This window comes from Pinus tabuliformis, chromosome 1_1 (genome assembly GCF_031772625.1).
Source record: "Pinus tabuliformis cultivar Carrire ecotype Pingquan chromosome 1_1, CPIR1, whole genome shotgun sequence".
Lineage (NCBI taxonomy): Eukaryota > Viridiplantae > Streptophyta > Pinopsida > Pinales > Pinaceae > Pinus > Pinus tabuliformis.
The window spans coordinates 568,455,796-569,032,511 of record NC_142297.1 but is presented as its reverse complement, the minus strand read 5'-3'; the positions used below and the strand labels follow the sequence as shown (position 1 = coordinate 569,032,511).

The following is a 576,716-nucleotide window of genomic DNA, read 5'->3' as shown; positions in this document are numbered from 1 at the left end:
TAGCAGAAAACAGAAAAATTGAGCTTACCATAGATGCCCTCATAGAGAGCTAGTGGAGGATATCAAAGAAGAATGGGGTGATTCAGATATTAAGCCCGAATCTGGAAACCATACATGGGCAAACAAAAGAGTAGGGCCAGGCTTCACTGTAAAAAGCTTATACAGAATCCTTATTCAAGACTCCTTTCTAGAAAAAGATCTGATATCTCCTCTGCCATTATCCCCTATGCTTCCTTGGTCATGCCTCACCCTAAATGATAAATCTCGGCCACTGGCCCTTTTTGTTTCAGCCCAATCTAGCTGGAAGATGTCTCTTTCTCTGAGATGGTTATAGAAAGCCAGAATGGGCAATAGATGTTTATGGATCTCAGTCATCCAAATGGGAGAAAGAACTAGCAGCTGTCCAGGAGAATACTCAATTAATAGGACACGCTAACATACTGGTCCAAGAGGAAAGGGAGGCTAATCTTAATTTCCATACAGTGAGTCAGAAAGAAGAAGTTATGAGGCATATATCCAAGACCTGATATATTCCACCCTGCCCTTAAAAGATTCAGGCATGTTTCCCTCTGCAACGTGTCTGCAAGGTATGTTCAAAGGTCATAGACTCGAGAATCAAAATACCATTGTCCAACATAATTTTGGATAAGCAGGGGTTTCTGTATACATGAAAATATTAAAATAGTCCAATAAGCACTTTCTCCAGCAAAAATTCCTCAAGGCAGGACATGGTGATTAAGCTTGACATGGCCAGCACCTTTGAGAATGTAAACCACTCCTTGCTGCAAGTGATCCAAGTTTGGATTTCATCAATGTTCCACCAAGGTTCCGGGACGAGGGGGCGAGGGAGCGAGGGGGCGCGGGAGCGGCCTATGCAAAAGCTCCCCACCCTTTTTTAGGGAACGTGGGGGAGCGTCAGGGTCTTAAAAACTTATAAATATAAAATATAATTTATTAATTGAATCCACTATGACAATTTGGTTCGAATTGAAAGAGTCAAAACATAATGATAAAAAAAGAAATGCAAAAAGATCCTTTGCTCCTAAAGTTAAAACTGTTTCTATAATCTATTCACTCAACTAATAGTCTAGACTCTAATACCTTCTGCGTTTAGGAAAGAAAAGGGTATAATTTAAAATTTTAAACCTATGCTCAATTGTTCTGTAGTCTGCACATAAATGATAAATCTCTCAGCTTTGTCAACATGCCCTGAATTAGTTACAAACTTTGCTTCAGATCTCCGAAGATGCCATTTTTTTGCTCTAAAAGGGGGACCGAGAATCATGATAAGGTCTATTGATAGCAAGTGAATGCAGATGTATAGAAGACCTCGACCATTAGAAACTTCCTCTTGCGCAATTTGTATTGAAGATCAGATCCTAAAGATGTAAGTGATATGCCCAAAATAATAAAATATCCAGACCTTCAACCTCCTTTAAGGCTTTAAAATTAAAACTAGTAACATAATGACTGGCTGGTAAGTTACATCCCATTGAAATCTTGGTTTATAGAGCTGTGTTTTTAATACGATTGCATTTCATCAATGAAATTGAACAACTTCCGACAAAAGGCCGTCATATGAAAAGTTTTAACTTAAATATATGCCCTTGGTACTAGTTTAGATAGGTTCTAAATAACAATATCACGTAAGGATCTACAGGAGTCCGGAGATTATACAAACAAGCCAGCAAGTATACACAGGTCCCCATCTTTTGTATTGTTAAAACTTTAAGTTACTATAGCGAAGTTCTAGAACGAGAGAATTTATTTTTCATGGATTCCACAATAGTACTTGCAAAGGGTCATTACAATATATACACATTGAGAAGCTGCATTCAACTCACACTCTTCAGCACAGTCAAGTTTGGTTGACACTGCTCTGAGACAGACGCTGTGATGATTGCCCAAACTTCATTCACATGCCCAATGATTCGGAAAGGGCTGTTGTACTGTGCAATGATAAAACCTGCAGAATATATTTAAAATCGAGACAAGACTGTCTTATGAAAACCAGTGTGGCCGTAGACAAGGCCGTCATATGAAAACCTGCAGAATATATTTAAAATTTTAAATTTATAAGTGAAACATGGAAACCTGGTTTCTTTCGAGAAAGTTGCATTCATACTGAAATTAAAATATTTTGACACAAGGTTAGTTGGTGTGACTTCTATGTTTCGGATCTCATTGCAAGAGTAAAATCAAAATGTCAAAGCAGAGGTGCTCCACAGAACCATGGTGACTCCACGGAAGAACTGATGGCTGGAAGAAAATATCAAAACATGGAACCTCCATCTGTAGATTAGTTACGATAGCATTGTCGCTTAAAAAAAACAGCCGTCAAGACACACCAAAGGGAAACGCCCCCTCAAGAAAGGGAAACGTCCCCCTGAGTTTCCTCATTTTTGGGAGCGTGGGGAAACGTCCCCTACTCGTCCCCAAGTCCCCGGAGCGCGGGGGAGCGAGGAAACTAGACCCCAGGGGGGGGGGGGGGGGCGAGTCCCCGTGGAACACTGGATTTCATTGAAGATCTTCAAATTGGATCAAACCCTGTATTTCTTTGCCCTGGATTGCCCCTCTTGTTGATAGAAGATCAGCTAACTTATTCAAAGCCACTTGTGGCATTAGGCAAGGATGCCCCCTATCCAGTTTTCTTTGCATCCTAAAGGCAGAATCTTTAGATAGCACCATGGAGACATTAGAACCATCAAGGTCATTAAGTCAATCTGTGTCACCTCAGATTAAAAACTGCAGATGACATCCCATTTTCAGGTGATGGCCTTAGGTTTCCAGGATCATGGATCTTAAGTTTCCAGGATTAAGGATCTCAGATGATTCCTCTACGAGTATATACACTATTCCATATAAGTCTAAATGGGCTCTCTAATGTACTTGGGACTCGAGAGCACCTATAGCCTCAAGGAATTTTGGGGGTCACCCACACATCACCACTGCATTTCTCTGATGTTCTCGAAAGGGAGGATTGAGGAATGTTTCTGGCATAACCTATTTAGGATTCAGGAAAGCACACTGCAAGGACTCAATAAGTCAGAATGGAGTCTATCGGCAAGCCTTGACACCAATTTTGCTGCTACCAGGAAACCCAATTTTACAACAACAAAATAACAGCTCGGGGTTTTGTACTGTTGAGATTCTACACTGAAACTTTTACCCTATATCTTAATGTGCTAATATAGTGAGATAATGTGTTTTACTGCCATGCCTTTCCATCACTTTTGCTGAGCCCAAAATACCTTTCTGCAACAATAAAAATTAGGGTCTAGGATTTTACAGCGAGGAGTGTTATCACCATTCATCTACTTTTATGCTTTGAAATTAAACCCTTAGGGTTTACAAGTGTACAGGACTTTGACTAAGGTTTTGAACAAAAACCTTAAAAGCTGGATATAGTCCATAAGCAATTGTGTACAAAACCTTGCAATCAATTTCGCTGCCATGACTTATGTAGCTACATTAAAATCTTGCATTATCGAACCTTTATCATTATTCTCGAAGTTTACCAATACTACCAGCTTTATTGAAACTCTTATGTAGCTACATTAGAATCTCGCATTATAGAACCTTTATCATCATTCTCAAAGTTTTACCAATACTACCAGCTTTACCGAAACTCTTTGATATATAATGATTAGGACTTTCTCAATGTACAGAGTGAATGTCAAACCATAGTTATTATATATGTTTTGCAATATATAACTATAATCATTATTTTCAGAACTTGCTAATACTAACAGTTTTACTGAAACCCTTTTCGAAATATAACTAGGATTTTGAGAATGTAAAGACGGCATGCCAGAATCTTGCACAAAACCATAAGCTCTGATGCATTCCATATCGATCATGTTTTGCATTAGACAGACATCATCATCGTTTTCAGAGCTCACTGGTACTGCCAGTTTTACTGGAACATTTTTGATAGATAGTAATTAGGATTTTGACAACCCACAGAATGGACGCCGGAAACTTGCACTAAACCATAAACCCTAAAGCATTCCATGACGGTTGATTTTTTGCAATATATGACATTAACATTATTTTCGAAGCCCACAAATATCACCAGTATTACTACAACTTTTTTCACATGTCGGATTTTGACAACCCGGAGAATGGATACCAGGAACTTGCACTAAACCATAAACCCTAATGCATTCCATGACTGTTTTATAGAACAGTAACATTACTTTCGAAGCCCACAAATATCACCAGTATAACCGAAACTTTTTTGACATGTAAAGAATTTTTAGAATGTACAGGGGAATTCCAGACTCTTCACTAAACACTAAACCGTAATGCATTACATAACAGTGTCCATTACAGAACCTGATCAGAATTTTCAGAATGTATCCCAGAAAGTACACTAAAATGTAAACCCTGGCACAGTACATCAAAGATTCCCATTACAGAACCTAATTAGAGTTTTAAGAATGTACAGACTGAATGCCAGAAGTTCACACCAAACCTAAGCCTTCGTAAATTACATAACGCTTTTCACAAAACATAACTTCAACAGGAGACTACCATTTTCTAATGAATTCACATCCAAGATAATCCTGAAACTATAGTTTTAAATTGAAACCTGAGATCTTACATAATGAAACAAGGGTTATAAAATACAAAGAACCCGCTTGTGATCAATTTTGCTGTTGCGACTGTCCACCTGCAGAGTTATCCGGCGGCTTTGCCGCCATGGATGCAATGGTCTTCTGCTTTATTTCGTGGCGGCTCTTGTAAAAGTTGGCCTTCATAGCTAATTCCACCATGGGCCGCTGAGACTCGGGATAACACGCCAATTGTTTTGCGTAAGTTGGGTATAAGATCAAGCTCTCGTATATTGATAATTGAACCCTCACCGCTTCCAGCGTTGCCCTTAACTCTGCGTTCTCGGCTTCTAGTGCTTCAATTCTTGCCTCGGCCTGCTCAAGCCCGTCCATTTCCATGGTCAACAGATACTATCTTGGAAATGCAGGAAATGCGTGGATGAATATTCAGTGAGTATATACTTCACAAGTTTATGCTTTTCGATCTTCGATTTGGAGGGAATTGCTTGTCGATTTGATTACTGATCTATGCCATGGGTGGAAACCAAGGAGGCAGGGTCGGTGTTTTCTTGCAATGGCGTCCGGTCTTGACTAAGAGTCCGTTATATATTTTACCAAATCGACCTAGCGAGTAGGATGGATGGTGGTGTTAAATTGTCTTGGCCTCTTATCTGTACTATAAATGTGTGGGTTTATTTCTGAATTCGTGTAATTCAAAAATTAATTAAACCCATTGATTGCGTTTGTGTGTTATTTATATTGTTAATATTCCTAGTGTATATTGGTTTTAGTCAATTTTTGTCATTTTTTAATTTAGTGTTGGTTTGAGTGAATTTTCGTCATTTTTAATGGAATGTAGTGTTTGAAATGTTATAACTTGATTTTGTTTTAATGATGGGTATCTCAATAAAATAATAATATGATTTTTCCTGATTGGGTGCGAGATAGTTTATTGTTTATTTTGGCACTCTCGTTATGTGTGAAATGATCGTTGAAATGGTTACAGGACGGCTCGATCCTCACCCTCGCCTTCGCAAGTTTGATCAGGTAAGTGGGGTGGTTGCGTGCATGGGTTGTGTTAATGGTGATGAGACGAGCCGCAGGGTTCTTAATCTCCAAGTGGGTAGGGCTCAGCGTCCCATGCATGCATTTGTCTTGTGTTGGGGCTCGGCTCTTGGAAGTAAGTGTAGGTCCTTGGCAATCGCTCTCTTGTTTGCAAGGAAGGCCCGGTGGCTCTGCTCTTGGGACGTGACTGGTCCTCTCCGGTTCATGGATTTTTCAATCAGGTATGTTCTCCTTTTCTCCCCTCTTCAACCGTGGCCTACACACTCTTCTAATGTCTCTCGAAATCTTAATGATAATCTCTGCAATACGATTCTCGTGAGAAATGGAACTCGTTGTTTGGAAAATGGGAAAGTTTTTGTGGTTTTTTCATATGTAATGTCTGTTGTTTCTATGTTGGTATCCATTTTCTTTGGCATTCTACTGTCTCGAATGGGAATGTATGGTATATTTCTGGTTTGGAGTCTTCTGTTGGAGGAATGTTTGTTTGTTGGTGTTGGTTATATCTTTGAATTGTTGGCCCTGAGCATGGGAATGAGCTTAAATTCTTTCCATCTAATTTATTACATCTATGGTGTGGACCTCACTGTTATTGGGCTCGAGGAGTCGATCTGTGGAGCCTTCTTCCTGAAGCGACAAACTAACCTTGGATTTTCTCTGTCTATTGACTCAATTAAGCACGGGGTGTTGGAACACAGTGTTTAGCGTCAAAGATGGTCATCCAATTCGACCCTTAGTTTCTATGAAAGGCCTAAGCCTGACAAAGTTTTCCTCTTTCTTTTATTTCATGTTATTGTATCAGGTTCTCAAAACTTATGTAATCACCCTAACCGCGAGCAGATGATTGGGTTTTGGACTGTGGCTCATCATGTTCGGTCGACAGTTTGTGGCTTTGTTGTTTGGTTGATAATTCAAATGGCTCGTCCATCCCTTGGTTCTAGCTCGTCCAGAAATAGGGGCCGAGGTCGTAGTCGATAAGCAGGGAACCGAGGCAGGAGGGGTTCATTCTCAGCCCGACAACCAAGAAGAAGCAGTCGCAAGACTGATGCTCAAATCATCAGTGAGGCGGCCCATGCTTAAAACACGGGCACCCCAGCCCAGGTCAAACAAATGATCTCAACATGGGAAGCAGAATTAAATAAGTGGGCAGAAGTTGAAGTTCAAATAGAAGACCAACGCAACTAAGTTCCCGAACCGGGACATACTCAAGGCCCCACTACTCAATATAAACAAATTGTCCATCTCTACTGGTTGATGAAAAGTATTGTGTCCAGAGCTATCATGACCTCTCCTGTAAGCTCTGTCAAATCTGATCCAAGTTTTCAAGAAATCCAGAAAGAATTTCAACTTATCCAATTCAAAATCCAATAGCAGAATGTTCGTCTTGGCCGCATTAAGCAGCAGACTATGTGTCTTCCTTAGTTTAAATTACCAGGTTCCAGTGCTAAGGACCCAGCTCCTATGGAGTCTTCTTATGAGTAGTAGTTAGTTTAGATATGGCAGCGCCTAATTTTGTTTAATTTTCTTGATGTATATGTCGGTTAGTAATCTATATTATAGTTATTCAGGTCATAGATGGTTTCTAGTCATTCAGTCATATAAGGCATTGTTTGACAGACTTAAACTATTGAGATTTTGGATAGCATATAATGTGGTTCGATGGCCAACAAATCTAGTTTCCCAATGGGCAGGTTGAGGCCACTGAATGTCTTTTATGGATGTAACCCTTTTAATGAAAATGAATGAATGAAAAGGTCCTGCCAAGCTTACCAAAAAAAAATAACAATATGAAACAAAAAGTTGTATTTTATCGAAATTAGATTTTGGGGAGGAAAAAGAGAAAAAATTGTATACTCTTCTTATTAAAGAGTTTTTGAAACTGTAGTTGCTTTAAAAGAGTAAGAAGGGAGGAGAATAACTTTCACAATAGAAATAAACAAAACCCTTCTCGAACTATGGGTCTATTTGAATCTATTTCAAATAAATAAAACAAAATTTTATAATCTACTTTATTGATTTAATGAGATCAAAGCATGTAAAGTGATATTAAACCAACACAGCTAGATGGAGGGGAAATAAAAAGGTTTTATTAGTAAAAAAAGAAAATTGCGTCTACAAAGATCCATAACTTTGTTATGAATAGAAGGCTTCGAGTTCTTTCTCCTTTCAATTTGTTTCGCTTAAGGCTTATTTTTGTGCGAGAGGCATTCTACAACCCAGTATAGGTGTGATGTGTAGATGTAAGGTAAGAAATTTTGTAAACATTTTTACGTGTCAGCTTAATATGTTGAATTTATATTACTAGCAATTGCCCTAAAAGGTAAAAAGATACACCAAAGGAATAGAAGATTTGGGTTGGGAAAATACTATGTGTTGGGCATGGGTCATTAGAACAAAAAATAAAGGGTTTTCAATTGAGATGACCCGATGAGATTCCTCTAATGGAAATTCTTTAATATTTAATATTATATAAAGAAATATAATATAGTAATTACACTGAAAGTGTTCCTCTATGGAGTTGGTTGGGCAAACACTATTCACCCAAGCCAATATCTGGGCTCCTTTTTCGTCCTTTTCCATCCCCTCAAAATTTGACACGTGGTATCTCGTGCATTTGATTGATTTATCCTAGCCCACCTACCACTCATTGTGCCTTATTCGCCCTCAAAACCAGTGGATCCACATTAACTCCATCCATTGTTGCCAAGCTACCCAGTGCCACTATTAATTATCTTATGGCATTATAAAATGCGAGCAGGAAAGCTAAGTAAATGGTTATGATATCCGCGTTTCAAGTCAAATGCAACAGCCTAGGCACCTTCCTTGCCCGTTGGGCATCCTGTGAGTTCCCGATGGGCAGAATACTATTAAATCCCCTGGTGGCCCAATTGGGCACTGACCAAATCAATAGCAATAGCCATGAATCCTCAAATTGATTTCACCGAATGCCTTTTAGCATGATGGGTAGTGGTAATTTGATGGATTCTCTCCTGATCATGGATCCATGTTTGAAAAAGCAGAAGAAAATTCATTTTGTTCCATCTCCAACAAATTTCAGAAGTGTTCAAGATTCCACAGAGCTCGTTGTAACGCCCTCCTCCCACATCTACCCAAGTAACCGACCAACCAGGGTAAACATGTGGCGAGAGGCTACTATGATATGATTCAACCTCCTAGGTGACCTTAAGGAAGTGGAATCAATGGAAACACATCAAACATACCTTCCATATCAGCGATAGTACTCCCAAGAGCCATCCCAACCATTCAAGTATCATGCCCTTGGGTCCCACTGAGTTTTTAAGCTACTAAACCTTTGAATGCTCCCATGTTATGGGCATGCCAATGTCTAGAGAGCTTTGGATGCTCCCACAAGCCTGCATGCTTGCGTCCAGGGACTATTTCCAGTAGACTTGTATCATAGTCCGCGGGATTTAAGGCACTTTTCAAGCTCAGAATTCTGGCCACTGCCCAAAACTTGCTGTAACTTTTGGAATGCATTAAACACATGATGACAAGACTAATAAACCAAAAACTAACTCCAGGACTAGGCCTGACCATCCCCAACTGAGACTAACATTATGTCAAACACTTGGCATCAATGCAATCTACAGGTCTAGGATACAAGACAGAGCATGAATGACTGAAAACACTTATGAGACATGACAAGAAGGGTTGCCACCTTCTCCCTTGAACTGTTATGACATCAATTAGGTATTTCATCCATCATTTTAACAATTACAAGTAAATACATGAAATAATCATGACATGAACCAGTCAATTAACCATGCTTATAACCAACATAAAACCATGAAAATAATAGTGAGATAACAGCCATTAAATCCACATATAAATAAGTCAAAATCAAGAGACTTAGCTTTTATTAGACATAGGCAAATCCGACTAGGTTTGGGACTTCCACGTACCGCCCGACCGTAGACATGGTTGAACCAAATATTTCTTTTAGCCAGTCACCCTTGTGCCATATTCCAAGTATGAATGTGGGATCCCATAAACACATCAACCGAAACTATCTAGGGCTTCTAAAGTCCAACCACCTCGACCCATCAAGAAATGATTCCACCTCACGGTCGGACATCACAAAACCATCATCAAATTGATCTCTACCCAAGCCTTCCAAGGCTCCAGAGCGTTTGTTCCAACCAAGGTTTCTAGGACTAGTAACTCAACCCACAACTTATTTCGGGCTTCTAGAGCGTTTGTCCAACTAGGTCTTCTAGACTAGTAACTCAACCCACCAAGCGCTCCCATAACGTTTGTCCAACCAAGGCTTCCAGGACTTGTAACTCGACCCAAGTTGTTACAAGGCTTCTAGGAACTATTAACTCAACCCAAGCTAAAGGAAACATGAGAACCAACCAGAAAAACAAGAAATGAACCCACAACACCATGGTTATCCAGGAAATGCCAAGGCTAGGTAAATCCACGGTCAATCCAGGCAATCCTCCATGCCAATTACATATCATAACCAAGAAACCACATGCATGTGCCATGCATGACAAAACTAGTGAGGAAAGCATACATGCAACTCAGTACCTGCAAGAAAAACCTGTTGTAGTTGTTGATCGTGATGTCCTCTTGCGCTTTCCTGCTCTTTCTTTTCCTTCTTGCTAGAAAACTCCAAGAGTGCTTCGAGAAACCTATAAGTGTCCAATAATGTGTGTGAGAGAGAGAGAATTGAAGAGAGCTCCACCAAAACTGAATTGACCAAGCTTTCCAACTAATCCTTAGAAGCCTTTTTATTAATGAGGCCTCTATTTTCTTCAATTTCCATTATTTTCCTTCATTTTCCTCCTCACATGCAACCTGTGACCCTTCACCTTCCTTTTCTCCTAATTTCCTTTATTTCATAAATAAAATGTCAATTAATGTCTATTTGCCTTTCTAAAGCCTTTGCCATTACCTTTTCTAATTTCTTTAGCCATAATAACCACAATGAACACCCGCTAGGATGTTTTGCCCACCATTAATCTTGGAATACATGTCCCATCACTGTGGTCTTATATATTTTTACATGGATTTTTAACTAGGGTTGTTACAGAACCCTCCCCCTTGGGGGAACACCATCCTCGATGTTCAATGATGCCAATAACCAATAAGACTACTGAAAATAAAACATATTGCCCATGGAGCTTTATAACATAGCTCGTTGCAATATTTACAATGATCACTGTTAAAACATGATAAACATATTGTTTATTGGAGCTTTATAACACGTCTCATTATGGTATTTACAATAACAACAACATATACTCATGCACATTTGCTTCACCCAACAAATAATCATATAGTCTATGGAGATTTATAAATCTAGTTCGATAGAGTATTTACAATAATACACACATATACACATTTGCTCAACCAACAAATAAAAGGATATGATGCATGTATCAATCAACAAGGGAATCCACAAGCTCACACCTCCACCCTCAAAAGGTAGTACCAGGATTCACCTCCTTCTGAGGAAGTCCAGAATCCATTGTCAAGGTCAAAGCTACATCCATTGTCCAACACTACAATCTTGTGCCACTTTTACTCTCAGTGAACAATTACCAACTCATTGTTCTAGGGCACACTCCCAATGTGCATTTGATTCCATTTGTCAATGTTAATGACCAAAACAAATATATCCCCGACCTTCCCTTCTTTGATACACAGTCCCTCAGGCAATCCGATCACCCCCTTCCGTGCAATCACACACCTTCCAGGTTCCAGTAGCACCCCCATCTTGGGCAGTCCATCCCTCTGCAATGTTTCCTCGCATCAGAAGGTCCAAAAACCAAGGCTTATCCCTGCCTCAAACCATCATAATGGTCATAGCATGTTCATGGAAATCAATGGACATTATTGGGTACCAGTGTCCCACAATGGCCCTGCTCCTAAAGTGCTTTACCAACATGCTGCTGCATGTTCCAATTCCTCTCACTGACGCTGCTAATTCTTGTACTCAATTCTAACCACCCAACCGGGCATTTCTGTGCTACCTGTACCAAGCACATAAATTCCATTAAATTTTAAATAAAATGAAATAAATTCACATCACACCTCATTGGTATCTTGTCAATAGGGTATACTTACAATTATGTTCGCTTCATGTCACAACAAGTCAAACTAACATCTTTGACCAAATCATCATGTATAAACATATCACATTAGGTTAGCTCAAAACACAACCATCATAGATCAAAATTATAAATCACATGTAACCATCATAAACCATAATCATAAATAACATGCATAATAAAACTGAAATAAAATATTGATACTTATCCTTTAATCAATCCTTAGCTTCTACCTTTGTCCTTATTCTGTACACACACCAGATCGGCTGCCACACGAGACAAACACCCAATGCCTTCTCCTCAACCATGTGCACATATACATAGTGTGCATTACAACACATAATACATATACCCACATACAACATACAACACCATGCAATACATGAACCTACACCTGACATACCACACATACACCTACACCTATTGTACAACACAACACAATACATACTCCTACATTCGGTGCACACCACAACACAATACATACTCCTACATCTGGTGCACACCACAGCACAATCAATACATATGTCACGATACCACGACTACAGAATGCACGTATATAGTACCGCATGCCCACAACAGAACATGTACGACATGCACACAATAACACATGTACACCAGTACCATATGTACGACATGTACACGGTACCACCTGTACACAACACCACCTACACAACATGTGCACAACATCACATGTATACGGCACCACCTACACGATGCGTACACAGCGTCACATGTACATCACACCACTTGTACGACGTGCACACAATACCACATGTACACAGTACCACATGCACGACATGTACACAGCACCACATGCACGACATGTACACAACATCACTTGCACACATCGCCACTTGTACAACATGTACACAACACTACATGCACACAACACCACTTGTACAATCATGCATACCACACCATATGTAAATAGTACCACATGTACAACATGCACGCAACAACGCATGTCCATAATACTGCATATCCAACATGTACCTAGCATCATCTATACACCACATTGTATATCCAACATGCGCACAACACTATATGCACACAACGCCGCATATCCATCATGCGCATAGTACAATATGTACACAACATTGCATACCTAATCATGTACATAACACCACATATACCCAACATGGCATAAACAATACGTACACACACTATATATACACAACACCGCATGCGCACAACATCGCAGATGCAATATGTACAACATACATAACATATGCACAATAGTAGTACTACACATCCAAACCACACTGTCTCTACCAAGCAACCTTGCTTCTAGTGTCTCTCTTCCATCCATGCTTATCCTAACATGCCACAAGGCACATTTTTTTCATTTCGCTGATGTATCCTTCAGCGTTACCTGTCATAACATAAACATAGGCATGATACAAGCATATAATATCAATTCATATCCACATGATATTGACCTCATATATTTTTCATGACTATTATTCCCACTTGATTCCTCATGAACTAGGAATCTCTTCATGCCATCCACCTGCATATGCAATCATTCCTCGACAAGAATGATCCCTGACAACCTTGTCAGAACAGTGACATAGATACATAGATACATACATAAACATTAGCATAAAACAATCATGATCATGTCAGACAACGACATACATACATACATACATGTATACATATATAAACATCAACATAATCATGATCACAACACAATTACCAAATAGCATAAGGTAAAGGTTAAGAGAACTCCCTTTATCTATACACCATAACATTGAGAACAATCTTTCCTAACATAGCCAAGGCATCTGATGCCTCATATCCATTTACTTCACCTTTCTTGTTACCTTTCTCATGACTGTACTGCCACTATCCATTACAGCAATGGACCAAACCAATCCAACCAATTGTCATACTCTTGCCTTAAACTTCCCTTACACATGCACCAAGCTTCATCCAGGTCTTACCTTACATGTTGGGTACCACATAGCTCTCCCCGAGATCCATTAACTTCCTCCTTCCCAAACATCACCAAACATCACCCAAAACATGTACCAAAAACATATACCAAAACATATAACAAAACATCCTCTCAACCAACAAACAAGGAAGGATATATAGCCCGTATCTGATCTTCCATCTCCCATGTAGCTTCATTGGGCCCAAAGTGCTTCAATTGCACCTTAACCTACTCGACTACTCGATTCCGGAGCATAAGTAGCTTTCTCTGCAAAATTCGCTACAGTTCCTGCTAAAATTCTCCTTTTGGATCCACCTGCAATACAGACCAGTCAATCACATGATTAACATATTTAACATACTCTTTAAGAAATGACACATGGAAAAAATCATGGACTTTCATTATCCAAGGCAGTGCAAGTCGATAGGCTATTGGCCCAATCCTCTGAATAATACTGAAGGGTCCACAAAACCAAGGTGCCATCTTGGCACGTGATCCAATCCACAAGGAGATCTTCTTCAGTTTGATGTGCAAGTACACATGTTCCCAACCTAGAACTCCTTAAACAATCTATTCTGAGCTACAAAACTCTTCGGCCTATCTTGTGATGCCTTCAAATTCTTCTTGATCACCTGCATTTATCACTCCATTTCTAGTATGGTCCAATCAACGCCCTGTTAACTGGATCACTCCAACTGATGGGAGTATTACAACTCTGCCCATACATAAACAGACTCATCCTTAGTGACTCCTGGTACCCATTGTTATAAGAGAACTCTACCAGTGGAAGATACTCTTCCCACTTTCGTTGTTGATGCATCACATACATCCTCAATATGTCCTCTGATATCCTGTTGACCCTCTCTGTCTGTCCAGCATTATGCAGATGATAAGTTGTACTAAAGGCCAACTCTGTGCCCAAACCTACAAATAACTTCTTCTAAAACTTGGAAGTGAACTTCACATCCTTGTATGACACAATCCTCCTCATAACTCCCTGCAATCTGACCACTTCCTTGGTGAAGACCTGTGCCACATCACTTGCTGAGAATGTAGACTTCACTGGAATGAAGTGTGCAACCTTCGTCAACCTATCCACAACAACCATGATGGAATCATGTTGTCTCACTGTCCTCAGACAACATGTGATAAAGTCCATGGAAATGACCTCCCATTTCAACTCTGGAATCATAATTAGCTATAGCAGTCCACCTGGATGCTTACACTCTGCCTTCACCTACTGACAATCCAAGCACCTAACCACAAATTATGCTACGTCTTTCTTCAAATTTGGCCAATAATAGAATTTCTTCATTGTTGTCAGTGTCTTCTGATATCCTAGGTGACTTGAATATGGTTTCACATGAAACTCTCTCAAGATCACCTTCTTGATCTCACTACTGTTCGACACATAAGTTCCACCTCTAAATATAATCAATCTGTATGTTGTGAGACGATAATTCACATCCTATGCACCTGCATCTGTACTTGTACATGTACTACCACTACTTGCACCTGTACCTATACCTGAACCCGTACCACTGCCTGTACATGTACCTATACCACAACCTGTACTACCACCTGTACCTATACATGTGTTACCACCTGTACCTGTACCTATAATTTTTCTACAACCTGAACTATGTTGCAGCCTGTGCACAATCTCCATACACCTATCATCCTACTGACCTGCCTGCAAGATCCTATCTTGTAATTCTGTCCCTTAGGAGCTCATAGATGCTAATTGATTTACATGTATCCACCTGCTAAGAGCATCTTCCACCTTGTTCTCTTTACCTTTGATATATCTGATCTCAAAACCGAGCTCGGTGATCGTGGCCAACCACCGAGCCTGCCTACCGCTCAGGTTCAGTTGGTCAAATAGATACCACAAACTACTGTGATCATTCATCCAAAAAAAGCTCCTGCCTAGAAGATAGTGCCTCTACATCTTCAATGCATGTATGATCACTGCCAACTCAAGATCATGTGTGGGGTATTTTTGCTTGTGCTCATTCAATTTTCGTGACTCATAGCATACCACTTGTCCATCCTGAATAAGGACTCCACCAAGTCCTCTCTTCCAAGCATGTGTACATACTACAAATTATTTGTCCAGATTTGCAATCTTTAACATTGGTGCATGTGTCAACAACTGCTTAAGCTACTCAAAACTAGCCTCACACTCCTCTGTCCATTCAAACTTCTTACCTTTTCTATGGAATGATGTGATAGGATAAGCAATCTGCAAGTTCTTGATGAACCTCCTGTAATATCCTGCCAACCCCATGAAGGATCTCACCTCATCTACATTTCTAGGAGCCGCCCACTCCATTATAGCTCTTATCTTCTATGGGTCCACTACTATGCTATCCTTAGAAACCACATGTCCCAAGTAGTGTACTTCAGTCTGAAAGAAACTACACTTGCTGAGCTTAGCATACAACTCATGCTCTCTCAACTATCTCAATACTGCTGCTAAATGCTCAACACGCTCTTCCTTATTTTTAGAATATACCAATATGTCATCAATGAACACAATAAAAAACTTATCCAAATACGGACGCAACACACTATTCATCAAGAACATAAAAGTAGCTAGAGCATTAGTCAAACCAAATGGAACTACAACAAACTTATAATGCTCATACCTGGTCCAGAAAGTTGTCCTGTAGATGTCCTCTTCTTTATGCGTACCTGATGATATCTGAATCTCAGATCAATCTTCGAGAACACTGTTGCTCCCTCCAACTGATCAAATAAGTCATGAATCCTTGGTAAAAAATATCTATTCTTGATTGTCACTTTGTTTAATTGCCTGTAGTCAATGCACAATTTGAGAGTACCATCCTTCTTCTTTAAAAACAATATCGGTGCACCTCATGGTGATACACTTGACCTAATGTATCCCTTGTCCAACATTGCCTTCAACTGCGCTTCAACTCTACCAACTCAGGTGCACTCATCTTGTAAGGTGCCTTTGATGCTGGAGCTACCCCTAGCACCAACTCAATAGAAAAGTCTACCTCCCTATGACGTGGCAACTCTGAAATGTCCTCAGGAAATACATCCTGAAATTGTTGTAGAACTGGGTACCTACTCAAAACATTTGCATCATCAACCTACTTACCTTTGTCACTAGAGATGTGCACTGCAAATATCACACACCCTTTTCTGCGACTACGTTTTTCCTGCATAGCTTTCACTATCCTAACTGATGTCACTTTCTTCTTACCTCACAAAACTCTTTGTTCCCCATTGTCATCCAAGCGCTCAATGGCTTTGTCATAAAAATCCACCTTGGTTTTATGAAGGTACAACCAGTCCATGCCCAAAAACATATTGTACGATCACAACAGTAATACATTCAAATGTGTTGAGGTAGGCATACCATTCAAATCAAATGTACAAGCTCTTACCCAATGGTGAACTTGCTTCTTTGCACCTGTAGCCAGTTGCACTAACCAAGAATCTACATGCACTTCTTTATTCAAACCACACTTATCCACCGGGTCAGGACTAACATAACTATAATTAGATCCAAGTTCAATCAAAATAGAAACAACTTGATCACAAATCTCACCGTTTGTCTCAATGATAAATGCCTGATGATATGCATGTTTGTTATCCAACACTACATAGATACTAGGAATGCTTTGACCAACATCCCCAATGGTCTGTGCCTCTTTTTCACTATATATCTGAGGCTTACCACCTTGATTATGTGGACAATCTCTCATGCGGTGATCTTTGCCACAAGTCCAACACTCTATAGGCTTCCAACCTCATCATTATTCTTCTCCTTGAATCGAAACCTTTGTCCTTTGTTAGATGCATTGAACTTCTTAGACAATGTCACATTTTCTTTATTACCTATACCCTCATGTCTTGCTCGCTTCTTGTCTCATTTTCCTTTGTTCTTTGCATTACCTTTCCAGTCCAACTTAGTCTTATATTTGTGCTTCGATTGTTCATAACAATGCTTTAGCTTTTGGATGGATTCCTCCAATGATCTAGGCTCATCGAACTCAATCTTGTCTTTAAATTCAATCGGTAGCCCAATGATGAACCTCTGAATCTTGGCCTTCTCCTCCTTGAGGTAAGGCACATACCTCAGTAGCTCCAAAAACCTGCTAGTATACTCCTCATCTGTCAATGATCCCATCTTTAGCTCATAGAACTCTTTTGCCCTGTCATCACAATATCTCTCTGATAGGTATTTCTTCTTGAAAAACCTCTCAAAATCACTCCAAGTCAAATCCTCCTCATGAATACATTTAACATTCTTCATGTATTTCCTCCAAATGCATGCTTTACCTTTGAGACTGAATGTAGCTATTCTAGCTTTCATGTTCTCTGAACTTCCTCATACCAAGCAACCATGCCTCTGCATCTTGTTATTTATTCATCTCTCCATCAAAGGTAGGTGGATTTTCTTTCTTAAAATCATCTGGAAAATATCCCCTATCACTCGTCTTGTAAGGGTGATAACAATGACAATCATAGTTCCTATCTGAACCAAAACTAGAATAGTGCATGTGTCCATCCCTCTCATATTTGGAGTGTCCAACAACCTACCATATCTCACCATGTCATCTCTATCTTACTTGTGACCACCATGAGACCTACTACTATATGCCCCATTAGTTCCGTTCTCCTACTCATGGTTGACCCGAAGTGGTCCATGTCACTACAAATCTGACAAACTTTGAAGTATCACTGCATTTACCTATGCTTGTTTCTCTTGTGCTTGTATGATTTTGTCATTGTATGCCTTACAACTCCTTATTTATGCCTTTAAGCTTCTCAACGTGTCTTCCAAATCAGAAGAGTGCCCAACACCACGTTGCTCATCTGATCCATAGGGAGAGTCTCAAGAGTTGTAGTCTACCATCTTGCTAGTCATGTTTGTTGTTTCTCTTCCTACAAGGTATATCATGTTAGCTAAACCAACTCACAATAAACCAACGTACCTTAGCATAATTTGGGGAGGATGCCTCGTCTGCAAGATCAACAAATCAACGCGATACATGTATAACATAATCATGAAAACATATAGAAATATAACACAAGCACATAACCATACAACCATCATTCTAGCTAGAGTCTAATCATCAATGCATGACCATGTCAACTACACATACCATAACCTCATGCATGAAAAAAACCACTACATCATTGTATACTTGACCACATGTGAACATTAACATGCATAAGCAATGCATAATCAACCACACACTCATGACGACACTCTCAACCACAACACCATCAACTTTGCATGGAAACATCACTACAACCATGACCCATACCATACAAATGAAACAAGCACATGGTCCTACAACACAAGAGACACACATGCAACTAACATGAATGCATGACCAACACACAACCCATCTAGTCTGAGGGATGAACCATGCTTTGATACCACTCTGTACCACCCTCCTCCCACATCTACCCAAGTAACTGACCAATCGGAGTAAATGTAGGTTTTAACCCCGTACAAAAATTACCTGCATACGAATTTTAAGAACATAAAATAAACAATGAGAGAGCATAACACATAAAACACATATACACAAAGATTTTCCCCTAGATCCCAAAACTGGGACTACCAGCTTGATTTTTTCATTATGTTCCTTTCAATGTTACAATACATATATATACATGCCGAAGCATCCAATACCATGGACCGAAAAGCCATCGCACCCAAAACCATGCACAAACCCATAGGTAGGTTCCCCACCTAATATAGGGTCCCAAAAAAATTTCCTTGGGGCGATGCCCCGGACCCCGTAGAGGGGGGCTACCCGCCCCCCTCAACCCCCTGTGACCCCCCTGCTGTGCAATCAGAACAATGAAAGGGGGGCTTAGCCCCCCCCCGGTTAACTAGGGAGGCTAGTCATGGAAAGAATATAACACAACCCAACAGTAAAAATGTGACAAGAAGTTACTATGATATGATTCGACCTCCTAATTCACGTTAATGAAGTGGAACCGATGGAAACACACCATACAGACCTTCAACATCAACAACATGACTCCTAAGAACCATCCCAACCTTTCTGGTAACTAGGCCGTTGGGTCTAACTCAGATTTTATACCACTTAACCCCTCGGACGCTCCATGATATGGGCATGACAGCGTCTAGGAGGCTCTGAACGCTCTCATGACAAAGCATGCCAACTTCCAAGGACTATTTTTCTCAGTGTTGTGCCAACGTCCTCGAGATTTGAGCCACTTTTCTAGCCCAGAGCCCATGTCACTGCTGAGAATTCAATGACACCTTCAAAACAAAAAGTTAAGAAGGAAATGATGATACAAGTGCAATTACTTGAACAAGCCCTTGACTGGACCCATACTAGCCATCACATGCATTTCTTCAAACATATCAAAAATATGTAATATACTGTGTAAATAATAGATCTAAGCATAGGGCTCTCATACTCATCTAGGAATCGCTAAGAAACATTGATGCCTCAACACATTAGCTGGAGTTTCATCCATCAGGTCATAGATACATTGTTCATTCATTTACGAGTAAAAACATGATGAGAGCCATACATAGCTACTGTCATAAAACATATACATAACTAGCATAATAGAAACACAAATTCTAAGGAAATCACAACCATATGATCCACATATAAACCAATATAATATTCATAAAAATAAAAGGAGAAATAACCTCATATTGATGATGCGAAATCCAAACCTGGGATGGGACTACCACGTTCCACCCGACCATAGAAAGGTTGAGCCAAATCTCTCTTCATCCATTCACCCTTGTGCCATATTCCAAACATGAATGTGGGATCTCATAAAACATATCAATCCAAAACCATCGAGGGCTTCTAGAGTCCAACCACCTCAACCCATCAAACAATGATTCCACCTCACGGTCAAACATCAAAAAACCATCATCATATTGGTCTCTACCCAAGCCTTCCAGGGCTCCAGAGCGTTTGTTCCAAGCAAGGCTTCCAAGACTAGTAACTCAACCCAAAGCTGCCACCGGGCTTCTAGGACTAGTAACTCAACCCACCAAGGGCTACCAGAGCATTTGTCCAACCAAGGCTTCCAAGACTAGTAACTCAACCCAAGTTGTTACAGGGCTTCCAGAGCGTTTGTCCAACTAGGGCTTCCAAGAACTAGTAACTCAACCCAAGCTAAGGAAACATGAGAACCAACTAGAAAACAAAGAAACAAATCCATAACACCATGGCTATCTAGGAAATGGAAAGGGTAGGAAAATCCACTATCAATCAAGGCAATCCTCCATGCTTATGACAGATCATGACCAATAATCCACATGCATATGCCATGCATGCCAAAACTAGTGAGGAAAACATACATGCAACTCAGTACCTGCAAGCCAAATCCGTTGTAGTTGTTGATCCCGATGTCCTCTTGCGCTTTCCTGCTCTTCCTTTGCCTTCTTGCTCCAAAACTCCAAGTATGCCACTCTCCAAGAGTGCTCCAAGAAACTCTAAGTGTCCAAAAATGGGAGAGAGGGAGAGAGAGAATAGAGAGAGAGAGCTCCAAAACCGAACTGAAAAAGTTTGTGAACTGATCCTCAGAAGCCTTTTTATTAGTGAGGCCTCTAGTTTCTTCATTTTCCATTATTTTCCTTCATTTTCCTCATCACATGCAACTTGTGACATTTCACCTCCCTTTATTCCTAATTTCCATTATTTTCGTAAATAAATGTGCCAAAAATGCCATTTTGCCTTTCCAAAGCCTTAGCCATTGCCTTTGCCAATTTATTTAGCTATATTAACCAAAATGAACACCCACACTAGGATGTCTTGCCCAACATTCATCTTGGAATAAGTGTCCCATCAACTGTGGTTATTATTTTGCATTAATTACTTTTATTACATGGAATTTTCACTAGGGTTGTTACACACAGGCTGCTTTAAGAACAATAGCGTAGAGAATTCAGTATATGAAATTTTAAAGTTAAATTTTAAAATAATGATTCACCCCCTGTCCCTACTCTCAGTATTTTTCCCAATAATTGGTATCAAAGCAAGTCCCTCAGGAGAAGCTTGATCGCTTAAAGGGAGATCCATTAAGATGAATAGTCAAGAAGGAACATTTTCTATTAAGCCACCTTTGTTTAATAGAACTAACTTTGTATTTTGGAAAGTCATAATGAGAGTATATTTGCAAGCACTTCGCGTTGATGTATGGAAATTGTAGAAGGTGGGTATCAATACCCAACCTCCATTCCCACAGATGATGCAGGGAAGAAACAATATGAGACAAATATAAAGGTAGTCAATGCTATTTTAGGAAGCATGGATGAATTAGAATTTGTGAAGGTCATGTAGTTGAATACCGCAAAGGCTATATGGGACAATATTGTTCAAAGCTATGAAGGTGACACTAAGGTAAAAAGCGCTAAAATTCAAACATTTAGAATTCAATATGAAAGTATGCAAGATTTTGTCTTAGTGTAGATGAGATCGTTATCTGAATGAAAAATATTGGTGACGAAATAAAGGATTCTACTATTGTTGAGAAAATTTTAAGATCTCTAACCTCAAAATTCGAGTCCGAAGTCTCCGCCATTGAAGAAATGCAAGATTTGAATAATCTCAATATTGAATAGCTCCATGGGATTTTAACAACCTTCGAAATGAGAAAAGGGGGTCCATCAGATATCAAAGAAGTTTCATTCAAAGCTACATACAAAGGAAAGGAAAAGGAAGAGCCTAAGTAAACAGGTTATCTTTCAAACAAAGAAGAAACAAACTTTGTGAAGAAACTTCAGGTAGTAACTTGCAAGTTTAGAGGTAAGCCTCCTTTTAAATGTTCTTCATTGGAAAGAGTAGGTCACTATGCTGCTAAATGTCCTTATAAACAAAATCATGAGAAAGGGAAGAATTTTCTCAAAGGAAATGTTATAAAAAGTTTTAGTAGCAAGAAAAGATTTTATACTAGTGAAGATGGTGAATATTCTTCCAACAATGAGGATGTTGAATCTGATCAAGATTATCAGTTTCTTATGGTATTTGAAGAAAAATGTGTGGATGAATTTGATGATGTTTTTATGGGGCCTATAGAAGAAAAGGAATTATGTATGTATAAGGAAAATACTCTTGTTGAAGAAATAACTTAGCTAAAAATCTATTTAGAAGAATCTAAATTAGCTGAAAAAGTTTTGAAGAAACGAGTTCTAGAAAAGGAAAGGCACTGTGAAAATTTAGAACTTGAAATAATGGGTTTAAGAAAGGAACTTGAGAAAACAAAGGCTCTAAATTTTAGATTTGATAAAGGATCTGAGACTTTAGAAGAAATCATCAAATTACAATGCTCTCCTTTAATCAAGACAGGTCTTGGATACAATTCAAATGGTGAAACATCAAAATTCTATGAAATCTTCTGAAGCATGTACATGAAGCTACGTTAATGCAGTAAAAGGAAGCAATCATCAAAATTGTAGCCCTTAACAAAAGAATGAAGGATCAAATCCTTCTCATGCAAAACAACCTTACCATAATCAAAGGGAAAGCTACTCAAGAAGGTATTATACTCCCAAGTATTCCTACTTCAATGGTCAATTCTTCACTTGTCACAATTTTGGTCACAAAGTTATTAATTGTGTTGCTTCTAAAACTATTATGACTAGAGAAGCAAGAAAACAAAAGAATGAGATCGGGGCAAAGAAATCTTCTTGTAATGTTTTCTAACGTCTTCATAATGAAATTGAATGTTCCATTTGTAATAACTTTGGTCATGAATAAACTGAATGCAGAAGCAGAATAAATCCATCTTATCAGCATGAACAAAAGACAATACCACCCAAGGTATGGAAAAAGGAAATTACTGCTTATAAAAATTGTGGTCTAAATTTGTATGCAGGAGACCAAGAGAATATTTGGTACATTGACAATGGATGTTCAAAGCATATGACATGTGATAGAGATAATTTTATTTCTTTTAATGAAATAAAGAAAGAAAAGAATGTAACTTTTGGTAATAACTCACCGACTGCTATAAGAGGGAAAATAATTATGCTTTTAAAGAAAAAGGTCAAGGTTGGAAATGTGTTATTTGTTGATGGATTAAGACATAACTTGTTAAGTGTTAGTCAAATGTGTGGACAAGGGCATGAAGTTATTTTCAGATCAAAGAATTGCGTGCTAAGAAATCTGGATATAGGTAAGGTCATAATAAAAGGAACAAGAAGTCCAGGCAATGTCTATGTCTTAGAAGGCAGCCAATAACATTGTTATTTAAGTAAATCTGAAGAAAGTTGGCTTTGTCACAAAAGGTTGGGGCACCTTAGCTTTTCTAAATTATACAAATCAAGCAGAATGTGAGTAGGTTGTGACTTCCCCAACATCTCTCCACCTGAAAATAACATCTACAAATCGTGTCAATTTTGTAAGAAAACCAGAGTTCAATTTAAAGCTAAAGAAGGTAATTCAAGTAAGCCACTTGAACTTATTCATACTGATTTATGTGGTCCTATGAGAAATAAGTCTCCTCATGGTGAACAATACTTGATATTATTCATTGATGATTTTACTAGAATGATGTTATGAAAATCAAATTTCTTAGATCTGATAAAGGAGGAGAGTTTATATTAGATGAGTTCTTCAATTTTTGTGAAAAACATGGTATCAAAAGACAATTTTCTGTAGCTAAAACTCCTTAACAAATTGGAGTGGCAGAAAGAATGAACAAGATAGTCCAAAAAATGGCACGAGCCATGCTTGATGAGTCAGGTACACCTCACACCTTTTGGGGAGAAGCAACACATACAATTGTAGATATACTTAACAAAGCTCATGTTCGAGTGAGCAATGATAAAACTCCACATGAACTTTGTCTTGGTAAGCTTGCAGCTGTTAAACACTTTCGAATTTTTGGAATCAAATGTTAGATAAAGAAAAATGATGATAATATTGGAAAGTTTGAATCTAGAAATGATGAAGGAATCCTCCTTGGATATTCTTCTAGAAGCAAGGGATATAAATGTTATAATAAAAGGCTTCAAAAGATTGTTGAATGCATTGATGTTGTGATTAACAAAGCATCCACAGGTACCAAAAGGGAAGCACCAACAGATGATGATCCTCTACCTACTACAAGGCAAAAGGTTGTCAGAGAAGGAAATATAGAAGCAACAAAAGAAGGAAATGAAAATACAAATACATCAGAAAAGACACCATCAAGGTATGTTCAGAAAAATCATCTTGAATCTCAAATTATAGGTGAAAAGGAAGCAGTAATACAAACTAGAAAAAACTCTTGTTGGAGCTTCTAGTCACTTGGCCTTACTGTCTACAATTGAACCTCAAAATGTGAATCAAGCAAGAAAATATGAATGTTGGGTTAAGGAAATGAATGAAGAACTTGATCAAATAGAAAAGAACCATACATGGGAACTAGTACCAAGGCCTCATGATAAAAATGTAATTGGGAAAAAATGGGTATTCAAGAACAAACTGAATGAAAATGGAGAAGTAATCTGAAACAAAGCAAGACTTGTATGCAAAGGCTATGCTCAATAGGAAGGGGTAGACTTTGAAGAAACATTTGCACCAGTAGCTAGACTTGAAGCCATAAGAATGTTTCTTGCATTTTCAAGATTTCATAACTTTAAAGTATATCAAATGGATGTTAAATCTGCATTTTTAAATGGAGATCTAGAAGAAGAAGTTTATATTGATCAACCTGAAGGGTTCATTCTTGGAAATTATAAAAATCTCGTTTGCAAACTTGAAAAGGTATTGTATCAGTTGAAACAAGCTCCTCGTGCATGGTATTATCGTCTTGACATGTATCTTCAACAACAAGGTTTCAAAAGGTTTCTGCAGATAGCAACCTATATATCAAATTTGATACAAACAAAATTTTGATAGTTGTTGTTTTTGTAAATAACATCATATTTGGAAGCAATGAAGAATCTCTGAGTCAAGGATTTGCTTTAGTTATGAAACAATAATTTGAAATGTATCTACTTGGTAAACTAACATACTTTCTTGGCCTTCATGTTCAACAAACTAAGAATGATATCTTTCTCTCTCAAAACAAGTACCACAAATGGATTTTGAAGAAATATGGAATGGAAGACTGCAGCTTGTATGCACACCAATGGTAACAAGATGCAATCTTGTTACCAAAATGATGATTCTTCTTCAGTCATTCAACCACAATACAGATCTATGATTGGCGGCTTGCTCTATATTACAGGTACAAGACCAAACATTATGCATGCAGTTTCCATTATTGGATGATTTCAAGCAAATCCTAAGGACACTTATCTCCTAACAGTTAAGAGAATATTCAAGTATCTGCAAAGAACTCAATATTTTGGTCTATGGTATCCCAAAAGTGCATACTTTTCACTTCATTCTTACACAAATTCGGATTGGGCAGGTAATGTTGATGATTGAAAAAGTACTAGTGGAGGAGCATTTTATTTGGGACCTTGCTTAATCTCATGGTTCAACAAGAAACAAAGCTTTATCACTTTATCTAATGATGAGGAAGAATATGTTTCTACTACATCTTGTCGTACTCAACTTGTATGGATGATCCAAACATTGTAAGATATTCAAGTCACTTGTCCTCAACCTGTACCTATTCTCTACAACAATACTAGTGCCATAAGTATCTCTAAGAACCCTATCATGCACTCAAAAACATAGCACATTCTAATCAAATATCATTTTCTGAGAGAGCAGGTGCTTGAACAAAAGGTCAAACTGGAGTAAGTTCTGTCAAAGGAATAAGTTGCCGCTATATTTACAAAGCCACTTCCATGTGATTCCTTTGAATATCTCAGACATAGATTAGGAATGGTTCCTGCTTCATCTCTCTGTTAATTGTTCTAACAGGTATATCATGTTCATGGGGAGCTGCAACTGTAAATTACTACAGTTTACCTTCCGTACGCGGACGATGTGAAGGACAATCACATATTTACATGGTTTTTGAGTTAGATAGTCACGCATACCTCTCTGTGATTGAAAATGAGTGGCATAGACTCAAGGGGGGCTTCCTATATGCTTTCATAATTTCATTTTTGATATTTTAGGTCTGACATTGGTCTGTTGTAGTCTGTTGGTTCAGGGGAAGCACCTACTATGCTTCTTTGTTGACATTATGGATTTTGAGTATTTCTTGTTTCATGATGATTCATATCATTGCTAATGTATGGTTGTTACTATTGTTGAAGATACATATGTTGTTGTATATATATTATTGGTTACCTGTGATGCTTGGAAGTATTGCATATCTGGTCATATGTTGGCGATATTGGAGAATGATGCTAGATTGTCTTATCTTACAAACTTCTTAATGATGATGATGTTCATGTTGTTGTCTGTGTTCCTGCCATCATATGTTTATCTTGCAGATTCCTATATGGAGAATGATGGTTTTTTATGACTATCATGATCTTGCTACCTCATGGTTGAGGTCTCTGGTTTTGGTTATAAATGTCTCTTGATGTAAAGGTCATGTAAAGTTGAGTCAAATATTTAACCCCATTGTGTTGGGTGATTGATGTAATCATAAGTCATTGGTGATAGGAAAGGTCATAATTGGTAGAGTCATAAAATCTCGTGCTTTTATTGTATATCTTTAGCAGCTCCATCATATGCTCAGGGGGAGCATAGTCAGTATGCAGTTTTCATATTCAAAAGATCAGACCTATAGTGATCTTCTCTACAAAGGGGGAAGAGAAGCCTTCATTCAACATTGGTCAGCCCTTTGCCCTTGACGTTAAATGGGGAGAGAAGTTGGGTGTTTGGAGAAGAATGATTGGTGAGAAGAATTGGGATTTGCAGGTGATTACAGGTGGTGACCAAACACAAAAGTGGTTTCCATCAAGTCCAAAGGGAGATGTTGTTAGCATTATGGTTAATTTGTTGTCCTTGTTGACAACCTACTTGATAAATATGTCAACATTATGATAACACAATGTTTATGCAGAGTGACACAGATGCTACAAGAGATATGAACAAGGGAATGACAGTTCAGATATAGATGGATGGTAACGGTAAAGTTTGAGAAAGTATATGTGGGTCCTGAGAAGCAAGGTCACATACATACATTGGTATTAAGAAGAAAAGTCGCGTACAGAATCCGCACCATGGTAATCTGGATACCAGGGGTCTCTACCATGGTATTGGCCCATAGTAATGGGTGCGATAACGGTTATTTGATCTCGTCAAGGAATACCAACGACATTTATAAGGGATTGGCCTAAGGTATTGACTAAGGCTAAAGCTATATAAGGATATGGAGATGAAGTTGTTATGTGTGCAAGTTGTGAATTGTTTATGAGTGATCTGATATGAAACAGGTGTGCACCAGGGAGCAAGGAGAAGGCTCAAATCTGAAATATCTGAAGTATGTTGACATATATGCTTGATTGATTTACTTATTACAAATGTCAAAGTAGCTAATAATGATGAATCAGTAATTATAATGATGTTGTGATCTAAATTAATTATTCAGAAGTTTGTAGTATTGATAGTAAAGGTTGTGGAAAGTTAAATTGTGTTTGTAGTGAAAATTTTCATATATATATATACGCAGGTATGTTTGGGAATAGCTATGTCATACACAAATCTGTATTTGTAGGGTCGCATATATATTATGTGAAATATTTTTCAGTAAGCGAAGATCTGTACACATTTGTTATGTATGGTAAGCACGTACATACACAGATATTCCTTGTGGAGTTAGTGTATACAAACTAAGGTTTGAACTGATGCTTGATGATGCCTAGTTTATTGTTGTTGATTATCAATGAAGTCTTGATCATGTTGATCTCAGTTTGACAGTGTTGATTGGGTTGGTTGTTCATGATTGGAATATTGGTTAGTAATGATGCTACAGGTTAGTGATATATGATTGGTTTAATGATCTATGAATAGTTTAGAACTTGATTAAGTAATTGGTGAAATATTACAATACTTCATAATTCAACCTTTTATGGTTTAAGATTTGCACGCAGGTGTGATATAGGGAAAGCACGTATATACACGAGTTCTATTCAGGACAATGATGTATATTTTCTAATATTTATTTGGTATAGTTGGGTTCTATATTCAATGGTTAAATGCTTCAGTAACTCAGTTGATCATTGACTCAGATCCAATATTTCAGTGTGTCAAGTCAGTTTGGGTTTATTGTTGATATGGGTCCAATTTGAAAATATGATGAAAGGTGGCCTACAGGTTGTGTGATGATTGTTTGACAGGTGGATCTAATTTGAAACATTATGAAAAGAGGTCCACAAGGAGATGAGGGTTGTAGCCTTTAGAAAGGGGGTAAAAGCTTCCTTATATTAGTTGTTGGTAAACAAGTTAAGGGGGTTATAACTCCCTAGAGAACGAGTGGAGGTTGTAGCCTCCTGCAGGTGGGTGTCCGCGTACTGATAAGAGCCTGCATCAGTATAAAATTGTAATGAATATTTTTCTTTATAAATAAGAAAGAAGACAAAGACAATAACAGTGGTGGTTTTCTCCCACATTGGGTTTCCACCTAAAATCTTGGTGTTCTATGTGTGATGCTCATTTGTTGTGATTTATTTATATTCTTTACTGCATACTGAAAATAATTTAAGTATTGGTTAAAGGTAATCATCTGATAGAACACATGAAAAATCAATAAACTAGATATATGTTGTTTTCTTTCTTTGAAGTCGCGTACATATGCAGGTTGCTTTAAGAATAGTAACGTACAAAACTTAGTATATGAAATTTGAAAGTTAAAGTTTAAAATATTGATTCACCCCCCAAAACCAATATTTTTCCTAACAAAAGTTTGATCTATAGTTGGGAATGAAGAAGACAAGAAGAGATAAGGTCTAGGAGAAGAATAATAATTGTTTTTGGGTTATTTCTCTCTCACATATGTGAAAGTTAAGGGTTTATGGAGCTACAAAGGAGGTCGAAATTACAGATTTGAGTTGCAGTGGGACGAAGTGTTTTCTCTTGTTGTTGGAAGGATGAATACTTTATCTTGACTTCACTGGCCTTGGGAACAATTGTGTTACTCAAGGAAGGTCTCTAGAGGAAGATGAGTTAGGGTTTTTATAGCAACTACAGGACCGAAGTTGTAGGTCGAAATAACATTATTGAATCTGTGAGGTCGAAGTTGTAGTTTGAAGTTGATTGGTACTAGATCAAGGAGGGACTTGTTGGAAGGATTGAATTGGTACTTGGAAGAGGACTTGGTCTAGGGTTTGGGTCTTTTTTGTCTCATTTGAAGCAGATTCTATAATAAGAGAGGAGTTTTTCCTTAGCTGAGAGCCTAATTTATGTATCTTCTGTTGTTACTATTTTTGTTCTTGATATTTGTTTGATGAAAAGATCTAAATAAAGAACATAATAAGACTAACAAAGTTCATAAGAAAATATTAAGGGTAAGGAAAATTGAAATGAATAACTGCCACTTTGCATTTTCCAACTATAAAATTAGTATGTAGAACTTAAAATCCCTTTAAACTAGTATGTCAATTATATTCAAAATCTGTCGAAGTAAAATAAGAAGGGTTTACTTCAAACCCTAATCTACCATTGAATCAATAATATAAATCACAAATAAGAATTGTGTAAACAACATTAAACTATGATATGTCCATAAAAACCGATAAGGTTCTGGATTGTAGAAGGCTTTTCCTTTTTCTACAAATTTTATCTAATAAATGTACAATTACACTGAAGATTCAAAAGGAGAAAGACTATGGCCCAAGGCGACAATTTGTTATTATAATTTATGCAACTATAACTTTTAAACTATTATGACCGTGAGGTCATAACATTAAAACTCTTTTATAACAAAAGAGAGTCGAAAGGTTATAACTTTAAAATAACTTTTATAAAAAATAGGTCGAAAGGCTATAATAATAAAATCTATCCATAATTCAACTTTAAAATGCGTAAGACAACAATTTTTAAAACCCTGTGTTGAAAGTTGGAAACCAAACTCGCGGCAACCTGGAGGGAACAAGAATTTGGAATTATAAGTATAATACAAAGAAAAGGGAACCTTTCTCCAACATATTCATACACCATAAGATGATTAATGAGGAAACACATGTGACCCATGTTAATTACATGCTCATGTTAAGAGGATGTCGACCATGATATTTATCGCATCAACCTTAATGCAATTAGATAAAACTTACAAATGAAAGGTCAACTATATAAGTAGTACCTATTGCAATGAAGTGATATTTTACAAAAGGTTAATATATTTCACAAGAAGTTAAATCAAAGTTATTAGAGAATTTCTTACATATCGTGCATTAATAATTACCAAAGTGAAATTATATATATTGGGATATATATTACACACTCTTCCACATATATTTCAAGATGCATGCCTTACAATACAAGCACAATACACTTGGTAAGTAAAACTTGATCGAAACATTTAAAATGTTGAAACTCTTGTTAGTCCATGCCGTCTACGGCGAGACCATATATATATATATATTTTACGTAAGTCTCTGCATAAATAAAACTTGTTAACCAAAAGTTTAATTTGGTATTTCAAAAAATATTTTGCATTATTATATGCTATGGAAGATATTGAAGATGATAACACAAATATTTATTATGATATTGGCCATTCCATGCCATCCTTTCTCCATGCCCTATAATTGAAACTAATTTCAATATAACTATATTCACATGAGATAATGTTGGTAGAATAAAGGTATTGTCTTCTAAACTTCATGACTAATTGAAGCTTTAATTCTGTTGTTTGGTGTTATGTCCATGTTTACTGCATAATCCATTTTAGATGAAATTCAAACGACAAAACATGTGTTTTTCATTTCAATAATAAAATATCAAGAAAAAGGAAAACATTTAACAAAATGTTTGGATAATCCCAAAGAAGAAGAAGAGTTGTTTGTTGACAGGATGAAAAATAGTCACAAAGTGTTATGTAAGTAAAACTTCTGCATTCAACAATTCTTTTGCAACTTTTATTGTACCCCCACTGTTTGGCAACAATTATGTATTTTGATTTCTTATGCATATAAAGATATATATAATCAAAGGTGGGAATTCAATCCTGATTCATCTAATTATTAAAATTAAGGCTCACAACTATATCAGTGATCTGTACCAAGGCCAACGTAGATAGGGTCCGTGGTAAACAACAAAGGTTCGTTTCAATTAGAGAAATTAAAACAACCACTAGATCAAAAAGGCAAAGGAGTGAAGCCCTCACGTCCATGCCTTTACCCTTCTCCATGGTGTTCTAGTAAACTCGACTTACAATCAATTAGAATTAATGCAACATGTACACTCTCACATGCAATCAATTATAATCAATGCAACATGTACACTCTTACCGAACGAACTAGGGTAGTCACCAGATACAAGTTGAGAATTCAAATAGACTCGCAGTGAACCAAATCTCTTCTTCTGTCCCTGCAAGTATTTGGATTCTTTTTCCAGTCTAGCTAAGATGATCATGAGAAGAAAGGCTAGTTAGGTGATTGTCCTTAAAATGATTAAAAAATATCATGGGTAAAATAAAAATAAAAATAAAAACTAAAAATTAAAGTCGACTCCATGGAACATGTGGGCCCTCGCATGAGGGCCACGTGCCTTACCACTTCGTCTCCATAACATGGCATAGAATGAAGCGCGAACCATGCCCTTAACATTACATCATGTCTATATGGGGCATATATGGTTGTGTCACGCATACTATGTCAAATTAGACTGGTGGAAGCCACAACCTAGCGAGTTAGTTAATCCTATACTGTTGTGGCTAGAACCTTCCAGACATCTCGAACCCATGACCTGAAATGCATGTATTGTGCCAAAAATTGCAGGGATTTTGAATAATGTAGATGGTTCCTATAACCAAGGCCCATGCTATCGTGGCTAGAACCTTCCAGACATCTCGAACCCATGACCTGCAATGCATGTATTGTGCCAAAAATTGCAGGGATTTTGAATAATGTAGATGGTTCCTACAACCAAGGCCCATACCTACGATGTAAATACTACAATAGCATACCCAGTTCTAGGCCTAGGTAGGAGTCCAATAGAGGGGCTTTTAGGAAAATTTTAATTGCTACACACATGGTTTAGAGGCCTATTCCTTCTGCCTATATGGACTAGGCTCTAGAGGAGAACTCTCCCACCTTAAGGAGTGGGCTTGAGAGCGCCATCTAGAATTTCGGTAATAAGGGGTTTTCTCTTGATGTAAAGGCTCCAGACTCAGTGTATAAGGTGCCTTCTTGGATGCCTTACTGTGATTCCTTTGTTTAAAAAAATTCGTGTAATAAATTATTTACAATTTTTCTCAAAAAAGGAATTAATCTATTTTAAGTATTTATTATTTTTTTCATTTTGAAATTTCTTTTGAGCTCTGCATATATTTATTGGTGGATCCAACAATCTAATGTCTGCTTTAGTTAGTAGTAGACATTGACTTTTATTTGATAGAAATTTTTGTATGGTTAATATGTCATTTTCTTGGAAATACGTAGAATGTAATCCCAAATCAGTAAGTCTTGTCTTGGTTTACCTTTGAACTTATTGATTTTTAAGAATATATTTATATCAACAAAAGCACTGAGATTATTTTAATGGCAAATAAAGCTCTTCTTTTAGATTGCACGTTGACTACCTTTTAGCTAAACTAGAGATAAGTTTGATCTTTACAATCTCATGTAACATGCTCGTTTTTAAAAAGAAACAGGTAAAATAGGGATCTAAGGATATATTAGATGAGGTTTCAAAGACCATGATGATATCCAGTAAGCACTAGTCAGCTAGAATTGTTTTATTATGTTTCTCACATTAGAGCACTGTCTTATTTTCTCATTCTCCGTTATTTGCTACTTATTATACCATATTGTGTAGTTTTGGTGTAGTGTTTGGTAAAGTGCTAGATTAAATTTGTACTAGAAAATATCTGCAAACTTTTAGTTCATTCCTTCATATTATCAATTTGTTCCATGTCACTTTTTCGCTAATTTAGTGCTTGCCATATATTAACTTTGTACTACAAAATATTTGCACCATATAGTGCACTCAGAATGAACTACACTATCATTTGGATACATCGATGTCAGGTTTAACATATATGTATTATAGAAGGAATAAGCTACCATCTTCCCACCAAGTACACAGCAAAAATATGTTACATTGTTTAAAGTTGTTAAAAGGCTTGAGATTAGTTTGGACTTAAATTCCACAACAGTGCACTATGATCCCTTGTAAAATAATCCCTATATGACATTATGACATACTTGAGAACTAAAAGTTTACTTTTAATGTAAAAATAAAGTTGTCTTTCCCAAAAAGCCCGATTCAACAGTTCATGAGGCAAGTCATAGCTTGAGTTGTTCACTTGTTGTTTTCACTCGAAGAGAAATTTGGGATTATCACATAGAATGAATTTAGGACCATTAGGCAACATTATTCAACTCATCCTTAGTCCTCCCTTATGTAATAATTCAAGAAACAAATTTCCTGTGCATTTTGTTGCAATTATATAATGACGAGAATTTGGGTGTCCATTTTATACAACTAGGGATGGGAAGTGCTCTAGAAACACTTTGTGGACAAGATTTTGGAGCAAGACAACTCCATATTCTTGGGATCTACATGCAATGGTCAATAATCATACTCATAAGAGATGCACTTTTATTGTCCATTCCACACCTTTTTGCATAACCTATATTCAAACTGTTTGGCTAAACAACTGCCATTGCTCTTAAATCGGGACTTCTCTTAAAAATAGTGGTTTTTAATACAATTCCCTTCACACAACAATTATTAATGTTTCTTTTAATTAGTACGTTCCATACTATTGTATAATAGGGATATCATGCCGCTACCTTGTATGAAATATCACTAGGGTTTAATTGAAACTTCTTCAACAATGTCTTCGAATACTAGATTTGGGTTCATATTTCCTTCCAATGGTATTGGAAACCGTTACAAATGAGATTTTTATTGGTATCTCTATTTTCAACAACAAGCTATATATAACTTCAATAGAACTAGCTATATGAAACTTCAATATAACTTTTTCAGGCAGACAAATTACAATCTAGAGGGAAAAAACAAATATCCAAGTCTATACTCATTAAGGGTTTGACAAAATGACACATTGACAATAAGGCCGACATGGAGATTTGACCATTACCATTAATAAAAGGGTTGCCTTTACATTTCTGAAAATGCATGTTTGTTTTTTAAAACACTCCTGTTGCATCAAAATTAAATAATACCTATGTATCATTTTTTATAATACTGACATTTAAACAATTAAACTAGTTTAACAATTTTTAATTTGCCACCATTCTTAAGCAATTGAAGCCTAGCAATTCAACTATATACCTCATATTTATAAGCATATGAATGTGCATGTATTCAAAAGAGAAGCATCAACAATGTCGTGATGAGTTGGGTTTGTTTTTAAGTAGGAAAAGTACATAGTTGACCATTCATTAGATTGATGAGATTCTCAAAATGTCTGGTAAAGTGAGTAAAAGACAAAGTTTCTTGGACCATTCTTTTTTGCCATGCTTCTTGTTTCATGGTCAAGTTACATCAAGATTAAGAGTTTTATAAACAATCTTGAGAAAATATTTTGGAGATTAGATTACATTTTCCAAAGACCAAAACTAAAACCAAAACCTTACACTAATGATCATTTTTTCTTTATAACACAACCTAAGGAGTTATTGTTCCTTTATTGACTGTATTTGTCCCTTCATAAGTCTATATCTTGACCCTTTCTCTTGCTGCTCCTAATTTCACATCCTAATCTTGAAGATTAATGCTAAGGCACTTCCCTTGGGGGTTTAGCTTCTTCATCATCCTCAACCATGTATGTTCTGAATTATTTAACTATAACAGTAAAGGTCAATGCAAGAGAAGATCTGAAGTGATTACGTATAATATTATACCTATGCCCCTGAGCACTGGATCATTGAAAAGTTGGTCGATAATCTCATTAGCATCCATTTAGAATAGTGCAACTGGATCAATTGGTTCAACTGGTGACCTCTTGCTTGAAGATGATAGTATTTCTCACACTTTTCCTTTGATGCTATGGTTCTACCCCTAGAGGGATTTGATAGATATGAAAGTCTAAGTCTATGGTTCTTGATCCAGTGAATGGATCCAAAAACTGGTGATGGGTAAATGAGGTAAACAACTGCTCCTATTACACAATCTAAGGAGCTATTGCACTTTTATTGACTGTATCTATCCCTTCATCAATCTATATCTTGACCCTTTCTCTTGTTGCTCCTAATTTCACATCCTAATCCCGAAGGTTAAGGCTAAGGCACTTCCCTTAGGGGTTTGACTTATTCATCATCTTCAACCATGTATGTTTTGACTTATTTAAGTACAACAATAAAGGAAAAGGTAGGAGCATATCCGAAGTGAGCAGTTTCTGTTGGGGGATTCATGTTTAGTACCTTCAAATTTGGAGGATGGGTCCTTTGGCTTTGATATCCCTTTACCTAGTCTAGTATCTTTGCCTTTGCTTGATACGTCTAAGGAAGGCACCTCTTGTAAGGAACTTCAATAGCTGATTGCTTTATATTTGTTGCATGACATACCCCATTCCCAGTTTTCTCAAAACAAATTATATATGGTCCATGGGGAAAGGAAATATTGAATTAAATATTGAATTACTGATGCATGGAGAATAAAATAGCTTTGAATGAAGCTACAGAATGAAAAAGAAAGAAATAAGGAGAGACAACATGACATTAGAAGATCGATGATCCCAGGTAGATCCCAAGTGTTTTTGTCATTTGAACATACAAAGATGCTAGGGTAGAGCTTTTCATTCCCCCCCCAGTGACTCACTCATCAATTTGGAATTGTTTTTCCCTTCTAAATCACTAGAGCTATCCATCGTCCAAAAACTCCATTTGTTTGGATAATTGGGGTGTGGGGGATAAGTAACAACTCTCTGATAAGACGAAAGGTAATATTCATTGATTAGGAAATGACATAGCTCACACTATGAACGCTAGTGAGATTAAAAACCTAGGAGATGCGAACTTTAAAAGCATAGAGTGGATGTTTGAAGACAACATTAAAAGTTTTTTAAGGAGGGGCTTGTTGCAAAATCTGCCTTAGCATCGTAAACATAATGGAAGATTTTACTTTCAGTAGTTTTTTCTAAGTGATCATGATGTCTTTACTCCTAATAAACTAGTGGAACACTTAGTCTTAGACTTAGTCTTTAGTCACTTTCACTTCAAAGTAATTTGTACTAATTGTGATCATTTCTGAAAACAAGTTAATTTCTAAAACCAAATCATGAGAAGTTCCTTGTAATCTTTACAACAGGAATATTTGCATTGGATAATTTATATTCTCGGAAACAAAACAATGTAGAGATGAATTTTGACTATGTTCCTCTAGATGAAAGAATACAAAATTGAAATCTAATAATCTTTTGTTCTTGTAGTTTTGTAAAATTAACCACAAATTGATTGACTATTTGGGATCAATATGCCTAATAAGTTTGAATTGCATGACTAAGAAGTAAATTAAGTCAATAAATTTCCAAATTATTCTTTCGAATAGGTGCAATTCAACCACTCTTCTGATCATTCTAATATTAAAATTTAAAACCTGTGTGTCATCCTACATCCTACAAAGCAACACTGAGACGGTAAATAATCCATACCATAAGGTTAGATTTTGAGAATTTGAAAACCACTTGTTTGTCAAATTTCACATTTTGAAGAAGATTCTTATTAAAAAAAATATTTGATTGTTTCTGGAAAATTCTTAACATATCTACGAAATAAATTTACATGTCAAACTCTACCACTTATAACAAACCATAACAAACAATTTACCCCTCGAATTTTGTTTCTCATTCCTACCATCGATTCCAATATTCGAAGTATGTTATTTCACTACATATTCATGAGTTCTAATCCTTAAACTTTAATGGTTTATAATTAATCTTGAAATTACACATTTTTTGATTTTAGTCCCATTTGACTAATTTTGGTGAGCACAAAAACCGTGCAATATGTCTGTGTTCATGTATTCCAATAGATTTCTATTAATTTTAGATAACAATGGTATGTTCTATACTTTAACACAATTTACTGCAATGTTCCTTTTCATCCCAATGACAATTTCTAATTATTTCCAGTAGTAATCACATTGTTAGTAAATTCCGATAGAACATAAAAACAAGTGCAAAAGACAAGCCAAGATAAGAGGACACAAGCTTTGGCAGATGATAGGGAAAAACTCCAATGTGGGGAAAACCCTTTGATCAAATCTTCTTAATAGTATTCAATAGCTCAACAAAGAGAGAGAGTACATAGATCAAATTCAATTGCCCAATACATAAACAAAACAATCCTGACAAAATCAGCAGTCAACAATAGTCAACTGCAGCCCTAATAAAAAAGTCAACATTGGTCAAATCAACAGAAAAACATCCTCAAAGCAGCATGGTCAACAAAAATCCAATTCAACCTTCAAGGAGAGCCAAAGTCAACCCAAAACATTTCAGTCAAACTCGGTCAAAGGAGAGAGAAATATTGTTGTAATTTATGCGGTCAAATATGAAGTCAATGTTGAGGTAAACCCTGGTCAAACTACCCAAAACACCTCGGTTTATGTTCCCAACAACTTGGCCTAGGAAAATCAAAATTCTTCCCTGAAAACCGAAGTTAAACTTGGTCAAATCAGCCTTGGTCAATGCAGGTTTGATTCTCTGAAATTTCGGCTTGTTCTGTCCCTGAAATTTTTGGCCTACTGCCACATGTGTGAGATAGAGAGAAAGGCTTCCCAAGTTGTACAAACCAATCAAGAGAAGAGAGAGAGATGAATGATGTGTGTGATGGATGTCCAAATGAGGAGAGAGGTCACTCCTATTGGGATTCTTGAGCCTAAATTTGATTGAGGCTGACCTTGAGAGAGAATAAATTCAAAATTCCACTTCTGCTTGTTAGAATGAGATGATATTTAATCAAAATTGGACCTCTCCAAAAGAGGAATCCAATTGAATAATCATCTCCATCATATGAGTTGGCCTAAGGTGGAATTTGGACCTAGTTTCAAATTTTAACACTCCCTCTCAACTAGGGATAATTCCACCTGCCAATCCATTTGTCATCATCATGCCATCCTGTCATCATGTACCATCTCTTTCATCACTGCTTTGCTCTGCTGAAACATGAAGTAATAATGAAGAAGAAGTGATCAAGAGTGAGTCACAAGACCTTACCACTCTCCACTGATAAGAGTTAGTGCTTGATCCCAGATCAAGTTGTTGAACATGATGCATCCTAGTCATAGGGAGTACGACAATACACGATGCATCCATCGGTAGTGCTATGGTACCTAACCACTTTTCCCAACTCATTGGACAGATGAGAGGTGCTTCTCATGAGTCCCGGACTGCATGGGTAGGATGTGTGCTAGGGCCTTGCCAAGATAAGGTGAAGCACTTATCCTTCTCATATGCCATAGGAGAAGGTGAACCACTCATCATATGCATATGTTACTCGCGGGGGAAGGTGAACCACTCACCCTACACACATGTCAACCATCATGGGGTATCACAAGGGAAGGTGAACCACTCACCCTGTATCTAACGCACCACTAGGGGAAGGTGAGCCACTCACCCTATGGTCGCTCATAACTCCAATAAGTACCCCAAATCCCCAGGAGCTCTTAGAGCTCAGTGTCCAACTCATATGGGACCCTCATAGGAGGGTCTTTCCATGACTCCAAGTCTCTCTCGGAAGGTTAAGAATTTTACCTTCCCCAAAGGCTTTGCGAGAATTTCTGCAACCTGCTCATCCATTCTGATGTGTTGGAGCCTTATTACTCCCTGTTGTACCATATCCTGGATAAAGTTGTCTCTGATGTCAATGTGCTTAGAGCGGTCGTGGAACATGAGATTCTTTGATAGGCGAATCCTACTCTGGTTGTCGCAAAATATCATGGTGGTATCTAGTACGTGGTCAAATAGCTCACGGAAGAGCTTCCTCAACCAAACAACTTGACAATATGCCATACTCGTAGCAATGTATTCAACCTCGATGGTGCTTAAAGAAACCGATTTCTACTTCCCGATCATCCAAGATATTGAAGTAGACCCCAAAGAGAAGCAACACCCAGACGTGCTCTTACGATCCACCACACTCCCAGCCAAGTCAACATTTGAATATCCTTGTAGCCTCAAGTTCCTGGCAGTGTATCTCAGTCCATAGTGGATTATGCCCTCGATATATCTCAAGAGATTCTTAGCAGCAGTCTAATGAAAGTGATGAGGCTTGACCATAAATTGACTAAACATGTTCACAACAAAGCATATGTTAGGATGAGAGTTAACCAAGAAAATAAGGTCCCCCACAAGTTGACGATACTCAGAAGGGTTCACTAATTTGGGCCCAACAACACTTCCACACAACTTCTTGAAGTTGAGTTCCATAGGAGTAGACACAGACTTGCAATCCACCATCCCACATCTATAAAGCAGCTTCACAATGTATTTTCCTTGAGAAAGGAAAATCTCACCTGGCTTTTTCCAGACCTCCAGTCTTAGGAAGTAGTGCATTAGTCCTAGGTCCTTCATCTCTAATTTGGAAGCTAAATCCCTCTTGCATTTATGAATGAGAGGATCATCACATGTTAGAAAGAGATCATCCACATAAAGGACCAGAATGAGAGGTTTGTCCTTTTCAACTTTGAAGTATAGGTCTGGGTCAACATCACTCCTTGTAAATCCCAGCTTCATGAGATAGCTATCAATCCTCTCATACCAAGCCTGGGGGCTTGCTTCAATCAATGAGGGCTTTCTTCAACCTGCATACATGAGTCTTACGATCTTGAACTTCGAATCCCTCAGGTTGTTATACATAGACTTACTCCTTAAGCGAGTCATGTAAGAAGGCAATTTTGACATCCATTTGGTGTAGGCTCCATCCTTGCGAGGCAGCAAGGGATATGATCAAATGGATGGTGGTATATGGCGAAACTGGTGCAAATATATCGTTTTAGTCTACTCCTTCCTTTTGAGAGAAGCCTCGAGCAACGAATCTGGCCTTGAAATTTTCGGTGACTCCCATCAACTCCATGTTTGACCTTGTAGAGACATTTTGAAGTGACCACTGACTTGTCCTTGGGTCTAAAAACCACATCCCAGACATCATTCTTCATGATCGACACATATTCCTTGTTCATCGCATCCTTCCAAACTTGGTGTTTCATGACTTCTTCGAATGTACATGGCTTAGATTGTACAATTGTACTCATGGCAGTGAAGTACCCTTGGTACTTGTTTGACTTCTTGCTTTCACTAAATGTCCCCCTCAGTGAAATATGTTTCTCAGCATCTTCAAGAGTATCTTTGAGCCAGAATGGTATTTTTCTTAAAGTAGAGGGCTCATTAGGAGGTGGATCAATGGGATCCATTGGACCTTCAACATCGAGCATGAGATCATCTGTCGGAGATTCATCCTGCTTTCCTGCATACTCACCATCATTATCCTTCCTAGGGATAGGAAGATCTCAGACTTTCCTAAGGGAAACATCTTCATCGAAAGTGACATCATGAATTATTTCCACTTCTCTTTGAGCAGGCACATAGATTCTATATTCCTTCGAAGTTTCACTGTAGCCCACAAACGTTCCTTTCTTCCCAGATGCATCTAGCTTGTTTCTTTTCTCTTTCGGCATATGAAAATATATGGGACAACCAAAAATTCTAAAATGAGAAACATCAGGTTTCTTACTGGTGAATACTTCTTCAGGTCTCTTAAAGTCCAATGCTTGATGTGGGCATCTATTTTGAACATACACAACGGCGTTGGCAACTTCTCCCCATAAGAACTTTGGTAGACCTTGGTCATGAAGCATGGCACGGGTGGATTCTATGATAGTTCAATTCTTCCTTTAGACAACTCCATTTTGCTCAGGAGTATATTTAGTAGTGGTCTCCCTCTTAATCCCAACTTATCTGCAATATTCACTGAATTCATTTGACTCATATTAGGTCCCATTATCGGTCCTCAATATTTTGATCTTCTTCCATGTTTGATTCTCGACCAAGGCTTTGAAAGAGTGAAACCATTTGAACACTTCGTCCTTCTTCTTTAAGAAATAGATCCATGTTTTGCGGGAGAAGTCATCCACAAAATTTGCATTGTACAAATATCCGCCCAAATATGTCAAGGGAAACATACCTGATAGATCAAAATGGACCAATTGAAGAATATCAGTAGTTTGAATTTGACTTGAGGTGAATGGTCCCCTTGCATGTTTTCTAGTTGCACAAGCCTGACACACTCCTTCATGATCTAAGTTGAATTCAGGCATACTTGTGACTATCTTCCTTACATCAGGTAAGGATTTTTAATGAAGGTGAGCAAATCTTTGATGCCATAATTCAGATTGAAGAGAAGTATCGCAAGTCATTTCTCCCAATGGACTTCCTCCAACTTGATAGTGACCTTTAGCCCTGAATCCAAGAGTGAATGCATCTCTTGGGTTCCTTTTCCAAACACGAACCTTCCCATCAATGAATGTCACCTTGAAACATTTATCTTCCATCACAGAAATATAGACCAAGTTCTTTTTCAGATCAGATACATACAACACTTCTTGTAAATGAAGGGTTTGACCTTGATTTGAGTGAAGAGTAACAATCCCAATTCCTTTCATGGGATAAGTGGCATTATCCCCAAGTATTTGCTCCATATTTGTCTTCTTTTTAATCAAGTTTGAGAGAGCCTCTTTGTACCCAGTGAAGTGCCTTGAGGTACCACTACAATCAACCAATGATCCAATGTATCCAAAGGTGAGGCGGCGGTGAGAGCAGAAATAAGATAAAATTATTTTTACTTTTCTACAACATTAACTTCTTCATACTTGTAGATTCTCAACTTCTTGGGAGGATGATCATTTCCATTTCGAGCAACGGGAGAATTCATCTTTCATTTGTTGATGAACCTGTTGTTCCTTTGATTGCCATCGCCTTTGTAGCTGTTGTTATGGTTGTCATAATATCTTGGAGTATCCTTCTTTTGAGGACACTCTTTAGCAAAATGTCCAAAACTATTGCAATTGAAGCATATTCCTTTTCTTCCTTCTTTGAATCCCGGATTGAACCCTATACCTTGTCTTCTTGGACCAACATTGTTCTTTCTCTTAGCATGAGAAAAGAAGGTGGTAGGATTGTTTCCATTGAGGGCTTGTCTCTTTCCATCATCCTTATTTCTTATTGAGTGCATCTATCTAATAATTCATCAAATTCCAAAATCCTGTCATTGTTGAGGATGGTAGTGTTAAACACATCCCATTCTCTTGTAAGGCCTCCAAGTGCAATAAGGGTGGGCTCCCTGTCACCAATGACTTCTCCAATAGATAGAAGATCATTCTCGATTTCGGTAATCCTCATGAAGTAGGATTGAATGGATTCTCCTCTATCCATCTTGATGTCTTTCAACTTGTTCTCGAGAAAGAGAACTTGGTTTGAATTATTTACTTTGAACATCCCAACCAGCTTGTCATAAATCTCCTTAGAAGTTTCCAAATCAGAAATGTAGGCAACCAAAGGTTTGTGAATAGAATCTAAAATAATTTTCTTAGCTTTAACCTCATCTTTCTCGTATTTTGTTTGTGCAGTTACGGATGCATCTGAAGGAGGCTCCACTACTCTTCCTTTGACATAGTCCATGGCATCATTTTCTTCCAAAGTCAAATATAAAGACATCTTCCATGCATGATAGTGAGATTTGTCCTTAAGCTTGTCCTCAGATTTCAAGTAAGATGTAGTTGTCATTGGGACTAGTTCCAAGATTTAGTTCAACAAATTCCTTTAGTGATTGCTTTTCCTCACTCTTGCTTGGGCTTTGTCTTCACCTGAGCTCTGATACCATGTTAATTTTAGATAACAATGGTATGTTCTATGATTTAGCACAATTTACTTCAATGTTGCTTATCATCCCAATGCCAATTTCCAATTATTTCCAGTAGAAATCACATTGATAGTAAATGTAGATAGAACATAAAAACAAGTGCATAAGACAAGCCAAGACAAGAGGACACAAGATTTTGCAGATGCCAGGGAAAAACCCCAATGTGGGGAAAACCCTTTGATCAAATATTCTTATTATTATTCAATAGTTCAACACAGAGAGAGAGTACATAGATCAAATCCACTTTCCCAATACATAGAAAAAACAACCTTGACAAAATCAGTAGTCAACTGTAGCCCTAACCAGAAAGTCAACGCTGGTCAAATCAACACCAAAACATCCTCCAAGCAACTCGATCAACAACATTCCAATTCAGCCTTCAAGTAGAGTCAAAGTCAACCCAAAACAGTTCAGTCAAACTTAGTCAAAAGAGATAGAAATACTGTTGTAATTTTTGCGGTCAAATCTGAAGTCAATGTTGGTCAAACTTCCCAAAACACCTCGATTTCAGTGCCCAACAACTCCGCCTAGGAAAATCGAAATTCTGCCCTGAAAACAGAAGTCAAACTTGGTCAAATTAGCCTTAGTCAATGCAGGTTTGATTCTTTGAAATTTCGGTGTGTTTTGTCCCTGAAATTTTCGGCCTCCTGCCACACGTGTGAGATAGAGAGAGAGGTTGCCCAAGTTGTATGAACCAATTAAGAGAAGATAAAGAGATGAATGATGTGTGTGATGGATGTCCAAATGAGGAGAGAGGTCACTCCTATTTATACAATTCGTTGAGGGTGAGGAGACACATCCATTGGGCTTCTTGAGCTTGCATTTGACTGAGGCCGACCTTGACCATTTGTGCATGAGAGAGAATAAATTCAAAATTCCATTTTTTCTTGTTAGAATGAGATGATATTTATATCAAAATTGGACCTCTTAAAAAGAGGAATCCAATGCAACAATCATCTCCATCATATGATCTGTCCTAAGGTGGAATTTGGCCTTAATTGCCAATTTTAACAATTTTCCATTTCCATTTTATTAAATACAACTTCTTCTTTCTTTTTTTTTATGATTGTGCAGCCAGCCCTAAGGGACCTATGTCTCTTCCTTGTTTTAACACTAGCTTATGCAAGCAAGAATTGGTCTATGTCTTACAAGATGGATGCACTGAACCTTGTTTGAATCAACGAGCAGTTCTGGAATATTATTGCCCAAATTTGTAGAATTCTCAACGAAGTTGCATAAGTAACTGACCACTATCTTGTTTCTATCCTCTGCTTCTAGATTGCAACGTTTATTGTAGTTTATGCAGACTTTATCTTTGCAAACATCAAACCTATTGTTTGGGGTTGGGAAAGAGTTATTTGGATGTATAATCTGGTGTTCTATTTTCCTTTGAATGTATTGAAGTTTGTTGTTCGCTATGACCTGAGTGGCAAGGCTTTGGACAATCTTTTGGAATGCAAGGTATGTATTCCCTTACATGTTAGTTGCTTTTATATTTAAATGCTCCATGGAATTATTTGAACCTACTGGGTGTTAAATATGCAATGTGTTCACTATCTTTTATCTTTTGCTTGCAAAGTGCCTTCACATCTAAGAAAAACTATGGTAAAGAGGAGTGTAAAGCACAATGGGCTCATTCTCAGTGTATATTCCACAATATTCATCCACCTGAAATGCATGTGTTCAATGAAAAGAGTAGCTATTGAGAGTTGTTGAACTTGTTCTTGACTTGTCATTGCATTATGTTTGTTAAAGCTGCTCCAAGCTGCAAAATGAGCTTCAATATGTCAGTTATCATTTCATTGGAGTCTGACAGGGTCTTTATTGGTCTCAACTCTCATACCATACAAATAGCGAAATAGGTCAAGTAGCCATAATCACACAATTAAAGACGAAGGATCCTTCTAACCTAGTCAAGAAATCCCATTGTGGCACTCACTCATTTGATTTAGGTTTGGATGTGTAAGTCGAATATGGTAAAACCTCAGTCGAATATGGTAAACCCTAGCAAACCCTTTCTTTTTCTTTCAACCCTGTTTTGTGTGATAGTGTGCTCTCTTTCATTGATAAAATATTATCCTTTGTGCAACCCACATGTTCTTAGTGATTATTAGGCCCTTTTTACGCCCATTGACTCTAGTGTACCTTTATTTTGTGTGTGTTTGTGTTGCAGCGAACCAGGGAACTAGACAGACCTAAATTGAAATGTAGACTACTTAAAGAGATTTTGAGCGTGCCGCAGAGGCTTACATGCATGCTCACATTCAAGACATTTTAAAGCAACTTACCTTGTTGACATGTTTGCTATGAGAGATGGCAATGAGAAGGTGATTTGTAAAGGTTGTTTGTAAATCTCATTATTCGGTTTCTAAGCGTGATGCTTTTGAACCAAATCTGGGCAGTCTATCACTGCACATTTAGAGAGGACCTTGCTACAATCTTTGTTTCACGTCTGAGAGACTATGTGTATCTACAGTCATTATTGTCCTTAGTCAATCCTAACACCAAGACCAAGAAAATTAGAAAATTATTGTCCTCAGTCAATCTTAACATCAAGACCAAGAAAATTACTTGATTCCATGTGTGAGCACCTTCAAGATGAAGAATTGGTGGTCAAATATAAGAGTAAAAAAATTAACCAAGTGACAAATACATTTTCTATGATTGTTTCTAGTTCAAAATTGTTTTCTACATGTTAATCCTTTTCTTCAAATTCAAACTCCCGCTCAAGGCAAGGACTTGCTGCCGTGCATCTTTCTTTATTTACATATATTACAAAAACGTGCCTGCCTTATACTACAACCACAATATGCTTGATAATTAAAATTCATCGAATCATTTAAATATTACAAAAAAAAAAAAAAAAGTTACAATACAAGCACAATAAGCTTGATAAGTAAAATTTGATCAAAACATTTAAAATGTTGAAGCTCTTATTTACATATATTTCAACGTGCCCGCCTTAGAGTGCAACCACAATATGCTTGGTAAGTAAAATTCATCGGATCATTCAAGTATTACAAAAAAAAAATTAATTAAATATTAATATTTTTTTAAACAAAGTCATTTGAAAATTACAAATTAACCTATGTATAGTGAACTTAATCTCTTTTGATTTTTAAAATATCAAATTTAATTGAGGGATGAGATGATTTATGGTAATTATTTCTTTTAAATTAACCTATCTTTTTTATAATTAACAATTTTGTTAAATTAAATAAATAATATAAATTATTTTTTACATATGATATATTATTCTAATGATTGTCATTTTTAATTTTATAATATAAAAGTGTTTGAAATAAAATAGTGATTTTACATTTAATTTTTTAAAACGGAAGATTTCCCATTACTAAAATTTTTGTTAAGATGTTCAAATAAGTTATTATTAATGGTGGAAAGTGAGTTTTTTATTATTATTGGGCAAGCTTCAATTCCCATGAGAGTTTTTCCTCAAGTCATGGAGTCACTTTGAGGTGGATTTTTTAATTGGATAATTGAATGGCAAAAATAAATTTCAAATAGGAGGGTTGCAAATTCCTTCTTCCTCACTCTTATTCCAAAAAAGGAGAAGTCCTCCCCTTTCTCAAGGTTCAGAACTTTTTCATTATGTAAAACTCTTTTGATTGAGTGTGACACTCCTTTCTCTTCAATGTTCTTCATATGTTTGGTTTCTATGTTGATTTTATTTGTTGGGTTTTTTCTTGTATCAATAACCCTTTGATCTTTCCACTAGTCGATCAACTTCCCTCTGGTTACTTCAAAGTAAGCAAGGGCCTAAGGCAAGGTTTCCATCTATTTCTCTTTGCTATACATTATTATGGTAGAACCACTCAATATATCAGTAGAATCCAAACACAACAATGGAAATATTTTAGGTATACAAATCATAAGAGGAGTTAAAGCATTAATGATTCTTAGTTTATTGATGACACCCTTCTTTTAGGAGAAGCTTATGTCAATATTGCAATAATGTTCAAGAATATCCTAGAGTTGGTTACTCAAGCATTTGGAGGCTTGATAAATCACAAAATAAACCGGACTTATGCTTGGAATATAAGCCAAAATATACTTATGGTTCTCTCTAGCATATTTCAATTTCCTTATAAGGATGTTTGGTATTCTTTCAAATATCTAGCGATGCCTATTTGTCTACATTTCTCCTCCTCTAGCTTGTGGTAGCACGTTATAAAAAAATGAGGACTAAATTTATCAAATGGGGAGCGTAGTGGTTGAACCTTGTAGTGCACCTAGTTCTCATAAAATATGTACTAGAGGTCTACCCATTTTTATTATTTAGTGCTATTATCCCTTGTAGGTATAAAACAACAGATAGCTTGAGAGATACAAAAACTCTTATGGCAAGGAGGAAAAATTACAAGGGGTTTTGTCTAGTCAGTTAGCGAATTGTCAAAGCACCCAAGGCACACAATGGACCTTGAATAATGATCCAATTCTAATTATTCTCACAATGGGAGCCAAGTTTTTGTGGTGATTGGTGTAATATTCCCTTTTTTGGATATGGTCAAAGTGGACAAAATCTGCCCATGGTATTTACCGTGGTATTTTCCCATGGCATTGGCCCATGGTATTTGCCTTCATTTTTCAAGGGAAAAAAATAAAATAAAGTCTCTAGAGAGTCCATCAAGCCTATAAAAGAGGATAGAAGCCTAATAGTGGGATCATCCCAAGTTATCTATTTATTTTGTCTTTGTGGAGAACTTGGTGAGGCCAGTTCTAGTTTGATCCCAGGGATGAAAACCCCGTGGGTGAATTTGTCTGGTGGATCCATCCAGGGTCCACAAGTGTGCTTCAGAGTTCAGTTGGTTGAGTCTATTAATGAGCAGCCTTGCATGCCATTGGCAAGGGTTTCTATGATTATCATTCTGGCATGTATTATTTGCAGTTATTAATTAAATAAGCGACTGCGTTTTCAGAACCTTTGTGTTCTTCTCCTTTCTGAAGGTTTAATTTCTTTTACTTTAGTTGGAACACTAAAGTGTGCAAGATTTGTTATAATTTTTAACCTTTGGGATATCTCTTTTTATAGGCTTGATGGACTCTCTAGAGACTTTATTTTATTGTTTTCCCTCAAAAAACGAAGGCAAGTACCATGGGCAGATTCCATCCACTTTGACCATATATAAAAAGGGAATATTACAATTGGTTACAAGGAAATATGAGTTGTAGAAAAATGTTTTAATAAAAAAATATTTCATAGGTATAAGGAAAAGATGCTTGGATTCATCCTTATCATCTAGAGATGACTCTCTTGTTTGGAACTTGCATGTTAAAGCTATTATCCCAATAATTCAATCTCAATTGTCTTGGGTCCCTATTGTTCTGTACAACAACCCCCCATTTCTAAAAAACTTTTACACAAAATTTTAAATAAGAAATGGGTCCATTTTTAAATAAAGTTGGTGAGATTTGTGATTTGATAAATAAGCCTGGTATTGACCTCATTATAAGAAAAAACCTTTATCAAAAGGCCTAATGTAATTGATTCATTCTGTAAAGCCTTTTGAATAAAGTATAAAGTGTTCCTTTGAAAAACATCATAAATAATTCTACATTGCGATAAAGCGATCGGAGATCGCGTATCGCAATGATAAAGGGATACACATAAAAAGGTCCTCATCAAATCCTCCGATCCGATAAAGGTAATCGCAATCGGCAATCGGAGGTATCATATGACAAAGAACTAAAGCACAAGCCGAACCCCTGATTGCGATTAATAAATAAGGTGCGCATCTCAAGAATAAATCATTCACAAAAATGGTTTGCATGCATAAGTCTTTTAAAATTAATAAATCAAACCAATTTAATGAAAACATACCCCACCTTATTATAGTTTCACTTTATCGCAATCAGAGATATTTGTCTCAAGTGATGAAGCCTTACCCTTTTGAAACTCCCAATTGCGATTTGTGATTTATCGCCGATCGCCGATCGGGGAAATCCAAAGACACACTTGAGATAATCATTCAATATATGATCGATGCGACGGGTATTTATGGTATTTATTCATTATGATTGGCGGCTTGAACGGTTATTAATTTCACAGTTAAGAGTGAATCCTTCAAGGATTTCACTTGTGGTGGTTCTTAATTGCATCCGACTTATCATATGTCAATTGCCTTAATTCCGTTCATTTTCGTATTGGCTTTCAGCGGCAATATCCCTGTGTTATGGTTTTTAATTGTCTGTGCAGAGTTTCTTTGAACTCATGAATCCAGAAAAGATGGGGAAGAAATCTAAGAAGGCCAAGGCACCTCCCGTAGTTAAAGAACCAAAGCTGAGCAAGAAGGGACTAATATCAGATACAACATGCCTCGGTCTAGGAAATGCGAGCTGGGAAAGTATCTACAATTTGATAGAAGCAGAAGAGCCCGAAGAATTGGAAGAGGAAGCAACAACCGATTCCACCAGCAAATCAGAAGGAACTCTCAAAGAATTGGCCTATTCATACCTTCATAGGATAGCAGCGCGGGCCAAAATTTTGCCATACACTAATGTGGTTAGATGGGTCGTCGAGAAAATCCCAATTGCAGACCGAACATTTTCCATGGTTGATGGAAGAATATTCGGGTCATTTAAACCTGAAGATCTCAGGCAAATGTACCATCTACCTCCGCCCGAGAAGCGCTATAACAAGGCATTTCTGGAAGCATTTGCAAAAGAAAATGACTTGGAATCGAACCCGATCAGACACTGGAGGCATTTCTCGAATAAACATAAGCACGAGTCATCGGGTAAGTATTCTGTTGACTCATTAGCCTCTCCTTATTGCTATGCTGGCGCTATGATGTGTAGACTATGGGGACAACATGATTCTGCAAAATTTACTATAGATATGGTCCCGTTAATGGAAGTTGTGATTCAGGGTTATGTTATGGATTGGGCAAATATTCTATCTGATAGAATAGCCACTGAGATACTAGAATTCAAAAGGAAAACGTATGCAACTTCTCGGAACATTCCTCCTTTTTACTACAGTGCATATATTCTTGACATCATTTGTTTTAATTCTGAATACCCCGTACTCAGATGGAAGTGGACTTCCCAAGATCCTAATCCTATTCATATCTATCACAAATAGTTGTGGAAGGCCCACCATAAGAATCACTTGTACAAAATTTGTAATGTTTTTGTCCTACCTGTATACTATTCTATCTTCAATAAGCCTGCCCCTAGGATATCTTAGGAAGCAACAATTGACCTAACAGCAGTGGGTAGCTGGTTCAGAGAGGAGAAATTCACTTATGTAAGGCTTTTTGGCAGTCTTACCAAACCTCATGTTCTTCCTCTATATGTTCTTGATAAATTGTTAGCCCGAGAGTTAGCATATCAGATAACAGTTGAAGGAACGTCAAAAACCCTGAGGGATTCCAAGAAACACATGTGGCTTGCATTCCCTCTTCGGTGTGGCATTTTTACCTTACATGATTATAAACATGCAGAGAAAATTCAGATGCTAAATCTTGCAACCATTCCAAATAGGCAATATGACCCAAGGAAGGTTGCCTATAATGTTACTTCTCAAGCTAAACTCACCAGATTTGATCATGAAGAAGATGACTTTGATGATTTTTTATTTATATTTATATATATATATATTTTTTTAATTATTATTATTATTATTATTTTATTTTTTTATTTTTTATTTAATTTTAATTTAATTTTTATTTATTTATTTATTTATTTTTATTTTTATTTTTTATTTTTTATTCTTTATTTTTTTATTTATTTATTTATTTTTTATTTTATTTTTTATATATATATATATATATATATTTTTTTTTTTTTTCAGTTGAACTATTTTCCCAGGTTAAAGGATTGGCTAGTACCAAATATGGAGAAGAGGGACTAGAAAAATTCAATAGGCTTAGAGCCCAGAGATTGCAAACTTTGCCTTTGGATTTATTAGCTACAACCCCAACAGTTCAGCCACAGAGTCAAAGTAAACAGAAAGCTGCCGATAATACTCCTGTAGTGGAGAAGGTTCCCAAAAAGGAAAAGTTTCTAGAGCAGGAGCAGAGACAAGAAACAAGTAGCGGACCCCTTGATTCAAACATTTATGTTGATCCTAAACTAATCAAGGAATGGCAGCAATTTGATTCCATCATTAGTAATACTGAGAGCATTCAAGGATTCAGTACACCTGAGGTGACCACTGCTCAGAAATCGGTAATAACCACAACTCTGACTGAATGAACAAGTGGCCCACCCATGATCCATAAGGAATTAGAAATAATCCTTGAAAATCCCTCCGATGAGATTGTTTTACACATAGAAGAGATACCACCATTAGATGTCTTCTATAGCCCTAAGCATAGGGCTGTAATCAAAAGACAAAGGAAAAAGAGGAAAATTGATCACTCTCCTCTTTTGACTTCACAAATGGAGATGATGAATGTGGTATGGAGAGAGGAAGTTAATCCTTCTGAAGATCTCACCAAACTTTCTCAGTATGCTGGAGCATACACAGCGGCCACAATGGATAAAGCATCGGAGGTCAGTAATTTACTAAAAGAAAAAGACCAAGCAATCAGTTTGCTAGAAGCATAGGCACAGGAGAAACAACAGAAGATAGAACAGCTGGAACAACAATTAGCAGTTCAGAAGCAGCTAAATGACCAGTTGAATGAGCAATTTCTCAAAGAAAAGCAAAGGATTGATGAGCAAGAAATTCATAAGCAACAGGAGTTATCCCAAGCATTGAGTAAGTTGCAGTTATTAAATGAACAACTGAGTAAATCAAAGGAAGAACAAATCGCTCAATTGATAGTTCAGATAGAATGATTCAAAGAATATCCCCAAGTGGGAGAATTCAGATCTGAGGCTCTAGAAATTACTAGGGCATTGTCTAGGCAGTTGAGCCTACTATGTCATAATATCTCACTAATTCTTCCTTTGTGTGAAATTTCATCATCCATGGTTGAAAAATCAGTAGATGCGAGACTGGACTATGGAAGAGCAGATGAAATATTAACAAATTTTCTCTCTTGGCAAGAATCTAAAGAGGGAAAAGCTACTAATCTACCACAAATCCAGGAATCGCATAAAGAAATTCTATTTACTGAATGGCAATCTCAGCTAATGAAGGCTGAAAGAGCAACATCAAGATGCAGATCGGCAACAAGCAACCTGGTTGAATTAATTAATAACAGTCTTTATTTATCAAATTTAATAACAGAGTGTTCTCCAGGAAAACTTCCACCAGTAAAAGCATTAGAACAAATGTGGAAACAGGAGCTGGAGCAGAGGGAAAAATTGATCACAGGTATTCAAAGTTTAACATGGGAAACCTTTTGGTTTTTCCTTGTCAAACCATATAGTCAGCGGACAACAATGAAATGCCTCACCAATGCGATTGGCCACATGATTCCCGAACTTAATGATGCCACATACATCGCTTAGTTACACTCACGCATGATTCATCCACTAGAACTTCAACCGATGCTTGCCATTTGTCAGCTTCGATCACAAAATGATTAGCCAATACAGTGAACCATTTTTGACCGACCGCAACATGCCTATTTCAAGATGATTTTCACATTTTTGTGATTTGGTTATACCAGCGCATAGCATATTTCTTTTATAGTTTGTTATTTTAAGTAGTATTTATAGACCCTTTCATGTTTTTAGAAAGGGTCCTCAAATTTTTGTATTAAGACTTGAATGGAGGTTGCACTACTATGCTTCCGATATATTTATTTTTATAAAAACTGGACCTAAATTCTAAGTTTTGATAAAGAATGCTTTTATGTGATATGCACTATTGCTTCTTGTGAAAGTATTCCCAAGTTAAAAGGCAGGATTTGAATGCGATTCATATCGGAGGAGACTCAAATGCATACGGTACTACTATCTGTGTTTTTGCTTCATGCTTTTATGTGAATCAACATTTATTTATTTTGCTATTATTGATATATGTATACGTTCTTACAACAATTCTTTGACTTATCACTATTGAATGTTTAAGAGTTGTTATCTTTCATATATATGTGTGTCAGTAATATATAACGATTAGTGTGATAACGTTTTAATTATTACTTTGTTCAACTACTTGAACAAAGTAATTATCATATGAATGAATATTTTTATTTATGAGTAAGTCATCTATATGTTTACTTGTCAATAAGAACCATCAAAAATTGCACTAGGAAAAATACTTCCCAAGATAGATTAGTTACTTTTATATTGTTGCATTTTAGAATAGATCATTTATCATTCCCATTAGATACTATAAATCGATCACTTATCCATCCCACTTATATATCATTGGGAAACTGGTCCCATTATATCCAGTTGGAGCCACCACACCAAACGGAAAAGGAGCTACTTTAAGGTCCGGACCGAGTGGTTTTCCCCGACGTTGATGCAACGATTTTTGAGGCATAAACAATCCCCTAGAATGGGAAGAATATTGAGCTTTGGAGTGACAATTTTCTTTTAAACTTCATCCTTTAAAAGATTGGTCATATTGTCGAAGAAAAAAGTATGTTGATGAAATTTCATCATGTTCTTCTAATGGCTAGTGGAATGGATGGAATTTTGGTTCTATTCCACTTGAACATTCCCCTTTAGTTTAGCAATTAGAAATGCATCTTAAAGAGTGTGCTCCAAGAAGGAACTCCTCTATTGTTTAGCATGGGGGGAGGGGATATCAAAATTTTCAATAAAGAAGGGTTACGGGACACAATTGGTAAGATTTTCCCTTCCTCGTAGATCTCCCTTATGCAAATCAGATTTGGCATCCAAATGGTATCCTTAAAATTAATATGTTTTACTAGGACCTTGGTACATGGGAAAAATACAAGTGTAGAGAATTTTTCAAAGAGAGGGGTACATGGTCCTTCCAAATATGGTTTATGTTTGGACAATCTAGAAACTAACTCCCATTTATTCTTGGAATGCCACTTCACATCTTAAGTATGGGAACATGGATTGAAAGGGATATTAAGCATAGATTTTGTAGCCTAGATTCTTGGAGGTGTTTATTTAGAAAATGATGATTCATGTATTAGGGAACCTTAACAACAAATCATTTTTGAAGCACTTGTGGACTAGTATCTTAAAATATCTCTACTGGAAAGTCTAGTTTGCAAGAAATTGAGCAATCTTCAAATGGGAGTCTTCCAAGCTTAAATTGGTGGCAAATAGAACTATTGAACTATTAGCACAATGCATCAACTCTAAAGGCTTTTGTCTCTCGTCTCCAAAACTATTGGAACCTAATAAAAAGACTTGGTTGGTGTAATTTAATCTTAGCACACATGCCCCCATATTTAATAGGAGATTAGTGTCCCTAAGATCAAGTTGATACCTTCTCATGAATCAAGGATAATTTCCAACATGGAATGATGAACATACTACTTATATTCTCTTCTTTCATGGAGCTTGAAAACAAAATCCAGGAATCGCAAGTGCAGGGGGTGGGGTGTGTTATTACCCTAGAGGAAATTCTATAGCGACATATTCTTGGAGTCTATGTTTTTTGAGAACAATTGGGACCTTAGTCATTAACCACGAGTTCACATTTGAAATCATCCCCCAATATCAAATCATGACACTTCGAAAACTAATTGAAAAATGTGTCCTAGAGCAAGCTTAGCAAGCTACAGTTAAGACTGTAGTCAAGCATCCTATCATCAATAAAGGCTAAAAAATAGAGGGAAATCACTGAAGACAATGCTCTTCTTTTTAGTAAATTTCATTTTGACTATGTGCTTCAAAGTAATTAAGATACTTGGCTTATTTTGTAGACATTATACTCATCATCATAAATTGAACTTAGCATATTTCAAGAATTTCTAGATTTTGAATGTATTGTTTTAAAACCTCTTGTTATTTAGCTCTATTTTATATATATCTTTTGCTGTAAAATTTATGTAGTATTTTTATAATACAAATCCAGTAATTTTTATTAAAGAAAATAAAACAAAATTTGTTAAAAAAAGAGAGCATGATTATATATATAATATATATATATATATATATATATATATATATATATATATATATATATATATATATATATATATAATATATATATATATATATATATATATAGATATATATATATATATATATAATATATATGGTGGAGATTGTTGGTTCAATTTACTAGGTAAATTAAAACATGTATTTTCTTATCAATCTGGGTTGGTAGACTTAGAAGCAAACCAAAGTTTATGGAAGCTTAGATTAACTAGTGTAGGAAGTAGTTGTTCAAATAAGAATAATGGAAATGCATATTACAAATATAAATTACTTGAAAAGAAACTATGAAAATTTAATCTAGAAGCAAGAGTGCAATGAGTCTTTGTAGAGCATAGGAAATGAGGGAGAGGCTCTAACTTAGAGGTCTTGTTTTTCCTCCATCATCATTCTTATCCCAACAAGATCAGTTCACCATAAATCATATCAAAAACCAAAGCAATAAAAGATCAAATGCATAAACACAATTTACAATTCAGTTCTTAATCTAGAAGGAAGATGATCTAACTTAGATGCTTTCATTGTCCTTCCTTTCTAAAAATAATTACTGAAATAAAATCATTCAAAAACATAAATGAACATGGCATGTAATGAATCTATTCTGAAAATATTCACAAGAAATACAAAGAAAACAACTATCTAAAATATTCACAATTATGCATAAAATTACACTAGAGTGTACTTAGCACAGACTGGGGGCCCTCCATCCTTGCTTGGTACACTTGAAACTTTTAGCTATTATAGATCAGCAATCACATTCCATAACAAGTACAACAAGAAAATGGAAAACAATCTCCTCAAATTATCGTCAGAAGTAAAGTAGTCTCAATAATCATAATACATGTTCATAACTGTTGAATAATTGTGCTTAAATAAGCCAAAAATATAACAAACTTAGCTAAAATAGTTGTAACAACCTAATAGAGTCCTAATCTATCTGATTAGGTTGAAATTATCTGTTTGTTACACAAAATAAGGATGAATACCATGAAATCATAAAACTGCACCTAATTCATGGGATTTTTCTGAGTGATTGGTGAGGTTTGACCAGTGTTTTTTTTTTTTTTTTTTTTTTTTTTTTCTAAGTAATACTAAACTATTATATTACAGCAAGAGCAGAGTTACATTGTGAAAATTACAACGGGGCCGCGGCCCTGTAAAATTTGTCCGTGGACAGACAGTAGACACTTGAGAATTCTTGCCAGAATTGCATAGGACACATGGACAGAGGACACATGGATAAAGACTTAGAGCCACATTCATGCAGCTGACACATGGACATAAACACTTGCAGAACATCGACACAGAACAGAGATAACATAAAACCGACACCATTACATAGAGACAGAGTGACAGACTCATATATAACCGCATAGGAAGCTGACTGAGAAAAATTCTTGCTGAAGAACCTGGAGTGCGAGCTGGGCATGTCAATCTTCGTCAGTGGTCTGCGGCTCATCTTCTGCCTTGCAGCGTGGAGGCTGAAGGATAGCTTTGCCAAGGTTGCGCGCTCCACGGTCGCTTGGGCCAGCGCCTGAGTCACCAACAGGCTCTCTCAGGCTCGCTCCCGGGTCATGTAAGGGCCGCATCATCTCAACAGCAGGGAATTCCATATCCACCATGGGAACAATCCCAGGAACACGCGGAGGGTTGGCCCGAGGGATGTCATCCTCATCTTCCCATGGATTACTACAATGTTCAACAGAGACAGTCACAAAGAAAGTGGAATTAGCTAAGGTGCAGGGGAGGCGGTAACGCACCATTGGGTGTTCCGTGTGCCCACAATCCATGCGCGCAGGCTGTTCCCCCATTCTGCCTCTGCCCGGGGGCCTTCCCCTCGGCCTTCTGCATTCAGAGGATTCCTCAATTGAGGAGGAAGTCGAGGGGGCTCTGCCACTATACCCACCCCTGCCGCCGCTGCCTCTTCCCCTAGTACGATGCATGCTGGTCTTATGAGCAGAGCGCTTAATACCACAGTGAAACAGCGTTGTCGGCCTAGAAATGCCGCCAGACCAGGTTTGAGTTTCCCAATTGCCGAGAGCAGTGGCAGCAGAGCCTTGACCCTCTTTCTTAATGTTTGATTGAGGGCTGAGACTCTGAGCCTCCACACCTTCTAACGAAGCCAGAACAGGACTTAACAATGGACGCGGATACGAGCTGAAGCTCCGAGTGCCCTTACCTTCTAACGAAGCCAGAGCAGGAGCTAACGAAAGGCGCATACAGAGAGGCGTTACCAAATTCTCAGAGGCGCAATTGGCTTGCTTGTGAGCTTTCCAATTGCCCCACTCCTCCGCAGCATCACACTCACATTCACAATCAAAGTTCAGAACCTCCGTCACCTCCAGCGAGAACGAAACAGTTGCAGCGAGAAATGGCGTAAGAATGTCTGGGAGAAGGCTGTTATGAAGCGCCATGATGCGCTTCTCAAGAATCGCCTTGATGGTCGACAGGACTCCTCTGTCAACCTTCTTAATTCCCCTCCTTAAATGCTGAAGGGTGGTGGAATGAATGCGTGTCCTTCTGTCATGCTTGGCTCGTCCTGGCGGACACATGCCCTTTGGACGAGCCTTGTGTGTCACATGGCTAGCGATCACCCGCATCTGGGGGAGAGAGATCTTGTTGCACCAGGGTGATGCATTCTTTTTTGAGTTGATCATCTTCAACCGAGTCCAGGGGACCTGAGAAGTGAGTTGAAGTCTGGGAAACGCCTTGGTTAGCCAGTCTATCGGCTACCTTGTTTGCTGTTCTTCGCACATGCTGAAAGGTGAGGCTATGTGGATTTGTAAGCTTTGTTTCCAGGGCTTCCAGCCTACTCAAGAGTCTCTAGCTGGTTGCTACCTTGTCTGCTGCTTTTCCTGCTTGGATTTTCTTGGCTGCATTGATGAGGATGAGGGAATCGCCTTCAACCTCCAGAGGGAGGAAGTGAAGTTGTTCTGCGAAGCAGATCCCATGCCAAAGTCCTTCCATTTCTGCAACATTATTGGTGTCTTTGCCTAAAGAGCCATAGTATATGTGCACGGGTTTACCTGTGTGACTTCTGATGATTCCTCCATAGCCTGCCGGACCAGGATTGCCCTTGGCTGCCCCATCAAAGTTGAGCTTGAAGGAGTTGAGAGCCGGAGGGGACCAAGAGGAAGGGGAGGTGGGGCCACGGTGGGGACGCGTGGTGACCTTTGCTAAGGCTGAGAGGTCCAGGTTCCATGCTTTTAAGATGTCCTTTTCTTGTTGCGTCGCTGGCATATCCGTGTCATACCAGGTTCGAATGGCAAGGGTTTCCTGGACATTTCTTTTGTATATGAGCCACAGGGCATCTATTGATCTGGAGGAGCTGTTGAAGATGCGTGAGTTGCGCTCTTTCCAGAGCAGCCAGTACATGAAACCCGGAGTGAGATCCCATAAGGAGTTGAGGATTTGGCATTGAAACGGATTCTTGGCCCAGTTCCTTATATTGTCCGTCACATCTTCGCTTCGTGGAGCTGCTCTTTTGTTGCATTGTTCCACCCGCTTCCAAAGTTGCTTTGCTAGTGGGCAGGACTCCATTAAATGGCCGATTGTTTCAGTGTGGAGGTTACAGTTCGGGCATCTAGAGGGCCCGACGAATCCTCTCTTTAGCAAGTTGTCCCAAGTGAGAATACGCCTCTTACTGAGCAGCCAAAGGAAAGTTGAGATTTTGGGCCAGAGCCCAGGATGCCAGACCCGTGCCCAAATTTGGTCTTGAACCTCTTGGCTATTAGAGTAGCGCAGCTGATGCGCCTCTTGCGTGGTGAAAGTGCCCTTGTGCCTGTGACCCCATCTGAGCTTGTCCTGCTGGTCAGAGTGGCGAATTTTTCGCTGCATCAGTTCCTGGTCCAAGTCTGAGAATGTTTCCCCTGCCCAATCTCTTTGCCAGCTGTTAGCAGATCTCCAGGTTCGATATTCTTGATGGGGTATTTGCTGCCAGAAGTGATGCACGTGAATGAGGTTTTCGTGATGCATGTACAATTGCCAAAGTGGCATCTGGAATAGAGTAGTCAGCTTGGGGAGTTGCTGCCATGAATCCTCCCAGAACCTGGCTGACGTTCCTGAGTGTATTTCCCAAAAGCTATGATCCTGTATGAAGCTGCTGTGTATCTTCGCCGCATTCCAGATTGGAGAGCCTTTGGCACTGGGATTGATTCGGATTAGTTCTTGCCACTGACTGCCCAATGCATATTTTGCTTGCCATAAGCGTGCCCAGGGTGTGTGAGGCTTGGAGAGCCAATTCCACCACATGCGGGCTCCCATAGTATTGTTGCTTTGAAGAGGATCTCGAAGCCCAAGGCCTCCCTCTGTTTTGGGTTTACATACATCTTTCCAGTTCACGAGGGCCCATTTGCGGTTTTTGCCAGAGGAGCCCCAGAGGAAGTTGCGTTGAAGGTTGCGAATGGCTTTTAGGACCCATTTTGGAGCTGCTAGAGTGGAAAAGAGATACAGCGGCATAGCTTGCAGGACAGACTTGATGAGGACCAATCTGCCAGCCATATTGAGAGCACGAAAGGTCCATGAAGAGAGTTTTGAATCCAGCTTATCAAGGAGGGATTGCCAAGAGGTATTTTTAATAGCAGAGGACGAAAGAGGCGCACCAAGATACTTGGAAGGCAGGTGTGAGATGGTGAATCCCAGTATTCGGGCTATATTCCTTTGAGTGGAGGGGGGGGTATTGAAAAAGAAGAGCTGCGATTTGGATGCGTTAATGGAGGTGCCAGATGCTTCAGAGTAGAGGGAGAGGAGCGATTTAAACATGGAGGCTTCTTTTGAGGATGGGTGGCCAAATAACATGGTGTCATCCACGAATTGTTGATGGGTCTGCGGATTGAGGCCATGAATGGATATGCCCTTAAGCTTGCGAGAGGCTGTGGCAGCTTTGAGTAGTCTACTGAGCCCCTCCGCCATTAAAACAAATAGAAAAGGGGAGAGAGGATCCCCTTGTCTTATGCCCCGAGATGGTCGAAAAGGAGGAGAGGGGGATCCATTCAGAGGGACTGAGAAGCAAGGGGAAGTGATGAGGTTCATTATCCACCTGGTCCAAGTGGCATTGAATCCAAAGGCAAGAAGCATTTTTTGGATGAAATTCCAACTGAGCTTATCAAATGCTTTGGAGAGGTCGAGTTTTAAAATCATACCTGGCTTTTTGAGGATCTTTAGAGAATGTATGATCTCGTTGGAAAGAATGATTCCATCCATAATTTGCCGTCCTTCCACATAGCCTGTCTGCTCCTGAGATATGAGAAGAGGGAGGAGAGGCTTAAGCCTATTTGCAATGACCTTTGAGATGAGCTTATATATCACATTGCAGAGAGCTATGGGTCTGAAATTCTCCGGCCTGTTGGGTTCTTCACCTTTGGGGACCAGAGCTAGAAAAGTTGTATTGAGAGACGGAAGAATCCAATGCATGCTTCTGGATTCCTCAACCAAATTCCAGACTTCCTGCTTGATGAGGTCCCAGAATTCATGGAAGAAGTTAGCCGTGAAACCGTCAGGACCTGGCGCTTTTCCATCTTTGAGTTGAGCCATGGCTTCTTCGACTTCTTGCATGGTGGTGGGCTGTAGTAATCTGTTGTTATGATCCTCTGTAATTATGCTTGGAATGTGCTGTGTGATAGCACTGATGGCTGCTTCTCTGTTTTCAATGGGCTCTGTTAATATTTCCTTGAAATACCCGGTGAATTCCTTTTCCATATCCTCATGCTTTTCAACTCTTTCACCTTGTTGGTTGTTGATGAATGCTATGTTATTGTGCATTCGCCGTTGAATGGTGGTCTTATGGAAGAATTTTGTGTTCTTCTCCCCTTCTTTGAGCCAGTTGATTCTGGATTTTTGGCGCCAGAGTATTTCTTCTTGCTTTCTGCGTTCTTCAATTTGGTTCCATAATTCCTGTTCTTGTTGTGCTTGTTCTTCTGTTCTGCCTTGGAGGATGAGGGTTTGTTGGAGTTTGTTCATTTGTTGTTCTAGTTGTAAGCGCTTCTCCTGTATGTTGCCAAAACTTGTGCGATTCCATATTTTAAGGACATGTTTCAGGTTCTTTAACTTTTGCTGAAATTGATACATCTTGGCACCCTCTGGTGGAATATAGGCTGCCCATGCATCTTGGACCATCTTTTTGAAAGTGGCGTTTGTGAACCAAAATGCCTCGAATCTGAAGGGTCTGTTACTTTGATTGCCTGGTCTGGTCCATTGTAGCAGAATTGGCCAGTGATCCGACCCTCCTTGAGGAAGAATGGAAGCATGAAAATCCCCTCCCAGATGGATTGCATTGTCAGAGAGGAAGAATCTGTCAAGGCGTGAGGCTATGTGTTGTATGCCTCGTCTCTTGTTTGTCCAGGTGAAAATTCCATTAGAGGTGGGGATGTCCATGAGATGGTTGGTTTGAATGAAATCTTTGAGGCTTTCGCTGTCACTGTCGAGCCCGGTTCGGCCTCCCTGTTTCTCCGTCAATGAAGTGATTATGTTGAAGTCGCCACCCCCTATCCATAGTGGGAATTGTCTGCTTTCATTGAGGTGAGCAATTGTTTCCAGGAGTTCTATCTTTTGCTGAACTGATTGTGGGAAATAGACGTTTGTGAGGTGGCCATGTATGCCAGTGCCAATGAGATGGAATGATGCTTGAATGAAATGAAGTGTAGCATGAAAGTCGTATAATGTGACTATCTGGGGGTTCCAAAAGATGGCTAAGCCGCCTGAGGCTCCAGAAGCATCAACAGAGATGGCTCTGCTTCCTGCCCAGACTTTGCCTCGGATTCGTTCAATAGCATCCGTGGTGCTTTTGGTTTCTTGCAAAAAAACTATGGTAGGTTTTTCTTGCTGAATCAGGTGTTTGATCATTCTGTGTTTTGAGGGACTATTGAATCCTCTTACATTCCATGATATTAACTTCATGGAGACTATTGTTTGGGTTTGTAAAATTTGGTCAACTTAGGGAATTGCCCCGATTCCATAAGTATTTCCCCCAAGGCTATTGTGCGCTGGAGTTCTGTCTTCCGTCCTCTTTTCTTGAGGTCTTTGAGAAGCTTTTTTCCATCCCATGGGCTACCTCCCTGGATACCCAGGCTTTTGCTATGCTGCGCCTTGGCTAGAACTCCTTCCAGCTTGTCGATCTGCCAGGGTTGAATAGAGTTATATTCCTTTTGTTTGCATGCCGTTTCAAGTGTGAAGATGTCTAATCCATCAATATTGACTTCCACTTGATCTTCTACCATATCAATGTTGTCATCTAGAGCTTCCTCATCCTCTTCTTGCTGGAGCCTGAGAGCAAGAGAGATATCGGTTTCCATGTCGGTGTCCTGCTGCTGGCTAGCTTCAGGGGAATGTTCTTTGGAGAATGAGGAGGGACTGAAGTTGGAAATGGATTTGCCTTTCTCCATGGCAGGACTGGGTGTGGGTTTCAGTGGATCAGGGTCGGATTCTTGCATAGGATCTGGGCGCGAGGGAGGTGGAGAGGGCGGGGAGGAAGAGTGAGGGGGATCAGAACTGGGTTGGCCTATAATTTCTTGCGTTGCAAGAACGGAGAATTTGTTCTGGTTGTCCACTTTGGGGGTGCTTTCAATGACTGGCTGGCTCTTTTTTGCATGCCTGCGGCGGTTAGGTATTTTAATGAAGCCTTCTGAGTCCATTTCAGAACCAGCTGCGGCTGCTTTGGATTGTGCATTTAAGGGGCAGTCACGAAAGAGGTGACCGTGCTCATGACACTTGCGGCAACGAAAGGGAATGTGTTCATAATCTAAAGATTGAGTCCATTCATAATCATCATGGTAGAGCTTTACCGTATCTGCGAGAGCATTGGTGAGGTGCATCAGAACGCAGATCCTGGCGTAAGAGGTGTACTTGCGAGTCTTTGTCTCAGCTGCCACTCTGATGAAGGTGCCAAGTTTGTTGCCTATGTCTGCAAGGGTTTCTTCTTTCCAGTATTCTGCAGGGAGAGAGTACATCCTGATCCAGACAGGCGCCCAGCTGAAGTCCTCCGTATCAGGATTGAATCTGGGTTTCCATTCAGTGAGATAGAGGCCTGAAGAGTTAAAGAAGTACGGCCCTCCTTCGAATATTCTCACTCTGTCCTCCACACAGTGGAATATAGCAATGAAGAAGCCCTTTGGTCCTAGTTGCAGAGTTATTTGACCTTTGGGTTTCCACTTGGAGGCTATCCAGCCTTGTAAAGCCCTTTCCGTTGGCCAGAAGCCTAAAAATTTTCCGATGAGTGCATGGTCTTGCATGTACTGGATTTCACCATTGATGCGATGGCTGGGCAGCTCCACTTTGATAGGTTCAGCTGCTTTTGGTATGCAGGTGGCTGATGTAACCTTATGCTGATTCTTTTTGGCTTTAGCAGGCTTCTCTTTGTCATCTTCTGCTTCATCTGTAGGGGCCGTATGGGTCCTTTCTTCCTCTCTCTGATTTACACCTTTTCCTGATTCTGGATCGGCGTCAGAAGGGGGCGTATGCTGAATGTTCCTGGCAGCGTCAGAGTGCTCAGAATGTTTTGGAGGGGGAGCAGAGCTCTCCCCTCCTCCCGCCATATCCATTGCTAACGACCAGCAAGGATTCGACGGCGGTAGCAGGGCGCAAAAACTAGGGCGGCGGCTGGTTAGGGTTTGGATGCAGTAGCAGAGCAGAGCTTCTCATCCGTCTTTCAAGGTGCATCCCTCGTAATATGCTAATTTATTGACTTGAGGTTTGACCAGTGTTGACCGACTATCTTCTAGCTGATTTGAGGCAATCCAACATGTGTTCATCCATCCTTGGTTCCTATTTTTTCCAGGTATGAATTTGATTCGAACCCAGGTGTCCTACAACCATGACTTTAATCGAGCCATTACAAGCTTTTCAAGTTCTGTCCAAATTTAATTTTAATGCTCAATTTTGATTCAAACACTAAAATAATTAAAAGACATAGTTTGACTACCTTGATGTGCATGAAAGAGGAAAAATGAGGTGAATATGATAATAAAGTAGTGAGAAAAAGTGGTAGATGATGAAATGTATAAGGTAAAAATAAGCCAAAATCGAAGGCCAACACTCCCCTTGTTGTGCATCAAGCATGTCCTCATGCTTGATTGATCCTCTTGGATCTCTTTCTTTTCTTGGATGCTGATGTTGATGCCTCTACCTAAGCTTCCTGTAGAAGAACTTCTATTCCTTCTACTTTTGTTTCCTCCCTCTTATAGATTTTGGTCTTTACCTTTTGTGTCTCATACTTATATTGCTAGTGCTTCTTTTCCTTTAACCATATGTAGGCTTTCTTTGAAATAAGAACATTCTGTGTCTCAAGCTTCTTTGCCTTCTTCTTAAGTTGTTTGTTTTCTTCCACAAATTTGTTGTTTTGACTTTTGTACATATTATTTTCATTCTTTAAATGTATTTCCATTATCTTTGTCACTTGAAGCTTTGCTTTCAGTTCTTCCAATTGTTTTGTCTCATCCTCTTTATCTGGCTTTGAAGTTTCTCCATAAGTCTCTTTTGCTATCTTTTTTATTTTCTTGCTTAATTTCTCATATGGAGAATAAGAGGATGAATCCTCTTTTTCATTTTCCTCATAACATCTGTCTTTTTCTATTTATTTAAGCTTTTCATTTGCCTGCTTTTCCAATTCCTCAAGAAGGTCATGATGCTCTTTCTATGCTTCATCAATGGTAAGCTCCTCAAAATCTTCTTGTTAAGCTATGTCTTGAATCTCAAAATGAGGTTCCTCCAACATTTTAACCTTTTCCAATATTTTCTTCCTAGATTTTCTAGGAAAGGAGACAAATGGTTTGTCTTTTTTCACAACTTTCTAATTCAATTTTTTTCTTTGATCTTGTTATGGGATAAGAAGATGTGTGCGTTACTTCTCTTGAGAAGTTTGGTTGTGTATTAGCTTTGGAAGCTACATCTGATTGCTCTTCTTTATGACTTTCAATGAAATTGTTCCTCTCAAGGAAACTTGTCCACGTTTTTGTTGTTGTGTTCTTCAAGTGATGTTCAACAAGCATCTTTATCAGTCCTTGATGATAGTAACTAGTTTCCTTCCTGTCACTTTTTTCATTAACACCTTCAATCATCTTCAATAGGTTTGTGGTAAAGAAATATGGAAGGTTGACTTTGTTATCTCCCTTGATATGTTGGAGGATTTTGATGTGGTACATATGTACCACACTATACCTTCCATCACATGTGAGGTATTTTTGAATGATGAGGATGAGTTCTCTCCATGGTTCTTGAAACCATTCTCTTATGACTCCACTCTTCCAATTGAAGGTTCCTTTTCTGGACTTTTGCAAAAAGAAATTCCAATATTTTCCTTTGAAATGTTTTCCGCTGTGATATCTTTCTCCCGTTTGTGGAAACCCTGTAGCAAGGGCTATATAATCCTCTGTTATAGGAATAGTTATATCTCCTATAACTGTCTTCTCATTCTGATAATTTACTAAAAATTCCTCTATGACATTGCTATTATACCCATTGAATTTTTGGAGAAATTCAAGTAAATCTTCTTTATGAAGTTTCTCTCTACTTTCCTGTGTCCATTTCTCTTGTTGGAACCCCACTGGTTCAATTATTCATTCCATTTTGAAAGACTTTTCGGATTGCTTGGTGTTGAGATCAATTTGGTGTTGTTCTCAATCCACAAAACCCCTCTGTATGTCTTTAATTGCCCCTGTGGTTTGAACACGAAAGAAGAAAAATGGATTGATAAAGGGTTTATGTAAAAACTTAAGATCCTCGTGATTTACACCCTACTTCTCAGCCCTATGAGTTTTCACGAGTCCTTTTTCGATTACTCCTTTCTCGATGCCAGATGTTTGTTTCTCATACAATTGCCAAACTAAAATTTGGAGTTCTTACCTGTAGCTACCCGCCAAGTGGTTTCCAAATCCATAAGATAGATTTTTTGTTGACACGTCACACACAGAAATTTTGGCATCAATTTCGTATTTTCGGGCTTCATTTGGATTTTCTGCGAGGATTTACTACGAGATTTTCGGGATATCTTACCTAGAAAGGGAACGTATAACTAGTTTTCTGAACTGTAATTGTTGTCTTACCCCTGAATCTCATATTCTACAGTCAGTTCGTTTAACGAGTCTTGACTCTTTGAGGAATTTTAAAAAATAATATAAATCACTAGTTTCGTCCCTTACCTCTTTTGATAAGTTCGTTTTCCAATGCTTGAAGCTTCTTCTTTCAAATTTTGATTGTGTTTTAGTTCTTGAGTAATGTGGTTCGAACGTGATGATTTAGGTTCGAGTTCCTGGGCAGATTTCTTGTTATGCCAACACTGTTCTTACTATTATGTTTAGCTTTTAACAACCCATATAGCTTTTCCCAGTAAAGACCGGCTTCTTAGAGGTTCACGAGACCATTCTCGTAGAGGTTCTATCTGCCTGGGTTAATTTTGAAATATCTGAGGTAATGCTTGCAATCTTGCTTGTAGTTGCCTCATCTTTCTCTTAATGCTGTAGTATGCTTATGACTCCCAAAATCATTCATTTCCCTTCGTATTGTAGGCAGGCTTTTTCATTTCATTATGGTATTCCCTCTTCTCATAGCATAAAAATGCTACATATAATTTGACGATTCCTTTTTCTTTGTACTCCACAATATAAGCTACTCATTTCATTATTGATCTGTTTCTCCGCTAATCATTCTTTTGAAATGTTGTACTCCATACTTTTAAGTTTAATCTTGTATAGAAATATTCAATGAGTACTTGGTTGTTCAACATACCAATTTCATGTCAATTTTGACTTTTTGTAACAATATTCCAGGCTTTTAGAACAAGGCTATCTTATGACTTTTCTCGAGGCTGTCTTCATGAGAAAACAAGGATGATTTTATTCTTTTGCATGAAAAATAAAATAAGGTTTTCTTTATGTGCCAATTAGGATAATTATTTTGTCTCTTTGGTATGATAACTCAATACTGTCCCCCCAAAAAAATTATGAAGGCAAGGCTTTGTTTGTCATTATGCAATAATGGAATCAATTCATGATATTTCCCTTGACTCTCTTCTACAACCTATACAATATTTTGGATCTTATTTCCCAAATGTGCTTCTGAAAGATTGTTTCTTTAAATGACCACTTTAGGGTCATTTAAAAACAAAATTGCTAAGATCCTAAGGAAGAAAAACATAATCACGCAATTCTCAGCACCTAAAAGTATTAGGCAAGGTATGAAGTCTGTAAAAGATGATATTGATAAACATCAACTTAAAGGAGTCTATAAAATAGATTGTTCATGTGGAAAAAGCTACATTGGTGAAACAGGTCGCTCCCTGCAGACAAGACTCAAGGAGCATGGAGTTGATATCAAGAATGAAAGATCTCGTACTTCGGCCTTGGTGGAGCACTCTTCAAAAACTAAACACCATATCTGCTTGGAAAGCGCCTCAATTGTCGCAAGGGAAGAACAACATCATAGGCAAAAGATTAGAGAAGCACTTGAAATTATCAAACATCCTCATAATCTGAACAGAGACAATGGTATGGAGATTAGTGGGAGCTGGCTTCCCCTGATCAGAGAAATCAAGATCACCAACACTTCCCAGGTATAGCAATCAGTAGGTAGGTATCCCTCTCTTATTCTAATATTTAGTAGTTAGTAACCCTGTTTTAATAATAATAATAATAATAATTAACATTTAATTACAACATTTACAATAATTACAATTAATATTAATTATTGTTAATTAATTATTAAGTGATTATTAATTAATTATTCTTAATACCTATTAACATCATTAATATTTATTATTTTAATATATTAACTAATTTTAATATAGCAATTAATTAATATATTAATTATTATTATAATAAATATATTATCAAATAACAATTTTAAATAATTTTAAATATTAATACAATATACTAATTATTCTTTTTTTTTTTTAACAAGATCGGTTGCTATGTATTAATCTGAAAAAAGAGAAGGGCATATTGCCGTACATGAGGTGCTTCTTGAGCGTTACAGATCCAAGGAGATACAAAATAGTTCCATTCCTTGATCCTGATCCTATTGCTTCTAGCTATTAGACATCTATTGCTACTATAAATTCGCACAAACTGGAGACACCAAAACTTACACCTGCAGCACATAGCTAATCAATTTCGATATGGCTAATCTTTCTTGCTGTAGAGTCCTCCGGGTTCTGATCAGCTTCGATTGGTTTTGCACTGGAGGAGGATGAAACATCCTTGTGTTTTTTCTCCATAATATCCCTTAAAATTGAGAGTGATTCCTCTGCATGAGCGCAGCGATTACTAAGACCACTAAACTGCTCGTGAAGAGAATGAACTCGATGAAGAAACAAGTTCATCTCTGCCCGGTATTTGTTGTGGAGGATTCTGCACTGCTCATCAAATTTTGCCTCCAGATTCCGGATTTGTTCAGCATGCCTGGCCTCCATGCTATGGACTTGGTCTTCCAGAATCCTTTGTTGCTCACGAACCTCTTCAAACTCTTCCTGCAGGTCGCGGCAATGGAAACATTGCTCAGGGCGCTCCATGGATTTCACTTTTCGAATGTAAATTCTCTGATGGGCTAACTCTCTGTTCTTTACTGCTGACGCCTCTCTGTTACAGAAACTTTGGAGCTTGTCTCTGGTGGTGCCCTCTGAGACCCCTGGAGGGAGAATATCGACACCGATTGCAGAAGGGGGAACTATTCGAAGAGGAGAGACGCTGAGGGGAAGAGCGATAGCACAAAGAGCTTCGCTAGAATGGTGAAGACTGTGTCTCGGGCCAGGTATTAATAGCTCTTCAGCACAGATAAGGCGGGAATCATCCTGTGCGTTTCCATGGTTGATCCACTCAACCCAATGCGTATCTGCAATGGTACAGTTATTCTGTCTGGCAGGAAGATTATATCTTGCAACTCGACGGGTTCCCATGCTTTGAATGGATTTCACAATCCAATTTCTGAGTGGATTTCCATCGTCGATGCCTGCTCTGCTCTGTGCGAGTTGACTGTTTTCGTGTGAGATATGAGATCCGTTGAAAAAGGTGGGTTGAACTGATTGTCTTAGCTGTCTTCTGACGCAGATCCTTGCTTCCATACCCAAAATATCTTCTGCTCTGCTGATATTCCTGCAAATGCGGATTCTGTTGATTAGAGTGCCCCGTGCTTGAACTGAGTGCGTGATCATGGTAATAAGTGGGTTGAAACAATGTCATTGCAGCTGAGTTGGCCTTTGGGTCGATCGCATGCCTTGTTGGCATGGCTGTCAGCCTTTTTGTTGAGGCCACGCAGAATATGATAGTAACATGCCTCCTCCATCAAGTCATGAAGTATATGGTTTCTATTGTTAATTTGCTGTAATAAGGTGTTAGGCGAGGTCTGCCTGAGCACCATGAGCCGAATTATGATTGCAGAATCGCCGAAGATGGTTGCCTTTTTGATTCCTAGCCTGATCAGTTGCGTGAGTCCTTGAAACAGGGCCAGACCTTCAGCCCTGTTGTTTGATAATTCACCCAGCCCCCATTCAAAATGGAGAATCAACTCACCATTGCCGTTACATATAAGTCCTCCTGCCCCTGCTTTACCAGGGTTAGACTTTGAGGCTCCATCAAAAAACATGTGAAACCTGTTGCAGTTGCTCAGCCATTGAGCAAATTCTTCCTCTTTAAGTCTCAGTTTCCAGCCATTTCTTTTTTCATTCTGCTGTAAATTCTCTTTTCTTGTTGCCTGGCCACTGATAATGTTGTCATGCCCATAGCTAAGCAAATTTCTTTCTTCTATGCTGAGATAGTGAGCCTCAATCTTGCCCTGTGTGCGGGTGATGATTGTTTCCACTGCTAAGCTCTTAGCTTTGTGGCAGATTACCCTTAAATTGTGATCTTTGTCTTGAAAAACTTTTTTATTTCTGGCCAGCCATATGCTCCAAACCAATGTTAAAGGAATTGTGTTCCATATCCTCTGAGTTAGATTGCTCTTCTTACCTTTCCAAGGGCAATTTTTCTTCCAACTAAGAGCTGTTTCAGCTATAGTTACCTTTGGTTCCCATGCAACCTCCCCTATTGAGGCCATGTTTTCCCAGCACTTTTTAGCTATTTGACAGTCAAGGAACAAATGTTGCATTGTTTCTTCAGCTTGACAACAGATTGGACACCAGGAGGGTCCCAGTATACCCCTCTTTTTTAAGTTCTCTGCGGTTAGGATCTTACCTTTCAGAAGGAGCCAGAAGAAGAATTTTACTTTGGGAGGGGCTTCCGCTTTCCAAGCCAGTTTCCAATGAGCCCAAGTGGCCTGTGGAGAAACGCTTTCACATAGTCGTTGATACCCTGCTTTGACTGTATAGAGAGTTCCTGTAGGATCCCAGCGATAGCCATCTTTAATTCCTCTTTGGACCGGAGCTTTGCTGTGCAATAAATTCTTCAGGGCTAGAAAGCTTGTTTCGAGTTCCCTTGGGTAATCCGGAAAGGACCAGCCTGTCCAAGCTTGAGTTTGATTTCCCCACTGCGTTATTTGAGCTAGATTCCATATTCCTCTGTTATTGAGCCAACTGATAGCTGGGATTGCCTCAATATTGGATCCTATAGAGCTCTGGCCTAATATTCTGTCAGTAGAGATGCTGATGCTGCTGCCTTCCCCGGGAATTTTTGAGATATGTTGGGCCATGAGGGGGATGATTTTCTTGCACAATTTCCAAATGTTAGTGCTGTCCCTGTTGGGAACATTAGTGTCTAACAGTTGATGCCTAGTACTATTTAGATATTTGGCTTCAAGGACTGTTTTCCACCAAGCTGAGTCCCCTGTAATTAACCTCCAAACCATTTTTGCCCCAAGGGCTAAGTTTAGCAGATGAGGGGATCTTATTCCAAGTCCACCTTTCTCAAGGGGCTGGATGACATTCTTCCAATTGACTAAGTTGAACTTCTTTTTCTCCGTCTTTCCTCCTTGCCAAAGGAAGTGTCTGAGAGCCTTTTCCATTTTGTGATGTAAAGCCATTGGAGCTTGAATCAAAGAGAAGCGGTAGATGGGCAGAGAAATCAGACCTGATTTTAGAAGTACTAAGCGGCCTGCTGGATTCAGCCACATGGATCCCCATTGTTGAATTTTCCTTTTAATTTTGTCAAGAATTCCACTCCAAATGTCGATCTTCAAAGGTCCAATACCGACTGGCATCCCAAGATAAGTGAAATGACTCCATTCCAGCTTGTGTGAGACTCCAAGAATGTTTGCAATGTTGTGTATGGTATGATGCGTTGCATTCCAACCATAGACACAGCTTTTAACTTGATTAACCTTTCCTCCCGAATATTCCATAAATTGGTCGAGAATCTTTTTGAATCGCCTTGCAATGGTGATTGATGCACCACCCATCAAGAGGGTGTCATCTGCAAATTGTGAATGGTTGATGTTTTTTGTACCCTGCTCAAATTGGATGCCCGTGATGAGGCCAACTCTTCGGTTGTAATCCAAGGCTTTGCTAAAGGATTCAGCCATAAGAATAAATAAATACGGGGACAGAGGGCAGCCTTGTCTAAGGCCTCGGGAAGATTGAAAGGCATCACAAGGTCTCCCGTTGACCAAGGGGGAAATCCAAGGTTTGGAGATGCAAGCTTTAATCATGCTTATAAATGAGGCGTTGAATCCCATTTTGTGTAAAACTGCAAAAAGAAAGGAATGTCTGACCCTGTCAAATGCATTGGCAAGGTCAAGTTTTAGTACAAAGCCTTTTTCCCCTCGACTTTTGCTAGAGTGTATAGCTTCTTGTACAAGAAGAATGGAGTCTGATATATGTCGATTGGGCAGAAATCCACCTTGGTTTTCTGAGATTAATGTGGATAGGTGAGGCTTGAGTCTAGTAGATAGGATTTTAGTAATAATTTTGTAAGCAGAATTGCATAGAGATATGGGCCGAAATCTAGAGAAGGTGGAAGGCCTGTTTTCTTTTGGGATAAGAGCAAGGTAGGTTGAGTTGGTGAAGCCCCCCAATTTGCCTTTTCGGAGGGACCAGCGAATCATCTTTAGAAGGTCTTTTTTTATCAGATGCCAATATTCTCTATAAAAGCTTATTGGAAACCCATCGGGACCTGGAGCTTTGTCCGGATGGAGGCTCCAGATTGCTGTTTGTACCTCATCTTCTTCTATTTCTTGCGTGAGCTTACTATTCATACCTTGTGTAACATCGCTCGTCATGTGCTGGAGTAGGCTTGAATAATCCTCCTCGCTCTTGTCCTCAGATAGTAAATTTTTAAAATGGGTGGTTGCAGCTGCTTTTATGGATTCTTGAGTTTCATGACTTTTTCCTTCACTGTCTTTGATTTTACTCACAGCGTTTCTTGTCTTCCTGACTGTAGCTTGCTTGTGGAAATATGAGGTATTCTTATCTCCATCACGCAACCACAACTGTCTAGATTTTATCCTCCATTTAATCTCCTCATCTCTGACTGTTTGTCTAAGCTGGGCATACAAACGAATCTCGTCTTCTTTTGCTTGCTGCGTTAGACCCGACGCCTCTATGTTTTGCTGGACTGTCTCGAGACTTTTTTTTAAGTCTTTTTTGATGATCTCAGGTTCCTGATAGTTACTCTTTGCCCAAGATTTGAGGGCCTGCCGAGTTTGCTTCAGCTTGGATTCCCAAATATAAGCTGGGGAACCCTCCACGTGCTGGGTCCACGCATGCATCACTGCATCTCTGGCTGCAGGGATTCGATTCCAGAGGGGAGAATATCTAAAAGGGAGGGGTCCCATCTGGCCATGATTGAGCAGAGTGAGAGTGATTGGGTAATGGTCTGAAGCGGAAATGTTGAGGATATCAGACTGACCGGAAGAGAAGGAGGAAAGAAAAGCAATGTTAATGAGGAAGCGGTCAAGCCTTTCCATTATGTTTCCTGCTCCAAGACGCCTGTTGCTCCATGTATATCTTCTGTTCTTAGGCTTTATATCCACTAATTCTTTCTCTTGCATAATATGCTCAAGCTTGCTTCTGAAAGGATCTGAGTTAAAATTTCCTCCTCTTTTCTCATTACTGTGCATGACCAGGTTTAGATCCCCGGCAAGAATGATATTGCTGTCCTGATCTTCTTCTATAGTTGTGTTCAAAGTATTCCAGCAAACTTCCTTTTCCCTGTGATGGTTTGGTGAATACACATTATAAATTTTAACCTCAGCTCCATTGTCCTTACTTTCCAGTTTAACACTGATCCAGTTCTGATGGATTTTGATGAGGCCGCAGTTCCATCTGCTGTTGTCCCACATTGTTAAAATGCCTCCCGATGCTCCTCTGGCTTCACTGGCACATCCACTATATTGTTTTTGTTGGGAAATGAGTCTGTTGATTTCTGACTGTTCTAGCTTTGTCTCTTGAATGAGAATAATTTCAGGCTTTTCACTTTGTATCAGCTCCCTAAGGGCTGCTTTCTTGGAGGGGTGCCCTAATCCCCTGCTATTCCAAGATAGCAGCTTCATCATGATTTACCTGGGATATGGAGAGGTGCCCGCCTCTCTTTGCCTTTATTGTTGTTTTCCTTATCCGAGTGTCCGAGGATGTAGGATTCAATAGGGGTCTGGGATCCCATTGCTATATCTTTCTGAGCATTTTCTTCTCTGTGCTGCTTTGCTGATTTCCTGCCAGGTCCATGCTTTTTTGGGATGTCGCTGGGCGCTCCATGATCCTTTGATGAACTTCTAGTGATTCTTATGGGGTTTGAATCAGGAGAGGGCTGAGAAGATTGAGGGGGAGAGGAGTGAGGCTGCGGATCAGATGAAGTGGGGTCCTGTTCGGGGTCTTCCTCAGAAAGAGAAGCAAAGGGATTGTTTGATGGGGGAATGGAGGGGTCCGAGCGTCGAGGGGGCGAGGAGGGGATGTGAGGATGGGGCTGCTGAGGGGATGAGGGTGGGTGCTGAGGCGGTGAATGAGGATGTGAAGGATGTGGCTGGGAAGGCCCAGGAATTTCAGTTTCTGCTTGCTTCAGGGGGGGGTTCGATTTTTTTCTCTTTACCGTTTCCCACTGTCCTTCTTGCTCTGTTGAATCTACATTTATAAGTTTTGGGCATCTATTAGCAAAATGTCCATATTCGTGACATACCTTGCACTTGAAGGGGATCTGCTCGTAGTCCAGCTGTTGGATATGGCACCAGTCGTCCACTTTCAGTTTGATTGCCTCCGGTAGTCCGCGACCCAGATCAACTTCCACGCATATTCGCGCACAGGCCTGCATGTTATCCTTGGGTTCACTTCGGTCTATGTATTTTCCGACCGCGTTCCCAATAGCTTTGACCGAATCATCTCCCCAGCAGTGAAGAGGAAGATGAGGGAGTCTGACCCAAACAGGAACAACACTTGGGATGTCCAGCTCGGGATCAAAGTCCGGGGTCCATTTGTTGAGGTAGAGACCTCTGGAATCCATGAAGTAAGGTCCGTTTCGAAAGATTAGATCCTTGTCCTCCTTGGTTTCAAAATGAAAGGTGAAGTATCCTCTGCCACAAAATCTTATAGCTATTTTCCCTTGGGTCTTGTCTGCCCAGTTACGCTCCACCCATCTTTGCACAGTTTTGGGTGAGGGCCATAACCCTGTGAATTGGCCGATTAATCCTTTCTCTGCAAGCGAGATGGCTGCCATGCGAGGAATAGTCGGAGGCAAGTGTACTTCCTGTAACACATCTAGTTTCTTTACGAACTTGGTTGCTGTAGGTCTTTGTCTTTGCTGAGGCAACGATTTCACCAGATTGGAAAAGGCCTGTTGCAAGTCCGGATCCCCTCCAGGAGGATCCATGGGACAGATCTAATGGCAGAGGCGCAGTCGCAGAAAGGAGCCAGGGGCCGAGAGCAGGCTCAGGCGCGCGCGCGCAGAGCTGCAGCTAGGTCAAAAAGTAATACAATATACTAATTATTCTATTCATTAAATACTAATATATATTAAAAACAAATAAACATTTCACATACAAAAGTAAAATTAATAATATTATATTAACATATATTAAATATTAAATGCTTAAATGAGTTATTATTATTAGCATTAAGGTTAAGGATTTTAATAATAATAATTTAAATTAATATATTAAACTCAACAATAAAAATTAACATAATTTATTCAAAAATCTTCAATTAAATATTACAAAATCAAGCCGACATTCAGCTGATCCTTAAATCTATTCTCCTCATAACTATTTATTTCCTTCAAATAAGCTCTTCTTATATTAGCATTCATAAAGTCCTGATGATGGATCCCGATTGGGATTTGAAACGTTGACGAAAAATGGTTCGTACTGTGGATTCTTCGGTAACTAAGTCAAAAGTTTTCCTCAATTCTGATGTACAACTTACTTTGATATTAACCCCTTCTCATTTCATTTGCAGAGAACACTCCCTTCTTTCTCTTTTCAATCATATTGCGGTGTTTTTGTTGGAAAGGAAAGGAGTTTTTCTCTCTGATTTTGGCTTAAATTTGAAGGAAGATGGAAGCATAGAAAGGGTTTATGGAAGGGTTTATAGAGTGAAGGATAGTTTTATGCAGAAATAGAAAGGATGCATCAAGGTTGACTAGTCTTTAATTACAAGTGTCAATTCAAAATCAAAAGAATTCAAAAATAAAATGTAACTTACAAAACTTTCCATTGGTTCCTTGATTGTAGAAGTATCTTTGTAGAAATAGGCTCCTTCTTTGTTGCTCTTGAGATGAAGTAGTCTTCTGAAGTAGTCCTCTTATGTAAATAGCTTTTCTTTGAGATGAAGTAGTATTTTTGAAGTAGCTCCTTTGGTTGTCACTTAAAATGTAACTTTTTTTCTTTTCAGAGGTCCCTTCTGACAAATTTTTGTTGTTGAATGTTCAGGTCCCTCTGAAATTGAATAGCTTGAATTTGAAGTAGCTTGAAGTAATTGATTTTTGATGATGATAAGCATACAAGATTTGAGGTGGACAGAATAACAAAAGTATAAATGCTTTTGTTTCTCTCTCCCCCTTGCTTATTTGGAGACTTGTCCTCAAGTCTGGAAATGGAGGAATAGAATGTGAAATTGATACATAAATTGAAAAGAAAGGAATTCATATTCACCAATTAACTTGGTTTTCAAATATGAATTCAGATTTGTTCTGTGCCAGAAATCTGGATTTTCACAGCCAAATCTTTATATTTATCTATATATATATATATATATATATATATATATATATATCTATATATATTGCAAATAAGGAAGGCATATGACTATGCTTTTCAAAAAATTTCATGTCTTCTTCTGTTGAAAGTTTCTTTAGAAAATCATCCTTATTTACTGGTTTATTGTACACTTTTAATCTATGTCCATTGACTAAGAATGATGTTGCAGTTTCGTCTATTGTTTTAATTCTCACTGATCCATTGTCAAAGGTTTCTTCTATTTCATATGGGCCTAGCCAATGAGTAGTAAATTTGGCTTTGAAATCTTTATATTTTGAATAAAAAAGAAGTACCGAGTCCCCTATATGAAAAATACTCTTCTTTAAATATGTCATGCCATTTATTTCTTTGTTGTTGCACTAATGATGTACGTTCTACAACCTGTTTTCTCATCTCATCTAATTCATTGAGTTGCATTATTCTTTGTTGTTGTGCTTTTGACAGGTCTAGTCCCAATTTTGCTGCAAGTTTGTATGTATGGATCTGTAATTCAATTCGTAACATAACTTCTTTTCCATATATAAGCTAATAGGTGCTAAATCCAGTCGTATTCTTCCATGTTATTCTATAAACCCGTAGTTCTTCATTCAGTTTATCTGACCAATCCTTCATGTGCATCTTCATTGTCTTTGTCATGATGTTCTCGAGGATTTTTTTTGTTGACTCCACTTGTCCATTCACCTAAGGTTGATATGCAATTGATTTCATGTGCTCAATTTTGTATTTCTCTGTAAGATCTCTAACAAGTTTGGAAGTAAACTGTGCTCCTTGATCTGTGACAATCTGTCTTGGAACTCCAAATCTTACAAATATCTCTTCAAAAAGAAAAGATAGCACTGCATTTTTTGTTGCCTTGGTCATTGATTTGGCCTCCACCCATTTTGTTACATAGTCAATACATATTAGGATGTACTTCTTACCATTAGAGGGTGGGTTGATAGGACCCACAAAGTCAAGAGCCCATTACTCAAATGGCTTTATAAGCACTTGTGGTTTCAATGGAATTTCAGCAAAAACTATAGGCTTGCCTATCCTTTGGCACTTGTCACACTTTTTAACATAAGTCTTTGAGTCTCTGAATATTGATGGCCAATAATAGCCTAGATTCAACACCTTGTATGTTGTTCTTTTCCCTGCAAAATGACCACCACATGGTTCATCATGACATGCTTTTAAAATATCAAAAATTTCATCTTCTCTTATGCATTTTCTAATTAAAAGATCAGGTCCAGTATAGAAAAGGTCTCCATTAACCCAACTATATCTAGGACTATCTCCAATTATATATATATATTTTAAATGAGAAGATAATTTTCCATATGATAGATAATTAGCTATGTCAACAAACCATGGGGGTTTGACTGTTATAGAAAATAAGTGCTCATCAGGAAAATTATCAGAAACAGGAACAATCTCACCAAGAAGATGAAGCCTTGACAGGAAATTTGCCACTTGATTGTCTTTTCCTAGTCGATCCAAAATAGTAACGTTAAACTCTTGCATTAATAACAACCATCTAGTGATTCTTCCATTAGTGATAGGTTTATTCATTAGATATTTTATGGATGAATGATCATTATGAATGAACACTTGATATCTTGTTATGTAATGTCTGAATTTATTTACTGCATACACAACAACTAACATTTCTTTTTCAGTTACTGTATAATTTAACTCAGTTGGAGTTAGATTTTTGCTGATGAAATAGATAACATAGTTAAATTGATTTTCCTTTTGACATAGTGATTCTCTTATTGCAGTATCTAATGCATCAATGGATATATGAAATGGTAATGACCAATTTGGTCCTTTGAGAATTGGTGCTATGGACAATTTCTGTTTGAGTTTTTCGAATGCATGTTGACAATCATTATTCCATTGAAATTTTGTGTCTTTTGTAAGCAGTTTAAATAATGGCAAAGCTATTTTACTGAAATTTTCAATAAATCTCCGATAATAACCTGCATAACCTAGAAAACTTGTTACTTCTTTTTGAGTTGTTGGTGGTGACAAGTTCACAATGATTTGTATTTTTGCTAGATCCACCTTTATTCCAGAAGATGAAATATGGTGTCCCAACACTATCCCTTCAGTTAGCATCATAAAACATTTCTCATTGCTGAGAGATAGATTTGTGTGTATACATCTTTGTAAATCTTTTTCCAAATTGTTTAAACAATAATAAAATGTGTTCCCATAAACAATAAAATCATTCATGTAAACCTCTACACATTCATTTATAAGATCATCATAGATGGCTAGGATTGCTCTTTGGAAAGTAGCAAGTGCATTACATAATCCAAAAGGTAACACATTGTAAGCATATGTACCCCATGGACAATTAAATGTAGTTTTTTCTTAATCCTCTAATGCTATCTTGATTTGATTATAACCGCTAAATCCATCAAGAAAAGAAAAAAACTTTTTCCCTGGTAATGAATTTAGTACTTGACCGATGAATGGTAGTGGGAAATGATCTTTAAGTGTTGCTTCATTCAATTCCCTATATTCTACACATATTCTCCATTTTCCATTTTTCTTAGGAACCACAACTAAGGGAGAAACCCATTGAGTATCAGAGATGGGGTAGATAAATCCTACCTATAATAGTTTCTACAATTCTTCTTTTACTATCTCCTTCATCTTTGGATTCATTCTTCTTTGTGGTTGTCTTACAGGTTTGATACTTTCTAGTGGATACATGTTTTTGGATGAATTCCCTATATATCTGTATAACCCCAAACAAAAGATTTTGAGTATTTCTTTAATAGCACAATTACTTATTCTTCTTGTGATGATTGTAAATTGTTACCAATGTTAAGATTCTTTCCGGGGCTGATTTGAATCACTTTACTTTGAGAATTTGTAATTGAGTTAACAGGAAAATTGCTTCAAATGATGTTTGCAATGAATTAATAGTCCAAGCTCCCTGAAAAAATTGATCTAACAATTGAGTTGCAACTTTTATATTGGATGGTTCTTAGCTGCTTTGAAATATCAGGTTCTGAAATGAAGAGATCTATTAGGTCCTTATTATCCTCTTTTATAAAATCGAAAGCTTGATTAATGCTTAGAATAGGTTGAATTTCTTCTTTTTGTTCATCAGGCCAAGATAATAAAGAAGGAGATTGAGCAAGAGGATAGAGTGTTATGTGCTTTCTTTCATTTCCATGTGATATGATCATACATCCTGATCTCCAACTAGTAAAGGCATCAATTGTGGCTAACTAAGGTCTTCCAAGAATTAAGGGATGACCTCCTAAGTTTGATTTTGGTTGTAGGACTAGGAAGTCTATAGGATATTCCCAAGAATCCAAAGAAACAATGATATATTCAAGTACTCCTTCTGGCACTACTTTGGATCTATCAGCTAGTTCCAAAATTGTAGTGGTCGGTCGGATATTTGGTAAGTTCAAACATTTCATGGTTTCTGTTGTCATGATATTGATAGCAGCTCCTAAGTCAATTAGAGTTTTAGAAATTGAAAATTTGTTGATTGAAATAACCTCATATTGATGATGCGAAATCCAAACCCGGGATAGGACTACCACATTCCACCCGACCATAGAAAGGTTGAGCCAAATCTCTCTACATCCATTCACCCTAGTGCCATATTCCAAACGTGAATGTGGGATCTCATAAAACACATCAATCCAAAACTATCGAGGGCTTCTAGAGTCCAACCACCTCAACCCATCAAACAATGATTCCACCTCATGGTCAGACATCACAAAATCATCATCATATTGGTCTCTACCCAAGCCTTCCAGGGCTCCATAGCGTTTGTTCCAAGCAAGGCTTCCAGGACTAGTAACTCAACCCACAGTGGTCGCCGGGCTTCCAGGACTAGTAATTCAACCCACCAAGGGCTACCAGAGCATTTTTCCAACCAAGGCTTCCAAGACTAGTAACTCAATCCAAGTTGTTACAGGGCTTCCAGAGCGTTTGTCCAACTAGGGCTTCCAAGAACTAGTAACTCAACCCAAGCTAAGGAAACATGAGAACCAACTAGAAAACAAAGAAACAAATCCATGACACCATGGCTATCCAGGAAATGGAAAGCATAGGCAAATCCACTATCAATCAAGGTAATCCTCCATGCTTATGATAGGTCATGACCAATAATCCACATGCATATGCCATGCATGCCAAAACTAGTGAGGAAAGCATACATGCAACTCGGTACCTGCAAGCCAAATCCATTGTACTTGATGATCCCGATGTCTTCTTGCGCTTTCTTGCTCTTCCTTTGCCTTCTTGCTCCAAAACTCCAAGTATGCCACACTATCCAAGAGTGCTCCAAGAAACTCTAAGTGTCCAAGAATGGGAGGGAGAGAGAGAATAGAGAGAGAGAGCTCCAAAACCAAACTGAAAAAAGTTTGTGAATTGATCCTCAGAAGCCTTTTTATTAATGAGGCCTCTATTTTCTTCATTTTCCATTATTTTCCTTCATTTTCCTCCTCACATGAAACTTGTGATCTTTCACCTCCCTTTTCTCCTAATTTCCATTATTTTCATAAATAAATGTGCCAAAAATGCCATTTTGCCTTTCCAAAGCCTTAGCCATTGCTTTTGCCAATTTATTTAGCTATATTAACCAAAATGAACACCCACACTAGGATGTCTTGCCCAACATTCATCTTGGAATAAGTGTCCCATCAACCATGGCTATTATTTTGCATTTATTGCTTTTATTACATGGAATTTTCACTAGGGTTGTTACACACAGGCTGCTTTAAGAACAATAGCATAGAGAATTCAGTATATGAAATTTTAAAGTTAAATTTTAAAATAATGATTCACCCCCTGTCCCCGCTCTCAGTTTTTTTTCCCAAGAATTGGTATCAGAGCAAGTCCCTTAGGAGAAGCTTGATCGCTTAAAGGGAGATCCATTAAGATGAATAGTCAAGAAGGAACATTTTCTATTAAGCCACCTTTATTTAATAGAACTAACTTTTTATTTTGGAAAGTCATAATGAGAGTATATTTGCAAGCACTTCGCGTTGATGTATGGAAATTGTAGAAGGTGGGTATCAATACCCAACCTCCATTCCCACAGATGATGCAAGGAAGAAACAATATGAGACAAATGTAAAGGTAGTCAATGCTATTTTAGGAAGCTTGGATGAATTAGAATTTGTGAAGGTCATGTAGCTGAATACCACAAAGGCTATATGGGACAATATTGTTCAAAGCTATGAAGGTGACACTAAGGTAAAAAGCGCTAAAATTCAAACATTTAGAATTCAATATGAAACTCCGAGAAGGCATTATGATGAAAGTATTGCAAGATTTTTCCTTAGTGTAGATGAGATCGTTATCTGGATGAAAAATATTGGTGATGAAATAAAGGATTCTACTATTGTTGAGAAAATTTTAAGATCTCTAACCTCAAAATTCGAGTCCAAAATCTCTTCCATTGAAGAGATGCAGGATTTGAATAATCTCAATATTGAATAGCTCCATGGGATTTTAACAACCTTTGAAATGAGAAAAGGGGGTCCATCAGATATCAAAGAAGTTTCATTCAAATCTACATACAAAGGAAAGGAAAAGGAAGAGCCTAAGTAAACAGGTTATCTTTCAAACAAAGAAGAAACAAACTTTGTGAAGAAACTTCAGGTAGGAACTGGCAAGTTTAGAGGTAAGCTTCCTTTTAAATATTCTTCCTCGGAAAGAGTAGGTCACTATGCTGTTAAATGTCCTTATAAACAAAATCATGAGAAAGGGAAGAATTTTCTGAAAGGAAATGTTAAAAAAGGTTTTGGTAGCAAGAAAAGATTTTATACTCATGAAGATGATGAATATTCTTCCAACAATGAGGATGTTGAATCTGATCAAGATTATCAGTTTCTTATGGCATTTGAAGAAAAATGTGTGGATGAATTTGATGATGTTTTTATGGGGCCTATAGAAGAAAAGGAAATCTGTATGTATAAGGAAAATACTCTCGTTGAAGAAATAACTCAGCTAAAAATCTATTTAGAAGAATCTAAATTAGCTGAAGAAGTTTTGAAGAAACGAGTTCTAGAAAAGGAAAGGCACTGTGAAAATTAGAACTTGAAATAATGGGTTTAAGAAAGGAACTTGAGAAAATAAAGGCTCTAAATTTTAGATTCGATAAAGGATCTGAGACTTTAGAAGAAATCATCAAATTACATCTCTCTCCTTTAATCAAGACAGGTCTTGGATACAATTCAAATGGTGAAACATCAAAATCCTATGAAATCTTCTGAAACATGTACATGAAGCTACGTTAATGTAGTAAAAGGAAGCAATCATCAAAATTGTAGCCCTCGGCAAAAGAATGAAGGATCAAATCCTTCTCATGCAAAACAACCTTACCATAATCAAAGGGAAAGCTACTAAAGAAGGTATTATACTCCCAACTATTCCTACTTCAATGGTCAATTCTTCACTTGTCACAATTTTGGTCACAAAGGTATTAATTGTGTTGCTTATAAAACTATTATGACTAGAGAAGCAAGAAAACAAAGAATGAGATCGGGTTAAAGAAATATTCTTATAATGTTTTCTCACCTCTTCAGAATGAAATTTAATGTTCCATTTGTAATAAATTTGGTCATGAATAAAATGAATGCAGAAGCAAAATAAATCCATCTTATCAGCATGAACAAAAGACAATACCACCCAAGGTATGGAAAAAGGAAATTATTGCCTATAAAAATTGTGGTCTAACTTTGTATGCATGAGACCAAGAGAATATTTGGTACATTGACAACAAATGTTCAAAGCATATGACAGGTGATGGATATAATTTTATTTCTTTTAATGAAATAAAGAAAGAAAAGAATGTAACTTTTGGTAATAACTCACCGATTGCTATAAGAGGGAAAGGAATTGTGCTTTTAAAGAAAAAGGTCAAGGTTGGAAATGTGTTATTTGTTGATGGATTAAGACATAACTTGTTAAGTGTTAGTCAAATGTGTGGACAAGGGCATGAAGTTATTTTCAGATCAAAGAATTGCGTGCTAAGAAATCTAGATACAGTTAAGGTCATAATAAAAGGAACAAGAACTCCAGGCAATGTCCATGTCTTAGAAGGCAGCCAATAACATTGTTATTTAATTAAATGTGAAGAAAGTTGGCTTTGTCACAAAAGGTTGGGGCACCTTAGCTTTTCTAAATTATACAAATCAAGCAGAATGTGAGTAGGCTGTGACTTCTCCAACATCTCTCCACATGAAAATAACATCTACAATTTGTGTCAATTTTGTAAGCAAACCAGAGTTCAATTTAAAGCTAAAGAAGGTAATTCAAGTAAGCCACTTGAACTTATTCATACTGATTTATGTGGTCCTATGAGAAAGAAGTCTCCTCATGGTGAACAATACTTGATATTATTCATTGATGATTTTACTAGAATGTGTTAGATTGGCTTACTAAAATATAAAAATGAGGTATTTGATCAATTTAAAGAATTCAAGGCTTCAATAGAAAATGAGTTAGATATGAAAATCAAATTTCTTAGATCTAATAGAGAAGGAGAGTTTATATTAGATGATTTCTTCAATTTTTGTGAACAACATGGTATCAAAAGACAATTTTCCATAGCTAAAACTCCTTAACAAATTGGAGTGGTAGAAAGAATGAACAAGATAGTCCAACAAATGGCACAGGCCACGCTTGATGAGTCAGGAACACCTCACACCTTTTGGGGAGAAGAAACACATACAACTGTAGATATACTTAACAAAGCTCATGTTCGAGTGAGCAATGATAAAACTCCACATGAACTTTGTCTTGGTAAGCTTGCAACTATTAAACACTTTCGAATTTTTGGAATCAAATGTTAGATAAAGAAAAATGATGATAATATTGGAAAGTTTGAATCTAGAGATGATGAAGGAATCCTCCTTGGATATTCTTCTAGAAGCAAGGGATATAAATGTTATAACAAAAGGCTTCAAAAGATTGTTGAATGCATTGATGTTGTGATTAACGAAGCATCCACAAGTACCAAAAGGGAAGCACCAACAGATGATGATCCTCTACCTACTACAAGGCAAAAGGTTGTAGGAGAAGGAAATATAGAAGCAACAGAAGAAGGAAATGAAAATACAAATACATAATAAAACTCACCTGTTATCGCCTAGATTGACCTCAGGTTGAAGGGAGGCAATTCTAGGGTATCCACAAACCAAGCTTAACCTGGTAGCTAGCCCTACTAGGTCGGGAGAGGGCTCTCTCCTTATGAATCTCAATCGAGATGACTGGATCAAGAACAAGATTTTATGCTAGGTATAGTAGCTCAAAGGATTTTGATTGAATTTGTTGGATTTGTTGGATCAGATGGAGCTGGGCAGTTTAGGTCTGGGAAATTAGGTCAGAATGCAGGGTGTTCTATGGGGAAAGGTAGGTATAGGCTTTAGCACTTGAAATTAAGTGAGGTGAGGTGTCTAAGACCAGTGAGGAGCTGAGGAGGGCATGTGGAAATCATGGATCCTTCTCAAACAACAAAAAACATAGAATATTGAATGATTTCCCAAGGTAGAGCACTGCAAACAATGGATTCTACCTATCTATCTTGATATCATTCAATTAGAAGTAGTGAAATAGATGATGGCATACATAAAATATGTAAACAACTGATAAAAAAAGAAGAAACTATGCTAAAACACCATACCACAGGGATCCCATAAAAATAGTTGCAATTCCTATTAATTTCCTTGCCAAACTACTTACAATGGTATATAATTAAGCTCAGAGCATCCAAATGAGTCAAACTCTTGCAAATGAGAAAGAAAATACATAATATATACAAAAAAACCACTCATCCTGACCATCGGGGGTCGAATCCATGAGAAGAGGGGTGGTTTCAACCATTTCCAAACAAGAACCAGGAATATAGGCAGTCAAACAACTTGCCTCTATAAGTAGGGAAATTTATTCATTTGCTCCAAAACCACCTCTAACAAATGAATCTACCCTCTAACATTATTTTACTATCACAATTATATACCATGTCATCAATTACATCAGTAAAAACAACCATGAGGAGAGAGGAATCAGATTCCAGTCAAAACAGGGGAAATTTTGATTTTCTGGGCAAAATGGTCAAAAGTGCAGCACCACTAGCCAAAAGCGCAACGCCACTTTCAGCTCACTTCCCCTTAGCCAAATTGAGCCCATGATAGCTCATTGGAAGGTCTTCTAGTCTAGTTTCTGGAACAATTGGAATTTTGAATTTGGAGGTTATTTGCCCCCTCAAAACTTGAATCTCCCAAGACTACTTCTCTGTGTCCAAAAAGAGGCAGAGAGGTCATTTTTTAGTAGTTTTTGGACCTTTTGGTGGACCAGATCTGCTCCAAAACTTTTGAAACTTTCCAGGGTGTATGTTCTCATCCTCCTGAATCCAAATATGCAAAACTTTTCTCCATCTGATGCTCCAGGAAAAAGCGCAGTGCCACCGAGCAAAATTTCTGTGTTTAAAATTACAAAATTGCAAGAATGCAAAAACTTTCCAAAATTTGCCCAATTTTGGCATGGGACACCACCATCAGCTGCTTTGATGAGATAGGGAGGCTTCAGCCAATATTTCCAACCTATATTTCTCTTTCTTACCCTCTAAGGCTCTCCTCAACCTAGCTTTTAGCTTCCTAATCCTCGTATCGCAGATTTTGTTGCGGGTCATGTAATGGTAGGCCATGTGTCAGAGCATTTTCTTATCCCGGTTGGATTTCTCAATTAGTCTTTCAAGATGTATGTTGACCCTTTCAAGCCATGTTTCCCTATCATTTTAAATCTCTTGCTCAATAGGAGTAAACTTGACATGAGCCTCTTTAGCCATTTGCCTGTTTGCTTTGATCGTTTGCAGCTCCATGAGGACTTGCTTATCACTCAATTGTTTGTTTTCCTGTTCTAGATATTTGATGATGAACTTGGCTCTCTCCAAATTGTCCGCCAGAGCTTGTATTTGATCTTCCCTCTCTTGAAAGATAATGTCCTTGACAGTTTCTTCATCCTGAGCTTCCAAGTCAATGATGTCAACTCCATGATGAGTAAAGTGTTGTTGTGGCTCCTCATGCTCAATAAGGTCAAAATCTCTTTCCTCCTCATCACCAAGATCTTCCTCTTGCACCTTTTCCTTGCCTTTGCTCAACCGCTCAACTTGTACTTGTTTTTTTGATGACGAAGGCAAAGCCCCTTCCACACCTTGTGGAGCAAACATTTGCCTGTGGACTTATGACGAAGGCAAGGCCCCTTCCACACCTTGCGGAGCAAACACTTGCCTGGCAGCTGCAAAAAGTCTCCTTGTGCCTCTTTGATATGTTAAATACACTGGCACCTCAACAGTTTTGGTTTCCTTGGCTTTTTCCCTTATTTCTCCATGGCTAGAAGGTCCACCTTCTTCATGATGCACTTGTGAGAAGATTTGTGGGCCTTTGAACATCTCATGAGCAATGAAAGTCTCCCATGGAATGTTAAGAAGGCTAAGCTGGTGTAGAACAATGATTTTAATCAAAGAGTAATGATAAATGCTGTTCAACTGCTGGGGGTATGATTTCGTTTGTACAATATGTGCCATTTTCTTGAAGTTTCTAAACATGAAGTAAGGGAGATTCAACATCTTTACTCTAGTGAAATGCATGAGGAGTCTAATATGATAGGCATACAACCGAGAGAATCTACCTTCACAAGTGAAGTACTTGATAATAATCCTCATCAAAGGAACATACCTGTTTTCCAAAAACTTAAAGGGGAATAACCTCTTCACTTGATTTCTGTATTTAGCCTTCATATAGGGCTCGTAGTAATCCTCATCAAGATCACGACCGTTGTACCATTTTTCACCCACATTAGGAATTCTAGAGGCCTCTGAAATGATAGCTGGTGATATTGTAAAGGTTACTTCGGCAAGTTTCACCTCGTCGTTATGTAGATGAGTCGCAAAAAGTCTGGCCAACTCATGGTGAAACTGATCTCTTTCCACCATTTCACAAAATTCAAAACATGCTTGATGCCTTAAACAAGAAACTGCAAGTGGGCAGGCCTATAATTCCCTCGAGCTAGTGGGCTCCTCTCTAATGATTTTTCCTCCTTTATGGGGCTTCCTCTGTTGTCTATGTCTCTCCATGGAGCTGTCACTAAGTGTCTCTTCCTCATACTCATAATCATTGTCTCTTTCCATTGTTTTCCTTTGGCTTTGAACAATATGGTTAGATATGAATAGTTGTGGATAATTGATGTGGAGGAATGGAATGGGCAGAGTGTATGGATGAGGGGGTTTGGAAAATGTGTGTGTGAATAGGGTTTAGGGAGAATGTATGAGTGGAGTTTAGGGAAAAATAAAAAGTGGATAGAGTAAGAAAACAATAGTAGAGTGAGGATTTCAATTCATGAGACAATTTGTAGGAAAACTAGGGTTTTGATTTTGGGGGTGAAAAATCACAAAAACTTGATGTAAAAACCCTAAACCACAAGATATTTTGATGTACTTACTTGTAAAAGAGGTAAACTTGGCAATTTGAGGTGAAATTGGCGTTTTGAGGTGATTTGGGGCTCTGCTGGGCAAAGCGCAGCGCCACCTACAGGAGCGCAGTGTCGGCCTGAAAGCGCAACGCCCTTGTATTTTTACACTGCGAAAACTTGCTAGAAGCACAACACCTGGTTGAAAGCGCAGCGCCACCTCTCAAAAGTGCAGCGCCGCTCCAAAACTCCAAAAACGCAACGCTTTGCTCTGTTTGCTCAATAACACTTGAAAATCGACCTTTGCTCTCTTCTTGGCTCTTTAATCTTCAATAATGACACAATGGGATGAAAAATAGGAGGATGGTTTTATACAATTTCACCTTTCAATTTTTTGTTTGTGAAAACCCACTTTTATAATGTCTATTTCTCTTTTACAATGCTCTATTTTTCATGCTTGTTTTCTTTTGCTTGGCAAGTGAACTGATGCTCAAAATCACTTGATTTTTGCAGTGGCAGGTACTTGGTAGCATCACAAGCTTTAGGAGCAAATGGGGAACAGATATTACATATAGAAACAATAAAACTACATCATGGAGAAAGATAAAAAACATAATACTATGTTTTCACCTCAAAACAAGTTTTGAGGTGAGAACTACATTAAGCTTTTAAAATAACAAATTATGACTTTACCCATCATTATTGGCCTCCTCATGTGCTTGCTAACCATTATTAACATATAATCACTTAATTTGACCATGGAGGAAACCCTAAGACCTAATGAGACCAAACCCTAGGATTTGATGAAATGGACTGCAAAATGAACATGAATCATGACTGAAAGTATGAAAGAAGATCAACAAGTACATATCATGAGGGAAAAACTGAAGTAAACCCTACCATCAGTGGATCCATTACCTAATGGAATGCAACCTCATCAGAATGAGACTCCTACTATGAAATGCAAAAGAGCAGATTTTTGATCACTAATGGCAGTGTGAAACACTGAAAATAACATCACCATTAAGGTATGTTCAGAAAAATCATCTTGAATCTCAAATTATAGGTGAAAAGGAAGCAGTAATACAAACTAGAAGAACTCTTGTTGGAGCTTCTAGTCACTTGGCCTTACTGTCTACAATTGAACCTCAAAATGTGAATCAAGCAAGAAAATATGAATGTGGGGTTAAGGAAATGAATGAAGAAGTTGATCAAATAGAAAAGAACCATACATTGGAACTAGTACCAAGGCCTCATGATAAAAATGTAATTGGGAAAAAATGGGTATTCAAGAACAAACTAAATGAAAATGGAGAACTAATCTGAAACAAAGCAAGACTTGTATGCAAAGGCTATGCTCAGTAGGAAGGGGTAGACTTTGAAGAAACATTTCCACCAGTATCTACACTTGAAGCCATAAGAATGTTTCTTGCATTTCCAAGATTTCATTGTTAGAAATAATACTGAGAGGGGGGTTAATTAGTATTATCAGATCAATAATTTTATTTCTCAAACATATTTATATACGCTACTTCAGTGAAGTGAACTAGCGTGTATACACAACTGTGATTAGAGAAACCAACATATATCCAGAGAACTTGTGATTTAGACAATTTATCATGTGTTGATCTTAAACCAGTACATCAGTAAATTATTAGACAGTGTAGTAAAAGCAACATAAAGCATCACACATAAGCAACACACATGAACACCAAGATTTAAGGTGGAAACCCAATGTGGGTGAAAACCACCTGTTGCTATCGTCTCTGTCTTCTTTTAATAATAAGAAAATATGTTTACAATCTTGTACTAGTGCAGACTCATACCAGTACACAGGGTTCTACCTGCAGAAGGTTACAACTTTCTCTCATTCTCCAGCTTCTACTGGAAGGGAGCTACAACCCCCTAGCTCTTGTACTAGCCAATATGTTTACTAGTATGTAGGTGCCAGCCTACAGAAAACTCCACTCTTCCACTAGGGACCACGTTTCATGAATTTTCAGACTAGATGCTTCTGACACATATCAAGACGTATGAATACCTTGACTCATCAATAACCCATCAGAAATTTAGAAACTCAAACTTCATCAACCAACATGTAGTTAATATGAAAAAATCAAATCATTGTCACCAGAACGCTGTGATGAAACTAGTTGTAACCTCAGAAACCATGCATCAGATTGTATACACTACTTGGCTGAACCCAAACTACGTGTATACACTACTTCCATTAATCAAACCCGCGTAGACCTCCAAAGCTACTACAAACATAAACTTTTGAATCAAGTCTGTACCAACCAACAATATACTGAACATCTACTGTCAACTTACGGAGCTTTACACAAGCAACATCAGAGATCACTTATTCTCACTTATACAATCAATCTATCAAATATCAAACTTCTTATTCATTCAGTTTTACATTCAGATCTAAGAAGACTTCATTGACAGACAACAGTAAAATAGTAGCACTGATCTAATAGATCAGTCATCCTTGAACATCAAGATTTTCTTTTGCATACGCTACTTGGAAGAGTCGAACCAACGTGTATACGCACCTTCACCAAAGTGAACCAGCATATAGATCTGCAAATACTTACTTCATAACTTCGTTGCACCTTCGGACTTCAGACATACCCAAATCAGAACATTTACAGTGTAAATCATGCGTTAGCATTCAGATCTAGACTATCTATGATCAAACCATATAATAATAATTAATTTTAGGTCTCATGATCCTAATCCATCATTAGATCTTATCCCCATCAACGCTAAGGTTCATCCTTAGTTCAGATCAAGCAAAGCACCATAAACCCATAACATGCCTATTTTATTTTAATCTCACTCTTCATAAGATATTCATTGCTTGCACACTTGGCCTAATGATCTTCTCCTCCTTATATAGTTTTAGGCCTTTCTCAATACCTTGGGCCAAATACCTGGGACCAAATACATCGAACCAATACTTTGGACCAAATACCTTGGGCCATATACCTCTGACCAATACCTTGGACCAAAACCTTGATTTTCCATCCCATACACGCTTTTCCTTCTATGAAAGTGTGTGTATACGTATACGTGCTTTTTGTTCTATGGACCAGCATGTATACGTTGTTTTGACGAAGTGGACCTGCATATACTTCTTAAACTGCTTTACATCAACCTTTTCCCTTACGTTCTTTATTCTGATCAGTAGACCTTAGTTCCATCTTCCTGTTCTTCTGTACCAATGCCCTGTTACCTCTGAATAGACCTGTTACACTGTAAGTTTTCATATTACTTCTGAAATGATTCCTTTGAACTGCCCTGCATTTTGTCACATCTATAAATACAACTGCCATGCATTCTGTTACATCTGATATCTCTCCTGTAGATTCATCTCGTTACCATATACAAGTGAGTTGTTTTGCTACAATTGGGTTGCCATCAAGTACAACACATACATCATAATGCCAACAATATCCCCCTTTGGACTTGATGGTAACCATGTTGGTGTTGATTACTGCATGCTGTAGAAACTGTTAGAGATAATAACCAACACCAAAATACTCTCCCCCTTTGAAATCAAGGGCAAAGGGTAGACCAAGATATTCTACCCCTTTGATATCAAGGGAAAAGTTGTGACCAAAGTGAAGGCTTTTCATATCTGAACAACTGAATATAAACTTTGATCATGCTCCCCCTAGGCACACGCTGAATTCGCTGATGCTGTGATGCACTAAACCGTCCATGTTCCCCTTGAGCACATGCAGAGTCTGCAAATATATTTTTCAAAAGAATAGCATGACTCTATAACTCACTTATGTGAGTTTGACCTTCCTATCACCAATGACTCATACATACATCAATCTCCCAACCAAGTGGGGATATACCAAATTTGACTCATCCACCCAACCAAGTGGGGATATACCAATTGTTTATACATGATAGAAATACAATAAATATTACATCATCCATCCCATGCAAAGTGGGGATACAAATTACATCATTTGTCCAATAGGACTCATTCAAATGTATGAGAAGTCATATCACACCCTAGACTTTTACATGAATTAAGCAACAAATGGTATAAATATCTGAAGCCATAGCTGGACTCAACAACCATAATGCCAACAATGCAGAATGCGTGTGAAGGCTAATGCTCCCCCTGAACCTGTGCTACCTGTGCATTGTTAACAAGTCATTAATCAAGGCATCTTTGTCAGTCTGATAAAAATTAATGAACAAAACATATCGTTAGACTGTAATCATCAACATTAGACAGAGCACCCATATCAAAGTCTGACCCACTATTTTTCCTGTCAGAAAAAACATATACGCTTCTTCAGCCACAGAAACCCGCGTGTATACGCGACTATACTTCATGAAACCCGCGTATAATAACCTTCCTCTGAAAAACTAGATTTAACAACAGGATGATGCAACAACTACTCCCAGCTTTTGTCTGAGATATTCAAATGTTTCTCTGGGCAGTGGTTTAGTGAATATATCAGCAACCTGTTCTTTGGAGGGGACATACTCCAATTTGACCTTTTGTTCAAGCACTTGTTCTCGTAGAAAATGGTACTTGATGGGTATGTGCTTGGTCTTGGAGTGTAGGACTGGATTCTTTGAAATACTGATGGCACTTGTATTATCACATATAATGGAGATGGGTGGAGTACATGTGATTTGAATGTCTTGCAAAGTTTGCATCATCCAAAGTAGTTGGGTGTAGGAAGATGCAACAGCCACATATTTTTCTTAAGCTGTAGATAAAGCAATTGAAATTTGTTTCTTGCTGAACCAAGACACTAACCTAGAACCCATATAGAATGTACCACAACTAGTGCTTTTTCTATAATCAACACTTCCTGCCCAATCTGCATTAGTATATGCATGAAGAGTGAGATCTGCATCTCTAGGATACCATAGTCTAAAGTCCTGAGTTCCTTGAAGATATTTGAAAATTATTTTGGCTGCTTGAAGGTGTGATTGATTCCTTTGGATTTGCTTGGAATATTCCAACTATTCCTACTGCATGCATGATGTCAGGTTGGGTACCTGTTAGATAAAGCAGACTGCCAATCATGGATCTGTAAGTTGGTTGATGTACTGCTGCTGAGTCATCATTTGAGCTGAGACTGCATCCTGTTACCATCGGAGTACATACAGGTTTAGAATCTTCCATTCCGTACTTTTTCAAGGTTGGTTGATGTATCGTTGCTAATTCATCATTTGAGCTGAGACTGCATCCTGTTACCATTGGAGTACATATAGGTTTAGAATGTTCCATTCCATACTTTTTCAAGGTCTGCTTGAGATATTTGGTTTGTGAAAGAAAAATACCATTTTTAGTTTACTAAACTTGTAGACCAAGAAAATAGGTAAGTTCACCAACCAAGGACATTTCAAATTCTTGTTGCATTACTGAAGCAAAATTCTGACTCATGGATTCTTCATTGCTAACAAAAATGATATCATCAACGTAAACAATAATAATTAGCAATTTATCATTTTCAATCTTTGTATATAAATTTCTATCTGCAAAACCTTTTGTAAAACCTTATTGGTGTAGATATTTGTCAAGGTGGTAATACCAAGCCCTTGGAGCCTGTTTCAGACCATAGAGAGCCTTTTTGAGTCTGCATACAAGTTTTGCATCATTTCCAGGAATGAATCCTTCAGGTTGTTCAATATAAACTTCTTCTTCTAAATATCCATTAAGGAAGGCTAATTTTACATCCATTTTGTATACTTTGAATTTCCGAAAACTAGAAAGAGCAAGAAACATTCTTATGGCTTCAAGTCTGGCAACAGGTGCAAAAGTTTCTTCAAAATCTATACCTTCTTGTTGAGAATACCATTTACAAACAAGTCTGGCCTTGTTTCTAATGACTTCTCCATCTTCATTCAACTTGTTCTTGAATATCCATTTGGTTCCTATAATATTTTTATCATGAGGTCTAGGAACTAATTCCCAAGTGTCATTTTTTTCAATTTGCTCAAGTTCTTCATCCATTGCCTTGACCCAACATTCATCTTTGCATGCTTCATTTACATTTTTAGGTTTGGTGGAGGATAGTAATGCTAGATAGCTTGAGGTCCCTGTAATAGTTCTTCTTGTCTGTACACCGGCCTCCTTTTCTCCTAAAATTTGAGTTTCTAGATGATTTTTCTGAACATACCTGGACGGAGTCTTTTCTTCTACCATTATATATTCTTCTGGTGCTTCATTGGTTTCTTCTTCGATATAATTTTGATTTGATGTGGGAAATTAATCCCCATCTTCCTCATTGTCATAATCTTTTGTTGATTTTATCTGTTTTGGATTTCTGCATGCTTCATCAACTACAATATCAATGCTTTCAACACTTTTCCCAAGTCTTTTATTATAACATTTATATCCTTTACTTCTGGAAGAATAACCAAGAAGAATCCCTTCATCTGCTCGGGGTTCAAACATACCAAGTTTTTCATCAGTCCTTTTGATAAAACATTTGCTTCCAAAAACTTTAAAATATTTTACAGTAGGAGTCTTACCATACCAAAGTTCATGTGAAGTCTGAGTGCTATTTACCCGAACATTTGCTTTGTTGAGAATAGTCACAGCAGCAAATGCAACTTCACCCCAGAAGGTTGCCGGAGTTCTAGCTTCATCTAGCATAGCTCAAGCCATTTGTTGAATTTTTCTGTTCATCCTTTCTACCACACCATTTTGTTGAGGAGTTCTTGCGATGGAGAATTGCCTTTTTATTCCATGTTGCTCACAAAAGTCAAAGAATTCATCTGATATAAATTCCCCTCCTCGATCAGATCAGAGGCATTTGATTTTTCGATCTGATTCATTTTCAACCAAAGCTTTAAAGGCTTGGAACTTTTCAAATGCTTCATCTTTATGCTTTAGAAGACCTATCCAACACATTATGGAAAAATCATCAATGAACAAAATAAAGTATTCTTCTCCATGAGGTGAATTTTTCCTTGGTCCACATAAATCAGTATGGATAAGTTCAAGAGGCTCACTAGCTAACCCTTCATTTTACATGAAGTGAACTCTGGTTTGCTTACCGATTTGACATGGTTTGCATATTGTATTTTCTGGGATGCTGATATTTGGAAGATCACGAACAACCTTGAGTCTGCATGCTTTTCTTATTTAAGAAAAGCTTAGATGTCCCAATCTTCTATGCTACAACCATTTTTCATCATTTTTTCCTAGATATCACTATTGTTGTCCTCCTTTGAGTATGTATATGTTGTTTGGAGTTCTTGTACCTTTGATCACGGTCTCTCTTGTATCAAGCTCACGAACAACACAACCGTTTGATCGAAACACCACTTCAATTCCTTGATCACACATTTGAATGACACTCAAGAGGTTATGTTTTAAACCATCTACATACATAACATTTCCAGCTTTAACCTTTTCTTTCAAGAAAACAAAACCTTTACCTTTTATGACAGCTAGAGCGTCATTTCCAAATGAGACATTCTTTTCTTTTTCTAAGGCATTATATGAGTGAAGTTTCTCTTTGTCACCTGTCATATGTTTGGAGCATCCAGTGTCAATGTACCACTGATTTTCTTGTCCTTCTGCATACAAGGCTATACCACATCTTTCCGTTTGAGATTCTTTCCTTCTCCATATCTTGGGATTTAATGGCGTTTTCTCCTTTTGAGGTGTTTGCCGAAATTTGTTCCTACATTCAAATTCTTCGTGACCAAAGTTGTTACAAATTGAACATTCTATTTCATTTTCAAGAGGAGAAAAGTTATTATAGGAACTTCTCTTGATCCCTGTTACATTCCTTTGATTTCGTGCTTCTCTAGTCATGATGGTTTTGTAAGTAACGCATTCAGCAGCTTTGTGCCCAAAATTATGACATGAAAAACATTGCCCATTGAAGAAGTTTCTGCGACTATCGAATCTATTTACCTGTTGATTGTAGTTTCTATTGATATTCATCTTTGGAGCAAATTGAGTATGATTTGCCTGAGGTTGGTTGTGGCTTCTATTGATATTCATCTTTGGAGCAAATTGAGTATGATTTACCTAGTGATCAGCTTTATGCTTTTGCTGATGATTTTCATATTGTTTACTGGTCTTTGCTACATCAAGATAGCTTTTGGTGGAGGTTGATGGATTCTATGATTGAGATGCTTCTTCAGTATATCCAAGACCTGTCTTTATTAGAGGAGAACACTAAACTTTGATAATTTCATTTAAATTTTCTGATCCTTTAGCATATCTAAGATTGAGAAATTTTGTTTTCTCAAGATCTTTTCTTAGACCCACAATTTCACATTCTAGTTTTTCATTGTGTTTTTATTTTTCAACAAGTTGGTATGTCAAGGTATCCATGATCATATTCTTTTCTTCTAAACAGATTTTGAGTTTTGAGATTTCTTCATGAAAGTTTTCCTCTTCTAAAGCATCCCAAAAATCATCATTGTCATAAGACATGAGAAGTCTATAATCATCACTATTAGATAAACCATCACTATCCTCTTCTAAACTATCCCAAAAATCATCGCTATCATAAGTCATGAGAAGTCTGTAATCTTTACCAGTTTCATCTTCATCACTATTAGATAAACCATCGCTATCTTCATGAGTATAGTAACTCCTTCTATTCACAACTTGTTTCCTATTCCCTTTTTCATATTCCTTTCCTTTTTCATATTTATCTTTATGAGGACATTTGGCAACATAATGACCGACTCTACCACAAGCAAAGCATTTGAAAGGTAGCTTACCTCTGAACCTTCTAGAACCCCGTTGAAACTTCTTAACAAAATTTACCTCATCTTCTTCATCTGAAATGTGTCCTGATTCATTGTGTTCTTCCTTTTCTTTTCCTTTTGCTGAAGCTTTAAATGCAGATTCTCTCATATCTAATGGACCTCCTTTTCTCATCTCAAAAGTAGTTAGGATTCCGTGAAGCTGTGTCATAGTGATATTCTGCAGATCCTGTTTTTCTTCTATGGCAGACACTTTTGATTCAAATTTAGTAAACAAGGATCTCAAAATTTTCTCAACTAAGGTAAATTCCTTTATTTCTTCACCCAGATTCTTCATACAATTAACAACCTCATCTATATGTAAGAAGTAACTAGCTATACTCTCATCACTATGCATCTTAAGAGTTTCATACTGAATTCTGAGAGTTTGAAGCTTAACACGTTTTACCTGAGAGTCTCCTTCGTAGCTCTTAACGATTTTGTCCCATATATCTTTGGATGATTTGAGCTGCATGACTTTGACAAACTCTGATTGTGACAAACTTCCTAATAAAGTATTGAAAGCTTTGGCATTGGTTTCATATTGCTTTTTACTTGCCGTGTCTGTAGGAATTACTGTTGGAAAATTATATCCTCCTTCCACAATTTCCCAGAAATCTGTTCCAAGAGATTGTAGATAGGCTATGGTTCTTATTTTCCAATAAACAAAGTTGCTCCCATCGAAGATTGACGGTCTAATGGATCCCATGCTTTCGTGATTATTCATCTTGATGGATCTTCCTTCAAGCGATCAAGCTTCTTCTGAAGAACCTGCTCTGATACCAATTGTTGGAAATAATACTGAGAGGGGGGTGAATCAGTATTATTAGATCAATAATTTTATTTCTCAAATAGATTTATATACGCTACTTCAGTGAAGTGAACCAGCGTGTACACGCAACTATAATTAGAGAAACCAGCGTATATCCAGAGAACTTGTGATTTAGACAATTTATCATGTGTTGATCTTAAACCAATACATCAGTAACTTATTAGACAGTGCAGTAAAAGCAGAATAAAGCATCACACATAAGCAACACACATGAACACCAAGATTTAAGGTGGAAACGCAATGTGGGTGAAAACTACCTGCTGATGTCGTCTCTGTCTTCTTTTAATAATAAGAAAATCTGTTTACAATCTTGTACTGGTGCAGACTCATACCAGTACACAAGCTTCTACCTGCAGAAGGTTACAACCTTCTCTCGTTCTCCAGCTTCTACTGGAAGGGAGCTACAACCCCCTAGCTCTTGTACTAGCCAATATGTTTACTAGTACGTAGGTGCCAGCCTACAGAAAACTCCACTCTTCCACCAGGGACCACGTTTCATGAATTTTTAGAATAGATGCTTCTGGCACATATCAAGACGTATGAAGACCTTGACTCATCAATAACCCATCAGAAATTTAGAAACTCAAACTTCATCAACCAACATGTAGTTAATATGAAAAAATCAAATCACTGTCACTAGAACACTGTGCTGAAACTAGTTGTAACCTCAGAAACCATGCATCAGACTGTATACACTACTTGGCTAAACCCAAACTGCGTGTATACACTACTTCCGTTAATCAAACCCGCGTAGACCTCCAAAGCTACTACAAACATAAACTTTTGAATCAAGTCTGTACCAACCAACAATATACTGAACATCTACTGTCAACTTACGGAGCTTTACACATGCAACATCAGAGATCACTTCTTCTCACTTATACAATCAATCTATCAAATATCAAACTTCTTATTCATTCAGTTTTACATTCAAATCTAAGAAGACTTCATTGACAGACAATATAGCAGCACTGATCTGATAGATCAGTCATCCTTGAACATCAAGCTTTTCTTTTGCATACGCTACTTGGAAGAGCCGAACCAGCATGTATACGCACCTTCACCAAAGTGAACCATCATACAGATCTACAAATACTTACTTCATAACTTTGCTGCACCTATAGACTTCAGACATACCCAGATCAAAACATTTACAGTGTAAATCATGCGTTAGCATTCATATCTAGACTATCCATGATCAAACCATATAATAATAATTCATTTTAGGTCTCATGATCCCGATCCATCATTAGATCTTATCCCCATCAACCACTAAGGTTCATCCTTAGTTCAAATCAAGAAAAGCACCATAAACCCATAACATGCATATTTGCTTTTGATCTCACTCTTCATAAGATATTCATTGTTTGCACACTTGGCCTAATGATCTTCTCCTCCTTATATAGTTTTAGGCCTTTCTCAATACCTTGGACCAAAACCACTTAGGACCAATACCTTGGACCAAATACCTCGGACCAATACCTCAGAACAAATACCTTGGGCCATATACCTCAGACCAAAACCTTCATTTTCCATCCCATACACGCTTTTCCTTCTGTGAAAGTGCGTGTATACATATACGCGCTTTTTGTTTTGTGGACCAACGTGTATACGCTATTTTGACTAAGTGGACTTGCATATACTTCTTAAACTACTTTACATCAACCTTTTCCTTTACCTTATTTATTCTAACCAGTAGACCTTAGTTCCATCTTCCTGTTCTTCTGTACCAGTGCCTTGTTACCTTTGAATAGACCCGTTACACTGTAATTTTCCATATTACTTCTGAAATGATTCCTTTGAATTGCCCTGCATTTTGTCACATCTGTAAACACAACTACCATGCATTCTGTTACATCCGATATCTCTCTTATAGATTCATCTAGTTACATAGATTCATCTCGTTACCATATACAAGTGAGTTGTTTTGCTACAAGTGGGTTTCCATCAAGTACAACACATACATCATAATGCCAACATTCATAAGTTTAAAGTATATCAAATGGATGTTAAATATGCATTTTTAAATGGAGATCTAGAATAAAAAATTTATATTGATCAACCTGAAGGGTTCATTCTTGGAAATGATAAAAATCTTGTTTGCAAAATTAGTAAGGTATTGTATGGGTTAAAACAAGCTCCTCGTGCATGGTATTATCATCTTGACATGTATCTTCAACAACAAGGTTTCAAAAAGGGGTCTGCAGATAGCAACCTATATATCAAATTTGATACATACAAAATTTTGATAGTTGTTGTTTATGCAAATGATATCATATTTGGAAGCAATGCATAATCTATAAGTCAAGGATTTGCTTTAGTTATGAAACAATAATTTGAAATGTATCTACTTGGTAAACTAACATACTTTCTTGGCCTTCAAGTTCAACAAACTAAGAATGGTATCTTTCTCTCTCAAAACAAGTACCTCAAATTGATTTTGAAGAAATATGGAACGAAAGACTGCAGCATGTATGCACACCAATGGTAACAAGATGCGATCTTAGTCAAAATGATGATTCTTCTTCAGTCAATCAAACACAATACAGATCTATGATTGGCGGCTTGCTCTATATTACAGGTACAAGACCAAACTTTATGCATGCAGTTGGCACTATTGGATGATTTCAAGCAAATCTTAAGGAAACTCATCTGCTAACAATTAAGAGAATATTCAAGTATCTGCAAAGAACTCAAGATTTTGGTCTATGGTATCCCAAAAGCACATACTTTTCACTTCATTCTTACACAAATGCGGATTGGGCAGGTAATGTTGATGATTGAAAAAGTACTAGTGGAGGAGCATTTTATTTGGGACCTCACTTAATCTCATGGTTCAACAAGAAACAAATTTGTATCACTTTATCTAATGATGAGGAAGAATATGTTTCTGCTACATCCTGTCATACTCAACTTGTATGGATGATCCAAATATTGTAAGATATTCAAGTCACTTGTCCTCAACCTGTACCTATTCTCTACGACAATACTAGTGCCATAAGTATCTCTACGAACCCTATCATGCACTCAAAAACATAGCACATTCCAATCAAATATCATTTTCTGAGAGAGTAGGTGCTTGAACAAAAGGTCAAACTAGAGTAAGTTCCGTTAAAGGAATATGTTGCAGATATATTTACAAAGCCACTTCCACGTGATTCCTTTGAATATTTCAGACATAAATTAGGAATGGTTCCTGCTTCATCTCTCTGTTAATTGTTCTAACAGGTATATCATGTTCATGGGGAGCTGTAGTTGTAAATTACTACAATTTACCTTCCGTATGAGGATGGTGTGAAGGACAATCACATATATACATGGTTTTTGAGTTGGATAGTCACATATACCTCTCTGTGATTGAAAAGGAGTGGCATAGACTAAGGGGGGACTTCCTATATGCTTTCATAATTTCATTTTTGATCTTTTAGGTCTGACATTGGTCTGTTGTAGTCTGTTGGTTCGTGGGAAGCACCTACTGTGCTTCTTTGTTGACATTATGGATTTGAGTATTTCTGGTTGCTTGATGATTCATATCATTGTTAATGTATGGTTGTTACTACTGTTGAAGATATATACGTTGTTGTATCTCTATTATTGGGCACCAGTGATGCTTGGAAGTATTGCATATCTAGTCATAGTTGGTGATATTGGAGAATGATGCTAGATTGTCTTATCCTACAAAACTTCTTAATGATGATGATGTTCATGTTGTTGTCTATGTTCCTGCCATCATATGTTTATGTTGCAGATTCCTATATGGAGAATGGTGGTTTTTTATGACTATCATGATCTTGCTACCTCATAGTTGAGGTCTCTGGTTTTGGTTATAAATGTCTCTTGATGTAAAGGTCATGTAAAGACCAATGTTGTAAATCATTGTAAAATCCAGTCATATATGGGCTATTGGGGTCAAGTCATTTATGAATGTAATCCCATTATTTTGGGCAATTGATGTAATGTTGAGTCAAATATGTAACCCCATTGTGTTGGGTGATTGATGTAATCATAAGTCATTGGTGATAGGAAAGGTCATAATTGGTAGAGTCATAAAATCTCGTGCTTTTATTGTATATCTTTAGCGACTCCATCATATGCTCAGGGGGAGCATGGTTAGTATGCAATTTTCATATTCAAAAGATCAGACCTATAGTGATCTTCTCTATAAAGGTGGAAGAGAAGCCTTCATTCAACATTGGTTAGCCCTTTGCCCTTGATGTCAAAGGGGGAGAGAAGCTTGGTGTTTGGAGAAGAATGATTGGTGAGAAGACTTGGGATTTGTAGGTGATTACAGGTGGTGACCAAACAAAAAAGTGGTTTCCATCAAGTCCAAAGGGAGATATTGTTGGCATTATGGTTAATTTGTTGTCCTTGATGATAACCTACTTGATAAATATGTCAACATTATGATAACATGATGTTTATGCAGAGTGACACAGATGCTACAAGAGATATGAACAAAGGAATGACAATTCAGATATAGATAGATGGTAAAGGTAAAGTTTGAGAAAGTATATGTGGGTCCTTAGACGCAAGGTCACGTACATACATTGGTATAGTCGCATACAAAATCTGAACCATGGTAATTTGGATACCAGGGGTCTCTACCATGGTATTGGACCATAGTAATGGGTGCGACAACGATTATTTGATCTTTTCAAGGAATACCAACGACATTTCTAAGGGATTGGCCTAAGGTATTGACTAAGGCTAAAGCTATATAAGGAGATGGAGATGAAGGTTTTATGTATAGACATGCATCATAAAAACACATGAGATCATAACATACTAGGAACAAGACAAAGCTTCTTTATTGATATCAGCGAATAGTAGTGGAAGAATACAACCTGATCCGACCACAACACTAACGAAACCTTCCTCTAGATCCATTCAGCCTAAGTCTCAAATATCGCCTCTCAAGCATGTGTAAAAGGATGTCATATAATGGAAGATGAACATATTTGCAAGGAAACAAGGGTTTCCTATGACTGGGAGTGCAGGAGGTACAAGGAAAAATCAGACTTGATTTGGGGACAAAAAGGACAATAATGTCGATATCCCATCTCCTTCTATGATTTAGGCTTTCCCATGAGATGTATAAATACCACCAAAAATCAGTTGATTCAGTTAGGCCATGGGCTCCTGTAGGTGGGCTTTTGGTGAAACTTGTAAAACCCACCCGAGAAATAGGAAATATTTTTATTTTTTCATATTTTAAATTATGTACTTGGGTTCGGTATTATGGTACCTGCGTGTGTACACGCTTTTTAAAGGGTAGAGTTGCGTATGGATTTGAAAATATTTTTTTTAATAAATGATCAAGTCTGAATTGGAACGGGATGCCTAAGACCATATCAGAGCATCAAAACTATAGGAGTGTTGAATGATGTTATAACAAATAGACAAACAATTCGTCATCTCCTTGCCATATTTCCAAACCGAGGAAATAATGAATGAACCCCATGTCCTTCATCTCGAATTCTCTTGCAAGATCCTCTTTGCAAGATTTGATCAACTTCTCATCATCAATTAAAATTAAATCATAGACATATAATACTATAATCAATAATTTACCTGAACAATAATATGGTAAAGCTTTGCATCTCCTTCACTTTTGGTGAAGCCCAACCTGGTGAAATAGTTGTCAATCCTGGTCTACCAAGCACAGGGTGCTTGCTTCAATCCATACAACGCTTGCTTAAGTATGCACACATGCTATTATCTATCGAAGGTCTCAAATCCTTCTGGTTGTTCAATGTACACCTCCTCCTCAATCACTTCATTGTGGAATGTTGTCTTCACATCCATCTGATGTTTCTTCCATCCCATTTACGCTGCAAGTGCTAGAATTGATCTGAATGAAGAGTGCCTTTCTACTGGAGCAAATGTCTCCTCATAGTCAATTCCCTCCACTTGAGAGAAACCCTTGGCCACAAATATGGCCTTGTGTTTCTCGATGCTTCCATCTACTACTTGCTTCACCTTGTAGATCAACCTAGAACCTACCACCGACTTGTTCTCTAGTCTTGGGACAACTTCCCAAACATTATTTCTGATAATGGAGTCATATTCCTCTACCATGAAATCAACCCATACTGGTTTTTGCACCGCTTCCTCCAATGAGGATGCCTCAATCTCTACAAGATTTCTCGTCAGAGCCATGTGGCCAGTGTACCGATCTAGTGACCTCCTCTGCCTGCGTTGTGATGTGGATGATCCCAATTTCTTTCTAGCATCATGCAATAATTTGTTAGCTTCTTTGGTGCGCTTCCTTCCACCTATGGATGTCTCTGCTTGAGTGGGTGTCTCCACTCTCTGTTCCTATGCTTGTGGTCACTCCACAACTTCCTGAGGTTCTTCCTTTGTAGCCAAAATCTCCTTATCTAAATGAAACTGAAACTCACTCTCAAAAGAACACCTCGTTTCCTTCTCCTCATCAAACTTCACATATATCCTAACAACTGTCATCCTGGGAGATGACATGTACATCCGATAGTTGTGAGGTGTTTTTGTGTACCCCACAAATATACCCAACTCAGCTGTAGGCTCTAGCTTTTTCCTTGTATCCTTGGAAACTTGACAATAAACTGATGATCCAAATATCCTAAAGTGTGACACATCTAGTTTCTTCCCTGAAAAAGCTTCCTCTAGTGTACTCATCCTAAGAATCCGATGAGGACTCTTGTTTTGCAAATAAACAATTGTGTTGCATGCTTCAACCCACAAGTGCAGTGGTAGGCCTTGGTCATGCAACATCGTCCGTGCAACTCCCACAATACTTATTTTCTTCCTCTCATCCACCCCATTCTACTATGGATTGTGGGGTGCTATCAACTCTCGTCAAATGCCTTCCTTTGTACAAAAGTTCTTAAACTCATTCAACACATATTCTCCACCGTTATTGCTCCTGAGAGCCTTTGATTTCCTGCCAGTTCCTTTCTCAACAATTGCTTTAAATTCAACAAATTTGGAGAATATCTGGTCTTTCTTCTGCATGAAAAAATCCAACACTTTTGTGAGAAGTCATCTACAAATATAACATAATACCTATGCTTGGTAGTGGAGGCTATCGAGAAAGGTCCACACACATATGAGTGAATCCTTTCAAGGACTGCTAGCGCTTTATTGTGCCGATCATTGAAGGTAGATTTCATGTACTTCCCCAGTGTACACCCTTTGCATATTTCTCGTTGCTCTAGTGTACCTTTAGGAAGTCCTGTAGAAATATGTTGCATGATCTTCAAAGCGCCATGGTGCATATGGCCAAGCCTTCTATGCCATAATTCACCAATGTCTCAACTCTGCACCTTCTATGATTTTGTGCTCAATGTTGCACAATCTTCTACATCTAATTTGTAGAGGTTCTTCACTCGAACCCCAATCTTCTTCACTTTTCCTATGGCGATATGTCTCAGGAAAGAATTCCCTTTGTTGAATATCACATCGTAGCAACGGTCTTCCAACACCGCTATAGAAACTAGATTCTTCTTCAGACCCGATACAAATATTACATCCTTGAGCCTGAGAAGGGAGCTAGACTCCCTCTGAAAAGTAACTGTAATAATATTGGTCACACTATACCTTCCATCATCTCCCATATCGATGTGCATCTAGAGATCCTTCTCCTCTAAGTCACTGAAAAATTATTTGTTTCCCATGATGTGGAATGAGGCACCACTATCCACATACCACACACTGCCCATCAATGTGCTTGACATGCAAGCAATGAGGGTGAAGTCCAAGTCTAATTGGGACGCCAAAGCTTCACATGTCGCTCCTCCTGAGGGTTTCTTACCTGCCTTCTTGTGTGGACACTTCGTGGCATAGTGTCCCAGTTTGTGACAGTGAAAGCACTCGATTTTCAACAAGTATTTCTTCTTGCCTGCCTTACCAGATTCTACTTTAGATTGGGATTTCTTCCCTTTCCATTTCTTTGCCTTTCCATCCAAGACATAGTTCTACTCATCATCACACTTGGATGAGGTTTCGTCTCTGGTACTTTTGCCCTATTTCTTCTTGCACCAACTTGGACCATAATCACTCCCAATTTGGTAGCTATCCCTCCCATTTACTGAATCTTGGTAGTTGTGCCAACTCTTGGGAAGGGCTAGAAGTGCTATGCTTACCAAATCATCTTCTACAACTGTGTTTATGCCTCGAAATTCATTGCACTAACATGGGGGAAAACCACCTGGTTCAAACCTTAAAGCAACTCCTTTTTCGTTTGGGGTAGTGGTTTCCACTGGTTAAATTAGGTCTAGTTACCTTTTCCCAATTACTATCAGCTTTAAATATGTCTTTAATTGCTAATAGTTAGGGACATCAGATCAATTCTTCTAGCTGATCAAGCAAGAAGAATGACCCTTAAGTTGTTTTTTTGGAACAACCAAACCAATCTAAAGTTTTTCCTCGAAGAGAGGAATTCTAAGATAACACATGCATGATTTAACTAGTATGCAATTAACCTACCCTATCTTGATTAAAGGAAAGAAGAATCCTTCACCCAATCAATAACTCATTTATTAAAAGAAAACATTAAGGAATTGAAGTAAAAATGAAGGAATTAGATCAAGGAGATAGCTCTCGAGATCTAATTCTTTATTGATCTAAATACTAACAATCAGACACTTAGTAAGTAGTTACATAAGTGTTTGATTGAAGTATATCCAATTCCTAAGGTATATGCATATAAAATCTATTTATTTCCCAGGTTTACTTGTTATTTGAATGCGATCTAAAATGGTTGTCTTTAGTACATGGTAATAAAAATTAATCATATTCTAAAAGAAATGAAAACATTAAAGATTAATTATTTTAATTAAATAGTTAATTAAAAGAATTGTTACAGCTCATATCGCAATCAAAATAAATTAACAATTTGCTGATACAAAAAATTACAGGGAATATTCAGAAATGATATGATGTTCAACTGTATTAAAAATACACATATAACAAACAAATTGAAATATGGAATGACTACAAATTATACAAAACAGAACATTAAAACATTGATAAAAGTACCTGATGTATCATGTTCCTTTTGTCAAATTCACAGTGTCAATCCGTTTTCTTCATCCCAAAGCTCTCCAAAAGTACATAAATGCAACTAGCTGAAGCCTCTTTAAGTAAAAGAAAAACAATTCAGATCTTATCATTCTATTAAAAAGACTAAGAGGTACAATAATGCAAGCCTTAAAGGCTTTCTTTTTTGAATTCTGGACCCGGCCCAGTCTATTAGGATAGACTTGGAGATACAAAAATGCAAGCCCCCAAGGGTTTCTTTCTTAGATTCCAGACCAATTATTCGATCCATTCAGTGGGTTTAAATAACAATACAATTTTTTAATAACAGGTATGCACATAACATTGAGGAAATTAACAGAATCCCTCAAATCTTGAAAAAATAAAAATAGTTTTCAAAGATAATCTTTTGAAAATGCCATTTTGGCTTATTGGCCTCATATTTCGATCAAAGGATCCTCACATTTGCAGACTTTGTGGAACTAATCTGCTTCTTTCTCTGCGTAGCTTTTTCCTCTTCGTTTTCTTTACTGTCAAATTCTTTGTTTATACATGGAAAACGATAAACCATGGATAAGCAAACATAAATCAAAACCGTGCTTTTAAGAAAAGATAAGATTGAATGAAAATATATGGGCCGTTTAACTAAATCGCAATCGCATTGGAATCAGGAACAGAGTCCAACATAATCGCAATACATTGGAACATGGAATGAACCACATCGAAATCAGATCTCAAATAGGGACTATATTAAAATAATTGTATTAAAACAGGGAGCATTCCTTATCAAAATTAAATCATAATCATAATGGAAAAGATCGAATCACAATCGCAATTAATCAGGGAGTAGAACCTATCCTTATCACAATCACATTTTAAATGGAGGCAAAAATAACGTGAGGCCTGTGTATTTTGTGATTGCGATATCGCAATCATGGAAGACTAGGGATACACTGATCGCAATCACATAAACAGAGCAGAACAACACTAACAGTCCCGAAAGATTTGCGATTTGCGATCTGTGGGATGACATCATGGTGACATCACTATGACGTGGAAGATGACATCACGGTTGACATGGCATTTGACATGGATCTGACTTCACTGATGACGTCATATCACAATCACATTCGGCATTCGGCATGACCCTTTGGTATTTGTGATAGCTGCGGACGCGGGGGACGTATTAACTGGAGTGTAAAATCTCGTCGGGTTCAGAATGATCGCAAATCACATTGGAATGGGAAGAGTGCTTTGGCATTTGGAATTTGTGATAGCCAAAGACGCGGGGGATTTATGAATTGACATGTATAATCCTGTTGGGTCTGGCTTATATCGCATATCGCAATCGGTGGTGCAGAGCGGGGTATGGACTTAAGCCTTTGGATCTTGCGATGTCTCGGATGTGATATTTTTATTTGACGGATTTAAATCTGTGATTAGGTACGATTTGAATATCGCATATCACAATTAGTTAAGGTTGAGACTTAAGTTATACGGTTATTGCGATCTGCGGACGTGGGGAATTTATAGAATTGCATTGACTTCGCTGTTGGGTCCGTTATTAAAATCGAAATCGTAATGGAGTTATTGCGAAGGGGTCTTTCCTTATATTTATTTACGATGCGGGGAAGCGGGATTTTGGATGAGTTAGATTTTAGTTCCGATTATTATTATTTTTTAAATAACCCATGTTTAATACTTAAGGCTTTTAAAGCCTAAGTGTGATCTTGGTCTCGAGGGCTATTTAAAATTTGGTTTTTGATAATCAAGGTTTAATACTTGGGTTTTAATTAAAAATCCTAAGTATTAAACTTTGGTTATGGGATTTTATTAACAATTTTTCTTTGTTGATTTTAGCTTTTTTAATTTTTTGTTTTTTAAGAAATAAAATCAAAGGCTTTTAAAACTAAAGGGTCCATATTTTTAATATAATAAATTTCATAGGAAATTAATATATTAAAATAGGGTTTGTTGAAGAGTACAACAAACTGTAACACCAACACTCCCAAGTTCATCACGACAATGTGTGAACCTGCTCAAGTACTGTGGTATTGCGTTGCTCTTTTGCATCTTGATATTCCAAAGCTTGTCGTTCAGTGTCGGCTTCCTGTGGTCACTACTATTTTGAAACAAATCTGTCAAGGCTTGCCACATTGCATATAGAGTCTCTTTCCCGTGGAGATTCGAGACAATATGGTCTCGAACTCCATCCAATATGATCCTCCTTGACTTTGCTACACACTTCTTCCATTCTGCTAGATCTTGAGCATCAGATGCTGGAGGTTTAGGAATATCATTATCTATGAATTCCTTTAACCCATTATCTTCCAGCGCTGCCTCCATCCTGTCCTTCCAAGCACATAGTTTGAGCTACCCTTTAGGGTATAATCGAGTCTTAGTCCATAGAATGCCATCCTACTAGCTCTAAAGAATTGATCCTGCAAATTCGATTCACTTGCAAAGACAACTTTGAATTCTATTCTCAATTGTGATTCCAGGTTCGATACCATGTAGAAATGCTTTGTATATTCAAAACTGCTCATGTAATTTACTAAAACAAAAGACTTGAATCTACTCTACTCATCAACCAAAAACAATTAACGATCAAAATCACAACTCATAAACATGCGACATGATTAAACACAAATTGCACATAGATTTATCTAGGGGAAGGAAACTGCTTAAAACCCCTTCTTATTTGTATTGCATTAATCAGAAAATAGAGAAGAAATACAATGCTTGCTCAAGCCTAAGCAACCTCTACACTAGTATAGTCTATTTCATTGCCTAACAAGCTAACTCTGGTCAATACTTAACCAAATTCCTTCCTTCCCAAGCTCCTATTTCCTTGCATTGTTCAATGAGGAATTAACCCCTATTATTTAGGGAAATTATCCATGGAGAATTGCACAATTCCTGTAGGCCCTTCTCTGACTGCATGCACCACCTATACATCTTGGAAAGTTCTACAACTGATAATACACTTCCCTTGAACTCCAATCTCAACTGGGTAACTCGAATTTCCTCCATGCATCAATTATTTTGGGCTGATTGATGAGTTAACTGGTTGATCACAGGTGAACACACCCCACTACTGGACCTTCCACTAGTTCTTAATCAATTAGAACTAGTTAAACTCACAATAACTCAAATTAAATGAAATAGATTGCTAGAAATTAACAATCAATCATACCAAACTGAACTCAAGTGTCTCCTACTCGAATTAACTGAGTGATAAAGTGCCATATCACCTCAGTTAACTACCTCCAAGTATTTTACTGAAATTGAAATTCAAATTTTAATCTAGTTTGACCAAGGCAAAGTCAAAACTAGATTTTCTTGTTTCATCTTCAACATCCCTTGCCTCAGTTATTATGCTTGAGCTAGCAGAAGTCTCTGAAATTAATGGCTTCACTGAACTCCGCCCTGTGGGACTACCATCTCGAAAGTAATCCCCCATAGGCATCTCCTTTGCATTAGCATGTTCCCAATTTCTAGGGGCTGAAAACATAGGCACGATAGATCTAGTTGCTCCAAGGTGGTTAAGTGTGTTGTTCTCGGGGATGTCATGCTCCATGTGGTGAGATGCTCTTTAACTCTCACCTCCCATAAACTCCATGTGGTTTTTCCTAAATGCGTTGCTGCCTCAACTCATCCATCTCCTCCCTTCGTCCTCTCACCACATCATTCTTCCCTCTCAAAAAATCATTCAAGGCACTCAATATGCTCTTAAATGTCATGGCCATCTCCTCCTCCCTACTATTGTCTCCCATTTTCTGCAGTGTTGATTGCTTGCCCAGGAGCCTCTGAATCTAGAGTAATTTTCAACTCTTGCTCTCTACTCCTGTACCTGTGCCTTCTGTAAGTAATGTTTTGCTTATCCTCGGGGGTCATATAAAGAAATTCTCCCACAATTGGCCAGATCAAGCCTATAATACCACTGTATTATTCCTAATGGAAATATTAAGTGATAACAGGCACGAAATTCTAAACATGCAACCAAAAATCAAAACATAATCAAAATAATAAGCACACCAACAATTTACACCAAATAAGCTTAGCCATATTATTAATCTTTATGGAATGGGTACAATGAGTTGGAACAAGTGCACCTGGGCTTGCTAAAGAAATATAGACAAGTCTCAGGTGAGAAAGAGTGCTTCCAAGGTACTAAATAATGCTTGTCCTCTAACCCCTGCACTGGCCCAATAATTCTCCTGCTTCTAGTTGGAATAGAACTAGTGTTTGACTCCTCTAGAGTGCTAAGAAAATTATGCAAAATTGGCTGTAGGCTCCCCTCAATAAACCCAAAAAACCTAGAAATATTTTAGCCCAACTCCATTGCACTGAAATTCCCACAAAATAGGGTGTAATTGACACTCCTCCAGCTAATACACACCACCAAAATGTGCTTTAGATTCAGCCCCAAAATTCTCCCCAAAGGCTCCCCCAACTTCCTACAAATTCTTCCTATAATATCCCCTTATTTCTCCAACCCCCTCCATCACCCACTTCTCCTTGTCTGCACCCACTACATAGGTCAACCAATGACCCTATGCACATGCCCAGAAATGACCCAATTTGCTCACAACAATTCCCCCAAATACTAACCTGCAAAACAATACCAACCTCTAGCAAAATCCCAAGGGAAAAGGCCCTCAAAAACCCATAATATATTGTACATTGAAGCTAGTTCTCCTAAAGGGTGAGAGTTCCACTTCTACACCCAACCTGCCCACAAAAATGTGCCAGAATCACCTAAAATTATCTCTAGATCAACTCCAAAATTATGTGTTAGGCTCTCCTAGTGATGGCACTCAGAGACCACCAAAAGAAGAGGTGAGATTCCTGCTTGGAAACCTAGTGTGCTAAACAACATTGTGTAGACTTGGCTCAATAGCTCGAGCATACAAGAGTTCAATCATCAAATTAGTGAAAATTCCCAAAATGAGGTCCTCTCTTCTTATTTATCTTTGGGCCCCTCCTCACTCGATGTGGGCCCCATAATTCGACCCCCATTGCTTTTCTCTTCCTCCACAAGTTCAAATTTATATAAGGGGCACATATTTCCCTTTAGAGTGGCACCCACGTTCCACCTACTTTTGATTTGCCTCCCTTTTTTCCTAAGTCAAATCCCCCTTTTTCCACAAAAATCAAGTGGGGTCCTCTCAACACACTTTTTCTAGGTCAAATACGCCAAAACATCAAAAGTTTGCAAAATGTATTACTTAGCAGAATTTTTCTAAGTAGGAATATCACAAAATGTGGGTAAGAGTTTTTAAATTTTCAAGTAGTTTTGTTTATTATGAAACTTGAATAATGTTGATTGTCTTAATATTTTAAATTTTCTATGCATCATACGAAATTATGAATTGATCACAAAAGATATGCTAACATTTGAATTGGAAAAGCTAAAAGAGTCAATGGAAAAACAATTTGATGGTATAATTGATTTTAGGTTAGAAGAAATTAGCAAATGGCTAGTTGGATTTGTTAGTATTAATGACAAGAAGTTTGTCTTAGCTACTCAATTATAGCAAGTTGCCATCCGATTTTGAATTCCCATGTATTACTACATCATCACTCCCAGTAAAATTTCTAGCAATAATTTGCATATACCTTTGCATTTGTTACTTTTCTATTAGATAAAGGTTCATGATTTTCAAGAAATGGAAGGCAATAGTGGAAACTCCTTTCGAATTAGTACTATTATGTTTCCTTGTACAAAGCTTTTACTGTGAGGAGGATGGGGATTGTGCAAGACAACAATAGTGCAGAGGGAAAACTAATCTTAAACTATTTTCCATTTGAAACTTTTACATGTTTACCTATGTGTGATATGTGCAAGAAAATGAAAGTTCAAAAGGAACTTCATAAATTTAATTCGTAATCTAATGATATTTAACATTTTCCTATTACATAAAAGTACAATGTTCATTATGAGAGCACAACCTTTAATCAATTAATTAGCAAAGCATTTAGCGCAGTGTGTGGAGGACCGCATAATAAAAGCTTCCTCTGCACAATAAACTTCTTCCATAGTTTGGAACATGTGCCTAATTTCACAAAGATAACCATAAACACAGTGCCTAATTTCACAAAGATAACCATAAACACAACTTATAATGCTTATGCACAAAGTTTTGTGCTCCATAAACTTCAACCTGTGCCACTCTTGCTAATAATGCCATTAATGACGACTACCAAACTATCAAGAAGATCAAAGATGATACTTGTAATTTTGAATTACTACTATTATGTTTCCTTGTACGAAGCTTTCTTTGAGTAAAGATTTTATAGTGCGAAAGACAAGGATTGGGGTGCACAGGGAAAATTAATCTTAAACTATTTTCCATTTAAAACTTTTATAGATTTAGCTACGTGCGATATCTATGAGAAAATGTAAGGTGCAGAAGGAACTTTATAACTTCAATTCATAATATAATGATATTTCACATTTTCCTATTACATAAAAATACTTCTTTCATTATGAGAGCACAACCTTTAATCAATTAATTAGCAAAGCCTTTAGTGCGGAGTGTGGAAACCCGCACAATGAAAGATTGAAGGTTCCTTCGCACAATGGACTTCCTCCAGAGTCTCGCACATATGCCTAATTTTACAAAAATAACCATAAACAAAGTTTACAATGCTTATGCAGAGAGTTTTGTGCAAAAATATTTCATTGTACATAATTTTGTTCACACATTGCACAACCTTTAGTCAATTGACTATTGATATTTGGAATACAAAGATATGCATTATTTATACTTAAAATATTACCAATAACATTGTAAGGGTCCACCACTTCCCTTAGTTTTATTGTGAACAACATATATGAATTATTTAATACTAAAATATTAGCAATAAAAGCCTTTAGTGCAGAGTGCAACAATCTACATAATGAAAGCTTGAAAGCTTCCTTCACACAATGGACATCCTTTGCAGTTCCGCAAATGTGCATAATTTCACAAAGATAAACATAAACAAAGCTTTTGCTCAATGATGTGAGAATTGATATGGTTGCAAGTTCTTTGCGGTGGGGGAGCTGAACAAATCTCCAATTAATATTATTATGTTTCCTTCTGCAGCTATGTGCGGGAGAACGATCCGGGACTTTCAGAACAATTCGGATTTGAGAGACAAGAAACCATACTGGCCAACTGACATTTTGCCTATGTTTCTCTAATTGGAAAAATAGAATCATGTTCTCGTATTATAATTACTTTAGTATAAAAGCAGACGAGACATGTATCAAAAATTCTATGAGCATGTAAATGCTTGCCCTTGGGACTTCTACCGTGCTTCGTCAAAGTGAGAAGGTTTATGTTCCTTGCTCCACTCAGCGTCCTTCTGCACATATTTGAAAATGTTGCAACCCACCTCAAACCCAATTGTAACAACGATTGTTTAATAATGTTAAATCTAATCACTGTTATATATAGCATGGTTTTTATTAAAATAATAAATATAGAATATTTTTTTTTTAATTATTATTTAGGAACATATTTCGCAATGGTTTTTATTAAAATAATAAGTATACAAATATTTTTTAATTATTATTTAGGAACGTATTTAGCAAGGAATGCTTCCTCCCCATGACATTTGGGACCCACATCAATTAATAACATCTTTGAATGTCAATGACTGACCGAAAGGCATTATTCAATATTGAGGTAGCTACGTAGAGGGAGCATGTGCAGAGGAAGTTGTCCAAAAGTGGTTGTTCGGAGGAGGTGTGTGCGAAGAACAAATGCATATGTGGAGCTCTACAAAAGTTTCTCTTTAAAAGAAGCATGTGTAGAGAACAAATGCATGCACAAAATAAGAGTCGATTAATTAATAATAGAAACAAAAACTATATCACATCACATCTATTAATCTAATCCATAATGCAATTAAAAAACACCATATAAAAATATGAATATGACTTGCCATGACTACTCAATACTAATTTATTTTACATAAAATTAAATAATTAAAACAACATCATTAATTATTATAATACAAATATAAATGGTCATGCTTATTCATTTTATATAAAATTAAATAATTAAACAACTCTATTAACTTTATTAACTATGGTAAACAAAATACTATTTGTTTTGCTCTTCATTAATAGAATAAAATAAATATTAAAAAATGTTATAATAAAAATTATTAAACTATTTTATTAAATATTATAAACAACTTTATTACCTATCATAAACAAAACATATTGTGCTTTCTACTATCCATTAAAAGCTAAAATAAATCTTACAATAAAATTTTATATTTTGCAGTTTTTAAGGAGATGTAAGTTTAAATTTCTGGAAATTTAAAATATTTAGATAGTTTATTTTAAATTAATTTATAATATGATTGACGTAAGTTGATGATTTTATTAGTTATAAGAAGAATTTCCGCGTAAATCACATGTAGAAAACCTTTGTCGACGCGTTTGGAACCAACTAGTGTGGTTCATCGCCAGGACAAGTTGAGCACTCAGATCATGGCTGCATATTAAATAGGGAGATCAGATCCTCCAAACGGCTAGGTTGACTAGGTTGACCATCAACAAAAACCGCTAGATAATATTATAAAGTTAAAAAATTAAAAATAATATTATAATTATAGTAATTAAAATATTATATATTCGAATATAATACCATTTTATTTTAGTCAAAAGTAATAAAAACTTATATTATAATTATAGTAATTAAATTTTCTCCCTGATAAATAATTAAAAATATTATAATATATTATATATTGGAAGGTAATTCCATTTTATTTTATTCATATATTATTCTTTGGTTATTAATAAATTTAATTCCTTATATACTAGGGATAAGTAAAGGGGTTTTTAGAAAGTTTTTCTTTGGTTATTAAATTAATTTATTAATTCCCTAGGGACAAGAATGTTATTCTATTTTATTATATATTATTCTATGGTTGTTAAATTAACTTATTTAATTAATTATTTAAATCACTAGGGATAGGTAAAGGGGGTTTTTTAGGATTGATTAAGTGGAAATAATAAACTATTAATGAATATTGGTTAAATTTTTATTTATTTATTTATTTATTTATTTATTATGGTTGTTAAATTAACTTATTTAATTAATTATTTAAATCACTAGGGATAAGTAAAGGGGTTTTTTAATAAAATTGATTTAATGGAAAAAATAAACTATTAATGAATATTGGTTAAATTTTTATTTATTTATATCTTTCAGGAAAAAATAAATAGAATGAGCGACACATTTAAAAAAGAAAAAAACAAGAAGGTTAAGAACAAGACCAATAGTAAACCACGGAGCCAAAGGAGAAACCCTAGGAGGAAGGAAAAGACATGGCTGAAAGGAGAATGATCGGGAAATTAAGGGGAAACATCGAAAGCTCAAAAAGGTTAAAAGGGGGCGGGGGAGTGGGGGAGGAAAAGCAAGACTAAGAAGAAAGGGCAGGGATCCAACAGCTAATGATCTTCGAGCCGTCATCTCTATTGAGATAGTTAGGCCTTCTTTCAATTTCAATAGCTTCCCTGAATTTACGGTGATGGAACTACGCAACCCTGGCAATAACCTTGGCCTCCTCTATACAGACCTGATGCTTGGTCTTTTACGCATGCTCTGCTAATGCTGAAGACTTGGTTCTCCCATGTCTTAGGTTAGCTACATGTTCGTTGATCCTCTGATGGATGGAGCGCCCTGTTTCCCCGATATAGGGGGTCCCACAAGAACAAGGGATCAAGTAGACACCCTTCATGTCTTTAGGGTCAATGGGATCTTTCACCGATCGAAGGGATTTACGAATGGTGTTGAGGGGCCTAAAGGTTGAGGGAATATCATACTTCTTAAGGATCTGAGCAATCTTGTCCGTGGTTCCCTGGACATAGGGAAGATGGACACCTAGCAAGTGTTCTCTAGGTTCTTTCTTAATTAACAAATTTTTAGAGGCTTTAAGGAAAGCCTTCTGACCTAGGCGCCTACTATAGCCATTCTCCACAAAGACATTAAGGAGATGGGATTTCTCCTTATCAAAGCTCTTATTATCAGAAATCCTAAGGGCACGAGTAGCGAGGGTGTTAAGAACACCCAACTTTTGAGCAGCGAAATGATGGGAATCGACATGAAGATACTGCTCAATATGCGTTTTTTTTCGGAACACTGAGTGGGAGAGTGAACCGTCCTTATTCTTAGATATAAGAATATCCAGGAAAGGGAGGCAACCATTGACCTCTTTTTCCATGTCGAACTTAATGGCAGAGGACTGACAGTTGAGGTGATTGAAGAAGAGATCCAACTCCTCTTGGCCATGGGACTAGATGACATTAGTGTCATCTACATACCTTTTGCATAGCTTGGGTAGGAGACGAGCCAAGGCTAAAGCTTTGGCTTCGAAATCTTCCATAAAAAGATTTGCAACAATAGGGGATAGGGGTGAGCCCATGGAAACACCACAGGTCTGTTCAAAGAATTCACCCTCGAAACAGAAGAAAGTGGAAGTGAGACAGATCTCAACCAGATGCGCGGTATCAGGATCTGTTAGGCGATAGATCACTTCCAAGGCCTCCTTTATAGGGATACAAGTATAAAGGGAGACCACATCAAAGCTAACGAGAATGTCCTCAGGGTTAAGTTTTATGTCCTTAAGCTCTTTAATGAAGGATGCAGAGTCTTTCACGAAGGACTCTGTGCGGCCAACCAGGGGCTTAAGCTTAAGGGCAAGGAACTTAGCTAGAAGGTAGGTCGGACCACCAATGGTGTTGACGATAGGCCTCAGAGGGGCCCCTTCTTTGTGAATCTTTGGCAACCCATAGATCCTAGGAGTAATGGGACTGCTCTCAATGAGTTTATGGCATAGGGAACTCACAGAGCTACTGGACTTGATGGCGAGAGCCACCGCCCTAGAAATTTTCTTTAGAGGGTTCTTGGGTAGTTTTTTATAACTGCCACTATTGTAAAGATGATCTAACATCTTCTTGCGGTAATCATCCCTGTTAAGGATGACTGCAGCCCCTCCTTTGTCAGCCTTCAGAACGACGATATCTTTGTTCTGGTTTAAGGATTTAAGGGCAATGAATTCCTCATTGCTGAGGTTCTTCCGAGGGGGCTTAGCCTTTCTAAGGACGACAACACAATCCTGCCTAATAGTGTCCTTGATATTATCCGGAAGATCTCTAATCCCGTATTCCACGTCGCAAATAATGTCATCCACCGGGATTTTTCTAGGGGCAAGGGCAAAGTTTAAACCTTTGCCTAAAAGTCTAAAAACAGAAGGGGAAAAAGAAAAACTAGATAAGTTAACAACTCTATTATTCCGGGAGGGAGGGGGAAGAATATTCTGGTCCAAATTCATAACCTCATTGTTTTGGTTATAATTTTTTCCGAAGAAAAAAGCCGAGCTTTTCTATTAGTTAAAATAAAAGAGCTACAAAACGAATGAGTGAACATTCAACAAAGATTGCTTGTGCCATAGAGATATTTAAATCTCCTCTGTGGTGTCTTGTGATCATGTCTTACAACAAGAGACTAAGATAGATCTCCTGACCGCGGCCTGTACAGCCATATCAAAAAATAATAGTCAAACTGTCTCAAAGTATCTGGGCCTCCTTTTTATCAGGAAAACAACCCAATGCATAATATCAAAATAACAACAAAAAACAAACTGTCTCTCCTGCTTCAGGAGCATTTCCAAGCATGTTCAGAAAAACAGAAAGGAAGATGTAAATTATGAGTATGGTGGAAGATCCGACACACGGATCTGATCCCGAACCTGCTCCGTTATCCTCCACGAACCCAGAATCTGCTGTAAACCTGCTTTAGAATACCTGTCTGCTTCTTCATTTTTATCCCTGTAAATATGATCAATGGAGAAAACATTAAAATGAAGCTTTAAGTTTTGGATTTCTTCTAACAGAGGCATCAACATATAATTACTGCATCTAAATTTCCCATTGACCCAGTTTACAACATTTGCAGAGTCTCCAAAAATCTGAACTGTGAGGACGCTTCTATGAATGAGCCAGCAAAGGAGAAGTTTTAGGGCTGATAATTCAGCGAAATTGTTTGTGCCCATCCCAAGACCCACTGAGGCTTTTAATGAATGTGAAGGACTTAGATGGATTATAATGCGGCTCCAGTGGTGTTGTTTTGAGCTGCCCCGTCAAAGAAGGCCCAGGGGATGCCTTCTCTGATGACAAATTCCTTTCGCTGATTTGAAGTTGAAGGATTCTCCGGCTCAGGAATGCTAGCTAGTATAGCTGAGGCTTGAATTGCAATGACATCCGCTGGGGTGACTTTTTCTTTAAAAATGCATCTATTCCGGGCAATCCAAATACCCCAACAGAGAATAGGAGGAAGGTTCCTCAGGTTTTTCTCAGGATAGTGGGACCACCAGAATTCCCACGCTGCAGATAGATCTTCCCCTTCCCATCTCGCGGTAATGTTCAAAAGTTTTTTTGTTTCCTCCCAAACTTGTCTAGTGAAAGAACAGCTCAAAAAAAGGTGAGGAATGGATTCAGATTCAACCAGGCATAGTGGGCATCTACTCGGCCCCTGCTTGAAGCGAGCTTGTAGAATTTCCCAAGTAGGGATCTTGTTTTTTAAGGCGCACCAGAGAAAGATTCTGGCCTTTTTGGGGCATTTCAGCTTAAACAGAGGTTTCGCCCACCAAACCGGGGGGTCCCATCCCTTTCTTTTCATCAGGAAGTTATAGCCGGCCTTAGGGGAGTAACGACCAGTCTCTGCATGTGCCCAAACCAGTGAATCTGGAGTGTCCTTTATCCTGACATTTGAACGATTTAGTTCCTGGATGAATCCCCGCCACTCAGCTCTCCAAATGGGATCGATGTCCAAGTCCTCTTCTGATCTCCAAGCCTGTCCCCAGATGGATGATAACTCCATGTTTGCTATCTGATTTAAATATTTGATTCCTTTTGCGTCAAGATGTGCAATCAGACCAGGAGATAATGCAAACAGGTCATTGCACCCTACCCAAGGGTCCTTGCCAATCCGCAGATTTTCTCCGTTCCCCACTTGCCATGCTAAGCCTTGTTCTATAATTTTAAACGCCTCAGTGGTTGCCTTCCAAATGACCGAGCAATTTCTTCCTTTTTTGTTTGGGTTTCTGATCCAGTCTTCAAGCGGTACTGGATCAATGTATTTCCTTTTGACTACTCTAGTCCAAAGGTTCTCCGCCTTAACAATTCGCCAGCCTGATTTTGCCGCCAAAGATTGGCAAAAATCCACGAGCTGCTTTACTCCCCACCCTCCCCACTCCTTTGGTCTAGCTATCTTATCCCAAGCTACCCAGGGAAGCACAGAGTCTTCCTTAGAACCAGACCACAGAAATCTGCTACAAATCTGCTTGATTTTATGGATAATCCCTTTGGGGATCCAAGTCAGCGCTGCCCAGAAGACCGGAATGGCTTGGAGAACTGAATTTACCAGCGTCAATCTACCGGCTCTTGATAACCACTTGAAACTCCAGTGCGATATCCTTTGTTCAATTTTTGCCACTAACCAATGCCAATCCTGTTTTCGGTATGAAGACGGCTTTAACCAAAACCCAAGGTACTTGAAAGGCCGGTCCATCTGGCAGGTTTCAAAAGGCAAGTGGGATGTAATTGCAGTTTCCTCTTGCCTGTTGAAGCCTTCCATGATAAAATGAGACTTTCTGGGATTGATTTGAAGTCCTGTAGCTTTCAGAAACAGATCAATGATGTCTTTAAGAACTTTTATTTCATTTAAATTCCCATTTATGAATAACAATATATCATCAACAAATAGTAGATGAGTTATGAATAGATTAACAACAACCTCCAAACCTGTGAGCAAACCTGATTGCTTGGCTTTTAATATCAGTCTACTGAGGCCTTCAGCAGCCAGGAGGAAGAGCAAGGGAGACAGGGGGCATCCTTGTCTCAAACCTCTCTGGCTTTTGAAAAAATGGGAGGCAGCCCCATTTATCAAAACAACGAAACTTACATTTGTAATGCACCCCATTATCCAATTTATAAACTCCACCTTGAATCCCAGATGTGTCAGTAATAACCTGAGGTACAACCAGCTAATCCTGTCATAAGCTTTGGACAGATCAATTTTTAACACTGCCCCTTTTTTCTTTGCTTGTCTGATGCTGTGGATGGTTTCCTGGGCCACCCCTATTGCTTCATGAATTTGCCGACCATCCAGGAAACCAAACTGCTCATTTGAAATACAGCCAGATAAAATAGGTTTCAGACGAACCGCAATGATTTTTGCAATTATCTTGTAAATGGTATTGCAAAGGGAGATGGGTCTGAAGTCTTCAAAAGAATCCGGATTCTCTTTTTTTGGAATGAGGGCAATGAAAGTAGAGTTAAAAGGGCCATAGATTTCTCCTTTCTTTCTAGATTCCTCCACCACCTCAGTAAGCTCATCACCAATGAGATCAAAAAAGTGAGAAAAAAGCTCTATAGTCCAGCCATCCGGGCCCGAGCTTTTATCTTTTGGCATTGCTTTTATAATACGCTCTACTTCCTCCTTTTCCACTTCCCTATAGAGATTATCAGCTTCCTCCCCTTCCACGAACCTAGGAAAAGCTTGGGCTGTTCTGATAATTTCAGCTAAAGAGATCCCCCCAGGATCAGAAAAGAGAGATTGAAAGTGGCTCTTCCCCAAGGAGGAAACAGCTTCAAAAGAAGACACCTCCCTTCCTTCAGGATCTTTCATCTTCCATATAGTATTTGCATTTTTCCGGCCCTTTGCATAGTTATGGAAGAATTTTGTATTTTCATCCCCAGCTTTCAACCAAATGGCCCTATTGTTAATAGATTCTTTGTCATTGTTATTATTATTATTAATATCACTAATACTATCATGGTTATTAATATTATCACATAAATTATTATTATTATTAATATTACATAGATTATTATTATTATCATTAATATAATAATAATAATAATAATAATAATTATTATTATTATTAGAAAAATTATTATTATTAATAAAATTATATAAATTATTATTATTAATATAATAATAATAATAATTATTATTAATATAATAATAATAATAATAATTATTATTATTATTATTAATATATAAAGAATCATTATTATTATCACGTGAACACTTATTATCAAGTTTCGGCATACTGCGTGAGGAGTTTTGCAAAAAACCACAACCACGTAAAGGAGAGACAACACCTTCCCTCAGTCAGCAGCACCAACGTTGCGGGCAATGCAACGATTCGAGCATCTGCGTATGGTCAATCTAGTCAACCTAGCCGTTTGGAGGATCTGCTCTCCCTATTTAATATGGAGCCATCATCTCCCTATTTATATGGAGCCATCATCTGACTCCTCAACTTGTCATGACGATGAACCACACTAGTTGGTTCGAAACGCGTTGACAAAGGTTTTCTACATGTGATTTATGCCGAAATTCTTCTTATAACTGTTATGGATCACATAACAGAAGCCTCAATTCAATGATTTTATTAGTTTTTATTAAGAGAAATTTGATAATTGATTTGTTTGTTGATTATTATTAATTTACTATTAATTAATATAATCTATAATATTTAATTTTGAAACATATTTTTTTGATATTATCAAAAATGTTATTTATTAATTATTTGATTGGACCACAACTTGAAGGTGTTATTTCAATTTTTTTTTTAGAAAAATCAATAATTTTCATTAAAATGACTTCTTCTCTTTTTTTTTTTTTTACTTTACGTAAGTTGTGAAAAAACATGATAGTAGGGCACATAGAGGCCCCAAAGAATCTTGTTAGGGATCGTCAAATATAGCCCAATGAATAAACAACCAATAATTACAATGCTAGTCAACAGAGCTAACATAAATCTGAAAGGAATTAGAGCGCAAGACCTGTAAACAAAATAAAAACTAGAAGATGCTCTGACCAGCTTGGACGTGCCTAGAGATGCTATGACAGGCCTTATGATCAACACCGAAAGGTACTCTGACCGACTAGAAAAAAGCGCTTGAAGATACCATGACTAGCCAGAAAAATTAACGTCAGAATATACTATGACCAACTAGAATCATTGGAAGATGCTCTGATCGACAAGTAACAATTGGGGATGCTCCGACATGCCTCTAAACTAGGCACAAACTGTCTAGGAAGTCCAAAACAACAAGCCCAGATACAAGGCAGCAGATACAGGGCTAAGAGCCAGGAGGAAATGTGGCAAATGCAATGTGATTCTTAAAAACTCTACACCAAAAACCATCCATGGCAGCGGTGAATGGTGAAAGCCCAAAACCAACCCCTCCATAAGAAATTTAGGGCAAAGAAGCTCCACGAAGTCCATGGAAAAACCCTAGTCGGACACGGTTCCCACACTAGCAAAGGGAGTCCACCGGGAAACAAATAAACAGGCTCATGAAGCCTCAAACATCACATGTCTTCCCAAATGTTAATCAGTGTAGACACAACATGGGACCGAAAAACAATGACACAAAGGAATTTGCGGTTATGTAGACCCTGACAACAAGCCTCAGAGTAGATAACCTGTGACCCAAAAGAACTCTGGCAAAGACCATCAAGCACTGAACTCCACAGTAGGACACCTATGAATAGTTGCAACACCCGAAAAGGGAAAAACATAGAGGAAATGCGCGAAGCGAGGCATGAACTAGAGGCTAGGGTGACTTGGGTTTCGCTACCTCGCCATGGTGATTCATTGAATATAAATAAACGTTTATCATTTAACAATGTCTTTCAGCCTTTGCACAATATAATACCATGTGGATAATTGTCTCACATAATTTATATAATAATTTATGGAAATCATTGCAATTTATAGATATGGTTATAGTATTCATGCATGATATTTAGATGATTGTGTAGTGATTTTTTTTCTTAAGATTTATAGGATAACCATCCAAAAATAAATTCCTTAAAAATAGCCCAAACTTAAGTAAATAACACATTTACTATTAGTTACTTCCCACCATAATTTAAGCAAGTCTTTGCATAAAAAATGGATAAGAATAAGATGCAAATAAATACACTTACTAGGAGTTACTCCCACCATTATTTATGTTTCAATGCTTCGCACTTAGGTAAGAGTAAAATTGACATAGTAGTGATTATAGCCCACCAAAATTTATGCAAGTTCTTATGTTTAACAAGCAAATAATGTATATACTTCACGTCTCAAATTATTAGTTTTTGCTAAAAAAATAGAATAAGATTCAATTTTCCCATTAATCACTATTAATTTAGCATTGACTAGTATAAATTATAATTTTTATACAATTTTTCCTAAAATACAATTTTTTAATTTAAATAACACAAAATAAATTACTTTATAACACTTATTCACTTATATCCCTTACACTACCCACAATATAATTAATAAGCAAAATTTGATAACCACCACAATATAATTAATAAGCAAAATTTGACAACCACAATATAATTGATAAGTAAAATTTTATAAGATATTTAAACATACAAAGTTATATATGAACACACTTTTTTTTTTTTATAATAAAATCAATTGAACATTACACATTAATAGGACGCATATGGAACTTGTCTTTGTATTCTTTTTCAGTTTAAATTTGATTAAAGGTTTATTGTATAGTGTCATTGTTTCCTTAAGTTAATATTTTTTTATTAATAGAAAAAATATAGGTTTATTATTTATTTATTATTTATTAGTTTTATTATTTTTTAATTTTATATAAAATATTTGAAATAAAAATAAAAAATTATTTTTAGTTTTAAAAAATATTTTTTGAAAATTTTATTAAGGTGTTTAAAGGAGATGGTTTTAATAGGAAAAGTTATGAGTTTTTTACTATTGGATAAGGTTGAAAACTTTATGGGAGTTTTTGTTAAGGCTATAAGGTTATCTTCATGTAGTGATTGAAATATTCAAGTAGTGATTGAATGTGTGGTTTCACCTAGAGAGCTCATGATCCATGAATGCATAAGTGGATCAAAACTCACCTCCATGTCCTTAAAATAAATCTGAATGCTTACGAATTTTTGAAACCTTATGGATATGGCTTTGGGCATGTGGGTGAGGGTGTTGGTGGGGGGGCTTATGTCCTTGCCCTCCTCTCTTGAAGATTGATATGTTTCAGTAACCTGTATCCTCCCTAAGTAAACCAATAAAGAGTCCCCCCCCCCCCCCCCGCTCATTTATTAAAATATTGGAAGCAATCTTGGAGGCCTTGATCCCTCTGTTAAATGCTCAGTGTATGTCTTTAAAACCCATGGAGCGTGTTCTTTCTCATTGTTTTTGTGACAAGGGGTTTTATGTTTTCTCCTTCGAAACTAAAGAAGGTAGAGATTTAATGACATTTTTATGGCACTAAAGGGGTTTACCTAAACATATGTACATTTGATTTCAACCATGAAAATGACATTCACTCTATTGTCCCAATATGGATAAGATTGTTGCATACTCCTCTTCATTACTAGAATGATGAGGTATTGAGGATTTCAAGTACTCTAGGAACATATATTGACAAGGTTGAGCTAATAGATTGAATAATGGCCTATGTGCATATTTATGTTGAAGTGAATCTAGAAAATGGACTACCATAAGCAATACAACTAACATTGGATGAATACAAGCATATCCAACCTATTGAATAGGAGAAACTCCTTTAAAGTGTAAGTATTGCCATGAATATGAAAATTTCACTAAAAATTGTGCAAAGAATGCAGTAACAAAGAAAGGGAACCAAGAAGGGAAGAACAATGGCTACAATGGCTACAAGTCAAAAAGAGGAGAGTTAACAATAAGAAAACAAGTAATGTTTCGTAATCTAAGCAAGCTTTGCAATCTACAATAGCTGCTCAACCCCTTGACACAAGAAGAGTGTCTGGGAAATTATTTAAAGTGGGATGATACAAAGATTATGTGGATAGCACTAAAATGGGATGATATAAAGATTATGTGGATAGCACTAAAGGAACCTCCTCAATGGGTTGAAAGGAACAACATGTAGTCTTAATAAAAATACGTATGAACTAGTTTCCCATGGTGAAAATATCCCCTTGGAAATATTTGAAGTCCCTTTGGTTAATTCTAGCTCTGCCACATTCAACAAATTATGGGAGGAAACTTTGACGATATTCAATTGTCGATTCTATAGAGAAATATTTTTTTTTATCGTGAGGAACAATGGTTTCCTTCTCAAAATAAAGACCATATTACAATAGACACTTCCCTAGTGACTAGGGCTCCCATCATGAAGAAGAGGAATTGTTTGATGATGATAGGGAAGAGAAAGCAATAGAAGGAAAAATATTGTAAGAGGGTTGGTAGAAAACCACATAAGGAAAAAGGGAAGAAAGGGTGAAAAAAGAGATAAAGTTTCCCACCAACAACATACTATTATGAATCTAATAGGAAAAAGAGGTATAAGGAATCAAGGTGGGTTTAATCCACTTGTTGATGGAAAAAAAAAAAAACCATAAGTAAATGATGATTGTAGTCTCGTATAATTGTAGGGGATTAGGTAGCATGAAAAAAAATGAATCAATAATTGACTTGGTCCAACAGGAAAAACAAACATTTCTCCTACTCCATGAGATTAAATTAGAGGCTAGTGAATCCTTAAATAAGTGCAAAAAACTTTGAAAAAATGGTGACGTTTAGGTCGTAAACACCAAAAGGGCCTCTAGACTATTATAAATAGTGTGGAATAGTTTTTTTGGGTAATTAATTTACAATTAACACTGTTTGTATTGGTTACACACTAGTTTCAACCATTTCTCACAAGTGAAGTTTTTAAGTTAGTAAATGTTTACATGCCAATTCTATACTCTAAAAAGGTGGATTTCCAAGACACGTTGTCAGCCTTGAGAGGGTTAGATTCATGGGTTTATAGAATTGTGGCTAGTGATTTCAACACCACCCTTAATCGCAAAGATAAAAGTGGGTAAAGCATCGTTAGAGACCCTCTTAGGGATCAAATGGAAGATTTGATATATTTATGGGATCTAGTGTACATATAAATTGAAATAGGGGAAGATACACTTGTTCCAATAAGTAACAAGAACCTAGACATACATAAGCAAGATTTGAGTAGACTCATGGTTCAACTACTTTCTAGAGAGTGATTATTCAACAACTTCCAAAATTCTCCCTTATGCAACCTTTGATCACGTGCCTATTCTACTTCATCTCAACGAAATCCTTGATTATGTCCCTATTCCTTTTCAATTTTAACCTTTATGGCTTCAAAACAAGATTCCTTTTGATATCATACTAGCTACATGGAGCACTTGGATTTTTGATTTGCCTTTCTATATTTGGGAGAAAAAATAAAATCCACCGAGAAGTCGCTTAATAAATGGGCCAAAATTTATTTCTCCCCTCTAAAGATAGAAGTGCAAGAAAACTAATAGAAATTAGAATGAATTCAAATAAAATGAGAACAAGAGAAGGTTACTCAAGAGCTATTATTAGAAGAGAAGGAGACCTTTCAACTATATGAAAAATCCTTTCAAGCTAAAAAAATGAAATGGAGAGCAAACCAAGAAGATAATGACTTGAGCCAACGAATAAGAACACACCTTATTTTCATAAACAAGTTAGGTCTAGACTGAGAAAATTAATGTTAAAGAGATTCTTCCCATAGCGAGAAACTTCTTAGTTCCTTTAAAAAAATAAAAAAGGTTTCCTTCAACCACTTTGGTGATATTTATGTAGAAAATGATGGTCCTAAGCCTAAAGTTACAATAACTAAGCTAGAACACATTCCTTCTATTATCTCTCTTGAGGAAACTAATATTCTTTTGCAGAAGGTGTCTGAAGTGGAAATTTCAGAGGATATTTGGGATATTTCCCCTAACAAGGCTCCTGGTCCATATGTATTCAACATTCATTTGTATAGGGAATGTTGGAACACATTCAAGTTTGATATTATTTGGGTGATTCAATATGTGAACAAATATATTTGAATAGGAGGGGCATCAAATTCTTCCTTCCTTGCTCTTATTTTAAAAAAAGACGACCCCTCCTCTTTCTCAAGATTCATACCTAACTCATTGTGTAGTGTCTCATACAAAATTATGTCCAAAATTATAGCAAATATACTTAATCATATACTTTTGTAAATCATCTCCTAGAACCAAGGGGGTTTACACAAAACAAATAAAATGTTAATGATACTATTTTGGTCTAGGAAGTGATCCACTTGAGCATGACTAAAGGAAACAAATATATGATTAGTAAAAATTTGATATGGAAAACTCTTTTGATTGGGTGCAACACTCCTTCCTCTTTGATGTTCCTTCTTATATCAATACCCCTTTGATACCTCCACTTATCAATATGTGTCCCTCGGGTTTCTTCAAAGCAAGCATGGGGCTAAGGCAAGGTTTCACTCTATCCCCTTTGTTTTAAGTTATTATGGTAAAACCACTTAATCGATTATTAGAAGCGAAACACAACAAATGAAATATTCTAGGTATACAACTAATCAGAGTAATTAAGAACATTAACCATCCCGAGTTTGTTGATGAAACCCTTCTTTCAGGAGGAGCTTCTACTACTATCATAAGAAGGTTCAATAATATCTTGGATTTGTTCACTCAAAACATTTGGAGGTTTGATAAATCACAAAAAAATCTAGATTTACATTTCTAATGTGAGCCAAAATATATTAGTTGTTTTCTCCATTTTTTTTTTAATTTCCTTATAAATATGTTTGGTCTTCTTTAATATATATAGTATGCCTATTTGTTTCCATTTTTACTCTTGTAACTTGTAGGAACATGTTATAAAGTGGTTGAACCCTGCATGGCATCTAGTTCTCATAAAATTGTGTTATTAGCTCAACCAATTTTTCAATATTCAACACTCTTGCCCTTGTAGGTTTAAAACAATAAATAACATAAGAGATACCAAATTTATAATGACAAGGAGGAAAAAAATTAACAAGAAGCGGTTTCATCTAGTCAATTGGTCTATTGTCAGAGCACCCAAGGCACATGGTGGATTATGAATCAAGGATCTAGTTTTGTTGAATCTTGCAATGGGAGCCAAGCCTCTGTGGCAATTGGTTATAGGAAAATATGATTGGTCGAAAAAAGTGTCAGTTAAAAAAATATTTCACAGGTGAAGGAAAAGATGCTTGGATTCATCCTTAACTTCTATATATGCTTCTCATATTTGGGAATAGGTCAAAGCTACTATCCCAATAATTCAATCTCAATAGCCTTGGGTCCTCAAGAATGGGAAGAATATTGATCTTTGGAATAACAATTTTATGGGAAACCAACCACTGATCCAAGCTCTTGAGCTCCATCCTCTGAAAGACTGGTTATATTTTCATAGAGAAAAAGTCCTTTTTATGACAATTCATCATGGTCTTTTGATGGTTGGTAGAATGGCCAGAATTTTATCTTTATTCCACCTAAAATCCCCCCTAGTTAAGCTGTTAGTAACACATTAAAGGGTGTATTTCAAGAAGGCACTCCCCTCTATTGATCAGTGTGGCGAGAACATTGAAATTTTCAATAAATAAGGGCTATTATACATAGTTGGTAAAAGTTGATTTTTCTCCTAGTCCCTCCTCATGGAGTAAGATTTGGCATCAAATGGTATCCCTAAAATTAACATTTTTCACAAAGAGAGGGGTACATGGTGCTTCGAGATGTGCTCTATGTTTAGACAATGTAAAAATGATCTCCCATTGATTCTTTGGTGGTTACTTCACATCTCAAGTATGGTAGCATGCATTAAAAAGTGATTATGCACCAATTTTGTAGTTCATATTCTTTGAGGTGTTTATTTAGCAAATGAGGATTCAAGTAGCAAGGGATCCTTAACAACAAACCATTGTTGAAGTAGTTGTGGACTACTCTCCTAAAACATATCTATAAAAAAGTATAGTGTAAAAGAAATTGGGTAATCCTCCAACAAGAGTAGACTTCCAAGCCTAAATTCATAGCAAATAGAATTATTACACTATTAGCTGGATACACTAGCTCTAAAGGCTCCCATCTCTCCTCTCCATAATAGCTAGAACTTGATAAAGAGACTTGGTTGGCATAATTTAATCTTCACACTCATTATCCTAGATTCAAGGGGAGATCAATCTCATTGAGATGAAGTCGTTAGCTTCGCATGAATCAAGAACAATTCCCATCTTGGAGAGCTAACTAGACTACTTATCTTCTCTTCTTTGACGAAGAACAATGTAAACTTTGAAACGGGAACTGATACTGTTACCCGTTTCGTAGAGATAGCAAAAAAATGACCCGATTTTCAAAAGTGGTGATGCAGAATACACATGTTTTTTTTAGAACATGGTTTTTGGAACTTTAATTTTTTTTCATGTTCAAGGATGAAATCAAGTTTTAGAATGGTAGTGATTTTCATGCTGATTTTAAAAAGTGAGTATTCTGCATCACACCCTTTTTTTAAAAGACCTATTTTTTGACTTTTAATTTTCTAGTGTGTGAAATGTAAAAAATTATTTTCTAAATTTGATAGTTTTTGAAGTCGTCATTTTATTCATATTTTCTTGTTCTCTATCTTAATTTTTTTTTTTTTTAGGGGGGTTTTTATTGTTTTGCGTTTTTAAATTAGAAAGTCGATAGTTTGAATTTTAGATAATCTACATATTTATACATCCTTAATTAATTTTTCAATCCACATGAAATAATTGTTTCTAAAAAACAACATTTTTTAACAATGGACATAAAAATAACCATTTTTAACATAAATATAACAAAAAAACTAAACGTTTTGATAATTTTTTGCTAGAATTAACATGTCAAAATCACAATTTTTATACAAAAATATTAACTAAAAATGGTCAAATAATAGTTTTTTTTATGAATTTCATGTCAAAAAAATAATAATAACATTTTTTTTTTTTAAATAATAATTAACTTAAAAATCAATGCGAAAATCACAGTTGTGCTCTCTCCTTCTTTCACATACCAGACTCTTGATGGAAATTTCACCTCTTTTGAACTTTTCCAATCTGAGATTAGCTTCTTATCACTTAAAGCACTTGAAATATTTGTAGGCATGAGCTCAGGTGGAGTTCGTTCACCAATGTTTTTTGAAGATACACCTTTAAGACTCTTTGGTCCATAAAGATTCACAGAAATTTTCCTTGATGCCATTTTCCTAAAAAAAAACACATAAATTAGTAAATAAAAAAACATATTAACTTAAATTAACAACAAAAATATACCATAATTTTTTATTTGTATAATCAGAATTGCCCAGCCACCTCTAATGGGCAGGCGGGTCGATGGGCGAGCGGGAGGTCAGGTGAGGGATAATGAGGCTAAGTGCACAATTAGGCAAGTATGGGCGAGCCCCTACCCATGCGCCCCCCACAACCCCCTAACGACTACATTAAAGCCCCGACCCCATTAACTTATTCCTCTCACGAGAGATCTCTTGTCTGGATTCACTACACATTAATAATTAAAGTAACATGCCTGATCCAATCTCCGAAAATGATGATGATGACAAATCCCTCGATATGATTACCAAGTTATTGTACTCCCTGCATCCATCAAATCCGTGTTTTCTCTTTGTTTCGCTCGCCAACTCTGTATTTCTTCGTGGTCCATCCTTTGCATGCCACGCTAGATGTTTGTTTTCAGCTGAATTTTCTATTTGAACAAAGCTTCCTAAGCTGCCCACCCTCCCCGGCCCCCCTCCCCTTCCCTCACCCTACCCCCTACCGTCCCCCCACACCCCCTCGCCCCATCCCCCCTCGCCCCCCCCCCCCATCCCCCCAAACCCCCTGCACCCCTCCCCGCGGCCGCCCCTCGCCACTGCGCCCACACCCCCACCCCCCGCCCAATTGTACCCTTCTCCAGCCCCCACCCACCCCTGCCCCCGTGCCTTATCCCTACCCCCTCCACCCCCCGCCCTTACACCCTACCTTCCCCCCCTGCTGACCCCCTACCCCCCACCTTACCCCCCCCCCCCCCCCAAACCCCTTACCCGCCACCTTACACCCCCCCCCCCCCCCCCCCCACAACCCCCTACCCTTAACCCCCCCCTCACCCCCGCCCATCCCCTACCCCCCCTCCCCACCTTAACCCCTACCCGTGCACCCCCCCTTACCCCCTACCCCCTACCCGCTACACCCCCCCATCCCCCCCACCAACCCCCTACCCACCACCCCCCCCCCCCAAACCCCCTACCCCACACCCCCCCCCCCCAACCCCCTACCCTTAACCCCCCCCCTCACCCCCGCCCATCCCCTACCCCCCCTCCCCGCCTTACCCCCTACCCGCGCACCCCCCCTTACCCCCTACGCCCTACCCGCTACATCCCCCCATCCCCCCCCCCAAACCCCCTACCCCCCCCTCACATAATGTTTAAATAAAAATTGTTTTGGTGTTAGTTTAAGGAAATTAAATAAAATCACATAATTCTATTTTATAGTTAGTGAATTGGACATACTTTTTAAAAGATATGTAGTTAAAACTATATTTTATTATTATAATTATTATTACTATTGCAATTATGCCAAAGTGGATATGTTACCAGGAGATATAGGGATTAACCGTTCATCTTTATTACTAAAGAAATTCAACATTCACAAACTACTCATACTCCCATAATTGAGGGTATGTTTCCATTAAGATTTTTGCAAAACAAAACAAATACGGTGTTTATATGCATTATATTAAGTATTCGCACTTCCTTTTTTGGGAAAGTCTAAGTGCTCCAAAGTGGATATGTTACTGAGAGATGTAGGAATTAACCCTTCCATTTGATTACTAGACAAATTCAACAATCACAAGCTACCTATACATCATATACTTATAGTGTCTCTCCATTAATATGTTTTCTAGACAAGTCAAAATTGGTGTTATGCATGCATCATATATGAAGAATACCCACTTCCTTTTGTATCATACTTTATTCCTGATGAAATAGCTTAATATTTGAACCATACCTAAACACATTGATTGTATATCCAAGAATTTTATCAAGATTAAAGGTCATGTTTCCATTGCAATTATTGTTGGACAAATCTAACATATACAACTCAGTGAGATTTGTAACAAATTGAGGATTAACGCCATGAAGAAAATTATAAGCAACACCTAAAACTCTTAAGTCATGAAAATGCAAGATATCAAAGAATCTCACAAATCAATATATTTTTTTAATCCAAAATTATAATGGACCAAAGATGTACAAGTCCAAGAGATGTTATTAGATTGGAAAAGTGATCATTCAAAGAAGTGCAACTACCAAAACATTTAGGAATTGGTCTCTTTATGTTTTTGTGTGATAGATCTAAAACTTGAAGTGAAAAAAATAAGTGCATCTACCAATACCCTTAGGAATCAATCCCTTTAGGTTATTTTGTGATAGATCCAAAAACTCAGGTGAAATAAAATCATTGATTCTATTAGGGATGCTCATAGTTAATTTGTTCATATAAAAAAATAATGCCTCCAACAAATGGTGATTTCCTATCAATGTTCCCAATTAAATTATCTGAAGACAAAGTTAATCTCTCTAATAAATGGAGTTTTACAGTCAATGCTACATTACTCCTAGTTAAAGTGTTTGAAGATAAAGATAATACTCCCAAAGAATGAAGTTTTCCAATGCCTTTCCAAATAGTTCCTTTAAACCCATTGAGATAGTAGAAAATGTTGGAGAGAATGCATATAGACTCAGTGTACTCCCATACATGCACATTTACTTAGTACTGAATGTAGAGAATATGAAACACGAGGGTTTTTGGCCCCTTTGTCAAGAAGGGGGATGTGGCCTGGACTGAGGATATTTAGATAGCCCAAGTCTTTTGGAATAGTCACTCTTGACGGGTTTAAAGGGTTTGTTGGCATTTGGATGTCTTCCTCTTGTAAAGAAAGGAACCATGGAATCCTAAAGTTTCCTATTGTTATATGTACATGAATCCTAAGTTATGTTCTATGTTAAGTATGCCTAGACTACCAGTTAAATAATTAGTAAAATATGATACAAAGAAGAGACACATGTAAATGGTGCTAATAATAAAGGATGAATGATGTTCTCTTCATAAAATGTTGAATGTTCAAGATGCAAACTAAATACTATGGCTAAATTATAAATGCAATTATAATCTAGAATATGAATTATTCTTAATGAGATATATTAAAAACTACAATAATGAAAGCCTTCGATCTTTTAAACAAACACAGAATAATCTAGAGTTGTTTTTAGATTTCACATCAAGAATTACTATCTAGTTGTTATTTCTTGGTGAGGTAAATTAAAAAGACCGCAGTAATAATTTCTATAGTTGAATTATCTTTCAATTATTCATTTATGAAACAATTCAATAAACATATAACCAAATGAAATAATAAATTAAAAACTCCTACAACAATAACGAAATGAAATAATAAATTAAAAACTCCAACACAAGTATTAATTCAATTTGTGTAAAAATAACTTTCTCAATAATCTGAATCAGTGGAAACAATTTACAGGAACCTAAATCAAACCAAATCAGAACACTTACACAAAATTATTTTAGATCAAAATTATTAGTTTCTTTTATTATGTAAAAATACTTTATCACCATATTTTAACAAAAATAAAAAGTTCTGTTCATCAGACTCCTCTGTTTGAAATCTCTTGCAATTATACAAATAACCGATACATTTAATATTCAACCGGAAATCATTTGTTTGAGTTTGACTTCACGTTTTCTCTTCGAGAATAAAGAATCAGGTACTTTAACATCGTTTTAGAAAAGATTCGAAATTCGTTTGAAAAAATATGACATTTCAAAATCTTATAAACTTGCAGCCTTCCAAGATTACATGCTTATTTATTGAAAAAAAAAACCATCACAAAATATACAGCCATTCACTTTTATATTCAACTTATACAGATACCCGCGAATGAAAACACAAGGAATTTCACAATTAATATCCTATTATTACAATGTGAAACTAACGACAATATGTGAGCATTTATAAGAGTAATCCGAGCATACCTATTGAAACCAGAGATTACAAATCTCCTCCCCATATTCAGAATTTTGCAGATTATCATTGTTGAAAGTAGGCCGAAACATCCATGTTACAAAATTTTGAAAATATATGTCTTAATGAAAGCCTTGGATGCAAAAGGTGCCTTTTAAACTACCTTTGTTTCGCTTATAACTATTCGCCAACAAACATCCAATAAACCGAAAAATAGAATTATGATAAGAGCATACGTGCTCGTGTAAGATAAAGAGAAAAAACAAATCATTTAGGCGTGAGTTGGGAATTTCATATTGGTTAAGAGTCATGGCTATTCGTTTTTGCATGTACAGTTAGCTGGAATAAGCTCGGTCAAACATTCCCAGAGTAATTTAAAAACACGAAGAATAAAATTATAAAATTATACAGTTCAGTATGGATGAGATATTCTGGAAGGAAAAAACATACTATTTATTATTAACTTAATTGTAGTTGAATGTTTAATCAAACCTGCGGGTGGATTCCCGGAATCGACCCGCCGCCGGTCGGGCGGGGCGGGGCGGCCCGGGGGTGGCGCTGCAGGTTTAAACAATTGATTAAACAATTTGTGGTTAAGGTAACGGTTCCCATGGGGCCGGTGTTAAGGAAGGGGGGGAGGAGTTGAGATTGGAGGGGAATGAGAGTTAGGGAGTGGGCTTATGGGGAGGAGAGTTGTGGGGTAGGGAAGGAAGAGTTGGGGAAATGGTGCATGGGTGGGTGAGTTGGGGGTAGCAAGGGCTGACGCATGGGTAGGGCAGAAGGGGGAAGAGGGCATGGGTGAATGGGAAAGATCAGTAATGGGTTGGGGGAAGGGGGCACAACGACGGCCTACCCACGGTTATTGGGTGATTGAGTTTGAATAATTGTTTAAGACAGTTTATATAACTGATGTATGCATCGTATCTTCAAATAAAATTAATGTTTTCCATATTTTGTTAAATGAGAAGTTATGAAGCATTTTTATGTTGTTGGATTATGTCTTAAGTATAATAAATTTTATTGTTTAAATATCTACAATGCAATATCAAATTAGAGATATAATGTTTGTTTTATTCAGTATACAAATAAAAACTTTTGAATTCATTCAGTGATATAATTTGTTCATAATTTCATGTTTTTTTAGTTTTATAGTTGAAAAAATTTCAATTTCTTTTATATCTAGCATGTTGTGGTTGAAAACATGTTAAATTTATACTTAGGAAAGAAAAATGATATTCTATCAGAAACATTAATGTGTTTTTTCCTTAAAATTTAACTTTGTTTGAGACATAAAAAATTGGTTTTATTAGCATTTTTTAAAAAGTTTGAAAATTGACCCTTAAAAAAAAAATCATTATTCCAGTATCAACACTTTCGTTTTGAAGCTATATTTTGCACGAAAATTTCGTAGTAAATTTCGTAGTCACTGCCATTTTTAAAACACGTTCAAAATTGACACCTAAAAAAAAAAAAACATCGTTCCAGTATACACACTTTTCGTTTTTAGCACTGTTTTTGATGTTTTTTTGGGGTTTTTTGGCCAGAGTTCCCGTTTTGAGTTTATAGTTCTCGTTTCAAAGTTTACATTTTTGAAGCTTCAAGACATAATCCAAGGGAATTAAGTGTATGGGATGTGAAGTGGGGGGATTATTTATAACGTAGAAGAAACTCTATATCCACATATTATTGGAGTCTAGGGTTTTCATTCAACAACTTGGTAGAAATATATGGACTATATTAGGGTTTGAAAATCATTGAAGCTCATGACATACAAACTTTGTAGTGAAAGAGGGATTCATTAATAATCATTAGGCATTTGATTAAAGGAACCAATTAATTTCAGGTGAGGTTTGCATTAGCATTAACAGACTAGACACCTTTCTTCCTCTTTTTCTCAACTAAGTTCTTTTCATGTTTTGAGAAGCAACAATGTTGAGGCAAATAGAATGGCATCCAAAGCCACATCAAGAACAATTGGGACCTTAGTCATTAAGCATGAGGCCACATTAGAAATCATCCCCTAGAATTAAGCCATGACACTTGGAAAATCAATTGAAATGAGTGAAGAGGGATTCATTAATAATCATTAGGCATTTGATCAAAGGAACCAATTAATTTTAGGCGAGGTTTGCTTTAGCATTAACGGACTAGACACCTTTCTTCCTTTTTCCTCAACTAAGTTCTTTTCACATTTTGAGAAGCAACAATGTTGAAGCAAATAGAATGGCATCCCAAGCCACATCAAGAACAATTGGGACCTTTGTCATTAAGCATGAGGCCACATTAGAAATCATCCCCTAGAATTAAGCCATGACACTTGGCAAATCAGTTGAAATGCATGCCCCAAAGCAAGCTCGACAAGTTATAGTGAACAATCTAGTCAAACATCTTATTGTGAAAAAAAATCTATTATGAACAAAAGCTTGGAAACAAAAGCAACGAGGATAAAGCTCTTCTTCTTATTGAATTTCATTTTTGATTATGTACTTCAAAATATTTAAGATACTAGGCTTATTTTGTAAACATTATACTTATCATCATAAATTAGACTTGACATATTTAACAAGCTTCCATAGTTTAATTGTACTATTGTAAAGTCTCTTATTTTTATCATGTAATTTGTATATACTTTTATTGTGATTTTTTTATAATAAAAATACATGAATTAATATTAATAAATTTACATTATTTTAATGTTGAAAATAATGTACATATAAAACTTATATATAAATAATATAAAGTTTAATACAATAAAGTATGCTAAAACAAAGTTTTCTGTGTTATCTAATTACAGGTAGGAAAATTACAAGAAAAGTAATGTTGAAAATAATGTACATATAAAACTTATATATAAATAATATAAAGTTTAATACACTAAAGTAGGCCAAAACAAAGTTTTGCATGTTATCTAAAGGTAGGAAAATTACAAGGAAATTTAGGGCATGTAAAATATGATGACTATATCTCAACCCTGATCTATTGATTTAATATCTTTGAATTTTCTTTGTTATTATTGAATTGTTAACTACATGTTTTTATTAATATAAATTTATATAATTAGTGTAAGAAGAAATTTGTTTCTGAGTATGTTTCTGCTTGGCTCGTCTTTCTTGGACGTAAGGAAAGAGGTTAATGACAGAAGGCCAGAGGCATATGGCAGGAGGGAAAGCGGGAAAGCGGGAAAGCCTGCCCCCTTATTAACAGTTAGCAACTAGAGATGGTGGTCCTCACTGTTGATTTGACAGCGTGCCCCCTACTGTGATGAGTTACCCCTTATTAACAATTAGCAACTAGAGATGGTGGCCCTCACTGCTGATTTGACAGCGTGCCCCCTACGGTGATGAGTTACCCTGCATTAGCTGTTAGCAACTAGAGATGATCGTCGTTTCACAACTAAGTTATGATAGGTTTTCCCACCTATCAAAAAAAACACTTTCTTAACAAATTTAAAAATAAATATATGGCACATTAGCTATAAAAATTGGTAAAATGTAAAATGTGTATAATTATATATACAATGCTATTTTTTAATTAATAATAATATAAAATTTAAAAAATAAAAAATATAATTACTAAGATATGAATGACATACATTCCAGGGCCAGCATTTGAAAGTCCATTTGCATGATCCACAATTCATTAACACAATTTTGGAATCTTACAAAAGTTGGCCCTGATATTGTTTGAACCATAAAAAAGATAATCAGAGTTTGTATACTGCCAATTTGTTGTATGCTGCCAATTTGTTTCGAAAAACCTTCGCATCAAGAAAAGCAATGACGTTGGATTTTGGCGAAAAAAGATAAAAAGCAGATAAAGATGAATGTGACAAGTATTTGGAATTTGGAGCCGGCTTGTGACCGTTTGAAGTGGAGGTTATATATACAATTTTGGGCAACGAACATCGTATCAGTTTCATCTCAGCTTTTTCTGTAATCGCTTGGATTGGCATCTCGTTCTTCTCTGTTTGGTCCATTGCATCAGTTTCATCTCAGTTTTTTCTGTATTGGCATTGCCTTGGCTTCTTGTTGTTCTTTGCTATGTCCATTGCATGGCCATGCATGCTGTTTTTTTCAGTCGATTTTATTTATTGAGTTTATCTTTCTCTGTTTTCAGTTTTCCGTTTTTGTATGTGTGTGTCTGCACCGTTTGTTCGGCCCATTTTATTTTTCTGAAAAAGGTGAACAGCCAATTTTATTTTGCTGCCGGATTTAGGGCTGAAGGTGGACAGTTGGAGATGGATCCATGATTTCGGATTCTTATGCGGTTGTAATCACTGGAATGGAGTAGCAGGTACGCTATCCTTATTTACTAATATCTACAAAATAGGATATTATCTATAGAAAGGGAACGTGAGTATGCATACGGTCCGAGGCTGTTTCTGGGAGAGGTTTAACAGTTTTTATCATTTCTACTTCAGGGAATTGCAGGGTTTGCGAAAGCCCATTGGGGTAGTGTTTCTTTAACAATTAATCAAGGTATAGATCGCCATCAAGGTAAAGATCTCTTTGTACTGATCCGTGATGTTAATTTTATTTGGCGAAGATCTTTCTGTACTGGTCCGTGCGGTTTTGGCCAGCGGATTTTTGACCCCGTTATTTTATTTTTTGAAACATTGAAATGAACCTTAACTAGGTATCTGAGTTTGTGTTTCTCTAAAATCGTTTTCAGCTTAATTGTGTGGTTCAGTTATAGGCTTTGTTGTGTTGTATGCCGTTTATGCTCATTATAGTACTAAAGCCCTCTTACTATACCAGGGTTCGGTTTATTTGGGTTTTAGCGTTGTTTACACTACACCACTGTGGTTTGCAGGGTAGGTGATGAATCTTTTCTCAATTATTTGACGTGGTAATTGTGGGTCGTAGTCGGCCGTACTGCGTCACGATCAGCCTACGCCTGGATGCAAGGTAGGCGTAGCTAGACCTTGTTATACTCTTTCTTCTCATTTTCTCTTTTAAAATGTTTTGCCACAAAATAGAATGATGTCCGGTTCTTTATGCATCTCACTGGAAATTGTGAGAATAGAATAGAATGATGTTCTATTTTTTAAATGTGTTTTTTTTGGCCAAAATTAGAATGATGTCTCGATATTTATCCGTATAACTCGATCTTTATCAGTATAACTCGAATGAGAATATTGGCAGAGCTAGCTGCGTAGGTAATCGATACCCAGACACATTGATGAGTAGTTAATGGAGGTGGTGTGAGTGAGAATCGGCAGGTAATCCATCCTTGTACGCATTAATGAGTAGGGAATAGAGGTGTGAGCCGTATCATTGTCAGACCATTGATGTTATGGCTTTATTTGCTTCAGTTTCTTGTTTCTCAATCACTTAGGTCGCCGTGGCTGTTTTAGTGGTCAAGGTTTGAGTCGTTTTGGGAGGTGGGGGAATTGATGCTCAAAAGTGGCTGGCTGGTAAAAGTGGTTGGAATTCTCCCTTAAAAAAAATTCAAAAAATCTTGTAAACAAAATTCAAAAAATCTTGTAAACTCAATATTTGAATTATGTAGCTATTTTGTTTTATATATAATAAGTTTTAATATATAATAAAATTAAATATTTGTTCTTTAAAAACAAAAAGGGAGAGAACGATAATACGACATCCAACACGTTGTATACGTATTAGATTTGTGGGGGAATGAATATATACGAGTCTGAACCATGGCAGGCTCTTAGGTTTCACCCCCTTCTGGATAGCTTGTTAAACACCGGTAACAGGGCAAAGGTCCGGAGGTTTATATTTATTTATATATATAATTTTGATGTATAATAAAATTAAATATTATCTAGATAATTTAATTAGATTTGGTTTTAAAATTAATTTGAATTTAAAATATAGATATTTATTTAACTGAAAGTAAGTGTTATACAAGCATAAATTCAATAATATTGGAGACGATAGACTTCTAAGCTAGCTTTAAATTCTAGCCAAAACTACCTAAAGCTCAAAGGAGGCTAGTATAAAGACACCAGGGATAGCTTGTTAAACCATTGGGAGATCGATTAGAATGTTGCATTGCAAAACATTAATAATATTAAAAATATTGTTACTTCTAAGTTCAAAGAAAAAATGTGGTGCGAGAAAGATTTAGCAACTAAAAGAAAATTAAGATATTATAAAGAGGTCATCAACTCCACCCTAGAAGATCAAAAGCATCTCTCTCTTTTATCTAGATCGAAGAAGAAAATTAATATAAGAAGAAGAAGAAAATTAATATAAGAAGATTAGAACGAACTCTCATGAGGAGCTCCATAGTGAAACGGGTGGAAAAGTTCTGCAATCTCTGTGAGAATACAAACATTGATGATGAAAATCACTTCCTCTTAGAGTGCCCCGCCTACAACCACATTAGATCTCAGTTTCAAAATCTTTGTTGCAACACTGACCTTCCTAGCCTTTTAGATTGTCAAAATCTGTGAGCTCGGGAGGTTTCTCTCCAAGCTTTTTGAGCATAGGAATAAAATCTTAAATCAAACTCAAATTTATAATTTTACAAAAATTTAGAATTAAATATTATTTAGTATTAATTATAAATATTTTTTATATAATTTAATTATATTTGGTTTTAAAATTAATTTGAATTTAAAACATAGATATCTACTCAACCCAGAGTAAGTGTTATATATATAAAATTTTAATTAATATATTAAATATAAATAAAAAATGAAATTTTATAATTTTACAAAAATTTAAAATATAAAATTAATTAATTTTTTTGATAATAATATATATTTTTATATAATTTAATTAAAATTTATTTTAAAATTAATTTGATTTTAAATGTAATTTAAAGATAATTTATAAATATTTGATCATATTTTAAGATTTTTAGTATATAGATATCTTATACTTTTTCAAATATCATTTTTAATTTAAATATTAAACATAAATAAAATTTCTAATTTTTTTATAATTGTTTTTTAATTTATTTAAAATGAAATTATTAAATTATATTTTAAAAAATATATAAAATTTTCAAATTTATAAAATAATTAACATTAACTAATTAAAGAAAGAATATATTAAAGCGTTATATAACTTTTTAAATTATAAGATGAAGTTAGACTTGTAAAATTAAATTTATTATGAAACAGATGATATGTTGAAGATTACTATATGTTAATTTCAAGATGCTATTAATACATATATATATATATGGTATAGTTAATATTAAAGTTGTATAGGCAATCCATATTCATAGATATTAATGGAGTTGTGAGTTGTATCATTGTCATATTATTTATACTATTTATATGATGTAATCTTATTGTAATGGTTTAATTTTTGATTTAGTTTTAAGTTATGAAGTTTACACAAATTTAAATGTTCTAAAATTTCTCAAAGTCCTAGATTTATCTATGTATTTAAAAATATAATTAAATAATGAAGCATTATAATTTTATCACCAAATTTTAAGACCTTATTAAATTGTTAGGATTTTATATATTTAGCTTTCTGGTTTTTCAAACAATTGAATAGTCATTGTTGTTATGATGATGAAATAGCAAAATACTATGACTATTAACAAAATTGTATTGTTCATTCATTTTCCTTCTTATTTATAAGTTCTTAAATCTGGATAAAATTACATAAATTAATTAAATTCATCTTATTCTTTAATTAATTATAATCTATTCTCCCTTATCTCATAAATCTATTTTCTTTTTTTTGGAAGCTTGGTAAGGCTCTCCAGGGACGGGGGAGGGTAGCACAAGATTTCAACCCTTCATTGCTTAGCTTTCTGGTTTTTCAAACAATTGAATAGTCATTGTTGTTATGATGATGAAATAGCAAAATACTATGACTATTAACAAAATTGTATTGTTCATTCATTTTCCTTCTTAAATCTGGATAAAATTACATAAATTAATTAAATTATAATCTATTCTCCCTTATCTCATAAATCTATTTTCTTTTTTTTGGAAGCTTGGTATTTCAACCCTTCATTGCGAGTGCCACTTGAGACAGACTTGCTTATTTTATTTTTATTGAAGTATTCATTTATTTTATTTTATTTTTTATTGAACTACTTATCATTTATTTTATTTTATTTTTTATTGAACTACTTCTCTTTTTATTTATTTTTTCTTGGACTGGTTATCATTTTTTTTTTTTTTTTTTTTTATTGAACTATTTCTCTTCTTATTTTATTTTTTATTGAAGTACTTATGATTTATTTCCTTTTTGTTCTCATGTTTTTATTATTTAATTATTTATATTTTAAATTATCTATATGTATTCTTAATTTTGACCACCACCACCTCTTAACGATTAATTTATTACTTTAATATTATTTTTTAGCTTTTAATGGACAAGCTTTTCCCTATGGACATTCACTTGTGATCATTCATTTATTTTAATGGACAAGCTTTTCCCTATGGACATTCACTTGTGATCCATCATTTATTTGGTCCTTGATGATGTGTGGAGTGTCTACCCCAAAAGCTTTTTATAAGACAACATTAAAATAGTCCATATAGTTTTATCCAAAAAATTCTCTCGATATAGTTTTTTTTTTTTGTAGAAATCTACACTCTTTCATTATTATAAAATATACATAATATCACTTATTTTTTAATAACAATTCAAATTTCAACATATAATGAAATAAATATTTAATCATTATCAATTTATATTGTTTTTAACCCTTAATGGACAAGTTTTTCCCTATAGACATTCACTTGTGATCCTTCATTTATTTTGATCCTTGAGGAGGGGTAGAATGTCTACCCAAAAATCTTTTTGTAAAACAACATAAAAATATCCAAAATTTTTTCTCACCATATATATATTTTAAAAGAAATCTACACATTTTCATTATTATAAAATATACATTATATCACTTATTTTTTAAATAACAATTCAAATTTCAAAATATAATTATCAAATATATTTAAATTTCAAAATTTAATGTCTCCCGTTATTTAGTTGTAACTTATTTTAAAGAAACTCAGAGTTAGATAAATCTACGGGGGTAAAATTTTATTTAAATTTGTAATTAATTCGATTTTAAAATATTGCGCAAAGATAGTTCGTAAGTTCGTAATTTTTCCCACGTGAATATAAGACCCAGTCTATACATGTGTAAACCTCTGAGAGAGGAAAAAAATTCAGGTGCCCAGGAATCCTTTTAGGTGGAGTTGCGCAGGTGACTTAGCAGCTCTCTCCGAAACTAGTCCGTAGATAATCACTCAGTCTTGTATATGATATATTATAACAGCTGGCTTTCTTGGATAGTTTTATTGGACATGAGGAGGAGACCGACCTAACCCATAGGTCATGTTCTTGACTTACTATAAAAAAGGCTATCTGCCTCTATTCACTTTGTGGTGGTTCTGAGAGATCGTTTGTCCAAAACGAAACTCTAGTTATGCATGACTTAAAGGACAAGCGCTTGATCGGGTTCAACCCTTTAATTGATAGGGTAAATCTAGAAGGCACTCCATGTAGTTAGCACAACCGTGACAATCAACCCAATAACTCTCTACCTTGAGAAACTCGTCTTTTGAAAGGTCCTGTATACGGTCCTTTCAAGGTGAATTCTTTGACAGTCAGTCATCATTCCTGAAAGATCAATATTTTGGAATCAGGTCTTTGCTCTAACGGGGAGTAGGGGGTTCGCTCCCTCGAGATGAAGGATAGGGGAGTTGGTATAAAATTGCTCTTTGTTTAAATAGATCACAAGAAATTTTGATATGATTTTGAGAAAATCTCATAGAAATACTTGAAAGTGTAAATTATAGTTGTGAAGTTTTAAGATTTCTAATGCCTAAAAATTATATTGATTGTGTGAATTTATTTCTACTATTAAAAAACATAAACAGGGCAATGTTCAAATTTTTAGATTATTTATATTTTTCACTTGTAAAGTCAACTTAGTATCAGTTGGCAGCCTGATGAGGCCCAAGATACTTTGGGCACTAGATCAATGAGACCACAAAACTCATCTTAGATCTTTGATTAGCAAACCTTGGTGATACACCCACCCAAGTAGAAATTCTGATATGATTTTAAGAAACTCTAGTAGAAATATATATTTGAAAGTATAAATTATAGCTGTAAAATTCCAAAATTTTGAATGTCTAAAAATTATATTGATGATGTGAATTTTATTCTTTGTTTGCAAAATCAACCAAGTATCAGCTGGCAGATCAATGAAACCACAAAACTCATCTTAGATCATTGGCTAGCAGACCCTGGTAATACACCCACCCATGTAAGCAAGTGAATGATGTTGCGCTCCCTGTCTGTCTGACTTGCCTGCCTATCCCTCTCGTTCCACATATTAAAATCCCTTAAATGAACACACTAAAGCCCTCCTTCACAGAAATGACTGTCTAACTGAATGAAGGGTATAACCTTGTGTTATCGAGGGCACTGTATAAATGAATGTATAAATGATTGGCTTCCCAAGATTAGTGTTCATCTTCAGTTTCTGGTATTTCTTTCTTTCCGATTGTGTCTCCCTACCCACCATCTCGGTCGGTTGGTTGTGCCCGGCCTCGGTTTTCTCCAAACGAGCGTTGGCGGGTCCTGGAGTGTCACATATAGATTATAGTTGGATTTATATTGGTATGGATTTTTTTAGCTAAATATCAAAGTGGATTTTTATTGTTATTTTTTTATAAAGTTTGAAATATAAATAAGATACTTAATATTAAAATCTAATTAAAATTTTTAATATTATTTTTTTTATAAAGTTTGAAATATAAATAAGACACTTAATATTAAAATAGAATTTGCAAATTATTTATAGTTTTTTAAAATTGTTTTTTTAATCAATTCGCTAACTTTAAAATTTTAAAAATATATCTATAATTTTTTTATTCTTATGTGCTAGAATAATTAGCGTTAGAATTTGTAAATAATTAAAGGATAATACATTGTATTCCATCATTTTTTAAATTCTGATTGAATTGGAGTTTAAATTTAGACTTATGAAATTAGATTCATTATGAGGTGTACATATATAAATTTAGATTCATTAAAGTTTATATAAGATATAATTAATAATTTTTACGATCACTAAACTTAATTTAAACTTAAAAAATCAAAACCTCAATTGATGCATTGATAAAATTTAATAATGATATCTTTGTTGATAGGTTTATCTTCATAAATAGTATAGCCATACTGAAATGTTGGTCTAACATTATAGTTACTCAAATGCTATCAACTTATGCTATTGGTTTTATTTTAGTGATTCTAGTCAATTTTTAAAACAACATAACTACACATCACCATCTATACTACATAGTAAGATTATATTAAAGTAAACATCATGATTAGAAATGAACATTCACTAGTGTAAAAAGTTGTGGTTGTATATAGGTAAAAGAAAAAACGGCCTTTTTATCGAAACATCCACAAAAAAGAGGAAAGTAATCTCGATAAAAGCACCAAATAGGTTTGGGAAAGAATGATAGCTATGGAATTAACAATTTGCTATAATTTATGCCTAAGTATTTCATTCTAAAAGCTATTTTTATATGTATTTAAATGTTAATATCGTTGCATAAAAAAATAACCTTTTGTGGTAATCTTTGCTAAGATGGTTTTTAGAGGCACTTTAACCTTTTGTAGTTGTTCCCTCTGTGAAAAATCGAAAACCTGATTCCTATTGCAGCAACTGGAAACAATTCTCCTAATTGTTAAATTAATTCTTAACAATTTATTCACTGTGTGCTACAACAAGTACTGAATCAATCACACTGCAACCTACACAAATAAACTATGGAAGGAATAAACACTGGACGCAATACTAGCACACACACGTAAATTTACACAGTTATTTTTGGACTAATGTCCCCGGAAAGACCCAACTCGGGAAAAGAAACGAAACAACTGAGAGTTTTATTATTATGTAACAGTGAAATAATCTGAGTACAAATGGATGTCGAGACTGGCAATCCTACAGAGAAATACTGGCAAGAAAATCTAGTGAGGAGAAATTCCTCACTCCAAAAGGCAAATCTCGGCACTGACCTCAGCTCAAATTGAGCCCTCCAAACTGTGTCTGCGCAGACATTGCATCACCTTAGCGTAGTTGCTGCTTCTTTCAGCTTGGAACAACTTCTCAAGTCGTCTGACCAATTGCTGTATGGGAAAACATCTCTCTTAGCCTCTGAAACCTCTACCCAGCTTTTGGCACTGAAATTCTGCTTCTCCCCAGCAATTCGACTTTGTCTCTAGAGGCTACTGCGCTGCTCTGCTTCAGCCTCATTGTAGTTTCTCTGCCTCTTTGCAAATGCACTCTCCGGAACTAGAATCCTTCCTCCGGCTTCACTGTCCCTGCCCATCTCTCACTGCTTCGATTTCTCTGGCTCTCTCTTCGGCAACTGATTGCTATTACTCAGGAAATTGATTTGCTCATGAAATCGAACTCTGCAAGTGATTTCTCCAAGCCCCATCGACTTCTTCTTATAATCCTCTGTTGAGACTTCAACGAACAACATTAGATCTTAATCGATAGCTAGGATCAACTTGAAGTCGATCTGTGTGAGTTTCTAGAACATTCACACCATAACTTAAATAATTTTGATGAATTAGTCATATTCCCTAAGTTTAGACTTAGGAAATATTTAAAAACTGACTAATAAACTAGTTAAGTCATTTCTAGGTGGAATTTCTATAAACAATTTCTGGTTTTTGGAGATCTCATGCATTCTAGCCTCTCCACAAAATTTCAAGGCTAGAACACATTCGATGCTACAAAAACCAACACTCCCTCTTAGCGAGGAATGTGTTCTAACGTCGCTGCTCCCTGTAGCAATACCCTGTCTCTGCATCATCTCCTGTCATGTTGCTGATGTCTCACTGCTATTGCCCACCAACTACTGCGCAACTCTGATACGTGAAACATCTGTGTTGTTGTTGACCTTGCTGAACTACTGCCAACACTACATCTGGACTGCAACTCCCTCTCATTTGTTGTTGTGGCAACTGCAACATCTGTAACTAAAAAACATCCAAAATATTGAATCAACTGTGATCAATATGATGCATCTGTCTCTCAAGTCTTTGACTACTGCTAGTAGTTGCGTTGTCACTGAGGCATCTGTACTATTGTTGGCTCTGAACTGTGCTCCCCAGTATCTGACATGCAACTAGACTATGCATTTGTCACTCTAGCATATGACTGCATCTACTGCCACTGATCCATCCTGCTACTGAAATATTGTGGCCCCCCTGTAGCTAGGTACTGATTCAATAGGGGGATCCCTCAAGGACATTGACCATCTGGCACACTAGAGTTTCATACTCCTCCTCCTCCTGGATCTGTTGCTCCATCATCTACTTTTGAGCCTTGTCCCTTACTAGACAACTTGCGCTTCCTCTGGTACCTGTCTCCGGCAACTGGAAGTCGATTTGCTGGCTAGATCTGATTTTGGCTAACTCGCACAACCACCTCTGGCAATCTCGTATGGCCATCTCTACAAAGCTGCAAAACTCAAAACTGGAGAAAATAAACTCGAAAATCTCTCTTTCGCATTGCTTGGCTGCTGGATCTGCTACTCGCAATCCCTTCTGGAGTGAGAAGCTCTGCTCACAACTACTGCCAATTTGCAAGGAAAATCGAACATATTGAAACTAGAAGTTCCCTGAGAGAAATTTTCCCTCTGTGTGTGCTCTTCTCTCTTCCACCCTGACGTTGGCTCTGCTCTAGCGAATTGTTGAAAATCTTCTATGTCCAGCTGGAGATCTGCTTTGCAAAAAATATTGGCTGCTCCCTTTGCCTCCGGAAACTCTCGATCTGGAGAGATCGGTTTTTTTCCTGCCCCTCTCATAAAAACTCAATTCTCCTCAAGAATTCGACTTCTTGTCCAAGGTGACTACGCTGCCTCTAGGGTTTTGATCTGCTGCCCCTCAATGAATAACGAAACTCCCTCTTCCTTCAATACTGAGTTCTCCGACTGATCATTTGTGCCCTGATACCATGTGAAAAATCGTAAACCCGATTCCTATTGCAGCAACTGGAAATAATTCTCCTAATTGTTAAATTAATTCTTAACAATTTATTTACTGTGTGCTAGAACAAATATTGAATCAATCACACTGAAATATACACAAATAAACTGCAGAAGAAATAAACATTGAAAGAAATACTAGCACACATAAATTTACACAATTATTTTGGACTAATGTCTCCGGAAAAACCCAACTCGGGAAAACTGGTGCAATAGTTGAGGGTTTTATTATTATGCAATAGTGAAATAATCTGAGTACAACTGGATGTCGAGACTAGCAATCCTACAGATAAATACTAGCAAGAAATTATAGTGAGGAGAAATTCCTCACTCTACAGGCAAATCCCGACACTGACCTCAACTCAAATTGAGCTGTCCAAACTGCCTCTGCGCAGTCACTGCATCACCCTAACGCAGTTGTTGCTGTTCTCAGTTTGGAACAACTTCTCCTCAAGCTGTCTGACCAGCTGTTGTTTGAGAAAACGTCTCTCCTGGCCTCTAGAACCTCTGCCCAACTTCTGGCCCTGAAATTCTGCTTCTTCCTAGCAATTCGACTTTGCCTCTAGAGGCTACCGCGCTGCTCTGCGACAACCTCACTATGGCTTCTCTGCCTCTCTGCAAATGCACTCTCCCTCTCCCTCTCTAATTGATTCGATTTCTCTGGCTCTCTCTCTGGCAACTGAACGTTGCTACTCAGGAAATCGATCTGCTCATGAAATTGAACTTTCCAAATGATTTCTCCAAACCCATCGACTTTTTCTTATAATCCTCTGTTGAGACTTCAACGACCAAGATTACATCTTAATGGATGGCTAGGATTAATTTGAAGTCGATCCGTGTGAGTTTCTAGAACATTCACACCATAACTTAATTAATTTTGATTAATTAGTCATATTCCCTAAGTTTAGACTTAGGAAATATTTAAACACTGACTAATAATCTAATTAAATCATTTATAGGTGGAATTTCCATATTTGGAGATCTTATGAATTCTAGCCTCTTCACAAAATTTCAAGGCTAGAACACATCCAATGCTACAAAAAATAACACCTTCTTCCTTTATTGTCTCTTTTACTAGTTTTTGTAGTTCAATTTAATTACTTGGGATCATCCCTATGAAATAAGCCTTCGCTAAACTTGCCTTCTCACATTATCTCAATGTGCATGCTAGTATCATTAGATCACTTCGTAATTGGGAAACGCACCAAATACAACCACGTGAGAGCTTTGAGTTTGATTATTCACTTTAATGTGTGAGTCACACTCATTTAATTAAATTAGTCTAGTGGAAGATCTCTTGCTTTGTTTTTCTCGTGGGGTATCATAGGCCATGGGCATGAAGTGGGACCAACAACCAGGCAAATAGATTGGTGAGGTCAATTATGCTTTGGAATTTTGAGTAAAGATATGGGTGAATATTATATGTAGCTAAAAACAAAGTTAGTTAGTCACAATGGTCTTTTATATGGAAACATCCATAAAAACAAGGAAAGTAATGATCAATCTTGAAGACAAAAGCACAAAATAGGTTTGGGAAAGGATGATAGTTATGGAATTAATAATTTGCTATATTTATGCCTAAGTATTTCATTCTAAAATCTATTTTAATATGTATTTAAATGTTATAATCGTTGCATAAAAAAACAAAATTTTGTGGTAATCTTTGCTAAGATGGTTTTTAGAGGCGCTTTAACCTTGTGTCATTGTTCCTTCATCCTTTATTGGCTCTTTTACTAGCTTTTGTAGTTCAATTTAATTACTTGGGGTCATCCCTATGAAATAAGCCTTCACCAAACTTGCCTTCTCACATTATCCCAAAGTGCATGTGATTATCATTAGATCACTTGGTAATTGGCAAACCCACCAAATACAACCATGTGAGAGATTTGAGTTTGATTATTCGGTTTAATGTGTGAGTCACACTCATATAATCAAATTAGTCTAGTGGAAGATCTCTTGCTTTGTTTTTCTCGTGGTATATGTTTATAAGCCCACTCCTTTTTGTGGTCCATGCCTTCTTTTGTTTCAATGATCAAACTCCCATCCTTTTCCCTCTACCCTCACATTTTTCCATTGAGGACATTCTTTTCCCTTAATTCCTTTGACTTTTATGAATTTGTGGAACTCTCCACACAATTTTGATAATTCACGATTTTATTTTTTGTTGTTTAGTAAGAGTTTACTAGTTTCAGACAGAACAAAGGGTTGTTTTTTCTTATGTCTTGTGGAACATGGAGTGGCCTTTACTAAACTTGTTGAGTTTCCCATTGGTATGTACTAATTTCCATTGTTCTCTAAATTGGGTGGAATTATCTAAGTATGGGGTTCCTTTCCTTGCTTGGAGCCTTGCTCCCCCTGGGAGAATCTTTTCTCTAGTTTGGTTTCTCTTAGATTACGATCTTTGTTCATGAAATTTTTGCTCCTTCCCTTTGCTTCCTTGGATTTTAAATTTTCCTTGAAAATCCATGGCTTCCATCACATGATTTGGCATATATAGTTAAGGGTATTTCGCACATGAATCCACATTCTCCACTACTCTCTTAGGGACATCCCATGGTTTGTTGCCATAATATTGGTAGGACTAAATTCATGTAGGTTTAGTTAGGATTTTCACCTTTATCTTCTTATTCATGGTTTGAAATCTAGTATTCTTATACTATGCTAATGGTTTCTCTCTCCCCCATTATTTTGGATATAGTTTCCTCTTGTTTGCACCTCCTCTTCCCTTACCCTTTTCCCATTTCCACATTCTCCTTGGCTTGGACCTTGGAGAAACATGGAAGGAGAAGACTAAAGTTGCACTAGAGATGGGAGGACTGTTGCCTTATAGATTGGAGGTTTCATACCCTTTGATTTTGAGGGAAATTTAGAGATTCCCATTTTTTATTTGGTTTCCTCTTAGATTTAGGATTTTATTTTGTTATGCTTTTTATGCTACTACACAGAATTTCATTTTCTTTGTACTCTTTTATGAAGTTTAGGGAGATTTACCTTTGTTTTGTAATGCTCCATCACAAATAAAGATTGACAATAAGTCCCATGTGCTTATGTTTAGAGTATGAGAATCTAGCTAGTAGCAAGCCATCTTTCCTCTACTTTTTCACAACTTAATTATTTACATTTTGGAAAGGGAGACCAATCTTATAAGAATAATATAGCCATTAATATTATGAGATACAATGGGTTAGGGAATCGAGTTTTTTTTAAGATTCTTTAGTGAATGTGAAAGAACCTCTCTCTTCAGGGAGGTCAATATTATAAGAAATGATATAGCGATTAATATCTTGAGAGACAATTGGCTAGGAAATTGAGTTTGTTTTGAGATTTTTTTTAGTGAATGCAAAAGAACCTCTCTCTTAAGGGAGATAAATCTTATAAGAAATGATATAGCCATTACTCTCATGAGAGATAACAAGTGAGGGAATCAAGATTGTTTTGAGGTGTTTTAGTGAATACAACATAACCTTTCTTTGCTCTCACCCTTTAACTTTTATTACCTATCATATTGATCTCAATTTGTAGTAGCAAACTGTAGTTCTATTTCCATTGTTTCTATCCATGTAGTTCTATAAAGTTTGATTCTTGTATACCTTGACACTCCAATATGTTTAGTTATGGTTATGCCTATGGGATAATCATATTCATGCTTGGAAGCTACTAATCTGGCATCATACACATGCAGAATGAGCTAGTTGATGGAGACAAGTTTTTATTTTTCTTTGAAAGATATGGATGATATATTTATATCTTCTAGCATTGGTGGCGATGAAGAATGGGATATAATTATCTTCACAACCTCTTATCCAAACTTCTCATTGAGAAATACATCAAACGGCTTGGAGAGAGGCACATTTGCGAAAGTTTTCCTAAAACATGGCTTTGATCTAGAAATGAGGATATGGATAATTGGAATGATCAGCTACAAGATGAATTAACTTCTTCCACAAAATATGTGCTAAGAAAAGAATTGGATAAATGGACCATTTCCTTTTATTTTGAACTTAAGTATGAGCATAATCCCAAACAACCAAGATTATCAAACTCTTTGTTTTTGGCCTATATTTGCATTTTTCCAAGCTTAGCCTTGGACTTTATGTGGCTCAAGCTAGTTTTCAAAGTCATCCATCTCCTTTGAGATGTGAGAATTAGTTTGCTTATTGAATTATCTGTTACGTTTTTTGTTACTCTATTATGGCCCTTTATAGATCCCTAAGCTAATTCATAGTTTTGTGGTTTCTTGTGGGTTAAATGTACTATCTATGGATTGGATATACTTTTCCTTAAGGATGACCCCACTTTTCTTTATTTTTGTGGGATATATCTTGCCCACCTTTCTATCCCTTTTTTCCTTTCCTAGTTCCTTCACCCTTTCCTTGTAGTGTTTTTATTTTTGCAAGTAACCCCCATGCCACAACCTTTCGCTCCCTCCTTTTTACATTTTAAATATTAGGGTTTTTTGGAAAATGGAGCACTTTCACAACCTCCTTTCAATTGTAGTGGTGTACCCTTCAATAATAAAGATTTAAGTGGTGGGACTACATCCTCCCGTCACTATCAAGATCCTATGACATTATACAACTTTATTCATAGATCCTCTATCAGGTTTACTTCACCATGCATCATCCAAGATCCACCATAAGCATTCATGAGAAGAGATCATATCACATCACAATTCCAGCCAAGAAAAGTAACTCAACTTATCCATCCATAGCCAAATTATAAGAGAGAAATCACAGAAATTTCAGACTTCCCAAGGGATTTTCCCCCCAAAATATCCACCATGCCAAAATGAGAGAAAGTGCACCTCTATTTATAAAAGAGCTACTCAACTTTCCTTACAATAAAACATTAATTTTCCAAGCTAAAATCCCCTAAAGGAGTAAAAAGCCCCCTTCAACAATTAAATAATCCAAAACAATACAATGAAAGAGCATGAGTGTTCACAAAGCAAGGGCTGCAAAATACCCTACGATGTGAACACATCAGACCCAAAATAGTATCATGGGACCTCATGGATAGGACATCGTCTAGTAGCATGGGACCTCATGGATAGGACATCGTCTTTGTGAATTTGATGAACCAATTATTGAAGCTCAGGCACTTGAAGGGTCAGCTCCAATTCAGATTTGTATGTAGTTCAGGTCAACCTATTTTGAAACTTTGATGCTCTTGCGCGCACACACATATACTTTAATGCATTCAAGGCTGTGTGCATTAGTTTCCAAATTCCTGAAGCAGTTGAGTGGTGACCTGCATCCTCTGTGATCCCTGCACTTTTGAAATTTTGAAGTAAAGTAAGAGAATTTGCAACTAATTTACTGCACTAGACTACAATAATCCACCTGTCATTGAACTTCTTGCATGCTGATGTCTTCAAATCCATAGGACCAAGAAGAGTATATCAGAGTGTTTGGATGAGCCGAATAGAGGGAAGCCATATTCCTTTCCTCATCATAGACTTCTTTAGCTGCAATGTAAGATGCTGAACCAGGCTTTGGTTGATAAAACTCCTAAGGATCTTGATTTTAGACTGGCCAAGAATGTCCCTGTGAATTTTGTCTCTTTGGAATCTTTTTTGACGCTTACTGATTGTTCATACCTTGTCTCTCATGTTGCCCAGCTCTAGCAGATGACTCTGAAGCTCTTTTTATGGTAGTACCCTGCTGTTTACAGATCTGGACAACAGTGGTTTGAGGATGTTTATGACTGTCTTCTCTCCTTGTATTGCTTACACTGAAATTGGTTCCAGTTTGTTGTCTTTTCTGGCGAACGTTGATGTCAAAAACACCTAAGAAATAGCTTCCATTACCTGTGACAACAATGGCCTTCACATCATTTCTCCTCATTGCCTCGTCATATTTTCTTTTAGGCTTGCAAGAATTGTTACTGCTAGAGCATTGACTGAGCTCACCAACTCAACTATATGGTCATGCCTTGAGATCATTGAAACCTGAGCTAAAAATTCAGAATTTGCCTCTCACTGGCTTTTGACTTCCATTTTCTTAATTGTTGTAGGTGGACCATCACTTAATATATTACATACTAAAGTCTTCCATAGGATCCTTCCTAAATAATGAAACGTATTATAGGTCTGCTTGAGCCTTTTCATAAAAAATGATCAGACGTTCCAACTCTGCTCCCTTTACCTCGTGCAATTTTTTTTAATTATGAGATCAACTACATGTCTTCCATTGTCTTAGGTTAGATGTTGCACATGACCATACCCTGAAGGGTGTCCTCAAATATCCTCAACCAAAAATGTGTAACATCTGGCTCCTACTTGGGGACAAGTGCTCCCTTGAGCACTTGAGAGTCCTAGAATCTCACCAAGTAAAAACGGTAAGCCAATGAAGCCACTTCATCATCGATATGCAATGGCCCTTTCCCCTCAGTGTTTGATTGCCATAAAAAATAAAGGCACATCGAAGCACAAATGTTTGTAACTCAAAACATCCTTCTGGCTCCTTAGCAGTTCAAATACCACCACTTCATTGCCATCCATCAGGCTTGTCTCAATCCAAATGCATAAGTCAATCAGAGGATTCATAGATCCTTCCTTGCCAGACTGTTGGTGCAATTCTTTGTATTTTAGGCCTAAAATATCAACATTGTTGATGAGTGTTTTATGGCAATTAATACTTAAAAAATTATAGCCAACTTCTGGGCACCTGGCTGAGTGAGGGAGCATGTGTCATTTCTTGTACATACCACTGGGAAACTTAGAAAAATGATTCTTCTTTGTCTAGGCTCCTACATCCAACCTTTTCCCTCCATGCTGCTGCAATTTTTGGATTGTGGATTATTTAGAATTGTACGCATACTTTCCAAACGGATTAGAAAAAAATGACATGAAGTTGATATCCGAAATTGATCCATGGAACCAAAAATCCATAAATAGTCAATGAAATCTTCACCAAACTGATCCGTGGAACCCAAAATGTATGTGTCATCGCACATCTGTTCAGCAGTAGTGACTTTTGCAGAATTGTCCGAGTTTTCACTTGATTAAGTAGATGTTGGAGATAGTATCAAAATTCCAAATACTTCATCAGTTAGTTCCATCCTCACACTGCTCGTAGGAACAGAGAACAGGTCCATTCAGACATCATATGTTGAAGGGCCATCAAGAGTTCTATCATATGCATTTTCTGCTTTTACTTTACCACAGAAATCTTTCCTTAGCATAAAATTGTCACTGCCTTCATCCTGGTTGTCATCATTAGATCGATCACGTACCAGCCAGGTTTTATCACTGTTTTTATCAGTCTATCCATGTAAATAAGGTCTCTCAGCAGTACTAATAATTTTATCTTTATGGCTGCAATCAGATTGATCATCAATTCAAAGAAATTAATTAAAAATCCCCCCCTTAACATGTGTCTCCCAAGCTCTGTTTTCATTTTGTAACCATCTTTGTCCATATTGTAATAAGGGTCAACATTCATCTCAGCTCTAGATTCCAAGGTTTGAGTGCCAAAATCACATACATCATAGACAAGGGTTTCATCATTGTCCTGTCCCAGACACACAGGAAAAATTGGTCTGGTCTGTACCTCATCATATTTCCCATCGAGCTGTTAGGGTTCAGGAGTATCAGATTTTGGAGCGTCATCTTTAGAGCCCTGAAGGTTCTCCTTCAGATCTGGTACATGAGTGCTGTCATCTTCATTTAACTGAGCAGGTTCATGGTTAGGTCACTGAGTTGCAGTATTTGTCTCAACAATACCACTGTCATCTTTCAAAAAATCCAAGACACCTTCATCCCATAGGGCTGCCAATAACATCTGATATGTGTCTTCACAATTCTGCAATCTTGGGTCATAATGCCTGAGAAAGCTTTTAGTGAGAACTGCCATAGAGGACCACAAGAGTGCCTAAGCCAAATTCTATGCTTGTACTCCAAAGAATGAAATAATTTTATCATGGCATCTTCACGTCTTTCTTTATAAATGCCAAAAAAGGGATGCTTGCTTGTGTATCCCACGATATTTTCAACATCTAATGAAAAAAACAATTCATGTAAATCCCAATGAGCCATCTTTCACCCATACAATTTTCCACCATGGAATCTTAAATTTGATGTTAAATGCAATTTCATTCTTTTTTCACAATTAGTCAACAAGGTGAGATGTCAATGCCTTCACAATGATGCTTATCTCACCTATAATGTTCCCACTAGGGACTGATCCAAAATGCCATTGAGTTTTTCGGAATGCGTGCGAGTTTTCCAGTGAGTGTTTTCTTCAAACAATTTGTGAATGAACTGCTGGAGGTGTTTATCTTAAATTTTGTTTGATTGAACTGTTGATTTGGGGTAGCATCGGATGTGCGGATGTGCTCTAGGCCTCAAATTTTGCAAGGAGGCTTGGTCACATACATTCCAAAGAACCTAGAAACTATTTTGGGAAATTCCACCCAGAGACAATTATATTAAAATAATTAATATTTTTAATGAGGTTCCTAAGTCTAAACTTAGGAAAATTAAAATATTAATGGGTATTAATCTAATTGTGGATGAATCTTATGGATGAAGACGGAGATCAAGTCAAAATGATCTGAGTCTTTGATTATGAGTAAATCTAGGCCGTTGGTTGTCCAATAGGAAGATATAAGAAAGGGCTTGAGAGTCATTTGGAAAATACATTGAGAGATCAAGAGATCGAATTTCTGAAGTGAGAAGTTCTCAGGAGGAAGTTATGATCAAAAAGATGTTTTGGAGTAGAGGGGCAGGGATAGTGATCCGGAGGAAGATTTCCAGATCCGAAGAGGCAATAGCAAGAGGCTGAGTTATTTCCAGTGCAGGAACGCGCGAGTGTAGGAACGTAAGTGCAAGAACGAGAGTACAGGAATGCGAGTGCAGTAACACGCGAGTGGAGGAACGCGCAAGTACAAGAACGTGTGAGTGCAGGAATGCGAGTGCAGGCAACACGAGTGCAGGAAGCACAAGTGCCGAGGTTGCTTAGGGAATATCTCTGCCAGATTTTCTCACTGTTTGGATTGCCAATTGGGCATCCATAGATGTACTAAGATTTCACTGCTGCATAAAAAAATAAAACCCTCACTGCGGCACCGGTTTTCCCAAGTTGGGGTTTTCCGGGGACATTTTTCCAAAAATAATGGTGTCCTATGTGTTTGTATTTTCTTGTTCATTTCTATGTTTCAGAATCATATTTAATTTGGTGTAGACTGCTTCAATAATTTACTTCAATGTTTCTAGAAGAAATTTGAAATAAGTTTGTAATGTAATTTACGATCTAGGTGAAGTAGATTCTGTGGGTTGCAGTGGGATTCCTGAGATTGTTAGATCTAGGAATTTTCACATGGTATCAGAGTTGTTGATGTGAAACAGGGAGAGAAAATCTAGCATTGAAGCAAGGGCCAACTTGCTGCAACAAGCAGCAGTTTGAATCCCCCGAGGGATTGCGTAGTTCTAGCCAGGAGGGCTATATTTTCGAGGTTGTCTCTCTCTGAGTGAGCTGACAGAGATTTAAGACTGCCTGATTGAGAATTTGCCAAGGCAGAGGGAACCACGTAGAGCATCAACACAAAGCTAGAGAGATGCAGTTTTCTGCAAGCCGAGAGCTGGGCAGAAAAGCCGTCGGAAGAAGGAAGCAGATCACATAGTGAGGGAATACTTCCTCAGTGATTTCTTGTCGAGGAAATCAGTATTTCTCATTTGCTGAGCAACAAAGGAGCAGCAGACTTACCAACTCCATCAGGGAGTGCGTAAGCCAGCCTAGAAGCTACGTAGTAAGGAGAAAGAGGGAGTTGTTCGACAATTTTCGGAGGATATGGAAACTAGTGGCTTGAGGGATCATGACAGGTTGGATGGAGCTTCCAAATATGTCATATGGAAGGCTAGAATGTTCTTCCTTCTAGACGAGCATGCCCTCAAGACGTATGTTAATAGTGTGGTGGCTGTCCCTGCGGATGCAGATCTGCTGAAGAAGTACAAAGGTGAAATGGCAAAGGCCAAGAGGATGATCCTGGATGGAGTCAAGGATCACGTGGTGTGCCATGTTGCTAGTAGAGCAATTGCTAAGGAGATGTGGGATGCTTTGGCCACATTGTATCAGGGATCTTCTGAGCAACAGAAGATGTACTTGGAACAAAAGTTGAGATCTGCGCAGATGCATAAGGGAGAATGTGTGGATCCCTTCCTCACGAAGCTGAAGGAGACCCATGATGAGTTGTCGGTTGTGGGGCATAAACCTCAGGATTCAAAATTAGTGAGACTGGCCCTAAAATTTTGTCTCGGATGAGTTGCAAGTCTTTGTCCAGAGTATCCTGGGCAGAGCAGCATTGCTTAATTGGGATGAGATGTGGGCAGCTCTAAAACAAGAAGAGCTAAGGAGAGACCTGGTCAAGGTCAAACTTGACGAAAGAAACCGCAGTAGTGGGTCGAAGCCCAAGGAGGAGGAGGAGAATGCAGCCCTTGCATCGAAGGGACATCAGGGGCAACAGAGACGAAAGAAGGATGTCTTCGAGGTGAAGTGTTTCAGATGTGGCGAGATGGGCCACTATGCATCCCAGTGTCCCTTGAAGAAAAAGGACAAGGATGAGAAGCATGATCCTAAGGTCGTAGCTGCAAAGATCGAACAGGAGGAGGAGTTCGCCATGACAGCCCATATACCTCCAGGAGGGAGGTGGGCTGATATAGAACTATAGTTCGATAGAGCTACAGATGGGAAGGATCCTTGAGGCGCCCACTCTTGGATCATCACCTTGCTACAGGAGCCCATGATTAGTAGTAGTGGGATGGAGGAGTTTTCAGTTGGTGCCATAGAGTGTTGGAGCGGCAAATGCAGTAGTTAGCAGTGCCAAAACTTGAGCAATGCAGAGCAGAGAGGCAACAATGCATGGAGGCACAATGTAGAGCTTCAGCAGCGTAGTGGCTTCAAAAGACAGCGTGGGACTAACAACAGTCAGGCTTTCAGCACCGAGGTGTATCCACAGGATACTTATCCAGTTTTGGGTGTTTTCAGTTGCTTCTCTCAGTTGCAGTACGGATGCAGTGTTAGCAGTGGTAGTGCTAGTAGCATAACAGATGCAATATTTGAGAGGGAGCTGTAGTACAGATGTAGCATTAGCAGTGGCAGTGTCAAAGGCAGCAGTACAGTTACAACAACAACGTAGTAATTGGTGGACAACCAGTCAGACATCAGCAGTGCAGAGGATGATGCTTCAAAGTCAGAGCAGTATGCAACAACAGTATATTGCTAGAGCACATTCCTTTCTAAGAGGGAGTGTTGATTTGGGGTAGCATCGGATGTGCTCTAACCCTCAAATTTTGCAGGGAGGCTTGGGTGCATGCATTCCAAAGAACCCATAAACCGTTTTGGGAAATTCCACCTAGAGATAATTATATTAAAATAATTAATATTTTTAATGAGGTTCCTAAGTTTAAACTTAGGAAAACTAAAAAATTAATGGGTATTAATCTAATTGTGGGTGAATCTTCTAGATAAAGATAGAGATCAAGTCAATCTAGGCCATTGGTTGTCCAACAGGAAGATATAAGAAGGGGCTTGAGGGTCATTTGGAAAATACATCGAGAGATCAAGAGATCAAATTTCTGAAGTGAGAAGTTCTCAGGAGGAAATTATGATTGAAGAGATCTTTTGCAGTAGAGGGGCAGGGACAATGATCCGGAGGAAGATTTCTAGATCCAGAGAGGCCATAGCAAGAGGCTGATTTATTCCCAGTGCAGGAATTCGCGAGTGCAGGAACGCGCAAGTGCATGAACACGCAAATGCAGGAACGTGAGTGCAAGAACGCGCGAGTGCAGGAACATGCAAATGTAGGAACGTGAGTACATGAACCTGAGTGTAGGAACGCGAGTGCAGGAATGTGAGTGCAGGAACATGAGTGCAGGAACGCGCAAGTACAGGAACGTGTGAGTGCAGGAATGCGAGTGAAGGCAACATAAGTGCAGGGAGCGTGAGTGTCGGGTTTACTTAGGGAATATCTCTGCCAGATTTTCTTGTTGTTTGGATTGCCAGTTAGCCATCCATAGATGTACCCTCACCGCTGCACTGGTTTTCCCAAGTTGGGTTTTTTCGGGGACATTTGTCCAAAAATAACAGTGGCCTATGTGTTTTTATTTCCTTGCTCAGTTTCTATGTTTCAGAATCATATTTAATTTGGTGTAGGCTGCTTCAATAAATTACTTCAATGTTTCAAGAAGAACTCTGAAATAAGTTTATAATGTAATTTACGATCTAGGTGAAGTAGATTCAATTGGTTGCAGTAGTATTCTTGAGATTGTTAGATCTAGGAGTTTTCACATGAACAACATCCCATCACTTAATGGCCATGGAAGTGCATTCAATCCAGCATATGTTCTTTTATTAAAACTCATAATTTATACAAGTCACATCAGAAATAATAACACAAACATACCCTGAATCTGGAAATCGGCATACGTATATAAATAAAATGATAACAACAAAATAAGAGGAACTTGGTTTATATTTGAAGGCTCCTTCATAGGTACAAGTGTCAAATGAGTTCACGCTTTTACTAAGTGTTAAGTTCAACCACCATATGACAAGAGTACTATCCCCCCTTCGAAGAGAACTATCCCCTTTTCCATCCACTACAATCACCATGTAGTAGCTCGTGCTCCTTGCTGATGGAAATACAACCCTAAATATCTTATGACTCAACCACCTTTTTGTGCATTTTCCAGTGACTAACCTCGGTTGATTTAACCCAGAAAATTGACCCAAAATAATGGTAAACTTGGAAATGAGGAGCAGACAAACACTGGCAATGGACCACAGTGAAATTGACCCTCTAGCACAGGTATACGTAACCCCTATCTAGAAAATATCTTCAACAAAGATAGTGATAACAACCCTTTCACTCTTCAACCCATAAAATCATTGCATAACCATGACACCCCAACAATGGACACTCAACTCTCTTCACACTTGATTACTCATCAGTGATATATGGCAGATTTTGACCCACTTTAGGAAATTGCATTCAACCCACGTTGGTGTAAAAACTCAGTCTTTGAAGCACATTGAACACTTCCAGTTTTAGCAAGAGAAATAAAGCTCAGAGTTGTGAGGGAACTTGGCACAATAGAGATGTAAGGACAATGGTTTCTTCAACACATAATGACTCAATTTTAGTGCAGGTTTACCCAACCCTTGGCACACTATAGAGAACTCGTCTTGAATGTACAATCAAACTCGTCTTGAATGTATTGGCACAAGTGTACCCAACCCAACAATGAGTCAATAGAGAGAACTCGTCTTGAATGTATAGTCAAACTCGTCTTGAATGTACAGTCAAGCTCGTCCTTATATCAGCCTGAGATTTGACCCAACAAGGAGAGGAACTTCAATTATTAACAATGGGTAACTCGGTCTCCAAGGAAAATCTCAGTCCTCTTGAAAGATAAATTGTTCCTCCTGCAAGTTGACAAAATACTCTTGGGATGTTGAAGCTTCCTTGCCACAAACATTGTTAGATCTTCAAAAATAATACCTGTAACAATGATCCTATTGAATTTCCACGACGCTTAAGAGTTTGGTTTGGGTCTTAAAATCTCAGACACAAACACAGTCAAATGCCCTAACACTTCTAGTTTGCATATTTGAATAACAAACATCAGTGAATCAACTAGTGCACATGACAATTTGCAACTTTTTAAACCCACTAGTTATATTACAATCTAGAATACAACAGCCTTAGGGCTCCCGTACTAGCGATCATGCCCCTTACATATAGCCCTGATACAAGGACACAACTAGGGCTTCGTGTCAGTCACTTTGACCACCAATCTACCCTACACAAGGTACACTTGACCTACATGCTGATGATGGCCACACACAACCCTTTTAATTCCACGTACCTTGAACACATTTAGCAGGTCCTTTCCTTCCCGTTTGCAGATCACTACAACTACATCTTCAGTTGCTCAACCTGCCACTATCGATGATCACAACTACTTTTGTGTCATTGAAATTTGGCTCATCGATTTGCCCACTCCATTAGGATGACTGCTCATTGGGTCTTCTGGAACTGGCTAGTTTTCATTGAATTCTGCTCATTTGCAACTCTTGAACTAGGGCTCCAACAATCTGCCTCCTAATAGTTCGTGGCTCCTTTCTTGCACATTGTAATTGAGGTCTTCAAGCTGTTGCATACTGTATACAAAAATCATTGTTCACAACTTCGTTTGTGAACAATGCTCAGCCTTCAAGATCTACCCACTTGACAACTTTCTTTCCTCTTTAGAGGGATGATCTTAGGGCCTCCAAATCTTTCCTAACTTTGTGAGAAATCAATTGCTTTTGTCACTCTTCTTAGGGCGTCCAAGTCTTCCCACACACAGTCACTCCTTGACTGATCTAGGGCTCCAAATACACTGCCCTCTATTATGTAATTTGTTCCTCAAATTTCACCTATCTAGGGAACCATGTACAACCAATAACAATCTTTAAATCCTCAAGGATCTCTATACTTTGACTGCTTCAAATATCTGTCCAAAACCCTATGAATAGTCTTCAAAATCCTGCTCCTCTTCATAACAATTCCAACCTCACGTGGCGCCCTAATTTTGTTCATCTTTCTGCTCAGGAAGCGGCCTCCTTTTGGAACTGCTATCCCCACATTTACCCACACAAATTAGATATGGATTTGTGTTCTTAATTATAGAGACAACCCACCATCTAAAGGTCGTGGCCTTATCTTTTCTACCTAGTCTTGGAGCGATACAATCTGCCTCATCCAGGGCACACAAACTTTGTCATAAACCTTTAGGATCAACTCCTTCACCTCCTTGCATTCAATCAACGTGAGGAACCATATTAGCACACCTTATTTCTAGCATCTTGTTGCACGTTTTATGGCCACCGTTCTTGTGCATATACCTTGAGTTTTTCAGCCTCTTTTAGGGTAGTTGTTCCATCTACAGGTGTGCCCTAAACTTGGTCTCCAATACTCCATGTACCTATGAAAAACCCATCTCACAAACCCTCTATGTCGGGACTTTAACTTGTGCGGCTCTAATCCTGCAATAGGTCATGGATCTCGGCCTCTCCTATGTGAAAATTTCACTACTGAGATTCTATTGCAGCAACTGGAATTAATTGTTCTTACTGTTAATTAATTTAGTGGTTTATTGCTACGACAACAATGAATTAATCATACTGCAAGCTTCACAAAATTAAATACTGCGGAAGACAAACTAGAAACTAAGAAAATATTGGCACATTCATACAAAATTATGACACAGTTATTTTGGACTAAAGCCCCCGGAAAAACCTAACTTGGGCAAATTGGTGTAGCAGCTGAGGGTTTTTATTATTAAGCAGTGGTGAGAAATTATGAGTACAATAAATAACGCCAAACTGGTGAATCTATCCAAGAGAAATACTAGCAAAAATTTTCTGAGGGATTTTACCCTCTCTCCTCGAAATCCCAACACTGTTTGACCTCTGAAAGGCTACCCGTCCAAGTGATTTGTGTAGGCCTTGCGTCACCCTAGCGTTTCCTGCCAAACACACTGCTTGAATTGACTGCCAATCTAGTCATCCTGCCTGGTTTTGACTGGGAAACTGCTTCTCCGACCTTCTTGAAAACTTTCTCGGCCTTGGGAATTGAAAACATCTTCCTCTTCAGCTGGATCGAATTGCTCTTCTGAGGTTCTGCGCTGCCTTTGTGCAACCTCTTGGAGAAAATTTTCGGCCTTCTCTTTTTGACTCTCTGGGATTGGAAAACTTCCCCCAGGCTCACTGTCTCTGCTTACCTTCTTTGGCTCGAACTCTTCTAGCAATTGCTGTTTCTCTCTGGAGAAATCGAACTGCCCAAGGAAATCGATCTCAAGTATGTTCCTCCATCTACCCATTGACTTCTTATAATCTCCAGTTGGGGCTCCAACGACCAAGACTAAATCTTAATAAATGGCTGAGATTATTTCTTAGTCGATCCGTGTGAGTTTCTAGAGAAATCTCACCTTCCTCAATTAATTCCTGTTAATTAATAATTTTTCCTAGGTTAGACTTACAAAAAATTTAATTACTGATTAATTAACTTAATTAAGGCATCTCTAGATGGATTTCCCTGAAACCTCTTCTGGGTTATGGAGTCCTAGTGTTTCTTAGCCTCTCTAACAACTGTCGAGACTAGAACACCATCTGATGCAACAAAAACTAACACTCCCTCTTAGCGAGGAAGGTGTTCTAGTGCCGAACTGCTCCAACACCCTGTCTCTACATCATCCTCCTATACATGTTGCTAATGTTTGGCCATTGTGACTATCTGACACTGCCCACCAACCATTGCGCAAATTTGATGCTGCATGATGCATTTGTGCCGCTGTTGGCACCATTGTACTGCAACCAACTCTGCATTTGCATCGCAACGCCCTCTCATCTGTTGTTGCTGCTACTACAACTATTGCAAATGAGAAGCATCTGAAATATTGAATCAACTTTCTCTATGTTGCATCAGTCTCCTAAGCATCTGATTGCTACTAGCCACTGCACTGTCCAGTGAAGAATTTGCATTGCTGCTGACTCTACCTCTGAGCATCTGACTGCTACTAGTTTGCAACTATCACTCTGGAATCTAACTACATCACTGGCATTGATCCATCCTGCTAATGAATATTGTGGGCCCCCTTAGCAAGGTAATGACCCATGAGGAAGACACCTCAATGGACCCTACCCAATCCTCTGCGCCACTGTGGGACTATAACTCCATATCGCCCCACCTCATTCCTGGAGGTATAGCTGCAAACATGATGGAGACTTCCTCCAACCTGGAGGACAACTTGTCTATCTCTGTGGATGCTGTCGCCTGGTCCTGCTTCTCCTACATGTCCTTCTTCCTGAGAGGACATTGAGTACTGTAGTGGTCAAACTCACCACACTTGAAGTACTTGACCTTAGATCAATATTTTAAAAACCAGAAACGGTGACAGGACCAGTCCACCTAATGAACCGGGTTTTGAACCGGAATTGGTTAGGTCTAAACGAACCGGTTTTAGAAAAATACATTAAATAGTTAATTTTTAATGAAACAAAACTATTTTTAAGATTTAAAACCTTGATTCCAAGCCAATAGAGACGAAATATGCAAAGTTTGCTCATTTATATACCATGTAAAGGTGAATATATCAAAATGACACAGAGTGCAATACATATCATCGATAAAATAGTAAAATCAGTGTTTTTAAAACCGATCGGTCTAAACCGGTAACTGGTCAAACGGTTAGTTAGCAAGGCCACTGGGTCAAACCAGCTTAAAAAACCGTTCAACCTCCCCACCTCGCTGTTTTTTGGCCCTAACTGGCTGGTTTGTGGTCAAACCAGCTGGTTCCATCCTAAATCGGTCGGTTCGCTGCCACGACGGCGGAGGACCCACGCAGCGATTTCTCCAAGGTGCTTAGGGTATTTTGGAGGGAAACACCCTCTCCAAGCCTTTAAGAGGCCCTTCTCCCTCTCATTTGTCTCACACATCTCATTTGGAGTATTTGTGAGTTTGCTTGGGAGCTTGGAGAGTGTTGAGTTTTTGCTGGAGTAGTCATCTTGGAGGCTTGAAGTTGGAGCTATTTTGGAGATAGTTTGTAGCTGTCAGTGGAGTTGACATCTTCAAGAGGAGGCTAAGGAAGCTAGTTTGCATTTCCAGGTAAGGATTTTCACTTGAAAATTCCTCATTTAACTACGGTCCATGTATTAAATTTTTTGTGTTATAAACTTCTAACCTCTAGTTCTATGCTATCAAATTTTGTAGGCTACATGTGCATTTTTATTTTTAAATGGAAGATTTCTTTGCAAATTGTAATTATTTCAAGCAAACATGGCTCCAAAAGGAAAGGACAGTGCACGGGATCATTGTGATGTAATTGATGGAAAAATGATATGCAAATTATGCCATAAATCTATTGGAGGTGGGGGTATTCTTAGATTGAAACAACACTTGGCTGGGGTAAGAGGCCAAGTAAAGCCATGAGATGCATCAAATGCAGTGTTAGGTCCTATTAGGGTAGAATACCTTTCCAAGCTTGAAAAGTTTTATGAGGATAAGGCTAGGGAGAAGGCCATCCAAGATGACATTTCAAGGAAGAGGGAATTATTAGAAGCCATGAAAGAGAGTGGGTATGATGATTTAGAGATTCAAGACTCCTCTTCTATCCCTTCCACTAATGACCCCTTTCACTATGTTCATCCTTCTTTTGGCCCACTATCAAAAGGAACAAAGAGAACAAACATCCAAAGTTATTTCTAATCTTTTGCCAACATTGCCTCTTCTAATCCCACTTCCTCCCAGCCAAGTCGTCAACCCACTTTGGATCAACATTGGAAAAAATAATACAAATAAACTTCTCATCAATACATTGCTAGATGGTGGTATGATTCAGATATCCCATTTAATGTTGCTCGCTCACCTTATTACCAAGCTATGTGGGACTCTGTTATAGCTGCAGGAAAGGGCTTCAAAGGCCCTAGTATGCATGACTTGAGGGGAGCTCTTTTGCAAAAAGAGATATCTTCCATTGATGAGTATTTGGTTGAGTATAAAGATTCATGGCTCAAAACAGGTTGTTCCATCATGTCAGATGGATGGACCGATGGAAAGAACCGCACTATCATTAATTTCCTTATTTCTTGCCCTCAAGGAACCATGTTTTTGAGATCAGTGGATGCATCTGATAAGGTGAAGGATGCAACCCTTATATTTGAGCTTTTGGATGACATTATTCAGGAAGTTGGGGAGTAGAATGTTGTGCAGGTCATCACCGATAATGCCTCAAACTATGTTCTTGATGGAAAGATGCTTGAGTCCAAATATAGGACCATATTTTGGACTCCCTGTGTTGCACACTGCATAAACCTCATGCTTGAGGACATAAGCAAAGTGAAATGGGTAAAAAACACTGTAGAGCATGCCAAGTGCATTACAAAATACATTTACAACCACTAATGGGTATTGAACCTAATGAGGAAAAACACTGGGGGGGAAAGAGCTTGTTAGGCCTGCAATTATGAGATTTGCAACTCACTTCTTCACGTTGCAATGTCTCAATGGTCAACATAAAAACTTGCAGAAAATGTTTTCTTCTGATGAACGGAATGAATCTTGGTGGGCTCATAGACAAGATGGAAAAGACACCAAAAAGAAAGTGTTTGACAATTATTTTTGGAAAAGGTCTGTAGAGCTTGTGAAAATTACCGAGTCCCTTGTTAAGGTGCTAAGATGGTTGATGGGGAAAAATTGGCCATGGGCTACATTTATGAGGCTATGGATCAGGCAAAGGAGCAGATACGGGCAACTTAAAAGGACATGTTAGCTAAATATGGCCTTATATGGGAGATCATTGATAACAGATGGAACAATCAACTCCATCGTCCTATGCATGCAGCTGGGTATTTTTTGAACCTAAAGTATCACTATAAAGATCGGCTAGGAGATCTGCAGGAGACCAGTTGAAAATACATAGAGAACTTACTGTTTTCAATATGGCAGGTGGTACCTTTGGCAAAAACTTGGCAAAGATGGCAAGAGATTTGGTTATCTCAAGTATGTTCCTCCATCTACCCATCGACTTCTTATCATCTCCAGTTGGGGCTCCATCGACAAAGATTAAATCTTAATAAATGGTTGAGATTATTTCCTAGTCGATCCGTGTGAGTTTCTAGAGAAATCTCACCTTCTTCAATTAATTCCTATTAATTAATAATCTTTCCTCGGTTAGACTTACGAAAAATTTAATTACTGATTAATTAACTTAATTAAGGCATCTCTAGGTGGATTGATCCACATCCCTTGCCATCTTTGCCAAGTTTTTGCCAAAGGTACCACCTGCCATATTGAAAACAGTAAGTTGTCTATGTTTTTCCAACTGGTTTGCATGGGTAGGGACCATGCGCTCCAAGCAATCAATCAATCTAGCTCTCCCCATCTTGTAGATCTCCTAGCCGATCTTTATAATGATACTTTGGGTTCAAACAATACCCAGCTGCATGTATAGGACGATGGAGTTGATTGTTCCATTGGTTATCAATGATCTCCCATATACATCCATATTTAGCTAACATGTCCTTGTAAGTTGCCCGTATCTGCTCCTTTGCCTAATCCATAGCCTCATAAATGTAGCCCATGGCCAATTTTTCCCCATCCACCATCCTTGGCACCTTAACAAGGGGCTCGGCAATAATTTTCACAAGCTCTACAGACCTTTTCCAAAAATAATTATCAAACACTTTCTTTTTGGTGTCTTTTCCATCTTGTCTACGAGGCCACCGAGATTCAATCCATTCATCAGAAGAAAACATTTTCTGTAAGTTTTTATGTTGACCATTGAGATATTGCAACGTGAGAAAGTGAGTTGCAAATCTCGTAATTGCAGGCCTAACAAGCTCTTTGCCACTAGTGTTTTTCCTCATTAGGTTCAATACCCATGAGTGGTTGTAAATGCATTTTGTAATGCACTTGACATGCTCTACAATGTTTTTTACCCACTCCACTTTGCCTATGTCCTCAAGCGTGAGGTCTATGCAATGTGCAACACATGGAGTCCAAAATATGGTCCTATATTTGGAATCAAGCATCTTTCCAGCAAGAACATAGTTTGAGGCATTATCGGTGATGACCTGCACAACATTCTGTTCCCCAACTTCCTGAATAATGTTATCCAAAAGCTCAAATAGAAGGGTTGCATCCTTCACCTTATCAGATGCATCAAATGATCTCAAAAACATGGTTCCTTGAGGGCAAGAAATAAGGAAATTAATGATAATTCGGTTCTTTCCATTGGTCCATCCATCTGACATGATGGAACAACTTGTTTTGAGCCATGAATCTTTATACTCAACCAAATACTCATCAATCGAAGATATCTCTTTCTGCAAAAGAGCTCCCCTCAAATCATGCATACTAGGGCCTTTGAAGCCCTTTCCTGCAGCTATAACAGAGTCCCACATAGCTTGGTAATAAGGTGAGCGAGCAACATTAAATGGGATATTTGAATCATACCACCATATAGCAATGTATTGATGAGAAGTTTCTTTGCATTGTTTTTTCCAATGTTGATCAAAAGTGAGTTGACGACTTGGCTTAGAGGTAGTGGGATTAGAAGAGGCAATGTTGGCAGAAGATGAGAAATAACTTTGGATGTTTGTTCTATTTGTTCCTTTTGATAGTTGGCCAAAAGAAGGATGAACATAGTGAAAGGGGTCATTGGTGGAAGGGATAGAAGAGGAGTCTTGAATCTCATAATCATCATACCCACTCTCTTTCATGGCTTCTAATGGTTCCCTCTTCCTTGCAATGTCATCTTGGATGGCCTTCTCCCTAGCCTTCTCTCATAAAACTTTTCAAGCTTGGAAAGGTATTCTGCCCTAATAGGACCAAACACTGCATTTGGTGCATCTCATGGCTTTACTTGGCCTCTTACCCCAACGAAGTGTTGTTTCAATCTAAGAATACCCCACCTCCAATAGATTTATGGCATAATTTGTATATCATTTTTCCATCAATTATATCACAATGAGCCCATGCACTGTCCTTTCCTTTTGGAGCCATGTTTGCTTGAAAAAAATTGCAGCTAAGAAACATGGAAAACCAAAGCTAAATTTAAGAAAACAAATGCACATGTAGCCTACAAAATTTGATAGCATAGAACTAGAGATTTGATAGCATAGATGATAGAAATTAGAAGTTTATAACACAATTTTTTTTTTAATACATGTACATCAGTCAAATGAGGAATTTTCAAGTGAAAATCCTTACCTGGAAATGCAAACTAGCTTCCTTAGCCTCCTCTTGAAGATGCCAACTCCACTGACAGCTACAAACTATCTCCAAAGTAGCTCCAACTTCAACTCCAAGCCTCCAAGATGACTACTCTAGCAAAAAAATCAACACTCTCCAAGCTCCCAAGCAAACTCACAATACTCCAAATGAGATGTGTGAGACAAATGAGAGGGAGAAGGGCCTCTTAAAGGCCCGGAGAGGGTGTTTTTGGAGGGAAAGGATCCTTACTTTCCCTCCAAAACACCCTAAGCACCTTGGAGAAATTGTTGCGTGGGTTCTCTATGGCCGTGGCAGCTAATCGGCAGGTTTAGGACGGAATCCGCTGGTTTGAACCGGTAACCGGTCAAACCGGCCGGTTAGCAAGGCCACCGGGTCAAACCGGCTTAAAAACCTGGTCAACCTCCCCACTTCGCCGTTTTTTGGCCCTAACCAGTCCTAACAGGTTGGTTTAGTACGAAACTGACCTGTTAGGACCAGTTAGGGACAAAAAAGGGCGAAGTGGGGAGGTTGATGGGGTTTTTAAGCCGGTTTGACCCGGTGGCCTTGCTAAACGGTTGGTTTGACCGGTTACTCGTTCAGATCGGTCGATTTTAAAAACAAAACCTTAGATAGGTCCTTCTTCTTCTTCTTCTCCCCCTGTCCCTGATTAGGACCCTTTGATGCAAGGGCCACATTCTCCTCTTCCTTCTCACCCTTCAAACCCTTACTACTACTTCCGTTGATGGAGATCTTTACTAGAGCTCTCCTCATCTCCTTCTGCTACAGGGCTGACCATTCCTGTCCCACCTTGGTAATGTGTCTTGTCCCAAGATGCTTGGGACAAAGGCTTTCCATTCCTTTGAGACACTATTTAGGGCCAAATGCATAAGCTTTGTCAGTTTAGGTGCTTCCCCAACGACTGCAAGCTGATCCCCTATTCCTTGAATTTTGGTGACGAAGGGATCTATGTCTTCACCCTTTTGCAACCAGATGTTTCTCAACTTCTCTTGCAGGAACATCTTCTGTTGCTTCGAAGGATTTTGACATAGCTGAGCAAGAGCATCCCACATCTCCTTGGTCGTATTCTTGGCCGATATATGCTAGACTATATGGTCTCAGACTCCATTCGAGATCATCCGCTTCACCTTTGCCATCTCTTTCTTGTATTCCTTCTGTTGATCTACATCATTTGGTACTACCACAACATTATTGCATAGGTCTTCAGGGCAAATTCATTTAGCAGGAAGGACATTCTAGCCTTCCGAATGACATAGTTGGAGGCTCTCTCCAACCTATCTTGATCTCTAAGCGTAACTGTGGCCATCTCTGAAACTGAATATGGAAAAGTCCCTCTTTCACTTGCTCGGCTGTTGAATCTGCTATTCACACTCCCTTTTGGAGTGAAAATATATTTGTAATTACTGTCGAGTGCACCTGAAAAATCGGATTTCTAGGATAGAAACCCTCTAAGAGAAATTTCCCTCTTCTTGGGGCCTCCAAATCTTCCCACACACAATCACTCCTTGACTGACCTAGGGCTCCAAATACACTCCCCTCTATTCTGCAATTTGTTCCTCAAATTGCACATATCTAGGGAACCATGTACAACCACTGACAATCCTTAAATCCTTAAGAATCTCTATACTTTGACTGCTTCCAAAACCCTATGGATAGTCTTCAGAATCCCGCTCCTCTTCATGACAATTCCAACCTCACGAGGCACCCTACTTTTGTTCATTTTTCTGCTCAAGAGGCAACCTCCTTTTGGATCTGCTATCCCCACATTTACCCATGCAAATCAGATGTGGATCTATGTTCTCAATTGCAGAGACAACCCACCATCTAAAGGTCTCGACCTTATCTCTTCTACCTAGTCTTGGAGCGACATAGTCTACAGACATTAGGGCGCATTTCATGAACTAATCATGCATGGACACTGCCCTCATTTAGGGCACACAAACTCTATCCTAAACCTTGAGGATCAATTCTTTCACCTCCTTGCATTCAATCAACGTGAGGAACCAGATTAGGCACACCTTATTTCTAATGTCTTGTACGTTTTGTGGCCATTGTTCTTGTGCATAAACCTTGAGTTTTTCAACCTCTTTTAGGGTACATGTTCCCATCTATAGGTTTTCCCTAAACTCAACCTCCAATACTCTGTGTACTTGTGCAAAACCCATCTCACCAACCCTTTATGTTGGGCCTTTAACTTGCGTAGCTCTAGTCCTACAATAGATTAGGGATCTCGACCTTCTAAGACAAAGCTTAGTCCTATCCTAATCATGGGTTGCAGGGTCTCGGCCCTATTCTAAGGATCTCCATACCTGCGGCCAGATCTTGTGATGATTTCACACCATCTTATGAACAAAACTTCACTTGCAAGCTTGACCTACAGTTCCTCCTCCTCGGCCAAACCAGATCTAGGGAGACAAAACCATTCTTGTGCTTGTTCCACGCTTGGCTTGGCACCTTAGGTCTGTGGCACCTGAGACTTGCCCTCCTCCTCTTGATGAATGCACTTGAGATAGATAAGCTCAAACTTACTTGCAGCCCATGCTTGACCTTCAAGCTTGACCTCTCCTTAAGCTACATCTCTAACCTCCACGATCAATATGATCCTCACATTAATACCCAGGCTTGATCCTTAGGCCTTCTTAAATAACCATTCCTTTAGTCCTTTAGCAACCCACCAGATATTAGGGTTCTAGTCCTCTTTGACCTAAGGAATAATAATATTTTCTTTTTAGATTTTAAACCCCTTCTTGGGTCTAAAATTCCATTGCTTGGGTATTTCACCCACAAAACCTTTGTGGTCCATTTTCTCCCAAACCCAGTTCCCTAGGGTTGTGGGAGAACCTCCCAAGCTACACAAATTAATAGATCCCACTAGGGTGACAATGAAGTCCACTGAAGGAGGAAGGGACTAGCTAGGGTGGCAAAGGATACACCAAAACTAGCATGAGGATTTCGCTTGAAACCCTCAAAATCAAAACTCACTTGAGCTTCACAACAATGACAACAAGATATGATGGAATAGAATACTTAGCAAATGAGTCCACCTTCCCTTTATAATTTCCATTGAGTCCTTCCAAGATTTTGGATTCCCCTTTTTAGTATTATTTTATTGGTAGGGGTCATTCTCCACTAAGTGACTTTTGCTGCCATTTTTAATAAAATATGACAACAAGATATGATGGAATAGAATACTTAGCAAATGAGTCCACCTTCGTTTTATAATTTCCATTGAGTCCCTCCAAGATTCTGGGTTCCCCTTTTTAGTATTATTTTATTGGTAGGGGTCATTCTCCACTAAGTGACTTTTGCTGCCATTTTTAATAAAATAACATTTTTCGCCCTTTAATAAAAAAAATATTTTGCCTTAATTTCTAATTAAAATATTTTTTTCCCTCTTTTATCAACATTGGGCAAATTCCTTAGTAACTTCTGCACTAAAAAACCTGGGATATTACATCACCTCACAAGCATAAAATATTCAAATATTTAAAGAACAAGGACTTTGTTCTTCAAATGTAGTTGCATAGATGGAATGATCTACAAGACTGAATTCCATCTGATGTCATCTTTTGGGAAATGGGCTTTGTCTCCAACAACGGTGCCAAGATGTTACCACAATATCTCTCACATCTCAAGATAAAATCTAGAAAGCTCAAGTGTGAAACTTTGTGTAACTTATGAGGGGAGCCACTATCACCTCACCAACAAGTAAAGAGTCCCCTAAGGATTCTCCTTTTATTACTACCAATCAAAGGATTGAATAAATAGGGTTTAAAGTGGATCTTGAAGATAGGATTGCTATTGTTTTTAGTCTCATTTCCTTTTTGAGTCCAAAGAGAAGGTTCCCAAACACACACAATCATGGAATTATAGAAATTAGAAGGTGATTTCGAAGAGTAAATCCTAGCAAAATAGTTCAAAGGATTTAAAGAAGACGAAGGGTGATGGAGGATCATTTCCTTAGCTTACGAATATATTTTATTGGGCCATATGGTGTCAAGGATTGTTAAAATTGGCAACTAGGGCCAAACTCCATGTGGGTCAGCTTATTTATGGCAGCTGATATTTTTATTGGATCCCTCTCATCAAGAGGTGTAGGATTGATCTAAATATCATCTGATTCCAATAAGTATTCATGGAGTTGTGAATTTATTTTGATTATGGAATTATTATCAAGTCGACCAGCAACTTGAGTAGGCTCAAAAGCCCAATAGACATGCCTATTCATCATCTACGTTTTAGTATAAATATAGAGGACTTCAAGTCATTTCAACACACACTTGGGATCTCTTCCTCTCTCTACTTGTCTTTGGGTTTTAGTAGGAGGAGAGATCCTAAGGGATAACGCTGCCCTGATCTAGAAAGCTGGAAAAGCCGGAAAAGCCTGAACTATCGAAAAAGCGGAACTGTCGAAAAAGCCGGAAAAGCCGGAACTGTTAGAAAAGCCGGAAAAACTAGAATTGCCGAAAAAACCGGAACTTCCGGAAAAATCGGAACTGTCGGAAAAGCCGAAAAAGCCGGAACTGTTGGAAAAGTCGAAAAAGTCGGAACTGCTTGAAAAGCCGGAAAAGCTGGAACTGTCGGAAAAGCCGGAACTGCCGGAAAAGCTGGAAAATTCAGAAAATCTGTAACTGCTGGAAAAGTCGAAAAAGCCGGAACTGCCAAAAAATTCAGAATTGCTGGAAAAGCCGGAACTGTCGGAAAAGTCAGAACTGTCGGAAAAGTAGGAACTGTCAGAAAAGCTGGAAAAGTCGGAACTACTGGAACTGTCGAAACTGCAGGAACTGCCGAGAACAACTGGAATTGTCAGAACTACAGGGAACAACCAGAACTGCTGTGAAGGCAACATGGTGCAGCAATGGCACATAATGTAGTATAGTGATGATTGGTGTAGCATGGTGTAGCGCGGTGAGGTGCAGCATGATGACGAAATGCAGCACAACGATAGGTGAAGGAGTCACCTTGGAGAATCAGTTGAAGCAACATGTCTTCAACTAATCTCATGTATCATCTTCTTAGATATGATCTATGCTCTTATCTAGATAAATCAAAGTGTTGACTTCTATTGTAAATGTACTATCTCTCTCTCTCTTTCTCTGTTGAACTTTGAAGAACATAAAAGAAGAATTGATCAAGGGTTTCCCCACATTGTGGGGTTTGTCTCTAGCTAGCGCCACATCTTGTGTCCTCTTGTCTTGGCTTGTCTTTTGCGATTTATATTTATGTTCTATCTGTAGTTTAGTTTAATGCTGATGTGATTGCTAATCTGGAAAAGATAATGAGCTAACTGTGAAAATTGAAATAAATTGCTCTAGCATAGAACATACCTAAAATTAACATGGTATTGGAACTGAGGTGAAGACAATGCCCAAGCAAGAGTGAAAGAGCAATCACCGAAGACAGTTGGTAAAGGACAAAAGGATCAGTGGATTCCTCATCCCTCTTCAAATTCATCGAGGGTGAAGTCAAAGCAGAGAATATTATCAGAATGGTGCAACAAAAGTTTCTGATGGCCTACCTAAAGATCACTTCATTGGGAAGTTCAGATCTAAGGGTGGATGGAAACGCGGATGCCTTGGTTGCAATAAGTTCGGCCATTATGCGAAGGAGTGTTTGAATGGCAGAGACACATCTCTTGATGAAGATAACAATCATTCCAGGGACATCTTCAACGATCAAAGGAATGACAGATAATGTAGGTCATCAAGGAAACGTCGACTCTTCAAAGAAAGCAAGGAACCCTAGGTATGAAGAATCAATGTTGTTTCTGATAAGATAAAGAAGCGTTATCTTGTATTGGCCCTCTCCTTCAGATTCTTTGGGAATCTGGCTTATTGATTGTAGTGCTTCAAGGCACTTCATCGGATAGATGGGTGCACTCTCTTATTTGGTAGAGATAGAAACAATCGTGGGATTATACTTGGAGCTGATGCCACCTATCTCGGAAAGGGTGTAGGGAATGTTATCCCTCAATTGAATGAGGGTAACTCAATTCATTTACAAAATCTCTTTTATGTACTTGATCGCAAGAAGAACTTGGTGTCCATTTCAACAATGAAAGTCAAAGGTTTCAGGGTGGCACTCATCGATGGAAAGGCATGTGTTTGAAAATAGAATTTTCAAAGATGTTTTTTAGTTCAGGGTTGTATCAAGTTGCAGGAAGTCCACTGGGGACCATGTCCATTGACACATAACATCGAAGGTCTGTGAGTCAGATGGTGACAAGGATGCCTGAATTAAAAAGAGCATGAAAGTACATGTCTGAGATGTACTGAAGGAAAATCTTACAAGGGGACCGTTCCCCTCATGTAGTAGGTCCACAGGTTTGGAACAACCAGAGGGGTTTGAGATTGATGATCAGGAATCTCACGTATGCAGGTGGAAGAAAGCCCACTATGGCTTGAAGCAAAACTCCCCGAGTGTAGTATGAGAGGATTGATCGCTGTCAGATGAAGCTGAGATTCACTAGGAGTGAAACCGATCCAAACCATTACCCGAAGGTTGTGGATGATAGACCTCTCATACTGACAGCTTATGAGGATGACCTATTTCTGACAAGTGCAGACCCTCTCATTTGCAGAAGTAAGAGGGAGTTGGATTTCGAATGTGGAATGATAAACTACAAGCCTGTGACTACCTCGAGGATCTTAACTTTCAGAAGTTATATGGTAGTGATGTCGAACCAGATTTGTGAAATGCCTCTCAGTTTCATAAACTCATTCGCGTTGATGTTCTTGGTGAACTTCCGTCCGAACATATGTTTTGCAGTTAGCATGGTGAGCCCACATTTGGTTGAGCCACACTGGATTGGTGCCAAGAATCTTCTGAGATATCTTGAGGGCACAATCTCTCATGGCTTGAGATACACTGCCAGAAATATGAAACTACATGATTATTCGAATGTTGAGTGGGCAAGCAGTGTGGAGGATCACTAGAGCACTTCTTAGTGCTAGTTCTCTCTAGATTCTGTTTCGATATTATGGATGAGCAGGAAGTAGAAATTGGTTGCTATAAGCACCACCGAGACCGAATACATAGCTACGAGTATGATCTCATGTGAAGCAGGATGATGTGTTCTCCATGACGATTATGTAGCAGGATGATTAGTTCTCCTGGACGATTATGTAGCAGGATGATTAGCTCTCTTGTGAGGTCTGGATGATGTGTTCTCCATGGCGATTGTGTAGCAGGATGATAAGTTCTCCTATGAGGATAGGATTGATTAGTTCTCTTGTCGAGGCATCCTACCCATGCAGTCTGGGACTGATGGGAAGTACCTCCCATCTGATCAATGAGCAAGGAAATGAGGACAAGGACCATAGTAGTACCGATGGATGCATTGCTGTATCTACTGTACTCCCTATGCTAGGATGAACTTCATTGATGTGGGATCAATGATACTGGTCTGGGACCAGTTGTAGGATTTATACCTACTATGACACTGACTTTGGGTCGGTTGAGACTGGTCTGGGACCAGTGGTACATACTCTGAGACTGACTTCGGGTCAGTGGAGGACTGGTCTGGGACTAGTGAGAGTGGTACATACTATGACGCTGACTTCAGGTCAGTTGAGATTGGTTTGGGGCCAGTGGTACACACTCTGAGATTGATGATACTGGTCTGGGACCAGTGGTAGGAGTGGTACCCACTATGACACTGACTTTGGGTCGATTGAGATTGGTCTGGACCAGTGGTACACACTCTGAGACTGAATTTGGGTCAGTGAAGAATGGTATGAGACATTCTCGATCAATTCTTCCTCCTCCCTAGTTCAACAGAGCTAAGCAGAGCAGAGCAGAGCTAAGCAGAGCAGAGCAAAGCCAGCAGAGCTGAGCAGAGCAGAGCAGAGCAGAGTAGAGCTAGCAGAGCAGAGTAGAGCCAACAGAGCTGAGCAGAGCTAGCATAGCTTAGCAGAGCTAGCAAAGCTGAGCAGAGCAGTGCAGGGCACTGATGGCAGAGACAGTATAGTCGGACATATGGATCAGCGGATGGAGTTCTCCCTAGTTGAGAGGGAGTGTTAAAATTGGCAACTAGGGCCAAAATCCATGTGGGTTAGCTTATTTATGGCAAATGATATTTTTATTGGATCCCTCTCATCGAGAGGTGTAGGATTGATCTAAAGATCATCCGATTCCGATAAGTATTCATGGAGTTATGAATTTATTTTGATTATGGAATTATTATCAAGCCGACCAACAACTTGAGTAGGCTCAAAAGCCCAATAGACATGCCTATTCATCATCTACGTTTTAGTATAAATATAGAGGACTTCAAGTCATTTCAACACACTTGGGATCTCTTCCTCTCTCTACTTGTCTTTGGGTTTTAGTAGGAGGAGAGATCCTAAGGGATAACGTTGCCCTGATCCAGAAAGCCAGAAAAGCCGGAAAAGCCGGAACTGCCGAAAAAGCTGGAAAAAGCTGGAACTATCGGAAAAGCCGAAAAAGCTGGAACTGTTGAAAAAGCTAGAAAAGTCGGAACTGTCAGAAAAGCTAGAAAAGTCGGAACTGCTGAAAAAACCGGAAAAGCCGGAATTGTTGGAACTGTCGAAAAATCCAGAACTGCCAAAAAAGTCGGAAAAGCCGGAAAAGCCAAAACTGTTGGAAAAGCTGGAACTACCAAAAAAGCCGGAACTGTCGGAAAAGCCAGAAATCCGGAATTTCCGGAATTGCTGGAAAAGCCGGAAAAGTCGGAACTGTTGGAAAAGTCGGAAAAGCCAGAACTACCAGAAAAGTCGGAACTGCCGGAAAAGTCAGAATTGTCGAAAAAGTTGGAACTGCCAGAAAAGCTGGAAAAGCCATAACTGCTGGAAATGTCAAAACTGCAGGAACTGCCGAGAACAGTCGAAACTGTCAGAACTGCAGGGAACAACCAGAACTGCTGGGAAGGCAACATGGTGTAGCAATGGCACATAATGTAGTACAGTGATGATGGGTGTAGCATGGTGCAGCGCGGTGAGGTGCAACATGATGACGAAATGCAACACAACGATAGGTGAAGGAGTCACCTTGGAGAATCAGTTGAAGCAGCATGTCTTCAACTAATATCATGTATCATCTTCTTAGAGATGATCTATGCTCTCTCTAGATAAGTCAAAGTGTTGACTTCTATTGTAAATGTACTATCTCTCTCTCTCATGCTGAACGTTGAAGAACATAAAAGAAGAATTGATCAAGGGTTTCCCCACATTGTGGGGTTTGTTCCTGGCTAGCGCCACATCTTGTGTCCTCTTGTCTTGGCTTGTCTTCTGCGATTTATATTTATGTTCTATCTGCAGTTTACTTTAATGCTGATGTGATTTCTAATCTGGAAAAGATAATGGGCTAACTGTGAAAATTGAAATAAATTGCTCTAGCATAGAACATACCTAAAATTAACAAGGATCAACACACTTGAAGAGAATTGGAGTATATTTACATTCACTTGGCTAGGATAAATCCACTCACTATCCCTAGTCTTTTCAATCTTCAAGGAAAAGATAAGGGAAGGATCCCACTTTCTCCTTAAAGTCTTGGAAGAAAGCCATTTTTTTAAGAGGGATAATGAAAATAAAATAATAGGCTTACTTGCATAATTCTTAATTCCCATCGTCCATAAACATAACCAAGAGAAAGAAAGTCCACTTAGATTATCATGCATTCATCGAAGCTTCACTACTATGCATCCAAGAAAAGAGTGAAATCCACGTCAACAAGGCCTCTCCAAGAGGTTGCTCAACTTATCCATCCATAGCCAAATTATGGAAAAGATAGAATCATAGAAATTTCAGACCTGTTAAGGGATTTCTCTCCAAATCCAACCTTGAGAAAATGAGAGGAAGTGCACCTCTGTTAATTTACTCCACTATACTGCAATGATCCACCTCTCATGGCAATCCTTGCATGCTCATGGATTCAAATCCATAGGACCTATAACAATATCCTTCATCATAGTTTTTGGATGAGTCGAATAGAGGATACTCATACTCCTTTCCTCATCATAGAGTTCCTTAGCTTTAATGTAAGATCCATTATTGGAGGTTGTGCTATGAAATATCTTGTGAGTTTTCATATTACTAAATGTTGTACCAGATTTTGGTTAATAAAACTCTTGAGGATTTTGATTTGAGATCGACTGAGAATGTCCTTGTGAATTTTGTCTCCTTGGAATCTTTATTGGCACTTGTTTTGTTCATATCTTGTCTCTTATGGTAGTACAATAGTAGCTTGGGGTTGTTGATGATTTTCTTCTCTCCTTTTATTACTTACACTAAAGTTGACCTCATTTTTTTTCTTAATGGAGAATGTTAATGTCAAAACCACTGGAGAATTAGATTCCATTACTAACGACGACAATGGCCTTCACATCATTTCTCTTCACTACCTTGTCATATTTTCTTTTCTACCTACAAGAATTGTTACTATGAGAGCATTGATCAAACTCACCAACTCAATTATATGGTCATGCTTCGGCCTTAATACCATTGAAACCAAGCTAAAAATTCAAAATTTTCTTCTAGTTAGTTGTTGCAATCCAATTTCTTAATTGTTGTAGGTGGATCATCACTTAATGTTGCATAGTAAACTCTTCCATAGGACCGTTCTGTTGACCGTGTTGGAAATCCGTCAACCAAGGGGGTCTCCCTGGTATGAAGTCCCAATTAGACCTCAAATCGTTTGGAATAGGAGCCCCAACAGGAAATAAGGTTGGTTGCCATTATCTTTAGAAATTTTCCTTGGATGCATTAATAAACATAAGGGATTATACAAGCAATCTCTAAAACAAGCAAGTTGACATTGTGCCGCATACAATCACAATGTATATAAGGTGTTTCCACAACAAGGAAAGAGAGAGTGAGCCTCTAGAAGAAAAGTAACAGTAGTATCCCAAAAGAGACACACAAGAGCATGGAAAGGATCGTTAGTTAACCTGCAAAGTAATTCACAAGATAACAACAATCATAGAAGCACGTAACAACACACATTCAACAAGATGCGTACCAAATCCAACAAAATAGTTCATTTTAATTAATATGTGTTAACATAAAAATACACCATAAACAATGAAAGAATAGTCTCACAATCATTCATGACATATGCATGAAAGTGTGCAAGCTTTGAGAGCTTCATATATTAAATGAAAGTCCCAAGATACACAATTACAATGCTATCACACTAGCCCCAATAGTGGAACATTAAGTCACCACTTGCTCCTCCAAAGAAATTTTTTCTCTCCTATGCCAAGCTAGAAAAGCCAAGGTGAAAGTCTAAAAGTCCCTCCTCTTGAGCTATGAGGGTGTATTTATAAAACAATGAGGTGACTTCTCCACCTACCATGTGACTATTGACCTCCCTCATGACTCTTGAGCTTCTACTATGACTTTTTGAGTTCCTATATGACTTTAGAACTTCCAGCGACTCTTCATATTCTATGTGGAACCCTTGGCTTGCACACATTTTACATTTTCTCATTTTTGGATATTACATAATTACACGCACAATTGATGTGGCAAAAGTTAAAACCTAAATAACCTGACATGTGGATTCGGGATTTGTCGGATATGGAGATTCGAGTGTCGGATTCGGACACGTTGACCCCCCAGAACAGGACACTTCGGATACATTATATATATATATATATATATATATATATATATATATATTAAAATTAGATATTTCTTACACATTCTCATTAATGATACAAATTCATTGATTTCAAACATAGATCTTCATCTAGATGTAAGTTTTACTGTTTACAAAGTAAGTTAGTAACATTATAGCATGCATAGTACATACAAAATTCAAATACATGTCCCATAAATGATAAATCAATGAATCAGAAATTCTAAATTCATAAATGATAAATCATAATACATATTCAATTCATCAATGATCCAATAGGAGAAAGACAAGATAGTAAGATAAAGACACTGACAACTATAGTTTTCTCATTAAGTCATCAAAATCAAAATGTGTTACATAACTACAATTATACAAGCCTCAAGGCAATAGGTAGCTCATGACTCATGAGTCATCAATCCTCATAGTCATCATCAAAATCAGCATCACTGTCCTCATCATCATGGTTACCCCTGTTATCCTCTGCTACATCCTCCTCCCTTTTATCCAAAGTCGCCTTTGCATATGCTGGTGTGGAGGATGACCCCTCTACAGTATCACCATCATCAAATCTATCACTGGATCATTGAGATCCATGTTGGCCAATGCCAACTCAATATTGTTGTCCTGACCCATATCATTAGGAAAGACATCTCACATCTTTGTCTCTCTTCAACCACTCTTCTCTTTGCCTGTAAATAAGATGAAGGTTGGTGTGCACATACACCATTGTCTTTGCCCTGGATTGCTCAAGCCTACTCTTCTTAACATTATACAAATTCCATATGTGCTCCAATTCCTCTCGCAACAAGAGGATGAAGTCACCTGAGAGAGGAGCCTCATGGCTAATTGCTGTAGAGGAGGGCTTGTTTCCCCATGATTTTCCCACCAAGAATAGGGCTTCTTAGCCCCCCTGTCTCTAATCACATCACATCCTGCAAATCAACCAGTGCCAGTGGAAAACTCTGCAAAGGCATCCTCCACCTCATCAAGCAATGCTTTATCTTGAAAAACCCGCCTGAATGCATCTTTCCTCCCTTGTGAGATTCCACCATCCATGTGAGGAGGGAATCTGTAGGAAGGTCAACCATTCAACCACTCATGGTTGTAGTATTTTGGGTTCAATGAGTGAGCCAAACAATGTAAAGGTGTGCAATTCTTGTCTCATCTGCTGACAAGATTATCCTGTATAGTACCACAATAGACCTCTGGTGATGTCTCATACTCGGGGCACTCACTCTGTAAAATAAGACTCCTCAGAGACTCAATCATGGAATCCATCCCTCATAAACCTCTCTTAGGATGGGTTGGTCTGTATCTGCAAATCGAAGCAAAGAAATGATAGGGTCTATGATCTAAATAACTAGATATACCCTCTCCCACCAAGCATCATCTAGCACTGTGTCCTTCACTCTTTTAGAGGCTACTTGATCCGTCTTTCTCCAAAAAAACCAAAACTCTGAAATAACCATGGCCCCAAGAATTGTCTTGACCTGCCTCAACCTCTTCAACGTGATGAATGGGGAGGCAAACCATGTATCCGCAATCTTTAACAATGATAGATTGTTGTACTCCTTGTAGATAGTGAGGGAATTTGTATGGTTTTGTACAAAGTTACGGATATGCCATGCATCCTCAATAATGTTACCAATCCAAAGCACATCAGAAGCAATGGATTTCAATGCTAACTTCAATGAATGGACAATGCAAGGTGTCCAAAACACTTGTGGATATTTAACTTTCACAATCATGCCAGCAGCCTTGCAAACATGTGCATTATCTGTAATGATTTGCACACAAGAATAAACACCTACATCTTCAATAACTTTAATAAACAACTCACCCATATATTGTGCATCCTTGCATTCTCCAAGTGTATCCACTGCTTTCAAGAAAACTGGACCATTCAAGGAAGACACCATGAAGTTGATGAGTGGGTGTTGTGCTGGATCTGTCCATCCATCAGAAACAATGCTAACCCCAAATGTTGGCCATGATGCTTTAATAGGCTCAAGCATTTTTGCACCTATTTTTTTGCCTTCGTCAACAATGTGGTTTTAAGATTCTCTGAACTAGGAGGCACATACCATGATGGAGCCCCTTGAGTTAGAGCTGGGCACAAATGGTGAGATCAAGCTCCTCCTGTTTCTCCTTTTGAAAAATCTTGTCCATCGGGCCAAGTGAAATTGCCTTTCTTTTTGCTGCTTGTCCCCCACTAGAACTCTCAAATGGGAATTTGTTGCTGCCTTTCCTAAAAAATGGAAGGGGGTCATCATTCTTGGTTTTTATTTATTTATTTTGCAGCCACATTTGCCATACCAACATTGAACTCTCTTTCCATTTCTTTCCTCTTGTGTAAATGAACTTTTGTACAAGTTCCAACTCCACAACCTAGTAAAGCCAAAGTACCGTGGCTTGTCACACGGAAACTTGTGCTTGTGAAAGTACCGTGGCAAAAGTTGCATCTCCAACTCACATTGTCTCCTCCCTTCACTTTGCTGCTTGGCCCATCCTCTCTTGTGACATATTTCCACAAGGGATATTTCTCAATGTTACCTTTAGGAGGAAGTCTTCCCTCAACATTACTCACAGTAGAGGGAATACTTGCAACAGACTTTGATGAAATTGGGGGAGGAGGGGCATCTCCAATGGGGACATTCTTCCCCTTCCTTTGCCCCTTACCTACTGCCCTTGATTGAGCCATGAATACTATAAAAAAATAAACAAAACATGCACAAATTTGTAAAAGAAATGCATATGCAAACTGTTGTAATACAAATGCAAAAAAATAGAGAGGAAATGCACTTACATGTTGCTTGAATCTCCTTGAAAACGCTCCACACCCTTTGCTCCTTGCTCCAAACTCCTCACAACAAACCCACAACCCACCTATTGCAAAAGAGATGAGTGAAAATGATGCAAAGAAGAGGGATTTTCGCCCTTTTATGGCCACGTGGGTCCCTTTTTTTCAGATTCGTGTCTGGAAATCGGGACACGATGTGTCTGATTAGGACACGATCCGGATTCGATCGTGTCCTGATTTCCGGACGCGAATTGGCATGAATTGCTTCCGATTCGCCGGATTCTAGACACGTCGACTTGTTAGAACGAATCCGGTTTCAGAAGTTAAAACAGAATGACACACATGACTTTGTAATGACACTTGGATACGCCATGACTTGGAAATGATGACATGGGACTTCAATGTAGAGTATCAATGCCAAGCGTTTCTCCTTACTTCCATGAATTTGACTTCTTCATGATGGATCTTTATTTTTTCTTCATCCTCACCCTCCGAAGAGTCTAGAGGAGTGTCAAAAACTTCCAAGTCAGCATGAGATGCCACCATTATGTCATGGTCCAGGATTTCTTCATGTCTTCATGATGCTTCTTCCGATGCTTCTTCTTTGCAAGTGCTCTCTTGTAGCCTCTCCTTGATGAACTCCCTAGAGGATGAACTTTCCATTTAGCAATGATAACACCTATAAATGATGTCCACTCATGACAAGACAACATGAGTCCAGAAACCACCTATTCTATCTTTTCTTACTCATTGAAGATGTTGACTGTGATGAGGCAACAAACTAGGGTTTTGAGAGGAGGAGGCTGAGAATTGCGCATTTGAGGGCTATAAGGACCCAAGGATGACCCCACTGTCCACTACAACTGTGCAATGTGCAGTAGGAGGCAAGCTAGGACAAGTTATTGCGCAGTTAGGGGTTTCAACAATGTTGTGAACATCTCGATAACATCTTGATTTTATCTCAAAATCACGATTTTTTGGCATAGTCGATGTTTGCCAATTTTTATCGATATTTTGATGGTATCTTGGTTTTGTCGATGTTTGCCAAGTTTTACCGATATTTTCCCGATTTTTACGAATTTTTGGTTTTGCGGACCCTTGCCGATTGTATCCCGATGTCGATGTTCGCAACATTGGGTTTCAGTCAGTAAGAGGGACAAGACTAACCATTGTAGCTGTGCGATGTGCAGTGAATGAGGGACAATTTCAGTGAGTTGCGCAGTTGAGGGTTTCAGTGACCTAGAGGTGACCTACTGCTCACTAGAACTGGGCAATGCGCATTAGGAGGGCCACTAGATAAAAGGATTGTGCAATTGGGCAAGTTAGGGAGGGAGGGAGGCAACGCTGCACATTGTAACTGTATAATGCGTAGTAGCTGAAAAGGAGGTTTGGGAGATTGCACAGTTGTGCAAGTTTGTAATGCCCCAAACTGAAAAATTAAGCTAATTTAACTCAACAAAAATGCTACATAAAAATTTCATTCATTTAACAGAAGATTTCCATGTAAAATATAACAAATAGAGCAATCCAATAACACGATGAACAAAAAATATCTCAGCTTTATTATATTAGATAAATTGGGGTTTACATGCTGATACAACCAATATAGCTGAGATGAGAAACTGGCCTCAAAGATCTGCTCCAATGTTGCACTAGCCTTCCAAAACTGAACTAAAATGCAATCATTGCACGTGTGAATTCTAGATAAATTCACCAAGGGGAGAGATGGGTACTCACCCACTTTCAATGAATAACTCGAGGGTTTCCGACCTAGGGCTACTGCTGAAGCTGGGAACTCTCGGTTCTCCAAACCTCTCCACAAAAAAAATACTCAACTCAAGGATGTCTCCAAATGTTCTCCTCCTCTTTTATAGATCTAATGGATAGATCTCCAAGCCTCTAGAAGCAACTTATTTTATTATTATTCTAAAAGCTCCTTTCTTGACTTCATCTTAAGTGACCTTTTATTCTATTTCACTTAAGTCACTTTTGGCCTTTTTCCTCCAATTAATTATTTTTCCCCTTTTTAATTAAATGACTAATTAAAGTCATTTTTAATCTGGGAAAATGGTAAATTGCCCACCATACTCTCTCCGGCCACTAGAAACCACTTCTAGCATCCCATCCTGTAGATCTTCTCATTCTGATTCGAACGAGCTATTACACTAAGGTGTTCATCAAATATTTCTCTTTTGAATGCCACCTTGAGTGTAATTAATTAAGTTATGCCCAATAATAACCTTGTTTTATGAAAATTGTTGGAATGGAACGAAACGAAAGACAAGTTGTGTAGATGATGGAATATGCCAAGTGAATGCCATCAGATCCCATAAAAACTCCTCAAAACTCCCTCAACACCCTTGATGACATAACACTGCTCTGATGACCTGGACATTCCGTGCACTGGAAATCCACCTTGGCTATACTATAGAGGAAAATAAAAATGGGGACATGACAAATCCTGCCATACCAAGATTGCTTGCCTTCAAGCAATCCATAGATATCCATTGTAGAGGCATCTGTAAACTGATACCAAGATCCCAAATGAACCACTATACCATGCCATGCCTCCAAGCTAACCAAACATGAATGGTTCACTCAATGCCCAGATTCAAAACAAACCACTGACTCAATCCGCCATCCATGGATCCACATGGATCACAAAACCACCATAACCAATCATCCTCGTCCATCCCCCATGGCTCGAGCTATGCTCTGTCTCTGACCCTAGATGCTGCTCCACTAGTAGAATACCAACTCATCACCTCTCTCTAATCCAACCTCTGACATAGGCTAAGGGTCAACCCCACTGTGCTGATGTTGGGTTAGTGCTACTAAAATACTGATGAACTATCGGTCCACATCCCACTGCTTACTGAAACACGTAGTAACCCTCTCATCTAAGGGCTCCTGTTGTATTGTTCCCTTGACTAAGAATGATACTCCAGAAATAGGACACCGATGTAAGGAACAAGTGTACTATGCCCATGTTGGTCCACACTCAACTCATTTTTCTCTGCTTGGTCAATCAACAAAATCTGTCAAAGAAGACATGCCCCTCTCTCTATAATGGGTATAAGTAGCCACACTTTGCTGCATGCCTTGTCTATGTACTCCTAGCATGGGCTGCTGCTTGGAAATATTGTAGCTCTGTTCGCTGCCACTGCACCTCATCATTGGGTAGGCCCAAATATGGATGCATCACCATCTCCAAAAGATCCTCTCTCATCTGACCGAAAATTCCATGCTCCTCTGGTCTACTAACCTCCTGTAAAACTATCTTGTCAGAGTTCAGCACCTCCTAATGACAAGTGTATGCAAATACTACCACTTTGTTGGTTGTCTGTACATCTGTCTGCTCCTCATCAATGGTTGGCCCCAAGGATGGCTGCTCATCCTCCTCCATCATGAGCTCAACATGAGCCACTAGCTGACTCTCCAAAGATGGCCCATCAAGTACATTGTGCTCCACGATGTGCTGCTCATGCTGAATGGGAACAATTTGCTGCTCATCAATTTCCTCTACCAAACATGGATGTAACCTCTAAAACCGAATTCGTTGAAATAGGCAGATGTGTCCTGAATCCGGCGAATCGGACACGATTCGTGCTAATTCGTGTCTGGAAATCAGGACACGATCGAATCCTAATCAGACACATCGTGTCTCGATTTCCAGACATGAATCCGGAAAAAGTGACTTGTGCAGCATAAAAAAGGCGATTTGTTGTTCTTTTTATTCATTTTCTCCTCTCTCTTTTGCTCTGGGTTTGCTGCGAGGGGTTTGGAGCAAGGAGAAAAGGGTGTGGGAGCGTTTTCAAGAAGATTCAAGCAAGAGGTAAGTGCATTTCCTCTTTATTTTTTTGCATTTGCATTACAACAGTTTACATATGCATTTCTTTTACAAATTTGTGCATTTTTGCTCTCTTTTTTTTTACAGTATTCATGGCTCAATCAAGGGCAGCAGAGAAGGGGAAAAGGAAGGGGAAGAATGTCCCCATTGGAGATGCCCCTCCTCCCCCAATTTCATCAGAGTCTGTTGCAAGTATTCCCTCTATTGCTAATAATGTTGAGGGAAGACTTCCTCCTCAATGTAACATTGAGAAATATCCCTTGTGGAAATATGTCACAAGAGAGCAAGGGCTAAGCAGCAAGGTGAAGGGAGGAGGCAATGTGAATTGGAGATGCAACTTTTGCCGCAGTTCTTTCACGAGCACTATTTCCATGTGAAATCCCATGCTTGGGTTCCAAGCCCACAAGCTACCCTTGTGGATCTTTTCCCTCGAAACCCTGACCCCTAGGGCTTGGAGTACCTCTTAAGCTACACAAATCAACAAAATAGTTATGGAATAGAGTGGGGGAAAGAGGGAAGGCTCTAAGCTAGATGCCATCGTACAAGGGTAGCTATGATGAAGGAATCCCATACCTTGGGTGTATGAATGTAGGAGGGAGAAATCATGGTATATGAGTTACCTCGGCCTTTGTTTCTCCACCCATCTTCATAGGCATTTTGCCTTTTATTGATTTTTCTTCATTTTACTACTTGGGGCTCCAGGGAATGAGAGCAAGATGGGTATGATGTAGCAGTGATTACCCTCTTAATGTTTGATAGTTCATCGCTCACCAGGGATTGGGAAAATCATGGGTTCTGTTATCACTCCAGGAAAATCTCTTAGGTTGTAGCTCGGAGATGCCTAGTAACATATAGATCTTCAATATCGTTCTCTGAACTATTGGAATGGATTAGGGTTTGGATCAAGTCAGATGACTGTTTCAACTGTGTTTTCACTCCAGACATGCATGAACACCCTCAACTTGACAAGGCTTTAGACCACTAATGCTCAATAGTTTATAGATTCAATGGATAGATGGAAAACACTGACTGTACCAGCAGATGCATACATAAACACATATGAATGGCTAGCTACAAAAAGTAAATGAAACTTGCAAATCTAATTTATCAACGCAGAGATAAGATGACAGTTATCTGGCATTAGACACAGAAGAAAAACATGAATAACCTATTCAAGGGCAAGCTTAGAACAGAGGAGGAGATGGCAATTGAACATGTAACAACAAAATAAGCTTGTATTACTGGAATGAAGATGAGACGCTGAGAGGAACATAGTCTCCACAGTCTCCAAAAGTTGAACCCTTGTCTCTTTTAACTTTCAGCCATGTATAGGCTTTTTACAATGCTCTCGAACCCTCTGAGGCTCAAGGTGTCTTAATCTATTCCCTCTGTCTTCTAACTACTTGATGCCATAACTAGACAAACATGAGCACAGGGGCTCTGTTTTCTAACAAACACGGTAATCAAATTCTGGTAATTTCGCTGCGCTGTCGGGTGGCTCACAAGTGCTGTGATGTTCCACAATAATTTCTGTTGGTTCGGTTGCATCGTGTGGTTGTTTTTCCCCCTTTCGGCCATGTATTTCGTTATTTCAGTTCAACCATCCGACTATCAAAAACACTGACAGAGCCAATAAATTTCCTCCCCGGGGGACTGATGGGAAGTGGGGTACGGGGGCATGTAGGCCGTTGGATGGGATGGATCGACAATTAGGATGCTGGTCAGGCGGCGGAGGGTGAACTATAGTGATGGTGAACGAGGGTCGTTGGATCGAGAGAAATGGACGGAGGAGATCAAATGCCGGAGGCTTGAAATCGTGGCGGGAGCAGAATAAGTCCGAGCCATCAGATCTTGGATGGGCAGATCGAACAGCTATCGGGCGGAGGAGGTGCTCGAAGGATAACGCCTAAGAGCGGTTTTATTCAGGCGGGAATGGTTTCCGTCGGGCAGTCATAGGGCAGTAAGCAGTAAAGGTCAGAGCCCGCCCGATTACATTCATCGGGCGCCACGTAGCAGCAGAGGAGAGAGAGGAATCCGCCTTTATCAGGAGGGTATCCTTCTCACTTGTTGTCCGAGCGATAGCCGTTAGATCTGGCAAGAATGATCTAACGGTGATGATTGATCGAGCATATCACGTCGGTCGGGTAAAGTGCAGGCCGTTAGATTGGGGGGGAAGATCAACAGTAGAGGGACATGGAGGTACGGGATGACCTCGAGAAATGTGCGAAGGGGAAAAATGGGTCAATTCATGTAGGGCCAAGGTGAAAGTGGGTTTTGTTAGGATGTGAGGGTTGGGTTAGGACAAAAGTGAACGAGAATGGGAGAGGATGAGTGAGAAAAATTGGGGTGATGGACCATGTGGGAACCTCTCCACGACAACAAAACAGACCATTTCCTTTCTTGAGCCTTCAAAATAGCAGCGCTGCGCTTGAGGGCTAACAGGTTCCTTAATGATGCAGTGGGTAGTCATAAGGGCCCTAGGAACTAGGGTGAGCTCATGTTTGGCTATTGTTCACATGCTAAATTTTTATGTCCCCACCATATTTTGTATTTTGTGGTACATTTCCTCTTGTAAGTGGCCAAATTATGCTTTTAACTTTCCTTTCAGCTGCATCAACCTCCAAGGCATCGTTTCAGGCTTCACCCAAGGTGTGAACAAGGGTAAGGGGAAGCTAACACCTTGTGGACCCTGTTACCACTCAATCTAGTAGGGGTCCTAAGAGAGATTACAAAGGGGCAATTACTAGACCAAGTGGCAACAATGGGACAAAGACCCATTGTCAACTCAATCAATGTCCCATGTTGTTTACAGACTTTCACCGATGGGAGGAGTCCTAGTATAGGGGAAATCACTAAGAATGGTATCTCAATTATCGAGAGGTAGGGATTTCTTGCTCAAGAAACAAGATGCATGGCTCTCCAAGAAGGGCTAAAGGGAAAACTAGACCTAGGGATGAGGAATATTTCCAGATATGAAATGCCTAGACCTAAGAATCCTAGGAGAATAGGGTTCCTAATATGATCCTTGTGAAATAGAGTGACAAAGGGTGTGGGACCATAAAGAAACCCAAGTGGACTTGTTGTCTCTCAAAATGTATAGGCACTGCGACAACAACTTAGGGTGGGGGTAGTCCCTATGGAAATGTGAAGACGGAAGACAAGTTGGCAACCAACAAGGTTGGGAGACACGATTGAATGGCCTAGCTACTTGGTTAATTTTAGCAAGATTTAAAGATTAGATTAGATTTGAATGTGAGACTAGTGCCTTATGGAGTCAAATTCTTGCTTATAATTAATTAGATGCCAAGTAACCGGATCAACATTTGTTGCTTAGATGCTTCACTAACCTATATGCTATGCAAATCCTAAGACCTAGGTGTGATGCAAGAATCTTGGTTACTTTTAATTATATGCCTATTCTAAGTATAACCTTTCACTTAACTATTTTGGAACTAGTCTCTAGAGTAGGTTGTGGGATGGAAGCCAATGGGAAGCAAGCAAAGGCTTGATTAACAATACCTTCCCCTCTGTTCCAACCACCTGATCCCTCTGGCACCGTAGAGACAGTGGCTCTGATGACTGCAAGGTCATCGTGTTAACCACTAAAGAGTTGCTAAGTCCCTCAAGCTAAATTGAGAAAGGGTGGCCCTAAATATCTATCAACCAATCTTATGCTTGGAGGTAAATTAATAGTGCAAGTAGACTTAGAATGCAACGCAAGATGGATTGAGTGATTCTTGAGGTAAGATTGTTTAAGTACTAAATTATGACTTGATTTTAAATTACACCAACAAGTACTTATCAATGAGATACAATTTTAACCACAAAAAGTGTGCCAAATTACCAAGTGCCAATAAGATACATTAGATGCCCACAATATACAATTATTCAACAATTACGAGATGTGCCCAAATCTGTAATAACTTGTCCAATGATAATTGAAGCACTTAGAATAATTTAACCAATGCTTAACAAGATACCAACGATTATTATCACAAGATTATCAATGCTCTTGCTTCAATTAAAAGCTTCCAAGATATTTCAATGAGATAAATGCCAATATTATTCCAAATATGCTCAATGTAAATTAACACCAATTCAAATAGATTAGAGGCCTTTAAACAAATAACGCTTAGATATCAAGCTATTTCTATCCAATTAGGTTTTTAAAACCTCAAGATCACAAAAATGTTCAATGATGTGAAATTAGAGTTATGCCAATAAGATTACTTAAGAGACATCCAATGATATTTAATTATGGATTGAGTTCTTGTATGAGTGAATTTAGTGTAAAGTCAATGGTCTTATGAAAAAGAGCTTACAAAAGACAAGCAAACGTTAGATTCCTGTAATATCCCTAAGGAAACTTTACAGTAATAAACAAAGCATGCATAGACATAAACACACAAAAAAATTAATCAAACATCAGAACACCTATTAGAGCCAAAAACTGTGCTGCTGAGCCATTTTATTGATTAAGCATGAAGAACAATGGGTTCTTGGAAAGTATGCACCTGGGGGCTTGCCTAAGGTAAGCAATCTAAGCCCAAATGATGAATGTGAAATTCCCCACATGAAATGCTCAGAAAATGAGATGTTGGTTGTGTAGAATAGCTACTAGGGCCTCCTCCCATGCTCAGAAAATTTTGGGAAATTAACCCTGGGCTCTCCACCAAACACCCAAAATAACCCACGAAGGAATTTGCTGATGGTTGACCTTGGAAGTTTGGCCCTATTTTCCCTCAATGGCTCTGCTGTTGGGTAATTTGACCCACCTATCAATCCTATTGCAAAATGGCTGCAATCACCAAAAAATACTTCTCGAAACTCGTCCTCAAGTTTCAACCCCAAACTCCCTTCTCTCCTCAACCTCCAAGTGTGACTCCTCCAAGAACTATGCAATTCCTGTGTTGCTGCTGCTGGAACCTCTCCTCAAAATCGTACTCTCTGCTGCTCGCTCGAACTGGAATGGATGGGACTCCCTCCTTGGGCTGGCACTCAAATTCCATCGACGCAAGGGTTAAGATTTCTGCTCAGAAACACTCTTGTGCTAAACAACACTTGCAGACTTGGCTCAGCTCAAGTGCGCTAGTCTAAGAAATCCTCAAATATTCATGCATGACCAAAATGCCTCTTGCTCTTTTTGTCAAAGAGCCTCCAAAATTCCCATGTGGGCCGAGCTTGACTTTCCCCCACCAAAATTTCTCCAATGAGTGTGTGTTTCCCTTGTGGGTCGCATTTCTCTATGGGCCCAACTTGACTTTCCCCCACGTTCCAATAGTGGCTTGATTTTCCTCCTCCATCCTCCAATGTTTGGGCTCACTTTAATCAAAATGCATGTGGGGCCTCTAAACCCACACTTCCTAAGTGCTAGTGCAAATTTATCCAATCCTCCCCACCAAAACGTTTCTTGTCCTCAAGCAACTATAATGAAGGATGTTGAAGTATCTACTCCCCCTCCCAAGTGGCATCCTCATCCAGTAGGTTCTTCCATCTAACCAAAAACTCCTTGATGACCCTGTTCCACAAGTGCCTCTCACGGGTGTCCAAAATAGTCTCTGGTTCCATAACTAAGTGCCCCTCATTATCCATAGGTGGTAGCTTTGTAGTCGTTGTCACCTGCTGTCCCACTACCTTTTTCAGGCAAGATACGTGAAAAATGTTATGTACTAGGCTCCCCAAGGGTAGCTTAAACTCATATGCTACCACCTCGACTCTCCTGGTTACGACCCATAGAAGCGAGGCTTGAGCTTCTTGTCCCCCTTCTTCTTGAGTGATGACTGCCTGTACGAATGGAGCCTCAAAAAGACCAAGTTTCCAACCTCAAATTGCCTCTCTACTCGACCCTTGTCTACGTAGAGCTTCTGATGGTTTTGCACAGTATGAAAGTTATCCTTGAGGTCCCTCAAGATATCTTGGCTCTCCTGTATCCAATCCTTGGCTCTAGGGGCCTTGTTGTCTACAAACACCACGTTAGCAAAAAATAATGCATCGTAACCATATAGGGCTCTGAATGGGGACATACCTATGGACATGTGGTATGTGGTGTTATAGCAGTACTCGCCTAAATGCAACCACTGTATCCATGCATGCTGTTGTCCCGTCACGTAGTTATGCAAGTAACCCCAACCATTTGTTAACAATCTCTGTCCACCCATTTGTCTAGGGGTGATAACTGGTTCTCAGAGTGAGCTCAGTGCCCACTAGTCGAAACAATGCCTGCCAAAATCCTCCCATGAATTTGCTGTCCTGATCACTGACTATGGTCTTTGGAAGACCATGAAGTCAAAATACCTCTTTACAAATAATTCGGCCACCTATGAAGCTGAGGACTGGGCTGAGATGGCAAAAAAGTGTGCAAACCTCGTCAATCGGTCCACCACCACATATATGCAGTCCTTGCCCTGTGCTTTGGGAAACCCCATGATAAAGTCCATCGACACGCTCTCCCACTTCCCCTCAGGAATAGGAAGAGGTTGTAGTAGCCTAGCAGGGTGTGTTTGCTCACCCTTGTTCCTTTGGCATGTGTCACACTCCCGAACATGCCTTAGAACATCATCCTTGAGGCCCCTCCATGCAAAGTTCTCCAGGATGGTCCTGTAAGTCTTGGTAAACCCTTGATTCCCTGGCAATGATGAGTCATGGGCTGCTAACAGGATCTTCTCCCTCAACTGGGACCTGGGTACCAAATAAATCCGGTTTCAGAAGTAAATCACCTAATTCATCAGCCGCTACCGGTCATCCACTACTGCACCATCAAGGACCTCTCATGCAAAGCATACTCTACCAACAACTGTGCTCGCCAATCTGGTGCAATGCTCATCAATGAAAGGGTAGCTAGCCTCTTGGACAGTGCATCAGCTACCACATTGTGCTTCCCTTTGACATACTCAATGTAAAAGTCATATGCCTGGAGCTTGGTCACCCACCTCTGTTGTCTCTCCTACAATTGCTTATGCTCTAAGAAGAATCTGAGATTGTTTTTGTTTGTCTTGCCATGTACTGTCTGAACTTGGCTAGCGCATGAATGATGGCTATCATCTCCTTATCACAGATGGAGTACAGTCTCTCATGGGGCAGTAGCTTCCGACTCTTGAAAGCTATCAGGTGTCACCCTTGCATCAAAACTGCTCCTACACTTTCCCCTGATGAATCACACTCAATCACAAAGGGTTGTGTGAAATCAGGTAGTGCCAACACTGGGTAACTGCTCATGACCTGTTTGAGGCGTTCAAAAGCCTCTTGCACCCCATCTGTCCACTCAAACACCCCCTTCTTTGTCAAATCGGTGAGAAGAGTTGCTAACTGCAAGAAGCCCTTCACGAACTTCCGATAATAGGTGCAAATTCCCACAAAATCCTTCAACTCCATCACATTTTGAGGCTCTGGCCAATCCTGGATGGCCCTGATCTTCTCGTCATGAACTCTCATGCCATCCTTCCCAATAATGTGCCTTAGATAGAGAATCTTCATCAAACCGAACTCACACTTGGACAACTTAGCATAGAATTGTTGCTCCTCCAGAATACACAATATTGTCTCTACATGCTGCAAGTGCTCCTCCCAGGTCTGGCTGCAAATCAGTATGTCATCGAAGAACATCAATGCGAACTTCTGCAACTGCCCATAAAATATGTGGTTCATGTAAGATTAGAAGGTGGCTAGTGCGTTGGTCATCCCGAAGGGCCTAACCAAGAACTCGAAGTGCCCATAGTGGCACCTGAAAGCTATCTTAGGGACATCCTGGTCCCTCATCCTAATCTGATGGTAGCTTGAGGGCAAGTCAATATTCGAGAAGAACTTAGCCCCCTTCAGCTCATCCATTAGCTCATCTGATATTGGATAGATAAAATTGACATTCAACAGTTTTTATAGTTCTTCCTTAACAATCTCCCTTAGATTCAGATTCATTCTTATTTGAGGTTGTCGAATTGGTTTAGCATTTTCTTCAATGTAGATATGATGTATACAAGTATTATGATCAATTTCCTTCATGTTAGCATATTCCCATGCATAAGCACATGAATGTTCTTGTAACATATTGATTAATTCTTTCTTTTGAAATTCTTCCAAATTATTGTTGATATTCAAAGTTTTTCCTTGAAATATTTCAATTGTAGAATTGCCAATTTTTTCCATAGAATGCAAGGATAGTTGACATGATGATAAATATTCAATATTGCATTGTTCTTGAAAATTTTGACTAGATTCACAATATGATGAAGATTTGTTATTTTCCATTAAATTTAATTTGATCTTCTTCATCTGTTTGTGAAGTAGCAAAGATTGGTCTTATATCAAAGTCATCATCTATCCATTCTTCATTTTCATCTTCTACTGTTGTTTTCGTCAGTGGATACAGTGTGAATTTCTGTATTGCACTCCCATCAGAAATGAACATATCACCAGATCTACAACTATAAAAGCATCGGCTGTAGCTAGCCATGGTCTTCCTAGAATCAATGGATGTACTCCAAAGTTATTCTTGGGTGTTAAAATCATAAAATCAACAGGGTATTCCCAAGAATCTAAGGATACATATGTCTTCTAGTACACCATCAGGTTTGATTACAGATCCATCTGCCAATTGCAATAGTGTATGTGTATATTGAAGATTAGAAAGTTTTAATTGATCCATAGTTTGTTTACTCATGAGATTTATGGCTGCTCCTAGATCAATCAATGTATTTGGGATCTCCTCACCCTTTATGTGTGTTTTCACAATGGGATTTCCTCGATCAAGATATTTCTGAATTGTTGTTTTATCCATCATGATATCTGCGAATTTTCCAACTAGTTGGATTGTTTTGATTTCTTTTATTTTTCTTCTAGGACTTTTTATGCTCAAGTCCCTAATTGTTTTTGCGAAAATTGGTATTTCCTTAATGGCTTGAAGCAAAGGAATCTTTATGCAAACATTCTTCAGTTCATCTAACATGTCGTAATCAGGCAATAAAATTTGTTTTTCTACCCCTTCATCAATTTTTAATCTTTCAGGGAAAGGTGGTTTTGAAACAGATATTGAAGGTTGTTCCATAATAGGAGTTGAGTTATTTGAATGTGTTGGAGTAACTTGTTTTTGAGTTTTTTCTTTTTCATTAAGAGACTTTTCTTTTTCAGAGATCTTTTCTTTTTCACTTTCTTGAATAACAACTGATGAGGACTTCTTTTTTAATATTCTACCAAATCTAATTTGAACATTGTTTAGATCTAGTGGAGTTATCATGTAGGTTTGAAAATTTTGTCCTTCCATATTGTAAACAGGTTGTGAGGTGTGGTTGGGCAGGGAATTGGTTTGGTCTTTGAATAAATGGTAATGAAAGTTGTGGATTCAAATTGTGAGGTTGAGTTTGTTGAATAGGCTGAAAATAATATTGTGGAGGAAAAGTAGGATATGATTGTTGAAATTGTGGAAATTGAGGATATTGAGGGTATTTTCCATAAGGACTTTTCCATCCTTGTGACCAAGGTTGTGGCCAAGATTGCCACGGCATTGTGGCAGTCAAATTACTTTGTGAATATTGTGCAAATGGTTGAGTATTAAAACCTTGTGCTGTATTTGGAAGTCGATTCTGCCAAGGTCTTTTAGCAATAAAATAGAGAGGATCTATTTGATTCGGTACGCCTCCTTCTTGATAGACAACTTTAAGACCTGGTATTGAGGGACATTCTTTTGTATCATGATTTTCTGCACAAATAACACAAGTTTCTACGCTTTTTAAATCAAAAGGACATTCTCTCAAGGCATGTTTCTTTCTATAGTTAGGGCAAAAAATGGACAATGCAACATTTTCAGCTTTTTGCTTGTTTTGTATTTTAAGGGTGTTAATTTGTTCACTAAGACTCCCTAAAATATTTGTTTTAAAATTATCAAGCAAATTTCCTAATTTTGCTCTACTTACTGTCCCAACTGTAGATTTATTAATCCTTGATAAAAGAGGATCTCTTGGATTTTTCCCAGTTCTTGCTTTGCCTCTTGAAATGTGTATGCACAACTCACAAATTTCTCCTAGTGATAACTGAGAAATGTCTCCCTTACCCATTAGATTGAGAAGATCAATCCACTCATCTCTAATGGATTTCAATAAGAGAGCTTTCAAAGTTTCCTCATCTAGATTATTCATTTTTTCCCTTTTTACATTGTAAGCAAATCTTTCGACGAAATCTTCAAGATTTTCATCTTCTTTTTGTATCATTTTAAATACTTCATCTTTAATGTTATGGGGCATACAATAATCCTTATATTTCTCTAAGAATGTAGTTTTCATTTGTTCCCATGTTCTTATGGAGTTTATTCCTAAACTCATAAACCATTTTAATGCTGCATCTTTAAGGGTTGTAGGGAATAATTTCAACATTTGAGCACCATGCAGATAATCACATGATCTACACGAGACTTCAAATTCAAAGAGAAATGTCTCAGGATTTTCACTCCTTAATCCATGCAAGTTTGGAAGGATAGAGGGTGAGATATTTTTCATTGTTACAGTTGTGTCTTCATCGAGGATAGGAAATCCAAAGGGTTCTAGATTTATATCTCCTCTTCCTCTTTCTCCACCTCTTCCACCTTGTCTTCCACCTCCTCTTCCCTCTCCAATGCTAGGTTGTTCACCATTCAAATTATGTACCTCTCCTTCTCCTTCTCTAGCCATTGTAGATTCTTCAAAACTAATATAGGGTTCTGGTTCAAGTTCTAAGATTGGGTTTTCAAGTTCCTCTAGGTCCTCTAGTTCTGGTTCTAAGATTGGGTTTTCAACTTCCTCTAGGTCCTCTGGTTCTTCTATCAGTGGTTTGAAGTAGGTTTCTTCTTCCTCTTCTTCATTAGGAACTTCTAACTCTTGAGCTAGAAGTTGTTCTCCAGTTGAAGATAGGAAAATTTTTCTTGTTGTTGGGGATATGGGATCTTCTTCTATTATGGTTTCTGTTGATGAAGTTGGTGAATCTCTTGGTTGGATTTTGGATCTTAATATCTCGGGAAGTTTATGTTTGCCTGCTATGGATGGAATTCGAGTTTGTGTGGTTGGTGTGGCACTACGAGGTCGGGGTGGGGTAAGTGATGTTATTGGAATTAAGCTCTTTCCTCTACCTACAAATCTATCCCTAGAGTCTCTTTCCTATGCATATCATGTTTTTTTGTTTGTTTGTTTGTTATTTTTTTTTATCTAAAATAAATCAAGACTTTTATTTACACTTCCCCAGAAACAACGCCAAAATGTTCGATCAATTTAATGTTCTTAAATTGCTTACATAAATTATCAACCGGAGTTGTAAACTTGTGAAATGAAAGTGCACTATATATGCTAGAAGCCTTCTTGAGTTTATTAAAATGATGATTGTGTTTGTTTTAAGGATTTTCTTTATTCTTATATTCCTAATGAAATTGATGATTTACAATTAAATTCCTACAATCAACTCTGAAAAGAAAATTAAAACAAGCTATCATGATCCTATTTAACTGACTATTGTTAGTTTCAAAAGAACTACTATGCAAGGTAATGGAAAAGAAAAACTACTTTGTAAATTCTACAAAAAACTTCTTTAAGATAAATTGTATTTTTGAAAAGAAACTAAAAAGAAAGTTATTCTAAAATTTGTGAATAAACTACTTATGTTCTAGAAAGACAATTATTTATACTCTAAAAGAGAATCACTTCTATTCTAGAATGAATTTATAAAGAATCCCATGTTAAGATCTCTATACTGCAATTAACAATTCAGCTTTGAAATAATAAAGCAAAAACAAAAGGAATGCAATCTAACAACTATAATTGCTATGAAAAGAAGAAGAGTATATACATGGTTCTATTTTAGAAAGCATATAAATGATTGAAATTGGTAGACAACAAAAGAAAGACTGTAAACAAATGACTACAAAGAAACTGAAGCTACGATAATGAAATTATGGAAATAATGAAAACGAAATGACTGAGCTAAACGTAAAAGATTGAACCTCAACTGTCTGTAGGGGCCCTCCACAAAACAACAGGTTTTAGAATTTAATTCAATAGCTAATTGCGCATGAGGTTGACGAAAATACTTCTTCAATTAAAGAGAACAGAGTTATAAAACTTCAAACAGTCATTCAAAGATTACATACGCCTTCTTGCTTTCTGTTTACAGAGTTATATATAAGAATTCATGCTCAACAGATTGAGACTTTTATGCCTTATAAAACTTAAAACAATCCTAGTTTTAATTCTAATCTATAACGGAGTAATAACATTTCTCTACAATTTTCTATTTGGAAAGCAAATTGGAGAGTCGTGATTTATCTGAACTCTCGCTGCTCCGCTTATCCATGTATTGACCTGCTTCTTTGACTGTGCCACTGGGCAATTTCCTTGATGATTTGGCTTGGGTGAATAGGAGGAGATCCATGAGGAGATAAACCCCCATATGCCCATGTGCTTCTTTGCTTGGTTGGCGTACTGGAGTCCAACAAACCATGGAGATAGCTACGAAATCATGAAACAACTATAGAATCGTATTAATTCTGTAGCTATTGCAATCTTTTAACTTAATAATAAGGCACATTAATAAATATGAAAAATAAGACATCTGAGTACCTTACCATGTCAAAATCTATAGTTTACTTCTTATTTTACTTGATAATGACGATGAAAAGAGGAAAAATGGATGAAAATAGTGTTAAAAACAAAACAATCATGAGACTCTACAAAAGGTTCTCTAAGAAGGGCTTATGAGAATTCCAAGGGCTAGGGTTTGAATATATAACTTTTCAAGGATATCCCTAGCCCCTAAAATCCTTGTGGAAACTTGGATTCCAAGTGGTCTCTACGGATTGATCTTTAAAATGGTATAGGACCAAATAGGGCCAAGTGGACCCAGAATTAGGTCAAGGGGATGGAATTGATCAACCAAGGGTGTGTTTGATCTAATTGAGGGGGAGAAAGGGATTAAAGGAGAAGATTTCTTTGAATTTGATGCAATAATCCCAATGAGGTCACCAGCCAAGGGAAACCTAGGGCAAGAAACGGTCCTCGCGCTAGCGCTTGCAATATCTCTAGATCCCACTGTCGGATTTGCTTCGAATTTGGAGGGCCTTTAGAGAAAACTCCAACGCAGTTGTGGACCAAAAATCGAAGTATTTGGATTGCTAGATTGTGAGATAAGTGATGCCTAAGGGGACCTATGTAGGTTAGGACTAGAAAGAAAGGGAGAAGGTGAGAAAAATATGCTTTAAAGTGATCGCCTATGGAAGACTAGTGCCTATAACTTTGGGAGAAATGGAGTCAAGAAGATTCCAATGATTAGGATGGTTTCATTCAGTTAAGGAGGCCCCTAGAACAATTTCACATGACAATTAGGGCATGAGGAAAATTGCTTCAAGGTCTTTATACTTCAATGTGCAATATGTGATGGCTTATCATGATAAATTTACATGAAATAACTCTAGGAACATTCACTTATTCAAACATGTCCTGTAAAATGATGCAACGCTAATAAAAGACAAATTTATATCCTTTCATCAAAGAAAAGGAACAAAATTTCGGCCTAGTATAGCGAAAATCCCTACATCATTAATGTGAGAGAAAATAATGACAAAATAACATTGAAAGAGCACTTAAATGTGAGAACAAGTATATCCAGTCATCATCATATGCCAATATAGAAGCTCTAAGACAAAAATGAAGATATCCAAACATCAAATTCATCCATCCGTCCAATTTTGTCCTCCAAAGAGAATAGCGAAAATCTCACAAGAGAGTTTGATCAATCCATGTGATGATGATCCAAATGATTCCTCTTACTTATATTTATTCACATTCTAATGAATTCGATTTAGCTTATTTTGGCCTAATTTAGCCCTAGAATAAAAGAATGTGCAAAATAACCTTTTGGTGACAAGCCCCCCAAACTAGCTCAATAATAAAGGAGTAAGTGTCTCAATAGGTTCGAATGATCAATAACATGTGTTGTTGGGCCTTAGAGGAGGCCTAATGAAGTCCATGGGTGCCATAATGTCAAATATGACTCCAAAAATAGTTTCATGGGGTTGGCCCCTTGTTCTCCAATTAATAAACCTGTGGTGCTTCCAAATGGATGTGAGGACACGCAAATGTCTTCATGGGTGTCCAAACAGATTGAAGATGCCTGTAGACCATCTGCAAGGGCTAGGATGATGATATAAGTGATGCCACATCATCCTATAGATCATGGATCATCTGCCAAGTGTATGGTGCAACTGTGGAGTCGGCTGGGCATGGTGAACTAAGTACATCTTCCTTGTCCAATAGGTGAACCATGAGAAATCTATAAATGACTCTAGGGATCCATTGAATGCTATCTTCTACTTTGAAGGCCCATGGCTCTCTACACACACCCTACATGTGCCAATGTATCCCTCTGGAAGGTTAGGACCCCGTATAGGGAGACCAAACCCAAAATGGAAATCATCTGTAATCCTGCATAAGATCTAATGTATCCCCTTGCCTTCTAGTACACTAAGTCATTAAATAAATCAAGTAAAAGAGTTTACAAACCATGGAAAATAGGTGGGCACTTCATAATGGCATGCCCTTCCATAGTGGTCTTTGGCATGTGCAAATGTCTCCAAGCTCAAAGGGGGGTTAACCAAGCGCCCTATTAGGTGGTTTCTGCTTCTAAAGGGGGTGGTATGTCCATGGTACATCCTTCAAATGGTGGTGGCATGCAATAAAGTGATGGAATAGAGTAGGGGATGAAGGGGAAAACCTTGGTCACATGCCATGGTTCAAGGGTAGCTAATGCAAGGGAATCCCATACTTAGGTAAATGATGTGTAGGAGGGAGCAATCGTGGTACATGAGTTGCCCCTGCCTTGATTTTTCCACCCTTCTTCATATCCCTTTTGCCTTTTATGATTTTTCTTCGGTTAACTGCTCGAGGATCAAGAGAATGAGAGCATGATGTGTAAAGTATAGCAGTGGATGTCCCCTTTAAGGTGGGGCAGTTCATCGCCCACCAGGGGTTGGGACAATCATGGGTTCTTGAATGATAGAGGAGGCTCATCTAGGGTCTACACGAACCAGGGTGATTGGCCATGGAAGGGGTAGGGCTCATGTATTGGCTTTTGCCCACGTGCTAAATGTGTTTTTCCCGACCATATTTTGCATTTTGTGGTACAATTTCCTGTTGAATATGGGTTCAAGGTTAACATCAAACAAGACCTAGGGGACAAGAGCATAGACCTAGTCCACTCTTTCCGCCAAATCCCCCCATTAATCCATGCCCAATAATTTCCATGATAAGTAAACTAAAATACTCAATCACCAAATGACAAGGCATACCTTTAGGTTTGGGAGGCCCACCTTCAACCATACGATCATGACAGATGGGTGAGGGACCACATGACTAGCTCAGGTGGCGGAGAAATGGCACACTGAGCTAGTTAGTGGCTGAAAGGGGCTGCTGGTTGCCGGCTAAAGACCATCAAGCATAATTTTTTTCTCCTTGGGATATCACCAACAAAATGATGGGTAACAATGTCCTCTAGCTTTAGCCTACTAACTAGGCCTGCTAGTTTGTGCAACAACATTTTTGGCATCGTCGCCGAGGACACAAGATGTATGTCTTGAACCCTTACGACAATATTGACACATCGTTTTGGTGACTCCATTGGAAGAACACAACCCTAGATCTTCATTGAACATTAAGGTCAACGCTTGTAGGGTGAAGCAAGCATCTCTCTAGGCATCTCTAATTTCACCATGGCGACTCGTACGTAATTTATATGTGTATCCAAATAGGATTTCTTTCTTTGATGAATTTCCTTCCTTGGACATCGCAAGCATTCCTAGACACCCTAATCATGTCACTTGGGCTACCATACGTGGGTTTCCCATGTGTAATGGTGATCCACTCTCTACAATTGATAATGTAGTGAGATTTGCTGCACATACGTCGAAGGTTGAAGTGGTTCACCATGACGTCCTCGTAATGTTATTCATGAGATCCCTCCATGGTCATGATTCATGGTGTCATAATTGTAAAACTAGGAGCATCTCCTCTATTGAAGTATTCTTTGAATGTTTTCTTAAACATTTTCAAGCATGCCAACTGTTAGATATTTTATTGAGAAAGGAGGCAAGTTACTATTTAATTTAAAATGGCCGTAAAAAGTTTGCTAGTTGAAAATTGGGTCCTACAAATAAAATAATATCGAATAAGGGAGAATCTAGAATCTAGAAGGAAGCTCAATGGAGAATTATAAATAGAGGATTGGGCTCAATTGGAAGGCTTGATATTCTATCACTTCTATTTGATATCGTGTTAAGCTCAAGGGAGTTTTGATAGTTTCAAGCGAAACTCAATAGCTAATTCCGGTGGACTTTGAGTGCCACCCTAGTTAGATTTTAGTGAAGATTATTTTAGAACTTCCATTCGGCAGAGATTTAAAGGTCAAGTTAAAGATCCAGATTCTAGGGAAGACGCATAAAAAGTTTGAGCACCTATTTCACTTCCAGAATTTGAACCCAAGGTCGAATATCCATATTGCAGTTCCATTGGTTACAACTAGGCCATGTTCCTTCTTTAGATTGGAACGAGGGTTCCAAGTGCCAAACTCCACGCCTTTTTCATAGAATCATCATAAAAGGGAGATCGAGAATATACGGTGAGAAGGGTTGACGTATTGGTGTCTTAACAGTGAAATTAAGAGGTCAAGTCAAGGCATCAACGGAGGGCCAAATATTTGCAATGATAGACTCCATATTTTAGAAGCAAAAAAAAACTATTTACCAATTCCTATCTCTGCCTTAACGAGGGTCGAGTTATTTATCTAAAAGGGTGGTTTCACAGCAATGAGAAAGAGGACGAGTTCAAACTTCTCTTAAGGGTCAGATATGATATTTTTGGATCTGATAATGATGCTCCTTGGTATCCCAAAGTGCATCTAGACTTGTTCAAAGAACAAGTTTGTTGATTCTTGGTCTTTTTACAGGGAATCAGAACACACATTGTCAGAGGGATTGCGCAGTTCAGGCTAGGATGGCAAGATTCTCATGGCGAATCTCTCTCTGAGTGAGTCGACAGAGAGGTAGGATCTCCAGATTGAAATTGGTAGGCGGCAGAGGGAGCAGCGCAACAGAGGCTTCAACGAAGAGGGGTTTCTGGTGGGACCAATGTTGCACGAAGCGGGAGCGAAGCGGAAGCGCGGAAACGTCATTTTCCAAAAATCTAGGAAGCGAAGTGTCCGCGGAAGCGTCTGCTATATATATATATATATTTATATTTTTTTGCATTTATACTCAAAACAAACATCCCAAATAGCAAATTAATTGTAGAAGACATGAAAACATGCATATTTTTGCATAAATCAAGTTAGATATGGCATCCATGATTCCATTGTAGTTACGAGTATGTACAACAATCATCTATATTCTAGCTATTAGAAACATACATCAAATTTTTAAGCATATTATAAAACATAAAACATAAGCATATTATAAAACACAGAGCATATTATGATTTATCTAGCAAGTGAGAAACTGTCAACATTTGTCATGTCCAAAATTCAAATAATAATGTTTACAAAATATGTCACTTGGTCACCGCCAAGACAAAAAAGGTTCAAAATTAAAATTCACAAGCCTACAAGTCTAATGAGTAATCTATGACAAAAAGTAGTAGACTGTGAATATATCTACTAATCTCTCCTCCTTCCACCACGAACAGAACGTGTCGGCGGGCGGGGGCCTCCACGTGGTGGCAATGAAGAAGATGGTGCCGGTGGAAGTTGTGGAAGTGGCACTGAAACTGATGAAGAAGAACCCCCTGCTGTTGGTGTTGAACCATGGAACCTAGGAACCAAGGGACCAGATGGGGGTGGGGTGGCATATCAACATGATCATCATCATCCTGTAATCGCTCAAAAAATTCATGCAAAAAAAAACACTAGTTAACAAAAAAATTAAAAACATGAATTAGAGAAATGCTTTATAAGGAAAAATTGGAAAATTCATACCACAATGAATGGACATACCTGGATAAGAGCATCCTCTAATTGCTCTAATCGCAACACTCCATCCTCCAAATTGGGCTCCTCTGGATTCTTGTCCCAAATCAACATGTCTTTATTAGACTTTGCATATTCACAGTAATGGGACAACAATCGCAAGTTGTAATGAACATAAACCAAGCTTTCTGCCCGGTCTAAACTCAACATGTTCCTTTAACACTTTGGATGAAAGAATAAGAGCTCCAACACCTCTCTGCAGAAGAAGTGTTTACCACCTGTGACAGCACCCGCAATGCCAAAGCCTGTAGAAGTGGAGTACCCCCTCCATGCATGTTCCACCACTCGAGAGAAGAAAAAGTCTCTAGATCTTTAATTGCATGCATGCTCCCAAATGGACCAGTGTTAAGCGTATAGTTGCTCACCTGTCTCCGTACCAATGCAACGTCCTCCTCATCAGGGATTAATTTACTCAATGCAGCCATATATTTTTGGTGAACCTCTTGATCTTGTGTGGTTTTCTCTGCTTCCCCCCCAGGTGCTGGTGTTGAAAGCCATGATGGATGATAGTATTTAGGTGTCAAAACATATGCTAATGCAACATTTCCCATCGGTTTTGCACCTCTACACAAATATAATTGTACACGGTGGTATCTCTAGGCTCAACAATGTCTTTAATCTACCCCAACATGCTATCCATTTGCTCATACACCTCCCTAATTACTGGTCGATCTGAATCTGCAAACTTGATCATGTAATAAATTGGTTTGGTGAATTGCAAAACATATTTAACCTGTGACCAAAAGTAACTGTCAAGAACAGTGTCCTTGACTTCATTAGCACCATCTCTGTCAGTGTTAATTTCATCCCATGTTTCAGCACACACCATATTAGTTAAAGCTTGTCTCACCTTCACTAGCCGCCTAAAGGTGAGGTAATAACTAGCAAATCTTGTCTTTGCAATTTTAAGCAACTGCAACTTGGAGTAAGTGCCATAGAAGTAGTTTACCCTTGTATGCCCTGTGATGAATTCAGTGAGATGCTTCCCTCTCCTGTAAAGCTCAGTAATCCACCCACATTCTTTGTGCTTCACAATATCATGCATCAAAAGGTTCAATGTGTGAACTAGGCACCCAGACCAAAAGATGTGTGGATGAATACGCTCAATAATTTTTCCTTTTGCCTTACAATTTGCTGCATTATCTGTGATCACTTGAACCACATTATTCGAACCAACATCTTTGATTGATTTCAATAGGAGATCTGCAATGTTTTGTGCAAATGCAGTGATGGAGGAGGAGTCATGACATGTAATAAATACCGCACCACTAGAAGAAACACCAAGAACATTTATCAAATGTTGGTTTCTAATATTTGTCCACCCATCTAATACAATGGATACCCCAGAATCTACCCACTCATTTGTAAAACGTGTCAAAGCTCTTTGAACCTTAGCTTTTTCTCTTTCTAATAACATTGTTCTAGCTTTCTCATAGTTGGGGGCCTTGTATCCTTTTGGGGCTTCATTGATGGCCTTTACCATTTCATGCCAATAGGTAGAGCGAAGCACATTGAATGGTACACCGCAAGCACAAAGAAAACGGACTATCTTTCCATCCACATCATCCCTCCCAGCAACATTAAGGAAATCCCCTATTGTTCTTCTACCTCCAGAGCTTGCAGAAGTACCATGAGGAGATGAGCAGCTACCAAATTTAGAGGTTGCACTTGATTCAGAATGAGTTCTTTGTTTCTTGTTTTTTTGTTGTGCAACCATCTCTATTTGGATGTATTTTCTTCTTTCTTCAGTTGAAATGTTTGGGCAAATTTGTACCCCCACAGGACCCTTTTTTTCATCACTGTCCATCACCCCACAAAGATGTCTCCTCAAACGGGTATATGAACCACAATATGGTTTTCCTTCATGACAACCATGAGGGCACACAAATTTGTAAGATCCACCACCCTTTCCCCCATCAAGTTTGGTAACATAGTTCCACAAGGGTGTTGATGTAGCTTTCCCATCTTGTGTTTCAGTGTCCTCTTCAGGTTCATCCCCTTCCTCTTCAAACCCTTCCTCCTCATCATACATTGGGTCACTCATATTGGGACCACTGTCCTCTTGTGTTTCATCTCTTCTATTTCTATTCCCCCTTGCCATCATTAAAACCAAGAGTGGAATGATACATAGAAGCCAAAAGAACACCATCTTGGAATATGGATATAGGTGGTGGACAACCTGTAAGTAAAGGAGCAAGTAGAAACAATGGGAAAGAGTAGGAGAGGGAGGAGAAAAATACAAAAAAATTGTCAAAAAAATAAGGGAGTTTAGGGTTTGAACTTACCTCTTTAGCTCTTGTAGATGAAGTCCTCCAAGCTCTTGCTCCAAGCTCCTCCTCCTTCACTCCTCCAAGCTCTCCTCTCTTCTCCTCTCCTTTCCTCTCTTCTCTTCTCCTCTCTCTTCTCTTCTCCAACTCTCATAAACTCAAAGTGAGAAAATGAGGAATGAATGGGGGCTTTATTCTTTTCATTCCTCACCTTAACCTCACTCTAACCTCACCCTAACCCACCCCTTTAATGCTAAGTTAACATAAGTTAAAAAAAACTTAAAAAAAGTGTCTTTTTCCCTTACGCACGGCCTGCTTGCCCGAAGTGTATGGAAGCGTGTGCTTCCTCCTCTGAAGCGCCACGCTTCTGAGGCCCGAAGCGCTGTACGAACCGCGCTTCCAAAATTCTAGGAAGCGGCTAAAAAACTGGAAGCGCCGCTTCGGGCCACGCTTCCTAGGCGCTTCCGTACGGGATGCGCTTCGGGGCTTGGATTCGCCCGGGGGGGGGGGGGGGGGGCGCTTCGTGCAACACTGGGTGGGACGCAGTTTTTTGCAGGTAGTTGATGGGCAAGAAGATGTTCGAAGGAGAGGATACACATTGAGGGAATTTCTTCCTCAAAATAATTCCTAGCCAAGCAATTTGAATTCTCGTTAGTTGAGCAGCAGCAGGGAGTAGAAAATCTATTGACTCTAGCAAGGAGTGCGTAGGCTAGCCCAGCAGCAGTGTAGAGGAGAGAGGAGGTCATTCGACTTTTTCGATTGGAAGAGATGGCAGCTAGTGGATTAGGAGATTAGGATAGGTTGGAAGGCAAGGATGTCGTGCCTTCTAGATGAGCATTTTCTCAAAGTCTATGCTGATAGCGTGGTAGTTGAGCCCGCAGATCCAAATATGCTCAAGAAGTACAAGGGAGAAATGGCGAAGACAAAGAGAATGATCCTTGATGGAGTGAAGGATCATATAATCTGTCACATCACTGACAGAGATACTACCAAGGAGATGTGGGATTCCTTGTCGATGCTATATCAGGGATCTTCCGAGCAGCAAAAGATGTACTTGGAGCAGAGGATGAGATCCACACAGATGCAGTAGGGGGAACACATTGATCCGTTCCTTGCAAAGCTTCAGGAAACCCGAGACGAGTTGGTCGCTGTGGGGTCAACACCTCAAGGTTTTGAGATGGTAAGACTGACCCTAAATTTAGTATCTGAGGAGTGGCAAGTCTTTGTCTAGAGCATACTGGGCAGGGTGACTTTGCTAAACTGGGATGAAATGTGGGCAACTCTTAAGCAAGAGGAGTTGAGGAGAGACTTGGTCAACTGTAAACTTGACGGAAGCAACAACAGTGGGTCGAAGCCGAAGGAGGAGGAAGAGAATGCAACCTTCGCATCCAAGGGGCAGTAGGAGCAACGAAAGAAGAAGATGTTTTGAAAATCAAATACTTCAGGTGTGGTTAATTCGGTCACTACGCAACACAGTGTCCTCTTAAGAAGAAGTACAACGATGAGAAACATGATCCGAAGGTTGTAACCGGAAAGATCGAGGAGGAGGAGTTCGCCATGACAGCCCAGGCATCTCCAGGAGGGAGCTAGGGTGATTTAGAGTTGTAGTTCCAAAGGACTGCGGATGGGTAGGATCTTTGAGGATCCCACCTCTCGCATCAATTCCTTGCTATAGGAGCCCAGATTAAAAGTAACAGGATGGACCAGTGTCATTTGGTGCAAAGGAGTGCCGGAGAGGCAGTTGCAGTGGTTAGGAGCGTCAGAGATTGAGCAGTGCAGAGCTAGAGTTGACAATAGTGCAGTTGGCACAAAGCAGAGTCAGCAACATTGCAGATGCTTCAGAGGGTCAGCGTGGAGACTAGCAACAGTTAGACTCCAGCAATGAGATGCATCATACTGAACACTTGTTCAGTAATTTGGGATGTTTTTCCATTGTTGATGCAGTAGCAACAACAATTAAGGTTGCAGTGTTGGCAGTGGTAGTACCAGAAGCAACACAGATGCAGAATTTGAGAGGGAGTTGCAGTAAGGATGCAGTGTTGACAGTGGCAGGGTCAGCAACAATACATATGTGGCATTTGCGTAGTAATTGGTGGATAGGATGTCAGACATTAGCAACGCAAAAGGAGATGTTACAAAACAAAGTGATGCTTCAGCAGGGTGCATTGCTAGAGCACATTCCTTGCTAAGAGGGAGTGTTGATTTTTGGTAGCATTGGATGTGCTCTAAGTCTGAAAATTTGCAGGGAGGCTTAGACACATGCATTATCCAATACCTATAAATTGTTTTGGGAAATTCCACTGGGAGACAGTCTTATTAAAATAATTAATTATTTCTAATGGGACCCTAAGTCTAAACTTAGGAATTTAAAAAGATTAATGGGTATTAATCTAAACTGTGGGTGTAACTTCTAGGAGAGGACGAGGATCAAGCCAAAATGATCTAAGCCATTGATTATAAGTTAATCTGGGCCGTTGGTTGTCCAACATAAAGATATAAGAAGAGGCTTGAGGGGCACTTGGAGAACACACAGAGGGGAGATCAGAAGTTCGATTTTCTAAAGCAGAGCAGCTGCTGGAGAGATTTTCGATAGTGATCTTTTGCAGTGAGGGGCAGGGATAATATACGAAGGGAAATCTTTCCCGGTTGGACAATACTCAACAAAGAAGAGAGAGAGATCTAGTAGAGGCAGTGTAGATTCAGAGAGGCTGACGCAAAGCCACGAAGGGCCACGCTAAGGCAGTGTAGAAGCCAAGAGGGAATCCAAAAATTTGCTGAAGGAATCGATTCTAGAAGCCGAAAGCCGGGGTGTCAGACTGGGAGGTGCAAATTGAAGTTCCTGGGCAGCAAATCGATCAACTGAAGAGGTGACGCTGTGCCCAGACGGTGTGACATTGGGTTGACGCAGTGACTACGCAAAGGCAGCACAAAGACAGCTAGGGGTAGTTCATTCAGTGCCCTGATCAACCAAGATTTCCAGTGATATTATGAGGTAACCTCACTTATCTCTCTATCAGTAATATTCTCTATAACTGGATTGCCAGGAAGGTATCCAAAGATTGTATACATCAATTATTACCGCTTAATAATAAAACCCTTAGTTGTTGCATCGGTTTTCCCACACTGGGTTTTTCCGAGGACATTTGTCCAAAAATAACTGTGTAGATGTGTTGTATTTCTTTCTTCATCAGTGTCTTGTTTCCGCATTTTATTTAAATGGTGAAGGTTGCAATGTATTTGTTTCAGTGTCCACTGCTAAGTTGTACTGAAACGGATACAAGAACGGATACGTATACGGCAAGGAAACGTCATGCATATATATATATATATTTCATATTACCATTCATATTTTAGAATCTAGAATCTATATCTAAAAATGTATAGTCATTGTCATGAATTCAACATAAACAAATCATCATCATCAATTCAGCGTAAACATTGTGATCATCATTAGTGATTATTATAACATTCAACATATTATCATCATCATTAATAATGTAATCAGAAATGTTACAGCCTTTATGCTTTCGGGTCCAACTCCTTCAAAGAACATGTCATGCATGGCAGATGATATCTATCTTCCTTGCATGACAATTAAAAGGCCCATGGGATCATTGGGATATTCCATCAAGACCTATTTGAACATTTCAATCTTCTCAATGTCAGCTTGGTCTCATGACTATATGCAGGCACAAGATTGGCTAGAGAAGATTTGTTATATTGGAGAGATTTATGAAATGAAGAGCAAAATCAATGACAATTAACAAAACCTTAACCAAAATGAAAATTAATCGCTCAAATAAATCTCTTTATGAAGACATTCATCAAACCCTTTTATTTGCATTTTTGAACATCTATCTTTTTCTTAGTAAGAATCCTTGATAAATATATGGAGTGTTGTTGTTTCTAAAGATTTAGAAAATAATTTATGAGACTTTGTTTATAGTGAGTTTATTTGCAAATCTGATTACTTCATTTTTATTATTTATTTATGGCTATACAAATTTTCAAGCTTTTTAACATTTTAAGGGTGGATTATGATCACAATTTTCGTGGATCTGTTTCCGGATCAAAAAAATTTAAATCCCTTGGAAACGTATCCAATTCTAAATCTAAAGTTTCCAATTTTTTGAAACGGCACAAAAATGTTTTTACAATGTTTCGGACAAGAATCGTATCCATTTTGTCAGACCAGGCAGTAACTCAGAATCAATTCATTATATTCATTCAGGGTGGTCTTTATGTTCATTTCATCTCACGGTGACTCTTCATATTTTCGATTATTTATTTACATCAGTTACACTTATTCACCCAATCTTGATGATTATGTGTCAACATTCCCCCCCTTAATCTGAAGGGATGTTGGTGAGTCCAAGCATCGTTCTGAATCGTTCAAACTTTTCTCTTCCAAGCACTTTGGTGAAGATGTCTGCAATTTGCTCATTAGTGGAACAATGGCGGAGATGGATTGCTTTGGCCTCAACATGATGTCGAATCAGATGATATTTAGTATTGATGTGCTTCGTTCGATCATGGAACTTTGGGTTCTTGGCCAACTTTATTGCCGAGGTATTGTCAATCATGAGTGGAGTTGATTGTACTTACTTTACTTGCAAATCTTCAAGAATTTTCCTGAGCCACACAATTACTTTTGTTGCCTCAGCTGCTGCCACATATTCTGCTTCTGTTGTGGAATCTGCTGGAACTGATTGTTTGTGTGATCTCCAGGAGATAGCTCCTGATCCAAGACTCATAGCATAACCTGAAGTAGACACCCCAATTTCTGTCTCCATTGAAGTCTGAATTAGAGTATGCAATTAAGCTGAAGCCGTCCACCTGTGTATACTTGATTCCAAAGTCTTGAGTTCCCTTCAAGTACCTTAGAACTCTTTTTGCAGTAGACCAATGTCCCTCACAAGGCTTTTGCATAAACTTGGAGAGGATTCCAACAACAAATGAAATGTCTGGTCTGGTAGTAGTTAGGTAGTTGAGACTTCTTACAAGCTGTCTATACTTTGTTGCATCCTCGAATTCTTTTCCTTCAATGGATGTGAGCTTTAAGTTTTGTTCCATTAGAGTATTAAGAGGATTGCATTTTGTCATGCCAAACTTGTTCAACAGATCTCCAATGTACTTCTTTTGAGAAAGAAATATGGACTTCAGATGTTGAGTTACTACAATACCAAGATAGTAATGAACATAGCCCAAATCAGTCATTTCAAAACCTTTCCTCAATTCCTTCTTTATGGATGCAATGTAGCTTTCATTGTTCCGTGTCATCAAAATATCATCTACATATACCACAAGATATACAACTGTTTTACCAACTTTCTTGACAAATAAAGTTGCATCATCAAGATCATAATGTTTGAAATTGAGTTTCAGAAGATGCTCAGTTAGTTTTTAATACCAGGCTCGCGGTGCTTGTTTGAGGCCATAGAAGGATTTCACAAGTTTGCATACTTTACGTTCATATCCTTTCACAACAAATCCCTTCAGGCTGGGACATAAAAACATTCTATTTTAGATCTCTATTCAAGAAAGCAGTTTTTACATCCATTTGATGGACTTTCCAACTGTTTTGAGCTGCTAGGGCAAAGAGTGTCCGCATGGTAGCCCATTTTGCTGTGGGGGAAAAAGTCTCCTCATAATCGACCCCTTCCTTCTGTGCAAAACCTTTTGCCACAAGCCTGGCTTTGTGCTTGTCAAGTGAGCCATCTGCTTTATACTTGTTCTCGTAGACCCACTTGCAGCTAATTGGTTTGGTTCCTAATGGAGGATCAACCAACTTTCAAGTGCCATTCTTTATTAGGGCATCATACTCCTTTTGCATCGCTTCTTTCCATTCATCGTGAGAATCAACTTCTTTGAAGGAAGTTGGTTCAAAATCTGTACACAAATTCAATTCACAATCATAAGAAACATCCATATCAACAGGTGAATTAGAGTCATCTACATCACCTCCATTTTGCCGGTTTGAATTTCTAGTTCCCGTCTTTCCAACCTCATCAGGATGAACACTTTCAAGTGTCTTTGTCAGCCACTCTGGGGGACCTTTTTCAAATGGTCAGGCTGCTCCGTTGATTCAGTTGGGACTGAATCAAGATTGAGTCTCCCAATTCTATCAATCACATCACTTAAAGTATCATCCGTTGTTGGAGTTTCATGCCGGGAGAGAGTGCTTTAGAAGAAGATTCCACATGTTGATCTAGTATTGGAATCCCCCCTTCAAGATGTGGAATCTGATTATCAAATTCTTGAAATGATTTTGCATTTGCGAATCTATCCAAGCGATCAAGTTGCCGCTCAACAACATTGTCAGTGTTGGATGATTCAAGAAAGATTACATCTCTAGATACAACAAACAATTTATTGACTTCATTATAGAGATGATATGCTTTGGAGGTGTTTGAATACCCCAGGAAGATACACTTATGACTTCTTACACCAAGTTTGTTTCTATGTACCTTTGGTATCAAGGCATAATAGGTGGAACCAAAGACCCTGAGATGCTTTACCGAAGGAATGTGCCCATACCACATTTCATAGGGAGTCTTGTTTCTAATAGCATTAAATGAACATCTATTCTTTATATATACAACACATAGAACTGCATCAGCCCAAAACATCAATTTTACTTTTTTTAAAAACATCATGGAACGCACCATATTTAAGATTGTCCTATTCATTCTTTTAGTTACACCGTTCTCTTGGGGATTATAAGGCACAGTTGTTTGATGTTTGATCCCATGTTTGCGAAGATAGTTTTCAAATTCATTTGAAGTGTATTCTTTTCCATTATCAGTGCGAATAGAGCCAAGATGAGATTGTGCATCATTTTCAATCCATTTATGAAAGTTCTTGAATGTTTGAAAAGCATCAGATTTGTTCTTCAATAAATAAACCCAACACATTCTGGTGTAGTCATCAATAAATGTCATCATATATTTGTTTCCATTTGCAGAAGGAACAGGCATTGGACCACATAAATCTGAATGAATGAGTTCAAGTTTTCTATGTGCTCTTGAATGTGAATCATGAAAACATTGTTTGCTATGCTTTCCTAGAATACAAGCATCACATTGCTTAAGTTTGCTAAGAATTGTAGGCAAATCGGAAACACCATTTTTCTTCAACACGTGGAGGCTGTCATAATTCAAATGTCCAAATCTAGCATGCCATAATAAACTTGATGGAAGTGTACCTTCTTCATAATGAGAATTGTATGAGAAATGTTGTGCACGAGCAGAGGTACCTTACAACTTGAGTGGTCAGATGCTTTTCTCACCTCAAGCTTGCCATCAAACATATGAATGGAGTGACCTTGCTGGCGGATGTGGACCAAGGACAACAAGTTTCTGTTCAGCAGTGGGAGATATTGTTAAAATTGGCAACCAGGGCAAAACTTCATGTGGGTCATCTTATTCATGGCTAATAATATTTTTATTAGATTCCTCTCGTCGAGAGGTGTAGGATTGATATAAAGATCATCCAATTCCGATAAGTATTCATGGAGATATGAATTTATTTTGATTATGGAATTATTATTAAGCCGACCTACAACTCATGTAGGCTCAGAAGCCCAACAGTCGCATCTATTCACCCACCAACGTTGTGTATAAATATAAGAGGACTTTTCCTCATTTAGACTCACTCATCTCATCACATCTCTCTCTCTCTACTACGCAGAAATGAGTCTCTTCTCTACTGCGCTGAAATGGGTCTCTCTCTCACACATGTGAAGCCGGAAGCTGTTGAATTTGAAGCTGCAACTGCAGAAGTAAAGATTGACTTGCGTGGCCTAGAAGATCTCCTCTTTGGAACTGCGCTGTAGGTTCATCTGAACCTCCTCTGAAAGCCGCAACTTTTGGTGGTGGAATGAAGTCAATCCGATGAACGGTTTGCAAGATATCGATTGCCCTAGTTTGAAGCCGGAAACTGCTGAAACTGAAGCTGCAACTGCAGAAGTAAAGATTGACCTGCGTGGCCTAGAATATCTCCTCTTTGGAACTGCACTGTAGGTTCATCTAAACCTCCTCTGAAAGCCACAACTTTTGGTGGTGGAATGAAGTGAATCCGACGAACAGTTTGCAAGATATCGTCTGCCCTAGTTTGATAATGAAGCCGCTAATGCTGATGCTATTGATCTAGGGTTTGCTACTGCTGATATGGATCAGATTTATTGTACTATTTCTCTCTGCTAATTATTGAAGATAAAAGAAGATTTGATCAAAGCGTTTCCCCACACATTGTGGGGTTTGTCCCTGGCTAGGCGCCACATCTTGTGTCTCTTGTCTTGGCTTGTTTTCTGTCGATCATTTAATGTTCTATCTGCACTTTACTTTATGTACATGTGATTGCTAATCGGTGGAATATAATAAGAAAAAGAAGTAAACTGTTTTAAGCATAGAACATACCATAACTTAACATGGTATCAGAGCTGAGGTGAAGACAAAGCCCGAGCAAGAGCAAGAGCAATCATTGAAGAGAAGATTGACAAGGCTATCTTAAAAGAACTATGGGGTCCTCAACACTCTTTCCTGCCGAAGACAAGCTCCGTGAGAAAGCTGACTATCACGGATGGGAGATGTCTATCGATCTAACCCTTGAAGATCTAGTAGTGCTGGACCATGTAAGAGGCAATATTGTTGAGCCTTCATCAAATGCATCTGCTGCTGCCTAGAACAAATGGAAAAATGGAGAAGTCAAAACAAAGAAGATCATCCGGGACTCTATCGACAAGCGCTTGGTGGCCTACATCTCTGATCTAGACACCTCCAAGGAAATCTACGACAGACTGGTGAGTTTATTTAAAGTTAATGATGCAAATCAAGTTTTGTTTTGTTTCTTAGAAATAAGTTGAGGGAAATTAAGAAGGGTAAAGATGAAAGTATGCAAGCATACTTCTTAAGAATCACCGAGATCAAGAGCGATCTCCTATCTATTGGGGAAACCATTACTGACAGAGAAATGGCACTCACAACTCTCGGAGGATTACCATCTGAATGGTATGTGTTCAGGACTACTCTTCTGAACAATAATGTAATTCCTAGTTTCGAGGAATTAATGGCTAGATGCATTCAAGAACAAACAAGGGTAGAAGAGCAGGAAATGCCCTTGCCTAAAGGTCTTCCTGCTGCTTTTTCTTCTCATGCTAAGAAAAGAAATAATTTTGGGTCTAAATCAAAAGGAAAGGCTGGACCTAAGGGTGGAAGAAAAGGATGATGTTACATCTGCGATAAAGCAGGTCACTATGCAAGGGAGTGCCCTGATAGAAAGGACTCACACCGGGACAATGATCAAAATCCCTCTGATGGCAAATCAAAGGAATGACAAATTCAACAGCAAAGGTAAGAGGAGAGCTGGGGATCGAGGAAGAGGACAACCGTTCAAGAAGGCTAGAAAGTCCAGGATGTGTTAAATGCACCTGACCTCAAAAGGAACCTAGTGTCCATCTTGGAAATGGAAGACAGAGGCTACAAGGTAACCTTCAGTAATGGCAAGGTATGCATATGGAAAAATAATGTTAAAGATGCCTTTACTCTTGGGTTTAGTGTTGATTCATTATATCAGGTCGATGGAAGTCCACTAGGTGTCATGTCTTATGACACAACTCTTTAGTCCGAACTTTGGCATCGGAGGTTTGCCCCTCTTCATTATAAAGCTACTCGGTGTAAGACAAAAGGTGATAGGGATGCCCGAATTCTGAGTAGAGAAAGAAGGTGTATTTCCGGGATGTGCCAAAGGAAATCTCAAAAGGGGACCATTCCCCTCAAGCCAAAGCAAGACCTCTGATATATTACAATTGGTTTACTCAGGCATACTTGAGGTTTGCATTAAGAGGGAGACTACTACACCACATACTCCTGAGCAGAATGGTGTGGTGGGAAGGAAGAACCACACGATGATGGAAGCTGTCTGGGCCATGCTACATGATCAAAGACTTCTGAAGTTTCTATGGGTTGAAACTACAATCACCGCCGTATATGTACAAAATCGATGCCCTCATCAAGCATTGGGTTCCAAGACTCTTGAAGAAAAGTTCACGCAAGGTGAACAATCTTCCGACTTTGAGGAGCTCTTAAGAAGCCGACACCAGGGAACCGAAAGAAAAGGATGATGAATCAATGCCTGATGTAGAAGAACCCATGGATCTGATTGATTCTCATCCACATGAGCCTTCCTCTTCTAGGAAGAGGCCTTCATGGTTTAGGGGGATACTTGATGATGCTAAAGGACATGCTGCACCTTGAGGAACCTTCCGTCAAAGTAAGAAACTTAACAGGTATCAGGGATACTTGACTATCATGAGCACGATCATACAAAATGAACCTTCATCATTCTCAGGTGTCATCAATCATTAACTATGGAAGGGTGCTATGACCATAGAATATAAGTCTATTATGGAGAATGATGTCTGGGAAGTAGTTCCCAGACCCTGGACAAGACAATTGTTACTTCAAAATGGCTTTACAAGATAAAGCATGCAGAAAATGGAAGTATGGAAAAGTATAAGGTTCATTTTGTTGCTCATGAAGGAAGGTATAGATTATGATGTGATATTTGCACCTGTTGCCAGATATACAACCATCCGCTCGATCATAGCCCTTGCCGCTTCACAAGGATGGAACCTACATTAGATGGATGGCAAGACTGCGTTCTTGCATGGCTCGATCAAAGAAGAGGTCTACGTGGAACAACCCGAAGGATTTGAGATTTATGATCGAAAATCTCATGTATGCAGGTTGAAGAAAGCTCTCTATGGGCTGAAGCAAGCACCCCGAGCATGGTATGAGAGGATCGATAGCTACTTGATGAAGCTGGGATTCACTAGGAGTGAAGCCGATCCTAACCTTTACTTTAAGGTTGAAGATGGAAAGCCTCTCATATGGGTGTTGTATGTGGATGACCTCTTTATAATAGGTGCAGACCCTCTCATTCACAAATGTAAGAGGGAGCTGGCCTCTGAATTTGAAATGAAGGACAAAGGACTTGAAGTGTGGCAGAAGCCAAGGGAAATTTTCCTATCTCAAGGAAAATATGTGGTAAATATATTGGAAAGATTCGGTATGATGGACTGCAAGCCTGTGACTACCTCGAGGATCTTAACTTTTAGAAGTTATATGGCAGTAATGTCGGACCATACTTGGGAAATGCCTCTGAGTTTCAAAAACTCATTCGCATTGATGTTCTTGGTGAACCTCCGTCCGAACATATGTTTTGCAGTTAGCATTGTGAGCTCATATTTGGTTGAGGCTCACTGGATTGATGCCAGGAATATTTTGAGATGTCTTCAGGACACAATCTCTCATGGATTAAGATACATTGCTGGAGATGTGAGACTACTTGGATATACTGATGTTGATTGGGCAGGCAGTGTGGTGGACCGTAAGAGCACTTCTGGGTACTGTTTCACCTTGGGATCTTCTTCGATATCCTGGATGAGCAGGAAGCAAAAGTCGGTAGCTTTGAGCACCGCCGAAGCAGGATATATTGTTGCTAGCATAACCTCGTGTGAGGCAGTCTGGTTGCGAAAGCTCTTCAGTGAGCTGTTTGGATTTACATTGGATACCACTGTGATTCTCTGTAACAACCAGAGGTGGGATTCGATTATTGAGGAATCCCGTATTCGTCAATTTCTCTAGCAGATAGACATCATCTGGGATATGGTAAGTTGATGAGCAAGGAAGCTCCATCACATTAAGATGATGTACAGGTTGATACACCTTGTCAAAGCCCCGAGGAAAGATCTAATCTGTGATTTTCCAAAACGACTTGGAGTCGGCAAGAAACCTTTGTACAAGGGTCCTGCATGTTGCATACATTGAGCTCTGGGAGCTCTAAGGGCTTGCGGTTCCTACTGGAGCAACATATGACCACAGGGTGACTCACCCTCCCCTGGTGGTGCACACTGGAACAAGATGATTCGCTCTCTTGTGGGACAAGATGATTCGCTCTCTTGTGGAACAGGATGTTTTGCTCTCCTGTGTAGCAGGATGATTAGTTCTCCTATGAGGCCTGGATTGATGTGTTCTCCATGGCAATTGTAGCAGGATTGATGTGTTCTCCTGTGAGGCCTGGATTGATGTGTTCTCCATGGCAATTGTAGCAGGATTGATGTGTTCTCCTGTGAGGACAAGATTGATTAGTTCTCCTGTCAAGGCATCCTACCCATGCAGTCTGGGACTCATGGGAAGTACCTCTCATCTGATCAATGAGTAGGGAAATGAAGTTAGGGACCATAGTAGCACCAATGGACGCATCGTTGTAACTACCGTACTCCCTACGCTAGGATGACTTCCATTGATCTGGGATCAATGATACTGGTCTAGGACTAGTGGTAGGAGTTGTACCATACTATGACCCTGACTTCGGGTCGGTTGAGACTGGTCTGGGATCAGTGGTACATACTCTGAGACTGACTTTGAGTCAGTGGAGGATGATATTGGTCTGGGACCATTGGAGTTGTACTCACTATGACGCTGACTTTGGGTTGGTTGAGACTGGTCTGGGACCAGTGGTACATACTCTGACACTGACTTTGAGTCAGTACGATACATCCTCGATCATTTCTTCTTCTTCATAATTCGGACAAAAGCAGAGTAGAACAGAACAATGCAAGAGCAGAGCAGAATAGAACAAAACAGTACATATCAGTGCAGGGCAGAACAAGACAAAGCAGAACAGGCCGAATAGAGCAGAGCAGGGCAAGGGTCAGGCTGTACAAGGTAGTGCATTTGATGGATGAATAGTAACGACCGATAGACAGATTGCAGATGAAGTTCTCCATGGTTGAGAGGGAGTGTTAAAATTGGCAACCAGGGCAAAACTTCATGTGGCTCATCTTATTCATGGCTAATAATATTTTTATTAGATTCCTCTCGACGAGAGGTGTAGGATTGATATAAAGATCATCCAATTCCGATAAGTAGTCATGGAGATATGAATTTATTTTGATTATGGAATTATTATTAAGCCGACCTACAACTCATGTAGGCTTAGAAGCCCAACAGTCGCATCTATTCACCCACCAACGTTGTGTATAAATATAAGAGGACTTTTCCTCATTTAGACTCACTCATCTCATCACATCTCTCTCTCTCTACTATGCAGAAATGAGTCTCTTCTCTACTGCGCTGAAATGGGTCTCTCTCTCACACATGTGAAGCCGGAAGCTGTTGAATTTGAAGCTGCAACTGCAGAAGTAAAGATTGACTTGCGTGGCCTAGAAGATCTCCTCTTTGGAACTGCACTGTAGGTTCATCTGAACCTCCTCTGAAAGCCGCAACTTTTGGTGGTGGAATGAAGTCAATCCGATGAACGGTTTGCAAGATATCGACTGCCCTAGTTTGAAGCCGGAAACTGCTGAAACTGAAGCTGCAACTGCAGAAGTAAAGATTGACCTGCGTGGCCTAGAATATCTCCTCTTTGGAACTGCACTGTAGGTTCATCTGAACCTCCTCTGAAAGCCACAACTTTTGGTGGTGGAATGAAGTCAATCCGACGAACGGTTTGCAAGATATCGTCTGCCCTAGTTTGATAATGAAGCCGCTAATGCTGATGCTATTGATCTAGGGTTTGCTACTGATGATATGGATCAGATTTATTGCACTATTTCTCTCTGCTAATTATTGAAGATAAAAGAATATTTGATCAAAGGGTGTCCCCACACATTGTGGGGTTTGTCCCTGGCTAGCCGCCACATCTTGTGTCTCTTGTCTTGGCTTGTTTTCTGTCGATCGTTTAATGTTCTATCTGCACTTTACTTTATGTACATGTGATTTCTAATCGGTGGAATATTGATCTGAAAATGGATTGTACTTGTTTAAGGGTGCAAGGTATCCATTCTCAATAATTTCAACTGTGAGCTAGACACTCCAAATGACCTCTAAAAATGTATAAACTTCTTATTTCTTATACAGAGATAGCCTGTAGAGGGCCAGGTAGCCTCTGGAACTCATCCTCTTTTTAGAGGTGACATTCATCTGATCTGAAAATGGAATGTACTTGTTTAAGGGTGCAAGGTATCCATTTCCAAAAATTTCAGATCAAATATAATAAGAAAAAGAAGTAAACTGTTATAAGCATAGAACATACCATAACTTAACAGATATAGAACATGATGCAGAAGAAAGTCTGGAAGACTAGGCAATTTAAGCCTGATTGTGCCAAGCCATGATGGCTTGATTTTTGATTGGTCTGCAAAGTATACTGCTCCATCAACATTGTCAATAAATTTTTCAAAAAAATATTTTCTATGAGTCATGTGGCAAGTTGCTCCTAAATCAAGTAACCAATCATTTTTCCAAGAAGCAAGTGAAGCATTAAATAAATCTTCATTTACTCAGATATTACATTGTGCCACAACATAATGAGCGGATTCAGGTGCTTTACCTTTGTATGTGTCATTAATTTTACCTTTGGGTTGGTTTCTTTACTGCTCAATTTTGTCCCAAGGTAACTTGCATGTGGAGGCATCATGTGATCCATTTCTTTTGCAGGGTATGTAGGCAAATTTGCCTTTTCTCCTTGAGTGTGTCTACACCCCCCCCGCATTTGAAATATCTTCCTCTCGAAGAATCTTGGGCAAGATTCTTTTCCTTATGAGCAATGCACACAACCTTTTCAGAAGAAGATATGATTGAATGCATTGAAAAATCTGAGTGTTGTAGAAATACTTCTGTTGGCAAAAAATGTGCTTTTGATGTAAAAAAAAATGCACTGTAGTAGCAATATTTTGAATTCTTATGACAACCAAGAAACAAGTTGCATTATATTACAAAACAGGGGCACAAAATCATGAAAGAAATTGCAGGGGCCCAAAAATATCATAGGTCAGGTTCTTGTGCACACGATCATCAAAATATCATGTCGGATACCAAGTTACTTTTCTACAACCTTAGTATCCATCCCTTCAAATCATTAACAAGTTACTTTTCTAAAAGCCTTAGTATCCACCCTTCAAATCATTAACAACATCATACAGAATGGGTGTGAATGGTGCACCAATGCACGATCTGCTCAAGAATTGCTTCAATGGCGACCGCAGTTTGGATTCAACACAATATTCAACATGTTCAAATATTTTAACACAACAAACCAGGGGGGCAGTGTATTGTGCATTCAACAACATTCAATGCATCATTCAAGGTATGGCGATTGGTGGAGAGAGCTAAATGTGTATGGTAACGCTCTATTACACAACAAAGGAAGCGCACATGTATTAAAATGATGTAAAAAAATAGTGTATTAAAACCATCAATGGAGCAGGCTTACAACAGTTATACCGCAGTCTTGGGCAATCTTGGGCAAAATGACCGAATTCATCCACTAGTCTTGAACTCGGGCTTGTAGAATTTCAACACGTTCTCGACAACCTTATGCAAGAGTTCCTCATTCGATGCCTCCTACTCCAAGCCGCTTATAATTGCAACATGAGACAGAGCGTCTCTCCAACTCTGAATTCTTTTGGAAAAACGACCCACAAAAACTCACATTTTGGCTCCTCCTTCTACAGATTCTCGCTTTGCTATAAATTGTGGAGGCAGACAGAAGATTTTTGCTATCAGAGATGCTTTTGAGCCGGACAGCGAATCACTTGATAATACGTCATTTTATGTCAGCAATACACAGAAGTGGGGAGTGAGTTATGCTGGACGTTTTATGGGCAACAGTAATGTAACTTATACAGCAAGCAATCAGTCTCAATTTACAAAGACATTAAACTCAGAACTGTATCAGACAGCACGCTTATCTCCCAGCTCACTTCGATACTATGGTTTAGGGCTCGAGAATGGACCATATACAGTAAAACTACATTTTGCAGAGATACAAATTGGAAATACAAATAGTTGGAAGAGTGTTGGAAGACGCGTTTTTGATGTTTATGTTCAGGGGCAGAAAGTATTCACAGATTTTGACATCCGAAAGGAGGCAGGGGGCTCAAATATAGGTTTTGTTAAATCTTTCAACACGACCAATGTGATAGCAAACTTCCTCGAAATTCATTTATTCTGGGCTGGTTGGAAAAACGAATGTCATTGCTAACAGTAACAGTGACACCGAATATCATTGACATAAACGAAATGCGCGCAATGCACCATGAGCTTTTTGTATGCTCTAATACCTGCGTAGCAGAGAATAATAATAGTGAATAGCAGGTGGAGCAGCTACATGAGCAACGTTTTTTATGAAAGGCAGAACATAGGCAGAATAGGCAGTTACAAAGCAGGTGGAAGCCAAAATGGCGCTGGCTCTGATACCATGTCAGACCAGGCAGTAACTCCTCAGAATCAATTTGTCATATTCATTCAGGTTGGACTTATTTTATACATGAGGGAGAGACTGTTTATTTCATCTCCCGGTGACTCTTCATATTTTCCATTATTTATTTACATCAGTTACACTTATTCACCCAATCCTGATGATTAGGTGTCAACACGTTTATGTATCGGAAACAGGGATCTGTGTTTCTAGAAAATTCTTCAGGAGTTTCCGGTAACTTAGTTCTACTGTAGGAAACGCTACAGGAGCAACATTTTTTATGAAAGGCAGAACATAGGCAGAATAGGGAGTTACAAAGCAGGGGGAAGCCAAAATGGCGCTGGCTCTAATACCATGTCAGACCAGGTAGTAACTCCTCAGAATCAATTCGTCATATTCATTCAGGTTGGTCTTTTATTATATACATGAGGGAGAGACTGTTCATTTCATCTCCTGGTGACTCTTCATATTTTCCATTATTTATTTACATCAGTTACACTTATTCACCCAATCCTGATGATTAGGTGTCAACACGTTTATGTATTGGAAACGGGGATCTGCGTTTCCAGAAAATTCTTAAGGAGTTTCCAGTAACTTAGTTCTACTGTAGGAAACAATAAATAATTTGGTTCAATAATTAACAAATAGGAGAAACGTAATCAGTTGCTGCAGTAGGAATTTGGGCATCCAAATTTTCACATTCTGTGCTCGCACAACCATTGGGAGCACCACAGGTTTATTATGTGGAGAACAAGGGGCCAATCCCTTGTTCATTTATTTTGGAAGTCGAATTCATCATTTTGGCACTTATGGACTTCACCAGGCCTCTTAGAGAGCCCAACGACATGCATTATTGATTATTCGACCTCTTGGGAGGCTTATTATTTTGTTTATGAGCTAGTTTGGTAGGCTTGTCACCAATAGGCTAGTTTGGTGGGCTAACATATGTTCAAATTAGGTAATTCGAACTCCTAATGAGTGTATAAATAGGAGAGACATGAACTCATTTTGGACCATCACTTTGTTGGACTTGTATCTCTTGTGAGAACTTCACTATTCTTCTTGGAGGACGAAATTTTGGAGCATGGAATGAATTTGATGTGTGGATCCTTTTCTCTTGTCTTGGAGCTTCTTGATTGGTAAAATTTTGATGGTTGGATATACTCTAATACATGTAAGTGCAATTTTAATGCTATTCCCTTTTTGTTTCTGTCACATACATTGTTGTTGGGATTTCGCTATACTAGGGCTAATTTGTTGCATCCATTTTTGCGAAGTTGTGGGAATTTTGTTTCTAGATAGTGACGCTTCATGTATGGGCCATGTATGATGAGTGAATTTTCCTTGAATGTTTCATTGTTGAAATTAATCTTGATAAAGCCATCTATTTTGCAAAACGAAGTACAAAGTCTTTGAAGTTGCACTGCTTTTCCCTAGTGCTAAGTGAAGCTGCCTTTAAGGCCTCCTTGACTAAGAAAATTCAATCTGAATTCATAATCATTTTTCACTCCAATGTCCCCAAAGGATTAGAGACTGGTCTACCATAGATGATCACCCTAAAACCTATTTTTCTTCACCTTCTCCTCAAATTTCTAGGTCTAGCCCCATAGGTCACCTAAGGCATCAAATATCTCATAATATAGCCATCCAATTACATATATTTTTGGTCCACAACAACGCTGGTGTGTCCTCAAGAATCCCTCCAAATTTCATGAGATTCTGATGATGGGATCTTGAGATATCACAAGCCTTAGCTCGAAGACCAATTCTTGCCCTTGGTTTCCCTTAGGCTAGAAACCTCACTGGGCTCTTTGCATTGCTTTTCATTGAAGATCCTTTCTTTGATCCCCTTCCTTGTTTAGGTCAAGCTCATCATTGGTTGCTAAAGTCACTCCTCTTGACCTAACCTGGGTCCTATTACCACTCAAAGCAGCAGGGGACCTAAAGGAGTTCCTAAGAGGGCAACTACCGAGCTAAGGGCAATGATGGAGGCTTAGCACACTGTCACCACAGCTAAGTCTCCTTGCTCTTTACGAACTTTCACTGATGGGAGGAGTCCTGGTATTTTAGGGATCACTTGTAAAGTATATGTCAATGGATATGTGAGAGGTAGCCCTGAAAACCCTTTCCCAAGGATGGAGTGAAGAATGGAGTTTGCTTGCTCTTTAAGTAAGGGACTTGGTCCACCATGGATAAGGGGTGAGGATTGGAGGGTTGAGGGAGAAAGGATAGGCTTATAAACAAGTTTCTCAATTGTTAAAATTGGCAACTAGGGCTGTGGGTCATCTTATTTATGGCAGCTGATATTTTGCCTTGATTCCTCAAGTCGAGAGGTGTAGGATTGATCTAATGATCATCCGATTCCGACAAGTATTTATGGAGATATGAGTTTATTTGTATTTATTTGACAAATTGTCAAGGTCGGCCAACAGCGAAATGTGTGGCACACATGCCCAACATATCATATAAATACAAGTGAGGTTGAGTCATTATTCACTCATCTCATCTCTCATACATTTTTCTCTCCTTGGATGATTGGGTTTACACACAAGGAAGAGAACCTCACACGTGGGAAGGAGGACACATTAGGGCAAGGAAGGAGGATGCAGGAGGATGCAGAAGCTGTAGCAAGACGTTTTGGACAACGTTGACCAAGAGTTGACTTTTCAGGAGTGCGGTTTTGGTGTGGCAGTCTCTTGTAGGCAAGCCACAATTTTTGGCATGTAAACTGAGGCAATTTGATATTTGGTTTGACCAGCGTTGATTGCCCTAGTTTTGCGGTAGTTGGTTGACTTTAGTTGACTGCAGTTTGACTGTGTTTTTGGGGCTATTTATGGGCTGCTTCTTGTTGTTGTTGGAGGACTAGATGACCGGGAAATTGACCAAACATATTGAAGGTCAATTTCATCTTGTTTGACCAGATTTGACTTTGCTGGTTAGGGTTTGTTGTTGCTGTCATAAAATTACAGATTTATGAATTTGTACTATTTCTCTCTACTGAACTATTGAAGATTAAAGAAGAATTGATCAAAGAGTTTCCCCCCATTGGGGTTTGTCCCTTGCTAGCCGCCACATTTGGTGTCTCTTGTCTTGGCTTGTTTTCTGTCGATCTCTTAATGTTCTATCTGCACTTTACTTTATGTTTATGTGATAGCTAAATAGTGGCTAATAAGAAGAATTGAAGTAAACTGCTCTAAGCATAGAACATACCATAAATTATCATGGTATCAGAGCTGAGGTGAAGACAAAGCCCAAGCAAGAGCAAGAGCATGAGCAATCACCAAAGGCTGTTGAAGCAATCGTAAAGACTTCATGGGGTCCTCATCACACTCCCCTGCCGAAGACAAGCTCTCTGAGAAGTCTGACTATCACGGATGGAAGATTTCTCTCGATCTGACATTAGAATAGCAGGAAGTGTTGGACCATGTAAGAGGCAAAATCATTGAGCCTCCATCAAATGCATCTGCTGCGGCAAGGAACATGTGGACCAGGGGAGAAGTCAAGCCAAAGAAGATCGTCCAGGACTCTATCAACAAGCACCTGGTGGCCTATGTTTCCGAGTTGACCATCTCCAAGGAAATCTACGATAGACTGGTAAGTTTATTTAAGGTTAATGATGCAAATCAAGTTTTGTTCCTTGAGAATAAGCTGAAGGAAATTAAGAAGGACAAAGATGAGAGTAAGCAAGCATACTTCTTAAGGATCACCGAGATCAAGAATGATCTCCTATCAATTGGGGAAGTCATTCCTGACAGGGAACTGACCATCACAACTCTCAGAGGGCTCCCATCTGAATGGTATATATTCATAACCACTCTTCTCAACAATAATGTAATTCTTGGATTTGAGGAATTGATGGCGAGATGCATTCAAGAAGAGACAAGGATGGAAGAGCAGGAAATGCCTGCACTTAGAGGCAATCCCTCTGCTTTCTCCTCTCATGCTAAAAGGAGAAACTATTCTGGGTCTAAATCTAAAGGAAAGGTCGGACCGAAGGGTGGAAGAAAAGGAAGATGTTACATTTGCAACAAAATGGGCCACTATGCAAGGGAGTGCCCTGATAGAAAGGACACACATCATGACGACGATCAAAATCACTCCCGAGGCAACCAAAGGAATGGCAGGTTCAATGGCAAAGGAAAGAGGAATGTCGGAAATCAAGGAAGTGGTCAACCCTCCAAGAAGGCTAGAAACTCCAGGTATGAATCTAACATTGTTAACAATAAACAAGATGAATATTATCTACCAGCGACCCTCTCTACTACTGCTCCCCCAGACTCGCTGGGAAATTGGCTTATTGAGAGTGGTGCCTCAAGGCACTTCACTGGTTACAAAGAAGCTCTCTCTAATCTAATAGAGAAGGAGACCAACCTAGAAATTGTTCTTGGGGACAACTCCAAATATCTCGTGAAAGGCGTAGGGAATGTCACTCTTCAATTGAATCAGGGCAATACAATTCATTTGCAAGAAGTCCTATATGTACCTGATCTGAAAAAGAACCTGGTGTCCATTTCGGCAATGGAAGACAAAGGCTACAAGGTGGCCTTCATCGATGGCAAGGTACGTGTATGGAAAAATATTTTCAAATATGCTTTCACTCTTGGGTTTCGAGTTGATTCATTACATTGGGTCGGAGGAAGTCCGCTAGATGTCATGTCTTGTGACACATCTCTTCAGTCCGAACTATGGCATCGGAGGTTTGCTCACCTTCATTATAAAGCTCTACCCGATGTGAGATAAATGGTGATAGGGATGCCCGAGTTCAAAGAAGAGCAAGAAGGTGTGTGTCCGAGATGTGCCGAAGGAAAGCTCAAAAGGGGACCATTCCCCTCAAGCCATAGCAAGACCTCTGATATATTGTTGTTGATTAACTTAGATATATCTAGTATGATGCCTGTGAACTCCTTGGGAGGATATTTATATTACCTCACTTTTACAGATGATTATTCTCGCAAGACTTGGATATAATTCTTGAAAAACAAGGATGAATTGTTCTCTTGGTTTCGTCACTTCAAAGCCTTGATCGAGAATCAAACCGAAAAGAAGATCAATATCTTAAGGACTGATAATGGGACTGAGTATGAATCCAATGAGTTCCATGACTTTTGCAAAGAGGTTGGCAATAAGAGGGAGACTACAACACCATATACTGCTGAGCATAATGGTGTGGCGGAAAGGAAGAATCGTACAATTGTGGAAGTTGTCCGTGTTATGCTCCATCATCAAAGGCTTTTGAAGTTTCTATGGGCCGAAGCTGCGAATACTGCCTTATATGCTCAAAACCGATGCCCTCATCAAGCATTGGGTTCCAAGACTCTTGAAGAGATGTTCACTAGTAAGAAACCTAAGGTATCTCATTTTAGAATTTTCGGAAGTCTTGTATATTTTCATGTGCCGAAAGAGAAAAGGAGTAAATTGGGTGCATCTGGAAAGAAAGGAATCTTCATGGGCTATAGTGAAAATACTAAGGACTATAGAATCTATGTGGCTGGTAAAAGGGAAGTCGAGATTAGCCATGATGTCACCTTTGACGAAGATATGGCTCTTAGCAAAATTGACAATCTTCCTATACTAGGGAAATCTGGAGACGCTGACACCAGGAAACCGGAGGAAAAGGAAGATGAGACGATGCCCGATTCGGAAGAACCTATGGATCCTATTGATCCCCCTACGCAAGAGCCTTCCTCTTCTAGGAAGAGGCCTTCATGGCTTAGGGGGACACTTGATGCCGAAGGACATGTTGCACCCAGAGGGACTTTCCGAGAAAGTAAGAAGCCAACCAGGTATCAGGGATACTTGACCATCATGAGCATGATCATCCAAAATGAGCCTTCATCATTTGCAGAAGCTGTCAAGCATCAAATATGGAAGGATGCTATGACTAAGGAATATGAGTCCATCATGAAAAATGATGTCTGGATGTGGTCCCCAGACCCTAGGACAAAGCAGTTGTCACTTCGAAATGGCTTTACAAGATAAAGCATGGAGCTGATTGAAGTGCTGAAAAGTATAAGGCTTGTTTTGTTGCTCGTGGCTTCTCTCAGAAGGAAGGCATAGACTATGACGAGATATTTCCACCTATTGCCCGATACACCACTATTTGCTCGATCATAGCCCTTCCTACTTCGCAAGGATGGAACCGACATCAGATGGATGCCAAGACCGCATTCTTGCATGGTTCGATCAAAGAGGAAGTCTATGTGGAACAACCCAAAGGATTTGAGATTCATGATCGGGAATCTCACATGTGCAGATTGAAAAAAACCGTCTATGGGCTGAAGCAAGTACCCTAAGCGTGGTATGAGAAGATTGATAGCTACTTGATGAAGTTGGGATTCACTAGGAGTGAAGCCGACCCTAACCTTTACTTTAAAGTTGAAGATGACAAACCTCTGATACTTGTGCTGTACGTTGACGACCTTTTTCTGACAGGTGCAGACCCTCCCATTCACAAATGTAAGAGGGAGTTGGCTTCTGAATTTGAGATGAAGGACCTAAGAGTAATGCACTATTTCCTAGGACTGGAAGTTCGGTAGAAGCTAGGGGAGATTTTCCTATCTCAAGGAAAATATGTGGTGAAGATATTAGAGATATTCGGTATGGTGGACTGCAAGCCCGTAACTACCCAAATGGAGCTTGACTTCAAGAAATTTAGCGGTAGTGCTGCCATACCTGTTTTACAAAATGCTACCGAGTATTGTCAACTCATCGAAGCATTGATGTTCTTGGTGAACTCTCATCCGGATATATGTTTTGTAGTCAATACGTTGAGTCAACATATGGTTGAGCCTCACCACACACATTGGATTGGTGCCAAGAATCTGTTGAGATGCCTTCGTGGCACAATCACTCATGGGTTGAGATACATTGCCGGAGATGTGAGACTACATGGATATGCCGATGTTGATTGGGCAGGCAGTGTGGTGGATCGAAAGAGCACTTCCGGGTGCTGTTTCTCTTTGGGATTTGCCTCAATATCCTGGATGAGCAGGAAGCAGTCAGTGGCTTTGAGCACCGCTAAGGCAGAGTACAGTGTTGCGAGTATGGCCTCTTGTGAGGTGGTCTGGTTGCGGAAGCTCTTCAGTGAGTTGTTTAGATTCACATCGAATACTGCTGTGATCCTGTGTGACAACCAGAGCGAGATTCGTTTATCAGAGAATCCCGTATTTCATGATCGCTCCAAGCATATCGATATCAGGTACCACTATATTCGGGATATGGTGCAGTGGGGAACAATAAGGTTCCAACATATCGGTACAGATGAGCAGGTCGCCGACATTTTGACGAAGCCCCTAGGCAAGGTCAAATTCTTGACTTTCCGAGAACGACTTGGTGTTGTTGAGAGACTCTCTTATGAGCATCATGTATGATGCATACATTGAGCTTTGGGAGCTCCGGGGGGGCTTGGGGTACTTCTTGGAGCGACATTCGATCACAGGGTGACTCACCCTCCCCATTGGTGCGCTATGTACAGGGTGAAAGGTTCAACCTTCCCCTGTGATACCTCGTGGCGACTTTGGGACAAGATGATTAGTTCTTCTGTCGAGGCATCCTACCCATGCAGTTTGGGACTCATGGGAAATGAGTAGGGAAATGGGGTTAGGGACCATTAGTAGTACTATCAATGGACACATCATTGTATCTACCGTACTCCCTATGCTAGGATGACCTCCATTGATCTGGGATCAATGATATTGATCTGGGATCAGTGAGAGTGGTAGGACACAATCTCTGAGACTGACTTCGGGTCAGTAGAGGATGGTATGATACATCCTTGATCATTTCTTCTTCTTCATAGTTCAACAGAGCAGAGCAGAGCAGAGCCAAGTAGTGTAGGGCAGTGCATTTGATGGCAGAGATAGTACTGACGGTCAGACGGATTAGGAAATGGAGTTCTCCCTTTGAGAGGGACTGTTAAAATTGGCAGCTAGGGCCAAACTCCATGTGGGTCATCTTATTTATGGTAGCTGATATTTTTCCTCGATTCCTCTTGTCGAGAGGTGTAGGATTGATGTAATGATCATCTGATTCCGACAAGTATTTATAGAGATATGAATTTATTTGTATGACAAATTGTCAAGGTCAGCCAATAGCTAAATGTGTGGCACACATGCCCAACATATCATATAAATACAAGTGAGGTTGAGTCATTATTCACTCATCTCATCTCTCATACATTCTTCTCTCCTTGGATGATTGGGCTTACACACAAGGAAGAGAAGCTCACACGTGGGAAGGAGGATGCAGGTGGATGCAAAAGCTGCAACAAGACGTTTTGGATAGCGTTGACCAAGTGTTGACTTTTCAAGAGTGCGGTTTTGGTGTGGCAGTCTCTCCTAGGCAAGGCACAATTTTTGGCACGCAAACCAAGGCAATCTGACCTCTGGTTTGACTAGCGTTGACTGCCCTAGTTTGGGGCAGCAGGTTGACTTCAGTTGACTACAGTTTGACTGTGTTTTTGGGGCTATTTATGGGCTTCTAGTTGTTGTTGGAGGACTAGATGACTGGGAAATTGACCAAACATATTGAAGGTCAATTTGTACTATTTCTCTCTGCTGAACTATTGAAGATTAAAGAAGAATTGATCAAAGGGCTTTCCCGCATTGGGGTTTGTCCCTGGCTCATATCTGGTGCCTCTTGTCTTGGCTTGTTTTCTGTTGATCTCTTAATGTTCTATCTGCACTTTACTTTATGTTTATGTGATTGCTAAACAATGGCTAATAAGAAGAATTGAAGTAAACTGCTCTAAGCATAGAACATACCATAAATTAACATCAATCCCTATAATCCTTGGGAATTTTGGATTCCCAGATTGTCCTTGACAAATAGTCTTTATTGAAAAGTGGGACCACATGGGGGCAAGTGGACCCAACCCAAGTTCAGGGATGGAATGTTGCAACCAATGATGTTCCTATCCTGGACAAGATGAGGGGTAAGGACCAAACAAGAATACTTTCTTCAAAAAGTTGAATTGATCCTATTGAGGTCTAGCCTTGCAGATGCCTAGGCACAATTCGATCCTAAAGCTAGGGCGTGGGATTCCCAGAGATTCCACTGTTAGGAGATCGAATTTTTTCATTGGGTCAATTCTCGGGAAATTGATGCCCTAGGTGACCTAATGGGGCTAGATCCGGGGAAGAAGGGAAAAATGGTTAAAAGGGGGTTGAAATGATCACCTTTTTTGAGGGATCAGAGCCTAGTTCACTTGGGGATATGGAGTCAAGGATAATGATGAGTAAGAACTTGGTTTCTTGATCAAGGAGGCCCAAAAAGTCAGCGTCATCTAATGTTGAGAGCAAGAAAAGAAAAGTGACCTTCAAGCATTTACACTTCAAAGCAAATGATGCAAGCTTATCGAGACAAATAATATCTAGGACATTTCATTCATATAACATTGTCCCATACATTAAATTAGCTAAAACATGCTCAATCCCACATTTCGATAATGCAGAAACTAGCCCTAATTTTAGCAGTGTGCAGCAACAAGGATAATAGCATCAAAATTTACTTACAATGTTATAGAGTATATCCAACCAACGTTTCGTTTTCTTAATAAATCTCCAAGACGAGAAATAGGCCAAATCCATACATCAAAATTCATCCATCTCCAAAAATATCCCCCAAGGAAAAAGTGCGAAAATTCTCTATGATTAGAGAGATCCCAAGTTAAGTGATGATACAAATGAATGTATCTAACATCAATATATAGCCTCCTAATGAGTTCGAATTAGACTATAGGCCCCTAAAGATAAAATAATGTGCAAATAATAAATCCTAATGTGACAAGCCCACCATACTAGCTCATAATGTAAAAGCAAGTCTCACAAGGGGCCAAATAATGATGTATGCATGTCGTAGGGCCCTCTAAAGGCTCAATAACATCCTGAAGTGCCATATTAAGGAATAAATCCCCCGGAATATGATGGATAAGGGGGTGGCCCCTTGTTCTCCAAACAATAGACCTGTGATGCTCTCAGTGGGTTTGAGGGCACATCAATGACCCCATGGGTCTCCCCATATGGATCGAAGATGCCTGTAGATCCTTTGCAATGGTCCAAGTGGTGTAATGAATGCTACCATGACATCGTACAAGTGTTGGGGCATCTTTTAGAAATGTGGGGCTCTTATGAGGGCCTGCTGGGCATAATGTACCAATCATGTCACCATCATCCAAAAGGTTGAAAGCTAGTAGTCTCTGAACATCCATGAAGGTCTATCGAGTGTTGTCTGCTGCTGTGGAGGTCCATGGCTCTCTATGCACACCCTACATGTGCCAATGTGGACCTCTGGGGTCAGGATCCCATATAGGAAAGCCAAACCTAAAATGGAAACCACTTGCAATCCTGCATAAGATCCAATGCGTCCCCTAGTACAATTAGTCATTAGAATAATTGGGTAAAAGAGTTTACAGCCCATGGATAACAAAGTGGGCACTTCATAATGGCATGCCCTTCCATAGTGGCCTTTGGCATGTGCTAGCATCTCCAAACTCCAAAGGGGGTTAGCCATGTACCTTATTAGGTGGTTTCAGCCCTTAGAGGGGATAGTATGTCCAAGGTACACCCTTCTAATGGGGGTGGCAAGTGATAAATAAGTGAGATGGAATAGGGAATGAGAGGGGCAGCCTTGGGCCACATAATGGGTCATATGGGTAGCTAAATAAGCGGAAGCCCATACATGGGTATATAATGTATATGAGGGAGTAGTTGTGGTACATGAGGTGCCCTTTTAAGGTAGGGCGGTTCATTTCCCTCCAGGGGTTGGGACAATCATGGGTTTCTGAACGATAAAGGAGGCTCATCTAGGGCCTATGGAACTAGGGTGATCGCTGTGGATGGGGTAGAGCTTATTTGTGTAGGAATTTATAGGGTAAATTCCTCAAATAGAACACCAAAGGACACCGCTCACAAACAGATCACAGATCAATACACCAGTATTCTTGAAGTGGTTAAAACCCTCAAAGAGAGAAACAGTCCACGGCTTGAGCCAACGTGACCACTTCAGACAATTTATTAATAAAAGAAAGAAAATTTACATAAGCTTCTTTTATGAACGACCACCCTACAAATGACCCTCCATGCCCTTTAAATAGAGATCATGGACCTGTTGAAGCCCCGAAAATCGGGTCGACAACAAGGGGGATACCCGCCCGGTCCGGACCTTGGTTGACAGCTCCTTATCCGTTTGATATAGCGGGTCCGACTAGGGATAATGGGACCAGTTTCCCAATCTATGGGTGTGTGTGTAAAATTGGATGTTGTTGATCTAACAGTTCCTATCTAAGCTATTCTAATTCAAACCTTAATCTAATTCTATGCTAATGTAATCTAATAAAAAACAGCACACCTAATCTATGTTAACCCGGGATGTAACTCTTTTATTATGCGATCTAAAGAGATTTCAAATAACAACTGGTAATAAAGATCATTCAGCGATTATAAGAAAGGAAATCAATTAAGATGAACTATTTCGCATAAAAAGTTAGGCAAAACAATTGTGAACAGCCTATCACATAATAAGCTATTCATACATTACACATAAATAAATAGCTACCACCGTACAAAAATGCCAAATGGTAACTCAAGCATTCATACAATAACATATAAACAACTAAAAACTGTATATCACTTTAACATATAAGCAGAAATGGTCAAGAGGTAAAAGTACCATTTATGACTGGTCCTACTCATAAGCTTCAAGCAATAATGATTTATCTCTCCTTGCTCTAACATCTACTAAGAGTACAGAAGTGCAACATCAGTAGCAGATATCAAATGCAAACATTAACAAATCTTGATCCATTCATTCACCAAAACCTCCTCTGAGGGTGCAAAAGTGCATGTTCTGAGAACAAGTTTTTGATAAATTTCTGGACCCTTCTCTAAATGCATGAGAAGGGTTTAAATACTACTAACTAAATAACTTAATTACACAGATTCAGGATACGGTTTAAATGACCGCCCTTTTTCTAAGCAAAACTATTTCTAAAAATTAAATCTAATATCTAACTATTTCTGCATTTGCTCCTTAATGTTGCGAGCATTCAATATTTGCCTGGGTAGAGTCGGCTGATTGTCTTCCGCTTTTGGTTGAGCTAAGCAAACAGAAATGGCAAGAGCTGGCACCATCTTTTCAGCAAAATAGAAGATATACTTTGAGAATCATCTTCTGGCTATGTGGATTTACTGTGTATGCTCAGTAATAATCCAAATTCCACTTGGTTAACCCTCAAATTGCCTCTGCCTAGGCGCTAATCGCGCATTGGAAACTGCCTCCGTTCTTTGATCCGGGCCTTTCTGATGCGTTTTTCGCCTTTAGCGCCTTTTCCTTCACCGGGTATAAGCTTCAAAATTTTGTAAACATACTGCTTTCGTGAGCTTCTGACCTTGAGCGTTAAATCCCCTGTTGATATCAGCATTGTTCAACTACTCGTTCAACCATGGCTTTGACTGAAAGATCTGTAATGGATAGCTCTGCGGCGCTCTGGCATTTTGCCGCTCTGTTGCATCCGAAATCCGTTCATGAGGGCATTTCTTCTCTGTTTCCGATCTTTGGAGCTTTACCCTTTTCCTTAATCGCTCCCTGCACATTGCTTCATGTTGTTTTTGTTTTTCATTCCTGCAGTTCACACATAAGGAGAGAGTAACGATAATAAAAATTGATAAGAAAGCTCTGAGCTCTACGAATGTACAAAAACATGCCACCTGACATGAACTAACTCTTCGAAAAACACAAAACTGTCTTTCATTAACACTTGGCGTATCATTCATTAATTTCCATTAAAGCGCATATCCAATTTTTGGTTTATGGACAGCTTTTCTTGAATGTTGAGCCGGGGAAAATTTGCGATGGACAATTTCTGCGATTCGCATAGCAGCATCGCATCATCATAGTATCGCGTTATCGCATTTTCATTAAGATGTGTGATCGCAGGGTTGCCTGATCGCGTTTATTGCAAGATCGCAAATTGTTGTATCGCGCGATCGCTGATCGCAATATCGCGTTATCGCAAGATCGCAGATCTGTTACAATCGTTAAATGCGATATTTGCGATATGCGATATCGCATATCGGCCATCGGCGATTTTTTAAGGTTTTCGAATATGAGTGTTTCTTAATGTATGCGATGCGATGGAATTTGCGTCGCACTCTCGCAGTTTATCATTTTACTCACAAGGAAATGTCATATCTTCTTCGCGCGATGCGAGGTTTTTTAAAGGAGTAGAATACATGAGTTTTAATTGAATTTTTTGAATTTTTTACTAAGGGTCCCCACTTACCTAGTGTTATTGCTAATACTAAATAAGGAGGTCTGTTTTTTCTATTGAATTTTTCAAACTTCCAAAACATAATTTTTTTTAGAAAATTAAACTTTGTTATGGAAAGATAGAGTACATTATGTTTTAAACTGTCAATGATATTTTGTTTCAACCTCTTTCTATTCTAATTATTTGCTTCCTCAGGCTAGTCCTTGTATTTACATCAGCCATTATTTGGTTTTGTAAAGATAAAAATAAAGTCTCCTCTGTAAACCAGTTTTAAATATGCTCATTTGTCGTAGGTAGAGCCTCTGCTGCCAGTAAGCGTTTATAGCCTCGACAGGGCTACCTGTTACCCAGCAATGATCCTGGATCCTACTTAAGGTGACCTACAATTTTCAAAGAAAAATCCATATCCACACTTATTGCTTTGATTTTGTTTTTATTCTTAAAGAACAATGTCTTGGTTTGGTAGCCAAATTATAACACAGTCATTCACTTGATTTATAACTTTGCTGAACAAGCTAGCTCGTGATGAGACCCCTTGTCTTTTGATTGCAACAATCTTGAGTCATTGCCCTGTTATGGTGGACAGTCTTGGCAAAGTCAGCAAGTTATAATATCTGTGATCATGATAAGCCGGCTCGTGATGAGACCTCTTATTCTTCAAGATATAGTGTATCCTTGGATTATCCCTCTGAAAGCTGCGATTTTCCTTAGTAGGGAGGAAGTCAGTGTTTTCTTGAGATAGCTCTGGACGACAATAATAGAGTTTTTGGAAACAACTGTTCTACAGAGAATCTTCATTTTGTTATTGATACCTTTCATTGTGCTGATATAAAACAATTTCTTCACTAAAGGTTGCTTTCATCAAATTTTTTGAAGTTGAAACTAGTATCATATCTTGGCTAAAGTTTTTAACTGTATCTGTCAATAATAAAGATCAATTTTCCAAAAGATTTGCTATTTATACAAGCGAAAAGCTCAAAATCTGAAAGAGAATTGGTGTCTTTTTCGTAAATACCTAATGTAACCACTTACAACTGGTTTTATTATGAAAAGAAAAACTATTCTACAAAAATAGAAGAACAGTCTTCTATGGAAAATATTTCTTGAGAATTTGTCCATTAACAGGCAAAGGATCCCTCTTACCTGCTAAATCCTGTAACACAAATGTTGATGGACCTATGACTTCAACAATCTGAAAAGGACCAAGCCACATCCTTTGAAATTTTGTATGTTTGCCCTTTTCTTCATGAGCCTTGTCCCACTTTAAAACTAAATCTCCCATTTGAAAATCTTTTATGGTCATTATGTTTGAATCAAAAGAGGATTTTACTAGCGCTTGATGATGAGCATGCGTTTTATTGGCTTGTTCTTGTTGTTCTTCTAATTTAATTATTTCCATTTGCCTCAGCTGTAAGGAGGAAGTGGGTACTTCATCAATGTATTGTACTAAAAACAAAGAGGGAATGGCTAAGTGAGTCGGAAGAACCACTTCTTTCCCATAAATTAAATTAAAGGGAGAAGTGCCGATTGAAGCTTGTTGCGTTATCCTATCTGCCCATAAAGTATATACCAAAGCTTTGTGCCAATTCTTTTGATTCTGGTCAACTGTTCTTTTAATAATCCTGATTAGGTTTTTATTTGTTGACTCAGCTAACCCATTACCTTGCGGATAATAATTGGGCGAATATTTAAGTTTGAATAATCTTTTAAGTGCAAATTCAGTCATTGCATTTCCAGAAAAGTATGATGCATTATCAAACATTAAAGCGGATGGCAATCCAAACCTAGTGATTATAAATTGGTCTATGAACTCAATAATATTTTCAGAATTAGCCGTCTTGAGCGGAACTGCTTCTACCTATTTAGTAAAATAATCTGTTGCCGTGAGGATGTATCTATGCTGCTTAGAAGAGTGAGGAACGATCTCACCTATTATGTCCAAGCCCCACTGACTGAAAGGTTGCTTGATGTTTACCGACTGTAGTGGCAGGGACGGCTTCTTCTATCTTCCAACAGTAGTTTGGCATACTTAACATCTCCTCACGTAACTGTGCGAGTCTTTGAATAGTGTGGGCCAGTAATATCCTACGCGTAAGATTTTATGTGTAGTAGCATCTCCAGCATAGTGTCCGCCTACTGGCCCATCGTGGAGTTCCTGCAAAACTTTTTCAGCTTCAGTTTTTCAAGACACCTAAGAAGAACAGAATCATAATTTTTTCTAAAAAGTATCATTTATGAGATGATATTGTTTAGCTTTCAATCTTAGACCTCTTTTCTTAGTATGATCAAGGTGTTAAGGAGCATACCCGTTCTTAAGATAATAAATGATATCAACATATAATGATTCTGCATCGTTTAGGCTTACCTCACACATTTGTACCTCTTCAGATGGAATTTCAGAAATTTGCGATGCTCCGGCCAGCATTTTGCAGAAGCCTTGACCTCTTACAACGTCTGCTGGTTTGATCTCAAGGTCATATTCCTGTAAGGCAGTGAACCAATTGGCCTTTTTCTCACCCACATCCTTCTTTACTAGAAGATTCCTTACCGCTGGGAACGGTACTGTGATCTTAGTATGGGTTTTAAGTAGGAAAGGTCTGAAGTATTTGACCGCTTTGAAAACAGCATAAGCCTGTTTCTCCACGTCCGAATAATTGAGTTCAGCACCTTGTAAATTTGAGCTAAAAAACGCAATTGGAGCTTCCGCTTTTACTTGATTCGTTTGAGTTAGAATCGTAGCATATGACTTATCTGAGGCAAATGTGTATAAAATAAAAGGCTCTGAAAAATCCGGGTTGCTAAAGATGGAGCATTAATAATAGCTTGCTTGATCAGGTTGAATGCTTCATGTTCATCTTGACCCCATTTAAAATTTGAATTATTTTTAATCATGGTTTGCAAAGAAGACACGATTCACGAAAAATCTGGAACGAATCTCTTTACAAAATTGATTTGACCAAGGAAAGATTGCATGGCTTTTTTGTTATGAGGTAGGGATATTTCAGAAATTTCTTTGATTCTGTCGGGATCAATGTGAATACCAGATTTTGACACTATGAATCCTAGAAGTTTCCCTTCACTTAGCGTGAAAAAAATTTCTTTGGGTTAAGTGAAATTCCATACCTTAAACACCGTTGAAAGATTTGTTTCAGGTCTTTGAGATGGTCGCTTCGCTTTTTGGATTACACTGTTATATCATCCAAATAAATTACTACAGATTTGTTGACTAAACCTTTGAATGCGATGTCCATGGCTCTCTGAAATGTAGCACCAGCATTAATCAAACCAAATGGCATCTTCCAATATGCATATGTGCCCCATTTAGTTCTGAATGTGGTTTTCAACTGATCATCAGGATGTACCAACACTTGATTGTATCCTGAAAATCCATCCAAGAAAGACATTAATTCTGAGCTCGCCACCGCCTGCAGTATCTGCTCCATAGGTGGAAGAGGAAAATTGTCTTTTTGACAGGCTTTGTTAAGGTTTCGAAAGTCAATGCAAATCCTAATATCTCTGTTTTTCTTTCTAACGGGTACCATATTGGAGACCCATTTGGAATGTCTGACGGGAAAGATTATCCTAGCTTTCAGTAACTTATTGAGCTCAGTTTTTATCTGATCTTCTAAATTGGGGTGGATCTTTCTCAGGTTTTGTTGGACAGGTTTTTCGTTATCGATCATGGGAATAGTATGTTGAATGATAGAAGTGTCGTATGTTTTCAGCTCATCATAATTCCAGGTAAAAACATATTTATATTGTCTCAAAAGATGAATATACGCTAGTTTCTCTTCAGGGGCTAGGCTGAGGCCTAGATTAATGTTTTGTGGTTTAGCATCGGTCCCTAGGTTTACTAATTCGTAGTTCAAGGTTGAACTATAGAGTTTTGAATTGGTAGACCTCTTAAACCGATCTTTCAAATCGTATAAGTCTTCTAACTTGACCACCAACTTAGGTATAGCATTATTAGTGCTATTTTGTTGCAATTGTCGATCGTGCTGGTCTTCGTCAATTATTTGATTGGAGTAGGATCCTTCAGGTGTGAGAAAATTTACGATATCAGGATCGTCATTGAATACTCTCCAATTTGTGATGTTATCAGGAATCGACGGTCTAAAGATCAATTCTATTGAGAATATATCTGGACTAAAATCTTCGGAGGGAATAAGCTTAGAAGCTACGTTAGCCAAAAGGTCTGCACTTGCGTTTTGGAGTCTGGGGATTGAAGAAATATTAAACGCTATGAAATGCTCAGTCAGATCTTGTACTAAAGATTGATAGTGTTTTAAGTGACCTGATAAGCAATGTATAGTGTTACGTACCTGTTTAACCACAATCTCAGAGTCTCTAAAGACTTGAAGATACTTGACGTCTAACTCGATTGCTTTGTACAGGCCTTGAACCAAAGCCTTGTATTCTGCTGTATTGTTTGTGCAATCGAATTCGAGTCTGCATGTGAGCATGATTTTTTCTCCTTCTGGACTAATCAGAACGCATCCTGCTCCTGCTCGTTCGTTAGATCTAGAGCCATCAAAAAATAATTTCCAAAACAAAGATTTATTTACAGGTTTATCTAAAAAATTAATACATTTCGAACTATCTGTTCGAGAAAAATTTTCGACTTGGGACAAAACAGAGTGTTCTAAATAGGGTGACGCATGAGCATTGAATTTGCCGAGGAAAGAATCTACCGAGTAATTGCCAATGATACTGCTGTTATATGCTACTGGTTCATTTTCTCCCTCTAACTCCGTTACTATGTACTTCTGGTGTAGCTCTCGTTCAAATTTTATTTGATTCGGTTTACCGTTGTAGGGCAGCCACATGTGCGACCAATCGGTTGTGAAGTATCCATGGAGTTTCTCGGACCAATCCCTGCTAAGAATTAAGCCATAGAATTCTGGGATATCAACAACTATAATGTCAATAACCTGACATACCTTCGGGTTGGATGACAATCTTATGGTTACTTGATTTAGTTCGCTAATCACTTCGACTTGAGATCGATCTAGCTGAACTATGCGCACTGCGGATTTCTGTGGTTGAACATTTAACTTGGCACATATAGATTTGGGTAAAATATTTGATGAAGCACCGGAATCTACCAAACAATTGTGCACATTTTTATTGAAGATTTCATAAGTAAGGAGAAACGGGGGAGTGTGAGATCTTGATCTTCCTCCAATCAAGGCGATGTCATTTGGATCAATCTTATTGATCGCATTAGTTGGAAGTCTTCCCATGTTGTAGGAAGCTTGAGAAAGTACAGCGGCAGGCAAAGATGCAACTGGCACGGCATGTAATTCTTTCATCATTATCTTTTGTTGATGTTTCAACTTGCTCAGTTCGTAAAGGGTGATATTAGCCCTAGTCTTTTTCATGTCATCAATAATATTGTACTCCATTTCATCCGACACTATCAGTGTTTTCGATGGAGTCGTTTCATCTGCTTGGACTGGGCTAGTTTGAGTTGCTTTAGATGTTGTTTTCTTTGTTGTGATATTATCCTTTGTTGCAGAGCTTGCGCTCTTCGGCTTAGGGGTAGTTTGGGGAGGATCAAGCTGATTTTTACTTCGTGTGCTAACTGGAAATACTTCTTGATCTTCTTCTTGTGGGAGGATGAAATCCCACATTCCTTGTAATTCCACAACTTTTTCGTCATCGGTCTGCCCTTCAGTGGCAATTTCCTCTTCCTCTTCCTTGGATTCAGCATTTGAAATGGCATTGGGTGGCTTTGCATCCGTTGAAGGACCTCTTTTAAAAGCTCTGTAGGGCTTTTTAGAAGAAGTTTCTGCTACTTGCTTTTTTATATCGACCATCTCATTGGACATGGTCTTTAGAACTTTCTGCAATCCTTCCAAATCAAAAGGATCTTTTGCTTGTTTCTTCTTGGAGTCTTCCTTGAAGGTGACTTTTTTGGACTTACGTTCCTCTATCGCAGATCTCTTTTCCAGGGCTATTATTCGTTTTTCTACTGCTATCACCTCTTTCATGTTATCAGCTAAGGTTATTTTATTTGCCCTGTCCATGAAGATTGCTATGTTCGATGGCAGAGCGGTAATATACCATTCACATCGTACTTCTTCGCTGGGCTGGGAAGCAGTAGGAATTTTGTTGAAAATTTTGTTGAACCGTAAATTGAAATCCTTAATAGGCTCTCTAGCTTCGGCTTTAAGATTGGATAGGTCATTGATTAACGTTGCCGTTGATCTGTCATCACCAAACTTGGTTAGGAATTGGTCCTGGAAGATGTCCCAACTTGTGATGGATCTGGAGGGTAATGAAAAGTACCATGACCCGACTGTCCCTTGCAGTGTATAGGGAAAAAGCCGAACAACATCATCTTCATTAGTAACTCCATTAAGATTAATGGAAAGCATGAAGTTGTTTATGTGCTCTTCTGCTAGCATACCTGCCTCGGGATTGAATTTAGGCAGCCATTTCTCAGGATGGGCTGGTATTTGACTCAAGGGTGCAGGCATTAAGACTGCCCCAGGGTTGTTCCATGGAGACTGGGCCATTGTTGAACTGCTAATAGAGGAAAGTGCAGAAGATGATCCCTGTGGCTGGGAGGATGAGGATACTATGATCGTAGATGATTGAAGAGGGGTTGTGGGGGTTCCAGTGGACGGATGGACGATGATCTGGAGTGGAGGTGTGGATGGTTGACTTCGCGGTGAAGTAGTTGAGATGGATGATGCAGACGAAAGAGTCTCACTGTTGGACTCTTGCGGTGATTTCCTCGCTCTCTTCCTGGTGGGAAGAGGTAATTCGGTTGGCTAGACGCCAAACTTTTCACTCTTTAGCCTGGTCAGGGGATGAGCAGGGTTGTACTGCGAAGTCACGCTGCCTTGAGATTTATCAGACCTTTGAGGAGAGATGGAAAATCGCTGAAGTTTGTGAATCAGGGATTCAAATTCAGGAGGTTCAATGGTAGATTGGTCTAAAATATCAGGGTGTGTAGCAGCGGTTGATACTCGAGCGACTTCTGACTCTGGATTTAAATGTAATGGGGAAGTCGGGGGAGATGATGAGGGCGATTTACTCTCAGAATGGTATTCAGATTTTGATTTACTTGCCATTCATAGTTCAGGCCCTCCTTCTAGCGCCAAATATGTTGAAGCCCCGAAAATCGGGTCGACAACAAGGGGGATACCCGCCCGGTCCGGACCTTGGTTGGCAGCTCCTTATCCGTTTGGTATAGCGGGTCCGACTGGGGATAATGGGACCAGTTTCCCAATCTATGGGTGTGTGTGTGTAGAATTGGATGTTGCTGATCTAACAGTTCCTATCTAAGCTATTCTAATTCAAACATTAATCTAATTCTATGCTAATGTAATCTAATAAAAAACAACACATCTAATCTATGCTAACCCGGATGTAACTCTTTTATTATGCGATCTAAAGAGATTTCAAATAACAACTGGTAATAAAGATCATTCAGCGATTATAAGAAAGGAAATCAATTAAGATGAACTATTTCACATAAAAAGTTAGGCAAAACAGTTGTGAACAGCATATCGCATAATAAGCTATTCATACATTAAACATAAATAAATAGCTACCACCGTACAAAAGTGCCAAATGGTAACTCAAGCATTCATGCAATAACATATAAACAACTAAAAACTGTATATCACTTTAACATATAAGCAGAAATGGTCAAGAGATAAAAGTACCATTTATGACTGGTCCTACTCATAAGCTTCAAGCAATAATGATTTATCTCTCCTTGCTCTAACATCTACTAAGAGTACAGAGGTGCAACATCAGTAGCAGATATCAAATGCAAACATTAACAAATCTTGATCTATTCATTCACCAAAACCTCCTTTGAGGGTGCAAAAGTGCATGTTCTGAGGACAAGTTTTTGATAAATTTCTGGACCCTTCTCTAAATGCATGAGAAGGGTTTAAATACTACTAACTAAATAAGTTAATTACACAGATTCAGGATACGGTTTAAATGACCGCCCTTTTTCTAAGCAAAACTATTTCTAAAAATTAAATCTAATATCTAACTATTTTTGCATTTGCTCCTTAATGTTGTGAGCATTCAATATTTGCCTGGGTAGAGTCGGCTGACTGTCTTCCGATTTTGGTTGAGCTAAGCAAACAGAAATGGCAAGAGTTGGCACCATATTTTCAGCAAAATAGAAGATATACTTTGAGAATCATCTTCTGGCTATGTGGATTTACTGTGTATGCTTAGTAATAATCCAAATTCCACTTGGTTAACCCTCAAATTGCCTTTGCCTTTGCTTTCTTGCGTTTTCTGGGCTTACGAGTGACTAAGCAGTTAGGGACTTTGATCCGGGCCTTTTTGGTGCATTTTTCGCCTTTAGCGCCTTTTCCTTCACCGGGTATAAGCTTCAAAATTTTGTAAATATACTGCTTTCGTGAGCTTCTGACCTTGAGCGTTAAATTGCCTGTTGATATCAGCATTGTTCAAATACTCGTTCAACCATGGCTTTGACTGAAAGATCTGTAATGGATAGCTCTACGGCGCTCTGGCATTTTGCGGCTCTGTTGCATGCGAAATCCGTTCATGAGGGCATTTCTTCTCTGTTTCCGATCTTTGGAGCTTTACCCTTTTCCTTAATTGCTCCCTGCACATTGCTTCATGTTGTTTTTGTTTTTCATTCCTGCAGTTCACACATAAGGAGAGAGTAATGATAATAAAAATTGACAAGAAATCTCTGAGCTCTACGAATGTACAAAAACATGCCACTTGACATGAACTAACTTTTCGAAAAACACAAAACTGTCTTTCATTAACACTTGGCGTATCATTCATTAATTTCCATTAAAGTGCATATCCAATTTTTGGTTTATGGACAACTTTTCTTGAATGTTGAGCCGAGGAAAATTTGCGATGGACAATTTCTGCGATTCGCATCGCAGCATCGCATCATCATAGTATCGCGTTATCGCATTTTCATTAAGATGTGTTATCGCAGGGTTGCCCGATCACGTTTATTGCAAGATCGCAGATTGCTGTATTGCGCGATCGCAAGATCGCCGATCGCAGTATCGCGTTATCACAAGATCGCAGATCTGTTACAATCGTTAAATGGTTACGTGTTTTTTATGCGATATTTGCGATATGCGATATCGCATATTGGCCATCGACGATTTTTTAAGGTTTTAAAAAATGAGCGTTTCTTAATGTATGCGATGCGATGGAATTTGCGTCGCATTCTCGCAGTTTATCATTTTACTCACAAGGAAATGTCCTATCTTCTTCGCGCGATTCAATGTTTTCTTAAGGAGTAGAATACATGAGTTTTAATTGAAATTTTTGAATTTTTTACTAAGGGTCCCCACTTACCTAGTGTTATTGCTAATACTAAATAAGGAGGGGGGTTGTTGGTGGCCACAATAGGACCAATTGGGTGTTAAGCCATGGATTAAGTGTCGGTAATACCGATGAGAGAATGAACCGTCGAATCACTTAATGTCTAGAACATATTGTGACCGTCAGATTGTAAGTTACACAATTACATAGTAAAGAAACACACTTTACCTAACTCTACACTAGACCAAGTTATACTTAACTATTTCCTATGTGTCAGAATATTCTAACATCTCCCCTTAAGAACAACTTGGGATAGGATTGAAGGATGTGCAAATATGACACAATAGGAGATGGAAAGAGGCATTAGAACCTATCTCCCCTTAGTGACAACTTCTTGAACTCCAACCATAAATTGAAGTTTAATAAACTTCGCCTCTGTGAGAGCCTTTGTAAAGATGTCTGCAACTTGATCATCGGTTGAACAATATTGCACTCCAAGAACATAGTCATGGATGAGCTTTCTGATGAAGTGCATGTGTAGTTCAATGTGCTTGCTGCGCTGATGTTGGACTAGATCTTTGCATAGTTGAATGGCACTTTGATTATCACACCAAAGTGTAGTCAGATGCTACTGCTGAAAGCCAAACTCTGACAGGATCTAATGAATTCATAGGGCTTCCTTACTAGCTTCTACGGGACCACGATACTCTGCTTCTGCTGTAGAAGAGAAATGGCACTTTGTTTCTTGCAAGCCCATGTAATAGGTCCAGAACCAAGAGTGAAGACATAACCTGCAGTAGACTTCCGATCATTAGGGTCACCAGCCCAATCAGAATCAGTGAAACCAACCAATAGAGGAGATGCTTCTGCACTGTAATGAATCCCAAACTGAACTGTATGTCGAACATAATGAAGTATTCTTTTAGTTGCTTTCCACTAAATTTCATGTGGGTTTTGCCTAAACTGAGCAATAAGGCCAACAACAAAGGAAAGGTCAGGACAGGTATGGGTCAAATACAAAAGTTTTCTTACAAGTTGACGGTATAAGGTAGCATCAACTTTAGGGGAAGTACAAGTGACTGAAAATTTGGCTCCAGACTGAAAGGGCGAGGGGCTGGCTTACAGCGTTCCATGTGAAAGTGACGTAGAAGATCATAGGCATACTTGGATTGGGAAAGGGAAATACCTTCCTTGGATTGTAAGCCTTGAAGACGAAGAAAATAATGCAAGTGTCCTAAGTCTTTCATTTCAAACTTCTTTTTAAGGCTGGACTTCACATGGTTTATAAGGTTGGGATCAGTACCAGTAAGGATAAGATCATAAACATAAAGAACAAGAATGATAAGGGACTTACCCACTTTCTTGGTGTAGATAATATTGTCAGAATGACACCTAGAAAAGCCAGTATCTAAAAGAAAGCTATCCATTTTGGCATACCAAGCCCGAGGGGCTTGCTTGAGACCATAAAGGGATTTCTTAAGCCGACATACAAGGTTGGAGTCTGTTTGTATAAAGTTAGGAGGTTGTTCCATATTTATTTCTTCATGCAAGTCCCCATGCAAGAAGGCATATTTAATATCCATCTGATGGACTTCCCATTTGAAAGAGGCAACAAGGAAAAGAACAAGGTGGATAGAGTTCATTTTGGCAACAGGGGAGAAGGTTTCAGTATAGTCAATGCCTTCAACTTGTGAAAAACCCTTAGCAACAAGACGAGCTTTATGTTTATCAATTTTTGTATCTGGTCCAAACTTGGTTCTGTAAACCCATTTGCATCTAACAAGTTTTCGTCCCTTTGGAAGAGGAACAAGATCCCATGTATCATTTGCCAATAATGAACGATATTCTTCATTCATAGATGTGTCCCAATCTGGATGGCCTGATGTAACGACCTATCTATAAAATAAATATTAAATAAATTATATTAATCAATTAATAAAATAATAAAAATAAATTAATGATAAAGTATTTTAATATAAGCCTAAACCTTTATCTTAAAATCAAACAAAAGGATATTTAATAAAAAATCAATATATCTTTTAAAAAGAAATATATATGACGTGACACGGGAAGGGTGTCATGAGGAGATGAAGCGGTGGGTTGCTGGAGGAAGGGCAACCACTGCCAAGAAACAATTTATAAACTAGAGAGAACAGTTTTGGGAGGGCATGAGGAAGAAGAAGAAAGAACAAAGGGGATACTGAATAAGTACGGAACTTTATAAACTTGAGTTACCAACAGAAGGAGGGCTGGTTGTTCTGAGGTTTCTGGGCACGGGGGAACAGTATGCTTCAACTGAGGAGCTTATTGGACTAAGTAGAGAGGTTCTGCTCAGTTTGGCTGGGTGGTTTCGGTCTTTTGGTAAACGGGAGCGAACTGGAGAAGTTGTGAAACATCTTCATCCGCAGCAGACATCCGCAACAGACCAAGTAAGTACTTATCATCGAATCAATCAATTAGTTATATGAAGTTTTTTAGAACAATTTTTTTTTGAAGGTTTCATACTCTGTTCAGGTTAGATAGCTCTATAAGACTCCTTTATAGTTTCAGAAATGGTTCTTTAAATTAGTTCAGCCCTTACATTTGGTATCAGAGCAGTTCAAACTCTCGGACCTCTTAAGTCTGTTAAGGATTTAAATTTATTGAAATAAGGTTGTGCTAAAGCCATTTAAATCATGCACCTAGTAATAAATTTTATAGCACTCATTGTCTGTTTAGGACTTCAGCGAGATGAACTTTCATAGTTTTTATTAGTTACTCAGCGAACTCCCTGTCGTTGTTTTATCATAGGCCTTCTCAATCTCACTGGAAACTATATCTCTAAGCGTTGTGCAAAACAACTTTGCCCAGCTATTCATAGATTTCATTCTGCAGCTCCTAAAATAAATAAAAAATGGAGCCTAAAGCACATAAGCATCTAGCAGCTTCAGAACTAAAAACACTGTTTGATCCTCGTTTTCTTTTCCTTTTCTCTGCAACTCCTTCAACCTCCTTCTATTTTAGCTTCAGTTTTGTAGCTCTTCGGCTACCTGATGTGAAATAGAGCTATGTAACTACATCACCATGTCCCTTCAGCGTGTTCAGATTCAGGGGGTGATTACGTCGCCCCTTGTCAGGGGCGAAAACATGAGGCTTGGAGTGAGAATGAGATTTGTTCTTGGCGTGGGTTGAAAGCCTGCAAACTTCGACATTATTGGTGTTCTCTAGAGGCAATTGAACCACCACCGTCTTCACTTCATTGCATCTTCTTCTGAGATAGAAAGCGAAGAATAATGCTATCGATAACCCACCGATTAGACCTGAAAGTAAAATGCTCACTGGTGGAAATGCTTGTGTTTCCATTGAAGAAGACGTCATTGCTAATAAGGTCAATACTCGCATCGAATACTGATCTTTCTTAATTAACTGCTTGTCGGATCGATTGATTCTAACGTTTTGCAAAAACTAGCGTCTGCAAACTTTAGGCAACCAAAACTGTATGTTTTTTTTTACAAATTGATCCAGATTAATGAACGCAAATATGCCTTTGGCTCCCTTCGTCGTCCCATGAAGAGCCCCTGTACCAACAAGATAATAAATAACAACGGCAAAAATAATTTTTTACCCTATTTCCAAATCATATTCTAGTGCATTAGAGCATACAGCCAGCACCGAATCATAACACTATTAAAGAACACCGAGCCACAAAGAAACATTACCGACCATGGAGGTTTCATTTTCCATTCCTTGGAACATTACCGAGCACAACTTCTTCCCATTGCCAGGAGTCGTGAGACAACTAAAATGCGCTAAAAAAAATCAGAAATTGATTGGACTTTAAAGCTTAGAGGTAAACATGAGGCGAGGCTTATATCTGACACCCGCCTAGTTAATCAACTGCGTGCTAGAATATGGCGTGAGTTTTATAGCTTATCGACATGTAAGGGTATGCATACTCCGTGGGCTCTAATTTAAATTCGGTTATATATATTAATGTGATTTTCGTCATATTTAAAACTATTAAAAAAAAGAGACCATTTCTTATATGCCTTTCTAAAATTGTTTATATTTTTAGAGACTTAAATTTAGTCTTTGATAGTATTGAATTATATCTGATCTTTCATACATAGTCTTCAATATAGTGGAATTTTCCATGACATTAAATTCCAATTGTGCCATTGCCGTTATATTAAATTGTTATATGTTATTTCCAATTAATCGATATACAATTTTTTTTTATTAATCTGTCTAATATGCATTATTGTCATTATGCACGCAAGAGACTTAGCTTAGGTTTTTTTTCCCAAGCTCACTATGCAACGTAACAAAAGGAAGCCCAAGTGTTGAACCCATCCGCTATAAGAAAATAGAATCATTGGCTTTACCACGATATACGAGCACGGGCAGAATAGAAAAGTGAGCTCATTCACGCAGGTGATTAAAATGTGCAAACTCGTGCTACCCATGAAGTTAGTACTGAAAATTATAGTTTGCAAATAAGTAATCTCATCTTCCTTCTGATGAGGCTTTTGATGACTCATATATTTTCTAAATTCAACCGCTTGTCCCTATTCCCGAGTTAGAAGAATCACTCATATTAATGCGATTTTAGTCATATTTAATGGAAGATAAGATAGTAGCAATACAAATAAGAAATATAAAAATAAGTAATAAGATATAGAAATGTATTAAATAGTGGAGTAGATGTATAGCAATTAATGCAACGAAAATATATGAAAAGATAACAAGTAGTAATATAATGAAATGACGCCAAATATATATGATGAAATATATAGATAATATTATTAAGTGATACTTGCAGGTAATATAAATTAATAGCGAATGTAGTAACGTTATATAAAGTATTGTGAAGTAAATAATAATAATAATAATAATAATAATGTGTTTAAATTAATCGGTAAATTAAGGTCCAGTGGGACAAGTATAGTCCTGGATCAGCTACTTGGGAAGATACAGAAATCATATGTCAAAAATACCCCAACTTGTGTCAATTTTGAAGAACTTTAAACCATGTTTTGTATATATTTACTTTACTTTAAATCAGAGACTCAGAACCATTTTGAAATGATCATATATAAACGTGAATTTTTATGACAATATCTGTTTAATTCCGCTAGTACATGGATACCAAGACGGAATATGTTATTTATCTTACTAAATTATAGTTATCAAAGTAAAATTTAAATATTTGAGTAATTTTTCTTCTGATGGGGATTAAGATATTATTATTTTGTTTCATTTATGCATATCAATATGATTGATGAAATGGAAATCAAAGAATGATTACATTTTAAAGTGAAAGTTAATGACATGAATAGAATAAGGCAAAGTATGTTATACTGTAATTGACATGTGTGAATTATACATAAGCTATTTTTTTTGAATATGTTAATGCACATTTTTGCATCGACAAGTGTTTATGATTGCAGATAATATCCGTTGCCAAAATCATCGTGTGATGACAGAAACCTTAGAACAATTAAGGCTCAAAGAGATTCCATGATAGGGTATTTACTATTAACCTTGATTCCACTGGGAGGGGTGGAGGTGTTGCCCACCGTGTATCCTCCGAACCCTGGAGTCATGCGAGGACTATGCGAGTCACGCTCCCTTAGACGTGTGATGATGACTGCCAGATACCTACTAGGGATCGAGTCGATATAGCCGATGCTGTCATCCTTGGAGTTTATAAATGGTTAGGCCAGTATAACTGATGCCGTGACATACTCCAGTAGAGGACGGATAGGATGGGAGCGAAAGAGATTAGGAAGGATAGGATGATTTTGTAATAGCTGGGGAACCTGATGAAATAAAACATGATCATTAAAGTTATAAACCTAAAGTATTCAAAACACCAATTTTATAGTGTCCTCACATTAAGTAAGAATTTAACCTCAATACACAATCCTAAGAATAATGTACTAATCCCTATCATAAATATTCATATAAGATAAAACTCTAACTTCGGGACGAAGTTTTCTGAAGGTTGGTGTATGTAACGACCTATCTATAAAATAAATATTAAATAAATTATATTAATCAATTAATAAAATAATAAAAATAAATTAGTGATAAAGTATTTTAATATAAGCCTACCAGGGATCAGGTTGATATAGCCAATGCTTTCATCCTTGGAGTTTATAAATGGTTAGACCTGTATAACTGAAGCCATGACATACTCCAGTAGAGGATAGATAGGATGGGAGCGAAAGAGATTAGGAAGGATAGGATGATTTTGTAATAGCTGGGGAACCTGATGAAATAAAACATAATCATTAAAGTTATAAAACTAAAGTATTCAAAACACCAATTTTATAGTGTCCTCACATTAAGTAAGAATTTAACCTCAATACACAATCCTAAGAAGAATGTACTAATCCCTATCATAAATATTCATATAAGGTAAAACTCTAACTTCGGGACGAAGTTTTCTGAAACGACCTATCTATAAAATAAATATAAAATAAATTATATTAATCAATTAATAAAATAATAAAAATAAATTAATGATAAAGTATTTTAATATAATCCTAAACCTTTATATTAAAATCAAACAAAAGGATATTTAATCAAAAATCAATATATCTTTTAAAAAGAAATATATATGACGTGACATGGGAAGGGTGTCACGAGGAGATGAAGCGGTGGGTCGCTGGAGGAAGGGCGGCCACCGCCAAGAAACAATTTATAAACCAGAGAGAACAGTTTTGGGAGGGCATCGGGAAGAAGAAGAAAGAACAAAGGGGATACTGAATAAGTACGGAACTTTATAAACTTGAGTTACCAAAAGATGGAGAACTGGTTGTTCTGAGGTTTCTTGGCACGGGGGAACAGTCTGTTTCAATTGAGGAGTTTATTGGACTGAGTAGCGAGGTTCTGCTCAGTTTGGCTGGGTGGTTTTGGTTTTTTGGTAAACATGAGGGAACTAGAGAAGTTGTGAAACATCTTCATCCGCAGCAGACATCCACAACAGAGCAAGTAAGTACTTATCATTGAATCAATCAATTAGTTATATGAAGTTTTGTATAAATTTAGAACATAATTTTTTTTTAAGGTTTCATACTTTGTTCAGGTTAGATAGCTCTATAAAACTCCTTTACAATATTTACAGTTCAGTGAATCTTTATAGTTTCAGAAATGGTTCTTTAAATTAGTTCAGCCCTTACACCTGAAGCTTCTGAAAAGGTGTTAGGATCATAATTCGTTGAAGCTTGAGCCAGTAAAGGAAAGGCTCTATCAAACTGAGAACATGTAAGTCGCTGATCTGTAGGATCACCTGCTGCATCTCGAGTAGCACGGACCCATTTTGGAAGCTGAGGAGCTGAAGGAGGATCCTGAGAAGGTGGGGGAGGATTGTCATCCTCGCTGTCATCGTCTGAAGAAGAAATATTTTCAGAAGTAGAAGAGATAGAGAGAGGTGGCACATTCACCGAACTAGGCTTGTAGGCCGATATATTTTCAGCAAACTTTACATTTCTTATAATGATAACATTTTTGGACTTAGGTGAAAGAAGTCTATATCCTTTGACATCTTCAAAATATCCAACAAAAATACATTTTTCACTCTTAGGTTCTAAGGCTTTATGTTTCTCATCGGGAATATGGGCCCGTGCTTCACTTTCAAAAACACGAAAGTGACTTACATTTGGTTTAATTGAGCTCCATGCTTCTTGTGGAGTTATATTCTTTAAAACCTTAATAGGAGTACGATTTACTATGTAATTTGCACAGTTAACTGCTTCTGCCCAAAAATTAAGACTAAGTCCTTTAGATTGAATCATACAATCATTTCCTTTAAGGTGGGATTCTTCCTTTCAGCTACACCATTTTGTTGTGGAGTGTATGGAACAATATGTTGCATTTGAATTCCATGCTCAGTGCAAAAGTTGATGAATTTGTTATTAACATATTCTCCGCCATTATCAAATCTTAGCTTAAGAATTTGATGTCGAGATTGTTTCTCAACAAAGGCCTTAAAGGCCAAAAACATGTTAAATACTTCACTCTTGAGTTTTAAGAAGTATACCCGTGTCTGGATAAATCATCAATGAAAGTTAAGAAATACTTGTAGCCAAAGAATCGTGCCAAGAGGCACGTTTTTCAAAACTATCTCGATGATGTTTTCTGGGTACACATCTGGAAGAAACACCATCTCTGCAAGATACCATAGGAAGATACATAGAGTTTGAAGGGAGCGATAGTTTAAGTGACCAAATCGCTCATGCTAAAGTTTGCTCACTTCATCATTATGAGCAACAAATACTGAGGGAAGAGTTGATGACCCAAAGTTGTTAAACTTATACAAACTTATAGAATCATCAACAATGCCAGTAGCTAAAATCTCTTTAGGATCTCTTAGGTCCTTAATTACAACGTCATGAGGTGAAAATTCAACGATTTTACCTTCACTTAAATGAGTTATCTGATATACAGATAAAAGGTTGCAGGATGAGGTTGGAACACATAATACATCATTAAATTGACCATTGTCTAGATGAATAGTTTTATTCCCTACAACACTAAGAGATCTATCATCACCAACATATATATTTTTGGTGTTACAATCATTTAAAGAAGAAAACATGGCTTTGTTTTTGGCCATGTGATAAGAAGCTCCAGAATCAATGAGCCACTCATGAGAATGAGAAGAAGAAGATTCATTTAGTGCATAACCAGACCGAGATGCTTGACAACCACATGCAAAAAGTGCTATTCCTGAAGATGAAGTTGAAGAGTGCTCCAAATGAATGTTATGCTTCTTTATTGCTGCTTCCAAGGCTTCCATATTTTTAAAGCATTTGGATTCTAAGTGACCATCTCGATTACAAAAGTGGCAATGTCTATCAGTCTTTTTCCCTTTGCTTTTATTTGCTTTATCGTTTTGTTGAATTGATTTTTCATTTTGAGACTGAAATTTCTTAGGACCCTTGTTTGATTTAGGACCATTCTTTTTAGGATACTGCTTCTTAGGATTCTTTGAATTTGGTTGTTGCTGGGCAGCTAAAGATTTCTTAGAAGAGTTTCCAAGATTAAGAATACCATGATGTAAGAGTTTTTCTTGTTCTCTTATTAAAGAATCACAAAAGGCATTAAAAGAGGGGGACTTGTAATCTTGTCGGTGAGAAATAAAGGCTTCTCTAGTAGAATGGAAGGTGGAAACAAACACGGAGTAGGCTGGCCCCAACTTAGTGAGAAGGCTTCTCTTAACCTTAACACCTTCCAAGAGAAGTCTAAGGGTCTTGAACTTGGACAAAAAATCTTCAATGGAAGAAAAATTATTGGGGTCCAATGTAAGCAACTCATTTTCGAGTTGATGGGTTATGATTTCATTTTTAATTCCAAAAACTTTAGTGAGTTGTTTTGTTGCTTCATTAGGGGTATCAAGTTCTGTGATATGGAATCTAAGGTTTGGAGAAATAGGCATTCCTATTAATTCACGTGTTTGATCTTGCCTATTTTCCCATTTGGCTGCCTTATCTTTATCTTTAGGTTTAGTTTATTGGCTTGAGGCTATTCTGTAAAGACCTTTACTTCTAAGTAAATCCACAATATAGGACCACCATTAGAAGTAGTTGGTGCTGTCAAGGATAACTTGGCATGGAATTTCCATTTTAACAGAAATTGAAGCTGTAGATGCTGAAACTAAGTGTTCCAATGGAAATACCTTGAAACATTAGGCAGATAAAAAAAATGGCTCTGAAAACGGCTTTCGGATGAAGAGGTTATGGATTTTTGAAGAAAAGTTTGTTGAAGATGCTGACGAAGTACGTCAATGTGCAGAAGTGAATGATAATGTTATATTTAAAAAAAAATCCCCCTTTTCCAAATTTAATCTTATTAGCTCACTTTAAAAAAAAAATATTTTATGTGACTCTTATAAATAAATGAAAGTTACTTTTACAATGGTACTTTATGAGCTACCCACCAAATTGTAACTTAAATAAAAGATAAAGAGACTTTAGAATTATAAGTGACTCACTTTTTATAATGGGTGAGAACACTTTTACATAAGGTAACTTTAAAACATAAGTTACATGTGTTTTTGAAAAATTAAGTCAACAAAAAAAAAGACTTGAACTCAAGACCTCTATTCTCATAAAATAACTTTGGACCAAATGAGCTAGTTTAAAAGGTTAGTAATTTTGGAAAAGAGAAAGGGTTTTTTTTTTTTTCATTGAAGCTTTGTGGTGCATGCTTACTTGAAAAAGCCCTTTTTGCCTACAAAACAAAAAACCACACAACCTAACACGGACATAGAAAAAACCAAACCTTATGGCTTGAAGTTAGCTTTCGTCGGAAACTAAATATTTTCCTCAATGTTTCTGATTTTCCGAGATCACACTAAGACGCGGCAGAAAAGCGCATTTGTATGAGAAAAATCCATTCTTTCTATTTCTGATTTGCCCAGGTTGCACAAAGTTGCGTGGCAAAGAGCATAGGAAGAAATGAAAGGTATATATCCAGTAATAAAAAACAGAGAGATAAATAAACTGAAATAAACAAAGATAAATAACTAAAACTGCAAATAAATATTGTATACTTCCAGATCTTAAAAATGACGTAGCTAGGGCTACCGGAAACCTTTTCGCGTGAAACGAAAGGGACTCCTCACTAGAACAGACGATCCTAACACAATAGAGCAGTCCTCTCGGCCCGAAAGCAGTTAGAAAGAGTAGATCTAGGAAACAACAATCGGATGCAGTTGTATCGACTTCCAATTTGGATTACCAATGGATGCAGCCCTTAAATAGCTCTGATAGCATGTAGGAATTTACAGGGTAAGTTCCTCAGATAGAACACCAAAGGACACCGCTCACAAACAGATCACAGATCAATACACCAGTATTCTTGATGTGATTAAACTCCTCAAAGAGAGAAACAGTCCACAGCCTGAGCCAACGTGGCCACTTCAGGCAATTTGTTAATAAAAGAAAGAAAATTTACATAAGCTTATCTCATGAATGGTCACCCTACAAATGACCCTCCATGCTCTTTAAATAGAGATCATGGACCAATCGGGTGTTAAGCCAGGATCAAGTGTCGGTAATACCGAGGAGAGAATGAACTGTCGGATCACTTCATGTCTAGAACATATCATGATCGTCGGATTGTAAGTTACACAAGTACATAGTATAAACTAAGCCCACTCTTTCCGCCAAATCCCCCCATCAATCCATACTCAGAAGTATCCATGTTAAGTAAACTCAATACTCAATTATCAAATGACAAGACATTCCTTTAGATTCAGAAGGCCCACCTTCAAACATACGATCAATATAGGTGGGTGAGGACCCACATGGTTGGCTCAGGTGGCAGAGAAGTGGCACAACGAGTTAGTAGGAGGCACCAAGGGGTTGTTGGCTGCAAGTTGAGGCTCATCATGGAGAAAAAATTTCTCCTGGGGATATCACCCACAAATTGGTGGGTAACAGGTCTACTTGGTCCCTTGTGGTCCCATATCTTATCAAAGTCAACTCTTCAAAAACCACTTGGGAAACCAAGTTCCACAAGGATTTTAGGATTTAGGAAGCTCCTTTTCTAGTCACATTCCCTAAGCCAATCCCTCAAATTCCTATTCCCCTATCCTAGGGAACTTTGCACCTTGCTTAAGAATCAAGCAGGTCCTACTCTTGAGTCTCTCCTAGGAAAGGGTCATTGAGATAACTTCATATCCATCTTATTTAGTCTATCCTTCATAAGTGATTCCCTATAAATTGGGTCTCCTCCCATAGGTGAAAATATGGAAAGAGTAGGAGGCTTAAGCTATGGAGATCGTGGGCTTTAGTTTCATTGTTTCCCTTGACCTATCAAGTGTCCTTGTTGGCTTGAGGGGGATTGCACCCAGGCTCAGAGTTAGCTGCTCTAACCAACAAAACCCTACACTACTGGCCCTTTCGGCGACAACCTGCGTAGCGCAGACTGCAGTCTCACCTGAGGTAGTATTGGGGGATGCTAGAACCAGGTTTTTGCATCCAAAGGACTATGTGATGTGTTTCTGTTACTCTTAGGGCTTTATTTCGACTTTCATGAACCCTAACTCTTAAGACCCGGAAATTACAGTAACTAATAGATAACATATTGTAACTCTTCACTGATTGTTCTAAGCATTCATAACAACATGTAATTAAACAAATCTACCCATTTCGCGCATCTATTAAGTATTTTTCATGATAAATTGCAATAAACATAACGAATATACAGTAAATTCAGAAGTAAACACTAACACAGATACACAAACAATGCTCCAAAATAACCTTTATTATGCTTAGATCTTAAATTACACACTCTTTCAACCCTGTGCACACAACTGCAGTGGCCCACGCACATAGTTGCGGAGTTACCAAAGTCTACGCGCACACAGCTGTAGGAGCCTTTCCGTTCGCCTAAGTATAGAAAACAAACTTCTCTTACTTAGATCATTCGCTCATAGATCAATTTTGTATATCTTTCATGAATCTGTATGAATCCTTTTTATATCTTTCTCTATTACAATACCATGGTCCACAAACCATGGGAGGGTCACAAAACAAATTACTCTTAACAAATTAAGGGGCTTTGACCTTCCTAAAGCCCCTTTGACTCTTAATGACCTGTGCACTCCGCTCCTCAAAATGCGGAGACTTTACAATATTAGCAAAACTTATACAAAATTTAACCTAGGGGACCTTGTCCCAACAGGCCCCCAACACAAAGTCATGACTCGTCTCAAGTTACTCTACTGGTGTTATCTCGATCTTTGCTTGCAGACCATTGAATTCCATCTTCAATTCTTGAAGGTCTGCTGTGCCCTGCACAATGACCTCATGAACTTCCTCAACCAATTTTTCTGTAGTTGGAATTTCAACTGCAAGTTTCATGATTCTCTGTGTCTGCTGCGTAGCCTTCAACTTGCTCTGTAGCATCTGTGAGAGCTGGCTTGCCTCATCTGCCCAGGGCTGCGTCCTAAGGATATGATGGATGCCTTCTGACGCAGCTCATCAATCTCAATTTGGATAAACTTTTCTTCCTTTAATTTGGTGAACCTTTGCACTGGTGCTAAGGTTTGCGCTATAGCTCTGATCTCGTTGAACTGCCTTTGTTTTTCTTGGATGTCTGTTTCAATCTTCTGCAAGTGTGGGTCCTCCTGTAGTGAGGTCCACATCTCCATGGTCTGTTTGAACAACTGGCTGCAATCCTTGACTGCAGCTTCTAGAGTATTCATGTTCTCCTTAATAGCAGCCTCGCGCTGCTCTCTGACTTCTGGAGGAGTGGTTGGCTGTAGCTTAAGTTGAAGCTCAGATATCTACAGTTGCAGCTCAAAATGAACCTTGCCAATCTCCTTGTTTAACTTTTTCACCGCGGAAGCTAACTTCTGGATCTTCTCTGCGGAGGCTGCTTCTGCTAGAATCTGGAGCTCAGGAAGCTCCCTAGAGGCTTGCGCTATTGCTACTTCCAGCTGCTGACTACGTGCAACGACCTCTTCTCATTCCTTGAGTGGTTGCGCCTTTTCCTTGAACATCTGTTGGTTGTTGGTCTTTACTTCGCTGATCACTAGTAGTGATCGTTGTTCCTGAACTCTGAGCTCATCTAATACTCCTTGATGTAGCTCATGCAGTGTCTTAATAGGGAGTGCTACGAGGCTCAGACTCAAATTCTTCCAAGGCAATAGGCGCACCCTGTCTTCTGAAGTCTCAACGTGCAGTGATCCCTTTGGTAACTGCATGGCGTGGAGGTCTGTGGTGATCGTTGCTGCTAAGGCTGACCTGCTCTCTTACTTCAGGCTGACTTGTCAAATGCTCACTTGAATAACCCTTGTTTGGACCTGCAATTCCCTTAGGTCTTGCATCGTCTTGTCCAGTGTCTGATGGCACTGGTCCTTGATGTGGCTCCAAATTGTTTCCTTGGCATCGCAGACCACATCGCCAATCTCGTCCAGATCCCCCTCCATGAGGACCATTAGTGTCGCACTTGCAGACTTGTTGGATTTTTGCCTCTTGCGAGGTCCCGTGGAACTCCGCTTCTGCCTCTTCTTAATAATGAAGGGGGACTCCAAGTTTGCGCCCCCTTCCTCTTCACCCTCTATCTCGACCTCTACATTGGTGCACTCTGTCTCAAATTCGCAAGGTCAATAGTGGCCTGCGACGTGGGGACAACTTTCTCCTTTGGCGCTTTTGTCTCTTTGGCAGAGACATTCTCCTTCAGTGCTTCCCTTTCCTTTGTAGTAGCTTCTTTCTGCTGCGCGCGACCTTTTCCTTTGTAGAAGCCTTCTGTGCTTCCATCTTGTTTTCTTTCCCTATTGCTGTTGTAGCTGTGGTTTTCTCTGCTTCACCTTCGGCTACCTTTCTGATTCCTATGCCTGCGTCAAATGGGGTGAGCCAGTCACTCGGCTATTTACTAACGATGCCCATGATAACATCTTCGACGACCAAGTATGGCAACTTATGCCATGTGCCCGTGGCATATTTCTTCATGTGGATAGATAGATTATGAAAATCTGCCTTGAAATTAGCAACATTAACATACTAGGCATGCAAGCTTGGTGATGACCGTGGCCACTGGTTAATCACCATCCTCAACTCCGATTCAAATAGGACCCAAAATATCTTGGTCTCTACAACGTGCTTAGGGTCCTTTGTCACCAACAACGAGGAAAATTTCACGGCCTCGCATAGGTCTGAATCACGCTGTGGGAATTGGCTTCCCTAAGGGGTCCTCCATGCCACCAGCGCAATCAACAAGAGTAGCCACACGTAGTGGAATGCCTTGCCCTCGCCCTAGGCCTTTCTACAATCCTCCAAGAATTCATGACATAGATACTGAGCCCATTTATATTGGACTCCTTTGCGCACTACACAGCTAGATATACTACTGGCGCCAGCACTTCATCCGCGTGACATTACCTCATGATCTTCCCAGCCAATATTTGTGCAGCAAACTGCATTGTGCCATTTGCTATGGAGCTAATTGCATAGCCACATGACTTCTTCACTAGCTTGAAGTCACTCTTCATCTCGTCTGCCAGCTCCTTCTCCTCCGATTTTCCTACAAAAGTATCTGTAGGGTCTACTTCTTGATAAGGTAACAATGTGATTCGGTGAATCAACATATTTGTAATGGGAATGGGACCTCCCAACCAAAGGCACCCATCGTGAAACAACATCAATAATTGACGCACACAGACAGTGTGGATGGTGCTGTGGCTAAAATGCGGCACCCACAACATATTAAGCAACCCTGTCTGCTCAACTCTGGCTAATCACTTCATGGGTTTGAGTCATGTAACATTCGACTCCTCATAGTAAACGTTCTTCAAGCATTTTCTCAGTTCCAATTGCGGGCACTTTGCGTTATCCACTAGGTCCCAGTCCTCCATCTTTAAATACGGTATTCGGGCCGACAAGTTGCCCTCAAAAGGTAAGTTCTCCGACAACAATGGTGTGGAGACCATGAATTTTGTTGAATCTAGGTCATTGGTAACCTTGGCAGCGGATTTCCTTGGTGGTATATAAGGTGGTAGCTGAGTAATCAACACGGTTCCATCTGCATCAATTTCTTCAATCCACATGGTGAGCTCTTCTTCGTCTAAGTCCAGGTGTTTTGTCGGCTGCTTCGTTCTATCCATCTTCCCCTTTTGTCTGACCTCCGTTGGATTTTTGCATGGCAATAGCCACACCAGCGCTTGCTGGGGCTTCTTCTGCTTCTTTTCTCTTGCCGCAGAGGTAGATGGTTTAGGTCTCGGTGACCTAGGCGCTGTAGCAGGCAATGTTGTAGGTACATGTTCGGTTGGATCAGGTCGGGTTGCCGTCATTCTCTCCAAGAATATTTCGCGTTGCCAATTAGTTAAATTCTCGAATCCTTGTTACGAAATCTTCTCTCAAAGTATTTTCCAATCCACTGCAGACATGCAACAATTCTCTTGGCGCAAACGAAAGTGAAAAAGCTCAAGGCAATTTCTCATGAAGCAAAGTGTTTGAATGTGGAGCGGGATGCTATATTTATAGCCCAATTTGAATTCAAATTGATCCATTCCCTCCAGATCCCTGTCATTAATGCGCTTTTGGCGACAGATTTCCAAAGATATGCTCCTTAAATGCTCTCCCCCCGCTCCCTTTAACAAAAAAATTGCCATCTAATCATTTACAGTGCTTCCAGCGATCACTTTTTGGCTAGGCTGCGTGGGACCCACCATGCTAGCGTAGCTCCTTCGTCGTAACTCTCTTTTGCGCCTTCCCTCGATTATTTGCATAGCCAATTCACTTTGCCAAACTATCCTTCTGGCAGCGTAGTTTATAGTCCCGCATTTCCTTGCAACTGTCTGGAGTACTAAGACTATCTTGCACTCATATAGTCATTGGGCAGGGGCGAGATCACCCCTATACAACTTTAACCGACTCCCATTGAACTTTCCGAGAAAAAACTTCCCGTTTAGCTTTGCGAGGTGAATTGCACCTCCATCCGTAATCTCGTTAACAATATATGGCCCCAACCAATGCATCTAGAATTTCCCTGGAAACTTTGTGAACTTGCTATCATATAGTAGCACTAAATCCCCAATTTTAAAGGTGCGTTGTTTAATATGGCAATCATGCCACGCCTTTTCGCGAGCCTTCTGCACTCGCTGATGAAAACCAGCCAAGAAACGATCTTCCCGCAACTCAACTATTTGTGCAAGTCGTTCTTCCATGGTACCTGTTGACCTCTACTGGTCAACTACCCATGCAGTGCACCCCCTTTTTCTTGGTAGAAAGGGGCAGCACCTGATCAGCATGTCCGTGCCATCCTGCCATCATCAGCAACTTGATCATTTTTGATTGTAAACCCAGTCTGCATGTATTAATTGTAAATAATCTTAGCAGACATGAGTCGTGTATGTGAATTGCCTAGGTGGACCTAACTTTCTAGTGGTAATCTACGTCCCGGAAGGTTTTTCGTCTCACCGATCCATGGATCGGCAGAGTTTTCCTTCAAACCTGACCCCAAAGCCGGGATGGATTTTGTCATTGGAATTTTAGGAGAATCCTAGTGTGTTGATCTGCTAGATTATAGTTGTGTCGCAGAACTGGGTGATTTGTGAGGGTCTGTATTAAATGGGTTTGTCCCCTTAAGATGTAAATTTGTAAAAGTCATGATGTAATGTGTCCTGAGGGTCGAAAAATGTTTTAAATCCCCTCATGAGTCCTAAGTCCTAGGTCCTAGGTGATGTTTCCGAAGGCTTAGTTCGATGATCCATTTTAAAATGAATTAAGAAATTAAAAAATGAATAAAAATAATAAAATAATAAAATAAATAAAAATTAAAAAAATGAAATAAATAAAAAATAATAAAAAATTAAAAAATAAAGCAAAAACCCTAAATAATAAAATAATAATATTTTAAGTGAATGCATGCAAAATATTATTTTTTAATAAATCGACGGATGAGATCAAGAGATGTCTTGATCCTCATCAACGGTCGAGATCATTTCGACATGGATCACTCGAACTAGCCGTTGGGATCATTTCCTTTAAGTAGGGTGCTAGGGGTCATATCAGGAAGAGGATCTGTGAGTCTGGTACTGAACAAGCTCTCTTGTAAATCTGTTTCTGGTTAATAAAAGAAGACTTTGGGGTCCATATCTTGCTGGTGTTACTCTCTTGAAATGCTGTGAGATTGTTTAATTTTCTGCATATGTTATTTTCAGCCATTAATAATAGCTTTTTGTAGAGTATTGTGAGCACAGGTATCTTGTTCACTTGCTAGGGTTTGAGTGATGTTAGGGTTTCTGAGGTAATGGCAGGTATCTCCATTACTTTTTGAGATCTAGCAGCATTTTTGCCCTCTTTACTGATGGTTGTCTTGAGCTGTGCAGAAAACATTTTCTGAAGGAATTTTGTGGGCGTTCGGGGAAGTTCTCCGCTGAACCAGCCAACTCCCACAAGCATTTTTTGCTGAGCTCAGTTGGATTTGATCTTGGGTCTATCATTCAGTTTATTTTTTAAAAAATTTGCATGAGAGATTTTCTGAAGTTCTTCACAGTGAAAACCTTAAATTTTTATTCTTTAAGATATTTATGTTCTTATTGCTGAATCTGGCTGTTAAGGGGCCAAATTTGTAAATTTATTAAGCTGATCTAGGGTTTCATTTTTTTGCTTTATGCAGCTTTCATTAGGGTTTTGATTTTGGTTTTATGTACATATTATTCTTTTTGGGTGATTTCATCATTTTTGGCAGGCATCAGAGAAAGGAAAAATATCTTTGACATACGCTGTCCGGCCAGTTTGCTTTTGAGCCATCCTGTAACACATCGATACATTTACTGTGCAGAGAATCGATCCACCATTGCCACGACGAAGGCCAGTTTTCTGCGTATTATCGGATAGGTGTTACGTTGCTGAGGGTTGATCTCGTCTCGGCGTTTCATCCTTGATCGTATGCGCGTTAAAACTGGCAAGCTTTACCTTGTGGACCTAGCTGGCTCTGAGAAAGTAGAGAAAACAGGCGCCGAAGGAAAACTATTACATGAGGCAAAGACGATAAATAAATCGCTCTCTGCTCTTGGAAATGTGATTAATGCATTGACTTCTGAGAAGTTGTGCCATATTCCTTACCGTGATTCAAAGCTGACACGTATTTTACAAGAATCTTTGGGTGGTAATTTAAGAACAGCTTTACTATGTTGCTGCTCACCAAGTTCCTTCAATGCATCAGAGACTTTGTCTACTTTGCGCTTTGGTGCCAGAGCAAAGCAAATCAAGAATAAGCCTAAAGTTAATACTGAGCACGGGCAACATGAATTAGAACAGTTAGTCATCAAGTATGAGCAAGACTGTGAGGCAGCTCCATCGAACCAAGGTCACGCTCCTTCCTCCGGCGGCTGAGACATCGCGTGGGTTTGTTTCTTCGATTTCATCGTAAGTCTGCGGTTTCATTTTTCTTGCAGTCGGGTGAATTTATTCAGCGTAAGTCTCGTTCTCTTTCCCGATTTTTGAGCTGTAATTCGATGCGTTTTGAGTTGTAGGGTTTTCTGATTTTTAAGTTTCACGCTGAAGCCGTCGTAGCATTTAGTCATAGTTAGCGTAGATTTTTTTTATTAGATTTTAAATTGTTTTAATATAGTTACGGTTTTGGATTTTTTTTTTAAATTTTGATTTATTTTCTTTAGATTACAGTTTAGACTTTAATTAGATGTTAATTGGATTTCAATTTTTGTTTTAGTTTGGTTTTAAAATGAAAAAGAAATAATAATAAAAATAAAAAATAAAAAAATAAAAAAAAAAAGATTTTAGATTTAGTTATTTTTAAAATAGTTTAGTTTTTTTTTAGAATAATTTCTAGTTTTCATTTTTAGATTTAAAAAAAAAATAAAAAAATAAAATAAAATTCGTGGAAAATTATTTTGCCAGATTCAGTGGTTTTCATGTTATATCTTTCATGCTGAGATCTAATTTTTCAAGTCGAGATACGAAACATAATGATTTATGATTCTTGTGGTGGTTTAAAGCATTCATCTCTTTAAAATTCTCAGTTGCTAGATATCGTTTTGGTCATTCTAAGAGCATTGTGATTTCGCTGATACCTTTTGATGACAAATGATTGTTGTTCACGATTTACGTTTCTATATCATCTAACAAGTAATCATCTTAACCATAATCTCTTAAGGCACTGGTATGCTAAATTAAACAAATCCATCTAGTGCTTTTCATATCGTGTCTCGTGTCTCCCAACCAACTGGTCGACAGTTGGTCTCATCATCTCATAGGGACTACCCCCCTTAGCCGCGGGAGACAGGCTTAAACGGAGGGATCGGGGATCAGAGTGACAGCCCCCGATCTGAGCATTGTCGTGTCAATCCGCGCGACAACATTTTTTGGCGCCGTTGCCGGGGACATTGTTTTCTCGGCGTTTCAACGACAATCTTCCTTCTCATTTTTATCTTTTCATCTGGCCCGGCAACGCCAACATTTTTTGGCGCCGTTGCCGGGGACAGAGTTTTTCTATTCCTGGAGTTTCATCTTCTCATCTCTTTCATCTCTCATTTGAGCTGGCAGATTCGACCTTTGGGATTATCATTTGGATCTTTCATTACCTTATTTTTCATCACATCATCAGTATCTCTTCGGTGTGTTTCTTGTTTGGGTGGCGACTCCATTTTCTCATTTTTCCCAAACAAGAAACCTTCCTCATATCTGCTTGTGATTGCTTCTGGATCTTAGAATCAGACTCATTGTTCAAGTGGCGACTCCACTCCTTCCATCTTTTGGTTTTCTTGAGCAGAGATCTAGTTCTATCATCTATCTAATCCTTTATTATTCATCATGGATTATTCATGTAAACCATGTCGTTTTACTCATCGTTTCCATGATTTTCCGGAGGAGGCCATTCCTGAATTACCTATTTTTTCAGATGGTGATCCAATCGCTGCTAAAAGGCATCTAGACTTGTTTATTCGCATCATGATCATATATTGCAGACCCCCTCAGTTTAATCATGAAGATATCAAAATGCGTCTATTTGTCCTTTCTTTAGAAGATGATGCTTTGAATTGGTTTAACAATTTTCCTAAAGATTTTTTCACTTCTTTGGAAGACATTATCAATGCTTTTGAAGATAGATATGGTTATCTAAACAGCTTGCCTTCTGCCCCTAAGAATGTGTGATCCACCGGAAATATTGCAGATCAAGTTCATGGTAGTGAAAAATCAGGGACAAATGACAATGAAAAGGAAGAGCAAAATCAAATTATACAAGATCTAATGATGCTGATAAGAAATATGGAAAGCAATCAAACTAGTTATATCAATGATGTGAGAACTTTATACTCCCATCTGGAGAAACGTAATAGGGAGATGGAGGTCACACAAAATCAGCATGCTAAAGAAATTGAGGCCATAAAAACTAATTATGAAACAGAAATTAGAATCATGCAAAGCAAGTTGTCAGTCTTAGAGGAAAATATGGTGATCATTAAAGCTGATCATGATAGGTAAATTGACTCTATGCAAAATAAGTTATTAACTATGGATGAGGAAATGACTATCATGACATTCAATCATAATAATCAGTTGGCTGACATGCAAGCGAATCACAAAGAAGAAATAAATTCCATACAGCATTGCTTGATGAACATAAAGGAAGAAAATGTTAAAGTAATAAAAGATATGCAAGAACACCATGTCAGACAAATCAATGCTATAAAGGTTGAACACTCTAGTCAGATGGATGCCATTAGAATACAAGTTCAAAGGTTTCAACAATTGGAAGATGAAAGAAACCAGGTGACATCAATAGATCAGGAGCCTTCTCATTTGCCGCAACAAGTTCCATCTTATTATGAGGAGGTTATTGATTCGATTGAAAGATGGTTAATTGAAGGTGATCCGGATAGACTTAAAAATGATAAAGATCAGATGCAGGATAAAGAAAGACATATCACGCATACTTCATCTGATAGCTTTGAAACAGAAAGTTCCAGGTCATTAGTAATTCAACCTGCCAGAAAGAAAAAGCGCAAGAGAAAGAAAATAAGAAGAAGATTTGACGCATCAGACGGCCGCGAGCAGCTTGATTTTCAGATAGGAAAAAGTCCTACCATATGCAAAATTGGACATGGCACATTCGACAAGCAGCGGACAGATTTGCCTGAAAGCAGGCAAATGCTCAGTATACACTATATTGAACACATCTGATGCCATGGGGCATCCTTTGTATCGTATTTCTAACACTACTCCTTGTTTTTTCAGCATTTTAATTTCTGTTTTAGGATTAGATTTACTTTTCTAGACAGTTAATAAATGAAGAGCTTTTTTCTTTCCTGTGCTTAATGTATATGCTGATTTTTGGATGGACGCTACTTATTTTTGTGTTGTATGGATGCAGATTCTGGATTCTCACATTCCTGCAAGCAGCAAAGTGTCCCCAAGTAGAGCCAGATGTTGACCTCAACTGGTCAACTACCCATGCAGTGCACCCCCTTTTTCTTGGTAGAAAGGGGCAGCACTTGATCAGCATGTCCGTGCCATCCTGCCATCATCAGCAACTTGCTCATTTTTTATTGTAAACCCAGTCTGCATGTATTAATTGTAAATAATCTTAGCAGACATGAGTCGTGTATGTGAATTGCCTAGGTGGACCTAACTTTCTAGTGGTAATCTACATCCTGGAAGGTTTTTCGTCTCATCGATCCATGGATCGGCAGAGTTTTCCTTCAAACTTGACCCCAAAGCCGGGATGGATTTTGTCATTGGAATTTTAGGAGAATCCTAGTGTGTTGATCTGCTAGATTATAGTTGTGTCGCAGAACTGGGTGATTTGTGAAGGTCTGTATTAAATGGGTTTGTCCCCTTAAGATGTAAATTTATAAAAGTCATGATGTAATGTGTCCTGAGGGTCGAAAAATGTTTTAAATCCCCTCATGAGTCCTAAGTCCTAGGTCCTAGGTGATGTTTCCGAAGGCTTAGTTCGATGATCCATTTTAAAATGAATTAAGAAATTAAAAAATGAATAAAAATAATAAAATGAATAAAAATTAAAAAAATGAAATAAATAAAAAATAATAAAAAATTAAAAAATAAAGCAAAAACCCTAAATAATAAAATAATAATATTTTAAGTGAATGCATGCAAAATATTATTTTTTAATAAATCGACGGATGAGATCAAGAGATGTCTTGATCCTTATCAACGGTCGAGATCATTTCGACATGGATCACTCGAACTAGCCGTTGGGATCATTTCCTTTAAGTAGGGTGCTAGGGGTCATATCAAGAAGAGGATCTGTGAGTCTGGTACTGAAGAAGCTCTCTTGTAAATCTGTTTCTGGTTAATAAAAGAAGACTTTGGGGTCCATATCTTGCTGGTGTTACTCTCTTGAAATGCTGTGAGATTGTTTAATTTTCTGCATATGTTATTTTCAGCCATTAATAATAGCTTTTTGTAGAGTATTGTGAGCACAGGTATCTTGTTCACTTGCTAGGGTTTGAGTGCTGTTAGGGTTTCTGAAGTAATGGCAGGTATCTCCATTACTTTTTGAGATCTAGCAGCAGTTTTGCCCTCTTTACTGATGGTTGTCTTGAGCTGTGCAGAAAACATTTTCTGAAGGAATTTTGTGGGCGTTCGGGGAAGTTCTCGGCTGAACCAGCCAACTCCCACAAGCATTTTTTGTTGAGCCCAGTTGGATTTGATCCTGGGTTTATCATTCAGTTTATTTTTTAAAAAATTTGCATGAGAGATTTTCTGAAGTTCTTCACAGTGAAAACCTTAAATTTTTATTCTTTAAGATATTTCTGTTCTTATTGTTGAATCTGGCTGTTAAGGGGCCAAATTTGTAAATTTATTAAGCTGATCTAGGGTTTCATTTTTTTGCTTTATGCAACTTTCATTAGGGTTTTGATTTTGGTCTTATGTACATATTATTCTTTTTGGGTGATTTCATCATTTTTTGCAGGCATCAGAGAAAGGAAAAATATCTTTGAGATACGTTGTCCGGCCAGTTTGCTTTTGAGCCATCCTGTAACACATCGATGCATTTACTGTGCAGAGAATCGATCCACCATTGCCACGACGAAGGCCAGTTTTCTGCGTATTATCGGATAGGTGTCACGTTGCTGAGGGTTGATCTCGTCTCGGCGTTTCATCCTTGATCGTATGCGCGTTAAAACTGGCAAGCTTTACCTTGTGGACCTAGCTGGCTCTGAGAAAGTAGAGAAAACAGGCGCCGAAGGAAAACTATTACATGAGGCAAAGACGATAAATAAATCGCTCTCTGCTCTTGGAAATGTGATTAATGCATTGACTTCTGAGAAGTTATGCCATATTCCTTACCGTGATTCAAAGCTGACACGTATTTTACAAGAATCTTTGGGTGGTAATTCAAGAACAGCTTTACTATGTTGCTGCTCACCAAGTTCCTTCAATGCATCAGAGACTTTGTCTACTTTGCGCTTTGGTGCCAGAGCAAAGCAAATCAAGAATAAGCCTAAAGTTAATACTGAGCGCAGGCAACATGAATTAGAACAGTGAGTCATCAAGTATGAGCAAGATTGTGAGGCAGCTCCGTCGAACCAAGGTCACGCTCCTTCCTCCGGCGGCTGAGACATCGCGTGGGTTTGTTTCTTCGATTTCATCGTAAGTCTGCGGTTTCATTTTTCTTGCAGTCGGGTGAATTTATTCAGCGTAAGTCTCGTTCTCTTTCCCGATTTTTGAGCTGTAATTCGATGCGTTTTGAGCTGTAGGGTTTTCTGATTTTTAAGTTTCACGCTGAAGCCGTCGTAGCATTTAGTCATAGTTAGCGTAGATTTTTTTTATTAGATTTTAAATTGTTTTAATATAGTTACGGTTTTAGATTTTTTTTTTTAAATTTTGATTTTTTTCTTTAGATTACAGTTTAGACTTTAATTAGATGTTAATTGGATTTCAATTTTTGTTTTAGTTCGGTTTTAAAATGAAAAAGAAATAATAATAAAAATAAAAAATAAAAAAAAATAAAAAAAAAAAGATTTTAGATTTAGTTATTTTTAAAATAGTTTAGTTTTTTTTTAGAATAATTTCTAGTTTTCATTTTTAGATTTAAAAAAAAAAAAAATTAAAAAAATAAATACATAAAAATTTCGTGGAAAATTATTTTGCCAGATTCAGTGGTTTTCATGTTATATCTTTCACGCTGAGATCTAATTTTTCAAGTCGAGATACGAAACATAATGATTTATGATTCTTGTGGTGGTTTAAAGCATTCATCTCTTTAAAATTCTTAGTTGCTAGATATTGTTTTGGTCATTCTAAGAGCATTGTGATTTCGCTGATACCTTTTGATGACAAATGATTGTTGTTCACGATTTACGTTTCTATATCATCTAACAAGTAATCATCTTAACCATAATCTCTTAAGGCACTGGTCTGCTAAATTAAACAAATCCATCTAGTGCTTTACATATCGTGTCTCGTGTCTCCCAACCAACTGGTCGACAGTTGGTCTCATCATCTCATAGGGACTACCCCCCTTAGCTGCAGGAGACAGGCTTAAACGGAGGGATCGGGGATCAGAGTGACAACCCCCGATCTGAGCGTTGTCGTGTCAATCCGTGCGACAACAGTACCCCTATCAACCATATATGTTACTGTAGCAATCCACAAACTTGGCACTATGTACTCCATCAGCATTACGACCTCTTATCCATAAACTAATGTAAACTGTGTCTCTCCAGTCAACTTTTTATAGGTAGTTCTATATGCCCACACAACAACTAGTATGTGCACATCCCAATAATTTTGATTTTCATTAAAAATCTTTGTTAAAGCATTCTCCAGGATTTTATTAAAAGTTTCCACTATTTCGTTCGCTTGAGGATGATACGTTGTACTTCTCTGATGATACATCTGAAACTCTTCAAGCAAGGCAACAATTATTTTGTTCAAGAAGTGTGAACCCTTATCACATCAAATCTTTAGGGCATCCAAACCGAGAGAAAATGTATTAAAAATTAAACTTCGTAGTTGTGGCCGTGCTACAATCCTTTACGGGCTACGCCTCAGCCCACCTGGTCAGGTATTCGGTCGCTGTGATGCTATAACTTGCTCCTGTCTTCTTTCTTAGTGGCTGAATTTGTCCCACGAAGTCCATTGCCCACTTATCGAATGAGTGTAACAACACTTGCAGGTTCAAAGGCAATTCATCCCTTCGCAACGGCCTCGTCGTTTTCTGACAGACATCGCATGCCCTGCAATAATCCTTGGAATCCTTATGCACAATTGGCCACCATAGTCCTGCTCGTAGGATCTTTTGCATAGTTTCTCTTCCCGCATAATGTCCTCCCGCAACTTCTCCATGTGCTTCAGCGAGGATACTTCGCTGTTCATAATTTGGGACATACCTACATAGTACTTTATCTGATCCCATTTTATATAAGTGTCCTGCAATAACAGAAAAATCAGCTACCCTTACCACCAATTCTTTCTTTTGCTGCGTTGTATACCCTTGAGGAGCTATAACCGTAGACAGAAATTGGATTATGTCTGCAAAATGTTTGTCTATGACATGCACATCAAAGAGCTGCGCATCGGGGAATATTTCATCTAGATTTGTAGGCTCATCACCATTCTCAATCTGTGAGATGTGTGATCTAGTCCAAAATTTAAACGCCGTGGGTTCACAACTACCTCAAAGTCATATTCTTGAAAGAGAAGCAATCATCTACAAATCCCCCCCCCCACCACAGGCATGTTGACCAGGTATTTCAAAGCAGAATGGTTTGTGTACATTTTGAAGTGTGCACCCAACAAATAATGCCTAAAATTTTGGAGCACATACACCATTGCCAATCCTTTGCACTCTGTAGTTGAATAATTCTTTTTTTCCTTAGATAACTCCCTGCTCGTAAATGTTATTGGATGGTCAATATCACCTATGCTTGGTTGGGTTAGCACTCCTAATGCTATGCAGGATGCATCTACATTTACGTGGAATTCCTTCTTCCAATCGGGGAACACTAGAATAGGCGTCGTAGCCATTTTTTCCTTCAATACATCCAAACTCTTATGGTAATCATCATCCCAGCAAAACGTCACATCCTTCTTCAGTAATCTCTCCATAGGCGCAGTGATCTGCGCATATGCTTTGATGAACTTCCTATAATATCTTGTATGGCCCAATGTCGCGTGCAACTGTTTGACATTCCTCAGAGGCTCCAAATGGGTAATTACTGCAATTTGGGTAGGGTCTACCATCAACCCTTGCTTATAGACAACATGGCCCAAGATTATCCCATAAGGTACGCAAAATGTGCACTTATTCAGATTAAGTGATATCTGATACTTTCGACAAGTATCCAACATTAGGCGAAGAATGGAAACATGTTTCTTTACTAACCCAAACACTGTTCAATCATCAAAATAAACCTCCAAAAACTTATGAATAAATTCTTTGAAAGTTGCGACTACCACCCTATAAAAGATTGTAGGGGCATTCTTAAGTCCAAATGGCATAACTGTATACTGAAAACAACCCCATTCTATAGCGAAAGTAGTCTTACTCCAATCCTTTGGTGCGATTTTGATATGATGATACCTTGAGAACCCATCGGTCAAAGAATAGGCTTCCTGACCTCCAACATTCTCCAATACTTCTTGTGTGAGTGGCGTAGGGAATTGATCATGGACACAAGAATCATTCAACCTTCTTAAGTCTACGCAGATCCAAATTTTGCCCTTCGTCTTCTTCTCCTAAACCACCATATGGCTAACCAAGTCTGATTCCTCGACAAGCTCAATAATCCCAGCTGCAAGCATCTTATCTAATTCCTTGCACACTTTTTCCTTGTCCTTAGGATTCAACTGATATGGGCGTTTCCTTCACTGGCTTCACATATGGCTTTAAAGTGATCTTCATGACACCCAGATCACGTACTATTCCCTTTAAATCAGAGAAATTTGTGGGAAATAGTCCTGATATTCCCGCAATAATTCCGCGACTTTGTCCACTGTGTTCTCATCCCAGTGATCACCTATATTAGCGAACTTCAACTGTGCCTTTGACCCAATATTCACCTGTTTATTTTTCAAGGGCTTTGCGATGTCAGGAACCTCTGCTTTAGGTCCCACAACTTTGCGTTGTCCTTTTGACTCAGGAATACTGATATTCCTAGGATCTTCCTCACCTTCCTCTGTTGTCGCATTGTAGCATTCTAGTGCATGGTGCAACTGTGTACTCCAATCAGGTTGTAACCATGCGGCGGGTCCTTTGGGCATTCTAAATATTGCAGCCTTAATCTCTTGTAACGCTTCATCAATACACTCAAATCCGTCCTCAAAACTAAAAGTTAACAGAACACTTTCCTTCATAACATCCCACTCTGCGATTCCATGTCGCAGCTCTATTTCTAGATACTAGTCCATCAGAATAGTATCCAAAGTATGGCAGAATATATGCACCCATTTTGGCTGTGGTTCCTCTCCCCATGCCTTCGTCCATCGAGCTAGATGCTCATATGGATCATCCTTTCCTGTATACTTCTATGCAATGCAGGTATTGGCATACCCAAATCGCAGCTTTGTCACCTGCCAATATTCCTTACAGTCTGCAAAGTTGTGCTTATGTGTACCCCACCATTTGGCGGGTCTATCTCTTAGCACGATGTCCAATGCCTGGAACTAATGTTCCTCCAGTACATCCCTTTCAAATTTATCCAAAAACAAATTTACATCTTCTAAACCATCATAATACGATAAGTTGTATACCTTAGTGGATATACGTTGGAGCGCCTTTGTGAGCTTGTTGCATCGCAGCGTCGATACCTTGTGTAGTCTATTCTGGTAATGCTCAAGCTCCTCATCTGAGTTCGAATTACAGGAGCTGTCCTTCTCCCAAGTAATGCGCCCATCTGTCGTAGGGGTTGATCCAATCCTCATCCTATGCTGTAAGCTTATAGATTTGCTCAATACCATTTTCCTCATAATAATCTTGGACTGGTTTAGTATATCGTGCACCCTCAGCCAGATCCAATGGAACAATAACCTGTAGTTCCTTATTTTCAAATGGCTTATAGATTTGCTCAATACCATTTTCCTCATAATAATCTTGGACTGGTTTAGTATATCGTGCACCCTCAGCCGGATCCAATGGAACAATAACCTGTAGTTCCTTATTTTCAAATGTCATTTTGCGCTTCTTTAGGTTGATGACCACGTTCATATCAAATGCCGGGTATGGATTACTGTCGTCCACAATTTCAATTACTTCAAAATCAGCTATGTTGCGTGCCCCTTCAATATCCTCAGATACTCCATGCTGGTGCCCCATAGGAATAATATTTTTTCTGATTTGCCATTCGTAGTTGGATCGGGGACCACAATAGTGTTGGTTTTCCCATTCTTTCCCAGGTTTGCTTCGGCAAAACATTGGCATCAGATCCCAAATCAAGGATCACCTGGTACATTTCGAATTCTCTGATCTGGGCAGTCAATCTCATCTCGCGACCAGTCCTTTTCTTACCGTTGTCTACTTTGTGTACTGCTATTCAAGTAGTGGCTTACCCTTGTCGGCACAGTTATCTATCACCTCAGTCCCTCTACTACTTTTTGGTCCCTCAGGAGCTTCATGTAGGTCTGTAAGAAAGATGTTAACAATGATGGATCTACTTCCTACGCAGTACTGATTTCTTCAGGCTTCTTGGTTTGTGTACTTTGAGCCTTTGATGTAGAAGTTCTTGCGTTCGCAAAGATGATCTTCGCCTCCATAAAAGTTTCCTTTGCTTTATTCAAATCAAACCTAGCCTCCTTGTTAGCAGGCTTGTGTACCCATACATTTTCCTCTAGTTGTTTCCCTCTATCCTCCTTGGTAGCTATACTGCTTCGCGTAATAATATTAACACTTGGTTCATCTTCGCGCAGTTTTGATCTCATCATTTCGATGTTCTGAGTAGGCTGTTGGGTCTGGGTCTTCTTTTCTTGTGTTTTTGAGATGAGCACAGGACAATCTTCTATGACATGATCAAACTGTCGGCAGTACTGACACGAGGGGTGCGTGGGATTCTGACAACGCCAAGAAAAGTGGCCTGGCTCTCCATAATTGTAATAAATGATCTGGTCGTGACCTCCTCCAGCTCCTCCCCCTCGTCCTCTTCCTCGTCCCTGGAATTCTACGCACTTTGCAGTTGCACTTTGATCTTGCTGAGGACGTGCCTCTGTCTGTACTCTATATGTTGGTGTCTTGTCCATCCTTAATTCATAACTTCGACAGTTGCGCTCGTCATGTCCTACAGACTTACAAAAATTGCAAAACAGTTGCTGGGGAGTCTGCACAAACTTTTGTAGCAAATGACAGCTGTCCATCGTATTTTTTTTTGTGATCTCACAGATAGCGCACAATGGCACTACACCAGTGCTTGTCCCAGCGGTACTCTCCGGCTTAAGGGGTACAAGACCTCCCCCAACTAGATAATTCTGATACAATGGGCAATGATCCTTGTTGTGACCATGACCTTTACATTTTAAACACCATACTTCCGTGCGAGTCTCACTCTGGACTTATTTTCCCTTTTTGAGACTCTGCAATTCCATATGCAGGCTAGCAAACTGCGACTGAATCTATTGCACTCCTAGATTCGTAATTGAATAGGTAAGGCCTCAAACTTCATAGCAATCTCCACGGCCTCGGTCTGTGTTCCAATCTTCTACTGCGACAAAGGTAAGCTCAAGTGAGGTAACAACGAAGCAATATACCAATCCTTGTGTTGTTCATTCGTGATTTGCAGATTACACTATTGTAGCAGACATTTCAACCTTTGATAAAAATGCCATGGAGTCTCATTTATCTGCTGCTTAATTTCTTTAACCTCAGTTATGAACTGAGCTTGAGACTTAGGTTTCTTGAATTCATTATTCAGTGCATCCTTTGTATCCTTCAATGTCGCAGCTAGATGAACCATATTATACTTAATATACCAGCTCAACGCTCTATCCTGCAATGTTGTGACCAACTGTGCTTTCTTTAGGTCATCATCCGTTATCTGCTGTGACTTCCACACAGTGTTTGCTATGAACCAAAATTGTTCAGGGTCTTTTGTCCCTTGACCCTTGAATATGGGCATTTTCATCGCGTTTGCCATACTAAATAGCAGAGGTGGAGGTGGAGGTGTGGGTGTAGGTGTGTGAGGTGGAGGTGAAGGCGGAGGTGGAGTAGATGGATGTGGTATTCTTGTAATACCTTGATTTACCGTCCACGGCGCACCTTGAGGTGTCTTCAGACTACTACCCTCTTCATCACTATCAAACACTCCCAACAAAGGACTGTACTTAGCACATGAATCTAGATCTCTTTTGGATGGTTTTCCACTTCGCGTAGTTCCCGTCAAGTCTTGTCTAAACATCAATTCAATGGCATAACGCATTTCTTGCAACAATAGCAATTTAATCCAAGTTTTCAGGGACTTTAGATACTTACCTCTTTGTCCTTTGAAAAACCGGCGTTCAGCTTCGCTATAATTGACAAATGTGTAAATCGCGAACTCAGTAATGAATCCACCCAAGATGCTATCGATCCAATAGTCGACAACCCTCGCGATCTTGTTTTCTGAACCTTCCAGACGCCTCACTAATTCTGGAGTACACACAATAGGGTTATCCTACTTCCACATACGTTGACCATACGCTAATTTAGCCAACCATTCGTATAACTCGCACGGAAAAGAGCAAAAGAAAATTTTGTGTTCTTCTGTATATAGGTATCTATTCATCCACTCTTCCTTCGACACGCACAAATTCCTGTTTTCTTAGTCTGCAAACTCGTGTAACTTCCGATCTATCCACTTCTCGATCTCTTTCTTAGTCGGTATCCACTTATGCCACATCACACATTCCTCAGATACATCCTGGTCTTGGCAACGAAACCATTTTTTGGCTTGAGGGGACTTGGACCTAGGTTCAGAGTTGGTTGCGCTAACCAAAAAACCTTACACTACCGGACCTTTTGGCAACAACTTGCATAGCGCAGGCTGTAGTCTCACCCGAGGCAGTATTGAGGGATGCTAGAACTAGGTTTTTGCATCCAAAGGACTTATGTGATATGTTTTTGTTACTCTTAGGGCTTTATTCAGACCTTCGCAAATCCGAAACCTTAAAACCCAGAAATTACAGTAACTAACAGATAATAGATTCCAACTCTTCGCCGATCATTCTAAACATTCATAACATCACGAAATTAAACAAATCTACCCCTTTCACGCATCTATTAAGTATGTTTCATGATAAATTGCAGTAAACATAGTGAATATATAGTAAATTCAGAAGTAAACACTAACACACAGATACATAGATAATGCTCCAAAACAACCTTTATTATGCTTAGATTTTCAATTACAGACTCTTTCAACCCTGCGCACACAGCTGCAGGGGCCTGCGCATTCAAATGCAGACTTACCAAGGCTCCGCGCACATAGCTGTAGGAGGCTTCCCCTACGCCTAAGTACAGAAAACAAACTTCTCTTACTTAGATCATTTGCTCATAGATCAATTTTGTATATCTCTCATGACTCTCTATGACTCCTTTTTATATCCTTCTCTATTACAATACCATGGTCCGCAAACCATTGTTGGGTCACAAAACAACCTACTCTTAACAAACTAAGGGGCTTTGACCTTCCTAAAGCCTCTGATTCCTAATGACCTACACGTTCCGCTCCTCAAAATGCGGAGACTTTACAATATTAACAAACCTTATATGAAATTTAACCCCAGGGGACTCTGTCCCAATAGGCCCCCAACACAAAGTCGTGACTCGTCCCAAGTCACTCTGTTGGTGTTGCCTCGACCTTTGCCGGCAGACCATTGAGTTCCATCTTCAATGCTTGAAGCTCTGTTGTGCCCTGCGTAGCGGCCTGACGAACTTCCTCAACTAATTTTTTTGTAGTTGGATCTTCAACTGCAAGGCTCATGGTTCTCTGTGTCTGTTGCATAGCCTTCAACTTGCTCTGCACCATCTGTGTGAGTTTGCTTGCCTCATCTACCCAGGGCTGTGTTCTTGAGGATATGATGGATGCCTTCTGACACAGCTCATCAATCTCAGTCTAGATAAACTTTTTTGCGTGGTAGCTTTGATCTCGTTGAATTGCCTTTGTTTTTCCTCGATGTCTATTTCATTCTTCTGCTAGTGTGGGTCCTCCTGCAGTGAGGTCCATATCTCCATGGTCTGTGCGAATAACCAGCTGGAATACTTGACTGCAACTTCTAGAGTATTCATGTTCTCCTTAATAACAGCCACGCGCTACTCACTGATTTTTGGAGGAGTGGTTGGCTGCAGCTTAAGTTGAAGCTCTGATATTTGCAGCTGCAGCTCAAAACGATCCTTGCCAATCTCCTCCTTTGACTCTTTCACCGCGGCAGCTAACTTCTGGATCTTCTATGTGGAGGCCGCTTCTGCTGGAATCTGGATCTCGGGAAGCTCACTACAGGCTTGTGTATTGCTACTTCCAGCTGCTGACTATGCGCAACGACCTATTCTCGTTCCTTGAGTTCCTGTGCCTTTTCCTCGAACATGTGCTAGTTGTTGGTCTTTACTTTGCTGATCACCATTAGTGCTCATTGTTCCCGAACTTTGAGCTCATATGATACTCCTTGATGCAGCTCTTGCAGTGTCTTAATAGGGAGCGCCGCGAGGTTCAGACTCAAATTTTTCCAATGCAATAGGCGCGCCCCATCTTCTAAAGTCTCAACGTGCAGTGATCCATCTAGTAACTGCACGGAGCGGATGTCTGTGGTGATCTTTGCTTCTAAGGTTGACCCGCTCGCTTGCTTCAGGCTCGCTTGTCCAACGCTTGCTTGAATAACCCCTGTTTGGACCTGCAATTCCCTCAGGCCTTACTGCACCTTGTTTAGTGTTTGATGGTACTGGTCCTTGATGTGGCCCCAAATTGTTTTCTTGGCATCATAGGCCACATCGCCGATCTCGTCCAGATCCTCCCTCCGTGAGGACCACTGGTGTCACGCTTGCAGACTTGTTGGATTTTTGCTTCTTGCAAGGTCCCGTGGAACTCTGCTTCTGCCTCTTCTTAATAATGGAGGGGGACTCGAAGTCTACACCCCTTCCTCTTCGCCCTCTGTCTCAACCTCTACATTGGTGCATTTTGTCTTAGATTCGTCAATGTTAATAATGGCCTGCGACGTGGTGGCAACTTTCTCCTTTGGCTCTTCTGTCTCTCTGGCAGAGACCTTCTCCTTTGGTGCTTTCCTTTCCTTTGTAGCAGTTTCTTTTTGCTGCGCGACCTTATCTTTGGTCGTGGCCTTTTCCTTCGTAGAAGCCTTTTGTGCTTCCTTCTTCTTTTGTTTCGCCACTGCTATCTCAGTGATATTCCTTCGCAGATGGTTTAGGTCTCGACAACCTAGGCGCTGTAGTAGGCAAAGTTGTAGGTACAGGTTGGGTTGGATTAGGTCGGGTTACCGTCATTCTCTCCAGGAATATTTCGCGTTGCCAATCAGTTAAATTCCCGAATCCTTGCTGCGAAATCTTCTCTCGAAGTATTTTCCAATCTTTTCCAATCCTCTGCAGACATGCAACAATTCTCTTGGCGCAAGTGAAAGCACAAAAACTCAAGGCAATTTCTCAGGAAGCAAAGTGTTTGAATGTGCAGTGGGATGCTGTATTTATAGCCTAATTTGAATTCAAATTGATCCATTCCCTACAGATCCCTGTCATTAATGCACGTTTTGCGGAAGATTTCCAAAGATATGTTCCTTAAATGCTCTCCCCCCTCTCCCTTTAACAGAAAAATCACCATCCAATCATCTAAATTGCTTCCAATGATCACTTTTTGGCTAGGCTGCATGGGACCCACCATGTTAACGCAGCGCTCTACTGCGCCTTCCCTCGATTCGTTGCGCAACCCATTCACTTCGGCAAACTATCCTTCTGGCAGTGTAGTTTATAGTCCCGCACTTCCTTACAATTGCCTGGAGTACTAAGACTCTCCTTCACTCATATAGTCATTGGGCAGGGGTGGGATCACCCCTATACAACTTTAACTGGCTCCCTTTGACCTTTCCTGGAAAAAACTCCCTGTTCAGCTTCGCGAGCTAAATTGCAGCTCCATCCGTAATCTCCTTGAAAATATATGGCCCCAACCAATTCATCTGGAACTTCCCTTGAAACTTCGTGAACTTGTTTTCATACAATAGCTCTAAATCCCCAATTTTAAAGGTGCGATATTTAATATGGAAATCAGGCCACACCTTTTCGCGAGGCTTCTGCACTTGCTGATGAAAACCAACCAAGAAGCAATCTTCATCCAACTCAAATATCTGTGCGAGGCGTCCTTCCATGGTATCCCTATCAGCCATATCTATTACTGCAACAATCAACAAACTTGGCACTATGTACTCCATTGGCATTACGGCCTCTTGTCCATAAACCAATCTAAACGGTGTTTGTCCAGTCAACTTTTTACAGGTAGTTCTATAAGCCCATAGAAAAACTGGTATGTGCACATCCCAATCATTCTGATTTGCATTACAAATATTTGTTAAAGCATTCTCCATACTTTTATCAACAACTTCCAATGTTTCGTTTGCTTGAGGATGATACAACGTACTTTTCCGATGATACATATAGAACTCTTCAGGCAAGGCAACAATGTTTCGTTCAAGAAGTGCGAACCCCTATCGCTCATCAAAATTTTAATGCAGCCAAACCGAGACAAAATGTATTAAAAAATGAAATTCGCCACTGTGGCTGTGCTACAATCCTTCACGGGCTGCGCCTCAGCTCACCTGGTCGGGGATTCGGTCGCTGTGATGATGTATCTTGCACCTGTCTTCTTTCCTAGCGACTAAATTGGTCCCACGAAGTCTATTGCCCACTTATCGAATGCCCGTAATGACACTTGCGGGTTTAGAGAGAATTCATCCCTTCGCGATGGCCTTCCAGTTCTCTGATAGACATCGCATGCCTTGCAGTAATCCTTGGAATCCTTATGCACAGTTAGACACCATAGTCCTACTCGTTGGATCTTTTGCGCAGTTTCTCTTCTTGCATAATGTCCTCCCGCAACTCCTCCATGTGCTTCAGCGAGGATACTTTGTCCTTCATAATTTGGGACATACCTAAGTAGTACTTCAGCCGATCCCATTTTATATAAGTTCATGCAATAACAAAAACATCAGCGGCCCTGACCACCAATTCTTTCTTCTGCTGCGTTGTATACCCTTCGAGAGCTATACCCGTAGACATGAATTGGATTATGTCTGCAAAAGGTTCGTCTGCGACGTGCACAACAAAGAGCTGCGCATCAGACAATCCTTCATCCAGATTTGTATGCTCGTCACCATTCTTAATCCGCGAGAGGTGATCTGGTCCAACATTTAAACACCCTGGCTTCACAACTACATCAAAATCATATTATTGAAAGAGAAGCAACCATCTACAAATCCCCCCCCTCTGCCAACACAGGCTTGTTGACTAGGTATTTCAAAGCAGAATGGTTTGTATACATTTTGAAGTGTGCACCAAGAAATAGTGCCTGAACTTTTGGAGCGCATGCACCATTGCCAATCCTTCGCACTCCATAGTTGAATAATTCTTTTGTTGCTTAGATAACTTCCTGCTCACAAATGCTATCGGATGGTCAATATCACCTACACCTGGTTGGGTTAGCACAACTTCTAATGCTATGAGGATGCATATACATGTACGTGGAATTGATTCTTCCAGTAGGGCAACACTAGAATAGGCGTTGTAGCCATTTTTTCCTTCAATACATCCAAACTCTTATGGCATTCATCATCCCAGCAAAACGTCGCATCCTTCTTCAGTAATATTTCCATAGGCACAGTGATCTGCGCATATGTTGTTATGAACTTCCTATAATATCCTGTATGGCCCAATGTCGCGCGCAGTTATTTGACATTCCTCGGAGGATCCAAATTGATAATTACCACAATTTTGGCAAGGTCTATGATTAATCCTTGCTTACAGACAACATGGCCCAAGAGTATCCTGTAAGGTACACAAAATATGCACTTCTTCAGATTAAGCGATATGATACTTTCGACAAGTATCCAACATTAGGCGAAGACTGGAAACATGCTTCTTTACTAACCCGTCCAATATTCAAGATAAACCTCCAAAAAGTTATGAATAAATTCTTTGAAAGCTGCAACTATCACCCTAGAAAAGATTGTAGGGGCATTCTTAAGTCCAAATGGCATAAATGTATATTGAAAACAACCCAATTCTATAGCGAAGGTAGTCTTACTCTGATCCTCCAGCGCGATTTTGATCTGATGATACCCTGAGAATCCATCGGTAAAAGAATAGGCTTCCTGACCTCAAACATTCTCCAATACTTCATCTGTGAATTACGTAGGGAACAGATCATGGACACAGGCATCATTCAACTTTCTTAATTCTACGCAGATCCGAATTTCGCCCTTTGTCTTCTTCTCCTGAACCAGTATAGGACTAACCCAGTGCGATTCCTTGACAAGCTCAATAATCACAATTGCAAGCATCTTATCTAATTCCTCGCACACTTTTTCCTTGTACTTAGGATTCAACCGATATGGGCGTTGCTTCACTGGCTTCGGATCTGGCTTTAGAGTTATCTTCATGACACCCATATCACCTACTATTCCCTTCATATCAGAGAACTTTGTGGGAAACAAGTCCTGATAGTCCCGCAATAACTCCGCGACTTTGTCACTGTGTCCTCATCTAGTAATCACCTATACTTGCGAACTTCGGTTGCGTGTTCGACCCAGTATTCACCTGCTTAGTTTTCAAGGGCTTTGCGATGTCAGGAACCTTTGCCTTAGGCCCCACAACTTCATGCTATCCTTCTGACTCAAGAATACTGCTATTCCTAGGATCTTCTTCACCTTCGTCCATGGTCACATTGTAGCATTCCAGCGCATGGCGCAGCTGTGTACTCCAGTCAGGTTGTACCCATGCAGTAGGTTCTTTGGGCATTCTGAATATTGCAGCCGTAATCTCTTGTAACGCTTCATCAATACACTCAAATCCATCCTCAAAACTAAAAGTTAACAGAAAAGTTTCCTTCATAACATCCCACTCTGCAGTTCCATGTCGCAGCTCTATTTCTAGATACCAGTTCATTGGAATAGTATCCAAAGTATGGCAAAATATATGCATCCATTCTATCTGTGGTTCCTCTCCCCATGCCTTTGTCCATAGAGCCAGATGCTCGCGTGGATCATCCTTTCCTGTATACTTCCCTACAATGTGGGTATTGGCATACCCAAACTGCAGCTTCATCATCCGTTGATATTCCTTCCAGTCTACAAAGTTGTGCTTATGTGTACCCCACCATTTGGTAGGCGTAGCTCTCTGCACGATGTCTAATGCCTGGAACCGATGTTCCTCCAGTACATTCCTTTCAAATTTATCCAAAAATAAATTTACATCTTCTAAACCATCATAATACGGTAAGTTGCATACCTCAATGGATATACATTGGAGCCACTTCGTGAGCTTGTTGCATCGCAGCGTCGATACCTCATGTAGTCTATTCTGGTAGTGCTCAAGCTCCTCATCTAAGTCCAAATTACAGGAGCTGTCCTTCTCCTATTCTGGTAATGCGCTCATCGGCCGTAGGGTTTATTCAATCCTCATCTTGCACAATAAGCTTATAGATTTGCTCAATATCGTCTTCCTCATAATAATCTTGGACTGGTTCAGTATATCGCGCACCCTTGGCTGGATCAAATGGAACAATAACCTGTAGTTCCTTCTTTTCAAATGTCATTTTGCGCTTCTTTAGGTTGATGACCGCATTCATATCAAATGCCGGATATTGATTATTGTCGTCCACAATTTCAATTACTTCAAAATTAGCTATGGCACGTTCCCCTTCAATATCCACGGTTACTCCATGTAGGCACCCCATAGGAATAATATTTTGCTGATTAACCATTCGCAACTGGATCGGGGACCACTGTAGTGCTGGTTTTCCATATGCAGGCTAGCCAACTATGACTGAATCTGTTGCACTCCTAGATTCGTATCTTGAATACGTGAGGCCTCCAACTTCATAGCAATCTCTAGGGCCTCAGCATGCGTTCCAATCTTCTGCTGCGACAAAGGTAATCTCAAGTGAGGTAACAATGAAGAAATGTACCAATCCTTTTGTTGTTCATTCGTGATCTACATATTAGCCTGTTGTAGCAGACATTTCAACCTTTGATCAAAATCCCATGCAAACTCATTTACCTGCTGCTTAATTTCTTTAACCTCAGTTACGGACTGAGCTTGAGACTTAGGTTTCTTGAATTCATTATTCAACACATCCTTTGTATCCTTCAATGTCACAACTGGATGAGCCGTACTATACTTAATATACCAGCTCAACGCTCTATCCTGCAATGTTGTGACTAGTTGTGCTTTCTTCAGGCCATCATCTGTTGTCTACTGTGACTTCCACACAGTATCTGCTACGAACCAAAATTGTTCAGGGTCTTCTGACCCATGACTCTTGAATATGGGCATCTTCATCGCATTTTCCATACTGAATAGTGGAGGTGGAGGTGTAGGTGTAGTTCTGTGAGGTGGATGTGTAGGTGGAGGTGTAGGTGTAGCTCTGTGAGGTGGATGTGTAGGTGGAGGTGGAGTGGATGGATGTGGTATTCCCGTAATACCTTGATTTACCGTTCGTGGCACACCTTAAGGTGTCTTTAGACTACTACCCTCTTCATCACTATCAGACGCTCCCAACAAAGGACTATACTCAACACCTGAATCTAGATCTCTTCTGAATGGTTTTCTACTTCACGTAGTTCCCGTCAAGTCTTGTCTAAACATCAATTCAATGGCATAACCCATTTCTCACAGAATAGCATTTTAATCCAAGTTTTCAGGGACTTCAGATACTTACCTCTTAATCCTTTGAAAAACTAACGTTCAGCTTCACTATAATTGACAAATATGTCAATCTCGAACTCAGTAATGAATCCACCCAAGATGCTATCGATCCAATAGTCGATAACGCTTGCGATCTTGTTTTCTGAACCTTCCAAACGCCTCATTAATTTTGGAGTATGCACAATAGGGTTATCTTACTTCAACGTACCTTGACTGTCTGCCAATTCAGCCAACTATTCGTAGAACTCGCATGGAAAAGAGCAAAAGAAAATTCCATGTTCTTATGTATACAGGTATCTATTCAATCACTCTTCCTTCGACAGGCGCGGATTCCTATTTTCCTGTGCTGCAAACTTGTGCGACTTCCAATCTATCAACTTCTCGATCTATTTCTTATTCAGTATCCACTTATGCCACATCACACATTTCTCAGATAGATCGCGGTCTCGACAACAGAACCATTTGTTGGCTTGAGGGGGGCTAGGACCCAAGTTCAGAGTTAGCTGCACTAACCAACAAAACCCTACACTACTGGCCCTTTCGGAAACAACCTGCGTAGCACAAGCTGCAGTCTCACCCGAGGTAGTATTGGGGGATGCTAGAAACAGGTTTCTGCGTCCAAAGGACTATGTGATGTGTTTCTGTTACTCTTAGGGCTTTATTCCGACCTTCGCAAACCCTAACCCTTAATACCTAGAAATTACAGTAACTAACATATAACAGATTCTAACACTTCGCTGATCATTCTAAATGTTCATAACATCATGTAATTAAATAGATCTACCCCTTTTAGTATGTTTCATGATAAATTACAGTAAACAGAGTGAATATAAAGTAAATTCAGAAGTAAACACTAACACACAGATACACATATAATGCTCCAAAACAACCTTTATTATGCTTAGATCTTCAATTATAGACTCTTTCAACCTTGCCCACACAGTTACAGGGGCCCGCGCACTCAACTGCGAACTTACCAAGGTCTCCGTGCACACAGCTGCAGGAGGCTTCCCCTTTACCTAAGTATAGAAAACAAAGTTCTCTTACTTAGATCATATGTATATCTCTCATGACTCTCTATGACTCCTTTTTACATCCTTCTCTATTACAATACCATGGTTCGCGAACCATGGGAGGGTCACAAAACAACTTACCCTTAACAAACTAAGGGTCTTTGACCTTCCTAAAGCCTCTTTGACTCCTAATGATCTGCGTGCTCGGCTCTTCAAATGCGGAGACTTTACAATATTAACAAAACTTATACAAAATTTAACCCCAGGGGACCCTGTCCCAACAACTCCTCTAGCATGCCTTCTAGTTTGAGCGGTAACACTTTGGCGCCGTTTCCGGGGAGACATGAAATGTGTGTTTTGTTCCCCATATGACATATTGACATAGCATTATTGGCGACTCCATTGGAAGAATGCGTCCCTGGTTCTTCATTGAACTTCAAAGCCAATTAGTGTAGGGTAAAGCAAGCATTTCTTAAGGCAATATTAGTTCACCCTAACGACTCCCGTGATATCAATATATAAATATCATTGGCTTCTAAAAAGTTTCATGAGTGGTTTCTTGCTTTGGATATCACATGGGTTCCAGGATACCCAAATGGCTTGGATTGGAAGTTTAGGCAAAATATGCCACAATTCAAGGGTGATCCATCCATAGCAATGGACCGCATAGCAAAAATGATGAAGCACTGAGGTTGGCTAGACTCGTGTGAGTGCGAAAGCATTTCATCATTTATCAAGTTGCTCCACAAATTTATAAGGTACAAGGGTCCCAATTTTGCAATCTAATGATGCTTCTTGTGAAAGCCTAGAGGAAGCCCTCTGAAGGCAAGTTCTCATTAGTCAAGATGAAGAAGTTGGAGATAACCTTGAGGATCTTAGTGATGAGTAGGAAGATGAGTCCTCATTAGGTCTGCATGATGAACAAGATGACTTTGAAAACATAGGTGTTGGGAAGGATGAGTTTATGGAAAGTGAAATTGAGACCAACCTTACCTTTCTCAAGGATATCACTCCCGATGACTCTTATTTTGAGAATCTTGAGGAAGTTTATTCCATTAGTCCCTTGGAAGATGATATTGGATATTATTTCCGCATTGAAGAGGAGAAATGGGAAATTGTTGGGCCTCAATTTGCTTGTGCTCCCATTTATGACACCGACAAAGAGGATGAGGCTGAGATTGGTTTTCCCTTTATCCCAGGCATTACTTGCGGTGACATATCCATCGATACCCTTGGGAAGGAGAATTGTTATTTTCTCTTGCATGAAGAGGGACAATTGGAAGTAATTGAGTCTCCTTTCAAGGAAAACACAATCTTTGATGCTTATAATGATGAAAGTAATGAGGCTCCTACCTATCCTCATGGTTATATATTCAAATCACTTGAGCCTTTAGATTATGATTTTGAGGAAGGAAAACCATTGAATATGACACCTCAACCTTCCCTTTGCCTTCCCCTCTTGCTCATCGTATCAAGTCTTCCTCAAACAAGTCCCTCGCCCCTTTTCATATGATCTTAAGTGGCAATGAGCCCTTTCCCCCTTCTAAATATGGTGTCAGGGAAGAACCTTTCATTGAATATACTTTATATCCTTTGACTCATCCTCAGGATTATGATCACTCCGCAACCTCCCCTCTCCAATGTGACTATCATTGTGAGCAGCCTATTTGTTGCACTCATTCTTTCCCTCACCCTTCGTTCCCCTCTCATCACGACCTAGCGACATTTACAAAGCATGATATTACAAGCAATGGTTCTTGAGAGTGATCTTTTATTCCATCATTGTGCACTTAGAGGGAAAGCCCTGCACTTCTAGATTGACCTATCCCCCTTCTATTAGGGATTCCTTTTACATCAAATGGAGATCATGTTTTCCCACCTCCCACCCACTTCACCCTCCATGTGATCATGTCCACATTCACTTTGGGTTTTGTTTCATGAGTAATCATACTAGTAGGCATACGTATAGTGATATGATGATATGTTGGTTGCACTGGCTTTATGATTACACTTAGTATTACCCTTACTATATGCATGTTAGGGTAGGATGCGTTTCGTGCTGATTTTCTCATTAGAACTAATGTCATGTGATATTTATCATGGTAGATTAGCTAAGATTAACATATTTACTTTTTCTGTTGATTTTATGGCCTAACACTAAGCATCGGTGATCGTAAGACACCATGAAAAAACATGTTGCCCCGTGGGTTTAGTCACCGATACATGCAGGTAACAAGTCTACGGTAACCAAGAGATTGTTGGAATTCTTGTGACCTCCTGTTCGAGTAGCTTCGTCCACTTCGTCGAGAGATCACGTCCTAGATGGAGCCAGATGTTACCCATCATTTTGTGGGAAATATCCCTAGGATAAAATTTCTCTGCAAGATGGTCCTCAGCCGGTAGCCAACAGCCCTTTCCAACCACCAACTAGCTCATTGTGCCACTTCTCTGCCACATGAGCCAGCCATGTGGTCCCTCACCAATTTTCCATGATCGAATGCTTGAAGGTGGGCCTCTTGAACCTAAAGGTATGTCTTGTCATTTGGGAATTGAGTATTTTAGTTTGCTTATCATGGATACTGCTGGACATGAATTATTGGGGGGATTCAGCAGAAAGAATGGAGTAGTTGCAATTGTCTGATCTTCGTCCTACACCTACAGTCTTAGAATTAGCTGACAAATCCAAAATAAAGCCTAAGGGTGTGTTGGACAATTGAATTGTCTCGCTGGATTACTGGGAGTATCTCGTAGGTTTTATGCTCTTACAACCTAAAAATCATTACGGAGAACATCTCTTGATCTTAGTATGACCATGGCTAGCTACTATTGATGCCTACATTGGTTTCCGGTTTAGAGATATGCTCATTTCGCATGGGGAATCCGTAAATAAAGTGACCTCATAGCCCCCTACCAAATCCTTTCAAGAACTTGAAGAAACTTTATGGCTTGATAATATTAATAGTGGTGAAGAGAATGTTCAATCAATCTCATCTATTGACCAAATTGTACAATTCAAAGAATACACTAAAGAGACTTAGGTTCATGACTTTCCCGTCAATCTGGATTCCTTACAATACCTAAAGCCACTAGATCATATCTTTACCCTAGATTTTCTAAGAAACTAACCCAAAATCCTCCTCATCATTACAAACCTCAATATTAGCCATAGGTTTACTGAGTTTGACACCACTCTTATTGAGGTTATTCCGGGCAAATTTCTATATATAAATTCTCATCTATATGCATGCCAAGAAGATCGGGTGGTTAAGTTGTTGTAGAAACACATCAGTTCTTTTCCCTGGAGCTACCATGATATGAACCTTATTTCTCCTGAAACATGTATGCACCATATTTACATTCAGGAAGGTACCCGACCTATTAGGCAGCCACAAAGAGGAATGAACCCTGCCCTTAGAGAAGTTCTCAACGAAGAGTTGCAAAAAAAAAATCGCGTCAACTTCATCTATCCTATCTCAGATAGTCAGTGGGTCTTTCCCCTCATGATAGTCCCAAAGAAAAATAGATAGTGGTGAATTTTCATGGATTATAGAGAACTTAATAAAGCCATCTTAAGGGCTATTTACCTCTCTCCTTCATCGATCAGGTTTTGGAAACGTTAGTTGGTAAAATGCATTTTTCCTTGCTCAATGGGTTCAACAAATACAACCAAATACAGATAGCACCCAAAGATCTGGATGAAACAACTTTCACATTCCCATGGGGGATGTATGCTTATAGAGTACTACCCTTCGGTCTATGTAATGCTCCTGCTACCTTTCAAAGAGTAGTTCTAGCTATTTTTTTTTATCTTAGCCAAGAATGTGTCGAAATTTACATGGATGACTTTTTTGTATATAGTGATTCATTTCAAGAAGCCCTACAAAATTGGAAAATGTTTTTATTAGATGCCAAGAATCTAGTCTAGCTTAGAGTAACATTAAATGTTGTATAACACAAACTTCAAGAATAGTTCTTGGCCATCTCATTTCTAGTGAAATAATATAAGTTGATCTTGCGAAGATTTCTATAGCTTCGTGTCCCAAAATCTCAGAAAGAGGTGAGAAGTCTCCTAGGTCACGCTAGGTATTATAAGAGATTCATAGAATACTTTTTCCCAAATAGTTGCTCCCTTGTATAAACTACTTGCCATAGATGTTCAATTCTCCTAGAATGATTTTATCCAAAAAGATTTTGAAATGCTCAAAGATAGGCTTACAAAGACACTTGTTTTAAGAGGACCAAATTGGTCCCTCTTTTCACATTTCTACAAATGCTTCAAATATAGCCCTTGGAGAAGTTCTAGGAGAATAGGAGAATGCTTAGTTGAGTTGATTGGCATGTATGCCATGATAGTTATTGTTAGAAAACCAAAAAGGAAGAAAGATTTATTATGTTGATAATCAATTGTGATAGTCGTGTAGTCTTAATAACTTTCTTTATGCTCTTCTTTTATCAAGCAATGATCAAATCGAAATGTGAAAATCAACAACACTAGATGTAGGCACTCAGACAGGGCTAAAAACCCTCTATAGGGGAAAACCCAATCAAACTCTTCCACTAGTAAATCAAATTGAGATAGACCAAGACCGTAGACTTGACCAAAATACCTTCCTCCTCCACAAAGTCAGCCTTCCAAGATGATTCTGCAAACTTCAGTAGTCTCCTCTTGTCTAGCAGTTTTAGCACAATAATAGTCCAAAATTTCGGCCCTAGCTCCCAAAATTTTGGCCCTACTATAAATATGAAATTTTGGCCTCCCCTGATGCTTCAGAATTTCACACATTTGAATCAAAGAGAGAGAAAGATGTCTCCAAACTTCTTTGCTAGGGTTTTTCTCCTTCTTCCTTGAATTTCACACCTTCTTTTCTTCCTCAGGAACTGCAGATCAGGCTTGTTGTGAATGTGCTTCAAATTAAGTCGAGTTGTTGACTTTATATAGTGGATTTTGCCTCTTAATTAGACCGACTTGTCTTGGTTGACGTTGACTTGGTGGAGTCCTAAAAGACCCAATTTACATCAAAATCAATTTCTTCTCTGGTAGATAAAGCCCAAGAAGGGTCTTTTACATATTGACAAGAAAAAGGACTCTTGATACAAACCTTAGGAGCCTACAATGGAGGCTTTTACATTTTAATCATTGACCCAAGCATGAAACCCATGCTTTAATAAGTCAATTTCTTTTATAATAAATTTCTTTCTTTCTTTTGACAAATACATTACATCATGACCCAAATACAATTATGAAGACCGACACTAGTTACATTTTTCAACACTCCCTCTTAACTAGGTAGGTATTCATAATTAGATATATATAGAGGTACATGGAAGATCTCAAAATGATATGCTCTATGAAGAGTCACAACACACAGTGCTATAGATTAGATACCTGACTAGGGTAGTCTAATCGGGTGGGACTAAGGTGTACTCAAGTTTTATCCACTCTAGGTACAATCATACTTTTAAGTTCTAACACCAACCTAGGGATCTAGGTGCGTATCCAAGGTCGGAGCTCCATGACCAACGCCACTCTCACTATTTCGGGATCTAGACATAGACACACAGGTCGACCAGATGTCCTCCTAAGCATCTTGTCACCCCAATATGCTTTATCTCTCTTTATCAACTAAATCAGATATATATCCACCAATTCAAGCATGCTTCAAACGTTCAACCTTTTTATGGAGAGATCCTGCATAATCACAAACCCAATCAGTGATAAACCTTTAAATATATATACAAGTAAAGACAAAGCTTTGGGGTCCTTAATCATTCTGATGCTACATATACCATCATCAAGCTATCCAAATATAACTTGTCGGAAGCTTTCTTCTTTCATTTCTTCAACAACACCAAAAACAGTCTCAGTACTTCTCAATTCTTTTGTTTGAAAATCCATCTATAGTAATTTCATTCATTCTTTCTTCAAGTTATTTACTATGACTGTCATAATATGTCCTCCCTCTTAATATGTCCTCCCCTTTCTATCCAAGCTCCCTCTCAATTCAACAAGAGAAATTTTGAGGCCTAACATGGGCCTCAAAAGAAAAATGTACAACCAAAATAAACTTTATAAGAACCAATAGGATTCAAGATGGTGATGTCAACCATGGGGGACAATTCACCATTTTTGGTTTAAAAAAGTAAAAATGTATAAAAAAAACTATTTTTTCAACTCGTATTTTCAATTGATCTCCCCATGGTTTTACTCAAATTTCGAGTAGGCACTAGTTGGATGTGGAATTTAATTCCTCATCCAAGGAGTATCCATGTTGCATACTTTCGATGGGCCCTGCTACATGATAAATGAGAAATACATGAAAGATGTGATAACAATCACAATTTTTCATGTATTTCTCATTTTTCATGGAGCAGAGTCCATCGAAAGTATGCACCATGGGTACTTCTTGGATGAGGAATTGAATTCCACATCTAATGAGTGCCCTCGCTCAAAATTTGAATAAAATAGTAGGGAGATAAGTTTAAAATATGAGTTGAAAAAGTATTCCCTCCAAAGTTTGATGATGTAATATAATATTATTTTATTATTTACACTATTATTTTATAATATTCCTTAGGAGTCCCATTTTAGACCTTAAAATTTCTCTAATGTCTTGCTTTTATGACATTGGAGAGACTTCAATCATCTAGGGCTTTATTTCTTTCTCATGGTATCAAGGTCATCTTGATCATCATCATTCTTGTAGCTTCCTTCATTATGAACATCTTCAACATCTTAAAGATTATGTACCAGCAAAACTTTAATAGCAAGTACAACCAAATACAAATATACAGAAGCATAAGTCAACTATATCAAAATCATGTTACTACAATGGAAACATCAAAACATTCAAGTTTTAGACATCAAATACCTAAACCTAGTTAGGTTCATCATTAACAATGGTCACATCTTTTATATACTACACTTTAGCATATTGCTAGGGTTTTGCAATAAACGGTAGACACCATCTTTGAGACATAAAGCTTTAGATATCAACAATCAAAATTTTCAACAATGCGTTGTTACAGTCTACTAGGGTTTGTTGTAAACTCTATATTTTATCATCAAAACTAAATCATATCAATAACAAAAAACAATATACTTCTAGGGTTTCATTATCATGCCCTAGAATATCAATCTCTACTAAGATTTTATTACAAACCCTAGATTTCTAAAACATGAAAATCAACAATTAAGTTTTGATACCAACATTACATCTCTAGGGTTTCATTCCTTATATGAATTTATTTTCATGTTTTAAACCTATGTTGCAGGAAACGTGGCATAGAGGTCTGTTTCCGTACAGAAACGGGTACGAAACGGGGAAACGCGTTTGGCACGGCCGTGAAACGTGTTTCCGGTCTACAACCACGTTTCCCGAAATGGAAACGTGGCCAGTACGGCCGGAAACACGTTTCAGGGCTGTACGACCCACGTTTCCTCATTAACTTGTTTTTTTAAATTTTTTTTTTTTTTAATTTGTTTTTTAACTTACTTTTAGGGTATGTTAGTGACTTCTAGATGTGTGTCTAAAGTTATAAAAGTGAATTTTTGCCCTAGTGTTGATATGCAGTTCATCAGGAAGTTTGAGACATATGCAGTTCATAGTAATGTTAAATACTTAAAGTAAAAGTGATATTCTCCTTTATTTTTCATTTTCATCCTTTTACTTAAATTTTTAACATTACCATGAAATGACTCAGGATGTTTGAGAGTGGTTTTGCCCTCATTGGATTTCATATGGAGAAAGTAGAATTTTAGATCTCACTCAAAATCCAGCAGACTTATTTGTTTTTCAGGATTGGGGGGATTGCAATGTTTGCAGTGGATTTTATCATGTACTAAGGTATGGAACTTGTATTTAATTAAGAGAATCAAGCCCTCTATGCAGGGGAAACTCCCAATAATCAAGATCATGTAGGGTACTAGGGTATGAAACGTGTATTTAATCAAGAGCACTAAGGTCGTTCGACTATGTAGGAGGAGACTCCCAATACAACAGTGGTCCTTCTAAAGAATGGGATGTGGATACAGAAAATCCTGATTTGGATCTCTCTCTTGCAGCCTTATAGTCTTTATTGTACTTGCAGCCTCATATATTAATATAAATAAAGGCTGATCATTCATGAGTAAATGTGATGCAAATTAAATCTTAATGTTTAAGTGTAATAAATTATAATGTATCATTTATGCTTTATGATTGCACATATATATATATATATATATATATATATATATATATATATATTGAAAATATATATATATAAATATTTTCAATATATATATATATATATATATTCGCGTTTCCCCGTTTCCAAAACTTGGGGAGGTCGCGTTTCGTATCGCTTCCCGTTTCGGAAACTCGTACCCGTTTCCCCGTTTCGTGCAACTTAGTTTTAAACCCTAGATGAAAACATCAAACTCCAAAATTAGATAACAATTTTGACCAGGCTAGGGTTTCGATCATACAGAGGAATATCGACCTAGGTTTTCATTCCTAGGATCTTACTATAAATATTACAAGGGTTTTGTTTATAAACACTAATTCACCAAACCCTAAAAATCTAAGGTTTCATTACATAACCTAGAAATTAACAACAAACCCTAAAGAACTAGGGTTTTACCACAACATTACCAAAACCCTAAACTTCAAAAGAATAGGATTTCATCATATGTTTTAGATTTTATCAACAAACCCTAAGAGGACTAGGGTTTCATAATCGACATTGACATACCCTTAACATCAAGAGGCTATGGTTTTACAGTGAACCCTAAAGGTTAGGGTTTCACAAAAATGATTAAATAACAATAGATAGTATAATAAGGGTAGATTCAATCTAATGAGTAATCACCCTAACAAGAATCGTTATGATTCAAAATCCTAGACATAAGAATGTTAGTAATATAAAAGAAATTTCAAATGAGAAGATTCTTGCAACAAATCTTGTATTCTAAGACATACCTTGAGTTGTTCTTTAACAAACCTTGTAGAATATCATTCTGAAGAGCTTCCTTTGCAACATGGTTTCTTTAATGACTCGAGTCTTTCCTTTAAAATCTCCTCCACAACCTTTGTGTATTCTGCAAGCTTTCCTACCAAGGAAAATATAATACAAAAGGTTGAGTATACAATACAAACAAATCTCGATGTGAGGAGGAAACCAAACATGAAAGATGAAAAAAATAACAATATATTTATCTTTTGGTAAAATGGTGAAGTCTCCCTCTTAATCCAATCTTTCCGAGGGATACCTATAACTTATCAAAACAATTCAAGAATCTCTAACAAGGCATATTGTGAATTCTAAAAATAAAAACATAAAAGAAAACATTACAAAACTTAAAGTAATATAAAAAAAATTCAAATGAGAAGATTCTTGCAACAAATCTTGTATTCTGAGACATACCTTGAGTTGTTCTTTAACAAACCTTGTAGAATATCATTCTGAAGAGCTTCCTTCGCAACAAAGTTTCTTTAATGACTCGAGTCTTTCATTTAAAATATCCTCCACAACCTTTGTGTATTCTGCAAGCTTTCCTGCCAAGGAAAATATAACAGAAAAGGTTATGAGTATACAATACAAACAAATCTCGATGTGAGGAGGAAGTCTCCCTCTTAATCCAATCTTTCCGAGGGATACGTATAACTTATCAAAACAATTCAAGAATCTCTAACAAGGCATATTGTGAATTCTAAAAATTAAAACATAAAAGAAAACATTACAAAACTTAAAGTAGAAGGATATGCAAGGGATAGTCTCCCTAAGAGACTTTAGCAAATAAGTCTTTCACTTTGGATTCTTCATTCTTATTTTTCTTGGGTGGAGCTTTATTGACAACATTTGCATGTTATCTTTCTCTCTTTTTATTGCTTGGATTTTGCAAGACATTGACTTTTGTAGTGTCCCATATTATGAAAATTGTAGCATTCAATCTTTGATAGATCAACCTTCTTTTTTGGTCCTTTGAACTTCATGTATACTTCTTCTTGTGATGAGCAGAGTATGCATTTTAAGTGTTATTTTCTTCATCCTCCTTTTTTTCACTTACTAGTGAGATGTAGGTTTCTTCTTGATAGCGTGCATTCCACATTTGTTCAAAGTTTGGTGTGTCTTTCTAACTGCTCATTCCTGATGCAAAAGAGCTCCAATATTTTGGTAGACCTAGTAGTGCAACAATCACAAGTTCCTTCTCTGGTACAACTTCATCAATAGCTTGGAGTTCATCTTTTATTCTAGAGATCATTACAAAATATGATGATACAATATCATGTTTTGTCATGTTTATTGTTCCTAGTTCATTCTTGAGACTAGATATATGACCAATGATCTTGATGGTAAACAACTTGGAGAGGGCTTCATACTTCTCTTTAGCAGATTCTATATTAGATATATATGGGATTAGATTGTCTGTCACTCCATCTACAATCAAATTCATGGAAAATATGTTAGTTTCCTTGCGTTTTTCTTTTCTTGTATCATTTGTTCGTTCCTTGACTTTTTCTTAAAGAAAATCCAAAACTTTATGCATAGCAAGAATAAGATTTATCCTCTTCTTCCATGCCCTCTAGTTGGAGGCTCCTTCTAGTTTATTTTTTGTCTTCATTGAGGTTCCCATAAACTTTATAATATCTCCTTCACTTGATATAGATTGTCCTTTCCTTAACAACCTTCTTTTGTTCCTTCCTCCTTAACACTTCTTTCAATATACCTTCAAGCTGCCTATTTCTTTCCTTCTTCACCTTAGAATACCATGTTAGAAAACCAAAGAGGCAAAAAGATTTTCTTATGTTCATAATTCCCTGTGATATTCTTGTAGTCTTATTAACTTTCTTTATGTTCTTCTTTTATCAAGCAATCATCAAATCAGAACATGAAGACCAACAACACTAGATGTAGGCACTCAGCTAGGGCTAAAACCCCTCTATAGGGGAAAATCCAGTCAAACTCTTCCACGAGTAGATCAAATGCAGATAGACCAAGACCTTAGACCTAACCAAAAGACCTTCCTCCTCCATCAAGTCAACCTTCTAAGACGATTCTGCAAACTTTAGTAGTATCCTCTTGTCTAGCAGCTTCAGCCCAACAACAATCTAGAATTTCGGCCCTGAGCTTCCAGAATTTTGAGCGTACTGCAGATATGAAATTTTGGCCTCCCCAAGAACTTCAGAATTTCACACGTGTGAGTCAAAGAGAGAGGAAAAGGTCTCCAAACTTATTCGCTAGGGTTTCCTCTTCTTTGCTAGGGTTTTTCTCCTTCTTCCTTGAATTTCGCACACCCTTTTATTCTCCAACAACTGTAGATCAAATTGTGAATGTACTCCAAATGATGTTGATTTGTTCACTTTATAGAGTGGATTTTTCCTCTTAATTAGGCTAACTTGGCGTAGGAGGCCTAAAAGACCTAATTTACATTAAAATAAATTTCTTCTTTGATAGATAAAGCCCAATAAGGGTCCTTTACATGTTGACAAGGACAAGGACTCTTGATACAAACCCTAGAAGCCTACAATAGAGGCTTTGACTTATTAATCATTGAGCCAAGCATGGAACCCATGCTTTAATAAGTCAATTTATTTTATAATAAAATTTATTTTTCTTTCTTTTGAAAAGTGCATTACATCACAACTCAAATACAATTATGAAGACCAACACTGGCTACATTTTTCAACAGTTATCACGAAATGAATATTTACATTGTGATAGTGTCAATTGTGTCAAATGGACAAAAATGACAAAACTTCTAGTTGGAATTGATGGAATAAGTGGAAGGTTGTGGATTCCAAACTAAATACCATAAAAATACACTTGAAAACTTACAAAATTGTTAAGGGGAACATGTAATTTGAATTTGATTCAATTATGTTACATTTGATGTATTTGATAAGTGTGGATGCATATTTGTGCAGTGTATAGGGCAAAGCCTTGCCAACATGCCAACATATGGGTGTGGGCCAAAACTAGTGAAACTTAATAGAGGCATGCAATCTCAATAGAGGCGTTGAGCCTCTCGTTGCATAATGTAGAAATTATGTGTAGATTTGAAACTGCTCATGAAATTTACTAAATCATAAGACTTAAAGCTACTCTACTCATCTGCAGAATTCAATTCAGGATCTAGGACACAAATCATATACATGCAAAAGGAAACATCACACATACACAAATATTTATCTAGGGGAAAGAAACTGCTCAAAACCCCTTCCTATCTTTATTGCATTAACCAAAGAATATAGATGAATACATATTCTTGCTCAACCTTGAGCACAACCTGCAAGTGTATAGTCTATCCCTCTGCCTGACTGACTGACTCTGGCCAACACCTAGCCATCTAAGCTCCTATTTCCTTGCACTGTTCCTTGAGGAATTAAGCCCCTATTAATTAGGAAATTCCCTCAATTGAATTACACAATTCCTTTAGGCCGCGCCTCTGATTACATGCACCACCTGTACATAATGGAATAGCCTACAGTTGATAGTACACTACCCTTGAATTTGTATCTGAACAGGGTAAATCGAGTTCTCTGCAATGCATCAATTATTTTGGGCTGATTGATTAGTTAACTGAATGATCATTGAGTTTGACTGAAGTCACATTGCACAACTTGACCTTCCACTAGTTCCTTTAACAATAAGAACTAGTTTAACTGACAGTAGCTCAATTTAACTGAAATAGACTGCTACAAATTAGAAATCAATCATACTAAACTGAACTCAAGCTTCCCCAACTCGAATTAGATGAGTTAACTGAGTGAAAAGTTCCATGTCACCTCAGTTAACTATCTCCAAGATTTCTGCTGAAATAGAAATTCAATTTTTCTCTAGTTTGACCAAGGCAAAGTCAAACTGATATTTTCTTGCAGCATTTTTTCAACACTCCCTCTCAGCAAGAAAGGGATTATCTATCTCCCCAATATTTCCTCTATGAAACTCGAATTTGCCTCTTGAAAAAGCCTTTTTCAAAATATCTGCATCTTGTTCCTCTGTACGGATGTATTCCAACAACAGTACCTGCCTTTGAACACAATCTCGTAGATGGCGATACGAAATATCTATATGATTGGATTGATCATGAAATATAGGATTTTCAGAGAGCTTGATGCAACTCTGATTATCATAGAAGAACATAGTAGGATCGATCATTTGACCAAACAGTCCCACAAGAATCTTTCTCATCTAGATCGCCTCACATGTTGCTTGACTGGCAGCCATGTATTCTGCTTCTACTAAGCTGAGTGCCACAAATATTTGCTTCTTGTTGTACCAAAAAACAAGTGCAAGCCCAACACTGAAAATTCCTCCTGATGTACACTTCCAGTCTAATGGAATCCCCGCCCAATCTGTATTTGTGAAGTCACATAGCTTCACTCCCTCTTTGTGTCTGTACCATAGTCCAAATTGGGTAGTGCCTTTGAGGTACCGTAGAACATGCTTAACTGCCTTCCAAAATAATTTGTTTGGCCTAACCATGGCTTCACTCAGCTGGTTGATTGCATAGCACATATTTGGTCATGTGTTCACAAGATACATTAGTGAACCCACAAGCTACCGATAAATGGTAGCCTCCACTTCCTCACCTGAAGTGGCATCCTCTGTCTTCAAACTGGTTGCTAGAGGAGTCTCCATGGGTTTGCTACTCTCCATGAAAAACTTCTTCAGTATCTCATTTGCATATTTTCCTTGAGAGATAAATAGTTCCCCATCTCCTTGCAGTATTTCCAATCTGAGGAAGTAGTGCATGAGTCCCATTTCCTTCATTTCAAATTCTCTTGCAAGGTCCTCCTTACAAGATCTGATCGACTTCTCATCACCGGTTAAAATCAAATTATCAACATATAAGACAATAATCATCAATTTAGCTTCAACCCTGTGAGATAACTGTCGATCGAGTTGCGCACATGCAACTCTCGATCAAAGGTCTCAAATCCTTCCGATTGCTCAATGTACACCTCCTCCTTAATAAATCCATTGAGGAACGCTGTCTTTAAATCCATCTGGTGGACCTTCCACCCCATCTATGCAGCGAGTGTAAGAGAAGATCTAATGGATGAGTACCATGCTATAGTAGCAAAGGTCACCTCATAGTCAATTCCCTCAACTTGAAAGAATCCTTTGGCCACAAATATGGCCATATGCTTCTCTATGCGTTCGTCTGATGCATGCTTTACCTTGAAGATCCATCTCGAACTTACGACTGATTTATTTGTTGATCTTGGGACCACTTCCCAAACACTCTTCTTTACAATGGAATCATATTCGTCCACCATTGCATCAACCCATACAAGTTGCTCTACTACTTCCTCGAAAGAGGATGCTTAGCCTCTATCAGCTCAGTCATTAGAGCCATGTAACGAGTGTACCAATTAGGTGACCTCCTCTTCTCGCATTATGAAGTGGGTGCTCTCACATTCTCTCTAGCATCATGCAATAATATGTCAACTTCCCTGGTTCTTTTCCAACCTTCTCTGGATGGTTCTGCTTGAGTGGTTGTCTCCACTCTTTGATCCTCAATCTGTGGCTTCTCCACAACTTCTTGAGATTCCTCCTTCGGAGCTAAAAGGTCCTCACCCAATGGAATATGAAGCTCCCTCTCAAGAGAGCACTGCATCACTTTCTCCTCATCAAACTTCACATCCCTTCATACAACTGTCATTCTGAGGGATGGAAAGTATACACGGTAGTTGTGAGGAGTTTTTGTGTACGCCAAAAATACCCCCCAACTCTGTTTTTGGCTCAAGATTCTTCCTTGATTCTTTGGAGACATGGTAGTAAACAGATGCTCCAAAAATCTTGAAGTGCGACACATATGGCTTTCTCCCTAAGAAAGCCTCCTCTGCTGTAATCATGCCCAGAATCCGATGAGGACTCCCGTTCTGCAAATAGACTGTTGGATTGCATGCCTCTACCCACAAGTGTAGTGGTAGGCCTTCGTCATGCAACATAGCCCTCGCATCTCCCACAATGCTACAGTTCTTTTCTCAACCACCCCATTTTGCTGTGGGTTGTTGTCAACTCTCGTCGAATGCCTTCTTTTGCCCAAAATTATTTAAATTCATTCGACATGTACTCACCTCCATTATTGCTCCTAAGAGCCTTCACCTTCTTGTCAGTTTCTTTCTCAACAAGTGCCTTGAATTCAACGAACTTGGAGAATTTCTGATCTTTCTTCTGCATGAAGATGATCCAACACTTCTGTGAGAAATCATCTATAAAGATAACAAAATACATGTGCATGGCAGTGGAGGTTGTCGAGAAAGATTCATAGACATCAGAGTGGATCCTTTCAAGGACTGCATGCGCCTTGCTATCCCGATCATAGAAAGTGGATTTTGTGTACTTCCCCAAAGTACATCATTTGCACACATCCTGTTGCTATAGTGTGCCTTTGGGAAGGCATGTGGTTATTTGCTGCAAAATCTTCAGGGCGCCATGATGCAAATGGCCAAGTCTTCTATGTCGTAGTTCACTGACATCACGACTCTACACCTTCTCTGCCTTAGTGCTTAATGCAACACATTCTTCCACATCTAGCTTATACAGGTTCTTCACCTGAACCCTAATCTGCTTCACATGTCATGTGGCTATGTGTCTAAGGAATGCCTTTCCTTCGCTGAAGGTCACATCGTAACCACAATATTCCAAAACTACAACGGAGACGAGCTTTTTATTTAGGCCCAAAATGAACATGACATCCTTAAGCCTGAGGGGAGTGCCTGACTCCCTCTGAAAGGTGGTTGTACCAATTGCGATTGCGTTGTACCTTCCATCATCCCCCATCTTGATGTGCATCTGCAAGTATTTCTCGTCCAAGTCACTGAAAAAATCTCTATTCCCCGTCATGTGGAATGAGGCACCATTGTCCAAGTACCATGCGATCCCTATCACTGTGTTGGCCATGCATGCAATGAGAGTAAAGTCAAGCTCGAATTGTGAAGCCAAGGCTTCACCTGTTGCTCCTCCTGAGCTCTTCTTGCTTGTCTTCTTGTGTGGACACTTCGTGGCGTAATGCCCCAATTCATGATAGTTGAAGCACTTGATTTTGGACAAATCCTTCTTCTTGCCCCCTTGACTGGATTCAAATTTGGATTGGGATTTCTTTTCTTTCCCTTTCTTTTCCTTTCCAACCAATGCAAAATTTTCCTCATCCTTGCCCTTGGATGAAGTTCCATCTTTGGTAGACCACTTTATTTCCTCCTGTACCAAATTGGACCACAAGCTTTCCCATTTGGTAGTTTCTCCCTCCCATTCACTGAATCTTGGTAGCTATGCTAGCTCTTGGGAAGGCCTAGAAGAGATAGGCTTACCAAATTATCCTCTGCTATGGTAACACCAACCCCACCAAGTTCATCACGACATTGTGTGAACCTGCTCAAATATTGAGGTATGGAGTCATTCTTCTGTATATTGATATTCTAAAGTTTATCCTTCAGTATCACCTTCCTATGGTCACTACTGTTCCCGAACAATTATGTCAGTGCTTTCCACATTGCGAATGGAGTATCTTTTCTGTGGAGATCTGAGACAATATGATCCCGTACTCCCTCCAAGATAATTCTCCTTGCCTTGGCCACATCCTTTTTCCATTGAGCATGGTCCTGGACATTTGCTGAAGGTGGTTGTGTAATGCCTGTCTTGACATATTCCAACAATCCATTGTCATCCAATACTGCCTCCATGCAATCCTTCCATGCAACAAAATTAGAGCCACCTTACAAGGCCTACTCTAGCCTCAACCTGTTGAAGTGTTGGAAAATCATAAAGGCCGCAAAGATTTTCTTAATCTTGATAACTACTTGTGTTGTTTCTTATTATTATGATTCTTTATATCTTCTTTCTTTAGTTGATCAAGAAATTACCAAAAACAACAACACATAAAACAATAGACACCAGATGTAAGCACATGTCAGGGAAAAACCCCCTTCGAGGGGAAAACCCAATCAAGATAATTCTCCTCGCCTTGGCCACATCCTTATTCCATTGAGCATTGTCCTGGACATCTACTAAAGGTGGTTGTGTTATGTCTGTCTTGACATATTCCAACAATCCATTGTCGTCCAATACTGCCTCCATGTGATCCTTCCATGTAACAAAATTAGAGCCACCTTCCAAGGCCTACTCTTGCCTCAACCTGTTGAAGTGTTGGAAAATCATAAAGGCAGTAAAGATTTTCTTAATCTTGATAACTACTTGTGGTGTTTCTTATTATTATGATTCTTTATATCTTCTTTCTTTAGTTCATCAAGCAATTACCAAAAACAACAACACATAAAACAATAGGCACCAGATGTAAGCACATGTCAGGGCAAAACGCCCTTCGAGGGGAAAACCCAGTCAAGATAATTCTTCCTTCCAATAGTATTCTTTGAGACTCTTCACTCTAGACCATGACCAGACCTCCCGTCCCCTCCACACCGAGTTAGCGTCCCAAAACTTCGACCTCTTCCCAACAATTTACGACAACTGACAACGTTCGGCAACTCTGACACTTGGAAGACTTCAATCTCCCAATGTAAGACATGAAATAGAGAGAGAGAGACACCAAAATTTTGATTTTCCTTGTCTCCTTAGACCTCCCAATACTCGCACTCACTTTGGCTTCCCAACAACAGACTTTCCCAGCTACAAGAGAATTTCACACTTCTTCCCAGCTACAAGTGAATTCAAACTTGATCAGAGATTGATGCTCCAAATAAATTCGATGTGCTTCCTTTTATTGGCTTCTTGTGGGGTCGAATAGGGTCCTTAGGCCAACTTGACATTCCCTTAGGCCAACATGGTGTGGAGGTTACATAATTCATATTTGGCTTAATTTTTAACCTTTTTACATGATCCAAAAGCCCAAGAAGGGTCTCTTTAAATGTACAATAACTTTATAGACTCATAAATAAATCCTAGAAGTCCACAATGGGGACTTTGACCTAAAACATGGTGACCCAAGCATGAAACCCATGCTTTAATAAGTCACAATAATAATAATAATAATTATTTTCTTTATTCTTTTGACAAGTACATTACATGATGACTCAAGTACATTATTGAAGACCAAACATAATTTTATTTTCCAACACCCCCTCCTAACTAGGGAGGTATTCATAATGGACAAATACAATGGAAGATCTCAAACTATATGAACCATGAAGAACTTTAGGGACCGCAATGCCATGGACTAGATTCCCGACACGGGAAATCTATCCAACTAGTCACTCAATAATTTAGGCATCGCAATGCCATGGACTAGATTCTTGACCAGGGAAATCTATCCAGGTGGAACTAAGATGGACTCAAGCTTTCAACGCCTTTAGGTACACTTAGGCTTACTTGCTAACCATCAACCCAAAATCTAGGTGTGTATCCAAAACAGAGCTCAATGATCAACACCATCTTTCGAACTTTGGGACTCAGACATCAACACAAAGTGTCAGCCAAATGTCTTCCCAAGCAATGCTTCACTCGCAAAGCCTCAACACCCCTTGATCCAACAGATAAAGAATTACCAATTTCCCCCAATCAAATTGATTGGTAACCAACATGCTATCAAATCCTTCGAGAGATTCACTTGTACGAACACAACCCCAATCAATAATATACTTTCACATGTACATAATCAAATACAAACCTCTGAGGTCTTACAGACAACTTGATGTTGCTTCTCAACTTTCCATAGTAGGACTATTAACCAAATCTTTGAAGATACCCTCAAAGGTCTTCTCGGGACCTTCGGCAAAATGTAAGATTATCTGCAACCATCACAAAGTTACATGCATGTTCGTAAACAATAACTAACTATCAAAGTAAGATAAATAGATTACCTCAAGCTTCCATGTAGATTTGTTGGAGAGCGCAATGCAGCTAGGTGGAAGTCCCCTAAGCCGGCTCCAGATCAAGTCTTGCACATAGAAGAGACAAGCATAATCACAGCATACAACTCTGATAACTAATACATGAATACATAAAAGAACATCTAGTTACACATAACTAAGCTACTCATGCTAAAAGGTATTGGACAAACAAATGAATGAATGATAGTACCAACACCATGGAGTAGACAGTACAATTACAGTTCTATATTAATGTTGGAAGAGTGATTACAACCATCTGTTGCATCAACCTTCCCTTACCCCTCCAGCTTCTCTCTCTCTCTCCCTTCTTACCAACTTCTTATGATTTGAGACAATGCTCAACAATCAAGTATGCTATCCTTTCAAATGCTCTGACCTCTATCACCATAGCCCTAGCTTTGCTTATGTAGCAATTGAGTTAGGGTTGCCAAGTTCCTCCTTGAGTTCCCTAGGGTAAAAGCAATGAAGTTGCCATGCTTTTCAGCTCTTTCCCATTTTCCTCCTTCATTAGGATTAGAAATCCTCCAAATAGGTCGAATCTGGATGTTTCCTTGCTTTTCTTGAGTGATTTTAGGAACAAATATCTAGATATTTATGAGTCAATTCGTTCCTTTGACCCTTAGAACTTCACTAGCATCCACTAACGTTGTTCTCGAACTAGCAACTTGAGTTAGTTGGGTTACTAATGCACCCTTAGGCTTGCAGAGAAGCTCTATAAAGCATGTTGTCAGTGTATAGCCAGCGTTAGTGTGGAAATAAGACATGTGATTTTGGTCTTTGCTTCAACTATCATGTCTTTCCCCTCTGAGTTGATGAGGGGGTCAATTTGTTGTATAACATATGCCCCCTAAAGTATGAGATCATAGGTTGCGATGATGGCCGAAATGATTTTCTTAACTGTGATTTTCCTTCTTCGACAAAAAGAGAGAGAGGATCGGAGCTTCGGGTGGTACGAGAAACCTGATACAACACACACACACACACACACACACACAGACAGATATATATATAAAACTACTGAAATCATGTCCTGAGTCGGGCATTCTCATGCTCAGTAGCTATGCCAGAGTGATTTTCTCCAAAGAGATATGACGATGCTGGCCGCAGATAAGCACAATACGGATCCGGTGTCATAATAGAATCATCCTAATAAGATGTCTCCAAAAAACAATATACGCAACTTGGGAGAGGAAACAAGGCTTAGTGATGCAAGCCTCTATCCAAGTTCTTGATTTCTGCTTCATCGAATAGCATAGATAGATACATGTGAATATATGCGTTGATGTCGAACATGCACGAAATCATCTGATTACCAGTCAATAATGGAGACCGTTAACAGACACGAGGAAGGCCACCAATAATGGTGATGGTCTCCAAGATGCACAGTACAATCTAACAAGTGTGAAAGATGTTTTTGTCATCGAACACCCATAGAATCGCTTAACCAAGAGGCAATAATGAGAACCCCTGATCAAACACAAGACAACTTGCCACTAATGTCTGCAAGTACCAAGGCATTGAATGTGTTTCTGGGCTGTCTTCCTAGATAGAGTGTTGAAGTCAATAGGAAGATGCTTGTCGAAAGGTAGGCAATAATGTGTTCTACATCAATCGACACGAAACAGGACAAGAATGATTTGTCTTTTGAGGAATCTTTGAGCATTGGGTCTAAACAATAGAGGGCATGATGAAAGGATATGCTTGATGGGTTGATGGAGGAAACAAAAGGTTAATCTTTGAACAATAGAAGGCATCACAACGGTTTTAACCATGCAGCACTAGACTCATGAACATCAAAGAGTGTTAGGATACAGAGATGCAAGAACATCAGGGCATATAGGCTAAACTCATAGGATGGTACGATTCATATTGAGAGGCTGTCACAAGGAAGGTTTATCTGAGGGAGTGCCATGTTCAAGGAAACCACTGCTGCCAAACCACGCTTTCTAATACGAAATACAGTTGTATTGTCCACTTTCTCCATCTGATTAGTTTAGCGAGTCCAGGCGGGTAAACTCGTCGATATTTTCATATTTTAAGAGTCTGAAAAGAACCGCAAAAAGAACGACTCTATGCCCTATATGATTAGTTTAATTAATCCAGACAGGCAAACTTGTCGATCTTTTCATGTTTTGAGAGTCTGAAAAGGATCGTAAAAAGAGCGACTCTATATCTTGTCTGTTTAATTCAATGAGTCCAGACGAGACAACTCGGTGGTCTTTTCATATTTAGAGAGTCTGAAAAGATCGTAAAGAACGACTCCATGGTGGTCCCTTTGTTATAGTTGTTAACCGGGTGTGACAAAAAGTTAATAGTATACTCGGATCGGTTACTTTTCTGTGAGTTAATCTATTGAATCCAGATAAAGAGAAACCTATGTTCAATAGATGTTTACCTCGTTTTGTTACGAGTATGAGGAGGCAGGCTAAACTCGTTTTTCATCGTGAATTGTTAATGAGTCACGCGACGACAAGCTCAATACCTACATCAAATTTTAACGAGTCAAATGGAGAAAACTCAAGGTATCTTTCTCAGTATAGTGAGCGAGGAAAAAGAGGTAAAAGAAATGCTCATTCCTTCTTCGTAGATTTAACGAGCCCGAAGGAGGAGAAAACTCGGGGATTTTTCGATTTTAAGAGCGAGAAATGGTCCCAAAAAAGGAAGTGCTCTTGTTACTACCGTCTTTTTTTAATGAGCCCAGTGACAAAAACTCAGGATTTTTCAGTTTAACGAATGAGAAAAGTACCTAAAAGTATGCTCGGGTCATCTCTAAAATGTTTAACGAGCCTAAAGACAATACTCAGGATTTTTTCAGTTTTATGAGCGAGAAAAAAGCGCCTAAAAATAATGCTCTAATGGTCTTTTTCAGTTTAATGAGCTAGAAAAAGAGTGAAAAAAAGTTGCTCAGACCATCGTCATATATGTTTAACGAGCCCAACGATGACAAACTCGGGGATTTCTCTTTTTTTGAGAGCGAGAAAATATCCCATAAAAGAAAAGTGCTTTTTGAGAATTGCATGCAGCTTTTACTGCTTTTCATCGCTGAAGGTACTTTCATCAAAAGCGGAAAAAGTATCAAAGACAGCAATTCCTATCATATGGGTTCATGCATGATAAAAAAATCATGGAGAATGGACTACTTCCTCTTTAATGATTTCAAAAAATCATGTCTCCAAAAATAAATATAAGGAAATGTTTTGAGCTTTCACATTCACCATTTTCACTATTTGAGATTTGTGAGAGCATTTTGGAGCTAAAGAGGAGCAGATTTTCCACAGACCATTGCAGGAGATCTGGGCGACCATTCGACGTGCCGTTAGTTCTAGGTAGAGGTTAAAACCTTGCTCTATGCATTTATTAACCTTTCCTGACAGTTTTAGGGGTGGAATTTTGCAGATATGAGGTGCCCTAAAGCCCTGTTTGTGCACTAATGCCCTCCAGATGGTTTGTAGGGAGCATTAAATGCTCTGTACGAGCTAGTGGAGGGCGTTAGTCCTCCCTGTGTACCACTGGGGGAGCGTTAGTGTTCAGTTATGGTATGTTCTATGCTTATAACAGTTTACTTCTTTTTCTTATTATATTCCATAGATTAGCAATCACATATACATAAAGTAAAGTGCAGATAGAACATTAAACGATCGACAGAAAACAAGCCAATACAAGAGACACAAGATGTGGTGGCTAGCCAGGGAAAAACCCCACAATGTGTGGGGAAACCCTTTGATAAAATCTTCTTTTATCTTCAATAATTCAGCAGAGAGAAATAGTACAATAACTCTGATTCATATCAGCAGTGGCAAACCCTAGATCAGCAGCATCAACGTTAGCAGCTTCATTATCAAACTAGGACAGACGATATCTCACAAACCGACCGCCGGATTGACTTCATTCCATCACCAAAAGTTTCGGCTTCCAGAGGAGGTTTAGATGAACCTACAACGCAGTTCAGATGAGGAGATCTTCTAGGCTACGCAGGTCAATCTTTACTTTTGCAGTTGCAGCTTCATTTTCAGTAGTTTCCGGCTTCAAACTAGGGTAGTCGATATCTTGCAAACCGTTCGTCGGATTGACTTCATTCCACCACCAAAAGTTGCAGCTTTCAGAGGAGGTTCAGATGAACCCACAACGCAGTTCATATGAGGAGATCTTATAGGCCACGCAAGTCAATCTTTAGTTCTGCAGTTGCAGCTTCAGTTTCAGTAGTTTTCGGCTTCAAACTAGGGCAGTTGATATCTTGCAAACCGTTCGTCGGATTGACTTCATTCCACCACCAAAAGTTGCGGCTTTCAAAGGAGGTTCAGATGAACCTACAACCCAGTTCCAAAGAGGGGATCTTCTAGGCCACGCAAGTCAATCTTTACTTCTGCAGTTGCAGCTTCAAATTCAACAGCTTCCGGCTTCACATGTGTGAGAGAGAGACCCATTTCAGCGCAGTAGAGAAGAGACTCATTTTTGCGCAGTAGAGAGAGAGAGAGAGATGTGATGAGATGAGTGAGTGCAAATGAGGAAAATTCCTCTTATATTTATACACAACGTTGGTGTTTGAATAGATGCGACTGTTGGGCTTCTGAGCCTGCATGAGATGTAGGTCGGCTTGATAATAATTCCATAATCAAAATAAATTCATATCTCCATGAATACTTATCAGAATCGGATGATCTTTATATCAATCCTACACTTCTCGACGAGAGGAATCTAATAAAAATATTATCAGACATGAATAAGATGACCCACATAAAGTTTTTCCCTGGTTGCCAATTTTAACACTCCCTCTCAACCATAGAGAACTTCATCTGCAATCTGTCTATCAGTTGTTACTATTCATCCATCAAATGCACTGCCCTGTACAGCCTGACCCTTGCCTTGCTCTTGTTTTGCCCTGTACTGATCGGTACTATTTTGCTCTATATTGCTCTGCGCTTGCATTGTTCTGTTCTACTCTGCTTTTGTCCGAATTATGAAGAAGAAGAAATGATCGAGGATGTACTAACTCAAAAGTCAGTCTCAGAGTATGTACCACTGGTCCCAGACCAGTCTCAACCAACCTAAAGTCAGCGTCATAGTGAGTACAACTCCACTGGTCCTAGACCAATATCATCCTCCACTGACTCAAAGTCAGTCTCAGAGTGCGTACCACTGGTCCTAGACTAGTCTTAGCCGACCCGAAGTCAGCTTCATAGTAAGTACCACTCCTACCACTGGTCCCAGACCAGTATCGTAGTCTCAAAGAGTGTACCACTGGTCCCAGACCAGTCTCAACCGACCCGAAGTCAGCGTCATAGTATGTACCACTCTCACTGGTCCCAGACCAGTACTGCACTGACACGAAGTCAGTCTAGGAGTATGTACCACTGGTCCCAGACCAATCTCAACCGACCCAAAGTCAGCGTCATAGTATGGTACAACTCCTACCACTAGTCCCAGACCAGTATCGCAGTCTCAGAGAGTGTACCACTGGTCCCAGACCAGTCTCAACCGACTCGAAGTCAGCGTCATAGTATGTACCACTCTCACTGGTCCCAGACCGGTACTGCACTGACACGAAGTCAGTCTCGAAGTATGTACCACTGGTCCCAGACCAGTCTCAACTGACCCGAAGTCAGCGTCATAGTATGGTACAACTCCTACCATTGGTCCCAAATCAGTATCGCAGTCTCAGAGAGTGTACCACTGGTCCCAGACCAGTCTCAACCGACCCGAAGTCAGCGTCATAGTATGTACCACTCTCACTGGTCCCAGACCAGTACTGCACTGACACAAAGTCAGTCTCAGAGTATGTACCACTGGTCCCAGACCAGTCTCAACCGACCTGAAGTCAGCGTCATGGTATGGTACAACTCCTACCACTGGTCCCGGACCAGTATCATTGATCCCAGATCAATGGAGGTCATCCTAGCGTAGGGAGTACGGTAGATACAACAATGCGTCCATCGGCACTACTATGGTCCCTAACTTCATTTCCCTGCTCATTGATCAAATGAGAGGTACTTCCCATGAGTCCCAGACTGCATGGGTAGGATGCCTCGACAGGAGAACTAATGAATCCTGTCCTCACAGGAGAACACATCAATCCTGCTACAATCACCGTGGAGAACACATCAATCCAGGCTACCATGGAGAACACATCAATCCAGGCCTCACAGGAGAACTAATCATCCTGCTACACAGGAGAGCGAATCATCCTGTTCCACAAGAGAGCGAATCATCTTGTCCCACAAGAGAGCGAATCATCTTGTTCCAGTGTGCACCACCAGGGGAGGGTGAGTCACCCTGTGGTCATATGTTGCTCCAGGAAGAACCACAAGTCCTCAAAGCTCCCAGAGCTCAATGTATGCAACATGCAGGACCCTTGTACAAGGGTTTCTTGATGACTCCAAGTCGTTTGGGAAAATCACAGATTAGATCTTTCCTTGGGGCTTTGACAAGGTGTATCGACCTGTACATCATCTTAATGCGATGGAGCCTCCTTGCTCATCGACTTACCATATCCCAGATGATGTCTATCTGCTGGAGCAATTGACAAATACGGGATTCCTCAATAATCGAATCCCAACTCTGGTTGTTATAGAGAATCACAGTGGTATCCAATGTAAATCCAAACAGCTCACTGAAGAGCTTTCGCAACCAGACTGCCTCACACGAGGTCATGCTAGCAACAATATATCCTGCTTCGGCGGTGCTCAAAGCCACCGACTTCTGCTTCCTGCTCATCCAGGATATCGAAGCAGATCCCAAGGTGAAACAGCACCTGGAAGTGCTCTTACGGTCCACCACACTGCCTGCTCAATCAACATCAGTATATCCAAGTAGTCTCACATCTCCGACATTGTATCTTAATCCATGAGAGATTGTGTCCTGAAGACATCTCAGAAGATTCCTGGCATCAATGCAGCGAAGCTCAACCAAATATGCTCTCACAGTGCTAACTGAAAAGCATATGTTCGGACGGAGGTTCACCAAGAACATCAATGCGAATGAGTTTTTGAAACTCAGAGGCATTTCCCAAGTCTGGTCCGACATCACTACCATATAACTTCTAAAAGTTAAGATCCTCGAGGTAGTCACAGGCTTGCAGTCCATCATACCAAATCTTTCCAATATCTTTACCGCATATTTTCCTTGAGATAGGAAAATTTCCCTTGGTTTCTGCCACACTTCAAGTCCTTGGTCCTTCATTTCAAATTTAGAAGCCAACTCCCTCTTACATTTGTGAATGAGAGGGTTTGCACCTGTTAGAAAGAGGTCATCCACATATAGCACCCGTATGAGAGGCTTGTCATCTTCAACCTTAAAGTAAAGGTTAGGATCGGCTTCACTCCTAGTGAATCCCAACTTCATCAAGTAGCTATCGATCCTCTCATACCATGCTCGGGGTGCTTGCTTCAACGCATGGAGAGCCTTCTTCAACTTGCATACATGAGATTTTCAATCATAAATCTCAAATCCTTCAGGTTGCTCCACATAGACCTCTTTGATAGAACCATGCAAGAACGCGGTCTTGACATCCATCCTTGTGAAGCCACAAGGGTTATGATCAAGCAGATGGGCGTATATCTGGCAACAGGTGCAAATATCATAGTCTATACCTTCCTTCTGGGATAAACCACGAGCAACAAAATGAACTTTATACTTTTCCATACTTTCATCCGCTGCATGCTTTATCTTGTAAAGCCATTTTGAAGTAACAATTGTCTTGTCCAGGGTCTCGGAACTACTTCCCAGACATCATTCTCCGTAATAGACTCATATTCTATGGTCATAGCACCCTTCCATAGTTAATGCTTGACGACATCCGAGAATGATGAAGGCTCATTTTGTATGATCGTGCTCATGATGGTTAGGTATCCCTGATACCTATTAGGTTTCTTACTTTCACAAAAGGTTCCTCAGGGTGTAGCATGTTCTTCAGCATCATCAAGTAGCCCCCTAAGCCATGAAGGCTTCTTCCTAGAAGAGGAAGGCTCATGTGGATGAGGATCAATCGGATCCATGGGTTCTTCTACATTAGGCATTGATTCATCATCCTTTTCTTTCGGTTCCCTGGTGTTGGCTTCTTGAGAGCTCCTCAAAGTAAGAAAATTGTTCACCTTGCTGAGAGCCATATCTTCGTCAAAGGTGACATCATGACTAATCACAACTTCCCTTTGACTGGCGGTGAACATTTCTTCAGGAGTCTTGGAACCCAATGCTTGATGAGGGCATCGATTTTATACATATATGGTGGTGTTTGTAGTTTTAGCCCATAGAAACTTTGGAAGTCTTTGATCATGTAGCATGGCCCGGACAGCTTCCACAATCGTGCGGTTCTTCCTTCCCGCCACACCATTCTGCTCAGGAGTATGTGGTGTAGTAGTCTCCCTCTTAATGCCAACCTCAGGTATGCCTAAGTGAACCAATTGTAATATATCGGAGGTCTTGCTTTGGATAGAGGGGAATGGTCCCCTTTTGAGCTTTCCTTTGACACATCCTGGACATACACCTTCTTTCTCTACTCAAAATTTGGGCATCCCTGTAACCATTTGTCTTACATCGAGTATAGCTTTATAATGAAGGGGGGCAAACCTTCGATGTCAAAGTTCAGATTGAAGAGATGTGTCATAAGACATGACACCTAGCAGACTTCCATCGACCTGATATAATGAATCAACACTAAACCCAAGAGTAAAGGCATCTTTAACTTTATTTTTCCATATACTTACCTTGCCATCGCTAAAGGTTACCTTGTAGCCTTTGTCTTCCATTGCCGAGATGGACGCTAGGTTCTTTTTGAGGTCAGGTGCATTTAATATATTTCTAGGCTTCTTGAATGGTTGTCCTCTTCCTTGATTCCTAGCTCTCCTCTTACCTTTGCTATTGAATTTGTCATTCCTTTGATTGCCATCAGAGGGATTTTGATCATCGTCCTGGTGTGAGTCCTTTCTAGCAGGGCACTCCCTTGCATAGTGACCTGCTTTATCGCAGATGTAACATCGTCATTTTCTTCCAGCCTTAGGTCTAGCCTTTCCTTTTGATTTAGTCCTGGAATTATTTCTTTTATTAGCATGAGAAGAAAAGGCAGCAGGAGGACCTTTAGGCATGGGCATTTCTTGCTCTTCTACCCTTGTTTCTTCTTGGATGCATCTAGCCATTAATTCCTTGAAACTAGAAATTACATGATTGTTCAGAAGAGTAGTCATGAACACGTACCATTCAGATGGTAATCCTCCAAGAGTGATGAGTGTTATTTCCCTGTTAGTAATAGCCAGTCTATCGTAGATTTCCTTGGAGGTGCCCAGTTCAGAGATGTAGGCCACCAAGTGCTTGTCGATAGAGTCCCGGATGATCTTCTACTTTGACTTCTTCGTTTTTCCAGTTGTTCCATGCAGTAGCGGATGCATTTGATGGAGGCTCAACAATATTGCCTCTTACATGGTCCAGCACTCCTAGATCTTCTAGGGTTAGATCGATAGACATCTTCCATCCATGATAGTAAGCTTTCTCACGGAGCTTGTCTTCGGTAGTGTTGACCACTACTTGTCAACTTCCCATGCGGTACACCCTCTTTTCTTGGCAGAAAGAGATAGCACCTGAACGACGTGTCCGTGCCAGCCTACAGTCATCAGCAGCTTGATCATTTCAATTGTAAACCCAGTCTGCATGTATGAATTGTAAATAATCTAAGCAGATCAGAGTCATGTATGTAAAATTGCCTAGGTGGACCTAACTTTCTAAGATAATCTATGTCCCGGAAGGTTTTTTGTCTCACCGATCCATGGATCGGCAGAGTTTTCCTTCAAACCTGACCCCAAAGCCGGGATGGATTTTGTCATTAGAACTTTAGGAGAATCCTAGTGTGTTAATATGCTAGATTATAGTTGTGTCGCAGAACTGGGTGATTTATGAGGGTCTGTGTTAAGTGGGCTTGTCCCCTTGAGATGTAAGTTGTAAAAGTCATGATGTAATGTGTCTTGAGGGTCGAAAAATGTTTTAAATCCCCTCATGAGTCCTAAGTCCTAGGTCCTAGGTGATGTTTCCAAAGGCTTAGTTCGATGATCCATTTAAAAAATGAAATAAAATAATAAAATAAATAAAAATTAAGAAATTTAAAAATTAAAAAAAAAAAAAAAAATTTTAAAAAATTCAAAAGATGAAATAAATAAAAAAAAATAAAAAATTTTAAAAAATTTAAAAATTTAAAAAATATAATAAAAAATTTAAAAATTTAAAAAATATAATAAAATAATAAATAATAAAAAATTTAAAAATTTAAAAAATATAATAAAATAATAAATAATAAAAAATTTAAAAATTTTAGAAACTTCAAAATTTTTAAAAATAATAATAAAAAATTAATTGAATAAATCGACGGATGAGATCAAGAGATGTCTTGATCTTCATCAACGGTCGAGATCATTTGTACATGGATCATTCGAACTAGCCGTTGGGATCATTTCCTTTATATAGGGTCTTAGCTGGTCATTTCAGATTCATTGGATCGGTGAGTCTAAGGTTGAATAAGCTCTCTTGTAGTTTATTTTTTTTTGTGCAATAAAGAAGACTTTGGGGTTAAAAATCTTGCTGGTGTTACTCTTCTGAAAATGCTGTAAGATTGTTCTATTTGTTTTGCATAATTTTATTTTTAGCCATTAATGATAGCTTAATGAAGATTGATCTAGGCACAAGTATCTTGTCTGATCTTTGGGGTTTGAATGATAGTTTAGATTCTGAAATATATTGGCAGGTATCTCCATTTGATCAGGGTTTCACTATTGTTTTCTCCTTCTACGTTGATGGTTGATTTTAAGCTGTGCAGGAAATCCTTTTTTCAGATAACCGGGCGTTAGGGGAAGTTCTCCGCTGAACCAGCCAACGCCCGGGTTGTGTTTTCTGAAAGAGCCCAGCCAGTTCTTGATCCCGGGCTTATCATTCGAAATTTTTTTTTGAATGCATGCAGGGTCTTCTGAAGCATTTTACATTTAAATTGTTTTTTTTTTTTTTTTTGAAAATTTTCCTGTTCTTATTGCTAAATCTGGCTGCTAAGGGCCTAAATCTGTAAATTATTAGGCTGATCTAGGGTTTTAATATTTTCTTCATTAGGGTTTTAAATTTTGTTCTATGCAGTTTTCATTAGGGTTTTCAGTTTCTTGGTTTAAGGCATTCATCTTTTCAAAAAAATTCAGTCATTGGATATCGTTTTGGTCATTCTAAGAGCATTGTGATTTAGCTGATGATAGATGATTGTTGTTCATGGTTCACGTTTTTTATATCATCTAACAAGTAATCATCTTAACCATAATCTCTTAAGGCACTGGTCTGCTAAATTAATCAAATCCATCGAGTGCTTTTTATATCGTATCTCGTGTCTCCCAACCAACTGGTCGACAGTTGGTCTTCATCATCTCACAGGGTCTACCCCCCTTAGCCGCGGGAGACAGGCTTAAACGGAGGGATCGGGGATCAGAGTGACAGCCCCCGGTCTGAGGGTTGTCGTGTCAATCCGCGCGACAACATTTTTTGGCGCCGTTGCCGGGGATAGAGTTTTTCTGTCCTTGGTGTTTCAACAACTTTTCATCATTCATCGTACATCTTTCTATCATTCGTTTGAGCCGGCAATGCCAACATTTTTTGGCGCCGTTGCCGGGGACATTTTTCTCGGCGTTTCAACGACAATCATCTTTATCATTTCTTATCTTTTCATTTGGCCCGGCAACGCCAACATTTTTGGCGCCGTTGCCGGGGACTGAGTTTTTCTGTTCCTGGATTTTCATCGACATTCATCTTCTCATCTTCTCATTTGAGCTGGCAGATTCAATATTTTTGGCATCTTTTCATCCCATATCAGCAGCATCTCTTGGGTTCGTTTCTTGTTTGGGTGGCGACTCCATTTTCTTATTTTTCCCATACAAGAAGCCTGCCGCATATCTGTTTGTTGATTACTTCTTGGATCTTAGAATCAGATTTATTGTTCAAGTGGCGACTCCACTCCTTTCATCTTTTGATTTTCTTGAGCATAGATCTAGTTCTATCATCCATCTCATCCCTTATTATTCATCATGGATTATTCATGTAAACCATGTCGTTTTACTCACCGTCTCCATGATTTTCCGGAGGAGGCCCTTCCTGAATTACCTATTTTTTCAGATGGTGATCCAATCGCTGCTAAAAGGCATATTGACTTGTTTATTCGCATCATGACCATATATTGCAGACCCCCTCAGTTTAATCATAGCGATATCAAAATGCGTCTATTTGTCCTTTCTTTAGAAGATGATGCTTTGAATTGGTTTAACAATTTTCCTAAGGATTCTTTTACTTCTTTGGTTGATATTATCAATGCTTTTGAAGATAGATATTGTTATCCGGTCAGCTTGCCTTCTACCTCTAAAATTGTGCAACAGAATGTAAGTAATTTGATAAGTGGTCCAGCTGAAAGATCCCAAGACGATTCATCATGTCAGAATGTGTCATCCACCGGAAATATTGCAGATCAAGTTCATGATAGTGAGAAATCAGGGACAAATGACAATGAAAGGGAAGAGCAAAAGCAAATTTTACAAGATCTAATGATGCTGGTAAGAAATATGGAAATCAACCAAACTAATTATGTCAATGATGTGAAAACTTTATGCACCCATCTGGAAAAACGTAACAGGGAGATTGAGGTCACGCAAAGTCACCATGCTAAAGAAATTGAGGCCATAAAAACTAATTATGAAACAGAAATTGGAAACATGCATAGCAAGATGTCAGTCTTAGAAGAAAATATGGTGACCATGAAAGTTGATCATGATAAGGAAATTGACTCTATGCAAAACAAGTTATTAACTATGGATGAGGAAATGACTATCATGACGTTCAATCATAATAATCAGTTGGCTGACATGCAAGCGAATCATAATGAAGAAATAAATTTCATGCAGCATTACTTGATGGACATAAAGGAAAAGAACAATAAAATGATAAAAGACATGGAAGAACATCATGCCAGACAAATCAGTGCTACAAAGGTTGAACACTCTAGTCAGATGGATGCCATTAAAATACAAGTTCAAAGGTTTCAGCAACTGGCAAAGGATAAGAGAAACCAGCAAACATCAACAGATCAGGAGTCTTCTAATTTGCTGCAACAAGATTCATCTTATTATTGGGAGGTTATTGATTCGATTGAAAGATGGTTAATTGAAGGTGATCCAGATAGACTTAAGAATGATAAAGATCAGATGCAGGATAAAAAAGGACATATCACGCAGATCTTATATACTTCATCTGATAGTTTTGAAACAGAAAGTTCCAGGTCATCAGTAATTCAACCTGCCAGAAAGAAAAAGCGCAAGAGAAAGAAAATAAGAAGAAGATTTGATGCATCAGACGGCCGTGAGCAGCTTGATTTTCGGATAGGAAAGAGTCCTACCATATGCAAAATGGGACATGGCACATCCGACAAGCAGCCGACAGATTTGCCTGAAAGCAGGCAAATGCTCAGTATGCACTATATTGAACACATCTGATGCCATGGGGCATCTTTTGTATCGTATTTCTAACCCTACTCCTTTTTCCGCATTTTCATTTCTGCTTTAGATAGTTAATAAATGAAGAGCTCATATCTTTCCTGTGCTTAATGTTATATGATGATTTTTGGACGGACGCTACTTATATTTTGTTTTGTGTTGTATGGATGCAGATTCTGGATTCTCACATTCCTACAGAGCAGCAACGTGTCCCCAAGTAGAGCCAGATGTTGACCACTACTGGTCAACTTCCCATGCAGTACACCCTCTTTTCTTGGCAGAAAGAGATAGCACCTGAACGACGTGTCCGTGCCAGCCTACAGTCATCAGCAGCTTGATCATTTCAATTGTAAACCCAGTCTGCATGTATGAATTGTAAATAATCTAAGCAGATCAGAGTCATGTATGTAAAATTGCCTAGGTGGACCTAACTTTCTATGATAATCTATGTCCCGGAAGGTTTTTTGTCTCACCGATCCATGGATCGGCAGAGTTTTCCTTCAAACCTGACCCCAAAGCCGGGATGGATTTTGTCATTAGAACTTTAGGAGAATCCTAGTGTGTTAATATGCTAGATTATAGTTGTGTCGCAGAACTGGGTGATTTATGAGGGTCTGTGCTAAGTGGGCTTGTCCCCTTGAGATGTAAGTTGTAAAAGTCATGATGTAATGTGTCTTGAGGGTCGAAAAATGTTTTAAATCCCCTCATGAGTCCTAAGTCCTAGGTCCTAGGTGATGTTTCCAAAGGCTTAGTTCGATGATCCATTTAAAAAATGAAATAAAATAATAAAATAAATAAAAATTAAGAAATTTAAAAATTAAAAAAAAAAAATAATAAAAAATTTTAAAAATTTTAAAAAATTTAAAAGATGAAATAAATAAAAAAATAATAAAAAAATTTAAAAATTTAAAAAATAAAATAAAATAGTAAAAAATTTAAAAGATGAAATAAATAAAAAAAAAATAAAAAATTTTAAAAAATTTAAAAATTTAAAAAATATAATAAAAAATTTAAAAAATATAATAAAATAATAAATAATAAAAAATTTAAAAAATATAATAAAATAATAAATAATAAAAAATTTAAAAATTTTAGAAACTTTAAAAATTTTAAAAATAATAATAAAAAATTAATTGAATAAATCGACGGATGAGATCAAGAGATGTCTTGATCTTCATCAACGGTCGAGATCATTTGTACATGGATCATTCGAACTAGCCGTTGGGATCATTTCCTTTATATAGGGTCTTAGCTGGTCATTTCAGATTCATTGGATCGGTGAGTTTAAGGCTGAAGAAGCTCTCTTGTAGTTTATTTTTTTTTGTGCAATAAAGAAGACTTTGGGGTTAAAAATCTTGCTGGTGTTACTCTTCTGAAAATGCTGTAAGATTGTTCTATTTTTTCTGCATAATTTTATTTTTAGCCATTAATGATAGCTTAATGAAGATTGATCTAGGCACAGGTATCTTGTCTGATCTTTGGGGTTTGAATGATAGTTTAGATTCTGAAATATATTGGCAGGTATCTCCATTTGATCAGGGTTTCACTATTGTTTTCTCCTTCTACGTTGATGGTTGATTTTAAGCTGTGCAGGAAATCCTTTTTTCAGATAACCGGGCGTTAGGGGAAGTTCTCGGCTGAACCAGCCAACTCCCGGGTTGTGTTTTCTGAAAGAGCCCAGCCAGTTCTTGATCCCGGGCTTATCATTCGAAATTTTTTTTTGAATGCATGCAGGGTCTTCTGAAGCATTTTACATTTAAATTGTTTTTTTTTTTTTTTTTGAAAATTTTCCTGTTCTTATTGCTAAATCTGGCTGCTAAGGGCCTAAATCTGTAAATTATTAGGCTGATCTAGGGTTTTAATATTTTCTTCATTAGGGTTTTAAATTTTGTTCTATGCAGTTTTCATTAGGGTTTTCAGTTTCTTGGTTTAAGGCATTCATCTTTTCAAAAAATTTCAGTCACTGGATATCGTTTTGGTCATTCTAAGAGCATTGTGATTTAGCTGATGATAGATGATTGCTGTTCATGGTTCACGTTTTTTATATCATCTAACAAGTAATCATCTTAACCATAATCTCTTAAGGCACTGGTCTGCTAAATTAATCAAATCCATCGAGTGCTTTTTATATCGTATCTCGTGTCTCCCAACCAACTGGTCGACAGTTGGTCTTCATCATCTCACAGGGTCTACCCCCCTTAGCCGCGGGAGACAGGCTTAAACGGAGGGATCGGGGATCAGAGTGACAGCCCTCGGTCTAAGGGTTGTCGTGTCAATCCGCGCGACAACAGGTAGGAAAGAGTGTTGAGGACCCCATAGTTCTTTTAGGATAGCCTTGCCAATCTTCTCTTTGGTGATTGCTCTTGCTCTTGCTCGGACTTTGTCTTCACCTCAGCTCCGATACCATATTCAGTTATGGTATGTTCTATGCTTATAACAGTTTACTTCTTTTTCTTATTATATTCCACAGATTAGCAATCACATATACATAAAGTAAAGTGCAGATAGAACATTAAATGATCGACAGAAAACAAGCCAAGACAAGAGACACAAGATGTGGCGGCTAGCCAGGGACAAACCCCACAATGTGTGGGGAAACCCTTTGATCAAATCTTTTTTTATCTTCAATAGTTCAGCAGAGAGAAATAGTACAATAAATCTGATTCATATCAGCAGTAGCAAACCCTAGATCAGTAGCGTCAACATTAGCGGCTTTATTATCAAACCAAGGCAGACGATATCTCACAAACCGACCGTCGGATTGACTTCATTCCACCACCAAAAGTTTCGGCTTCCAGAGGAGGTTCAGATGAACCTACTGCATAGTTTAGATGAACCTATTGCGTAGTTCAGATGAGGAGATATTCTAGGCCACGCAGGTGAATCTTTACTTCTGCAGTTGCAACTTCATTTTCAGTAGTTTCTGGCTTCAAACTAGGGCAGTCGATATCTTGCAAACCGTTCGTCGGATTGACTTCATTCCACCACCAAAAGTTGTAGCTTTCAGAGGAGGTTTAGATGAACCTACAACGCAGTTATGAGGAGATCTTCTAGGCCATGCAAATCAATCTTTACTTCTGCAGTTGCAGCTTCAGTTTCAGTAGTTTCTGGCTTCAAAGTAGGGCAGTCGATATCTTGCAAACCGTTTGTCGGATTGACTTCATTCCACCACCAAAAGTTGCGGCTTTCAGAGGAGGTTCAGATGAACCTACAGCGCAGTTCCAAAGAGGAGATCTTCTAGGCCATGCAAGTCAATCTTTACTTCTATAGTTGCAGCTTCAAATTCAACAACTTCCGGCTTCACATGTGTGAGAGAGAGACCCATTTTAGCACAGTAGAGAAGAGACTCATTTCTGTGCAGTAGAGAGAGAGAGAGAGAGATGTGATGAGATGAGTGAGTGCAAATGAGGAAAAGTCCTCTTATATTTATAGACAACGTTGGTGTTTGAATAGATGCGACTGTTGGGCTTCTGAGCCTACATGAGATGTAAGTCGGCTTGATAAAATTCCATAATCAAAATAAATTCATATCTCCATGAATACTTATCAGAATCGGATGATCTTTATATCAATCCTACACCTCTCGACGAGAGGAATCTAATAAAAATATTATCAGCCATGAATAAGATGACCCACATGAAGTTTTTCCCTGGTTGCCAATTTTAACAGTTAGAGCTGAAGGGCGCAGTTCAAAACCTCATGCAAGGATTACTGAAACTATTTTGCCCCATTTTGACTGTTTTTAGGGTTATTTTGTGCAGGTTTCAGGCCATAATGACTAGCCTATGGAGAGAACGGGCCCATGATAGCCAGAAATTGCTGATGCGAAATGATCCAACATGCATACTTGCATTGCGCCGCTGCGGTTTTATGAAGTAAGTAAAGTTGGAGCTGATGAAAGGGAAGGAGGATTTATTGAGATGGATTATCCAGTGCTAGGATGAACATGAGCAAGTGTTCAGGATTGGAGATCAGGAGCTGGTTATTGACCGTGATGACATATATTTTTGGACTGGTTTGTCGTGCCGTGGGGCACAGGCAAACCTCATTGGTGGTAGTCCGGATCCATGATCTACCCTAGAGATGGTGCAATCCTACTGCATTGCTGAGAGCGGACTAGTTAGCAACAGAGTCCCCATAGAGAGGATAGGTCCAAGCTTATGAGGGCAATTTTATGGTTGATTGTGCGGTTGGCGAGGTCAAAGAGTCCCATGTTGCGACAAAGGCCCAACTGTTGCTTGCAGTAGATTGTGTCTAGCCACAGATGTTCAACTGGTGTGAAGCAGTGCTTCGCCAGTTAAAGGCAGAGTTAACGACATGCAAGACTTGTATCCAACACAGTTTTGGGTATGGTACTATCATAGTTTCTTTCTTTCTTGAGAGGGTACCTATTATGTGCCCAAGGATGAGCTTAGGTCCCCTTGATTCGAGGGAGTCAAGGCAGGGCCGCTGGTCATCACTCGATTCTTACACAGGGGGAGGACCGATCTGGCATTTCTTCGAGGAAGATTTCTTCTAGTGGTTTTGTGGCTAAATTGTGATGATTGATGACTATGCTTATGAGGGCATGGACTTTACCGGGGACCCGGACTTGATGCCACCGCCCGGGACCAACTGGGGTCCTCAAGGTGAGAATGACTTTTTATAGTACTTCAAGTATTTTTTAGCTTTTGAATGTTTATGTAATGTTTTTATCGGTGAAAGAAGTACTGACATGGAGTTTTATGCTTAACATAGATGTGGCGCCATTACGACCTGCAAGCGAACCCCGCCATATGCGACGAGGAGGCCAACTACTTGTTGGAGGGGGCGATGCCGATAGTCTTCGCGAGGTTCTGAGGAACCTGGAGGGCTTGACCATGGGTTTCCCCCCCATTCCTATGAGGGAGATTCCCGCTCATATGCAGCAGCACATAGTCTATGTACCTTAGCGGTTTTTGGTTCCTCTTCGGAGGATAGCCAGAGCAGTTTTAGCATTTTAGGAGCAATAAGCTCTTTTTAGCATGTGTTTTGGCGTAGCTAATGAGTGTTTGTAGCTAGGATTTTTAGCCATTTTGTACTTAAAATGTCCAAGTTTTGGTATTTTGATGGTGTAAATGTTTTTGTAAAATTTTTAACTCAGGAAATTTTTACTTTTCATGCATGCTTTATAAAGAATGAGACAGATGCCAATCTAATACATAGTTAGCTAATGAATCAGCAACCGCATTAAATTCTCGAGGAATGTGTTCATATGTGATTATTTCAAATTGATATCCCAGGAGTCGTACCCTTAGATAATGATGTAACAAGGTTGGATTACGAATGTGATAAGGATTTTTCAATTGCATAACAAGTAGCTAGGAGTTTAACCTGACCACCAGATTGGAGATGTCCCTTAATGATGCTTCTGTGACTTAGAAGTGAAATTACGGACATGTACTCAACAATATCGTTGGTGGCGGTACCAAGAAAAACTCCCCCAGAGCAAAATAGTTCCGACTCAGGTGTGTAGATGACCCAAGCAGCTGATGCAATGTGCCGTGTGTGACGACTGTCACCATTCACGTATCCTACGTATGCTAAGGGTAACAAAGACATTTGCATTGCGAGAAGAATGTATGAGACAAGTACTCCAATAAATATCAAAACAATCTAATCACACTAAAAAGGGAAGCAAAACTTATGAATACATGAAATTACAAAGCACATGCCTAGTGCAATACTAGGCATAATACCTTTTCAGATAGAGCCCATTTCTGGGCTCCGCGAGCGGGACTCCTTCCCAGTCCTACAGTTCATATGCCCCTTTGGAGAGGACTTTCTTGATGACATAGGGACCTAGCCATAAGGGTTGAAGTGTTCCTGCCCCCAAGAGGTCATGCTTTTGATCATAGAGCAAAACAAGGTCTCCCTCTTGGTATGAACGAAGCTTAACCTTTTTGTCATATTGGGATTTTACCCGGCGCTTGTGAGCCATGACTGCCAATTCGGTGTCTCGACGGGTTTCGTCCAGTTGATTAAGGTATAGTAAGCGTTCTTCTTCGGCAGTAGTGCCGGGCAGTTGTTCAACGACTATTTGCAGGGAAGGGATCTGACACTCGATGGGTAGAACTGCTTCCAGGCCGTAAACTAGTTGAAAAGGTGTAAAGCCCGTGGCAGTTTTTACCAGTGTTGTTAAAATCCCGATAAAATCGTGATTTTTTCAAAAAATCGCGATTTTAACCATAACCCGATCAAATCGCGATTTTTATCCATAAAAATCGCCAATTTTTTTTATACCCGATTTTTTCGAAAAAATCGCGAGTTTTTCAAAAAATCGCGATTTTTTCGAAAAAATCGCTACAGGCGCAGGCATCGGGCTTTTATATGCAAAAATCGATTTTTTTTTTATTCATTTGGCTGTCCGCGCGGAGGAGGAGGAGAAGAGGTGAGGGAGAGCAGCTGAAGGGTTTCCGTCGGATTTGGGAGCGAATCCAAGCGTTTTTAGGAGGAATCCAAGCCAAGATCACCAATTTGTCCGTAAAAAAGGTATGTAGATTAATTGTTTTTTGTTTTGCTTCTATAAAAACTTTGTTTTTCATTGTTTTTAAAGAATTTTTTGAAATTTTTCATTGATTTGGGATGGGTTATTTGTTATGACTATGAGAACCAATTTTTTATTTTTATTTTCTCATTGTTTTTTGGCATTTGCCATTGGCATTTGGTTGGGTAACTTGGGTTTGGAAATTGGGATTTTGGAAATAATTAACTTGTAATTTTGTAAATGCTAAATTGTAATTTGTATTATGTAATCCTAAATTCCTATTTCCTAATCCTTATTTTTCCATAGGTTTGCAAATTCAAAATTCAAAAACAAACATGCCAAGGAAATTGGATCCTTTCTGGGAATATGGTGAACCTAAAACTCCGAATGATAGACAAAACTTGTATTGCAAGTTGTGTGGAAAGGAGATATTCGGGGGGGTGTACAGGTTGAAGTTCCACCTTGCACAAATCCCTGGACGTAATGTGGAGCCCTGTAAAAATACAAATGCTGAAATTATCCGAAAAGCCATGAAATCATTGGGAGAATAGCACACTAAAGAGGCCAAAGAAGAACTTTTGAGGCAACTAAAAAGGTCAGCTGAAGGAAGTGGGCCAAGTGGCACTGGTTCTACTGCAGCGTCAGTCAATCCGGTAGCTGCATCATCATTTTTTGTTCCTCGAACCACACCTGGTGCACAACCAACTATCGGTTCAATGCTAAAAAGAAATGAAAAACAACAAGCTGACAAGTTGATGACAAAATTTCTCCTCTGGAGTGATATTCCTTTCAGCATTGTAAGGAATAATCCATTTTTCCAACCTACTGTTGATGCTATTGCCAGTGTTGGCCCGGGGTACAAAATCCCTTCTCTTCATGATTTCAGAGGCCGGCTTCTTCAAGATGAAAAGCGTGACTGCACCCAAAGATTGGAGGATTTTAGGGCATCATGGGCACAAACAGGATGCACTGTTATGTCAGATGGTTGGACTGACCAAAAGGGGAGAACCCTTATAAACTTCTTGGTTAGTTGTCCCAAGGGGACTATGTTTATCAAATCTATTGATGCAACTCATCAAATCAAAGATGCAAAAACTTTATGTGATTTGCTGGATGTGTTTATTTTGGAGGTGGGTGCAGAAAATGTTGTCCAAGTCATTACGGACAATGCTGCAAATTATGTTGCTGCTGGTAGAATGCTTATGGACAGGCATCCTACTTTATTTTGGACACCTTGCGCTGCCCATTGTATTGATTTGATGTTAGAGGACATAGGGAAAATTCCCTTTGTCAAAGAGACTGTTGACTCATCAAAAAGCATCACAAAATTTATTTACAATCACACATCTGTGCTTAGCTTGATGAGACAATGCACCAACAACAAAGAGTTGGTGCGCCCCGCCATTACACGGTTTGCGACGAGTTTCATATCTCTTCAATCCCTCTTGAAATCTATGTGGGATTTGAAGAGAATGTTTCTTTCAGAGGAGTGGCGTTCTTCGCCAATGAGCCGCAAACCAGAAGGAGAGGCCGTGTGCAGACTTGTTTCATACCAAGAAGACTTCTGGGCGGGAGTGCAGGAGGTGTGCGCTGTCACTGAACCTTTGGTAAAGGTTCTTCGGTTGGTAGATGGTGAGAAGCCCGCAATGGGCTATTTGTATGAAGCCATGGACAGGGCCAAAGAAGCCATTCGGTCCTACTATGATGACAAGGGAGATGATGGGTTCCAGAGACAACTCCTTCTATGGAACGTCATTGATGAGCGATGGAACAACACACTCCATCGTCCCATTCATGCTGCTGGGCTTTTCCTGAACCCTGCATTTTCTTATGCATGTGGGTTTGATTTTGATACTGAGGTCGTGGAAGGATTATTAACCTGTGTCCAGAAGATGGTGAGATCTCCAGAACAACGTATAGAGATCTCTAGACAAATTGAGACATATAAGATGTCAGGTGGCACATTTGGCTTTGAGATGGCTGTCATTGATAGGACGATTAAAATGCCAGGTATTTTTTAGTTTGTACTTTGTAACTTTGTTTCAAATTTCATTGTCTCTTCAAATTCCATTTTTTTCTTATGTTTATTTAAAATTTTATTTGTAATTTTGTTGTAGATGCATGGTGGAAGATGTATGGTGGCAGAGTACCCCTTTTGCAAAAGCTTGCCGTACGCATCCTCAGCCAAACATGCAGCTCCTCAGGATGTGAGCGCAATTGGAGTGTATTTGAAAAAATACACAACAAGAAGCGCAATAGGTTAACAACTTAACACTTAAACATTTAAAATATTGCAAATTTCCAAATAAATTTTTGAATTTATTAAACAATATTTTTTTTTATAATATTAATTATTAATTATTATTTATTATTTCATGAACTTTGTACAGGTTGGAGTCCCGTAGACTTAATGACATGGTCTATGTCTACTACAATCTTCGATTGTGGGTGAGGCAATTAGAGAAGACACCTGATATGGATGCCATCTCATTGGATGGGATTGACACCACTGTTGAATGGAGGGTTGAGACCGAGAGGCCTCTCATGGATCCCACTGAGGATTGGTTAGTGCAGGATGAGGGGGAGGAGGAGGGGGAGGAGGAGGAGGAGGAGGAGCAGGAGCAGGAGCAGGAGGAGTTGGAGGAGCAGGAGGAGGAGGTGACACCGCCTACCCGGGCTACCACTACCACCAGCAGAGGACGTGGTCTCCGTCTACCTACAGTAACTGCTACTTCTACAGCTACTCCTTCAGCTTCTAGAGCACGTCAGACTCCACTGCCATTTCCACCACCACAGGCACCAGCATCTTCATCTAGGGGGAAAGAGAAAGCAGTGACATTTTCTCGCAAGAGGGGCAGAGGAAATCAATAGGATTAGAGTCTTAGACTTTCATTTTATTGTATATGACATTATGACATGATGAGATACATTATCATATTTTTTGTTGATATTTTGAGGCTGAGTTGGGACTCAGGACTTACTATTCAGGACATGATTCAATGTTATGTGTGATTTTAGCGCTAGAAATGATATTAAACATCTTGTATATTAGTTTTTTTATCATATTTATGTGTCAATGTATTTATTTTATGTTGTAGATGGTTTAGATATTAAAAAAATTGAAAAAAAATGAATATTTTTGTGCCAAATGATTTTTTCCCGATTTTTTCCGCTTTTTTCCCGATTTTTACGATTTTTCCGCTTTTTTCCCGACGCCGAATAAATCCCGATCGCGATTTTAACAACATTGGTTTTTACTAATGTTCGGTACGCCCATAGCGCCGAATATAACATTTGGTGCCAATTGGTTTTATGGTTTCCTACCAACCTACGGATCATGGTTTTTAAGACGCCATTGATGGCTTCCACTTGACCATTAGCTTGGGGGTAGTAGGAGGATGATTGATCCTGACGAAAACCAAGCAGCGACGTTAAATCAGACATCATATGGTTCTAGAAGTGAGATCCATGGTCTGTAATGATTGTGCGGGGTACACCGAAACGACAGATAACCTGATTGAACAGGAATAGCGCCGCAGTTTCTCCATCGGTTCTATAGGTAGGAAGGGCTTTGGCCCATTTCGTAAAATAGTCCACAGCTACTATGATATAGTTGTGTCTAGCAGAGGAAATGGGATTACAGGTGACGAAGTCTATCCCCCATTTGGCAAAGGGGCCAACGGAGATCACCGGGTGTAGTAGGGCTGGAGGAGCGTGCATTTTCTTTGTGAATACTTGACAAGGATGGAATTGCCGGATGGCCTTGACATAATCTTTGAACAAGGTCAGCCAGTAATAGCTTGCGCGCAAGATTTTCTATGCAGTAGATATGCCAGAAAGATGACTGCCACATGCCCCAACATGACAGTAATTTAGAATGTGCTCCGCCTCTTCATGAGTGAGGCAACGCCGAAGAACTGTATCCGCACCACGACGATATAACATATCGTTAATCACTAGATAGTGTCGCGCTTGGTGACGGATGCGACGACAGTCGCCTGTCGATAGTTTGGGGCAGAACCGTTGGGCTTGGAGGTAGAAGAGAATGTCCTCATCCGGGAGAGGATCATGGGCTATCTCGTTCGGATTGACGATGGGAAGTTTTGAAAAAAGTTCGGCGAAGACTAAGGAGTTCTTCGCCTTGGTAGCTATGAAAATCATATAAAATTGTTGGAGGATCACGATCCATTTTGTATATTTATCTCCAATTACTTGACGAGACAAAATGTCTCATGGGATTCTCCAAGGCGATGACTATAGTCTGTCGCAACAGTATGTAGCGTCAGAATCGATTGACAGCAAAGACAACTGCCAATGACAACTTTTCCAAATGCGAATATCTGAGTTCAGGCCCAACTAGGCCTTTGGACAGATAATAGATCACATGTTCACTCCGATCATTATGCATTTGAACCAAGACCATTCCAAGAGAGGATGGCGAGGCTGCTAGGTATAGAAGAAAGTCGCGGCTATAGTCGGGGGCGTTGAGGAATGGGGCTGATATAAGTGCCTTTTTCAAGGCATCAGATGATCGTTGAGCTTGATCATCCCATAGATACGACACTCCTTTCTTAAGTAGGCGCATGAAGCCTTTCGTCAATTCGACATAATTTACGATGAATCATCGTAAAAAGTTTGCTTTCCCTTGCAAACAATGGAGCTGTAGAATGGATTGTGGTTCCTTGTAATATTCCTAATTAGCCATGGCTAATTGGAATATTCGATTTTGCTTATTTTTGCCTTCTATAGTTATTTATGAATAAAAAGGTGAGGAAAAGGGGACATGACTCACTTTTAGAATAAAAGTCACTTCTTTGTAGCACAACGTTGTGACTTAAATGGGAGCCAAGGGGGCCAAAGGGGGACGTAGAGATGGAGCCCAAGGGGGCCAAATGGGGACGCAGAGATGGAGCCCACACAGACACTTGGAGGGACTGCGCAGAAGGGAAGAAACACGTGGCAAGAGAGGAATTACTCTGGAGAAGGTGGTGGCCCTTGGGATTGAGAGAGGCAAAGGCTATAAAGGAGAGAGGAGCTTCCTCATTTTGGCATTCGATTATGTACATTTGAGCTAGTCACTTCGACTTAGAGCACGCTCGCTGTTTAGCTAGTCTGCAGCACTGTTTAGTGCATTGTCTGTCTCTATTTGGAGATCTCACCCTTAGCCCCGGGGGACTTCGAGTGCCTGCTTAGGCATGGTATTTCCATCAGTGTTTTGTAGTAGTTTCATCAGCATTTTTGGCAGGAGGATTGAGTATCCTGGAGGACCTGTGCAGCACTGAGAGGGATGACATAGTTCTTTCTAGCAGGAGTTCTGGATTGAGGGTTTGCAGTAGGATTTGTGCTGGGAGATTGAGCAGGGGATCAACCCTTGCATATTGGAGGGTTTTGGCAGAGGTTTCAAGCAGATTACTGGAGAGTTTCATTCAGTGGCAGCGCAGAGCATTGAGGGACTGTGCAGAACCCCAAGGGGGTGATTTTCGGGGGTCGGCCATTTTAGAAAAGCTTTCTGGGTTTTTCTGGGTTTCTTGAGTAGAGTCCGATTCCAGAGTTTCAGCCTTTTCTGAGGAGGGGAACAACCCCAAATCCTCATTTGATTTCTAGCAGCAGCAGTAGCACAACAGTTCTCCAGCAGCTGGGACGCAGATCAGAGAGAGGCCATTCCTTTGCTATTCTGAGTGTATTTCTTCACTTGCCTTGCGCAAGTCGAGGTGCCATCTTTCTGATCTCCTCCTGTACTCATTCTATTGCTTAGTATAATAAAATGGCTTAGCATTTCTTTTTGCGTTTCTTGAGTATCTGCTTATATTTCACGCTTATATTATTATATATTGCACCACTATTATTTTTTATCATTTTGAGCTTCCCAGTTATTATTTCATTTGTACGTATTTGGTTGGAGTTACTGGGGTTTTGGAGAATATCCCCAAAACGGGATATTACATTTTGGCAATTGAGTAATTGCCTTTACCTTATCGGATCAACCCTAATCCCGTACTTGGAGACAATGAATCCAAGTAAGCGTCCAAACTCGACGAAGAAAACATGTTTATGCGAATTCAGGCGGGTGTTGTAAAACCAACACCTTAGAAAGATTGCTCTTAAATGGTTTAGGTGCTGCATTCGTTGCTTGGAATGGGCTGGAAGGTCATCCAAGTAAGCTTGAACGATATGCCTGATATCGTGAAATGCGTAGTCCATGGCTCTTTGAAAAGTTGCTCCAACATTCTTTAAACCGAATGGGAGTTTTCGATAGGCAAAGACGCCCCATGGGTAGACGAAGGCAGTTTTATGTTGGTCTTTGGGTTTTATAGCAATTTGGTCGTCGATGATTTGGTCGATGAACGGTGTCGGATAATTATCCTTAGGACACATGGCGTTCAAGTCTCGATAGTCAACACATACGCGGATGGTTCCTTGTTTTTTATCGATAGGAACCAGATTGGAAACCCATTCCATTAAAGGAACAGGATAGACGAAACCAGCATGTAACAATTTTTCTACTTTGGTTTTTGTGGCTGCCGTTTTGCGGGGATGGACCGGTTGAAGTCTTTGACGGTCAGGTTTTGCATTGTCGTAAATTTTGATCTCATGCTCGACAATAGACAGAACTATGCTGGGCATTTCCTCATAAGACTAGGCGAATACATCGTGAAATTCCTTAAATAGGTAGGTGAAGCTTGCAATTTCCTCAGGATTGCAATCGGCTCCAATCTGGATGTTTTCCATGATGCCTGTCTTGAAAGAAATATCAATGAGCAATGTCTTTGAAATATTGCCCATGTTTCCTTCCGCCTCCAAAGTTTGGATGGTCGTATAGGGTGAGGAAATGATTTATGGTATGTCAGGGGACAGGATTTGAAGAGGCATCGTGTCCGAATCAAATATCGAAACACGATGGTGCGAATCCTCCCAAGGTTGCTCTCCTAAACTCATAATTTCTCGAATAGCTTCGTCCGTAGGTAGGAGTTGATCGAGTAGATCGAAATAAGGAGCATTTATGGGAGGGGCAGTGGTACCGTTGGTTGTAACCAACGTGACTGGAGATGCGGATGCAAATTGAATGGCTTGGTAGGCCAATTCAGCTGGTGACAGCGACATTTGTTCTCCGTATGTGTCAAGGTCTGAAGGAGCTGGTAGGATCCATGGATCGGTCTGTTCATGAGGAATAGATGAAAGCATGTTAATTGTCTGTGAAATTTTGGTCGGCTGAAGAGGAAAACAACCCATGAGGGAAGAAGCCTTCAATAGATCGGTATCGAGACTGACGTAAGAGTCGGGTACACCACTTACTAGGGGTACAAAGCCGCTTGGTAACGGGGAATAATCAGGGGTGCAGAAAGGCAGCTGATCTACTGTAACTACCTTTCCATCCAATGGAAATAGGATGATGCGAAAGACACTGTAACTACTTGATCTACAACCGTCACAAAGGTACATGCATGTTCATAAACAATAATTAACTATCAAAGTAGGAGAAGTAAATTACCTCAGGCCTTCGTGTAGATTTGCTGGAGAGCACAATGCAGCTAGGTGGAAGTCCCCTGAGCCGGCTCCAGATCAATTCTTGCACATAGAAGAGACAAGCATAATCACAACATACAACTCTGATAACTAATACATGAATGCATAAAAGAACATCTAGTTACACATAACTAAGCTACTCATGCTAAAAGGTATTGGACAAACAAATAAATGAATGATAGTACCAACACCATGGAGTAGACAATACAACTGCAGTTCTATATTAATGTTGGAAGAGTGATTACAACCATATGTTGTATTAGCCTTCCCTTACCCTTCTAGCTTCTCTCTCTCTCCCTTCTTACCAACTTCTTATGATTTGAGACAATGCTCAACAATCAAGTATGCTATCCTTTCAAATGCTTTGACCTTTATCACCATAGCCCTAGTTTTGCTTATGTAGCAATTGAGTTAGGGTTTCCAAGTTCCTCCTTGAGTTCCCTAGGGTAAAAGCAATGAAGTTGCCATGCTTTTCAGCTCTTTCCCATTTGCCTCCTTCATTAGGATTATAAATCCTCCAAATAGGTCGAATTTGGATGTTTCCTTGCTTTTCTTGAGTGATTTTAGGAACAAATATCTAGATATTTATGAGTCAATTCGTTCCTTTGACCCTTAGAACTTCACTAGGATCCACTAACGCTGTTCCCGAACTAGCAACTTGAGTTAGTTGGGTCACTAACACACCTTAGGCTTGCAGAGAAGCTTTATAAAGCAGGTTGTCAGTGCATAGCCAATGTTAGTGTGGAAACAAGGCATGTGATCTTGGTCTTTGCTTCAGCTATCATGTCTTTCCCCTCTGAGTTGATGAGGAGGTCAATTTGTTGTATAACAGATGCCCCCTAAAGTATGAGATCAGAGGCTGCGACGATGGCCGAAATACTTTACTTAACTGTAATTTTCCTTCTTTGACAAAAAGAGAGAGAGGATTGGAGCTTCGGGTGGTACGGGAAACTTGATACAACACATATATATATAGAACTACTAAAATCATGTCCTGAGTCGGGAATTCCCATGCTCAGTAGCTATGTCAGAGTGATTTTCTCCAAAGAGATATGACGATGCTAGCTGCTGATAAGCACAATGCGGATCCGGTGTCATAATAGAATCATCTTGATAAGCTGTCTCCAAAAAACAATATACGCAACTTGGGAGAGGAAACAAGGCTAAGTGATGTAAGCCTCTACCCAAGGTCTTGATTTCCGCTTCACCGAACAACATAAATCGATACATGTGAATATATGCGTTGATGTCGAACTTGCACGAAATCTTCTGATTACTATTCAATCATGGAGACCGTTAACAGACGCGAGTAAGGCCACCAATAATGGTGATGGTCTCCAAGATGCACAGTACAATATAACGAGTGTGAAAGATGTTTTTGTCGTCAAACACCCGTAGAATCACTTAACCAGGAGCCAATAATGAGAACCCTTGATCAAACACAAGGCAACCTGCCACTAATGTCTGCAAGTACCAAGGCACTGAATGTGTTTCTAGGTTGTCTTCCTAGATAGAGTGTTGAAGTTGATAGAAAGATACTTGTCGAAAGGTAGGCAATAATGTGTCCTACGTCAATAGACACGAAACGAGACAAGAATGATTTGTTTTTTGAGGAATCTTTGAGCATTGGGTCTAAACAACAGAGGGCATGATGAAAGGATATGCTTGATGGGTTGATGGAGGAAACAAAAGGTTAACCCTTGAACAATAGAAGGCACGACAATGGTTTTAACCATGCAACACTAGACTCATGAACACCAAAGAGTGTTAGGATACAGAGATGCAAAAACATCGGGGTATATAGGCTAAACTCATAGGATGGTAGGATTCATATTGAGAGGCCGTCACAAGGAAGGTTTATCTGAGGGAGTGCCATGTTCAAGGGAACGACTACTGCCAAACCACGCTTTCTAATACGGAATACAGTTGTATTGTCCACTTTCCTCGTCTGATTAGTTTAGCGAGTCCAGACGGGTAAACTCGTCGATCTTTTCATATTTTAAGAGTATGAAAATGACTGCAAAAAGAGCGACTCTATGCCCTATCTGATTATTTTAATTAGTCCAGACAGGGAAACTTGTCGATCTTTTCATGTTTTGAGAGTCCGAAAAGGATTGTAAAAAGAGCAACTCTATATCTTAGAGGATTAGGTGTTGCTGGATTGCCTACAATTCCTAGGAAACATAAGCAATGTGATGCTTGCATTCTAGGAAAGCATAGAAAATAGTCTTTTCATGATTCACATTAAAGAGCACATAGGAAGCTTGAACTCAATCATTCAGATTTATGTGGTCCAATGCCTGTTCCTTCTGCAAATGGAAATAAATATATCATGACATTTATTGATGATTACACCAGAATGTGTTGGGTTTATTTATTGAAGAACAAATCTGATGCTTTTCAAACATTCAAGAATTTTCATAAATGGATTGAAAATGATGCACAATCTCATATTGGCTCTATTCGCACTGATAATGGAAAAGAATATACATCAAATGAATTTGAAAACTATCTTCGCCAACATGGGATCAAACATCAGACAACTGTGCCTTATAATCCCCAACAGAATGGTGTAGCTGAAAGGATGAATAGAACAATCTTGAATATGGTACGATCCATGCTTTTCTTCAAAAATGTAAAGATAATGTTTTGGGTTGATGTTGTTCTATGTGCTGCGTATATAAAGAATAGATGTCCATCTAATGCTATAAGAAACAAGACTCCTTATGAATTGTGGTATGGACATGTTCCTTCGGTAAAACATCTCAGGATCTTTGGTTCCACATGTGTTATGCTTTGATACCAAAGGTACATAGAAACAACCTTGGTGCTAGAAGTCATAAGTGTATCTTCCTGGGGTATTCAAACACCTCCAAAGCATACTGCCTCTATGATGAAGTAAATAAAAAGTTTGTTGTATCTAGAGATGTAATTTTTCTTGAATCATCCAAATCTGACAATGTTGTTGAGCGGCAACTTGATCGCTTGGATAGATTCGCAAAAACGAAATCATTTCAAGAATTTGATAATCAGATTCCACATCTTGAAGGGTGATTCCTATACTAGATCAACATGTGGAATCTTCTTCTGAAGAACACTCTCCCTCGAATGAAACTCCAACAACGGATGATGCTTTAAGTGATGTAATTGATAGAATTGGCAGACTCAATCTTGATTCAGTCCCAACTCAATCAACAGAGCAACCTGGACCATCTCAGAAAGGTTCCCCAAAGTGGCTGACAAAGACACTTGAAAGTGTTCATCCTGATGAAATTGGAAAAACAGAAACCAGAAATTCAAATCGACAAAATGGAGGTGATGTAGATGACTCTAATTCACCTGTTGATATGGATGTTACTTATGATTGTGAATTGAACTTGTCTACATATTTTGAACCAACTTCCTTCAAAGAAGCTGCTTCTCATGATGAATGGAAAGAAGCGATGCAAAAGGAGTATGATGCCCTCATAAAGAATGGCACTTGGAAGCTGGTTGATCCTCCATTTGGAACCAAACCAATTGGTTGCAAGTGGGTCTACAAGAACAAGTACAACGCTGATGGCTCACTTGACAAGCACAAAGCTAGGCTTGTGGCAAAAGGTTTTGCACAGAAGGAAGGGGTTGATTATGAGGAAACTTTTGCCCCCACAGCAAAATGGGCCACCATCCGGACACTCTTTGCACTAGCAGCTCAGAACGGTTGGAAAGTCCATCAAATGGATGTAAAAATTGCCTTCTTGAATGGAGATCTAAAAGAAAATGTTTTTATGTCCCAGCCTGAAGGATTTGCTGTGAAAGTACATGAACAAAAAGTATGCAAACTTGTGAAGTCCTTGTATGGCCTCAAACAAGCACCGCGAGCCTGGTATGAAAAACTAACTGAGCATCTTGTGAAACTTAGCTTCAATCATTTTGATCTTGATGATGCAACTTTATTTGTCAAGAAAGTTGGCAAAACAGTTGTATATCTTGTGGTATATGTAGATGATCTTTTAATGACAGGGAACAATGAAAGCTACATTGCATCCATAAAGAAGGAATTGGGGAAAAGTTTTGAAATGACTAATTTGGGCTATGTTCATTACTATCTTGGCATTGAAGTAACTCAACATCCAAAATCCATATTTCTTTCTCAAAAGAAATACATTGGAGATTTGTTAAACAGATTTGGCATGACAGAGTGCAATCCTCTTTCTACTCCAATGGAACAAAACTTAAAGCTCACATCTATTGAAGGAAAGGAATTTGAGGATGCAACAAAGTATAGACAGCTTGTAGGAAGTCTCATCTACCTCACTACTACCAGACCAGACATTTCATTTGCTGTTGGAATCCTCTCCAGGTTTATGCAAAAGCCTTGTGAGGGACATTGGTCTGCTGAAAAAAGAGCTCTAAGGTACTTGAAGGGAACTCAAGACCTTGGAATCAAGTATACACAGGTGGACGACTTCAGCTTGATTGGATACTCTGATTCAGACTTCGATGGAGACAAAGAAACTGGGGTATCTACTTCAGGATATGCTATGAGTCTTGGATCGGGAGCTGTCTCTTGGAGATCACGCAAACAATCAGTTCCAACAGATTCCACAACAGAGTCAGAATACATGGCAGCAGCTGAAGCAACGAAAGAAATTGTGTGGCTCAGAAAAATTCTTGAAGATTTGCAGGTAAAACAAGTACAATCAACTCCGCTCATGATTGACAACACCTTTGCAATAAAGTTGGCCAAGAACCCAAACATCATGTTGAGGCCAAAACAATCCATCTCCGTCATTGTTCCACAAATGAGCAAATTGCAGACATCTTCACCAAAGCGCTTGGAAGAGAAAAGCTTGAAAGATTCAGAACGATGCTTGGACTCACCAACATCCCTTCAGATTAAGGGGAGGAATGTTGACACCTAATCCTCTGAGATTGGGTGAATTTGGAATGTGAACAGTCATCAGAATATGAACTGAGCAGTCACATTTTTGTATATAACAATAGCTACCTAATGAAATAAATCGTATCAGTTTTCTGGCAAACTGGAGTTACTCCTGGCCTGACAATCTTGTTTGTTTAATTTAAGGAGTCCAGACTAGACAACTCGGTGGTCTTTTCATATTTAGAGACTCTGAAAAGATCGTAAAGATTGACTCCATGGTGGTCCCTTTGTCATAGTTGTTAACCGGGTGCGACAAAAGGTTAATAGTATACCCGAATTGGTTACTTTTCCGTGAGTTAATCTATTGAATCCGGATAAAGAGAAACCTATGTTCAATAGATGTTTACCTCATTTTGTTACGAGTACGAGGAGATGGACTAAAATCGTTTTTCGTCGTGAATTTTTAATGAGTCACGCGACGACAAACGCAATAACTTAATCAAATTTTAACGAGTCAAATGAAGAAAACTCAAAGTATCTTTTTCAGTTTATCGAGCAAGGAAAAAGTGGTAAATGAACTGCTCATTCCTTCTTCGTAGATCTAAAGAGTCCGAAGAAGGGGAAAAACTCGGGGATTTTTTCGATTTTAAGAGTGAGAAATGTTCCCAAAAGAGCAAGTGCTCTGGTTGCTGCTGTATATTTTTAATGACCCCGGTGACAAAAACTCGAGATTTTTCAGTTGAACGAGCGAGAAAAGTACCTAAAAGAATGCTCAGGTCATCTCTATAATTGTTTAACGAGCGTAAAGACAAAACTCATGATTTTTTCAGTTTTATGAGCAAGAAAAAAGAACCTAAAAAGAATGCTCTAATGGTCTTTTTCAGTTTAATGAGCTAGAAAAAGAGAGAAAAAGAGTTGCTCAGACCATCGTCGTATATGTTTAACAAGCCCAATGATGACAAACTCGAAGATTTTTCATTTTTTGAGAGCGAAAAAGTATCCCATAAAAGAAAAGTGCTATTTGAGAATTGCATGCAGCTTTTACTGCTTTTCATTGCTAAAGGTACTTTCATCAAAAGCGGAAAAAGTATAAAAGGCAACAATTCCTATCATATGGGTTCATGCATGATAAAAAATCATGGAGAATGGACTACTTCCTCTTTAATGATTTAAAAAAATCATGTCTTGAAAAATAAATATAAGGAAATGTTTTGAGCTTTCACATTCACCATTTTCACTATTTGAGATTTGTGAGAGCATTTTGGAGCTAAAGAGGAGCAGATTTTCCGCGGACCATTGCAGGAGATCCAGGCGACCATTCGACGTGCTATTAGTCCCAGGTAGAGGCTAAAACCTTGCTCTATGCATTTTTTAACCTTTCTTTATAGTTTCAGGGGTGGAGTTCTACAGATCTGAGGTGCCCTAGAGCCCTGTTTGTGCACTAACGCCCTCCAGATGGCCTGTAGGGAGCGTTAAACGCTCTGTACGAGCTACTGGAGGGCGTTAATCATCCCTGTGTACCACTGGGGAGTGTTAGAGCTGAAGGGCACAATTAAAAACCTCATGCAAGGATTCCTGAAGCTTTTTGGCCCCATTTTGTCTGTTTTTTAGGGTTATTTTTTGTAGGTTTCAGGCCATAATGACTAGCCCATGGAGAGAACAAGCCCATGATAGCGAGGAATTGCTGATGTGAAATGATCCAGCATGCATACTTGCATTGCGCCGATGCGGTTTACTGAAGTATGAAAAGTTGGAGCTGATGAAAGGGCAGGAGGATTTATTGAGATGGATTATCCAGCGCTGGGATGAACACGAGCAAGTGTTCAGGATTGGAGATCGGGAGCTAGTTATTGACCGTGATGACATATGTTTTTGGACTGGTTTGTCGTTCCGTGGGGCACAGGAAAACCTCACTTGTTGTAGGCCAGATCCACGATCTACCCTAGAGCTGGTGCAATCCTACTGCATCCCTAAGAGCGGACTAGTCAGCAACAAAGTCCCCATATAGAGGATAAGGACCAGGTCTATAAGGGCAATTTTATGGTTGATTGTGCGGTTGGCGGGGTCAAAGAGTCCCCACGTTGCGACAAAGGCCCAACTGTTACTTGCAGTTGACTGTGTCCAGCCATAGATGTTCAACTAGTGTGAAGCAGTGTTTCGCCAGTTGAAGGCAAAGTTAACGACATGCAAGATTCATACCCAACACAGTTTTGGATATGGTACTATCATAGTTTCATTCTTTCTTGAGAAGGTACCTGTTATGCACCCAAGCATGAGCTTAGGTCCCCTTGATCCGAGGGAGTTGAGGCAGGGCCGCTGGTCATCACTATATCCTCGCACAGGAGGAGGACTGATCCGTCATTTCTTTGAGGAAGATTTCTTCCAGTGGCTTCATGGCCAAATTGTGATGAATGATGACTATGCTTATGAGGGCATGGACATTACCGGCGACCCGGACTTGATGTTACTGCCCGGGACCAACTGGGGTCCTCAAGGTGAGAATGATTTTTGACAGTCATTCAAGTATTTTTTAGTTGGTTAAAAGCTAATTTATTTTGGTTTCAAGTAGTTGTTAGGAAAACATTGGAAGGATTTCCATTGGTTATGCATCTGTTATAGTGACTAGGATGCATGGAAAGAATATGAATATGTGAAAGACTCACCTGTAGAATACAACTTGTTTTCATCAAATTGATTTTTTTTTTAAAGCATTGTCTTGTGCATGATTTTTGAGTCAGAGTCTCATCACATTTCATACGTCAACTCCCCTATCGAAGACAATAAAAAAGTACACATAAAATTTACCTAAAATCAATTAGTAACTCTTTATTGAGCAAACAAACATTAGTTTAGGCTAGGATCTTGGGATAGGTAGTGTGAATAAACTGCCCAAGATCGAAAACCCAAACTAGTGTCATTAAAAGAGATAAAATTCCTGCTACACTCATACTACCGGGACCACTCCAGTAAACGCGTAGCGAAATACGAGACAACATCGGACTGTAAGTGAAGGTAGCCTGCCTTCGTTTGCAACTCCTTTGGGTATTCTGTGTATTAGGGATCCCTTCGGAGATTTCGGAGTTGAGTCGGGGACTCAGGTATCCTGCCCACACAGCGTACTGTCTACGACAATGTCCCCCCCGATAGTGTCTGTGATTTGAGGTATCCTTAGTGGCCAAGCTTTTAGGGACTTACACAAGGTGATTAGGGTGGGCTGCCCTGGTACCTAACACAGACCGACCTACTCTATCTTCAGTTTTTGGGAGGGTGCTCATCTTCACGAGAATACTTGGCCCCTCATCTCCAGTGATCGACACTTATCAGACAGGGTCATTTCCCTCTGTTTGTTGATTGATCAACTTAGTGTATTTTTTATATTTCTTAGGCACCCGAGTGTTATCATTTGAGACATTAACAAATATCACGATAAAATTTATTGATAAAAATTAATGGTCACCGTGCCTACATCTGGCCCTCGTCGTCAATCTAGACGATTGCTAGGACTTCCTCCACTCATTGTGGAAGATTCGCCGAGCTCCAGTGAACCGGATTCCCCATCTTTGGGGAATCAGTCTCCTAGATCTCACATAGGATCTGTTTGGACAATCGACGATTCAAGTTTGCCGGAGGATTTCTTTACTGAAGGATTCCTTCCTCCCTTTATCCCTCCACTCACGAATCTGTTGGGCCCAATCTTGGCTCCCGTGGTACCTGTACTTCCTGCTTCTGTAGTTGGAACATTTCCATCTATCCCGTCAATGACTAACGGGTCGCGGGACTTTAGGGACACTTTTGGTCCTCCACCAGTTCCTCAGTCTCCTAGATCTCACATAGGATCTGTTTGGACAATCGACGATTCAAGTTTGCCGGAGGATTTCTTTACTGAAGGATTCCTTCCTCCCTTTAACCCTCCACTCACGAATCTGTTGGACCCAATCTTGGCTCCCGTGGTACCTGTACTTCCTGCTTCTGTAGTTGGAACATTTCCATCTATCCCGTCAATGACTAACGGGTCGTGGGACTTTAGGGACACTTTTGGTCCTCCACCACTTCCCCAGTTGACAGTCACCACAACACCGTCGATGGTGAACCCCGCTATCCCATTTGTCCTAGGTACAACCACTCACATGACACCCTCTACGAGTGGAACCCAGCCGATGCCGGGTTCCACCCCTTTAGTGTCAAACTGCATACCTTTGACAAGTGCTACATACAGCGCTCCCTATAACGCTCAATATAGCAATATGGGTGTGGTTCCCATCCACCAGCAATATGGTCGGCCGCCATTGTACAGTGCAAACCCCTAGATTCAAGTATCTGGGGGCATTCCCAATATGCACATCTCGGTAGGGAATGTAACAGTTCCCCCTCCATTCTCTGGCATGCATGGTCAGTCACTGATTGACATGAGCGTTCCTTATGTCAATCAAGGACAAATGGTTAGTTCTGTGACAGGCGAGAATGCTCAAGGCAGTCCCAACCAATCCATGGGGGCACCCTACTCACAAATTCAATTGAGTCAAGGCAGCACCTCTTATCCTGGGGGCAATTCTATACCCCAGTATCAAAATCCCCATAGAAATCCACACTACAACGCCATACTCAAGGAAACCACTATACCATGCAGCCCATGTATAATATTGGGAATCAAATGATGGGAGGACTGCAAGGCTCCTCAAGTCATATGTCATCGCCTTGGCCCGAGTCAGGGGCACCACACACTCTGCCTTTCTTGGCAACGTTGGATATACCCATCTTGTACAAACTCACAAATGACCCCATCTACCACAACTTACTTTGGCCGCCGATCTCGCATAAGATACCAACAGACATCCTCAAGTTTGAAGGAAAGCAAGGGGAGGATCCGGGCACCCATATCACCAACTACCATCTTTGGTGTGTTTCAAACTTCATGGTGGATGATAGTGTCCGGTTATGTCTTTTTCCCCACACCCTCACTGGCAACGCAGCTAAATGGTACATTGAGTTACCACGCACGTCAGTTAACACCTCTGATGCTTTAGCTATGGAATTCCTAAAGCACTTCCAGCTACCCATTTGCTATGAGACTGGGACAGAGCTCCTTACTTCATTATGTTAGGATACCGCCACCCACATCTCTGATCATATCCATGAATGGAGACGTAGGTGGAGGTTAGTCAAAGCTCCCCTCCTAGACAATCTCTTAGCGGAGTGGTTCTGCAAGTTCTTACTCCCGCAAATCGCTAAAGATGTCGCTTTAAGTGGTGTGGTAACAGAAGACCAATCCATACGTCGTGCCCAGTACTTAGATCTGATATCACAGTCTGGCATTCTTTAAGATGTAATCCCCAATGCGCCTCGTAACTCCAATGTCTCCGCTACTCAGCACCCTAGAGCACACGCCGATGGGATTGTCGGCACAACCTCTGGGGCTGCTGTAAAACAACTCAGCAGTCACATTGCCCAGATGTCAGTGGACCTCTCTACTAATTCAACTGCTCTTCCTACCACCGCGATAAACTCTGTGCAGTCTATGCAAAAACCCGGTGGTAGGAACAAGAAGAATAAGAAAATGACCGCTCCTTCTGAGGAGTAGTCAACAAAGCAGCCAAACCCAAAACAGAAGGCCACTGTGCCTCCTGACGATGAAAAGGATAAACCCGCCATATTTCCCTGCAAAATCTGTGCTGAAGACCACATGACCTATCACTGTCTGCGTCTTCAGGAATGCACAGAATACATTGCTAAAAAGGATATTGGCCGGACCCCTATTGTCCTCAAAAATACTTTTCCCTCTCAGCAGCAGCAAAACCTTATTGCAAACCAACCCCAACCCCTGCAAGCGGGCAACGATGGTTCGCAACATCCTTCAGTTGGTGAAGGATCTTCTACTGTTTACACCTTTGAAAGAGTAGATCTACAAACAAGAGCCAAAGCTTATGGAGCTCCTGTCACTCATGCAGAGGAACCTTCCTCAAGTCAAAACCCACTGCTACCCAACGATTTGCATATTGAAAGGCCGGTTGCTGACCTTGTAATCCGCCCCCCGAAAGGGGCACTTCGACTCACAAAGCACAATACATCTGCACGTGCCACCCAAAACTACAACATTGTAGAAGATTTGGCGCAAGCGTCGTTGGTTATGTCGGCGCTCGAAGTGTTACAAACATGCCCAGCACAAAGGAAAGCTTTGCTTTCAGTTTTTAGTGGTATCGACCCACATGATTCCATGCTTGCAATTTTCAACATGGAGAAGTGTAAACCTCCCCTTTTTCACTAGCTTGCATTTCAGGTGCAAATTTTTTCGAAAGGTAAAAGTATACACAAAACTGTCATTGACGAAGGTGCTTCTACCTGCATCATGTCAGCTTCATGTTGGCTCGCCTTGGGTTCTCCAACCCTATCCCCACTGTTGAATTCCCTTAAAGCTTTCGTCGGTCACACTTTCACTAGCTACCCCATCACTTTGTATCGGAAAACGGTAACGGTGGACATAGAAGTCATAGATAAAAAACTCGTCTATAATCTCTTGTTGGGTCGCAGTTGGACATATGACATGATGGCCATCGTATCTACTGTCTTTTGCATCATCCTATTTCCATTGGATGGAAAGGTAGTTACAGTAGATCCGCTGTCTTTTTGCACCCCTGATTATTCCCCGTTACCACACGGCTTCGTACCCCTAGTAGGTGGTGTACTTGACTCTTACGTCAATCTTGGTATCGGTCTATTGAAGGCTTCTTCCCTCATGGGTTGTTTCCCTCTTCAACCGCCCAAGGTTTCACAAACGGTCAACATGCTTTCATCTATTCCTCATGAATAGACCGATCCATGGATCCTACCAGCTCCTTTAGACCTTGACACATACGGAGAACAAATGTCGTTGTCACCAACTGAATTAGCCTACCAAGCCATTCAATATGCATCCACATCTTCGGTCACGTTGGTTACGGCCAACAGTACCACTGCCCCTCCCATAAACGCTCCTTCTTTTGATCTACTCAATCAAGTCCTACCTACGGACGAAGCTATTCGAGAAATCATGAGTTTAGGAGAGCGACCTTGGGAGGATTCGCACCATCATGTTTTGATATTGGATTTGGACACGATGGCTCTTCAAATCCTGTCCCTTGACATACCAGAAATCATTTCCTCACCCTATACGACCATCCAAACTTTGGAGGCGGAAGGAAACATGGGCAATATTTCAAAGACATTGCTCATCGATATTTCTATCAAGACAGGCATCGTGGAAAACATCCAGATTGGAGCCGATTGCAATCCTGAGGAAATTGCAAGCTTCACCTGCCTATTTAAGGAATTCCGCGATGTATTCGCCTGGTCTTATGAGGAAATGCCCGGCATAGATCCGTCTATTGTCGAGCATGAGATCAAGCTTTACGACAATGCAAAACCTGTCCGTCAAAGACTTCGACCGGTCCATCCCCGCAAAACGGCAGCCATAAAAAACGAAGTAGAAAAATTGTTACATGCTGGTTTCATCTATCTTGTTCCTTTAACGGAATGGGTTTCCAATCTGGTTCCTGTTGATAAAAAGCAAGGAGCCATCCGCATATGTGTCGACTATCGAGACTTGAACGCTACATGTCCTAAGGATAATTATCCGACACCGTTCATCGACCAAATCATCGATGACTGCGCTGGTTATGAATCATTTAACTTCATGGATGGATTCTCAGGTTACAACCAGATTGCTATAAAACCCAAAGACCAACATAAAACCGCCTTCGTCTGCCCATGGGCCGTCTTTGCCTATCGAAAACTCCCATTCGGTTTAAAGAATGCTGGAGCAACTTTTCAAAGAGCCATGGACTACGCATTTCACGATATCAGGCATATCGTTCAAGCTTAATTGGATGACCTTCCAGCCCATTCCAAGCAATGAACGCAACACCTAAACCATTTAAGAGCGATCTTTCTAAGGTGCCGGTTTTACAACATCTGCCTGAATCCGCATAAATGCGTTTTCTTCGTCGAGTCTGGACGCTTACTTGGATTCATTGTCTCCAAGTACGGGATTAGGGTTGATCCCGATAAGGTAAAGGCAATTACTCATTTGTCGGAACCACAATACGTTCTACAATTTCAACATTTGCAAGGGAAAGCAAACTTTTTATGATGATTCATCGTAAATTATGGCGAATTGACAAAAGGCTTGATGCGCCTACTTAAGAAAGGAGTGCCGTATCTATGGGATTATCAAGCTCAACGATCATTTGATGCCTTGAAAAAGACGCTTATATCATCCCCACTCCTCAACGCTCCCGACTATAGCCGCGACTTTCTTCTATACCTGGCAGCCTCGCCATCCTCTCTTGGAATGGTCTTGGTTCAAACGCATGATGACCAGAGTGAACATGTGATCTATTATCTGTCCAAAGGCTTGGCTGGGCCCGAACTCAGATATTTGCTTGTGGAAAAGCTGTCATTGGCAGTCGTCTTTGCTGTCAATTGATTCCGACACTACATACTGCTGTGACAGACTACTGTCATTGCCTTGGAGAATCCCATGAGACATATTTTGTCTCGTCCAGTAATTGGAGGGAAATATTCAAAATGGATTGTGATCCTTCAACAATTTGATCTGGTTTTCACAGCTGCCAAGGCGTAGAACTCCTTCGTCTTCGCTGAACTTTTGTCGGAACTTCCCATTGTCGATACGAATGAGATAGCCCACGATCCTTTCCTGGATGAGGCTATCTATCTTATCAACACCACTGACCTTGGTATGGGGACATTCTTGTCTACCTCGAAGCCCAACGGTTCCGCCCCAAACTATCGACAGCCGACCGTCATCACATCTGTCACCAAGCGTGACACTATCTAGTGATTAATGATATGTTATATCATCGCGGTATGGATATAGTTCTTCGGCGTTGCCTCACTCATGAAGAGGCGGAGCACATTTTAAATGACTGTCATGCTAGGGCATGTGGCGGTCATCTTTCTGGCATATCTACTGCACATAAAATCTTACACACAGGCTATTACTGGCCGACCTTGTTCAAAGATTGTGTCAAGGCCATTCGACAATGCCATCCTTGTCAAATATTCACAAAGAAAATGTGCGCTCCTCTGGTCCTACTGCACCTAATGATCTCTGTTGGCCCCTTTGCTAAATGGGGGATAGAATTGTCACCTATAATCTCGTTTCCTCTGCTGGACACAACTATATCATAGTAGCTGTGGACTATTTTACGAGATGGGCCGAAGCCCTTCCTACCTACAGAGCCGATGGAGAAACCACGACGTTGTTCCTGTTCAATCAGGTTATCTATCGTTTTGGTGTACCCCGCACAATCGTTATAGACCATGGATCTCACTTCTAGAACCATATGATGTTTGATTTAACGTCGCTGCTTGGTTTTCGTCAGGATCAATCATCCTCCTACTACCCCCAAGCTAATGGTCAAGTAGAAGCTGTCAATGGCATCTTAAAAACCATGATCCGTAGGTTGGTAGGAAACCATAAAACCAATTGGCACCGAATGTTATATTCGGCGCTATGGGCATACCGAACTTCAGTAAAAACTGCCACGGGCTTTACACCTTTTCAACTGGTTTACGGCCTGGAAGCAGTTCTACCCATCGAGTGTTAGATCCCTTCCCTGCAAATAGTTGTTGAACTCCTGCCCAGCACTACTGCTGAAGAAGAACGCTTACTATACCTTAATCAATTGGACGAAACCTGTCAAGATGCTGAATTGGCACTCGAGGCTCACAAGCGTTGGGTAAAATCCCAATACGACAAAAAGGTTAAGCTTCATTCTTACCAAGAGGGAGACCTTGTTTTGCTCTATGATAAAAAACATGACCTCTTAGGGGCAGGAACACTTCAACCCTTATGGCTACATCCCTATGTCATCAAGAAAGTCCTCCCAAAAGGGGCATATGAATTTCAGGACTGGGAAGGAGTCCCACTCGTGGAGCCCAGAAATGGGCTCCATCTGAAAAAGTATTATGCCTAGTATTGCACTAGGCATGTGCTTTGTAATTTTATGTATTCATAAGTTTTGCTTCCCTTTTTGGTGTGATTGGATTGTTTTGATATTTATTGGAGTACTTATCTCATACATTCTTCTTGCAATGCAGATGTCTTCGTTACCCTTAGCATACGTAGGATATGCGAATGGTGCCAGTCATCACACACGGCACATTGCATCAGTTGCTTGGGTCATCTACACACTTGAGTCAGAACTATTTTCTTCCGGGGGAGTCTTTCTTGGTACCGCCACCAATAATATTGCCGAGTACATGTTCGTAATTTCACTTCTCAAGGAAGCATCATCAAGGGACATCTCCAATATGGTGGCCAGGTTAGACTCCCAGCTAGTTGTTATGCAATTGACAAATCATTATCACATTCGTAATCCAACCTTGTTACGTCATTATCTAAGGGTACGACTCCTGGAATGTCAATTTGAAATAATCACATATGAACACATTCCTCGAGAATTTAATGCGGTTGTTGATTCATTAGCTAACTATGTATTAGATTGGCATCTGTCTCATTCTTTATAGAAGCATGCATGAAAAATAAAAATTTACTGAGTTAAAATTTTTACACCATCAACATACCAAAATGTCTGTATATATATATATATATATATATATATATAGATCAAAATCTAGTCTTTTACATCGAAATATTCCAAAGCTTGGATGTTTTAAGTACAAAATGGCTAAGAAGCCCAGCTACAAACACCCTTTTGGCTGTGCCAAAACACCTGCTAAAAAGAGCCTATTGCTCCTTAAATGCTAAAACCGCTCTAGCTATCCTCCAAAGAGGGACCAAAAACCGCCTAGGTACACCGACTGTGTGCCGCTGCATATGAGTGGGAATCTCCCTCATAGGACGGGGGGGGGGACACCCATGGTCAAGCCCTCCAGGTTCCTTAGAACCTAGCAAAGACTGTTGGCATCGCCCCCTCTAGCAGGTAGTTGGCCTCGTCACATATGGCAGGGTTCGGTTGCAGGTCGTAATGGCGCCACATCTATGTTAAGTATAAAACTTCATGACAATACTTATTTCACCTATAAAAACATTACATAAACATTCAAAATCTAAAAAATACTTGAAGTACTGTCAAAAATCATTCTCACCTTCAGGACCCCAATTGGTCCCAGGCGATAGCATTAAGTCTGGGTCGTCGGTAAATTTCATGCCCTCATAAGCATAGTCATCAATCATGACAATTTGGCCACAAAGCCACTGGAAGAAATCTTCTTCAAAGAAATGACGGATCGGTCCTCCTCCTGTGCGAGGATCGAGTGATGACCAGCAGCCCTACCTCGGCTCCCTCGGATCAAGGGGACCTAAGCTCATCCTTGGGAGCATAATAGGTACCCTCTCAAGAAAGAATGAAACTATGATAGTACCATACCCAAAACTGTGTTGGGTACGAGTCTTGCATGCCGTTAACTCTGCCTTCAATTGGCGAAGCACTACTTCACACCAGTTGAGCATCTGTGGCTGGACACAGTCAACTGCAAGCAACAGTTGGGCCTTTGTCACAAAGTCGGGACTCTTTGACCCCGCCAACTACACAATCAACCATAAAATTGCCCTCATAGACCTGGACCTTATCCTCTTTATGGGGACTCTGTTGCTAACTAGTCTGCTCTCAGGGATGCAGTAGGATTGCACCAGCTCTAGGGTAGATCGTGGATCTGGCCTACTATCAGTGAGGTTTTCCTGTGCCCCACGACACGACAAATCAGTTAAAAAGTATATGTCATCACGGTCAATAACCAACTCCTGATCTCCAATCCTGAACACTTGCTCGTGTTCATCCCAGCATTGGATAATCCATCTCAATAAATCCTCCTGCCCTTTCATCATCTCCAACTTTGCATACTTTAGTAAACCATAAGGGTGCAATGCAAGTATGCATGCTGGATCATTTCGCATCAACAATTATTGGCTATCATGGGCCCGTTCTCTCCATAGGCTAGTCATTATGGTCTGAAACCTGCACAAAATAACCCTAAAAATAGTCAAAATGGGGCAAAATAGCTTCAGGAATCCTTGCATGAGGTTTTTAACTGCGCCCTTCAGCCCTAATGCTCCCCCAGTGGTACACAGGGAGGATTAACGACGTCCAGTAGCTCGTACAGAGCGTCTAATGCTCCCTATCGGCCATCTAGAGGGCGTTAGTGTGCAAACAGGGCTTTAGGGTACCTCAGATCTGCAAAATTCCACCCCTGAAATTGTCAAGAAAGGTTAAGAAATGCATAGGGCAAGGTTTTGGCCTCTACCTGGGACTGACGGCACGTTGTCGCCCGGATCTCATGCAATGGTCCGCGGAAAATCTGCTCCTCTTTAGCTCCAAAATGCTCTCACAAATCTCAAATAGTGAAAATGGTGAATGTGAAAGCTCAAAACATTTCCTTATATTGATTTTTGGAGACATAATTTTTTGAGAATCATTAAAGAGGAAGTAGTCCATTCTCCATGATCTTTTATCAGGCATAAACCCATATGGATAGGAATTGCTGCTTTTTATGCTTTTTTCTGCTTTGATTAAAGTACCTTTAAGAATGAAAAGCAGTAAACGCTGCATTTAGTTCTCAAAGAGCTCTTTTCTTTTATGGGATATTTTCTTGCTCTAAAAAATTGAAAAATCCTTGAGTTTTTCATCGTTGGGCTCATTAAACACATATGACGATGGTCTGAGCAACTCTTTTTCGCTCTTTTTCTAGCTCATTAAACTGAAAAAGACCATTAGAGCATTCTTTTTAGGCACTTTTTTCTTGTTCATTAAACTAAAAAAATCCCAAGTTTTTTTTAGGCTCATTAAACCTTTTTAAAGATGACCTGAGCATTCTTTTAAGTACTTTTCTCGCTCGTTAAACTGAAAAATCCCGAGTTTTTGTCACTGGGCTCGTTAAAAATATACGGCAGCAACCAGAGCACTTGCTTTTTTGGGACCATTTCTCGCTCTTAAAATTGAAAAAGCCCCAAGTTTTTCCCCACCTTTGGGCTAATTAAATCTTCAAAGGAAGAATGAGCAGTTCTTTTACCTCTTTTTCCTTGCTCACTAAACTGAAATAGATACTTGTAGTTTCCTTCATTTGACTCGTTAAAATTTGATGAAGGTATTGTGTTTGTCGTCGCATGACTCATTAAAAATTCACGACGAAAAACGAGTTTAGTCCGTCTCCTCGTACTCATAACAAAATGAGGTCAACATCTATTGGACATAGGTTTTTCTTTATCCAAATTCAATAGATTAACTCACGGAAAAGTAACCGATCCGGGTATGCTATTAACCTTTTGTTGCACCCGGTTAACAACTATGACAAATGGACCACCATGGAGTCATTCTTTACAATCTTTTTAGACTCTCGAAATATGAAAAGACCACTGAGTTGTCTAGTCTGGACTCGTTAAACTACACAGACAAGATATAGAGTCGCTCTTTTTACGATCCTTTTTAGACTCTCAAAACATGAAAGGATCGATGAGTTTGTCTGTCTGGACTCATTAAACTAATCATATAGGGCATAGAGTCGCTCTTTTCGCGGTCCTTTTCAGACTCTTAAAATATGAAAAGATCAACGAGTTTACCCCTTTGGACTCACTAAACTAATCAGATGGGGAAAGTAGACAATACAACCACATTCAATATTAGAAAGCGTCGTTTGGCAACAGCTGTTCCCTTGAACATGGAATTCTCTCAGATAAACCTTCCTTGTGACGGCCTCTCAATATCAATCCTACCATCCTATGAGTTTAGCCTAAATACCCCGATGTTCTTGCATCTCTGTATCCTAACACTCTTTGGTGTTCATGAGTCTAGTGCTACATGGTTAAAATCGTTGTCGTGCCTTCTATTGTTCAAGGGTTAACCTTTTGCTTCCTCCATCAACCCATCAAGCATATGCTTTCATCATTCCCTCTGTTGTGTAGACCCAAATGCTCAGAGATTCCTCAAAAAACAAATCATTCTTGTCTCATTTCGTGTCGATTGATGAAGGACACATTATTGCCTACCTCTCGACAGGTATTTTCCTATCGACTTGTTGATGCCTCGAAAATCGTTGCATCAACATCGGGGGATAACCACCCGGTTCGGACCTTAATACAACTCTTTTTCCATTTGGGATGGTGGCTCCGACTGGATATAATGGGACCAGTTTCCAAGTAATGAATAAAAAGGGATGGATGAGTGACTGGTTTTCTAATAAGTGATAATGAATGGGTGACTTAATCTAAAAAGCGAAAATACAAATGACTATTCTATCTCGGGAAGCTTCTATTCTTAAGTGCAACGTTTGATGATCTCTGTTCATCAATAGGCATATAGATGACTCTATTCAATAAACATAGACATTCATTCATATAATAATTGCTTTGTTCAATTAGTTGAACAAAGTAATTAATAAACATTGTTACACTTATCTTTTTATATTACTGATACATGTATGATTAGAAGAAAAGCACGCTATAAACATCCAATAGTGGAAAGCATAAAGAATGTTGTTAAAACACATGCATATATTCAATAATAGCAAGAATGATCAAATAACAATTCACATAAAAAGAATGAACTGAAACATAGATAGTAGTACCATATGAGCTGCAAATCTTTCCCAACATCAATCGCAATTCGAATTTCTTCTTTCAAATCAAAAATACTTTTAAATAAAGGCAGTAGTGCACATCCACATAAAAGCTTCGTTATCAAAATTGGAATAATTGGCCCAGTCTTTATAAAAAAATATACCTGAAGTATAGTAGTGCAACTTCAGGTTTAAGTCATATACAAAAACTTACGACCCTTTCCAATGCATTAAAAAGGTCTATAAATACTTAATTAAACTAACTAGCTACAAAATTAATGCTACTAAATTGGTACAACTTGATCTTGAATATCTCCCCCATAGCAATCTGGTAGTCGGCAGCATGATTCATCACTCTGGCTGTTTTCCTTTCGACCTGAGTTGGCATATTGCTAGCATCGGTTCCACTTCTTGAGGGCGGCTGAGACGAGAATTGAGTTGAGCAGCATAGGTGGCATCGTGTACATCGGGAATGATACACCCGATTGCATCTGTGAGGCACTTGAGGGCGGCTCTTTGGCTGTATGGTTTTACTAGGAACAACCAATAGGTGTCCCAAGTTAAACTTTTAATACATGTGATCAATCTCCCATTCTTTTCCAGCTCTTGATAACATGATTGATCCAATGTTTTGGCCGATAGTAATTTACCTGGTGTACACTGAGAGATCATGTTAGATAAATAGAGAGTATCATTAATTAATTCAATCAAATTACTCGTGGATAATTTGCATCTAGAAACTGCTCTCTCTGCCTTCATCAATTGGGACTGCCACTCCATAAATAAAATTTCTTTATGGGATTTTAGGCAAGTTTGCTGTCTGTCCCTCACTAGAGTCCTGCCAATCAAGAAAATTTGTTAAGGTCCCATCAGCCTGCTCAAAGTCTTGTCTAGCATCGACTGATTTATCGATTATTGATGCTGTTATGTCACACAGGGGTTCAACTTGAGCAATTTTATGACATAATAATCTTATTTGTGTTACTAGTGCCTTATTAATCTGTAGTGCTTCTGCTCTGAAATCGACAGGTTGCGGAAGACTCTTGAACTTCTCTATTTGACCTGATAATTGAGCAATTTGCTCATCTTTTGTCTTTACCATCTGTTCATTCATTGTTGTCAATTTTGCTAATGCCTCCAATAGCTCTTTTTGCTTTTGAATCGCACTTGAATCTACCCTCTGTTTCTCTTCATGCAATAGTTTGTTCAATTGATTATTTAACTGTTGTTGCGTAGACAATTGCTGTTCTAATTGTTCTGCTTTCTGCTATGCCTCCGATGTGTGCTTGTAACGAAGCGATTGTCTGGTCTTTTTCTTTGAACAAATTACTCACTTCTGATGCCTTGTCCATGGTGGCCGCCGAATAGGCTCCAGCATATTGAGACAACTTTGTTAGGTCATCAGAAGGATCGAACTCCTCCTTCCAAACTACATTGGTTGTCACTGTTTGTTCAGGGAATAGGGAAGGTTGATCAATCCTTCTCCTTTTCCGCTGTCGCTTTACTACAACCCTCTGCTTTGGGCTGTAAAAGTCATCCAATGGAGGTATATCCTCCACTTGCAAAATGATTTGATCCGAAGGATCTTTGGGAATTATTTCTAAATCTGTAGTAGGGGGTAGACCGCTGGTTCCTTTGCTTGGAACCTCTTTTGATGCTGTATCCTGTGTATCAGCTGCTTTGGATGTATCGGCTTCTCTTGAGCTTTCTAGATTGCTTATGATTGAATCGAATTGTTGCCATTCCTGGAGCAACCTTGGGTCAATCTGGGTATCGACATTCACATCCTTGCTGCTCTGCTCCTGTTGCCTTTTCTGTTCCTCTTCACATATTCTCTCTTGTTCTTTCCTCTGCGCTTCCTCTTGTTCTTTCCTCTGGAGTTCCTCCTGCTCTTTCCTCTGGACTTCTTCAAGAATTTCTGATGTAGCAGGAGGTTCGTTGGTAAGTCGCTGTTCAGGCTCGCTTGACTGTGTCATCGGGGCAGTGGCTAACAAATCTAGAGGCAGAGTTTGCAACCTCTGCTCTCTAAGTTTGTTAAATTCGACTAACCCGTCGTCGTGATATCTCATTTTAGCTAGCGCTTGAACCTGAAATAATGACTCGGTTGAGGAGAATAGGTCATCAAACTCATTTGTTTTATGTTCAAATTTAGTGAGTTTTGCCTGTTCTAGTGCATTATAGACGACTTTGTTTGGATCAAATCGTCTGTTAGGAAGAGTGGCGAGATTCAGTGTATTTATCTTTTCTGCTTCTTTCTCTGCATGCTTGTAGTCATGCAGAGTGTAAACGCCACACCTTAGAGGAAAAGGAGGCCAGACTTGCTTCTTTTTATCCCTAAGAGTCTTTGTAACTCCTTCGGATGTAAGCTGATATGCTATCTCTCGAGCCAATAGTTTGTCGGGTATATACAAGGGGAGGACATGGGCCTGGCATGACTATCGAAAGCTCTTACATATGTAAATTTTTCTTCTCCGAACCATTTTCCTAAGGCTGTCAAGTCAATCTCTGCTTGTGAGGAAATCTTAAGAGCAAGTTTGTCAAAAATTGCATAGTAAATGGGTAACATGAATCCAGGGCAAATTTGATAGAGGTGGTGTTTATAATGGGCTTTCCACAACTTCTGGTGATAGATATGAATGGGCATAGGGTCCTGTGGAGTCCATCTCCACCCCAGCACAGGAAATTCGGAGTTAAAACAGAGAGTATCTAAGATGTAGGCACTAAAGTAAAATGGAGGAATGAACCTTTGAGTAATGAGGGGTTTGTTTCTGAACTCAAGAATAGTTGTTGCTAACTTATCAGATAATATATTCCCCCAATCCATTATTTCGCTATTGGATGCCGGTTCCATTAAAGGTACCATCTCTATGGAGAATTTTGAGGAATCATGCAAGCCCCAAATCCTACACATCATCGCTCCAACATAACAATAAGGAGAACACAAGGAATCGACAGAGTACTTACCTGAGGACACATGCTTGTGTTTCCCTGGGTTTTGTCTCCATTCCCTTATAGGCGCTGATTCAGTTTCATTTTCATCTCTGAACTTCTCCAGAAATGCTTTGTTATACCTCTTCTCTGGTTCAGGAAAATGGTACATTTGTCTCAAATCATTGGGCTGAAATGAACCGAATACTCTCCCATCGATAGTGCAAAATGTTCTGTTTGTAATTGGAATTTCCTCAATTGCCCATCTTACCACATCTGTGTATGGAAGAATTTGCTCTCGAATCGCTATCCGGTGTAGGTAAGAATCAGCCAAAGCCTTTAGGGTAGCCTCGGACTTTCGATTCGAGTCTGTTGTAGCTTGTACTGATGTTTTCTGAGGCTTTTTGGCCTCAACCAGATTATAGATGCTCTGCCAAGTAGTATTACCGAGACCAAGACAGGTGGTGTCTGAGATTAATCCTTTTTTACTTGGTCCCGGATTAGTAGTGGGTTGTCCTGTTACTGCGGAAGCTGAAGTTGTTCCCAATTTCTTAGACTTCTTCCCCATTTGGCCTAAATTTACTGCTTCGGAGGAGCTCTGCACAGGAGATAAAATGAACGTAATGCGGAGAATAGATGGTGCAAACCAAAATATGAAAGAGTTATATCAATCAATGAATAATGGAGGATTAACATAAGGTGGCTGCGGATACAATCTCTGAAGAGATTTTGGCATTACTGCTCCATTAATTGGCCGTTTAAACCTGTCAATCATTTAAAAGCTCATCATGTCGTTTATTGGCCGAATAATTCATTTAAGCGTGGCTTTGATGTTTTGGCGGTCGGGCGTAAGTGAATCACTATCGAGAAGAGAAAGGCTTTTAATAATAATTAAACATAATATACCCAAGCCTTATCAATTCTTTTTGAAAGTCGTGCTTAGCTTTATCGCAATCGGGGATCAGAGGAATGCTTAAGTTGTTATATTGGTGTCATTACGAGATCCTCGATTGCTGATAGCGATATCGCCAATTCGTATTAGGAGTTTTTTTAGAAGAGGGCTTTTAGTTGTATGCATGTTACATTCCCCGATCGTCAATAGCGATATCGCATTGGAGCAAAGAGAGGGGCCTTTTGTTATGATTGCTTACCTTCCCGATATCTGATAGTTATTCGCGCTTGTCGCATCGGGGAAAACCAATGGGTCTTTTGTTATCATCCTTTGTTATTGCGATATGCGATCTTGCGATCGCTTTATCGCAATAATAAAGAATTATTCATTTTTTATTATAAGACAGATTATATATTGTCTCAAAAGGTTTTATAATGTTTTGTTTCTTTTCGGACCTTTTGAGGAATGATAAGTTGATACCAATTTAATCTAAAAGGGACCCATTTCATATTATAGTTTTGAAAGTAAAATTTTATGAAATGGGGGGTTGTTGTACAACACAACAATTGGCGATTTGCTGGGAGAAACAGTTATCTCTGAGAAATATTGAAATACTTAAACTTTCCTTATATAGAAATCTTATCAAAGAGGAAAATTATAATATAACTAGATATACATATATTCTGAATATAATAAGAGCTATTTTTGCTAATTTCTTCTCTTGTTAAAATTAGAGACATTCTAAGTTTTAAATTGGCCTTTATTGGTTGATAATGATAAAACAAAAAACATTTCCAACTTAACTTTTTTTAATTGACTCCTTTGTCATAGGTAGAGCCTCTGCTGCCAGCAAACGTTCATAGTTTCGACAGGGATACCTTTTAACCATTTGACTGTGCATTATCCCATCCATTTCAGAGTATGATTAAAAGAATGAATTCAAAATATGCTTTCATATTTTGTATTTCTTTTTTCCTTTCTATTATTTTGTAAGATAAAAAGCCATTGTCCTGGTTTGGTGGCCAGCTGTTTGACAATGCCATTCACTAGTTGTAATCTAACCGAACAAGTTGGCTCGTGATGAGACCCCTTGTCTTATGATCTAAGCCATTACCCTGTTTTGGTGTGCAGTGTTGGTAATGTCAGTTAAACTATTTCCCAATGATCATGGTAAGCAGGCTTGTAATAAGACCCCTTATCTTTTATATCAAATATTTTAGAATTACACTCTGAGTAATCATAAACTTGGATGAATGGGATGGACAATTTTCTCCTTAAGAGAGAATGGATGACAAGGTAAGAGTTGAAGATGCTAAGATTGAATTAGTTTCTGTCTTGATATTGATAACCTTTTTGTGGCCAATTTGAAAACCATAAAATGATTTACAGTACTTCTAAATCTTGAGAAGATTTCACAAAAATGAAATGGGGTTTCAGAATGTGAATATACCTAATTTCCTAGAAATTGTCCCTTTTGTTTAAGGCTTCTATTTTAAAAGTAAATATCAAAACTACTTCTTTTGAGAAACTTTTCAATATAGCAAAGGCCAATGGAAGATATCTTACAACTTTATTTTCTAATGGTCCTAAAAACTACAAATTCTACTGAACTTAAAAAAATGAGAAGGGGTTACCTCCTCAATTGAAGAATTTATTTAAGATGAGGCCATTAACAGGAAGAGAATCTCTCTTTCCTGATAAATCTTGTAATATGAATGTCGAATGGCCTATCTTCTCGTAGATCTGAAATGGTCCAAGCCACATCTTCTGGAACTTGGTTTGTTTTCTTTTATCCTCATGGGCTTTGTCTCATTTCAGAACTAGATCACCAACCTGTAACTGTTTTGAACTGGATGAAGTTGAATCAAAATATGACTTCATAATTTGCTGATGTTTTGCATGAGTAATTTTGGCCTTTTCTCTTTCTTCTTCTAATTTTAAGATTTGATCATGTCTAAGTTGAATAGAAGAAGAGGGGCTTTCTTCAATAAACTGAACTAGGGCTAGAGAAGGAAGCACTAGATTGGTTGGTAGCACTGCTTCTTTCCCATATACAAGGTTGAATGGAGAAGTACCTATGGAAGCCTTCTGTGTTATTCTATCAGCCCATAGTGCGAATATTAAAGATTTGTGCCAGTTTTTATGATTCTGTTCAATAGTTCGCTTAATAATTTTAACTAGATTTTTATTGGTAGACTCTGCTAAACCATTACCCTGGGGATAGTAATTTGCAGAATATTTCAATTTAAATCCTCTTTTAATAGCGAACTCAAACATAGCATTTCCAGAGAAATAAGATGCATTATCGAAAACAAGAGCATTTGGGACACCAAACCTGGTAATGATGAATTGATCTATAAACTCGATAATTACTTCAGAGTTTGTTGTCTTTAAAGGAATTGCTTCAACCCACTTAGTAAAGTAATCAGTAGCAGTAAGGATATACTTATGTTGTTTGGAGGACTGTGGAGTTATTTCCCCAATGATATCTAATCCCCATTGCTCGAAAGGTTGATCAATGTTGACTGGTTGCAAAGGGAAAGCTGGTTTTCTTTGTCTTCCACTGGAGATTTGACAACTTCGGCATTTCCTTACATATTCATGAGTATCTCTGAATAGGGTGGGCCAATAATATCCAGCATGAATGATTTTGTGGGTTGTTGTGTCAGCTCCAAAATGTCCTCCTGCTGGTCCATCATGTAGCTCCTGCAAAACCTTTTGTGCTTCAGGTTTTTCTAGGCATCTTAATAAAATTGAATCATAATTTTGCCTAAAAAGTACATCATCAATGATTATGAAGTTTTTTGCTTTTAATCTAATGGCCCGTTTGTTTTTATAAGACAGGTTAGGAGGTGCATATCCATTTTTCAAATAAAAGATCAAGTCTGCATATTGCGATTCAGAATCAGTGATACTTATCTGGTTGATTTCTTCAATATGTTTTGTATCGCCTGGTTCTCGAATGTTGGATGCTCCTGCTAATAACCCGCAAAAACGTTGGTCTCTAACAATCTTTGCTGGCTTTATTTCCAAATCATATTCTTGAAGTGCTGTAACCCAGTTTGCCCTTTTTTCACCTAATTCCCTTTGGATTAGCAATTGCCTTACTGCAGGAAAATGAACTATAACTTTTGTATGGGCTTTTAAAAGGAAGGGTCTGTAATGTTTGACAGCTTTATACACGGCAAAGGCTTGTTTTTCAACTTCGGAATAATTTAGCTCAACACCCTGCAGATTTGAACTATAAAATGAAATCGGTGCTGCCAAGTTGTGATCATTAATCTGAGTGAGTACTGTTGCATAAGATGAATCGGACGCGATAGTGTACAATATGAAATGATTAGAAAAATTAGGAGTGTTTAAAGCGGGGGCATTGATTATTGATTGTTTGATTGAATCAAATGCTTCCTTTTCTGCAAATCCCCATCTAAACACTGAATTTTTCTTAATCATGGTTTGTAATGGTAAAATGATGTGGGAAAAATCGGGAACAAATCTCTTGACAAAGTTAATTTGACCTAAAAATGACTGCATGGATTTTTTGTTATGAGGAAATGGAATTTCAGAAATCTCTTTAATCCTATCCGGATCAATATAAATACCATCTTTGGAAACGATAAAGCCCAAGAGCTTTCCTTGATTAAGAGCAAAGAAGGATTTTTTGGGATTGAGTGAAATACCATACCTTCTGCAGCGTTCAAAGATTTGATTCAAATCATGTAAATGATTGGATCTCTTCTTGGAAAATACAGTAATATCATCTAAATAGACAACTACTGTTTTGTTGATCAATCCTTTGAAGGCTATATCCATTGCTCTTTGGAATGTAGCTCCTGCGTTAATAAGTCCAAAAGGCATTTTCTGATAAGCGTAAGTTCCCCATTTTGTTCTGAAGGTAGTTTTGAGTCTGTCATCAGGATGGACCAAAATTTGGTTATATCCTGAAAAACCATCTAAAAAGGACATTAACTCAGAACCTGCTACTGAATGGAGTATCTGCTCCATGGTAGGTAATGGGAAATTATCTTTTTGGCTTGCCTTATTCAGATTTCTGAAATCTATACAAATCCTGATGTCGCCATTTTTCTTCCTAACAAGCACCATATTGGAAACCCAGTTTGAGTGCCGAACGGGAAAAATAATCTTAGCTTTCAAGAGTTTATTGAGTTCTGATTTTATTTGACTCTCTAAGTTCGGATGTATTTTTCTCAATTTTTGTTGAACTGGTTTTTGTTCAGAAAGCATTGGAATGGTATGTTGGATGATTGATGTATCATATGTTTTTAAATCATCATATTTCCAAGCGAAGACATGTTTATTTTTTCTTAATAATCTAATGAATGCTATCCTTTCTTCCACAGAAAGTCCTAATTCCAAATTAATGTTTTGAGGGTTCTGCTCAGTACCAAGGTTTATCAATTCAAATCTTAAGGTGGAACTTTGGAGCTTTGCATTGGTTACCTGTTTAAACCTGTCTTTAATATCGTAGAGATCCTCAAGTTTAACCACAGGTTTTGGTATTGAGTTTTCTTCGTGTTTTCCTTCCATCTGAAGATCATGATCGCTTTCCTCAATGATCTGATCATCGTAGGACTTGTCGGAAGTCAAAAAATGTAATATGTCTTCATCGTGATTGAATACTCGCCAATTGGTGACATTGTCAGGAATCGATGGTCTAAAAATTAACTCTACCGAAAATCTATCTGGGCTATAATCTTCGGAAGGTAGGAGTTTGGAAGCAACATTAGCTAATAGGTCTGTTGCTGCATTTTGGGACCTAGGGATGGGAGAAATATTGAATGCTAAAAACTGAGAGGTGAGTTCTTGTACCAGAGACTGATAGTGTTTGAGATGACTCGAAAGACAATGAATTGTGTTTCTAACCTGTTTTATGACAATCTCTGAATCACCAAACACTTTCAAATGTTGAACTTTAAGGCCAATAGCTTTATATAGTCCTTGAAGTAAGGCCTCATACTCAGCTGTATTATTCGTGCATTCAAATTCCAACCTACAAGACAACATTGTTTTTTCTCCCTCAGGGCTAACTAAAATGCAACCTGCTCCTGATCCTTCACTGGATTTAGATTCGTCAAAGTATAAAGACCAAAATAAGGAATTATCAACAATTCTATTTACAGTTTCCTCAGTAACATTAAAACATCTTGACCTATCTGTTTGTGAAAAATTTTCGATCTAAGATGTGAAATTATTAACTGGGAAAGGAGATGGTTGGGTAGTGAAGTTGCCAAAGAATGATTCAGATGAATAATTCCCCAAGATATTGTTATTAAATGCTATTGGTTGATTCTCCTGTTCAAATTCTGTAACAGTATGGGTCATATGTTTCTCCCGATTGATTTTTATTTGATTTGGCTTTCCCTTGTAGGGTAGCCACATATGGGACCAATCGGTAGAAATATACCCATGGAGCTTCTCAGACCAATCCCTACTCAAGATTAAACCATAAGACTTAGGTATATCAGCGATTAAGATATCAATTCTTTGAACTATTCGTGGATCAGCCAATAACCTGATAGTCACAGAGTTGATTTCCCCTAAAACCTGGACTTTGGTTCTATCTAACTGCACAATGTGAATTGAGGACTTTTGGGGCTCAATGTTCAGTTTGGAACAAACTGAAGCTGGCATTATATTAGATGATGCCCCTGAGTCAATCAAACAATTGTGTAGATTTCGATTATAGATCTCGTAGGTTAAGAGGAAAGGAGGAGTATGGGAAGTTGATCTGTCTCCAATTAGAATCGTATCAGTAGCTTCAACCAAGGTGGTTGACCTGAATCATTTGCAGCTTTAGCACTAGGAAGAGGCAAAGAAGGAACTGCATTCAGTTCCTTAAGAATCAATTTCTGCTGATGTTTTAATTTGCTAAGTTCAAACATGGTGATGTTTGCCTTAGTCTTCTTCATATCATCAACAATATTGTAATCCATTGAATCCGATACTACCAACATTTTAGATGTTGAAGGTATATTTGAGGATGATGGTTGGTTTTGAGGTACTGTTGCAGCGAGCTTCTTTGTGGGTACCTTTTCCTTTGTAGTAGTAGTACCTGCACTCCTTTTCTTTGAACTTGCCTGGACAGGTTCGGGGGCACCTTTACTCCTAGTAGTCATAGGAAAAGCTTCTTGTTCATTTTCTGTATCAGAGTTAGGTAATATGAAGTCCCACATTCCATGGCATTCAACAACTTTCTCTTCTTCGAATTCATCGGATGGTGGAATTGTTTCATCTTCTTCTTCCTCTTCAGGATCCGAATCTGCATTAGATATAACATTTGGTGGTTTTGATTCAGGTTTCTTGAAATTTTTAATGGCCTTTTTGTTGAGGTTTCAGCTACTTGTTTTTTGATTTCGACCATTTCATTTGACATAGTCTTGAGGACCTTTTGTAGACCCTCCATATCATATGGGTCTTTAGGGGTTTTCTTCTTTGAATCATCTTTGAAAGAAACTTTTTTGGATTTTCTATCTTCAAGAGCAGCTTTCTTTTCTAGAGCATTAATGCGTTTCTCCACAGCAAGTGCTTCTTTCATGTTTTCAGCTAAAGTTGGTTTTGCGGCCCTGTCTACGAAGATACCTATATTGGCGGGTAGGGCAATTATATACCATTCGCTTCTGATTTGCTCACTTGGTTTGGAGGCCGTTGGGATCTTATTCAAGAGTTTATTGAATCGCGAGTTGAATTCTTTAATCGGTTCTTTATGCTCTATCCTAAGATTGGAGAGATCATTGATTAATGTGGCTAAAGATCTATCATCGCCATACTTAGTAAGAAACTGTTCATGGCAAATGTTCCAACTGGTAATGGATCCAGAGGGCAGGGAAAAATACCAAGATACCGCTGATCCTTGTAAAGTATAAGGGAAAAGCCTAACGACGACATCTTCCTCTGTTACTCCTTTCAAATTAACTGATAACATGAAGTTATTAATATGTTCTTCAGCTTGTGTTCCAGCATCTAGATTAAACTTGGGTAGCCATTTTTCAGGAGCATCAGGCAATGCATGTAATGGTGCAGGCATATTGACCGCACCGGGACTATTCCATGGATTTTCCGTTGAAACACCAGTAGTGGATGAGATAGCTGATGAAATTCCAGATGTTTGGGAAGGAATTGATATTGAGGATTGAGCAGGTTGGGATGTTGAAGTTCCTAATCCCTGATGAACAACAATATGTAATGAGGGAGTGGATGGCTGACTTCGCACTGGGGAAGATGAGATGGAGGATGTGGATGAGAATGCTTCACTGTCAGATCCTTCAGTGTTCTTCTTTGCCCTTTTCCTTTTAGGTAAGGGCAACTCAGTAGGTTTGATACCGAGCTTTCCACTCTGAAGTCTGGTGAGAGGATGAGGTAGATTGAATTGCGAAGTCTCATTGCCTTGAGATACCTCAGATTTCTGTGGTGATATCGAGAAGCCTTGAAGTTTATGGATAAGTAACTGAACTTCAGGAGACTTAGGACTTAATCGTTCTGGAGTATTGTGGGTTTGAGCAGTGGTAGTTGATTCCTCTTCTTCTCGCTTGGATGCTGGAGAACCAACATGCAATTGGGAAGTACGAGGTGATGTGGAGGGGGATTTACTCTCAGTATGGATTGTAGGTTTGGGTGCTCGCCATTCACAGTTGATTGCCCTCCTTCTAGCGCCAAAAATGTTGATGCCTCGAAAATCGTTGCATCAACATCGGGGAATAACCACCCGGTCCGGACCTTAATACAACTCCTTTTCCGTTTGGGATGGTGGCTCCGACTGGATATAATGGGACCAGTTTCCCAGTAATGAATAAAAAGGGATGGATGAGTGACTGGTTTTCTAATAAGTGATAATGAATGGGTGACTTAATCTAAAAAGCGAAAATACAAATGACTATTCTATCCCGGGAAGCTTCTATTCTTAAGTGCAACGTTTATGATCTCTGTTCATCAATAGGCATAGATGACTCTATTCAATAAACATAGACATTCATTCATATAATAATTGCTTTGTTCAATTAGTTGAACAAAGTAATTAATAAAACATTGTTACACTTATCTTTTTATATTACTGATACATGTATGATTAGAATAAAATCACGCTGTAAACATCCAATAGTGGAAAGCATAAAGAATGTTGTTAAAACACATGCATATATTCAATAATAGCAAGAATGATCAAATAACAATTCACATAAAAAGAATGAACTCAGACATAGATAGTAGTAACATATGAGCTGCAAATCATTCCCAACATCAATCGCAATTCGAATTCCTTCTTCCGAATCAGAAATAATTTTAAATAAAGGCAGTGGTGCACATCCACATAAAAGCTTCGTTATCAAAATTGGAATAATTGGACCAGTCTTTATAAAAAAATATACCTGAAGTACAGTAGTGCAACTTCAGGTTTAAGTCATATACAAAAACTTATGACCCTTTCCAATGCATTGAAAGGGTCTATAAATACTTAATTAAACTAACTAACTACAAAATTAAAATGCTACTAAATTGGTACAACTTGATCTTGAATATCTCCCCCATAGCAATCTGGTAGTCGGCAGCATGATTCATCATTCTGGCTGTTTGCCTTTCAACCTGAGTTGGCATATTGCTAGCATCGATTCCACTTCTTGAGGGCGGCTGAGACGAGAATTGAGTTGAGCAGCATAGGTGGCATCGTGTATATCGGGAATGATACACCCGATTGCATCTGTGAGGCACTTGAGGGCGGCTCTCTGGCTGTATGGTTTTACTAGGAACAACCAATAGGTGTTCCAAGTTAAACTTTTAATACCTGTGATCAATCTCCCATTCTTTTCCAGCTCTTGATAACATGATTGCTCCAATGTTTTGGCCGATAGTAATTTAACTGGTGTACACTGAGAGATCATGTTAGATAAATAGAGATAATCTTAAATTAATTCAATCAAATTACTCGTGGATAATTTGCATCTAGAAACTGCTCTCTCTGCCTTCATCAATTGGGACTGCCACTCCATAAATAAAATTTCTTTATGGGATTCTAGGATTTTAGGCAAATTTGCTGTCTGTCCCTCACTAGTGTCCTGCCAATCAAGAAAATTTGTTAAGGTCTCATCGGCCTGCTCAAAGTCTTGTCTAGCATCGATTGATTTATCGATTATTGATGCTGTTATGTCACACAGGGGTTCAACTTGAGCAATTTTATGACATAATAATCTTATTTGTGTTACTAGTGCCTTATTAATCTGTAGTGCTTCTGCTCTGAAATCGGCAAGCTGTGGAAGACTCTTGAACTTCTCTATTTGACCTGATAATTGAGCAATTTGCTCATCTTTTGTCTTTACCATCTGTTCATTCATTGTTTTTAATTTTGCTAATGCCTCCGATAGCTCTTTTTGCTTTTGAATCGCACTCGAATCTACCCTCTGTTTCTCTTCATGCAACTGTTTGTTCAATTGATTATTTAACTGTTGCTGCGTAGACAATTGTTGTTCTAATTGTTCTGCTTTCTGCTGTGCCTCCAATAGCTGTGCTTGTAACGAAGCGATTGTCTGATCTTTTTCTTTTAACAAATTGTTCACTTCCGATGCCTTGTCCATGGTGGCCGCTGAATAGGCTCCAACATATTGAGACAAATTTGTTAGGTCATCAGAAGGATCGAACTCCTACTTCCAAACTACGTTGGCTGTCACTGTTTGTTCAGGGAACAGGGAAGGTTGATCAATTCTTCTCCTTTTCCGCTGTCGCTTTACGACAGCCCTGTGCTTTGGGCTGTAAAAGACATCTAGTGGAGGTATATCCTCCACTTGCTAAATGATTTGATCCGAAGGATCTTCGGGAATTATTTCTAAGTCTGTAGTAGGGGGTAGATCGCTGGTTCCTTTGCTTGGAACCTCTTTTGATGCTGTATCCTGTGTATCAGCTGCTTTGGATGTATCGACTTCTCTTGAGCTTTCTAGATTGCTTATGATTGAATCGAATTGATGCCATTCCTGGAGCAACCTTGGGTCAATCTGGGTATCGACATTCACATCCTTGCTGCTCTGCTCCTGCTGCCTTTTTTGTTCCTCTTCACATATTCTCTCTTGTTCTTTCCTCTGCGCTTCCTCTTGTTCTTTCCTTTGGAGTTCCTCCTGCTCTTTCCTCTGGACTTCTTCAAGAATTTCTAATGTAGCAGGAGGTTCGTTGGTAAGTCGCTGTTCAGGCTCGCTTGACTGTGTCATCGGGGCAGTGGCTAACAAATCTAGAGGCAGAGTTTGCAACCTCTGCTCTCTAAGTTTGTTAAATTCGACTAACCCGTCGTCGTGATATCTCATTTTAGCTAGCACTCGAACCTGAAATAATGACTCGGTCGAGGAGAATAGGTCATCAAACTCATCTGTTTTATGTTCAAATTTAGTGAGTTTTGCCTGTTCTAGTGCATTATAGACGACTTTGTTTGGATCAAATTGTCTGTTAGGAAGAGTGGCGAGATTCAGTGTATTTATCTTTTCTGCTTCTTTCTCTGCATGCTTGTAGTCATGCAGAGTGTAAACGCCACACCTTAGAGGAAAAGGAGGCCAGACTTGCTTCTTTTTATCCCTCAGAGTCTTTGTAACTCCTTCGGATGTAAGCTGATATGCTATCTCTCGAGCCAATAGTTTGTCGGGTATATACAAGGGGAGGACATGAGGCCTGGCATGACTGCCGAAAACTCTTACATATGTAAATTTTTCTTCTCCGAACCATTTTCCTAAGGCTGTCAAGTCAATCTCTGCTTGTGAGGAAATCTTAGGAGCAGGTTTGTCAAAAATTGCATAGTAAATGGGTAACATGAATCCATGGCAAATTTGATATAGGTGGTGTTTATAATGGGCTTTCCACAACTTCTGGTGATAGATATGAATGGGCATAGGGTCCTGTGGAGTCCATCTCCACCCCAGCACAGGAAATTCGGAGTTAAAACAGAGAGTATCTAAGATGTAGGCACTAAAGTAAAATGGAGGAATGAACCTTTGAGTAACGAGGGATTTGTTTCTGAACTCAAGAATAGCTGTTGCTAACTTATCAGATAATATATTCCCCCAATCCATTATTTCGCTATTGCATGCCGCTTCCATTAAAGGTACCATCTCTATGGAGAATTTTGAGGAATCATGCAACCCCCAAATCCTACACATCATCGCTCCAGCATAACAATAAGGATAACACAAGGAATCGAGATAGTACTTACCCGAGGACTCATGCTTGTGTTTCGCTGGGTTTTGTCTCCATTCCCTTATAGGCACTGATTCAGTTTCATTTTCATCTCTGAACTTCTCCAGAAATGCTTTGTTATACCTCTTCTCTGGTTCAAGCAAATGGTACATTTGTCTCAAATCATTGGGCTGAAATGAACCGAATACTCTCCCGTCGATAGTGCAAAATGTTCTATTTGTAATTGGAATTTCCTCAATTGCCCATCTTACCACATCTGTGTATGGAAGAATTTGCTCTCGAGCCGCTATCCGGTGTAGGTAAGAATCGGCCAAATCCTTTAAGGTAGCCTCGGACTTCCGGTTTGAGTCTGCTGTAGCTTGTATTGATGTTTTTTGAGGCTCTTCGGCCTCAACCGGATTATAAATGCTCTGCCAAGTAGTATTACCGAGACCAAGACAGGTGGTGTCTGAGATTAATCCTTTTTTACTTGGTCCCGGATCGGTAGTGGGTTGCCCTGTTACTGCGGAAGCTGAAGCTGTTCCCAATTTCTTAGACTTCTTCCCCATTTGGCCTAAATTTGCTGCTTCGGAGGAGCTCTGCACAGGAGATAAAATGAATGTAATGCGGAGAATAGATGGCGCAAACCAAATATGAAAGAGTTATATCAATCAATGAATAATGGAGGATTAACATAAGGTGGCCGCGGATACAATCTCCGAAGAGATTTTGGCATTACTGCTCCATTAATTGGCCGTTTAATCCTCTCAATCATTTAAATGCTCATCATGTCGTTTATTGGCCGAATAATTCATTTAAGCGTGGCTTTGATGTTTTGGCGGTTGGGCGTAAGTGAATCACTATTGGAAGAGAAAGGCTTTTAATAATAATTAAACATAATATACCCAAGCCTTATCAATCCTTTTTGAAAGTTGCGTTTAGCTTTATCGCAATCGGGGATCGGAGGAATGCTTAAGTTGTTATATTGGTGTCATTACGAGATCCCCGATCGCCGATAGCGATATCGCCAATTCGTATCGGGAGTTTTTTTAGAAGACGGCTTTTAGTTGTATGCATGTTACATTCCCTGATTGCCAATAGCGATATCGCATCGGAGCAAAGAGAGGGGCCTTTTGTTATGATTGCTTACCTTCCCGATATCCGATAGTTATTCGCGCTTGTCGCATCGGGGAAAACCAATGGGTCTTTTGTTATGCATCTTTTTTATTGCGATAAAGAATTATTCATTTTTTATTATAAGACAGATTATATATTGTCTCAAAAGGTTTATAATGTTTTGTTTCTTTTCGAACCTTTTGAGGAATAATAAGGTGATACCAATTTAATCTAAAAGGGACCCATTTCATATTATAGTTTTGAAAGTAAAATTTTATGAAATGGGGGGTTGTTGTACAGCACAACACGACTTCAACACTCTATCTAGGAAGACAACCCAAAGCACATTCAGTGCCTTGGTACTTGCAGACATTAGTGGCAGGTTGTCTTGTGTTTGATCAGGGGTTCTCATTATTGGCTCCTAATTAAGAAATTCTACAGGTGTTCGACGAAAAAAACATCTTTCACACTCGTTAGATTATACTGTGCATCTTGGAGACCATCACCATTATTGGTGGCCTTCGTCGCGTCTGCTAACGGTTTCTATTATCGACTGGTAATCAGATGATTTCATGCATGTTCGACATCAACGCATATATTCACATGTATCGATCTATGTTGTTCGGTGAAGCGGAAATCAAAACCTTGGGTAGAGGCTTGCATCACTCAGCCTTGTTTCGTCTCCCAAGTTGTGTATATTGTTTTTTAGAGATAGCTCATTAGATTGATTCTATTATGACACCGGATCCGCATTGTGCTTATCGGCGGCCAACATCGTCATATCTCTTTTATGTGAAAATCACTCTGACATAACTACTAAGCATGGTAATGCCCGACTCAAGACATGATTTTAGTAGTTATATATATATATGTGTTGTATCAGGTTTCCTGTACCACTTGAAGCTCCAAGCCTCTCTCTCTTTTTGTCGAAGAAGGAAAATTACAGTTAAGTAAAGTATTTCGGCCATCGTCGCGGCCTCTGATCTCATACTTTAGGGGGCATCTGGTATACATCAAATTGACCTCCTCATCAACTCAGAGGGGAAAAACATGATAGCTGAAGCAAAGACCAAGATCATATGCTTTGTTTCCACACTAACGTTGGCTATGCACTGACAACCTGCTTTATAAAGCTTCTCTGAAAGCCTATGGGTGCATTAGTGACCCAACTAACTCACGTTGCTAGTTCAGAAACAACGTTAGTGGATCCTAGTGAAGTTCTAAGGGTCAAAGGAACAAATTGACTCATAAATATCTAGATATTTGTTCCTAAAATCACTAAAGAAAAGCAAGGAAACATCTAGATTCGAGCTATTTGGAGGATTTCTAATCCTAATGAAGGAGGCAAATGGGAAAGACCTGAAAAGCATGGCAACTCCATTGCTTTTACCCCAGGGAAATCAAGGAGGAACTTGGCCACCCTAACTCAATTGCTACATAAGCAAAGCTAGGGCTATGGTGATAGAGGTCAGAGCATTTGAAAGGACAGCATACTTGATTGTTGAGCATTGTCTCAAATCATATGAAGTTGGTAAGAAGGGAGAGAGAGAGAGAGAAGCTGGAGGGGTAAGGGAAGGCTGATACAACATATGGTTGTAATCACTCTTCCAACATTAATATAGAACTGCAGTTGTACTGTCTACTCTGTGGTGTTGGTACTATCATTCATTCATTTGTTTGTCCAATACCTTTTAGCATGAGTAGCTTAGTTATGTGTAACTAGGTGTTCTTTTATGTACTCATGTATTAGTTATCAGAGTTGTGTGCTGTGCTTATGCTTGTCTCTTTTAATTCAGTAAATTTTTACTTTTCATGCATGCTTCTATAAAGAATGAGACAGATGCTAATCTAATACATAGTTAGCTAATGAATCAACAATTGCATTAGATTCTCGACAAATGTGTTCATATGTGATTATTTCAAATTGACGTTCTAGGAGTCGTACCCTTAGATAATGACGTAACAAGGTTGGATTACGAATGTGATAACAATTTGTCAATTGCATAACAACTAGCTGGGATTCTAACTTGACCACCAGATTGGAGATGTCCCTTGATGATGCTTCTGTGAGAAGGGAAATTATGGACATGTACTTGGCAATATTGTTGGTGACGATACCAGGAAAGACTCCCCAGCCTCCAAAGTTTGGATGGTCATATAGGGCGAAGAAACGATTTCTGGTATGTCAGGGGACAAGATTTGAAGAGGCAACGTGTTCGAATCAGATATTGAAACACGATGGTGCGAATCCTCCCAAGGTCGCTCTCCTAAACTCATGATTTCTCGAATAACTTCGTTCGTATGTAGGACTTGATTGAGTAGATCGAAAGAATGAGCGTTTATGGGAGGGGCAGTGGTACCATTAACCATAACCAACGTGATTGGAGATGCAGATGCAGATTGAATGGCTTGGTAGACCAATTCAGCTGGTGACAGCGGCATTTGTTCTCCGTATGTGTCAAGGTCTGAAGGAGCCGGTAGGATCCATGGATCGATCTGTTCATGAGGAATAGATGAAAGCATGTTGATCGTCTGTGAAACCTTGGGCGGCTGAAGAGGGAAACAACCCATGAGGGAAGAAGCCTTCAATAGACCAGTACCGAGACTAACGTAAGAGTCAGGTACACCACCTACTAGGGGTACGAAGCTGCTTGGTAACGGGGAATAATCAGGGGTGCAGAAAGACAGCTGATCTACTGTAACTACCTTTCCATCCAATGGAAATAGGATGATGCAAAAGACAGTAGATACGATGGCCATCATGGCATATGTCCAACTCCGACCTAGGAAGAGATTATAGTCGAGTTTTTTTATCTACGACTTCTATGTCCACCGTTACCGATTTCCCATAAAAAGTGATGGGGTAGCTAGCTAGGTAACCTTTTGGGATGAAAGTGTAGCCGTCGAAAGCTTTAAGGGAATTCGATGGCATGGATAGGGTTGGAGAACCCAGGGCGAGCCAATAGTCGAAAATTGCAAGCATGGAATCCTGTGGGTCGATACCACCAATAGCCGAAAGCAAAGCTTTCCTTTGTGCTGGGCATGTTTGTAACACTTCGAGCGCCGACATAGCCGACGACGCTTGCGCCAAATCTTCTACAATGCTGTAGTTTTGGGTGGTACGTGCAGATATATTGTGCGTTGTGCGTCGAAGTGCCCCTTTGGGGGGCGGATTACAAGGCCACCAACTGGCCTTTCGATGCGCAAATCATTGGGCGGCGGTGGGTTTTGACTTGAAGAAGGTTCCTCTGCATGAGCGACAGGAGCTCCATAAAATTTGGCTCTTGTTTGTAGATCTACTGTTTCAAAGGTGTAAACGGTAGAAGATCCTTCACCAACTGAAGGATGTTGCGAACCATCATTGCCTGCTTGCAGGGGTTGGCATTGGTTTGCAATAAGGTTTTGCTGCTGCTGAGCGGGAAAAGGATTTTTGAGGACAGCAGGGGTCCGGCTAGTATCCTTTTTAGCAATGTATTCTGTGCATTCTTGAAGACGCGAACAACGATAGGTCATGTGGTCTTCAACACAGATTTTGCAGGGAAATCTGGCGGGTTTTTCCTTTTCATCGTCAGAAGGCGCAACGACCTTCTGTTTTGGGTTTGGCTGCTTTGTTGTCTGCTCCTCAGAAGGAGTGGTCTTTTTCTTATTCTTCTTGTTCTTACCACCGGGTTTTTGCGTAGATTTCATAGAGTCTATCGCGGTGGTAGGAAGAGCAGTCGATTTGGTAGAGGGGTCCACTTACATCTGAGCAATGTGACCGCTGAGTTGTTTTACAGCAGCCCAGGGGTTGCGTTGACAATCCCATCTGTGTGCGCTCCAGGGTGCTGAATAGCGGAGACATTGGAGTTACGAGGGGCATTGGGGATTACATCGTAAAGAGTGCTAGACTGTGAATATAGCAGATCTAAGTGTTGGGCACGACGTATGGATTGGTCTTCTGTGACCGCACCAATTAAAGCTACATCTTTAACGATTTGCGAGAGTAAGGACTTGCAGAACCAGTTCGCTAAGAGATAGTCTGGGAGGGGAGCTTTGACTAACCTCCGCCTACGTCTCCATTCATGTATATGATTGGAGATGTGGGTGGCGGTATCCTAACGTAATGAAGTGAGGAGCTCTGTCCCAGTCTCATAGCGGATGGGTAGCTAGAAGTGCTTTAGGAATTCCATCGCTAAAGCGTCGAAGGTGTTTATTGATGCGCATGGTAACTCAATGTACCATTTAGCTGCATTGCTAGTGAGGGTGCGGGGAAAAAGACATAACCATACACTATCATCCACCATGGAATTTGAAACACACCAAAGATGGTAGGTGGTGATATGGGTGCCCAGATCCTCCCCTTGCTTTCCTTCGAACTTGGGGATGTCCGTTGGTATCTTATGCGGGATCGACGGCCAAAGTAAGTTGTGGTAGATGGGGTCATTTGTGAGTTTGTACAAGTCGGGTATATCCAACGTTGCCAAGAAAGGCAGAGAGTGTGGTGCCCCCGACTTGGACCAAGGCGATGACATATGACTTGAGGAGCCTTGCACTCCTCCCATCATTTGAGTCCCAATATTATACATGGGTTGCATGGTATAGTAGTTGCCTTGAGTTATGGCGTTGTAGTGTGGATTTCCATGGGGATTTTGATACTGGGGTATAGAATTGCCCCCAGGATAAGCGGTGCCCCCTTGACTCATTTGAATTTGTGAGTAGGGTGCCCCCATGGATTGGTTGGGACCTCCTTGAGGATTCCCGCCCATCACAGAACTAACCATTTGTCCTTGATTGACATAAGGAACGCTCATGTCAATTAGCGACTGACCATGCATGCCTGAGAATGGAGGGGGAACTGTTACATTCCCTACCGACATGTGCATATTGGGAATGCCCCCAGATACTTGAATCTGGGGGTTTGAACTGTACAATGGCGGCCGACCATATTGTTGGTGGATGGGAACTGCGCCCATATTGCTATATTGAGCATTATAGGGAGCGTTGTATGTAGCACTTGTCGAAGGTATGTAGTTTGACACTAAAGGGGTGGAACCCGACATCGGCTAGGTTCCACTTGTAGACGGTGTCATGTGAGTGGTTGTACCTGGCACAAATGGGATAACGGGGTTCGCCATCGATGGTGTTGTTGTCACTGTCGACTAGGGAAGTGGTGGAGGACCAAAAGTGTCCCTAAAGTCCCACGACCCGTTAGTCGTCGACGGGATAGATGGAAATGTTTCGACTATAGAAGCAGGAAGTACAGGTACCACGGGAGCCAAGATTGGGTCCAACAGATTCGTGAGCGGAGGGTTAAAGGGAGGAAGGAATCCTTCGGTAAAGAAATCCTCCGGCAAACTTGAATCGTCAGTTGTCCAAACAGATCCTGTGTGAGATCTAGGAGACTGATTCCCCGAAGATGGGGAATCCGGTTCACTGGAGCTCGACGGATCTTCCACAATGAGTGGAGGAAGTCCTAGCAATTGTCTAGATTGACGACAAGGGCCAAATGTAGCCACGGTGACCGTTAATTTTTATCAATAAATTTTATTGTGATATTTGTTAAAGTCTCAAATGATAACACTCAGGTGCCTGAAAAATATAAAAATACACTAAGTTGATTAATCAACGAACAGAGGGAAATGACCTTGTCTTATAAGCACTGATCACTGGAGATGAAATTCAGTATCACAGTGAATAACAAAGAGGGCTGGCCAAATGTACAGTTACGGTTACTCTTGAGCTTCACTCGAACCTCAGATTGAGGGGCCAAGTACTCTCATGAAGACGAGCACCCTCCAAAAAAATGAAGGTAGAGTAGGTCCATCTGTGTTAGGTACCAGGGCAGCCTACCCTAGTCACCTTGTGTAAGTCCCTAAAAGCTTGGCCACTAAGGATACCTCAAATCACAGACACTACCGGGGGGGACATAGTCGCAGACAGTACGCTGTGTGGGCAGGATACCTAAGTCCCGGACTCAGCTTCGAAATCCTCGAAGGGATCCCCAATACATAGAATACCCAAAGGAGTTGCAAGCGAAGGCGAACTACCTTCACTTACAGTCCGATGTTGTCTCGTATTTCACTTCGCTTTTACTGGAGTGGTCCCGATAGTATGAGTGCAGCAGGAATTTTCTCTCTTTTAATGACACTAGTTTCTGTTTTCGATCTTGGGCAGTTTACTCACACTGCCTATCCCAAGATCCTAGCCTGAACTAATATTTGTTTGCTCAATCAAGAGTTACTGATTGATTTTAGGTCAATTTTATGTGTATTTTTTTGTTGTCTTTGGTAGGGGAGTTGACATATGAAATGTGATGAAACTCTGACTCAAAAAATCATGCACAAGACAATGCTTTAAAAAATTTCAATTCGATGAAAACAAGCTATATTCTACAGGTGAGAGTTTTTCACATATTCATATTCTTTCCATGCATCCTAGTCATTTAACACATGCATAACCAACGGACATCTTTCCAATGTTTTCCTAACAACTACTTGAAACCAAAAATAAAGCAGCTTTTAACCAGCTAAACAGAAGAGTGAATAAAAAATGTGGATTTTTCTTTCATAAAAAATGCTTTTAAGAAAGAAAAACAAACTTATTTCCTAAAAAAAAACTTTTAGGACACCTATTTTGCTAACAAAATGCAGTAACAGATCCTCTTTCAGTCCATGAGCAGGCTTCCTATCCCTTTTGGTTTGTAGACACAGCTGGAAATCAAGGTTTTGGGAGACTAACGCTCTGTAGCAGTGGCCACAGAGAGTTACTAGGTCCACTAACGCTTTCTGTATGCAGACACAAAGCTTTATAAAGCACTGTGTAGTCTGGCAACCTGCATTAGTGTGGGGAAACAACTCAAAACAGGGTTTCTCAGATAAGATACAATGATGAATATATGTAGGCAAGATGCAGCAATGTTTTGGTTGGTCAGAAAGGGATGCAACAATGTTTTGGTGGGTCAAAAATGGAATGCAGAAGTATAGGGAGTTCTTAGAAGGATCTTGCCTACATATATTCATCATTGAATATGATCTGATAAGCCTTGTTTTGAGTTGTTTCCCCACACTAACGCAGGTTAGCAGGCTACACATTGCTTTATAAAGCTCTGTGTCTGCATACAGGGTGCGTTAGTGGACCCAGTAACTCTCTGTGGCCACCGTTACAGAGCATTAGTCTACCAAAACCTTGATTTCCAGCTGTGTTTGCAAACCAAAAGGTATAGGAAGCTTGCTCATGGACTGAAAGAGGATCTATTACTACATTTTGGTAGCAAAATTGGTGTCCTAAAAGTTTTTTTTAGGAAATAAGTTTGTTTTTCTTTCTTAAAAGCATTTCTTATGAAAAAATCCACATTTTTTATTCACTCTTCAGTTTAGTTGGTTAAAAGCTGCTTTATTTTGGTTTCAAGTAGTTGTTAGGAAAACATTGGAAAGATTTCCGTTGGTTATGCATGTGTTATAGTGACTAGGATGCATGGAAAGAATATGAATATGTGAAAGACTCTCACCTGTAGAATACAACTTGTTTTCATCGATTTTTTTTTTAAAGCATTGCCTTGTGCATGATTTTTGAGTCAGAGTCTCATCACATTTCATACGTCAACTCCCCTACCGAAGACAATAAAATTTACCTAAAATCAATCAGTAACTCTTTATTGGGCAAACAAACATTAGTTCAAGCTAGGATCTTGGGATAGGTAGTGTGAGTTAACTGCCCAAGATCGAAAACCCAAACTAGTGTCATTAAAAGAGAGAAAATTCCTAATGCACTCATACTACCATGACCACTCCAGTAAAAGCGGAGCGAAGTACGAGACAACATCGGACTGTAAGTGAAGGTAGCTTGCCTTCGCTTGCAACTCCTTTGGCTATTCTGTGTATTGGGGATCCCTTCGGGGATTTCGGAGCTGAATCGGGGACTCAGGTATCCTGCCCACACAGCGTACTGTCTCCAACTATGTCCCCCCTGGTAGTGTCTGTGATTTGAGGTATCCTTAGTGGTGAAGCTTTTAGGGACTTACACAAGGTGACTGGGGCGGGTTGCCCTGGAACCTAACATAGACGGACCTACTCTCTCTTCAGTTTTTGGGGGGTGCTCGTCTTCACAAGAGTACTTGGCCTCTCAATCTGAGGTTCAGGCGAAGCTCAAGAGTAACCGTAACTGTACATTTGGTCAGCCCTCTCTGTTATTCACTGTGATACTGGGTTTCATCTCCAGTGATCGATGCTTATCATACAGGTTCATTTCCCTCTATTTGCTGATTGATCAACTTAGTGTATTTTTTATATTTTTTAGGCACCCGAGTGTTATCATTTGAGACATTAACAAATATCACGATAAAATTTATTGATAAAAATTAACGGTCACCGTGGCTACATCTGGCCCTCGTCGACGATTGCTAGGACTTCCTCCACTCATTGTGGAAGATCCGCCAAGCTCCAGTGAACTAGACTCCCCATCTTTGGGGACTCAGTCTCCTAGATCTCACACAGGATCTGTTTGGACAACCGACGATTCAAGTTTGCCGAAGGATTTCTTTATCGAAGGAATCCTTCCTCCCTTTAACCCTCCGCTCACGAATCCGTTGGTGGGCCCAATCTTGGCTCCCGTGATACCTGTACTACCTGCTTCTGTAGTCGAAACATTTCCATCTATCCCATCGACGACTAACGGGTCGTGGGACTTTAGGGACACTTTTGGTCCTCCACCACTTCCCCAGTCAACAGTCACCACAACACTATTGATGGCGAACCCCGCTATCCCATTTGTCCCAGGTAGAACCACTCACATGACACCCTCTACAAGTGGAACCCAACCGATGCTAAGTTCCACCCCTTTAGTGTCAAATTGCATTCCTTCGACAAGTGCTACATGCAACGGTCAATATAGCAATATGGTTGCGGTTCCCATCCACCAACAATATGGTCACCCGCCATTGTACAGTTCAAACCTCTAGATTCAAGTATCTAGGGGCATTCCCAATATGCACATGCCGGTAGGGAATGTAACAGTTCCACCTCCATTCTCAGGCATGCATGGTCAGTCGTTGATTGACATGAGCGTTCCTTATGTCAATCAAGGAAAAATGGTTAGTTCTGTGACAAACGAGAATCCTCAAGGAGGTCCCAACCAATCCATGGGGGCACCCTACTCACAAATTCAAATGAGTCAAGGGGGCACCGCTTATCCTGGGGGCAATTCTATACCCCAGTATCAAAATCCCCATGGAAATCCACAGTACAACGCCATACCTCAAGGAAAATACTATACCACGTAGCCCATGTATAATATTGGGACTCAAACGATGGGAGGAGCGCAAGGCTCCTCAAGTCATATGTCATCACCTTGGTCCGAGTTGGGGGCACCACACTCTCTACCTTTCTTGGTAACGTTGGATATACCTGACTTGTAAAAACTCACAAATGACCCCATCTACCACAACTTTGGCCGCTGATCCCCCATAAGATACCAACGGACATCCCCAAGTTTGAAGGAAAGCAAGGGGAGGATCCGGGCACTCATTTCACCACCTACCATCTCTGGTGTGTTTCAAACTCCATGGTAGATGATAGTGTCCAGTTACGTCTTTTTCCCCGCACCCTCACTGGTAATGCAGCTAAATGGTACATTGAGTTACCACGCGCGTCAATTAACCCCTTCGACGCTTTAGCGATGGAATTCCTAAAACACTTCCAGCTACCCATCCACTATGAGACTGGGACAGAGCTCCTCCCTTCATTACGTCAGGATATCGCCACCCACATCTCCGATCATATACATGAATGGAGATGTAGGTGGAGGTTAGTCAAAGCTCCCCTCCCAGACTATCTCTTAGCTCGCCTCCTGACGATGAAAAGGATAAACCTGCAAGATTTCCTTGCAAAATCTGTGTTGGAGACCACATTACCTATTGCTGTCTGCGCCTTCAGAAATGCACATAAAAAGGATACTGGTCAGACCCCCACTGTCTTTAAAAATCCTTTTCCTGCTCAGCAGCAGCAAAACCTTATTGCAAACCAACCCCAACCCCTGGAAGGGGGCAATTATTGTTTGCAACATCCTTCAGCTGTTAAAGGATCTTCTACCGTTTACACCTTTGAAACAGTAGATCTACAAACAAGAGCCAAATCTTATGGAGCTCTTGTCGCTCACGGAGAGGAATCTTCCTTAAGTCAAAACTCATCACCGTCCAATGATTTTCAGGCCATCCCATGCCTTCCTTCACTCCTTGCGAAATCATTCAACACTGCATTATTTCTCTTTGCCGCAGCCTTATTTCTCTAGCATCTTCGACCTGCAAAGAGAATTCACTATTCTTAATGCTCGTAACCATCACCTCGCTCCAAATACATGCACGTTATCCCTAAACCTTGCTAACCCTGCTGTGTTCCTTCATCAAAACCTGCACTGATCCACTGCGTCACTACCTGCACACCGTACGCGCTCACTCACTCTGTCAAGCTTCCGTTCCGCTGTCCTCTGCCCACCATCACTGCCAGATTCGCGTGGCTCCTGCTTCAGCCCTTCTCCACCCCGTAGCCTCTCCTCCCTTGCCCCTCTGTGACGTCAAGCTCCATATCCGCATCAATCTTTATCTTCTCCACGCGATTTCCATTTCCGCCGTCCTGCATACACTAAACATTCGGCGAATTTTTTAATTTCGATTTATGAACAGGGTTAGCGTAGTTAAGTTCGTATTTTGTAATACGTCTGGTATGATTTGGTCTAGGTTTTACATTTTGATTAAGTTAGTTTCTTTTCTTTTTTTTTAGAATTAGATTTTATTTGATTTAGGATTTATATTTCATATAATTTCATTTTTGTTATAAGTATTCGATTAGATGTTAGTGTTGTATTTAACTTAGATTTAAATTTTGTTTATTTAGGTTTTAGTTTTGACATTTAGAATTTAAATAAAAAGAGTTTAGTTTTATTTTATAAATTAAAAAAAAATATAAAAGATTAAAAAACTTTTCTTTTCTTTTCTTTTTTAGACTTTAGTTTTAGATTTAGATTTTAAGTTATCTTGTTTAGTTTTTCATTTAAAATATAACAAAAAAAATAAAATCATAAAAATTATAAAATTATTAAAAAAGCATAAAGAGTTCCCTTTCTTTTAGTTTAGATTTTAATATTTAGATTTTTGAGTTAAAGTTTCCTTTAGTCTTTTGATTTGTTTTACTTGAAAAATATAAAAATATTTTTCGGAAATTTTTTGTGAGTTTCAGTCTTGCCTCAGGGATTTATTATGTTTTATCTTTTCTGTTGAGGCTAAAATTTTGATCATTTCTTTATATGGTTAAACATGCTTAAATGTTCATTTGAAGATTAACTACATGAATGTGATCTCTAGTTAGCACTTTACGTGGTTGTTTAAAGCACTTTATCTTTCGAAATTTTAATTGTTGGAGTATCATTAAGCCATTAAGCATTTTCTCGCATTTGATAAAAGTTAATCTTTGTTTGAGTTGATTGATGGTAAACGATTGTTAATGAGTTCATATTTCTGCAGCATTCGATAAATAATCGTTTAATCATTTATTTCGTAAGGCACTAGTCTATTAACTTAATAAAATCAATTTAGTGCTTGTTTCCTCGTGTCTCCCAACCCAACTGGTCCACAGTTGGTCATCCATTGTCCCATAGGGTCTACCCCACTTAGCCGCGAGAGACAGGCTTAAACGGAGAGATTGGGGATCAGGGTGACAACCCCCGGTCTGAGCATTGTCGTGACAATCTGTGCGACAATAGACACAACTATATCATAGTAGCTGTGGACTATTTTACGAAATGGGCCGAAGCCCTTCCTACCTACAGAGCCGATGGAGAAACCATGGTGCTATTCCATTTCAATGAGGTTATCTGTCGTTTCGGTGTACACTACACAATCGTTACAGACCATGGATCTCACTTCTAGAACCATATGATGTCTGATTTAACGTCGCTGCTTGGTTTTTGTTAGGATCAATCATCCTCCTACTACCCCCAAGCTAATGGTCAAGTGGAATCCGTCAATGGCATCTTAAAAACCATGATCCGTAGGTTGGTAGGAAACCAAGAAACCAATTGGCACCGAATGTTATATTTGGTGCTATGGGCGTACCAAACTTCAGTAAAAACTGCCAAGGGCTTTAAACCTTTTCAACTGGTTTACGGCCTGGAAACAATTCTACCCATCGAGTGTCAGATCCCTTTCCTGCAAATAGCCTTTGAACTCCTGCCTGACACTACTGCCCAAAATCCGTTGAGATGTCGAATTAGCACTCGAGGCTCACAAGCGTCGAGTAAAATCCCAATACGACAAAAAGTTTAAGCTTCTATCTTACCAAGAGGGAGACCTTGTTTTGCTCTATGATAAAAAACATGACCTCTTGGGGGCAGGAACACTTCAACCCTTATGGCTAGGTCCCTATGTCATCAAGAAAGTCCTCTCAAAAGGGGCATATGAACTGCAGGACTGGGAAGGAGTCCCGTTCGCGGAGCCCAGAAATGGGCTCTATCTGAAAAAGTATTATGCCTAGTATTGCACTAAGCATGTGCTTTGTAATTTTATGTATTCATAAGTTTTGCTTCCTTCTTTGGTGTGATTGGATTGTTTTGATATTTATTGGAGTACTTGTCTCATACATTCTTCTTGCAATGCAGATGTCTTTGTTACCCTTAGCATATGTAGGATACGCGGAAGGTGCCAGTCGTCACACATGGCACATTGCATCAGTGGCTTGGGTCATCTACACACCTGAGTCGGAACTATTTTGCTTCGGGGGTGTCTTTCTTGGTACCGCCACCAACAATATTGCCGAGTACATGTCCGTAATTTCTCTTCTCATGGAATCGTCACCAAGGGACATCTCCAATCTGGTGGTCAGGTTAGACTCCTAGCTAGTCGTTATGCAATTGACAAATTGTTATCACATCTATAATCCAACCTTGTTACGTCATTATCTAAGGGTACGACTCCTAGAACGTCAATTTGAAATAATCACATATGAACACATTCCTCGAGAATTTAATGTGGTTGCTGATTCATTAGCTAACTATGTATTAGATTAGCATCTGTCTTTTTCTTGATAGAAGAATGCATTAAAGTAAAAATTTACTGAGTTAAAAATTTTACAAAAACATTTACACCATCAAAATACCAAAATATTTGTATATATATAGATCAAAATTGTTAAATTGGCAACTAGGGCCAAACTCCATGTGGGTTGGCTTATTTATGGCAGCTGATATTTTTATTGGATCCCTCTCGTCGAGAGGTGTAGGATTGATCCAAAGATCATCCGATTCCGATAAGTATTTATGGAGATATGAATTTATTTTGTTTATGTAATTATTATCAAGCCGACCAACGCTTACGTAGGCTCTAGAAGCCCAAACATTGTGTCTATTCATCATATATGTTTTAGTATAAACAGAAGAGATTTTATGTCAATTGGCACACTCATTCTTGATGTGATATCCTCTCCACGTCTTGGGTTTTTGGAAGGAGAGTCACAAAAAGAGTACGGTGGCCTAGATTAATGATGCCCTAATTCAACGTAGTCTTGGAGACCTTATAAGATATAAGTTGCTCATAATATACGCTGTTCACGTTGGATACGTTGTGGATGTTATACGCTGGTTTCATGCAGTCATGGGATCACGCTGTACATATTGATTATACACAGCCCTAGAAATATACGCAGAAATTCATATGATGTAAGCGAAGGAACACAACATGGATGGAACACAGTCATGCCCTGGCTTATACGCAGATAGCCCTAGCAATATTCATACGATGGCATGGATGGAACGCAGTCATAATATACTGTCATACCTTGCCACGCAGTCATATATGCAATGTATATTTATACGTTGTTCATGGTAAAACCGCAGTTGGAAGGAGCCCTCCCACATATACGCAAGGCATAGAGACTCCTTACACGCTATCCCATATGCAGTTCATGGAGCAATAGATACGCTATGTATATTACGGTCAATGAAATGGTAATACGCTGTCAATGAAGAACGCATACGCAGTCAAAAGTGGCACAGCCATGAAGAAGAGCCGCAGTGAGGAAGACACCTCGCTGTAGAGAGCCAAGGTATATGAAGTTGAGGTAACCACAGTCAAGCAGATCCGAATTGCAGGAAGAATGACGCTGATCTTAGGTGAGTACAAGTTCTTGATGTCAAGGTGTAGGGTCTGTATTTCATAATAATATGAAACATATATGATAAGGGTTTTGGTGAAGAGGAAACCCTTGCAACTTGCACTACATAAACATCACTTCGAACAACATGCTATCTCGACAGCCACTAACACTGTCTCAACCAAATAGAGATCACGTTAAAGTGATTATCTCAGTCTTGCATATATATATGACTGTCTTGGCATAATAGACACAATCTGAAGATAAAAGAAGATTTCATTGATGATAGATTCTCAGCATACTTGTGATGGGAGTTTTACTAGCTGTCACAATATTTAAATATAGCATAATGCAGTCTTGATGTGTTACGAAGAGCAGTAAAAAATATCATAGTCAAGGTCCTGATAGAACTAGACATGAATCATGATCTCATATTCCTGTGATCTCAGGGTGATGATCTCAGTGCAGCAAGGTGCAGAAGAGATGTGACATCAATGATCTCAGTGACAAGGATCACATTAATTATAGATCATCATCATATATATGTATATGAGCATGATGTAATGGGACTGCATGATCATGATGATGTAAAGGGCAACATGAGCAAGGAGCAGCATGATGAGATCATGGGCAGCATGGGTAGCATGAAGCATGATGAGATCATGGACATGGGCAGCATGCAGTGGTGCAGCAAGTAGTCCAGATGCAGCACTACGATAGGTGAAGCCATCATCTTGTAGAATCAGTTGAAGCAGAATGTCTTCAACTGATCTCATCGTTATACGAAATGATCTATGCTAGATCTAGATAAGTCAAAGTGTTGACATCTATTGTAAATGTACTCTCTCTCTCTCTCTCTCTATCTCTGCTGAACTTTGAAGAACATAAAAGAAGAATTGATCAAGGGTTTCCCCACGCATTGTGGGGTTTGTCCCTGGCTAGCGCCACATCTTGTGTCCTCTTGTCTTGGCTTGTCTTCTGCGTTTTAGGTTTATGTTCTATTTGCAGTTTATCTTAATGTTGATGTGATTGCTAACTGTGAAAATTTAAATAAATTGCTTTAGCATAGAACATCCCTAAACTTAACATGGTATATGAGCTGAGGTGAAGACAATGCCCAAGCAAGAGTGAAAGAGCAATCACCAAAGATAGTTGGGACAAGACAAAAGGATCAATGGGTTCCTCATAATTCACCTAGGGAAAAGTCGAAGCAGAGAATGTTATCAGAAAGGCACAGCGGAAGTTTCTGATGGCCCATCTAAAGATCACTTCATTGGGAAGTTCGGATCTAGGGTGCAAGGAAAGGCGGATGCCTTGTTGAAATAAGTTCGACCGTTGTGCGAAGGAGTCTCCGAATGGCAGAGACACATCTCTTGATGAAGATAACAATCATTCCTGGGACATCTTCAATGATCAAAGGAATGACTGGTAATGCAAGTCATCAAGGAAATGGTCGACTCTTCCACGAAAGCAAGGAACCCCAGAATCTCTTTTATGTACCTGATCGCAAGAAGAACCCGGTGTCCAACTCAGAAATGGAAGTCAAAGGTTACAGGGTGGCACTTATCGATGGAATGGTATGCGTTTTAAAATAGATCTTTCAAAGATATTATTGAGTTCAGGGTTGTATCAAGTTGCAGGAAGTCCACTGGGGACCATGTCGATTGACTCAGCACCGGAGGTCTATGAGTCAGATGGTGACTAGGATGCCTGAATTCAAAAGGAGCATGAAGGTACATGTCTGAAATGTACTGAAGGAAAATATTATAAGGGGACCATTCCCCTCATGCAGCAGGTCCACAGGCTTGGAACCGCCCGAGGAGTTTGATACTCATGATTGGGAATCTCATGTATACAGGTGGAAGAAAGCCCTCTATGGCTTGAAGCAAAACTCCTCGGGCGTAGTATGAGAGGATTGATAGCTATCTAATGCTGTTGAGATTCACTAGGAGTGAAACCGATCCAAACCATTACCCGAAGGTTGTGGATGATAAACCTCTCGTACCAGCACCTATGTCTGACAGGTGCAGACCCTCTCATTTATAGGAGACAGAGGGAGTTGGATTCTGAATGTGGAAAGATAAGCTGCAAGCTTGTGACTACCTCGAGGATCTTAACTTTCAAGAAGTTATATGGTAGTGATGTCGGACCTGATTTGGGAAATGCCTCTGAGTTTCATAAACTCATTCGCATTAATGTTCTTGGAGAACCTCTGTTCAGACATATGTGTTGCAGTTATCATGTTGAGCTCATATTTGGTTGAGCCTCATTGGATTGGTGCCTAGAATCTTCTGAGATATCTTTAGGGCACAATCTCTCATGGAATGAGATACACTGTCGAAAATATGAAACCACATGATTATTCGAATGATGAGTGGGCAGGCAGTGTGGAGGATCACTGGAGCACTTCTTAGTGTTGTTTCTCTTTGAAGCGACCTGATTGGGGAAGCTCTTTAGTTAGTTGTTTGTGCACATGATGAATACCACTGTGATTCTCTGTAACAACTACTGGTGGGATTCGATTATTGAGAAATCCCGTATTCGACAATTACTCCAGCAGGTAGACATCAGATACTGCCTTATCTGGGATATGGTAAGTCAATGAGAAAGGAGGCTCCATCGCATTGAGATTGATGTACAGGTCGTTGACATTTTGACAAAGCCCCGAGGAAAGATCAAATCTGTGATTTTCCCGTACGACTTGGAGCCATCAAGAGACCCTTGTAAAATGGTCCTGCATGTTGCATACATTGAGCTCTGGGAGCTTTGGGGGCTTGCGATTCTTACTGGAACAACATACGACCACAGGGTGACTCACCCTCCCCTGGTGGTGCGCACTGGAACAAGATGATTTGCTGTCTTATGGAACACGATGATTCGCTCTCCTGTGTAGCAGGATTGATGTGTTCTCCTGTGAGGCTTGGATTGATGTGTTCTCCATGGCGGCCTGGATTGATGTGTTCTCCATGGCGATTGTAGCAGGATTGATGTGTTCTCTTGTGAGGACAAGATTGATTAAGTTCTCTTGTCGAGGCATCCTACCCATGTAGTCTGGGACTCATAGGAAGTACCTCTCATCTGATCAATGAGCAGGGAAATGAAGTTAGGGACCATAGTAGTACTGATGGACGCATCGTTGTATCTACCGTACTCCCTACGCTAGGATGACCTCAATTGATCTGGGATCAATGATATTAGTCTGGGATGAGTGGTACATACTCTGAGACTAACTTCGTGTCAGTGCAGTACTGGTCTGGGACTAGTGAGAGTGGTACACTATGACGTTGACTTCGGGTTGGTTGAGACTGGTCTGAGACCAGTGGTACACTCTCTGAGACTGCGATATTGGTCTGGGACCAGTGGTAGGAGTGGTACTTACTATGAAGCTAACTTCGGGTCGGTTGAGACTGGTCTGGGACTAGTGGTACGCACTCTGAGACTGACTTCGGGTCAGTGGAGAATGATATGACTAATTCTCGATCAATTCTTCTTCTTCATAGTTTAGCAGAGCTAAGTTGAGCTGAGCAGAGCAGAGCAGAGCCAGCAGAGTTAGCAGAGTTGAGCAGAGCAGAGCTACGCAGAGCAGTGCAGGGCATTGATGGCAAAGGCAGTACAGTCAGACTTATGGATCACCAGATGGAGTTCTCCCTAGTTGAGAGGGAGTGTTAAATTGGAAACTAGGGCCAAACTCCATGTGGGTCGGCTTATTTATGGCAGCTGATATTTTTATTGGATCCCTCTCGTCGAGAGGTGTAGGATTGATCCAAAGATCATCCGATTCCGATAAGTATTTATGGAGATATGAATTTATTTTGTTTATGTAATTATTATCAAGCCGACCAACTCTTACGTAGGCTCTAGAAGCCCAAACATCGTGTTTATTCATCATATACGTTTTAGTATAAATAGAAGAGTTTTGATGTCAATTGGCACACTCATTCTTGATGTGATCTCCTCTCCACTTCTTGGGTTTTTGGAAGGAGAGTCACAACAAGAGTACGGTCGCCTAGATTAATGATGCCCTAATTCAACGTAATCTTGGAGACGTTATAAGATATAGGCTGCTCATAATATACGCTGTTCACGTTGGATACGTTGTGGATGCTATACGCTAGTTTCATGCAATCATGGGATCACGCTGTACATATTGATTATACGCAGCCCTAGCAATATACGCAGAAATTCATGTGATGTAAGCGAAGGAACACAATATGGATGGAACGCAGTCATGCCCTGGCTTATACGTGGATAGCCCTAGCAATATTCATACGATGGCATGGATGGAATGCAGTCATAATACACTGTCATACCTTGCCACGCAGTCATATATGCAATGTATAGTTATACGCTGTTCATGGTAAAACCGCAGCTGGAAGGAGCCCTCCCACATATACGCAAGGCATAGAGACTCCTTACACGCTGTCCCATATGCAGTTCATGGAGCAATAGATACGCTGTGTATATGCTGGTCAATGAAACAGTAATACGCTATCAATGAAGAATGCATACGCAGTCAAAAGTGGCACAGCCATGAAGAAGAGCCGCAGTGAGGAAGACACCTAGCCGCAGAGAGCCAAGGTATATGAAGCCGAGGTAGCCACAGTCAAGACCTCGCATGTATGGGAGCAGATCCGCACTGCAGGAAGAATGACGCTGATCTCAGGTGAGTACAAGTTCTTGATGTCAAGGTGCAGGTTCCGTATTTCGTAAGAATATGAAACATATATGATAAGGGTTTTGGTGAAGAGGAAACCCTTACAACTTGCACTACATAAACATCACTTCGAACAACATGCTATCTCAACAGCCACTAACACTATCTCAGCCAAATAGAGATCACGTTAAAGTGATTATCTCAGTCTTGCATATATATATGACTGTCTTGGCATAATAGACACAATCTGAAGATAAAAGAAGATTTCGTTGATGATAGATTCTCAGCATACTTGTGATGGGAGTTTTACTAGTTGTCATAATATTTAAATATAGCATAATGCAGTCTTGATGTGTTACGAAGAGTAGTGACAAATATCATAGTCAAGGTCTTGATAGAACTAGACATGAATCATGATCTTGTATTCTTGTGATCTCAGGGTGATGATCTTAGTGCAGCAAGGTACAAAGGAGATGTGACATCAATGATCTCAGTGACAAGGATCACATTAATTATAGATCATCATCATATATATGTATATGAGCATGATGTAATGGGACTGCATGATCATGATGATGTAAAGGGCAGCATGAGCAAGGAGCAGCATGATGAGATCATGGGCAGCATGAGCAAGGAGCAGCATGATGAGATCATGGGCAGCATGGGTAGCATGAAGCATGATGAGATCATGGACATGGGCAGCATGATGATAATCATGATTAGTGCATCATGAAGTGGTGCAACAAGTAGTCCAGATGCAGCACTACGATAGGTGAAGCCATCATCTTGGAGAATGAGTTGAAGTAGAATGTCTTCAACTGATTTCATCGTTATACGGAATGATCTATGCTAGATCTAGATAAGTCAAAGTTTTGACGTCTATTGTAAATGTACTATCTCTCTCTCTCTCTATCTATCTCTGCTGAACTTTGAAGAACATAAAAGAAGAATTGATCAAGGGTTTCCCCACACATTGTGGGGTTTGTCCCTGGCTAGCGCCACATCTTGTGTCTTCTTGTCTTGGCTTGTCTTCTGCATTTTATATTTATGTTCTATTTGCATTTTATCTTAATGCTGATGTGATTGCTAATTGTGAAAATTTAAATAAATTGTTCTAGCATAGAACATCCCTAAACTTAACAAAAATCTAGTCTTTTACATCGAAATATTCCAAAACTTGGATGTTTTAAGTACAAAATGGCTAAAAATCCCAGCTACAAACACTCATTGGCTATGCCAAAACACCTGCTAAAAAGAGCCTATTGCTCCTGAAATGCTAAAACTGCTCTAGCTATCCTCCGAAGAGGAACCAAAAACCACTCAGGTACACCTACTGTGTGCCGCTGCATATGAGCGGGAATCTCCCTCATAGGAAGGGGGGGACACCCATGGTCGCATATGGCGGGGTTCGCATGCAGGTGGTAATGGCGCCACATCTGTGTTAAGAATAAAAATTCATGTCAATACTTGTTTCGCCGATAAAAACATTACATAAACATTCAAAAGCTAAAAAATACTTGAAGTATTGTCAAAAATCATTCTCACCATGAGGACCCCAGTTGGTCCCGGGCGGTAGCATCAAGTCTGGGTCGCCGGTAAAGTCCATGCCTCATAAGCATAGTCATCAATCATCACAATTTGGCCACGAAGCCACTGGAAGAGATCTAACTTGAAGAAATGTCGGATCGGTCCTCCTCTTGTGCGAGGATCGAGTGACGACCAACGGCCCTACCTCAGCTCCCTCGGATCAAGGGGACCTAATCTCATCCTTGGGCGCATAAACAGGGACCCTCTCAAGAAAGAATGAAACTATGATAGTACCATACCCAAAATTGTGTTCGGTACAAGTCTTGCATGCTGTTAACTCTGCCTTCAATTGGTGAAGCACTGCTTCACACCAGTTGAACATCTGTGGCTGGACACAGTCAACTGCAAGCAACAGTTGGGCCTTTGTCGCAATGTGGGGACTCTTTGACCCTGCCAACCACACAATCAACCATAAAATTACCCTCATAGACCTGGACCTTATCCTCTCTATGGGGACTCTGTTGCTGACTAGTCCGCTCTCAGGGATGCAGTAGGATTGCACCAGCTCTAGGGTAGATCGTGGATCTGGCCTACCACCGGTGAGGTTTTCCTGTGCCCCACGGCACGACAAACCAGTCAAAAAATATATGTCATCACGGTCAATAACCAGCTCCTGATCTCCAATCCTGAACACTTGCTCGTGTTCATCCCAACACTAGATAATCCATCTCAATAATTCCTCTTGCCCTTTCATTAGCTCCAACTTTTCATACTTCAGTAAACCGCAGCGGCGCAATGCAAGTATGCATGCTGGATAATTTCACATCAACAATTCCTGGCTATCATGGGCTCGTTCTCTCCATAGGCTAGTCATTATGGCTTGAAACCTGCACAAAATAACCCTAAAAACAGTCAAAATGGGGCAAAATAGCTTCAGGAATCCTTGCATGAGGTTTTTAACTGTGCCCTTCAGCTCTAATGCTCCCCCCAGTGGTACATAGGGAGGATTAACGCCCTCGAGTAGCTTGTACAGAGCGTTTAATGCTCCCTACAGGCCATCTGGAGGGCATTAGTGCACAAACATGGCTTTAGGGCACCTTAGATCTACAAAATTCCACCCCAGAAACTGTCAAGAAAGGTTAAGAAATGCATAAAGAAAGGTTTTAGCCTGGGACTAACAGCACGTCGAATGGTTTCCTGGATCTCCTGCAATGGTCCATGGAAAATCTGCTCCTCTTTAGCTCCAAATGCTCTCGCAAATCTCAAATAGTGAAAATGGTGAATGCGAAAGCTCAAAACATTTCCTTATATTTATTTTTGGAGACATGATTTTTTGAAATCATTAAAGAGGAAGTAGTCCATTTTCCATGATTTTTTATCATTCATGAACCCATATGATAGGAGTTGCTGCCTTTTATACTTTTTCCGCTTTTGATGAAAGTACCTTCAGGTATGAAAAGCAGTAAAAGATGCATGCAATTCTCAAAGAGCACTTTTCTTTTATGGGATATTTTCTCGCTCTCAAAAAATGAAAAATCCCCGAGTTTGTCATCGTTGGGCTCGTTATACATATATGACGATGGTTTGAGCAACTCTTTTTCGCTCTTTTTCTAGCTCATTAAACTGTAAAAGACCATTAGAGCATTCTGTTTAGGCGCTTTTTTCTGTGCACATAAAACTGAAAGATCCTGACTTTTGTCTTTAGGCTCGTTAAACATTTATACAGATGACCCGAGCATTCTTTTAGGTACTTTTCTCACTCGTTAAACTGAAAAATCCCGAGTTTTTGTCACCAAGCTCGCTAAAAATATATGGCAGCAACAAGAGCACTTGCTTTTTTGGGACCATTTCTCGCTCTTAAAATCGGCAAATCCCCGAGTTTTTCCCCTCCTTCGAGCTTGTTAAATCTACGAAGGAGGAATGAGTAATTATTTTACCTCTTTTTCCTCGCTCACTAAACTGAAAAAGATACCTCGAGTTTTCTTCATTTGATTCATTAAAATTTGATGAAGGTATTGAGCTTGTAGTCGCGTGACTCATTAAAAATTCACGATGAAAAACGAGTTTAGTCCGTCTCCTCGTACTCGTAACAAAATGAGGTCAACATCTATCGAACATAGGTTTCTCTTTATCCGGATTCAAAAGATTACCTCACGAAAAAGTAACTGATCCGGGTATACTATTAACCTTTTGTCGCACCCGATTAACAACTATGACAAAGGGACCACCATGGAGTCGTTCTTTACGATCTTTTCAGACTCTCTAAATATGAAAAGACCACCGAGTTGTCTCGTTTGGACTCATTAAATTAAACAGACAAGATATAGAGTCGCTCTTTTTACGATCCTTTTCAAACTCTCAAAACATGAAAAGATCGACGAGTTTGCCTGTCTGGACTCATTAAACTAATCAGATAGGGCATAGAGTCACTCTTTTTGCCGTCCTTTTCAGACTCTTAAGATATGAAAAGATTGACGAGTTTACCCGTCTGGACTTGCTAAACTAATCAGACGGGGAAAGTGGACAATACAACTATTGCATTCCGTATTAGAAAGCGTGGTTTGGCAGTCGTTCCCTTGAACATGGCACTCCCTCAGATAAACCTTTCTTGTGACGGCCTCTCAATATGAATCCTACCATCCTATGAGTTTAGCCTATATACCCCAATATTCTTGCATCTTTGTATCCTAACATTCTTTGGTGTTCATGAGTCTAGTGCTGCATGGTTAAAACCGTTGTCTTGCCTTCTATTATTCAAAGGTTAACCTTTTGTTACCTCCATCAACCCATCAAGCATATCCTTTCATCATGCCCTCTGTTGTTTAGACCCAATGCTCAAATATTCTTCAAAAAACCAATCATTCTTGTCCCGTTTCATGTCGATTGATCTAGGACACATTATTGCCTACCTTTCGACATGTATCTTCCTATCGACTTCAACACTCTATCTAGGAAGACAACCCAGAAACACATTCAATGCCTTGGTACTTGCAGACATTAGTGGCAGGTTGCCTTGTGTTTGATCAGGGGTTCTCATTATTGGCTCCTGGTTAAGCGATTCTATGGGTGTTCGATGACAAAAACATCTTTCATACTCATTAGATTGTACTGTGCATCTTGGAAACCACCATCATTGTTGGTGGTCTTCCTCATGTCTATTAACGGTCTCCATTATTGACTGGTAATCAGATGATTTTGTGCATGCTTGACATCAATGCATATATTCACATGTATCGATCTATGCTGTTTGGTGAAATGGAAATCAAGACCTTGGGTAGAGGCTTGCATCACTCATCCTTGTTTCCTCTCCCAAGTTGCGTATATTGTTTTTTAGAGACAACTTATCAGGATGATTCTATTATGACACTGGATCCGCATTGTGCTTATCAACGGCCAACATCGTCGTATCTCTTTGGAAAAAATCACTCTGACATAGCTACTAAGCATGGGAATGCCCGACATAGGACATTATATATATATGTGTGTGTGTGTGTGTGTGTGTGTGCGTGTGTGTTGTATCAGGTTTCCCGTACCACACGAAGCTCCGATCCTCTCTCTCTTTTTGTCGAAGAAGAAAAGTTACAGTTAAGTAAAGTATTTCGGCCATCGTCGCAGCCTTTGATCTCATACTTTAGGGGGCATCTGTTATACAACAAATTGACCCCCTCATCAACTCAGAGGGGAAAGACATGATAGCTAAAGCAAAGACCAAAATCACATGCCTTGTTTCCACACTAATGCTAGTTATGCACTGACAACTTGCTTTATAAAGCTTCTCTGCAAGCCTATGGGTCTGTTAGTAACCCAACTAACTCAATTGCTAGTTGGGGGACAACATTAGTGGATCCTAGTGAAGTTCTAAGGGTCAAAGGAACAAATTGACTCATAAATATCCAGATATTTGTTCCTAAAATCACTCAAGAAAAGCAAGGAATCATCTAGATTCGACCTATTTGGAGGATTTCTAATCCTAATGGAGGAGGCAAATGGGAAAGAGTTGAAAAGCATGGCAACTTCATTTCTTTTACCCTAGGGAACTCAAGGAGGAACTTGGCAACCCTAACTCAATTGCTACATAAGCAACGCTAGGGCTATGGAGATAGAGGTCAAAGCATTTGAAAGGATAGCATACTTGATTGTTGAGAATTGTCTCAAATCATAAGAAGTTGGTAAGAAGAGAGAGAGAGAGAGAGAGAGAGCTGGAGGGGTATGGGAAGGCTGATGCAACAAATGGTTGTAAACACTCTTCCAACATTAATATAGAACTGCAGTTGTACTGTCTACTTCGTGGTGTTGGTACTATCACTCATTCATTTGTTTGTCCAATACCTTTTAGCATGAGTAGCTTAGTTATGTGTAACTAGATGTTCTTTTATGTATTCATGTATTAGTTATGAGAGTTGTATGCTGTGACTATGCTTGTCTCTTCTATGTGCAGGACTTGATCTCGAGCCGGCTCAGGGGACTTCCACCTAGCTGCATTGCACTCTCCAGCAAATCTACACAGAGGCCTGAGGTAATCTATTTATCTTACTTTGATAGTTAGTTATTGTTTTTGAACATGCATGTAATTTTCTGACGGTTGCAGATACCCTCAAAGGTCTTCCCGGGACCTTCGGCAGACTGTAAGATTATCTGCAACCGTCACAAAGTTACATGCATGTTCATAAACAATAACTAACAATCAAATTAAGATAAATAGATTACCTCAAGCCTCCGTGTAGATTTGTTGGAGAGCGCAATGTAGCTAGGTGGAAGTCCCCTGAGTCGACTCCAGATCAAGTCCTGCACATAGAAGAAACAAGCATAATCACAGGGTACAATTCTGATAACTAAAACATGAATACATAAAAGAACATCTAGTTACACAACTAAGCTACTCATGCTAAAAGGTCTTGGACAAACAAATGAATGAATGATAGTACCAACACCACGAAGTAGACAGTGCAATTGCAGTTCTATATTAACACTGGAAGAGTGATTACAATCATCTATTGCATCAGCCTTCCCTTACCCCTCCAGCTTCTCTCTCACTCTCCCTTCTTACCAACTTCTTATGATTTGAGACAATGCTCAACAATAAAGTATGCTATCCTTTCAAATGCTCTGACCCCTATCACCATAGCCCTAGCTTTGCTTATGTAGCAATTGAGTTAGGGTTGCCAAGTTCCTCCTTGTGTTCCCTAGGGTAAAAGCAATGAAGTTGCCATGCTTTTCAGCTCTTCCCCATTTGCCTCTTTCATTAGGATTAGAAATCCTCCAAATAGGTCGAATCTGGATGTTTCCTTGCTTTTCTTGAGTGATTTTAGGAACAAATATCTAGAACTTCACTAGGATCCACTAATGCTATTCCCGAACTAGCAACTTGAGTTAGTTGGGTCACTAACGCACCCTTAGGCTTGCAGAGAAGCTTTATAAAGCAGGTTGTCAGTGCATAGCCAGCGTTAGTGTGGAAACAAGGCATGTGATTTTGGTCTTTGCTTCAGATATCATGTCTTTCCCCTTTGAGTTGATGAGCGGGTCAATTTGCTGTATAACAGATGCTCCCTAAAGTATGAGACTAGAGGCTGCGACGATGGCCGAAATACTTTACTTAACTGTAATTTTCCTTCTTCGACAAAAAGAGAGAGAGGATCGGAGCTTCGCGTGGTACGGGAAACGTGATACAACACATATATATATATATAACTACTAAAATCATGTCCTGAGTCGGGCATTCCCATGCTTAGAAGCTATGTTAGAGTGATTTTCTCCAAAGAGATATGACGATGCTGGCCTCCGATAAGCACAATGCGGATCCGGTGTCATAATAGAATCATCGTGATAAGATGTCTCCAAAAAACAATATACGCAACTTGGGAGAGGAAACAAGGCTGAGTGATGCACCCAAGGTCTTGATTTCCGCTTCACCGAACAGCATAGATCGATACATGTGAATATATGCGTTGATGTCGAACATGCACGAAATCATTTGATTACCAGTTAATAATAGAGAGACTGTTAACAGACGCGAGGAAGGCCACCAATAATGGTGATGGTCTCCAAGATGCACAGTACAATCTAACGAGTGTGAAATATGTTTTTGTCGTCGACACACGTAGAATCGCTTAACCAGGAGCTAATAATGAGAACCCCTGATCAAACACAAGGCAACCTGCCACTAATGTCTGCAAGTACCAAGGCACTGAATGTGTTTTTGGGTTGTCTTCCTAGATAGAGTGTTGAAGTCGATAGGAAGATACCTGTTGAAAGGTAGGCAATAATGTGTTCTACATCAATCGACACGAAACGACACAAGAATGATTTGTTTTTTGAGGAATCTTTGAGCATTGGGTCTAAACAAAAGAGGGCATGATGAAAGGATATGCTTGACGGGTTGATGGAGGAAACAAAAGGTTAACCCTTGAACAATAGAAGGCACGATAACGATTTTAACCATGCAGCACTAGATTCATGAACACCAAAGAGTGTTAGGATACAGAGATGCAAGAACATCGGGGTATATAGGCTAAACACATAGGATGGTAGGATTCATATTGAGACGCTGTCACAAGGAAGGTTTATCTGAGGGAGTGCCATGTTCAAGGGAACGACTGCTGCCAAACCATGCTTTCTAATACAGAATACAGTTGTATTGTCCACTTTCCTCGTCTGATTAGTTTAGCGTGTCCAAACGGGGTAAACTCGTCGATCTTTTCATATCTTAAGAGTCTGAAAAAGACTACAAAAAGTGCGTCTCTATGCCTTATCTGATTAGCTTAATGCGTCCAGATAGGCAAACTCGTCGATCTTTTCATGTTTTGAGAGTCTGAAAAGGATCGTAAAAAGAGCATCTCTATATCTTGTCTGTTTAATTTAATGAGTCCAAACGAGACAACTCTGTGGTCTTTTCATATTTAGAGAGTCTGAAAAGATCGTAAAGAACGACTCCATGGTGGTTCTTTTGTCATAGTTGTTAACTGGGTGCGACAAAAGGTTAATAGTATACCCGGATTGTTTACTTTTCCATGAGTTAATCTATTGAATCCGGATAAAGAGAAACCTATGTTCAATAGTTGTTGACCTCATTTTGTTACGAGTACGAGGAGACCGACTAAACTCATTTTTTTCATGAATTTTTAATGAGTCACGTGACGACAAGCTCAATACCTTCATCAAATTTTAATGATTCAAATGAAGAAAACTCAAGGTATATTTTTCAATTTAGTGAGCGAGGAAAAAGAGGTAAAAGAACTGCTCATTCCTCCTTCGTAGATTTAACAAGCCCAAAGGAGGGGAAAAACTCAGGGATTTTTCGATTTTAAGAGCGAGAAATGGTCCCAAAAAAGCAAGTGCTCTTGTTGCTGTCGTATATTTTTAACGAGCCTGGTGACAAAAACTCGGGATTTTTTAGTTTAATGAGCAAGAAAAGTACCTAAATGAATGCTCGGGTCATCTCTATAAGACCGCTGATCTACTGTAACTACCTTTCCATCCAATGGAAATAGGATGATATGAAACACAGTAGATATGATGGCCATCATGGCATATGTCCAACTGCGACCCAGCAAGAGATTATAGTCGAGTTTTTTTATCTACGACTTCTATGTCCATCGTTACCGTTTTCCCATACAAAGTGATGGGGTAGCTAGCTAGGTAACCTTTTGGGACGAAAGTGTGGCCGTTAAAAGCTTTAAGGGAATTCGACATTAGGGATAGGGTTGGGGAATCCAGGGCGAGCCAACATGAAACTAACATGACATAGGTAGAAGCACCTTCGTCAATGACAAGTCTGTGTATACTTTTACCTTTCGAAAAAAATTGTACTTGAAATGCAAGCTGGTGAGAAAGGGGAGGTTTACACTTTTCCATGTCAAAAATTGCAAGCATGGAATCCTGTGGGTTGACACCACCAATAGCTGAAAGCAAAGCTTTCCTTTGTGCTAGGCATGTTTGTAACACTTCGAGCGCCGACATAGTCGACAGTGCTTGCACCAAATCTTCTACAATGCTGTAGTTTTGGGCGGCATGTGCAGATGTATTGTGTGTTGTGCGTCGAAGTGCCCCTTTGGGTGGGTGGATTACAAGGTCAACAACTGGCCTTTTGATATGAAAATCATTGGGCGGTGGTGGGTTTTGACTTGAGGAAGGTTCCTCTGCATAAGCGACAGGAGCTCCATAAGATTTGGCTCTAGTTTGTGGATCTAACGTCTCAAAGGTGTAAACGGTAGAAGATCCTTTACCAGCTGAAGGATGTTGCGAATCATCATTGCCCGCTTGCGGGTGTTGGGGTTGGTTTGCAATAAGGTTTTGCTGCTGCTGAGCGGGAAAAGGATTTTTAAGGACAGTGGGGGTCCGACCAGTATACTTTTTAACAATGTATTTTGTGCATTCCTGAAGACACGGACAGTGATAGGTCATGTGGTCTTTAGCACAGATTTTGCAGGTAAATCTGGCGAGTTTATCCTTTTCATCATCAGGAGGCGTAGCGGCCTTCTGTTTTAGGTTTGGGTGCTTTGTTGATTGCTCCTCAGAAGGAGCAGTTTTTTCTTATTCTTTTTGTTCTTACCACTGGGTTTTTCCGTAGACTACACAAAGTTTATCGCGGTGGTAGGAAGAGTAGTCAATTTGGTAGAGGGGTCCACTGACATCTGGGCAATGTGACCGCTAAGTTGTTTTACAGCAACCCCAGAGGTTGCGCCAACAATCCCATCGGCGTGCGCTCCGGGGTGCTGAGTAGCAAAGACATTGGAGTTACTAGGGGCATTGGGATTATGTCATAAAGAGTGCTAGACTGTGAATATATTAGATCTAAGTGTTGGGCACGAAGTATGGATTGGTCTTCTGTGACCGCACCACCTAAAGTGACATGTTTAGCGATTTGCAAGAGTAAGGACTTGTAGAACCAGTTCGCTAAGAGATAGTATGGGAGGGGAGCTTTGACTAACCTCCACCTATGTCTCCATTCATGTATATGATCGAAGATGTGGGTGGCGGTATCCTAATGTAATGAAGTGAGGAGCTCTGTCCCAGTGTCACAGCGGATGGGTAGCTGGAAGTGCTTTAGGAATTCCATCGCTAAAGCGTCGAAGGTGTTTACTGACGTGCATGGTAACTCAATGTACCATTTAGCTGCGTTTCCAATGAGGGTGTGGGGAAAAAAACGTAACCAGACACTATCATCCACCATGGAGTTTAAAACACACCAAAGATGGTAGGTGGTGATATGGGTGCCCGGATCCTCCCCTTGCTTTCCTTCAAACTTGGGGATGCCCATTGGTATCTTATGCAGGATTGGCGACCAAAGTAAGTTGTGGTAGATGGGGTCATTTGTGAGTTTGTACAAGTCGGGTATATCGATTGCAAGAAAGGCAGAGAGTGTGGTGTCCTCAACTTGGACCAAGGCGATGGGGTTACGTGGTATAGTAGTTGCCTTGAGGTATGGCGTTGTAGTGTGGATTTCCATGGGGATTTTGACACTGGGGTATAGAATTACCCCAGGATAAGTGGTGCCCCCTTGACTCATTTGAATTTGTGAGTAGGGTGCCCCCATGGATTGGTTGGGACCTCCTTGAGGATTCCCGCCCGTCACAGAACTAACCATTTGTCCTTGATTGACATAAGGATTGCTTATATCAATCAACGACTGACCATGTATGCCTGAGAATGGAGGGGGAACTGTTACGTTCCCCACCGGCATGTGCATATTGGGAATGCCCCCAGATACTTGAATCTAGGGGTTTGAACTGTACAATGGCGGCCGACCATATTGTTGGTGGATGGGAGCCGTGCCCATATTGCTATATTGAGCGTTTTAGGGAGCGCTGTATGTAGCACTTGTCGAAGGTATGCAGTTTGACACTAAAGGGGTGGAACCCGACATCAGCTGGGTTCCACTCATAGAGGGTGTCATGTGAGTGGTTGTACCTAGGAAAAATGGGATAGCAGGGTTCGCCATTGATGGTGTTGTGGTGACTGTCGACTGGGGAAGTGGTGGAGGAACAAAAGTGTCCCTAAAGTCCCATAACCTGTTAGTTGTCGACGGGATAGATGGAAATGTTCTGACTACAAAAGGAGGTAGTACAGGTGCCATGAGAGCCAAGATTGGGCCCAACAGATTTGTGAGCAGAGGGTTAAAGGGAGGAAGGAATCCTTCGGTAAAGAAATCCTTCGACAAACTTGAATCGTCAATTGTCCAAACAGATCCTGTGTGAGATCTAGGAGACTGATTTCCCGAAGATGGGAAATCCGGTTCACTGGAGCTCGACAGATCTTCCATAATGAGTGGAGGAAGTCCTAGCAATCGTCTAGATTGACGATGAGGCCCAGATGTAGGCATGGTGACCGTTAATTTTTATCAATAAATTTTTTCGTGATATTTTTTAAAGTCTCAAATGATAACACTCGGGTGCCTAAAAAATATAAAAAATACACTAAGGTGATCAATCAGCGAACGGAGGGAAATGACCGTGTCTGATAAGCGTTGATCATTGGAGATGAAACCTAGTATCACAGTGAATAACAGAGAGGGCTGGCCAAATGTACAGTTACAGTTACTCTTGAGATTCGCCCGAACCTCAGATTGAGGAGACAAGTACTCTCGTGAAGATGAGCACCCTCCCAAAAACTGAAGACAGAGTAAGTCTGTCTGTGTTACGTACTAGGGCAGCCTGCCCTAGTCACCTTGTGTAAGTACCTGAAAGCTTGGCCACTAAGGATACCTCAAATCACAGACACTACCGGGGGGGACATAGTTGCAGACAGTACGTTGTGTGGGCAGGATACCTGAGTCCCCGACTTAGCTCCAAAATCCCTGAAGGGATCCCCAATACCCACAGGAGTTGCAAGCGAAGGCGGGCTACCTTCACTTACAGTCTGATGTTGTCTCGTATTTCGCTCTGCTTTTACTGGAGTGGTCCCAGTAGTATGAGTCCAGTAGGAATTTTCTCTCTTTTAATGACAGTAGTTTGGGTTTTCGATCTTGGGTAGTTTACTCACACTGCCTATCCCAAGATCTTAGCATGAACTAATGTTTGTTTGCTCAATGAAGAGTTACTGATTGATTTTAGGTAAATTTATGTGTACTTTTTTATTGTCTTCGGTAGGGGAGTTGACATATGAAATGTGATGAGACTCTGACTCAAAAATCATGCACAAGGCAATGCTTTAAAAAAAAATTCAATTCGATGAAAACAAGTTGTATTCTACAGGTGAGAGTCTTTCACATATTCATATTCTTTCCATGCATCCTAGTCACTATAACACATGCATAACCAATGGAAATTTTTCCAATGTTTTCCTAACAACTACTTGAGACCAAAACAAAGCAACTTTTAACCAACTAAACAGAAGAGTGAATAAAAAATGCTTTTAAGAAAGGAAAACAAAACTTATTTCCTAAAAAAAAAACTTTCAAGACACCAATTTTTCTACCAAAATGCAGTAACAGATCCTTTTTCAATCCATGAGCAGGCTTCTATCCCTTTTGGTTTGTAGACACAGCTGGAAATCAAGGTTTTGGGAGACTAATGCTCTGTAATAGTGGCCACAGAGAGTTACTGGGTCCACTAATGCACGCTGTATGCAGACACAGAGCTTTATAAAGCACTGTGTAGTCTGCTAATGTGCGTTAGTGTGGGGAAACAACGCAAAACAGGGCTTATCAAATCAGATTCAATGATGAATATATGTAGGCAAGATGCAGCAAGGTTTTGGTGGGTCAGAAAGGGAATGCAGAAGTATAGGGAGGTCTTAGAAGAAGGAGAAAATTGAGAACTGTCCGGGTAAACCAGGAACTAGATGTATAATCCCCAGTGGAGTCACCAATTCTGCTATAGGATAAAATGCATGGTGTATGAAGAATGAAGATACCCTCAAAGGTCTTCCGGGACCTTCGGCAGACTTTAAGATTATCTGCAATCGTCACAAAGTTACATGCATGTTCATAAACAATAACTAACTATCAAAGTAAGATAAATAAACTACCTCAAGCCTTCGTGTAGATTTGTTGGAGAGTGCAATGCAGCTAGGTGGAAGTCCCTTGAGCCGACTCCAGATCAAGTCCCACACATAGAAGAGACAAGCATAATCACAACATACATTTCTGATAACTAATACATGAATACATAAAAGAACATCTAGTTACACATAACTAAGCTACTCATGCTAAAAGGTATTGGACAAACAAATGAATGAATGATAGTACCAACATCACAGAGTAGACAGTACAGTTGCAGTTCTATATTAATGTTGGAAGAGTGATTACAACCATCTGTTGCATCATCGTTCCCTTATCCCTCCAGCTTCTCTCTCTCTTTCCCCTCTTACCAACTTCTTATGATTCGAGACAATGCTCAACAATAAAGTATGTTATCCTTTCAAATGCTCTGACCCCTATCACCATAGCCCTAGCTTTGCTTATGTAGCAATTGAGTTAGGGTTGCCAAGTTCTTCCTTGAGTTCCCTAGGGTAAAAGCAATGAAGTTGCCATGCTTTTCAGCTCTTTCCCATTTGCCTCCTTCCTTAGGATTATGAATTCTCCAAATAGGTCGAATTTGGATCTTTCCTTGCTTTTATTGAGTGATTTTAGGAACAAATATCTAGATATTTATGAGTCAATTCGTTCCTTTAACCCTTAGAACTTCACTAGGATCCACTAACGATGTTCCCGAACTAGCAACTTGAGTTAGTTGGGTCACTAACGCACCCTTAGTCTTGTAGAGAAGCTTTATAAAGCAGGTTGTCAGTGCATAGCCATCGTTAGTGTGGAAACAAGGCATGTGATTTTGGTCTTTGCTTCAGCTATCATGTCTTTCCCCTCTGAGTTGATGAGTGGGTCAATTTGCTATATAACAATCAAGAATGACCAAACTGATTGGTAACCAACATGCTATCAAATCCTTCGAGAGATTCACTTGTACAAAGACAACCCCAATCAATAATATACTTTCACATGTACATAATCAAATACAAACCTCTGGGGTCTTACAGACAACTTGATGTTGCTTCTCAACTTTCCATAGGAGGACTATTAACCGAATCTTTGAAAGAATATTCCTCAATCATATGTTTTACTTCCAACTTTACATGCAGCAACATATCCTCCAAAATTCATTCTTCAATTAATACCAAGCTATGCCCTCCCTCTCAACCAGAAGCACCTCTTTATCCGAACTCCTACTTAATCTTAGGGAGATCTCTTATATTCATGCTTCCTCCAAGAGATCAACTTCTTCCTTTTGACATCTAAGAATCTTTCATGGCTTCCAACTATTTCATCAGAGTTATCATCATCCCCATCATGCCATCAAGTTCACCAAGTTTAAGATTGTGTACTTGCACAACTTCAATAGAAAGTACAACCAAATCTATAGAAGCATGATGTTAGCCATATAAGTATCACGAAAGCATTTCATCTTTATACATATCAGATACCCAAAGTCAATTACAAACGAGAGACATATACTCTTCAACATCTTGCTAGGAACTTTATCATAAACCCTAGAGTAATTCATAACAACATTCATTCCATCTAGGGTTTCAAACATATAGCAAACTCTAGAACCAATTTAGACAAATATAGATTTACAAAGCATCTATCATCCTTTTAAAATACAAAAGAATCAATCAAAGTCAATCACAGCTTAGTCATTAATTTGACCAAGTTCCACTAGGGTTAGTTCGAACCCCTAGATTTTCAACCAACCATCAAACAATCACAAACATGACCAACTACCACTAGGGTTAGTTTGCAAACCCTAGATTTCCAAGCAATCATCACACTCAACCAAAAATTTAAATTTCAACAATCTCTTCACAAATCTCAAATTATCATATAGTCATCCTATATCAGATATCTCTACTTCAACTAAGGTTTAACTCCAAAACCTAGAATTCCATTTTCACAAATTCAACAATCTTACATAGACCTCAAAACATCATATTTCATAGATTTTACTTTGACTAAGGTTTAACTCCAAAACCCTAGAATTCCACAATCTCAACAAGCATTATATACATGGATCTCAGATTGTTACATTTCACACTAATATTACTACTAGGAATTAACTGCAAAAGCCTAGATTTTCATTTTCCAACAATCATCTAAATAGATTCCAGATTGTTATATTACACATACTAGACAATTTAACTACACTAGGGTTTAGCTACAACACCCTAGATTTCCAGATATCATCATCCTAGAATCTCAGACAAGGACTTCCATTAAATCCTAAAACAAGGACTTCCATTAGGTCCTAAGACGTATGACCATCAATAACTAGGTCAACCCATATATCTAGGAATTTATATTCATAATCATATCATATGTCCAACAACATTAATACATCTGACCCAGACGAATCTAGGATTTCAATCAAAAGGACATATCTATACATGCCTAGATTTCGTCATCATACAAATATATTTCATATCATGTGTTAGGCAAATCCAACTTCACAAATATTATCAAGAGTTAGACACACAACCATCTTGATTACACTTAAGGTTTGATTAGACAAACACACAAATACCAAAGGAAACATTTTTAAGACAATATAAGGGCCTTGCTCACGCATTCTACCAAACCCTAATGAGCTAGGGTTCCAATGTAGAAACATAGCAAACCCTATATTACCAAAAATCCAAAGGTGTTTCGGGATTTTAGACCTTATCATTCAACCCTAACAAGTTAGGATTCCAAATCACACCAAAATCCCAAACAAGACATCATCAATAAAAACTTCAACTAGAATTTCGCAATATCCTTAAGTAACTTAGGATTCCAGACATTCACATGAGCATACCCTTCAGTTAGGGTTTTGTAGAACCTGTCTAAGGTTCTATAAAATCAGTTCAAAATATGAGAGATGGTGTGTAGATTTATCAAGAGATGAATCACCCAAACAAGAATCACTAAGATTTAATACAACTAGTCATAACAGATTTAGAAATAGATCATCGAATGAATAATCCTTTCAATCAATGTATTCAAAGCATACCTTTGTTTTTTGACTAACCTTGTCTTGAGAGATCCTCCTCCTTTCAAATGTTTTCCCTAGTCAAGACAACAGAGGGAGAAAAGTCATTACTATTTAATATAATCAAAACTAAATGAATACATGAACCCAAAACTGAAAAGACATGAAATACTTATATCTGGGATTTGTATTCTAAAACATATAAATCAAGATATGTAAAGCAAAGGACTTAATAGTGTAAGTCCCTAATGTCGGGTTCTTCGGGCTCGACTTTCTTTGAGTCTCCTTCTATAGCAAGGTTGGCCTGATCCCTTCCTCTCTTAGTATTCTTTGGATTCTGAGGACAGTCACTTTTATAGTGACCCTTCATATGACATTGATAGCACTCTATCTTAGACATGTCAACTTTCTTCCTTGGTCCCTTCAATCTCTTTCCTTTATGATGAGAAACATAAGCATTTGATACTCCTTTAGGATTGGCAACCATCGAGATCCTTAATTCTTCTTGACTACAGGAGGTCCATAATTCTTCAAAGGTGGGAGCCACCTTCCAATTGTTGAGACTTGTAGCAAATGCACCCCAAGAGGGTGGTAATCCTAATAGAGCATTGATCACAAGTTCTTTGTCTGGAACAATCTCATCGATGGCCAAGAGATCATCCCTGAGTCTAACTATCTTCACAAAGAAGGATGCCATAGTATCTTCTTTAGTCATCTTTGTATTCCTCAACGCATTCTTCAAACTTGCCACTTGACCAATGTTCTTAATGGTGAACAATTTTGACAAGGCTTTATACATTTCCTAAGCATGATTGATGTTAGCTATGAATGGCACAAGATTGTCTTTTATCCCTTCTACCATTAGAGTCATAGCCACCAATTCTAAATCTCTAAATTTCGCTTTGTCGACATCACTGGCTTCTTCATTAGGCTTCTTTAGATTTCCTTTTACCAAATCCAACACCTTGCTCTTCTCGAGGATTAGGTTAATCCTCTTCTTCTAGGATCTGAAGTTAGATACTCCTTCAAGTTTGTCTCCTTGATCGAGTTAGACATCTTACTTGAATATAATAGACTCCTTCCCGAAGATAGTGTCTCTGAATGGATCTGCCTTTTTTTTTCCTTTTTCACCAAATCTCTAATACCATGTTGGAAAATCAGAAAGGCATTGAATATTTTCTTAATCTTGATAATTACTTGTGATGTTTCTTATCATTATGATTCTTTATATCTTCTTTCTTTAGTTCATCAAGAAATTACCAAAAGCAACAAAACATAAAACAATAGACACCAGATGTAGGCAAATGCCAGGGCAAAACCCCCTTTGAGGGGAAAACCCAGTCAAGATAGTTCTTCCTTTCAATAGTATTATTTGAGAATCTTCACCCTAGACCAAGACCAGACCTTCCCTCCACACCAAGTCAGCCTCCCAAAAATTCGACCTCTTCTCAACAACTTTGACTATGCAGCAACTTATGGCAACTGGCAACTTTCGGCTATTGTGGCACTTGGAAGAATTCAATCTCCCAATCTAGGACATGAAATAGAGAGAGAGAGAGAGAGACCAAAATTTTGATTTTCCTTGTCTCCTTAGACTTCCCAAAACTCGCACTCACTTCGGCTTCTCGACAACGGACTTTCCCAGCTACAAGAGAACTTTGCACTTCTTCCCAACAATAGGATATTTTCGCACTTATTCCCTGCTACAAGTGAATTTGAACTTGATGAAAGAGTGATGCTCCAAATGAATTCGATGTGCTTCCTTTTATAGACTTCTTTTGGGGTCGAATAGGGTTGTTAGGCCGACTTGACATTCCCTTAGGCCGACATGGTGTGGAGGTTACATAATTCATATTTGACTCAATATTTAGCCTTTTTACATGATTCAAAAGCCCAATAAGGATCTCTTTAAATGTACAACTCTATAGACTCAGAATAAATCCTAAAAGTCCACAACGGGGACTTTGACCTAAAATATGGTGACCCAAGCATGAAACCCATGCTTTAATAAGTCACAATAATAATAATAATAAATTACTTTCCTTATTCTTTTGACAAGTACATTACATGATGACTCAAGTACATTATTGAAGACCGAACATAGTTACATTTTCCAACATGAAGCTCATCTTCTCAACTCTGAAGAGATCCTGCAACACTGAACTACAAATTCGATTCTACTGAGAACATAACTCGAAATCTCTGCTCTAGTGTGAATCTTGCTCTAATACCATGTAGAACTTATGTATAGATTTGAAATTTCCCATGAAATTTACTAAATCATAAGACTCAAAGCTACTCTCTTTTCATTTGCGAAATTCAATTAACAATCTAGAACACAAATCATAGACATGCAAAAGGAAACATCACACATACACAAAGATTTATCTAGGGGAAAACAACTGCTCAAAATCCCTTCCTATTTGTATTGAATTAACTAAAGAATAAAGATAAATACATATGCTTGCTCAAGCCTGAGCATAACCTGCAAGTGTATAGTCTATCCCTCTGCCTGACTGACTGACTATGGCCAACACTTAGCCAATTTTCAATCCCTCCAAGCTCCTATTTCCTTGCGTTGTTCCTTGAGGAATTAGGCCCCTATTAATTAGGAAATTCCCTCAATTGAATTGCGCAATTCCTTTAGGTTGTTCCTTTGATTACATGCACCACCTATACACATTGGAATAATATACAATTGATAGTACACTGCCCTTGAATCTCTATCTCAACTGGGTAACTCAAGTTCTCTACATGCATCAATTATTTTGCGTTGATTGATTAGTTCGCTGAATGATCACTAAGTGCAATTGAAGTCACACTGCACAACTTGACCTTCCATTAGTTCCTCCAAAAATTAAAACTATTTTAACTGACAATAACTCGTTTTAACTGAAATAGATTGCTACAAATTAGCAATCGATCATATTGAATTGAACTCAAGCTTCCCTAACTCGAATTAACTAATTTAATTGAGTGACAAGTGCCATGTCACCTCAGTTAACTACCTCCAAGATTTCCGCTAAAATAGAAATTCTAATTTGCTGCGTTTTTCAACATGTATGTGATTAGGGAATGCTTAGTAGGGTGAGATGACCTTATTCCCTAACTAAAAAATCCTTCCAAGTTGGAACTAAATGAAGTTAACCTAAAAGGATCCCTTAGCCAAACTAATCAATAAAGGATTAACCACTTTGATGTGGCTCATAAATATTTTATTAAATAATTAATTATTATAAATAATTAACAAAAAAATTGGCATTCATACCTTTAAGGGGGTGAGGTGGTTATCCTCACTAGCTTTATAAATAGTGGGGAGGATCCTTAGGTTTGGGGGTAACTAGTAGAGTATGGAGTTGTAGAAATTATGCCACCATGAATGTGATTAATAGTTGGGATCCCAGAAGGAAACTAATGGTATTAAATTGGATGTTTACTAGTGGATGGTAAATCTATGAGTACATTTTACGACAAAGAAATATGATTATGAACCAAATAGTTTGAGGGTCTCAAGGAAAGAAATTTTCTATGAGCATTGCTAGGAGGAAACCGGTTGGCGACATATATGTTGGCAATGTCAAAGAGCTAAGGAATTGTGCATTATTAGTATTGAGAAGACTACACAATAATCAGGGATGACTTTATTCGATATTCATATTGTAGTTTTATTTCTAGATTTATTTTTGTTACATATTTGGTTGTATGTGGATTTATGGTATCACTATCTTAGTTATTGGTATAAGATAATCCTATTAGTTAATTGATTATTAGTGTTTTTAATTGTAGCCAATGAAGGAAAAGGATGAGAAACCCTAATCCTTGTCTAAATTACAAGAGCTAAGTTGTTATGAAGTGCGTGAATGAGGTAGTTTTTGTGTACAAAGGGATAAAGGAAAACTAGAGTAAATAATTCTTGCAAAATCAAGGTTAATGTCTTCGAAACTTTAGCAGAATTGAGTAATTATTCTAGTCATATGTGGATTCCGAATTGATGGCTTATCATGTTCTTAGTCAAAAGTCTACGAAATTTTGCCATGTGTTTGGAAACATTCATAAATAATATTTCTATTGTATTTGAGGAGAATTAGGAAAATGAATGTAGAAATTAATAATTGGATTATGGTAAAACATCTCTGATTAAATGGGATTTGTAGTCTTTGTTATTGAATGGGGAAATGGTTCTAGAGTTTTCCATGGTTGGCGTATTCCACAAAACCTCATTCCGTTTAGACATTTTGTCATACAATTTGTGTGCATTTTGTAGATTGTATACATTCCATCAGTCACTCAAATTCCCATTTTGTTTATTCATGGTATCCTCTAGCATTTTATTGCTTCTTGAGCCATCAATGCATCTACTCCATTCTACATATCCATGCAAATCTCATTAGCATAATTTAGGGGAATTTTATAAACTTTTAGAAAATAAGTGAGGGTTGGGCCAATTTTTCCTTATTCCTTATCGTATTGGGGACAAAATAAGCACTGAAAACTATATTCCTTTTATGTCATTTTGTAGAAGGTGCGAGAGAAATATTTGAGGGTGAATCAAGCCATTCTAACTTGAATGAGAGGGGAGTCTTACTAGACATTTTCTTATGGAAAAGCCTTATAGACAAGTGTGTAAATTGTGGGATCCTTGAGAAGACACAGGATATGTTTGATAAATACATTAGTGAGATGTGGTTTTTTGGAATGTCATGATTGTAGAATATGTAATGTATGGTTGTGCGAAGGAAATCCTCGTACTTCTTGAATAGATGCAACTATTTGGTGCAAACCCAACTCTTGTTATCTTCATTTCTATCTTGTCAGTTTGATGCCATGGATGCCTACTAGAAGAGACCTAGCATTACTTTGATATCATGAATGAACAAATTCTGATCACCTACAATAGGAAATTATCACTGCATGGTTGGCGTACTTGGCTGGCCTCTTAAAAGAGGTAGTTTGTGTGCTTGGTCATGATGGCCTCTTGAAGGAGGCAAAATAGTTCATGAGTACTATCATGATAGTATGTAATACAACACTATTGATTTCCTTCTCTTTCCTATTCTTTGATGTTGTAGGTATGCTTGCTTACCTTTGGGATTTCTTCGCTATGGTGAATGTTACATAGGGGTTATAATTTATTAAAAAAGAAAATGGGGAAAGGGGGTAGTGATATGTATTATAGGTAGGTCTATGTCAAGCATTGGTGCTCTGTATTGTTTAATGCATGTAATTAATACATGTGAAGATAAACTAGTGATAGCAGGCCCACTGGTGAATGTCTTCAAGTATCATTATGTCTTGTGACATTTGTATCTATGTTGGTGTTGGGTGCTCATTACAAATATGTTCACGGGTTTAAACTATATATTTATGGTAGATATATATACTCGCAATTTGTGGAATGGTTTCTAAGGATGTTGTTTAATGTATTCATAATCATTGAGTAAGTAATTATGTAACATAATGATGATATGATTGGTATAGTGATGGAATAATGAAAGATGGCTTGAATGCATCAATAACATACTTTGTGTTGGACATTGGATAAACCAACACTCCCCATGTGTTTTGCGACATGGACTAACCGCCTCTCATGGATCCTTATCTCTAGCGATATAATCATTGACTAACACCTGTGGGTTTTGGTTTAACGACAATCTTGATTCCCAACACTTTGATCATATGTTGATAGAAGATTATTAATACTATTACACAAGTATATCTAAGACAAATTGACAAAAGCTATAGGGCTTCTAATGGAGTTGATGAAAACTAGAGAAACTTTCGAAATTCACTTGTAAACCTACAAACTTGTCAAAGGGTATCGTGTCACTTGAATTTGATTCAATTATATTACAATTTGATGTATTTGATATGCGTGGGTGCATATTCGTGCCAAATACTAGGCAAAACCTTGCCAATATATGGGTGTGGGTCTGTTGTAGCGGCTACAACCACCCTCCAAAATTTTTCCTTTGCTTTGTTTTAGGGTCTCCCTCCTCAAAATCTTAGCAGCTTGTCTTTGCTTACTTGCTCTGCTGACTCTAACCACAAGCTGACCTCGTGACTTTGGTTACATCCGGTTCTTGCACTGTCTTGGAAAACTGCGGAGTCCTAGAGAGCAGTTTACCTTGCTCTAAGGAATTGTGCACATCAACCCGACAATTAACCTTGCTCTCCAGAATTGCGCAGAATATCATGGCAGTGAGCTTAGGCTCTAGAATTGTGCATACCTAGCTGACAACTTGTCTTCAGCTGGGGAACTGCGCAGAGCATGAGAGGCAGCCAAAGACATTCAACCGAAGAACTGCACAAAAGAATTCCTTTAGCCGTTGTCTGATGCATGTGTCGGAAGGTTGCCCGGTTCTCCCATAACTGCGGAATTTCTCCATGCATGCATGACAGTCTTTCCCAAAAAATCAAAAATCAAATAAAGTAAAAGGCATCCCTAAAAAATATGGATCTGTTTTTAGCACTTTGTGAAAAGTCCTAAATCTAACAATCTCAGGAATCGTATTGCAACCAACTAAATCTACTTCACCTAGATTGTAAATTACGTTACAAGCTTATTTCAAAATTCTTCTTGAAACATTGAAGTAAATTACTGAACCAACCTACAACAATTAAATATGATTCTGAAACATAGAAATTGAGCAAGGAAAATAGAAACACATAGGACAGTTATTTTTGGATAAAAGTCCTTGGAAAAACCAAATGCGAGAAAACCGGTGCAACAACTTTGAGGGTTATTATTATTAAGTAATAGCAAATTCTGAATACATCACTGAATACCTCATAGGGTTATTTAGTTACAAAGAGAAATATTGGCAGAAGCTTCGTGAGTTTTACCTCACACAATTACTGAGAAAAAGTCCCAGTTTTTCTAGCTGTTGGATGAGGTGTGCCTGGCAGGCCCTACACTAGCTCTGCGCTGCCTCTATACTATCCCAACATCAAGCCTCTTAGGCATAACGTCATCCAACTGGGGAATTGATCAGTAGCCCAGAGTTACTACTCTCAATCTCCCGGTCTCACACCCCGGCTTTCGGCTACTGAAACTGACCCTCTGCTCTGATTTTCGTCTTTCTCTCTCTCCCTCTGCATTGCTTCTGCGTGGCCATTCCGGCCCTACATCAACCTCTGCGTCAAGGCTACTGGATCACTCTCTGCCTCTCTCTACTGATGTATCTCTGGCTGAGAATCTCTCTTCAGAAGTTGTTATCCCTGCCCCTCAACTACAAGAGATCTCTTCAATCGATTTTTCCTCCTGAGAACTCAGTTCAAAAAATCGATTTCCTCAATCTTTCTGTGTGTTTTCTAAATAACCATCAAGCCCCTTCTTATATCTTCCTGTTGGATAACCAACGACTTAGATTAAATCATAATCAAAGGCTCAGATCGTTTTGGCTTGATCCATGTCTTTTTCTAGAAGATTCACCCTTGATTAAATAAAATCACTTCTGGGTGGAATTTCCCAAAATGCTTTCTTGGTTCTTTGGAATGCATGTGCCCAAGCCTCCCCAAAAAATTGGAGGCTTAGAGCACATCCTATGCTACTCCAAATCAACACTCCTTATCGAGGAATGTGCTATAGCAATACACCATTGCTGCATACTGCTCTGACTTTGAAGCATCATCCTTTGTGTTGCTGATGTCTGACATGCTGTCCACCAACTACTGCGTTGTTGTTGCTCCTGTACTGCTGCCTTTGATACTGCCATTGCCAATGCTACATATGTACCACAACTCCCTCTCAAATGCGGCATCTGCTATGCTGCTAACACTGCCACTACTAACACTGCATCTGTACTGCAACTCAGTTGCTGAGAGAAGCAACTGAAAAACACCCAAAACTGAACAAGTATCCAGTGGATACAACTCGGTGCTGAAATCCTGACTGTTGTTAGCTCCACGCTCTCCTTTGGAGTCACTACGCTGCTGAAGCTTTTCACTGTGCCTCCATGCATTGTTGCCTCTCTGCTCTGCACTGCTCACGTTTTGGCGCTACTAACTACTGCATCTTTCGAATAAACACTCCATGGCACCGACTGAAACTCCACCATCCCGCTACTAATCATCATGGGCTCCCATAGCAAGGTGATGATCCAAGAGGTGGGCTCCTCAATGATCTTGCCCATCTGTAGCTCTATCGAACTACAGTTCTATATCATCCCACCTCCCTCCTGGAGGTATCTTGATTGTCATGGCAAACTCCTCCTGATTAATCTTTGCAGCTGCAACCTTAAGATCATGCTTCTCATTCTTGTCCTTTTTCTTCAAAGGACACTGGGATGCATAGCGGCCCATCTCACCACATTTGAAACATTTCACCTTGGAGACGTCCTTATTTCGTCTCTGATTCCCCTGCTATCCCTTCAATGCAAGGGTCGTGTTATCCTCCTCCTCTACATTGGGCTTCGACCCACAGTTTTTGCTGCTTTCGTTAAGTTTGACCTTGAGCAGGTCTCTCTTCAGCTCTTCTTGTTTCAGAGCTGCCCACATCTCGTCCCAATTTGGCAATATTGTTCTGCCCAGGATACTCTGCACAAAGACTTGCCATTCAACTGAGACGAAATTTAGAGCCAGTCTCACTAACTCCGAATCTTGAGGTGTGTGCCCTGCAGCAGACAAATCATCACTGGTCTCTTTCAGTTTCGTCAAGAAGGGATCCACAGGTTCTCCCTTTTGCATCTGAGAAGATCTCAACTTCTGCTCTAAGTACATCTTCTGCTACTCAAAAGATCCCTGATACAATTTGGCCAAGGTATCCCACATCTCTTTAGCAGTCCCTTTGCTAGCAACGTGGCACACCACATTATCCTTGACTCCATCTAGGATTATCCTTTTCGCCTTAGCCATCTCAACTTTGTACATTTTCAGTAGATCTGCATTCGCAGGGCAACTACCACACTATCAACATACGTCTTGAGGGCATGCTCATCTAGAAGGAAAGACATTATAGCCTTCCAGATGACGTAGTTGGAAGCCCCGTCCAACCTGTCCTGATCCATCAAGCCACTGGTTGCCATATCTTCCGAAAAATGTCAAACAACTCCCTCTTTCTCCCTATTGTGTAGCTCCCAGGCTGGCTTACGCACTCCCTGATGGAGCTGGTAAGTCTGCTTCTCCTCTAGTTCTCAACAAATGAGAAACACTAATTTCCTTGGCAAGAAATTACTGAGGAGTATTCCCTCACTATGCAATCTGTTTCCTCCTTCTGACGGCTTTTTTGCCAAGCACTCAACTTGCAGAAAATTGCCTCCCTCTAGCTCTACGTGGCTCTATGTAGCTCCCTCTACCTTGGCAAATTCTTGATCCCGCAGTCTTACCTCTCTATCGACTCACTCAGAGAGAGACACCCACGAAAATACAACCCTCCTGGCTATAACTGCGCAATTCCTTAGGGGATTCGAACCGCTGCTTGCTGCAGCAAGTTGGCCCTTGCTTCAGTGCTAGATCTTCTCTCCCTGTTTCACATCAACAGCTCTGATACCATGTGAAAATTCCTAGATCTAACAATTTCAAGAATCCTACTACAACCAACAGAATCTACTTCACCTAGATTGTAAATTACATTACAAGCTTATTTCAGATTTCTTCTTGAAACATTGAAGTAAATTACTGAAGTAGCATACACCAATTAAATATCATTCTAAAACATAGAAATTGAGCAAGGAAAATAGAAACACATAGGATAGTTATTTTTAGACAAAAGTCCCCAGAAAAATCCAATGCGGGAAAACCGGTGCAACAGCTCTAAGGGTTTATTATTATTAAACAATAGAAAATTCTGAATACATCACTGTATACCTCACAGGGTTATTTAATTACAAAGAGAAATATTGGCAGAAGCTTTGTGAGTTTTACCTCATACAATCACTGAGAAAAAGTCTTTGTTGTTCTGATTGTTGGATGAGGTGCCCCTGGTAGGCCCTGCGCTGCCTCTACGTTGTCCTAGCGTCAACCCTCTCAGGCACAGCGTCACCCAATTGGGGAATCGATCAGTATCCCAGAGTTACTACTCTCAGCCTCTCGGTATCACACCTTAGCTTCTAGTTGCTGAAACTAACCCTCTGCTCTGATTTTCAACTCTCTCTCTCCTTCTGCGCTACTTCTGCATGGCCCTTCTGGCCCTGCGTCAGCGTCTGCGTCAAGGCTATTGGATCACTCTCTTCCTCTCTTTGTTGATGTATCTCCGATTGAGAATCTCTCTCTTTGGAAGCTGCGATCCCTACCCCTCAACTGCAAGAAATCTCTTTAATCGATTTTTCCTCCTGAGAACTTCTCACTTCAGCAAATCGATTTCCTCAATCTCTCTGTGTTTTTTCCAAATGACCCTCAAGCCCCTACTTATATCTTCCTATTGGACAATCAACGACCTAGATTAAATCATAATCAAAGGCTCAGATATTTTTGGCTTGATCCGTGTCTTTTTCTAGAAGTTTAACCCTTGATTAGATTAATACTCATTAATATTTTAATTTTCCTAAGTTTAGACTTAGGAACCCCATTAAAAATATTAATTATTTCAATAAAATCACTTCAGGGTGAAATTTCCCAAAATGCTTTCTAAGTTTTTTGGAATGCATGTGCCCAAGTCTCCCTGCAAAATTTGAGGCTTAGAGCACATCCGATGCTACCCCAAATCAACACACTTGTCGTTTTTTCCTAGAGTTTTGGCATGTGCATGATAAACTCTAAATATACCAAATCTATTTAATTGACAACCCAGAGCTCATTCTACACATTCGATCTTGGAGCTTTGGCATTCCTGAGGTATCTAGGAAGCTTCAGCACAGTCGATGAAGATTTTCCAAGTAAGTTTTGCTTTTCAAGTCTTTTATTGTTTTTTCTGTCGCTTTTGTTTTCTTGGGTTGTGTGAGTGCTTCGTTCTTCATTTGTTTGACTGATTCATGCATTGGATTTGATTGCATGCATGATCATTCACTCTTATATGCACCATCCTTCGCTCATGCATTTAGATCTATTCATTCTCAAGTCGCCCTTGGACATATTTGGGCTGCCTTGGCTCAGATCTAGCTTTGCTTGGCATTCACTGCGCATTCCTGGGCCTCAAGGTTTTGCCTTGGCTCTAGGAATTGCACAAAAGTTGCCTGTCACTGGACTTTAGTCTGTGTTTTGTGCAGTTCTAGGAGATAGTGCCTAATCTTGCCCATTGGGATCGTGCAATGCGCAGTCCTAGCCAGCAATCAAGCTAGACTAAACTACGCATTGCGTAGTTCCAGTCCATAGCTAGCCTCACTAGACTGTGCTCTGCACAGTTCCACTTAGTAGCACATCTCATTGGTAGTTGGGACTATACAATGTGCAAATCCAGCTAACAGTCCCCCGCCTCTAAAAGTCACTATTATGCAATCTTGCCCATCAGTCACCCAGTTTGTTGCATGATCAATCCTCGAAGTGCTTTGTGTTTTAAAGCTGACAATTGCTTTTCGTGACTGTCCACTTTGTCTCCAGGTACATCAGTAGTTGAGCAGTCTCTCAGTAGTATAGGAATCACGGTTTCCAAGAGATCTGGATCAAAGGAAACTGTAGAGAGCAGCACTGAAGACGTGGTTGAATAGGTGCCAATGAGCTTGCCCATCTATGTAGACACACAGTTGTTCATAGAAAAGGACATGAAGATCACATGGCAAGAAATAAAGGACATATTTGTGGGTAGTTTCAAGGAAGATCTGGAAGATCGACAAGTCTATGTCAATGTTCACAAGTTAGGATTGTACAGGGTTGCATGCAGGTATCTTGTCTTCCCATGCACGGATATCATTCACTGGGTTGTCTCATGTACCAAGCCCGAGACGATGACATTGGGATGCACTGTTCTTCACTCCCAACAACAATGTAAACACTAGAGATATCATGAAGCGTTGGGTAAAAGAGCCATCGAAGTTCAAGATGACACCCAACTAGGTCTACAGGACGAAGTCACTCAGGAAGGCTTACCAACTCCTGGTTGTCTTCGCATGTCGCTTTTATGGTCAAGAAAGCATGAAGACCTTCCCGCAGAGTTGGGTTGTTATGTTAGATCACTTGGCAAATGAAGGAAGGCCTTTCAAGTGGTCGGACATGCTGGCTCTTCAGCTGAAAGTGCATGTGTCTAACGCCCGGAGTCCGCCTAAGGATGGACAAGAAAGATTCTTTATGTTCGTGTACCTGCTTGATGCAATTTGTACCCAACAAAAGTTCCTGGCATGGACATGGACGGTCAGATGATGTTGTGAACGTCTATTGCAAGTTGCTCTCTAAGTGCAGCTAACGAGGAGTCATGCAAGGTTGTCGGACCACTTCATCACCCCACTGTACAGGATGATATTCGAACAGGATCCACCTTTCATGTCCCAAGAAGTGGTGTAAACATAGCTTAACATTGCAGATTGGTATGCCTCACCTGGTGGCACCTTCGTCAGGATGTTTGGCGCCGAGCAGCCTCCACATGAGATACCGAGGTTTTCCATCGACAAGTTGGTCATTCAAGGGGTTGCATACCACATCTCCATAGGGTTATCAACAAGACTGCACAGGAGGAGGAAGGCACCATGGCCCACTCTTCCTTTGCAAATTGGGTTGTATGAGATTCGTACCTTGAAATATGTGAATGTTGAGGCCGAGGACTTGAAGAAGTTTGGGTTCAGCACCAAGAGCTTCAGTGCGTATGATCCCCATTGCATATGATCCACTAGGCATGTCATTAGCCAGAGGAAGATCCTTGGAGGTATTGCTACAACTCCTCTAGGCTTAATGAACTGGTCAGCATAGCAGTAGAATGGAAAGCAACACTACTAGCAGCAGCACCACAAGAAGCAACAACAACAACAACAGTGAGCAGCAAACTGGCGCAAGACAAAGGTAAGAGGAAATCTGGCATTTGACGAGTCACAACAGAGGATTGTACAGGCACGAAGAAAGTAGCTCCTCGATGATCATACATCACCCGCGCACACAGAAGAAAGGGTGATTGTACTAGATTTTAGAAGACATCCAGTTGCCATGACCGAGGCTTCTAAGGCTTATGCAGAAGCCACGAGTTCGATAGTCAAGTTCTTGATAACAGAGAATGATCGGATGGTGAAGGACTTGCAAGAGGCCAGGCAAAGAACAGAGCAGTCCATAGGATACATTATGGCAGAAATGAAGAAAACAATACTAACGAGATATCAACTTTGGAGACCACCATGCGGACAATGTATAGCAGATTTGTCACCATGCACAAAACGGTTGTCCATCTATACGACTTTCAGTAGCAGTGTGCGCAGACAGTACAAACTCTCAAAAGACATTCACACTGCTATTGCGCACATGTAGGAATGGACAATGAGGTACAAGGGAGCCCTACTTTACTTTCACAAGAGCATGAAGCGACATGCCGAGCTAGACAAAGCACGAATTCAAATGTTGATCCAAAACTATGAGCAGCTCCCTCCGCTCATCACTAACATTGAGGCTTCCTATGCATGGTTGTTTAGGAGTCTGGATGTCATAGTGTGAACGCACAAGATCCCTTCCATTAGAACCCTCACCCAAGTCATGAGGAAGAACCAAGTCATGCTGGATTTCGACAAGTACATAGAGCAGTTGATGCGTGAAGCCACCAGCGATGACTTGCAACTCATCACAGAGAACATGTAGAAGTACATCAGTGGTCCAACCACACTCAGGATAGTGTTGCGCATGCTTCAAGATGAGTTGGACAGAGGTTTCAGAACTATATACCAGAAGCCATGGAGGCAAGAGTCCGCTTCGACAGAGATGTCATCAAACAGTACGGGGACACAATAGAGAAGTACCAAGCTTGGTATTAGTTCGTCACTTAAGACCATCGCGAGGAGGTTACCGAGTTGGTTTTTCCCCAAGACCCTGAGTGATGTTGTCTGTCTTGTAAGGCTAACTTAAGCCTATTTTTGTCCCACATGGGTATATGTGGAAATTGTATTATTGTAAATATATTGTAAGTGAAATTCCAAGTGTCATTAGTGGAATGTGAACAGTCACTATGTAATGTGAAGAGTCATGAGGGTAGTCCAAGAGTCAAAGGGGAATGTCAAGTGTCACCCCACCCTTTGTTATATATAGAACTTCATAACTCATAGTACAGGCCTTGGTTTCTCCACAGTGCAGAGCGAGTACATCTCTTTGGATGAGTAGGTGGTGTTGACTGTAATGTTCCACTATTGGGGCTAGTGACTATCAATGGTGTATGTATGGATGAAACTTTCACTTAATAATATCTAATAGAGCTAGCACGTTTTCATGCATATGTTGTTATTGTAGTTGGACTATTATGGTTGCTTTAGCAATGTATGTTATTTAATTTATGCATTTGTGTATGAACTATTTTGTATGCAATTGTATGAATCTTGTTGCAAATGTGTTGTTGGTTTAACCCGTCACTTTGGATTGTGGACTATTTTGCTTTCCAGCTTGTGATGTCATTCCGCTCGTGTGTTATTTTTAGGTTGTGTACTATTACAGGCTTCTAAAGGACACACTTCCTTTTCCCCTCCACGTGTTAGAACCCCCATGCATCTCACTTGACTTGTTGCAAGGTCACACACTTGCTTCCGACAAAGATATCACACTTACCTCTACGTTCGCAGTCAAAACATTGGACTCCTACTCCAAACGATCTGAGGTCTAGTTGGGACTCTTACCGGGGAGATTCCCTTAACATGTTGACGTCAACATGGCCATAACCAAAAAAACCTTAAAAGAGGTGTGGAGTCTCAAGAGAAGCACAACATATCTCTTTATAGAATGTATGTGATTTGAGTGGTGGAGGGGCACAAAATAAGGTGAGATGACCTTAGTCTATGTTATTGTTCTATATATCGAATTAAGCTAAAGCAAAAATGTCAGATATCATAATTAATAAAATTAATTCAAAAATTAAATACCCACTTCTAAAGAACTCTTAAAAATAATAGTATTTTGTTTTTTTTGTTTTGTTTTTTTTTTTTAATAATTTTTAATTAAAAAACAAGTAATTAAGAGCAAATCAGGGAATGATGCAAAAGTAATAAATAATAAAGATGTAAGGATACTTATAAAAACAAAAGGATTTTTTAAGATCATTTAAAAGATATATATATATATATATATATATTTATATTGGTGTTAAAGTTTCCCTCAACAGAGATTCTGTCCTAAGTGTAGATTTCAGTTTTTAACTGAAAGATCTGACTGGATGTGCTTCTACTCTTTGCTCTTGCTATCGAACTGGAAGAGATGGTTTAAAGTTTACACAACTGTTTCATAAACAAGTTTTATTAAAGTTAAAACTAGCTTTGTAACCAGAAGAAATGAGGTATATCTCTATTCCAAATACTTATAATAAGTCTCAATCTTGCTTTTCAACGAGCTATGTAACTCTACTGGTTACCCTGGGCCTTTGCGTAGTTCAATTCTAAACTTGTACCGTGCACCTCTTTCCAGTACTTCACTACGTCACCCCCCATACGGATCAACTAAGTCATGAGCAAACCTAGTACCGAAATCTATATCTCCTTTGAACTAATTTGCTAAGCATATTTACTATATCCTCTATTATCTTCTTTTGGCTAAAAATCGAAGGAATGAGTGGTTGCCAACTCAAATTGGTTGTAATTCTTGTAATGCGAATTCGTGAACATACCCGACTCTTTAATTGTGAATAAGCAAGCTTATACATAATTAAATATTTGGAAGATGGAGGAAAAAACCATGCAATTATAATGTAACATGGTTGCCAAAATAACAAAAAAAATAGCATTTTCAGAAAGCAATTAATGGAATCTTCTAGTTGTAAGTACTTGCAGATTCCTTTGTTTCAATGAACACTACAGCCTCTATTTCAAGATTACTGAAACGTTCCATCATCAGAGAAAAATCCCGAGCACAACTATTTATTGGTAAAGTTGAGAGATTCGAACCCTGGGTTGGGAAGCAATTCATTCATGGAGCAGTGAGATACAGCATTTTGCAGGCAACATGCAATAATGGTGACACCAATACGTGTTGGCATGTGTTGTTATAACTTAGGTATGATGCGTTTGGTGTTCGATTTCATGTTGCTCACCAAGCAGAGGTTTTGAATCAAACAGTGTTTGAGCTGCCAGTAGAACATCCATTAACTGACACGAGGTCTCTTCGAGAACCCCTTGGGCATACTCCCTTTGATAACTTGGTTGATCAAGTCTTTCTGAGGTCCTGAAGTCATGGCTTCTTAGGAAAACGTCATTACCTTGTAGAGCTGGTATTGTAAGCAGTTTTGTATCCTTTCCAATCCAAAATACTCATGTGACTCACTAGTTAACCTTGCCACGTTGTCAATGCTGGTGTGTTATTAAAACATAATGGCTTTATTTGTCATGTATGTGGCACAATACATTAAAATGGATCTTGGGGGTGGGATGTCCTTGTTTTCGTCAATAGCAGTTACCAACCTGGTCAACATTATATGTGATTCATATGGATCCTTCTATGTGGTCCAATATGGGTAAATTTGTCCAATAACCTGCTTATGACTATAAACTTTTATTTTGTTTTCTTAACATTTTAAATTTTCAGCCAAACCAGCCATAAGCAAGAACCTGTATCGGGCTGCAACCGTATTCTGATCTGTATGTGTATTGAGGAACTAAAATCAAGTATATCTGTTATTGACTTCCCTAATTTGTGATATTTTATCTATAATTCTTTTTTAAATATATTAAATATTGTTATTCTACTCTAGTCTGTCTCAAGAAATATTCAATGCAGTTTAAACTTTATTTCAAGGGGCAGGTCTGTAAGGAGCAGATTTAATCCTTTTAAGCATCCTTCACTCTCCTCTTTTGTACAGCGTTGTGGAGTGACTTCCATTTTACTATCCCTTTTTTCTTATCCAAAACACAATATATATTTATCTACCTAGTAGGTGAGTACATTGTACCTGATTATCAGAGGACGACTCAGGGCAGTTGGATTCTTGACAGAACACTCCATATCAAAGTGATGACGTATTACGTAAGTCCATATCAAAGTGATGACATATTAGGTAAGTGCTTCAAGGTCTTCTAATTTTACAAAAACTAGAATTTTCGGTTTGTGAACAGAGAGGACGACTCAGGGCAGTTGGATTCTTGACAGAACAGTCCATATCAAAGTGATGACGTATTACGTAAGTCCATATCAAAGTGATGACATATTAGGTAAGTGCAAGGTCTTCTAATTTTACAAAAACTAGAATTTTCGGTTTGTGAACAGCGGTTCTGGACGTTCCTATTTGGGTAGTTACAACCAACTTGATTCAGTAAATGGCATTTGATACTAATATTAACATTGCTTATGTACCCTGCTCCATGTGTTTCTTTTAGCCACCTCTTTTGTGCTCCCATCTTGTTGCAGATGTAAACATGCCATAGTATTACATAATGTTGTATGTATGAAAAAACATGCGAAGGTGCAGATGCGACAGAACTGTGTAAGTATGGTTTTTATTTTTATTTTTTGGTAGAGCATAATTCTTTGCTGAAAGTATAATTTTTTGTTACACGACAATTATTATTTTGGCATTATTTTATATATAATGCATAAAATTTATGAACCCCACGGACAATTACCAATTCAAAACCACCTTTATTTATCCTGAATTTCCTCAATACATGTTTACATATATGTCATGTATTTACAGAGATGTATGATGTTTGAAGATTGTCTATTTTAGAAAAAAGAAAGTATATCTTTTAAATGGTTTATATTTGTTCTATCAGCCATCTTGTTTTTAATTGATTTTGAAAATTGTTAGTTGATTTTGTTATTTTTAAAGTAAATTAATTAGAATGGTTTTGTTAATCTTGTTAGTTTGCATTTTGGATGAATTGATATTCTTCACTATGGTTGCAACAATTTTATGGAATCCTCATCCTAAACGGGTTTCTAATTCAAAGAAGTTAAGCAGAGATAGTTGATAAAGTGTAATAGTTCAACATTTTGACCAAAATATTTTGCAACTTTTTTGTAGTTTAACATTATGGATTGAATATTATTATTTTTTATTAATATTTAAAATTATTTATCTGCAATATAATTGGTTTAGGTCTTATTTTGTAATGATTGTGACTGCAACCTTTGCACAACACAATGCCATGTGTGCACTTGCAATATCTATGCCATGATTTTTAGATACTTCTAGATTTTTCATTGTTAAGCTTCATAGCAAACCACCAAAAATTAAAATCTTTGAAAATAGATCATAATCATGTAAATAACATATTTATGATCAATTCTACCCATTGTCATTCAAACAAGTATTTGTATAAAAAATGGACAGAACAAGATGTAAATAAATACACTTACCAAGAGTTGTTATTGCCCACCACTATTTATGTTTTCTTCAACACTTTCATAAGTAGGGGTAAAATTGTAAATGCTTAGACTTTTTAGTGGTTACTACCCACCACAATTTATGTAATTCTTTGCCTTTTAGTAGGCAATTAATTTTTCAGTTTCTTGCATTGGTCAATGCTAAACTAATAAATAATAACAAAATGAAATTGTATCAATCATTAATTAATAAAAATGTAACTTAATTATTTTATAATATTTAAATTAATTAACAAGTTCAAAATTAATAAATATGAGTTAATATGTTTAAAAAAATATTTAAATTAATTAACAAGTTCAAAATTAATAAATATGAGTTAATATGTTTAAAATTTTATTAGTGGAATATGTTTAAACAGCTTTATTCATAAACAACTTAAATTAAGTGAAAATTGATTCAAACCATAAATTTGTTTTTTTTTTTTATCATAGAAATAAGATCTTGAAGTATCACAATTAGATTTTTATGATTTTTATTTTTTTAAAGTCTCATAGATTACATTGGTCTTAGTGGGATGTTAATCAACATCATCATTAAAAATAATTGACACTTCTCTTCCTTGAGACGTGAGAAATTTCTCTTGACAATTCAACTAAGTCAAAGCTAAACCTTTGCTAATGGGAATGACATCTCTTTGGTCTCCCTTCCCTAAGGTTGTTTCGGAAATCTTTTGTTGCTACAAAAGTATCGAGAATACTTGTCTTAGTTCTCCTTTTTTCCACAACTACACCATTTGACTTGGGAAATCCTAGTCTTCCATTGTAGGCCAACAATGGAAATATCCACATCTCCCAATGATATTGTGACAATTACACCTTTTTTGTAGTAATTGTTAAATATCCCTAGGGAGGGACCTTATGAAGGAAAAATAATATTAGGAGGTGTAGATATAGGCCTTTTACAAGGAATTTTTAATGGGAAACCACAAAGACTTGACTTGTCCACAAAAGTCGGAACCTTGATGAGTAAGCAATCCATCTTGTAGAATCATTCCACTAAGATTATTATTCTTTAAATCCAAACTAACTTAGCAACCCTAGCCCCTAAAATTTTGTATCACTTCTAACATTGTTTTATATAACATAATTATGGTAATCCTCTTTTGGCATATTACTCCTTGTTACTCAATATCTACATAAGGATGACATTGTGAATGCCAATTGATACTTGTTTGCACTCATACAACTTGTAGACCTACATTTAACATCCTTCTATTAATATTCATATTTGTACAATTGAGTTAACTCTACATTTATTCAAAGACCTTTGTAGTATTGTAAGGCATTTTCCATTTCATTAAACAAAATAAAATACCCTCAAATGATTTAGCACATAAATTATGGGTTGGTTTCTTTGAAATATATGGTGGCAAGCTTTATAATCTACTAAATTTTCACATGTGAATATACAATGAACGATTTACAGTATGCTACAAGTAATGGAAAATTTGCAATATGATATTCAACATTTATTTTCTTTGGAAACTTTTACATGGTAGCAATGCTCTATATTTTGCATGTTGAAGAGCCTTTCAAAAACAAGGAATTCAAGTAAGAATCAACCTCTACATTTCAAACACTAAGATAGTTATATTCCACTCCTCTTATCATACAATTTGCATTTTCAATGATGCATCTTCCACTTCTCTTGTCATACCACAAGTATTTTTAATGATGTGTCTTCCTACTCTAACAACAAAAATGCCTCAAAAATTTTCAATGGAAGAAGCATAAATGCTTAATAGAGTGGTTGGAAAAATGAATTAGATGGAGAAAGTGACACCTTTTTTTCAATGGATTAATTCACTCCAACCTATTTGGAATTATTTTCTAAATGTTAGTATTTCCTTCTATAATTAATTACCAATACCATGGGATGTTCATATCCAATTCATTTTTTCTTGATTATACAACTACATGGGTAGGAATAACTCATTGTTTCACACTACATTCTATTTGAGTACATCATACACAATGTAAGTGGTTTGAGGGGTATCATGGATTTTCAAAGGTAGAAATGAATTGAATTTCATATGTAGAACAATTATCTTACTATGTATTAATCTAAAAACAATGAAATATAGGTTATTGTTCATAAGAATCCTCTTAAGATGTTCTCAACCTTTATCGTAAGCCAACCTATAGGAATAATTTTCATATACATGAATATGAACAATATAATAAGTAGTCTTCTATGGGGCTTTGTCAATTAGCCCTAAACAACTAACTCCAATACATGGAATCAACCTAAACTCTCACCCGCACAAAGTGCTCATGGTAGCACAAGATTTTCAACATAATGTAGTGCATGATTGCATGATTATTTGAAATGAAAGGACAATTGAACTTGTACAAGACTTATAATTCTTGCCTCCTTTGCAAATATTTTAATTTTTATAATCCTTGCATGTATTAATAACAAAAAAACAAATGAATATGTAGGTGCACATAATGTACTAAAAAATGTAAAGAAAAAGATAGAGATGATGCCCATTCTGAATGGACTACTTCCAATGTTTAAGAAACCTTTACTCCAAGCCTATCCACTGTAATACATATAGTTGATTAAGATTACTCGCATGTTAAAAATGTGATCTTCTATCATTCATCACGTTATTTTCCCAAAAGAGATGCAACTATGGCCCAATTTGTTTTTTGAGAACTAAAATTGAGCATCCATTCCAAAAGTTATAGAAGCACGCATCATGCAAATTTAGATTGCATCCAATGTTAAATTAAATATTATATCCAATTCAATTCAATTTTTAATTGAAAATCATATTCAATATAACATTGTCTAAATTAGCTTGTACCATTGATACATACCTTACATATACAATCCACGTCTAAACAAGCCATTCATCCTTGTTTAATTTCCACAATAATCAGCACCAAGTGGTCATTGAATTACAACAACATAAAGCTAGTATAAATGAATAGCTAGAAGTGGTGTAAGTAAATAAGATGAAGAACACTGTGGTCCATGTTTCCCATCCATATACGTGGGTAAACCTAGGAGAAAATTTTTCGACTAGGATCTCGGCAGTCCCTCCCCTTTTAATTTTTTTTTTATGATCACAACCATAATAATAACAAGTGTGCCAACAATATAATTAAGAAACATGTGATGGCTTAATGGTAATGTGGAGTATTTGTGAGGAGGTCTTAGGTTTGAATCTTGTTGGACCTTTGCATATTTTTTAAATACAATCATGGCCACATATCAGCCTTTCATAGGGCCATGTGGTGCCTTATGATTGGCCCACATGTTTCCACATCGACATCGATTCATCAGCCTATGTAGTGTGTTTGTGCCATGTCTCAACATCATATGCTGCCACATCATACCATGTCAACTTGTACCTTCTTGCCATGTCATTCGTACGCACTGACATGCGGAAATAAACCTTTGACCTTTGACTTTTTCACTCCTTTGACCCAAGCTTCAAACTGTATAACTTTCACATATAGACTCAGTTTGACCTCATTCAAATTGCACCAGAATCGATTTTTTGAGTTATACACAATGGAACTAGTCTTGCACGTTTCTAAGAACTTCAAATTTTTTGCCATTTACAGATTCTTTTGGATCATTCCTCCTCACAAAGACCTTTTTGATTGCCAAAAGGCTATTTACACCATTTTAAGGTGAAGACAATTTTCTTGCACCTGCCTTGTATCTTTGGGGCAACCTAGTTTGAACCTATACATCAAAATCATCTAGATAACCATTAGTATAACAATAAAATTGCAAAGGACACTGAGCCATTTTTCATCCACATCTACATTCATGTCCATTGCTAACATCCAAAAAATGCTAAATAGTAATAAGTTGATTAACAACATTGAATGTACTGATGTAAATGAAGTCATACCATTCTTATCCTTCATAACTGGAATAAGACCTGACTTATCATGCGACGATACTTGTTGTATAATTTCTGATTCCTTAAGTACATCTTTCTTATTATGATCCATTTTAATTGTTTTATGCATAAGTGCTTTAGACTGCACAAACATAGGCATGACATTCTTGTTTGCATAAGTTTCCTTCTTTAATTATTCAATTGCTTAAAAGAGAATCAAATGGAAATGGCTCTCAAGGTACTTTTAGTACAATCTATGAAATGTGAAATAGATGATTTGATGTCGAACACCCATAGAATCATTCGATCAAAGGCCAATGATGAGAACCTGTCGTCGAAGGTGAGAAACCTGCCATTAAGGCATACAGGCCTCAAAGTACTAGAGGTTTCTAGATAAACTTCCTAGATAATGAGTTGAAGTCGATAGGAAGTGATCCGTCACATAAGGGCCTATGAAACGAAACTCATGTCAAGTTTTTGAAGAAAAACAGTTTGGAGTAATCCAGGACTGACTTAGGGTTGATCGACGCAACTGAAGGCTAAGACTAACAAAGTAATTTGACTGAGGTTAAAATTCTCTTGAATATATCAAAGACTTGAAAAAATGACTTGGAAGCATTTGAATAAAAAATAAAACCCAAACCAATTGAAGACTTTCAATGAGGTATGGTCAATTGAGTAGCAAATGGATTTCCCAACTCGGACACAAAAGTGACAAAGTGTCATGTTCAAGAGCGACACATTGCCTTTTACAAATGAAAAACAGACTCTTCCTCACTTTTTCCTCACCATTACTGGCAAATACCTCTTTATTTTTTACAAGCTTGAGGATAACATAAGCGTGTCCTGTAAGCTCATCCTTCGTATGAGTCCTTCGAAGTATTTTTAAAGAATCATAAGAAGGAGTGGTTCGGTTTCGTCATGCTTAACAAGTCCTATACTATTTAATTTTATGAGTCCAGTAAAGGTGTAACTCGATGTCATTTTCATGTTTAACAAGACACGAAAAGAAAACTCGTTTAGTTCTTTTACCATAAAATTTTAACGAGGCCGAAGAAAGTAAAACTCCGTGTTTTTTAGTTTTAGGGAGTTAAGAGAAAAACATAAGTAAACTCTACAATGTTCTTTTTTGCAAGTTTAGTCTCTCAAGCCAGAAAAATGATAAAATAAAGCAATAGATAACTCTATTGAGCATGATTAGTTAATGTATACCTTTTTCATAAATAGTCTAGTTCAATCCGAAAAGGGGTAAACTTATACTGAATAGATGGTTGTTCATTTACTTTTATGAATTCGAACAACCAAGTACTCAATGATCTTTTCGTTTTTAAGGAGTCTGAAAAGGGCATAAAGAGAACTCCATGATTTCATTTTTTTCGTAAGTTTTAACGAGTTTGAAAAAGTGATAAAAATATACTCAATACCAAAATGATTTGTTTCTATAATTAACCTATAGTATGCACACTTAAACTCAAAATAATTATCTTTTCTAAAAAAATAATGTGAAAACATTATAAAATTGGATTTTAAAAGTCAATGGATAAAAAATATTATTTAATTAGCCCTAAAAACTTATCAAAAACAACCCAAATAGTAAAAAGTATTCACCATTTATGTTTTTACCCTTTGAGAGTGATATAATCATTTTTTACCAGAAACTTACGAAGTTGGTTCCGGGCAAACTGTTGGACCAAATCACGAGACGTCTCCTCTAGGTAAATGGTCTATCTGAGCTCTTCATTTTCATGCCATTTATTTAGCTTTTCATTATAGATTTAGTTTTTTTGGGGAAGGGTTTTCAAATTGATTTTCACCCTCGATGTGTGCAGGTCGCCCTTATTAGGCCTGCGCACATCGACTTATATTTTAATGCTATGTGCGCAGTTTCAAGGAAAGAAACCATGCAAATGAACACTGTTTTCTGAAGTCAGTTGCACACAACACTGAGGGCAAGAAAATTAATAGAGAAAACACCCAATTTTTTTTCTAAATCTCTCCATAATTCATTCTAATGATTTTTAATGTTTAATTGCAGGCTTTTGAACCACAAATATGGAATGGAGAGAATGTGAGCATGAAGAACAAGATATGGCTACTCTAAATGATCCAACAACCATACAGGTCTTGACAAACTGTGGTTTGTACAAGTTTTTTACCATTTCAGGGATGAAGGCCCAATTGGACTTGCTAGAATGGATGGTAGGCAAGTGGAATATTCAGGAGGAATGTTTCATAGTCGGGGACCACAGAATTGTCATCGATGCTAATGAAATTTACTTCTTGAATGGAATTCCATGTCGTGGCGAGGAAATCAACCTATATGGGCATAGGCGAGGTGGCGAAATCAATGCTACCTATTTGATACAACATTGTATCAATGGAGCAGCTCTAAAAAATGGCCAGATTGACATCAAAACCATTGCACAAATTCCTTTGAAAGCCATCAGGTTCACTGTTGCACGGTTATGTGGTAGTGAAACTTTGCATTTACTAATTAAGGCTCAGATGCAAACCACTGTGGATTTCTTTCAGGGTACCATTTTAATTGGAGTGAGGTTGTAGTTTCCAATCTAAAGGGGCAACTAACCAAGTTCAGAACATGAAAACTCAAAAAAATGGGTATGGTGCCTTTGTTATTTTGTTTGCTTTGGTGTGGATTCCTCTTCTAGTTCCAGAGGTGTATGTAAAGAGAGGAGGCCCATGTGACCCACGCATGTTGAAATGGGTTACACTTGTGAAACACCATGGAGGTGGCAAAGGTCCAACAATCAGATTTACCCCTGAATTCTTCGAGTGGTTGGAAAACCAGATCATCATGATCGAAGATTTTCCGTATGCAGGGATAGACTACGCAGGAGATTTGGACATGCCACTGCCTCATGGGATGCAATGGGGTGCTATAGGTAAAACTTCACATTTTGGTTGATTTTTGAAATTTTGAAATATTTGTTATTTTTGGCATCCAAAGCTAATTATCTGAAATGATCATGTAGACGTGGCCACAATGAGACATGTCGTATTACAGAGATATGATCGACGTGGTGAGAATCTAGTTGCTCCCATAGTACCGAACCCTGAGGCAACAAATATACTGACAAAGATAGAGCACAACCTCGAGAGGTTAACTCTAGACATTCCAAATGCCACGATAGATGATTTTCCTCTCTGCTACAAGAGGCATATTGCAGGAATTCCTGGTCCTATTAGTCATTTTCTACAATGAATAACATGTGCTATTGTATGCTACCATGATCATCATCATGCGTAGTGACTAGTCTGAGGGCTAGATTTTTTCTTTTTGATGATGTATCAACATGTTCATAAAATAAAGGCCACGAGACCTTATTTCCTTAGATGACATTTTTTTGTAAAAGCCACACTATTTACAAAATTTTATCTAATGAAAACTACTAGTATTTTTATCTATCTTGTACAATATGTGAATGAATATTGCATTGATTTCTTTAAAAATGTTTTACGAGTGCCAATTTAACATGTAATTAGCTAATGCATCTGTTAATGTGTTTAAATTTCTTGAAATATGTTGACACTCAATATAATCAAATTTTCTTTCCAAGAGGCAAACCCACAAAAACATCCTTAACATGGAAGCACTTCTAACTAAATAAACGACATTCAAATGTAATACTACGAGTTGTGAATCTAACCTAATGAGCATCCGACAAATGCCAAATGCAATGGCATCAAATAATAGCTTAATCATTGTGCTATATTCTGCAATATTGTTCATTGTTCGACCGAGGCATATCCCATGAATAGAAACTAACTCTTTTGTGGGCGAATAAATGATCCAGGTTGTAGAAAAAAAAAAAAAAAATTGAGTACTACGACTAGCGCCATCAGTGAAGCCAATGGAATTTTGAGGGAATATCAACATCTGCAAATCAAGTGTAACACAAGATTAGCAGGAGAAGTATTTGAAAATCACAAAAAATGCTAAAAACTGTTACACATAAACCATGGTACAATAATATACAAATGTTTCATCGAACAATATAATCATAATATCTCTTTAGGTAAAGACCATTTTGGGCTTTCCAAAAGGAATTTCGTCATAATCCACTAGTTCATAGGCTCCTTTTTCCAGTGCACGTTTTACAATATAAGGGTCATGCCACATAGGCTTGAATTTACCAACGCCTAACTTATCGTGCTCTTGATCATAGACCACGAATAAATCACCTTCTGCATATAAACAAGGTTTGACATTTTGATCATACTATGCTTTAACTTGTTTCTTTTGGGCCTCGCTAGCTAAGGCAACATCACAACCAGTCTCATCGAGATGTGCTAAGTACAGAAAGCATTCCTCTTCAGCAGAAGTAGTCAGTAATAATTCAATTGTCAGTTTCAAAGACGATATCTCGCATTCAATCAATAGACCTGCTTCCATTCCATAGACAAGTTAGAAGGGAGTAAAAGTAGTTGAAGTTTTTTTTTATAGTGTAGTATGCCAACAAGGCTGGATAAAGCATTAAATGCCATTCTCATTTATGAGTCTCGATAATCTGTTTAATCATGGTGGTTAAAACCTTGTTTAACGACTTCCACTTGGCCATTTTCTTGCGTGTAATATGGGGTAAAACTATCATGATGCATGCCTAGCTTTGTATTAAGATCGATCATCATATGGTTTTGAAAATGGCTACCATGGTCTGTGACGATAACTTGTGGTACTCTGAACTGAGAAATTACATGATTGAACATGAAAATGGATGTTGTTTCACCGTCATCCTTCTATGAAGGGATCGCCTCGACCCATTTTGTAAAATATTTTACCGCAAGGATAATGTACCCATGCCCCCTGACTGAGTGAGGGTTACATGTAAGAAAATCAATGCCCCATTTAGCGAAAGGATTGACAAAAATGATTGGGTGAAGAGGAGTTGTATGTGCACACATTTTTAGATCATAGATTTGACAATTATGACATTTTTGGACCGCAGTTATACAGTCTTTGAACATAGAGCACCAAAAATACCCTGCACGTAGGATATTTTGAGCAGTGGAAAACCCTGACATACGACTACCACAAGCTCCAAAATGACAATCATTTAATTCCTTTTCAACTTCCTCGTGAATTAAACATCGTCAGAAAATAGAATAAACACCACGACGATAAAATTTATCGCCAACAATATTGCATTGTTGGGATTGTTATTGGATATGACAATACTCAATTCAACTCAGTTGTGGGAAAAACGTCTAGGTATGAAGATAAATGATAATATCTCCACACTAGGGATCTAAAGTATTGATTAGAAAGAGAGATTTGTCTGGATGAGAATCCTCTGCCACGTTTTCAGTTTCAGTACAGGGAAAGTCACACAATAGTTCAACAAATACCAATGATTTATTAGATTTGGAGTTAATGAATTCCAAATCGAATTCCTGTAAGATGACTATCCATTTGGAATAATTCCCCCCAACAATTGTCTGGTAAGAATGTAAACCATGGGGTTGCAATAAGAAAACACAGTAGTTTTGTGAAATAAAATGTAGTGATAGAAATGTTGGACAACTTGAACAACTACCAAGGACAATTTCTTCACATGTGCATATTTTTTCAGTTTTGGTCAAATTACAACTTGAGTAATATATAACATGCTTTTCATTCGATTTGTCTTCCTGAACTAAAACCATCTCAATGGTGGCATTAGATGTGGCTAAGTATAAAAAGTAGTCTTAGTGATAATCAGGAGGATGCAACAACAGTGTATGGGTCAATGCATATTTAAGTGCATCAAAGGCCTTTTGAGCCACTTCATCCCAAATAAATGAGATGCCCTTTTTCAAAATTCAAGTAAAAACTTTAGTTAACTCGGTATAGTTCTAGATAAATTGACGTAGAAATTTTTCTTTCCCTTGCAAACTTTGGAGTTGGCGAAGATTGGAAGGAGGAGGCAGATTCAAAATAGCCTCAACCTTCAATGGATCGACACGAATGCCTTCCTTTGAAATGAAAAATCCTAGCAATCGACCAGATTGCACACAGAAAACACACTTATGTGGATTCAAGAGAATATTGTAATGATGACATCTGATAAAAATTGCTCTCAGATGCATTGGATGATCTTCCTGTCTCAATGAGTGAGCTGGAAATTCATTTAAATAAGGCTTCACAATATGCTTGATATCGTGAAATGCATAAGACATTGCCCATTGAAAAGTTGCACCAATGTTCTTCAAACTAAATGGTAGCTTTTGATAGGAAAAATTCCCCCATGGTCAGATGAATGTGGTTTTATGTTGATTAGCTAGGAGTATGTTAATTTGATTGTAGCTAGAAAATCTGCCCATAAATGGGAACAATTTATTTCCATCACATTCGTCAATGATTTGATCGATATAAGGAGTAGGATAATTGTTTTTTTGAAAAGCCTTATTAATATCTCTATAATCAACGCATACTCTGGTACAGGTACAATATTGGACACCCAATCAGTTAAGGGAACCAGGTAGATGAAACTTGCTTTATGCAGTTTTGCAACCTCAACTTTAATCACAGTAGCTTTTCGCGGATGCACTAGATGTAATCATTTTCTAATAGGTTTGGCATCTCGGTAAGTCTTAATTTCGTGTACCACAATGCTTGGGTCAATTCCTAGCATTTCCTCATAGGACCAGGCAAAAATGTTGCAGAATTCTTGAAATAAGGCCTTATATGTTCGAATTTTTGAACCTATGTAAATATTTTCAACAAACCTTGTTTTAACTGAGATGTCAATGGCAGTCGTTGCAGATATGTTCCCTGATAAGCCAATTCAAAGAGGGCTCAAAGGCATCTCGTTTCCATAAGAGGAAATTCAGACTCTAAAGGCACTATCCACGGATTAGAAGATTCCATAGTGCTTGATGTAATCATGTTAACCTCGGAAAAATTCAAAGGAAAATTCAGTAGAGGCATCGGAAAGGTTCTCATCAATGATGAGTCTTTAAGTAAACCAAACACCAATATCCTCATAAAGGGTATTATTTTTTCCGAAAAATAGTATGCTACCCATAGAGTTAGGGTTTGAAGTGTAGTAAGACAACTGGTCTACTTTGACAATTTTCCCTTGGTGAGGAAATTGTATCATTAGAAACAACGATGGGACCATTGCTAACATAACATAGGTCCAACTTCGACCAAGAAAAAGGTTGTAATCAAGCTGAGCATCAACAACTTCAACTTTGATCGCTATTGTTTTTCCCTCTAACTCAGTGGGCAAATCGTTTAGGATCCCATATGGACGAAAACCTCTTCCATCCAATGATTTCAGAGTGGTAATTGACTAATTTATGTTTGGATAACCTAGATCTTTCCAACAAGAAATCGACATAATGCACGTAGAAGCTCCTTCGTTAACAACCATATGAAATACTCATCTAGTTTTAACAAAAATTGGAATTTGAAAAGCCAGTTAATGAGGGAGTCTCGAGATATGACTTTCAATATCAAAGATAATTGGGTTAGAATCCCGCAGATCAATAGCTCTTATGGATGACAATAAAAGCTTTTGTTGTGTTGGACATGTTTGCAACACTTCCAGAGTTGACATTGCGGAAGGAGACATAGCCATGTCTTCAACAATGTTGTAATTTTGTGCGACTCTAGCATGCAGGTTGAAAGCTGATTTTTGAAGCACACCTTTGGGAGGCGGTCAGATCATAATTTTAGGATTTGACTTCTCTATCTGTAATGGTTCAGAAGGAGGAGGATCAATTGAATTGGAAGGTTAACCAAATGAACTAGCCTCATTTCCACTATCAACATGACACTTAGACCTGTAATCTTTCGATCTTGTAGCTACCATAACTTCTTGCAAGGACATCATCATGATATCTTGTGATGTGGAAGAGGAAGAAGTGTTATGAGAAACCATTTTGTTGTCTTGAGAAGGAAATGTATCCTTCAAAACAACGGGAGTTGGAGACCTTTAATGAATTTCGAAACCTCTGCTCGATGTTGGCATTCCTTCGTATAGTGATCCTCATTACAAATAAGGCAAGGATAGCGAGGTTTTCATTTTTCATCAGTAGAATTAGTTTTAGCAGGTTTATCCTTCAAAGTATCATTTTGTTTCAATTTACCTTTCCCCTTCTTTCTACTTCCATTTGATTTCGTCTTATCGGTAGATGATTCTACAACATTGATTTCGGAAATAGTTTCTAGAAGAAGGCTTAGATGGTGTATCTTGTATGGCCAAATTTTGAGTATTTTTAGAATTTTTTTTTTTCCCCTTAGACTGTTGGGTAACAAAACCTATAATACCATCAGTGACATTAGATATTGATCCTGTAGAAGAGTAATGAATGTGTTGGGTGTGGAGCATGATTATTTAGAGGTCTTTGTCTCAGTCGGATGTATACTCCAGGAAGATTGTACACCCCTCAACGAGGAGGCGCGGGGTGGGGTGCCATGTAAAAGTATAGTAATTTCTAGTCAATCTGGGTTGTTCATTAGGCGGATGATCTAATGATAGAATTTATGTTTAGTTTATGGTTTTTTGCCCTAGAAGGCAACTCCTCTCTTTGTATGAGGGCATTGTATTGAGGTTGTGTTATATGTGTGTATTCTTAGAGTAAGAAACAGAGAGGTTAGACTGTGAGAAAAAAATAGATGATATTATAGCAGATCTGCTGTAGGTTGTGTCTCTTCATTTTGCTGGATAATAGAAAGGAAGGACTGGCTGTTCGAGGTGAACGTAGCCCAAACTAGGTGAACCACGTATGTCTGTGTCTCTTTGGTTTTATGTGTTTGTGTTTTTCTGCATATTATATGTCTTTCATTTCTCTGTCATATATAATATTTTTCTAACAACTGGTATCAGAGCCGAAGGTCTATTTGGCTGATAAACTCGCAAGAAATAAGGGTTCCTCGTTCTAGTGGGAGAAATGGTGGAAGATGGTAAGTTCAGGGTTGAGAAATTTAACGACCAAAACTTCTCGCTATGGAAGATGCAGATGGAAGATTATCTGTACTAGAAAGATCTGTACCTACCATTTAGTGGAAAAGCAAAGAAGTTGACGACTATGACAAATGCAGAATGAAACATTCTCGTTAGAAAGGCACTCGAAACAATAATGTTGTGCCTCGCAGCGTCGATCGCCTTCAACATTTCGAAGGAAACAACGACAGAGGGTTTGATTCAGGGGTTGGAGAAACTATATGAAAAACCCTCAGCCTCAAACAAGGTATTTCTTATTAAACAGTTATTTAATATGAAAATGGCGGAAGGTGGATCTGTTGCAGACCATTTAAATGATTTTAATACAGTTACGAGTCAGTTAAGTTCTGTAGGGGTAAACTTCGATGATGAAGTTAAAGCTCTGTTATTCTTGTTCTTATTGCCAGAAACTTGGAATGGTTTAGTAATGGCCATTAGTAACTCTGTTTCTGGATCTAGTACTTTAAAGTTTGATGATGTTGTCGGTGCTATCCTTAGCGAGGAAATGAGATGGAAAAGCTCCATTGAGACATCGGGTAATGCTTTGAGTGCAGAATCTAGGGGAAGAAGAATGGAAAGAGGAAAGAGCTCAGGATATCGCAGTAAATCAAGGAAAGACAGATCCAAGTCCAGATCGGGGATAATGTGCTGGAAATGCAGAAAGAAAGGACACCTAAAAAAAGACTGTAGATCTCAGAAGGGAAAAGGAGGACATGCACATCAAGAAAACAATCATGAAGCAAATGTGACAAGTGAGGTGTTACAAGATGCTTTGATTCTTTCTTTCGAAAATATTATTGATTCCTGGGTGGTAGATTCATGGGCCTCATTCGATGCCACACCTGATAAGAAATATTTTCATGACTATGTTCAAGGAGATTTTGGACAAGTCCGTTTGGGTGATGATAAACCCTGTAAATTTGTTGGAATGGCTAAGGTTCTTGTAAAACAATAGAATGGAAACCAATGGCTACTAAAGGAGGTAAGGCATGTTCCAAATCTGATGAAAAATATGATTTCAATAGGGCAGTTAAGCGGTGAAGGTTGTGTGACAACTTTCACAGATAAAGCTCGGAAGGTCACCAAAGGAGCCCTCGTAATAGAAAAGGCGAAAATGTTGGTACATTGTATTTATGCAATGGTATTTCTAACTCTGTTAATGTTTTAACTTCCAAAGGAGCAGATGCAGCATTATGGCATCATAGGCTCGAACACATGAGTGAGAAGGGGATGAAGATTCTTCACTTAAGGAATTGGTTGCCGGGTTTGAAGAATGTTGATTTGGACTTCTGTGAGAATTTCATTTATGAAAAACAGAAGAGAGTCAGATTTCTTAGAGTTGGGAAAGAAAAGAAGAGCGAAAAATTAGAGCTTGTGCATACAGATGTATGGGGATCTGCTCAAGTATCATCTCTTAGTGTCTCTCGTTATTATGTTACTTTTATTGATGATGCAACTAGAAAAACTTAGATTTATTGTATTCAGAATAAATCTAATGTATTTGATACTTTCAAGAAATGGAAATCTTTGGTTGAGATTGAGACAGGAAAGAAATTGAAGTGTCTCGGATCAGACAATGGAGTTGAATATTGTGGCAAAGAGTTTGATAGGTACTGTTCAGAGCATGGAATTCGCAGAGAGAAGATAGTTCCAAGAACACCACAAGAAAATGGTGTGTCAGAAAGGATGAACAGAACAATCATGGAGTGTGTAAGGTGCATGAGATTGCATGCAGGATTTCCTTTACAATTTTAGGCAGATGCTGTAGATACTGATGTTTATCTAATAAATAGAGGGCCTTCAAGTTCCTTGGATGGTGGTGTTTCAGAGGAAGCATGGACAGGTAAAAAGGTAAACTACTCTTTTTTAAAGCCTTTTGGTTTTGAGGCCTTTGTCCATATTAATAAAGAAAATAGAACAAAGCTTGAGGCAAAATAAAATAAAAAAAAATGTACTTTTATTGGATATGGTGTTAATGATTTTGGTTATCACTTATATGATAATGAAAATCACAAAAGCATTAGGAGAAGAGATGTAATATTCAATGAAAAGGTCTTGTATAAGAATCAGTGGCAGGAAAAGAAACAGGAAAAAGAAAACAAAGAATACACAGTTCTTAATGAGATCACTAAAAAGGTAAAGGTGCCTGAAAATAATAATAATCAACAACCACAACAACACTAACCACCACAATAGCAACAGGCACCCCAAACCCCTGAAAGTGGTGTTAGAAGATCTACCAAGATAAGTATACCCCCTGAACGATACTCTCCTTCATTATATTATTTATTGTTGATTGATTCTGGTGAACCTGAATGTTATGAAGAAGCAGTGCATGTTGAAAGCAGGAAGAAGTGGGAGCTAGCCATGGAAGAAGAGATGGACCCCTTAATGCATAACCAGACTTAGGACTTAGTCAAGTTGCCTGCAGGTAAAACTACATTGTAGAATAAATGGGTTTACAGGCTAAAGGAAGAAGATGGAGGAAAACAGAGGTACAAAACTAGACTTGTGGTGAAGGGGTTCGCACAGAAGAAATGTATTGATTTTGATGAAATATTTTCTCCTGTTGTTAAAATGACTTCAATCAGAACTATTTTAAGTCTAGTAGCAGTTGAAGATTTGCATCTTGAGCAGTTAGATGTAAAGACAACCTTTTTCCGTGGGGATTTGGAGGAAGAGATATATATGTAGCAGCGACAAGGATATGAGGTAAAATGGAAGGAGAAACTAGTGTGCAGGTTGAAGAAGAGCTTGTATGGCTTAAAACAGGCTCCAAGGCAATGGTATCTAAAATTTGACAAGTTTATCTCTGAACAAGGTTATACTAGATGTCACTCTGATCATTGTGTTTCTCCAAAAATTCAAAATGATGGTAGCTATATTATATTGTTATTGTATGTAGATTACATGCTTGTTGCAGGATCTAACATGCAGGAAATAAATGTGCTCAAAAGAAAATTGGCAAATTCATTTGCAATGAAAGATTTGGGAGCTGCAAAACAAATCATTGGTATGAGAATAACTAGAGGTGGGAAAAATCACAAATTAACATTGTCTTAGAATGAGTACATACAAAAGGTGTTGAAAGATTTAATATGCACAATGCAAAAATAGTTAGTACACCTTTTGCTAGCCATTTCAAACTTAGTAAAGAGATGTGCCCTAAGACCCATGAAGACATGGATTATATGTCTAAAGTTCCATATGCATAAGCGGTTGGAAGCTTAATGTATGCAATGGTCTGCACAAGGCCTAATATCACACATGCAGTGGGAATTATAAGCAGGTGCAGGAAAAGAACATTGGATGGCAGTGAAATGGATTCTCAGATATTTGAGAGGTACCACAAATCAAGCATTATGCTTTGGTGGTTCAAACATTTCTCTACAGGGATATGTTGATGCAGATATGGCAGGTGACAGAGATAACAGGTGGAGCACTACATGATATGTATTTACTGTAGGTGGAACAACTGTCAGTTGGGTTTCAAAAATCCAAAGTGTTGTTGCACTTTCAACAACAGAAGCAGAGTATGTTGCTGCTACAGAGGCTAGTAAAGAAATGATTTAAGGTTTATGGATGAATTGAGTAAGAAGCATGATATGGGCATGTTATAAAGTGATAGCCAAAGTGCCATTCATCTTGCAAAGAACTCAGCATTTCATTCTAGGACTAAACACATACATCTCAAGTACCATTTCATACGATTAGTGTTGGAAGATGGAGAGTTAAAGCTGGAAAAGATACACACTAGCCAGAATCCTACATATATGCTAACAAAAGTTGTAACCAGGGAGAAACTGAGAATATTCTCAGTTTCAATTGGTCTTCAAGGATGATGATGAAGATGAGAAACAACTAGGTCCAAAGAGGAGTCAATGTCCAGCAAATGAAGCAGCAGTGGAGTTGCTACAATCATTCTCCAAGTGGGAGATTGTTGGGTGTGGAGCATGATTATTTAGAGGTATTTGTTTTAGCCGGATGTATACCCCAGGAAGATTGTACACCCCTCCACGCAGGGGGTGCCTTGTAAAAGTATAATAATTTCTAGTCAATCTGGGTCGTTTATTAGGCGGATGATCTAACGGTAGAATTTATGTTTAGTTTAGGGTTTTTTGCCCTAGAAGGCAATCCCTCTCTTTGTATGAGGCAATTGTATTGAGGTTGTGTTATATGTGTGTATTCTCAGAGCGAGAAACAAAGAGGTGAGACTGTGAGAAAAAATAGAGGATATTACAGCAGATTTGTTGTAGGTTGTCTCTTCATTTTGCTGGATAATAGAAAGGAAGGACTGGCTGTTCGGGGTGGGCGTAGCTCAAACTGGGTGAACCACGTATATCTGTGTCTCTCTGGTTTTATGTGTTTGTGTTTTTCCGCATATTATATGTCTTGCATTTCTTTGTCATATATAATATTTTTCTAACATAATGGTTCACCCGTAGGGCGCGGTAAATTCAAAATTTTCTCGTACAAAGTGTCAAATTGAGTGTAGACTAAGTCTAAGTACTGGGCACGAGAAATTACTTACTTTTCCGTGATTACACCTCCCTTGGCAACATATTCCGTGATGACGGGAAGAAGTGACTTTGTAAAGCACTCAACTAAAATCTGATTTGGAACAAAAACCTTGACTAAGCAACGTCTACGTCTCCATTCATTAATATGATTGGAAATGTGAGTCGATTTTGATTGTTTTAATGAATTCAATAGTTTAGTACTAGTATCATAACAAATTGGTAATTTAAAGTGGGTTAAAAATGTTGTTTCCAGGGAATTAAAGTTATGGAAAGAAGCGTGGGGTATCTCAATGTACTATTTGGATGTCGAACCATTTAAAGTTCGTTGGAAAAGGCGAAGATAGATTGAATCATTGATTAAATAATTCTATGCACACCAAAGAAGATATGTCATTACATGATTGGATGGGTCTTCTCCTGATTTGCCTTAAAATTTGGGTATATCACTCGGTAACTTAGAGGAATCACCTTCTAATAAGGATAACAATAAATAGGATCGTTGGTTAACCTAGATAAATCTGGTAGATCTAGGGTTGCAATGAACGATAACCACCGGTTAGGGTCTTATAGTAAATATTGATAATCTTGCAGGCTAAGACTAACCCCTGGAGGCAGATACCTAGGATATCTTGGAATAGCAATTCCACCAGGGTAACCAGGGTGAACCATACCAGGTTGAGGTTGAATAGGGACTTGATAAGTATGACCGGGGTATGGATGACTTTGAAAAGGTTGAGCTTGACCCATTTGACCTAAGTAATATTTCCCCTGTACAGGTTGCACTTGCAAAGGTTGACCTTGAACAAATTGAATTTGAATGAATTGACCTTGAAAATGTGGGTTTTGAAAAGTTTGACCTTGGAAAGAAGGATTTTGAAAACATTTCCCTTCAAAAGATGGAACCTAGTAAGCATGACCTTGAAAAGGCAAGCTTTGGAAAGCTTGATGTTGAAAATGTGTTTGCACTGTTCTGAAAATGGGTTGACCGATAGGAATCTGTGGTATAGACTGGACTGTAGGAACACTTTGATAAACAGAAGCCAACGAAATTCCCTGAGTGGTTTGAGGAACAAATATTTGAGGGGTTACTAGAAGGGTCGTTTGTGATACTCCTGGAATAGGTGTCTGAGGAGAACTTGGACCCGATTGTGAAATAGTTGTTTGAAGAGGGGTTTGTGGCGAACTCTAAACAGGTCGTTGAATTGCTTTCTAAACAAGTGTTTGAGGAATTCCTTGGACATTTTATTGGACAAATTTTTGAGGAATCCCATGAATAGGCTGCTAGGCATGTACAATAATACCCGGAATAGGTATTTGAAGAATAATTTTTCCAGTAGGCTGAACAGGCTGTTAAAGTGGAACTTGTGGAGCACTTGGAGCATACCATTGATTAAAAGCAGGATTCCAAACAATGTTCGTGCCAAGATAAGGAGTACCAAGTAAAGGTTGATTTAAAGTAGGTTGACCTAGGTCAAGCTAAGGTATCTGACCATAAGTTTCGGTAAAAGTTTGACCCCTAGCAATAGGTTGTCCTCGAGGTGGAGGATAAGGTGGTTGCCCTCTAGGCTAGTAATAAATTCCAGTCGGGGTTACTTGAGGGTTACTCAAATTACCAAAAACCATGTAAAGTTGTTGATCTGATGCCATGAGCACTTTAGGCATGGAATTCATGCTCTGAACAATAGATGTAGATAAACCAAATGACCAAGTAGAAGTTCGGGGAGGAGAATCATCTCCTGAAAAGTCCCAATAAGTGACTGGTATCCAAGAGGAATTGACGAACCATAATAAAATAGTGATTCTGGGGAGCAGGTAAACATGGATGAATCAATAGGTTAGCTCCTAATAGGAATTTCTGACATAGTTCTTTGTGGTGAATAAAAAGGAATGTGTGGCGGTGACAAATTCTGACATAAAAAACTTAAAGTGGTAGAATACCAGGGGTCAAGTCGGAAAGGAGAGAAAGGAACTTTTGAGTCAAAAGTTTAAGTACCAGAAAATGAAGAATGAGGTGTCTATGTTTCTTCAGTAACATCTTCAATGCTAATTAACCCAGGAGGTAATTCAGTCATTATTATCAGATTCCTTTGAGGTGAAGGTGGCTTAGGAGTAGGAGCTAAAACAACTGAAGGTGATTCGGGTTAAGAAACTTCAAATTCAAGATATTCTATGTTTGGTTCGATAAGTTCAGTATCTGAAACTTCACTAGTGTTAGATTATGTGTGAACTACTTCAATAATCTTTGGATCAGAGTAAACTAAGCTTGATTCTACTTATTTCATTGGATTCACTTTAGTTTCTATTGTCTCATATTGTAAAACTTTTGATGTTTTAGGTTCTTTTGAGGCTTTTGATCTTGTTGACTTACAACTTTCAATTTTTATCTTTTCCAACTAACTTGGTGTGTATTCAGAAGGTTTACCTTGCATTCTACATGACTGCCTTGGTGATTCAACCAGGATTAAAATTTATGACAAAATCAAATAATATTCACAATCCAATCCCAAGGTCTCTAAAAGGTAGAAACAAACAATTAACACACGCTAAAAAATATAAGGATTCAAACCATGAAAACAAGCTTTTCACAATGAAATGACTAATTGGTAATGAAATCCAATGTCACGTAAATCAAAGTAAAAAGGGGTTGTAGATATGAGCGAGTGGAACTAGTTACACTGACGACCTGCTTAATGAAACAATCTAGTGCAAGTAACTTCACTTATGCCATCTTGAGCGAACATTACCCTCCAAAAAGTCTAAGTGAGTCTAGTCAACGTCTTTTCCAGGTACAACAGGACCTTCCCTCTATCGTCACCTCAGGTAATAGCCCTAGGATTATGGTCACTAAGGTTACCAAATACAACAATTCTACCTGGGGGAACAGTTGCAGATCAGACATACACATAAGGGTAGAGTAACAAAGCTCAATCCCCTTGAAAGCTCCTCAACATTGTTAATTGGAGGTTTACTTTCAAGTGACCCCAAGTATCATTTGGCACCATTGTAATATGTGTAAATAACTCTACCATAGCCAATGAAGTGGGTACGATCACTTCACCAGGTCTCATGTGATATCATGCTTGACTCCTTTGTAAGGGGAACCTCACATAGCAAAAATGAAATAATTGGATTTATCTCCATATCACAAGATTCTTGTGTTTGTCTGCAGCTTTGGAAAGTTGACTCACTTCCCTATTCCAAATCCCTACAACTTAATCTACTGTAGGTGGAAAAGATCCCTAAGAATAAAACTTTCTAGATTGATTTTAATTAGCATTGATTTTAATAGTTGTTGTTATGCAAAGGCAATGGATGTAAAACTTGATGAAATTATGACATGCAATACAAAATGATGATATAATCCTTTTTTTCAATGAAAAACTATGTAAAGCAAGGAAATAGTCTTTCGCTTTTTTAACTAAAATATAAACAAAAATCTAAACCCCACTACAACCCTTTTCCTAAAATACAAATAACCAATTTCAAGTCACCCGAATATTGGAAAAAAAAAAAAAAACAAAAACAAATTTTCACTTTACCCAGTAACACAAGTAAACAAGAAATCTCTCTTTTCATACAAGCACTCAAAAATTTGACAAATACAACAAGAAACCAATAATCACTAAAAATGATTTTTCTTTAATGCAATGTTATGAATTTAATTGCAGAAAAATTTCAATTCATGAACACTTCAATAGTAGAAAGAAAAATGATTTTCCATTTTGAAACAAGCACAAGAAGTATTTTTCACAAACAATACCTAATTTTTCAAATCATTGATTTTGACACACAGATCAAACTTTTATGAAAAAGAAAACTGGACTCATAACCTGATGTAATCGACAGAAGAAAGCTAGACAGTCAAGACAACAATACTAACAAACATCTCTTTTGATAGATCGACCATTGACAGGATAAGACCTTACCTTAATTTGCAAAGAGAAGAAAATCACAAGAAAAAAATTTCATAACACTTATCCAAACTGAAAATCACTCACATGAGATTCAAACAATTGTAAAATTATAGGAAAAAACGAAAAGTTTGGATTTCAAGAGGATAAAACTAATTCTTCCAAAAGTCCCTGGCATGTGCGCAGGCTCTAGAATAAACCAGTGTGAATTCACTCTATTGCTAAAGGGAATATGCGCAGAAGGGTGCACTGTTCCTAAAGTAAAAGTGCGCACAATAGGGAAATTCAAGAAAAAATAAATAAATCAAATCCAATCCAAAAGCCAAATTTCTAAAATTTCCAGACACTCTAAGAAGGCTTGTGTAATTGGTTGAAAAGGTCAAACAAGGGAAAATATGGAGATTGAAACGATTCCCTAGTATGGTCGCCAATTTGTTATGTGGAAAAATCCCTCTTGCAGACAAGATGGATCTCCTTAGACTTCAAAGAACTCAAGTAACAAACAAATAGGATTTTCTACCTTTCCCTAGACTCTAATTAAGTGAAAGCAAATAGAATGATAGAGGCCTCTTACTAATTTGACAAAATGATTGATGAAGTCCCTCAAAGCTTTCGACCATTCGCTCCTTGATGCTCTAGATGTCCTCGCCTCGCTCCTGACATATTCTCCATACTATCTTGAAAGAGATTTGCAAACACAGAGACAAACAAGAGATCAAAGAATACAACATATAATCAAAGAGATAAACAGAATAATTAACCATTTATATATCATAAATTGATCAATATACAACAAAAATCCATGTGGGTGATCAAGTAATCCTACAAATTAAATCAATGAAGATGTAATTGAGAAGTAACAAATGCTTTTATATTCATAAAACTAGAGAAAGGCCTTACAACCATATAGCCTTGATGTTGCAAGTCCCTTCTACAATCTCCAACCCTCTCCCTTGCAAGAAAAGCTTTACAACCTAATCTCAACAGCATAAACCTACTTCCAACAATCCTCCTCCAATCTCTAGACTAGTAGTGGCTTTATAGGGCAAGAATAGGAAGTTATGGATCCATTCTCCAAGGAATGAGATATACTATTAATGGGATAGAGCTACCACAAAGGAAGGGGAGTTACTCCATGATGGAGGGCTCAGTACTAAATAGACACTCATTCAAAGCTTCTTGGTTGGGATAGATGCTACCAACAATGCTTCTAGACTTTACTTTTTATATTTACGTACTTCAAGTCATGTTCGCAGGTCATAGTGGAAGACAGTGCATACTTATGCGCAACTATTAATTGTATTCTCTGTGTATGCACAGAAATTATCTAGGAAACTGTAAATATAACCAAAATCAAGGTTTTGTACAATAGGATCTAGAAGTTCCTCTTTCTTTGGGATGATTTAGTTTCAAACTTTGCAAGGTACTGCTCTGGAACACATGTGGATAGCGAGAGATCTAAACCTATGGTCATTTTCATAATGTGACAAAATGACGTGTAACAATATTTCATTAGAGCTTCTTGTGTATGTAATGGAATATCTACCATTAAATCCTTCTTGCAAAATTCGCTTATATATTCTTGCACTTATTGTCCTTTCTTTACTCTAAGACTTTACCATTCTATTAAGATCTTCTCCTTATATCCCTATGGGTAGAACTACTTTCTAAGTGCAGAAATAAAATAATGTCATGATGGAAAGATCTTACCAATCTTCCGAGTTCCATGTTAGAACTTTCTCTGCTACCAGATGAGTGATGCACTCTCGAGACGAAGTGACGCCAATCTGATCTTGATTGGATCATTAGTGATATGTTGCACACTACAATATACCCCCATCTGTCTAACCCAGTTTTCAAGCTTCTATGCGTTGATCTTGCATTATACACGGGTAACTCAAAAGTCACGTCTAGTTTCGTTAGAGATTTTGGAGAGGAAGTTTCAGGTTGATTTGAAGAGAAGAAATAGGGTCTTCGCAATCACCATCAATCTCTTCATTATTTCCTGAATTTGATGTCTCTACTTTATCATCTTAGGGTTTATAATCTTCCTTCGACATCTTGAACTCTTGGTACATTTCTTCAACCATAGCTCTTAAAGTCATGAAAGCATCCACGAAGGTTGGATTCGAGCCAAAAGGATGTTCATCACCACCATCTGACGTCATCTTTTCCCTTCAATATATTCTTCTTCTTGAGATGATTCCAATCTTCCTTCGACATCTTGAACTCTTGGTACATTTCATCAACCATAGCTCTTAAAGTCATGAAAGCATCCACGAAGGTTGGATTTGAGCCAAAAGGATGTTCATCACCACCATCTGACGTCATCTTTTCCCTTCGATATATTCTTCTTCTTGAGATGATTTCAGGATCTCCTACCACAAGTTGTCCTTCACCACACTTTATCTTTTCACTGGTGATCATGCATAATCAAACCAAAATCATCAAAAACTGCTCTGTTACTGCTTGATCTAAAACTCCCGATTGTTAAAATTTGATGCTTGGTTCATAAAATTGTCAAAGTATAATTGCATGAGATGATATCACCAATTAAAGTTTTAATAAAAATGTGCTAATGATTGTGGATAAATTAAAAAAAAAAAAAACAACATAAAATGAGAACAACAAACCATAAAACAATACACCAAAAAATTGATAACGAAGTACGATTTATCTCAAAAGCCTTCATGTCGGGGCCCTTTGGTTGGAGATGCCTCTTTTATTAAATCTCCAATGCTCTCAAAATACATAATATGGATCTTTGATTGGTTCCATTGTGTTCTGTTTGACCTCATAAATCCAATGCAACTAATGACACTGAAAAAAGGTTGCATATTGCCTCCAGAATTAGCTTCCAAATATTTGTTAGGTCACAGGTTGCCTTTGCATAAAACCCACTATATCTGCAATAAAAATTGACTCCTTTTGCTGTGACATTTTGGTAATATTTTATAATAACTTGGGGCCAACCAACAGTTCAAACCACCTCCCTTTACTTCATCAATGCAATCAATATATAAATATTTTGTTATCATATGGTTTTAACAAACCATATCATGACATATAATAAAACCCTGCGCGGATCATGGGATATAATTAAGACTTATTGTTGTTAATAAAAAAAAACAATATCCCAATGAATATATATAACAACCATATCGTACAATCCCACCATATCACATGTTGGTTAACATATAACATATGGTTCGTTAATTAAAATTTAAACCAAATTAAAATATATATGTGCCATGCTTTTTTTGGTGGCATCAAAATATTTGGTGGTCCATTGTTTTATGGATGTGTCATGATATATGCTATGCCTTTTCATTACCATTGTTGAGTATGTATAACATTGCAACATGGGGGCCGTCAAGGAGTGGGATGGATCCTAGTGGTCCCTCCCCTTTTGACTTGTTTTTTCTATGATCACAACAATAATAATAACACGTGTGCCACGAATATAATTAAGAAACATGTGATGGTGTAATGGTAGTGCAGAGTATTTGTGAGAAGGAGGTCTTAGCTTCGAATCCTACTAAACCTTTGCATAATTTGTTAAATATAACCAAGACCACGTATTGGCCTTTTATAGGGACACGTGGTGCCTTATGATTGACCCACGTGTTGCCACATCAACATTGATTCATCAACCTAGTCAAATGGCTTGTGCCATGTATCAACATCATATACCACCATGTCATATCATATCAACTTGTATCTTCCTGCTAGTTGTATGCACTAATGTCATATCATGTCAACTTGTACCTTCCTGCTAGTTGTATGCACTAGCACATGGTAGTCAACCTTTAACCTTTGATTTTTTCACTCCTTTGACCCAAACTTCAAACTACAATAAATTTCACATACTGAATCAGTTTGAGCCCATTCAAATTGCACCAGAATTAATTTTTCGATATGTGTGCAATGGTCGTTTACAAATACTTTTGAATCATTCCTCCCCTCTGAGAGCTTTTTGACCGCCAAATGGCTATTTACACTATTTGAAGGTGAACACAATGTTCCTCCACCTCTCCTATATATTTGGGCCAACCTATTCGCCTGTACATCGAACTCATCCAGACAACCATATGTATAACACAAAAATTGCAAAGTACATTGAGTCATTTTTCATCCACATCTACATTCATGTTTGCTGCTAACATAAAAAAAATTGTTAACAGTAATAAGCTAATTAACAACATTGAATATATTGACATAAATGAAACCATATCCTTCTTATCCTTCATAACTGAAACTAGGCCCAGCTTATCATGCAATGAAACTTGTTGTTGTACAATTTCTGGGCCCTTAAGCACTTCTTATTATGATCCATTTTAATTGTTTTATTCTTAAGTGCTTTAGATTGCACAAACATAGGCATGACATTCTTGCTTGCATAAGCCGCCTTCTTTAACTTTTCCATTGTTAGAAGAGATTTGTTTTCCTTAATAGGATGATAATACAAAATATATTTGATTCCTCTTTTAAACAAATGATATTGATTCAGTTCCCAGTAGAAACTGTATTTATAATCATACAAATAAGGGCTTCCTAATACCATCCCACATGCATCTTGCGACAATACATCACATGTTACCTTATCCACGAATTGTAAGATGCATTTCTTAGTTAATGGTAATTTATGAATTTTTCTCATCCAATTTAGTGTGTAAAGTTTATGATGCATTTCAGTTTTTAATCCCAATTTCTTAACCACTTCCTCAGAAATTAGATTAGCTTGACATCTACTATCTAACAAGTGTCGATCTTAGTATGCTTCATAATGAACCTTATGTGAAACAATTTACATTTATTCTTAACTTCATGTAAATCATCATAATTAGAATCACTACCATCACCAGATTTACCTACCAAGACCAATGTTGCAGTTTCCGACCCCAAATCCATTGGTTGTGTTGTTACTTCAACTCTTTGCTTCGCCTTCTTTTCTTTAAACCACTTTGGTGGCATCTTTGGGTGCAATTTCTAGTAGTGTTCATCGACATTCCCTTCCTTCTTGTAATGCTTGCAAGAGGGCTTCTCTTCCTCTTTCACAACTCAGTTTGCTTTCTTTTCTTTACCCTTTCTCTTTCCCTCTGTTCTGGATGTTGATTTTGCCAATGCACCAACTCTGAATTTTCCTGCTTCAATGTAAGTTGCTTGAACAACCACCTCATCCAAGTTAGTAGGAATAAACATGAATACAATATTGTGAATATATTAAGGTAATCATCCTATATATTTAATTAGAATTTCTAATGTATGTAATGGAATATCTAGCATTAAAGCCTTCTTGTGAAACTTGTTTGTATATTCTTGCACTAATTGTCCTTTCTTTACTCTAATACTTTTTCATTCTATTAAGCTATTCTCATTATATCCTAATGGGTAGAATGTATTTCTAAGTGTATAAATAACATCATGCCATGATGGAAAGATCTTACCAATATGTTGAGTTGAAACATGTTGCAATTTACTCTATTTCCAGATGAGTCACGTGCCCTTGAGATGAAGTGATGCCAACCTGATCTGTGGCACACTACAATATACCTCCATGTGACTGACCCAGTTTTCAATCTTCTCAGTGTTGATCTTGCCATTATACATGGATAACTTGAATTTCACATCTAGTTTCAACAAAGCTTTTGAAGAGGAAGTTTGAGATTGATTTAAAAGAGAATAAATAGGGTATTTCCAAACGTCATCAATCTCTTCATTATTTCCTGAATTTGATGTCTCTGCTTTCTCATCTTTGGGTTTATCACTTTCCTTTAACTTCTTGAAATCGCGACACATTTCTTCAACCATAACTCTCAAAGTCGTGAAAGCATCCACAAAAGCTAGATCCAATCCATAAGGATGTTCATCACCACCTCATGATGTCATCTCTTCACTTCAAGCTATTTTTCAAACCAAAATCATAAAAAATCGCTTTGATACCACTTGATCTGAAACTCACGTTCGTTAAAATTTGATATTTGGTTCAAAAAATTGTTAAGTATGTTTGCATGTGATAATCTCACCAATTAAAACCTTAATACAAATTTGAAATCGCTTGTGGAGAAATTTTCTAAAAAATAAAATGAGAACAACAAACCATAAAACAATACACCAACAAATTGGTAACAAAGTTCGGCTTATCCCAAAAGCCTATGTCTCGAGACCTTTTGTTTTTGAGGAAACCTCTTTTACTAAATATTAAATTCCATGAAAATACAAAAAAAACCATAATGTGGATCTCTAAGTGGTTCCACTGTTGTTCTCTGCGCGACCTCAAAAATCCAACGCAATTGAGGGTATTGGAAAAAGCTGAGTATTGCCTCCCGAATTAGCTTCCAAAACTCTGGAAGGTTGTAGGTTTCCTCTACATAAAAGCCACATTATATGCAATAGAAATTGTCCCTTGTGGTGTGTTGGTAAGATTTTATAATAACTTGGGGGCGGTCGGCCTCTCCATACTCTGTCGGTTCAATTAATATATAAATATTTTGTTGTCATATGGTTTTAACAAACCATATCATAACATATAATAAAACCCCACACGGATATGACATTTAAATAAACTTGTGGTTTTTAATAAACCAAAACCATATCCCAAGGATTATATATAAAAATCATATAGTACGATCCCCCATATCACATGTTGGTTAATTAAATATTAAACCAAATTAAAATATATATTTGCCATGTTTTTTGGTTGCATCGAATTATTTAATGGTTCGTTGTTTTATGGATGTCCCATGATATATGGTATGCCTTTTCGTGATCATCGCCGAGTATGTATAACCTTGTAACGTGGGGGAAATTATTCTAAGGGTCCCCTCCCATTTTGACTTTTTTATAATAACACCCATAATAATAACAAGTGCGCCAACAATATGATTAAGAATCCTGTTATGGCATAATGTTATGGCATAATGGTAATGCAGAGTATTTGTGAGTAGGATAGGTTTAAATCTTTTTGTGACTTTGCATAACTTTTTTAAATACAACCAAAGCCACTTGTTAGCGTTTCATAGGGCCACGTGTGCATTATGATTTGCCATGTGTTGCCACATCAATATCGATATATCAACCTAATTAGTGTGCTTGTGCTACATGTCGACACCATATGTCACCATGTCATACCATACTAGCTTGTACCTTCCTACCATGCTATCCATATGGATTGCCATGTGGCAGTCAACCTTTGACCTTTACTTTTTCACTATTTTCACCCAAAATTCAAACCACAATAACTTTCACATGCAGACTCGGTTTGAGCCTATTCAAATTGCACCGCAATTGACTTTTCAATCTCTACGAAATGGCACTAGTCTCGCTCAAATATGGGAACTCCGTTTTTTTGGCCATTTATAGATCCTTTTGGATCAACAACACATTTAATGAAACTAGAATTATATAGATATTCATAACCATAAAAGCCAATCACCATGTCCTCAAAATAAACGTATAAAATACAACCACAATTATATAAATAAAATCTATAAAAGGTCCTCTAAAAACCCTCTCTTTATTTTTTCAACTCAAGCTTCCAAAAACCTAAATAATTAAAATAAATTATTACAAAACATTGTTTCCCACATTCATTAACATGACAATAAAACACACTATATTAAAGTAAAATCCAATTCCTAACTCATGAAGAATTCTTCAACCATCTGTACTTAATGCACACCATCATGATGAATTAGTAGTTGCATATGTCAAAATAACTCTTAAAATTTAATAAATAATTTCTGCAACAATATTTTATAATTATATGATTTTGAAATTGTAGTCAAAATTTCATTTAACATATTATTTAATATTTATATTAAATAATTTAAACTTAAATATTACCTAGTGTTTAACTCCCATTTCTTATTGTTTACATTTCCATCTCCATTTCATCAATTAAATGAAACATTTCATAAATTAACAAAACCTTAAGTATAACATTAGCCATAAACCAAACCAAACCAAACCATGACATGGTAAATACCTTTTCCTTGTACCATTGAGCCTGCATAACATTGGTTCCAGAGTCGATATGCCTCTAATTTTCATATGGATAATATAACCCTTTTAAAACATCTCTTTTGAGATTTATGCTTCAACCAACACAATTATTGTCCTCATATTTACACATTCAGATATCTAGACCATCTGCAATGATACCAACATTTCTAGACCTGACATCTCTTCAATTGCATAACTCCCTTCCAAGTACAAACATGTAAGGTTTGCAAGCTTACTTTCTTTAACACAATACAAGAAGACAACACCAACTTTCTAGTGATGTCAGAAATGCTCCAACCTCCACTAAATCACAACAACCACTGAGACATAGATATAACGGACTGGATGCATACCTTCATTGAATGATATTTCAATGATTCTCGTCTTGCATAGATTTAAGTGAATGAGGCAAGGCATGCACTTATCAATAGAAGAGTCCAACAATTCGCGGCCCTCAAGGATTGGTCCTCACGAGGAGCAGTGCCATTAGTGCAAGCTTTCCAATTCTGTGAGTTCTAAGACTCTTTGATTCTTTAATTGAATCCACGAAGATAGGGAAGAGTCTGAATACTTTATTTTGAATCCATGATGCTACAGGGTCATCATATATCTCACAGCCAAGCCATTAATGATGAAAGTTTTGTATATATGATGTCTCATCACCTTGAATAAACATTCAAAGAAATTATCTCGAGCTCTAAGTAGTTGCAACTTTCTCATATCAACGATACAATTGGTAAAATTCATAGGACTGTAAAACAATTCACAGGATTTTGTTGAACCATGTTAATGCCTCACACCTAAATTGTTACAGAAAAGTGGTTGCAAACAAGATTGAAATCTTTGCAAATTTCAACAAATCGAAACCTGAAAGTCACATTTCTCTAAGCGTAAATTTGAGAACACAACATAATGTCTAGAGCTTCAAACACTCACCATGGATTGAGTAGGCACATTACAAAAAAGGTTGTCATTTAAGTGCCAAAGGTGATGTGGACATCCAGGCCACACTACTACATAAAGGGGGTTTGAAGACATTTTTGAGTAAATTGTCTTAACTTGAGACTATATATATATATATATATTTCAAAAACTTGTAAATTGTCTAAAATATTGTCTTTAAGCGAGTGTCTCAAATCATTATCTCAAAAAATTCTCTCTATAAATACAATATAGAATACAAGTATTATTGTCTCTTAAGAGACAATTCATTTTTGTCTCTCTAGAGACCATAGCTACAATTAAAGACATATTGTCTCTAGAGAGATAGGACGTCTTTAATCGCAATTATTGTCTTTCTAGGGACAATAAAAAATTCTCCTTAGAAACAAAATATATAATATGAATCTTTCTATTTCTTCAGGGATTAATTCATGTTAGGGCATGATGGAATTGAACCACCATTCTCCTGCATGCAAGGCAGGTTCTCTTCCATTGAGCTAGCACCCTTTAAAGAAATTCTAGCCTGTTGAGATTTCTCTCTAATGTCTTTTGTGATTAGTTCTATTGGATAAAGTCTATTGCGTAGATCTAGAATGACATTTGCATAATACTATAGATGAAAGACTCTTAGATTGTATGTATACTTAGTCTTTATGCATAGAGGCCATATCTAGACAGAAGGAAAGTGACTACACTCCAAAAAAAAATATGTGTTTAGAGAATGTGGCTAAGTAATTGAATTTTCAATGCTTTATTTGCAAATGATCCAAGAATACACGACAATTCCTTGGAAGGCCAGACAACGAAATCAAGAACTACAAGAGAATGCACATAAAATAAACACATTCAAAAAGCTCACTGTGACGCTAACCAAAAACAAATAGAAGACTCATTGCAATATTCATGGCTTTCAATGATATTACAGTTGAAATGTATTGAAAGCAATAACCAATTTGCACGAGAAACATCCTAGTTGAAAATAATACAACCCCCTAAACTTGATTATATGCTCAACCAATATAAATGAATGAGCAGTTTGAAAACTAAAAATACAGGCATTAATGAACCCGGAGATAGCCTGAATTCGGTAATCTTTCAAACTAACCAAGGCTTCTGACCTAGTAGAGAATATCTAAATCAAAACAACATAACAACTTTACAGGATGTCCATGATATGGATCAATCAACATCTGAAAAACAAAATTTTTACTATCACCAATCTATATTTGGCTATTCAAATGCAGATTCAATTCACCATGAGATTTCTCAGGCTATTTCACCATTAGATGTAGGGTTAGACAAGGATATGAGCGCTCCCTATAATGGGGTGGCTTTAGTGCAACCAATTATGATATCTGAATCTAAAGAGCTCAAAGACATTCATGAACCAACATCAGGATTTGGCATTCAATATGTTAACTCAAAGGCACAGACTTCGTCTTGTAACAATCAAATATCTGGAATTGAAATGAACATGCCACATGAGTCTAACAACACTAGCTTATGGAACAATATGGAAGAATATTGGAATATACCATCAACTACAAAATTATGAAACAGAGTCAATCAAGGCATTCATACATCAACAGTTTGGTAACCCATTTATAAATTCTTGAAACTGAGATACCTCAAGTGTGTATAGTTTAGTGATCTAGGAATTTAATTAGTAGTGGTATAAATGAACTAAAGAACATCATGATCTCAAAGACAATTTATATTTTAAACAATTAGACAATGCATATTTAGTATGGAAATTTCACAAGAGTAATTAATACGTATTGTACTGTAACATCTCATTTATTTATGGTCAGAAACGAGTTGACATTCAACATGCTTGGTTTTCAACTTCCATTTCTACCTAAAAACATTTATAATGTGTGAGTGGTGAGTCATGATGTAAAACACATCTATGAAGGTATATTTATTTTAACAATATTGCTCATCTTCTTTATCATAGATTTGAATGGTCTCATCTTCATAAGCATTTGCAGTGCAACATTCATATATGTGAAGATGGGTGTATTTAGGTCCACACTAAGAAATTTTTCTTTACAATTTGAATTGCATAAAAATATTGTTTTTGTGGGTTCTCATGTTGTCAAATTAGTTCCATAAAAATGCGTATAAAACATTGAATGGGAATATCAATAAGTAGGACATGAACCGATCTTTGACATGCATTAGAAATAGACCCAATTATGCTCTAAATAAAGCATTATTGTTGGTTTAAGTTGCTATAAAAATTAATATTATATAGTCACAATCAAACCCAATATTGTGCTTCAAACTGCAATGATATATATTCATCACATAGGGTCTAAAAAAGTGTTATTTGTGCTATTGATTAAATGTTATGGTAGCACTATAAGACTGTTATACACAAATCCTCAAAGACCCTTGAAAAAATATACCATTTAAACCACCCAATTATAGTACTGTGAGGCACCCTTCATGTTGGTTTTACAGATTGGGACTAAATCTTCTTTAAATCCCATGATTGGTGAGAAGACTCAATAGGTGAGGTGTCATAGCATCTCAAAATTTTCCCGAGGGTTCCTTCAATGTTGATGCTCGTTTGATACTTCAATAGAGGATGACCATTGTCCATAATAAAGCCTGCTATAATGCCTCGAAGTTCATGACATCTTGGATTAGCAATGAGGCCACCAAAATCATGAAAATCTATTTCAAATGACAATAATTGTAGGTATCCAAATGAGACAATTTTGTGTGGAAACATGCTTATAAAGATGATGATGTCGCACAAACTAGCACCTCAGAGTGTAAGGCTCAAGGATGCCAACTTTGGGAGACTTGGAAGCTTCACTACTATCACCTTAGCAAAGAGCTTCCCTCACATTGGATTGGAATAGGAAAAACATGGGGGAATCCCAAGGGATCATTTCTCAGAGACTAAGTGTACCTCATAAGGAATTATTTTGCACTTGCTATTCAGAGTGATAGATCACATATAGTCAAGAAAATATCTTTAATGCTTAGGTTTCACAAAGGCAAGGAGACTCTTTTGTGACTTATTATTTAATAGATAGATGTTTTCATACAGGTATTTGTATAGCAACTAAGGATAATTCGATATGCAAACAAATCAACAATGAAAGAGGAGTACTTCCAATGGTTTAGGCACAAATAATCCTAAAACATATAAAAGTCATTACTTGTTGTAATAGCATGTTATAATGTTATTATGCAACAATGTGTATCAACACTTGTACTTAGTCACAAACAACATTTATATTAGCAATATATAGTAATAAAACCATAAGCAAATCAATACCAAAACTTGTCTAAGTCAAGGGATGGTTTGGTAGTGTTTCTAGGTCAAAAGTGGAACTTTTTTGGGGATAAAATGATGGTGGAAACATAGGATAAGGTACTTCTATACCAACTTACAATAGAAATAGCATTCAGGCTTGTAATAAAAAGATTGGAACATGAGCAAGTTCTCACCACCAAAACAAGAAAACAAACCATGATAAGATAAGATTAGATAATTTTCTTAATGTCCAACGAATGACCATTAAAGTAGGTAAATAACATTGTTACTTGCCTAAATGGCATGAATTTTTTACTTTATGGAAACAAAGATGAGAATCCTTTTAGGTTCAAGAATCCATCATTTGAGGAAAAGGTTTGATGCTGAGTTTTATGGCAATAAAAGTAATTGTTCATGAGAAGATAGGAATTGATGAAAATAGTGGCAAAAGCTACAACAATTCAAAATGATAGAGATAAGGTGGGTTTTCCAGTATCATATCTGAAATTAGTGCTACAAGCTGTCACTTATGGCAATATGGACAACAATTTTCCCACTTCCAACATTCCCTTAGCAATATTTTTAAACCACGTGAAGGCTGAGATTGAGGTGAAACTGAGATATCTGTATAAGGCAATGCACAATTGTCAATGGTTGATTAAAAAACACAACAACACACTAAATATTGAATTTCAAAACAAGCACTTCAAAAGTAAAAAAAAAAAAAAAAACACTTTCATTTTAAAAGTGACCTAGTTTTCAAACACCCAAGGGACAATAAAAGACATGAATTTAAGAAGCATGTCCTCATTTATCTTGAAAGAGGAATTTTTATTTTTATTTTTATAGTAAGCAATAAATGGATGAATATTTTTTTAAACAAAAAGACCAAGTAATTGACATCAGAAACATGAATATTAGAAAGTGAATTTTCTCTAGAGGCATAAGGGCATAAGGAAAATATATTTTCTATTGCAAGAACCCAATGGAAAGAGAAGTTTAAAAGAAAAAACATCTAAGTAAATGGTTTTAAAAACATGAACTTTGGAAAGTGAAAAGCATGCAACTACTTTGGTATTCAAAGTGTCCCATTTTCAAATGTCTTAAAGAGTCATGTTACCCTTTCTTCTAGCAGGGACACCTACAGTGAATAATTTCACTTCCATTTGTGAAAAGCGCTAGATATGAACATGTAGCAGAGGTAAGGACATGTTTGTTTTAGAGAAAGACTTCCTTTATTCATTACACTTGGAAAGAAGTATGTTACAATAGCCTAATCTTGATAATTGTCTCATGGAAATTGAAGACCAATGCAACTACCATACATCATTTAGGTAAAAATTCCCTAATACTCCTCGTTCTAGCAAGGGTACTTATAATTCATCGACTATGTGTAATGATTAGATGCCAATTCCTTGTAATAGATTAACAACTAACATGATAGTAAGAAAAAAAGGAACACCATTATGGGGTCATACTTGTTGATTCTCATAAGTCAAATATAATATTGTCTTTATGAAGAGAAGAACTTTGGTTGAGAATATAGCAAGACTCTCAACCCTTGCATGAATACTCCATGTAAGATGCATGTTATGCACTATTATGTGTAAAGGCTTCAATTGTAAAACATTCTCAGGGATTTGATGACTAGGATGATGATGTCTAGCCTGTAGACCAAGTATCATTTCATTCAATGTTTCACCTTGCAGTTGGTATATACACTCTGACCAGAGGTTGGTGAGGACTCAGTGTTCCATATAAATTTGTGTGAAATTTATTCAACAAACCTTTTAGGGCTTGTATCGTGGGTCAAAACTGGTGCCTTTCTCTAGAGGAAGTATATGCTAACACTAGTAGGAGTAAATGTGCAACATGAGAGGAGAATCTCATTGTGAGCTTGAATGAGTATGAAGAAAAATTCTTAATGAATGAACCTGTTGTGGCCACCAACAACCCCCCTCTTTGTTTGGTATTAGCAATAACACCAAGCAAATGGGGACCCTTAATAAAAAATCCAAAAAACATTTTATGAAAATTTTTGTATTCAACTCCTTAAAACTGTATCGCATCGCGAGAAGAGAATAAAACATTTTCTTATGAGCATAATAAACTGCGAAGAAGCGACGCGAAATTCATCGCATCGCATACATTATGAAGCGCTCTTAAATGAAAAATCTTAAGAAATCTCCGACGGCCGATATGCGACGTCGCATATCGCAACATCGCGTAAGCAACACACAATGATTGAATGACTAAGCGCGATCTGCGATGAATGCGATTTGCGATAAATGCGATCATGAATTTCTGCGATGACACATCTTGACGACGCGATCCGCGATGCTGCGATGTGAGTCGCAGAAATCACCCATCGCAAATTTTCCTCGGCGCAGTATTCAAGGAAAGTTGTCCGTAAACCAAAATTGGGCGCGCGCCTTAAAAGAAATTAATGATTGTACGCCAAAGTATTCAAGAAGGACAGTTTTGTGTTTTTCGAAGAGTCAGTTCACTATGGGTGTCATGATTATGCATTCATAAGAGCTTAAAGCTTTCATGCCAATCTTTATTATCATTACTCTTTTTCTTTGCGTAAACTGTAAGACAGGAAATAACATGAAGCAATGTGCAGGAAACATCTAAGGAAAAGGGGAAAGCATCAATGCTCGGAGAACAGAGAAGAGATCCCTTCATAAACGGATGTCGCATGCAACAGGACCACAGATTCCAGAGTATCACTCAACAGATGCTGATGTCAATAGGCCATCCAACGCCCAGAGTCAAAAGCGCACAAAAGCAGCATGTTTACAAAAGATCCTGAAGCTTATGCCCGGTAAAGGAAAAAAGGCGTTGAAGAAGGAAAACGCACCAGAAAAGCCCGGAACAAAGAACGGAGGCAGTTTTCGATGCAGAAAATTGTTCAGAGAGAAAAGTCTCTAACTTATTCAGTCATTCGCAAGGCTAGAAATCGAAATAGCAAAAGCATAATCAATTTGAGAGAAATTTGGGTTATTACCAAGTATACACGCATTGAATACACCCAACCAGAGGAAGATTCTCGAAAATATCTCCTAGTTTACCATAAAGTGGTGCCAGCACTTGTTATTTCTATTTTCATAGCTCAAACGAAAGCAGAAAGCGACCAGCCGACTCTTCCCAGGCGAATGTTGCATGCTTGCAGCACTAAGGAGCAAATACAGAAATGGTTAGGAATTAGATTCAATTTTTAGAAATAGTTTTGCTTTAGCAGAAGGGCGGTCATTTAAAACCGTATCCTAAATTTATGTAATTAAGTTAGTTAGTTAGCAGTATTTAAACCCTTCTCAGGCATTAGGAGAAGGGTCCAGAAATTTGTCAAAAAACTTGTCCTCAGAACATGCACTTTTGCACCCTCGGAGGGGGTTTTGATGAATGGATGGATCAAGGTTTATTAATGTTTGCATTTGATATCTGCTACTGATGTTGCACTTCTGTACTCTTAGTAGATGTTAGAGCAAGGAGAGATAAATCATTGTTGCTTGAAGCTTATGAGTGGAACTAGTCATAAATGGTACTTTTATCTCTTGACCGTTTCTGTTTATATTCTTAAAGTGATATACAGTTTTTAGTTGTTTATATGTTACTGCATGAATGTATGAGTTACCATTTGGCACTTTTGTATGGTGGAGTCATTTATTTATGTTTGATATATGAATAACTTATTATGCGATATGCTGTTCACAACTGTTTTGCCTAACTTTTTATGCAAAGTGGTTTATCTTAATTGATTTCTATTCTTATGATAGCTGAATGATCTTTATTACCAGTTATTATTTGAAATCTCTTTAGATCGCATAATAGAAGAAATACACCCCGGGTTAGCGTAGATTAGATCTGTTGTTTCTCATTAGATTACAATAGCATAGAGTTAGTTTAAAAGTCTGAATTAAATTAGCTTTAAGTACTCTTAGATCAGCATCATCCAACTCTGCACACACACACACCCTTAAATTGGGAAACTGGTCCCATTATCCCCAGTCGGACCCGCTATACCAAACGGATAAGGAGCTGCCAACCAAGGTCCGGACCGGGTGGGTATCCCCCTTGTTGTCGACCCGATTTTCGGGGCTTCAACATAACCCAAGTGAGCTAATATGAGGAAGGTTTCTAATATACTTATTATTCTAGTTTTGAGTCGTATGTGTGATGAAGTGATACAAACGGATGTGAAAATGTTTTTCCAATGTTGTATAATTACCTAAGCAATTATAATACATATATTTGTTTTGCTAGCTATGACCTAAAACATAAATGACAACATTGATCATTTTTAATTCCTTGGTATAATTAGTAACCCATTACAAATTGTATTATCTACATGAGAAAACTAGTAAATGAAATCTCACATGTCTTCCCTATAATATAAGATTTTATGCATGCACTAGTTCCAAGTATAGAATGACATGACTTAAATCTTGTGGTCTCCATTCTGGATAGAGGTACTGACCATCCCTTGCCTCATTAGACTATCACATTCCAAATATAATATATTTTATTATATATATCACACATATATCCCTTGTTTTAACTAGAAAGATGACAAGGACCAATGTTGCTCGTCCTCTTAAAAAGAAAACTGAAACACTTAAGTAAACTTTCTATAAAAACTTACCAAATATACAACCAATAGACCAAATGTTAAGAGGTGTAGAGTAGTGAGTAGCCCCCAAGAGCACTTCAAGAGCCATATACCAAAGGGTCACAATATGTAGCAAAAACCAATTTTTTTTTTAATAAAGAAATAATATTTGTAAGATATGAGAATTGTTAGGACCCCATATGAAAACCTGCAAAGTTATATGCAAGAGGCAAATAAAATATGCAGAACAAGGTTTTCCATGATAGAAATGTGAAATGATTTTTAGTAAAAGATATGCTATGAAATGTGAAATTATTTTTAGTAAAATATATGCTATGAAAAGTGAAATGCACTTCTAACATTAACATGATGCAAGTCTTGATAACTATAAGGATGCAAAAACAAACATTCATTGTTTAACAATTTAAGTGTTAGATGACAAAAATATATTGGTATGGTGTCAACATGTAGGAGAAATACAAAGAAAAACATTGTACAAAGTGTTTTTTTCCAGACACAACACATTTATGTCTATTACATACATGCATTATGAATGAAATGTTATAAAATAGCTTTATTGACCTACAATAAAATCTAGGACTAAGACAAGGGAGTTCCTAAAAACCTACAACTCATAAAGACTAAAGTATTACGACAAAATGTTATTATTCATAATAAATAAAGGGTTATAAACAAAGATATGATATCTATTTTTGGTGGATATTAACTTGAAAATGCTCAAAGTGGTTCTACTTCGGAATCTCCAGCGAATATTAAATTGAAGGAACTCTCGAGGTTAAGTTTTAATCGAAAACTGAAATAGACTATAAGCAGGAAAACCTCTATAAAGGAAACAATCAAATGTAACCATAAGACTATCCTTAGTAGACATGTCAAAGGGTCAAATATAAGGGGTGGTCTTGCTTCTAAATTCTTGAAAATGAAACCCTAACTTATTTGAAAAGTGTGGATGACACTATATCACAAAAATATTGTTTAAAGGGTAACGCCCCAAAGTTTTCTTCTTTAAAACATTAAGAAAAACTATGAAAACCTTTAGGAAACTTGATAATGATTTGAATGTTGTGATAATCCAACAAATTCTTCCATACAATTAGCGGATTTGTGTCTAAATAAAAACTTTTAATGAATGAACCCAAATGAACTAAATATGAAGAAGGTTTCTACTATTACTTATTATTCTAATTTTGAGTCGTATGTGTGATGAAGTGTTACAAACGGATGTGAAAAGGTTTTTCCAATGTTGTATAATTACCTAAGCAATTACAATACACAACTTACTTTACTATCCATGGCCTAAAAAATAGATGACAACATTGATAAGTTTTAATTCCTTGGTATAATCAATAACCCATTACAAATTGTATTATCTACAAGAGCAAATTAGTAAAGGAATTCTCACATGTATGCCGTGAAACATAATGTTTTATGCATGCACTGGTTCCAAGTCTGGAACAACACGACTTAAATCGTGTGGTATTCATTCAGGATAGAGGTACTGGCCATCCCTTGCCCCATCAGACTAGCCCATTCCATATAGAATCTATTATATTATATACATCACACATAAATCCCTTGTTTTCTCTAGAAAGATGATAAGGACCAATGTTACTCGTCCTCATAAAAACCAAACTCAAACATTTAAGTAAAATCTCTATAAAATCTTACCAAATATATAGCCAATATACCAAATTCCAAGAGGTGTAAAGTAGTGATTAGCCCCCCAGAGAACTTCAGGAGCCATATACCAAAGGGTCACAAGGACTCCATATGAGAATCTCAAGGACTCAATACGAAAGCTTGCAAAGCTATATGCAAGAGGCAAATATTGATTAAGAGGCAGATAACATATACAGAACAATGTTTTCCATGAGAGAAATGTGAAATGTTTTTGTGTTAGGTCCCTATACTACTAGTGTAGCCCCTTATTGTTATTAGTGCAAACCCCCTTATTGTATTGTTGTGCCCATGTAGTCCCCATATTGTTATTATTGGGCCCCTTAGAAGCCCACTATTTTTATTGTCGTGCCCTTAGAATATTATTGTTATGTGGGCTCTGATTATATTGTGACCCCTTAGACTCCTATATATAGAAAGGAGGTCTTATCATTTGTATCATCCAATAATTATTGATTTATGTAATGTAAAGGATGTCTCCCCCTCAAAAAGTTTGATTTTGAAGTCATTGATCTATTTTTTCTTCTATTTTGTGAGTTGGTTGCATAACATTTGGTACCGGAGCTTTGGATTGTAGGGTTTCACTGCTCCAAACAGGTCATCGTGGAATTTTCGCTATAAAATTTTTTCTACGAAGTTTTAGAAGATGAAATTAAAACCTCATTTGAGATGAAATCTTGATGAACCTCGGGTCCAAATTTCAGATCTATTCTCGCTATATTTGCTGAGATATGATCCCAGGAATTTAGGGTTTTTTGTAGGCTCCCGAATTACATCCCAAACAAGTGACCTTGGGAAAATCATCATAACTTTCTCTCTGAGCATCAGATTGAAATTTTGTAAGAAGTTAAAAAAATAGGACAAAAATTATTTTTCTGTGTATCATTTTCAAGTCTGAAGGTCGAAACAGTGACACGTGGAAGGTCGTAGAATTTCGCTCTACTGAAATTGAACGTATGGTTGTAGAAATGCTAGAGGTTGGTATAATTCAACCTAGTCAAAGTTCTTTCCCTGCTACAGTAGTATTGGTGCATAAGAAGGATGGATCATGGCACATGTGTCTGGATTAAAGGGAGCTAAACAAGCTCATTATTAAAGATAAATTTCCTATTCGTGTCATTGATGAATTATTAGATGAATTACATGGAACAATTTACTTCACCAAGTTGGATCTCCTTTCAAGATATTATCAAATTAGAATGAAGACTGAAGACATTCCAAAAACAACATTCAGAACTCATGAGGGTCATTATGAATTTTTGGTGATGCCTTTTGGCCTTACCAAAGCACCTTCTACATTTCAAGGGCTGATGAATTCCATTTTCAAACCCTTCCTTAGAAATTTTGTGTTAGTATTTTTTGATGATATACTAATTTACAGTAAGTCTTGGAAGGATCATGTTGAACATGTTGACAAGGTGCTCAAATTATTGGAGGAGAAACAGTTATATGAAAAAGCCTCCAAATGTTTCTTTGGAGTACAAGAGGTGGAATATATGGGTCATATTGTATCTCATGAAGGTGTTAAGGTAGACCCTAGTAAAATTAAAGCCATTAAGGAATGGAAAATCCCCACATCCATAACGCATATGCGAGGATTTCTCAGGTTGACATGGTATTATCGCAAGTTTGTTAAGAATTGTGGGAAAATAACAGCACCTCTAACAACATTACTGAAGAAAGATGCATTTTCTTGGACTCCAGAAGCAATGAAGGCCTCTGAACATCTTAAAGAGGCAATGTGCCAAGCATCAGTCTTAGCTACACCAAATTTCACAAAAACCTTTATTGTGGAATATGATGCCTCAGGAAATGGAATTACTGCTGTTTTAATGCAAGAAGGAAGACTCATTTCTTTCAAAAGTCATCTGATCAAAGGAAAGTATTTACACAAAGCTGTTTATGAGAAGGAAATGTTGGCAATACTACATACACTTAAGAAATAGCGACCTTACCTAATGGGAAGACATTTCAAGGTGAAAAAGGATCATGATAGTCTTAAATAATTTTTAGAACTAAGATTATCTTCAAAAGAGCAGCAAAAATGGGTCACAAAGATGTTGGGTTATGACTTTGAAATCGTCTACAAAAAAGGGAAGAAAAATGTTTTTGCATATGCACTCTCAAGAAAGGATGAGGATGTTGTTTTGTGCCATTTCTATTATCCAACCAGATTGGATAACCGAAGAAAGGGATGAATGGAAGAATGACGAAGAAGTGTGGGAATGCATTGAAAAGTTGTAGCAAGATCCCAATACATCTAATACATTTTGCTAGAAAAATGATTCGTTACATTGGTACAAAGATAACTTATACCTCCATAAGAATTCCCAACTCAAACAAAAGATTCTTCTAGAATTGCACACATCTCCCTTATGAGGGCACTTAGGATTTTTAAACTTACCACAGTGTTAAGAAGGAATTTTTTTGGGATGATCTTAAATCTGATATTCAAAAGTTTGTGGCAGAATGTTTTGTTTACCAACAATATAGAGTTGATACAATTAAGACCCTAGGTCTGTTACAACCTCTATCCATTCCAAGTCAACACTAGGAGGAGGTTTCAATGGATTTTATCACAGGGTTACCCACGTCCAAAGGAAAGAGTGTCATCATGGTGGTAGTTGATAGACTTACCAAGTATGCGCACTTTTTTGCATTATCTCATCCATTTAAAGCCAATACATTTGCTACTGCATTTATGGAAACAATTCAAAAGATACATCGAACCCCAAAGATTATTGTAAGCGACAAAGATCTTATTTTCACTGGAAATTTTTGGAAATAATTATTTTCTTGTTTGGGTACTAAGTTGGCTCATATCTCATCTTATCATCCCCAATTTGATGGTAAAACTGAGATAGTGAACAAATGTATGGAAGGATATCTTCGTTGCTTTATATCCGATAAATAAACGCAATGGGTCAAGTGGTTTCCCCTAGCTAAATGGTGGTTTAACACTTCCTTCCATATTGCAGCAAAAATGACCTCATTTATGGCACTTTATGGATATCATCCACCATCAGTCACATCATATTTAAGAGAAAATTCTAAGGTTCAAGCAATGGAAGATCACATTGAACATCAGCAAGAAGTTCTCTAACTCTTAAAGGATAACCTCACTTTGGCGCACAATATAATGAAACAATATGCAAATCAACATCAAGCAAAAGAAGTTTTGATGTAGGTGACTAGGTATTTCTACGACTACAACCATACAAACAAATGTCCCTCAAGCAAGATAAGAAGGATAATAAATTATCACCGAAGTATTATGGTCCATACAAGGTGTTACAAAAGAGTGGTACTATTGCATACAAATTGGAGCTTCCTGCATCTTCACGAGTGCCCCTAGTTTTCCATGTGTCATTCTTAAAGAAGGTTATAGGTGAAAATCTCCCAGTTCAAAAAATATTGCCAGAACTTGATGAGGAAGGAAAAATCATATTGGAGCCTGAAGCAGTATCAGAGTATCTCATCAAGTGGAAGAACTTACCTACTGAATATTCCACATGGGAAGATGATAATTTTATACAAAAGAATCCAAAACTACTCAAGCGTTGAGGACAACACTTCTTTGAAGGAGAGGGGCATGTTAGGTCCCTATACTACTAGTGTATCCCATTATTTTCATTAGTGCAACCCCCTTATTGTATTGGTGTGCCCATGTAGTCCCCTTATTGTTATTATTGTGACCCTTAGAAGCCCACTATTTTATTGTTGTGCCCTTAGAATATTATTTTTATGTTGGCTCTGATTATATTGTAACCCCTTAGACTCCCATATATAGAAAAGAGGTCTTGTCATTTGTATCATCTAAGAATTATTCATTTGTGTAATGTAAAGGAGGTTTCCCCCTTGAAGAGACTGATTTTGAAGTCATTGATCTATCTTTTATTCTATTTTGTGAGCTGGTTGCATAACATTTTGAGTAAAAGATATGCTATAAAATGAGAAATGCACTTCCAGCATTTACATGACACAAGTCTTGAGAAATATAAGGTTGCAAAAATGAAATATTTATTGTTTAACAATTTAAGTGTTAGATGCCAAAAATATATTGGTATGGTGCCAAAACACATAGGAGAAAAACAAAGAAAAATGTTGTACAACGTTTTATTTTTCGTAGATACATGAAATTTATTTCTATTACATACATGAATTATGAAATAATTGTTATAAAATAGCTTTACTAGCCCACAATCAAAACTAGGACTAAGACAAGGGAGTTCCTAAAAGCCTACTACCCATAAAGACTAACGTATTACGACAAAAGTTATTATGCATTAGAAACAAAGGGTTATAAACAAAGATACGTTATCTTTTGGGTGAAATATTAAATTGGAAATGCTCATAAGTTGTTGTACTTCAAATATCCAATGAATATTGAATCGAATCAACTCTCGAGGTTAAGTTTCAATCGAAAACTGAAATAGACTATAAGTAGGAAAATCAATTTATAGGAAACAATAAAATGTAATAATAAGACTATTCTTACTAGAGATGTCATAGGGCTAAATATAAGGCGTGGTTTTGATTCTAAATTCTTGAGAAATGAAACCCTAACCGATTTGCAAAGAGAATATGATATTATATCACAAAAATATTGTTTAAAGGGTAGCATCCCAGAGTTGTCTTCTTTAAAACATTAAGTAAAACTATGAAAACCGTGAGGAAATTTGATAATGAGTTGAATATTCAAATAATCCAACAAATTATTCCATACGTTCAGCAGATTGGCGAGTACATATATTACATAACTACCCAAAGTCTCCAAATAACTGTAAAATCCCTCAAAATCCTCGAGGCCTGATATGTAATTCACATGCCCCTAAATGTCTCAAAATCCCCAAGTTCCTTAAAGAAAATTCACATGCCATCTTCTTCCAGTTTTCAACTTCCTTAAACCTTAAAAACCCTAAACAAATGAACAAATAACCAACAATAAAAATAATGAAAGGATTTCATTTCAATTACCAAATGTGAATTCTTCTTTCATTCTCTAAGGATATCAACCTATCCTTCGTCAATATCGGCTTAGACATCCTTAGGATCCTTTCAATCCACCATGTCGAGAATCTCCTTTATCATCCTAGACAATTCCTTCACCATGGACCTCAGCCTCATAACCCTAGAAATCTCAATGCCATCATTGAGGAAAATATTTCCATTATGCTTGATGTTTATCTTCTTCTTATCTCTGTTGGGCTTCATGAGGGATTTTATGACTAGAGACGCTGCACTCAGTTCCCCAACGACCTTGGCATGCCTGCTCTGAATGGTGAGATTTACCGTGACCCTTAAACCCTTCTAGACCTTTGTTTTTTTCCTTTGTAATGTCTTCTTCTATCTTCTTGGGAGTGTTGGACACCCAATCCTCTATGGGTTATTGTGGAAGCCGAATAGACTAAGGAAGTCCAAGAGACCTTGGAATATGAAACTGAAGGTCATATGAATGTACTATAAATGTATATCATTTGTTAATAATAAATGTACTCTTTATTTAATATTCTATTGTTGCCATGTGTGTGTTTAACATGGTATTAGAGGGGGTGATCTCTGCCCCGCTCAAGTATGAGCCACTTGTTTATGTGAGCTTGTTGTTTTGTGGCCTTTCTCTTTTCTAGATTGCCATCTCTGTAAAATCTCTGTTCTCGAATGAGTTGGTCGAGAGTTAAACGTTATACCATACCCTAAATTTTGTGAATCGCCTTAATACGCTTTCCAGAATCTATTTGCATCCGGTTGGAATGCAAGAAGTAAATTTGGATCTCTGCCCCATGAAATCATAGACTCTGCCATCTAAGCCTATCTGTCTATTACCTCTAAGGAAACGTTGAAAGAGCTCCATAAGAAATCGAAATAGATTCACCCATGAATGGCATCACAACCTCAGTCTTTCTTCACTTTCAAATCTAGAAATCCTATTGAAACTCAAACGCCACGCATTCTCCTCACCGACCCCAGCCTATGTGTTTTCTGTCGAGCTTAACTATATCATTGTCTCCTCCGTAGTATTACCTCGTTCACACTTCGGTCCCTACCACTTCGGTTCACACTCCGGTATCGGAGCTCCTCCATACCATAGCTCCAACATAAACTGGCGGAAGTGTTAAATTTATAGTGGAACAATGGAAAACTCAACAATTTTGAGTCAAAAGCTGAAGGGGAGCAACAACCATCCGATCGATAGATCGACAAATCTAACGGTCATTGCTTGGAGAAGACGCGTGAAAGATAGCCAGTGAGAAACATGGTATTTGCACAAGAAACGATATTTCGGGGGCATAAAAAGTGGTAAGCGGTAATATAACGAGTGTGCCCGATTCCAGTCACCGCACGACACATAGCCACTAGAGGAGAGAGAAAAATTGCCCATTTCAAATGGGTAATTGTCACGCAAGTGTTCCTTCAGAAATCATTGAAGACCGTCAGATCTTGTGAGTGCAGATCTATGGCGCAGGATGGTCGTGCAAGTTTGATTGATCGCGGAAAGGATATCAAACGTCAGATTGTGGGATTGAAATCTACGGTGGAGAATGAACCTGATAAAGTTAAACATCGGTAACTATGCGAAAGACGTGAATTGGTGAAAAGGTGAGCTTACGTGTATTCCGCTATTGGTTGATTGACTGGGTTCTTTGGGAATTAAAATGTTTCAGTGGTCTCTGCTTCAAACTTTTGGTATCCATTGAACATTGCTCCATCCATAAAGTCTACTAAGGCTCCTGCTGCCAAGCCATCCAAGGCTACTAAACCAGCTGCCCCAGCAAAGAAGCCAGTTGCAAAGAAGGCTGCTCCAGATGTGTGCAGGTGAAATTTTGCGATTACACAGAGAGAGATACATGAAGAGGATGATCATAATGGATCATTGAATCCATTAGAAGGATCAAAGTCCAAGCTCAGGAGGGAGTGCACAGTGAAACACTGAAGAAATAGCGTAAAACATAAGCAAAGAGAAGAGCAGAGAGGTGAAGAGTTGATGCACAACAACCGTTGGATCTGAAGGTCAACGGTCAGGATTAAATCGTGAGAGTGGAACAAGTAATATCGCATCACAATACATCAAAGGGAGACATTAGTCTTGAGATAAGTGTGATATGCGACATGCGATTTAGGAGCGGACCCGACAAATTATATACTGCAACCTAGAACCCATCGAGTCCGTAAGTCATGTCGGATCAGAACTTTTAAGTGGAAGAGGTCAGGTGTGAAGGATGGTGCAATAGCCGATAGCGATAAGCGCAGATCAAAGATCAGGCAGATCGGAGATTGGAGTTCGGGGGAAGCGGTTTAGCGGAAAGGCTTCGAGAGACGGACTCGACAATATTTATAGAAGCGAGTGTATGAATTTTGAAGTCCATCTTATGCTGTCAGAGCGAGGTTTTCCTTTGTTTCTAGTGTATTTCTATGTATTGCAATAAAGTGGTGTGTCCCGAGTTTTAAAGGAAAATGTGTTACAGATTGAGTGATTCTGGTTTAAAGCCTTAAGCGTTATTTAAACACTTCCAATAGTCGCATATCCAATGCAGAAGGGGTGATATGTGGTGTGACCAAGGCAGACTGCAATGAGCGATTGCGGTAAAGGTAATCTCGAGGAATGTGCAGAGCCTGGAGAATAGGTGGAAAGGTATGGATTATGTTGTTATGTTTTATTCAAAATTGAGTGGGGATGATTGAAATTCCACGACCTGGAACTATTGTATGCTGCTTTGAATGCATCGAAGGTTGTTGTGCATGAGTGTTAGTGTTATATGGTGTATGGTTGATGAAATATAGAAGATAATGTCATTTTTGTTGGGGTCTTGTTATTGCTGGAAAGGAAGAGCTTGTGGGCTGCAAACCTGTCAAGCTGGACATTCTATTAAGGCAACAATATTGGGCTTGTTGCATAGAAATTGAGGCACAAGACACTGTGAAGTGAGAACATGAGCAGACATCAGTGCAAATTAATTCGTGTTGGAAAATTAATTTTCTAAAACCATTATGATTTCTACAAGTGCATTTTGGTCTGATTGTTTGGAAAATGGGTAAAATTGGTGAAGTATTAGATTTGTTAAATATTGTAATACACTCCACAGTTCATGATATAGTGAAAATCAGCAAGAACACTCTCTGTGATATTAAAACCTATCTGCAGTATACACAAGAAAAGATAGAATTTTTGGAGCTTGAATCTCAGCTACAACAAGAAGAATTAAAACATAGGAGTCATCATTCTGAACCTGTTTCTGTTTAGAACAATGAAACAGACTCCCAAAAGTAGCAAGTTGATTCAGATCCAGTGCCCAATAAAGCAACAAAGTTACATGCAAATGCAAAAATCCAGTATGCATTTCCCAAGCCAATCATCAGACCTTGGGAAGATCTTGTCCACAACAAGCACATAAATGGTCTTGGATATGACAAGGATGTGTCCTTCCATAGTCTAGATTACTCAAAGCCCATCCAGTTTCAGAGTGTTGGATTCCTTCATGACAGTTCACCTTCAGTTGTTCTAGATTTTTCCCCTCTTCCACAGCAACAACAACAAATTGTGAAATGCCAACACTGTGACCGAGTTGGCCATCTGAAAGATCACTGTTTTGATCTTCATACATGTAAGCATTGTCATAAAACCACTCATTCTTCAAATAGATGCTTCAGAAACAAACCTCCTACAAGAACAAAGATTCATCTTGGATGGATCGCTTCTTGGCAATGGGCATCAACAGCCAAGAAGATATTTTAGTCATATGTCCAAACTTGTTCTAGAGTATTGAATAGTCTTGCAGTTGAGTTTTCTCCATCATCTCACCTTGTATCTGACAGGGGGGGAAATGATGGTCATCTACAAGCTTCAAAGCCACATCAAGTGAGCCTGAGCCACAACCTGCCATACCAGATTCAGAGTTGTAGCCAGAGACAAAGATGCCCCTGAGCATGCCTTCAGTTTGTGACACCTCTTCAAAGAATTGGGGACACTTCCTCTAGCAGAAGACTTCAGCTTCTTACCAGTTTTGGAAGAGTTCCAGGAATTGCATTAAGCATTCCAGAGTTGTTGGTCATCCTTAAACCATCACAAGTTGAGACTTCCCTTTTCAGGTTGAAGTTCTCCCTTTTATGTGGGGTGAGACCTCCCTTTCATGGTTGAAGGTTTCCTTCTTTAAAACATCAGAAGCACTTCCTCTAGCAGAAGACTTGAGCTTCATGCCAGACTTGGAAGAGTTTTGGGAACTGCACTAAGCGTTCCAATGTTGGTGGTCATCCTTAAACCATCGCCCTTTATACCAACATTTCAGAGAGCACATTCAGCCTAGTGCTGCCATGCATTTTTTCACATTTTGTATTACTGCTCTCTTCTTGGACTCATACATAACCCTTTGGATTAATGGGGGAAGGTTGGACACCTAATCCTCTATGGGTTAGTGTGGAAGCCAAATAGACTAAGGAAGTCCAAGAGACCTTGGAATACGAATGTTATGAAACCGGCTCACAAAAAGATAGAAAAAAGAGATCAATGCCTTAGAATTCAACCTTTTCGAGGGGGCAACCTCCTTTACATTACACAAATGAGAAATTCTTGGATGATTCAAATGAAAAAACCTCCATTCTATATATAGGAGTCTAAGGAGTCACAATATAACCCAGCCGACCTAACAATAATAATATAAAGCCACAAAAATAACAATAGAGGGATTCTATGGGGCACAGTAATAACAATATGGGGACAATAGGGGCACAACAATATTAATAAGGGATACAAATACAATAGTAATGTGGTAATCACTAGTATTATAGGGACCTAACATGCCCCTCTCCTTCAAAAATGTGTTGTCCTCAATGCTTCAGTAGTTTTGGATGCTTTTGTATAAAATTCTCATCCTCCCATGTGGAATCTTCAGCGGATAAGTTCTTCCACTTGATAAGATACTCCAAAATTGATTGATTTTGTAACTGTCGAGTTCTTGTTTCTGTGACTACTTCTGGTTCCAATATAATTTTTCCTTCCTCGTCAAGTTCTGGCAATATTGTTTGAACTGGGAGCTTGTCGCCTATAACCTTCTTTAAACATGAAACATGGAAAACTGGGTGCAATCGAGAAGCTGTAGGAAGCTCCAATTTGTATGCCATAGTACCAATCTTTTGCAACACCTTGTATGGACCATAATACTTTGGTGATAATTTATTATCCTTCTTAGCTTTCTTGAGGGACATTTTCTTATATGGTTGTAGCCGTAGGAATACCCAATCACCTACATCAAAACTTCTTTCGCTACGATGTTGATCTGCCTGTTGTTTCATTCTATTCTGTGCCAACACGAGGTTATCCTTTAAGAGTTGGAGGACTTGTTGTTGATGTTCGATGTGATGTTCCACTGCTTGAACCTTAGAATTTTCTCTTAAATATGATGTGATGGATGGTGGCTGATATCCATAAAGTGCCATAAATGGGGTCATTTTTTTTGCTGTATGGAAGGAAGTGTTATACCACCATTCAGCCAGAGGCAACCATTTGACCCATTGTGTCTGTTTATCAGATACAAAGCAACGAAGATATCCTTCCAAACATTTGTTTACTATCTCAGTTTGCCCATCAGATTGAGGATGATAAGATGAGCTATGAGCTAACTGAGTACCAAGACAAGAAAATAATTATGTCCAAAAATTTCCAGTGAAAATGGGATCTCTGTCACTTACAATAATCTTTGGGTTTCCATGTAGCTTTTGAATTGTTTCCATAAATGCAGTAGAAACTGTACTGGCTTTAAATGGATGTGATAATGCACAAAAGTGTGCATACTTGGTAAGTCTGTCAACTACCACCATGATGACACTCTTTCCCTCAGACTTGGGTAAACCTGTGATAAAATCCATTGAAACCTCCTCCCAACGTTGGCTTGGAATGGATAAAGGTTGTAATAGACCCGGTGTCTTAATTGTTTCAACTTTATTTTGTTGGCAAACCAAACATTCCGCCACAAACTTTTGAATATCTGATTTAAGGCCATCCCAAAAAAATTCCTTCTTAACCCTGTGGTAAGTTTTTAAAAATCCTGAGTGCCCTCCTAAGGGAGAAGTGTGCAATTCCATAAGAATCTTTTGTTTTAGCTGGGAATTCTTACAGAGGTATAAGCGATCTTTGTACCATAACGAATCATTTTGCCAGCTAAATGTATCAGATGTACTGGAATCTGTTGTAACTTTCGAATAAGTGCCCACACTTCTTCGTCATTCTTCCATTCCTCCCTTGCTTCGTTTATCCAATCTGGTTGGATAATAGAAATGGCGCACAACAATGCTTCCACATCCTCATCCTTTCTTGAGAGTGCATCTGCCACCACATTTTGCTTCCCTTTTTTGTAGATGATTTCAAAGTCATAACCCAACATCTTTGTGACCCACTTTTGTTGCTCTTCAGAGGATAATCTTTGTTCTAAAAAGTATTTAAGGCTATCATGATCCGTTTTTACCTTGAAGTGTCTTCCCATTAGGTAGGGTCGCCATTTCTTAAGTGCATGGAGTATTGCCAACATTTCCTTCTCATAAATAGCTGTGTAAAAACTTTCCCTTGATTGGACGACTTTCAAAAGCAATGGGTCTTTCATCTTGCATTAAAACAGCACCAATTCCATTTCCTGAAGCATCACATTCCACAATAAAGGTTTTTGTGAAGTCTGGTGTAGCTAAGACCGGTGCTTGGCACATTGCCTCTTTAAGATGTTCGAAGGCCTTTGTTGCTTCTGGAGTCCATGAAAATGCATCTTTCTTCAATAATGTTGTTAGAGGTGCTGCTATTCTCCCATAATTCTTAACAAACTTGCGATAATACCCTGTCAACCTGAGAAATCCTCGCAGATGCTTTATGGATGTGGGGATTTTCCATTCCTTAATGGCTTTAATTTTGCTAGGGTCTACCTTAACTCCTTCATGAGATACAATATGACCCAGATATTCCACCTCTTGTACTCCAAAGAAACATTTGGATCTTTTTGCATATAATTGTTTCTCCTCCAATAGTTGTAGCACCCTGTCAACATGTTCAACATGATCCTTCCAAGACTTGTTGTAGATTAGTATATCATCAAAAAATACTAACACAAATTTTCTAAGGAATGGTTTGAAAATGGAATTCATCAAACCTTGAAATGTTGAAGGTGCATTGGTAAGGCCAAAAGGCATGACCAAAAATTCATAATGACCCTCATGAGTTCTAAATGTTGTTTTCAGAATGTCTTCAGTCTTCATTCTGATTTGATGATATCCTGAACGAAGATCCAACTTGGTGAAGTAAATTGATCCATGCAATTCATCCAGTAATTCATCAATGACAGGAATGGGAAACTTATCTTTAATAGTGAGCTTGTTGAGCTCCCTATAATCCGGACACATGCGCCATGATCCATCCTTCTTGTGCACCAATACTACTGGAGCAGAGAAAGAACTTTGACTCGGTTGAATTATACCAGCCTCTAGCATTTCTGCAACCATACGTTCAATTTCACTCTTTTGGGCATAGGGATATCTGTACGGCCTGATGTTTGGAGGAACACTTCCTGGAATCAGATGAATAGCATGATCATGATCACGAATAGGTGGGAGACCTTTGGGAGTCTCAAATACCTTGGAATGATTGTCCAAGACTTTTTGGAGATCTGGAGAAATAGATGATTCCAATGTGGAAACATCTAGCGAACATAATTGTGCAATTACACCTCTTTGTTCCTTTTTTAGAAGCTTTGTCATACCGTTAGAGCTGATTATCTTTCCCGGTTTCCCTGCAATACCCCTAATTCAACTTCCTTTCCTTCCATAGAAAATTTCATGAAAAGTTCTTGAAAATTAAAAGCTATTGTACCCAAGGATTGTAGCCATTGGACTCCTAGTACAACATCATCACCTCCCATTGGAATGGAAAGCATTGGGCTAGTCAATACATATTCTCCCATGGATAGCTTGATATTATGGCACTTTCCAGAGCAATTTATTGTTCCTCCATTTGCAACCATCACTTGACACTCTGGTGCTGGATATAAGAAGCAATTCAATTCTTTTGCTACCTTACAATGAATAAAATTGTGGGTACTTCCTGAATCAATCAACACTATTACCTTTTTCTTCTTGATTTGTCCTTCTATCTTGATGGTTTGAGGAGTGGTAATTCCCGCCAATGCATTACAAGATATGGTCGGATTCATTTCTTCTTTATCTAGGCTTTGTTCCTGGAGTATATCCTCTTCTTTTGACCTTTCTTGCTCCTTTTCTTCTTCCTCTTCACAATCTATGTAGAATAATTTCTTCTCAGCACACTTATGACCTTTAGTGTATTTGCTATCACAAATGTAACAAAGCCCTTTTGCTCTTTTTTCTTCCAATTGTTGTGGTGTCAACCTTATAGGTTGTGGAAGACTAGGGGCAACAACACTTCCATCTTTATAGTTGTGAGTGGTATGCTTCCTGGTTGCCATAATTTTGCTTTCCATTTTTCTTGCTAACCTGAATGCCTTCTCTAATGAATCAGGTTCCCAAAGGCAAACATCATGTTGGATATTATCCTTTAAAGTCCCTATGAACACATCAATCCTATGCTCCTCTGGAATATTTTTTACCCTTATGTTCAATTTTTGGAACTCCTCAATGTGCTCCATTATTGAACCCTTTTGTTTGAGACTTATCAATTGGCTAAAAAAAGTGTTGCTTTTTGTATCCTCATAATGTGCTGTCAATTCTTCCGTAAAAATTGCCCAAGTGATAATTTGTTTACGAGAGCAAAGCCATTGATACCATACAAACTGATTTGGTTCCAAATATAAAGTTTCAATACGTACCTTTTGTGTGTTTTGCACATTATTGAGATCGAAAAATTGCTCCATCTGTAATATCCATGTTGCGGATCCTTGCCATCAAACTTCCTCATATCGATTTTTGGAATATGGTGGGTCTTCGATCCAACATTAGAGTCTATGGAATCATGATTAACATTTCTTTTGTTCTCATCATGAGTTTCCTTTACTACCCTTTCACCATTAGTGACCATTTCTTGTAGCAACTTATTCATATTTATCTTCAATTCTTCCATCTTATCATCCATGCCATCAATTTTAGCGTCCATGCCATTCATCTTAGCTTCCATGCCATCCATCTTAGCTTCTACGCCTTTCTTTAAACAACCAATCTTAGCTTCTACACCTTTCTTTAAACCATCCATCTTAGCTTCTACATCTTTCCTTAAACCATCCATCTTAGATTCTGTTGTCTTTTGTGCAAGTGACACTTGTTGCACTTGGTCTCGTAATTTTGATATATCATGTTGCATTTCTTCCTCTTCTTCATGAGTCATGCTAGAGCTTTCAGGTTGCTTACTGGGTGTTTTCATTTTCTTTCCTCAGTGCATCAATTACTGATTCAAACTAATTTTTCAAACCAAGCTTATGCAAAAATTTAAAAAAACTACATACCTGTTTTCACTTTGAAGAAGCTTGATATTGAATCTGATGTATCTCTGCAATTTTGGATCATCCAGTTCTGAAATTGCGACTTGTAGTAGCCCTCTGTTTCCTCTATCCAATGCCACTAGTCTGATCCAAATTGGATTCTCCAAGGAAGAGTTATGCACAATCCCCCAAGATGACTTGATTATAGACTAGTTCAGTAGAGTAAACTTGTACGACGTGCCACGAGTCACTATTTCGACCTTTGGATCTGAAAAAGATATAAAAGAAACTATAGTCCGTCCTATTTCTGTAACTTCTTACGAAATTTCAATCCAATGCTCAGAGAGAAAGTTATGACGATTTTCCCCAGGACACCTGTTTGGAATGTAATTCAGGAGTCTGCAAAAAGACCAACTTCCTCAGATCATATCTCCACAAATATAGCGGGAAAAACTCTGAAATTTGGAGCCAAGATTCATCGTGATTTCTTCTCAAATGGGTTTTTTTTTAGCTTATTAAACTTCGCAGAAAAAAAAGTTATAGTGAAAATGCCACGATGACCTGTTTGGAGCAGCGAAACCCGAGAATCCAAACTGACACCAAATGTTATGAAACCGGCTCACAAAAAGATAGAAAAAAGAGATCAACGCCTTAGAATTCAGACTCTTCGAGGGGGAAACCTCCTTTACATTACACAAATGAGCAATTCTTGGATGATTCAAATGACAAAACCTCCTTTCTATATATAGGAGTCTAAGGAGTCACAATATAACCCAGCCGACCTAACAATAATAATATAAAGCCACAAAAATAACAATAGAGGGATTCTATGGGGCACAATAATAGCAATATGGGGACAATAGAGGCACAAAAATATTAATAAGGGATACAACTACAATAGTAATGTGGTAATCACTAGTATTATAGGGACCCAACAATGAAACCAAAGGTCATATGAATGTACTATAAATATATATCATTTTTTAATAAAAAAATGTACTCTCCTATTTATATTTAATATTCTATTGCTGCCATGTGTGTGTTTAACAGGGAGAAATAACTAGAGGACCTATCTCAGGGGCCAAATACGAAGCAACTACCAATTCACCCCATGTGACCCTCGTGTACACTTCAACCACTTAGGTAGGATCAAGATTCGGAGGCATGACTATCAATTTTTCAAAAAACACTAGAGTCTTTGATTCTCTTGTTGCTACTGGCTACTTCTACTGTCTACAAATCTAATTCCCCCATACCTCAATCTGAATTAATAAAAACTACAAATGAAAGGGATTTTTTCTTTTGCCTTAATTTAAGAGAATTAGCTCGTTGGATGCTTTGTTTTTCCTTGTCTTAATTCAAGACAATTAAAAAGTTATTATATGTCTTAAGATAAAATAAAATTTCATCTTAAATAAACGTCTTAAAACACCCCTCGTTCAGTAGTGAGGGAACATTTGAATCCTTGGACCCATAATAGAATAAGACTATTTTTGTTTCACTTTAATTTGAGGTTTCTCAGTTATATATATATATATATATATATATATATATATATATATATATATATATATATATATGTTTTTGAATGAGATTATCTTTGTTCTGGGTGAATCCTTGAAACTCGAGCACATTGGAATTGATCTGTGTTGTTAGACTATAGTGTTGGGATTAAGGGAGTGTTAAATTGTTCCTCAAGGTTGCATTTTGGTTGTGCATCAAGATCTTCCTTCATAGTGTATGGGCACCAACAAATTACGGTTTGAATGTATCCTAAGGAAAATTCAAATACTTGGCTTCACTCCTGTTTATTCGAGGTATTTCTTGGTATTTGGTTTTCAAAATTGTAGAAGTATTGAATTTACTTGAGCTTGTTTACTCTACAATTGCTTCATGATAGATTGAAAATGAATTGCTATCAGCATTCCTGCCTTCAACATTCCTCACACTAACATTGGTGATCTCATTTTTTCTTCAGAGTATTTCACAAAAAGATAAATCATACACTGAACATAGTTATCATGTTGTTTGACCAACTAATATGCATATAATCCTAAAGTTAGTGCTTCATCAGTTATACCCTGCTATGTTGTCCAAAAATTTAGGGAGAAAATCCTAGGTAAGATTTTTTTTTATTATAGAAACTAATATGTATGCAATGAACAAAGATAGAATGCAAGGTTAGAAATAAAAATTAATTTAGAGGGTGTTATTTCAAGAAAAAATGCAAGGATGTTCAGAAAATTCTCATTTTAATGCATTTTTCTAGGCCCTAATATGATTTTATATGAAGCTCATGGGGCAAAAGAAAATGTAGTCCAACCAAAAAATAAATCAGTTTCGTGAATGTTTCCGTAAGACAATACAACTATGGAAATCCAACCTAATGAATGGGTGCAACGCTACAATATTACGCATGACAAATAGATCAATCAAAGAACAAGTTTACATGTGCATTTTTCAAATTCCATAAAGAAAATGCTTGGATCAATAGTTAAATTTATATAACATCATAATGAGGAGTATAAAATTGTAGGAATGGTGGCTAGTAGGCAAAGGAAATTACTGGAAAATAATAATAAACACTTTTGTAACATGGTCACCATGGCCATTAGGAGAGTCTTGTGATCTACTAGCATTCTACTTCAATGATGGTGTAAAATTTGTCATTGAATGCACTCGATATAAGAATTTCCACTCAATTAACCCTTCTCTTCTTTGAGCATTTTTAAGTTGCAAACAAAAATTACCCTACTGGCATTTACCATTTCTAATATGAAACAACAAAAAAATAGAGTAACCCTCCATATTACCTGATAAAAATATAAAGAAAGTGAACATGAAAAGAATGGGAGTTTGACTTTAGCGTACTTAAGCAGTTTTTTCTTGAGTTTTTCATGATCCTTAGTCATTTGATTGTATGAAGAAAAAATCTACAGAACATAGATCTATTGTGATCTTTGAAATTTCCATAAAGTGAAAACCAATTGTCTAAGTAAAAAGTATGGAATTTCAAGAATCAGAGCTTACTTCCCATGGAACATCTCCCATAAGCATGCAATCTCCTTCACCATATTCATAAGTTAGTACAAAATCAACAATAGGGTCTAAAAGACTCAAAGGCTTCATGGCATTCTTATTCCCCATGGGAGTGCAAGCTTCAATCAGATATGAAAATAGTATCATATGAGTCTATCTTGTTACATGAATGAAAGCCATGAATACAAAAAATAAGGCCGAATGCTACTCCCTCTCCATACTTAGTTGAAACATATTCTCCAAATAACGACAAATACTCTCATAGGATTCATAAGAATTCAAGTCCACTTTTCTACCAATGGGAATACCATCCATATTCACATTGTTATATAATGAATTGTTGAGGCTCTTCACAAAACTTCCTACTAGGGAAACTTGTTGTTTTCCTATGGGAGTTTCATAAAGGGAACCGAGAAAGTTTCTCTTATAAGCCCAGATAAGGAAGCCAATCTATTACTTCACCAATGTCCAGATGATCTCGTAAAGGAAGGTTAGCTAAAAAATAAATTCACAATGAAAATTTGACTACCCATAAAAGTAAATAACATAAAACAAATAATAAATGCATTGCAAGTAAGAATCTAATATCAAAATAAAGATAAAACAAGGATTGATAGAGAAAATAATGTGTAAACTACTTTAATGATTCCATATAAAAAGAAATGAGCAACTCATTGGAAGAAATACATGGCATTGAAACATAAAAGCCACATCAAAGACAAAGTAACTTCAACAGAGTGTAGGATTTTGAAAGAAAATTAAAAAGGTGATCCAAAGAGAAAATAAGGAATTACCTAACCCTATATAGCTAGAAAACAATATATGCAGGGGAAAAGCAAGCACACATGAAAATCAATGATAATAGAAAACAAGGAATCACCCAAAGATGTTAGGATATTCCGACACGCAGGAAATAGTCAATTATAACTTGGTCTAGTGTAGAATTAGGTAAAGTGTGTTTCTTTACTATGTACTTTTGTAACTTACAATCCGACGATCACGATATGTTCTAGACATTAAGTGATCTAACGATTCATTTTATCCTAGGTATTACCGACACTTGATCCATAGCTTAACACCCGATTGGTCCATAATCTCTATTTAAAGAGCATGGAGGTTCATTTGTAGGGTAACCATTCATGAGAAAAGCTCATGTAAATTTTCTTTCTTTATTAATAAATTGCCTGAAGTGGCCACATTGGCTCAGGCCGTGCACTGTTTCCCTGTTTGAGGGTTTTAACCATGTCAAGAATATTGGTGTATTGATCTGTGATCTATTTGTGAGCGGTGTCCTTTGGTGTTTTATTTAAGTTGCAATTTAGTGGGTAACTCATAAAGTACCATTGTAAAAGTGACTTTCACTTATTTATAAAAGTGGGTCACATAATCTTTTTTTAAAGTGAGCTAATTAGATTAAGTTTGGAAAGGGAGGGGGAGGGGAGGGTTTCAAATATAACATTATCATTCACTTCCGCACATTCACGCACTTAGTCGGCATCTTCAACAACTTTTCTTCAAAAAGCCATAATTTCTTCATCCGGAAGCCGTTTTCAGGGTCGTTTTAGTTTCAGCATCTATAACTTCAATTTATGTTAAAATGGAAATTCCATGCTAGGTTATTCTTGACAACACCAACTACTTCCAATGGTGGTCCTACATTGTGGATTTACTTAGAAGTAAAGGTCTTTACAGAATACCCTCAAGCCAAGAAACTAAATCTAAAGATGAATATAAGGTAGCCAAATAGGAAAACAGGCAAGATCAAGCATGTGGTTGATAGGGATGTTTATTTCTCTAGACCTTAGATTCCATATTGCAGAACTTGATAACCCTAATGAAGCAATGAAACAACTCACTAAAGTTTTTGGAATTAAAAATGAAATTAGAGCCCATCAACTCAAAAATCAGTTGCTTATGTTGAACCCAAATATTTTTTCTTCCATTGAATATTTTTTGTCCAAGTTCAAGACCCTTAGACTTCTCTTGGAAGGTGTTAAGGTTAAGAAAGAAGATGGTAGCCTTATCTATTCCATTCTTAGTAAGTTGGGACCAACCTACTCGGTGTTTATTTCCACCTTCCATTCTATTAGAGAAGCCTTTATTTCTCAAGGACAAGACTATAAGTCCCCCTCATTTGATTCCTTTTGTGATTCTTTAATAAGAGAACAAGAAAAACTCTTACATCTTCGTCTTATTAATTTTGGAAACTCTTCTAAGAAAGCCCTAGCCGCCCAACAACAACCAGATTGAAAGAATCCTAAGAAGCAGTATTCTAAAAAGAATGGTCCTAAACCAAACAAGGGTCCTAAGCAATTTCATTCTCAAAATGAAAAATCAATTCAACAAAATGTTATGTCAAATAAAAGCAAAGGGAAGAAGAATGATAGACATTACAACTTTTGTAATCGAGATGGCCACTTCGAATCCAAATGCTTTAAGAAGATGGAAGCCTTGGAAGCAGCAATGAAGAAGCATAACATTCATTTGGAGCAATTTTCAACTTCAACTTCATCTTCAGGAATAACACTTTTTGATGTGGTTGTCAAGCATCTCGATCTGGTTATGCACTAAATGTATCTTCTTCTTCTCATTCTCATGAGTGGTTCATTGATTCTGGAGCTTCTTATCACATGACCAAAAACAAAGCCATGTTTTCTTCTTTAAATGGTTGTAACACCAAAAATATATATGTTGGTGATGATAGATCTCTTAGTGTTGTAGGGACTGGAACTATTCATCTAGACAATGGTCAATTTAATAATGTACTATGTGTTCCAACCTTATCCTGCAACCTTATATCTGTATATCAGACAACTCATTCAGGTGAAGGTAAAACCGTTGAATCTTCACCTCACGACGTTGTAATTAAGGACTTAAGAGATCCTAGACTAATTTTAGCTACTGACATTGCTAATGATTCTACATGGTTGTATAAGTTTAACAAATTTGGGTCATCAACTCTTCCCTCGGTATTTGTTGCTCATAATGATGAAGTGAGCAAACTTTGGCATGAGCGATTTGGTCACTTAAACTATCGCTCCCTTCAAAATCTATGTAAAGAAAATATGGTGACAGGTCTTCCTATGGTATCTTGCAAAGATGGTGTTTGTTTCAGATGTGTACTCGGAAAACATCATCGGGATAGTTTTGAAAAACGTGCCTCTTGGCATGCCTCAGCCCCTTTACAGCTTGTGCATAGTGATTTATGTGGTCCACTTCCAGTTGTTTCATTCTCTGGCTACAAGTATTTCTTAACTTTCATTGATGATTTATCTAGACACACTTGAGTATACTTATTGAAACTCAAGAGTGAAGTATTTAACATGTTTTGATTGAATCGGAGTACCCATAGTAAAGATCATACTTGTCGATGTTTCAAATCCTAACAGGGATCCATCATCAGGACACTTACTGAATGATGATAGAAGAAGAGCTTAGTGAGAATATAAATAATATTAAGATAATTTGATTTCCACGGAGATGAGGTCGGCTTTTTTAATTTTCTTATGTTTTATATTTTAATTATTTATTCATTTTATCTTTTTTCTATAATAATTATTAACCTAGTATAAAGTTTGTATTATTATAAATTGTATTTTAAATGTATTTATTCTTGTAATTAAAATATTAGTTTTCATCTTCATGTATAATGTTACTCTAATGTGCCAAATTTTGTGATGTTTAATTAGCTTAATTAGTTAAATAGATTTTTTATTAAAGATTTTTAAGTTATTATTATATCTAAATTCTTACTTAATAAGTTAATTAATTGACTCATAAATGTTATAATAATCAAATTTTTATTTAATAATGATAAATAATTTTATATTATTAATAAATAATATAACTAATCTTTACTAGATTTAATTAATTAATTGGTTACTAGATATTACAATCACTATTGTTTTATTTTTAGTATAGGATGACTGACTAATTGTTAATTCTAAAATAATTGATTAGTAAGCTTAATATTATAATAATTTATTTGTTATTCTAAATATTTAATGATACTAATAGTAATTATTATTATTATAAATTAATTATTTCCAATTTCTAAATAATTATTATTATTATTATAAATTAATTATTAATATTATTACTTAAAATATATTAACTAATTACTTGATTAAATCTACTAATTTTAGTTCTATTGTTATAACTTAATATAAAAACTTATTCTTATTTATTATAACTAATCTTTATTGTAATTATTATTATAAATACTTAATAATAATTATTAATTATTAATAATTATTGATATTTAACATGTTCTTGGCCTTTAAGGCCTTTGTTGAAAAACAATCTGGACTCAAATTCTTAAGCTAAGATTTGATAATGGTGGAGAATATGTTAACAACAAATTCGTCAACTTTTGCATTGAGCATGGAATTCAAATGCAACATATTGTTCCATATACTCCACAACAAAATTATGTAGCTGAAAGGAAGAATCGCACCTTAAAGGAAATTTCTAATTGTATGCTTCAATCTAAAGGACTTAGTCTTAAATTTTAGGCAGAAGCAATTAACTATGCAAATTACATAGTATATCGCACTCCTACTAAGGTTTTAAGGAATATCACTCCAGAAGAAGCATGGAGTTCAATTAAACCAGATGTAAGTCACTTTCATGTTTTTGGAAGTGAAACATGGGCCCATATTCTAGATGAGAAACTTAAAGCTTTAGAACCTAAGAGTGAAAAATGTATTTTTGTTGGATATTCTGAAGATGTCAACGGATATAAACTTATTCCACTTAAGTCTAAAATTGTTATCATTAGAAGAGATGTAAAGTTTGCTGAAAATATGTCGGCCTACAAGCCTAGTTTGGCGAATGTGCTACCTCTCTCTATCCCTTCTACTTCTGAAAATATTTCTCCTTTAGATGATGACAGCGAGGATGACACTCCTCCCTTACCTTCTCAGGATCCTCCTTCAGCTCCTTAGCTTCCAAAATGGGTCTATGATACTCGGGATGCAACATGTGCTCTTGCAGGTGATCCTACAGATCAGCGATGTACACATTCTCACTTCGATAGAGCCTCTTCTTTACTGGCTCAAGCTTCAGCGAATTATGACCCTGACACCTTTGCAGAAGCTTTAGAGCATCCATATTGGGACGAAGCTATGAATGAAGAATATCGTTCATTATTGGCAAATGATACATGGGATCTTGTTCCTCTTCCAAAGGAAAGAAAACTTGTTAGATGTAAATGGGTTTACAGAACCAAGTTTGGACCAGATGGAAAAGGTGATAAACATAAAGCTCGTCTTGTTTCTAAGGGATTTTCATAAGTTGAAGGCATTGAATTTACTGAAACCTTCTCCCTTATTGCCAAAATGAACTCTATTCACCTTGTTCTTTCCCTTGCTGCCTCTTTCAAATGGGAAGTCCATCGGATGGATGTTAAGTCTGCCTTCTTGCATGGGGACTTGCATGAAGAAATCTATATGGAACAACCTCCTGGCTTTATACAAACAGACTCTAGCCTTGTATGTCGGCTTAAGAAATCCCTTTATGGTCTCAAGTAAGCCCCTCGGGCTTGGTATGCCAAAATGGATAGCCTTCTTTTAGATACTAAATTTTCTAGGTGTCATTCTGACAATACTGTCTACACCAAGAAAGTGAGCAAGTCTCTTATCATTCTTGTTCTTTATGTTGATGATCTTATCCTTACTGGTAGTGATTCCAACATTATAAACCATGTGAAGTCCAACCTTAAAAAGAAGTTTGAAATGACAAACTTAGGACACTTGCATTATCTTCTTGGTATTCAAGTCTTTCAATCTAAGGAAGGTATTTCCCTTTCCTAGTCCAAGTATGCCTGTGACCTTCTACGCCAATTCGGTATTTAGATAACTCCAAGCTGCATAGAATTGATAATCCAAGTGATGCTCAGGCTTGGGCAAGTTATAATATAAGTCAATGTCATGTGGCTAATAAGAGGCAAGATGTTGCCCACTGACACTACTTAACATCATGTTCTTGGTGTCCATACTCTTTAGTATCTTCTTAATGACATCAACACATGGTATAACAAAATATCTGTAGGAAGCTTTGTAGAACCTGATCTCTTAATGTTCTCACAGACTTCCTTGTCTTCCATATCTTCTACAGACTCATTTGAATTAAATACATGTTTTATAGTGAGCCATGTTCTATTAGAGTCTTTGTCGATAAATAATTGGGTGTCCAACAATATAGGAACTCCTATCAAGCTACTATCAATGGCCTATTCATTACTACTTTCCGCAAACTCTATTGATGATCCTTTCTTTGGAGGCATGGTGTTGTTGGAAGATGAGAGACTAATGTGTCCTGGATGTGTAGTACCTATTGAACAAGATGCACTCATGGTGATACAAGTTAGTTCTATAAGAGATTAACTAAACAATCAACTTACAAGCATAAAAAAGGTCACCGAGAAAGGGATTGGCAATGTTGGGCACAAGAGGGGCAGATTGAGCACTAGAAATGTGCATTGCGTAGCTTCTGAAGGAGGATTGCATTGTTTCTATTTTTAGTGGATCTTGGTTATGGACTGGATTTTCGTAATGCACAGTTTCCGCTAAGAGAGAGGGACCTGGTTGGGTAATCTTGGGGGCAGCTTGGGTACAATCTAGAGAAGCTTTCCTAGTATTTAGTCATAAATAGCAAAATATAGTAATAGATTCTTGATTACTTGAACCTTGTTCAAGGATGTTCTTACAATAATATTGACTAGTGTGGTATGTGTCAGTGGCTTCATGTAGGTAGCTTGTTGATGGAATGAGAGGATGTGCAAATTCTCATTAGGATTACATAGAATGAAGTTTCCTCATCCATTGATTGTCCCCTATTTCATTTCCATTTTATTGTAATAAGTTACTTATCTTACGTAACTTGTGTTGTGTGCCCCATTCCAAATAACCATTAACCTGAAAACACCCTGCAACCGGTGTATTCCCTACTATTGGTCCTTTTTCATTCCCCAGTCCCTTTCAACGACCTCCTTTTCCCTTGTAAAAATTGTTGTAGCCTCTTTATCAATGTTGCTTGTTGCCATGGGTGGTGTAAACCATCTCAATTGTACCTTTGTCCACTTATGCATCACATTTGTGGAAATTTTATGTACTCGAGCAATTAATGTAAAACTAAAATTTCACCTTCTTCATAGAAGGTTTCCTAATTCTAAGCTGTGGAATTTTCAGTCTCTAAGAATCTTGTAAGTTAGAGTTATACACAACAACAAAAATATCCCAATCATTCACTTCAAACAACCCCTAACTTCTCGGAAATTAAAGGAGAAAACTTACCAAACAAAGAGATAAGTTTAGTCCCCTTCTAGAACAACTTATTAGCCAATAATCATATCTAAAATTGAGCTTTATAACATTAATTACAACAAAAAAATTAACCGTTGTATTCTTCCTTAGATGTTAATTCAATTAACAATTTTCCCTTGTACTTATGTATAATAAAAATGACATATTTGTTTGTAAGTAGAAAATGAAGTATAAAAAATATATATGGTCGATATCCAAATCTGAAAATGAAACTAGATTTGGACAGTTGGAAACTTCATATATAAGTTAAACATGAAGTACAAGCACATATTATAACCTTCTTATAAAGCTAGTACAAAAGCCTCAAGTATCCAAAAATCCCTAGGTAGGGTAAAATCCTAGCTCAGTCAAGAAGATCCAAATGCAATAATCCCTCCAGCACAATGCCCAATGCAAGATGTCCTCCTCTTCTCTTCTTCTTTACAAATCCACCCTATGGCATGTTGGAAATAATACTGAGAGGGGGGGTGAATCAGTATTATCTAGCAATTTAACAAATCTTCCTTATTTGATCTTTTGAATTATTCTTGCATATCAGTACCATAAAATAATGAGCATGAACAAAGAAAATAGACAGTCACACCAAAGAACACAAGATGTAAGGTGGAAACCCAATGTGGGAGAAAACCACCTGCTGCAATATGTCTCTATCTTCTTTCAATTTAGAAATTCTTTTACAATGATTTTGTACTGGTGCAGTCCTTTACCAGTACGCAGGCTGCAACCTGCAGAGAGCTACAACTCTCTCTCGTTTTCCAGTCTCTCCTGGAAGGGAGCTACAACCCCCTACTTCTTTTCATACAAGGACCACTTTTCATAAATTTTCAAACTGGATCCATATTAATTGATCATCAAGTGTAAGAGAATCACCCAATCAACTGTAGTAACCAGATCAACAATAATAGGACCAAAACCCAGAACACAACAATGATAAACAAGGATTTTAAGAGAAGGAAGCACCCTGCTCAACTGCCAGCCTGAGTCCGGACTCACCCTGTTCAACTGCTAGCCTGAGTCCCTGGACTCACCCTGCTCAACTGCTGACCTGAGTCCCTGGACGCACCCTGCTCAACTGCTAGCCTGCGTCCCGGACGCACCCTGCTCAACTGCTAGCCTGCGTCCCTCGCACTGAGTCTATTGAACTGCCTGCGTCCCGGCGCACCAGAACCCTTCCTGCACCTGCGTCCGGCGCACCTGAAACGCTTCGCTCCTGCGTCCCGGACGCACCTGAACCCTTACTGCACCTGCGTCCCTCTGGGCAAAGATGATTTCAAGACTTTAGAAGTAACCCAGACAATCAGATCTACAGATCCGAGCAAGAGCCGAAGAGATCTCGGTCCATCAGATTCGCCTTGTTTAGATCTAGACCAGATCTTACCCTCATAAGATGTTCAACCAAAAACATGATTAATCCAAATGAACTCCTTTGCTTTATATAGGCAAGCTCCTCCCCAAAACATGGAACAATACCACGAGCCGACACCATAGAAACACAAAACCGTCGGCTAGAAACCACACAAGAAACCCCCACGTGCTTTTCTCTGTCTTGAAATGTGTGCACTGGGTGGACGCACCCCCTGAACGGCTGGCCTGCGTCCCTGGACGCGGGTTCTGCATGGTATACCTGCGGGGACGCACTTTCTGAACAGATTGCCTGCGTCCTTCTTAAAAATAGAGAGCTGATCATCAAGAATAGTGATCTATCACCTGAATGGGTTGCCATCAAGGACAACACCTGAATCATAATGCCAACAATCTCCCCCTTTGGACTTGATGGCAACCTCATGATCTTCAGCTTCATTCTCCCCCTTTGACATCAAGGGCAAAGGGTATGCTCCCCCTACGCCCATGCTCCCCCTATGAACCTGATCTGCAGCAACGTACCACCATGAAAGAGATAGAGACATATTGCAGCTATTTCCAAGATCTCCTTCTCCATAATGCCAACAATGCATTATGTGCTCCCCCTGAGCCTATACCACCAATAAGATGATGTTCAACAATAAGATGATGCATCAACAACTCCCAGCTTTTGCCTGAGGTATTCAAAAGTGTCCCTGGGCAACGGTTTGGTGAAAATATCAGCAACTTGTTCCTTAGAAGGAACATACTCCAACTTGACCTTCTGTTCAAGTACTTGTTCCTGGAGAAAATGGTACTTGATTGGTATGTGCTTGGTTTTTGAATGCATAACCGGATTCTTTGAGATGCTGATTGCACTTGTGTTGTCACATAAGATAGGGATTGGAGGTGTACAAGTGATTTGATAATCCTGCAAAGTCTGCATCATCCAAAGGAGTTGGGTGCAACAAGATGCAGCAGCAACATATTCTGCTTCAGCTGTAGACAAGGCAATTGAACTCTGTTTCTTGATGAACCAAGATACCAGTCTGGAACCCATAAAGAACGCACCACCACTTGTGCTTTTCCTGTCATCCACGCTTCCGGCCCAATCTGCATCTGTATAAGCATGAAGAGTGAGATCTGTATCTCTAGGATACCATAAGCCATAATTTTGAGTCCCTTGAAGATATTTGAAAATTCTCTTCACTGCCTGAAGATGAGTTTCCTTCGGATTTGCCTGAAATCTTCCAACTATTCCAACTGCATGCATGATGTCCGGTCGGGTACCTGTCAAATATAGTAAACTTCCAATCATAGATCTGTAGGTTGGTTGATGTACTGCTGCAGATTCATCATTTGCATTGAGACTACATCCTGTGACCATGGGTGTACATACTGGTTTTGCATCTTCCATGCCATATTTCTTCAAAATCTGCTTGAGATACTTGGTTTGAGATAAAAGGATTCCTCCTTCCTTTTGTTGGATTTGCAAACCAAGGAAGTATGTCAGTTCTCCTAGCAAGGACATTTCAAATTCTTTCTGCATGACTGAGGCAAAGCTTCGACTCATAGCTTCTTCATTGCTGCCAAAAATAATGTCATCTACATACACAACAAGTATTAGCAATTTGTCATTTTCAACTTTTATATATAGATTGCTATCTACTGAACCTTTTGAAAAACCTTGTTGATGAAGATATTTGTCCAACCGGTAGTACCAAGCCCTTGGGGCTTGTTTGAGACCATAGAGAGCCTTTTTCAATCGGCATACAAGATTTGGATCATTTCCAAGAATGAACCCATCTGGCTGTTCAATGTACACTTCTTCTTCCAAGTCTCCATTCAGAAAGGCTGATTTTACGTCCATTTGAAATACTTTGAAGTTCTGAAAACTTGAGAGAGCAAGGAACATTCGGATGGCCTCAAGTCTTGCAACAGGAGCAAAAGTTTCTTCAAAGTCTATTCCTTCTTGCTGTGCATACCCTTTACAAACAAGTCTGGCTTTGTTTCTAATTACTTCTCCATTTTCATTCAATTTATTTTTGAAGACCCATTTTGTTCCGATAACATTCTTATCCTTTGGTCTAGGAACCAGCTCCCAAGTGTTGTTCTTTTCGATTTGCTCAAGTTCTTCATCCATTGCTTTCACCCAACATTCATCTTTGCATGCCTCTTTCACATTTTGTGGTTCAGTAGAGGAGAGTAATGCCAAATAGCTTGAAGCTTCTGCAACTGTTCTTCTAGTTTGTATACCTGCTTCTTTCTGTCCCATGATCTGAGATTCTGGATGGTTCTTCTGAACATATCTGGATGGAGTCTTTTCTTCTATTCTTGTTCGTTCTTCTGCGTCTTCGTGAGGTTCTTCTTGAGATTCTTCTTGAGGTTCTTCTTCTTCATCATTCTGTCTTTGAGGGTAGCTTTCATCTTCTTCGATGTCTTCACGATGTATTTGCCTAGGAATGTATCCCTTCTCATCAACCACTACATCAATGCTGTCAACAATTCTGCCAAGTCCTTTATTGTAGCATTTGTATGCTTTGCTATGTGGAGAATAGCCAAGAAGAATGCCTTCATCTGCTCTAGGATCAAGTTTGCCAAGCTGCTCCTCAGTATTCTTGATATAGCATTTGCTCCCAAAGATTTTGAAATGCTTTACTGAAGGAGTTTTACCACTCCAGAGCTCATGAGGAGTTTGAGTGCTGTTTACCCGAACATTTGTCTTGTTGAGAATAATAACCGCAGCATGTGCAGCTTCACCCCAGAAAGTTGCGGGAGTTCCTGATTCATCAAGCATAGCACGAGCCATTTGTTGGATTGTTCTGTTCATTCTTTCAACAACTCCATTTTGCTGAGGAGTTCTAGCTGTAGAGAATTCTCTCCTTATCCCATGTTCATCACAGAAATCGAAAAATTCATTTGAAGTAAATTCCCCACCTCTGTCGGATCTGAGGCACTTAATTTTGTGACCTGATTCATTTTCAACCAAGGCTTTGAAGGATTTGAATTTTTCGAATGCTTCATCTTTGTGCTTCATAAGTCCTAACCAAACAAACCTGGAGAAATCGTCAATAAATAATATCAAGTATTCCTCTCCTCTAGGTGTTCTTTTCCTGAATGGTCCACATACATCTGTATGTACTAGCTCAAGAGGCATGCTAGCTGATCCTTCTTTCTCTGGAAAGTTAGTCCTGGTTTGTTTTCCAAACTGACATGATCTGCATATGGTGTTGTCAGGAATTTTGATATCTGGAAGATCGCGAACTGCCTGATATTTGCATGCTTTCCTTATTTGAGAGAAGCTTAGATGTCCCAACCTTCGATGCCATAACCAATGCTCTTCATCCTTGCTTAGATAGCATTGTTGTTGTCCTTCTTCAAATATGTATAGATTATTTGGAGTTCTTTTCCCTTTGAGAACTGTTTTACCTGTATCAAGATCACGAACAAGACATCCATTTGATCTGAATATAACCTCGGTTCTTTGATCACACATCTGGCTGACACTTAGTAGATTATGCTTCAATCCATCAACAAACAAAACATTTCCAGCCTTAACATCTTCTTTTAAAGGAGCAATACCTTTTCCTTTTATAGTTGCAGGAGTATCATTTCCAAAAGAGACTTTCTTTCCCTTTTCTAAAATAGAATAAGACTCAAGTTTTTCTTTATCACCTGTCATATGCTTCGAACATCCACTGTCAATGTACCATAGATTTTCCTGTCCTTCTGCATAAAATGCTATCCCACATCTTTCTGTTTGAGGTTCCTTTATTCTCCATGTTTTGGTTCCTGAGGCTTGTTCCTTTCTTTCCTGAAACCTGCTTCTGCATTCAAAGTCTTCATGACCAAAATTATTGCAAATAGAACATTCAACTTCATTTTCAAGAGCCGAAAAGCTGTTATAGGTCATTTTTGTAATCCCTGTCATACTTCTTTGTTTTTGAGCTTCCCTAGTCATGATTGTTTTATACGCAACACATTGAGCTGCTTTGTGACCAAAGTTATGACAAGAAAAGCATTGTCCATTGAAGAAGCTTCTGCGGTTATTGAATCTACCAGCCAACTGATTGTAATTTCTATTTTCATCTATTTTTGAACCAAACTGGGAAGATTTTACCTGTGGCTGGTTGTGGCTTTTGTTCACCCTTAAGCTGGATTGCCCCTGATAGTTTCTGTTTGAAGTTTGTCCCTGCTTTACCTGATGATCTTCATTGTGCTTTTGCTCATTTCTTCTTGCTGCATCAAGATAACTTTTTGAAGTGGATGCTTGAGAAGTTTCTCCATTATAGCCCAGACCTGTCTTATTTAGTGGAGACCGCTGCACACTGATAATCTCATCCAAAGTTTCAGATCCTTTGACAAACTTGAGATTAATAGCTTTTGTTTTCTCAATTTCTTTTCTAAGACCAACAACTTCACCTTCTAATTTTTCAAGATGTTTTTCCTTTTCATCAATTTGAAATTGTAGAGTATCAATGATCATGTTCTTTTCTTCTATACATCTCTTGAGTCTAGTAATTTCATCATAAAGGTTATCCACATCTACAGCATCCTCATAATCATCATCTTCAAATGCCATTAACAACCTATATTTATTACCTTGTTCATCTTCATCACTGTTTGATAAGCCATCACTATCTTCATGGGTGTAGTAGCTTTTCTTATTTGCACTTTGTTTCTTGTTCCATCTAGCTGGTTCCTTTCCTTTATCCTTATAAGGACATTTTGCAGCATAATGACCTACTCTTCCACAAGCAAAGCATTTGAAAGGTAGCTTACCTCTGAACCTTCCAGAACCCCTTTGAAGATTTCTGACAAAATTTGATTCTTCTTCCTCTTCTTCTGGAACATGGCTTGCTTCATAGTGATCTTCTTTGCCTGATGCCTTAAAAGCAGCCTCCCTTCTGTCTGATGGACCTCCCTTTCTCATTTCATAAGCAGTTAGAATTCCATGTAGCTGAGACATAGTGAGAACACGGAGATTTTCTTTTTCTTCTATTGCAGATACTTTAGATTCAAACTTGGGGGATAATGATCTTAGAATCTTTTGAACTACTATAGACTCTTTTATTTCTTCACCCAAATTTTTCATACAATTAACAATCTCATCTACCCGAAGAAAATAATTAGCCACACTTTCATCATTATACATCTTGAGAGTCTCATATTGAATCCTGAGAGTTTGAAGTTTAGCTTGTTTTACCTGTTCATCTCCTTCATAGCTCGTGATCATTTTGTCCCATATTTCTTTTGCTGATTTGAAGTGCATTACCTTCATGAATTTTGTTTGGGATATACTTCCTAATAGAGTACTGACTGCTTTTGCATTTGTTTCATACTTCTTTTTCTCAGCTGGATCTGTAGGAGTAGCTGAAGGAAAAGCATAGCCTGTTTCTACAATGTCCCAAACTTCTGTACCAAGAGATTGAAGATATGCAGTAACTCTTACCTTCCAATAATTGAAGTTTGTCCCATCAAAAACCGGTGGCCTGATTGATGCTTCTCTCTCGTAGTTGCTCATGATGAACGATCTACCTTCAAGCGATCAAGCTTTTCTGAAGGACCTGCTCTTATACCAATTGTTGGAAATAATACTGAGAGGGGGGGTGAATCAGTATTATCTAGCAATTTAACAAATCTTCCTTATTTGATCTTTTGAATTATTCTTGCATATCAATACCATAAAATAATGAGCATGAACAAAGAAAATAGACAGTCACACCAAAGAACACAAGATGTAAGGTGGAAACCCAATGTGGGAGAAAACCACCTGCTGCAATATGTCTCTATCTTCTTTCAATTTAGAAATTCTTTTACAATGATTTTGTACTAGTGCAGTCCTTTACCAGTACGCAGGCTGCAACCTGCAGAGAGCTACAACTCTCTCTCGTTTTCCAGTCTCTCCTGGAAGGGAGCTACAACCCCCTACTTCTTTTCATACAAGGACCACTTTTCATAAATTTTCAAACTGGATCCATATTAATTGATCATCAAGTGTAAGAGAATCACCCAATCAACTGTAGTAACCAGATCAACAATAATAGGACCAAAACCCAGAACACAACAATGATAAACAAGGATTTTAAGAGAAGGAAGCACCCTGCTCAACTGTCAGCCTGAGTCCGGACTCACCCTGTTCAACTGCTAGCCTGAGTCCCTGGACTCACCCTGCTCAACTGCTGACCTGAGTCCCTGGACGCACCCTGCTCAACTGCTAGCCTGCGTCCCGGACACACCCTGCTCAACTGCTAGCCTGCGTCCCTCGCACTGAGTCTATTGAACTGCCTGCGTCCCGGCGCACCAGAACCCTTCCTGCACCTGCGTCCGGCGCACCTGAAACGCTTCGCTCCTGCGTCCCGGACGCACCTGAACCCTTACTGCACCTGCGTCCCTCTGGGCAAAGATGATTTCAAGACTTTAGAAGTAACCCAGACAATCAGATCTACAGATCCGAGCAAGAGCCGAAGAGATCTCGGTCCATCAGATTCGCCTTGTTTAGATCTAGACCAGATCTTACCCTCATAAGATGTTCAACCAAAAACATGATTAATCCAAATGAACTCCTTTGCTTTATATAGGCAAGCTCCTCCCCAAAACATGGAACAATACCACGAGCCGACACCATAGAAACACAAAACCGTCGGCTAGAAACCACACAAGAAACCCCCACGTGCTTTTCTCTGTCTTGAAATGTGTGCACTGGGTGGACGCACCCCCTGAACGGCTGGCCTGCGTCCCTGGACGCGGGTTCTGCATGGTATACCTGCGGGGACGCACTTTCTGAACAGATTGCCTGCGTCCTTCTTAAAAATAGAGAGCTGATCATCAAGAATAGTGATCTATCACCTGAATGGGTTGCCATCAAGGACAACACCTGAATCATAATGCCAACATGGCATTCTATCAAAACCATAACCTCCAATATCCAAGGGATAAACCCTAACCTCAAACTTTGATATGTTCCATGAAACTCCAAGAATACCAAGAAAACCTAACCCTAATGTTAGAACTCCAAAATTCCTTAATCTCCAAGGTTTAAACCCTAACCCTAGAACTCCAATATTCTCTAGGAAAATCCAAGAGGAACAAGAAACCCTAGTGTCTCAAGAGAGACAAAATACAAGTGATGTCTTAAGAGAGAGAGATAATATTAGATAAAATAAGATAAGTGTATTAGTGTCCAACAATGATCATTGATGTAGGTCAATGGGACTATTGGGAAAAATTTTGTCTATACAAAGTGGAAGCATTAAAGCTATTCCTATATAAAAGCAAAAAGCAAGAAGTAAAAGAGAATAGAATTCTAGTAGATTCGACTCCAAAATAGGAGAGGTGGTTTAGGAGAGTGAGGTATAAGGTGAGCAGGTCTAGAATTTATGGTGCTAGCGATACAAAGCTACTTTGTTCCACTATGACCATCTCCCCTAACATTTGAGGTTGAATGAAGAAAACAATGTTTGAAAGAAGAATCCAAAGAGGATTTGGGATGAGTGTTGTACTCATGTCTAGAAGGAAGAGCCTATTGTTTTGGTTTAGAAGGTAATGTTTAGCAAGTATTATATATGCAAATGTGAGGTCTAGTTTGGTGATGTTGATAGGGTCTCCTTGAGGTAAGAGTAGTGTTACATGTCCTCACTAAACTGAGATCGTCTCTCCCCATTTGCCACTTGGTTCCCTTAATTAGGAGCACCATAAAAGAGGAAGTGATCCATTGGTCCAGAGAGTGGATGCAGCTAGAGAATAAAAGAGTGGATATGAAGGGCCTCCTATATGTATAAGGCTAGGCATCTCTAGTTGGGGTAAGTGAAGAAGTTTTTGAGCTTTTGTAGCTCTTTGAAGAGACCGTGGAATCATCCTTTGATCTTGAAGTAAATCTATCATTGAAAGATGAAGTGTTCCTTGGTCTTAATCTCATGAAGATGGCATAGTTGGAAGATCCTAAATGATCAATCAATCTAAAGGTTAATCCCAATCCACAATATATGAGAGATAACTTTGAACTAGCTTGGGTAAATCCAAAGAGCATGCATCCAATGCCAAAGTGTGTAATGGGATCAAATAATGAGTCCATCTTTCGTAACCATCAAGTGCTTAACATAGAAGGCCATCTTCACATGTAACCTACCTTGAGGGTTTCTCCAAACGACATTTATAAATTGCTTGTAAATGTCCTCTTATGTGATTGTATTCATCACCTATCTATTAAGTAGGAGGTGGTTGGGTGCTCTTAGGAGATGGTCCATCATAATACCAATATATGCTAGAATATTTGATGCCTTGACGTACCAACACCGAGATTGAGTTTATGAGCTAGTTGACGCAATGGAATATGATGGGTAGTACGCCAATTATAGATATTGGTCTTATCCATTCATTGTAGCGGCAAAGCTTCAAATGTTGTGTAGGAATGAGATAAGAATAAATCGTGTCAAGCTAGAATGGGATGAGCACCAAACTCTATGAAAATAATGGGATGAGGAACTGTTTCATTACATCTGATGATGTGATGAAAGAGGATGAAATGTACTTTCTTTACTGAAGACCAATTTGATTCTAGCAAACCTTTTCCCCAAACCTCAAAACTATACAAATTGTGGGTCGGAGAAGAGTTTCCACGAGAAACATATTGGATGATATGTATTGAAAATGGTTGGGGAAACAATACATCTCAAGAAATTACAAGGACTCACATCCCATGCTAACTTAGGGTTGATGTGCAAGTTGCAGGCTAAAGTGAGGTTTTGTGAATAATACTCCCAAATAAGTATAGTGTTGGTGATCTCAATCTTCTCTCCTTTGAAAAATAAATGGCGATCAGGGAGGATCTCCTTTCACCCATTGGAGATCATGACCTTTGTTTTATCCTATTTGATTATCAACTAATAAAGGTCACAGAAGAGGTCCAAGGCATCTAGCTGTGTTTGTAGTGCTCCAGGGGTTGAAGCTACAAGGATCACATAATCTACAAAGAACAAGAAAGAAATAAGTACTTGGAGAATTCATTTATCTCTGCCCTAAATGTGCTCATGCAAGAAGAACTCTAGCTTGTCAATGTAGATCCCAAACAATGTGGGGCATAGGAGGAAACCTTGTATAACAATAATGATACTCCTGGTTTAATCTGATATCTCATTTATTGTGTATAGATGATTGAGGATTGGCTTGTATATGTGCATAATGGTTGATAACAAAGTCTTTGAAATGTTAATGTCTCCAGGTCAATGAAACAAGGCTTCTTTAGGGACAAAAGCAAAATATTTCTAAATTCCACAAAATAGCAATAAAATTTTGAAGAGAGATTTTGTTCCTCCTTGATGATGGACCCGTTATAGTAAAATATTGAACTTCTTGAGATAAATTTTAAAAGTGCAAGTCCAAAACTTGTTGCACCTTAGAGGGAGCCACTATCACCTCAACAACCCTCTTCTAGCTTTTAGCTAAATCTCCTTCGCCTCAAGTGGGGTTCTCCTTGGGATAGGATTTTTTGGGCTTGGAAGTTCCAATATTTGGGCTCAAATGTTCCTATGGGTCAATATAAAGGCTAATATCAACCAATAGAGTTTCAAATAGGTCCCCAAACATAGTCAAGGAATTATCAGATGGTCATGGAGAGGAAACCCCAATAAAACAACTTAAAATATTATAAATAAAAATAAGTGATGGAGGATAAAATATCAATGCCTAATTTTTTCAATATATATATATATATATATATATATATATATATATATATATATATATATATATATATATAGATATGTATATATATATATATATATATATATATATATATATATATATATATATATATATATATTGTTGGCATGTGGAGTTGATTCAAACTCTAGGGTTTCCTTATAGTGATAACTATATCCAAAAAATCTAGGGAAAATAAGCTAACTTACCATAGGGTTTGGGGTTTAATGTCTCATTTTTCTTGGATGATTAAGTGAAAGAAAGAGTTATATCTATTCCCCAAATACTTGGAAGGAGGGGTTAGCTCAATAAGGGACAATGAAGTAAATTCCAAATAAACTAACTTAGAACATGAACATTTATCCCGTGGAACATAATACCAAGTTAAAGCAAATAAACCAACTTACTTCATGACACATCATCAAAAATCCACCATAAACACCCATGAAAAGAGATTACATCACGTCAAAATTCCGACGAAGAAAAGTAACTAAACTTATCCATCCATAGCTAAATTATATGAGAGAAAAATCATAAAAGTTCCAGACCTCCTAAGGGATTTTCCCCCCAAATTCCCACTATTTCCACAAAATCTAGTAGACCTTGTGAGGGAACTCAAAATGCAAGGGCCAAACCCTATAGAAACTCATATATAAGGATACTCTAAGTTTAGGGCTCAAACTGATGAAAATATAGATTAGGTGAAGACACTCTATATTGGACAAGGCTCAATTCTTTTGAGGGAGAAAGTTATCAGGCACCTAGGCTAGATAAAGACTTGTATAACCTAGGGCTTCTTGATATGAAACCACAAAGGAGTGCCTAGATACATAAAATTCAATGAAAGGGTTTGTTGGAAGATTAGGTCAACAAAACAATAGAGAAAACCCTCAAACTAGGCCCTAGATGATACTTGGTTATGGTTAGGGTTTCCACGAAACAAAATTGACTAGGAAAGGATGACATCAACCCTCTTAGGGAAAATTTGCCATCAACAAAGCCATATTCTAAGTTTAAAAGGGTTGGAGAATTATATTTTAGGTTTTTATCCACAAACAAATGTCCACAATGCCCTAAAATCAATTCGGCCCTAGGGAAAAATTCCTAGTGCCTTGGCTTAAAGGCATATGAAAAAACAAAAGGAAAAGAAATATTTAAATTTTGGAGGTGTTTGATCGACACAAAGTTTGCCTATGCCTAATCCGACTTGGGAGATGGAATCTTAGGGAAACATTTCGAGAAATGACAAATGATTGGAGTAAGAGGGTTAAATCTATTTTCCACTTCGTAAAACCTTAACTCTCTTTTTTGTGAGGGAATAAATTAAATAGGAGATAGACACTAGGAGTTCTCTTATGGATTTCAAGGAAGAATTAAGATGAAAAATTCAACCAAGATTTCTCACAATTGTTATGCCTTCAGTCATGGATCATAGGAAAACCCTAAAATTAATTCAATTATGTGCAAAATAGTGAAAAATCAGTGATAAACTTACAATTCTTCAATGAGAATACCTTATTTCAATTCCAAAAAGACATCTCCAATACAAAAGAAAATCTCCAATAGCAAATAGCCTATAAAAGTCACATCTCCACAAGTAACGAATTAGATAAAAGATAAGTTGAGCTCAAGAAGAGGGGTCGAGTCTCAAATGTGATGATGAATAATGACACGTGAGGGATCCTCTATATATATGAAGTATATCCATAATTTTTACAAGTATAGTTAGCCTACAAGTCATAAAAAAGTTTAATTTTTAGTGCTCATCAAGATAAGGAGTTGCAATCCAACCCTATCGCTCAAAATAATAAAATTATGCCATAAAATCCCACACGTGTGGTTCGATATCCTACATATGCATGATGTCACACCCTTTTTGGGCCATAAAATCTATGACAGTGCATGGATGGGCTAGTGGGATGTCCCTTTATCGTAATCAACTCCAATTATTGAGGAGAAGACCCTAAGAAGTGTCGCAAAATGCCTCCAAGTATTAAAACCATGCTCTGGGTGCCTTAGGTCACCTTCTTAATGGATAGAAGGGAAATGTGGCATCATCTCTCTCTAGCATTGGGGCTTCAAGTGCAAGTAGAAGCCCTCCCTTGTCATCGTCGAAATGACCATCATCATCTGATCTTTGGATCAAGTCATGCCCCTCAAACAATGTTAAGGACACCTTAGGGTCATGTTGAGGGTTACTTTGAGGTGTCAATCATCTGCTAGAGTCATCAAAGTGCCCAATCCTCAACTTTTGAGGGGAAAAGTTGCATATACAAAGTGATCACTACTCCCCAAGAAGTGTAAAATGACATGGGGATGATGTATAGTGGATACATATAAAAAGTTATCAATGAACAAAGTTTGTTATTCAAGTAAAATACTCCAGAAGACTTGGAATATAAAGATATCCATTTAGGATACAAGAATATATATTAAAATGTATGAATAAGAATGATGATACAATTGAGAGTGAAGGTCCTGTATATATAGCCAGGTAAGTACCCTTTCACGAACGATTATGTCTATAGATACATGCCTCCTCCCCACTAATTATTAGTTAATTAATCATTGTTTATGTCTATTATTATTTATATTATTTTTACTGTTTTTATATATTTTTTATTCATAACATTGTCTTCCTCCTCAAAGATATTTGTCCTAAAAGATTACTGATGAAAGGCTTGATCTCCTTTTTTTGTTTTGAATGTCTTCTTGTCTTGGAATTGTCATCCTCGTCAAAACAAGACAATAGGATCCTCTAAGTGATAAACAAAATTTCCGCACTGAGAATGGATGTGACCATCCTAAATTAATATCCCGTGGAATCTTATGGTTATGGGATACTTCGTGTGAATTGTTATTACAAGATTGAATTATAGTGACATTAGTAGTCTTCAGAACATAAGTTTGTTGTTTATAATCAGAGTGATACAGATTCGTAGATTGATTGAGATGTTTGTTCGTGTGATTTAGATGTAGATAAAGACTTCTTTTGGTTTTTCTTTCCCTTATCATGTGTGTGGAGGCATTCTGGTTTACTTCGGGTGATGATGTTGTTGTGTTTCTTACAAAACCTTCACTTGGGATGTTTATCATCTGAACTGCAACATCTAAGTGTGTCTTTCCTTCAACTGGTTTGCCTTCTTCTTAAGTTTTGATATTCACTGAATCAATATTTATTCCTTTCTCGTCAACTTGGACTTCTACAGTCGATGCTTCCTTCTCGATAAGTTGTTGCACCTTGTTTTCCAATGACTCCTTGTCCTTTTTAATCTTCTTAATTTGTGTCAGTAGTTTTACACTATGGTCTTTAACTCGTGAAACTTCTTCATTTTTTTCAATATTGATCGTGTCAACTTCTCTTTGCATATTTTGTAGTGCTTTTTTACCTTCTTGAAAAATTACTTTTGAGATATCTAGTATGTCTTTTGGTATTACTGAATTCGTTTTCATTGTAAGATCTTGTAGCGTTATTTTTTTCTTTTTGTAATAAAATTTCAAAAACTTCTTCTTCATATTTAGCATGAAGGAACCTAGGGCTTCCTCTAGGGTGAACCTAAAATAATGCCACCTTGGTCACTCCATAGGTTTTGAACTCAGAATTGTGATATGCATGTATAATCTCCAATGTTTAATTGTAAATTGGTTATTTCATATTTTTTTTTGTTTAAAGAGTCAAATTTTTTTATTAAATTTGACTCGGGAATCACTAATTGGTTTGTGATTTTAGGTTTTATGTAGTTTTTATCTTCAGCTAGCGAGATAGCGATAGTCACATCTTTTCTTGCAATAGACCCTTTAATTCTAAATAGCACTGAAGCATAGTTATATTTAGTTTTTGGGAATCTTCTGGCCTTCATTTCCGTATTAGGCTCCATTTTTTTCTTCACTAGTTAACTCCAATTTGCCTTTCGTTGACAATTTTATTTAATGATACTAGGTAATTTTAAATAGTCCTTGGATGCTTCCAAAATTTTATTAGCTTTAGGGTTGAATACCATTATCCCCTTCTCTTTCTTTCCTTTTTTTTATTTAAATTAAAACTATAGACAATATAATTCAATAAATGTAAAGTTTTTGTAACTATATTATATAGTAATTTTAACTTGTGATTCAATAATAAAAAAAGAAAAAACGCGAATCAGGAGGTCAATGAGGGGTATGAAGAGTGGTCAGGAAACGTGTATGAAATGGTTAGTGGACGCGGTAACACACAATGAAAGCAACATTGGAATGATGTGAATGTTGGAGGGAATAGGTCGCAATCGAAAAATGATCGGTCGAGGGGTTAAGGGAGCATACAGGAGGGTCAGGAGGCATGGTTTCTAGACATGGTTGTCCCAGTTAAGTGTTGTAGGGAATTAGCAGATAGGGATAGACTTGGATTAATGATGGTCAGGGTATGAACGATGAAAAGGATGGGTGCGACGATAGCGACGGTGCTAGGAAAATGATCAAGAAAGAGTTAGTTTGGAACGAAGTTGGTCGCTCTATGTATTGTGGCGTGGGTTTCACCTAGCAGTGGTTTCGATCAAGGAATGGTGTTAGGTTACACAGTTGCAGAAACAACAGTATTTTGGCGAGTATCTGGTGTCGGCAGCTGCGTGGTGGTCAACTAGTTTTTTTGTGATCTGAAAATGGGGCACTTAGGCTTCTTGTCTAAGTTACAAGAACCTCTCCCACTTCCAAAGCTTTAAATATTCCCAAGTCTTATTGATTAACCAATGCGGAAATGATAATATGCTTGAAATTATAGGTGTATGCTTATATTTATTGTTGGTTGTTTATGTGCTTTAAAATCTGTTGTGTATGCTGATATGTAAATACATACAATAATAACTAATGCAACAATAAACAAAACACACAAAACATCAATTTAATTAGGAGTTCACCCAAAACTCTTGGGCTACATCTCCATGAGCTCTAGTCAGCTCAACTAGGCTCTCTGGGATTATGGCAAAAGTCCTTCTTACAAGCTCGCGACTCAACTCCACTATTTTACACAGAAACAATGGGTTTAGAATGCCATTTCGTCCCTAGCTCTGAAGCTCTTCGCCTTCTTGCTCTGGCTTTGGCTCTTCAGCTCTAGCTATCTTGAGCTCTCTCTCTCAGCGTCTGCGTGCCTCTGTGATCCGCTTGACCTCCAAGCGATCCTCAACAACCTTCCAGCGACCTTTCTGCAGCTTTGCTGCCTGTCAATCACACTCTTCGGCTTTCTCGCCCCTTCAGCTCGCTGTGTTGCCTGCTTATGCCTCTCAATCGTGCTCTCAGACTCAGTAACCCATGCTTTGGCTTCTTTTTTTTTTACTTTTAGCGCTCCTATCTCAGCGCTTCTTGCTTATGCTCAGTTTTAGCAACAACTCTAACAACAACCCTCTGTCTCTTACATTCATGGATTTTAAAGCCAATTGGTGTTGTCTGTTCGTTTCCTCTTCTCGGGCTCACTGGCTTCCGGCCTTGTTCAGCTCGAATCCCTCTTCTGAGCATTAGCAATCACTGCATAACGTCTTTAGGGGAGGTGGCCACCTATTCCGTAACGGAATGGACCATTAGTGCACTTGAAATCCCAAAGAATAACGTTCTCTATTTACACAAAGAAAGATGCTAAAACACAGGAAAACTCATCACTTTGCCATTTATCGGACTTCAAATATCCTGAATTCCGCCCTTATATTTCTATCGGGTCCGCCTGGAATCGCTATCACATATTGTGAATGCCCATGTTTCATGGTTTTCTTTTGTATTTTTAAAAATACATTAAACATTGCAAAATCCCGTTGGAGGACCTTATGGTAGACTTGACGTATTATATATTTGCATTCATAAAACCATCGCATCCGGATATGTATCACAAGTCGCAATATCACGTGGACCCGAGGTAAGCCATATGGTGTGGCCTACGTCGACGCCATCCACCGACGCCGATATCAATGATCGTGATATTGCTTGGCCCAGGGTCCTGCCTCTGCCTCGTGGCATCACCGATTGCGATTCGCCGAATCAACGATCGCAACATCGCTCAGCACAAGGGTTCCGCCTTTTACTCGTGTCATGGCCACCACCGATGTCAATCGTCATATCATAATATTGCATCGTCCGGGACCTTTGCTTTGGGTATACACTGCCTGCCTCTGATATGATCATCGGAGGTCCCTGATCGGGGGTGCCTTTCACTTAACCTTAAGTCCTCCTCTTTGCCTCATGTGATGCGATTTTCCCTTATTAGGGTTTTTTTGCCATTTTTAGGGGGTTTTGCCTCTTTTTTCAAAGAAACTAGGCATCTTCTGCATGCGATAACTTCTACATCCTAAGTCCATTTTAGCCCATTCAAGTTGCAGTAGATTCAGAAGGAAAAGATCCATGTGTGGTTGTATCTTCCGGATTCATCGCATCTGTTGTTTAAGTGTATCGACGTTTCGAACCAGCCTCTGTGGTTCATCATATCCATGCAATGGGGCTATTTCCAAGAACTTCCTTGGACTTTCATTTTTCCTCTGTGAGGACCACTAGACTTAGGAGTCTATCCAAAATCAATTTTGGATCAAGCCTTCCCACTAAAAGAACTTTTGGTCTCCAAAATACTGATTTACTGATCTAAATAGTAAATGAGAGTGACTCACCCTTTTCTTTCAGCCTCCCTACACTTGCCTTGCATTGTGCCTCTGAACCAAAGTTTCTGACCACTTCCCTTCTGGATGGGCTGGTCTTCCTAGGAAGAGTTGCCTTCTTCTTTGCCTTTCTGCACAACTCCTACTTAGATGGTCACAGAAGGTAGTTTTAACTCTCTGCCTTAATAATTGATCCAAGGTGGCTCAACAAATGTGAAGTACATATTCTCCACGAAACTTTCATTTGTACCTATTTGAAAAGCTGTCAACTACTACTATCAATAGCAACAGAAATACAAACAACAACTAGACGGCTTAAACTCCTGCTTCACAGAAACAGATTTCACATCTTGTGAACACCTCCATGTCTTACATCTGCTTACAAATGATGGACCAGCCAATAAGCCCACAAAACATGCCTTTAAAACAAATGACCCTTCAAGTAAAGCATGTAGAAAAGGACCATTAGGACTCTTTTCAAAAGATGAACATTTCATCACTATCTCCATATTGGACCAAATCAACTTTTCTCAAGTCAATATTACATGTATGTTTAAAGCAATTAGCCCTTTAAGTTAATTACACACACATGTTCAAATACAAGGAAAACATCAACATCCTGTTCATGCACATCATGCTTATGCCTACATTTCATCCTTCAACTTTCACTAAGCACAATGTACTTTCGAAGCCGAAATGACATATAATGTTGCAACAATAAAGTGAGTCTCCTACTTAACCTTTTTCCATTCACCATCTTGGTAGAAACCTGCAACTTGCATCTCATCAACAAAGAAATGAAAATAGATGCATCAATAGACATGCAACCTTAATTGGAAAAGAACTCTAACCATTTCTTACCAATCCATTTCAAAGGACTTGCCTTTGTCTGCACATCAGCATCAAAATGTGAATCATTTTGAAACCCATAATTCATGGAAACTTCATTTCCATTTCTGCCATCTTCTCTTTCCACATTCTCCAGCTTTTGTGGAAGCATTGTTGGATTCAGAGTCCAACACCTTTCGATAAGATGCCTTTGCTTATGGCAGTAAGTGCAACACATGTGCATCCTCTTGACAACATGATTTGCCTTGTCCAATGGACCTTTGGCTACTTGCTTCTTTTCCTTCAAAAGTTTCCTGTATGTGGCCATTCTCTTCCAACATCTAGAAACATGATGGATATCCAAACCACAAAAGGAACATGCAACTCTTTTCCCATGCTTATGGGGAAATTTACCATGCTTTGCAAAATCAAAAGGAATATGATTAGAACCAGATTTATACCTGCCTCTTTCACCTTTATTGCCTTCATGAGGAGGTGAAGCAAATGAAGAAGTGGCTCCCTTTGGAACACCATCAATCTCTTCAAGGTTGTCTGAGTTTCCACAACTTTTTGGTTCAAGTGTGTGCTCCTGTACACCTCCATCCTGCAAGTGATGTTTCAAGCTATTGCATTCCCCCTGAACACAATCTTCACACTCTACAATGCAACTCCTTCTTGGAGCTTGTTATCACTCACATTTTCCCTTAGAAGTTATCAAAAGAAGGGATACTCCGAGGTAACCACAAACCAATCTTTTAAGTACATAATCTAGCCAATTTGTACTCAGACAGGGCTCTCTCTTTATGATTTAGCTTTGTTTTATGAGATATTAGGCTAGCTATGAAAGCTTGTAGGGGATTTTTGGTTGGATGGTGGAATTCTGGGAACAGATGGATAGAGCAAGGCCTTCAAGCCATTGGGCTATGGAGTCAATTGAATACTGGCTTAACTAGATCAGATCACTTACTAAAGGGAAAACTCACAGGGCAAGATAGTAAAACAAAAAGGCAAATGTCAAGTTCAGGTGGATGAGATGGTCTTAACCAGGGAGAAAGGGCAATGAAGAATCCTTTAGCCAGGGTCAAAATGAGGAACATAAGAATCCTATCAACAAAGGGCAATTAAGAATTCTTTGTTCAATTGAGCCAAAGGGATAAACTAAGAAGTAAGGGAGCATTCAAGAATTCCCTAACTATGATAGTCTAGAAGAAAACATTAAGAAAGATAAACCTTTTAAAACAGATTGCAGCAAAGCAAATTCTGAGATATCATTATTTCGTTTATCATTCAGATTTCATGAAAACACATATGATTATTAATAAATAGAGAGAGAACAGTGATAAACAAGAGATATAGAATACTTACTTGATTTCTGTTTGACACAAGTATCCTGTGAACAGTCTTTACTTTATTGCTTGATCCAGCAAGCCATACAAGTCTTGGTATAGTAGCACTTCAATCCCAGAAGAAAATGTCTATAGAAATTTCTATGAATCCACCCCAAATACTTCAAATGAAGAAGTATTTATACTAATTCTAAACTAAAATATCCTGAAAAAATATCAAGATTGGTTTACAAATATCTCAAACTATTTTACCATAATAGAACTTAAATAAAGGACATTCAAAACTAATGAATCTATTTGGCACTAATTTTATGGATTTATGGTGATAAAGAAGAGAAAGTCAAATTTGATAGCAACTCTTAGTTGATGATGAGGCATCCCAGTCACTAACTGCATCCTTCCTCTGTGCATTTTGCCCCAGAAACTATGAAAACTTAGGATCCAATGATATGCTTGTATATCTCAATATGAGATAGATATGTAAAAAGTGAAATAGGTTATTGTAGATAAGAATGTTTTTTAGATAAACCACTCTCAGTTTCCCAAAATTCAGCTCCAACTATTCACAATATTCTCTGCAAAAAGATGTCAAAAACAGGACTTTGTGCAAATTGAAAAATAGGCTGTGAAGACATAAACTTATCTCCCTTTTGGTAATACCTGTGTAAAAGTGAGAGAGATTTTGTATATTAGCCTTTTAGAAACAAAAATCTCCTCCAGTTTTTCGAACTACTTCTTGGATTGACCACAATAGTTTCTGCAAAACTATGACTTAAACAAGAAATTTCTAAAGAATGTACCATTTATGCTATGATTTCATCTTTTAACCTTGAACTTCTTTTAACTGCTTTTCAATTTTAATTTGTATAAACTTCATTGTTGCTGGTGAAATTGTTTTTATCTCTATTTAACCCTTACTGCATCCAAGTTTACTTTTACTGTTTACCACTCTGTTTTTTCATTTGTCTTCACTTTGGCATGAATTTGTATGCTATGCTTTGTAACTGTCTTCCCTACTGTTTATCTTCATCCTAGCTGATTTACTTGACTTGGTCTTCAATCTGATACTCTTTAACCCTGATACACTTTGACTGTTCTTCACTGTGTCCTTTTACCTTCACTGTATATTTTAGGTTTTTTACTGCCTGTTTCAACGGTAAATCCTTTTAATTTCATGTTTCCCTCTGCTTGTCTTTTAACTATATGTTTTGTTTTCCATCTCTGTTTGAATAAATTTGATAAAAATATTGGATTAAACAGGTCTTATGACTAGTATTAAGACTGTTTATCCAAGGTTGTGGTCTTTTGATCACCTGTAAAACAAAACAAACTATTAAGAAAGAACTGGTTTGCAGGGGAGGTCGGAAAGGTTTCATTTGAGCTTGAGAGGTATGTGGAGTGAGTCCAGAATGCTTTTCGGGAGGTAAACCATGCTCGAATCAGTTAAAAGAGGCTTCATGTTGCGCAGATGCGTTACATAGGGTTTTACTGCACAATCAGGTGAAAACGAGAAAAACTATCGTTTTTGTGTTTAAATGCGTAAATGGTTGATATTGGCGGGTAAGCTTTGAATGAACAGTGGACAATTTGTCATATGCGAAGAGTGGGAAGTGGGGGCAGTAAGTGGATTTTATCACACCGCTTTTGGGAGGCGGGTGGGTTTGGAGGAGGGTCGCGCAATTCCATTGATCAATTAACACGTTACATCGGTGAGTTTTAGAAAACCGCCCATATCGCGCGCTTAACGTTCGATTGAAGGGCCCGTGCGATATGAGCGATAGTTGTCAGATTTGGGAGATCTGATCAGACAGTAGTCAGCAATGGAAAGTGGTGGGGAGTTAAATGGAGGGGCCCAACCATAATTAACTGACTTAATCATATCAGGGGTGATGTGTTTGGACGATAAGTTATTAATTAATCTGGATGATTAATTAATCCTTTATTAGGATGGCGGGGGGTTTGGCTCTTAATTAATCGTGGATCGATTAATTAATCCCATCTATCAAACTTTATTATGGTTATTTTTCAAACCAATGAGACGAGATATTTATTTATTTCAGGATTTTTATTAATAATACAGGAAAGGGTAATTTGTTTTCTCGGGAGTTAAATAATAATATGAGTCAAAGTTAATATGACCTTGTAGGATATGAATTGTGCTAAGTTAAATTTTTCCAAAAGCATTTTCATCATATAACATTCATAACTTAGGCTAATAGAACATGAGGGTTTTTGTATAGGGAATGTTTTAATTTTCCTAAGTAAAATAGGGTTTTACTTAGGAAAAGCCTTATCAAGGGAATGAATGATTTTATGGAGGGGTAAATATTGATGAAGGGGATTTAAGTACTTTAGGTATTTAAAATTATTGGGTCGAAGGTCCAGTCCCTCCAAAAGTCAGAGAAATGCTCTGAACCCCTCTAACTTGTTTATAGGTACCTTTAGCACTTAGGGGAAATTAGTGAATTCTTAGGGAAAAATGGAGTAAGGAAGTTAATTAATTTTACTTTGATTCCTTGATGTGCTATCTTCAATGTGAGTTATGCTTTGTCCAAGTGATGAAAGCAAAATATTTAAGCATTAAACTTAACCATTCATCACACATTTGTTCTGCAACCAATCATCTACTTACCCTTCCCACTTACCCTAGAATTTTTACTTCTTTATTAGGGTGCACTTAAACTGGCAAACCCTTATCACATTTTCTTTTCTTTTACATATAGCAGTCTATCTAAGTCTACACTTATTACATCCAAGGGCTCATATTAAACTGTTGAGCTCCTTTTATTCACTCTACCTATCTACTTATCTGCCAAGATTAAACGGTTTGGACAGATCTTTATTCTCTATCTATAAAACATGAAATTGAAAATATGAACTAGCCAAGCTTAAGTTGTTTGACTATTCATAGATTGTGGCATGGGTGACAAGCTGCACACAACCTTTATTTCACAAAAGTAAAAAAGTAGTGGCACTTAGACTTGCACACTTTCATGGTCTTTTCTTTTTGTTGGGGTTCATTTTCTTTCATTTTTTCTGACCTTTTTCTTTCTTTTTGCCCTTTGATTTTTCTTTTAGGGCATACCCTCTTTATATTTTTTAATGTTTTTATTTTTCACAAATATGGAAAAAATTTGCAATAAGCAAAGACATGAACATATTTCAGAGCTAACCAAAGTCAATCATGATTATGACACCTATTGGTATAGGAACCTAATAAAGATGTTTCAATGGCCTTCATGGCAGCTTTGGAACTCTCTCCATAAGACAATCCATAGCCAAGACCCAAATACTTAGGCCTTTCTTCAACCATTATTGGTTCAACAATACCTTGTGCATGCTTTCCTAAGCCCTTTCCTTCATAGCCCATCTTGGACATTAGTTTGGATCCTATGCCTCTAGTATGTTTTTCAAAAGAACCAATATAATCATTCTTAGAAGAATTTGAAGACAAACTGGAATGGTTTACCTCTTCTTAAAGCTGATACTTGACCAAGGCTTCTTTGGCAACAAAGAGTTGTGACTCCAACTCATGCATCCACTTCAGGTTCATATTTGCAATATGAAGTTTCCTCTCCATTTCCTGCAATTTGTCAGAAATCATCTGCTTCTCTTCCTCCACTAAATTCAACTACTCTCTAAGTATGTTTCTCTTTCTTCCATCCTCATACATTTCTCTCACCTTGTCCATCATGATGAACAAGTCTTGCTTCAAGTCTCCATCAAAGAGTCTTGTGATGGAGAAGGAATTTGAGGATACACTTGAGGAAGTTTTCATTATGCCAATGAAAAAGAACTTCGAACAAGATTAATAAAGAGCTTATTTCAGCAACCTTTTGCAACAAACCTCTTGTGCTTTAAGGATTTCCTTGAGGTCCTTAGCATAGAAGAATGCCTTCAACCCTTCTTCCTATTTGTCCTTCCTGGACTAAGCTAGCAATAGCTTTCCCTTTACCTCTGCAAACTCATAAATTAGTCAGTTTGCAAAACAAGTATACAATCAGCCTCTTGTTGTTCAAACACTGTTATGCTCTTAACCTGCAAAATGATACCCAATACAGAATATGCGAAGAAAAGATACCCAGAACACAGAATAGCAATGATTTTATTATTCAGAGAGTAATTTTCACTTGCCTCTTCGAGGGGGAAACCTCCAATAGAGCAGAGCTCGATTACAAAATAAGACATGATACTCCTCGCAGGGAGTCTCTATCCTTTATATATGACTCATACATGCAATACCACGGGCCAATACCGTGGGTTTTATTAATACCATCTATCTAATACTACGACCCATTTGCAACTATTAATACGGGTTAACCACTTACAAATATTAATATGGGCTTTATTGACTCTTGACTATGACGTGATCCCATGACATAAATAAGGGGGTTAGGGTGGGACCCTAACAAACACCTTTCAGACAAGCAATCTTTTCTTTGTCAATCAAGCATTCTGATATAACCTTATTTGAAGGTGGGGTTAACCAAACTTAGGCTCCAATACCACCTGATCTAAAAATGGGGCACTTAGGCTTCTTATCTAACTTACAAGAACCTCTCCCACTTCCAAAGTTTAAATATTCCCAAGTCTTATTGATTAACCAATGCAGAAATGATAATATGCTTGCAATTATAGGTGTATGCTTATATTTATTGTTGGTTGTTTATGTGCTTTAAAATATGTTGTGTATGTTGATATGTAAATACATACAATAATAACTAATGCAGCAATAAACAAAACACACAGAACAGCAATTTAATTAGGAGTTCACCCAAAACTCTTGGGCTACATCTCCGTGAGCTCTAGTAAACTCAACTAGGCTCTCTGGGATTATGGCAAAGTCCTTTTTACAAGCTCTTGGCTCAACTCCACTATTTTACACAGAAACAATGGGTTTAGAATTCCATTCGGTCCCTAGCTCTGAAGCTCTCGGCCTTCTTGCTCTGGCTTTGGCTCTTCGGCTCTGGCAATCTTGAGCTCTCTCTCTCCGCCTTTGCGTGCCTCTGTGATCTGCTTGACCTCCAAGCGATCCTCAGAAACCTTCCAACGATCTTTCTGCAGCTTTGCTGCCTGTCAATCGCACTCTCAGGCTTTCTCGCCCCTTCAACTCACTGCGTTGCCTACTTATGCCTCTCAATCGTGCTCTCGGACTCAACAACCCCTGCTTTGGCTATTTTTTCTTTTCCCACTCCTGTCTCCGCGCTGCTTGCTTATGCTCGGTTTCAGCAACAACTCTAACAACAACACTCTGTCTCTAATATTCATGGCTTTTAAATCCAATTGACATTGTCTATTCATTTCCTCTTCTCAGGCTCGCTGGCTTCTGGCTTCTGTCGCTTGAATCCCTCTTCTGAGCGTTAGCAATCACTGCATAATGTCTTTAGGGGAGGTGGCCACCTATTCCGTAATGGAATGGACCATCGATGCCCTTGAAATCCCAAAGAATAGCATTCTCTGTTTACAGAGAGAAATATGCTAAAACACAAGAAAACTCACCACTTTGTCGTTTATCGGACTTCAAATATCCTAAATTCCGCCTTATATTTCTATCAGGTCTACCTGGAATCGCTATCACATATCGTAAATGCCCATGCAAAATCCCTTCGGAGGACCTTATGGCGGACTTGACATATTATATATTTGCATTCATAAACCCATCGGGTCCGAATATGTATCGCAAGTCACAATATCACGTGGACTCAGGGTAAGCCATATGGCGTGGCCTACGCCAACGCGATCCACCGACACCAATATCGGCGATCGCGATATCTCTTGGCCTGCGGTCCTGCCTCTGCCTCGTGGCGGCGATTGCGACTCACCAAACCAGCGATCGCAACATCGCTCGATGCAGGGGTTTCACCTTTTACTCATGTCATGGCCACCACCGATGCCGATCAGCCGATTTCGGCGATCGGCATATCACAATATCGCATCGCCTGGGACCTTTGCCTTGGGTGTACATCGCCTGCCTCTAATCCGACCCGCCGATGCGATCATCGAAGGTCGCTGATTGCGGGTGCCTTCTGCCCGACCAGTCCTTCCCTTTGCCTCATGCGATGCGATTTTCCCTTATAAGGGTTTTTTTTTCCATTTTTAGGGGTTTTTGCCTCTTTTTTCTAAGAAACTGGGCATATTTTGCATGTGATAACTTCTGCATCCTAAGTCCATTTTAGCCCATTCAAGTTGCAGCAGATTTAGAAGGAAAATATCTCTACAATGGGGAATATCCAAGAACTTCCTTGGACTTTCATTTTTCCTCTATGAGGACCACTAGACTTAGGAGTCTATCCAAAATCAATTTTGGATCATTTTGCTAGTCATGACGAAGGCTTCGTGCTACAGCGGCTTTCACGACTGCCTGTTGTGGCAAAGATTTTCAAACGTCGGTGTTTCTACAAGTACACACACACACACATATATTTTTATGTACATTTTGTTTTTTATTCTTTAAAAATGGCCAAGGGCCTCTAATGAACTCAACAACAGAGAAACTCCAAATGTTGCGTAGTGAAACGCTTCAATCACACGACAACAAAGTTGACGAATTTGACGGTCAAAGACTCGGATCGAAGAATATGGCTATGTGCAGTGGTTGAGCAGCCAGAGGATCAAAAAACTTTGATACCAAATGGAATGAATAAAGTTCGTTCTTCAAGTCAAATACTCCAGAAGACTTCGAATATAAAGATCTCCATTTAGGATACAAGAATATATATTAAAATGTATGAATAAGTATGATGATACAATTGAGAGTGAGGGTCATGTGTATATAGCCAGATAAATACACTTTCAAGAATGGTCATGTCTGTAGAGACATGGATCTTCCCTACTAATTATTATTTAATATATCCTTGTTTATGTCTATTATTATTTATATTATTTTTACTATTTTTATATATATTTTATTCATAACAAGTTCCTTCAAGGCCTCTACTATTCTGTGAAGGGCCACTTGGCAACATCATCACATGATCAAGTGAAAGTCACCAATCATTAGGGAAAATGACCCTAGATGCATCATAGTGGACAATAGTTAATTATTAAGGGCATAATAACACTTCAAACTAAGATCACCTTCAAATATATAACTATACCAAGTCCCGTAAAATATTCCTTACTTTTATTAGGGATTGCTAGGAAATCAACCCTATTAGGTGCTTCCAAGCTTGGAGGGGAGATGACATGTCCAAGGTCAACTCTTCAATCCATAGGTGGCTGTGATAATAATAGAAATGGAGGGTAAGGACTATAAGGAAAGGTGTCATGGCCATGGGACCTGTTACCACAAAATATAGTAGGGCCATAAGGAAGGGAAACTTAAGGGACAACTACTAGACTAAGCGACAACAACGGGACAATGACCAATTATCACCTTAGTCAAGGTCCCCTGCTCTTTATGGATTTTCACCGATGGGAGGAGTTCTTGTAGGAAGAGAATCAATTAGGATGGATAGATCAATGATTTAGGTATGATTTGATTCCACCAAGCTCATTCAAGGAGAGACACAACAATGGCTCAATGCTTCAAGGAAGCTAACAGGCTCTCCAAGAAAGGATTTAAAATGAAATATCAAGACCTGGGGTCTTATCTATGATGATGATAATAGGTATTCTTAAGGTAAAGACTCTAGGAGATGAAATAGGACCTCTAAAATAAGCTCTATATGGTGACTTGACACTTCCAAAAGGATCTTCGCTCTTTTTGAGATACCTAAGAAAGACTTGCACTAGACATAGGGTTTTGTGAATAATCGTGGGGATAGATACTTCCAAGGTGCTCACTAGGTCAAGGAAAGGGAGGAGAAAGGGATTCTTATGGTTTATTCCAATGAATACCAAGCTCATACAACCCTAAAAGAAGTCCCCAAGGTGAGAGAGAAAGACCTAGGTTTTTCCTCTTAGAGTAGCACCTAAGGCAAGAGATTTTAGGGATGAAACTTGAGCGGATGCTAACCAAACTTGGAGCATAGGTAGCCTAGACCCTGAGATTGATGTTTATACCTTTGAATTCTTAAAAAATCACCTCCCTAAAAATTTTCTACAAGCCCTAGATTTATGCCCTACCTTTAGGGGACCGAAATTTAGGGGGAAAATATGGAGAAAGAGGAGTTTGATCACCAAAATTCTTAGAATAGTGCTTAGTACTTTGGGCTATGGAGTCCTATATGCATTAGATTGGCCAAATTTGTTCTCAAGGAACCCAAAATTTGATGCCCGAGCTACCATCCTTCAACAATTACCTACTTTTAGAATATGGAGTTTCATGAAGAAAAATTACATTTCATCGCTAGGAATATTCATTGCTTGTTATATCATGAGTAATATATACAAGAGCCAACCAAATAGCTTCCAAAAAAAATTCTACAAAAAGAATTAGGGCACAATAAAATTTGCATTTGTTGCAACAATTACATACATTAGAAATTTTCAAGAGAAATATTTCACCAACAAAAGAACTTACGAGATAATCATGCAATATATTCATTCATATTCAAGAAGTAGTTGCAAGACACGATAAAAAATTAGCTCCAATTGTCATAGTGTATCCAATATACTCCAATGGCTTCCAAAGAAAAATTGTGAATTCTTTTACAAGAGAAGAATCCAAGTGATAATGATGATGATGATCTCTCACAATAAGAGTCATCTCTATTTATATGATCATTTTCCTAATTCGAGTTAGCCTAATAGCCCCTAAAATTATAAAATAATGTGAAAATAACAAGTCCTTGGTTGCAATCCCACCAAGTAGATAATTAAGTGATGAAGAAGCCATGCATAAATGAGTGGAAATGATGAAATAGTGATGTACAAGGGTTGTTGGAAGGCCTCATTGAGTCCTCAAAGTTCCATGATGACAGTGAGGGATCCATTTATGATAGACATGGGGGTGGCCTCATTATATTTAAGTAAATTGTCAGATGGTGCTCCAAAGTGACTCTGGGGCACAAGTAGTGGTCTCATGGGTCTCCTGGTTAAAAATAAGCTTGTAGAATGCTCCAAAAGAGGGTACTAAAGATGATGCTTGCCTTCCCCTATCTCAAGGATGAGACAAACCTCCTTTGGGCCTTAGATCAACTACAAAACCTTTTATATACTACTAAGCCGGTTGCTGGCACTCTTGATCCAAGTGCATCATCTCGCATATAATGTGGGGCAATGAACAAGTTGTTGAAAGTACTGAGGCTGCCCATGTCATGAGATAATTCTCTGTCAAATGATGGAAACCCATGGCTCTCAACACATCCCCTAAATGTTTCAATATGATCCTTTAGTAGGCTTGGGTACTAGTTAAGTTACCCATCCCATGATGAAACCACCTACCAATCCTATATAAGATCTAATGCATCTCCTCACCTTTAGGTACAACAATTAATTAGTGCATCTCAGTGAATCAAGTTTGTTAATCAATGACACAAATGAGACTTCATAATGGGTTTCCCTTCCAAATTTGGGGCTTTGAGCATGTAATGGTGTTACCTCCCTAGGTAGGAGTTGCTAATAAACAACCCTATTAGGTGTTTCCAGTCCCCAAAAGGGAAAGACATGTCCAAGGTACATCCTTCAAGTGGTAGGGGTCATGTGAATAATGATGAGGTGGATAGGGACATATGGGTCTCAAAGCCAAATGTCTGAAAATTCCTTGATTGAAATAATTGGAAACTATTCTTCTAATTGATGCAGAGTATTTGCCTTTGGTTAACTAATTTAATGACAAATAACGAATAGCTCATTGTTGCAATCTTCACAAAAAAATTAATACACTCTAGAAAATTAAACTGGAACTAAGAAATTCATGCACAAAATTAACAGTTACTTTGGAAAAATGTCCTCCAAAAAAAACTAAAGGGAAAACTGGTGCAGTAGATGACGGTTTATTTTATTATGCAACAAATTCAAAATATTCCAACTAGGTGCCTAACCTAGCTAACGCCTCCTAAGAAAATACTGGCAAAACTCTCTATGGGAAATTTCCGCTCTCCACAAGCAATTTGGTCTCTTTTTGGCCACTTGAATAAGCTCCTTGAAAACCCCTGCACAGTCTCTGCACAATGCTTGCACAGCCTCTAACTCGCACTACCTGAAACTACTTCAAGTTGCCTTAATTTGGTTCTCTTGGTCACTAGAATGGATTTCTTGGCCCCTGGAAAATTTTCTTGGTCTCCATAAACTAAATCGACCCCATGCTCAGCTAAGTCAAACTGCCTTAGTAAAGGCTCTATGCAACCTTTGCACAACCTCTCTGGGAAGTAGGTGTTGCCTCCCACACTCCGACTAACTGCCTTTGGAAATGCTAGGATTCTCACTGGAGTCTTCCTCCTGAATTATTTTTCCCCTTAATCACTGATTCTCCTACACTAGCTTGAATTGCTTCCCTCACTAAATTACTGTGCATTGGGACATTCACATTGCTTGGATGCTTTCTTCCTCACTTGTGTCTTCTCCTCATCCCATCGATTTTCTCTTATAAAATCCCATTGGAGATTCAATGACCATGATTAAATCCTCATCAATGGCTAAGATAATCGTAGACTCAATCCATGTGAGTGTCTAGAGCTTTCTCGATCATCCTCAATTAATTCCCATTAATTAATTAATTTTCCTAAGTTAGGAAATTTTTAATTATTGATCAATTAATTTAATTGAGGAATTTTACAAGCTTATCTCACGAAACCTTTTCTGGGTTTTGGAGATCTCGTGTTCCTTAGTCTCTTAGACACAAATCAAGACTAGAAAACCTTTCCAATGCTACAAAAACCAACACTCCCTCTTAGCGAGGAAGGTGTTCTCTCTCCACATCAATACTACTCTCCTACACCTGGACAGTCTCGCGCTTCTGATGTCTAACTGACTTTATCCACTTTTCCAAGGTGACCAATCTCCCTATCACTAGAAATCATTGTCAAGAGAATATTTTCCATCATGCTACTGCGCAAACTTTGATCTACTCATATTGTTGCTACTATTTCTCTATTGTTATTTCTACATAGTTGTTGCAACTACTGCAATAGTGAGTATGATCTCCCCAAATCTTTAAACGCTAGCTTCTATAGGGCTGCTACCTCTAAATATAAACTCCCTCTGAGTCTCAATCTCCCTATGGGAAATCTCTTTTCTACCTCTTCGTAACTCGTATTGTCCTCCTGCACTGGAAACTGGACTGCATAGCTCTGGGCTAGAATTTTTCTAGCTAAAACAGAACTTGCATATTGCATCTGGGAAATTCACACTACTTATGTCACTGCAACTAGTTCTACAACCATCTCTCGATCATCTGACTACAACTATCTCTATTACTATCTATCTTACTGCTATCTACTAACATTGTGTTACTGCAACTAGCTTTGCAACCTTCTATCTAGCATATGATTGCTGCTAGTTTGCTAACAATAAATCCTACTACTAAATACTATGGGCTCCTATAGCAAAGTTGATGGTCCTATTGCAACAACTGGAACTGATCAATTTGATTTCCTTGTTGCATATGGACCCTACCCAACTTGACACACTGAGGTATCAAGCTCCTCCTCCACTTGGGTATATGTCTACTATCAGTGCAAACTCCACCAATTTGGCGGTTAGCTCATCTATCTTTGTCAAAGTTGTTGCCTGCTCCTGCTACTCCTTCTTGTCCTTCTTCCTTTGAGGACACTGGGTGACATAATGGCCATACTCACCACACCCAAATCACTTGATCTTTAACATGACTTTCTTCTTTTTCTCTCCTCCTCCTTAGCCTTGCCTCTGATTGGGAAATTTCTTCGCCTTCCCTTACTTTCAAGGGCCACATTTTCCTCATTCGATCCCTTTCTGCTACTATTGGTAGAACCATTCGCAAGGGTGAGTCTCATATCCTCCTGAGTGAAGTCGCTCCATAGACGATCCCATCCAGGTAGCATATATTTTCCATAAATAATTTGGACAAAGGTTTTCCACCCCTTGGTGAAACCATTGAGAGATGTTCTAACTAGCTCACTATCTAATGGTTTTTCTCCAATTGCTGCAAGTTCATATCTAACATTTTTAATCTTAGTGAGGTAGGGTGTAACGCCTTCTCCCTTCTACATTCTTGTGGTTCTCAACTTATCCTTGAGAATCATCTTTTGATTCTTCAATGGATTCTCATATAGCTTGACTACTACATCCCACGTTTCCTTTGTTGTGTTTAACGTAGCAACATGCGAAACGATATGATCCCAAACACCATCCAAGATCATCCTCTTAGCCTTGGCCATTTCTTTCTCGTATATTGCCTAATACTATGCATTTGTAGATATGGGAATAATGTTCTCTGCACACTCCTTCATACCATATTAATCTAACAGGAATGACACTCTAGCTTTACATACGCCAAAGTTAGAAGCTTTTTCAAACCTGTCTTGATCCTTGAGTCTTGTTATGGCCATCCCTATGAAACTCAGGTAAACTGGAGACTAATAAATTTATCTTTCCTGCTAGGCCTCCCTTTCGCTACTCGCACCCCTCTTGGAATGTGTATGTCTACCTTACTTGCCTTAAGAAATCCTTCTCTGACACTCGTACTATTATTGCTCCTCTACTAGGAAACTCACACTAATTAGACTGGCCTTCTTCAACTGGAAAAACATGGATTTCCTCCTGAAAACTAGAAATTCAAAACCTTCTTCTTCTTAGTGTGTTTTTTCTCTTCCTTCCCTGCGCAGATCTGCAACTGCTACAAATCTCTATGCCCAAATTTGATAGATCTACTATGAAAAGTAATTGATCTGCTAACCAAACCCTCTCTCCAGCGATCCACTTCCTGCTGCTACTGCTTATGGGATAAATTGAGTTTTTCCTTCAACCTAAACTGGAAATCAATTTTCCTACCCAACAATTTGCACTATTGGGCTGGCTTGTGCAAATATGGAGAAAATTCTTCAACTCAACCATTGAAACTACATGATCTCAATCCTTCCTACCTCTGAGCTTCAGCTCTGATGATGCATGCTCTGATACCATGTGAAAATTCCTTGATTGTAATAATTTGAAACTATTCTTCTAAATAATGTAGTTTATTTGTCTTCAGTTAACTAATTTAATAGCAAATAATGAATAGCTCATTACTACAATGTTCACAACAAAATAAATATGCCACGAAAAATTAAATTGGAACTGAGAAATTCATGCACACAATTAACACAATTATTTTGGACAAATGTCCTCAAAAAAACCTTGAGGGGAAACTGGTGCAACAGATGAGGGTTTATTTTATTATGCAACCAATTCAAAAGATTACAATTAGGTGCCTAAACTGGCCAAACCCTCTTGAGAAAATACTCGATTTTTTTTTTGAGGAAAATGTTCCCTCTCCACAATAATTCAACCTCTTTTGGGCCACTCGAATCAACTCCCTAAAAACCCCTACGCAGGCTCTACAAAATTTTTGCACAGCCTCTAACTCGCACTACCCATAACTACTTCTAGGTTCCTCAATTTGGCTCTCTTTGTCACTGGAATATATTTTCTTGGCCTCAGGAATTTTTTCCTGGTCCCCACAACTGAATCGACCCCCTGCTCAACTTAATCAAACTACCTCAATAGAGGCCTTACACAATCTTTGCACAATCTCTTTGGGATTTAGATGCTGCCTCCCATAGTTTGGACAACTGCCTTTGGAAATGTTGGGATTCTCACTGGAGTATTCCTCAAGAATTATCAGTTGCCCCTCAATCACTGATGCTCCTCCATGGGCTCAAATTCCTTTCCTCATTGATGTTAGTTTTTGTCACGAGGGTTTGACTAGGGGAGCAATAGCATACCACGTGGGTTCATATTGGGGGATATATATTGAGGAAAAAGTGACATAATATACTGGGGGATATATAGGGGGTAAATGGTTTTTATATTGACAAATATAAAAAATGGAGCTTAAAGTTAATGAAAAAATATAAAGGGGTATAAAAAATGTTAACGAAAAAATGGATACCTACAATATCTAGTGAAAGTAGGGGTTTTTTAAATTGGGAAGCTGTATTGGGCTCATACTGATAGGGGGTTAAATAATGTGATTTTTAGATAGATTTTCCAATATGTAGTCAAATTAAGCGTATTGTTTAATATGCCACGAACGCATGTGATATGCCAGAGGTTCACTGAGTGAATCTCTCGTGGTTTTTGTAGCATCGTATAGGTGTTCTAGTATCGATCTATGTCACTAAGGCTAAAAACACGAGATATTTAAAACCCAGAAAAGGTTTTGCGAGATAAGATTGGGAAGCACCTTAATTAAATTAATTAACTTTCATTTAAATTTTTCCCAAGTCTGACTTAGGAACACTAGTTAATTAATAGGAATTAATTAAGGAAATGTAAGAATGCTCCAGAAACTCTCACAGATTGATTTTGAGATTATCTTAGTTGTTGATGGGGATCTAATCATGGTCGTTGGTTCACCAATGAGAGATTATAAGAGCTAGATAATGGGGATGGAGATAGACACATCAAGTGAGAGGGAGATCTAGGCAGATCGAATTTCCCAAAGAAGAGAGATTCAATGACGAGAAGAATTAAAGCCAGAGATCATGTTGTAGAGGATGAGGAGCAGTAGCGGAAATATTTCTGATGATATTCCGATTCTAGAGAAGCAGTAGTAGAGAGGCTGAATTATTCCATAAGAGGCTATGTAGGGGTTGTGCAGAAGCCTCAAGGAGGTAGTTCAATTCAGCTAAAGGGGAGATCAATTTAGTTTTTGGTGATTGGAATTCTCACTAGAAGGCCAAGCGAGTCACTTCCAAAGGTAGAGAAAAGCAGAGCTGCATGATTTAGAGAGTTCCAGAGGCAATGCAAGTAGGGCTTGCACAAGCAATATGCAAAGGCTCACGCAGGGGCAGTTTGAGTAGCCAGTTTTGCTAGATTTCGGAGCTAGGATCAAGTATGGAGTTGAGGCATTTGTCTCATAGGTATTTGTTGAGAATAGCAACAAGAAATGATAAAAATAGAAATGCTAAAAATAGCATTTAGTATATTCCAATTTTAATTTGTCCTTGAATTAAAATTCGAATTTAGTCTCACCAACTGTTTGAAAAATAATTAATTAATTCATCTTGGATTAATTAGTTGGAGAAATTCAAACATGAAATATTTGTGAAGTCATGCAATAGTTATCCCTTAATTAAGGAGATAAGGATGAGTTGTATTTGAGTTGTAATTAGTTAGCTGAATTAACTGAGTTAAGTCCAGTTAAATTAGTTCCAAATAGTTGGAGGAACTAATTGTGAGTTCAGTCAGTTAATGCATGCATGCATGAAACTAGTGTACTCCAGATAACTGAATATTCTCTTATAAATAACTCATACATGTCAGTTCAGACAAAGGCTCAGTTGAGATTAAAGGCATGGACATTGTACTATCAATTGGAGGAATTTTCCTATAAAGGAAACTCATCCATGTAGTCAAGACATAGATTCCTTGAGATTTGCACAATTTTACAATGAGTGAGAGTAGTGAGTGAGACTTGTGTCACTCAAGGTTACAGTTGGAGCACTCAGGGAAAACTGCGCAAGGAAATAGGAGGCTTGGAGGGCAGAGGAGAAGGCATATGAGTAGTCTATTATGTCTATGAGTAGCAGTAAGGGATTGTATTGAGAGTTGGATAGCTGTGAAAGATAAATCTTGTGTAATCTTGAGATATTTCCACCTTGTATAATAATACAGATAGTGGGGTTTTTAGCTGAGGCTTTCCCCTAAGTATTTTCTGTGTTTCATGTGCATTGATTCTTCTTATGGTTATATGTCTTCAACTCTGATTCAACTCGATATTTAAGTTTCCACAAGTTTGATAGTAGAAGTAGATTATTGTATTTTGCTTTGGTATATTACATTATCAAGTTAATCTACAGTCAGATTTTCTACATAGATCTCAAAGGTAGATTTGTAGAGAATTTGCAGGAAATTCTACAACATTTTGGCTAGATATTTGCTATTGGATTCCTAGTTTGAGCATCTAGATATTGTTCTCAGAATTATGTTGCATATAATAATAAAACCCTCATCTACTGCATTGGTTTTCCCACTTTAGGTTTTTCCGAGGACATTTGCCCAAAATAACGGTGTCAATTTTATTGTCTGTGTGTGTTCTATTTTCTCAATTCCAGTTGCATTTTTGTAGTGCATTTTAATTTTGGTGAAAGTTGTAGTAGTGATTTTACTTGTTGTTTGTCGTAATAACAAATAAACTGCACATATAATAATATGCAGTTAGAATAATAATTTCTAGTTGCTGCAATAGTGAAAATTTCACATGGTACCAGAGTGTGTTTAAAGACAGATTAGAAGCTCGGAAGCAAAGAAGAAATTTTGCAGCATAAGAAGGAGTTTTTGGACAAAAATTCTCAGATCTACGCAGAGGTCGGGCAGGAGTGCGAATTGCAGAGGTAGGGATTAGATTTTTAATTCACAGGCAACAAAAAATTCAAAGAGCCTCAGTTACAGATATTTGCAGGCAGTGGTGTTTCCAAGAAGCAGTTTTGGTGATCAGATCAGTGATTTCGTTGAGCAAATATGGGCACAACTGATTTGTAGAAATTTTTGTAGTAGTAGATCAGTATTAGGTGGAAGAGAAAAACACACACGAGAATAAACTTCTAGTTTTCTTAGAGGGTTTCTAAATCCAGTTTTCAGGAGGAGACTCTAAATTTCTAGTTGTAGCAGGTTGTGTGGTTTTGCTAGAGTAGCCAATTCAAGCTTTCGAGAGCGCAGGTCATGTGCCAATTCCCTGAAAAATACATCTAGAAGGCTAAGCGAGTAGCCTCAGTGAGCAGCTTAAGGTAGTGTGAAAATTTTGAAACTGAAATTCTTTTGCAACAACTGGAAATTGTTCTTTGGATTTCTAATTTAATTTAACAATTTATTTGTGACGAAAAACACTTAATAAATCACACTGCAACCTTCACAAATAAAACTGTGGAAATAATAACGTTGGAAACTGAGAAAATCCTAACACACACACAATAAACATGACACCATTATTTTTGTACAATTGTCCTTGGAAAAACCTAACTTGGGAAAATCGGTGCAACAACTGAGGATTTTATTATTATGCAACAGTGAAATCTGAGTACAACAATCTAGATGCAAAATCTGACAATCCTACGAGAAAAATATTGGCAAAAGTATAGTGAGGATTGTTTCTCACCCCACAGGCAAATCTGGCACTGAATACTCGCTTCTGAAACCCTCTACGAATTTCCCTGCATCACCCTCTATGTGGGCTCTTTGTAGGCTCTAATCCATACGGCCTGGATCTCAATCTGAGCTACTTCTTCCGCTTTCTACTGACTTTGGAAATGATTCTCCTATCCTCTGCAAAACTCTTCTACCACCATAACACTAAAATGAATTCCTAAATCTGCAAATCGAACTACCTTTAGAGGCTACTGCGCCAACCTCATGTGGCTCTTCTGCCTCTCTGCAAATGCACTCACTGGATTTGGAAATCTTCCTCCAACCTCACTGTCTCTATTTCTTCACTAAAGCTCAAACTCTTCGGCAACTAATTGCTGCTACTCTGGAAAATCGAATTCTCCAAGTTTTTTTGGTCTATTCTCCATCAATAAATCAATCTCTTCTTATATCTTCCTGTTGGGACTCCAACGACGAAGATTAAAGCATAATCGATGGCTTAGATCATTTCTAGATCAATCTGTGTGAGTTTCTAAAGAATTCTCACCTTGACTTGATTAATTCTAATTAATTAACTAGTTTTCCTAAGTTTATACTTAGGAAACATTAAAAAATTGGTTACTAATCTAATTAATTCATCTATATGTGGAATTTCGAGAAACAATTTCTGGGTTTTGGAGATCTCATGTATTCTAGTATCTCCACCAAATTTCGTGGCTACAACACATTTGATGCTATAGAAACTAACATTTCCTCTTAGCGAGGATTGTTTTCTCTCTAATGTTGCACATCCCACCACAATACCCTGTCTCTATATTAAATCCTGTCACACTGTTGATGTCTTCCCACTAACCACTACACAACTCTGATGTTGCATCTATGTTGCTGTTGACACTACCATATTGCTGCCAACTCTGCATCTGCACTGCAATTTCCTCTCATTTATTGTTGTTGCAAGTGCAACAACTGCAACTACGAAGCATCTTAAATGTGAATCAACTATGTTCAGTATGATGCATCTATCTCCCGAATATTTGACTGCTACTAGAATTTGCATTGTAATTGAAGAATCTGTGAACCTATCAACTCTACATTAGGCCACCTGCTCTGCTGTCAACATTGCACTATGCTCCTTAGCATCTGACTACTACTAGTATGCGATTGTCACTCTAGTACTGACTGCATCAACTGCCACTGATCCATCCTTCTACTGAATACGGTGGGCTCCTGTAGCCAGGTAATGATCCATAAGGTGGAATCCTCAAGGACCAAGCCCAATATTTATAGCTCTCTATGGATACAACACCAAATCACCCCACCTCGTTCTTGTAGGTATATCTACGAACATAAAAAAATCTTCCTCTAGCTTAGAGGAAAGCTTGTCTATCTCCACCGAGGCTGCCTATTGGTCCTGCCTCTCCCGCTTTTCCTTCTTCTTGAGAAAACACTGGGTATTGGCCAAACTCACCACAATTGAAGCACTTGACCTTTGACAGGGATTTCTTCTTCTTCTTTTGTTCCCCTTTCCCCTAACTGGGACCCTTCGATGCAAGGGCCACATTCTCCTCTTCCTTCTCACTCTTCACGGCCTTGTTGTTTCTAGTGTTGATGGTGTTATTTACTAGAGCTCGCCTTAACTCCTACGGCTACAAATCAAGCCACCTTATGTCCCACTCGGGCAAGGTGTCTCTGCCCAATATACTTTAGACAAACTCTTGCTAGTCCTTCAAGACAATATTTAGTGCCAATTGTACAAGCTTTGTGGGTTGGGGCACCTCCCCAATGGTTGCTAGCTGACCTCTAACCTTATGAATCCGAGTGAGGAAGGGATATATGCCTTCATAGTTCTACATATTTATGGTTCTCAACTTTTCCTAGAGAAACATCTTTCGCTACTTGGAAGAACTCTGATATTAATAACATAGAGAGAACCACCCACATTTCCCTGGTAGTATTCTTTCCAAAAATATGCGAGACTATGTGATCTCATACTCCATCAAAAATCATCCTCTTTGCCTTTGCCATCTCTTTCATGTACTCCTTTTGTTGATCTGCATATTAGGGAACTGCCACCACATTATTTATGTAGGATTTCAGGCCATATTCATCTAGAAGGAAGGGCATCCTAGCCTTCCAAATGACATAGTTGGAAGCTCCCTCCAACCTATCATGATCTCGAAGCCCAGTTGTGGCCATCATGAAAGCTGTCGAAAAAATCCTCTTTCTCTCTACTTGGCTGCTAGTTCTACTATACGCACTCCCTTCTAGAGTGAGAGAATCTATACTCATATACTACCAATCTGTTGCTGGAAAAATTATATTTCTTGGCTAAAAACCCTTTGAGAGAAATTTTCCCTCTATTGTGTGTGCTTTTTTCATCCACGTGACGTTGATTCTACAACTGTAAACTGCTGCAAAACCCTCTGCATCCAACTAGAAATCTTCTTAGTGAAAATCTGAGATGATGTTGCTCGCTTTGTCTAGTGGAATCACTCAATTTGGAAAGTTTAATTTTTCTGCCGAACTAACCCAAGCAACTCGGTCCACTTGGCAATGGACTGATTTGCCTCTAGGAATTTCATCATGTTGTTCCCCCTGAACAATGAAATTACCTTATCCTCTCTTGAGCTTCACGGTGCTTCCATACCATGTGAAAATTTCGAAACTAAAATTTTAATGCAGCAGCTGGAAATTATTCTTCTATTTCTTAATTTAATTTAACAATTTATGCAATAGCTGAGGGTTTTTACTATTATGCAGCAATGAAAACTAAGTACAATAATTTGGATGTCGAATCTGGAAATCCTACAAAGAAAAATATTGGTAAAAATCTAGTGAGGAAATTTCCTCACCCCACAGGGAAATCTGGCACTAAAGACTGGCTTCTGAAACCCTCTACAAATTGCCATGTGTCACCCTCTATGTGGGCTTTGTGCAAGCTCTAATCTATATGACCTAGATCTTAACCTGAGCAACTTCTTCTTGCCACTGATTCTGAAATGCTTCTCCCAACCTCTGCAAAACTCATCTACCACCGGAACACTGAAACGAATTCCCAAATCTACAAATCGAACTATTTTTAGAGGCTATTGCGCAATCCTTGTGTCAACCTCACTGTGACTCTTCTACCTCTCTGCAAATGCACTCACTGGAGCTGGAAATCTTCTTCCAACCTCACTATCTTTGCCCCTTAATATCTCTGTTGTTTCATTGAAGCTCAAACTCTCCAGCAACTAACTACTGTTACTTTCGAAAAGTGAATTCTCCAAATGTTTATGGTCTATTCTCCATCACCACATCAATCCCTTCTTATATCTTCATGTTGGGACTCCAATTGCCAAGATTAAAACATAATCGATGGCTCATATCATTTATGGATCGATATGTGTGAGTTTCTAAAGATTTCTCACCTTGACTTAATTAATTCTGATTAATTAACCTGTTTTCCTACGTTTAGACTTAGGAATCATTAAAAAATTGGTTAATAATCTAATTAAGTCATTTCTAGGTGGAATTTCCATAAACGATTTCTGGGTTTTGGAGATCTCACGTATTCTAGCCTCTCCACCAAATTTCATGGCTATAACACATCCTATGCTATAATCCTATGCTATAGAAACCAACACTCCCTCTTAGCAAGGATTATGGTCTCTCTAATGTTGCACATCCTGCCATAACACCCTGTCTCTATATCACCTCCTATCACACTGCTAATGTTTCCCACCAACCACTGTGCAAATCTGATGTTGCATTTGTGCTACTACTGACACTGGCATACTGTTGCCAACTCTGCATCTGCACTTCAATTCCCTCTCATTTGTTGTTGCTACAACTATAACAACTACAACTAAAAAACACCATAAATGATGAATCGTGTTCAGTATGACGCATTTGTCTCCCGAGTCTCTAACTATTACTGGAATTTTCATTGTCACTGAATAATTTGTGCTATTGCACACTCTGCACTGAGCCACCCACTCTGTTGTCAACACTGCACTATGCTCCTTAGCATCTAACTACTATTAGTCTGCAACTCTCACTCCGGTACTAATTGCATCAACTGCCACTGATCCATCCTGCTATTGAATATTGTCGGCTCCCATAGCCAGTTAATGATCCATGAAGTGGAACCTTCAAGGACCCTGCCCAATATCTATAGCTCTCTGGGGCTACAACACCAAATCACCCCACCTCACTCTTGGAGGTATATCTACAAACATAGAAAACTCTTCCTCTAGCCTAGAGGAAAACTTGTCTATCTTCACTGATGCTACCTGTTAGTCTTGCTTCTCTTGATTTTCCTTCTTCCTAAGAGGACACTGGGTACTTTAGTGGCCAAACTCACCACACCTGAAGCACTTGACCTTTGACAAGTCTTTCTTCTTCTTCTTTTGTTCCCCTTGCCCCTAACTAGGACCCTTAGATGCAAGGGCCACATTCTCCTCTTCCTTCTCACTCTTCATGGCCTTGTTGCTACTACTGCTGAGGGTGCTCTTTACTAGAGCTTGCCTCAACTCCTCCAGCTGTAAATTAGCCCAAATTATGTCCCAACCAGGCAAGGTGTCTTTGCCCAATATTCTTTGGAAAACACTTTCTGGTCCTCTGAGACATTATTTAGTGTCAATCATACAAGCTCTGTGGTTTGGGGCGCTGCCCCAATGGTCGCTAGCTAGTCTTCGACCTCCTGAATCCAAGTGAGGAAGGGATATATGCCTTCACACTTTTGCATCCTAATGGTTCTCATATTTTCTTGGATAAACATATCCCGTTGCTTCGAAGAACTCTAATATAGAGTAGAGAGATATACCCACATTTCCTTGGTAATATTCTTGCCAAAAATATGCAATACTATGTTATCTCAAACTCCATCCAAAATAATCCTCTTTTCCTTCGCCATCTCTTTCATGTACTCCTTTAGTTGATCTGTAACCTCGGGAACTGCCACCACATTATCTATCTAGGTCTTTAGGCCATATTCGTCTAGAAGTAAGGACATCCTAGCCTTCCAGATGACATATTTAGAGGCTCCCTCCAACCTATCCTGATCTCTAAGCCAAACTATGGCCATGACGAAAGCTGTCAAAAAATCCCTCTTTCTCTCTGATTGGTTATTGGTTATGGCTATACGCACTCCCTTCTGAAGTGAAAGAATTTGCACAACTACTGCCAATTTGTTGTTGGAAAAAATAAATTTATTTTCTATAAACCCTCTGAGATAATTTGTCCCTCTGCTGTGTGTGCTTTTTTCTTCCACCTGACACTAATTCTGCAACTGTAAACTACTGCAAATCCCTCTGAGTCCAACTAGAAATATGATCAATGAAAATATGAATTGTTGCTGCTCCCTTTGCCTGTTGGAATCACTCAATCTAGAAAGTCAAATTTTTCTGCCAATCTGCACTCAAAAATCAAACTTCCCCAATCAACTCGGCCTGCTTGGAAATGGATTGTGTTTCCCCTAGGAATTTCGGCCTATTGTTCCCACTGAACAATAAAATTCCCTTCCTCGCTTCCTCACTTCCTAGCTTATCACTCACGATTTGATACCATGTGAAAATTTTGAAACTGAAATTCTATTGCAGCAACTGGAAATTTTTCTTCTAATTTTTAATTTAATTTAACAATTTATTTGCTACGAAAAATATTGAATAAATCACACTACAACCTTCAGAAATAAAACTGTGGTAATAATAGTGCTTGAACCCATGAAAATACTAGCACGCACACAATAAAAATGACACCATTATTTTTGGACAATTGTCCTCGGAAAAACCCAACTTCGGAAAACCAGTGCAACAGCCGAGGGTTTTTATTATTATGCAGCAATGAAATACAAGTAAAATAATCTGGATGTCGAATACGGAAATCCCACAGAGAAAAATACTTGGAAAAATATATGGAGCAATTTTTCTCACCTCATTGGAAAATCTGACACTGAAGATTAACTTCTGAAACCCTCTACGAATTGTCCTACATCACCCTCTATGTGGGCTCTATGACAAAGAAAAATTGTTGAAACCTGACAAACATACTACTTATGGAGCTTTATAAACACAACTCGATGCAATATTTACAATGACAAAATGTTGAAAACATGACAAACATACTTCTTATTGGAGCTTTATAAACACTTCTCGATGCAATATTTACTATGACATATATATTTGTATGTACACACACACACATATAAACTAAACAAATTTCTTTTAACCAAAAAATAAAGAAGGATATAATGCTCACATCTGATTAATTGTCTCCCACGTAGCTTCATAGGGCCCAAAGTGCTTTCATTGCACTTTAACTTGCTCTATTGCTCGGTTCTAGAGCATGAGCTTCTTTTGATACAATATGCAATGAGGTTCTGACTGGAACTCTCCTTCTAGGTCCACTTGCAATACTAACCAATCAATCACATGATCAACATCATTTACATATATTTTAATCGATGAAACTTGGAAAACATCATGGACTTTCATTGATGGAGACAAAGCAATTTTGTATGCCACTGGGCTAATCCTTTTAAGGATCTGAAAGGGTCCACAATACCGAGGTGCCAACTTGGCACATGAACAAATCTTCAAGGAGTTCTTCTTAGGCTTGATAAGTAGGTACACATACTCTCCAACCTAAAACTCCTTGAACACTCTATGTTGATCTGCATAACTCTTCTTCCTTTCTTGTGTTGCCTTCAAAATCCTTTTAATAACTTGCATCTCCTGCTCCATATCTCTCAACATATTTGGTCCAATCAATACTCTGATCACTCGATCACTCCAACTTATAGGAGTATTACAACTCCTCCCATAGAGAGCCTCAAATGGACTCATCTTCAAGGATTCTTGATACCCATTATTATAAGCAAACTCCACCAGTGGAAGATACTCCTCCCACTTCCTTTGTTGATGCATGAAATACAGCCTCAACATATCCTCGAGGATGTTTTTAACTCTCTCTATTTTTCCATTTGTCTACGGATGATAAGTTGTACTAAAGGATAGATTTTTCCCCAAGATTGCAAACAACTCCTTCTAAGACATAGAAGTGAACTTGGCATCTCTATCTGATATAATCCTCTTGCGAACTCCATGCAACCTCACTATCTCCTTAATGAAGATTTGAGCCACTTCACTAGTTGAATTAGTAGATTTTACTATAATGAAGTGAGCTACCTTTCTCAATTTCTCCACCACGACCATGATGGAGTCACATTGCCTTAATGTCCTAAGAAAACATGTAATGAAGTCCATGGAAATGATCTCCCATTTCCATTCTGGAATTAGAATAGGATGCAACAAACCAACTAGATGCTTGCATTCAACTTTCACCTATTGACAGTCCAAGAACTTAGCAACAAAATCAGCCACCTCTTTCTTCAAATTAGGCCAATAGTAGAACTTCTTAATAACTGTCAAATTTTTTTGGTATCTTGGGTGGCCTGAATATGGCTTGACATGAAATTATTTTGAGATAAGCTTCTTAAATTCATTATTTTTAGGCATATAGATCCTACTCTTGAATCTTACCAAACCATCTCTATGAGGTGATACTCCTCATCCTTATCATCTTGTTGTTGCAATCTTTGCTTCAACTATTAGTACCTCTCATCATGTTGCCTTGCATATAAGATCCACTCCTGCAAATTTGTCCCATAAGAGATTATAGTTGAATTATGATTCACCTGTACTCTCCTACTGAGAGCATCCACAACCCGGTTCTCCTTGCCTTTCATGTATCTGATTTCAATGTCAAACTCAATGAGAGTGGCCAACCATCTAACTTGCATTGCATTCAAATGAGGTTGGTCAAACAAGTACCTTAGTCCACTGTGATTACTCATGAAGGTGAATTTCCTGCCAAGGAGATAATTTTTCCACATCTTCAATGCATGAATGATGGCTACCAAATCAATATCATGAGTTACATAATTCTACTCATGTTAATTCAACTTCTATGGTTCATAGCAGAACACCTACCCTTCCTACATCAGGACTCCACCAAGTCCTTCCTTACATGTATCTATACAAACCAAAAACTCTGTATCATGATATGCAATCTTCAAAACTGGAGCATTGGTAAGGAATTGCTTCAATTTATCTAAGCTAGCTGCACACTCATCAGTCTATTCAAACTTCCTTCCCTTCCTCTACAAGAATGTAATAGGATAGCCAATATTGGATAAACCTCTTGTAATAATCAGTTAATCTTGTGAGTGATTTGACCTCATCCACATTCTTTGGAGATGCCAACTCTATGATAGCCTTAATATTTTATAGATCCACTATTATCCCTTCCTTGGAAACAACATGTCCCAAGTAATGAATATGAGATTGAAAGAAGCTACACTTGTTGAGCATGACATACAACTTATTCTCTCTCAACAATCTCAATACCACTGCTAGGTGCTCTATGAGGTTCCAACCCTAACCCTTTATTTATGTAATAAGCCCAAGGGGCCTCGTTAGAGTCATAATTGGTTATTTGAGTCAATAAAGCCCATAAGCAATTATCCACATTAATAATAATTGTAAGTGGTTGACCCACATTTTACAAAAGGGACCACAATTAGTTATAAATGGGCCATGGTCAATAAATAAAGTGGTTAACCTATATTATTCAAGGGACCACTAGTAGTTAGGTTTTTTGATGTGGTAAAGCTATAAATAGTCTTATATAGCAAGGGAAGAATCATCGAGTTTTATTATAATTGAGCTCTGCTCTGTTGGAGGTTGCCCCCTCAACGAGGTAAGTGAACATTGTATACCGCTTCATAATAATAAAATATCTTTGCAGCTTGTCTCAATTCATGTGATATTTCTGTGTTTCTGTCAATATTGTTTCGTATTCCAGAATTCTATTATTCTTGCAGGTCAAGTGCGTAACAAGTGGTATCAGATCACTTTTCGTGGCGAGTTGTATCTCTAATTTTGGTATTTTTTTAGGTCAAAGACATGTTCTAGCATCTTTAAACCTCAAGATCTGCCATTGAGTGCATAAACTTGCGAATTTGGGGAGGTATGCATGCAGGAACTACAAGAGGTGGTCACGCTAGACTCCCTTGTAGCCCTTGTGTGTACCCCTTTGAGTAGTAGTGCATTCGACAGAACCGCACATAGATTGCACTTCCACGTACTCTTGGGTATATCGGAAGCCCCCCCCAAGGTAACATGAAATGTAACCTTAGACAAGTCGTCGATCGTCTTGTTGCTACAGTACACTGAGAACAACTCTCAAGGAGATTACTCGCACATACAACAAGGTATTCAAGTAGTATGACTAAGGGTACGATCAATCCTCCTTAGTTAGCACTCTGAAATATTTGGTCAAGTACTACTATTAGACCCATATGTATATCACAATATGTAGCACTTAACACTCCTTTATGCCCATAGTTCCATGAACTATTTAAAGATCGCCCCCTACCATTTTGTCCAGATCAGATCCAACAGTTGGGGTTCGACCGTCGCTATACATATTAGATCCAACAATTCGGGTTATGTTGCTGCCATATGGATCATATTCAACTATTGGGGTTTCAATAACACAAATTAGACTCTTTGTGCAGTGAGGGTTTTGGCCACCATAGTCCAAATCAGATTTTCGTAGCACATTTTGATACACCGATACTTTGAGATTTCTGTTACTATTATCCAACCCTGATTTTCAAAGGATATTTGGTAGTATCAAGCATTTTGGATTTCATCCACCGCAGTATTGATCAACTGGTAGTAAAACTCCAAGTCTAGGGCCATCATGGGACGCTTGCAAGAGACCTAGCCTAGAAGATTCAGGATGACAAGTTGATCGCAGTGATACCATTCACCTGTAAGCCCCCTAATTTTCATGCGGTCCCAACTTTTCTCCATGCGACTTCAAGTGAATCACATCACTAAACTCTTGATCTCACCTTCTTTCCAACTGTACTACTCTTAAGTACGTTTAAAATTTGACCAGGGATAGTGTATGCACAGTACTAGGTCTTAAGTTATGGCTATGGAGAAAATCGACACCCTAAAAAAAAATCAATGAATTAAAGGCATCCTTTAGTGATAACATCAAAGCAACAACATTGGAATCCCTGAGCAAGTCTCGTGAACCCATGGGGGAAGAACACAATGTTGATGCACACGTAGAAGGAGAATCCAGCCATCACATTCATTTCCATGGAGGTCACCAATATTTGAGCCACTAGACACCCAAGCTGGACATGTACAAATTTGATGGCTCTAACCTGACAGTATGGGTGGCACAAATGGAACAATATTTCCACCTTAATAATATCTAGGATGATGACACTAAACTACATGTGGGAGCTCTTTACTTGGACCAAGAGCGATGGAAGTGGTGGCAGTGGCATTAAAAATGTTATCCAAGGAGGCCAACTTGGAACATGTTCTCAAAATCCATTTGTGACTGCTTTGATTGAGAATCTCACTTTCTGGGTCGTCTCACTAAGCTCAAGAAAACAAGTATAGTATGGGACTACATTTCAGCCTTTGAGAAATTGGCCATCTGAACTGAAGGACTAGGAGATGCTTTTTGCTTGGAATGTTTCATGAGTGGCCTAAAGGAATCCATTTAAGCCCATGTCTGAATGCATCACCCAACTATTTGGTTGGAAGTGTTTCATAAGGCCTTAGGTGTAGAATTCGCTTTAAATGCCCAATCCAATCATCCAAATTTCATCACACAGGCACATTCCACCTCAGCTACAAGCCCCACCCGAACACTTAAGGTTAAAAAGGTGTCGCTGACAGAAATGGCTGAAAGAAGGAAACAACAACTCTATTATTTCTATTATGGAAAATACTCCTCAGGACATAAATACAAGTAGCCAAAATTATTTCAAATTGACGCCACTGAAAACAGCTCCGCCGATGAAGCTCCATCCACTGAAGTGCTTGAAGAGGAAGAGGGTGAACCCCAAAAAAACCCAGACAATGATCCTAAATTTGTGCTAGATGAGTCAGTTATCTCACTCCATGCCTTGACCGACATTTCTTCTCCCCACACTCTCAAAATTCAATATTTTTATAAATCGGAGAGTAGTGGTGTTGGTTGATAGTGGCATCACACATAACTTTGTCCATAAGAGAGTGGCAGAAGTATTTCATTGTTTTTCATGGAAGTCCCTAATTTCTAAATCCTTATCACTAATGGGGGGGCCATGAAATGAGAAGGATGTTGTGAAAATATTAAGCTTAAGATGGGGGATTATCACCTCAAAACCCACATGTTTTCCATGTAAATGGGTGGTTGTGACATTGTCCTTGGTGTTGAATGGCTTCACACACGAGGCCCTATCACGATGGACTTCCAAGAGTTATATATGAGATTTAAGCGAAACAGCAACACTCATACACTGAGGGGTCTCCAAGCAGGTGCTCCTGCTATCATAAGCTCACATCGAATGGAGAAACTTTAAAAAAGGGGGAATAAGGTGATAGTAGTACAATTTAATGTCATCCATGCCATTGAATACACTCCTAACATTCATCCTGATATGCAACTGGTATTAGATCACCGTCAACGGGTCTTTAACAAACCTAAGTAGCTCCCACCCTCTAGGGTGAACATGATCATAACATCTCTTTTCTCCTTGGTACCCAGCTACCAAATGTATGCCCCTATTGATATCCTTTTGCAAAAAAATGAAATTGAAAAAACATCAAGGAAATCCTTGAAGCGAGTGTTATTCATCCCAAGACAAGCCTTTATTCATCTCCAGTGGTCATGGTTTTAAAAAAATATGGTGAATGGCACATGTATCCATACTTTAGGGCCCTTAACAAGCTCATTATCAAAGACAAATTTCCCATCCCAGTGGTTGATGATATGCTTGATGAAATGCATGGTGCCAAATTTTTTACCAAGCTGGACCTCCACTTAGACCATCACCAACTACAGATGAAGGAAGTTGACATTCCCAAGACAACCTTCCGAACTCATGAAGGCCATTATGAATTCTTGGTCATGCCATTTGGTATCTATAATGACCCATCCACTTTTCAGAGCTTCACGAACCACCTTTTGAAACCATATCTCAGAAAATTTGTCTTGGTATTTTTGATGACATTCTCATCTACAACATAACATGGGGCACCCACCTTCAACATGTTGACTAGGTACTGCAACTACTCCAAGGTCATAAAATATTTGTCAAATTATTCAAGTGTTTCTTTGGCATGGAACAAGAAGAGTATTTTGGAGACATTATGGGTCGTGAAGGAGTGATGGTTGATTTGAAAAAGATTCAGGCAATGCAAGATTGGCCCCAACCAAAAACCTTGAAGAGTTTGAGGGGATTCTTGGTCTCGCGGGACACTATCACAAGTTTGTTAGCAATTATGGATGCATTTCCCAACCCCTCGCTAATATTTTCAAGAAAAAATCATTTCTATGGGCTGAGGTAGCTCAGCAGGCTTTCATGGCTCTCAAACATGTTGTGTTCTCCACTACAATATTGAACCTACTGGACTTTACAAAACCTTTTGTGATTGAATGTGATGTTTCAGGTACAGGTATTGGTGCAGTGTTAATGCAGGAAGGTAGACCATTGGCTTTCACCAGTCAACAACTCATTGTCAAGAATTTGTGTCAATATACATATGAGAAAGAAATGATGGTCATCTTACATGCAATAGACACATGGAAACCATACTTATTACGACATCATTTCCAAATCGGCACTGATCATCATAGCCTAAAATATTTCCTAGAGCAGGGTCTATCGTTGCCACAACAAAATAAATGTCTCACAAAAATGTTGGGATATGATTATGAGATAATTTACAAGAAGGGGAAAGACAAGGTAGTGGTTGATGCCTTATCATGCCATTTTGAGGAAGAGGGCACCTTTTTATCCCTCTCTCCACCCATACCAGATTGGATTGAAGAAGCTCATCGTGAATGGTTCTCCCACCCCTCTTTGTCCCAACTCATTAGCATATTACGTGTAGATCCTAATTCCTCAAAGTAATAATCTTGTAAGGATGAGGTTCTTTGATATAAGGATTAGGTAGTAATATCCTCGACCTCTACCCTCAAAGCTCGCATCTTGGAAGAGTTGCACTCCTCTCTAGTTGCAGGGAATTCAAGCTTTCAAAAGACTTATGCATGAGCACCCTGCTCTTTTTTTTGGACCGACATGAAGCAAAATATTCTTACTTTTGTTGTTGAATGTGAAGTATGTCAACGCAACACAAGGGAAACGATCAAGCTACCGAGAACCTTACAACCCTTGCCACTCCCTACTTCCATTTGGACAAATGTTTCCATGGAATTCAATATAGGTCTTCCAAAGTCAGGCAACAATCAGTCATCATGGCGGTTGTTGACAAACTTTCCAAATATGCTCACTTTTACTCTCTACTGCACCCATTTACCCCAACATTGGTGGGTTAAGTTTTCATGGACCAAATATTCAAACTGCATGGCATGCTGACTTCCATTGTGTCTGATCGAGACCTCACTTTCACCAACAATTTTTGGCAAGAAATTTTCAAGCTAGAGGGCACGCAACTCCAACTCAATACAACTTATCATCCCCAAACCAATGATCAAACAAAAGTAGTCAACAAATGTTTAGAGACCTATCTGCATTGCTTATAATCAGAGCCCACATAACAATAATAATGTAAGGGCACAATAATAACAATAGTGTGCTTCTATGGGGCACAATAATAACAATATGGGGACTACATGGGCACGACAATATAATAAGGTGGTTTTACTAATAATAGTAAGGGGTTACACTAGTAGTATAGGGACCTAACATTCTCCCACCCCTCTTTGTCCCAAATCATTAGCATATTACGAGTAGATCCTAATTCCTCAAAGGAATAATCTTGGAAGGATGAGGTTTTTCGATATAAGGATCAGGTAGTAATATCCCTGACCTCTACCCTCAAAGCTCACATCTTGGAAGAGTTGCAATCCTCTCTAGTTGCAGGGCATTCAAGCTTTCATAAGACTTATGCACGAGCACGCCTCTCTTTTTTTTGGACCAACATGAAGCAAAACATTCTTACTTTTGTAGTTGAATGTGAAGTATGTCAACACAACAAAGGGGAAACGATCAAGCTACCAAGAACCTTACAACCCTTGCCACTCCCTACTTCCATTTGGACAAATGTTTCCATGGATTTCATTATAGGTCTCCCAAAGTCAGGCAACAAATCATTCATCATGGTGGTTGTTGACAAACTTTCCAAATATGCTCACTTTTATGCTCTATTGCACCAATTTGCCCCAACATTGGTCAGTTAAGTTTTCATGGACCAAATATTAAAACTGCATGGCATGCCAACTTCCATTGTGTCTGATTGAGACCTCACCTTCACCAACAATTTTTGGCAAGAAATTTTCAAGATAGAGGGCACGCAACTCCAACTAAATACAACTTATCATCCCCAAACCAATGATCAAACAAAAGTAGTCAACAAATGTTTAGAGACCTATCTGCAGTGCTTCACTCCAAACAAGAAGCATCATTGGGTGCATTGTTTGCCTTTAATTGAATGGTGGTATAATACTAACTATCATGAAGCCACCAAGATGATGCCATATGAGGCAGTGTATGGCCAACTCCCACCTTCACTAGCTTCTTATATCCCCGAATCTTCCAAAGTATAGGCATTTGTTAAGCTCCTGCAAAATTGTGCTGCCATGATCGCTCATCTCAAAGATATTCTATATCAAGCTCAAAATAGAATGAAGCAATAGGCTAACTAACACTGTTCAGAGAGGTTATTTCAAGTAGTGACCAGGTGTTCCTATGAATCCAACCTTATAAGCATACCTCTCTCAAAGAAAAGGGCTGCTAGAAGCTAGCACCAAAATTATATTGGCCTTATTAGGTACTTCAACGTATAGGATCAGTCACTTACAAACTGGCCCTTCTGACTACTTCAAAAATCCATCCAATCTTCCATGTATCCCGCCTCAAGAAAGTTGCAGGGGACATTTGTAGGGTTCAAACAAGTCTGCCATAATTGGATGAGGAAGGTTCACTTTGGCTCCAACCTGAATAGTTCCTTGATACTCATGAAATACATCTTTGTGGCTGCATGATCATGGAAGTCCTCATCAAGTGAAAAGACACCTCTCCAGAAGATGTGACATGGGAACCAACTACTATTCTCCAGCATTTTCCACAGCTTCAACCTTGAGGGCAAGGTTGTTTTTTATGGGGGAGGGTTGTTAGGGTCAAACCCTAACCCCTTTATTTATGTAATAAGCCTAAGGGGCCTCATCAGAGTCATAGTTAGTTGAGTCAATAAATTATGTAAGCAGTTATCCACCTTAATAATAATTTTAAGTGGTTGACCTACATTATAAAAAAGGGACCACAATTAGTTATAAACGTGGCATAGTTAATAAATAAAGTGGTTAACCCGTATTATGCAAGGGACCACTAGTAGTTAGGATTTTAGATGTCATAAAGCTATAAATGGTCTTAGATAGAAAGGGAAGAATCATCGAGTTTTATTGTAATTGAGATCTACTATGTTAGAGGTTTCCCCTCGAAGAGGCACGTGAACATTGTATTTTGCTTTTGAATAATAAAATATATTTGCAACTTGTCTCAATTCATGTGATATTTATGTGTTTGTAGCAATAATTTTTCATATTTCCGACATTTTGTTATTCTTGCAGGTAAAGTGCATAACATGTTATCCATGCTCTTCCCCATTCCTTGAATATACCAATATATAATCAACAAATACTATCACAAAATTATCTAGATAAGGGCACAACACATTGTTCATCAAACACATGAGGTTGGCTAGAGCATTGGTAAGACCAAAAGGAATCACCACAAACTCATAGTGCCCATACCATGTACGAAATGTAGTGTTGTACGTAGATGTCTTCCTTTTTTATGCGCGCCTGACGATATCTTGAACTTAGATCAATCTTTGAAAATATTGTTTCTCCCTTTAATTGATTAAACAAATCATTATTTTGAGGAGACAAATACCTATTCTTGATGGTCACCTTGTTCAATTGCTTGTAATCAATGCACAATCTAAGAGTATCGTCCTTCTTCTTTACAAATAACACTGGTGCTCCCTAAGGAGACACACTTGGCCTTATGTATCCCTTATCAAGCATCTCTTTAAGCTGCAACTTCAATTCCACCAACTCAGGAGTGCTCACCGTGTACAGTGCCCTAGATGTTGGTGTTGCTCATGGTAGCAACTCAATAGAGAAACCCACCTCTCTATGAGGAGACAACTCTAGAATCTCTACAGGAAACACATCCTGAAACTAATGTAAGATAGGATACCTCCTCAGGACTTCACCGTCCTCATCATCCATCCTCTTGTCACTGGAAATATGTACTTCAAACAATACACATCATTTTCTACGATTGCACTTAGCTTTCATGGTTGTAACCATCCTCATTGATGTAGGCTTCTGATTTCCTTGCAAGATCTCTTTTCTCCATCCTCATCCAGGCACTCAATGGCCTTCTCATAGCAATCTACCTTGGTCCTATGAATAAATAACCAATCCATGCCCAATAGCATGCTATATGCACCCAAAGGAAGCAAGTTTAGGTTCGTTATTGTAAGCATTCCATTAATATCAAATACACAAGATCTCACCCAATGGTGAACTCTTCTCTTGGTCCCCATATCCAACTACACCAACCAAAATTTTGTAGGTACTTCCTTATTTAAACGACACTGATTCACCCACTCAGGAATAATATAGCTATAATTTGATCATGTATCAATCAAAATAGAAACAACTTGATCATAAAGCTTACCTTCCATGTCGATGATGGATGCCTGCATGTTATCCACCATTGCATAGATCCGAAGAATGTTTTTCTACAACCCCAACTATTTTTGCCTCCTAAGCACTATAGATCTGAGGGTTAGCACCGAAATTCAATGGACAATCCTTCTTGCGATGATCTCTACTACAAATCCAACACTTCAAAGATTCTCTGCCACTGCCTTTATTGTGGTGCTCCACATGCTAAGACCCATGTCCTTTCTCCACTACATTGGATTTCTTATGAGGAGCTCTATTTTCCTTCTCATATGCATTCTAGGATCTTCCTCTCTTATTGGGCCATTTTCCTTTACTCTGCTCGCTACCCTTCCTGTCATGCTTTAACTTAACCTTGCGCTTTGACTGTTCATAACAATAATTCATCTTCCTGTTGGCTTCCTCCAATGACTGAGGCTCATCAAACTCAATCTGGTCTTTAAATGATAATGGAAATCCATTGATGAACCTTTGGATATTTTCTTTCTCATACTTGAGATAGGGCACATATCTTAATAGCTCTATAAATCTGGTTGTATACTCTTCATCTTACATGGAATCCATCTTGAGTTCATAGAATTATTTGGCCATTCCATCATAATATCTCTTAGACATGTACTTCTTCCTAAAGAGTTTTTCAAATTCCTCCCAAGTCAACTTCTCTTCTTTGATGCCTCTGACATGCTTGACATCTTCCCACCATATATTTGCTTTTCCTTTGAGACTGAAAGTAGCTATCTTGGCTTTCATATTCTCTGAGTAATCATGAAGTCTGAAAAATTTCTTCATCCCAAGCAACCATGCTTCTACATCTTCTGATTTGGTCATCTCACCATCAAAAGAAGGAGGATTGGCTTTCTTGAATTACTCTAGAAAACACTCCTCACTTCTCCTAATATGTTGGTGGTGATGGCCATGATGTCTCCTAGAAGTAGAGCTAGAATGAAATCTATGTATACTAGCCCTCTTATCAAGTGTATCCAAGAGTTTTCCACTCTTTATTGAATCATCATGTCCACCATGTGCCTTTTTTTAGACCTGCTTCCATCTGCACCATTATCCTTTTCTTCCCATTTGTCTCCATAACTAATCCCCAACTATCCTTGCTTTTGTAAAGATGAAAGGCTCTGAAGAATATGTTGGCATTATGACTAATGTGTTGTCCTTGATGGCAACCTAGTTGATAAAGATTTCATCACTTGATAAAGATGTCAACATGATGGTTATGCAGATGCTACACGAGAGATGGATGAAGGATGATAAAGGTGAATTTTAGGAAAATATATGTGGGTCATGTGAATATAATCCGCATGCATACACAGGTATGATGAAGAGAAGTCGTGTATAGTTTATGAACTATGGTATTATGAATACCAAGGGTCTTTTGTTAGGAAATGAACTTACAAAAAGATAGAAAAGATAGATCAACGCCTTAGAATTTAGTCTCTTCGAGGGGGCAACCTCCTGTACATTACGCAAATGAACAATTCTTGGATGATACAAATGAATAAACCTCCCTTCTATATATAGGAGTCTAAGGGGTCACAATATAATCAAGCCGACCTAACAGTAATAACATAAGGGCACAACAATAACAATAGTGGGTTTCTATGGGGCACACAAATAACAATATGGGGACAATAGGGGCACAATAATAAGAATAAGGGATACAATGACAAAAGTAATGGGGGAATCACTAGTATTATAGGGACCTAACATGCCCCTCTCCTTCTAAAAAGCATTGTACTCAATGCTTGAATTAGTTCTGGATGCTTCTGTATAAAATTCTCATCCTCCCATGTGGAATATTCAATGGATAAGTTCTTCCACTTGATGAGATACTCCGAAATTGATCGATTTCGTAGCTGTCAAGTTCTTGTTTCTATCACTGATTCCGATTCCAATATGATTTTTCCTTCCTCATCAAATTCTGGAAATATTGTTTGAACTGGGATCTTGTCACCTATAACCTTCTTTAAACATGAAACTTGGAAAATTGGGTGCACTCCGGAAGCTACAGGAAGCTCCAATTTGTATGCCATAGTACCAATCTTTTGCAACACTTTGTACGGACCATAATAATTTGGTGATAATATATTATCCTTCTTAGCTTTCTTGAGGGATGTTTGTTTATATGGTTTTAGCCGTAGGAATACCCAATCACCTACATCAAAACTTCTTTCGCTACGATTTTGATTTGCCTGTTGTTTCATTCTATTGTACGCCAATGTGAGGTTATCCTTTAAGAGTTGGAGAACTTGTTGTTGATGCTCGATGTGATGTTCCACTACTTGAACCTTAGAATTTTCTCTTAAACATGATGTGATGGATGGTGGATGATATCCATAAAGTTCCATAAATGGGGTCATTTTTGCTATAGTATGGAAGGAAGTGTTATACCACCATTCAGCCAGAGGCAACCATTTGCCCCATTGTGTCTATTTATCAAATACAAAGCAACGAAGATATCCTTCCAAACATTTGTTTACTATCTCAGTTTTCCCATCAAATTGAGGATGATAAGATGAACTATGAGCTAACTGAGTACTAAGACAAGAAAATAATTATGTCCAAAAATTTCAAGTGAAAATGGGATCTCTGTCGCTTATAATAATCTTTGGGTTTCCATGTAGCTTTTGAATTGTTTCCATAAATGTAGAAGAAACTGTATTGGCTTTAAATGGATGTGATAATGCACAAAAGTGTACATACTTGGTAAGTCTGTCAACTACCACCATGATGACACTCTTTCCTTCGAACTTGGGTAAACCTGTGATAAAATCCATTGAAACCTCTTCCCAAAGTTGGCTTGGAATGGATAAAGGTTTTAATAGACCTGAGGCCTTAATTGTTTCAACTTTAGTTTGTTGGAAAACCAAACAGTCCACCACAAACTTTTGAATATACGATTTAAGGCCATCCCAAAAGAATTCCTTCTTAACCCTATGGTAAGTTTTTAAAAGTCTTGAGTGCCCTCCTAAGGGAGAAGTGTGCAATTCCATAAGAATCTTTTGTTTGAGTTGGGAATTCTTACATAGGTATAAGCGATCTTTGTACCATAACGAATCATTTTTCCAGCTAAATGTATCAAATGTATGGGGATCTTGTTGTAACTCTTGAATGAGTGCCCACACTTCTTCGTCATTCTTCCATTCATCCCTTGCTTCGTTTATCCAATCTGGTTGGATAATAGAAATGGCGCACAACAATGCTTCCACATCCTCATCCTTTCTTGAGAGTGCATCTGCCACAACATTTTTCTTCCCTTTTTTGTAGATGATTTCAAATTCATAACCCAACATCTTTGTGACCCATTTTTGTTGCTCTTCAGACGATAATATTTGCTCTAAAAGTATTTAAAACTATCATGATCCGTTTTTACCTTGAAGTGTCTTCCCATTAGGTAGGGTCACCATTTCTTAAGTGCATGTAGTATTGCCAAAATTTCCTTCTCATAAATAGCTTTGTGCAAATACTTTCCTTTAATTGGACGACTTTCGAAAGCAATGGGTCTTTCATCTTGCATTAAAACAACACCAATTCCATTTCCTGAAGCATCACATTCCACAATAAATGTTTTTGTGAAGTACGGCATAGCTAAGACTGGTGCTTTGCACATTGTCTCTTTAAGATGTTCGAAGGCCTTTGTTGCTTCTGTAGTCCATGAAAACGCATATTTATTCAATAATGTTGTTAGAGGTGCTACTATTCTCCCATAAGTCTCCCATAATTCTTAACAAACTTGCGATAATACCCTGTCAAACCGAGAAATCCTCGCAGATGCTTTATGGATGTGGGGATTTTCCATTCCTTAATGGCTTTAATTTTTCTAGAGTCTACCTTAACACCTTCATGAGATACAATGACCCAAATATTCCACCTCTTGTACTCCAAAGAAACATTTGGAGCCTTTTGCATATAATTGTTTCTCCTTCAATAGTTTGAGCACCCTGTCAACATGTTCAACATGATCCTTCCAAGACTTGCTGTAGATTAGTATATCATCAAAAAATACTAACACAAATTTTCTAAGGAAGGGTTTGAAAATAGAATTCATCAAACCTTGAAATGTGAAGGTGCATTGGTAAGGCCAAAAGGCATGACCAAAAATTCTTAATGACCTTCATGGGTTCTAAATGTTGTCTTCAAAATGTCTCTAGTCTTCATTTTGATTTAATGATATCCTATACGAAGATCCAATTTGGTCAAGTAAATTGATCCATGCAATTCATCCAATAATTCATCAATGACAGGAATGGGAAATTTATCTTTAATAGTGAGCTTGTTGAGCTCCCTATAATCTGGACATATGCACCATGATCCATCCTTCTTGTGCACCAATACTATTGGAGCAGAGAAATAACTTTGACTGGTTGAATTATACCAGCATGTATCATTTTTGCAACCATACGTTCAATTTCACTCTTTTGGGCATAGGTATATCTATATGGCCTGATGTTTGGAGGAACACTTCCTGGAATCAAATGAATAGCATGATCATGAATATGAATAGGTGGGAGGCCTTTGGGAGTCTCAAATACCTTAGAATGATTGTCCAAGACTTTTTGGAGATCTGGAGAAATAGATGATTTCGATGTGGGAACCTCTAGCGAACATAATTGTGCAATTACGCCTCATTGTTCCTTCTTTGGAAGCTTTGTCATACCGTTAGAGCTAATTATCTTTCACGGTTTCCCTGCAATAGCCCTTAATTCAACTTCCTTTCCTTCCGCACAAAATTTCATGAAAATTTTTGGAAATTAAAAGCTATTCTACCCAAGGATTGTAGCCATTGGACTCATAGTACAACATCAGCACCACCCATTGGAATGGAAAGCATTGGGCTATTCAATACATATTCTCCCATGAATAGCTTGATATTATGGCACTTTCTAGAGAAATTTATGGTTCCTCCACTTGCAACCATCACTTGACACTCTGGTGTTGGATATAGGAAGCAATTCAATGTAGGTTTTAACCCTGTACAGAAATTACCTGCATACGAATTCTTAAACAAAGAAAATAAACAATGCGAGAGCATAACCCATAAAACACATATGCACAGAGATTTTTCCCTGGATCCCAAAACTGGGACTACCAGCTTGATTTTTCATTATGTTCCTTTCAATGTTACAATACATATTTATACATGCCGAAGCATCCAATACCATGGACCTAAAAACCATCGCGTCCAATACCATGTGCGAAAAACATGCACAAAACCATAGGTAGGTTCGCCCAACCTAATATAGGGTCCAAAAAAGCAAATTTCCCGGGGCGCTGCCCCGGACCCCGTAGAGGGGGGCTACCCGCCCCCCCTGTGACCCCCCGCTGCGCAATCGGCGCAACGAAGGGGGGCTTCTGCCCCCCTCTAACCCCCCGTTTAACTACGTAGGTTAGTCGTGGAAAGAATATAACACAACCCAACATTCAATTCCTTGGCTATCTTACAATGAATAAAATTATGGGTACTTCCCGAGTCAATCAATATTATTACCTGTTTCTTCTTGATATGTCCTTCTATCTTGATAGTTTGAGAAGTGGAAATTCCATCCAATGCATTACAATATATGGTCAGATTCATTTCTTTTTTATCTAGGGTTTGTTCCTGGAGTATATCCTCTTCTTTTAACATCTCTTGTTCCTTTTCTTCCTCCTCTTCACAACCTATGTAGAATAATTTCTTCTCAGCACACTTATGACCTTTAGTCTATTTTCTATCACAACTGTAACAAAGCCCTTTTGCTCTTTTTTCTTCCAATTATTGTGGTGTCAACCTTGTAGGTTGTGGAAGGCTAGGGGCAACAACACTTCCATCTCTATAGTTGTGAGTGGCAGGCCTCTTGGTTGCCATAATTTTGCTTTCCATTTTTCTTGCTAACCTGAATGCCTTGTCCAATGAATCAGGTTACCAAAGGCAAACCTCATGTTGAATATTATCCTTTAAATTCCCTATGAACACATCAATCCTATGCTCCTCTGGAATATCTTTTACCCTTATGTTCAATTTTTGGAAGTCGACAATGTGCTCCATCATTGAACCCTTTTGTTTGAAATTCATCACTTGGCTAAAACAGGTGTTGCTTTTTGTATCTTCATAATGTGTTATCATTTCTTCCGTAAAAATTGCCCAAGTGACAATTTTACGAGAAAAAAGCCATCGATACCATAAAAAATGATTTGGTTCCAAATATAAAGTTGCAATACGTACCTTTTGTGTGTTTTGCACATTATGGAGATCGAGAAATTGCTCCATCTGTAGTATCCATGTTCCGGGATCCTTGCCATCAAACTTCCTCATATCAATTTTTGGAACATGGTGGATCTTCAATCCAACATTAGAGTCTATGAAATTATGATTAACGCTTCTTTTGTTCTTATCGTGAGTTTCCTTTACTACCCTTTCACCATTAGTAACCATTTTTTGTAGCAACTTATTCGAATTTATTTTCAATTCTTTCATCTTAGTGTCCATTCCATTCATCTTAGTGTCCATGCCATTCATTTTAGCTTCCACACCATTCATCTTGGCTTTAGTTACCTTTTGTGACAGTGAAATTTGTTGTACTTGGTCTTGTAATTTTGATATATCATGTTGCATTTCTTCCTCTTCTTCACGATTCATGCTAGAGCTTTCAATTTTCTTACTAGGTGTTTCCATTTTCTTTCTTCGTGGCATCAATTAATGCACTATTCCCTTTGAATTCCTTCAAACTGATTTTTCAAACCAATCTTATGCAAAATTTAAAAAAAACTACACACCTTTTTTTCACTTTGTAAGAGCTCGATATTGAATCTGTTGTATCTCTATAACTGCAAATCTCGAATATCTGAAATCGCGTCCTACAGTACCCCTTTGAGTCCTCTTGATAACCCCACAAGTCTGATCAAGATTGGATTCTTCAAGGAAGAGTTATACCAAATCTCCCACGATGACCTGATTATAGACTAGTTCAGCATAACAAACATGTACAAAGTTCCATGTGTCACAATTTCTACCTTAGTACCTGAAATTGATATACAGAAAACTACAAGCCGTCCTATTTTTGAAACTTCTTACGAAATTTCAATCTGATGCTCAGAACAAAAGTTATGATAATTTTCCCTAGGTCACTTGTTTGGAATGTAATTCGAGAGTCTGTAAAAACCCTAAATTCCTCAGATCATATCTCCGCAAATATAGCTAGACAAGCTCTGAAATCTGGATCCGAAGTTCATAAAGATTTCGGCTCAAATGGGTTTTGTTTTTAGCTTTTGAAACGTCGCAGAAAAAAATTTATAGCAAAAATTCCATGATGACCTATTTGGAGCAGCAAAACCCTAGAATCCAAAGCTCTGATACCAAATGTTAGGAAACCAGCTCACAAAAATATAGAAAAGATAGATCAATGCCTTATAATTCAGCCTCTTCAAGGGGGAAACCTCCTTTACATTACACAAATGAACAATTCTTGTATGATACAAATGACTAAACCTCTGTTCTATATATAAGAGTCTAAGGGGTCACAATATAGTCACGCCGAACTAATAGTAATAACATAAGGGCACAACAATAACAATAGTGGGTTTCTATGGGGCACACTAATAACAATATGGGGACAATAGGGGCACAATAATAATAAGGGATACAATGAAAATAGTAATGGGGGAATCACTAGTATTATAGGGACCTAACATTTTTACCATGGTATTAGCCCATAGTAAATAGCGCGACAATGGATATTTGATCCTGTCAAAGAATACCATTGACATTACTAAGGGATTGGCCTAAGGTATTGGGTAAGGCCTAAGCTATATAAGGATATGGAGATCAAAGTGTTAACATCTGCATATGATGGATTATTTATGAATGACTTGATCTAAAATAAGAGTGCACCAGGGAGCATGGAGATGGATCAGATCTAATAGATCTGAAATGACCACATATTGAATAATTTGTTTATGGTTTGATAGATCTGTGATGATGATATTATGATGTGTCTATAATAGTTTTCATGTCGATATTTGTGTTTGACAGATGTTGTGTTGCAGCGAAGGTATGTCTCAATGATTACAGATATGTACGTGGGTTTGACATTGAAAATTCGCGTACATACACAAATCTACTTTTGGGTAATCGCATATATATTTGCAGGATGGATAGATCTGTATGCAGGTGTGGTGAATGAGAAGCATGTACATATGCAAAGGTTCTTTATAAGAGTCGCGTACATCTGCTAGGGTTTTACAGTATGAGCTTTTATTGATGTCTAAATAGTTCTATTATGTGTTCTATTGTATGTCAATGATGTCTCTCTCATGATAATCTGTGTTCGACAGTTCCGGTTGGGTTGAATTGTTTATAGAATGATATGTTGACTAGAGATTATGTTTTTTGTGATGATCTATATTTGGTTCAGTGATATGTGATGGGTTTAGTATGTGATTCAGTGATTGACTCGGTGTGACAGTGATTTAGACTCAGTTGTTCAATATTTTGAGATTTGTAGGCAAGTTCTCTTAAGGAGAAGCACATAAATATGTGGGTATGACTCAGAACAATAGCATATATATTCTGACATATGGTTGATTAGGGTTTGCAGTGGCAACAATTTGTTTCTGTGATGGGTAACAATGTTTGGGTTATTGATGAGTAGTTATGCATTGATATGATATACCCTGGTTTAGTTTGATCTAGTTGTATTGATTGTTTAAAATTCAACGATTTGTTTGATGATTCAGTTGGTTCAATCATTGAGTGATTTGATACAGTGATTAGTTTCAGAATTGTTTTTTGGGATTGGGCTTAAATGATGGTAGTGGGTCGAACCTAAAAATATGATGAAAAGTGTCCTATCAGTTTGATGTAATGAGTTAGGTGGATCCAGTATGAAATATTATAAAACATGGTCCACAAAAGTGCTAAGGGTTGGAGCCTTTGTTGAGGAAGTCGAAGCTTCCTTCCATTGGTCGCTGGCAAATCGGATCAGGGGGTTGGAGCTCCCTTCTGGTAAGTGCTGGTAAACGATATCAGGGGGTTGGAGCTCCCTTCCAGTGGGTGTTAGAGAACAAGATAAGGTTGTAGCCTTCTGCAAGTGGGTGCCTATGTACTAGTATGAGTCTGTGTCAGTACAAGATTGTAAGATGTTTTCCTTTATAATAAAATATGAAGAAAAAGATGACGACAATGGTGGTTTTCTCCCACATTGGGTTTCCACCTAAAAATCCTGGTGTCCTCATGTGTTATTGTGTTGCTTATGTGTGATGGTTTATTCTGTTATTACTACTCATGGTTACTGTTTAATTAAAGGCTAATGAAGTAATGATACACTGGTTAAAGTATAACATATGATGAAATATATGAAAATTTAGTTAACTGGATATACACAGTTTTCCTTCATCATAGTTGCGTACATACATTGTTTACTTAATGACAGTAGTGTACAGAAATCTGAATAAGAAATTGAAAGGTTTAAGTGAGTTTTAAAATATTGATTCAATCCCCTCCCCCCACCCCCTCTCTTAGTATTTTTTCCAGCAATTGGTATCATAGCAGGTCACTCCAACAGAAGCTTAACTGCTTGAGAGTGGATCAAGGACAATGGGAAAGAAGAAGGCAACGCAAACGAAGAAGTTAGTCCAAGAACTTTGTGAAAGAAATACGTCAGATGAAGTGATGATTATTGATATCAACAAACATTCAGCTACAGGAACACCCTACTTTCTGGTAATCAAGAATGAAGAAGCTAGTGAAGATAATGATGAAGAATCACCATGTATTTATTTTTGTCCTAATTGTAGTTGTGATGATCATTGTACAAATGATTGCAAATTTTCCATCTTATGTAGTGTCAGGCAAGGAGGTAACTCCTCAAAATGAAATGTGTTTTTGGACTAAGGTTGATCATAGATATATATATGGATGGATAGATTCTTGGGCTTCATCTTCCATTGTCTCTTCATATTCCAATTCTCCTAATATTCTATTTACACTATTTTACATGGATTACCTAATACCAAAGATTAGGTGTCAACATTCCCCCCCCCCCCTTAATTTGAAGGGATGTTGGTGAGTCCAAGCATCATTCTAAATCTTTTGAACTTTTAGCTTCCAAGCACTTTGGTGAATATGTCTGCAATCTACTCATTCGTGGAACAATGGCATAGTTTGTCTTGGACTCAACATGATGTCGACTCAGACAGTATTTTTTATTGATGTGCTTTGTTCGATCATGGAACTTTGGGTTCGTGGCCAATTTTATTGCAAAAATGTTGTCAATCATGAGAGGATTTTAATTCACTTGTTTCTCCTGCAAATCTTCTAGAATTTTCCTGAGCCACACAATTTCCTTTGTTGCTTCAACTGCTGCCACATATTTTACCTTAGTTGTGGAATCTGCTGGAACTGATTGTTTGTGTGACCTCCAGAAGAGAACTCCTTATCCAAGACTCATAGCATAACCTAAATTAGAGATCCCAGTTTCTTTATCTCCATTGAAGTCTCAATCAAAGTATCCAATCAAGCTCAAGCCACCCACCTGTGTATACTTAAGTCCAAAGTCTTGAGTTTCCTTCAAGTACTTAGAACTCTTTTTGCAATAGACCAATGTCCCTCACAATGCTTTTGCATAAACCTAGAGAGGATTCTAACGACAAATGAAATGACTGGTTTGGTAGTAGTCAGGTAGTTGAGACTTCCTACAAGATGTCTATACTTTGTTGCATCCTCAAATTCTTTTCCTTCAATGGATGTGAGATTTAAGTTCTATTCCATTGGAGTGATCAAAGGATTGCACTTAGCCATGCCAAACCTGTTCAACAGATCTCCAATGTACTTCTTCTAAGAGAGGAATATAAACTTTTGATGTTGACTTACTTCAATACCAAGATAGTAGTGAACATAGCCAAAGTCAGTCATTTCAAAACCTTTCCTCAATTCCTTATTTATGGATGCAATGTAGCTCTCATTGATCCCTGTCATCAAAAGATCATCTACATATACCAAAAGATATACAATTGTTTTTCCAACTTTCTTGACAAACAAAGTTGCATCATCAAGATCATAATGTTTGAAGTTGAGTTTCATAATATGCTTAGTTAACTTATCATGGTGCTTGCTTGAGGCCATACAAGGATTTTACAAGCTTTCATACTTTTTGATCTTGACCCTTCACAAAAAATCCTTATGGCTGGGACATAAATACATTCTCTTTCAAATCTCCATCCAATAAAGTAGTTTTTACATCCATTTCATGGACTTTCCAACCGTTCTGAGTTGCCAAGGCAAAGAGTGTCTGGATGGGAGCCCATTTTGTTGTGGGGGAAAAGGTCTCCTCATAGTCGACCCCTTCCTTCTATGCAAAACCTTTTTCCACAATCATGGCTTTGTGCTTGTCAAGTGAACCATCAAATTTATACTTGTTCTTGTAGACCCACTTGCATCCTATTGGTTTGGTTGCCAATGGAGGATCAACCAACTTTCAATTGCCATTCTTTATCAAGGCATCATATTCTTTCTGCAGTGCTTCTTTCCATTCATCATGAGAAGAGGCTTCTTTGAAGGAAGCTAGTTCAAAATCTATAGACAAATTCAGTTCACAATCATAAGAAACATCCATATCACTTGTGAATCTGAATCGTCTACAACACCTCCATTTTTCTTCGTTATACTTCTTGTTCTTGTCTTTCCAGCATCATCGGGAAGAACACTTTCAATTGTCTTTGTCATCCATTTTGGAGGACCTTTTTGAGATGGCCCAAGCTACTCAGTTGATTGAATTAGGGCTGAATCAAGATTTATACTCCAAATTCTATTAATCACACCACTCACAATGTCATCTGGATCAGTGGTTGGAGCTTCATGCAGGGGAGAAAGTGCTTCAGAATAAGATTCCATAGATTGATCTAGTATAGGAATTCCCCCTTTAAGACATGGAATCTCATTATCGAATTCTTGAAAAGACTTTGCATTTCGAATCTATCCAAGCGATCAAGCTATCGCTCAACAAAATTGTCATCCTTGGAAGATTCATGAAATATCACATCTCTATATACTACAAACTTCTTATTAACTTCATCATAGAGACAATATGCTTTGGAGGTATTTGAATATCCTAAGAAGGTACACTTACGACTCCTTGCACCGAGTTTGTTTCTTTGTTCCTTAGGTATCAAGGCATAGTAGGTGGAACCAAAGACCCTCAGATGCTTTACCGAAGAAATGTGGCCATACCACATTTCATAAGGATTCTTGTTTCTAATAACATTAGATGAACACATATTCTTTACATACACAACACATAGAATTGCATCATCCCAAAACATCAATTTAACATTCTTGGAAAACATCATGGAACGTACCATATTTAAGATTGTCCTATTCATTCTTTCATCTACACTGTTCTTTAGGGATTATAAAGCACAATTGTTTGATGTTTGATTCCATGTTGGCAAAGATAATTTTCAAATTCATTTGAAGTGTATTCTTTTCCATTATCAGAGCGAATAGAGCCAATATGAGATTGTGCATCATTTTCAATCCATACATGAAAATTCTTGAATGTTTCAAAAGCATCAGATTTATTCTTCAATAAATAAACCAAACACATTGTGGTGCAGTCATCAATAAATGTCATCATATATTTATTTTCATTTGCAGAAGGAACATGCATTGGGCCACATAAGTCTGAATGAAAAATTTCAAGTTTTCTATGTGCTCCTCAATGTGAATCATGAAAATACTGTTTGTTGTGCTTTCCTAAGATACAAGCATCACATTGCTTAAGTTTCCTAGGAATTGTAGGCAAACTGGTAACACCATTTTTCTTCAACATATGAAGGTTTTCATAGTTCAAGTGTCCAAATCTAGCATGCCATAAAATACTTAATGGAAATGTACCTTCATCATTGTGAGAATTGTATGAAAAGTTGTGTGCACAAGCAGAGGTACCTTGCAGCTTCAGAAGTCTTTCTTCTTCTATCCCCGTCATGGCATGTAAGTGATCTGATGCTTTTATGAACTCGACCTTGCCATAAAATATATGAATGGAGTGTCCTTGTTGACGGATGTGGACCAAAGAAGACAAGTTTCTCCTAAGCTTCAGGAGATATAAAACATCATGAAGAAAAAAGTCTAGAAGACCACGGAATTTGAGCTTGATGGTGTCAAGCCCTGATGGCTTGAGTTTTGACTTGTCTGCAAAGTATATTGCTCCATCAACATTGTCAGTAAATTATTCAAAAAAATCTCTCTTAAAATTCATATGGGAATTTTCTCCTTAATAAAGAAACCAATCATCTTTCCAAGAAGCAAGTGAAGCATTAAACAAGGCTTCAATTAGTCCATTATTATAATGTGCCACAACATAGTGAGCGGATTCGGTTGCTTTACCTTTCCCTTTGTCATTGGTTTTACCTTTTGCCTTCATTTCTTTCCTGCTTAATTCAGTCCTAAGGCAACATACATGTGGATGTATCATTTCCATCTCTTTTGCATCGTATGCAATGAAGATCAAACTTTTCTCCTTGGAAATGTCTGCCCCTCCTTGCCTCTAAAATTCCTTCTTCCTCTTCCTCTTTGGCCACCTCTTCCTCTAGAAGAATCTTGTACATGATTCTTCTCTCTATGCACACAATACAATTTATTCAGAAGACCGAGGAGTTGTCTTCTTCCCAAAATCCTTCTCTGTCTCAACAAACCTGTTCTCAAGGGAGTCAAAGGTAATCTCCTTGAGGTTTCCACTCACTTGCAATGAATCAAGATAATTTGAATAAGTGGGATATAGTGCCTTGAGATAAGCTATGAGAAGAATTATATTTCAACACCAATGGTTTTTATATCATGCATAACAGATCTTACTTTTGATGCTAAAGCAAGAGGGTCATCATTTTTTAGTTCAACACTGAACAATTTAATCATCAATTGGACAACTTCAAGTTCAGAGTATGAGCCATACAATTCCTTGAACTTTTTAAAGGCTTTAAAATCATTTAAAAATTGTGAAATATGATGACTCACCTCTTCATTTACAGATGTTGCAATCAAGGCATAGGCCTTTTTGTTCTTATTTTCCCAAATGGAAATCTCCTTATCTAAAGTGTGCTTTGTAGATTCATTATCTCCTTCTCCTTCATAAACTCCTCTCCACAACTCATTGAAATGAAAGTGTATTTTATCTTCCTTGACCATTCAGGATAGTTCTCTTTTCTAGAGAGAACTACTCCAACGATTGATATCAATGGATGCATTTTAAGGAATAAAATATGTGTACTGTGTAAAAATAAATGCACTCTTTTGGCAATATACTGTAAAGGAATTGCACTTTTGGTGAAAAAAAATGCACTTATGGTGTGTATATATATGACAGAGGCATTATTTGGGAAAGCATTATATAGGGGAGGTGGCATATGGGGAGGGAGTATATGGGGAGGTGTTAATTGAAATGACAGAGGGGAAGATTTATATTATAATGCGGGTTTGTGCAGGATTTATTAGCTACTGGGAGCGGTAAGCAAAGTATAACCGGTATGGCAGAGTATGGAGGAGTATATTCGAGTGGAGTGGTATGGGAGAAATAGATATGCGGGAGGACTGGTGGTATGGGAGAAACCCATGTGCGGGAGGTGTTATATAGAAGTGTGATACAAGGAGTAATACATGTATGGAAGGGTCAAGGGAGGTATATGTTATACCATTCAATAGTCTGATGGATAGTCCCATGTTTATTGTACGCATACATGCAACCAGTGTCTGGAGAGTGAGGGAGTGGTATCAAGAGTCAAGTGGTATGGGAGAGTGGTATATGAGGGAGGTGGTTTGAAGGGCCACAGTCACGCCATATCAAACAACACAACACAGTAATACCATGCCATGGGTTATATAACTGTGTAATACCATTCAACGCAACGCATTCACAGTAATACCATTCAATGCAATGCATTCACATTAATACCATTCAATGCAATGCAATCAAAATAATACCATTCAGGTTCAATCATTCACCATATACTCATCATGCAGATCAACCATACATCGACCATTGCAAAAAAACTTCAACGCAGAGTATGTGAATGCACACCAGATTTAATCAATGCATATAAAATAATTCATACTGGCATATAACTTAGGCTCAATGCCACAACCAACGCAGATCCTACAAAGATTGATATAGTGCAGGGTCATTCAGTTTTTTACCAAACGCAGAGCGTACTCTATCCAACACCATGCTTCAATAGACAATGTTTACGTGCATTCAATGGGCTCCGGTAGACAACATTTATGTGCATTCAATGGTAGTCAACATCATATTGCATATATATGAAATTTTCACTGCAAATTCTACGCACGAACAACGATCTAGGGAACAATAGACTGCAAATTCTACGCAGGGATTTGATAGATTGCAAAAAATGATAGAAGGGAGTTACAAGGGAAGAAAGGGAAGCCAAAAATGTATTTGGCTTTGATACCATGTCAGGCCAGGAGGTAACTCCTAAAAATGAAATGTGTCTTTGCATTAAGGTTGATCATAGGTATATACATGGAAGGAGGGACTCTTGGGCTTCATCTCCTAGTGTCTCTTCATACTCCAATTCTCCTTATTTTTTATTTACACTATTTTACATGGATTACCTAATACCAAAGATTAGGTGTCAACATGTAGTGATGATGATAACTAATTGATTGATATTGCCCTCTTGGGTAAATGTGAAGATAGTCATTATGCAAAAAAAATCAAATTCAAGAATGATGGCCCTAGAAGCAGAAATTAAAAGGCTCACAGATGAGAATAGAGATCATCAGAGGTTAATTCAATTATTCAATGAAAGGGATTGTACCTACAAAGAAGAGATTATCAAGTTAAGGAATCAGTTGAAAGAAGGGAACGAAATTGAAGAAGGAAGGAGGAAGCAGTACAAGGAAAACAAAGATTAATGTCAAAGGTTGTAGGATGAAGTAACATCACTAAGAAATAAATTCAATGAAGAGGATGCAACAACCAAGGAACTTAAAGAAAGAACCAGTTATTGTGAAGGACTTAAATCAGAAGTCATCACTCTCAAATCCGATCTGAAAAGTCAAACAAATGATATGAATAAATTCTTCAGGTATTTGAAGAACAAGAAAATAGGCTTAAGAAGGAAATCATTGAGTTGAGAACTCAATTGAAAAATACAAGAGGTGAAAAATAGGTTGATGTAAGTATTCTAGAAGGTAAGCTATCAGAAAAAGGACAAATTCTTGAGATTTCAAGATAGTACTAAGATTTTGGATAACATTCTTAGTATCAATGGTCTCCTTCCAACAAATCTGGTCTTGGTTTTCATGAAACTATAAAAGGAGAATCTAGTTCATAGGCTTGTACAAGGATCTTGAAGGATAACAATATGAAATCTAAAATTCCTATCAAAGAGATAAGAATTCAACCAGATCAACATCCAAGGAAGATGATTTTTCAAAAGAAACCATTTGCTCCCAATAATAGCAACATTAATCGATTCTCTCCTCTCGTCAATGAATGCTTTATATCTCATAATTATGGACATGTTGCGGCCAATTGCAGAAGTAGATTGTTTCGATCGCAAGTAAATAGCTGCTTCACAAGAAGATCATTAGCTCCTAGGTACTTAGGTCTATTTAAGGGATATTTTTTTGCTTGCAACATATTTGGTCACAAAGCTATTGATTGCAATAAGAGGAATATGAAACAAAAATATTATGATTCCTCTACTCCCTTTTCTGGTCATATAAGATGTTATGCTTGTAACAAGTTTGGGCATGTAGAAAAAGAATGCAGGAACAATTCAATGAATCACAACAGACAACATGGCAAGCAATTAGATAAGAATATTAATGTCAAAAGACCTAAAAAATATAGATCCACCAACATTTCTCATAATAAGCGAAAAGAAAAATAACATATAAGGTGTGGTCTTGCTCTCTACTAGTTTGAAGATGAAGATGAATGGTACATAAATAGTAGATTCTCTCATCACATGACAGGAGACAAGAGTAAGATGGAGTCTCTCAGGAAAAACCAATATGGCAAGGCTATTCTTGGAAATAGTGCTCTAGCAAAATTTCTTGGAAAAGGTAGAGCCAAAATTAATAAACATAGAAGAGCAATTGACACTTTATTAGTTCAAGGGCTAAAGCAGAATATTCTAAGTGTAGGTCAAATGGCGGATAAAGGAAATGTAATTGTGTTTACATCAACCAAATGCAAGGTTATAGATGAAGAAATTGGAAAGGTCATAGCAAGAGGATATAGAAATCCAAACAAATTATACGTGTTTAAAGGAATGAATTCTCACGGGAATGAGGATGGTACTTCCTCTTCTTCAAATTTAGAATAAAAGAAAATGGCCTATATTGCATTACATTTTTTTAAATCTTACTTCTCACAGTGACTGCAGAAGTGATGTGAGGTACATGACCTCATGAAGAGCATGAGATGATTATCAAGTCCTCAGGATCAATGATGTATGATCTCAGGGGGAGATATACATATGTATATCTTGATGATGATTCCCATGTTTATTTGATATTCATGTTGCTTATATTACTAACAATGCATCTAATGTAGTAATAGTGAAACAAGAATATATAGTATAGGGTTAATGGGGCTATGGCTATGAAATATCAACACTTTACTTTCTGTATGTGGATCTCATGAAGGACAGTCACGTATATACACGATTTTTAGTCTAGAAAGTGACGTATGTTTATCTAAGATGAAGAAACTGTGGGACAAACTTAGGGAGAAGTTCAGATATGCTTCAGTTAGTTATTATTTTGATTTCTAGTTCTAACATTTGTTGGTTACAATCTGTTGATGCTCAGATACTACTTAGAAGTAGTATTGGCTTATGATGGTTTATGAGTTGTTGCAATATGTCATTAGTGCTTTGGTTCTTTTGATGGATTTACTGATTGATGAAGATGGATATGATCAGACCTCACAGTGAATAGTTGGCATAGGTTCAGGGAAAGCATTTTTTATGCTTCTGATAGTGCATTGTTGGCATTATGATTTATTGAAGATTCCCTTTTTCATGACGATGTTCATGATAAGTATACATATCATTGATGATTTGTAGTCGTTGTTGTTGAAGACACATATCTTGATGTTATTCCGTCATTAGTGATGATAAAGACTTGGATAAAGTTGTACTTAGTGGAGTTAATTCTACATGAAGAGGATATGCATGCTATGGTGCTTATTGACATTAGTTGATGATGATGAGTTTCACTCACCAATTATATGTTGTTGTATAAGTTGCATATGGTGCAATTATGGATGATGTCTATAATGGTGTTCTTGGTTCTGACATATGTTACATGGTGATGATACATGTATATGTAATGCTACATATGGTGTGTTTCTTGAGAATTGTGGCTCTTCGTATGTAGATCATGTTGTTCTTGATGATATTTGATCAAGGAGATAGGTTACTAACAAAGCTTGATTGCAAATTCTTATGCCTGGTTGATGATGATGAGTTCATATTGCTATCTCTATGTCATAGGTTATCAATGATGGATGGTTACTTGAGTTGCATATTGGTGAAGTTGTTTATGGTGTGATAATTATTCTTGCATGAAGATAATGGGCCAAAAGAATGATATTGTTGCCTATGAATTATAACTCTTCATACATGAGGAAAAAGCAGGGTACATGAAGACAAGAGGATGGTTATTGATATATTGCTGCTATAACTTCTTGATGCTTGAAAGATTTGGTCACATGGTGATGTTGATGAATATTGATGCTACATTGTCCTATCTTACTTTATGATGATATTCTTGGTTCTCACATATGTTGTTGATGCATGAAGAGATATGTTGTTGTGCTGCAAAAGATCTATATATCTTTGATGTACATGGATTGTGGCTCTTAGGGAAAGAGAAAGTTGACCTTGATGAGGTCAAGGGGATGAGTTGATACCATATCTCTATGGAACAATCTTATGTCGCTACAATTTGGCAATGCTGCATACTTGGTCACAAGATGATGATATTGAAGCTACATTGTCTTATCTTGCATATTGATGATGAGGATGTGCATGTTGTTGTTCATGTTGTTGTTATGGTCTTTCTACCTCATGGTTGAGGTCCTTGTCTTTGGTTATAAATGTAATATATGTCTCTTAATGTAAAGGTCATGTAAAGACCCATGATGTAATAATTGTAATATTCAATCATGTTTGGACTATTGGGGGTCAAGTCAATTATGTATGTAATCCCATTTTGGGCATTTGATGTAATGTTGAATCAAATATGTAACCCCACTGTGTTGCGTGATTGATGTAAGTATGAGTCCTTGGTGATAGGAAAGGCCATATTTGGTTGAGTCATAGAGTCATGTACTTATTTCCAGAAGATTCAACATATGATCAAGGGGAGCATGGTCAGTATATAGTGTTTATATTCAGCAGATCAGATCTACAGTGCTCATCCTTCCAAAGGGAGAAAGAAGTCTTCATTCAACATTTGTCAGCCCTTTGCCCTTGATGTCAAATGGGGAGAGTAGCTTGGTGTTTGGAGAAGAATGCTTGGTGTTTCTTGGTGCTTATCTTGGAGTATTTTCAGGAACTGACAGATGGACATATGGGGGTCACCAAACACTAAAGTGGTTGCCATCAAGTCCAAAGTGGGAGATTGTTGGTATTATGGCTAATACGTTGTCCTTGATGGAAACCTACTTGATAAAGATGTCATCACTTGATAAAGATGTCAACATGATGGTTATGTAGATGCTACAAGAGAGATGGACAAACAAATATCAGTTCAGAGATACAATGATGATAAAGGTGAAGTTTAGGAAAGTATACGCAAGTTCTGTGAAGATACGTCACATACATATGCAGGTATTATGAAGCAAAGTTGCATACAATTTCCACACTATGGTATTATGAATACCAAGGGTATTTACCATGGTATTGACCCAGAGTAATGAGCGCGACAACAAATATTTGATCCCGTTAAAGAATACCATCGACATTACTAAGGTATCGGTTAAGGTCTAAGATATATAAGGAGATGGAGATAAAAGTATTAGCATGTGCATATGATGGATTATTTACAAAGGACTTGATACGAAATAGGAGTGAACCAGAGAGCATGGAGATGGATCAGATCTAATAGATCTGAAATGACCACATATTGAATAATTTGTTTATGGTTTGATAGATCTGTGATGATGATATTATGATGTGTGTCTGTAATAGTTTGCATGCCGATATTTGGCTTTGACAAATGTTGTGTTGCAGTGAAGGTATGTCTCAGTGATTACAGATTTGTACGTGGGTTTGAAATTGATAAGTCGCGTACATATGCAGATCTACTTCTGGATAGTAGCATATATATTCTGTAGGATGGAAATATCTATATGCAAGTGTCGTGAATGAGAAGTGTGTACATACGCAAAAGTGATTTATTAGAGTCACGTACATATGCTAGGGTTTTGCAGTATGAGATGTTATTGATGTCTTATCAGTTCTGTTATGTTTGTTATTGTCTACCAATGATGTATCTCTCATGATAATCGATGTTTGACAGTTTTGGTTGCGTTGAATTGTTTATGGAATGAGATGCTGACTAGAGATGATGCTACTATGTGATGATCTGTATCTAGTTTAGTGATTTGTGATGGGTCCAATATGTGATTCAGTGATGTATTCAATGTGACAGTGATTTAGATTCAATTGTTCAGTATTTTGAGATATGTACACAGGTCCTCTTAAGGAGAAGTGTGTACATATGTGGGTATGACTCAGAACAATAGCGTATATATTCTAACATATGGTTGATCAAGGTTTGCAGTGGCAACAATTGGTTTCTATGATGGGTAACAATGTTTGGCTTATTGATGAGTAGTTGTGTATTGATATGATATATCTGAGTTTAGTTTGATCTAGTTGTATTGATTGATTAAGATTCAGTGATTGCTTTGATGATTCAATTGGTTTAGTGATTAAGTGATTTGATACAGTGATTGGTTTCAAAATTGTTATTTGGTATTGGGCTTAAATGATGGTAGTGGGTCTAGTATGAAAATATGATGAAAAGTGGCCTACAGGTTTGATTTTTTGAGTTAGGTAGATCCAATATGAAATATTATGAAACGTGGTCCACAGAGGTACTTAGTATTGGAGCATTCAATGAGGAAGTCGAAGCTTCCTTCTAGTGGTAGCTAGAAAATCTGATCAGGGGGTTGGAGCTCCCTTCCGGTTGGTGTCAGCAAATGAGATCAGGGGGTTGGATCTCCCTTCCAATGGGTGTTGGAGAACGAGATAAGGTTGTAGCCTTCTACAGGTGTGTGCCTGCGTACTGGTATGAGTTTGCGCTAGTATAAGATTGTAAGATGTTTTCCTTTATAATAAAATATGAAGACAAAGACGATGACAATGATGGTTTTATCCCACATTTGGTTTCCACCTAAAAATTATGTTGTCCTCCTATTTTGTTGTGTTGCTTATGCGTGATGGTTTATTCTGTTCTTAATTCTTAATGAAGTAGTGATACACTGGTTAAAGTAGAATAAATGATGAAATATATGAAAAGTTAGTTAACTAGATATACGCGTTTTTCCTTAATCATAGTCACGTAAATCAATTATTTTACTTAATGACAGTTGCGTACAAAATTTGAATAAGAAATTGAAAGGTTTAAGTGAGTTTTAAAATACTAATTCACCCCACCCCCCCCCCCCCGGCTCTCACTATTTTTCCCAACATAATAACTTCATTAACCTCAACTTGCTTTTCTTTATCTTTCGCAATCCTTTTTTGTGCTTCAATCAACCTCTCATTATCCACTTTACAACATCTGATCTATGCCTTCATACTTCTTAGTGTGTCTGCTATATCAAGAAAGTATCCCTCTCCCTTGTGCTCAACTAACTTCTTCCATCCCATTGATTTCTGTTCTGACCTGTACGGGGAGTCATATGAGTTATACTCAACCATTCTGCTCTTCATCTCTTAGCCTTCTATTTCTTGAAACATATCAATGTTAGATAAAATAAAAGACATAATCCAAAAGTATTAGCTCAAATTACTGCTAGTGAGGCTATTTCATCTGCACAAGTCAATCTAAATTAACACGATACATAATAATAATATCATGACATATCAACACATGCATGAATAAAAATACTAAAACAATATTAACCATAAAATAATTGCCATGCATGCATGATAACATATAGATATATGTGTAATAACTATATAGATGTGCACAACATTTTGCATTTACCCCAAGGTCTAGTGTTGTGAACTCTCTCTGATACCACTTTGTAACACCCCACCCCACATTTACCCACTTTCACAAGCTCACCAGGGTAAACATGAGTTTAGAATTACTATGCATGACCCAATCTCCAAGATTTAGTTATGAAAATGGGGTCAAATTGTCAAACCCTACTGCATCATCTAGAGACACATAATCATGTAGATGTCAAACAAGATCCATAGGTGACATTTTCTCTAAGCTAGAAACACTTCCACCCTAGCCTTCTAACCTAGTCACACACACCCATGCCAGTTCATGTGACTAAAGGGCTCTAGACACATGCACATCCCATCCTCCATGCAGCTACAACCAAAATTTCCTAGTTAACAGGGTGTGACCAGAAGCCCTATTCTAGATTTTTAGGGCGAGCCTACAGACCATCTGCCTAGATTTGCTAAGAACTTTCTAGAACTTTCTCAATAATCTATGTAAGTTTTTAGTTTTTGTTTCCGAAGTCCTATTCTTGCTCAAGATTACATAATGTATGCCAACCATTTATACAAACACTTTGGAAACATAGTACATGTAGGTCATGAATGCATATATGTTCACTATTTTGTTAGTTTCATTGGATAATCATCAAGAAGGTTCATTCCCCTCTCATATTAGCCGTAACAACACATAGTAGCTCATGCATTCATATAAATTGTTCAATAACTTGTTAAACCATGAGCAAGATCATTAACAAGAGCACATCATATAATAGGAAATATATCATGTATGTAACCAACATTTAACCAAAATGAAACCATGACAAACCAATCATAAAATCACACATTAAACTAGAACATGTGCTCATTGATCTCAATAAGCAATAACACATAATAGCATATTCATAGTGCCAACTAAGTCAAAGACTTCCACATTCCAACTGACCATAGATTGGGCTGAACCAAATCTTCCTTCCGACCTAATGAACCTCGTGCCATATTCCAAGCATGAATTTGGGATCACATGGGATAAACCAAGACATAACCAACCAAGGAATCCAGAGGTTAAAACACCTCCACCCTCAAGCCACAATGATCTCACCAAAACCAGTCTAGAGATCACCAAAACCAATACAAGCTTGGATGCCTTAGTATTTCTTCACCATAACCAGAGATATTTTCATGTCTCCACCCACCTGTCAAGAGATTTCTAGAGAAAATCATCTTCGTCCTCAACACTGTGTATTTTCCTGAGACTACCTCAATAGGACCCAGATATACTGGCAATCCAAAGCTCAACCAAAGGGAAACCCACTACATCATGGCTATCTAGGAAATGGAAAAGGCAAGCTTACTATTATCTAATCCTATTGTGCTCCCTTGCTTTCCTTGATTGTTCCTTGCTTGTTTGCTTGTGTCTTCCTTGTGTCTAAGTGATCCCTCTCTCTTGTTGTAGTTGCTCTCTCTCTCTCTACCCCTCTCCTTGTCCAAGTGAGAATGTTAGAATGTACAAGTGTTAGAATGTTCTCTCTACCTTACTTCTTTTATTTTATTTTCCTTTTTCCTTCAATTTCCATTGCATGCATATTCTATCTCTTATTCTCCTTTATTTCTTGAATTAATTGCCATTTATTGCCCTTTTCCTTTTGGCAATGCCACTTTCAAAACCAATTTCCATTGCCAATAAATAATTAGCCATAAGTGATTCCCAATGTAATGTTTTTCCCCTCATTCAGCTTGGAATATGTGTCCCATGACCTTGGTTTTATTTTTGTCTTTCGTATTGCTTATTTATTACATGGAAACTTAACGCGAGGTTGTTACATTCTCTAACCCAAATTGTGAAAGCACATTCACAATTCATTTTTAGTTCATGCCTCGTTAGGGACTATAACATTCACCTCATTGTCAAGGTGCGCTGATTGTGTATTATTTGGATATGTTTTCGCAATTTTAACCAATTTTTTAGGAAAATGCTTCATATTTCTATTTTTGGATAAATTCAAAAGTAATTTTTGAATTTTAGTAAATCTTATTTCTAATTTCCGATTGGCTGAGGAGGCTCTGATGGGACATAATTTCCCTGGTGGAGGGTGTTTTATTTTCGACATTTATTAGTGTCTGACAATTCATTTAAAAAATAAAATAAAAGTAATTTTGTGAGTGGTCATTATGTAGGTAAGTGCTCTGACGCTGACACTGTTATGTTAGTGCTATGCTCAATGATGTGAGAATTGATGTGGTTACTGTTTCTTTGCTTAGGCCTGGGGGGTGGGGGGTGAACGAATATCCAATTAATATTATTATGTTTCCTTGTGCAAAGATTTTACTGTGCGGATGACAGAGAATGTGTGGGAGAACGTGGGTCCTTTGCATAGATGAGGGTGCTCTCACATTGACATTATTTTGTTATTGCTCTAAAAAAAAATTAATTAAAATAAAAGTGATTTTGTGAGTGGCCATTTCATTTTTTAGTGCTTTGACACTAAAATTATGCTGGTTAATGATGCGAGAATTTATGCGTTTGCAAGTTCTTTCCATAGGCCTCGGGGGTGGGGGGGCGTGAATAAATAATTAATATTATTATGTTTCCTTGTGCATAGATTTTACTATGTACAGGACAGAGTATGTGTGGGAGAATGAGGGTCATTTTGTTATTGCTCTGCTCAATCATGTCATAACTGATTACTGTTGAAGGCTTCTCAAACCAAAAGAATTATTTTTTCCCAGTTGTCTTTATTTAAGAATGCACGTACAAAAGCGAGAGTGTGGACATTAGTGTTTCATTGTACGAAGTTTTCATTGTGTGGGGCTTATAATGAAAGTTTTAATTTTGCAGAGTAAACTTCTTTCCTGGAGTGAAATCTCTATACAACAAGATAAAGTCTCTAAAGCCCTTCCGAAAGAAACATCAACTGCGCAGAATGAAGGATGTGTGGAAGAATATTTTAATTGTAATGTGTTTTTAACTCTTTTAGAGTTAGTTCACATGCAATCTAACCCATCGCGTATATTATTATGTTTATTTATGTGTAATTATGCACTTTTTTTATTATAGTAGATTGTACAAAGCATGGAGGTCTCCACATTAAAAACTTGAAATTTTTGTTTGCACTTTGGCAAGAGACCAATTATTTTATTAGATTGTGTGAGGTGTGGAGGTTTGAACAATGAAATCTTAAGAGCTTCTTCCGCACAATGGATTTCCTTTGCAGTCCTGCACATGTGAATTGTGTTATTTTGAAAGTATACATTAGTATCGATATTTTAATACTCTAGATTTGATATCTTGAATGCTTCATTCACACTCTTGCATAAGACCAGTGGTTATTTTATTATTGATAGATGGTGCGGAGTGCGAATATTCACACAATGAAAGCTTGAGAGCTTCTTGCACACAATGGATTTCCTCTGCATTCTGACACATGCATTTGTGTTATCTTCAAAGTATACGCTAGTATTAATATTTTAATGTTTTGAAAATCATGCTTATAGATTTAATATTTTAATGCTTGTGTGGCCTTCTTGTTCCGTCTATGTCTGGGTACATTGGATGAATACGTTGAAAGTTGCATAGTCAGTGAATTTAATGCTGATAGGACTAGTATTTACCCGCAAAAATGCTTTCTAATAATCAGAGGACAAACATCGGGATGATAAAAAATCTGGATGGTGGCTTTATCTTTGTAATGTGTTTTAGACACAAAATAGTAGTAGGTGGTGATTTCTAGGGAAATGTAGTGATACAAATAAAAATAAATCATTTTGTACTGATTACGTTTTTCGAATAGCGGAATGTGTAACGTTTTCTCTTTGCAATATATTTCATTCAAAAAATTTCGACAATTTAATCCAAACTTTTTAGATGCAATTATTGAATGAATCCAATAATATTCATAAGGCTTTCTCTTCCTAAAGAGAAATTCATTTAATTTTATAATAAATAAACATAATACCTCTAAAATCAACTCAAAACAATGCTGCTTAAAAACTTTACACACTATTTGGTTATTAATAATTATAATTATATAGCCTCATAGAATAAAATTAAAAGTTTGTAATTATAGAATCATAAATTAAATTAGTCAAATGGAAATAGAAACATAATAAAAATCATAACAATCCTAATAACTAATTAAACCCTAACTTGACATTAAATTCAATACATTACATTGGAAATTAATAATAAATCCAATTAAAATATCACTACTAATGGAATCCTCAATTTAATTAAATCAACTAATCATAAAAATACAAAATTTAATTAATCCAAATTTTTTAGATGCAATTATTGAATGAATCCAATAGTCTCCATAAGAATTTCTCTTCCTAAAGGGTAATTCATTTAATTTTATAAAAATAAACATAATACCCCTTAAAACAACTCAAAACAAGGCTGCTTAAAAACTTTGCACACTATTTGGATTTTAATAATTATAATTATATAGCCTCATAGAATAAAATTAAAAGTTTTCAATTATAGAATCATAAATTAAATTAATCAAATAGAAACATTAATAAAAATCATAACAACCCTAATAATTAATCCCCAATTTCACATTAAAATCAATTCATACTTTGCACTCTATTTGGATTTTAATAATTATAATTATATAGCCTCATAGAATAAAATTAAAAGTTTGCTATTATAGAATCATAAATTAAATTAATCAAATAGAAACATTAATAAAAATCATAACAACCCTAATAATTAATCCCCAATTTCACATTAAAATCAATTCATTACATTGGACAGTAATAATAAATCTAATTAAAATATCACTAATAATGGAATCTCCATTTTAATTAAATCAACTAATGATCTAAATCTCATATTTTAATTTTACCCAAAATGTCAAATAACCCTAGCCGACTAAATCATTTCATATTGATCATTTCCATAATCTACATATATACATAAGATCAGCGCTATGATACATCATTAATCTCCTCTTAAACAATTAGTGTATCCCTTGAGGATAGACTCACTTGGAAGTCCGAAACGTTGGTTAAATAAACTCTATAAACAAGTTATTCCTCTCTTATTAAAATTCTCCCCACATGTATGGATTCATTATTCATAAATGTCCTATCAACAATTTTCTTTCACACACGTGTACTTGCTTGTTATATTTATGAATTAAATACTGATTAAGGGACAAACATTGAAATGATAGAAAGATGTAGATATTAGCTTTATCTCCAATACAGATATTTTGTGACATATGTTGGATGCAAAAATGTAACAGCTTGTGATTTATAGGAAAAAATTTCGACAAGCATTTTGAAATCATTGGTAGAGAAAGGAAAGAAGTTATTTGTTGATACCGATAGGAGCCTTTTCTAATCGATTACATATTTCAAATATTGGATCGTGTAACGTTTTGTCTTTGCAAATTTTGTTTAAAAAGCTTGGAGTATTGTTTGAGTTTCTGTTTCCTTACATAAATTGTTACATATGAAGTTGAGGTTGCAGCTTCAATGATGTCTTAATGGTGTTTCTATTAAATCGTGGATGATAGCAGTAGTGCAAAAATACAAAAGCTCTACAATATTGCAGGCTTTTAAATGGATTCAACTTTGTTGGTTTGATGATTATCATGATCACATCTAGCTCAAACTTATTTTGTATGGTAAATTTCTATTTCTTATGAAAAGTATAACTGTGATATTAAAGTAGTGGAAAAGTTCAGAGTAAATGCACGCAATTGTGATTAGATTTGGTATGTTCAATTGCTAATTATTGAGCGTTTCCTGTGTAACATTCTTGACAAAGGTAATAGTAACAGTTGTAGAATAATAGGTGTATGAAGCAAGGAACGTAAACATTTTAATTACAATGTTTCGTATGTGCGTTATTTAATTTTATAGCAAGAGTATGTTATTAAAGGTTAACATTTGAAAACTTGAAACATTAGGTTTTTTAACAAATTTGTAAGTATAATACTCATAGGAGATATTCCTTTTGTGGAGCTTATAATGAAAGTACTTATGTGGGGTTTGGATCCATTGTAAATTATGGCTAATTAATTAGCACAATATATGTGGATGTATAGGTTTATGTTTCTTTACTTGTGTAGTTTACTCAAAGTCATTGGGTTTTTTTTTTGAATGAATTCTAATGTTAAATGGCATTTTTTGTTACTATAGTAGTGATTTCAAATGTTTGTTGATTTGTTTGCCTATAAATCACCACCTGCTACTAGTTTGTGTTTGAAACATGTTACGAAATATTTTTATTATCGAACATAAAGTTGTCATCCAATTTTTTTATTGTTCCAATGTATGTTGTCTTATTAACAAAAAAGATCGTTGTGGGTAAATATTATTTCTTTTAGCATTCAATTACCGAGTACAGACGTGTGCATGTCTTTATTCAATATACTCATGCCCACAAGGTATTAATGTTTCCCATCTTTGTTGCACACATATGTTCTCTCGCAGAATAATGCACCTCGTTCTCCTCACATCTTTCATTCCGCAAAATATTTATAGGCTTGACGTAGGTATTTGATCATAGGTGTATGCAACTGCTTTGTTGCACAACTAAATTTGTAAAAGTTTTAAATGGAAGAGTTTGACATTAAATCTGTTTGTGCACAATAAGGTCTCCACTGGATCGAAACTATGTGTCAATTTTTACAAGAAATAGTTATGCAAAAGGAATGTGTAGGGGAATATATGTGACTCCATCCAGTTGACTCGAATGCATCTTGACAGTGAGCTTTGTGGCATAATGTTCAAAACAATGTGTCATCATTCATAAATCAAATTTGGTTTGGTATTACATACTAGTGGGGACAAGTTGTTAAGTCAATTGGTTGTAGAAGGTAGTTGAATACATGTTTTCATAATATTTATTTGTGAATATCCTTGCATAATTTACTATTTATAGTTATTATTGATAGTTTTACGAGACTTCAAATTTACACTAAAAAATAATGAAAATTTTGGCACGTTCCTGATAAAAGATGGTAGAAATATTTTGTAACTACAAATTATAATTGTCAAATTTCATGATCCTGGGTGTTGATGGGGTTTTTGATGATGTTGAATCCATTTCTACTATAAAAAATAGGATTCACACTCATGCTCCTAGCTTTTCATTTAAAAAATAAACAATGTCGAATTGTGGCAATTTTTTGCCGTGCGGGGCAAATTTTCACCTCAGTAGGCAATGCCTATTATTGTATATTGTAAGTTTATGTTTCTTATGACACGTATATCAATGATATTGAAGAAATAGAAAAGTGCAGAGTAAATGAATATGATGCTTTTGGAATTTCGAAATTTTCCCCAATACTTTCCGGAAAAGTTGGCTTTGGTATCTTTGATTTCTTGCTATGTATTCAAAGAGTTTTGTGTAATTACTTTCACATGAGTAATAGTAACAATTGATGTTGGTGAAGACAAAGAAGAATCTTAAATTTAAATGAGATTTAAAATTGTCATTCATTGACATACCATTTTTTACTACAAAGTGAAAATGGGTAGTAGGCAAAGGAAAGAGGCTATTTGTAGTGGTATATTTAACTCACTTACTGACATCAATGATAGTTTTGACTAGTTGACAATGTAAGAGTGATACGTGAATTTTTCAATGGAAGAGAAAACAAGCAACAAGATTTGGAGTACCAGATCAGCGAAAGTTGGGCGCGTTCCATAGGTCCTTGATTTCAGAGAAATTGTTTCTCTATGCAAATAATTTTGTTTTAAGAATGGGGACAATTAAGCTAGGAGCGAAAAATTTTCCTCTAAATCCCAAGGCTTTCAAATGGTTACTCAAATTAACAGAACCAAACAAGCGTCTAGAATTTTCCATTACGAATAAGTTCTTGAAGCAAGGAGTAGGTATTGATATTGTGCGAGAATTCATTTCTCCAATTTCTAAGGTTCCTTCCAATCTTTCTCTGGTAGATATTTCTTTGTTCAGGCAATTGTTTAGGGATTTATGTTGGCTCTTTTCCCACGCAATAGGCCAAGAAATTACAATAAATTTTTTGAAATTCATTTTCTATGTGCTTTAGTAGACATATAAATATAATTGTATTTTTCGATTAGGATGGTGTCATTTCTAATGAATTAGTTGTTTAGTTACATAGATTATCCAAGAACAATAGATTCTTTATGATGGCATGTCTGATATTAGTTCTCATGTCAAGGCATGTGTTTGACGGTTTACCATGTAATCCTAAAATCAATTTTCGGAGGAAGCAACGCAGTTCTGGTATCCTATATTGTGGAAGCAGAGAGCTTCTTTAAATTTTTGTTTAATTCAAGATGTGTTTGTAAGGAAAGTGTATTGCATGGTAACTAGACAAGAACCTCCTAGAATATCTGTAGAGGCCGAGGTTTTTCTTTCTGGAAAAGGGCAAAATGAGGAAAGAAAAAGGAATATGTTTATTCAAACTGATGGTTTTGAAGATAGGCCATTTCTACTTACATTTAAACAAAAAAAAGAAAAAACAATTTATTTCTCTTTTGTTTACTATTGGAAAAGCCACTGTGAAGAATACGACTCACGCTAACCCTCTTAAAAAGTATTTAAATGCCTTTAAATTAGGTGAAGTTGAAGTTATTGAAGGCTTTGATAGAGGGATAATTTTTGTGGAACACCTAGAGTTTATTAGATATGGGAACTTATTTCTAAGAATTAGAGAGAAAAGAAAGGAAAGTCATAACGTATCAACAAAATATCAGAAAACATTAGTAGATTCTAAAGAGATCATCAGAACAAGAGGAAGATACAAGCAAAGAGGCGCAAATCCTACTGGAAAATCTCAACATTGCACACGTAGTGCTGGTCCAATTGGATGGCAATAGGCTATCAGGTGGAAAGGATGACTAAGATCCTCTTCGTAGAGAAACTCTATAAAGAATGCACATCCCTGAATCAACTAGATCCAAGAGTCCACCTGAAACATGGAGCATTGACAAGGCCATGAACATGGAAGTTGATAATGATGTACCACTTGATTAGGTCAGTACTTGCTTGCAAGAAAATCAGAAAATGATTGAGAAAATTGTCGAAGAGGACATTACTTTCGATGACCATTCTGTCACATTGCAGGATGCAAATTATGACAGGGGAAGTAAGAGATTGAAGATTTAAAGAGTACAACTTTGCAACAAAAAGGTTGTTGATCGAGCATAAATGAATGTTGATCTATCTGGGGTTGCGATGCCAGGGCTGATGAAATTGCATCAAGCTAATAGTAAGGCGCTTGCAAATTCTGTTAGTTGATGACAAGTAGAAAATTCAAAGCTGAAAGAAAAATAATAGAGCTAGAAGATACTCTGAGCCTGAGCTCATTTTTGAAGACTCCACTATAAATATGCGAAACACCATTGGCAATTTCTAGTCAGCGAATCTCAAGATTTGAGAAACCTATCAATCTTTTTAATGCAGTGAAATAGTATATTATTAGTAATTATCTGAAAAATTGTGAATTATTGAATTTACATGGAAAGATTTTTTTGACCTGCGACATTTAAAGCAGAGAACTATGTCTTCTATTGAGTTGGCCAAAAGTGAACTCAAGGGAGATAGGGAGTTCATAGAAAACTGGGATTTTTTTAAGGATTCAAATATTATGCCTATATATAGTATTGTAGACGACTATTTTGGTTTGAAAAGTCATACATATAGAATGTAGGTGAATATTTAATTAAAAACATGTAATTTACTATTAAAACTGGTAATTTTTTTGGCAAATATCATTCACTTAATTATATATGTAAAAAATGGGCATATTTTTCACCAAATTGACTATTATTTTATTATTATTATTATCCAGAAAATGTCTAAAAAATAGCCAATTAGCGAAATTTCGCCCCTAAAATTTCCACTTGTAGACAATGAACTATTAACTTTTAGTCAGAAGCTTGATTTACTGTCCAAACAAGAAAAAGATAAACACGAGTTGTCGGATGTTGATCGGATGAGGTAGAGAAAGGCTGAATGGTCTGAGAAAATCGGAACATTAGAGAACATCATTTTCAGAGTGTGGAGGGATAGAAAATAGAAGGGTTGATGCATATCTGAAGGCGATAGCGATTGTTCTATATTTAACCAATTCTGCATTACATATGAGCATGGATTAATTGTAAAAGACAAGTTGTTGGCTAGTTTGGAGAAGCTAAAACAATCACAAGCAACAGAGTTCGATGATATAACTGATTTTATTGCAGAGGAAATTAGCAAATGGCTAATTACTTTTGTTAGTTTTAACGAAGAGTACTTTGCCTTGGATTTGCAATTGCAAGAAGAAACTAGAGAAATTGAGGAGGAGATATTCAATGAACGTGTTAAACAAGACATTATTGTTGCTCCAATGAAAGAATTCATTGAAGCTAAAGTGAAAGATTTCATTGAAGCTAAAATGAAATATTTCATTGCAGAAAGTGTGATTCCGAGAGATAGTTGAGAGCTAAATAATATTGAGTTGTGATTTTGCAAATTGTAATTGTTTTAATACATAGGAACATTTGTTTTTCTTTTCATAGCACTTAACTATTGAATTTTTATGGGTATGTTACGATGGAATAGTCTAATTCCTTAATGTAGTTCCTTGTTATTTGTTGCATATGACTTTTAGAGATTACAATCGACAGGAGCCCAATCCTAGTCCCCATTAGGATGAACACATTTACTTTTTTGACTTAAATAATAACATTTTGATAAATGTTTATGCCGCAAAGGCTACTTTTTGGACCATGTGTTTGTAATCATACCTTGTTTGAATTGTAATTACTATCTTTTCTATTTCTGAGTCTCTTTACCAATTATGTAAACAAGTCTGAGATAATGTTTCACATGGGATGTTGTATAGACCTGAATTCTTGAACATTTTATAGAAAACACTAATTGAACATGTGTTTTCTAGTATTTGCTTTGAGATTTTTTATATTATATAATTGTCTGTAATGAATGATAATTAGAATGGATTTTTGTTTACTCTATCCTAATACTAAAATTGTTTACAAATTCTATCAAGAATCCTTAGATAATGTTTTGCATGTGAAATTGTATTACTCAGGATTCTATAGTGATCGTCAGTAACATTGATTGAACATAAGTTCATGAGACTATGCTTTTGAGCTTTTATATTATATGTAATGGTTTGAAATTGATGAAAATTAAAATGAACATTTAGTAAGTGTTTTGGTTCAGAGATATTTATTGAATTTTTTATGTTTATTTCAATGATATCTATTGTGATTAGGATTTGAATATGAATACAGTTGTTGTTACTATAACTGTGTTCATTATTATTCAAGGCTTGTGAAGAAAAGAGACTCATTACTCTATTACAGTTCTATTTACAATGGAAATGAATGTTTGGCAAAAATTTTGGTTGTTAGATATCTATTGCATTTGTTGTTATTAGCATTTGAATCTGAATACAATTATATTTTTTTATAACTAGTGTTGAAGGCTTCTCAGACAAAATGACTAATTATTTTGACCCTGTTGTCTTTATTTATGAATGCATGTAGAAGAGCGAGAGTTGTAGACATTAATGTTTCATTGTACAAAGTTTTCATTGTGTGGAGTAAGATTTTTTCCTGAAGTAATAAGTCCACAAAACAAGATATGATGATGATAATAATAATAATAATAATACATTCAACTATGGGTTTTATTTTCAAAGCCTTGTGCAAAAAATACATATTTCGTTTTGCAATAATCATTTGCAAATCAATCTTTGCAAGTAATTTAGTTATAGATGTGTACAATTTGTTTTCTTAAAGCAAATAAGTATTTAAAATAGTAATGCTAGATATACACACGTGTTTCATTGTATGGAGTTTTTCTTGTCCCAAGTTCATATTAAAGCTTACATTGTGCGCAGGAAGCTACTTCCACACAATGAAATCTTTTATTAAACAACTATAAACCTAAAAATCATAAAAGTAAATTAAATTAATTTAAATTTATGATGTTTTCGAAGCATTGTGCAAAAACTCCATATTTTGTTTTGCAATAGTCAATTGTAAATCAGTATTTGTAAGTAATTTAGTTATAGATGTGTACAATTTGTTTTCTTAAAGAAAGTAAATATTTAAATAACTTGTGTTAGATATAGAAACTTGTTTCATTATGCGAAGCTTCTCTTGTCCGAAGCTCATATTAAAGCTTTCATTGTGCGTAGGAAGCTACTTCCGCACAATGAAAGCTTTTATTGAACAACTATAAATCTAACAATCATAAAAGTAAATTCAATTAATTGAAATTTATGACGAAATCAAGATTATTTAATAATAAATTTTATCAATGGAAAAAACAATCAATAATGTTATTATGAATGCAAATTCAGTTATTTTTTCATATATATGCAAGAAAGAGTTGACCTAGTAAGTTGAGAACTATGATTGTATGCAGATTTTTCATTATATGCACGAAGATTATCTCTGTTTCAATTGCATACTAAGTTTGTGTGGAAAACAATTAACTATCGAAATCACAACTCATAAACATATCACATGATTAAACACACATTGCACAAATATTTATCTAGTGGAAAGTAGCTACTCAAAACCCCTTCCTATTTATATTGCATTAATCAGAAAATAGAGAAGAAATACAATGCTTGCTCAAGCCTGAGAAACTTATGCACTAGTATAGCCTATATCACT

At 38.3% G+C, this 576,716-nt stretch overlaps 2 protein-coding genes and 1 pseudogene across 2 annotated transcripts; all 3 read right to left on the bottom strand.

Annotated features, from left to right (window-relative positions):
- Window positions 1–4,286: 4,286 nt before the first annotated feature.
- On the bottom strand, window positions 4,287–5,202 carry LOC149214445 (uncharacterized). Its single transcript, XM_089392306.1, has one exon. It carries the CDS (start codon window positions 4,953–4,955, stop codon window positions 4,650–4,652), a length of 306 nt encoding a protein of 101 aa, XP_089248432.1. The 5' UTR covers window positions 4,956–5,202; the 3' UTR covers window positions 4,287–4,649.
- Window positions 5,203–194,378: 189,176 nt separating this feature from the next.
- Window positions 194,379–194,813, bottom strand: LOC149214444 (uncharacterized). The gene has a single exon (XM_089389396.1). It carries the CDS (start codon window positions 194,811–194,813, stop codon window positions 194,379–194,381), a length of 435 nt encoding a protein of 144 aa, XP_089245522.1.
- Window positions 194,814–468,342: 273,529 nt separating this feature from the next.
- On the bottom strand, window positions 468,343–478,927 carry LOC149214443 (large ribosomal subunit protein uL11x-like; annotated as a pseudogene).
- Between the last annotated feature and the right edge of the window lie 97,789 nt (window positions 478,928–576,716).

Coding starts and splice junctions, on each gene's coding strand:
- LOC149214445 (XM_089392306.1), bottom strand. CDS start 4,955: ATGGAAATGGACGGGCTTGAGCAGGCCGAGGCAAGAATTGAAGCACTA.
- LOC149214444 (XM_089389396.1), bottom strand. CDS start 194,813: ATGGGTGGACAGAGATTGTTAACAAATGGTTGGGGTTACTTGCATAAC.